Source organism: Alligator mississippiensis, chromosome 1 (genome assembly GCF_030867095.1).
Source record: "Alligator mississippiensis isolate rAllMis1 chromosome 1, rAllMis1, whole genome shotgun sequence".
NCBI lineage: Eukaryota > Metazoa > Chordata > Crocodylia > Alligatoridae > Alligator > Alligator mississippiensis.
Window position 1 is genome coordinate 1,029,671 of NC_081824.1, and position 568,334 is coordinate 1,598,004.

Genomic DNA, 568,334 nt, shown 5'->3' on the forward strand with positions numbered 1-568,334 from the left:
ACATGGACTAAAAACAATCACTCTAGCTTTACCACTCATACATAGTGAAGTACATCAAAATAAATATGATAAATGGTGAAAAGTAAATCCATTAATAAACAACAATCTTAAAGATTTTTTTAAAACTGTTTCATCCTGACATTTCCCATGTATTGGTTGCATCAAGGAAAGCAAGTATCTGGGAAATTATATTACTTCAGTACTGGAAGTCTGGACACCTTCTGTCCAGAGAAGATACTGCTCCTGAAGGTAAGAAATGCAAAGAAAAAAATGCTTGCAAACTAAAAATGAATATTTGAGGCAGCTAGCCCTAGTTGGTGCTACTAAAATATGTCTATAGAGGCCTCACAGAGTTCATTCTCTTCTCAGTATGCATGTGTGCAAATTCTTTTAGGGTTTGTGAGAATTATGGTGTGTGGAACGAAGGAAAAATAAGACCCCTACTGATACTACATCTGAATTCAAAATTACATTTGCTTTAGAAGGTGAATGACTGGATTATTGCTGGTAATATGAGGCAGCTTTAGGCGTCCCACTGTGTTCCACTCCCAGATGCAAAGGCAGCTACAGTCAGGAGCAGAAGGGGCCAGAGAGTCCTTATGGAGAAGAGCACTTTGATGATACAATTTTGACTGAGGTTTTTTTTTTTATCAGAGAAATGTGCTTGGCATTCCAGGAGAAGTGCCAATAGCTAAAAAAACAACATAAAAGGTGGCTCCAAAAACACACTTTCCTCTTGCTGAGATCCACATCTTAAATGCCATTTTGCATTATTTTGCTTGTTATGAACAAGGTGCAAAAGGAAAAGGAAAACCTCAAGTTACATTACCTCAGAGTTGAATACAAAAGCTATTCAATTTTCAGGCTGTCACAAGATGTTAGAAGAGCCAAAGCCAAAGCCAAAAAAAAGTAGTAGAAAGATTCTACTAGTCTTCAACTTCGTGTTTAATAGAAAATTATCTCACCCATTTTGAAGTCCACCTGCTTCTTGGCTTTATAAAACCCATACCACACATTTATCAAATAAAAACAAGTCTATGGGCAAATATATACATAAATATATACCACACATATGATATCTAGGAGGAACAGGTAGCTGAGACAATTCTCTGGCTTGAAGCAATGCCTATAACTCAGTTTTTACTGCCAGCAGAAGAGAACCAGAACCAGAAGGATTATACGGCTTCTGAGACTTTAATTAAGGTATTCTGGGTTTCAAATAAAGGGAAGAGTTTTACTTCATCTCCTAGAAAAGAGAATTTCTTTCTTTTTTGTTCTGTGAGCTATTTCCACTGCCACTCCCACAAAGACTAACATACAGAGAACAAAAAAGGGCCCACTACTACTTTTCCTTGCACCTCAGTAGCTCTTTCCTACTCTGAAGGTTTTTGTATTTTACTGGGAATCCTCTTCTCTCATCTGCAGTCAAAGTACCACATTTTCTTGCATATATCATGCCCCAGAATATAGTAGGCACTTTTGAAAGGGAGAATGAAGAAAAAAAGATGTTTGCAGTGCTATGGATGCACAAAGCAGGGACAGAGCCTAATCTTGAACCATCTCATGCTTTCTTTCTTTCTTAACTAAAGCTGAAACCCTAGCTGCTGCTGAAAAATGGTCTCCATAGGTGTCTCTATGATTTTGAGAAGAGCTAAAGAATTACCAAAGCTGTGAAATAGGAAAAGAGTGAGCAGAAGCAGCTAGCAGAAGGCAAAAATCACCCTAAGCAAGGGTAGCTTGGTTAGTGGAATATCAAGACCATTAAAAAGGAGCAACCATTGTTAACACCTCTGGAGTGAAGAACAATGAGTCATTAAGTCAACTGGCTCCCTCAGCTGCTAGAAGAGTAATGCAACAACTGCTGCACTATGAAGCAGAAATCAAAGCAAAGTACTTCTATTCTGTTCAGAAGATCAGCTTCCCTGCTTAATACACACACTCCAGTTTTGGGGGGCTGATTTTTTAGGAAACAGGGCATATTGCATGTTAGAAAACATGGGGAAAGTGAGTGTATATGCAGAGGTTTGTTTGAAGGTCAACAGAATAGCCCTTCTTATACTCATTTTCCATAAATAGTTTAACATGCCAATTTTGAAAGAATAGCCAGCTTGTCTATGTTCTTTTCCAAAAACTTCGAATTAACCAAAGTGTAGGCAGCCTACAAACAAGTTTTACATAAGACAGTTTGCTTTGAAAATTTAGTTACTGCCAGGTAGACAGCCAATTAATAAAATTGCTAAATATTTTAGGTTGTGTTGAGCCCCATGTCTTTAGTCTCTTAAAATTCCTGTTGAAATTTTGCCTGCGAAGGATCTGTTGGACTGGGCCCAATAAGTTACAGTATATTAAAGGCTTTTAGTGGCTGGTATTATAAACATCCATAAAGCTAAATAGGTATATAGATCTTTCCACTGGTATACCTATAGTCAGCAGGAACACTATTCTTCCTGAATACAGAATCATATTTCAAGTCCATTACAATGTCATATACAGCTAGCAAGAGACATTGGGGATGGGGGAGGAGTGAGGGGAGAAAAGACATTCCACAAGTATGTCAGAAGTAAAAGGAATGGCAAGGAAAGTAGATCCCTGCCTTCCATGTTCAGTAAATCTCACAACAGAAAATCAGGAAAAGGCTGAAGTTTTTAATGCTTTCTTTACTGCAGTCTTTACAAGAAAAAGGTTGGTTCTCAGAAAACAAGCACAGTTAGTAGCAAGAATAGGGGAGAAGATACTCAGCCTAGAGTAGGGAAAGACCAGGGTAGAGATTACTTGGACAAACTGGATGTTTCCAAATCATCTAGGACAGTCCAGATAAATCATAGAGTACCCAAGGGATTGTTTGGCCGCTAGCTAGTCTCTTTGAGAGCTCTTGGAGGTCAGAAAGGGTCCCAGATGACTGAAAAAGGGCATATCTAGTACTCATCTTTTAAAAAGTTGGGGCTGCGGAGGAACAAGAAAGATTGACCTCAATACCCAGAAAAACTCTGGAGCATTTCATCAGGAAATCTATTTGTAAGCACCTAGTTAATGACAAGGTGATCTCAGGCACAGCCAGCGTGGTTTTGTGAAGAGGAAGTGATGCTTAACCATCCTGATTTCCTCTTATGACAAGATGTCACGTTTTGCAGGTGCTAGGGGGAGGGAATACCAACAGATGTGATATACCTCTGTTCACCAATGTTTCCCATGACATTCTCATCAGTAAAGTAAGGGTATATTGTCTAAACAGTACCGTACCTAGACTCCTGGCAGCCCCAGGCAAACATTTAGTATTGAGCTGCTCTTTGCCAGAGATCATGGTAATAATAAATCAGACAATGGAAAAAAATTACCATTTTCAGGCCCCCTTTCTGTCCAGGCGCCAGGCGGCTGCCCAGTTCGCCCATGCCTGTGTCCGGCTCCGTGTCTAAATAAAAGTACCATAATGTAGGTGCATAACTGGTTGGATCACTGTGCTCAGAGGGTAGTAAAAGATTTGGTATCACGCTGGGAGACAGTATCTTGGGGTTCCCCAGGGGTCTGTTCTGGGTCTGGTAGTGCTTAATACCTTCATTCATTATTTGGAGCTTGGAATTGAGTATTTACTTTGAAAAATTGTAGATTATGCCAAGGTGGCTATGGTAGTAGACATTTTGAAAGATAGGCTTAGGATTCAGAATGACCTTAACAAACTGAGAAAATGGTCCAGAATTAATAAGATGAAATTCAGGAACGGTAAGGGCTAAATTTCACATTTAGATTGGAACAATCAGTTGCACAAATACAGATTAGAAAAAGACTAGCTGGGCTCCAGTGTTGCAGGAAATGACTGGTGGGATATACGCAGACAAGGTTCTTTGGGTGAATCTGATATCTTTTATTAGACCAACTATTTAAGTTGGTCTAATAAAAGATATCAGATTCACCCAAAGAACCTTGTCTGCCTATGTTCTTAGACCAACACGGCTACAACCTACACCCCTGATGGGATATACTGGACTTTGGACTTGACTGCAAATTGAAAGAGTCATTGTGCTCTTTTTGCAAAAAAGGCAGTAGCATGCTGGGTTGTATTAACAGGAGTGTTACATTCAAGTCATGGGAAGTGATTCTTTTACTCTATTTAGCACTTGTGAGGCCTTATCAAGAGTACTGTGCCCAGTATTGGGCACTGCACTTCAAGAAAGATGTGTACAAATTTAGTGTCCAAGAGAGAGCAACAAGATAGGGTTAATAACTAGTGTTATTTAGCCTGAAAAAAGGCTGAGCGGGGATTTGATAACAAATACCTGAAAGGTGATTATATAAAGGATGGAGTTCAACTGCTCTCAATGTCCCTAAGGAACAGGACAACAAGTAGTTGTCTTAAACTGCAGCATGGGAGATATAGGTTGGATATTAGGAAGAACTTGCTACTATGAGGGTGGTTTCGCCCTGGAACCGATTACCCTAGACAGTAGTCTGCAACTTATTCAGGCTGCAAAACAGATTGACCTTGTTTATGTCAGAGGCAGGTGAGCAGGCAGTAAGACACAGCCTCCTCTGCAGCTTTCTCCGTGGCAGCCCAGAGAGAGCACCCACAGCTAGCTTTTCCCCCTGTGGTGGCAGAGAAAAGTGAGTACTGCTGAAGCCCTACACTGCTGAATGCCACCAAAATCATGGAATCATAGAAAACTGGGATTGGAAGAGACCACAGGAAGTCATCTAGTCCAGCCCCCTGCTTAAACCAAAGCCATTCCCAACTAGATCATCCCAGACAAGGCTTTGTCAAGCCAGGCCTTAAAAACCTCCAAAGATAGAGAGTCTACCACCTCACTAGGTAAACTGTTCCAGTGCTTTTCTACCCTCCTAGTGAGAATTTTTTTCGTAATATCCAACCTCAGCTTCTCTTGCTGCAATGGAGCCCATTGCTCCTTGTTCTGTCATCTGCCCCCACTGAGAACAGTCCAGCTCCATCTTCGTTGGAACCCCCCTTCAGGTAGTTGAAGGCTGCTCTTCAATCCCCTCTCAGACTTCTCTTCTCCAGACTAAATAAGCCCAGTTCCCTCAGCCTTTCCTCACAAGTCATGTGTCTCAGCCCCCAAACCATTTTCATTGCCCTCTGCTGGACTCCCTCTAATTTGTCACCTAGGGAACCCTACCCATGTCACCAGAAGACAGGTCAGCCCCTTTAAGGCCAGAACTTTCTGGGAGCAGAGTGCCGGTAAGGTGGGGGTTAAAAGCTGAGCCTGGCCAGCTAGTCAGCTGACCAGAAGGGGCAGGCCAAGACTGTAAAAACCCTGGGCTGAGCAGCAGTAGGGGTCAGCAGCCAAAGGGGAAGGAGTGCATCCCAGAGCTTCATGGAGAGACTTGGTGAGTGGTCCGAAGGCTGAGCGAGGGGAGCTACAGAGGACCCCGGAGAGATGGCAGCAACCCCAGAGGAAGGACTGTAGCTGGCAGTGGGGAGCTGAAGCACGAACCCTGCATAAATGTAAGCCAGCACGCTGCCTTCTTTAATTACATTTCTGTTGGTGGCAGCTATTGCCCGTGGACAGGGCTGTTCATATTTTTGTTGTTGTTATTGAATAACACTGGTGGTTTGGGCGAGGCTATTGGGAAAGGAAGAGGCCTCATTGGGACCCGGTGCCAGTGTGGGCGCAGGATTTGGGGGTGCACTGACCCTGGTGCCAGAGAAGGTGCAGTATTTGGGGTACATAGGCCCCAGTGCCCATGTGGGCACATGATTTTAGGGTGTACAGACCCTGGTGCCAGAGGGGGTTATCCTAAAAGGCCAGGGTGGTCTGGTGCACCTGAAATTAGGTTTTGTTTTTCTTTGGACTGGGACAGTGGGTCGGGGGCTGCTCCCCAGCCTGGAACTTGCGGCCCCCTGGCTGTGGGGCTGGTGGCTGGGTCTCTGGGCCAGGGAAGCTGGGCTCCAGATTGGAGCAGAAAGGAGGACCATGAGCCTACAAGAAAAAAGGCTAGAGCCTCGGAGTCAAACCCTGTTTGGTGGGTTTAGATGAGGAGGCCTTGCTAAAGAAAGATGGGGGTCAAGGCCTGTGGAGGTGGAAAACCCCAACATATAAAATACAATAGGCAGTCTCCCGCTTACAAGAACATCAATATAATAATTTCCACCAAGACGTGGCAGGCAAGTAGAAAGCGGGACACAAGAACCTTAAAGGGGACTCCAAGGGTGCCCCACATAAGGCGCGGATAACAGAAGATAGCACTGGGGAGGGCGACCTATTACAGGGAACCAGACACAGGACTCCAGATGTGGCCTCCCCAGTGCTAAATAGGAAGAATCACTTCCCTCCATCTGCTGGCAGTGCTCCTACCAATGCAGCCAAGGATGCTGTTAGTGTGCTCTTGGTGCCAAGAAGGCTGTCTCATATTCAGCTTCTTGTGCACTGTCACCCCCAGGCCTTTTCTGCAGAGCTGCTGCCCAGCCAGTCACCCCCAGCCTGCACCGGTGCATGGGATTGTTCTCTCTTCAGTGCACTTGTCTTTGCACTTGTCCTTGTTGAACCTCATGAGATTTCTTTAGGTCCAATCCTCCAATTTGTCCATGTCTCTCTGAATTCTAGCCCTACCCCTATGGATGACTGGTGCCTCCTGAGTCTGGGGTGGCACCTACAGAAGCCGCTGGCGGCAGTGGGGGCAGAGCTGGTGAGCTCCCGCAGGTGCCACTGGCACTACCCTCCAGTGTGTCCACTACTCCCTACAGCTTGGTGTAATCTGCAAGCTTGCTGAGGATGCACTCCATCCCATCTTCCAGGTTGTTGATAAAGATATTGAACAAAACCGACCCCTGGGGCACTCCACTTGATACTGGTTGCAAGGTAGACATCAAGACATTGATTAGTACCCTTTGAGCCTGATGGTCCAGCTACTTTTCCATCCATTTTGCAGTCTGTTCATCCAACCCATACTTACTTAGCTTGCTTGCAAGAATGTTGTGGGAGACTGTATCAGAAGCCTTGCTAAAGTCAAGGTACACCACATCCACTTGTCTCTCCACATCCACAGAGCAGTCACCTCTTCATAGAAGGCAATCGGGTTGGTCAGGCATGTCTTGTCCTTGGTGAATCAACTGTTCCTAATCACCTTCTCCTCCAACACAGGATGCATGATCACCCTGCCTACACCATTTCCACTTTAGGAGGCAGCCCACCTAGATCACTTCAGTGTGCTTGAGGGCACTACTGCCTGTCCTGTTCAAGGAAATAGAAATGAATTGGCTGGCAAGACAGGCTGGTATAATGGCCCATCATGTAAGAATTTGCTGTCATGACACTTTTACAGTGGCATAACAAACAGTTTTTTCATTGTGTTGTGGTGGCGGCTGGGACAGAGGTGGTGGGTGCCAAGCTGGTGCCTCCTCCAAGCTGGTGCCCAGGACTAGTGCCCCATTCACCCATTTCTGGTTATGTTACTGCACTTGCATTCTTTGCTATCCATTTCACAGACTTACCAGGTGAGATGGGTGATGCTGTGGGCCCTGCATCACCTATCATGTTCTACTCCTGGGAAGGAGATGTGGGTTTAAACTTCCTCACGGGCCTGAAATCCAAGTCTGCCACTTTAGGCAAGTGCTTTAAGTAGCAGTAATTGGCTATTGAACAGAATGAGGATGGATCCTTCCCCCTCTGAAATCAATGCAGCCAGCAGGAAGTCATCACCACTCTAAACAAGCTGAAATACAACATGACAGAAGCTCTTTCTCACAGCCTTGATTCAGACTTGCAAACACAAAGATAAGCAGGATCCAGACATTTCCTACTGGCTGCCTATGGGAGGCTTCCTGCTCAATGCATGCATACATTAGAGGCACACAGGGCTGCCCATTGAGAGACTGGGAGAGGTTACATGTGCGCGCCCCTTCCCCCCCCACAGAGGAAAAGGAACATTTTTGTGAGGGGAGACTTTTTTTGGCTTACCTATTTAGACCAGTGGTGTTCAAATGTATGGCCTATGGAGCTGAGTCATACAGCCTGGTGAGCTGCCCGTGGGTTTGGGAAGTTGGTGGCCAGGAGCTGTGGCAGTGTTAATTGCCACAGCTCTGGATCTGGGACACTTCATGCTGCCACTGCTCCCCAACTGCTAAATTTTTAGACCCATGGGCAGCCCCACAGGCCAGGTGATATGACCCTATGTGCTTGATATGTCTGTGCCACCACTCATCTGGCCCGTGCACTAGAAAGGCTGAGTACCTCTGATTTAGACTTAAGTGTTTAATAAACAGAATAGGATCTAGGCCAAAATAATGAGTATAAATATCTGTTTTATTTAAAAGCTTACCATCCCTTGGCAGAGACTCTAGGCAAGTTCCCCACGTCCCTAAACAAAACATTTCCAGAAAGTGGGCCAACATTAGCCCCCTGCCTTTAAGTTCAGTCACAGTCCTCTGTTCTCTCGGCGCATCTACAGCCAATTTAGTGGGTTCCAAAGGGGGAGAGGAAGGGGGAGCCAATCTATCCAGATAATTGCCTTCCCGTGTCTTGTAGCAACTCTGCCTGAAGTAGTTATCCAGAGGTCTCTTATCTTCAACCTCCCTGCTTGTCTTTACAACAGCCTGCTATTAATTACATATTATTCTGCTGTAACGTTTTATCTGTTTTATCTTGGGGGGTTTTTTATTGTAAGCTGCCCAGAGCCTTTGCTGGGGAGGGTGGCATATAAATCTAATTACTGCCTGATTGACTGGTTAAACATTCTGATAACCAGGTCACTTCTGGTAGTAATAAATTACAGAGCAGCTTCATGTGCTTCACAGATGAGCACAGTCATTTAGAGACAAGTAATAAGATGACAGCTTCAGTGGACATAATGGATGACATAAGAAATCATGAAAAAATATTTTAAATAAACATGGGGTTATTCATTTCAAATATAACCTGATATCTGGTGCCTCAATATTGCTGAGTCCCTTTATACATGCTATAAATAGATTATATTATAGATAAATGGGAGCAGAGGAAACAAAAACAGCTAGGATTGCAGGGAAAGAATACTATCGTAAGAGCTTAATTTATAAGAATTTTCTGTTCCATAGTTACTATTTAATGTTTTTTGTGAGAAACAGAAGAACTTGTATTTCCGATATCATTGTTCATATTAATTGTTTTTCAAATGGTACAGCTTGTTTAGTGCTTTACAGGAGGGAAAGAGAGTTGCCTCAAAAAAACCCGAAATCTATATAACCTCTAATGCAAATCCACTAGATTAACACATTGTTATACATGCTTCCTATTGGAAATGCAACATTCTTGAAAATTGATTAAGTAATTTATTAGAGAGAAATCATCCCTTCAGTATTTTGCATTGCTTTTTTTCAGTCAAATTTGTGCTTGTTCTGGCCTTCCTCTCTCTGTACCGCCTGCCTGCCTCCTTCCCTCCCTCTCTTCCCCCTCTCTGTACCCCACCTCAGCACCAAGGAAGTGGTCGTAGTGGAGCTGATAACAATGTCTTTGCCATCTTGTTCATACTGGTTTATGCAGGGATCCTTTAATACAACATCTGGGATTCTAACTAAAAATGAACTAAAATGCAACCAAATCTATCTTATCTGATCCCCATTACTGTATTATTGAAATAGGTCACAAGTTCCTAAGACTGGGCTGTCCAAATGGCAGCCTGAGGGCCAATGCAGCCATCTCTCCCACAGCCGCGTGGTGTAGCTGAGCAGCATGGGGCTGCATGCTGCCCATGCATGGAGTGGGGTGCAGCTCATGCAGCAGGGGGGCAAAGGAGTTCCTGGGGGCCTGTTCCTGCAGCATAAGGCTGGTGAGGTATGTGGCCCCTGGCTGCAGGGAAGTTGGATAGCCGTGTTTTAAAGTACCGAGCCTTGCAACATTTCTAAAGGTAAAGTAGTGCTACCAGGCATAACTAGGAAGTTTTACAGTGTGAATTGTGACGATGGCCAGGGTGGCAATGGTGGTGGCTGCCATTCTTGTGCTTCCAAACCCCAAGAAGTCTGCACCCAGGCCTGGTGCCCCATCACAACCCCTAGTTACACTTCTGCATCTCAGTATCTCCAGTTTACATATCGGGAACTGAGACGCATAGAGTTAAGGGATACATTTTATTTCAGTAGACAACTGAGGCATAGCTTCCAAGAGTCCTGGCTTACACAACCAGAAGTAGAATCATAGAATGGCAGAATATTAGGGGGGAAAGAGACCTCAGGAGATCAAATCTAGTCCAACCCCCTGCTCAAAGCAGGACCAGCCCCAACTACGTCATCCCAGACAAGGCTTTATTGAGCTGGGTCTTTAAAACTTCCAAGGATGGAAATCCCACCATTGCACTGGGTAACCTGTTCCAATATTTCACTACCCTTCTAGGGAGAAATTTTCCTGATATTGAACCTAAACTTCCCTTGCTGCAACTTGAGCCTGCTGCTCCTTGTTCTGTCATCTGCCCCCACTGAGAACGGTCCAGCTCCATCCTCTTTTGAACCCCCCTGCAGGGAGTTGAAGGTGGCTATTAAATCCCCACTCAGGCTCCTCTTCTCTAGACTAAATCAGCCCAGTTCCCCCAGCCCCCTCACCATTTTCGTTGCCTTCCACTGGACTTTGTCCAATGTGTCCACATCCTTTCTGTGGGGGAGGGAGGGTGCAAATCTGAACACAGGACTCCACCAGTGCTGAATAGAGGGGAATAATTGCTTCCCTTGACTTGTTGGCAACACTCCTACCAATGCAGCCCCGGCTGCCATTAGACTTCTTGGCAACAAAGGCACACTGCTGGCTCATATTCAGCTTCTTGTCCACTATTATAATCACATTAAAGTTGTAGGTGTGATGAATCTTCTAAACACTTATCACTCAAAGAGCAAGTTTTCTACAAGGCAATAGGCTTTCTCAATTAAGTCCACAATATAAACCACCTCCCTGAAAATAATTAATGAAGATGGTAAACAATACCAGATCTAGGATAGACTCCTTGGGAGCCCCACTTGATACCTCCTCCCAACTAGACATTGAGCCACTGATTACCCAATGAGTATGATGATCCAACCAGTTATGCATTCACCTTCCAGTAATTTCATCTGGTCTGTATTTGCTTGGTTTGTTAATGAGAATAGCAGGCTTCTGGCACGCTCTTTCTCATGGCAAAGTCAAGGTATTACATCCACTGCTCTCCCCTCATCCACATAGCCTGTCACCTTATCACAGAAAGAAATCAAGTTGGTCAGGCATGAGTTGCTCTTGGTGAGTCCATGCTGGCTGTTTCCAACCACCATGTGCTTCTCTAGGTGCTTCACAATAGATTCCTTGAGGACCTGCTTCATGACCTTTCCAATTATCAAGGTCAGGCTGACTGGTCTGTAGTTCCCTGAATCTTCCTTCTTTCCTTTCTTGAAGATGGACACTATATTTGTCCTTTTCCAGTCTTCTGGAACCTCACCCAACCTCCATGAGCAATGAAGGAGGACAGGGCTGAAATACCTAAAGGGCCACAAAAATATTCTGATTCCCAACAATATGTTGTGCAATTCATCCCTCTTATCCTCATCCACAAACGTTTTGCCATCAACAGCTGACACTTCCTTCCAAATGCTGGGCACAGTCATAGGCACAGAGATGGCCTCATGTGCCCATGTCTTCATGAGCCACCATTAAAGAGTTTTTAGAAAAGTGTACCACCAAACCCATATTGTACCTACAGTACGTAAGTGACATCATCATCATCTGGACTAAACACATGGATTTGCTTATTGATTTCTACCACAACTTCAACAACTAGCACTTTGCCATCAGATTCTCTCTGGAATACTCTTACACTAAATATCAACTCTCTAGATACCACAATCCACAAATGACTTCCTACAAACAACCATGTGCAAAAACCCACAGACCACTACACTTACTACACAAAACTAATATCTTTTCTAAACACACTAAAAAAACCCCTGTACTCTATAGCCAGATGCTCAGACTCCACTGCACCCACTCAGCCCACCAATCCAAAAACTGCCTTTACCCAACAGGAGAAGCAGGATATGTTTGGTAATACATGTTATGCCCAGAGCCTTGTCGGACATCTCTCCCAAACTATATGTTTGGTCCCAAAAATATTACCATGTTGATGCTGCTACTTGCATATTCCCTATACTATCATAGTTACCACACTACTTTACCCAACAAGGAGAGCACACCAGAGATACGGCCACATCTTTAAATGAGCCACCCTCATGACCTTCACAGATTTACTAAAATAAAAAGAACCTGAACACCCCCCCCGCCCCGCCCCCCTGATCACACACCCATAGTTGTTACTTATTACCTGATACTGGAACATATAAGAAAAATCAAATTATTATAATCTATACTTTAAGAGGAAAACACCAAAAAAAAACCCCTATCCACCAACTTTTAAATAGCCGCCAGCAAAATCAGACGCAAATTTCCTTCTGATCAAACACCAAACGGAACAAGATCCTTTCTAAAGAACATGTTTCCAACACGTCTCCATAACTAACTCTCCATTCTCCAGCAAAACCATCAATCCATGGGTCCAGTCACAAAATACAATATGCCTCATTTAATGCATCAAATCCCCTCATAGAAATTGTGTGGGAGAAACTAATCAACCACTGTGCTCCAGAATGAGCTCCTACAGAAAATCGATAAAAGACAGAAACCTCCCACTTAGCCTCAGGAGTTATGAGCCAGCAAATCCCCTGCCCCAGCAGGCTCCCCTAACCAACAAGCTGTGGGGCAGATATGGTTGTGAGCACTTTCTATAACCCCCCCTTTCCTTTTAAAGCTGGACAGCTGTCATGAGACCACAAGCACAGCAAGCAAGAAGGCGCCTAATTTACTGGAGTCATGCCATTGGTAAGTCATGGCAGTGCTCTGCTGGATTACATTTTAGTAGCAGGGAGCAGGATGTTGCCCAGTGGAGCTGTATCAATGCAAGTGAGGGAGGACTCTGGCCTACAATGCACAGGGTGATCTTAAAAGAAGTGTGTCACCAGTTATTAGTGTGTTCACCCTACTGTTCTGTATAAGTGGCTGTGTGGTGAGCAGTATCACCGGAGACACATAATTGCATGAGTTTTTGCAGTGGAGAGTTAATTGATGTCAGGCAGGGTAGGCTAGTGACAGAAGGTGGAAAATGCTGATTATCGTACACACGTGGGCTCTCTCCATCTTTTTTTTTCTTTCTTTCTTTTTGGAAAGGAAATTCTGAGACCACCAGGTCACCGGGCTTTATTTTCTCTCTCTGTCAACACAAACACACTCCTTCCTGCCAGGAAGACATGACCCCGAATCCACAACAGGGCTTTCCTGTATTATAACACGGGCTACAACTGGAAGGCTTTCCAAGTAGTGCAGTCTGGGTATCTATCCCAGCCCGGTGGGAAGGGAGTTTCAGACAGATGGATCACTACAGGAAGGAGCTGCTCTCTGTCTCCCATACTGTTTATGCTGTTTTCTTGAGTTCCTGTAATGCAAAATGCACAAACCACCACAGAGTTAAGGGCTCCCCTGCCAGGGCAGCACCGTCTTGATGAGCCAGATTCAGGTTTTCTCTCGACTTTTCTCTTTCCATCCCCATGATGCTTGCCCTCTTAGCTGTTTGACCCACTTAGCAGTCCCACTTGGACACTGCTTCATGGGTGGTCTCAGTTCAGTCTCAAACAGTTGCTAGTCATGAGTTTTGTCTAACTACAGTTTTGGAGGCCTATCAAGCACTTGTGTGTGTCTACAGCAGAGTTGAAGCTCAGTGGAGTATAAATGCATGCATGTATCTTCAAAGTGGCTTTGAACTGTCTCTGAGCATGCACTGTGGGCATAAACTTACTTCATGTTCTCATATATCACATGCCCTCCCAAATAAGACACACATGTTGGTTTTGAAAGGCAGAATGGAGGAAAAAAAGATTTTTTCCAGAGTCACGGCCAACTGTGTAACAGAGTAAGCCCTCCTGGAAACAAGCAGTGTCCAGGAAGTGTGGCATCCCAGACGGCAGTCCAGGTAAGGCAGCAGAAATGTCCTGGTATGGCAGGACAGGAACAAAACTAGGTCCCAGACTGTTGCAAGGGCAATAGTAAAGCCGTTAACTCTTTACTGTAACTCATTCTTTATATAAGTTCCTGTAAATCATAAAGTGTTGTTTCCACACCACAAACCTCATCAAGATCCTACTGACTGCATGTAGCAGCTCGCTTGCCTTGAATCAGCTTAGTTTCTGTTTCAGGCATAAACTACAGCGTTCAGCCAATAGCAGCTATGAGGGGGTTAATGCTGGGACCTGCCCTTGGTGCTCGCGGAGCCACAAGCTATTTTGGCAGCTATTAGAGCAGTGTTTCCCAGCAAAGAAAAATCACCTTTTCCTGCCTAACCCCTCTCCACCCCCCCCCCCTTCACCCCCAATTTTAGAAGGCTGATTTTAGAAAAATGGGGGAGGGAGTGGCATGTGAATAAATATGGTAGGTGTGTAGGGTGAACCTGTAGCCCCATAAGGCATTTAGGCATGTATACACAATCAGGCCACTATGCAAAAAAGTTGAGTATCATTGGGCAATGGAACTATTGGCTTCTTTTCCAAGTTGGTTGTTAGCTATGGTTACTGGTATCCTAACATTTGTTTTGTTTTATTTGTGGATTTCTTGCTTCCTTACAATGTTTATTTCTCTGTAAGAATGGTATAGATCCCGGCGTTTTCCTAAACTTTCCTTTATTGATACGAGAATACAAGGAGTATCACAGGAATTGTGTTTACTAGAAATTAAATCGTATTAAGACAGATTGTTGAAAAGTAGCGTTAAATAACAATATGAAACATGACTTTGCAGTCACTGTAGACAAAAGGGTAAATCTTGCTGGAATTAAATTTGCTGCTTACTTGTAGATATACAAGGTAGCGCACAGTTAGAAGAGGACTCCCAGATATGTTTTACAGTCTCTCAGTTCTTCTTGGAGACACAGGTCAGTTGTCAGTGGGCGCGTCTACACGAGATGCTAAGCACGTTAGCCCAATAATATGGCACAGTAGTGCATCAGAGCACGGATAGTGCTAATACGCTACTGCGCTGTATTACTAGGCTACTGAGCATTAGCATCACTAAAAAAGGTGTTCGCCGGCACTACTGTGCAGTAACCCTGTTTCCTGTGCATTTATTTAGTACTTCATTATACAAGCCAGAGGCTGCTAGAGGGCTGCTCCCTATGCCACCCGCACCCTTGGGAGAGCACATTCACTGACCGACTGCCTTCTTCCCTGCCTGGGAAGGGAATAAGCTGTCCATTGGCATTTGCCAGATGCAGCAACTGGAGATCTCACTTGTGTCACTCTGCAGCCAGGGGAAGCTTTGGACAGGAAAGTGACCCTGAGATGGAAAGAGTCCATTTTCCTGCAACACTGATACTGCAGCATCTGCTTTTCAATCAGACTGGAGACCAGGTTGGAGAGGGTTTCAGTAAACGTAATGGGAGATGACCAAAGCATGGATAGGGGCTTTAACAGGGATGAAGGAACAGTCAGAAGAATAACGTGGCTGTCGTTATCTCCACGTCACAGATAAGGAATTGAAATACAGAGATGTGAAGTTTTTCCTATTATCCTGCCACCACAGTTCAGTGCCAGAGCTGGGAGCAGAATTCAGAACTGAATCCAAGTCCAGGGCCCTGTCTACCAGGTAATAATACCTCCTCGGAGGCCATCTGAGAGGAATATTTAAAAGAAAATGGGAAGTCAGAGTTAGGCTGTTAAAAAAAATAAATAAATCAAACTTTAATTTCAAAAGATGAAATGCATTTGATTTGAATTGTACTTTCAGATGAGCAGTTGAACAGTGCTCTCAAGCCACAGAACAGGTATAATTAGGAGGTGTTTGGAGGGGGCGAGGGGTTGCTATTCTCTTGGGCGGGGGAGAGAAACGGTTGCAACAGGAAGTTCTTGCCTTGCATGCGGTTGCGTTCAGTAGCACAGGAATTAAGACTCTGTGTCTGAAGGAACCACAGAGAAACCAGAAAGGGGGCTGGTGAGTACTGACTTAGTGAAGGGTCTGCCCACTGCAATCCTGCACAACCAACAATAGTGTCTCAAATACAGCTGAGCCAGCGCTTTAACCCAAACCAGAGTCAAGTCAAGGACAAGTGGTTCATCAAAGATACATTGTGCAAAGCATGGAAAAAATTGCAGCCTGCGAGGGAGGAGAGACGCGGGGAGGCGGCATCTCCGCTCTTCTGTTCGACCAGTTTTCAGACTGTTGCTTTCTGAGGGGACAAAATAACAGTTTATAACATCCTGGCTCGTAACACTTCACTCTCACGCCTGGCCAGTGCTTGCTTCTCCGTCCCCGGCTGGTTCCAGCGGCAGGCAGCAATCCTCGCCATCTCTGCAGCGAAACGCCCCCTCGTCCCCAGAGGTCTCGGCTCCTCTGCTCCCTCAGCAGGCTCGCCCTGCCCCACTGCCCCAGCCTGTCTGGCTGCAGTCCCCACGGTGCAGTTTCCCTGTCTCCGCTCTCTGGGACTTCGCACCTGCAGGCTTCTGTCGACTTCAGCAGGCCCCAGGCTGGCAGGCACTCACACAGGCACCGACACGTTCACATGCATGCTCCGGCTCCCCTGCTTGTGTGTCCTCCCCCAGCTTCTCCAAAGAGCCAGAGTCCTCCAGAAAGGCCCTTCCAGCACCATCCACGAGGCAGAGTGCCATGAGCCAGGCCACATCCAGCACCTCTGCAGTCCAGCCACTGACCCCGTCTCCACCAGAACGGAAAAGCCCATTTAAAAACAAAAAAAAAGCCACGCTTTCAATGTAGAACATCAAAACAACCAATGCAACCACATAATCATCACAGCAGGGTATATTTTCATCTCACAAAAGCTATTGCGACAATTGATACTCCCAGCAGTCTGAACAAGGCAGAGAACTAAATTTGCCATGGAGATGCATTGTCTGGCCCCTCTGTGTGGTCCTTCTCGATGCAAAACACATCGGCAAGCAGCGATACAAAGGAAGGATGTAACGGCACTGCCTGCGGTGTACCTGTTCTTCTGAAAGGCAAATTGCTTGTTTCCAGAGCTGTCGGCATTATACAAAGCTTACCTTAGCCATCAAGAATGTAGGCCTGGGAGGGACCTCCAGGGCCACGGTCTAGTCACCTCCCACTGCGGGCATCGCAGCAGGAATCTAGCAAGCTCCATCTTCCACGGAGTTGGGGGTTTGCCCCCAGCCCTCTGACTGGAAGGTGGTTTCAGAACTTCACTGGTTAATGATTTGTACTCCTCATCTAATTTCCAGACTAGGTTAATTTATGGACAGTTTATACTCGTTGCTGTCATTTGCCAGATTCAATAGGTCTTCTCTCTTCCTAACGTTCACCCCACAACCCCACAGGATTTGTAAAGAGCAATCAAATCCCCTCTCAATCTTCATTTTACTAGACCAAGCAAACCATGCTCTTTTACTTTCCTTCCATATACATTCTCCAGTCCCCTTTTTCTTGCTTGGGATACAGATATTGATAGTTTTAGTGCCTCCAGCAACCCTCAGGAGACACGGGTCAGAACAACCAGGCTCTTGTCTGACACATGGGAGTCTGTGCCAGGGTCAGGGCTGGGGCCATGCAGCTGGGAGCAATGCCTGCACCGTAGCCACCAAAGCCACCCAGCTCCATAGGCTGGATGTTGCAAAATTCTGACCTAAAGTATCTTCTAAGAATTAAAATTGCTTCTACTCTTGCTCAATTAAAAAGATAACAAATGCAAAATTGAGAAAGCTAAGGGAGAGGAAAATATCCCACACATCTGGCAAAACCTTCACGTCACAGATCAGAATCTTACAGCGCTGTCTCAGTGAGGTCTGGTTAATCCTAGTTCCCTTTTAAGTGGTTTTCTTTTTGTTCTCCTTTTTTATAAGTAATTCTGTTATCTTATTGTCAGCTGCCCTGAGCCTTTGTTGGGAAAGGTAGCATATAAATCAAATAAATAAATTAAACGCATAGTTATTAATCTCCTGCTTCTGAGAGAACCTCGTCTACATGAGCCTCATCCGCTCCCCTCCAGCAGCTCCCCCTCCCCCTGCTGCACCGCTCTAGGTAGCAGGTAGCACAGGGAAGTGGTGGCAGCCACGGAGGCGTGTGGCAGGAACCACATGCTGGAGGGGGAAGGGGAAAGCTGCAGCGGGCTGGCTTCTGCCCCACACAGCACACAGGGCTCCAGCTCGAGTTTCCAACCACCTTCCATCTACTCAGCCACCCAGGCCATGAGCAGCCACCTGCAGGTGGCCAAGTGGCTGGAAAGGGGCCAGGGCCAGGATGGTGCCTGTCAGCCGGTGCAGGGCAGGTGTGGGCGGGAGCTCTGGGCAGGAGTGGGTGGGGTTCAGCCCCATGCAGAGCATCGTGGAAGCGAGGGGTGGATTGCACCTGCATCTGCACTGCACCACCTGAGTGAGCTCCACTGCAAATGGCCCTGCCCTCCCCGGACCCTCACCTGGCTCCTGGGACTTAGCGTGTGAACAGACCCCTCTACCCCCTCCTCCCCCCCACACACACAGTATACAAGAAGAAGACTATTTTGAGCTATTATGCAATCACCTCTATAGACACTATTCAAAAACCTATTAAGTCAGGACAATCAAGACTTGTAGTAGAGATGTTATCTTTTATTAAACCAACAAGATTTTTGCAAAAAACATTCTTTAATTGCAAGTTTTCAGGCACAAACATCCTTCATCAGGTATTGGAGAAAAGACTGCAAAAGCTCTCTTGGGGTAGAAATGAAAGTTCATATTTCATAGGATTTCACAGAAGAGTCAGTAGACGGAAAGCTTCTCTGGGCAGCAGTTCATTGACCATGAATTGTTCAAAGGACAAGAATTGGTCAGGCCACAGTTGGAGTACTGCGTCCAGTTCTGGGTGCTGCACTTCAGGAGGGATGTGGACAGCATGGAGAGGGTCCAGAGGAGGCCACCCGCATGGTCAGAGGACAGCAGGGCAGGCTTTACTAGGAGAGGCTAAAGGGCCTGACCCTGTTCAACCTTCACAAGAGAAGGCTGAGAGGGGATCTGGCAGCTGTTTACAAACTCACCGTGGGGATCAGTGGGAATTGGGGGAGGCTCTGTTCCCCCGGCAGCACCTGGGGTTACTAGGAATAACAGCCACAAATTGTTAGAGAGAAGATTCAGGCTGGACATCAGGAGACATCACTTTACAGTTAGGACTGCCAGGCTCTGCAGTAGGCTCCCAGGTGAGATGATGCTCTCTCCTACCTTGGGGGTCTTCAAGAGGAGGCTGAACAGATATTTGGCTGGGGTGATATGACCCAGCACCCGTTCCTGCCCGAGGCAGGGGGCCGGACCTGATGATCTGTTTAGGTCCCTTCTGACCCTAAGTACTATGATACTATGAGTGGGGGATGGAAAAGTGCACAGAGGATGTCATAAATTATCATTGGCCAACAGAAAAAATAAAATACAAATTCAGTTTCAACTAGAATAGAAGTTCCCAAACTTTTTCTTATTGTGCACCTCCTTCCAGATTTACCAGCTGTCCGCATACCCCTACCAGCATGTGTGTTATATTTTGGCCCATTAAATGCCAACTATTATTTTAATGAAAACCAGATCTACCATTACACAATTTCTCTCATGTACCACGCAGATATGTCTTGTGTACCCCCAGGGGTCCGCGTACCACAGTGGGGGAACTCCTGAACTAGAACATAGAAATTGAATGGGTACCTGATTCTTGTCCACGGCTAGATCAGCTGTTAAGAGCAGCAGCCTCCCTCCCATACGCAGGCCTAAAACAAACCTGAGCCCAAGTGACTTCAGAGCTTTTGTAGGATTACCTTCCTATAGTAATCTAACCCAAAAAGGACAGGTTAGAGACGTGACAGTAGTTCATACTTTCAGTGTCAGAAAACATTTTTTGAGCATAGTCCTGATTACTACATTTGAGAAATGCTAGCATCCGTTGTTCTTTGAAGAAGCTATTAGTGATCACCCATAGCAATCTCCAAAAATCCTCTGTGATTTGAAGCCCAAATTAAAAAGGAAGACAGACAGTCCTAGAAGGCCCAGACTAATTATCCAATTAGGATAATGTTTCTTTTTTAATTTAAGGACCCCGCTGCACCTGTAGAAATTCCTGCTATACTGTTTCTCACCTGCTCGCCAATACAATTTATAGATTTTTCCCTCCTTACTTCCTAAGAAGCCAATATACCCGCCCAGCAGTGATGTTATTGTCAATTTAATTTCTTTTGATTATTTTGTATTTATCAGCATCTTTCTTATGATAAAGCGTACAGATCTCTATTCTCTGCACCGACTCAAAACTGCTCTGAGACCAGAGTGAAGTCATGACTCTGACAGTCCTCTCTACAATGTGCTAGATATCTGCTATCCAGTGTAGTGTTCACTTGCACGTACAGAGCTCACAGCTCATTTGTTGTTCTCTTAAATAACATTGCTTCAGTTTATATTTTTTGCTAGGACTTTTAAATTCCTTAGATCCAATTTAAGCTTTTCAAAGATGAAACTCACGTGGACTTTAGTTAGTTTTGCCTAAGTCAGATCTTAGCTTAGAAATTATTAGAAAACATATGTTTTCTAATAATTTACGAAATGCTAAACTCTTCAAATTTAAACTTTATTGTTAATTATCAGTTACTGGCTCATTCTGTAGGTTTTTACAGGTTCTGCAACTGGCAAGATGTAACCTGTTTGATGTCACCTCTAGATTTGATTAATGCATAATTTAATACTTCTTTTGATGGTTTAAGATACATGTCACATCTAGCTAGTCCCAGTACTGTCTCTGCATGTCTAGTAATCTCTCCTGCCAGTTCAGGATTTTCTTATTTTATGCCCTCAGATGACACTAAGGAATCTCAAAGAAGAGGGCTTCACATCCCACTCAATCCTCCCAAAGGTACAAAGTTGAATACAGAATCAAGGACTGCCACTGTCACCTTCTGCTTCACTGCCTTGAAAGCAGGTCAGCCAAGCTGTGCTGTACAGCCAGCCAGCGAGTACCAAGGGAATAGTACTACTTCTTTTCGAAGCCTTACTCTGTGGATGCCACATGCTCACTTGCTTTCCTGCTCACCTGAACCTAACTACCTACCTTGATTAACCCACTAACTACTCAGTTATAATGAACAATTAAAAGGGTTAACGGCATGATCTGTGACATTACAAAGATACAAAGCACAAAAATGCCTTTTCCAAAACGGTCTGATAGATCATTGATTGCTGATGATTGCCAATTCCAGTTGCTTATTTTTGGACTCCCTGGCTGATCACTGCCTGTCCAAGGGTCAGGAACTGAGAATCATAATCACCAGGAGGATAGTAAAAGAGAGGTGGTGGAAGCGCCATCCTTGGAGGTTTTCAAAACTCATCCACAGCAGAACCTCTCCTAGGGTATGTTCTGGGTGCCCTTAGATCAGGCTTCTTAATCTGGGCGTGTTGGAAAGCTCACACCAAATGTCAAACTTGGACGTTCTCACATGTTTGCGGCATTGTTCTGCTGGGCCCTAGCTTTCCCAACCAAAACATAGACGTTTGCCTTTCAATGTTTTCGGGTCCAGGATCGGCTTTACTATGAACTCATTTTGACCTTGGATCATGACAGATAGCGGCCGGGGGAGCTGAATGACCTGGGAAGCAGTTAACTCTAGGGTTTAAGCAAGGAAATATGAAAAATTGGATTGCTCTCCATGGACTCTGGCAGACAAAAACAGTGTGCACTGAGTTGATTTGTGCTTCACATGAGACAGGCTGATATGCTGGTAGTTGCGTTTAGGTGACAGATGACTGGAACTAAAATGCTGTGATGACAGCCATGCAGTGTCGCCTACAGAGAAGTTAGGAGCTTCATTTCAAACATCTTGATAAGAATTTGGTACAGGATAACTGGGATATGAGCAGTCACCCTGGGGCTTGATACTAAAGTTTCATGAGCCAGGGAGTTGGGAACAAACACGGCTGGGAAGCAAGGGTCCCAACACTGTCACAAGCCAGAGGATCAGAGCAGACAAGGGTCAGGAGCCAGACCCAGGAGTCCAGGCTGGAGGCAACAAGTCAAGAGCAGGGACCCAAGCTGGAGTCAGGAACTGGGAATCAGTGGGCAGGAATTTAGGAGTTGGTAGACCAAGGCTAGACAGAAAGACATCTGTCCTGTTGAGTAGCGTCCTAGGCACTGAAAGAGTTGCTGGCAGCTAGGCTAATTCAGGTAACCAAACCAGTAGGAGCTGGGGGCTAGTTCATCTATTTGCTGCCCTGACTCCTGGCAGAATCTTTGATTTGGTCCAGATAGTTTTTTAGGTCCTGGTGAATTTCTTCAAAGTGGTTGACCAAGTGCAGTGCTGTGGCATTTTCGAGGAGAGAAGTAGGGTAGGATATAAACGGCTGGAACGCTGAGTTTACACGGAAAGGGCTTCGGTGAGTTAGAAGCATGGTCCAAGTTGTGCATGAATTCTGCTCGCAGCAAGAGGGAAACCTGGTTGTTTTCGTGGAAACTGAATCACCACCAGCACATTGTTCCAAGACTTGATTTACCTGCTCAGAAGCGTGCAGTGACTTTTACCAGCCGGAAGAATGCGCACCAGGAGTGAGACATGGATTATGGCTCTTAATCTACCATAATGCTACATGGCAGGCCAGGGTACCAGATGTTTTCCAGGAAGAGATGGGTTGTCTCCTACACAGCCACCCAGATGGATGTCACCCTTGAACCTGAATTCCTAGTCTGGTTGAGTACCTTGGTTTAATAGGGACAATTTTGGACAGTAAGGCATCCTGGAGTAGCAGTGTTTGGAGATGATCCACCAAGTCTTTCACCACCACATTATTAATAAAATCGGTAGGCTTTAAGATTGCGGGGGTATCCACGGAGTTGATTCCATAAACTCATCCATTCATTGCAGGAAGCAGGCTACGTAAGCAAGCACAACATTAAACCAAAAGGAAAATAAGGAGCACGGGACACCAAATTTTTGTAATCGGTGGCTGTGTCCACGAGACGCTGACTGTGCAGTTGTGTATGCAAGTACTAAACGACTGTGCATACACAAGTACTAGATGACTGCACAGTAACCAGAGTTACTGCGCAGTAGCATCCCTGAACAGCTTCTAGGTGATGCTGACTGCGCAGTAGCTCGTTACTACTGCACAGTAGCGTCTCGTCATGCTTTGTGTCACGCAACACAACTGCGCAGTAACAGCAAGCTACACACAATCAACGTCTCATGTAGACGTGGCCAGTAAGAAAGTTTGAGGGAGAGCAATGGCAGTGGAAGCCCTGAAGCAACATGTCCTCATCTGAAAAGCTGCTATGAGAAATTATCAGAGAGAGAAATTAAAATTTGCCTTCGGGGCTGAGATGAATTATAGAAATGTTCTCAGGTTCAGCAAGTCTGATTTGGAAGGAGATTAGGAGATTTTGGGTGTGGGGAGGGGGACAGGTACTTCTGCCAATCAACTGCTGAGCAGGGCAAGTGGAAGACTGCTTGTCTGTATCAAGGAAAGCTGGCAGCTGAGAGAAGCTGTCCCAAAGACACTGGAAGGGAGACTTAAGGGTGAGCCCAGAAGGGTTGCTCATAATGTTTTTTATTACCATTTAGTCATTTTGCAGAGTAGGAGAGAAAGAGGCCTTCAAAGGACAGTAGGAAGGATGGGCGCAATAGTTGAAAATCAAGCAAGCACGCAAAAGAGACAAGCAGAAGTTAACTTTATTTTGGCACCCCTAGTATTTCTAAGGGTTCCTCTGGAAGAGGAGGATGGTCAGAAAGCGTCTGTCACTTTGCAGAGGTGTAGGAGGCAATGCCAGGCTTGTGGAAAGACTAAAATTACACGATCTACGCAGTTCTTTCTGAACCCACGTGTTAGAAGACTAGATGGGGTTTTCAACAGAGCACTGAAAAGAAGGCACCTGATGGAGTCTTTTAAATGGATTCTTATCTTCCTGGGCAAGGTAGGAAACCGAATATTTCTGTATAGACTGCAGACTTATGTCCTGGGTCCTGCCTCAGAGGCTTGCTTGAGTGGCATCTCCTCTCATCCAGCCAGAGGCTTCAAATGCATCACTGGACGCTACTTTCAGACTAATTAACAGATCTCCATGAGATGCTTGAAATTGGAGCTAAAGGACAGTAGGAGGGGTCTGTGTATTTCCAGGATCAAAGCAAAGCTGCTGACTGTGTGGCACATCATTATTTATGGATTTTGCTACAAAACTATAGAATTTGTAGACGTTTTTAGTGACTGTAAATGTTGCGTGCCAATGTAATTAGTGGTTTGATGGTCAGTAAATGACAGCTTTCGAGGCCTATTTCTCTAACTTCAAGAGCAAATGGTGACTGAGCACCCTGATGTATGTCTTTGCTACAGATCCTCTTACCTGTTGGCAGGAAGAGAAATAGGTGAAAGTGGGAAATCCTTTCACATTGAAAGAAAATCACTAGGCTCAGACCCACCGTCACAGAACAGCCATCCTTTGTGGTTCAGGATTTGCTAATGATGCTCCAATTATGATTGCTGTGTCAGAGGATACCGTAAAACTCCAATTCTGTCTACAGTGCTATGAGAGTACTTCAGGGGCCTGAATAAAAGCAAAGCAATGTGCTATGTGGGAATTGTAGGCCAACTTTTTCCCTATTTATAAAGTTTGCAGAATGTGCAGGAGAAAGGACAACTTATAGTAAAGTTGGACTACTACGAGGGCCAGATGGTAAGTTTGAACAGGGAAGAGGTTTTGGAGAAAAGAGAGCAGAATGTAGATGTGTGTGTAGGGGGATGAGTTCCCACTATCTACCAAAAGGTAGGGCTTATATCCATTTCTTCCATGCTCAGTTGTTTTTATGTTGGATCTTCTGATCTCTGAGTGACATATAAAGAAACCAGTATGCTTTTTTTTTCCTGGTTTTGTTTGAGAAGATTAATTACCTTCTCTTGAAAAGGGCCTTAGTGTATAGGTTCAAGAAACATGGCAGTATAGGACTTAGGCACCTGAAGTAACTTCTGTGACTTTGTTCATTTTTATTTTCAGTGGGCACGTTTACACATGCATTAATGTGCTTTTCTTAATGTGCACTCAGTTTAGTACCTATGGCATTTTTACACGTACTCTGGGAGTAGAGGGGCAGCGGCGCGCTCTGAGCCACTCTCATTAAAGTGCAACTGTGTCTCCTGTATCATCATCCCCACACTTAAATATGGTGGCGGGGTGTTTGAACTAAAGCTTGTTTGATAAGCTTTAGTTCAAGTGCCCTCACTGCCATTTTTAAGTGCGGGGACACTGATACACAAGATGCAGGAGGCTGTTTGAGCGTGGCCAATTGCCATGCTCCAGCAGACTCGCGTAATTGATTAATCAAGTCTGCTCTGATGTGCTGAAATTCCAGCACATCGGAGCAATGTCTGCGCTCATGTACAGGTGCCCTCCAAGGTGAGGTACTAAATAAATGAGCATTAGGCTGTCCTAATGTGCAGTACTGAAAGCGCACATTTTTAAAGTGGTGCTTAATACACAGTAGCCTATTTTACTGCTCATTAGCATAATTGCATGGTTTTTTACATGACGCTTTAATGTGCAGGTAAATAGGTTACTGCACATTAAAGTGCATGTGTAGACATGCCCAATGGCTGCAAAGTTTCAGAAATCATAACAGAAGCAACAGAGGACACTTCTGCAGCTCCTGCATGCCCTGCCATCCAAAGTGCTCTCAGCAGGCAGTGAAGTGCTCTCAAAGCAGAGTGAACATGGGGAGTTGAGGCACCACGGGGTAGGATCTCTCTCATTTAGATCACCGCAAGTGGAGAATTTAAGGCGTAACTGTGGCAACAGCCAGCCCTACATGCATCAAGACCGGCTGGAAAGTGGATGTGGTGGTCTCCTGAGAGACAAGGACGGCTGGCTAGTAAAGATTATAAGAAGAGGTTGAAAAAGGGAAGTTGCCAGGCTACTTAATAACTATGTATTAGGGATATGAAAAAAAATGTTTCAACTAGAAGTATATTTATACCGGTAATGCATTACTGGTTAACATTTAGTGCAGGGCACAGTCCCGTGGGGAAGGGAAGTGGTGCAGTGCCGCAGGGACAGGAACGTGGCCGGGCAGGCAGGAGGAGCAAGAAAGAGGGGCAAAAGGGTACTAGTACCATACCATACCTGCTCCCTTCCTCCCAGCTCGCCTGTGGTGTCTGGCAGGGCTTACCATCCCACCTCCTCTCCCCCCTCCAGTCAAAGGCCCCGGGGGGGTGGCTCCCAGCAGCAGCTGTGTCCAAGCGGGGTGTGCGCGGCTCCCGACTCCCCATGCTGCTCCGGACAGGTGGCTGCAGCCCTTCCCCTCCAGCGAGGTGGGGCAGGGCAGGCATCGGCCTGGGCCCCTGCACCCCTGGCCAGGACTAGGTATGTGTTATCAGTTAACTGTTTAACCAATATAATTAGAGGAGGTTAAATGGATAATTTTTTTACTGATATTCACATCCCTACTATGTACAAGTATCCGGACTGCTGGGGAATATAGGAGGAGTTACCACTAGATCTTCCAAGGTATGTGGTTAACCAGTAGGTATGGAAAGCCAGATATCTGAGGGGCTTCAGCTGGTACTAGATGGGACCATCCTACCCAGCAGCTCTTTAGACCCAGAATAGTAACTTTTAAATACAAAGAGACTGTCTGACTAGTAGTGATCCACAGAAAACAAGTCAAGGAAGGTGAGACTGGAGACGAGATTCAGAGCTGGTTAGGAAGAGATGAATGGAGAGAACCATAGGGTTGAAGGGTCCTCAAGGGTTATGTAGTCCAACCCCTGCACAGATGTAATAGTCCATGTTCTTAAAGCATCTCGGACCGATGCCTGTCCAGCTTCTTTGTAAAAACCTCCAAGGAAGGAGATTCTGCAACTTCCATAGGCTGCTCGTCCCATTGTGCTATTGTTCTTATAATTAGGAAGCTTTTTCTGAGATTTAATCTAAATCGACTTTACTTGAGTATAAGTCCGTGGCTTTGTTTCCTGATCTCTGAGGCAAGGGAGAACAGTTGTTTCACCTCTTGATGGCAGCCTTTTAAATAGCTGCAAAGTGCTAACACGTCCCCAAACGAACATACTGACACCTCAGCCTGGCCTTCCAACCACCTTATCATCTGTCTCATTTGCCTTTGGATGGTCTCCAGTTTCTCTACATCATGCTGAAGCACAGGGCCCAGAACTGACACCTCAGCAGCTCAAGCACAGTGGTACTGCCGCATCCCGAACCTTACCTACTGTGTTCCTCTTCATGAAACCCCAAATTGCATTTGCTTTTTTATGACATCTCATAGCTGACTCATTGATTATGCGATATACCATAATCTCTCAGCACTGCTCCTGCCAGGCCAGTTATCCCCTCTTAGGTCACAAAAGGAAATCAAGTCGGTTTGCCAAAATGTGTTCTTAACCAATCCATGCTGCTTGCTTGTAATCACCCCTTCACCTGCCAATTATTTATACATTGTTTTATTATCTGCTTTACTTACTTGCTGCTAGGTATTGAAGTCAGGCTGACTGGTCTGTAATGCTCCAGGCCTCCCCTTTTTCCTTCCTTAAAGATAGCGCTTGGCTAGCCCTTCCCCACCCCTCCATGCTGGAGCAACGAACAGAGTGCTTACAAATGTCGTCAACCAAAAGCTCATAAATATTATTGCCACTAACTCCAGAGTGAATTCCATCAACTTCTGATGTGCTTTTTATCATGACCTGTCTCACGTCACTCTTCTACATTTATATTCATTTTGCTAGTGATCTGGGTCCAATTTACATACTGGTATTTTATTTATTGCAAAGACAGGCTCAAAGTAGGCATTGCACAACTCAGCCTTTTCTGCATCTTTTGTTAACAGGTCTTCTTCATTAAGCAGCAGACCCACTATTTCCCTGGTCTTCCTTTCCACCTGACATATTTGTTGAAATATCTGCAAATAAATCACATCCCTAACCAGAAAAAAGTCATATTTTTACGTCTTGTGTTTATATTTAGTTTGTTTTAATTAATATTGTCTTTATGTCTGTCAAACCTACTTGTAAAATATAAGGCTGTACAGACTAGCCTGTGAACAACTGCAGACTCTGGCTCGTGAGGATTTGGAGATCACCATCGCTCTTTTCTCCACTGCTCTGTATGCTGCATTTTTCGTTTCCCCTTTTTCTCAGCACTTCTTGGTTTTAGCTTATCAGTTGTATTTGCCACTTTTAATTTCTGCTCTTCTACTCAAGTAGCGATGGAAGTTAACATCATATGTTTTTCTGTAATGTTGTGTGTGATTTATGCGAGGCAGCCTGACCTGAGTGGTGAGCAACAGCGGGGGCCAGCAAGCTCTGAATTCTAGCATTGTTGGGTGACGTCATGGAAGTCAACCACAGTAAAGTCAGGGAACAGATTCTTATCTTTTTCCACTCTGTGATCTTTATAACTGCAAAGAAAACAGAATCAGATATGGAGCTCCCATGTATAAATTTCATTCCTCCAGTGTATTCTTTGCCATCTCAAAAAACAGGTGACAGTTTGATTTATTATCCTTTTTCCAAGTAAATTAAGAATGCTGGTTGGTGACACACAGACACATTTACACTCCCCTAGTGGCTTAGCAGCCACTATTTGTTTTAATGCAATTAAGAGTATATCACAAACTATTAAGGGCAACATGCTTCTGCTTTGTAGGTATTCTCAGTTGCCAGCCAACAGGATAGTGATGATTAAAGTGGGAGCTGAACACGGGGGAGATGCTGAACCGTGTGTATAACTCTCTCTTTGTTCTCCTTCGATGTGACAGGATAATTACTTTGCCTGAGCCTGGAGTCTGCTTCCCATCTATATTTAGACATTGATTGCAGAGCTCTCCTTTCACTTATAAGGTCTTTTTATTGCAAGCTGGCAGGGAACAAAACAAAAACAAGGCAGATGATTGCAAAATTGAGGCAGACTGTGTGAAAGTAGAGATAAAATGCCTGAGTTTAGTAAGCGATCTCTTACACAGCTCTTTCTCAAGGCACAGCAGCAACAACAGTGGACTCATTTCTATACAGAGGAGGGTAGAGACGTGGAAGACAGACATGGGAAGGTGCGACTGATAAATACAGATGTTCACTGTGTGTAGACGGTGGAGAAGCAGTTAGATTTGTTCTGCAATACGGTACAGGACAGCAACAGGAAAACAGCGTACCTGGCACATGGTCCCCTCTGTCCCCTCTGTCATCCAGAGAGTGACGGCAGAGCCCTGCGACTCTGACAGCTGGGCTTCTGGACAGCTGCACCTTCACGTGTAGCAGGGAACATGTGAGAAGAAACACGGTCTCCTCTACAGTTTCCACTGGAAACAGCTGCAATAAAGCAAAGTAATTCTGCCTCTGTTTCCCCAGGGAGCTGGATGAATATCTGGCCGGGGTCGTTTGACCCCAGTACTCTTTCCTGCCATGGCAGGGGGTCGGACTAGATGATCTCCTCAGGTCCCTTCCGACCCGACCAACTATGAAACTCGGGCTTCACTGATACTCTTCTTGGATAATAGAGACAACAGGACACCTCTAGGGTGCTGGATCCTGAATTCAAGGGTGCTCCATATACTTGTATCTTTGCATGCAAATTAATCTATTGTTTTTTTAATGTCCATTCTCTAGTAGCCGAGACACTTAGGTTACAGCCCCACTTGAGGATTGGGTGTATTGAACTGTGACAGCCTCAAGCTATCTGCCTTAGTGTCCGACTCCCTCTAGCCTTCAGACTTGCCAGCTTGTGCTCCCCGGCCTCCCTCATCTCCTACTTCTCACCTGCCATGACTTGATCTTCATAAAATCAGACAAAATTAGGGTTGGAAGGGACCTGAGAAGCTCATCTGGACTGTACATTGGATAGAAAACTGAAGCACCAGACTCAGAGGATAGTAATCGATGGCTCAATGTCTAGTTGGCAGCTGGTATCAAGTGGAGTGCCCCAGGGGTCAGTCATGGGGCCAGTTTTGTTCAATGTCTTCATCAATGACCTGGAAGATGGGATGCAGTGCACCCTCAGCAAGTCTGCAGATGCCACCAAGCTGGGGGGAGTAGTAGATACGCTGGAGGGTAGGGCTAGGATTCAGAGTGACCTCGGCAAATGGGAGAATTGGGCCAAAAGAAATGTCCCCCAGCCCCCTTACCATTTTCCTTGCCCTCCACTGGACTCTCTCCAATGTGTCCACATCCTTTCTGTAGTGGGGGGCCCACAACTGGACACAGGACTCCAGATGTGGCCTCCACAGTGCTGAATAGAGGAGAAGAATCACTGCCCTTAATCTGCTGGCAGCGCTCCTACCAACGCAGCCCAGGATGCCAGTCGCCTTCTTAGCACCATGGGCATACTGTTGGCTCATATCCATCGTCTTGTTCCCTATCCCCCCCAGGCCCTTTTCTGCAGAGCTGCTGCCCAGCCAGTCACCCCCAGCCTGCACCGGTGCATGGGGATTGTTCCCTCCTCAGTGCAGGACTTTGCTGTTGTCCTTGTTGAACCTTGTGAGATTTCTTTTGGCCCAGTTAGAATCATGAGATTTCATAGACATTAGGGCTGGAAAGGACCTTGCAAGATCATCAAGTCCAGCCCCCTGCCCGAAGGGCAGGCAGTCAGCAGGGGTCAAAGGATCCCAGCAAGATAAACATCCAAATGTTTCTTAAAGGAGTCCAGAGGAGGTGCCTGCACCACCTCTCGGGGGAGTCTATTCCAGGTCCTGGGGACTCAGACAATAAAGAAGTTTTTCCTTATGTCCAGCCGAAAACTGTCTTCCAAGAGTTTGTGACCATTGGACCTGGTCTTCCCATGAGGTGCCCTGGTGAATAGATGTTCTCATGAACAACACGTGCCTCTGGAGGCTGAGGGAGAGGGGGGCACGGTGATCACCCACAGGCAATGGCAGTGGCGGGGGCGTGGTGGTGGCGAGTGGGGACTGCCCGCAGGCAGCCATGGTGACCTCGGTGGCAAGGGTGGGCCAAGCGGTGACCGCCCACAGGTGACCACGGCAGTGTTGGTGGCAGGGGTGGGGGTGACGAGTGGGAGGCAGTGAGTGGGGACTGCCCGCAGCTGCAAGCGGGGGGCGGCAACTGCCTGCAGAAGCTGGTAGGTGTTTCGGTGGTGGCCTGTCTCAGGAGGACACGTGCCCCCCTGTGATCCTCGTATGCATCGCCTATGGATGTTCTCCCAGTTCCTGGTGCACCCCCCCCATACACTTACAGGTTGCCACCAGTTCCCCCCTCAGCCTGCGCTTCTCCAGGCTGAAGAGTCCCGTGGCTCTCAGCCTCTCCGCATAAGGGCTGTTCTCCTGCCCTCTGATCATGCGCATGGCTCTCCTCTGGACTATCTCGAACTTCTCCACGTCCTTTCTGAATTGCGGAGCCCAGAACTGGACACAGGACTCCAGCTGTGGCCTCACCAAGGCTGAGTAAAGTGGGAGGATGACTTCCCAAGTCTTGTTTGAGAAGCGTCTGAAGATGCAGGCCAGAGTTTTGCTTGCTTTGCTGGCTGCAGCATCGCGTTGATACCTCACGTTCATCTTGTGGTCAATGAGATTCCTTTTGGCCGATTTGTTGATGTCACTCTGAAGCCTAGCCTGACCCTCTAGAGTATCTACTACTCCCTCCATCTTGTTGTTATCCACCCCTTTCTACCACGTGGCTGCCCAAACGCACACAGGAGTTCCCCCTTTGCATAAGGGCCAGCTTGTGCTCCTTTGCTGCAGCCCCACACAGGCAGCTTAGCCTGCTGCACAGGAGCCTCTGGCTCCCTGTTACATGAATCAATTTAGGATGTTAGCTCTTCTTTACTGGAATTTTGTTTTTAGCTATATACATAGAGACAAGAGATGCTGAAAGCCAAGAGCTTTGGTTGTTTTGGGTTTTTTTTAAAAAACTCTGCTCACTTCTTTGAAGAATAGTTGTAGACCCTATACTCAGGAGAGCTGCCTCTCTGACTCTACTGCCTCAGTGCCAGGTGGCAGGATTTTAGATATGTCCCTGCATTAGCATTCCTTGTGGACTAACTGTTAGTGACTTCTCACTCAGCACATGGGTTTACAAATCTCATCCTGAGACACCTGACTCTGCCCATGCAATGTATAAGAAGCCTCTCTCTCCAACCTGGGGTTCTGGATTCGACTCTGGGGGACAGTGGCATGATTCAGTAAGGTATTTAGGTACTCTAATCAGGATTGGATTAACCCTTTAGTGAACCCTAGGCAAAAAAACTCATTGGCCCCCAGCTGACGATGAAATGTTTATATTACTTTATTCACTCAATCATCATAATACGTAGAATAAGTACAACTGGGCCCCTTCTTCACTTAAGGCCCTAGGCATGTGCCTAGTTTGCCTGTGCATTAATCTGGCCCTGCCTCTAATCACTTTTTGGCTGAATTGTACTTGAACTTTATGCTTCAGCATAAACCTATCTAAATGCAATGTCTTAGGCATGTCTGTGCAGAGTTCTGCCTCGTGTAGTTTAGGCTGGTGCATAAGTAGACACTGGTTCCTGCCTGTACCATTGTCCGTTTGGATTCAGGTTTGTGTAACGACGCATAGGATAAGCACAAATAATTTTTGGAACTAACTAACTAACTAAATGTTTGACCACATAAAATACATGATTGGCCAGTGTTTCTTGGCATTGTCTGAGAGCAGCTCTCTAGCTGACGTGTATATTGTCATTGTAAATTGCATAGAAATAAATACATTGTTGACCAATTGGCCAAACGTTGACCACACTGTTTTCCAGTAGCATAACTAGGGCAGGATGAATGGGGCACCAGGTGTCAGGTATGAGGGGTGCCAGATGTCTTTCTCTCCACCAAAATGGGTCTGTACTGTGGCAGAGACAGCCCTGCCCTGCCCCTACCTGGCCAAAGGAGCAGCCCTGCATCCAGCAGTGCATCTGTGGGACAGGGGACAAGTGAAATGGTGCTCCTCTCCTACCAGGGAGTTTTTCCTCACAGTCTTGCACCCAGTAGCTCCCTCCTCCATAGTGTGGGGGGGAGCCCACACTACAGGGCCGCTGTGGTGGACTCCCCCTCTCCCTTACAGCTGCCCAGGCTCTCTGCACATGGAGGCAGTGTCACCTAGAGCAGCTGCAGCATTCCCTGTCCAGAGAGCTCAGGCAGGCACGACGTCCCTTGCTCCCAGTGTCTTCTCTCCTCCTGCCTGCTGCTCTTCAGCGGTCTATGCATCAACCTCTCCCCTTTCCCCCCTGGCCCTGGGTGCAGCATGAGCTTACTACACCTCTGTGGTTTTCCAGTCGTATGGGTTCCTTTGCCCTCACTCTTTTAGTTGGTCTATGTATAAGGTTTTAAACATTTTGATTTGCTGATGGTGGCATAGATCTAGATGGGACTCCTGATGAAAGGACTTGTTTGGCTAAATTCCTTTTTACCTTACATAATATTAATTTGACTGTGTGAGGAAGGCGCTTTCTTGTCCTTGTGTTAGGAAAGAACCGTGCTGTATGTCTGTTGGTTTCTCTGGGTTTTTTTCCCCAGAGTATTTATGCAGTCATGTTTGTTGCTAACAATGCCCTAATTCTCCAGCATCTGATGAAAATGCAAAAAGGAGGAGAGGAGGGGGAGGAGGACTCAGTCTCTGGACTGTGTACCATAGTGCCGCCTCTGTGGAATCAGAGTCTTTCCAGTATAGTTACACAGATGCCCAAATAACAACCATCCCTCATGTTTTTCTGAGAGAGTTGAAACAAAGAAGAGTAGAGAAAATTGCAGGAGCAGTATGGGTAACGCAATGAAAACATGTCACGCATATCAGCAGTTGTACTTTGTAACAGGGCGAGGAATATCCCTGTTCCTTGGTTGATACAGAGTTGTGGGTGCAGAGGAAAGTCGGGTCAGGGAAGGGGCAAGGATAATTACTTAATAGGCACAGTTGGGAAAGGGATCACACCAGAGGGGAATTTCACCTGATTAAGAGCCAGCAACTATTAAAGACCACGGCAGGGGGCTATTCTTTGCCCCCTGGGGAACAGCGTGAGGAAAATCTATGGGGAAAGCCAGGAGCGGCAAAACCTGAGCTGGAACAGATTGGTGATCAGACCGGCTGACCGGATGAGGGTAACCACGGGTGCCAGCAAAACAAAGAGGTGAGAGAGAGAGGAGATGCTTACTAGGTCGATCCCCAGGCAGAGAGATGGTCCCATGGAGGAAGAATCCACCGATACCTGCAAGGGAAAGAGAGAGAGAGAGAGACTTGAGGCGAGCCGCCAGGCTCAGGGAGCGGGTTGCACTGTGGTGAGGGGAGAAGGACGGCTGCACGCTGTGGTAAGTGCTGGAGTTTCCCAGACTCTGCTAGGAATTCACTAATAAACAAATTTACTTTTATCCTGCTTTCGGGGTGATTTCCTACACCCTCTCTCATTGGGGAATTAATTTCTTATTCTTCCATTACATCAAGGCATGGCAGGCGAGCCCCAGGGAGAGCGATTTCATTAGTCAACCCCACCCAGTCACATTCTTATATTCCAAAATAATTTTCTGTATATATTAGTTTCTTTATATATAAGAAATTTAATATATATAGAAAAGCAATATTTTTGGAATAAGACCCACATTTTTTTTAATGCAAAAACATTAAATAAAATTTGGTAGCTCAAGTGGTGGGCCCAAGAGTGGCCAAGTCTACTGTGTTGAGGTGTAAACCTCTAAAGTTTGGGAATTGCTGCAATAGGGATGACTTATTTAGGGAACTTTTGGAGGGACTGGATGTGTTTAAATCAATAGGTCCACATCTGTTCTTCACCCAAGGGTGCTGAGTGAATTGGCAAGGGTAATAGCAGGGCCCCTGGCATGGCTTTATGAGCACTCGTGGGGCACTGGCCAGGTACCAGAGGATTGGAAAAGGGCCAATGTGGTCCCCATTTACAAGAAGGGGAGAAAGGAGGACCCTGGCAATTATAGGCCAGTCAGTCTCACCTCGGTCCTTGGGAAGAACCTTGAGAAAATTATCTCAAAGTGGGTGGGTGTTGAAAGCACAGAGGCGGAAAGGGATCTCAGAGTCATTATTGACTCCATGATGAACATGAGCCGCCAATGCCAGACTGCAGCCAGCAAGGCCAGCCATACCTTGTTGTGCATCCAAAGGTATATCTCATACCAGTCCAGAGAGGTGATCCTCCCTCTCTATGCGACTTTGGTCGGGCCGCAGTTGGAGTACTGCGTCCAGTTCTGGGCGCTGCACTTCATGAGGGATGTGGCCAGCCTGGAGAGGGTCCAGAGGAGACCACCTGCTTGGTGAGAGGGCAGCAGGGCAGGCCCTACGAGGAGAGACTGAGGGACCTGAACCTGTTCAGCCTCAGCAAGAGAAGGCTGAGGGGGGATCTAGTGGCAGTCTACAAACTAGTCAAGGGGGACCAGCAGGCATTGGGGGAGTCCCTGTTCCCCCGAGCACTCCCGGGTATTACAAGAAACAATGGACACAAGCTAACAGAGGGTGCATTCAGACTAGACATCAGGAGGTGCTACTTCACAGTCAGGGCGGCTAGGATCTGGAACAACTTCCAAAAGAAGTGGTGCTGGCTCCTACCCTGCGGGTCTTTAAAAAAAAAAGGCTGGACGAACATCTGGCCGGGGTCGTTTGACCCCAGTACTCTTTCCTGCCACGGCAGGGGGTCAGACTAGATGATCTCCTCAGGTCCCTTCCAACCTGACCAACTATGAAACTATGAGAGGGGATCTGGTGGCTGTTTACAAACTTACCAGGGGGGACAGCGGGAATAGGGGGAGGCTCTGTTCCCCTGGGCACCACCCAGGGTTACTAGGAGTAATGGCCACAAATTGGTAGAAAGAAGGTTCAGGTTGAACATCAGGAGACATTACTTCCCAGTTAGGGCTGCCAGGCTCTGTAATGGGCTCCCAGGTGAGGTGGTGCTCTCTCCTACCTTAGGGGTCTTCAAGAGGAAGCTGGACAGATATTTGGCTGGGGTGATATGACCCGGCACCCGTTCCTGCCTGGAGCAGCGGGTCAGACCTTATGATCTGTTTAGGTCCTTTCCAACCCTAAGTACTATCCCTTTTCTTACATTCAAACTAGAATGAGAGATTCTCTTAAGAGGTGCATAGTACAACTCTCAGGAACAAAATACATGACAATCCTGCTGAATAAGTAAAATGCAACAGTGGAGCTAGTAAAATGCTTTCAACAGTCTTCAATAGGAAAAAAAGAGAGAGTTCAGGGCTGAGGCTGAGGCCTGCTTTAAGGATAGCAGCATGCAAACAGTTCAGAAAATAATATGGGAACAATAAGCTTATGCCTGATTGTAACATGTTGTCAGGTTTCTCAAACACAGCCTTTATTCTTCTTGGGCAGACTTGCCTCACAGGACACAGCATTAACCACAAAGCAAATATGTATGTGAACAATAAATGGTTACCTCAAACCCTGGGGCCTTTTCCCAGACCCCAGAAGAGTACCCCGACTCAGTGTTGCAGCCTCAGCCTGGTAGGCTTCTCTCTTCCTTCTCACTCAGCCTTTTCTCAAACCCTGAAAAGGTGCTTCGACTCACTGCTGCTTTTAACCTCAGTATCTTCCCTGTCTTTACCTCTCCTTCATCTCCTTTCCCTTGGAGCCTTTAACTTCCTCTGTGCCAATTAATAATCCACATCAGCTGGTCCAGTCCTCCTAGGCAGGCCTACAATCACTGCCTTACTGCCTGCAGCTGTGCTGCATCCCCCAAGGCATGCAGCCTGCTATACTGATTCAACAAGGAACAGATATATATACCTCCTTGCACGGGGGAATGTCTGTTACTGGATCTCAGTCTATCAGCCTGAGCTTTAAGGACTCGCGTAAATACTGCCTGATTCGCCCCCTTTGGCACTTTCTGCATGCTGCATTATGCCTCCTCTGCAGAGCGTGCTGGTTGCTGCGAATGACCAAACTGTGCTTAAGTGTCTCCATTCAAGAATCCCACCTCTCTGCCACTTGCACACATTTTAAGCACAAAAATGCATAGTTGGCAGTGACTAAAAGCCCAAGTGAGTTGGGGTCTACATTATCAAAAAATAGGCACTGTAGCATCTAACTTCTAGGTACCTAATTCCTTCAGTGCAGCAATTCCCAAACTTCAGAGGTTTACACCTCAGCACAGTCGAGTTGGCCACTCTTGGGCCCACCACTTAAGCTACCAAATTGTGTTTAATGTTTTTGCATATGTGCTACATTTCTGTGACATGGACAGCACACGTGTTGAGTAGTAAGTATTTTTTCCTTCATCACCCCCTACAAGGGGACACATTGCACTTTCAAAATGCTGCTTTAGCAGACCTAGTTTAAACTTCCTGCCCTAAAAAACATATAGTGGTACATTTAAATGCTGCTGCAACCACTAAAGTTAATAAGAATTTTCCCATGCCCTTCCTCTCAAATGCACTTTGAAAATGACAACCTATGCCTGCTTGACCCTTCTAATATAACAGTAATAATAGTACAGAACTATAATTAATTTAGCCATACTGTCAAACTGACGTTGGCAATCATCAGGGTGAGACTACAGAGTTCATCGGTTAACAGATTTCTGTACTTGGTTTACATTTTTACCAAGCCCAGGTATCAGCAGAGCAATATTTTCTTTAAGAATGCTGTGCGAGTGAGCTTTGGAGATTTAAACAGGAGTCGATGTATGCCGTGTGGACTATGAAAAAGCCTTGAAACATCCAGCATGAAAAACAAATGCAAAAGGATAGCATAGGCAAGCAAGATCTGCAACTATTACAGACTCAGTCCTGAAACCCCCCAAATACCCATCGGTATTGAAGGTGAGAGTTCAAAGAGACAGCATAAAGCAGTCCAAGAGAGAGATGTTCTTTTATTGAGGCTGCTTAACATCTATTCAGAAATGATCGCTAAGAATAGTCTGAAAGATGACGAAGGCGTAGTGCAGTTTGATGCAGTGTACATAAATAATATCAGGCATGCTGAGGATTTTGAAGTGCATAGTCCAGTGATTCTTAACTGGAGTACTGCAAGAGCTTTTTAAGGGTGTCATGGGGTGCCACACAATATTGGCACTGTGTGTGCAAAACCCTGTACAATTCACAAGATAAACTCATAGATTTCAAATAGGGAAAATGTTTTGGGGGCTAGGGCACATGACTGGTGAGGAGAGGCTGAGGGAACTGGGCTGACTGAGCCTGGAGAAGAGCAGACCAAGGGGGATTGAATAGCAGCCTTCCCCTCCCTGCAGGGGGGCTGCAAAGAGGATGGAGCTGGGCTGGTCTCAGTGCGGGCAGATGGCAGGACAAGGAGCAATGGGCTCAAGCTGCAGCAAGGGAAGCTGAGGTTGGAGATTAGGAAAAACGTTCTCACGAGGAGGGTTGTAAAGCTCTAGAATAGGCTCCCCAGAGAGGTGGTGGGATCTCCATCCTTAGAGGTTTCCAAGACCCGGCTAGACAAAGCCTTTGCTGGGATGACGTAGTTGGGGCTGGTCCTGCTTTGAGCGGGGCTTGGACCAGATGTGACCTCCTGAGGTCCCTTCCAGCCCTCATTTTCTATGATTCTAAGAATTTCTCTAATTTTTTTTTTGCAGTGAAAGCTAAGTGAAAGCTAAGAGATGGTGTTTTCTGAGGGGTTCCCCAAGTCTAACGAGGTGTTCGTTGGGTCTACAGAGGTTGAGAACCACTGCTATGGCATCAACGGAAAAAGAGCGGTACCATGATCAGCACTGCCGACGAGGCCAGCTAGCAATTTGGAAGAGAGATCAGTAGCTAAAAAACTAAAACTAAACTAAGCTAAGCAACGCAACGTATTAAGCAAAGTCGATGGTGTGCCCATGGGACAAGCTGATTGCTTCAGACATTTGGGAACTTCCATTGCAGTGCATGATCAAGTTCATTACCGTGAGCAGAGCCAGAATAAACATCTGCGTTTTATAATCTTAGACAGCGCTGCATCGTCGCAAGGTGAAGCTGGAGCTTAGATCACGCTTGCTACGTGCTGTGTTTGATTGGCGCCCCTTTACGGACACTCCAGGAGGACACTGAAAGACATTTCAGGATTTTGTAATGATGGTGTTACAGGACTTGGCTGAAAATGAGCTGGATCGTGAGAGATCATGGAGAGCGGTGCTGGCTGGAGACAGTGTCAGGCTGCTGCCTTGTACTGGGGCCGCGACCTGGCACCACCACTGCTCATCTCAGCCTGCCACCCCACAGTTACCACCTGGGCCAGTTGAAGCTGGTGTGAAGCCTCCAGTAGGGTTTAGCCCCTGTCTCTGGCGTGGCGGGGTGGGGTCATCTGACACTTCGCTTCCCACATATCAATCCCTGGCTGAGAACAGGAATTGCCTGGGCAATGGGGCAACCTGACTCCAGACCACTTTGCTACTCCCTCCGCTTTGCTCCTTCTGTCTGATCTCCTGGCTTCTCGACTTGGCTCATCCCTGGACTTTGCTCTTGGATTGGCCTCCTGAGCCCGTTCAGCCCCGGATTCTGCTCACCTCTCCCAGCTGCCGTGGGTGCCTTGATCCCTGGATGGCCCCACACCGGGCTGCTCATGTTCTGGGGTGACAAGCAGCTTGCCGGTAAGCTAGCGCAGGAGAAAAAAGCAGTTTTGTAGACCTGTAGTACAATAATCTTTCAGGGACTCCTTGTTGCCACTCATACCACCAGGTAAGATGCAAGGACAACCATCCAAAGACACGAGGAGAGGAAGTTTAATGGACAACATGGAACAGCGAAGAGTGGAGTCACTGACCCCAGCGTGGGATGATGAGAGATGGAGGTGGGGAGGGGGACAAGCAACAGCCTCCACACCGAGCCAGCCGGGCGGCACTGTTCCTATAGTCCCTCCTTTCCCTGGGATGTGGACTAGCGTTTCAGAAACAGGCACTATCTTTACTTCTTACCTGCCATGTAGCTAATGGTTCATCACCAGTGTTTTTTGCTTTGTGGCTTGTCTTTCTCATGAGGCTAGAGGGACCTGTGAGACCATCACTTACAACTTCGTCTCAGTCTTCCCTGTCAAATGAGGTTGCTGAAGTCGTCAATAATCTACATCGATCCACGTGGTGCTGTACCACTGGCTCCAGCCGCCCTCCTCGCTTGTAGAGAGCCGCCAGCCGTCCTCAGGATCTCATTCCATCTTCACATTTTACTATGCTTTTGCTCTTAGGAGACAGCACTTCATCGTGCTGTTCATGTGTCCTTTGCTGAATTTCTTTGTCCGCTCGTCTCATTACAGAGTCACTAATCAAAACAGTCTGTCTTTTTAGGATGCTTTAAGAACTTGCCTTGGATGTCCTAATACTCCCTTCAACTGCCTAGCGCCCTAGGACGCATCACAATGCTGCAAATCCCACATCAGGATATTAAGATGTCCCAAAGGGCCATTCCTAAATGCTTCCCTTGATATTAAGTGGTAGAACTGCACCCTTGAATGCCCTCTCTGGCAATACTGAAGGTCCTTGCTGCACACAGCGGTCTATTCCACGACTGCTTTGTCTAGGGCAAAACTTAATTTAATGTTGCCGTGCAAGGTCTTTCTATGATAGCTAGGATGTTAGTGAGAGAAAAAGATCTATATGCATCAACCTGACTAAAGAAAGCTCTCAATTTTACCTGGTTGCAGCAATGGTAGTGCCATCAAGTCTCTCCTCCTACTGGCTCTGGCAGAGCTTTTGATTATATGCATTTCTTTTTGAAAAATCAATCAGGGCTCATGGTGGAGGTGAAGTCTTTTATTAGACCAACAAGATTTTCTTCTTCAGTGCAGTCTTGCAGGTTTGCTATGATAACGTTGCCTGGGAATTAAAATGTATTTACCTATACTTGTCATGTGACTATAGGGGGTGAAATATTTTATTCAGCTCTATAACAAGATTTCTGTGATGTTTGGTTGGCTAGGATTGTGAAAAGCTAATTTAGAGACAGGTATTTATCTTATATTAGGAGCATGATACATCCATCTTACAAGCCCCTGCTCCAGTGGGGGGAACAGCGGGGCAAGTTCCTGCAGCCAGGCCACAGGAACAGAAGTGCTCAGGGCCAGATAAATCCCTGCCAGATTCCAGCCAACCTGCCAATCCTGCTAAATAAATTGTCACCCGGACACGAGAAGGGAAAGGAAAGCGCATCTTACAAGGAGAAATGATTTGACAGCTTAAAGCATTTTTAGAGCTATACTCAGGTTGCATTGGATTAGAGTACTGGGGGCTTTTCGGATGTTCACCTGGGCTGTGAGACCTTTAGCCTTTTTTTAATCGGTATTGCCTTCCCCCAGAGCTCCCGAAGAGTCTGATTTGAAGTGTGGAGAATCGTCCTCGTTGCGGTTCCTGTAACTGTGAACAGAGCACTCGGTGCTCTTGCAACCGGCTTCGAAGGCGCAGCTCAGGTGACTCGCTGCGTTGTGTTCACTGTTTATCATTGCGTGCCAGGTGCGTCTGAGATTACATTGACTTATTTATGAGTGTACCTTTTCCTTCGCTTCAAGGGTGCTACCGTGCAGCCTGGGGAAACTATGACGCTGCGTACGTGTAACAAGGGAAAGAAATACTGCTGCAATGCTGCACTCCCCTTGTTGTGACCCCTCAGCCTAACATTGCCCAAGTGCCAGCCAGAGGTCGTGCAAAAAGCTAGAAGTCTTGGTTCAGAAGTGATGCCTTTTATTAGACCAAGTAGGAAATTGCAAAAAAGCATTTTCAGGCCCTTTTGGAAAGCATTATGCAGAGTACCCATGGGCAGTTTTATGTAAAACCCTGGTAAGTAGTTGTTAACAGTCGTCTCCTCTACATCCTTGCAGTTCTCTACTAAAAAAAAAGCATTCAAGGCATACAGAAAACACTGTAAATAGTACAAAATATTGTCAGTCGTATTTGGAATAACATTTAAACAGAAGCTGTCATGCTGTAAATGTACTGGTGTGCACATAGACATTTTCCCCTTTTGTTGCTGTTATAGGTATTTATAAATATGAAGTGCCAACACAACATTTGTATGTTATACTGTAGTGTGCACACACAAATACATTCTCAAATCATAGAAAAATAGGGTTGATCTCCGGGGGTCACCTAGTCCGTCCCCCTGGTCAAGGTGACTAAACCCATCCCAGACACGTGTCTGGAGAACCTGCTCGTCACGTTTGTGCGATGGCGATGCCACGGCGACCCCGGATGGGTTGCTCCAGTGCCGAGCCACCAATTACTGGGTGAAAAAACTTCCTCCTCTTAGTTTTGAACCTGTCACCCAAAACTTTCATGTTGCCTAGTTTTAGTATTGTGAAAGACAGCAAATAATAAATCCCTATTTACTTTCTCTGCACCATTTAATACTTTGTAAACCTCTATCACGAGCCCACAAGCATTTCTTTTCAAAGTTGAAAAGTCCTAGCCTTAAAACACACAGGAGTGTGTTAACGGAGGGTTCCTTTAGTAAGTAAAGCTGGAGTAATATCATCTTGTATTTGGCCTGAAACAGGGAGGGAGGGAGACGCAACCCTCACTGCAGACACACCTCTTGGTCCCCCGTTGCTCAGTCAAACACCGGGCTGTCTAACTCATTTGTGACCTCCTCCACTCATGCTGCCACGGTGCTGGGGCTGGCACAGCTGTTGGGTAGTGGCTGGATGTGATCTGCCAGAGGACGTGCCCACAGCGAAACCCTAGATAGCTTCAGAAACAGGTGCTGGGATTGTTCAGGAGCTGTCTCCTGCTCTTCTTGCTTCATGAATCAAGGAGCACAGGTAAAATCCATGCCTCCTCCCCACTGCTTCTCTTCCTTTCCAAAGAAGTAAATGCTGCTGCATAAATCACATGGATTACATGTGGGCAGACCCCCGTCTTAGAAGGTGTCGAAGGCTTGAAAGGCTCGTGTCTCTCAGCCAAACGCAGCACGTCCTGGATGCTGCTACAGCCTGTGAAATGATGCTACGGGCAGCATCTGCGCATATCACCCTGCAGCCATGGCACATACGCGCTATCCTGCCTCCCATAACCTCGGAGTTCAAAATGCTCACACCATCAAGGGATAATTCTCTGTTGCTTTTTAAACCTTGTACTTAATTGCATGGTAGCATTAATCTTTAAGCTTCCCATGCCTCACCCTATTGTGTTCATTGCTTTGTCCGGTGCCATTTCAGTAGGTCCTAAGGACACTTTTGTGTTCCTTCTGCACTAGGGTTATATGGTCTCTTGCTTTTTTCCCTTTTTCTGAGTTAAGCTTAATTTGTAGAACTTGGTCCCTATTAGAAGGGCCGTACACTTAGAAAAGAGAATTATTCTTGGAAAATAGCAACAATTACTCCATAATAAAGATTGCTCAGAACCGGTTTAATAAACACGCGCTCCCAGTTCCTGCTTCCAGTGCAGGAATGGCAGGACTCCCCTGATGTTTGGGAGCTACAGCTGTTCAACGACCTCTGCAGCGGGCAGCAGGTGCGTTTCTGCTGAGGAAGCAGTGACCACATGTACTTATGCTGTTATTTTTTGAGCAAAAGGAAAAAAAGACAAATGGTAGAGACATATTCTTATCTCAGCAGGGCAGAGAGATGGGGTGGATCCAATTGTGTAGATCTTCTTGGTACATGAATGATACAGTAGATTTCTTTCTCCGAAGCTAAATGTTGTTATAGTTCTTAGTTCTGGACGCTGATATGGCAAGAATCTCTCAAAAACCAAAACTTATTAAAAAATAAATTGAACGCTCCCTGTTCATATTTCAGCATAGCAAAATGGTAGGAGAGCAGGAGTGGAAAAGGAAGTTGGAGTTGTAGCAGGAACAAGGAAGCTTTTCTTTTTCTTTTCTTTCCCTTTAAAAAGCCTTTGAAAAGGACTTTGAGCCTGGATGTGTTACCACCTCCAGATGTCACACGGAAGATGGTGCCTCCCCTCACCTTGATTTATCACAATCCAGAAATCAGTTGCGAGTCCCCCATCTAGACTGCTGTCTGCTTGACTGAACTTTTCCAACTATTTGAGTTGGTCTAATAGAAGATATCAGATTGACCCAAAGCACCTTGTCTGCCCGTGTCCTTAGACCAACACCCCATTACCTGACTGTCATCCTCCGAGCCCCCACTTCAGATCGCTTTGCTCAGTCAAGGACGTTGTGCTTGCTTCGACTGGTGAATTCTTTAGTTCTCCCTTTTCCCTTTGCATATGAAGTGTACCCTTTTGCAATTCTTTTTATTCAATATAATTTACAGACAAAAGAACCAGAGGCTCCTGTAAATCCTTTACAGGGAAAGATGCCACTTGCCTGTGAAGTACAATCAGAGGAGTGGAGGGGACTTTAAGGGCCATCTAGACCAATCCACTGCACAGATGTATTATCTGCTATTCCTAAATCATCCCAGGCAGATGCCTACCCTTGAAAATCCCGTGAAGGAGGTTCCATTGCTTCCCTAAGTAATTGAATAACTTTCAAAATTTGGAGATTTTTTTTGGCAGCCACTTGCAGGAAACCGATCCAGGAGGTATTACCCAAAAAGGGACGGGAGCTGGGAGCTGCCGTCTCAGTAGGTTCTGCTGCTTCAGCCGTTTGGCCTCTGTTCTTGTTTTCTTGTAAAACTTTCGGTTGTGTTTCTGGTTCTGCCACAGATTTCCTATGCGGCCACGAGCGTATCATTTCAATTCCCTGTGCTTTAGCATCCCCATCTAGAAAATGGGGAAAATAATAATTTGCCTACTTAACAGAGGGAGTGGCATCGTGAAACTTAATTAACATTTGCAAAAGGCTTTGAGAACCTTGGGTGGAAAATCTAAAATATTACAATTCATATGTTATATTTATTAATTCATAAAAAGCAGAGTCAATGCCGTGTAAGAGCTAATTTCCACGGCCAAATTAGAAACATCACCCTTCTTACAAACCTTCCCCACAGTATGAGACTGCATCGAGGTACACAGAAGGAAAACTGCGGTGGATTACAGCTGATTCTGGCTATCTTGGCACTCCTTTTAGTGACTGCTAATGCTGATATGACCCTTGTTTGAAATGTTGGGTGGTATCGAGGGTAAATCAAAGGATGAGCAATTAGGTAAAAAAAAGCCTGACATGTGGCACATGGCAATCAGTTACTGAGCATACCCCTGGGCTATAATGCCCATTATGAAAGGATGGATTTACGGACTTTTCCTCTGGTACAAATGCCGACCCCAACATTTTCCTTCCTGCAGAAAAATGTTCCTTCCCTTCCAGGACAGGAACGCTGACCGACTTCCTCGGAGACCGACAGCAGACGAACGAAACAAGGATTCCTGACTTCTTCCCCAAGAAGCTTGAAACGGGCCAGGTTCATCACAGATGTAACTTCATCGAATGAATTTAGCTCACTGCATATTTGTGAAGTTCAGGGTATCTGTATAACACAAGAGCCATGTGTATTAAAAATCTTAATACTTTAATAGCTACGCTGTTATCTTCGAAGGCATCTCAGAAACATCTTGAATAGACTGGATGAGTTAGACACCTGACAGTTCATTCAGTTAGAATTAATGGGCATTTTTACACATGCTGGAGGGGCGGGGGAGTGCTTTAATTAGAGCAGGTTTGAGAGCTGCTCTAATTGAAGTGCCTGTGGCATCTCGTGTATCAGCGTCCCCGCGCTTTGCAATGGTGGCAGGGGCACTAACTAAAGGTCGTCACGTGAGCTTTTAGTTAAAGCATCTCTGCCACCGTTTGGAAGCATGAAGACGCTGATGCACGAGATGCGGAGGCCGCTGAAGCATGCTAATTAGTACACTCCGGCCAACTCCATTAATTGAGATTAATCGAGTCTGCTCTGATGCGCTGGAATTACAACACATTGGAGCAGCCTCCCCGCGTGTCTACAGGCACCCAACGTGACATTAGAAGCCAAAGGCAAGACTAACATATTTTACGCTCACGTACAGACTGCCACAAACGAAAGGATTAATAAAATGTGGCTTTTTTTCCTGGGAGATTTCATCAGGTACATTGACAAGACCACAGGTGCAAAATCCGCCCTTCCCCTGCCTCTTGGACCTTCACAGGTTTCCTCTTGTTAAACTCATAGCTGGTCGCATTTTGAGCCTGACGTTCGGTCTAGATGTCAAGATGAAGAATATTGCAAACCAGATACCGTCTTCAACAGACCACGACCTCGTACGGGGAAGGACAGAAACCGCCCAGGCCCGAGACAAGACGACAGATCAACAATCCCGATTTGGCCGCGGGGGCTCCTGGATGCCAACGAATTCCAAAGTCTGGTGAAGGACAGCAGCAGCACCCTTTTCACAGCATAGGGGGTCCGGGATCTAGTGAACGATCATCCCTGTGCTTTACCCGTGACCACTGACAGACACCCTCTCAAACAGCCCTTCTCGGCCCATGGCTTACCTTACACAATTCGTTTTTCTGACAATCTACAATGGACGACGAGAAAGGGGTGGACATTCAGCTGCCGAAGGTAGAATTCAGTGTTGATAATGTGGCATGATGCCAGGGTCATTGTGGGCCATTGAGCCCAGTTCCCTGCATTTGCAAGCAAGCGTTTGCTGGCCTACTGGATAATGAAAAATCAGTACGTCTGCTTCGACTAGATGCTTCTCGAGGGCCGTTCAAGCTCTACATGTCTACGCTTTCACAATAAGATCCCTCCATAGCTACACCGAGGTTGTGTTGTAGGCGAAGAGAACTTCTTAATTTTCCCCAAAATAAACTACTAAATCTTGTTCTTAGGAGCAATCCTGACTAGTAAATCACTTCATCAATCTTGAACGCCTACAACCCGTAAGAGACCTGAGCACCAAGCACTGCGAAGAACTTGTTTCATAGACATTAGGGGCGGGAAGGGACCGCATGAGATCATCGGATCCAGCCCCCCAGCCATAGTCAGCTGGGATCAAGTGACCCCAGCAAGAAATAAATCCAGGTGTTTTTTGAAGGAGTTCAGAGTAGGTGCTTGCACCACCTCGGGGGGGTGGGGGGGGGGTGTTTCAGACCCTGGACACACGCACTGTAAAGAACTTTTTTCTTATGTCTAGTCGAAATTGGCCTTCTTGGAGTTTGTGGCCATTAGACCTTGTTATCCCCTGGGGAGCTCTGGTGAGCAGACGTTCTCCCGGGTCCTGATGTCTTGCAAAGTTGTAGGCTGCCACCAAGTCTCCCGAGTCTTCTCTTCTCCAGACTGAAGAGTCCCAAGTCCCTCAGCCTCTCCTGGAGTTTCGTTAGCTTTGCCAGCCACAGCATCACATTGGTGGCTCATATTCATTGTGTGGTCTATCAAGACCCCCCTTTCCCTTTCGGTCGTGGTACTAGTGAGCGTAGCACTGCCAAGCCTGTAGTTCTGCCGGGGGTTCTTCCTACTGAGGTGCAGCACCTTGCCCTTTTCTGCATTGAAGGCCATGCGGTTTTGGTCAGCCCACCTTGGCCAAGTTGGCCTGTATCCCCAGCCTGTCCTGCAGTGTGACTGCCCTCCCCCGTATATTTGGTGTCATCCAATGAACTTGGCCAGTTCACATCTGACTCCCGAATCCAGATCATTGGTGAAGATGTTAAAGAGCACCGGCCCAAGTACTGAGCCCTGAGGGACCCCACTGGTAACCCTGCGCCACGTTGATTTGCTCCCTTCACCTAGTACACTTTGGGTCCAACCCCGTAGCCAGTTGCCTAGCCATCAGACCATACGATGATCAAGGCCACAGTTCCCCAGCTTAACCATGAGGACATCGTGGGGAACTAGGTCAAAGGCCTTTTGAAGTCCAGATATATGACATCCACGTCATCGCCCTTGTCCAGGGCACACGTCACCTGGTCACTGAAGGAGATGAGGTTGGTCAGGCAGGACCTGCCAGTCACAAAGCCGTGTTGGCTGGCGTTCAGAAGCTTGCCTCCCATTAGTCTGGCATTGATGGATCCCTCAACAATTTTCTCCAGGGATGGACGTCAGACTGATTGGTCAGTAGTTTCCCGGGTCATCCCTCCTCCCTTTCTTGTAGATAAGGACCATGTAGACTCCTTTCCAGTCATCCGGGACCTTGCCTGAGCACCACAATTTTTCAAATGTCCTGCCAAGGGGGATGCAATGATGTCTGCCATTGTTATGCTGAAAACATCTTGCTCGTTCGAAACCTCAAAAAAAGGACCTGCTCCACTTGGACCCACCAGCAGCCCATCTGCATTCACATTCATCAAGAAATTTGGGATGTCTTAGAGGAGTTGGACCCAAGACTTGTGAAACGAGCTGTGAAAGAGTGGTGAAAAACTGCTGCCATTTCTGAATGACATACCCAATTCATAGAAGACTTCCCTTATTCATTTACACATTCAGTAGGCAACCAAGATCCACGCTCGATGCATTGACTCTACTTTAGGCCCATGCTAAACCCCCATTCCTGAAAAAACTCATAGAAAAGCTAGCAAGGGGCTAAGCATAAACTCATTGGAGGCTAACATCCTAGACCCAGCACAACGTGGACTGAGACTAGGACATGGAAGTGAAACCACGTCAGTAGCACTTACGACTTTTCATCTCCAGTGTTGATAGGATGTAGGTACCAAACGCTCCAACGCTGTCAAACAAGATCAGCTGTGGTTTCACTGCGGGGGCAGGGCACGTCTCCACAGGAATGTGCTAAACATAGTTTAAGTCCTTCTGGAAGGGATGTGCCCAATGAGGAATCAGTCATAGGAAATGGCACGTCCACGTCTCGACTCCTCACTTGTCGAGATCGCCAAGGATCAGCTCTCTCTGAGCCTTCTTGACATCGACATGCAGCTACTAAGTGAACTGGTCGGATGCACAGAGGCACGTGACCGCAGTGTGCTCCTGACAGACGATTCTTCCTATCGTTCACCCCACAGGGCCAAAAGCCCTGGGCCAGGGCTTGCATGAGATCAGCCTGTGGACGGAAGGCTTTGGACGCTGATGAGTTCTGGTTTATGTCATGGGGTCACCGAGGAAGAGATGAACATGAACCTGCATTGCAGCATGATCCAACCGAGACTGAATCCAGACGAGACAGAGGTGATGGTGGTGAGCCGCCCACGTGACTTGGAGGGGATTGGGACACTGATCATTGATGAAGTCCAGCTGCCTCTTGTCACTCATGTTTGCCGCCTTGGGCTGTTCCTGGATCTTCAGGTGGCTGCTGGGGCTAGGAGCACCTTTCACCGACTCCATCTGCTGCCCTTTCTTTCGGATTCAGATCTGGCCACTATCATCCGTGCCTTTGTCGCCTCAAGGCTAGACTCGTGCAGTGCACTCTGTGCAGGGCTCCCCTGGACAACAGACGGTCCAGAAGCTGCAGTTGGTGCCGAACGTGGCGGCGGGTCTCCAGGAGCACGTGACTCCAGTATGACGAGTCTGCACTGGGTCCCAGCAGCTTTCCCTGGGCAATTGCAGGTGCTGGTTTTGACCGACATGGTCTAGACCTTACTGGCCTTAGATCTCTCAAGCATATTTTAACGATCCATGACGCAGCGGGACACTGACTCCCGCTGTCTCCCTGCTTCACCTGTGCCAAGTTAGGATGCATGGCGGGGTTGACTGACGTTTTAGTGATAGGTTAGACAAAGATCCCTATGGGACGGTTGGCAAAGGGACGCTCCTGCCTCAGGGTTGGACTAGATGACCTGTGGAGGTCCCTCCCTTCCAGCCCAATTTCTCTATGATTCTACTTAAGGGGCCACCTTCTCCCTTAGTCCCACAGCGATCGCTAAGGTTTAGCTGGGAGCTGCCTCCTGCGAGTACTATCAGTGCGCTGTGTCCGGTGGGAAAAACGCAGGAGGCTGCTCTCAGCTCTGGCACTTTGAGGCCTGCCACAGCTCGAGCCTGGACATCTCGTGGAAGTGACTGAAGTCCTTCCTCCTGGGCAAGGCGTTTAGCAAACGAAGCCGGGCTGAGGTAGTTTAGGGGAATCTCGTTTTACGTGGGTATTCTTGTGCACTTTTTTTGTCTTCTGATGACACTCCTGTTTTATAAATGATTCTGCCCTCTTATTGCTAGCTCCCCTGAGCCTCTGTTGGGACGGGCGGCATACAAACCAAATACATAAATACTTACACACACTTGATGTAAAGACGCGCGTCCAGCATGGACCTGTTTAGCCAGGGCAGGATTCCTGGATGTGATCATTAACACCATATTCACTCAAATATGACAAGGTCCAGCCATCCCCCCGCAATCAGCATGGGGGAAGAAAGCCTCTTGTCTTATACGAAGCAGGGGGGAACCCAGAGCCAGACCCAGGCTGTCTCCTGCCCCCTCTGCAGCTTAGCAGGGGGCAGGAAGGCTGCGGGGGGAAGAAGTGAGTGGGGCAAGGGGAAAGGGGCCACCTGATCCCTCCCCACAGCCACTGCTTTCCCTGCTGTAGCAGACAACCCTCCAATACTTAGGCTCTGTGCCTGGAAAATTATAACAAATTTATAAATGTCCATATATAGCAACCAATTCTTGGGGGTCGTCTTATATTCGAGTAAGTACGTATAACAGACTCAGTAAACAACCTTGAGCACGTCAGTAGGTCTAGGCCTCAGTCTCCTCTTCTGGGAGCATGGTTTGTATTCACCTTACGGTACAGTGCCAGAATGACTGTAAGGCATTGTGAGAGTCTTAGGAAGAGGCACAACAGAAATGCAAAGTATTTGGGACCATCTGGTATTGCAGGAACTCTTTCCCCACGTAGAGAGATGGCTCAAGATGCAAAATGGAAAAAAAAGATGCATGTCCTGAGCTCGTTGTTCATAAATTCACAGCGAGCTGCCTGTTGCTTTAATGCTCTTGAGAACAGCCTTGACAGAGACGACATTAACACAGTGATCATAAAATCATATGCTTTTATTAAACATAAAATGAAACATTAAGATAAAATACTCATTTGTGCTGAAGAACTACTGTATTTTACATTCATTTATGAAGCAGGTAGCTTTACATGACAAAAATATGGAGCGAGGGGAAGAGGCGCAGAACCTGCAGTAAGACATCACCACGAGACGGGCGTTCGGTTTTCAAAGTGCTACTTCCAACGGTGGCGGGACAGGAGTGGGCTGCCTGGGCGCTGCTCAGCGTCCCTCCCTCTTAATGCTGGTGAGAAGCTAAGGTGGAAGCTTATACCGCAGACCCTGCGAGACTTTCTCTCTCAGAACGAGCTCTGCCAAGCTGCAATACTACGGGCTGCGTTCTCCCTGCTGGGATTGCTACTTCGTCGCGTTGACCCAGGCATTTTTAAATGCTTTGAAGTTGTGCAGTTTCCTTATAAAGGATGACAGTGTGCTTCAGCCACTTTATTGTTCTGTACAGACCTCTCAGCATTGGATAACAGAAGGAAATGGTTATATTTATTTTTTAACTTTCATTACCTGACTTAATTTGCAAAGGGACCCTTTTAAAATCAAATTGCCAGCTCGCATTCCTCAGGGCTGGACCTGGGCTAGTTCTTATTTAGAAGACCGAAGCCAGGAATGTTACGCGCTGGGCACAGCTTTTCCAGCAGGGCTACGTGCAGCCTCTGAGAAGTGCAATTGGAAAAAAATACACAGAAACTGTTGGCTTTTGGGTCTTAAACTGGGCAATTGGGGTGGGAGCTGCAGCAGTACCAGGGGACCAGGAATGTTTTTAAAAAGTGCAGCAGATCAAAACACATACACGCTGTATTTTTTCTAATGCATATATTTTAAATATTAAATATAAAAGCCGTAATCCCGTCTCAGGCCTATGGCAACCCTCGCTTTGTTCTCAAGGTGTGTATTGTCACCAGAAAACTAAGACGGATTTACAGTCTTATTATGTACATTTAGGTAAAATATATTTGTATATATACACACATATACACGCTAGTTATATATACATACATACACCCAAACAGTGTAACCTTTTCCTAGTGCAACTGTTTAGAGTGAAAGCCCCACTGAGTGTGCAGATTGCAAGTCTAAGAGAGAAATATCTGTTTAAAGGGAAGTTAAAGGGCAAAAAAAAATAAAATAAATAAAAAATCACTTGACTAGAAGAGGATCCCGCTATGTGAATGTAAATGAGGACCTGGCATAATTTGAGGTGTTAAAATATAATCCTGATAACAACAAAACTATGTAAAAATGTGAATTGGTGTTTTTTGTCCTCTCGACTAGTGTGCGAGCCTAGAACTTGCATTCAGTTTCTCCCCCCCAAACTGCAAGGCCAGGAGTTACAGCAAACACTTCTCGGAGATGTTGTTAGGCCGTTCAGGCTAGGGCTTCCCCGTGGGGATGCCCCTGGGCTGCGCTTGGGCAGGGGCCAGCGTGACACTGCCGCTCGGTCCGGCAGTGCAGCGCAGCCGGGGGGACACGCTCCAGCTCTCCTCCTCTGCTCCATACGGCCCCAAACTAGGGACGGACACAGGCCTCTTCCACTGCCCCTAGGGAGCCTCTCCTGGCGGACAGGCTGCTTCGCCTGTAGGTCCTGCACGCGTCGCCGCGTGGCTCGCGATTGAGGCCAGTGCCTGGGGGTTGCAACCTAGATGCAAGGCATTGCTGCATGGCTGCAGTCATGAAACTCTGAATAACCGCTGAAGATCTTTACTGGGTGTGTAACGAGCCACACAGCTGTGTGATAACAATTACTAGGTGCTGGGGAAGGGATGCGAAATCACAGTCCAAATCGACTGCAACACACGCACCATGCACTCAGGCCCGCTCCTGCGAGGAGCTCGGCAACCTCAGCCGCAGCGGACACACCGGGGGCCTGCCAGTGCCGGACACCTCACACGTTTGGACCCCTTTATTCAGTGAACAGCACTGGCCCGACACAGCTAATCGCTCCTGTAGTCTGCAGCCATTCTCTTCTCTCCTCTCAATGCCATATTCTTCATATAATTTATAGCTCATGTTCTCTTGGAACTGGCAGGAAGCAGCAATGCGGAGCGGAAGCACTCCATATTCCACCTTTGCCAATCGCTGCATCCAGTGTATCACATGGGAAATGAGATCCCTATAGGGTTTGTTTCCCCCATAGGGAATGCTGCACGGGACCCAACCAGACTGACCGGGGCTTTCCCCTTACGGGGGGAGAACGCGGCTCTTAAGCGATCCTACTCAAAACAGTTGCGGAGAACTCAGTTCAGCTCCACCCGAGACTGACGGCAGTGCTCGGCAGCCCATCTTCCTACCCAGCAACCTCCTTCGAGAACCTGGCCTTGCAGTCCCTGAGCCCGCGCTCCTTACCAGCACCGCCAGACCCGTGCCTACATTTACTACCATTTCAATGGCGGGAAAACCGAGTCGCTTTTGATTCTGTTTTTGGCTGAATAGCTTCTGTACCAGTGTGTCTCTTTGGCTAAAAAGTCAGCAGCGAATGTATAAAAGTTCCACCTCAACTTGTCTAGTCTTACCGTGAGCGTTCGGGGGTTGTAAGGCCAAACAGAAGAGAAGACCGCGGGGCGCGAGCTGGACGGGACTGGGACAGCGCTCTGTACTCTACGTCTCAAACAGCTGAACTAGTCCAAGTCACTCTCTGCTGGGCTTCAAGTTTTCCCACTGCCCCGGGACCTGCTACAGCTTCAACAGCTGCCACGTCAAGAGGCAGTGTTCATCTCTCCCTCTTTCTTCTTTTTTTACATTATTTCATTGGTGGGACCTGAAATCCAACCAGCTCAAATATTTCCATACACTTAAAATAGAAAATAAAAGAATATATGAAGTACATACAGTATATATATACACACATTTATTTCAAATACTTAAAATTCTTATGTAAAATATGATTTTTCTATATTATTTGTGAAAAAATATGACTTTTTTAAAATGGTGTCAACTTGATTTTTCTGTACATACCCTCTATTCCAATTAAGTCCCTTCTGAAAAAGGCAAAAGACAGACAAGAGTTCAGCATCTTCTAAATCATGTTTACAAGCCCATGGCTGCAACAAAACTTAAAGAGCAGACGGTAAACAATACTGGATTTCCTTTTTAAGAATCCCCATTTTTATTGCATTCATGTTAAAAATGAGTGCTTTCAGTTCTTCTGCCAGTAAAATCCTTCTCGGCTGCGTCGAGAAACTGCGCACACACAATACCCTGTATAGGTCATTCACAAATCTTCCTCTAGCATTTTTTTACACAGATAAAATATATATTACTTAAAATATATTACTGTAAGCTTTTAAAATTGATCTTCAGTTATATCAAATGTATAGCATTAAAAAAAAATAAGGAAGAAAGAAAACTGGTTATCGTCGTTTTAGCAAATATCTGATCCTTTCTCCCTCTGACTTCCCAGTGGCAACAGGACTCACGGTCAGTGCTAAGAGGAGACTCCCTGCCGCGGCGCTATCCCCCGCACACGAGAGCCGTGACGTGGTTTTCAGGGCTGAGAGATGCCACGGGCCATAAACGGCCCGGGAACGGAAAGGCCTCCTTTGCCCGTTGCAATTAGGAACAAGGCTAGCAGGTGGCACTGGCTAACATGCATTTACCCTCTGATCTCCACCGTAACAACCACACTTTCAGAACCGGCCTTCAATCACGGGCGCTCAGCCTGACACCATTTTGGCCAGATTTTCAGAAGCACTGACCACATTTTGCGCCGCTGAGTTCAGCTGGAGTTGCAGCTTCGCAGCAAAATCAGGTCCCAAAAGAGACTTTTGAAAAACTGAGCTGAACGACTCCGAACGCAAGCAGGAAGCCTCCTCCACCGGACACAGCAACCAGGCTCCAGTTGTAATTCAGTGGCCAATTCTTACGCACACATCCCTGCTCCCACGGCACCATCGGGCCTCAGAAAGACTAGGCCCTGCAAGGCTTTTAAGTGCCTTTCAAACCATTTAAATGGACGTGATTAAGCAGGAAGGGTCGTCAGTAAGGACGTTTCCTGGCAGATGCTGACCTGTCCAAGCAGTAACTTCCAGGAATTTGCTTCCTTATTGACCACTGAAAAACTCTGCCAACAGGGTTAATTAACTGTGTACAGAACTGGTCCTTCCCTTTTCCACGTCAAGGGAGACAATCAACTTAAAAACAAGTTTCCTTCCATGTGCAACTAACACTTATCTCAGAATCTTAATTCCAAAATCATTTCTAAATTTCCACTCTCTTCTCCACCTGTGCAATTTTTATAGAAACTATTTACACTGAGCAGTGGAGCCAGACCGATCGCTCTCCATTTGGACTGCAGTCCCAGCAGGGAACGGTCTGAATCTGAATAATCTCCTTCCAATCAGCTGTTTTGTGTCACAAACAATGCTCTGACATTAGGCTCTGCGCGTTTCGTTTTGAGCTTCAATCCGTGAAGTGGCATTTCTCATAAAGTGCTATTACTGTAATACCTGGTGCCAAAGCCTGAAACGTTACGTCTAAACTCCCTGACAATGTCACTCGAATGACGAAGTAGCCGGCATGAAAGCAAGTTTGTTATCTGGCTGGAGGGAACATCACGCATCAGATATTAGGGAGAACTCGGGGCCGGAAGGGGCTGGCCCAGCATCAGGGCTGCCGACCAGCACAACACACAGCCCGTTTCCACTGGCCTCACATTTCCATCCTGAAACATTTGTCATTCAATGTGAAACATGCAGCGCTTCCAAGGTGTTGGGCAGACTTGTTCTTCAATTAAGCAATTATTAATCCAAGCCCGTCATTTCTAAGGGGTACTAGCTGAATGCCCGCTGGTACGCGCAGGGCATAATTTCACCAAGCCCTACCTTTCATCGTGGGAATACTCCAGTCTTGCAGTCCAAAGGATTCGCTGCCTTGGAAAGGGGCAGAATAATAAGACAGCGACTGCCAAACTGCTGCCCCATCCAAAGACAGCTAAGGCACTGTACTGAGCGGTAAACTTCTAGCTCGTTGTCTAATGTGCTTACACAGCAGCTGTGAGGAGGACTGAGGAGTCCTACTGCACTCTCAGTGGTCATCACAAAGCCGGGCTGGGTTCATCCTAGGCCTCGTTCCCTTCCTGCCGAGTCCCCGCAGCCCGTCTCACAAAACAGCAGCTTCCCGTGGTTAGAAGCAGCCTCGCGCACAGAAATACGTGTACAGATCCCGGGACACCAGACGGACACCTGACGTTTTATGAAGAGCTGGAAGCGAGGCGAGGGCCTCCGAGCCTGCTTTAAAATATCCTGATGAAATGAATGACGTAGGAGCCTTCCTAGGCTCAAGAAACCCAACGAGCCTGCAGACCAGAACGCATTCCCCCTCATCGTCGTTTCTGCGCCCTTCCTACAGGGGTTTGTCAACGCACACGTGCAAGCGGGAGCGAGAACCTAGCCGACCTAGTTATGCCCGTATCGTCCCTCCCCACCTGTGCTGGTGCGCTTGTTTTGGTTTGACTTATGCTACCAAGGAAGATCTTTAAATAAAGAAAGAAACACTTTTATCCTGGAATAAGCGTCTACACGGGGAATTACAGTACGACAGCATATCTTTCCTGTCTAGACAAAGCCTGAGATAAAGAGAACTGAAACGGAAAGATCCTGCTCTCGCTATTTCAAAGAAGCGCTGCCCGCTTTGGCCGCCTGCTCCCGTGCCGATACCACGGCAGGTAGAAGGGCCCTACAGAACTGCACCTGGCGGCAGAGGCGATCCTGCCCTGACGGGCACTTGCTCGTGTGCAATAAGCACAAACAACCGACTCCCCCCGGCAGCGGGTCAGACGTGTTCTCACACCGGTTCTCTTGCTAGGTTGCTTCTTTGCACATGCACGAGTGCAAGGGCAGCTGTAGTGCACGTGGCTCTGAGGACAGCGTTGGCAGGTTAACCACAGGTGCTAGTGCATCGTAGATGTGTCACCAAAAATGGGCGCTATTTTTTGTTGGTGTGGTTTCTAAATTATACAGTAACAGATTAAAACCAAGTTTCCTTATTTAGAGCACGCTCACACTCCTCGTCACTATGGTATCTAAGCACTTACATAAATTTAGAGAAAGGGGATATTTCCCCCCAGCAAATTAGGATGAGTGGAACCGGGATAAAAATATAACGTACTGACATTTCACTCCCAGTCAACCCGGGCAGAAGGGTGGTGCACAGACAGGCGGGCACGGAGATATTTTCCGTATAGAGAGAGAATAAGCATACGACTCTCCTCTCGTCAAGAAATAAATTGCCACCCACTCCTCTGGGGGTTGTATTGTGTGCTGTGGTCTACACCTCTCATCTCCGACAACGGCACCCCGTGTTCTCGTCTCATGTGAGGAGAGGGAGGAGGAGAACAGTCGAACAAAGCTCAAGATGCTGAGGGGACTTGCTAATGGGGGCGGGGGGTCTAAAAACAATGCGGCACACCTACCCTGGTAATATTGCTTCATCGTAAAAAGGCCTTTGGATTAAAAGTGAATTCAGTGCTCTTTCATCAAAAAGATGCATGGATTTCTACCTGATCAAAACGTTTGTATCTCAGACAGCGACAGTGTGGAACTGGGTGTGATTTTTGAGCTTGGTGATTTTGCCAGAAAAAGGACTTCACGTACAGATCCCTATACTCAGCAGGGATGATCTAGTGCTATGCTACAGTGAAATGTGGCTGGAACAGCTCTGACAGTGGGAAGGGGAGGGCGTTCAATACTGTATTAGCCAGTCTGTCAAATTGCTATTGCAGAAAAGATGGGGCAACTACACCGGTTTGTGATGAACACATGGGGACAACTTTATGAACAGGAACACTCTTGAAAGTGAGGAGTTAATCACAAGCTATGCCCTACCGCTCGGGAGGGTGTCGCTGAGTTCTCTCGCACGCTCCGCTCCCATTACACGCTGTTCAAGGCAGCAATTCCCTGCTAGCCAAGTCCTGGGACCCCTGCCTATCTCTGGCCAATGCCCCTCGTTCCTGGCTTGCCACTCCTGCTAGTCAAATACTCAGTCTGCCTAGAGTAGGGCCTGGGAATTAGGCCAAAGGAGTTGACCCTTTTAAACTTGGAAAAACTTGTCCACTGGGGATTAATGATAGGGACACAGCCTGTTTCCATGCCTTATTGCTACCAAGACAGATAATCCTCAGCATAAATGAGAAAACTCTGCCTGTTGTGGAGTCTGCGGCACCCACGGCAAGCTCCTGGGCAAAGAGGATGACAGATGGTCATTCAGTACACTTGTTTTATGTGGTGCGGTGCTCGATGGTCAGTACGTGTGGAGGTGGTACTTTCCTGCTTACACTGAAATGACAAAGAGCAGGTTTTGGCTGGGTTATGGGACCCAAAGTGAAATGAAGTTCAATTCATACGAGAGGCCTCTCACGGTTAAATGATCCCAAGAACTGCTGATAGTCACTAACGACTTTTAATGACTTGAATTCTTGGGAGTTTATGGCTCGTATAGTTGCCTTTCCAATATTCTGCAATTTGAGACTCAAGGTCTGGCCTGCCTACAGACATGACTACAGCTGGCTATTTGAAGAGGGGAGGCGATGCAAACCAACACAACCAGCCAGTATTGCACAACCCAATATGGCTTCCAGAAACTGCTGTCAGGTGCCACTGCTGGGCAACCAAAAACCTAAAATTAGCGTGACAAAGGGGAGCCATCCCTGACCTGCTGCTCCGCACCTCAATGCTGCGTGGCCAGGCAGCATTCAGGTTTAGTTCTCTTGACCTCCCAACTCTTTGAATCTTTCCTGTCCCTCTCTTTTGCTAAAGAAAGATCACGGGGGTTGAAGTTTGGCTGGGAATTTGCTCTTCTATCTAGAGCAGAGCTCTGCTGACGTGTGGGATGATGTCTAAGGTTAATGAATCTGTAGTACAAGTCAAACATCGTCTCCTAAAAGGTTGAAAAAATAATTTTTAAACAAAATAATGTGACATATTTACATAATTCCTTAAGTGCAAACTCTTGTCACAATTCACATAGTTGAGCTCCATTTAGACTCACTGTCCACAAGGTGCTCTTTCTTTAATGAAAGAAGAACGCTACTCCGTATTCCTGATTCAGTAACGTGTCTCTTGTGCAAGGCAGTAAAACTCCCATTTCTTCCTGATGTTTTCCAAGAGGAGGGACAAACCGGAGCATCCTCCTCCCAACGTCGTGCGTCTTCGTTACCGAACAACGAGGCAGGAGACACAGAGCTTGGAGGGGCCAATGCAGTCATCATGGCAGAAGGCACCGCAGCCCTTGCACATGATCATGGCTTTCAACCTGCAGTAACATTTAGAAGGCGTATCTTCCATGCTGCTGTCTTCGCCAAAGGCCTGAACTGGGATGGACTGATTGTGGCTGCCAGAGTTCACAGCCTGGCTGGAGGGGATGGTGGTTACAGTCACAGAGAAAGACATGACATTCCCCATGCTACTGGACAGCTGATTGCATTCGGACAGCCCAGTCATGAGAGACCCTTGGTTCACATCTGGAGCGGTGGAGACGTTTATTGTACCGCTGTAACTCGGCCCGATGAGCTGGGCTGTAGCGTTGCCACGTGGCTTAGAAGGGTGCGAATGAGGCGGCCGGGCAGCCTCTGCAGATGGCCTGGAAGTGCTGTAAAGCTCTGGACCGCCGTGCATTTTCCCCCTCATGGCCTGTGTCACTTGCTCCTGGGCTACCTGGATCAAATCTCTTGCTAATGCGGTGTTTTTCAACGCCTGGTTTCCTGGGAACAGGTGAACGCTCTCCTTGCTGGCGGCTGCTTGCGGAGGCACGACAACCTCCATCTTGACATTCTTTCTAATGGGCTCCCTGTAATCTGAAGGAGCCTTTACACTATGTGATACCTGCTCTCTGCCACACGGGCCGGGAACCTGGGAAGCCAGGGGTTCCTCTTTTACAGTGATACGTTCGTGTTCGTCGCCAGTGCTCTCATCATCTGCATCGCCTTCATCGCTGCTGCCAGCTTCACGCTCTCCAAACTCTGGTTTTGCACCATCGGCAGGACTGTTCGGACACAAGCGGTTCTCAGCGTGCATGGACAGTCCCCTCCTGCAGCTGTCTGAACCACGACCGTAGGTGGAAATGTTGAGCAGGTAATGGCCAGACATGGCGGGTTTGGACGTTCTCCTGCCCATGAAACCCAGCATGAATCTCTGACTGGTGGAGCTGTTGTCTACCTGAAACCCTGAGTGAGTGAGGCCGACCTGCGACGGCTGCAGGACTGACAACAAATTCTGCCTCTGGACCCTCTTGATAAGAGTCTGAAGGATCTGCTCTTGGGTTGCCTTGTCAAGTGCCTCCTGGCACTGGTGCTGGTCAATGCTAGTGTTCCTCAGGTCCTTTCCTGAGAAGAGCTGGATGGTCCTTGGAATGTGGAACAGCTGCCTGCCCTGGCAAAAGATCTTCCCAAGGTGGTGCACCGCTAAATGTGGTGGTTTCTCACCGCTTTCCCCTCCAGAACCATTCCCAGCTGTGCCTGTAGTACTGCCGGACAAAGCTGGCCCTTTGTCGCTTGGAGCCAAAGGGATAGTTTTCATTTGTGCTTTGGTGAGAGGCTTAGGCAGGATTTGCTCCATGGGAACATCTTTACCTTGGAGGAGCTGGGTGACCAAGGGATTGTTAGCAGGAATACTGGAGCCTGTCTTCGGGAGGCCCCCACTTGTACTCAAGGGAGCTGCATAAGCTTTAAGGCTAGGGGCTACTGACAAAGTGCTAGAGGATGGAGTAGATGGAGCAGATGCTACCACAGCACCAGCCTGAGTTTCTGAGGTTACAGACATCAGAGAAGACGTCAGAGTGGAAGGAGATTCACTCTTGGGAACATTTAGGCTGGTCCCTCCTGCAGCAGTAGGTGCTGCCTTGTCTATACTTTTGTCAGCACCTGCTGTGGGAACCGTGACAAGGACTGTTCCCTCCCTGGCCGCTGCTGCCCCCGAGGCCAGACTTGGACCTGCTGGAGCTGAAGGTGCTTTCTCTTGTCTGTCGGCGCCAACAGTACACGAGTGGCGGGAGCCAGGGAGTCCTCTTGGAACCTGACTTACAGTCACATTTGCGGGGCTCGATATTACTCTGCTCGTTTTCTCTAACGCTGGTACGGCTGGTGATGCGGAGTCTGTGCCTTTATTGCTGGCTGCAGTTCTGGACTGTACTGAGGGAGTTTGCTGTAGTTGTGCTCTAGACACACTGTGAGGTGACGTCTGGTCCATGGCCTGTGTCTCCACCTGGGACTGGATCCCTGGACCATGGGGAAGAGGCCTTCTCGGACCTCCCCCGCTTCCAGTTCCTGACAGTTCCAGTGCATGTCCCCGAATTCCAGTTTCAATGGCTCTACTTGTTGCTGTGCTACTCTTCTCGTCTCCTCCGCCCCCAGGCCCACCGCCGCCTCCTGGGCCAGGCCCTGGGACAGCTCCCCCAGCAGAGGCGGCGGCGGCGGCGGCGGCGGCTGCTGCTGCAGCAACAGCAGCTGCCCTCTGGGCCTTAGCCTGCTGGGCTTTTGCTTTGATGTCCGCCAGAGTTCTGGCCCCCGTTCTTCTGGGACTCGTGAGACTGGTTGAGAAGCAGGCCCTGGGAGAGACCTGGCCCGCAGGAAATGGCATGGGGGAGATTCTGGAAACAGGAATCTGGAATAAAGGAAAAACAGAAAGACACCACTGAGCAGAAGGACAATTTAAAATAAAATCTGAAAGTACAGCATTCAGAAGGGAGCCATCAAAGACAACGTGTTAGTAGCCCTTTGAAAAACGCTATATTGCTTTTTTTAGCAGAATATCTGTGTTAAACTTCTATCATCAACTGAGCAACGCAGGACTGGGAGGGACCACATGATATAATCCTAGTCGTAAACTTATCCAGCTCCATCTCAACCCGACTGGAAGTCTCTTCCGCAACCCTGCCCCTCGCTCTTGTGATGATTAGAAACTGCCCTCTAAGTTTCAGAATCGAAGTATTCATGGCCATTTCTCACACGTTTGTCCCCGTGGCCGTGCTGTCCTTGAGTTTACGCTGCTCTTCGCCCTCCTCCTTCTACTCTGCTGACAGAGAGCAGGCACGCCGCCCCGCAGCCTTGGCTGCTTGTGCTTAAGAAACAGGCAGGCCGCTCTCCTCACCCCTGCATCCTCCAGCAGCTCTCCCTGCACCTTTTCCACTCTGACTTCCTCTTCCTTGGCTGGGGTGCCCAGCACTGTACACACAAGTCAGACGGACGTTTTTCAGGAGTTTTCTCTGTGCCTACCACAAATATTGTGATCTAAGTCTTCTTCAAAACCCAAATCTTCCTCGTCCTCTGTCATTCCCAACTGATGAGCCCCTTACTTACAAAGGAAATTATTTGTATTCATCCCGAAATTCAAGATTTTGCATTATTGAATTTCAACTGATTTCTACTACTCCAGCCCTCAAGGTCATCCAAGGCTTCCGGTATGATATTATGAGCCGGCTCTGTAGCATGTACTCAGCCCATTTCATTAGCAGACTTCTGCTTTTTCCATCAGATCGGTCCCCGTACTCATCCTGGATGAGCCCCACTAGTAACCTCCCGTCCCTCTGGCCCAGTCATTCTCTTTTACCGTTACCCATTCTCTCCCCTTTCCCTGGTTGCTCATCCACTTGACAGCTCTTGTACCACTGCCCATCCACTAAGAATTTCCTGTGTGAGATCGTATCAGATGTTTTATCGAAATTCACAAGGATCAGATCGATCACAGTCCGGTTTTCTGAAAAACCAGTTCACTTATCAAAGGTTAGTCTGGCACAATCTGCCTTTGAAAAACCTATGGTGCATTTTATCCCAATTTCCATTTCCCTCCATTTTTTTATCACACCTGTGGACTTATTCCCATTATGCAGCTGTCTCCATGTTCTGCTTATCATCCTAAGAGAAAGCTGGGCAAAGCTTTACAGCAGCACTTTTCTACGTTGACAGGTCTGCCCCCACAGAAAGAGGGGCTCGTGTTTTTTAAAGTGTTGGGGTGATGCAGCCATTAGAAGTTCTTTGTTATGTAGAAAACGCTGCTGAAGAACAGGCTGCCGCTACCTGTCCACACAGTCCCATCCTGTTGGTTGAAACAATATCAAATGACTGTCAAGGCTTGGCCAGGAGCTGGATCTCCGCCAAACAACCTGCCTGCTCTAGGCAGGCACACGCGGACCGTCCCTCCTTCTGCTCTCCCCCCTTCAGCGGCTGTCGGATTTCCCACTTTCCTGCCTAGGTGGCAGCAGGATCCTAGGTTCATGCCAGCATTAAGCAGGTGGGGGGCTTTCAGAGCCAAGATGCTCCTCAAAACAGTCTTCCCCAGCTGCTGCTCTACTTGGCCCCACGTGGCATTCAGGTGGCATAAATTATCCTGGTCACACCAGGCCCCAGTGAGTGGTACATAGCTTTTCTGCCAACTCGGCTCTGGGTTTTGTTTAATATAGTATGGGAAGTTGACAGTGTCCCACTCCCAGCCTCCTATTCCAGTCTTGGAGATGCTCACACATTTACAATGTCCTGTGCTTTCCTTGTCTCCATCTCCCTCGCTGTTCTAGTCTCACGGATTCCTCCACAGCTTTCCCAGCTCCCAGCCACTCTACTCTGAACCACAGGGTCCCTATTATTTTTAGCTTTGGCTTTCACACCGCTGTGCTGGTGCTCCTGAGCTGAAGAACCCTTGGAGAGGTGTGTGCGTGTCAGATGCCGAGTCGGCTTGGAGGGCCAGCACACTCCCTTGGCCAAAAATCAAGGTTTTGGCATTCCCATATCAAACACTTGATATACGCACACATGTAACAGGGACAGTATAAATCAAAGTGGATACAAAACATTTTGGTGAAAGTTACTAATAAAATTTGCCTGTATAACCACACAGCGGACTTTTCTTTAGTTGTCTTTACCCTGAGTGGGGGAACCCTTTGCTCCTGCGACCTCTCCCCCGTCGCAGGAAAGGGCTGCATGCGGATCCGAAATGGATGCTGGGCCTGACAGTTCTCTACGATACGTGGCTTCTTCTCAGGACTGATGGGAGCTTCTTCCGGACTCTCTGGCTTCCTCTTGAGGCTCTCAACATTGACCTCCATTTGCTCAGTGGCAGGGGGCTCCTTTTCAGGCGTCTCCTGGGCGGTCACTTCACTTGCCACACCTGTTCCTGTTTCACTTGCTCCAGGGCTCTTTGGTTTTCTTGGGGTCAAAGCGGAGGTACTTGTAGCCTCCTTTACTGCTGGTTCCGTAGATGCAGCAAGCTGCCTCTCTTCTGCTGGCTTCAGACTGGTGGCAGTTTGTGGCTTCTCTTGCATAGACTCCTCAGCACCTTTCAGAGGCCTGGAGAGCTTTTGGTCACTAAGCTTTGCTGCTCTGCTGGTCAAGGAACCGAAGGACTCTGCAGGTTTGGGTGTAATTGGCTGCAAATCCTCTCTTTTTTCCTCTCCTCCTTTTGTCACTGCTGGTGCTGGTACGAGGACTGCTTGTGCTTTAGGTTCTGCTGGAGGAGTCATCTCCTCCTTGGGAGGGGCCTCGGGGACCGCCACGCATTTGGGCTGCTCAGCCGGGGGATTCCTGTCTCGCGCGTCAGCAGTGCCGGCGTGTGCCGTCAGTCTCTTGGACTCTTCAGGACTCAGTCCAGAACTAGCAAGAGGAAGAAAAAGGTCAGATTTCATAAAACGCATCTGTAAAAACAAATATTCTCATGAAAGTGGGGGCACAAGGTTCTGTATCTACATTGCGACTTAAGAAACCCCTCTGATCCACCATGTCCCTTGTTTCAGACCCACCACCCTGACGCCTTCGTTGTCATTACCAACCATTCGAGCAAAACCGGACTTAATGATTGAGCAGACGCTCCCTTTCAAAGTCAACCCAAAGAGGTCCCTGTTACATGGCCATGGTCTCCCTCCACCCAGCTGCTAATTACCCAGGTCACGGACTGAAAAAAAGGATTTGGCCAATTGTTAAACATCCAGCATAAAAGCGGCTGGGCTGGCAGGCTGCCAGGACTCCCTCCAGCAGCTGCCTCGAGCTGTATCTGTACAACAGTGCGGCAAACCCACCGCTTCCCTCTGGCTTCTCCATGATGGAATCACAGTGTGGAGTCAGCACATGGATACGGTCCTTCAAGAACATGCTTTTTTGTTTGCACCCGGGGGGCCCCTAACTCCTGCAGTATTTAAGCCCCCTCCACTGAAACGCTGAAGGAAAACTTCCTCCCAAACTGTATTCCCATTTGAATCTGAACAGAGAAGCCCAAAGCCAATGCCTCTCTCCCGCTGGTACCCTCAGGAAGCTGGGAACCGTCCTCCTTGATGCTCCCAGTCACTCTCCCGCCTGGGGGAGGATGAACAAGCTGGGAGCCTGAACCTGACTTCTCAGCTAAGCCGCTGCGGCAGCATTCACCTCCAGCACAGCAGTCTCTTGCAGACCCTGCCTTTTGCAGGAATAAAAAGCCAGATGTTTGGTAAAGCCACAAAGCTTGGTTCCTAGCAGTTCACTGACTGTGAACATGATCTGAGTTGGTTTCCTTACTGCCGTGTCTTTCAGAAGGCCGGCAGGCAGATGCCTCCCATCCCACCCGTGCGAGGAAGAGCCACGTTGTCTTGCTGCCCCCTGCAGAAACCTGGACACACTGCAGGCAGGCTCGCTCCCTTTAGGGAAGCCTGCTGCATTCAGGCTTACTGCGTGACAAGGGTTTAGCTTAGTACAGTAACATTATTCAAAAAATACAGAGCACATCTGTACTGCAGTCTGTAGGTTAACGGAGGGATACCCACAGCCGGCCTTGGACCAGAGAGCCTGGGTACTGGCAGCAGGTTAGCTGCAACAGTGCAGAGCTCAGCGTGGGCTTCACCACAGTGCATCAGACCACGCTGAGCTCCCTGCTGCCACAGCCAGGCTGCTTCCAGAACCCAGGCTAGCCAGACAAAGCCAGCTAGGAGCATCTCTCCACCGCTCTGCCGTCTGCAGTGCGGTGCCTGCTGCCTCCTATTCAGCTAGGTCACGCTAACCCGCTGTCACTTGACCAAGGAAACAGGCTCTGGGCAGCCAGGCCCCCCAAGTGAGTTAGCGACATGGGAGGGGTGAATGCGAGGGAGGCAAAGCAGCATCCCAGGGATGAGCACAAATGCTCACCAAGGTGCAAGAGAGAAAGCAACTCGTGATTATTTAATAACACGGCAGGGCTGTCCAACTTCTGTCCCAGCAGCTGAGGGGTTCAGCTGTAGGCTCCTGCCTGGCCGCTGCTCCCCCATCACCCTAGCTGCAGCAGCAGCCAGGGTCTCCAGGGTCCTCCTTCTCTTGGCTCCCACTTCCTGCCCCTGCCCCAGAGGTGTATGCGTGTGTGTGCTGGGGGGGAAAAGGGAACCTGCTGAGCCAGGAGAGCCTGGGGCCTCAGATGCCAACGTAGTGTGATGGGAGCCGGCAGCTTGGGAGCTGTGGATGAAGCCAGACTGCCTGTGTATGATGCGGCTTACACTGGTGTGGCCTGTAGGGCGTGCGCCCCTGGCCACTTGGAGGTTGGACGGCCCTGATTTACAGGAACAATGCTAGTTCTTTTAATTTTCGCTTGCTTGTAATAAAACTGGACCACGAAAGAAGTCTGCCATATCCTGCAAATCACAGCAGGGAGGTGGGGTTTCTTTTAGCCAAGAATGAGGCAGACAGAGCAGACTGATCTCAAGAGTTCAGCTAAACAAGCGGCATGCCTGTGAATCCAGGTGCAGGGGAACACACGAGGTTGTGCACAGCTGCAGAACATGGTGATTAAGGTTGCAGTCAAACAACATCAATGTTGAACCGTGGAGCTGGCTGGAATATGCAAAAGAACCCGAAGAAAGGGAGCTTGCAAAACTGCAACAGCAGGGATGGGCTCACTCCAGATGCTAAGCATTGAGGGCTCCCAGAACGACAGGAACACTAAAGGGAGCCTGAATAAAACACCAAGTGATTACGCATTAGGGAACGATCCAGCACTGACTGGCAATGAACGAGCTGAGTTAAGATTTCTTCTCTGATTGTGTAACAGCTAGATGAACCTGGCACCCATTCAGCTTCAAAGCCCAATGAAAAGAAGTATGCCATGAAAAAACGAGCTAGAAATTCTGGGGAGGGCTGCCCGAAGATGTGCAGGGAGAGAGAAAAAGGCACGACAGTTTCTTACCTTTGACCATAGTAACTCTCAAAGAATCGTTCCTTCCACAGCTCCACCTTCTTCTCTTTCTCAATCTCCTGCCGTATTCTCAGCTGCATTTCCGGGGTAAACTCACCTGGAACATGCAATAAGGATATCAACAGGAGCAGCTATGGCTAAGAAGATTTAGGGCACCTGCAGCCATGAAAGAAGGCTGCAGGAGCCCTGTCACTTCCCTGTGCAGAGCTCTTGGGCACACGGTGTTTCACTCAGAAAGGTCTTTCACGGGCCTGGCAATATTACAAGCTTCACGTAATGGCCTTGTCTTGTAATCACCGTTGCCTAATTGGTACAGAAAGGCCTTTCCAGAAGAGATGTAAAACTAAGGTCTTGATGTCTGGCAGTCAAGGGACGATCACAGCCCATTCTTTGCAGATAAGAAGCATCAAGACTTGGTGTCTAACAAAGTCCAACTTGCTTGTTTGCCCTCTGCCTCTCTACAGTCTTGCCTGTAAATGAGATTCGTCTTCACTTCTGACCCCAAATGAATGGGGGTGCATGTCAGGGTGGGCAGTGGAACTGTGTGGCCTGCAGCTCCGTGTCTTCCATCACTCAGAATGGTTATATAGTAATTACAGCAATGGTCATGTTTTCCTCATACGGCTGAGAAACTGGCCTCCTCCACCTGGGCACCTTTGACTCTCACACCAAAGTCAGAAGAATTTAATGCTGAGGTTAGACCAAGAATGCGTACAGCTGGTAGTGTAAAATGCTTGCGTGTACAAGACACCTTGAAAGACGCCCTCTCGGGGCTTTCTTTCAGTCCCACGGGGCGGTTTACGGTATACATGTGTCTCCAGCGAGAGGCCGACATGGGACCATATTCCCTGCCCAGGTGGAAGGAATTTGCCTGTGTATTCTGCAGTCAATTGAACATTGTAGCCTGGCGTGTCCAACTGCTTTATGCAGACACTGTTTTACCCATTTCCGGGGACCACCTGACATTCTGTCCCCTGTCGACACGAGAGGCACAGGGTAAAAGTCTCAAAAGTGCTCAAGTGATTTATGGCCCAATTTAGATGCAAACAGGCACCCAGTGGGAGTTACCAAACAGCCTAAGGGGGACAGGCACCCAACTCCTATTAAAATTCAAGGAGTTAGGTACCTAGCTCCCTTAGACACTTATAAATCCCAGGAGGTGACAATCTGCATTTATAGATACTTAAAAGATCTTTACAAGTCTGGCCCTTAATAGCTTGTGTCTCATGGGGAGTCAACTGGGAATCAGGATCCTAAGTCACTTTTGAAAAAAAATGGAAGTGAGGTTTCTAAGTCACTTAGACAGTTTTAAAGAAAATTATCTATATTGACAAAAATTCTTCTACTAAACATGTTATTATTTCAAGATAAACGATCTCTGACAGCTGATTGGACTGAAAAATAATTCAAACTTTAGCCAATACAAATTCAACTTATAGCTTAGAGAACTGCATGTGTCTACAATGAATGCAGCATGGATAAACTGGCTTCAAACTGGTTATTTTCCAGATCAATCAGATTAAATTATTTGATGACAATCAGGGATTTGGGTTTTCTGTTCGCTATGGAAAAACACGGATTTTGATTAAATCAGATAATGTGGGGTTTTGTTTTGTTTTTTTAATCAGAGAATCTGAGATTTTTAAACAAAGAAAATCAAGATCCCTGATAATGCAGCAAGTATGTGCAGTTTATAGCTAAACTCACTGGGTGCATCTACATCAGCGCTTTACTGAGGAGTTGACCAAATAGCTCCACAGCAAAGCGTCACTGTCTACATGTGCGCCCACAGTAGGGCTCAGTAGATTCATTAAGTCCACCGTAGGGCAGTATTGTCTGGGACGAATACTGTCCTATGGCGGAGTAATTTATGCCACTGCAACACGTGTACATGGTGACCAGGGCTGGCTGGGGCAGGAGGCTGTCTGTCTGTCGGCTAGCCCTGCACTGTAGCACCCTGGTGCCCCAGCCAGCCCCTCTGCTGCCCACCACCACCGACCCCCTCCAGCCTGGGGCTGCTCCGCCCCGGCTCAGACTGCATGTGTAAATGTTTGCTGCACCTGGGAGCAGCTGACTGCAGTGTGAACTGCGCTGGAGTTGATTGCATTGGATTAATTGCTCGTGTGAATGCACACACTGAGATTAATTGGTGCCTCGGGACCAGCATCTCCTGCTTTGACAAACAACATTTCTGTATTCATGTAGAAGCAGCAGCCATGCACAGGCCAGCTGACAAATGAAACAAAGTTTGAGAACCTAGGTCAGGGCCGTGCTTATCTTCCATAAAAAAGTGTGGCTTGCAAATCTGCTAGTTCCAACATGCATGTGACCAGGGTCCTTAGATGCAGATGGTGTATTCCAGTGGGGCGCTGGGACCTTCTTTATTAGTAAGGTTGGCTGCTGGCTCTGCCAGCTGAAGAAGAATCACAGAAAAGCAGGGCCAGAAGGGACCTCTGGAGGCCATCCAGTCCTAGCCCTGCTAGAGGCAGGATCATCCCTTTCCAAACCATTCCACACAAATCTTTTATCTAAGCTATTACTAAAACTAGTCAACCCGGTCACAGCCACAAAGTAGAGATCGCATCCTAAGCGGTCACGGGGAAAGCAGAGGCACAATGGCAGCCAGTGTCCTGCTACTGCAAGGGTTTTTAAAACACTCTTGAAAGGCCCAAGGAAAAGGGCCGTGCCCCTGCTGCAGACGAAAGCACAACCCCCCCAGTCAGTGCCAAAAGGGCACATTTGGCCACCCAAGGAAACAGTTCTTAGCAGCCCATCAGCATTTCATTTTTTAAGGAACTGCTTCTTACTCATGGTTTTCAGAGAAATATTCATCTTGCCATGTGCTGCATGGCAGATACTCTCAAAGGCAAAACACTTGCCGGAGATGGTCCAGCCTGGAGCAGGGGGATGGACTAGATATGACCTCCCGAGGCTCCTTCCCATCCTACTCTTCTACGATTCCATGAAAGCACAGGGCTGTTAACACCTCTTCTCTGCCCTTCACTCTGAATATTTACTGGCTTGGACCTACCCTTACGGATTAGCCTGCAGGCAGTTTTCACCTGTTGTGCCAGAGCACTTCAGTTTATCCATAAAATGTCTAGTAAGCATTTCCTAAACCACTCAAAAACTATCAGCCTCCTACCTTCTTGCTTCCTAGGGAGACGCAGAGACTCACCTTCTGACAGTCGCTCCTTCCAGCCTTGGGCAGCCGAAGTGAAGAACTCATTGTTGAGTGCAGAGCCGCTCAGCTTCATTAAACCGTCTGCCCCAACCTGAGACAAGAAACCAAGCAAACGAACGCTGACTCACCAAAAATGCAGACTGACGTGCCTCGTACTGCCACACGGCAGCAGAGGAACACAGCGTGGACAAAAACCACCATCTCGACTGCCTCCCTGCTGGCTAACCCAACGGGCCCCAGGAGACCCTGCCTCGCCCAACACACTGGTCTCGCAGGCTCCTAGAGGACTTCCCTTGTTCAAACTCAGCAGGACCTGTGGGCCAGTCTGGGGGCCAGACCGGACACAGACCAGCCCCATGCACTGGATCCAGCACACGCTGTGCGTGCCAGACCAGCCCCACATGGAGAGCATGGGGCCAGTCTAGTGCATGCTGCATGCTGGTCCAGGCTGAGACCCAGAGGCAGCACCCTGGGCCAGACGATAGGGCTCTGCAGACAGGATCTGGCCCTCAGGCCACGTCCTTGACACACGCCTGTTCTAGCCCTGAGCGCCAGGACATTGCAGGAAGCAGGCGGAAGCGCAAGGGGATGCTTTAAAAGCAGAGAACAGAAGAGAAGCAGTGCCTCAAAGGCTGCCACAGATGCACTGCCCTTCTGAACAGTCACCCTGTAGGACTTGAGCTGCTGTCAAAAGCAAAAGCTCTGCCAGCTTCCGGGGAAAAGAAAAGGTTCCTAAAGGGAAGCTGGGGACACCAAAGGAGTCACTTGGAAGCAGGCATCAAAGGTAAGAGCCACACGTCTTCCAGAAGAGCCGTGACGAGATGGGCCTGGGGATGATTGAGACTGTGAAATAGTCCAAGAGAAGAGCTGTGCTTCAGCTTGGAGTGCAGCAGCCCGAGGATGCCTGGCACCCAGGGCACTGAGAGCGAGAGCAAGAGGGGCAGATCAGGGCCTCTGCTCGCCGGTCGCTGTGCAAGCTCCGTCAGACGAGCAGACTCCACACCGAGTCAGGGCGGTGCCTTCCATTTCCAACACAAGAAATGAACCTTACTGCAAGGCTCCTGATATGCACCAAGGGCCTGGACACGCATTCATTTCTGGTGCTGCAAATTCCTGGGAAATCAGCAGCGCTAGACAAAGGGAGAGTCCAGCCCCTGCCCCCCTCATCTTCCCCAGACTAGGGTCTCTCCAGCCTGGGAAGGTGCTGGGAGCAGCTGCTGCCTGAGTCCTCCTGCTCCCCAGGGAGCCTCTCCCCACCACTCCACCCTTCCCAGGGATGGGGAGGGGGGCAGCTAGCAGCTCCCCTGTCTGGCAAGGCATGGCTTGAAGGCTCCTGGTCCCTTGGAGGAGCGAAGCATCCAGGAAGCACACAGTAACCCTCCTCCAGGAGAGCTCACCCTTGCTAAAAGAGGAACCTCTTTCTCCAGGATGTGGCACGCTTCCTGCAGCGGATGACGTGCGAACACCTGCAGCTCCCAGGTTCTCGCAGGAGAGCAGCATTTCTCCCACTAGACACATGACACCTGTTGATACCACAAATCTGTCCAAACGTACAAGATTTCAGCTAAGGGAAGACGAACTGCGTAGCAAGCTTCCAACAACGCGGGGCTTGCTTCCTTAAGAGAGATCCTGTTTTCACTTAATAATTCAGCATTCGTGATGCAGATCATTTAATTTAAGGGAAGTGTCCTAACAGTAGGTTTGTCCAGGGCAGATTTCTGCTGAGTGGCTTGCACTCTAGGGACTCGGGGAAGCGGAGATCTCTGCTTGGCTTGATGTACAGACTGCTCAGCGGTAAACGGGAGAATGCCTCGGCCCACCCCGGCGCGGTACGGATGCAGTACAGTATGTGTGGGGATCTCTCTCACTCAGCACTGAGTATTGGTGCTGGTGAAGGCTGGTCAAAGGGCTAAATAAATCCTGTCTGAGAAAGCTGACAGGACCCAGACAATTCTCTGAGGAGCACACAAGCACCCAGGGGGGCAGGGCAGGCATTTTTTAGGATTTTCACTACAGCACTGTCTGAAATTACAAAAAAAAGTCCTTTTTGGGGCCTGGCAGCAGAATTAACTAGTCAGAATTCTTTCCCAAACAAATTTCTGTTCAGCACAGGGACTATTAAGACAAATCTCTCCGCATCTGCTGCTCCTCTTGCCAGTAAACTCCAGCTGCAAACACCATCGCTTCATATTTTCATACAGACTTACTTATTAAAAAGGCCACAGGACTTGTAAAACAATGCCTCTGGACTTTTATCAGAGCACCCTTGGTCTTACAAGTCCCTGGTGAGCACTGCCTGCAGATCACAACTTGAGAGTCAATTCAAAATGTTGCAGTCGCTCCGAAATCCAAAAGAACAGCTTCTAGCTAGCGGTGCTCTTTGTGAAGAGACCACAGCACGTGTGTCTGTGCCCACACAGCCCTGGCATCACCCGCACTGTGTGCGAAACAACAGACAGCACAGCTACGGTTAGGCAGAAGCAAGGACTGAAGCAGTCTTCAAGGGGCAGCACTGCAATACAGGGAAGCTTTGTATCTTCGGAGATCCCCGGGCCACAGGCACTGAGCGCTGGAGGGCAGAATAACGGAGAGGGGGAGGTCAGGGTGGCTCCCATAGCCTGGACCCAGACAGAGCTGGGGCCAACTACCTCCATCTGAAGTCAGGCCAGTCTGTACATGGCTCTGAAGAAGAGGGAGAGACTGAACGAGCAAGTCAGGTGAGGCATGTCTGCTCACAGCACCCGACTTGCAGAAAAAGCGGGGGAAGCACGAGTCCAGAAATTCCAGTCTAGTTCCAGAAAAAAACATCTGCTTGTCATCCTATCAGTCCACGCGGGGTTGAAACTTCCTGGCGGGTCTGGCCAAGAGCTGTTAGTTCAATCTGGTAATTTCCTAACGTAGCGGCTGGGACATCACTGGTGCAAGCATTTCAGCCTCCCGTGACTGCTGCGTGACACCGTGAAGCTGGAGTCCTTCCGGACCCTCAGCCTCACACAGCTGAACGGGAGGGAAGAAGCACGGGCTCTCGGGGCCAACGTGGGAGTGCTTCCTTAGTCAGCCCATTCCCTGGCTGAGGGTCATGCTGCTAGAACAGGGGCAGGCAGCTATTTCAGGGAGAGGGCTGCTTACCCAGTTTTGGCGGGCTTTCGAGGGCCGCATGGGTAGCCCCGCTCCTTGACAGGTACCCTGCCCCCTGGTTACCATCTTGGGCCCAATGTCTCCGGGCCAGCACCAGTGGGCCCAAAGCAGGGCACAGGCTGGCAGGGGTCTGTGGAGCCGGGCTGAGCTGCACCAGCAGGGAAAGGGGGAGCTGGCCCGGCTCCATAGAGCCCCTGCTGGCCAGGACCCCTGTACTCCTGCCACCCTGCTCCAGGCCCTGCCGGCGCTAGCTCCCACTGGCTCCCCACCCACTCACTCCCAGTGCCCCCCAGCCCTGCAGTACAGGTGGGGGGCAACGCACACCCCGACCCCCTGCTCACTGGCAGGGAAGAAGCTGGTGCTGACAGTGGGCTACGCCCTGTGGCCAGTGCTCCCTGCTGCAGCCACTCGCAGCCTGCATGGGGCTGTCTGGAGCAGGCACAGGCAGCCCCACACCGGCTGCAAGCGGCCACAGCGTGGGGCGCTGGGCACAGGGCAGGTGAGGGGCTGCTTTTCCCACGCTCTCCACCAGCTTGTAACCCAGCCCTGCTGCCAGCCTGGGCCCGCACTGACTCCGGGCTTGCCCATTGGGGCTGTGCGTGGCGACAGCAGCTGTGGCCTCCCTGCTTGCCACATCGGGCAGTGTTGGCTGCTACTGCTGCCCACCTGGAGTTCGTGTGCTGGACAGGGCAGAGGCAGCGGTGGCAAACACTGCCCAGTGCAGCAAGTGGGGTGCCGCAGCTGTTGTCGCCACACACAGCCCCGATGGATGACCCCAGAGCCTGAGCATGGCCCAGGGTGGTAGTGGGGCCGGGTTACAAGGTGGCACTGAGCACCAGGGGTGTGGAGGGGGGTGTGTGGAGGAGCAGCCCCTCGCATGCCCCGTCGCCAGAGCCCCGTGCTGCAGCCACTCGCAGCCCACGTGGGGCTGCCTGTGCCTGCTGCAGACAGCCCTGTGTGGGCTGTGAGCAGCTGCAGCAGGGAGCGCCGGCCACGGGGCAGGGAAAGGAAGGGATGGAGCAGGGAAGGAGCCCAGGGAAAAGTTTAGTACAGGGGGAAGGGGGAAGTAGCCCTTCCCCCACCCCGTGGCTGGCGCTCCCTGCTGCAGCCACTCGCAGCCTGTGTGGGGCTGTCTGGAGCAGGCACAGTTAACCCGACGTGGGCGCCGGCACAGGGTGGACAAGGTGCCACTTCCCCCCTGCACTCAGCTTTTCTCCAGGCCACATTTCCCTGGGCTCCTTTCCTGCCTGGGGTCCTCCCCTGCCCCTCCCTTACATGGGGTTCTGGCGCAGGACAGCCAAGTGGTCCCAGGCCAGAAGTCAGGGCTGGGGCTTCTGGGTGGGGTGGGCAGAGCCGGGCAGGCCCTGCTGTTGTGGGAGCCCGCCAGGCTTCCCCTGGGTCCTACTGCCCTGTCATTTTTGACAGGAACCAAGGGCAGAGAAATATTAATTTTCTAAATATTTTAGAGGCCCCGCAGGCCGGACAGAATGGCCTTGTGGGCTGCATCTGGCCCACGTGCCATATTTTGCCCACCCCTGCACTAGAAGGTGCTGTGTAGGTATGATGGGCCAGCATGGACCCTCAAACTCGAATGGAAGAAACAGAGCTGCTCCTCTCCCCCCCTTCCCTGTCATTACTGCCAACTGCAAATTTAGCATTGATATTCAGCTTCCGTTCTCCTCAGCATCTAGGCTGAAAAGACATCGTGGTTTCTCAACCTAGAAGCATCAAGGAACTGAAACAACTCTGGCCTCCTCATATGGCTCAAATGGAAGAGGCACCCTGGCTTGGTAAAAATCTTGGTGGGGACTGCCAACCCAAGGCATTTTTTTAGACATTTGCAAGCCTTTTACTGACAGCAAGACTTTTTTACTGCTATGTATTTTACATAACATAAACGCAACTCTTCTGTGAGCCCTGCACTGCTCCCAGGCTCCAGTTATAAGGGCTGGGTTCAGAATTAGGTGTTCAAGATAGTTTCATAGTTGGTCGGGTCGGAAGGGACCTGAGCAGATCATCAAGTCCGACCCCCTGCCATGGCAGGAAAGAGTACTGGGGTCAAATGACCCTGGCAAGGTGTTCATCTAGTCTCCTCTTGAAGACCCCCAGGGTAGGAGCCAGCACCACTTCTCTTGGAAGTTGGTTCCAGATCCTAGCCGCCCTGACTGTGAAGATTAACCATGGTAAAAAGGTAAGAAGGTTTGGTTGTCAGTAAAAAGGCTGCAGTAAAAAAAAAATTGGGTTTGGCAGCTCTGCTGGACTGCAGCATGTTTTTACACTATGCTGCTCTGCCACCTCTCTCCACCAGCACTCTGCTACTCACCTACACACCTTGATACCCCTGACTGCACCCTGCACCATGCTGCCCCCATAGGCCAGTCCCCACTGGCCCCACTCTCCCCATCCCAACACAGACCTCCAAAGAAGCCTACAAGTGACCCAGTGATATTACAGGCAGCATGCAATACAGGAGCGGCAGCACGTGGCTGAGAGAACACTCCCGGCAGTGTGCTGTGCTCCTGCTTGGACACCAGGCAGCGCTGCTGTGCTTTGTCTGTGGAACCTTCAATCAAGCTGTGGCTGCTTGGTGGTTTTAGTGGGGGCTAATTTTTGTAAGGACTTTACTGCCAGCCATTTTTACCCTGATTTTTTACTGACAATCAGTGACTTTATTGACAGTTGGAAACCCTGATTGTGGTATTAAAAAAACCAAAAAACTGCGTATCAAATATTCTGCATCTCTGAAATCTATCCTTTCCCCCTAATCCTACTGCACTTTTGGCCAGTTTTTGATCAAATTTCACTTTCTCTCCTCTGACTTCCTCCTCTGTGCAATCTCACCTTCATGAAGACCCTTCACTCTATTCAAAATGTTGCTGCTTTCTGGCCAATGTCACACTTGTCTTCAAAAACCTTCAATGGCTTCCCTTCACCTGCATGAAGTTCAAGCTTTTTCCCTTTCTGCTGTCTGTTTGTACAGTACCTAGCACAATGGGGCCTCTGGCCTCTAGGAACTACCATAACATAAATATAAATTACGCTCATTCACATATCAAACGCCATTGGAGCGTTCCCCGTACCTTCGTGTCCATCTTCGCCGCTAACCGCCTCTGGATCTGCTAAGTTGCCCTCCTTTAGCCCCTGCTGAATTCTACTCCCATTCCCCTTCACAGCTTCTCCCCTGCTACTCTTTGCACAGGGAACTCCAGCACTGAATGGCTGCCCCCAGGTTGTTCAGGAGAGAATTATTTCACGAGGCCTTCCATTAGTAATCCACAAGGTAGAAACCTGCCCCACTCTCAAAGGGCACCCATGTTCTGTGCTCTATGGCTCGAACTGTGCGATTCATGTTCCAGCTTAGCACAAGGCCTTCTGGGAAAAGGGACTCCTTCTATACTCTGAAAGGGGCTGCTATTTAACAGCCAAGTAAGAAGTTGGCTTGTGCAGCTGTCTGTGGTCACGGGGGCATGTTTAAGCACTTTCTCTCTCCAATGCAAAACATGTGCCCCTTTGCAAGGCTAGAGTACTGGGTAGCCTCACCTGCCAGCTCAGCAATCCAGAGCACAACAGTGCTTACATGACAGTCACTGATAAATCCTGAAACCGGAAGAGGATTAGACTAAGCATAACAATGGTTTTAGATTGGTGAGGCACCTCTGCTAAAAGGCTGCCAGGCTGATATTGGATGGTAGAGCTGGGAGGAAAAAGCAAGCATTAAGTATTGCGCTCACCCACTCTGCACCCTTCACCACAACAGAATCCACTGATCACACTACACTTGGGAACATGGGACTCACTGCGCTGGAGCAAGCCACTGGCCCATCAAATCTGGCCTTCTTCCTCAGCTAATACCTAAAGCTTCATGGAAAGAAACATTTCAGTCCTTCGCTAAATGCAGAACTGCATGTGGAGGAGGAAATTCCATCCTATCCCAGCAGCACCAGCTGAAACTGGAAACCTGACTGCCCTCGTCTTAGTGAGCAGGTCACTGCTTGGACAGAAGAAACCAACACGCTGGTGGGAGCAGTCCCGGGAGGTTCTGGGGGCTGCTTCCCTAGAACCGGGAGATGCGACTTACCTGTCTGTCCACCTCTGGGAGCAGGAGCAGCAGGCGCTGCTGACAGTCTGTCGGCAAGACGGAGAACGTGTGCTTGTTGATCAGTGCCCGCAGATTCGTGTTCACCAAGATGGAGTCTGGTGTTTCCACATCGATTTCAGCACATTTTGTCCTCTTCAGCTGCCCTGCAGGGAACCACAGAGGCCATGTAACAATGTCTGAGGCAGGAACAAGGTCTCTCTCACCCCACGCTGCTCTTCACTTACTTCATGGGTATGTAAAGTTATTCATATGCCACTCTGACGGCTCACTGTCAAACCCTGAAAGGGGGTAGGGAGGGGCAGCAGATCATTTGTTAAGCTGGGGAGCAAGGCTAATGAGCATCCAGCCCTACGCCACAAGGAACAGCACACTGTGGAGGCTAGAGGCTGAAAGGTTAAAAATAATATAAAGAAGGATCTGTGGAGTACAAAGGTCTCTCATCCTCAGGAAAATACAATACCTAGTGCTCTACTCTGTCTGGCTTTACCAGAGTTCACCATGGTGCCCCACATCGTGAGCCTGCAGAGCCTGTCCTATACTGCGGTACGTGCCTGAGTCTCTCACTCAGCGCTATCAACATTTTTCAGGAAGAAAGTGCGTGTTCATCTTTTACTTTAATGTAATGGCGAAGGCAGCCGAATAGTACCCTTAGGATTTCTTCCTTGGACGTTTCCTCGTAGTACTCTGCGAGAGCAGCAGTGATTTAGAAACAGTCAGCACTCTGTGCATGGTTTTCAGCAGTGAAGCCCTGCTCGTGTTGTGACTACAGTGCCAAGCACAGCACAAGAATGAACAGATGTTCTCTCTCCTTCCTTTCCCAGCTTGAGCAGATCTTCACACGAGTCCCGCACTTGTCGCGTTACCCCCAGGCGTCCCAAGCGACCGCCGTAACTTCAAAAGCAGCAGGACAGGCAGAATGCTTGTACTTCCCCTCAACTCATCCATTAAGCATCGCTGGCAATATGCCATGCCTTCTGTGAACTCCAATTACAAACGTATCACTAAAACGGGCTCGTGGTGACAGATGCACTGCGCACCTCCGGACCAGGGGGCTGACAATGCTGCAGAAGATCATTATTCCCTGCAACACAGTCCCTGCCAAAGCTTGCTACACGCTCTTCGAGGCCATTCAGAGCACTCCTCCCCAGACAGTACCGCCTGCTCCATCTGCAGAACACAGAGCACCTGCCTCCAGCTAACCGTGCTCACTCCGCCGACGGGCAAGGCGCTGGCACTCCACATGCCCTAGGGCGCGTGGCCACCAACAGCACCCAAACACTGCCCGGTTCATCCGCACAGTCTGGGAGCAGCAGCTCTGGGAACTGCAGTCCTCTCCTCAGGCCAGAACAGAAACAGCAAACACGGCCGCCCAAATGGCCCCACCAGTGTCCCTCTGGGCTGAGCAATCCTGGGTGTCTAGGCCGAAACAAAGATGGGTCCTGCTGTGATTTATGTGCTGGGCATTATGAGCCACGGAGCTGGACTGCACCTCCTCCAGGACGGCGGGGGAGCCCGTGCAGTGCCCCGAGTGGCTGTCAGAGCAGTTTGGAGGAGTCACGGTCACCATAACGCGCAGCCCCGGAGGCGTGTGGGGAACGGAGCTCTGGGAACGTGATGGGACTGGAGCCTTTCACCTCAAGTCACCAATTTAGATCAAAGCTAAACAAAAGTTGCTTTTTAGCCAGTGTGAAACGAGGGGCTTGGGGGCTGAGTGCACGGCTTCTCCCTACACCTGTGCGCTGCAGAGGCCATAGGGGATAAGTTTAAATGCCAGGTGCCTGTAAAACAAACCACCAGTGACCAAGGGAGAATTGAGAAAGCTGATTTTAACTGTCCAGGCTTCTTGGCTTGGCAGGGGAGGGCTCAGTTGGTTGGTTTGTTTTTCAAGGTAACCAAACCACTGGAAATGCTAAAAGGAAAAGATCTACTAAATAATGCAAGTCCCCTTCTGTCTCTGTTATGCAGAATACAGTGAACTCAGGGGCTGGCAAGCTCCCGGATGACAACTATTGGGCAAAGACATGCTTGCGTGTATAGAGGTTATTTCCTTAATTCATGTAGACTTCCAGGACCATCCAGAAACCACGCCACCTCTGGAACTAGTTGAGGCTTTTACTTAACTTTCCGTTTGACCTTTTTACTTTGGCATCTGAGCAACAAAATTCTCTCTATGCATAAAAAGAAATGTCTTACTTGGATGGAGCCGGTCGGATCTCTGGAACGGTTTCTTCCCCAAGGATGGCAGGGAGTTATCAGCCTTAACAGAGGGAGAGGAGCTGGACGTGGAGTTCTGAGGGCTGCTCGACTGCCTGTCCGCCTGCTTCCCTTCCCAACCTGCAAGGAAATTCAAACATTTATACCACTGGAGGGGCAGAGCGTCGCTGGCCTAGGCCCCCTGCTGCACTAGGCTCCAGGACAAGGAGGTCTGCATGGTGGATGCCGGCGCTCCCCTACTCTCCTTGCACTGAATTTGCAGCCTCCTGGAAGCAGAAAGGCCTTCATTAACTACTGCATCACTGCAGAGCTTTGGGATGGAAAACAGCCTCTATGAACATCCCAATCTATTGCCCAGGCAGTGCAGACAAGCTACTCTCCAGGCCTAGGCCAGCAACAGACTACTGGATCTGCCCGCAGAGGATTCTCTAGCGGCAGCATTTCCTGATACCTAGCCTTTGCTTTTTCCATTTCCACCTACTGCTCCTGCGCTGGCTCCGTTAAACCCCCTCCGTAATCACTCTCCCTGATTTGTAGTTACGCCTTTCAGATGCTCTGGACTGCTGTCCTCCCCCAGAGCCACTCCTCTGCCAAACTAGACAGATTTCACTGTTTCACTCCACGCTCATGCCTTGCTGCTCCCACGCCCGATAGGCTGTGCTGCTCTTTGCAGCGGTGCAACATCCCTCCTTGTGCAGCGAGACCGTCTGCAGGAAGAGCAGCTGGCCCCTTCCCTTGGGGTCTGTTTTCTTAACCCATTCCCATTAAGGGGAATTCAGGGAGCAAGCAGGTGTTTTCCCGCTCTGGGAGCAGACCTCGCATCTGTCCTGGGACCAGCTGTGCTGCACATGTCCCTGAACAGGAAAGTCCTGGGACTCATCACCCTTCCAATGAGGGTGCAGTGAGCACCTGAATGCACTGGTGCAATTCTGGGACGGACACACTTTGTGATGGCCCACGAGAACATTAGCACTTCCTCTCCCACGAGCCTTTGCAGTGTTTGTCCCAGGACAACGGACATCAATGTTTGAATGATCACACTTTATCCTGGGATAAAGTGGTTGCTCCTGGGACAAATGCGATGTCTGTTTGTAGTCCCAGAAGCGTGTGTACAGCAACACACCTTCCCTCCACACCGGCGCTCAGGTCCCCAGGCAAGGGAAAGTTAAGCCACAGGACTTAACATTATGGTGGTGAGCTGTTATCCCCAACCATCCCTTGCCCCGTCACACAGCTCCTTCCACCCAGCATCACCCCGCAACTGCCCCTCTTACCTTCTCCTCTACCCTGACTCTCTCACCCTTCCCTTTTCTTTCTGTGTAGCTTTTCTAACCAAGCCTACACTCCCTGAAACCCTGAGACGCTGCCATGCCACTTGCTGCCATCATGCTGTGTGCTCTGCCACTTCCTCCACCCCGGGTCTGTCTTGTTATTCAGGCCATGAGCTCTTTGGAGCAGTGTCTATCTGCCTTTCCACGTGCAGTACCCAGCACAGCAGGGCCCATTTTGAGCTGGCCATTAGCCACGTGCATTAGGTCAGCTCCTAACAACAACTGATGTGACAGCAGGGCTCAGGGATTCCAGCAGGATCGAGCTGCTTCTGCTGGGGGCTGTACAAAGCACGCAACGTTTCCAAAGAGAACAACTCCGAGGCTAAACCAGGACCATGACAAAGGGTGGAAGAGACTGCTCCTCTTATGCCCAAGTGAAGCGAGTGATGGCCTCAACCACCACTTGACTGGTCGGGGTTCCCCTTTCTCTTACATCCTTTTGTTAAGACTATGCTGAGAGTCGCACTGGGAAGGCCAGTAACTCAGAGTCAGGAGAGGAAACTGGATTCATGATACCTCCTGACCATGATGCAGCAGCAAAGTAAAGGGAACTCAGAAAGGAAAAACAACAAAAATGATGTAATGGCTCAAGGCTGACTTGAAGGGGACATGGTAATGGTTTCCAGCTATTTGTAGGAGATAAAGCCAAAGCAAGGAGGCGTGCTGCAGGTTGATGTACACGGGCCACCACTCTGAAAATAACTGCGTTAAGCGTTAAGTAACAGGAGCGTGGACCAAGTACTTAGTGTGTTACTCCAAGCCAGGTAATAGGCCCCCAGAATTATGGGGCAAAGACCAGGCACTGCCACCCCCAGTCTGCTACCACAAGCCAACTGTAAGATGCCAACCATCTCTGTGTGCATGAGAAGCAGGAGTCAGGAGAGGATCTTCAGAGAACTCAATCAAGGGGTGAGGGACTCTGAAAAGAGAGCTTGAGCTATGGTGTCAGTGAACCACCAGGCTTGTACTGGTGAGCAGGCAAATAAGCAGGCGAAAGTTGGAAATGACCTGGCTCCAGTCACCTGGAAGGCTTTCAAGGAAGGCTTTATGCACCCAGCACACCTCCTTCTTCCCTTAGAAATCAGGAACACAAGGTCTTCTGTGCCAGCTAGGCCCATCTTCCTTCTCAGCTTCTCCACACGCTGCAGGAATAACTCTCCAGAGGTGTCTCCCCCCATGCTGGCTGCCCAGTCACGTGGGCCAGCACACTGTAGTAGAGATTTGGGAACCACCACCAAGGAGCTGACTTCCCTCCCCTTCCTCTTCTCAACAGCGCTTTAACTGCCAAGCTGGCTGGGGACAGTCTGAGTGCCAACACTGTCGGGTACTCCCCTGGCGAACGGTGCAGAAAGCACAGCTGGTAACTCGGCTTACATATGCAGTATAGCCTCAACCCTGCGTTCGTCTGAACAGCTGCCACGTGGCATGTTCCAGCAGCACTCGAGCAGCAAGCAAAGGCAGACCAGTCTGCTTCGGGTGTGGGTCTCCTCAGGGGGCTATGAGGGAATAAGCAGACCCACGTGGCTCTGAAGAAGCAAGCCAAAGGGAGAACCAAATTCTCCTTAACTCTGCACGGCCAAGCAGAAGTCCAGCATTCAACACGGAGCCCCAGTGGAGTCATATCGTCAGGCAGGTCTGAGAGCAGAAAGCTGTCCCACACCAACAAGGTCTCTTTGTCCCCTGTGCCGTCCGCTCTCCGTACCCATCTGCTGGCTCATGCTCTTTGCAGCAAGGCTCATCTTTTGCCCTGTGTTTTACAGCCCTCTGCACAGTGGGGTCTTGGTGCCATCACAACGCTAAGATTAGTGCTAATACCCATCGCACCGATACTCTCTGCAGTTAATGGCTCTCTTCATGACAAGGTTCATAGATGTTAGGGGCTGGAAGGGACCTCAGAAGATCATCGGGTCCAGCCCCCTGCACCAAGCAGGAAAGACAACAGGTCAAGTGACCCCAGAGAGGTGACCGTCCAGTCTTCTCTTGAAAACATCCAGGTGATTGCACCACTTCCGGAGGGAGCTTATTTCACAGTCTGGACACCCTGACTGCGAAGAAGTTTTTCCTAGGTTATCAGTCTGTATCACAGGTGCTTTGTGAGGCCAGGAACTGATGTTTCATTTGGAGGGGAGCGGGTGTGGATTTGCACTGACTGGACAGGCTCCTTTCCCTTCCTCATGTATCCCAAGCTAGCAGTGAGGGATTGTGATGACAACTCCAGGTCTGCTCACATGCACTGGAGATGCCACGCTACGCTGCGACAGGCCCTGGTACTTTACCGAACACCGTGTCAAAGGAATGCACTGCAGTCACCAGGACTTCAAGCTCCTAAAGCAAGATGGAATAACTTTCTATAAGATGCACTTCAACTCTACTAAGATTTATGGGTTTGAAATAAGAACCACCAGGTGAAAGCTTCTGGGCTATGTTGTGCTGGAGCTCATACTAAAAGATTAAAATGGTTCCTTCTGGCACTGACATCTATTTTTTCCCCTCTCACAATGCATTTTCCTAGAAGAGACCAGGCCAAGAGAACAGCCGCTGAAGCAGTTAATAAACAAGAACAGCCTGGGAAACCTGGGCTTCCTCTCCCTCCATCGTCTCCTAAACCCAAGAAGTCAGTTGGAGAGACATGATAGTTAGAGAGAGCGCAGGAATTGATCGCTGTCTCGTACCTGATTTAGCAGGTGTGGAGTCACCGGCTGCCTTCACAGCCTTCAGCAGGATGTGTTGCTTAGAGGACACGGGCATGCCTGCTCTGCATTGCTGTTGCTTCTGTTGCTGTTGCTTCAGAGCCTGGAGAGAGAGAACAGAAGGACAAGGCTTTTCAAATCAAGCTCTTAATTGCTACCATGCAAATCAAGCAGCTCTCTGTACAGCAAGTAATGCTGGCATCTGCTAGCACTTTTCAGTAATGGCTTTAAAAGAGCTTTAGAAATCAACCCATTACTTCAGAGATACTTAAATACTGGATTTTAAGGACTTTTTTCTGCATATAAATTAAATATAGCAACAAGATAAGGTTCAGGGAGCAGCCTCGCAACACCTTCACTGTGCTGCTTTCTTGGAACCGCTGGTACTAGGGGACCTAAAGCACTGATTCCCAGCCAAAGTGTCATGGGATGCCTTGAGACCTTTTCTAGGGTGCCACGCACTGGTAACACTGTTAGGTGTGCAAACGTGGTTCACACCATAACCCAGAGATATCATGTAGAAATCATTTTAAAAGCATTCGGACCTGCTGCGATCTCTCCAAGTTCTCTGCAATACAAAAATTGCTCTATCATTTTTCTGTAGTCAAAAAACAAGTGAAAGCTAAAAGCTTGTATTTTCGAGGGGTGCCTTCAGCCCGAAAAGGTTGAGAAATACTGACCTAAAGAGAAGTCATTCTCAATTCAGTCCTAAGCAACTTTTAACTGTCAAAGTTGCCACTAGGTAACAGGAAGCAAACAGTAGCAGCATTTACTCCCAGCCTCCTCAGGGGAGTCAGTTTGTCAGAAATGTTCACAGTGGCACTAAGTATTAGTGGGAGGGTTTTTTAAAACCATTAAAGGCACCAGAGCAGAGTGCTGGGAAATGTTCGCATCTGATGAGAAACGGTACGAGGTCAGGAAATAAAACGGTTTGGTTAAATGGTAAAGCTCACAAGTTAAGCCAAAGAGGCAGCTTCAGAAAATCGAGATCCAGCCCAAAGAAAGCCAAGAAAGAGCAGCATCGCCTCTGGCAGGCCATGCATAAGGTGGAAATGAAGAATGGGATGGGAAGTCCAACTGAGGAAAGTACAGGGCTGTTAGATACACAAGTGGGACCCTATTGCCTGGATAGTGGGTCTGCTCTAGCCGCCGTCTCCTAGGAAGGACGAGGGGTCCAGAGAGGGCCCACGCTGGATGTAACTGGAGGCAGGAGAGTCTTCTCCGCGAGGAGCAACTGGAAAGATCAGGGCCGTTTGGTCTGGATGAGAATGGAGCGTGCGAGAGATGTATGCAGCTTCGTGAACAGAGTGGCAAGACCGCAGGCTCCCGTTTACAGGGGACGCGCAACAAAACCCAGCACACAATGCATTTCAAACCAGTAAGAGGAGGGTCTCTCTGCTGTGGCATGACTAACCTCCTGGACTCGCTGCGTTACAACAGCTAAGTGAGATTACAAATCACTTGGCATTTGCATGGATAATGCACACCCCCTGTTAGATTAGCTGGGACAAGAAACCCTACAAAACCCCCCTGCTTCAGAGCTGGAGCTAACCTCTGATTGCTCAACATGCCCTGCGAGCAGGCTAGCCTGCCACTGCCAAACTGCAGGGGCTTTGCCCTTTCCTTCAAAGCAGCTGGTACCAAATGCTGTCCAGAGCATACTGGGCTAGGGGGAGCATACCAGCCCATTCCTGTGCGTGCTCTTATGACTACATCGTATGTCACAATTTAAACCGGCACTTGCACTTGTAAAAAACTGTTTTTTTACAACACCTACGTGCTGGGCCTGGTCTTAAATTATGGCATCCCCTTAAGCTGTTCTGAAAAATTTCACACTCCATTGAAAAAGCAAGGAAGAAGGGAAAGGTGCAGCTGACAAATGCTGCAGCTGCCATGGTGAGAGGCAAAAAGGTGTTTCCATGCGACTGTGGAAGCGCTCGGTACATACCTCCAAAACATCCATGTGCGGTTCCTCAAAGAGTTAAATAAAACTGCCGCCCTGAAAGCTGCCTGATGTGCCTGGCATCCTGGCTGTATTGCAAAACAGCAGGTTGAAAACAGCTTGCCCCAGTTACAGGCCGTTTCCTGGAAAGCTCATTTTCTCTTTGTTTCCTTTTGTGCCTCTCTCCTCCTCTCCTTGCTAACCTGCCTCTCGACCTTACCGGCTTTGATGCATGGAAGCGTGCACCTGAGCAAGAGGCACAGACGGAGAGCCGCTCTGAAACAACCCGGAGTCTGCAGGGCGAGACCGGTGCTTTTCCTGAGCGCCCTGCACTCGCATCACTCAGTGTCTCATCTGCTCAAAGCTGCTCCCAGCAGACGGATCAGTGCAGCTTTTTTCCTTCAACCTCCCACCGTGTATTGCTCTCTGTTTCTTCCCAGATAAAAACCACACACAACCCCTCTGCACCAGATCATGCTAAGGAAAAGATCCATCAGGCATTATTGCAAGCATGGGGGCTGGTCTACGCAGCACTTGTGGGGCACAACCGCAGACTGGCCTTGGCAGGCACCGCACTTTCCTGGGCCACAACTGAGAAGTCAGTCAGGGAGGAAGGGACTACACGCGATGCTGTGAGGGCTCTTCCATGTCAGACTAGCCCTTGTGTAGCCACCTCAGCTGGCTGCTGCATGGGGGACCAGGATCTGCCCCTCCACGTCCTTGCTGTTTCTGGCTCTGAGCCCAGTGATCACCAGGCTGTGACACACCTGCAGGCCAGCCGGGACGCGGGAAGCTTCCTTCTCCGCTCGGGGAGACCCAGGAGGGTTAGGCAGCGTGTCAGTTTACCGGGCCGCGTGGCATGCCCTACACAGGTTCTTTCACCCATGCTTTCAGTGGCTTCACGAGGCAAATGGAGGAGGGAGGGAGTAGGTTCCAGCCTGGGGCAGTCAGACCTGCAAGGGGTCATGCTCCAAGGGTCTTGCCAAGGTCTGCGGTCTGGTGGGAGCAGGGTGCAGTCCTCCAGCCGCGGGCGGCTGAGATCACACCGGCACAGCAGAGAGCACTAGCAGGAGTGATGGAGGAACACGTGCCTTCTCAACCAAGGGGAGGATGGGGGCCTTTCTATTTTTACACAGGTTTGCAATTTAGGAGTCCTAGTGGGCCCTAGTTCCTGGCTTACATCCCCACTACTGCAGGTGCTGTTTTTCTTACTAACGCGGGCTCTCCAGCGAGCTGCAGAACCTCGTCAGGGTTAGCGATACGCTTTTCACTGCAGCTTCAATTAGAATAAGTCTCTTTACTTGGGACTTTGCCTGACGACCAGCTGGACACTTCAGCTAGTGCAGAAGGCAGCAGCCTGCCGAGCTGCGTGGCAGTGGCATATTACACGGTACTCCAGGACCCGCGCTGGCTGCTACGCTGCTTCCCCCGTGTCATTCACAGCACAGCATTAGCTTTGATCTGAAGTGTGCTCCACAGCCTGGATCCTGTGCACCGTGCTATTTATTTCCTGTGGTACCCTGTGTCCCGAGGAAGGGCATTTTGTGCCCAAAAGACTGTCTGACATATAACCACCTACGTAACTGGCCCAGTAAAAGATATCACCAAACAAATCCTGCCTCTTCGGTACCCTGACACTGAGGTCAGCTGGGACGTTCCAGCTTGCAGTCTCTACAGCCATGTATCCATAGACTAGCATGGAGCCTACTGTCATACTTGAATATGAGTGACAGTCTTTGCTATATTATTATAGCATGGAGCCTCAGCTACGCTGAAATCTGTTTCCTTTCCTCTCAGGCTCTCACAAAACCAGTATCTGTTGACCTCCGAGCTGGAGGAGAGCTGCATCCAGCCATTTACATGCAACACATTTCCCAGCCCAGGCTACAAGAGGTACAACCAGGTCATCACTTCTCAGACTCTTGTGGGCTCAGGTCACGCGTAGTCCCTGCACATACAGAAGGATCACAGGAAGAGACTCGAAGCAGTTGTGTGTCCTCTACCCTTGCACTCACAGTACCCGTTCTGTCTCCTTCTGGCATCTCTAGATGCGTCTTTGGCCATCCTGTCTACTTGTTGCAACTTGCGTGGCTTGTGTTAAGAACTGTATTACAGGAAAAGGAGGGAGAGTTAAGATCTGGATGCAATGGAGCTATTTTCTGTCAGTGAAGTCTTTCAAGTATTGCAGGTGACGATGGTTCAACAAATGCCCGAGCTGTTACCAGTGTATAAAGGGAAAGGCTCTGGCCTCTTTCCAGTGCTCTTTAACGGGAGCACGCAGCAACGTCCCATCGGAGTCAAGATGCAACGAACAGTGCAGTCTTTTGGGAGACTCTCTACCCCCAACGCGATGGCATTTCTCAGTTTGTACGGACATAATGATTAAACTCGGGAACGTTACATTCAAGCAATTCCAAACTTTCCGAGACTGTTCTAGGCATCAGTACCCAGAACCCTATTGGGGGAACACTGGAAACCTGGATAAGGGAAATGAAGTAGACATAGGGTCTCTTGCATCTGCTTAACACACCCATCAGATTGAATCAACTCTCTAATTATCTACGAGTGGTCGATGTCAACCACCGACAGCACTCCCTGGTTCGACTCCATCCACGTCCCAGTGGAGATGGGGATCCCCTGAATGACCTCCGCCAGACAGAACAAGAAGAACTGGCACTGGAGGGCACCACAGGGAGTGAAAAAGGAGGATCCCTTCCTCTGCCTTCAACCCTAGACCTGCTCTGCTTGCTGACCTCAGTCCTGACAGTGGCTTCTCAGCTGGACAGACAGGTCAGGAAACAGACTGGGTGGGGTAAAGGAAAAACCTGTTCAGAGGCTGAGATGGTCTGTGGTTGTCTGTATAAATGTACTGTAAACTTTGTCTAGCACTTCATCCACACTTTGTCTCATGTTCCCTAAAACCAGCTGTTTCGCTAAGGGCTAAATCGGATACTGAAAGAGCATTTCCTTTGTTGGAGCCACTGGAAACTGAATCAGCCATCAGGGGGAACACCTGCAGATAAGACACTCGGTGGACTAGTATATCAGCTTTTTTATGGAAAGAAAAAGAGCGTCCAACACACACAAAACACCACTATCCCGTGCATGCTTGGTAAATGCAGTACACACAAGACAGGCATTCTTCCAGTTTGGGATTAACTGGTTCAAAATGCCACAGCAGAGGCCCAACACACCAGAGCCAGGGAACTGCCTGTAGGTGAAAGCACGCATTGAACAAGCTGGCAAATATGTACATGCAGCTGGGATAGGAGGAACATCAAACACACCACCACCGAGAGCTGTTATTCAGTGAGAGCTTCTCTCAAAGGGACACGAGCTGCTGTGAAAAGCTCTGGGCAATCAGAGAAAGAGGCAAGCGTAGAGGTTTGCACCCCACCGTCCCCTAAATGAGAAATGACTGCAGCCAGCAGAGGATGATGGATGGGGCTCTCAGCACAGGCAGCCATATTCAGTGAAACTCCAGGCACTCTCAATCACACCTGAGGTCAGGCACAGACCACGTGCATCTAAAATGGAACTTCTTAGGAAAAATAAAGCAATTTTGCTCTTTAAACTGAAGCTCTAGGACACTGAGGATCCCGCTTACCTGTTTGAGTGCCTTCTTGCTGTGTTTCTGGGATGGTGAGATGACTTTACCCGCTTGGATGGAAGGAGATGGGCAGCCCGACTGGGAGGCAGACGCCTGTGACAGTCTAGATGATACTGGAGAAACAGGAGAGAGAAAAAACAGAGAAGTAATGACATCAGTTGTGGATGAAAATCAACCCTTTACATGCCCACACGCAGGGGCTGGGCCCCAGCACTGTCCCAAGGGGGGCTGCGAAAGCTGCACCTGTAGGAAATGCTACTTTCTGTGTGGGGAACTGGTTAATTTTATTTCCCCACAGAACTGCAGTTCGGAGAGGGCAGCTAACGGCATTATGTCTGATACTCAGACAAACTCTGCACTGCTGTGGAGCTAAGAGAGGGAACCTGAACGAGTAAGCAGAGTTGAAAGCAGGTAAAGCAGAACACAAGCCCCATGCTCTCATATTCCTAGGAAGATCTAGAGAATCACAGAGGTGTGAACCAGAAAGGTCCTTTTATCATCGTCATCATCATCACCACTGTTGGCCACCCCGTGATTAAAGGATGATCTCTACCACGCCTCACAAATGGGTCCTGAAGTGACTTAAGAGTCAAGTCCTTGAGCCACAGTTTTCTTGAGGTATGTCTTGAGGTTTCTTGACGTGTTTTCCTGAGGTATGTCTTCAACGTGCCCCACAAGATCTCAGGCTGGTACTGAGCTGGGGGTCGTGTTAGTAGATCCTTCCAAGGCCTGCGGAGCTATGCAACAAACTCCACGTGAAGTAGGCCTCGAGGGGTACCTCTACACCGAACACCCAGAGAAGGGAACTGTCTGCAGAGACCTCAGTCATAGCTGTGCACATGGTGCTTGTGCACCTGCCTGGGGCCGGACGCTCAAGCAAATTTGCTCGGAGAGCACCACATTTGGTGTGACATGCAAGGGAAGGATCTTCTCTACTAAGGGACAGCCAGCTCACTCTTCCTACTCATTTCCACTCATTCTGCTCAGTTTTGCCTCTACTGAAGTTGTGAAGAGTACATATATGAAAAACCATGTCCTCAACAGACCAGGTCAGCCACGGATAAGCAGCTAGGTGGGGTCAGTGCAACACAGGAATGACTGATGAGCAGCCCACAAGCCCAAGGCAGCCTTCTCTAGCTTTCTATGGCCATGGACTTTTGTGCTAGGAAACGTGCCCTTACCCCACACACAATGCCAGCGTACAGGTGTTCAAGCGGTTTGTGGTGGGAAAAGCACAGTGATTCTGCTACAAACTGTTAGCTCCTTCTAACAGCAGCTTTGCTGGAAAGTGAGGTTTTCTGGTGCCAAGTGTAATGCCTGTTCAGGTTCACACGGTGCGATGCAGGATGCCCAATATCTCGCAATCCTCCCCTCTCCCTCCCTGACTCCAAGGAGGGGGGAGAGCAGCTGGCTCCCTCCTAGCCTGCCCAGTGGCGAGAAGTTAGGGAGACCTGTGGGGACCTGCTCTCAGAGCTGCTTGAACAGCCTCGGCTCTGTCTGGGACAGTTCAAGCAGCAGCCAGCGCCGATTCCTGCCGCCCCTTGAAGAGAACACAAGCAGTCCGCTGCAGGGACAGGAAATGGCACGGGGAATCACATAAAGACAGGAACTACTGCAAAGATGCATTCTGCAAGTGACTGTACACAAATGCGAGAATCTTACAAGCAGAAAGGCATGAACTAGCACACCTTACCTGGATACAACGGACATTATGAACCCCAAACTGCAACCAGTGAGCTGTGGTGGCACCTGTCTGTGAACTACGCAGGGAAGACAGACTAGGCCGCACAGCAGTGGGTGAGAGCTGCTGTAGTTAACACGATCACAGGTTCAACATTTGAAGCAGAGCAGGACCATACAGCTGCATTTCTGTGCACAAGGATCTCAAGCTGCACACATGCAAATACATCACTATGTCTATGCAGCCAGCTTGCCAAGCAAAAGTAGGGGAAAAGGGGTGCTGCTGCTGAAGGATCTAAAAAGCTATCAGGACGTCCACAGGGGACTTCACCACTTGCACAGAAACTGGGCAGGTGGCACATAGGACGCAGTTTAGACAAATGGCTTTTTAACAACTGCTGCTCAAAACGTCTGATTTTAGCTCACACAAGGTGACACTAGTCTCAAGTCTTAAGTAACAAAAAGGAGTTAAGAAATAAATGTGGGAGAGCTACTAATTAATGGTGGGCACAAAATGATTAGGCTCAACAACCTAGGGAGATATACGGTACCAAAACTAACACTGTAACATTAAACTACAGAAGGGAAATTTCAGTCAAATGTGATGAGTAGTCAAAAAGATTTCACAGATTTCATAGACGTTAGGGCTGGAAGGGACCTCGGGAGATCATCGAGTCCAGCCCCTGCCCCAGGGGCAGGAAGTCAGCTGGGGTCATAGGATCCCAGCAAGATAAACATCCAAATGTCTCTTGCAGGAGTCCAGAGCAGTGCTTGCACCACCTCCGGCGGCAGTCTGACCCAGGCCTTGGGGGCTCGGACAGTGAAGAAGTTCTTCCTTATGTCCAGCCTGAAACGGTCTTGGAGGACTTTGTGACCGTTGGACCTTGACTTCCCTTGGGGCGCTCTGGTGAACAGGCGTTCCCCCAGATCCTGTTGTACACCCTGATGTACTTATAGGGAGTAAAAGTAAAAAAAAAAGGAGTAAAACTCTTCATTCATTTGAGAAGAAACACTTCATACAGAAGGTTCTCAACCAAGCTAGTAATTTAAATAGCAACATGTTGCCAGGTCAGAATGGTGTAATCAAGAGGTCTGACGGAGTTTACAAGTTGCTAAAATAAGTATGTAATTTTTTATTAAAGTCAGCTGCTGGAGGGTGCCAAACGGTATCCCTGTATTTCAAAAAAAGCTGGAAGAGCGATCCAGAGAATTGAAAAGCAGTGAGCCCAAAATCGGTACCTGTCAAACTGTCTGAAACGATGCCTGAAAAAGAATGACAAAAGATCTGGAAAAGCGTAACTGTAACCGGTCGAACCAGCATGGCTGCTAGAAAGGAAAATCATGTCTCACTAACGTATTCAAATTCTCTGAACATTTCAATAAGGTAGCAGATAGGTAAGAGCTGGTTCATGGAGCTTATTTAGCCATCAACCTGCAGAATAGGCTACTAAGAAAAAGAATAAATTGTGGGCTGAGAAGCCAAGAATGCAGTGGTCAAAAACCGGGTAGGAGATGGAAAGAAAGTAAAGAGTAGGATTAAACGACTGACTTTCATCATGTCAAGAGATCCACAACGGGGCTCTCCAAGGCTCCATACTCGGCCTTGGGCTATTCCATCTCTCTTAACCATGTTGGAAGGGCAGGACAATCTGCGGGTGACAAAAGGTCTCTTATGTGAGTCTGGACCAGAGAGGGATATGTAGAATCAGAGGGACTTAATCAAGGAAGATGAACAAGAAACACAACAGTAATGAAAGTCACATGTCAACAAATGGAAAGCAGGGCATGTTGTGGGGAAAACGTAAGTGACCTGAAATGTCTCTCTAAATTAACTGCATCAGTTCAGGAAAGGGATTAATCATCGTGGACAGCTGGGTCACAAAGGCAGACAGGTAAACAGGATGACAGGATGCATAAGGGCCACGACGGTGAACAACTAACATACGATACTGGCACCGGGATGGCAACTGCCTGCAGCACTGACCCCATCGCAGGAAAGGCAGTACAGAGTCAGAGGGGTTCAGAGACGGGTGAAGAACAGGACTAGGGGCACGGGACATCTCTCCACAGGCGAGACAGCGACGCTTTGAGTTTCTCTTTGAAAGGTGAGAGAGAGATGTTGGACAGGGAGCGTGTGGCTACGGTGTTTTAAAGAAAGGCAGGCCTGCTGCTCTTGGAAGCTGCGCCTCCATCTCACGCTGAAGCGCCCGGTTCGCTGCTGCTGCGAAGCGGCTGCTCCCAAGGGCGAGGGCAGGTGCAGGCACGCTAGGTACTGTCCCTCAGGCTGCCGGAGAGCGGCAGGTACCGCTCTCAGCTACGCGGAGTCGGGCCTGCGGAGAACAAAGCCGAGAGGCTCAGCCTAACCCCGAACACGCAGGCCGGCTGCAACCGCCTGAGCTCCCGAACAGCAGGAGCGCAAACCACATCCTCTGAAACCCGTCGAGACGGAAAGTACAAGCCTGGCGTGCAGCAGAAAGACCGGTGCTTTGCCTTATTTCATTCCTCCTCGTCTTACGGACACATTCGCAATTACACACCGACTGCCACGCACACGTCTCTTGGTTCCCAAGCCAGCAAAAGCCACACATACTAATTTAGAGCTGGGAAGTGAACTCCTCAACCTCTAACGAGGTACTTCTTGCACCATTTTAATACTGACATTTTCTGTGCCACAGAGGCTGCTGGGCCTAAGCAACAGCTGTGACCACAATGAGATCTGAAGAGCAAACCCAAGAGCTTAAAAAAGCTGGCAAGGTCACAGTTGTCTGAACTCATCTGTTGGCTCATACACCGAGCAGTACCGGTACTGTCCTGCGAGCAGCTCTGAACAGTTCCCCCGCACACAGACATGCGCTTCTCCCTCCCGCGCAGAACCGGCAACAGTCACGTGAGCATTACTGGTAGGGTTTGTACAACTGAAACGTGAATATATTTAGCAGCGCTCGGGGGCCAGTGCTGCAAAAACAAACCTGCGCTCTGGAGATAGCCTCAAAGAGCGATGGCTGCGATTCCCGAGTCCTCAGGTGGGGCCGCCACCTGACTGTAAAACACCCACCACCTGGTTTGTGCCATGGCTATGCGAGCAAAGGATTTTCCTTGGCAGGTTATGTACGGAGAAGATTGTGGGCCTGTATCGGGCAGAAAAGAGTCCAGAGGCTCCCCAGGAATCACCTCACAGGCTAAACAGGGACTGACTGGAGCTCCAGCCGTGCCAAGAATGGCTGATAGCAGAAACGCGACTTCCATGTCGTGGCGGGCTAATCTCGGACATTTGAGAGCCCTGTGTTGGAAAAGTGCCTAAATACACAGATGAATTAATGAAGACGCATTATAGATGCCTAAATCAAGATGCATCCAAACCTAACATGTCTGCAAACCTGGCCTGAAACTCTTGTGAGGGTTGGTTCCCAAACTTCCTGCTCCTGGCGGGGCTGGGGGCAGCGACAGGAGGTTGTCGGGCGCAAGTTCAGCAGTCCACTGCAGGACGGAGGTGGGTGACACGAACCGGACCACGGGCAGAGTCGGCCACACTTTGTCAGACCTCACAGGTTCATTCCTGACACTAAAATGGCCCCCCTGTTTCCCTTGTCCCCTGCAGCAAGAAGCTGACTGATACTGGGAGCAGGGTGCCTCTGCGGTCATCTCTAATCGTTACCATGAAAGGATTAGCCCACCTGAAGTTTAATTTCTGTATCGGAAATGGAACTGAGGTTGAAGAGTTAAGCAGCTTCCTGCTGTGAGGAGCACTGTAATCCTTGACCTCTATACTCCAGGCTTTGTTCAATCACAACAACACGAAACTTTTACTCACACAAGGTCTGGGGAACCTGGACCCAGATGGTGAGTTCCTTAAGGCTTGCAAACTCTCACCAGTTAATCACCCAGCTCTCCAATTCTTCCTGTTTGCAGAGGAACGGGTGTGAGAGCTGTCACAAGATACACTTCGATGCATGCCAAGAACTAGAGGTGTGGAAGGAGGCAAGTCAGTGGTTAGATGGACAAGCAATTCTTTTTAGAGAACGTATCAAGCACACTCCAGGTGCCACCGTTATACCATGCAACAGAAGCAGCTTCTCCCAAGGTGGACTGATGCAATCTCCTTCACACGTCACCCACGCCTCTCCTTTGGAGGCGCGCTTTGCCTGCAGTACCGGACCGTACCGTCTGCATGCAGGATGCACTGCACCACCTGGTTTGCCCACAGCTCTGAAAGGAGCTGCTGCGGAGCAGGGTAGCAGACATATCCCCTCGATGAGCCAGGAACCCTGACAGCATTAAGAGCTCCGAGAGGTCATCGGCCCTTGGAAAAAGCCCCAGTCTGGACAGGGGTTTAGGGTGTCTGGACAGACATGGTTCTTAGACCAACACGGCTACAACCTGCACCCCAGTCCTGCAGTCACTCACCCCCGAAAGAAAGGAGGAAGTGATTTAAGACCCCAGCCTTGCTGCAGAGAGACCTGCTGGCTCCTTCCACTAAAGGCTGTGTCACTGCTGGGGAGAACGGCTCTGCCTCTGTGGTCGGCACCTAAACGGACAATGGATGAGCTGCCTCCTTCGACTTCCTGTTTTGGCATGAAGAAATGCTTACATGCTGTGCTGAGTTTGATCATTTGACTCTGACACTGATATTGCTGCAACTTCTTCAAAACCATTTTGACCTTAGTTTAACAATGACGCTGCGTACTCACTAACTATTTAATAGAACTTGCCGTAGTTGTATTCATAATGACGATCCATTTTGATGTTACTCTTGTTTGCAACTAATAATAACGTTCCTTAAATGTATGTGGGGTTACTTTTTCCATTCAAAAGAAATTTTACCTAGCGCCTGAGTGATTTGGCGGATCTGAACTTTGACCGCTGTACTTGAACTTTCAGCTTCTTATATGACAGCGCTATGGATCAATTGTCAGACACAGCTTTCTGTTTTGGTCAGAAATACTCATTAGAATTCACTGAGCAAGAGCGGTGTGTGTTGGACGTGGTCAATAGCTGAAGATTTACATCTGGGCTTCCTTTCAATGCCGCGAAGTTCAGAAAAGTTACAGGCGGTGCCGGGAGTCTCGAGAGGTTGCAAATCACTGCTCTCAGCCTCGAGAAGTCACGTGACAGGCAATCTACCCCCAATCTCTTTCTTCAGATCACTGCAAATCCCTAGAAACAAGCCTTAGCCTTTAACTAACATCCTCGCCCTCTCTCGTGAGCTGCTGGCTAGGGCTGTGCGCTCCTCTCACGTGGGGTCTGATCCCGAGCTGCACCGAATACCCTAGCTCTCAGCAGGCTCTTTGAGACGAGGAAGTCTTGCTCTCGCACATCCACACTAAGGACGTACGTGTGCTCGCCAGCTTCTGAACCATTCTGTTGTCCGTGCGCTGCTACTCCTAGTTGGTCCCGATACGACGGCAGTGCCTAAGGACCAGCGCTCTCACTGAGACCCCACTCACATACCACAGAAATCCCTGCCCTGAAAAGCTTCAACCATGAACTGACAAGACAGACAGGAGGGAATGATGTATTTCTAGCCCTATTTTCAGAGGAGAAAGTGAGGCATAAACACGCTGCCTGACTTATCCAAGGCCATGCTGGATCTCCATGGCAGAGTGAAGAATTCAGCCCACATTTTTTAACTCCCGTGCCGCTGCCCTATTTACAAAACCAGACTTCTCTTCATGCCACAGTTCAATTTATGAATGAGGGAGATAACAAGCATTTCCCCAAGACGACCAGACAACCCTGGGGCCGAGACAGGCTGTTTATAAACACAGGCGGGGCTGAGGTCTGCACACTGCCTTTCACCTTGGAGGGCAGAGCCCTGAGCCCTGGGAGCAGGGCCACGGGAGAGCCTGGTGGGGAGCTCTGTATATCAGAAACCTGCGGCACCACTGCTGTACCGCTCACAGCAGCAAGCAGGAGAGGGCTAAAATCTAGAACCACAGTGGAAATTACTGACAAAGCATCAAAGCGATCTTCCATTTATACAGCAGCTATATCTAAATGTGCACAGTGCAGTGCTCATTTACTATGCTACCTGGTGGCCTCCAAGCTCTTCATGTGGCCTTCAGAGGGCTGAAGCAATATGCCCAAACCACGTACGCTAAATGCCAACGTCTGAATGAGCATTACCAACTTCAGGATCACAATAAACGACACCCTGAAGAATCACTGGGCTGAACGGTGACATGCAGCCACAGCTAGGACAAATCAAATAAACGGACATGGAGCCTTTCACAGCAAGTGGTCAAGGACCGTGGCTTTATACAGACCCAAACCTCCTGCGTTTAAGGCGCGAGCCCCCGGAGGTTGGCGATCGGCTGCGTGCCGCGACTAGAGGAAACGGACACCTGCTGAATACCCAACTTCGCTGCTTCCGGCTCTTCAGCTCTCTTCTCCGCTGGGTACCCAGCCCAGCCCCATCACCCTTACCAGGGACGATCACAGTTTCACACCTCACTGCTGAGCAGAGATAGAGAAACTGGGGGCATCTCTGGATACCCAATATTCAAAGCGATGAAATAACACTTCTGCTACACTGAAATTCAGAATATTAAAGTAAAAGTCCCACCACAGACGGAGAGACTCTTTAGCTGGAAAACCACTTCAGCAGATTCCAAAGGCAACGGAAAAACGGATTTGGCTACAAGGAGAAACTGCTGCCACCGAGCGGGGACAACACCGCTGACGATTCACTCTGCCCATAGGAACGGCTCGAGTAATCTCTGCTCCAGCCGCCAGCTGTTCTCCTCTGGCACGAAACATCCGCCTTCTCCACAATCCTCAGTGGTGACACCACGCTAACTTCAGCCGAGTGCCCAAACGCAGTGCGAGCCAGACAAGGTACAACCGACCCCGGAGCAGCGGCCGCCGAGCCACTCTACCTATCCAGCCACACCGACTGCAGATCCCAGTGTAAGCCACGAGACCACGGGGCCGAGCACTCACCCCTGCCCCTTGGAGGTCAGAAACAGAAACTACTGGGATTCTGGCTATGGCTCAGAGCACGTGTGATACCAAACAAATCAGTACAGCAAATCCAGAGTTCCTACTCACGGGGCTGCATTCATCTCCATGGGACTCTCTGCCTTGAAATCAATGCTTTCAGAAAGAAAAGGCTGCACGTTACTCATTTGGAAAGAAAGTACAGTCAAGCTGCATTAAAAATACAGCATTCCCCCCTTAAAGTATGTGCAGTCACAAGCTTAAAATAACCCAATTTTAACCAGCTAATAGCAACCAGATGTACTACATGGAAAAAAAAAATAAAAAACTTGATGTGAAAGTTCATCAAAATGTATTTTGAGCAGCACATAAACCCAGTGCCTTCACCTATTTTACAGGTACATGGCACATCAGAACTCCAGCTGCTTTTATATCAGAACAAGATAAAAAACTTACAGTTGAGATCAACCATTTTGGAGAGACCTCCTCCACGCAACTGCTCCTCACCAAAATGAAAGAAGAACTAATTTCCAAAAATACCATCCAATTACAACTTTCCACAACTCCCACTCCTGCACTTTGCCCTGGGTGAAGTTGGGACTTTCACTACCATACTAGGATTATACATTCCTAGATTCAGATTAGGTTTTTAAGACACAGAAAGGGCCAACTGTTTTGCTGACACCCCCCCCCCCCAAATATATTTGGCACCAGCAGCTCTGAGGAGATGAACAATAGCTCGAAACGAGTTCAAGGCATGTCTGTGCTTATTCACATCTCCGTGCTCTTATGACCTCACCTCCCAGCTCTACCCTCCTTCCTCTTTCCCTTCTGAAGTTTCCTTAAAGCCCTGTATTCCTACAAGTTTTCTTGGTCACAATCAGCAATTCCTCACTAGTCCAGGCAAGGGCACACTGACAGGCATTATAAAAACAGAGTACAGAAAAGGGAAAAAATATCATTTAACTCATCTTTGCCCTGGGTGAAGAAAGACGGAATAAAGTCAGCTCTTAATGGGCATCACCATGGAGCGGAGAGCTTGGTCCTCCCTAGCTCTCACTAGCATAGTGCTGGTATCCTTTAACAGAAATCAGATATCCAGGTTGTTGGAAGAATGCATGCGTGTCCACAATTACTTCTTCCAAATACGTGCTTCTTCGAATGTGTCCAGCGAACCTTCAGAGTAATAAGGAAAGCCACTGCTCTTCTGGCTGACAGCTCTAGTTCTCAAATCTAGAGCGTCCAAACTCCAGCACTGAACATGTCAATACTCAGGCAAACAGCACCTTTAACGTAAAGGCTTATCAAGTATGGGAATCTGCAAGATGGAACAAGCCCTGGGCTTGTCCAATTAGACATAGCCCAATTCTGGCTTTACTCCAGGTGTAGCCATGGGGAGGTGACGGCAAGGCAGTGATTATACATTAATAATAATAATTATCCCTAGACAACCATCAAACTAGGCAGTGTTATATAGCTCATTTCCTAGATTGCGGGCATAAAAATCCTCTGGTGAAGAGGAAGCTAGCATGCACACAGGCAGTTCCTGATGATGTGCCACAGGGTCACAGCCTAGCTTATGTCACGGTAACCTGACGCTGCACTACTATGGGAATACAAGTTCCCATATCTTAGACATCACAGCAATGTGGGTCTTCTGGAGAAAAGTAAGGAGGAAGAACAGCGGCCTGACTAAGCCAAGGCAGGAAACCTAGACGCTAGGGGAGCACCGGTCGATGGCACTAGCATCTTGCCTCCCTGCTGATAACAATGCAACAGGCTCAGACTAGCTGGTCCACCAGTCCTTCACTGCATTGATTTTTGCCAGTTACCCGCATCTCTAATCTTCTCTTTTGCCATTGTACTGGTATCGTGTGATCACCCAGGTTCTCTCCTCTAGTCTCGACTGCACCAGTATTCTGGGCCTCTCCATTAGGCGTCGAAGCAGACTATGGCACAGATTTGCAAGGGTGGCCAGTTCCCCTTAGGCTGGAACAAAAGGCGATTTTATGCTCATGTCGCTAATGCCTTTCACCCCAAACATCTTCAAGACCTTCTGGAGATACTGGGGGGTTGCACTAGCTCACCCTTGAGGTTTCTTCCAAACCTATACGATTATGTCAGCTAAGACAGCCTGGCCACGTGCCCCCCACCTGGGCAAGAACACCGGCACACAACAAAGCTCAGACAGGTGGTCCCAAAGTCGGGACTGGACCCGGAGTTTGGATTCTGTGCTGCAGTAAGCCAGCCCTGTCCTGTCACTTTTATTGAGTCTCTGCGGACAGTGTAAACTTACCTTCTCTCTCTTCCTGCAAGCTACCAGGATGAGGTGGGACACCAGAACTGCGCTGTAAGAAGCCAACTACAATGCCTAACGGTCAGTGGAACCAGGAGCAAAAAACGGAAAGAGCCTCTGACTGTTAGTGATGAAGAAAAGCCTTGTGTTAACGGCAGAAGTACTAGTGATGCCTAAGCAGTGCTTGCCGAGCAAGCTGAAACCCTTATCACAAAGTCTGGCTTAACTCTCAAATGGACTCTAATAAGATAGGAGCTGATGAAGTACATGGAGCAGTGGCTAAACCAAGAGTAAGGGATGAAAGGGGGGCTATACGACTTGCAAGCTAGAATCCAGTCTTGTTTAAAGAAAGCTTCACTAGAAAAAAGACTAAAAATTTTAGACTCCTGATTTTGTGCTTTTGCTGACTGTAAAAAATAGTTCGTTGTACATAAAACAAGAAGAATCGTGGTTCTTGGGAGGCGCTGTCTGTGTGGATGCCACTGAAGGAGTGCCTGGGTCTCAACTGCAAGAGAGCAGGACTCTCAGAAATAACATCGCTGGTGCCCTGCACATATTCTCACGACCCCGCGCTGGGGCGCAGAAGGCAGAGGGGACACAACTATTCCTCAGCTCCTTGGCAATCTGAAGCCTGTGGTAGCTGAGGACTCTGATGAGCCAAAAAGAAGGACAGGCCACGGGACCCCACACTGAATCCAACATCCTGGAGAACCACCGTTTCTGCAGGATGAATATAGTGTGTCACCATGGAGCTCAGAGGAAGGGATTTGCAAGCGATATCCATCATGAACGTGGGAATGAGGTGTTTGAGCTGAACAGCGATCACAGTGCTGCTCTCCCGGACGTGGTTTCAGCCCACAGGAAAGTGTTGGACAACAGTCAGCAAGTTAGCTTCACATCACCATCCTGAAAATCCCTGATGCTGCATGTCTGCGGGTGATGGAGTGTCACCTGCGCTCTACAGGAGTGAATCTTGATGTTTACCTGGGAAAGGTACACTCGGCAGCCGGCAATGCAAAGAGATGCAGCATACAGTCCACCTCGATATCCCTGAGGTACGACAGCCTAACCGTTATCATTCATGGCTAAGCTGGAAAGAGATGGGGCAGCTTGGATGGCTTATCTCTGTCTGTCAGTGCAAGGAAACAGACTCCTGGACTTATTTAACACGTACAGTTTTTCTCCTTCCACTGGCAAACGTGGCCATGGGAGGAGGACAGGCAGACTGGCGGGTTCACATGAAATTCGGAGACCGCCTTGCAGATTGTTTCAGGTGATGTCCTAGCACCGCCTTGTTTGGCAAACAGGTCAGATGACACTAGGATAGGTTCAAGGCACGTGCACATGAACTGATTCCGTTTATCAGGGCCAAACAACCCGCTGTGTTAACTCACCAGAAGAATACCTCAGATGGCACACACTGAAGGAACTGAGGAAAGCAAGGAGCGCTGTCCAACAAATCTCAAGACACTGCGCCAAAAGGCCACAGACAGTCTGGTCACTGGCAAAGCCCCAGGAAAGGACTGCATTCCTGTGTCAGTGATCAAGTGTGGGAAACTCGTGCTTCTTCCCCAACAATACGAGCTTTCTACTCACTGCTGGACACTAGGGACAGGGCCACAAGATAGGCAAGATGCCAATATAATCACCCTGTACAAGAATAAGGGCGACCACAACAACTGGAACAACTATCAGGGCATTTCACTATTAAGCGCTGTTGGAAAGCTCATCGCTTGGGTGGTACTCAGAAGACTTCAGGTCCTTGCTGACTGTGTTTACCAAATCACAGTGCAGTTTTGGAGCTAGTAGGTCCATCATAGATATGCTCTTCTCACTCTTGGAAAATCCAAGAAAAATGGAAGGAGCAAAGGAGACCCTCTATTGCTTTCATTCACCTGACCAAGGTTTCTGACCTTCTCAGTAGAAAAAGTTTCTTCAAATTATTGGAAAAGACTGCTACCCACCACAACTCCTCAGCATAATCCACTATTTCTGTGCAGGAATGTGGGGAACAGCCAGCTCTGAGGGACCAATGTCTGAAGCTTTTGAGATTCGAAGCAGAGTCAAGAAGGGTCTCTGTTCGGGATTTTTTCTCTTCTGACACAGGCTTTTGCCACTGAAGGAATCTAACTATGTAAAACACTCAGATGGAAAACTATTCAACCCCAAACACTTTAAAGAGAAGACTGAAGTGGAGAAAGTTCAGATTTGTGAGCTCAGAGACTGACCTTCAAAGCCTCATCAGTTACTTTGCTCATACCTGCCAAGAGTTTGGTCTTACAGTCAGCATCAAGATGGCCTATGTTACGGGCCATGATACCGATTCACCACCGGCGATCACAATAGGTGAAAACACACTGGAAGGTATAAGTAAATGTCCATGCCTTGGCTCCACATTACCAAGAACCTGTCACTTGAAGCTGAGCTGAATAACCGTACTGGCAAAGCATCAGGTATCACAAGCATGCTGAGCAAATGAGCATGGAACAACGAGCTGACTGTCAAGACTGAGGATAAAGTATATCTTGCTTGCATCATCGACACTCTTTTGTACAGAAGCAAACCCAGACCACATACTCTACTCAACAAAAGTGCCTCAACATCTTCCACTTACGTTGCCTTCAGCATCTTCTAAGAATTTCCTGGCAGGACAGAGTTGCCTGCGCTGAGGTCTTGCAACATGCCAACTTTCTGGGCATCCATTTTCTTCTCAACATCAACTTTGATGGTTTGGTCCTAGGCAGAGAATGGATGATGGCCACATACCCAGGGATCTCTTAACAGGAAGAAAACCATGTGCGTGCTCTTATCTCCATTTCAGAGATCCTTGTAAGAGAGCTATGAAGGCAACAAACACGGAGCCAAATGACTGGGGGAATACTGCTGACGACTGAAGTGCTTGGAAACTATGAGTCTCCACTGAGTCTATGAAGTGTGGCATGAAGGCTTTCGAGGAAAGAAGAGCCCACCATACAGAGGAAAGAAGAAACCTCAGGCTCTCACGAGACTGGTGCCTATTCTTAACACCACTCTGTTCTTACGGACTGTCCCGTAGGGAGCGAAGTGACAGGGACTACACGATCTTCCTTAGAGTGATGCTGTGTAAGAAGCATGGAGAGAGAGCCAGAGGCAGTCAGCCCCAGCAGCGGTAAGTCTCCTAGCAATGACAACACTGGCATTGAGTTGGTCAGCAAAGATGTTGAGGGCCTTCTCTGGCCTGCTTTCCTACTGCTGCTTGACCTTAGGGCAGGGTGTTTGCTTCAGAGGACATCTGATGATGGGGATGCTTTTCATCCTTTTCTGGCAGTTGTCTCCTCTGCATCTGTCAGAAAAGTCTCTTCTTGACTGACGAATCCGAGGGATAAATATTTGCGTGCCATACACTCACTGAAGGTGCATCTTTCCCTCAGTGGACAGAGAGACTCAGCATCAACAATGCCTGTGGTTGGAGTGGGTGCAGGGCAAGTCAGCTCCTGGGTGGCCGGGGCTTGGATGCCACCATCATAGTAGACACCAGAAGCCTTGCTCTGCTCTACCAGAAAGACCAGAGCAAGTGCAGGAGGGACAGGGGCGGACTTCCAATTAAAAATAAATGCCAAGGTTGAAAGGGATTTCTTTGCTGAGGAGTTCAAGAGGGACTCTGAAATTGTGGTCATTCACTGGATTCCATCTTATTATCGTACATGGTAAGAGGGAAGCCCATGGTCATGGCCATATGGCAGAACACAGCAGACACTGCTATTCAAAAATATCCAAATCTGGCGTACACAAGGCTCATGCTCACAGAGCAGGGTCCACACTAATGTGTGCTCCTAGACAAACATGTGGACTCGTGGGCAGAATGCCGTGCCTGAGTCAGCTGCAGGGCTGCGAGGGTTTGTTGAGCAACGTGGTGACTGTTAACTCAGCACATTCCTTCTTTCCTGACTCCTTCCCGGACGAGCATGCCTTGCAACACGCTCATTAATTGGGAGCGGGCTTCCTTGCACTAGTTGTTATTGTGCAAACCCAGCATTGTGACACTATGCAATGATCTGAAGCCATTTGCTCTTTCTGGGTCATGAGATGGACTTGGAAATTAATGGATATTTCTAGGGCCCTTGAGAAGCAAGGCCTCCACTACTTTAACTGCAGTCATAACAAATCTAAACCTGTGAGAAAAGAACCAAACCTCATTACCCATTTCCTTATATCCAAAGGGAACCGCTGCACTCGCATCTAGTTACCTTGACACCAGACTGCTAAGAGTCTACAGCTTTGGACAATACAGTGGAAAACATTAGCAGCATGGAAAGAGGCCTGGAAAGCACAGTGCTGCCAAGTATAATTTCAGTCAGTACTGCCTCCCCGGGTAGCTGTCGGAGCCCATCACGCATTTGTTCCATGCAGTGGCTGCAGGACAGGGACATTGCAAAGCACTGGAGAATTTCAGTTGCCCCGTACCATTCGTCTTCCTCTGAAAGGAATGCTTCATTAGAAGAATATAGTGGGAAATCATTCCTTAGAACTAGGCAGCGATGCCAAAGTATGATGCAAGCTATTCAATCCTCATCAACAGAGGAAGCACCACACCCACAACCCAAATGCAGCCACTTGCCTCTTGGGCAGGGGCGGGCAATTATTTTGGGTGGAGGGCCGCTTATTGAGTTTTGGCAAGCCATGACAGGTAGCCAAGGGCAGATAGATATTAATTTTCCAAATTTTTTAGGGGCCCTGCAGGCCAGATAGAATGGCCTGGAGGGTCACATTTGGGCCACGGGCCGTATTTTGCCCACTCCTGCTCTTGGGTGAACCTTGGCAGCTCTGAAATGTTCTCTGGAGCGGGTTAGGATGGAGAGTGAAGAAGAATCCCATATCAGATGGAAACAATGGGTACCCAAACCACAGTTTAACCAGGGCATCACCCACCCTCTACACTTGCATAAATGTATTCTGGTTTCACAATGCATATGATTGCTGGAAATCTCTATCTTCATTCTCAGAAAGCAGACACATGAATGATGCCTGGCATCCCCTACCTCCTAGACTGGCATGGGCTTCTGGTTGACTCTTGGGAGACGACAACCTCCTACTTCATCTTCCTGATGGCTGACTTCAGCATCCTACCCCAGAACTAGCCACATTCGGCCCTCCTTGGTTTGGGAGTGGGCTGTTCTACAGCTAGCAGCAGTGCGGTTAACAGGATGCCTTTTCCTTTAAATTAAGTTAAAATGTGAAAACATTCACACAAACAAATGAGATAATGACTAGCTGCACACAGCCAGGAGCCCTCCCAGGGTGTAGGGCCATGCTCTCATTCTTAGCTGGGCGCCAGATCCCCTCAAGCCAGCCTCCCTTCTGGCGTGAGTCACTCCTGCCATAAGAGATCCTCCGTGGTTTCAGTTTTCAACCCCCTATCTCCAGTTCAGCCTTTTCTCGGCTCCCTGCAGTCCACGAGGCCCTGCAGAGTCCATGCTTTAAGCTGCAAGGAGCTTGTCAAGTGGCCTCTTCTGAAGGACAGCCCCAGAAATCACAAAGTGCTCCCCTCATCCCTCAGAGGCTCACCTGACATCATGGAAGCAATCCCAAGCCTGCAGTAATTCACTGCAGCTTTTCTGTATTTGGGAAGAATGAATGCGGCCCGATGTCGGAATCAACCACCATGACAAACCTCGCTAGGCAAGGGAGCTACTCCATCTGCTGGGCAGCACCGAGACCCTTCTCTATCTAAGAAATGCTCCATCAGGATGTGCTAGCAAAGCAAGGGCTCTCCAGCACTACGCAGAGCCCTGCATGCCAGGCAGCTGGCCAGGCTTCTTCCCTGGAAGGGGTCCGCTGGGAGCACACACTTCCCTGGCACTGCAAGGAAAGGCATGAGTCATTCCCATCCAAGTTGGCATTATGGAGTTTGTGTCCAAACTATGACGCAGTCTCCACATCAGACCTGTGCCTCCTTTAGCTTTAATTTCTTGAGGGCAGTCCTAGACCCATTCTGCCAACAGGAAACCCCCACCAGCGTTAATGGGGCCGGGCTCTCACTGTGTAGCCTCTGCCTTGCGATTAACCAGGGGCTCATCGCTACAATGTCCAAGTGCCTATTTGTGCCATGGCACACAGGAGAGAAGCGGTCCCTACCCAAGGGCAGCTGGCTCAGCTCCAGGATCACACGTTTCAATCTGCGCATGTTGCTGCAGAGCCTAGTATCTGAAGTCTGGCAGGTTTGGGTTCACTTCAATGCCTTCCAAGAAGCAAGAATTTCAGGTCAGTCAAATAGGACGTACCATCTGTCTTTCTGCAATGTCCTTCCCACCAACTGCACCTCAAATATATCACAGTGGGCACATCTACACATGCAGCGGACTGTGCAGTTGTTACTGTGAAGGCATTTTGTACTTGCTTAACCGGTGTAACTGCGCAATCCAGTCACATTGCCACATGGTTATGTTTAGCCGCTACTGCACAGCAGCGTCGCCATCATGGTTCATGACTGGTATTGCTATGTCACCGTAGCAATGAGCCACAGCACCGTAGCTCATTGCTATGGCAACCTAGCCTCTCCTATAGATGTGCCCACTGTGAAACAGCAGGCAGCAGAGGCACAGCAGGGCAGCTCTGCACCCGAGGCAACCTCACCACACAGGACAGCACTGGCCATGGTGCCAATCGCAGGGCACAATCAGCTGCCTCTGTGCGGACACCTATTTTTATGCCCTGGTCATCCTCTCTGTTCCTGTTATGCTACTGACAGAGGGGAGAGAAAGGAAGAGGTGAACACAAGAGGGAGGGGAAGAGCTAATGAATGGGACATTACTCTTCTCTCTAAGTAGCTGATTTGACTGGGCAGATTAGTAGCGACTGAACCTGAAACTCCTACAGGTACCTGAAGAGCAAAAGACAGTTTCATAGTTGGTCGGGTCGGAAGGGACCCGAGCAGATCATCCAGTCTGACCTCCTGCCCTGGCAGAAAAGAGTACTGTGGTCAAACGACCCCGGCAAGGTGTTCATCCAGCCTCCTCTTAAAGACCCCCAGGGTAGGAGCCAGCACCACTTCTCTTGGAAGTTGGTTCCAGATCCTAGCCGCCCTGACGCCCTACGAGGAGAGACTAGAGAACCTGGACCTTTTCAGCCTCCGCAAGAGAAGGTTGAGAGGCGACCTTGTGGCTGCCTATAAGTTCATCACGGGGGCACAGAAGGGAATTGGTGAGTATTTATTCACCAAGGCGCCCCCGGGGGTTACAAGAAACAATGGCTACAAGCTAGCAGAGAGCAGATTTAGACTGGACATTAGGAAGAACTTCTTCCCAGTTCGAGTGGCCAAGGTCTGGAACGGGCTCCCAAGGGAGGTGGTGCTCTCCCTACCCTGGGGGTCTTCAAGAGGAGGTTAGATGAGTATCTAGCTGGGGTCATCTAGACCCAGCACTCCTTCCTGCTTATGCAGCGGGTCGGACTCGATGATCTATTGAGGTCCCTTCCGACCCTAACATCTATGAATCTATGACTGTAAAGTAACACCTCCTGATGTCTAGTCTGAATCTACTCTCCATCAACTTATGGCCATTGTTCCTTGTTACTCCCGGTACTGCTTGGGGGAACAGGGACTCCCCCAATGCCTGCTGGTCCCCCTTGGCAAGTTTATAGATGGCCACCAGGTCCCACTTCAGCCTTCTCTTGTGGAGGCTCAATAGGTTCAGGTCCCGCAGCCTCTCCTCATAGGGCCTGCCCTGCTGCCCCCTGATCATGCGGGTGGCCCTCCTCTGGACCCTCTCCATGCTGTCCACATCCCTCCTGAAGTGCGACGCCCAGAACTGGAGGCAGTACTCCAACTATGGCCTGACCAGCGTCTCATAGAGGGGGAGGATCACCTCCTTGGACTTGCTTGTGATGCATCTGTAGATGCATGAAAAGGTGCGGTTAGCCTTACTGACTACATCCCCACATTGGTGACCCATGTTCATCTTGGAATCAATAATGACTCCAAGATCCTTTTCTGCTTCTGTGCTGATGAGAAGGGAGTTCCCCAGCTTGTAGCTATGCTGCTGTTTCTTCCTCCCCGGGTGCAGCACCTTACACGTGTCAGTAATGAAACCTATCCTGCTTTCATCCGCCCACCTCTGTAACCTGTCAAGATGTAGTTGTAGCCTGTTCCTCTCTTCTAACGTGCCCACCTCTCCCCATATCTTAGTGCCATCTGCAAACTTGAATAAAGTGTTTTTCACTCCCTCGTCCAAGTCGCTGATGAAGATGCTGAACAGTGCGGGCCTGAGGACCGAGCCCTGGGGGACCCCACTGCCCACATCCCTCCAGGTCGAAAATCACTCGTCCATGGCCACTCTCTGGGTGTGGCCGTCTAGCCAATTGGCGACCCATCTGACTGTGTAGGCGTCGACACCACGGTCACCTAATTTTTTAATGAGAATGGGGTGAGAGACAGTGTCGAAGGCCTTCCTAAAGTCCAGAAAGACTACGTCCACCGTGACACCTGTGTCCAAGGATTTTGTGACCCGGACACAGAAGGCCACCAGGTTGGTCTGACAGGACCTGCCTCTAATGAACCCATGTTGAGATGAGATTTCATTTCTTTGGACCCCTCTCCAGGATCCCATACCATTCACTTCACCATGGCAGGAGGAAGCTGGATGGCAGTGCTCTGCTCCTGCCCAACGCTGAGCAAACAGGATGGAGTGAGCCTGCGAGATGCCAAGTTCTGCCTTCATCTTTATTCTCCCTGGGCTCCTATACACATGCAGGGAGGCTGCTCCAATGCACTGTAATTACAGCACAATTAATCGAGTCTGCTGGAGCGTGGTAATTACCTCACTCCAGCGGACTCCAGCATCACGTGTGTCAGCATCCCCGTGCTGAAAAATGGTGGTAGGGACACTTTAACTAAAACTGGTTTGACAAGCTTTAGTTAAAATGCTCCCACTGCCATTTTTCAGTGCGGGAAAGCTGACATACATGATGCTTCAGGTGCTTTTATTAGCATGGCTTCAATAGTTGCACGAAATAAAGCATCCCCCCCCAACCTCCCAGAGCCCCATCTGCAAGATAATTTATTCTGTTTTAACAAGGGAAACACCGACTTGAGAGGACCTTTTCCACCACCTCCCCCCAACCTGGAATCAGCTAGAATTTTGCTATTTGACTGCCCAGACCACCACTCTGCATGTATCTGGAAGGCATATGGCTCACTAATCCACTTTACAACAGGAGAGATCAGTCTGTTGCCATGATACACATGCCTCAAAACAAGTAACCAAGGACAATGCAGGTGCTTGGGAGAGGATTATTTCATTATCAGGCATTTCATGTGCACAAAAGAATGATATGCCCTGCTGACTGGAGTACAGTTGTGGCGGCACTAATGCTGTTATGGTTGATAAGGCACTGTCATAAACCCTGATTAACTGCTGAACTTCTGGGGAAGAAAAACAAATTCCCTTTGGACTGATAATTCTTTCAGCTGCTGGGCCACAGCAAAAGATGGCAGCACTTTGTTTGCCAGTCAGTTTAAAGTTAAACACAGGCTAGGGACACAAGTTACACATAAACCAGTTTAAGTCATCAGAAACTGGTTTAAACCTGTAACAAAACAGAAGTTTAGTGAACATAAACCAGTTTAAAAAATGGCTGAAACTGGTTAAGATAAACCTGGTTGTATGTAAACTTCCCTTCCCCCAAAGTACAGAGCTGCCCTGCCCTGCTTAAAACTTACTGCTGGCTATGACTGCGGACTACAAATCCCAGAGACATCTGGAAGCAGGAAGAGGAAGTGATGAGCAACCCTACATCCTCCTGCTGCTGTGATTCTGGACTGCAAATCCCAGAGACCTCAGGGGTAGCAGGAAGAGGAAACGAACACACAGCCCATGCTGCCTACTTGCTCTAGCACCCCCTGGCTTCTGGCCTGAGCCACTGCAGGTACGTGGCTGCATTTTCTGAATCAAAAGTGAATGTCTATCTAGTTGTTTCTCAGCTTAATCTCTGCAGTTTAGACTAACCTGCAAAGACTGAATCGATTTAGCCTCGGGCTTTCTGACCGTCTGTACTTAGCTAAAGGGGTAAGGGAAGCTGCTCTTCCTAAGTCAGGATGGTTTCCAAAGGTGTTTGGTGCTAAAGGGTTAGTGCAAATCTGCCTGGTGCTAAAGAAGTTAATCTGCACTGCTGCTCTCCCTTAGGCCACTCCCATGCCAGTGGGGCTGCAGCACTGTACCTCCTCCTGCTCAGCCCACTCTGCGCAGCACCTTTCTAAACAGAAACAAGATAAGGCAACCAGGCAACTACACATTCTTCAGGGACAGACATAATACTAGTTCCCTAGCACAACGGGAACACAATGCATTCCCTAGTACAATGGTATTTCCTGGTTGGTGATTAGTCCTGGTCTTGTTCTTGAAAAACCTGACAAAGCTGCTACTAAAATGCCAGTTTCTGCTAAGACTCCTGATTATTACTTTTTCTGACCAAGGATGACGGGATTAGGGGAATGGAGATAACAGAGGAGGGTTACAGAAAGATGAAGGTTTTCTCTGTAAACAGAGTTGCTCCTGATTAACTCAGTGTGTGCACACACTTATTCTGGAACAAGAGCGTCTTGTTTCTGTTTTGCTTCCCATTCTGGAACCAGGTGTTCTCATCTCAGTCTGCGAAAGCGTCCATGCCTGGAGTTAACCAGGAACAGCTGTTCCGCTTTAAATTCACACCAACCATTACTCTGTAATCACCTTCAAATGTACTGAAAAAACCAAACCAGACCTGAACGTAAAACTCTGGAACACCACCATGCTGAAGCACTCCCAGATGGGGAGACGAGGCACTTATTTTACCAGTGATTTCATGATTAATTACGGCCAATAAAGGAACACAGACTCCAAAATCCTCACTGGATTTACCTGTGCCCACGCAGCAAGTCCACAAGAGTACAACGCAAGAGTCACTGGCATCCAGTGCCCTGCACTAGCTAGCAACCAGGGCTACCCTACCGCTGTAACCACTTAAAGCAAGGTCCATACGTAGCCCTTGTACAGTGGTGAGAACATAAAACATAAAAACTGCCATTTACTGGGTCAGACCACAGGTCCATGTGGTTCAGTATCCTGTCACACAATGGCAGGTGCAAGCTGTCTTCAGGAACTCTGAAAATAATGCATCATCTCTCTTAGCTGGGAGGACAACTCTTGCCCTATATCTTCCTAAAATGTGAAACCAAACTCACTGACTAGGATAAATCTGTGGTTGCCCTCTTTAAATTGCTATCAAACAGGGAATTCATCCAAATTCTGTGCACATTCAGCATGCGTCATAATGTGGGCATGTCCCACCAAACACATGCCAGGTGTCTGTGAAGATACCATTGCTCTTAAACATTAATAGTGCCTATTAGCTTTGCACTTGTAATTAATGTAATTTAATCAAACAAATGCGACTCAACTGTCCAGGGTGCAGGAGGCCTATGTCAAAAAAGACGGGAAGTCTGGCAAGCCCGAGGCACTCAGAAAATGAAACAGGTTGCCCCAAACAAGGACTACATGCCCAAACACTCTCACCAAGCAGTAGGAGCCTGTTCCTGCTTGACACTGTCACAAATACAAGCAGTTCTGCTGGTTGGGAACAGCCCGTCTGGAGAGGGTTGGATGTGAACAGCGCCACAGCTCATCGCACTCCCGTGCCCATCACCACGTGGCGGTTTCTCGCCTTGCCAATACAGGGCCTGATGCACCTCCCATCGATTTTGGAACCGCGTCCGATTTCTTGTTGATCTGATGCCATTTGTACTGGTGCGAGGAAGAAGCAGCTTCTGAAAACAGCAAGGTCAGTCTGGGATCATTCTTCGTCTGTGGGTCAGACGCCATCAGACCCAACTGGTTGTTACTCCGTGTGCTGACTCCTCAGAGGCCTGGGCCGTGTGCATGTGCCTCACAGACTCACCTGAAGGCAAGGAAGGTCCCATGGCAGGAGGAGTCGAGATTCACATGCACCATATGAAAATAAGGTGTCTGTTTTTTCATCTGCCCTGAACTCCCCCATGGTCTACTCTCTTCTGGCTTTGTGCTTCTTACAACATCCTCTCAACTGAGGTGTGAAAGGGGTGCTCTTCAGTGCCCGCTAGAGTTAATCTAATCACCTGGGGGCGATCTTGGAGAGACGCAGAGAATTCCCTCTTTCTGCAGCTTCCCTGCTACAATGGCAGCGCAGAGCACAACCCTGGACTGGACAGGAAGATTGTGCAGTAGGACCCCTATACAGAAGAGGATACAAGCAACCGCTCTGCCCTGTTGGGAAAAGGATGCACGTGCCATCGGCAGATCTTAAAATTCCCAATGGGAGAACCAGAGCAGAGAGCTGCCGTAGGAAGCGCCACCGGAAGGCCAACATGGGGCCGCTCCCACTGCTGCTCAGTTTAGCCCACACAGCTGCACTCGTGCAGGGAAGTTTCGGTTCCTCTTTGGTCTGGGACCTCAGCTCGCTGCCTCAGTTTATCGCGTCTCTGCTGCAGGTGGGGATTCCAGAACAGCAGGGCACAGGCAAGAAATGCTAAGCGTAGTGAACAGCATCTCCAGTTACTTAAATGCTGCTCCCAGCTAGCTGCACGCAGTTCACAAGTGCTCTTAGGGCAGGAGTGGGCAAACTACAGCCCGTGGGCCATATCTGGCACACCAACTGACCCTATCCAGTCCACCAAGCGCTGCCAGGAGCCTGGGGGAGGGCTGTGCCCTGTGCCCCTCCGTTCTACCGCAGCCGGGGTTAGGCTGAACCGCACAGCACGCTGACCCCTCAGCCCCATGCAGCCATCTCCTCACCACCTGCCTTCCTTCTGGCGCTGCGCAGTCCTGGCACTGTGGCTACCAGGAGCCAGGCACGCGTGGGATGGGTGAAAGATGCAGCGCCCCGAGTAGCCATCCTGCCTGCCCACCACAGTGCCCTGCCACGCCGCTGCTAGGAGAAGAGGCCATGCCGGCCGCGAAGGGGGCTTGTCCCAGGGCAGCTGCCCCCAGGTTTCCCAGTGCAGACTTGGTGCCTTTGGTCTGTAAACCCTTCAGGGCTTTGACCCATCCTTCTACGTAGCTAAAATGGCTTGCACAATTTGGGGCCGTTTATAGATACGTAAAATCACTACCAGACAGTTCTCACAAAATACTTGTTTTTTCACCCAACTGTCTTGCACGGAGCAGGAATGCTGTGGTAAAGTTGTTTTAGTAAAGCTTCATTACTGTTACACAATACACCACAGTGTTTTCCTAGCAGATGAGCAGGAATTAGATATCTCACTGATTTTATGAGACATTGGTCTAAATAAAGAACAACAGACAATCTTAGCTTGGTGTTTGTCATCTTACTTGCTAAATGGTTTAACGTGGTATTTGGAAGAGGGCTCACGCATATCCAGGAGTGAGGACTGGGCTGTACTGGGGAATGCTGACGTTGCCATTTGGTACTACTTTGTAGCAGGAACAACCTCAAGCAATAGGCGCTCATGTTTCCGTGGACTCTGATTTTTGATTTCCTGTGGGTACTTGGTACGGTCACTCAGGGCCAAGCCTACCCAGAAACCACTGGGGTTACTTTTGGGAGGGATTTGTTCTTCACTGCTCAGAGCCTGGCCCTTTAACTAGGGTTTTATTTGTTGGCACGTCCAGTTTTTCAGGCGTGTAGTTTGCAGTAACCAGAACGTAGAAGTTTGGGGGTTTCGGGCAGGTTTGAAACAAGCACACAAAATAACATGGATTAAAAACTGGGAGCAAAGATTTTCAAAACACAGTATTTCCACGTTCCATTTCAGCCTCACCATCTTTTTCACGTATAAATTAAGATTAATCAAAAGCAACGCTTTCCGCGCTATGCTTTGCTTTCAATGAATCAACACGATCCAACAGGACAGCATCCAGCTGCTCTACGGCCATGGTGGGGGTCTTGGCGTGCGCCTCTGCTCTGCTCTGCTCTGCCAGCTCGTGCGACCTCTGATGAAGGGCGAAGTCACTCCGGAGCCTGCTCACCAAGGAGCAGAAGCAGCACTAAACCTGTGACAGCCGCTATCCAGCCTGCACCCTCCTGCTTCAGCTCAAAGCAGCAGCTTGGAGCCCCTGGCAGGCACCATGCACACCCTCGTCCCCGTCAACTGGGCGCACGACTGAAGTGATCCTTGTAGGCCTCATCACGCGGGAGGCCAGGCCATCTGGACCTATCTGGGCAGATGTTTTCTCTCTAAAGGGACTCGTGCCCACTCGACGGGGACAGGGGCTGAGTACAAACAGCTCCTGCCTAACGTGTCTATGCACGCAAGCTGCGGGGCTCCTGCGTGGGTCTCGACCCCAGCGCAGGACTGTTACAACTGTTAAGCCACCTGTGGCCCCGTCCCCACTCGGTCCTACGCTGACTTACTGCAGACGTGCCGGCACCCAGAGTGCCTGAGGCGTGATTAGAAAAACCACTTCTGCGAAGTCTAACCACAAACACAACTTGCCTGGTCTGTTTAAGTTCACGTTAAGCCTCAGGCAGTTTCTGACTCGGGCTGTATTCGTTCTGCACGCTGCCATGGAGAATTTGAAGGCCATGTGATCACACGGAGGCGCAGAAAGAGCAACGGTTTACAGACACAGAGAAGGGCTTTCCCTCTCCACACCCTGCTGATTCGGCAGGGTCAGCCAAGGGCATCTGAAATCTCAGAAACGCAACAAAAGAGAAGTGCTTTGGCTGCTCCGAGACATGGAAGTGCACACGGTCCCATGCTAGAACCAGTTGCCTTTCACTTCCTTACAGCAGCTTACAAAGCTGGTTGTGGATCCTCCCCCCGCCACCCCTTTGCTGCTTTCTGGGTCCGATTCTACCCTGTGAAAGCCAACTGCTGTTTTACCAGCACGAGTAAAACCAGGTTTTACACACTTTTCCTTCCCAGACAAGTTAATCACCGGCTTTCCCAGGAAACCAGTGCTCAAGGGACCCTAGAACAACAAACTAGGTACAAACATCTCTTGTAACGCTGAGCAGAGAGCTGCTAGGACAAAGTCGCGAGGAGCCCATTGCTCGCAAGTTCCCTGCTGCAAAGACATGACCGTGAAATGGCAGCAAGCGTATCTGGAAATGAAACTTTCAAAGCGCAAGTTCCAGGGTGCTTCAAAACACACCGGCTTGGAAATGCCCGCCGACAAACAGTGGCTTGTGTCCAGAAAACCTTCCCTTGTGATCGTTGAATCAAAAGGAAGAAAGTTTGGCAGGCCGAAGAGAAGAGAGTCTCGACCCAGCCTCTCACTACCCTAGCAGACTCGAGGAGCCGAGCCCTCCAGCCCGCCCCCACCACGACGAGCCTCTCGGCAGCTGCCTGCTCCAGCAACTTCTTACCTCGGAAAGGAATTTCGTAAAGCTGATCCCTGATCATTGTCTCTCCTTGGGAAGGTTTGCAATCAATGCTGCTCGCTTACGCCCGCCCTCGAGCTCGCACAGATGTATGGTTTGCAATGTATGAGGTTTGTTTTTAAATTTTCTCCCCGGTGCTCCTGATTGGCTCGGTGCAGTGCCCATGTGGGTCTACAGATGCTGTGTTTCTATCCATTTCAAAATCAAAGTGTCAGTTTTGCTGCTGTCAGAGCTCTTTATTTTTGTACATATAAGGAAGTGGCTGCTGATGTTATCTGAACTTGCTTCCTGTTTTATAAGTATATGAGCAAAAATAATGTCGTGTTAAGCTAAATTGCAAAATTTCGGAGTCACGTCAAAGCCTCTGCAGCAGTAAGAAGTAAAAAGTCCCCAGCTCCTCTGCTCAGTGCCTAAGCCACTTTGCACTCGTGGCAGATCCTGCTTCGGTTCTGAGTTCTCCCAACACGAAGCCGGGCTCCACCAAGGCTCGCAAGAAAATAAGTGGTAAGCAGTGCTGGTCCCCCACCCAGATAACATGAAATTTAAGGGTGTCTTAAATCCATCCCACAGGGATGAAAGAAGGCCAGCTCCTGCTATTTCACCTGACAACCCCTGAATTGAAGCAACTGGACATCTGAGGAGGAAAGGAAGCTTGCGCTTTCGTACTGAAGCCCAGAGCACAGGGCGGGCGCTGGGGCAGACGGAGTCGAGTCACTCATTCCAGAGCGGATACTCCCAACCTGCACCCATGGAAGGGTTTTTAGGAGTGTTTACGGTGCTTGCTAAGCAGAGCAGACAAGCCCATCTACAGATAAGGCAGTCTTCTCCTTCCCTGCCACCTCCACAGGGCACTGCTGCGTTCCCCGAGACGCGCTTGAACGGCTACGAGGCACTGCAGGGTCCACGTCCACGTGCGGCTACTTCCCCCTTTCAGACACCGCTGGTTGCAGAGCGCTCACCAGGAACCAGGGCTGGGGGCAGGACATGGAGGAAGGAGAAGCTGCTTGTACTTTTGACTTCAGTTAGATATTTCACACTTAGGTTTTTATTGTCACCTGGTAATGGCAAAACACCACCGGCAGATCGAAGGCAAGGTGTCTGAGAGCTGCGAGAAGTGGGCTCAGTCCTAGAAAACTAGAGCAAAACCTCCTCCTGCCTGCGGGCTCTGCAGCCTGCCTCCCCATCTCTCAGACTGCAGGCTATCTGCGGCAAGGGCCATCTGCACGCCCCAGGCAACACGACAGAAGTGTACTCAGGCTGATTATTAACCATAGTTCTGTGATCTATAGGAGAACAGATTATCGAGAGCAGCCCAGCAAACACTGGGATTTGGAGACATTTCTTCCTGAGGTGTTACATAGATAGCCCTTTGCAAACGTTAATTGAGCCTCACAGCTGCTCCGAGAGCAAAGCATTTTCTTCGTTTTTCAAGGGATAAGGTGAAGCACTGCAGAAAGAAATCATGAGCTTGAAGTCTCAGAGACAGAGGTAGGAAGAGACGCCCAACTTGCAGTCCACTGTGCTACATACTGAGCATCAAAGAGCTGCAAATATCATAAAGGTTCCTCTTGCGGGGAAGCTGGGGGACGACACACGCATGTACATGCAATTTTAAAAACGAAACTTTTAACCACCATCCTTTTTAGTGCAGGCTGCTCTACTGCGGGATCCGCCCCAGCCTGGACCCCCCAGCCTTGCCGACAGGGCAGGACAACGGCATTCCCGTGCCCTAGCATCGTTTCTTTGGTCTTATCCTGCCTCTAGCACAGGAAAGCACTGCAGCATTGGTGTCTGTGGAAGGCGAGGCCAGAATAGCTTTGCTTTTCTTGCATGTAATTTCCACATGGTTTGCTGCTGCATTTCCAAAAGCGCGCAGACACAATGGGGCAGACACGGTCTGTAAAATATCCCATGGTAGATAGAAAGCGGTTTAAATCTGAATTTTTATGACACTCTATGCAGCATGAACATCAGCAGGGCGACAGTTTATCTGATCGAGTTACTAAACATAACCTCTCAGCAGGTTATGAAGTCTTTTTCTCTTTGAATGCAGCTCTGTGTGAAGTGCTCCCTCCTCCCTCCCTGACCGCAGGTCTGTCCAGGAACACGCCTGCCGGCGAGAACGCAAAAGCAATGCAAGCCGACGAGCTTCAGAGCAACAGGCACACGCACTGCAGCACGTCCAAACCACCTAACTGCAGACAAGTGATCTTATCTGGCTGGAGCCCCCGAAACTGCACGCTGCGTCTGGCAGGGCCCCCCAAATGGCGGTGCTGGGAAAGGAAAGGGGCGCTCTGACAGGTGGCTCTGTAAGCCCTAGCCTTGAGGCATGGCAATATGTGAAAAACAATAAAAGAAGAATAATAATGAGAGGAAGTATGAGCTCAGTGACCTAAAAACTACCTAAACAACCAGCAGAGCAAAAAGTAGGGAGGGAAAACCCCTGGTGTGGTTGTTAACTTCCTACAGATTATTACTGACACAGCAGGGTGCCAAATTATCACATTCAAGGGCAAACACAATCCCAGACAGGGCTGGCAGGGCCCATCCAGCCCAGGGACTCTCAAGCTTTTGAGCCCCAAGGTCTCCCCCATTAAACTCAACACCCCCATAACTTTGGTGGAGTGAGCAGCAGCTCCTTAAAAAAACCAGCGTGTTTCCTGCAGTGCTCACCTCCCTGCAGAGGGGCTGGGCAGCCGGCAGGAAGGGATGGGCCTGAGCCTGCACTCTGCAAAGGGTCTCGCAGCACCCCACCCTGCTGGAGAATCGCTGATCCAGCCAAATCCCCTGCTCAAGGCAGGATCAGCCCTGTCTGCACCAGCCAAGTGTTTGTCTAGCCTGCAAGCAAAGAGCACCAAGGGCAGAAACTCCCCAGCCTCTCCAGGCATCTCTTGCAGTGTTTCACCCCCTCAGACAGCACTTCCTAATCATCCGCCCACAATCCCCCCGTCCTAGGGGGACGGCAGAAGGTCCAAGTACCACTTAAGTCAGTTCTTGCACTCTCCCGCAAGCACAAGCTCATGTCACCGCTGTACATTTTGGTGTCCAATGCTCAGTGGGTGGAGGAGTATCAGCAGAAGAGACCGAGTTTGCCAGGGGGATGCTAATGCGTCAGCCTCGAGACTCAGTGCCAGACTCGACTCATCAACTGCTGCCCCCAGCGCCACCCTGAGCGGGCAAGGCTTGGACTCCCACTCCTGTCCAGAGAAATTCAGTTACCGTATTGAGCCAAAAACACAATGGCCCTGAATTTATTATATATGATAAATGATATATACTATAAACCATTATTAGAGATTAGAAATCTGTTATACACTTCCATGTCTACAATCTAATTATTGGAGGGTTATCTTAAGTCCTCTCCCTCCCCACAGCTACAGCGGGTGAGCAGTGGGGGGAGCAGACAGCAGGGTGGGAAGGGGGGAAAAAAAAAATCAAGCAGCTTGTGCCCTGCTGCCCGTCCCCCTCCACCACGTGGCCCCCCTGCGTGGCCACCCCTAGTGCCAGCTCTCCCTGCCGACTGTTCCCCTGTGCTGCTTGCCGCCCCCTTACCCTCCTGCTGTTCCAGCCCAGGGCATGGAGCAAATGGTTGCTCGGTCCCCAGCTTGGTCATGCAGCAGCTGTTGCGACTCCAGCAGCTCTGGCCGTGCCCTAGAGCCAGACCTGGGGCTGGAGCTCCTGCCAACATTGCCACTGCTGTGTGGCTGGGCAGGGGCTGGAGCAACCGTGTGCTCCGCATCCCAGACTGAAGGGGGACCAGAGCCATATTGGGGGAAGTGGCTGGGGGTGGGGGTGCAGCCCCAGCTCTGACCCTGACCCCAGGATGGCACTGGGGTTGGCGCTGCAGCAGCCACTTGCTCATACTGTAAGCCAGGACAAAGGGCTTCACCCCCGCCCATGTTAAATGAGGATAACACCTTGTCCTCGACTCAAGTAAACAGGGTCACTTCCAAGCAAAATTCAAAGCTGTCCATATGTTTAATACAAGAACAGCCTCTTCAGGTCAAGAGAAAGGGAAGGCCACAGCCCTCTCATAAGACCCCAAGCTACCTTCCTGTCCTCACTCATCCAGATTCTGCCCAAAAAGAGTATAGCCTTCTTCCTCCACCAACTCCAAAGTGACCATAAAGTCTCACCATGCAGTCTCAGATCTGTAGGTCAATTCAGAAGCCACACACATAGGTTTGAGTAGGGAAGTCTACGTAGCCTGCCGGTGGGACCGCACAAGGAAAACAGGCTATTCATTTTCATCATCAGATGAGAGACCAGGAATACTCAGCCTGCATGTACATGTACCTTTTCTCAAAGGATGCTGAAGTGCTTTGAAAACAAGTGAATTAATTTCACAGGCTTTCCCAGATTCATCAGCTCCGCTGATCTTGTTGGGCTGGAACACTGTTAGAAAGAAAGATCCCATTTGGATGGGTGCTCAGTGTCAGCTGGAGGACGCGCACCAGATCGGGGGGCCCAAAGAGCTCCACAGACGGGCAGGGAGAACCCTTCATCTGTACAACACAGCTGCAGACACTACAAGTCCCGGCATACAGTAATCCACCCTGTATCACCAGCCACCGCCAGCTCTGTGTTACAGCTGCTAAGTACAGTTCTAGGACCCCAGGCAAGTTACTGCCGCAGCCCAAGTGAGCAAATGAACCCCCCTTTTTGTGGGGCTAGCAATCACCATCAAGTCAATCAAATTAATTAGATACCTGCTAGCTGCAGCAGCCAGCCTTCCTGTTCCTGTCAAGCATAGAAACTCTTATTTTAATTGAAGACCTAAGTAGACTCAAGCCACTCGCTCAGTGATTTGTGTATGGTTTGATTTAATTGGATTCCTGCAGTGCACTCCCTACTGCTGTCCGCCCTCACGCACTGAAGCCGAACCATCATCTTTGCTACAGCACTATGATGGGATAGAAATTGGATTGCTCATTGCAGGTTGCATTTGCACTGCTGGCCGATTTCCTGCTTTGGTCTGAATGATGGTAACTGGTTACTTGCACAGCATATAGCTTCATTACCTGTGCATATCTTTCACAGGGCTTTGTTTGCTGCCTGCAATGTGCGTGCAGCTCCTTTGTGCCCCACAAAGCCAGGATTAGGAAACTACCTTTTTATTAAAAGCTGGAATCCCCATTAAAGCTGCATGCCCTTTCTAGTAAAACAAGAGAAGCTCTTCTGACAGCGCGTGCAGGTGAAATGACCCAATATCCACCACATCACAAAATGTATGCACGCAGGTCCAAAATTAAACCCTAACTTACTCCTGGACTTCTCCTCTGTCCACCACAGGCTGCACAGACTGACCAGCATCTGAACCACATTTCATTAGTGCTCATGCCTGCAACACAGAGCTGCTGACTGTTTACTCACCTGCAATTTTTTAAAGGTGCCAAGAACCCACAACTCCACCTGGCTTCACGGAGACCTGCTCAGTGCCTCTGCAAAACACACCTCCCGTGTCAAGGGTCGGGGACTCAAACTGCTGCATTTGGAATTGAAAGTCTCAGCCTCAGTGACTTGCCCCAGACTACAGAGCAAGTGGTCCCAGCCCTAGAACGTGATCTCACAAGCCCCGATTCTCTGTGCCCTACTCGAACCACATCAGCATCTCTCCTGTCAGCTATAAAGCAGAGCCAGTGATTAGAGCAGGCGCCTGGCAGACAGGACTCCCATGCACCAGATCTACACCTTTGACAGTGATTTGCCATGTAATCAATGGGAAAATTAAACTAGCCCATCTCTTCAGGTAGATATGAGGTTTCATTAATGCAGACTATATTATGCAATCTGCAGTACATCACGTATAATCACGCATCAGCCGATACATGTGCTTCAGTCGAGACACTGAAGCCAGAGGGCTGTGAAGACCCTGAAGGGTCTAAGACCCAAGGGTGAGTTCCTGGCCACTGAAGTAATGATAAACACCTGTTGTTTTCAGCTGGGCTGGGGTTTCATCCCAGGTACTTGGGAAACACACCTCTCGCCTCCTGCCACATCACAGCTGTTACAAATCAGCTGCTGGAACCTGCGTGGCAAACCACAGGTCCAGCACCAGCGTTTTGCTCGAAGAGGCCTGTTTTTCCCTGTTTGCTTCCTCTGGGAACCAGACAGAGCCTGACCCTACTACTTTTCCAGTATACAGCGAGTCAAGTTCATCTGTTCAGCCTCAGCCTTTGTTTCTTGCTATGCTGGCAAAGAGCACATACAACTGCTGTTTTAATCTGTGAAACTGAAGCGCACGGATGTCGTGACATTAGATACCCGAGATGAGAGAAACAGGTGGCTTTATTAAGTGTCTAAAAGTCAGTTCCTCCTTTACTCACCTGCCAAGCCCCAAATTCAGAATTCCATATTTCCTCTGCCTCAGCTGATGACATCAAATACCTAAAACAGAGAAGAGAGCAGCTTCCTCCATTGCTCCAGGCATCGTGATCTCATCAGCTCTCGCAGGGGAAACAATGAATCCTGGACTCGGGACTTGGCGGGTAATCAGAGGAGGAATTTATTTTCAAAATTATTTGACTACGACATATAGCTGGAGTTGTGATTTTTAATACCTCACGTGGGCAGTGTTAACAATTTAGAACCCGACACGTTTTTCAAAAGCCATGAAGTCCACTGCCCAGCAGTTTAAGACTCCTTTTGTCCACAGGCAAAAAGAAAAAAAAGACCCATCAAATTGTTGCTGTTCCTAACACAAGAGAAATCTCTTCTTGTTGTTCTTTGATCCGTGGCCCTCTCTTCTGAAGGAATAAATTAAGCAAATCCACTTCAAATAAAATCTGTTCCAGTCCTTTCTTTCCCTTTAATGCCAACTGTAATCCAATAAATTCTTTTTCTTTTATATAGTGAATTCAGAGAAGAGCAACAGATATTGCATTTGGAGGCATTTACTGTTGAGGAAAGATTAAATTAGCTAAATGAACTAGGCCAAGTATCTAGGAAGAATAACAGTTTACAAGCAATTGAAGGATGTTAAAATCCAGGAGGGAGAAGAATTATATGGAGTGGCACATAGCGATCTAACTGGGACCGATTATTTATTTTGTCACCCGTGGGTCTTAGACCCTTCAGGATCTTCACGGCCCTCTGGCTTCAGCAATGAAATCTTTTAGTTCGTGGAATCCTCTCTCAAGGGACGGAGGCCGTATCATGGGGGTGACTTAGAAAAGCACTAGCAAATACAAAAGAAAAAAGCACCTCTGTGCCAGCTTCGCTTAACTTCTTTCACTGCTACTCTACTGCCAGCAGCATGCCGCTGATAGCAGCAATGCTGGGAGCGCCCGTGCAGGGAGGACAAGTCCAGCTACCAAGCATTCTCGCCTGGGCTCTGAGCTGGTGTAGGAGACACTGCTACAGATGCCAGGGCTGGCCGCCGTTACCAGCTGGGCTGCAGTGCTAGGAGATCTTAAGAAAGATGCTAACAAACACAGACAAGCATGAGGCCACGCGTGGCAGGGCACTGCCCGGTTTGTGCTTGGCTGCTGGTTGGACTGCAGCGATCTCCCAAATGCCTGCCCATCCATCAGAACCCCCAAAAGTGCTGAGGCCCCACAAGCCCCCGGCCTACAGGCGATCCTGTTCTTCTCGCTGCTCTGTTAGTAATATTCTTCGTCGGCGTGGGCACAGAAGCAGGCACGTTTCAATCAACCTTGAGGAGGGAAAGAAGAAAAAAGGCAGCCGTGCCCCTGAACGATAGGTCTGATTCTTGAAGGGACTTAAAAACTCCAGTGTGGTGACTTGCCTTGGACTGATCCATCTACCAACCCCCCCGGACCTTTTTTGCTTAACACCAGCTTCTCCTCCTGCCTGGTGGTGACTGGCCAGATACGATTGCTGTCAAACTGACTCATGGTACAGCACAAGAATGCTACACCTCCCCCGGGTGATGGGCTGAAGACACTACTGCTTGTGCAGCACGTTGGAAAGGAAAAAGGAGAGAATGAAAGGGGTTAAGTATTATTTGTAGGCACCAGCCCCCAATCACTATTTCTCGGGTCACTATAAATTCATCTTACACAGTCATTTGGACAAAGGGGAATGCTGCTTTTCCATGCAGTGCTTGATAACCTTTAACACTTAAAACCAAACAGCAAGAACAATGCTAGAGAGCAATTCTTGCGAAAACCACTCTGAGTATCTGGCACATATCAGCTGTAGTGCTTTGCAACACTAACCTGGCAAATGCAGATAATCATCCCTGTTTCAGAAACCTGAGCAGGACCCAGGTGGTGCCCACGGCCCAGCAGGCAGAGAGGAACCAGCCAGAGTCCAGCTGGTCAGAACAGCTGCAGACACGGCCAAAGTAGGGACTTTTGGGCATCCAGAGAAATCTCCATAGCTACAAGCTGATTGGCTGCTTCCTCCAGGCCTTTCACCCAGCCTCATTACACACCTGCCCCTCTTACTCTTTACTTCCCTGGCTTTTCCCACCTGACTTCTCCTGCCTTCCCCTTTCTCTGCCTTTAGCATCACTAAAGTTGCAGCACTATTGTGATGCCTGCTACCACCTTCTGTTGGTGTATGCTCTTTCCCACTCCACTGTCTCATCTACGTAGATGGTAAGCTCTTTAGCACAGGGACTCTGCATAATTAGGGTCTGGCACAATGAAGCCCCATTCCTGGTTGCCCAGTAGGCACTACTGTAATAAATGTAACTAATTAAGAGAAAGGGGAAACAAGGCACAGAGATGAGCAAGCCGCCTAGCACTGCTGGTGTTTGATTCCTAGCGCTGACACATCGTATGCCAGATGCTTAGTCCAAGATCTCTGGATTGCATCTAAGTAAACTCAGTGGGGGACAACAACAAGGGTCTGAAGCCTTGTGCCACACGCACTGCCCTTCCAGGGGAGAGTCACGATCGCTGCACTAACTGCATCCGTCACAAAGGCAGATGGACGTGGGAGGGACTGCAGCGCCAGCCACTGCGAGTCATACCCAGGACAGGAGGCAGGGCCTTTTCCACTGTGGACACATGATGCTGGGATTCTGCTTGGTGGTTTTAGGCACCAACAGCATCACTGGAGACTTCAGACACGGTTTGTGGGCATCAGGCAAGGGCGATTCCCCACTTGCCCCTTCTATCATGCTCTCTGGATGCCTATCTAAACCATCAACCTTGCAGTCCATTTGATTTACGTTTAAGGCACCCAGAGGCCTTTGGGTATGTGACACCAACAATTATCTACATCCATGTGACTGACTGACCGTAAACCACTTATCACTGCACGCATTTGCTTGATCTAGGTCCTTGACCCCATCAGTCACTGCCAGCTCACAGAAGCCTCTTCAGGATTACTTCATGCATTTCCCAATCACTGCTTCAGTCTGCAGAGGCTGTACACTTTGGAGGGGAAAGCAGATATTGGAGAAGTCTGTGAAACTGCTGTGGTCAGACGCAATCCAATTTCTTCAGAAGTTCTTCATTCACAGGCCAGTCAGTAAGAGACAAATGCTTCCATTATTCCTGTTGAAGGCAGCTGCCTAAGGAGCTTGCAGCCAGTTCTGCGATGCTTTGTTAGCTGGTACTCAGCTGTGGCTGCGCCCTGAAACGTGCAATGAGAAAAAAACAGGGGGAGGACTTGTGCCCTTCTTTGCTTTTTTATTTTGTCTGAAGGCCTGAGAGGTTTCTTATTTCCACACTAAGTCTTCTGTAGCTCAGTATCCCTGGAAAATTAAAGAAACACTACCAAACAACAAGTAAAAATTGAGCAGCTGAACATACAGAACAAAAAGTCACATATGCAATATAAGAAAATTCGCACAGGAGCCCCAGGAGAGTTCCTATCACATCAACTGGCAGCGTTACGTCAGGCCCCTCAGCAGGGACCGAGACACCTTGAGAAACCTAATGCATGGTTCGGGCCACCTCTTTCCTCCGCCTCCCTTTCTGTCCCCAAACGCGCTGGTCCCCATTCCGACTGCCGACCTAGCCAGGACTGGTGGCTCCCACCAGACTTCGCACACAATACTCAGGCTATCTGGGCTCCCCAGGAAAGCGGGCGCTGAAAACCAGTTCTGCAGCTGCTACGCACGCTGTGCATGCCCATGTGAGCACACAGTGGAGGGAAAGCCTGAACTGCTATGTCTGGTTGTCCTTGGTCCGTGAAACTGAACCCCAAAATCACATCCGGGCAGGATGAAGCAAGACAACCGTCTGCAGAAGCGAGGCCAGAACGGGGTACTTGTCTACTGGAGCTCGTCTGACACCTCTGTTTCTAAGACACGGTTGATCACCTCTCTGTTCTCTTAGGGGCACTGTGCTTTAGGAAGTCATAGGGACTTTTACCAGCTGCCCTCCTGTCTGGCTACTTTTGGTCAAACAAACAAAATAAAAACCCCAATGATCCATCAAACAGAGACCTACACGTATTTACAAGAGAAACCTGAGTGACAGGAAAGAACCACTGCAATCAATGCAAGGCTAGAAGGGACCTCAAAAGGGACCTCATCTAGTCCACCCCCCTGCAGGGAGGCAGCCACGGCCGTCTAACCTGCTGTAAACCCCTCCACGGAGGAGAGTCCACCACCTCCCCAGGTAGCCTGTTTCAGTATTTCACTATCCTTAAAGTTTTCCTCAAATATGTAAGCATCATCTCTGAAGTGGAGAGGAATCGCACACGACTGTCTCTGAAAGAGCCCTTTACCTGTTAGAGCATTAATCACGTGGCGCAGAACCTGGCCCAGGACCCACTGGAAACTCCTCCAGCGACCCAGTCATTAAACCCAGTTTTTCAGCCATTTGTGCACCCACCTCCATCTAAACCGTATCCCCCCACTTTGCTGATGCAGATGTCATGTGGGACTGTGGCAAAAGCCATACTAGAAGCCAAGATGTATCACTTCCACTGCCGCCTCCTATCCGCTAGGCCAGATTTCTGTCAGAGAAGGAAATTAGATTGGTTCAACATAATTTCTTCTTGACAATTCCATCTGGCTGGTTTTTATCACCTTACTGTCCTCTAAGGTGTTCATACCCTGATTATTTGAAGAATGACACTGATAACGAGGAAAGAGATCTCTCTGCCACATGCACGCTTGCCCTGATCTCCCACTTGGCCAATTATTTGCAGAGTAACTGCTAAGGGGAAAAAAGCAAAATGATAAGACATTTGAGGAAAAGGCAGCAGATTGAAACATCCCCTCCACCAGCTCCGTTCCTCAGGCCCCAGGACTGCACCAACAGGCAATGTCTGCCACAAGCATGTTGTGCTACTCTCCCCAGGGCTGAAGATCTCAGCTCTTTTCCAGATCCTGATCTCCTACGTTGTGGCAGCAATGGAAGGATCCCAGTTACGCGGATCATCAGGTGTAGGGCTACTCTGGGCAAGGTTACGAGACAGTGCCCAATACCAATACATGCCTGGAGCCTTGTTTAAAGTAGGACTCCACTCCCAGCCTTCTTGTCACCATCTCTGAAGATGAACTGGGGGTAGCAACAATTTGGGATACTAGCCAAAGTTTTACAGTCGACCTAGCAGTCCCGAAGAGGTAACCTGTGGAGTGGCAGAACCAGCAGCGTTGCTGGACGTGTCAGTGGGAATGCTAATATTCAGATCTCTGAAATGCAGGGGTTGAAAATAAGTCATCATTGTTGTCTTCCCCAGTTCACATTTCACAGGCGGGCAGGCTGGTTGTGTGTGCGCACAAAAATTGGTCTACCACTTTGCTTTGAAAACATAGCCCTACGGATTTCAGATCTACGCACACCAGCAGTGTCAAAGATACAGCCTGTGGACCAGATGTGGCAGATGTTGAGAATCTGATTTTAGAGGCAGGAAGACAAGGTTTCACTTTAGTTCCAGTAACACCAGAAGCCAAATACATTGTATATTCTATACCTCTCTACAGCCACAGAGCCACATCATCTGCCTTCAGTGCTGGCCCTGGGTCTCGAGCGGACCCACACATGGCACATGCCAGACCAGCCCTGCACACGGAGCTCGGGACATGTGCCGCTTCTAGTGCCCACTCCAGGAACCATGCTGCCCACAGCACCCACACCGGGCTGGGTCCAGGACCCTGCCTCTGCCTGGTCCAGGACACAAAGTGCACATGGCACCTGCTCCAGCCAGTCCAGGGCAGGCCCTGTACGCAGTCCGGGTCCTGGAGAAGATATAGCGAGTGGCACAGTCCCAGCACAACCAGAGCAGGCACTGGATCCGGCATGCAGGGGGTGGGGGTCTGCGGGGTCATGCACAGTGTTACAGACGTACAAAGACCTACCAAAGATCCCTCAGGACAGGGTGGTTAACATACTCAGAACATCAGCTATGAAGCAACAGTGGGCTGAAGTTTTTGAAGTCACAGTATTTCAATCAAAATGCTGCTCTGTTTAAATGCAGAGCTTTACCAAGAGACAGAAAAGATTCAAGAGCTCTGGAACAAGAAGGAAACATTATGTTGTGAGTCCTTAAGACAGAAATGGTTAAAAATCCCTGTTTCAACATATGCACCACAGGTTCAGTTTTGTGGGACAGACAGAGACATTTCATACCAGACAGTAGCTGTCTGCAAGAGAGAAGCCATTTCATAACAATCGAGTCCTGCAGAGAAAAACCACTGCCCTACACACACAACTTCTTCATTGTTTTTTTAACCATGTCAGAAGCCCAGGAGCACCGCCTATGCTCTCCATCTTTGCTTTGAAAAGCGTCTGCTACCTCCCACTAAGCTTAGGCTTGGGGTTGCAGCACGAAGAAGTGCTCCCACATCAGGAAGCTACTTTAGTCTAAATGGCATCCTATGGCTGGAGTCTGGCAGCTGCAAAGGCAAGCAAGCCAGATCCAAGTAAAAACTGGGGAAAAAAATAATAAAAGTCCAGCTCCAGTTTGGATCAGGAGGCTGAGAGTATGGTTAGATGAAGTACTAGCACATCCCGAAGACCGTGTAAGGACTTCTTACAAGATAAGCCTTGTAGACCCTGCTGCAAGGCAAAAGGAAACCAAGTAAGGAAGCAATCTTACTCAAGGCTGAGACGGCATTTCCCAGTCCAGCTGCCCTTGAGATGTGGATGTTGAAGGTGGCCTACATTTATTAGTGTCTGGGAGAAAACAAAGCCTCTTTTTAGGCTGCAAATGCGGCAGATGTTGAGAATCTGATTTTAGAGGCAGGAAGACAAGGTTTCACTTTAGTTCCAGTAACACCAGAACCCAAATACACTGTATATTCTATACCTCTCTGCAGATTTAGCTGGTGTCCTCTAAAGGAACGAGAAACAACAGATCTACTGGTGTACACACTGCTTAGGGGAGCTGATGAGGGAAGAAGTCATTAACTGCCTCTTGCACTGGGTTTTCCACTCAGAACAGTATGGGTATCCTGCCCTGAGTCACCTCCTCAGTGACTCCAGGCCTGGGCAGATAACATGAGCATTCCTCCACTGATATCATTATATCATTTTGTACACTGATATAAATTACATCAAAATCCAGAGAGGACAGGCACGCAGCTATCCTGGGATGGCTATCTATGCAGAGGGCTACTACGATGGTTACTGTGGTATAAACTGTGGAGAGATGGACCTGAGCCTGGAGTAAATTAACATGGCTAGCATTTTTGCCCATGTCTCGTCGGGGATAATTCTACACCAGGTTCAAGTCATACCAGGTTAGGCGTTTGCATTTTCCATCAGTGTAGAAGTCCACTGCACCAGTGCAAACATGAACTCTGTCCACACTTCCAGCATAACGTACAAGGGCAGCCACAGTAGATCATGGGAAAGGAGGACTGGAAGGGACATCGAGCCCAGCCCCCTGACTAAACCACTCCAGCCAATGTCTGTTCAACCTTCTCTTGAACATTTCCAGGGACGGAGATTTCACAACGTCTCTAGGGAGCCTGTTCCAATCCTCGACCACCCTCAGAGTCAGTAAATTCTTCCTAATCTCCAACCTAAACTTCCTGTCAAGACAACCCAGGATGCTGTTGGCTGTTTTCGCAGCAAGGGCACACTGTTGTCTCCTACGCAGCGTAGAGTCCCAGGCCCTCCTCTGCAGTAGCGCAGCCCAGCCGGTAGGGCCGGTCTGGGTCAATCCAAACCCAGGGCCAGCACAAGGGGCTGGACGACAGGACTCTGCAGGCTGGATGTGGCCTGCAGGCCATGAGTCTGATACGGCATGTCTTCATGACTCCACATTCCACGTTTTTCAGGGCCTGGGCGATGCCTCTTCCACCTGCCTCCCGCTGAAGCGTGAAGCAAGCACTCCCTTGGGCGCAGTCATCCCTGGTTTCTGGCTCCTGTTCCTAATGTTGATCAGGAATTGATTTGATAGGCTTTAATGCAAAAAGGGTAAGCACTCGGAGAATCCAGAGCGCCAGAGGAATCCCTTATCCCAAGGAATACTCTCCTCACTGGGTACAGAGCCAAGCTCCCTCTTGCCGGCTGCTCTTCTTTTGGCCCCATGAATCTTGCACCCATGGCTGCCCAGTGAGTCAGGTTAAACAGGAGAGGAGGAGAGGGCCTCTAGCCTAGCCCAACCCGTGCCTTGGTGAGCAGGTCACTTTCTTTGGAAGTGGGAGATATGGATCCAATCCACCACCCAGCTGGGGAGGGCCCACAACCCGGATTGCCGCCTTCTTGGACCAGTGCCCGAAATTCCTACGCAACCAGGCAAAAAAGGTGGCTGGACTGTTGTTGTCCTCCTGTTTTCAGGCATACCTGGAAAATGCTTAATGAAGCAGGCCCTTCACAGGACTAGGTGCAGGGACCTCAAGTCTGTGAATCCCAGACAGCCTGAGGCAGGATCCAGACAGCAACACTCGCAGCACATTCAAAACGGTGGACACGCTGAGCGTGCACAGCCATGCTTATGGTCCATTCCCACTACATGCCGCAACAAAAAGATTGTCACTGGAACGCCCAGGATCTCCGGTGCACACACAGGTTTACACTGACCTGCACGTCGGAGAAGAGACAAGGACATTCTCATTACAAAGGACTTTGCTCAAGGGAACAGCTGTGGGGCAAATGCCAGTGGGAGATGAAAGGAAGATGCCGCCCGACCCACGCTGCATAGTTTCTCACTACTCCTCATGGACTGGAAGCTTCTCAAGGAGAGGACTACTCCTCTCCTGACTTGTGATGCAACCACAAGCAGCTAATACTTCTCTCCCTCCCCATCTCGCACACACAGACACACACTTTGCAGCAGGATCACGCTGCAAGGAAAGCAGACACTCTACATTTCATCACAACTACTTGCCACAAAATTGTATTTTGTTGAATACACAAGCTCCCATGATTCTCAAAACACTCAAAGCTATGCGGACATTACCCTTATGCCGAAGATCCAGACTCTATCCTGCAAAAAGTGGGATATATTCCACAGGAGCCAAACAAAAGTTAGCAAAGCGCCAGTCACTGCACTAATACTGAAAGTAGTCACCGTGGCTTTTCCATAAGCTGGTCTGGGTTGGTTAACTTTGCTGACCCATTTCATTTTCTGAACACGCACAGCACACGTCCCAGCCTATCAGCTCTCGACTGAGGAAACCACAAGCCTGGAACAAAGGCTGCAACAACTTTCACAAACCAAACAACGCAGATATGCCACCAAATGTCCCGGGGTCTCAAACGCACTCATGGGTGGTAGATCGCATGGCATACGTGAGAAAACGAGTCTTAACTAAGTTGCGTATAACATGGGTGGGGGAAAAAGAAAAAAATACAAGCAGCAATGAAACCATGACATTCTGTATAAAAAGGTTAAAAGCTATTTAAAAAAAAATCCTTGCTTGTGTTTCTAATACCATCACAGGCTGTTAAAACTGAAACACAATTTTTTCTAAATCCTATCGGTTTTCTTTCTGCACGTCTCACAGCTTTGGATAAAGCACGCCGGGAAGCAGCAGTGCGGAGCAACAAGCACAGACTCCATGGTTCTCTGTCACTTTGGCCAGCTGGCCCGCATGGCTGGCTGGGGTCAGCGTGGATCACTGCTCCTGTCTGGCTAAGAAATGCACACACAGATCGTTTGTGTTAAATATCCCATGGCTTTTACTACCCGTTCCCTCCTCCCCTCCCACACAACCCCCAAACTTCTTAGGTCTTTTAGACTGCAAATTCCTTGGGCCAGGGGCTGTCGTTCACCAGCTGCTCGTAACCAACTGCCACAAAGGGGCACGGAGCTGGCTGAGCGCTCTAGCCACTCCCATAATATAAAAATGTGAAATACTACGCTGTGACATCAGAGCCACAATATAGATAATATACTATATAAATGCTAAGAATTACTCTTCACAGCATGCTAGGTTTTAAACTGTCCCTGTCCAATTTCTACATACAGGCACAATGCTGGAGATGTAGCCAATGTGGAGAAATGTTCTTGTTTAAAAATTAAACTAAAATATTTCTATTCATCCTAGGATTTATAAAACTTTAATTGCACTACAGAAAGCCTTTCACCACTGCTGATTTTCAGCATTTTATAGTGCTTTATATGCTCAAAGCTCTTAACTGTTGTTGCTGTTTGCACTGTGTATGTGCCCAGAGACTCTGCATGTGCACAACACTGTACAGACACGGAGCAGAAACAGGCTTTGCCCCCAAAGAGTTTAACAGTCTAAAGGGTTACTCCTCAAATCTGAGGTAGGCTGTCATTAATCCTATTGTAGAGATGGGGAAATCGAGGCAGACAAAACAATACAGTGAATCTTCTAAGTCAGAAATGAAGAAACCCAGAGTGACTGACTCCCTTCCAAGCTTTTTGAAAGGAGTGCCACAAATTAGTAGGGGTGCACTGATAGAGATTTTGGGGGCCGATACTGATAGCCGATTTTTAAGGAGGCATATTGGCCGATACAGATCTGATTTCCGATACAAAGCCTGGCAGTTTGAATAGCTACATGCAGCTGGTAAGTCTGTTGTGGTGGAAGGGGAGTGGGGAGGGAAGGGGCACAGATCAAGGCCCCTGTGGTGAGGGAGAAGTGGGGCTGGGGCTGGTGCTGCCCAGCTGGAGTGGGGATGGAGCCGTGGCTTGTCCGGGAGGCTCGGGGGGCAGCTCCTGCCACTGCACACACACCCGGGAGGGCATGGGGGACATGTGCCCTCAGATCTGCATTGGGCGGGGCATGCTGCAGCTGCAGGCTGGGGCCGGGACTGTGCCAGGCTGCTCCCGGAGTGGGCTGGGCCAAGCTGCACTTGGGGCAGAGCGGCAGCGTTGGGAGGGGAGCAATGGGGGCGGTCTGCAGCCAACCCCAAAATCACCATAGCCACCAATAGCACCCCCCCCAGAGCTGCTGCCACCAACCCCGAGTGCAGCCCTGGGCCAACTCTCCCCTCCTCATGCGCCAGGAAGAGCCCGGCACAGCCCCAGCCCCGGCCCCAGCCCACAGCTGCAGCCCACCCCACCCTGTCCCTTGCAGATAGGGAGACACCCCCCTCTGCCCTTCCAGGGTGTGTCCAGCAGCGGAAGCCGCCCCCCACTTCTCCGCACCCCCTGGATGAACCGTGGCTCTGTCCTGCACCCTGCTCCAGCTAGGCAATGCCTACCCCAGCCCCTGCTCTACTCCCTCCCTCGCTGCGGGGGCCTTGATCTGCCCCCCCACACCCCTTCCCTCCCCTTCCACCACAACAGACTTACCAGCTGCACACAGCTCTCCAAAGTGCCGAGCTTTGCTCCTCGCTGCCTACGTGCTATGTTGTGGCTACGTGCACGCGCAAGCATTTATCAGCCAAATTATCAGCCACATCAGGCCGGTTTCCGATACAGTCAATTTTCTTTATATTGGTGCCAATTCGATATCGGACCGATGTATCAGTGAACCTCTACAAATCAGCCCTGCACCCTCCCCAAGTGCCACTCTGATTCCCCTCCCCTGCCCAAGCTGCCACTCTGCTTTCTGCTCCCTCCACAATCTGCTAGGTATTATACATAGAGGCTGTCCACGCCACTTCTGGCACTTGTGCTACAGGCTGGCCACCCCTGTTCCAGATAACCTTGTCCCTGGTATTGTCTACTGAGAAAGAGAAACAGCACTGTTCCCGCAAGAGGACATCTTTTGTTCCTGCTACAAACAAAAAAGTAAGGGTATGTCCCGATATGGCAGAAGGGTGGGGCATTCACACAATACTATATAACCACCCATTTTACTCATCACCACCGTTGCTAGACTTCAAATGTACAAGGGACCACTCTGATTGCAGAAGCACGGCAGAAATATCAGCGGACCCAGAAGCGTCACCTATTTTTAAAGCTTTCTGAAAGAGACGGCGCAGAAGGAGAGGGTGTATAGTTGAGATGACTTTACAGTGGAAGAGAAACAGTTTCTTATTGTTATTTGCATTGCATGGCACAGTCAGCATCAGTGTTTGTACATGCTGGTGCTGCGTCAGAACTGGGGTGTCATGGGCTAGAAAATGTGTAACACACAGTAAGAGAGTGTACCCACTTAGACTTCCACACTCTATTACTAACCCCACCTGTTAGGGTAGCCATCTTGTGTGATGTTTCCAAAAGAGATCCTTCTGTATTTAAAAGACCTTTCCACTTCAGCCAGGAAGTTCTGCAGCTTTGAAGTCAACTCTTTCTAACTACAGGATTAAGGAGAAAGTGTAGCGTGAAGGGATCGGGTCAGGCAGCATAGCTGTGGTGATACTAACACCAACAGCCGTGTCTAACGGGTCTGTAACAACATCAAATGGGAAAGGACAGAGCGTGCCACGCCTGGTTTGAAGACAGGTTTCGTGAGGGGTTTTATACCAAAGTGGGATAAGGAACATTTATTTTTAAGTACATTTAGAGAGGACAATGAAATCAGACTCAATAGAAGCTTCATAGTTACAAAAAAACACCAGCCTTGTACCTCTTCTAGGCAAATATTCTTTTAGGAGATACCTATAGCATGTTTTCATATTGCCAAAAGTTGATTTTTTATTTATACTGACACAGTGCATTATGAAGGAGAACATTTAATTTAACGACAGTGGTCAACTGAACTGTTGCTGGAATCAAGGTAGGAAGAAAATGAGGTCTGATTTATCCATGCTGCAATTTCTCAAAGGCAGCAGCTGTAGGCTCTGCTGCTGCTGAAACCACAAGACAGCAGGGTTCAGCATCCAGCAGGAACAACGGCAGCTCCATAGCAGGGGTAAGCTTAAGAGAAAAATGACAGTGAAACCTATTACTTCCTCTGCTTCACTCCTTTGAGCCATTGTAGTTACTCTTCATTGATTGTAGGATTTGTTTATTCTGTAAGAAGCAGCATCCAGCTTCAGTGGCTTCTCAAACTGAGACAGAGGGAAAGACAACCGAAGGACAAACGCTACCTTCTACTGAAGTTCAGCATAAATCAATATTCAGCAAGAGAATACAGAACACAGCATAAACTGGGGGATCCCCATGCTTAAGACAAACCCAGTATCTTGGGATGTGCCAGGACAGAGAAATGCTTGTGCAGGATCAGGTTAAATGCTTTCTGGGTCTGTAAGCTCAGGTAAAGGAAGCTTCTCAAAACACATGCATTGCTGCAGTGTCACCAGGCATCACAATTACCTATGCCACCCAAAGGGGCCAGAATTGAACGTGGTTGTCTTCTAGCATGTGGGGACTGAGAAAGAAGGTAGGTGCTTGGCTGCACAAGGGAAGAGATATGTCTGCTGAGTCTTTGCCTGCAGCACAGCATGTGGGCCTGTGAGTCACACCGAACTGCCCGATAAAGAGGCTGCTAAATGCAGACACCTTTCCAGGAAACACTCTCACCGATGCAACATGAAGGAATCATTCCTTTATCCAACATGTTCAGAGAGAAGTAGGGGCATTTACAGGGGATCCAAGACATGGCCTCTATGCTTTACAGACAGTTTCAGGTCAAAGCCATGTCAAAACTATCACCTTCAGAGGGGCAAATTACCTTTTCTCTTCCACCTGCTCTTCTTCCCATCTTTGTTGTTGCCACCATCACTGCTGCTGCTGCCGCTGCTGCTGTTCTCTGAGCTTTGGGAGTCTGACTGTGCATCGCTGCTCTCTTCTGAGCCATCGGACAGTTCCTTTAATCCGTCTGGGACGTCCTTCTGCAACCAACAGAAAAATGCATGTAGTCAACATCATCTACTTTAATTCTGCAAGAAAACCTAAAAGAACCTCGAAGGAAAAGGTTTTCCTCATCTTACAGAAATACTGACATTTACACACCTGGGTAATGTCAGACATTACCTTTTCCTCCAGGCTTCTGAACATCCTCCTCATCCTCCACAGGCTCATACAATGGCTACCACTAAATTTAACTGCCCTGCCCGTCATCCCCCTCTACAGTCTTGTCACCGCCTTCAGTAGCCCTGCTCTTCCCTCCCCCTCTGTCACTGGCTTATTCCAGGCACCCATGTCCCCACCAAAAAGACCACCCGTAACATTTGCCAGCTATCTCCCTGCCTCTCCTCATGTTGCCTTTCTGGGCTCTCGTGCACAGCATCTTTCCTTGCCACGTTTAAGTTCCTTTTCAGCAAGCTCCTTGTGTTTTGGCCCTGCCTCAAACCCCTCTGCATGGTCTTAGACTATAGGAAAAGGGCCAGCCCAGAACATGGAGGGTTAAATAACAGATCGTCTTCCACCACCCACCTACACAAGCTGAAGCCACAAATACAGCCCCCTTTCATTATCTATTACCTACCCCACAGCAAAGGCAGACCCAGTGCTTTACAAACAAGGAGGAAAGCAAGGCCGCTTCCTTTGACAGGCTGACAATCTAAACAGACTACTGACAAACGAATGGCATAAGACATACAACCAACTGGTTTTCACATGGAGCTTAACGGGCATCTTCTTTACCTGCCCACCTCCAGTCTGCTGGGGGTGGGGAGAGGAGTGCAAGGGTTATTTATGTGGATCTAGCTTTTGTTAACTGATATCCCTACCTATTCTCTATTACATGCTGTGAGTATGTCCACTCACGGTACCACCTCACTATCTTTTTTTATTCCAGGGTATGTGAAAAGGCTGACAATGGTAAAGGCAGCACACTGATCCACATTTTCTCAGTGTTCCCCTCTCGATCCATAGCCACTCATTGTCTCTTCTCTTGCACTGAGATTGAGACCTCTTTTTGTTCGGTGTTTGTTAATAATCTAGCGCAACTGGATCCCGACACATGACTGGGGCTCCTATGCCCTCCTGAAGTACTAATGCTGTACTACCACTTCTACTACAGCCAGGGCACACTGAGTCAATGGGACTCTTTCCACAAGCCAACTGGCTTGAGTGGCTTTTGGATAGATCAGCTCTGTAATGACTTGTAATATCCTGAGGCAAGAATTTCTTTAGGTGATATCTTTTACTGGACCAACTGCAAATGTAAGACCTTCTTCTTCAGGTCATCTGGTGCAGCTGGCAAGGAAAAGGTAATCTGCCTCCTTTATTGGCCCTGACTTGGTGACCCGAGTTCCTTCATATGAAACCTTGTCTAACTCTGCCCCAACTATGCAGTTGGTCCCATGAAAGCTATCACCCAAAGAAATCCTTGCTTTTCCATAATTCCTAAACCATCACAGCTACAACATCACGCTGACATTACTCTAACAACCTGACAAGCCTGAGGCCGAAGTTGATCTTCCAGCCCTGTTTAGGAGTCACATTAACAAATGTCAAAATTACTGAATTATTGGACTGTCTGTGGGGGTCTGAGCACGTGTGTGTGCACTTGCATGCGCATGCATGGGTGTGTGTGTTCGAGTTGTGGACAGATGCCAAGGTGACAGCCTTGCAGGTCAAAGTCCCACCAGCTCACAACTTGCATTGCACAAGCAGAGGGAGCTCCTGCTTCCACCCACACCACCCTCTATGGATGAGCAAAATGTAATCCAACTCGGTTTCTGGCCTTTCCTGCCACAAGAATACTGTCTAGTGCTAGCAGCCTGGAGAGTTCTTCCCGTCTGGATTATTATTTTTGTTAACAACATGGTTTTCCCACTGCCTAGGACTGCGCTGGACATCTCAGAGAGAGCAGGCTCACTAGGAACTATACTACAGGAGAAGTGCAAAGTCCTGCAGTTAGGACAAAACAATCCCATGCACTGTGGACCAACTAGCTAAGCAGCAGCTGTGCAGAAAAGGAGCTGGGGGTGACAGGGGACCAGAAGCTGAACAGAAGCCAGCAGTGTGCCCTTGGTGCCGGGAAGGCTAATGGCATCCTGGGCTGCACTGGTAGGAGCGCTGCCAGCAGATCGAGGGCAGTGATTCCTCCTCTCTGTTCAGCACTGGGGAGGCCACATCTGAAGTCCTGTGTCCAGCTGTGGGCCACCACTACAGAAAGGATGTGAAAGAGTTGGAGAGAGTTCAGTGGAGGGCAACAAAAATTGTTCAGGAGCTGGGACACATGACTTGTGAGGAGAGGATGAGGGGAGTGGATTTATTTCGTCTGGCGCCAGACTATTCTTAGTGGGGGCAGACGACAGAACAGGGAGCAACGGTCTCAAGTTGCAGCAAGGGAAGCTGAGGTTGGATATTGGGAAAAACATTCTCACTAGGAGGGCAGTAAAACACTGGACCAGACTCCCCAAAGAGGTGGTGCAGTTGTTATCCTTGGAGGTTTTGAAGACCCGGGAAGACAAAACCTTGGCTGGCATGATGTAGTTGGGGCTGGTCTTGCTTGGAGCAGGGGGTTGGACTAGATGTGACCACCTGAGCTCCCTTCCTGAATTTTCTATGATTCTAAGATACTGCCAGAAATTAATTTCCCAAAAGCTATTGTCCAGCAACAGGATAATATTTTGCAATTTTGCACTGAGTCTCATCAGATAATTTTGGCTTTGCCATACTGCCCAAATGAAAGCATTTTACATACAATATTTTTCTGCTTAGATATGCTTAATATGTTACTCTGGATGCTGTACACTGTATACTATAAAATATACAAGGATGTGCAAGATGGCCAAGTTCATGTTTGTAACATGGAAAGACTTAGAGAGCTGTGTCTGAGGACATGCCTTGTTTTAGACAAGAGACAATTCTTTGGTTCGTGCATACAAGGAAGGAAGGCCAGGCCAAGTATCCATGGTCCTGAGGCCTTTAGGAATGGTTCAGAGGACCAGGGAAGTCAGAGGGGAAACACTGACTCCGACCATCTCTTTGCTAAATGCTGTCTCAGGATTTGTCCATTCCTAACTTTTTCCCTCAACAAGTCGACACGTCTTGATCCAGCTTTTCAGTTTAATTCGGTTCTTGTGCTTTTTGAATAACATTTTAAATATAATTCCTCAAAACAGTCTCAGAAACACAGCTCAAGGGAGGGAAAACCTCTGCATTCCCAAAAAGTCACTAAACGCAACATGACAAAGCCTTTACTTGTGTGATACAGGTTACACACGGCCCCACCAAAGCTTCACTGTATCAGTACTATTGGGATAATTTTCGGTCATAAAGGACAAGTCGATTAACCAATTTTCAAGGTTTCTCCCTCTGGTTATTGCCCTTTGTTATCAGAGAACAAGAACCACGTGTGATGTGTAAAATAGCACTTAGAACATGGCAAACAACAGGAGCAGAACATCTGGATTCCCCCGTCTTTTAATGACAACAGATCTCATGAGACAGAAGGAGCCTGCATGCAACCTGGTAACACCGAATCACTCTCCAATAGCACAGCTTCTTCTTCCCCCATGCTTTGCTCTTGATAAAAGTTCTTCACCACAAGCTTCATGGGCAGGCTCGTCTACACTGTCCACCCATCATATCTTATTTTCTCATACAAAACATGCTCATTTTTCCCCAAACCAGTTGGGTGAAATTCAAGTTTGCATTACATGTGAATGTAGCAGGGGCTTGGGCATAGGACACCTGCCAGGCAACTCACTGGGCAGAAAAGCCCTTTGCAGGTTGCAAACTGGGAAGACGGGTGGGCTAGGCAAGGAATGAGGAAGATCTGGGGAACGTGGCATGCAACAGCCACGAGGCAGCGACAGGGGACAGGTGGAGCTCCCAGCTTGGCTGGCAGGGTCACGTGCACCACGTTTGAAGCTGCTGGGGGCAGCATGCAGGTGGGAAGCACCGAAGCAGCTCCAGGGGAGTGCAGCCACGCTGGAAACCCCTTCCTTCCCTCACCAGACAAGAGACACGGTGGAGGGCAGGTGGAAAGCAGCTTGGCCCAAGGGATGCAAGTGGCCAGGCTGACCCCAGCTCGGCAGTCACCCAGGGCATCGGGAGGGCAGTAGCCAGAGCCAAAGCATGAGGCCCAGGAAAAAGCAGGAAGAGGTTAAGGTCCACAGCAGCAGGACTCCTCAGGCTTCCAAAAAGGATTGCTACAAGGGATGAAAGAGCAAGGCAAGCCCAGGTTTTCTTTATTGTCTGGGATTAGTGACCCTTAACGGGGCACCACTTGGGAACGGGGCCCTGCATCCCTTAAAGGGACAATGCCGATACAAAGAGGGAACCAGAGAGACCAATCCGTGATCCGCACTTCCATGAGAGAGGTATCCTGGGATGAAATGGTCTTCATCTTTCTTCTAAAGTAAGAGTTTGTTGTCTTACAGGTTGGCTGATCTCCATAAGGTTTTAAACTGGGTTCATCAGGGGACAGGGATGCAGTGGGCAACGAGAACCTATGTTCAGAGAGCCACGAGCCACGCGCTGGGATCAGCCCAGGTAAGCACTAAGGGACTCGAGGGGGGTACCAAGGGCACCCATCGCAGGGCTTAAATGTCTCTACACTAACGTTAGGAGCATGGGGAACAAGCAGGAGGAACTTGCACTCCTGCTTGCAAGCAACAACTTTGACCTATTGGACTAAGTAAAAAGTGGTGGGACCTGACTCACAATTGAGCAGTAGGCATTGAAGGATATAGGTTGTACAGATGGGACAGAGTGGGGGAAAACAGCGAGGGGTGCTGCTTTCTATATTAAGGAGCAATATATATCTTCTATAATCAAGATGGGATCAGAGGAGGGCCATACCGAGGTACTGTGGGTCAGGATACAAGGGGGGCTAGGGTCTACTACAGACCACCACACCAGGAGGATGTGCTAGACCTGGAAATCTCCAGACAGCTCTCAGAGGCCATACAGTCGAGAGATATTTCATCGATTTCACAGACATTAGGGCTGAAAGGGACCTCGGAAGATCATTGAGTCCAGCCATGATATGGCTGTCATGGGTGACCTAAATTACCCCTACATCTGCTGGGAGAACAGTCAGCCAGATCTAACCGCTCTTGTAGGTTCTTGACCTGCATACAGGACCCCCACCTACCGCAGGAGGGATACGATCCCCCTAGGGGGAACGCCTTGCTGGACTTGGTGTTAGCTACAGGGATGACCTGGTGGGGGATCTGCAGGTACAAGGTAACCCAGGGGATAGTGACCATCGACTGACTGAATCTACTGGCCGGTGAAGGGCGGGTAAGGGCTGAAGCGCTAGGCTTCAGAAGGGCTGACTTTAGTGTGCTCAGCCGATTAGTTAGTGGGGCATTAAAGCTAAAGAGCATTGATGAAATGGGGGTCTGGGAAGGGTGGTTGTTCCTCAAGGAAGTGATCCTGCGGGCACAGAAGGAGGCAATCTCACTGCATAGAAAAGGGGGCAAAGGGGCCAAGAAGCCCTCTTGGCTAAACAGAGAAATCCAGGAAAGCTTAAGGGCAAAAAAAGGGGCATATAGGTAGCTACCCCCTGCTTCTGCAACCAAGGAGGAGTATACCTCCCTGGCTCACACTTGCAGGGAATCACCTAGGAAGGCCAAAGCAGGACTAGAACTTAAGATGGCAACAAAAATTAAGGACAACAAAAAGTCCTTCTTCAGGTATATAAGGAGCAAAAAGGCAGCACAGGGCAGTATAGGACCCTACAGGATAGACTAGGGCAGCTGGTGACAGATAAGAGGGACAAAGCAGAGCTCTTCAATGAGTTTTTTGCCTCTGTATTCTTGAACACGGATCTACACAAATCTCCCAAAAGCATTACTGATAAAAGCGGGAGGAACACCAGCCCACCTACTGTCAGTGCCAACCTAGTCAAGAGACACTCAGAGGGGCTGGATGTGTTTAAATCAGCAGAACCGGATGAGCTCCAGCCAAGGGTGGTGAAAGAATTGGCCATGTCGTAACAGAGCCACTGGCACGGCTGTGTGAGCACTCGTGGTGCTCAGGTGAGGTCCCAGAGGACTCAGAAAGGGCCAATGTGGTCGCTATTTTCAAGAAGGGGAGGAAGGAGGATCCAGGTAACTATAGGCTGGTTAGTCTCATTTCTATCCTTGGGAAAACCCTTGAAAAAATTATCAAGGATCACATTTGTACGAGTTAATGCTGAAGGGCAACCAGCACAGGCTCACTGCAGGCAGATCCTGCCTGACTAACCTTGCTTCTTTCTGTGACCAGGTCACTGAATGCTTAGATGCAGGAGTCAAGGTAGATGTCATCTACTTGGATTTTAAGAAGGCCTTCGACACAGTACCCCATCCTATTCGCATAAACAAATTGAATGGCTGTGCCATAGATGATTACAGTTATGCGGGTGGCAAATTGGCTTAAGGGTCATACCCAGAGAGTGGTGGTGGATGGGTCGGTATTGACCTCAAAAGATGTGGGCAGTGGGGTCCCCCAAGGCTCAGTCCATGGGCCAGTGCTGTTCCTATACATCTTCATGAGCACAATGGCAGGGTATCTGGTGTACACACGTCTTCAGCTGTGCTGAGCTGTAGGGTCACTGTGGCTTGAAATACTGTTCACTCTGGTGGGGCCTAGCTCAAAGAACTACATGGTAAATCATGAGCCTTTTGGCTTTGGACTAATATCATGCATAGTTTGTACTATGCACTAAACAGGTGCTAAAGTGCTACTTGAAAGTGTGTTTAAGGAGAAACCATATTAAAATTTGCAGCAGTTTCAACAAAGGTAAAATGCATCATTTCTGGGTGAACTGAGTCTATGTGCACTATATACAAATTGCCACAGATGTGTATTTCCCAGGTCAGCTTTTTCAAATTTGCCCAGAGCTTCCCTGTGCTCAGGGAGAACAGGGTCTGACAGTAGGGAGCGGGGAAGGGGCTGCAGAAGGAAGAAACTGGGGGCGGAGGGGAGGCAGACAGCAAAGGGCGACCTGGCCCCTCAGATTTATTTTCAGTGCTGTAGCAATGGAAAAGGAACAAATTCAAGACAAACCTCCAATAATGAGGTTCCATACCTGGAAAATTATACCAAATGCATACATTTTCTATATATAGAATCTAATTATTGGGGGGGGGGGTCGTCTTATAATTAGGATCATCTTTTATTCGAGTAAATACAGTATAGACATACACAAAATAAGATACAAAACGTCTTCCAGGCACATACTACATGTTCCTTCTGGAATTCTCTTTTCAAGGCAGGTATGCGCCCTACACTACTGAACGATCTTCTTTCCATGTGATCCTCTTCCTTCAGTACTTGAACTTCATTCTAAGCAAAAAAAAAGCATGGTTTTCCTCTAAAAGGTCATTCAAAATGACATCCCATATCTGTGGTGACTCAGCGAGTCCAGATGAAGCGTACTCAGTTCTCAAACAAAAACTGCCTTTCCTGGCTACCGGCCCTACAAACACAGGCTGGACTCCCACAGTTGACGAGTGCTAGTGGTGACAAAGAAACAAAACCAGAGGGAGCTCTCAGAAAAAAAAAGGGCTACTAAAGAAATGTTTGTATGCATCTGTCTGTCTGTCTTATGGCCAGTGAGGCTATCTGAAAGGACATTTACCTGTTTAAATAATGCCTGGAAGAATGAATGATGAATGCATAAGTGCAGGACTGCATCACCACTAGCCAGTAGGGCTGGAAGTTATTTGGGTGGAAATGCTGCTAAGGGTCTATCCTAAAAGCAATGACAAGAATAGTGAACTTGCGAATGCTCACTTTTACTGGGACACAGCATGGTCCATAGTACTGGCAGCACTCAGACACCTCAGTGATGCATTAAAAAAAGGGAGGCAGATATTCATTGAAGTAGTGTTCATTGCCTAATATGTGCTCGTGAGGTTGAGTCACCTCCCTTTCTCAGCTCCTTCAGATCTTGCTGATTCTTCCTCCATAACACTGTCCTTTTTTGCTGAAGAGTTAAAAAGAAACTTATCCAAATGTTTTGATCACATCCTCCCATCAGGCCATTGCCCATCAGGTTTGGGTTCTCCGTCCTGCCATGCAAGCCCCTTTACTTCGCTGCCTTGGTCTTCTATCAAGCCACATCTTCAGCTCTTCCAGCCTCGCCTGTCGGCCGGCTGCCGATCTGTCCATTTCCTCCTCGCGTGGTGCAGCACCTCCTTCCCTACTTCCCTTTGGCATGGAACAGCCATCCTCCACGGTCTCATGGTGCTGGGATGTTTACAAACAGGATTGCTGCAATTTGTTTCTGGTTATTGTTAAAAAAGGCAAAACTAGAGGAATGTGGAAAGCGCACTGATTCTTCCCAGCCCACCCTCCAAACTTGACTCGTCTCAAAGGACTGCAAGGCTAAGAACTGAGCATTTGTATGTCTGCACATCCTACTGCCAGGGCTTTCAGGAGCTAGTGCAATATAAATCTCAACTAAGATGTGCTGAAACACCCCTTAAAAGGGCAGTAAAAGTACTGCATCTCTAATAAACTGCAATTAAAAAGCCTCATGTTTTATTTTCTATTTTAATACTTGTTGGGCTTCTGGAGCATCTCTCCTAGGATCCCAAGTAGACACAGAACCTTATGGGGCAGATCCAATTCCCATACAATGCTGGAATGTAGCATTATCGGCTGAGATGCTCCGTGACAACATCTCTATACGGCGTCCCAAAAAAGTTGTAAGCTGCGGTTGTCAGAAACAGAGACATACTGATGGCAGAACCACAGTCAATATCGCCCCATAGTAATATGGGGCAAGTGCATCTGCTGTTTGATCAGCGAAAGACATTTCTGAATTGGTACTGGGAATCTAAGAACAGAGCAGCGGTGCAACGAGCTTGGAGATGTGAATATGAAAAGCCACCACCAACACACCTGACAGCTGCGAGATTGAGGGACAAATCTGAAGCTGACAGCATTGTGAGAGATGTGAGTAACTGGTGGTCTGAGCAATTGTGGGTTACAATGAGTGGAAAGATAACTGAAAAGTGTTAGCCACGTACACAGGTTCCCCATGGAAATCCACGTGTCGGTAGGCTTGCGAGACTGGAACAAGCAGAGGGTGGAGGGAGGGGATGGGTGGTGACAGAAGCCACAGCAGGAGCAGGTGACAGCCAGGGGAAGTGGCAGCTGAATCCGTGGGGGAGAAGTGCAGGGAGCCAAGGAAGTAATGGGAGGTGGAGCCTGCAGGCCGCAAGTTAACCACTTGCAAGCTCCATGCAGCACACAGGCTGCCAGATGGACTTGGGAACAAATGATCCCCAAGGTCCCTTCCAGTCCTAAAATATTAGACCCAGAGATAGATTCGAGTGTCTGCGTACCACAAAATCAACTCGCCGCAGTGTCTCGATAAATTAAACAGAGTGAGCTCTGTAAGTCTTGGTAAGGCTTAATCCACCCTACAAAGTTCTGCCAGCAGAGCTGTCAGCTAGGAGTGTGAAAAGATGACAGTCCACGTGACTGCTGCTCTTCCAGCAAAGCCCCCGTGGAGAACACAGTTTTGTCAGAACAAGGTGGAGTCAAGGGAAGTGACATAGCTATGGTGGCAGAAAACCCTCTCAGCAGAGCTGCCTCTACACTAGGGAACAAGACTGCCTTAGGGCTGCCACCACAGATAAAGGGCATTTATACACATACATTTGTCTGCTCTGACACGCCGGGAATCCAGCATGTAGGAGCAGACTCGATAATGGAGTCTGCTCCACACGTGAGCTGACACGCCCAGCGCTGCATCGTGTGCATTTGTATGAACAGTGAAATGCACATCAGCACTGAAAAAATGGCGGTGGTGTGCTTTTGAACTAAAACACCTTTGATGTGGTTTATAGATTTCATAGACATTAGGGCTGGAAGGCACCTTGAAGATCATCAAGTCCAGCCCCCTGCCCCAGGGGCAGGGAGTCAGCTAGGGTCAAAGGTTCCCAGCAAGATAAACGTCCAAATGTTTCTTGAAGGAGTCCAGAGGAGGTGCCTGCACCACCTCTGGAGGGAGACTATTCCAGGCCTTGGGGGCTCAGACGGTAAAGAAGTTGTTCCTTATGTCCAGCCTGGAACGGTCACGGAGAAGTTTGTCACCATTAGACCCTGTCATCCCTTGGGGCGCTCTGGTGAAAAGACGTTCCCCCAGATCCTGATGCACCCCCCTTACGTACTTATAGGCAGCCATCAAGTCACCCCTGAGCCTGCGCTTTTCCAGGCTGAAGAGTCCCATGCGGTTCTCTTGTTCAAAAGTGCAACGCTGTCATTTTCTCAGTGCCGATGTGCATTTAGCTGGTTATACAAACGCATGCACCTTAGTGCCCAGCACTTTTAAAAGCACCCAGGTCTGTGGCACGAGCTTGTGTTCAAATGTCCAAAGTGACAGCAGCCCACCAGCACAGACGTGCCCCCTTGAATTCTCTCCTACCTTTAACAGGGGTGTAGGTTGTAGCCATGTTGGTCTAAGGACACAGGCAGACAAGGTTCCTTGGGTGAATCTGATATCTTCTATTAGACCAACCTAATCTTTTATTAGTTGGCCTAATAAAAGATATCCCATTCACCCAAGGAACCTTGTCTGCTTCCTATCTTTAAAACATTTTTGGCGGTTTCTTTCTTGCATCTTATTCAAATGTTCCTAAAATGATGTTGTCCCACACTCTGGAGGTACAGCCTTTGTTCCTTGTGCCTTGGATGCAACACCTTGCATTGAGCTATATTGCAAAAACATTTGATTTGAATAGACCCCCAACTTAAAACATGAACCAGATCCTACATGGCCTTGCCTTGCCCTGATCACTGGTTATCAATGTGCCCGTCTTTGCAACATCTCTCTCTCATGTGCATTTCTACATATATATGCTCATGCACCATTCTTGGTAGCTCAAAAGCAGCAGGTTGATCAGTGCAAGCTGGTGCGGGGTGTTTTGCAATCCTAAAGGAAGATTGCAAAACAGCTCTGCCAAAAGAAGCATCTGCCTCTGAAGCCTCCCACAGCAGAAGAGTGTTTTGTAAAAATATGGCTAGAACCGCACGTAGCCTGCCTTTCAAATGTCAAGACACACATTTAAAAGAAACTGCCTGAGCCCTGCTCTGAGCTCCAGCACGTAAACAAACTAGATCAGTGCGTCTCGACCTTTCTGGACTTGAGGCACCCCTCCATAACCCTCGTGACTTGAGCGGTACCCAATTCAGAAACCTAAAGTATATATTACAGTGCTTGATTCTAGGGCTATCAAATGATTAAAAAACATGATCACGATTAGTTGTGCAATTTAAAAAATAGTTGCAATTAACTGTGATTTTAATTGCACAGCTAAAAGCTCAAAATTATGTGCAGAAAAACTCAAAATTATATAAAATTATGTAGGTATTTTGGTGGGTTGGGAGGTGTGTGGGGGGAAGGGAATTGGTGAAGGGGGTGGGGTGTGGGTATGTCTGTGGGGTTTGGATCCTGGGGACAGGGGGTCCTGGCAGGTTGTAGGGTACCGTGGGTCAGGAGTTAGGGGCGGGGGGGGGGGGGGAGTGTTGCGGCTTGGAAGCGAGGTGAAGACACAGCACAGCGCCCTGCAGGTAAGTCTGTGGAGGGAAGGGGCGTGGGGGAGGCAGACCAAGGACCCCACAGTGAGGGAGGGAGTGGGGCAGGGCGGGATGGAACCCGGGGCCAGGGCAGATCATAGGACAGTGCTGCGGGTGGCTCATCCAGGGGAATGGGGGGGTGTGCAGCTCCCCGTCACTGCACGCACCCCAGGGGAGGCATGGGGGGGGGGCGCATGCCCCCTGGATTTGTGCGCGGGGCAGTGGCAGGCTACCTGCTGTGGGCTGGGGCTCTGAGCCCTACTGCCTTTGCCCCAGGAGTTGGCTGCTGGTTGTGTAGCGCATCCCCTGCCCGCGGGAGGCACAACATGGCATTGTGCAGCTCCTGGGGCAAAGGCAGCAGGGCACAAAGCCCCAGCCCACAGTGGGCAGCCTGCCTTTGCCCTGCATACAAATCTGGGGACACAAGCCATCATGCCTCCCTTGGAGGTGCACACAGTGCACGCCCCTAGATGAGCCACCCACGGCTCTGTCCCATGACCCGCCTCAGCCCCAGGTCCCATTCCCTCCAGCCTGCCCCCGCCCCATTCCCTCCTTCACCCTAGGAATCTCAATCTGCACCCCCCTCCACAGACTTCCCTGCAGGGTGCTGCTCTACAAGCTGCCAGGCTGCGTTCCTGGCCGCGTGCAGGCTGCAGCTGCTCATGTGTGTCTCTGTGTGCGACTCACCCCCCAGCTGCAACCGCCCAGAGCCCGCACCTGGGCTGCTCTGTGGCTCCTCTATGCTGCCACCACTGCCCTGATGGGTGGCCTGGAGGCAGCAGTTACAGCGGTAGAGCACAGCCCAGGTGCAGGCTCCAAAGCCACATGCACAATTAATGCGTTAAAAAAATTAATGCAAGAACCAATTAAAGCGTTAATTGCACACATTAACTGAGATTAACTGACAGCCCTACTTGCTTCTTTGTAGAGAGTGGGTGGGAGTGGGAGATTGGCCAGACAGGGACAAGATAGGCAACTGCTTGGGGTCATCTGACCCCAGCACTCTTTCCTCCCTAGGCAGGGGGTCGGACTCGATGATCTGCTCAGGTCCCTTCTGACCCTAGCATCTGTGAATAAGACTGAGCGTGCATGTATTTGCTTGGCTCCTCATACCTCCTGGCACCCTTCAAAGGATCTGATGTCACCCCAGTTGAAAAATCACTGACCTAGAGAACGCAGGCCAGCATCTCCCTGGCTTGAGTAAGATTCTGGAAAAATTTCAGCAGATTAATTCATAAGGATATTAACAAAGTCCCACATGATCATCTTGTAAACGAACTGGAGAAATACGAGCTAATTAAAACTACTACTGGAAGGTGGACAGACAACTGGCTCAACAGCAATAAGCAAAGGTAATTATCAATGGATCCATGCTGGAATGGCAGGAGGTTTCCAGGGGCTTCCCATGGAGGTCTGTCCTGGGCCCAGTACTGTTCAACTTTTTTATTGATGATTTCAATGGTAAAATAAAGAACTTATTCAGCAAATCCACAAATGATATGAAACTAGGAAGTGCGAACACACTGGAGGACAGGAGCACAATTCAGAAGGATCTTGACAGACTGGAAAGTTGGGCTACAGCCAACAGGATGAAGTTCAATGCTAACAGATGCAAGGTGCTGCACCTGGGGATGAATAATCAAAAACACAAATACAGGACAGGTAGCAACTGGCTGATGGCAGGACTACAGAGAAGGATCTGGGCCTCACCCCCGGCCTGCAGGTCAGATTTGGCCCACCTGGTTCCCCACGGTTCTGAAAATTTGGCAGTGGGGAAACGTTGGAAGAGTGAATTGCTACTTTCCTGGTCCCAAAGTTAGAGACCTGTGGAGAGCCCGGTGTTCTAGAGAGCATGGCCCTGAATGCTAGATGGAGCATGCAGGGCAGGGGTGGCAGGGGGCCAAAGCCCTGCATGAGGGACCAGGCCAAGGCAGTGCAGGGCCTCATCTAAGTGCACAGGGCCTGATTTGGGTGCACAGGGCCAGATGTGTGCACAGGCCGTGCCCAACCTCATGTGTCCCACACCACTTAGCCAGCCTGCAGGGCCAAAAGGTTGAGCACCACTGATCTAGGCATCTTGGTAGATCACAGAGTCAACATGAGTCTGCACAAAAGGCAAATGCGGTTTGGGGCTGCATTAATAGAAACATTAGGTACAAGAAAGAGGAATGATGAGGTTAGGCCTCATCTAGAGCTGTGCGCGCAGCTCTGGGCTTTTAAAAAGGACACGGAGAAGTTAAAGAGAATCCAGGGGCAGGTGACAAAAGTGAGAAAGGTCTCGGACGGCAAGCCAGGTGAGGAGAATCTGAAAGAAACAGGCATGGTTCAGCTTACACAAAAAGGTGTTTAAGGAGAGACATGATAGCAGTCTTCAAATATCTGATGGGCTGCCATAAAGAAGAGGGAGAACACCTTTTCTCTGTTGCTGCATAGAGGAGACACAGACCAGTGGCTTGAAGTTGCAGCAAAGAAAGTTTAGACTGGATCTCAGGAAAAACTTCTTTGCTGTTAGAACAGCGATGCAGGAGTCTAGACTGCCGAGGGACACTGTGGAATGGCTTTCTTTGGAGGTTTCCGAGAGGGGCTGGATGATCTAGGAGTAGCTATGCCTGAAGTGCTCCAAAGAGAGCAACAGGAGCTTCTAACACAGAGATAACGAGAGAAGCTCGGTAGCCTAAAACAAGCGGATGCTGGAGACGACAACGCTTAGCAGCGGGGTAAAGCAGAGCTCTATGTCTACCTTGGTTATAAAAGAAGATTAAAGGAGCTAGGATAAGATTTATGGAGGGGAGACAGGCATGGGAGGTCTGGCATCCACTAGAAGGGTGTGATATGTGGAGTTATGCCAGCTGGCCCCAGGTTGCGGAGTAGAACGAAGGTGTTCATTTTTTCCCCATGCTTCTGGGCTTTGCTGGCTGCCACATGGGTCTGGGAAGGATTTTTTTCCCCTCTGCTGCTGCAAGTGTCAGGGGGATTTTTTTCCACTTTCTGGGGAAACTTTGGGTGTTGGCTGAAGACAAAGCTGGGGATTTTGACTAGGGTGTGTCAGTGCTCCTGCTGGGATGAAAACCCAGAGGTTCCTGACCAGAGAGTGGTGCTCCTCTGCTCAGGGTCAGACTGAGCGCCACAACTGGGATCAGGAAGGACCGGTCGATGTTGAGGGTGTTTGCATTCCTCCGTAGCATGGGGCACAGCTCTTTGCCTTGGATCTCTAGAGTGCATTTGAACATCCCTTGCAGTGGCAAGACACTGACCACTCTTGTCCTCCTCCTTTACCTGAGGCGGGTTAGGATGCCAATATGCCTTGTACCTCTCCTCTGGACTGCAATCTTGCCACGGAGGAGAGGCTTGTGTGCTAGCAATGACACAAGAGGTGGTGAAAAGGAACACTCAAATGGGGTCTGCTTGGTACACACACTGAGCTGAGCTAACTCTATATACAGCACAGAGGAGTCAGGAGGCCCAAGACACTTGGGTAAGTCACATCTAATATAAGGATTGGTCTTCATCTGAGTATGAGATCAGCCACAGCATCAAATCTCTCCTTGGTCAGAAAGACTATGGCAGCCGAAGCCTTTGACTGTTCCTATGAAATCTGTTTGTTGTGCTTGTGTTAACCTGGATTTTTCTTGCTTATAAGTCTCCTGTGCTCTCAGCCCGAGAAGCTGCTGTTGTATGGCAGATTCCCTTACATGCAAGCCAGACACCCATCATGAATTTGAAAGTCTCTCTTTCACCCAAGTCTTGAGTTATTTTTTTATTTTCTCTTCAGGGCAGCAGTGTATACCCCAAGAGAGCAAAAAGCTGGCCCTGGCTACATTTCCCCAGAAATTAAAAACAGGAGTCTTTGCCACAAGTAATCCAGTGCCCTCAAAAAGGAACATTCTCCTCTTGAATAGCCTTTCAAGAGGAAAACAAGATCTCTGGAGCCAAAATACTCTTCTCACTGCCACTAAAACACCAACAGAATCAGATGCAGAGTAAAGCTCTGAAGTCTTCTCTTCTCAGGCAATTTTTGAAAGGAGGCAGAATTTTTCATAAGTCAGGACAGAAGGTGTGATGAGGAACAGCTTTTATGTCCAAATAAATTCAAGATGTTTGGACTCCTTTTCTGCTGCTAGCGGGTCTCTTGCACAGCAGTGTCAGTATTTGGAACGGATAACTTGGATGTCTTTCTAGTGGAGGGTTAGGACACTTTACTCAAGAAGTGATGCTTCTCCCCTTGAAATGACTGACGTTTATCCAGGATGCAGTTTGACAGCAGCCATCAAGCGCTGAGGTGAATTTGCATGGGACAAGGGAAAAGCAGTACGTGACTCAGAAGTGAATTTGCATCGAGCCGTGGAACAGGAATCATCTCCGAGTAAACCTCCCCGGTTCTCAAAAAGCCTTTTTAGACACAGAACATTTTCTGAGGATATAAGACTCCAGGGCAAAAGCCACCAGGTGCTCCTGTCATGTGTCGGGGCGCAGAGCCACACAGCAATTGAACTGTTCCAAAATATCACTGATTGGGAACTGGTTCATAATGACGTGTCGTGCTGGGGCTCCCACACCAGGGGCGGGAGGGAGCGACTGCTTGCACCCGTGGTGTGAAAGCCCCAGGAGGTGGGTGACCTGTCGCTGGCTGTGGTTTTATTTTTTTGCTTTTGCTTCTCTCCTAACCATGAGTTCAATACATTTAAACAGCTTGCAGCACACGTGCTGGAGTTGGCGTAGCCAGGGCGTGCTTGGACCAATGGTTTTGGGTTCCCAGGGGCTGGAGGGCAAGACAAGGGACCATGGCTGAGTAGGGAGCGAAGACACACAGCTGCTAGAAAGACAGCTTTGATGGACCAGACAGTGCAAGGGAAGCTGCTTGATCAAAAGTGCCAACAAAAGGGGGGAAAAGTAAAAGGGGGAAGAGGCAGTCGAGTTCTGGCCATGTACCAGAGCAGACAGATGAGGATACACAGATACACGAAGCAGCTCAGCCTTCAGGGCCATCAATCCAACACCTTTCAAACCACCAAAAATTCTTGTGTTTTTCAAGTCCCCCCAGCTGCGACACTTACCTTCAGGGTGTACACTCCCATTCGGCCAGGGACCTTATAGAAAATGCCCTCTTCCCCTCGGGAGTTGGTATGGAGCATAGCATTCAGGCATGCAAGAGGAGAAGTCCCACTGAGGGAAAAAAAGGCATAAAATTAGTTCCTTATACGCACCAAAGGAACACTCCTAGCGCTTGGGTTCACATGGTCAGCATTAGTCCTACTACCCATTTGCTGGGCAACGCTTCCGAGAGCCTCGCGGCTTCTCACTCACATTGTAAAGCGTCCAGAGGTGAAACGAAACATTTGCCGAAATCATCTGCAGAGAGCAGCTGAGGTTGCTATATTCAGCGATACTGAACCAGCCCTGTCCCAGGGCGCAAAAGAAAAACCCAGGCAAATTTAGCATCTCAGATACCTCTGCTCCAAGCTAACAAAACAGGCATGTAGAACATCTCTATTTCCAACAGTCCTAATTTATGAAACCGCTTCTGCTTCAAACAGTAAAATTTGAAAAATTTCCAAAAGACACAAGTACAAGGAGTGCAGTTAGGTGCACAGACAGTGAGGAGAAACTTAACCTGCTCCACCAGGGACACGGAAAACAGCTACGTTAACCCCAGTGGGTTTTCCACCTAAAGGGGAGAGGAAGGAAGAGGGTGGGAGGACGGGTTTCACAAGAGCCAAGCACTCCAACTTAACAATAACAGCTAACGAGGCAGGCAATTGCTTAGGACTTCATTCTTGGCGTTGTTGTGAGCTGAATAAGGAGATACAAATCCTGTGCGTGTAGTAAGCGGTGTCACGAGATGAGTTGGGGAAAGGAAAGACAGAGAACTCTAAAACTGCTGCCTGCTGAGAAAACGAATTTGAAAAGTGTCTGCATCTTGACTTGTGGGTCACTAGAACAAAAAAAAAAGATTGCTCTTTTCCACTGAGGCTGCCTTTCCCCTCGTACCATCTACATTTCATCCTGTTGCAGAAGTTTGCAGGCAGCCGCATCAAGTGGGAAGAGTATGCAGCAGAGGCAGTGACCTGGCTTCTGCTCTTGGTACTATCACTGACCAGGTGTGCGTGTGCAGGCAACACACCCGGCCTCTCTGGAAAGATGCCTATGCTGCTTTAGTAAAGCAAGGTAAGAAGGGTGCTTGGTGCCTGATAGCTTGTTAAACTTCTCCCCCAAACTTCTCTATTGGATAGAGTTGATCCCATAAAAGATGTGATAAAAACCCTCTTACCTCTCGTATTTCCTAGACCACCATGACTACAAAAAACACTCCAAACCTACTACTCGCTTAGTAAAGCATTTGGAGACCTACGCACCAGAAGCGCTAGACTAGAACTGGGTAAGAAGCTTTATTTTCTTCTGTGGTGAGAGGCTAGAGCTTGCAGTCACTAACGACGAATATATTAAAAGCTCTATAGCCAAGTGATTTTTCAGCTTTTAATTTGCAGCAAAAATATTTTTTTGCATGAGTAAGTAGTTAGTCCCATCACAGTAAAGTCACCTTGTGCTCTTTGTGGGGCAAAGGGAAGTGAACTGAAGGTTCAAGCAGCACATATGCAGTACAAGTTTATACGGTACAGTGGCAAACACGGTTTATTTGCGTTACTGATTTCTACTAGAGCAGAAGTCAGTCCTGCAACAGATCAGGGACCACGTACAGCTACAGCCACCCACCCAGAAGTGTGCAGTCCAGGTTAACACACAAACAAACGCACAAGTAGCACAAGAACGAGAGACAGGGAGAATTAACATTCAAATTGCGAGAGCCCACCTGCAAGAGACATTACGCAGACATCTACCCCGAGAGCTAGTCCCTGCTCCAGAGACTGCTGCAGTCTACAAGGCCCTGACAATAACCGAGACGGGCAGTGGCCCCAAGTAAGACAGCGGAACAACGTCAGCACCAGAAACAGAATCCAGTCTCCCAGCTCCCGTTCCAGTCGGTGCCTGGACCGGCCACCTCCCCTCCAGCCAAGTGGGATGGGAACATGTCATTTCAATTCAGGAAAGCACTTAAGCCTCATCAACCTCAACTGGACTTTCAGGGCTTTCCTGAACCAGAGCCTACGTGCACTCTTTGCACGATTTCTGAAGCTATCAACAGTAAGATTGGCAAATCCTCCTGGCTGCATCCGTCACTGGCATTGGTTAAAAACCCATACAAGGACCCCAAGGCTGCCGATGAACGTGCGCACTGCCTTGTGGTGCTGGCCTTCCAAAGTAAGGGAAGCTCAGCATCCATCCCATCCCAGCCCAGCCCCCCAGGCGAAGTGAGAGTGGTTACCGATGGGGAACATCGCCCTTCTCCCCATTTCACCGGAACAGCCAAGGGAGAGGGAGGAAGAGCACTGGCTCCCCGACAGCCTGCCCAGTCAGCCAGAAAAGGAGCCCGGTGGGACCGCTGGCAGGAAACATTTCACACTCCTCCTCCCCACCAGTCAGCAGTCTCCTGCTGTGGGAATCCTCCCAGTCTGGCTTCCCATGGCAGGAAAATGGCTAACCCTTCTCAGGGCAGTTCGTCTGCCTACTACCTGCTTGTCAGCCTACGCAGGGACAGGAAGAGAGTCAGATGAAGATGAGGCTCTGTCCCTGCTTTACACATCTGTAACTCGAAAACATCTTTTATCTTCTTTTCAAAACCAAAGTGTGTGTTCTATTCTGGGGTTTGCTGTACGTGAGAAAATATGGTCTTTTCTACCAGTAAGAATTTCAAAGAAATTCAGATAAATTCTTACTGGTAGAAATGAATGCCCATCCGTGGCCCCTGGTAGAAAAGATTTAATCCTGGTCAACCTTTGGATCCACAAATTCAAAGGAAAATCTAAGAGCTGTACAAAGCAGCATTGAAATTCAAGGCCAGGAGGGATTTCCAGCTTGTTTCGCCTTCCCCTCCTGTAGAACACGGATCACAGATTTCCACCTATTTATTATTCATTCAGGTCAGTGACTTGTGCTTGGATGTCTTTCTGAAAGAAATGCTTCAGTTGGTCTTGATTTGAGAACATCAAGAGACCGAATCAATGAACTGTCTGGGCAGTTTGTTTCAATGGCTGGTGACCCTGACTGCTCAAAACAGAATATAAAAGAATATAAGCCGTACTGCTCTGGGTCAAAGCACTGGTCCATCTAGCTCAATGGTTTTCAACCTGGGGTCCGTGGACCCCTGAGGGTTCACAGACTGTGTCTAAGGGGTCTGCAAAAGATGACTGTGATCAATCAAAAGTATGTGAATTACAATTACATCCTTACAATTCAAAGGACTCCATGCCTCCATTCAAAATTTCCAAAGGGGTCCACAAATGAAAAAAGGTTGAAAGCTACTGCTATAGCCCAGTATCCCAGCTCTGCCTTGGGCACGCCAGGCTGCAGCACCTTCACTGCCTCCTTGGGAGCCTCTTCCTGCGGTTCTGGATATGCTTCTTGCCACACTTTTCCCTTTGCACACTCCCCATCTGTGGCCCCACCAAGTGCCAGGACCTCTTGGACAACCTCCTCCAGGCTTTGGCCAAGCTGCCCATCTAGCAGACCAGGAAGGAGGTTCTGGCCTCTCCTCCACTCACGTCCCCAGACAGTTGCACTGGTCGGCATCCACCGGCTGCTTGGACTGATTCGAGACGCAAGGGGCGCTGGCCAGCATGCTCTGCTCTGAATCTCCCCTTAAAACATTCATTATTAACCTACGAGCACTACGCCATCCTTGTTCTCTACTTTTCCCCCAGAATGAGCTGTTTTGCCCCCAGTAGCCTCCCTGTTTAAGATGGGCCAAGGCCCAGTGTTTCCCTTAGTGTAGCAAACAGGTCCATCTCTACTCAAGTGCGCCAGGCTGCAGCCCCGTCGCTGCCTCCTCAGGAACCTCCTCCCGAGGGGCTGGCTGCACTTCTCCCCACACCTCTTCTTTTAGGCACTCCCCATCTGTGGCCCCACCAAGTTCATGGACTAGGCCTGGGTCTGGCAGTAGCAAGTAGTGGATGTTTTAGAGGGAAAGCATATAAATAGGGCATATCTAGAGTAATCCATCCCCTGTCGTATCTTCCCTACCATCCACCATCACCGATTTAAGGAAGTCAGAGGACACCTATCCAACCGTTCTGTTCAATAGCTTCCAATGGATCTGTGCTCCATGAACTTGTCTAAGCTCATTTTGAACCTAGCTATACTATCTGCCTCAACTTATGGAACTTATTTTCACAGGTGGTTGTAAACTATGTGTTAGGGAAAGAAATACTTCCTTCGGTTTGTTTTAAACCTGCCTCCTGATCATTTCAGTGGATCCCTCCTAGTTCTTGCAGTCTGGGACTTACTGAATAACAGTTGGCTATTCATTTTATCCATACTCATCACTATTTTATAGACCCCTATCATATCCCTCCTCAGGGTAGCTCCTGGTACAGAAGTTGCCCCCCGCTGCTGATCTTAGTTGCCCTTCTCTGTATGTTCACCAGTACATCCTTTTTAGGTGTAGAGACCAAACACCACACACCATGTTTAAGAAACAGGCGCACCATGGATTTATACAATGGTATAATGATGCTCTCCCTTTTGTGCTCAGGTCCCTTAATGATGGCAACATTTTACTGACTTTTTTTGGTCACTGTTGCACGTTGAGCTGACGTTTCAGAACCATGTGCTACAGGAGCATTAAACTCTGATCAGCTGACAGGCCATGTTCCTTGCAAGCACCCAGGGGTCAACTATACTGCTGCTCACCCCCACAAAAACGCAGCTTATTTTCATCACCAGTTACTACTGAAAATGGTAAATTCAGCTGCAGGAAAAGGGGGCAAGAAGCTACCTACCTCTGGCGGCACCTGAGTTAACCCACTGGGTGCTGGCCATATTGATGGACCATCCCTGACAGCAACAGTGCCAAGCCCTGTGGCCCAGATGACCCACCTCTACGGGCTAAATCTGGCCGGCAAGCCGTGTTCTCGACACCCCCAACAGACATGGACTCCGAGGTCTGTTTCTTGAGTTGCTACTGCTAGTTCAGAACTAAGCATTGTGCATGTACAGCTGAGGTTATTCCCCCCCCCCATGTACATTTCCATTTGTCAACATTGAAATTCATCTGCCTCTTTATTGCCCTTTGACTTAGTTTTGTGAGACCTTTCTCCACCTCTTCCCCATCACCTTGGGATTAGACTACCCAAAATAATGCAGTGGCATCTGCAAAGTTTGAGACGGCTCTACGTATTTCCTTTTTCTGATCATTTATGAAAATGCTGGAACAAAACCTGGTCCCACTACAGATTTTTGCTTTACTTCAAATCCATATTTTTCTAGTTTCAACTTCCAGCGATTGAGACCTTTAGTATACAACAGTCTGTCCCAATGAAGGCACCTGCACACAGTAGTCAATTTAATCGATTCAAGTTATGCTATTGATAAACTTAACAGATTAAGCTACTTAAATCTCTCTCAAATTTTTCCAAGCCTTGAATCATTTCTGGTTCTCTTGTAGACTTTTCAATATGGGCATCAGAACTGGATGTAGCACTTTAGTAGAGGTCTCACTGATGCCAGAGACAAAAAACAAATCACCTTCCTACTCTCTTCTCTTTATATTCCTAAGAACTGACTACTATTTTGCCCTTTTGAATCGAGTTGGAAGCTAATTTTCAGTTTCAGTTCACTAAGGATCTGTAAATCCACAAGAGGGGAACTGCTTTCAGGGATACAGCTTTCCATTCTGTAGGTATCGCCTGCCTCCTTTGTTCCTAGAGGCTTGATCCATGGCTCCTGGATCTCTTAACAGATTCTGTTTAAATGGACCCAGATTTCATCAAGCAATCTGTGGATCATTCACAAGTTTTATCAGCAACGGTTTTATAATCATTTCCAAGTCTTTTTGTGAAAACTACTGAATAGCATTAGACTTAGTACTAATCTTTGCAGGACCCCAGACAGGAATTTCTCCTGGTCAGTGAGGAATCCGATTTATGACTATTTGAAATGTGTCAGTTAGTACGGTACCAATGTTGTGGGGTTTTTCTTTAAAACTGCCACATGGTATTAAGTAGATCAATCTACAAAGTAACTTTTATCGAGCAAAACTGGAATCTCATAAGAAATATGAAATCAGGTCACTTGGGCAAGATCTATCTGGCATTAACCCCATTTTTATCCTTTATTCCTTTTTTCTAGCATTCACTCCTATTTCTTTACAGCTTTCTTCAACTGAAACTTTTATCAGCTTTTCCATTATTTTGTCCAAAACTTATCAAGCTGACCAGCCTCCAATTTCCTAGCTCATCCTGCTTGCCCATTTTGAAAACGGGCACAACATTCGCACTCTTCTAGTCTTTTGTTCAGTTGAGAAAAGAGGTACTTGAAGGGGGAAAACATAATAAGGGTTTAAAAATACAAAATGGCAAAGAGAAAGTAAGTAGGGATTTATTATTTACCCCCTCTCACAATGCAAGAACCAGGGGTCACAAAACAAAACTAGCAGGTAGTTGGTTTCGAACTCACCCAAGGAAGCTCTTTCTCCCCCCGCTTGTCATTAAAGATGTGCAAGCTGACAGTCTGCCAGATTCACAAAGGGACTGGACACGTTCTGGGGGGAAAGGGGCATCAGTAGCTATTGAGTATGGGGGTGAGGGGGACAGCCTCCGAATCAGAACTTCCTGCACCTCGAGTGCTGGAGGCTGCAGGCGAGAGAGCAACAGTGAGAGTGGATGCTGATGGGAAAGTGAACTTGCCCAGTTCACTGTCCCTGTCAGCATCCACTCTCTGCTGCCATGCGACACAGGAGACTGAGCAAGATGGACCTAGGGTCTGACCCAGTACGTGGCAGGTCTTATGTTCTAATGCTAAATTGCCAGTATTAGTGCATAGATAGACTGAGCCGATGAGCATTCTTGCTGATAAATTTCTTGATCCTTTTTGTGCAGTTTGTGCTGCTACTGAACCGTGGTAACTTAGCTCTCCCTTTCCCTGTTCTCCTCTCCCCTCCACTAAAGGGAACCATCTGTTAATCTGCGTCTCTCTTGTAATGTCACTGACACGAAGGTACTAGAGGGGTTCCCTGCTACTCCACCACCAAGGCAGATCTATATATCTGTACCAAGCATTAGACAGGCCCTTTCCATTTTGCTTTTGAATTTCACAGCTTTTTCAAAACTGTGAAATGTTAATACGGGCAACCTGCTCTGGCAGAACTGTTCTCATAAATAAGGTTGCATGGTATTTCAGTGATCCCTGCCAACAGTATGGAAGTACTTCTGCTCATTTGGAACAGGACACTGATTACAAGGTACACTTTCCCCATGAAAAGGCTTCATGAAAAACCATATGCACTCTCATGTCTTAAAGACAGATTTAATACCTTAATGTATTCTGCAGTGAGGGTGTTTATTTCACATGCTTTGGTACCCAACCTATTCAGCTTCATACTGTTCCCTGCCAGGAACAAAGCCCAGTACTACAAACAAGCAGTAGTTTTTACATGAGTACTCATTTCCTGGGCTAATTATGCTCATCAGAGCCTGGAAATTCATTATTAGAGAAAGAATATGCATATGCAGCTGAACGGGAGAGAGATGAATGTTTTTAAACAGCCCATTTGAGCTCCTCTACCTATCTGTAGGTATTCCTCTCAGCTGGTGTTACATGCACGTTCCTATGCCATATAAGCATGGCATTTCCAGATGGTTTCAGAGGAAGTGCCAGGTCATGATGCTCACGTGCTGCGGCTGAGGTTACAAGCATCTTCTCTTTCCTCAAAGCTTCTACCCAGATTTGGCTGCTGCAATTCCCTTTCCTTTCTGGAGCAGCTCATCATTAGTTTGGCCACACTGTAATTTATAAGTCTTAAAAAAAGCATACCAAGTTTGTAATACCTGCCAATAAGCGGCATTCTTCAGAGCAGCTGCTTCACCTTCTCACTTAGACAGGCTTTTTCCATCAAACTGCTCATACTACTGCATTTTCTCCCCAAATGATTCACCTCCAGCCTAGTTTGCTCTCAGCCCACTTTGTTCCAGGCTCAGCACCACTCTACTAAGAAAACCTAAGCCAGGGTTACCAGGCTTTGTGGCAGTGGGGGGAGGGAGCAGACAAGTGTTAAGACTCTGGCTAAATGGCTACCTGCCAAGACGGGGTTGCTCACTCCCTACCTGCAGCTCCTACACGACAGCTCTCTTGAGAAGGCTCACTTCTCTCAGCACGTTCTTGTCCTTTTAGTATCAGACAGGCAGAGCCAAGCCCCTTCCACAAGTAGATACTACTACCTTTCCTACAAAGTAGGCTGTGCCCCGGTTCTAGGGGAGGAGTGACTCTGCAGCCCTGGGGCGCTCAAGCATCAAGGGATGCCAGCCGTGCGCAGCCCACTCCACATGGCAGGTCTCACTGGGCCATTTCCTGTGCACAGGTACACACACGCTCCCTGCAGACACTTTCATTATCAGCACCAGATGACTTTCCTCCACCACCCAAGCTGCTTTATGATCTTTAAAAGGACATTTTCTGTTCCATTTCATTTTATATTCCCAGTACATGCCCTCTGACACTTCTGACTCAATTTGACACCTCTGAAACTATGATGAGGTTGGCCGTTTCTCAGCCACAAGTTGTAAAGTCAGGCACGTCAGCAAAACAGCATTAATGTGATGTTCATCACAGTTACTTAATATGTCTGGTCCTGCAGTCTCTCCTGAAACATGAAAAGTGCACAGCCTAGGATCAAACTCCCAGCACATGCAGCACACTGACAGCCCTTGGATTGGGACCCGGAGTGTGCACTCACGCAGGGCCGTCCCTGCCACGACACTGCCTAGCTCCCCTCGCTTCCCAAGGCGTTTACGTGATTAGTGTCACAGCTGCTAGCAGAAGCCTTGAAAATGACAGGAGCCAGACAGCGTCACAGCTACCCTAGAAGCCTTGACAAAGTATGGGAGGGGAATGGGGGCAGTTAGAAAATAGCAGCCCTGAAGCTGCCTAGCTCCTATCGTTTTCAAGGCTTCTAATAGCAGCTATTTGACAGCTGCTTCCCTTCACTACTCCTGTGCCAATCGCCAGGCAGTTACACGGAGTACAGTTACACTGCAAAGCAGACACTAGGTTGAAAGATGCAATATATTTAGGCAGTTTATGCACTTAACCAGAGGTTGTTTTACTGTGTGCAAACTACGCAGTTTTTTCCCACTGCTTAACTGCAGATTACACACACTGGGTAAGAGCATAAGTGAAGCACACTATTAAATGTTTTTGTATGGTGTTGGATCTCTGACCGAAGGCACACCACCCCTCAAAAGCACGGCCACATCTATTCCAAATTCACAGTCCTGACTCGACTCCTTCAGTTGTGCCACAATGACAAGCATGGGTTCTGACACCAGTGGTGCGTGCATGTTAACCTGAATGTGTGCTATGGCAAAAATGCTGGAAAATAAAATTCATTTTAGAGCAACAATGACATCTGACACACAGCCACCTGACTGGCCTCACTGCTCTCAAAAGCATATGCTTCTGGCAGAGGAGCTCAAAAGCACGGTATCTGCAACACAGCAACATGTCGATAAAAAATTGCCAACTCACAGGATTGCGGAAGAGATGGAAAAGCAGTCTGGCTAAGCAAAAATGAGGCAAGCTTGATAATGCTGTCAAAATGCATTTTAAATCAAACTGGAGATCTTCTCAGCACTGTCCTTATTTGTAGTTCCTTTCAGCTTCCCTGGAGGGAAGCTACAGCATGAGGTGCACAGACTGAGGAAGAGGATTTGCCCTCGGTGTACAGGACATGGGATTACAATGCCTAAACAGCAGTCAAATAGTCAAATCAGTGAAGGATAAGATCAATACTGTTGATCCTTAATAACTGCTGTTACCTTTTCTGATGCACACAAGGGAGTCCATGGTGCTGTCGGACAACATGCGGTGGTCTTCCCTTTGCATGGCACTCTAAAGAACAGAGGGCCCTGGCCAGGACTAACACTGGGTTTGCTGCCTAGATTTCTGCAGGCTTGTGCTTATTCCTACACTTGAGAAGACGCCACCTCGGCCTGTTCTCAGGCTCCCCAGTGGACTACATTCAGTTCTTTGGGTTAGTACCTTAAGCATTTACAAAGCCTCATGTGTATTAGGCACTCGGAAGCTCCTCTCTTCAAGCCTTTCATCATCACTGCTTTCAAAGTTTAACCCTGCTTTATCCAGGGTTCAAGTGGAGCCAATTTAGCTCACCTGCATTGCTACAGGCTCCCGCGCAGGTAACAGCTACATTTGCTGTATGTGCTGGTGCAGCAGTTTTGCCCCCCCACCTGCTTTTGAAGCCCCTTCAAGTGAATGTTTGTCCATGCCCCTAGAGCCTTTTCAATGAGGCACTCGATTCCCCTGCCTGCTTTTGCAGTTTCCACTAGTATTTATGATCTGGTTTCTCAAACGCTGCGATACCTGAAGTGATTTACACTAGGCTGGTAAGAAATCTTCCAGCCTTCAAACGCTCACGAAATCTTCCACGTTTCTTTCATGGTTTGGGTGCACGCTCTGCACTTGAACATCTTTCAGGCACGCGTTCCTTTCTCCGCGGCTGTAGGGGACAGGGCTAAAAGCAATGACCTCCAACTGTAGTAGAGGAACTTTAGGTTGGAGATTAGGAACAACTTTGTGACTCTGACAGTGGTCCAAGCATTGGAACCGGCTCCTAAAGAAGTTGAGGAATCTCCACCCTGGCGATCTCCAATTGCAGGTCAGACAGACACTTGATTGGGATGGTTTAGTCAGGGATAATCCGAACCTGAACAGGGGGCTGGATTATGGCTACATACAGACAGTCAAAAAGCCCAAGGCAGAATTGATTCAATCGAGGCAGCTTCCTCTAAACTGCGTAGGTTGAGCCGATAACCAAGTGAACCAACGTTCAGTTTTCAATAAGGAAAGTCCTGCACTGACCCAGGCCAGTTATGCAGCGGGCACTAGAGCACATCTCCCAGCCTGCTGGCCATTGCCACCCCAGCAAGAGTCCCCGACTGGCTCCCCAGTACGTGCTGCCCCCCCACAGGGGGTTCAGGAGCCCCCTGTCCAGGTTCTAGTTTTTTGTGTCTTCTTGTCTCAGACCAACATGGCTACCAAGTACATTTGGATGAGAAATTCCTGTCGTGTATACTTGGCTGCATCTCAGGAAGGGACTATTCTTCTTGAACTATTCCAAATTTATTGCAGATTTCTTTCGAACAAGATTTGCTCCTTAGGTCTCAAAAAAACCCTAAATTCTTTTTTAAAAACAAAAATGCTTCAGTTACACATGAACAGGATTTGATTGAAACACTCATCCAAGTGTCTTGCTTCTAATATGCATGTTTGAAACTCTAGTACAGCTGCATGGAAAATTCAACACCAAAGGAAATATGTTTAAATGCGCATTTGTAAAGAGTTAATAAATGGATTAATGGATATTGTAAGTACATTGCAAGGTATGTTACAGGTCTTCACAAGGGGCTATAAACAGTTAGTAGTACAACAGGAGACCAGGTTGCTAAATACCATTAATTACATCGGTAAAGATTAACCCTTTATACTTCATTTAAAACAGAACTTGTGAAATATATAGGTATTCTAATTATCCCCCAAAATATCCCAACCTGCTGTTTATGATTATGTTCATATGATTATTTATAATTACTGTTCTGTTTGTGTTTTTGAACAACGACCCTCCCTCACTGTATTTCTGCATCCGAGTTTCAGACACATTTATATGGACATTACATTTAATTGCCTTTCATAAAAAGACCGCATTCAAAATTGGAGCATACTGTAAACTTCGAGATTAACTTTTTGATTAGAAGCAGTTTAATATGCATATCTGCTGGAATACATGGGAAAAGGGACAAATTGATATGGTTTGCGCCAGCTTGCAAACTTTAGAACACAGTTACACTTCAGAAAAAAACCGTCTTGTTAAAAACTTCATAACAGAAGCATGTTAAACCTGTTTTGCTCAATACAAGGTGTCCCTCCCTCCAAATCACCAAAACAGAGATGCACAAAAAGAAAAATACACCATCATGCAACAAATCAAGCATCTGCTCTCACATCAGGTTCACAGACAATGCTAATGTTAATATGTAAGACACTAGGCATTCCCATGCTGTTAGACTAATTGACGTCTTCCACAAATTTCACAAGCAGGGTAGGTTTCAAATTTGCATTGCACTAAAGCCAATGCAAACAGCATGCACACAAAGGTAGATTCAAATTATGAAAGCTTTAACACTAATTTTGCTGCTATTACTTTGCTTCTAGACTTTGTGTGAAACAAGCCAGTTGGTTTCTTAATTAAGATTTATGCAGCTGTGAGTTAAGTTCAATTAAGCTATTTAACAGTAGCTTTAGAACATCAGCAGTGATTCTTACCTTCTGGAGTTGGAGTGCAACCCAAAAAAAGGAGAAAGACACCCCTTTAAAAACTTTACCAAAATAACAAGCTAGCAATTAATATGACCCCTCCACCCCATTCACAGAACTAGAATACATCACTGCACTAACACACACATTTTGGGAACAGACACACATTTCTGGATCAGCCTGCATTTTACCCAGGCTGGTGGAAACCGAACATACGTATTGTGGGACAAGTGGTATCTGCTGTCTGCAGATGTTCTTTTCACTTCACTTTCAGGGAAGCTATAATAGGACTGTCAAGTCTGAACACAGCTTCTAGATAAAATGACAGCCTGGCAGCACGGTGAAACAAGTCTGGTAGTGTGTGGAGATTCACTTCAAGGTCAGAGAGTCAGACAGCATGTGCCGGTGGTAGTTCACTTCAGTCCCTAGGCCTCTCAGCTGTGCTACTACACAGAGGCCATGAATTACCTGCTGAGTGATTCATCTGGAAACATACCACACAGTACAAGTTCAACCACAGATCTGCCGACACCAGCGAGTTTCAACCAGTGGTCTGCGGATCCCCAAAGGGCCACAGACTACGTGTCTAAGGGGTGCATGAACGATGACTGTGATCAATCAAAAGTAGGTGAATACGTGCACTTACAATTTCAAGGGCCATGCACCTCCAGTCACATTTTTTTGGGGGTCCTCAAATGCAAAACGGTTGAAAACCAGTGGCCTATACTACAGGTGACTGTCCCACGGCAGTGCTGGCACTGCTGCGTGGCAGAGTCCCCTAGTGGAGACACGGCACGTGGCAGGCTCTCTGCTGCTTTGCACCCCCAGCTCCCAAAATGATGGAAGCTCCTTTCCAAAGGGGTCGGTAGCATGGGCATGCCAGCTAGAAGGTATGAAATTTTCACACCTCTTAAGCCAACAGCTATGCAGGCAAAGCTTTGCAGTATGAACCAGGCCCATGGCAGAAAATGAAAAGTCTACAGCATACGCTTGACTGTGTGTCAAGAGGGGACTATTCTTCCTAAACTCTTTCAAATTTATTGCGGGTTTCTTTCGAACAAGATTTATTCCTTAGGCCTCCAAAGAAAGCCAACTTTTTATGCAAAAATGCTTCAGTCAGTTATAGGTGAACAGAATTCCGCCAAGACGCACATAAAAATGTTTTGTTTCTAATACACATATGTTTAACACTTAAATACAGCTGCCTGGAAAATGTGGTTAGAGTTACAGTATCATCTTTATATAGGACATTTAAAAAAAATACCCATTTCAGTTTACTGATATGACAAGAAAAACATCTCAAGTGCGGGAGAGATGTGAAAGTATGCATTTATCAAGGAGAAAGTGTGACTTGGTCAATCTCTGTAGTGGTGGCACTTTTCATTCAATTGTGCAAACCAGTAAAATGCTCATCCTGTAATACTTCACTGGTCGTGTGAGATTGCTGTCTAGGACCAGAATCTCCTGCAGGACAGAGGCACCGCCGTGCAAGGTGAGGGCCAGCCCAGAGCACAGTGTAACTAGTAAACAGCCCTAAGAAGCTCACTAGTGAGAAGACAAGTAATGATCGGAAGTGGTAGGAGTACAGGTTCCTTCCCCCTTCCACCACTTGCCCCACATCTCAGAAAATATGTGCAGGTGAGTGGATCAGATCAAGGAGAAGACTCATTGTCATACTAAGAGGTAATGACTTCTGTTCACTTAGAGCAGACGTGTCAAACATATGGCCCCCGCAGGCTGAACCACCCACCCCTGCGGCCTGAATCCAGTCTGCGGGGCTGCCCACCGCAGTGGTGGAGCTCATGCTATGGCAGCATGAGTTCCTGCAGCTGCTGGAGTTGTCTCAACGTGGCTCTGGAACCCAGGGAGTTAACACCGCTCGCCCCCACCCCTCAACATTGCAGAAATTGGGCATCAGGGAAGAGGGGGTGGGGGGAAAGAGTTATGAGCAGCAGCAGCAATTAAACTTCCCAAGTACCGAAGCTGCACCAAAAGAACAACTGGTAGCCGCAGGATTAACACCACTGCCACCATCACTGGGGCTGTCCAGCAGACACAGCCCAACAGGTTTGACACTCCTGATGCAAAGCAGTTGAGATGGAGTGTGAAACTGCAGCTCTGTGCTCGCTCCCCGCCCAGAGCTCGTGCAGAAAGTCAGTGCACTATTAGTTCACCCCCTGGTGTGCTACGTGCTACACGCTACATTACCCCCGGAGACAAGCCCCATGTTTCCCCTTCACAGAAGACAAATTAGCATGTTCCTCCGGAGGACTCTAAGCTACTGACATATACCAGGTTCAAAAGGGTTTTCTACAAGTGATTTTTTTCTTTGCCTTTTTGCCACAAAACAGCCTGTTATCTCAGCGCAGGCACCAGGTCCCAGATCTTCAAAAAGCAAATACCTCTCAGGAGTTGTGCCCAGATTTTTCTGGAAAGAAGTGTGGGGTCACTCGTTAAGTTCCTCTAGTACTCATCCCTAAAGCAAAGCATTATTAGCTATGTTGAACTTCTCTATTAGTCTAAAGAAAGAAAAAACCCACCCCAAAACTAAACCTCTAAATATTCTGGATCTCTTCCTATGAACCAAGGCCAACTCACTGGTGACTATAATCCCAACTGTTACTACATAAATTATCAATTAAGACTAGCCTTCTGGGGAAGCTTTACTAAACTGGCGCATCAAAGTTAACTATACGTGGGTCACTCCATGTTGTAAAAGAATCTCTTCCTGCAGGACCCAGGAAATACGGGAAAGGTCATCTTGCCTACAGTCTCTCCTGCAGCAGGTGGACTAGACGCACATCCATCTCACCAGGGTCCGTACACGAAAGATGCTTTGAAACCTGGGAGGCTTACCTTCTACAGGACTCCTCCATTAAATCCTCTGTCACCTTGTTTCTATAGACATCTGCTGGGAACAGACAGTCCTCCGATACTTCTTAACAAGTTGCTGTTTACTACTGCCTTCGGACTGCTCATAGATGTGACAACAAAACCAAACCAAGGAACTGGCTGAGGCTGCACGCTCCCGGTGCATGGCTGTCATGGGAGACCTTAACTACCTGGACATAACGCGGGAAGAGCACTCCGCCACATCCGAACAGTCGCAAAGCTTTCTCATGTACGTGAATGAGCTCTATCTGACTCAAGAAGTCTATGGACCGACAAGAGGCAAAGCGCTGCTCGACCTGGTACTGACAATGGGGGTTGACTTAAATCAGTGACCTAAAGATCAAAGGGAAGCTGGGAGACCGTGACTATTTGCTGATCGCCTTCACCATAAAGCTGGCAAGTCAGTCAGCAATGCAAAAGTCCTTGACTTCAGGAAAGCTGACTTGACCTGATGGCTTCCTATAAGTACATCAGGGTGTACATCAGGACCTGGGGGAACTCCTGTTCACCAGAGCGCCCCAAGGGATGACAAGATCCAATGGTCACAAACTCCTCCAAGACTGTTTCAGGCTGGACATAAGGAAGAACTTCTTTACTGTCCGAGCCCCCAAGGCCTGGAACAGACTGCCGCCGGAGGTGGTGCAGGCACCTACTCTGGACTCCTTCAAGAGACATTTGGACATTTATCTTGCTGGGATCCTATGAGCCCAGCTGACTTCCTGCCCCTGGGGCAGGGGGCTGGACTCGATGATCTCCCGAGGTCCCTTCCAGCCCCAGCGTCTATGAAATCTATGAAAACAGAGCTTTACTTCAAGCTTGGCATGCCCCCTTGCCGAGTGCAGCACACGCCCAGAAGAGGCATCGTGTTCATTTGACCCGACTCACCCAAGGTCTATATAGAATCGCACATGCCGGTGGGGCTTTTTGGTGCTTTTAGCTAATAGCTGATTAAATCAATCTATACAGATGGTGGAGAGCTGGGTCGAACTAACGCGCTTCCTCTTCCAGTAAAGCACTGTTTTTTCCCCACATCTGTTGGTAGCCTCCATTTCAAGGCTTCCAGCTTGGCAAAACAGTTTGTATCCATTGCTGGAAAGGGTATGTAAAAAGTCTTTAGTTGAGTTGGCACCAGGATCCTATGTGGGGCTTCACTGTTTCATCTTCCTGTGCAGTTCTTGCCGATTTCAAGCTCTGTAGGCTCGTAACAAATATTCCACTACCCTAATACTGTAAAAACTGTGTGTATTTGCTAGGTTACATCTCAGTATTCTTAGGGGATCAAGCAAGTCCAACTCTCTCATCACTTCCCTTCAATACATCTACCTCCTTTTTAAGGAACTGTGGGCACGTCTACACGTGCTATTAAGTGCAGCTGAATAAACTGTGGCACAGTTCACGCTAATTTATTGCTCCCAGGAGCAGTGTTTACTTGAGTGCCTGGGACTGCAGCATGTTGAGTCAGGGCAGCACAGCCCCAGCTGGCAGCTGCAGAGGGGCTCAACATGCTGCAGCATGGCAGCTCAACATGCTGTGGAGGGGCTGGCTGGGACACAAGGGTGCTACAGCGTGGGGCTAGCCAGAAGGCAGTCCCTGCCCTGAAGCACCCTTGTGCCCCAGCCAGCCAGGTCAGCGTCGACATGTGCGTTGCAGCAGCGTTATTTACTCCAGCCTAATAGCATCACATGTGTGGATGCTGACTTCTTACTGCAGGGCTATTTAGTCAGCTCCACAGTACACGTCTTGTGTAGACACACCCTGTGTCTGGAAAAAGGGGGATGGATTTGTCTGTCTGAACCCAGATGGCTTACTCCTGACAGAACAAGTGCTAGGTTGCTACCACCAACTGAAGAGCTGATCTTCAGAAATTCAATGCAGGAGAGTTCAAAGTAGAAAGTACTCTACTGGACTTGCTGTTTGTCTCCCAAAATGCCAAATAACTCCCTTAGAGCCTCAGATACCCGCTAAATTGAATGGTTATTGCTGAATGCTTGCTGAAGCTCACTGCAGCCAAGAGGATTCCCAACTACATATGCTGAATGTGTTTGGAGCCCCGCCTTCTATTCAGATAGGACTCGGCCTTTCAGAAACTTCTAAGCCTTTTACAGCTTTAGCAAATGATGAGTTAATACTGCCTACACCATCATCTGATGCAGTTATAACTTCTAATATTAATGTACCACTTTGAGGGTCTCGGATAACTGTTTCTTAAAGATCAAGGCCCAGAAATCTATTGTAGTTTTTAGGAAACCTATCAGTTAAGTATTTGGAGCAGCAAGATGGAATTTGTATCACTGCTCCTTGATACAGTTCAGTATCTTTGCACTTGGGAAGGCTATCCATTATGAGAAGCTGCACTGGGAGCCGGAGATCCTGGCCACGGCAGCAGCATCCAGTAGTGCCAAACGGGAGCCCACAGGCTGCGAGTTAACTGCCTGTGAGCTGCACGTGGCCTGCGAGCTGCCAGTTGGACAGCCGTGATCTAGAAGAGCATAGTTTTCCTTCCTAATCAGAAATTTAGAAAGTGTTTAGGATGGAAAAAAGCAGCTGTGCAGTCTAAATTATAGTTGCTTCTGTTGAATGAATTCCTTGCAAATCCAATAAGCGTTCACCTCCTTATTGGTTTTGCAAGAATATTAGAAAGATATTTGCTCTGTCTGCTATCCCATGGCTTCCTTATCAGCCATGGGATGGAAGTGAGTTGTTGCCTTTCTCACTCAAATTCACAGACAAGACGTCACTAGGACAGAGTTGAGGTAACCTTTTCAGAACATCAAATTCAGGAAAACTGGGAGAAAGAATTGAGGCCTGTAGTACTGGAACCTGGACTATACAGGCTTGTTGAAGTCTCAGAATGGCCTGTAATCATACTGATGAGATCAATCTGTCAAGGAAGCTTCTTATTTCAGAAATTTAATCCAAGTAGAGCAGACAATTAAGGCACTGAATCCCTTTCACTGCCCCCTAGGGTAACTGGAGACCTGGGCATTATGAAGGTAACACACTAAGTCTCTGGAAAAATAGGAAACAAAAAGTTAAGATACATGCTGCCACCACAGAGAGGCTGACGAGAGCTTTTTGGGGACTGATCATGTGATCTGAGGGCATGAGTGTAGCAGCCTACACAAAGCAGTGGCCCCAAGTCCGTACATACACATAGCACATGACCGGTCAGAACTGCTGTGATGCGAATGCAGTGGAGGAGTGATTACATACCTGTGGTTTGCTGTGATAAGGAAGTGTTAGCAGAAAATATTGCTGGTAAGGAACCTGCACATTACAGGGGTCACTGCCCAAGCAGGGAGTGCCAGTTCCATCCTGTGTGTTTTTATATGATATCCACCGCAGTACAAAATATCAAGGCTATGAGGCATTGAAACAGCCCAAATGAGGCATGCCTTCCCGTCAGCCACTTAATTCACTTAGTCTGGCAAGTATTTTAAACTGTGACTTTATACCCATTCCGCTATAATAAGGGGCCCTGGAAAAGCTAGGAACATCACTTGAATGGTATCATCTAGCCACAAAGCATCTGTCATGCAGGCCTGCATGTTGAGCTGCTTACCTTAGTGGGTCCCAAACTTTTGGCCCCATGGGCCAGATAAGTGATGCAGGTCTGGCCTACAGCCTAGACTGGACCTCATGTGATCTTGGCTGGGCCTCACACCACCCCTGTGTGCCAGAATCAAGCCCTGAGCCAGGATTAGGACTAGAGGCAACGAGCTGCCCCTGCATGCCAGATTGGCCCGTGCCTCCAGGATCAAGCTCATGCCATGTTGCATGCCTGATCCAGCATGCAGAGCCACGTTTGCTGGCCCACAGGGCTCCCCACAGGTCCAGAAGCTTGGCAATGAGGAAATGGTGACACCCTGCCAAATTTGCAGACCTGTGGAGCCTTGAAGGCCTCATGATACGGTGCCAAGGACTGGATCTGGCCAGCAGGCTTGGGGTTGAGTAGCCCTGGCTTACCCCACTACTAAAAGGCTTCCTTTGGAGGGAGAAGAAGGGAACCCCTTGGAAATGAACAGGCACACTCTATTAATGCATGGTGAAGGTTGCTAGGTGGGATCTTATGCCCTTGTAGTAGAATTCAAACTCTGACAAGCAAGAACCAGTTCAAGGTGCATGCCACTGCAACCTTCACTAGCCAGCTCCAGGGAGGTAGCTCTTGCACAAGCTCTGCTTTATTCTCAGTGAAAATGAACCGGCTGGAAATCCTCTTATACAACCAGCTCCATGCATCTTGTGATGTACTCATCCCTTCTTCCCAGTGCTAGTGCTTGAGAGCTTGTGGGATGGGATGGGATGCAGCAGCATACCCAGCATCAGCCTCAGCATTCTGCGCTTGATGCGTGAAACCAGCAAGTCTACACTTGTGTAGATACTAGCTCGTATCAGGAGACAAGGACAGGGTCTGGGACCCCTTCATCTGGACAGGGCCTCAGGCTCCTAGTTTAATGGTGGCAGTAGGAGTTCAGACTGTTCCAGATCCAGGCTCCCCTAAGGGCAGGGAATAGGCTGGGTGGCATGGGGCTGGTCTACAGTATAATCCCTCCTCCTGGCATCCTGGAACCTCTTTCCTTGCTGGAAGCATGCATGTATGTAACAAGGTTTTATTTTTTGTAAATAATTTAGGAAGCGTTTGAACTGTCTGTTTTACTCAATTACAGTTCCCCTAAATAATCACCCTATTGCACATACATGGTCTTGATCTGCCTACAGAAAGAGTCAAACACATACTGGTTGGGAACGGGCAGGTTCCACTGGCTACAGCCTATCTCCTTAAGCTACCGTATTGCGAGTACCGGCCAGCTAGAAATCCTCTTGGTACCATATACACACTTATCAGTTTGCAAGAGTTAGCAGAGAGCTAAACCTTCTCTGATGACAGTTTATCACTGCTTTACCAAAGTGGTGGTGGATGCCACTCATTACATGGGACGTGTTTTAGACAGCTTGAAACTATTTAGTCATAATTAGGGATCTGGGTTTTCTATTCATCATGGAAAAATGTGACAAAACCCAGGTTTTCTTATTTTAAAGGAGAAAAACTTGGATTTTCTCCTTTAAAAGAGAGAAAAATGTGGGAAACGGTGGGTTTGCCCTTGCAGGGTGCAGAGTTCCAGTCTGCGAGGGACTGAGGGGAGTGGGGGGAAGGCAGTCAGGCAGGGGGCACCATGTGTATGCACACACATACACAGGCAGCAGCTGGGGCTCAGGTGCTGCGGACCCAGGTCCTGGCCCCGCAAGCCTGGCAGCTGGGGGCCCCCTCTGACAGGGCAGGCGGTGAGGGGCCATGGCATGGACAGGGCACTGGCACAGCAGGGCTGCTCAGCAAAACAAAGCGGTGAGGGGGGACAGCCACAGCTGGACCCATGTCCTGGTGGAGGAAGGGGGTGGGGAGCTCCAATTTTCCCTATGATAAACCCAAAAATCAACACCAAAATTTATAGGTATTTAAAATGTATTTTATTATAGTGCTTGAGGCACTGGTAGGCTTCCAAATTGCTTTAAAAATTGTAAATCTATCAATAAAACATTGCATTCAACTGATACCTAGATAGACAGTGGCATTTCATTTTAATCACAGAAAAACATGGATTTCGAGGTTAAGAAGAGAATTTGAAATTTTTAAACAGAAAACCAGCATCCCTCGTCATAATTAGAGCTGTGGTTTGATCCCCCAAGTATCTATGAAGAGAAAAAAAAAATACAACTCCCCAAAATTCATTCAAGGTTGACAGAGCAAGTATCTTACTCAAACGATTCCAGATTTGGATCACTAATTGTACTCTATCCCCTTATTTGTTGCACCACATTCAAGATGCTGCAGTTCAGCGTGTAGGTTTACAGCATTTAGGAGTAAGAAGGCTGCAACCATTTAAACTAGCAGTTCTCAAAAGTGTTGAGGTTTTGTACCCCTGTGCTTCTACATTACGGGTAGTAAAACAGTAACACTTTGTCACTATAATGGCAGTCTAACCAAAGATTCAATTTCTTTTTCCTCACTTGTAGCATATTTATTTGTATCCCATATGTCCCCAAGGTAAGATGCATACCCCATTTTGGGAAGGCAGGATGAAGAGAGAGGTGTTCTCTTTTAACCAAACTGTTTCCTCATTTAAAATAGGCACCCCAATATTGGATTGCTAGTTTTAGGGGAAAAGGTGAGTATGGTACAAGAAGGTATTTACTTTTTCATTTCTATTTTGTCCTCTTGTATATTCTAAGTTTGAGAAATGCAGTTTTAAGCAAAAGTGTTCTCACTTTAAATACAAACACAGCTGGCACTCTGCTATAATAAATGGCATCTGCCAAATGCCCATCTAAATGGAATTACTCTTCCAGGTTAAGAAAATACATCCATACTTAAGTGATGCTTAAGTCAAGTACTTTGCCTTTCAGCTCCAAGGGCATACTTCCAGTGACTGCTACTTACCTGGAGATTGAGAGAAGCAAGGTTTTCTGGGGATAATCTTTTATTGGACCAACTGCACACTTGGAAGAGATGACAGACCAACTTTTGGGCTCAAAGTGCCATCCTGGAGGTCTGGCAGGAGGCAGGGCAGAGTGATACATTAGAGACGAACCAGTTAGTCTTTAAAGGTACTACCACCCTGCTCTGCCTTCTTCCTGCCCTCAAATTAACATGCCCAACTACCTCTCGGGAAGCTGGCACAGGTTACCTTTCAGCCATTTTAAGTCTGTGGACTTTTAGGTCATCTTAAAGTTAGAAGAGGTTTGAATTAGTTGCAGGGAAAGCTTAATGCTGGCCTGAGCCGCACAACTGTGACCTGCCACTAGAGGGTCTGGAGAGCAGAGGTGTGAGCATGGAGCCAGGAGCCTATCCCTCCCCTGGGTGGGAAGAGTGGGGAGGCGGCCATGCAGCCCTTGGAGAAACCAGCATGCGGCTCCTCTCCCTCTGCAGCAGCAGGAGATGAGGTGGAGCTGCAGGTAAAAGGGGAGAAGTCTTGAAAAACTGTTTGAAGTGAAGTGTGGGGAGTGGGGAGAAGTAGAGAAAAGAGTAGGGGGAGAAATAAGTTTAAGAAAAGTTAAAGGACCAAAAGTCTTGCATGCGTCTCAATGAATCGGGATTGGGTCGGGGGTAGTTGGGTGGGAGGCAGTAGGGGCCATGCTGGCTGGGATGGGGGAGCCCCACCACAAGGTCTGCCAAGCTGCTCTCGGCTCCCCTGGTCCCATTTGGGCAGAGGGCTATCTACCCTGTGCTCCTGTTCCAGACAGCGGAAGGAATTCGGTTCACCCACCACAGGGGCTATAAACAGCTAACTGAATTTCTGCCTGGCTACACGTTGCCTGCTGCACAGCACTCACACCAGGGCAGAGCTGCGAACCAGCACACTCACCGCACAGCACAGAGCGCAGCGCTGTCTTGGGACACTTGGGCCAGTACCACCCCCTGGGCAGTAGAGTTCAGGAGGGTGGAAAAGCTGCTCCATGGAGCACACACAGGTGTGCGTGGGGGGAGGGGTGCATCCTGGGATAGTGATCAATTTGATGTCCTCCAGTATCTCCATGGAGAACAACAACTTCTCAACCTGGGTAGAATGGATCAAAGATTGGCTTTGCCCCAAGTGGCATAATTTTAAGATGCTTAGAGGATACTTAGAAGGGGTAAATCTATGAATGCTCATGTTTTAACTGCCTTTAGAAGGGTTTTAAAGATATCCTGCAACACCTCCCTCTCTCTCAGTTTGGGATACAATAAGTGTAGCCCGAGCTAAATACCAGATAAAAAGAGTGGCTCATGTTAAATCCACGCGTGAAGGAAAACAGTCCTTTAAGAGGGATGGAGGCAGATGGTAAACTAGGATAAAAGAAGTTAAAAGTACCTTCAAAGCAAGAGAATTTTAGCTAAATAGATAGCCTTAGTTATGTAAGAGAGCAAGGCCACAGAGGAGAAAATGGTCATTATTACCTGTGGAGTACCGAGAGGTTCGGAGACACACCAGCTCAATTATAATGAGCCATGAAACTATTGCCTGTTTTAGTCCCTGGTGGTTAGCATCCCGTCTTCTGATGGCGTTTTGCAGATTTGCCTTGAATATAAGGACTGCGAGGTCAGAAATGAAGTGATCATTCTGCAAAAAATGTTCTCCCACTGGTGACTGGGGGTTTCTTCTTTCATCTTTTTTCTGTGATTGTTCGTTCTGGAGTGTAGTAGCAGTTTAGTTTCACCCACACAGCTTCTGTGAGCGCATTTAGTCCCTCAGAAGAGCTACGCCACATTGGGATAGATGCGTAGGATCCATGGATTCTGATGGTCATGTCTGGCTGTCTTCAGGAGCATCGTCCTAACAAGGTAACCCTAGCAGATGCATCAGGGATTGAAATGATTGAGCTTCTTTTAGAACATGTGCAAGAAGGATTTTACAAAAGTTGTATGGGTGACACATGAGTAACCTACTTTAAAAGACTTACAGAAGGGCACGTGGTGCTCAACAGCTTGTTTAACCTGTTTCCAGCTACACAGTTGGTCCAATGTAAAAGATACCACCAAAGAAACTCTTTATTCTTTCACATTTTCTGGGCCATCCAGTTACTTTACTACTGGAGATTTTGGATAGTCTGGAGGGAAAATGAGTCTAGTCCAATGGTGTAATGTATTATAGGGATGGTCTTGAATTGGCCGTAAGTAAAGCATTCTAACCATTTTCTATCAAGTTTTACTATTTTTAAGGATAACTTTCCTGCCTTTAATAATTAAATACAAGTAAAGAGAAAAGAGTAATCAGTTTTTTGTAATGCAATTTTTTTCAACTTGGAATTGAAATGGATGGACGTTAACAGAACATGATCATCTTATCAGTGATAAATTCTTCTGTCACTATCAACACCAACATTGCATGTAATCTGGTAATACCCATGATAAACAATGCTTCTTCCACAGGTCCCCACAGATGGAGACAAAACGATTTGGTCCTAGCCCCAACAAATGTCAGGGCAGGAAACTGAACATGCATTTCCCATGTGCCAGGCTACCAGTTACCACTAGGCCTTCCTTCCACCTGCTGTTAATAGGGTTCCTTTGCCAAAAGTAGTAAGGCGGGGGGAAAAGAAGTATGGCTGAAATTTTAGCACGCCTGTCTAATGACTGACCGCCCTTTGTGACCCAGCTCCAGGTGCAGGCCACAAGTCCCCCGGAGCAGCTAGCTGCCTGCACTTACCTTCCTCACTGACCCCAACCCCTCTGCAGCAAGGGGAATTGCAGATGCGGTAAAGTAGCAGGCTCCACAGCAGAGAAGAGCGCTGCAGAGGGAGTGGATAGCCTGGCACAGCTGTGCCACCACCCCCATGCCAGGTCAGGCCTGCAGGACAACTTGCAGAGTCCTGCTAAAAGGGGATTTCTATGTAGGTTAGTTCCAATATATTCAGAACCTACTTTTATTATTTGTTCTTGAAGGTCTGTTTTAATTTTACGTTGAAGTCAGGTTTTGATCCTTTTATGGTCTTTAAAAGGGTGGGTGGTTAGTCAGATTTCATTACCAGGAGACTGACTCCAAGAAAACTGCTGATATTGTACAGCAACATGAAACAACTAATAGGACTTAATACACATTTCTTGAAAGGGTAAGTAGAAACAGTGAAGCTCTTGAACTTAGTACTGGCTCCCTGTTTTCTCCTTGAAATTACACTACTCCCTTTGGTGTGACAGCATACTGTTGCAAGACCCTAAATTTAAGAATAAAAATGGATTTCAAGATCCTGGCTGGTGAATGCATCGCTCAAGTGTCATGTAATAGTACTCAAAAGTGTTGCTCAGCTGCAAGCCCAATTAGCTTTTACTTCCAATACAACTGAACAAATAACTACATTTCTGTATTTTTTTTGTTTTAGTGTGTAGGTGCCTGTCTTTTCATCTAACCCAATGTATTGAGACCTGCTGTTAAAAGCACTGGAGACTGTCGACTTCAGAGTTGCTTTAAATTGAATTGCTGGTGCAGAGCTGTGAGTTAAGCGAGCAGGAATGAATCAAAGCTAATTGAAGACATGAACTACCAACGCTTAAAACATATTTCAGATGTGTCGGTAACCCATAGATCAAGAATCTTGCCGTTTCTGAAAATAACTGATATATTTAATCTTCAGATCTCGGGTCAGTCCCCTCTTTTAACAGACTTCCTGTATGGCCTTAGGCAAATTGCCTCACCTCTGTTCCTGAAACGGGTCAGTAATGTTTCCTTACTTCAGTGCGCTGTAAAAATGGCTTAAGTGTTTAAGATGCTTGGATACTATGTAATAAAGCCATAAAAAAGCATGCGTAATGTTATATTTGAGCACTAATGTTAGAAGGTATCAACTATGGAAGTAGAACTGCGAACTGGGGATGCAGTGCCAATACAACCGAATACTACTAGTGTGATTTTTATTTATTTATTTTTTAATTGAAGCTTCAGGCAAGTACCAAAACCAGTTTTTGGCTCTCCCTCCGCACTAGTAACAGACATTCTACACATTTACCTGGCAAGTGCAGTCTGGGCAGCAGGATAGTTCTTTACCTACTTGGTGTGTTGTCCCTTTGAGCCTGTTAACTGAAACCTGGGGTCAGCTGGTGTGTGATAGTTTATACATGTTGTGGAAGTATGAAAGAAGTGAAGATGATGGCTACTGGGTCAGAAGAGGTGACCTGAAAAATGGAGGCAATGATGAAGCTGAATGCAAAAGCTACAGGGCCGTATGTAAGCCTTGAATGGGTATATGGTGGAAGCTATCTATGCATGAAATCATTTTCTGATAAAAAGTTTGTGGAAAAGGAGATCCAAGGACTTGCGCTGCAGTTGAAACAGTGCTGAGGATTTGAGGACCGAATGGAGCAGAGCAGGCTGTGTGGGAAACTCTAGATTTGTCAATACTTCCTGAATAAGAGGACCTGGACAGCAGACCTAGGCATGAAGTCTCACGGAAGTACAAACATAAGAGTAAGACAGAGGAAACTACCTAGTTCAGGGAACAGTTTATGCTATAACAACATGGATAAGAAATAGACAGAAATTGGAGTTTCACAGATTTCATAGACATTAGGGCTGGAAGGGACCTCAGAAGATCATCGAGTCCAGCCCCCTGCCCAAAGGGCAGGAAGTCAGCTGGGGTCATAGGATCCCAGCAAGATAAGCATCCAGTTTGGTCTTGAAGGTGTAAGGAGGGGTGTACTGATATACAGCGGTTACCTATCGGATCGGCACCAGTAAAAGGGGAAGTGATGTTATTGGCCATTGGCTTTTTTCGGTCATTGGTTGTTGTAGCTGATAATTACAGCCGTGTGCCCGGAGCACCCCAATGAGTTTAGTTTGGTCCCCGCACCCAGCCGCCAGCCCGAAGCAGACTACAGGTCCCAGTGAGCAGTGGGAGGGGAAGGGGGCACCGGAGAATAGTTGCAGGGTGCCATGGTCAGCAAAGGGAATGAAACTGGCTCCTGCTGCTGCCGCCACGACAACACTTCATGCATAACAGGGGCCTAAGCACCAGGGCTGCCGTGAAGATGGGCTGCACACAGGTGGGGCAAGGTGCTGCGCAAGGGACATTCTGCTCCACCGGGTAACTTTGCAAAAGCAGCTTCTCCCCAGTGCCTGCCAGCGCTGAGACAGCAGAGTGCTCTGGGACTCCAAACACACCCAGCACTGCTTTGCTGTCCATGCAGGGGTCCACCCCGCCCATGCGGGACGGCAGGTAGGAGCCATGGGAATAAGGCGGTCACCGCTTTTCTCATTGAGGGCTGAAGCAGGCAGGAGGCATGCACATAAATGTAAAACAAGCAAAAAAAAAAAAAAAGGTTTGTCAGTAATTTAAAATGCCTTGCACTATTACTAAATATTGGTTAAAATCAGATCAGCATCGGCCAAGAAAGCCTTCATCAGCGCAGCCCTAGATCTAAAGGCAGCTAGAATAGCAAGAAAAGAAGAGAGGTAATAACAGAGGTAGTCCGGGACAGGAGCCAAAGAAGGAATGAGAACAAATGCAAAAGGAATAGAAGGAAAAAGGACTGAATCTGTGCCAACGCCAGGAATTGGGTGTTGTGGAGTCATTAGCAAGAAGAATCAGCAAGCCTGTCTCTACAGTGGGTCCAGATAAAAGGAGTAAACGGAGAGCCCTAAAAAATGGAAAACGCTGATGATCCACCAATAAATCTGTCCTGGAGATCAGCAAGGGGTGATATGAAGTCCAAGGTCCTGCACTTTGGGACTTACAACAAAAATCTCTTGTTATCAACTGGGAACTCATCAGCTGGAAACAATAGAGGGGAGTGGGGAAGATCTGATGTGGAGTCTGAGCACAGGAAGACAAGGCACCAGTGTGGTGTGGGATGGAAGAAGCAAATGTGTTCTTGGGATAGTGGGAGAGATATTTCTTAGTAGAAATGAAGTAATTAATGGCAGTGTACAAAGGCAGTGACAGCTCAATTCCAGCCAGACCAGCAAGCCTTAAGCATGCTAACCCAATGAGCTGTGTGGCTTGGATGGATCTTTTGACATTTTTGATGGTTCAGAAAGATTAATTCAAACTGAAACAGCTGCAGAAAAGGACTGTTAAGATGATCAGGGGAACGGAGAGGCTTACAAGGAGGAGGCAGTGTTGGTCCTTTAGCTTCACAATGTCAGAAAGGAATAGGACTGTTGTATAAATACATAAAGGGAAGTAAATGCCAGAGAAGAAGAAGAGTATTTAAGCTACTGGATAATGGTGGCACAAGAAGAAAATGCAAGTAGACAGGCCAGTGCTGAATTTGGTTTGGAAATAAGGGAGGCTTCTAGGGGGAACGAGGTTCTGGAACAGCCTTCTAGGAGGAGTACTAGGAGCAACATGCATGACTAGTTCTGTAATGGTAATGGTGGGTCCTGAACAGTTCACAAGTGTGATTTGTATACGTGCCTGCAGGAGGGAGAGCAGGGGGGACTGGTCTCTGATCTAGGAAGTCCAGTTCAGATCTGGGTTCTTGCTCAGTTATTAAGTTAAATAAAAGGAAACTTTTTAAAAATTTGAAGTGTGGAGGTTTGTTTGTTGGTGGGAACCTGAAATACAGGCTTCAATTACACTAAACACCTTTGGTAACACAGGGTAGGAAAGCCTCTCTTCTCTCACTGCCCCATCTAAACTTCACCATATTTTTACCTCTTAACCCTTCAGGCTGCGTACCTACCCTGGCAGACTATAAGTAGCGCAGAACTATATAACTACTGGCCATGAAACTGTTGGAACAACTTAAGTATTTGCTGTTCACCCCTAATAGTTCTCAGGTGACACTTTCATACCACAACTGCAGTTTTGAAGTCTTGTGCAAGTTTCAGAGCTGCAGCTGCACTTTCAGTGCCAATAATGCCTTCAGGACAGAGAAAAATGGAAGTGCGAAGCGTGGTCCCAAGCTGAAGGAAGAGGCCTGAAATTTCATCCCCAAGTGCATTTTAAGTGTTACAGGCAAAAGAGGTGCAATTAAATGGAAGCTCACAAAACACAGGAACAGAAGACTGCAAGGGGCCTCCTAGATCATGAAGTCCAGTCCCCCACATTTTTCAGGCAGTTTTTAATCAGAAGTAATGCTTTAAGTCACCACTTCAAACTTTCACCCACAGTTGCAAGGAACAGTATGTAAAACCCCAGGAATGCTCTCTAATATGCCAGAGGTAAAACAGGAAACGGGCACTGTGGTGCCCTGCCGCTGCAACAACAGGGAAGCAGTTGCTTGCTCAGCAGGTCCTAGGAAAAGGACCGTGCCCCACAGAGGGAGGAAGCCCCTGCCCCCACAGCCCATGCAGTCTGAAGTATGCAAAAAAAATCCTTCCTGATGCCATATTTAGTGATCTGTCTGACCCTTGTGCAAGCTCTACTTAGTTTCAAGCAAACAGAGAGCTTCTTTGGTCTTCATACAAACTCTCTCCACAGTGGAAAATAGTCTCCAACCATCTCTTGTTGAAACTAGACACTCACCCTTAAAACTTAAGTAGGAATTGCAATGTTCTAGTGGCTACACTGGTAATTGAAAGACATTTCAATATTCTGAATATAAAACACAGCAATTGTACATCTCAGTGGCCATTAGTAAAACTGGATTATTCTGACTAAAAACAACATATTACCTTTAGATGCACAAGTAGTAAAGTAAAGCGTGTGTGGAGCTGAGGCTTAATGCTACATTTCTTGAGGGGCCTTTGGTTAAAGCCACAAAATTTAAAAGGTGGGCTGTCCAAAAGCTCTCTAACCACTGTCCCCATTTCCTATGGTAGGGTCATGGACATCTCTGCATGGGCTCAAGGCTGGAAACCCCAGTTTTTAATTTAACTGAAGAGTCTTCTGTGTTTACACTCAAGACATTAAGGCCAACATTTTTTCTCTTCTCACTGTTGGACATACATTTCATACATGTGCTTCCTTGACACTTTTCTATACCATTCCCTTTTTTAAAATCCCAACATATGAACTAAGCAGTAAATGTTTAATTTGATTGCTAGACATAGGATAGGATTTTCCCTTCTCACATAGAATGCAATTGCATACTATTGAAGCAATACAGGTATTAAAAATGAATTGGTTTTATCTGTTTTCTATAAGCCAGAGCTGTTCAACTAGGTATAAGGAGGTGTTAATGCCTTCCAGGTCTTGCTGCAACATAATGCTTCATGAAAACTGGAGAAGCCAGTTTCCCCAGTCCTGTTTGTGATGCAACAATGACTTGCATCAGCTTTTACAATAAGACAAGGCATTCTGTCATGAGCACTGACACAGATTTTCTGTACACCAAGTAAATGCATCTACTGATAATGAAATTAGAGAGGGCATAGACAGCTGTATGGTGGGATCCTGTCATCTTTCCTAGGGGCAGACTGGCATTTGGGGCTGCATAGTTCCTTTTTAGAACTTGCATCTTCCTTGCACAAGGCACTGAATCTAGTACCACCCATTAAAGTTTCTTCCTAGTAGAAACTGGCTCGATTCCTTACAATGAATGTAGAGAGTTGAGTTTCCTTGTTGCCTACTGTTTTTAACTTTCTCCTTGTGAAAAAAAAAAAACAAAACCCACTAACTATAATTCCATTAAGAAAACTTAACTCCAGTGAGTAGCCATATTTGACTTGCAGCAGGAGATCTACTTTATTTTGTTCATCTTATCATTTGCAGAATGAAAGGTCTGGTGTATTTCCGAATTTGAAGGGTGCTCCATTTCTGTCAAGATGCTCGATAGCCATTTCGTATATTGGAATATATAGCTATATTTTTAGTCCCCTCATCAATGAAAGGACAAAAACCTCTAAAATTATTAGTGAAGTAGGGTATGCTATTGCTTAATCGAGTTGCAGCTGAGGTTTTGTTTGTTTGTTTGGTTTTGTTTTTAAGTGATTATGCCAATATGAATAAAAACAGTTTGGATCATGAAGCATCTGACTGAAGAGATGTTATGTTCTTGTTTTGACTTTTTGATTAAATTCATGGAGAAGCTTTCCTGAGTATTTGAGAAGGTACAAATAAACAGGAAGATCCAGATGGGCATTTAGTCGAGTAAGAATTCTGTTTTCCACCCCAATGATTTTTTTTTTTTTAATTGCAAAAGGATATATAAATGAGAGAACAGTGGAATATTCAGAGCAATTGCAATGGTTCAATACTCAAACAGGTACAAACTGATTGCAATAAGGGACATTCAAAAGACTCAAGGCTCAGGGTGGTGACAACCAGAAAAGGTTCTAGAAGTGGAACAAAGCATTTTCAAATAGTCACACAAATTTTTGAATTGTTGAATAAAAAGGCCACCACCTCTTATCGACACACTGGAGAAGTGACACTCTGGATGAATGGAAAGATGCTTCATTTCAGATGCTCAAAACCAGTTCAGTTAAAGCTAGTGCAGTCAGTTTCAGTTTTGCACTTAAAAAAAGTTCCAGAGCCCGAAGTATCAGATCCTGCCCCCCTTAATAGGATTTATAAAGGGTTGAACATCACAGACTGCTATTAGTTCATTCCCATTTAAAGTATGAATGAACTGCACTAGCTACTTCGTACAATGTTTTTGATGCTAGTGCCTTAGAAGTCCTTTTTGAAAGCGTGCTTGGGAACCTATGTCCCATCATATGTGCTTGCCTTCAGAACCAAAGGAGCACACGGAATAGTGCTGAAGGGAGGATCAGACTCCTATCTACTTGCTCTAAGTCACTACTGCAACGTATCTAAGAAACTCACCTGATTTCTTTCAGTCCTTCTTTCTGAATAACTTGAAGAATCTCTTTATGGCTCATAGGTGTATTAGGGTATTTCTCCAGGACCTGGTAAGCAAAAACAGATTAAAAGTGTAAGTTATTAAATCAACTCTCCCCCACATCCAAGGTATTTATCCTGAAAACCATTAAATGTGGTTCATGCCTCCAGGGGGTGAACTGGAAGAAGGGAACTACTCAGTTGCAGAAGTCTCTTCCCTACCCCCAGCATCCAAAATGAATCGCAAGTCACCTGATGGACCAAACACACGAGACGAAGGAATTTCCAAAGATTTTTTTGCACTTCTGTACTTAATTGGCACTCTCAGATGTCTTGAACTGGTGGACATGTAAGAATCAGGTCAATGGAGGACTTGCACTCAGAAAGTTACATTATAGTGTACATGGAAAAGGAGAATGAGCAAAAAAAACATTAGAGCACACCAAGTAACGGGAAGGAGGAATGACTTCCTGGAAAGAGCTTTGTCCTAGTGAGAAACATTCCTGCATGGAATAAGACGATCCAGCCTCATCAGAAACAAGTCCCATATCCACATATTCAATTGTTGCAAACCTTACTTGAGGAAAGGGTCCCCAAAAAGGGATCAAGAACAAAATAAGATGGATACTATTGCTTCTGGCTACCTACAATGCCTATTTTTCAACCATAATTAAGCATGCACGATGGAAACAGTGACATTATTTCCCAAGATTGGGTGTAAGAGCATTGTTTTGGTGCAGCTTCCAGCCAACCTCATTGAATCTGCTGCCTTAAATTGATATGTATGGTAAGCAGAGATTAAGCTTAACACAACCCAAGCACCTTCTAGAGAACTGGGAGCCAACCTTTTTGGTAGGTGTACCACAAAATTAGCCCCACACTCTCCCAGTGTCACACTGATCCCCTTCCTCTCCCCAATCTGCTCCTCTGCTTTCTGTTCCCTACTCTGTACTCCCTGCCCAGTCTTTTCCTCTGCTGTCTGCCTCCTGCCCCGTGCTCCCTGCCTCATCTCCTGCTCTGCTCTCTGCTTCCTGCCCTATCGGCTGCTGTGCGGCCTTTCCCCTACCTGATCTGCCAAGTGCCCCACACAGGCTGGTTGTGCCAACTGCACTACCAGGAAGATGGTGTTCCTTTTTTGAGAAGAGTTAGTACCGGAAGGATTTTTGATGTGGCACTAGCATGGGATATCAGGACCTGAGCTGCATCCTGGAATTCAAAGAATGAAGCTAAACAGATCTCTAGCCTGAAAGCACAAATCCTCAGTGTCTACAAGTGTATGGGATTCCTAGAGGTCCACTGAGCTGCAATTGCTGGGAGCATAGATCAAGCAGATACATTCAATTATCCAATCAGAGAAATGAAGAGCTGGAAGGGACCTCGAAAGATCGAGTCCAACCCCCCTGCTCTGGGCAGGAATACTGCTGAGATCAAATGATCAAAAGACCTCCAAGGTTGGGGGCTGCATCGCATCCTTGGGAAGTCTATTCCAGATCCTGGTCACCCTTGCTGTAAAGAAGCTCTTCCTTGCAGCCACTGGCACAGGTAACGCTGTTTTGGCTATCATGTGTCCTTCCTTAAGGGCGTTTCAGATACTCTCTGCGCTGCCATGGCAGTTGAAAAAGGAGGTCACTGTTTGCCACAAAAGGGCAGTTGCAAACATGGCTTGAAAATTTGTAGTTGTGGTACGAGGAGACTGAAGAATAAAAAACTTTTTTCCATAAAAGGTCTGACCTTTTGAAGTCCCTTTGGTGAATTTTACTCTTTCTGAGGTGTTTTTGTTCTTGTTATTGAGGTTTTTTTGTCTTGTTTTGTTTGTTTTTTGTAGTCTAGGAAACCCCAATCTGGATATATTTCTAAGGCCAAATCATCAGAATTGTGTTTCTAAAACTTAGGTTGTTTTAATATCTCAAGCAGTAAATGGCCCATATTTTCATGTTGCAAGGATGTTTTGTTCTACTGGGCAGTTAAAACTGAAAAGTCTCAGCCTCGGTGCGACTACCAGAAATACCAAGCTCCCTTCAGCCCCTTTAAACCAACCTTTAGGTTAAGATAGTCCAAGTGCCCAAAGCATTGCATATTGAAGTGACTCCTGCAAAGCAGATAAAAATAAAGCCTCTTCCCACTTCAAGTGGATGGTCAGCCCCATCTTACGTAGGCTTACGGACTAAGCAGGCAATACAGCATATAGACACATGAGAAAGTGAGGGCAAGACACTTAAGATTGCTGTGGTCCAGTCACTAATAAAGACTGCAATTCTCGAGGGTTGTTAAATGCCACCTTGTGTGTCTGCACAAAAACTCAGCACATCAGGCCCGAGTCCCAATCAGGTTCACTGAGCATTATGTTTAATATACCCGCTATCGTCGATCAGAGAAGTCATGGCTCACAATTAAAAAGGAACTGAAAAAGCAAATTTTTAGCAGGAACAAGCACCCTGGTATTGCAGTTTCCTTTTGACAACTGTGCAAATCATGTCACTTCCCCACTTCTATTTCACCCTTCCCCCTTTTGAGCAGTTTCACTTTTGTTTTGAGATCGAACTCATTCTTCTGACCTACAGTCTTCATTCTAATTAGGAATATTGGAATTTGAACAAGTCTTTGTCAGCATCCATCATTAGAAGAAAACAAACCAGTATTAAATAAGTCAGTTATATAATGTTGTGAGTGGGGGTTGAGAAGAGAGAGAATTCACCTTGAGCTCTGCAAGAAACATAATCCAAACACCTTATATTTTAATGGAACTATTATGCTACTGGAAATAACATCAGCAAGAGTGGAACTACTCCAATTCATTCAGAACCAGCAATCATACCTGCAAATGTGCACTGTTTGCTATAGGTACAGGAAGTGTTCTGTAAGGTTCATAGATTGTTAGGGGCTGGAAGGGACCTCACAAGATCGTCAGGTCCAGCCCCTTGCACCAGGCAGGAAAGACAACTGGGGTCAGGTGACCCCAGCAAGGTGACCGTCTAGTCTCCTCTTGAAGATTTCCAGGGTAGGTGATTGCATCTCTGGAGGGAGCTTATTTCACAGTGTGGACACCCTGATTCATAGATGTTAGGGTCGGAAAGGACCTCAATAGATCATTGAGTCCGACCCCCTGCATAGGCAGGAAAGAGTGCTGGGTCTAGATGACCCCAGCTAGATACTCGTCTAACCTCCTCTTGAAGACCCCCAGGGGAGGGGAGAGCACCACCTCCCTTGGGAGCCCGTTCCACACCTTGGCCACTCGAACTGGGAAGAAGTTCCTCCTAATGTCCTTGTGGCCATTATTTCTTGTAAGCCCCGGGGCGCCTTGGTGAGTAGAGCCTCACCAATTCCCTTCTGTGCCCCCGTGATGAATTTATAGGCAGCCACAAGGTCGCCTCTCAACCTTCTCTTGCGGAGGCTGAAGAGGTCCAGGTGCCCCAGTCTCTCCTCATAGGGCTTGGCCTGCAAGCCCTTAACCATGAGTGGCCCTTCTCTGGACCCTCTCCAGGTTACCCGCATCTCTCTTGAAGTGTGGCGCCCAGAATTGCACGCAGTACTCCAACTGTGGTCTGACCAGCGCCCGATAGAGGGGAAGTATCACCTCCTTGGACCTGTTCGTCATGCATCTGCTGATGCACGATAAAGTGCCATTAGCTTTTCTGATGGCTTCGTCACACTGCCGACTCATGTTCAATTTGGAGTCCACTAGGACTCCAAGATCCCTCTCCGTCTCCGTGTCTCCAAGCAGGTCATTCCCTAGGCTGTAGGTGTGCTGGACATTTTTCCTCCCTAGGTGCAGCACTTTGCATTTCTCCTTGTTGAATTGCATTCTGTTGTTTTCTGCCCATTTGTCCAACCTGTCCAGGTCTGCTTGCAGCTGTTCCCTGCCCTCCGGCGTGTCCACTTCTCCCCACAGTTTTGTGTCATCCGCAAACTTGGACAGAGTACACTTCACTCTCTCGTCCAAGTTGCTGATGAAGACATTGAAGAGTATCGGTCCAAGGACCAAGCCCTGTGGGACCCCACTGCCCACACCCTTCCAGGTCGAGACCGACCCATCCACCACGACTCTCTGGGTGCGACCCTCTAGCCAATTCGCCACCCACCGGACTGTGTAGTCATCCAAGTCGCAGCCTCTTAAACTTGCTCACCAGTATGGGGTGGGATACCGTATCGAAGGCCTTCCTGAAGTCTAAGTATACGACGTCAACCCCTACTCCTGCGTCCAGGTGTTTTGTAACCTGGACATAAAAAGAGACTAGATTAGCCAGGCATGATCTACCTGCTACGAACTCGTGCTGGTTCCCCCTCAGCATAATTTGTCTTGCTGGGCTCTCGCAAATGTAAGCCTTGATAATTTTTTCAAAGACTTTGCCTAGGATGGAGGTGAGACTGACTGGCCTATAGTTGCCTGGGTCCCTCCTTCCTCCCCTTCTTGAAAATGGGGACCACATTGGCCCTTTTCCAGTCCTCCGGGACCTGGCCCATGCGCCACGAGTGTTCAAATATTTCCGCCAGTGGCCGTGCAATGACGGGAATATTTTTCTGACTGAAGAAATTTTTCCTAATGTTGAGCCTGAATTGGTCTTCCAGGAGTTTGTGGCCGTTGCTCCTGGTTTTCCCCCCAAGGGTACCCTGGTGAACAATTGTTCATCCAGCCCTCCAACTGAGGTCTCATCAATGCCAAGAGACGTGGAAGACATCACTTCCTTGGTTCTGCTTGATCTATTTGAATTAAAAAGGCCGTGGGCCCTTGGTTCTGCTTGAGATGCATCGATTGACGCATGCCAGCATATTGTTTGCTCTGCTGGCTACAGCGTCGCGCTGCCGGCCCATGTTCATACTGCGGTCCATTATTACCCCCAGGTCCCTTTCAGTTGTGGTGCTAGTCAGTTTGGCACCACCAAGCCTGTAGGTGTGCAGGGGCTTTCTCATCTCCAGATGGAGCACTTTATACTTCTCAATGCTGAGCCTCATCTGGTTCCAATCTGCCCAACTTGCCAGCCTGTCCAGGTCCACCTGTACCTGCAGCCCATCTTCAAGTGTGACCACACTTCCCCATAACTTGGTGTCGTCCGTGAACTTGGTCAGCAAGCTCTTCACCCCCCCCACATTCAAATAATTGATAAAGATGTTGAAAAGCACTGGACCAAGCACAGACCCCAAGGGACACCACTGGCCACTTCTCATCAGGAGGACAGATCCATTCATTAAGACTCTCTGGGTCCTGCCCTGCAGGCAGCTTCCTACCCATTTCACTGTTGAGCAGTTAAACCTGCAATCCTCCAATTTTCCCATGAGAACATCATGGGATACCAGATCAACGGCCTTTTGGAAGTTGAGGTACACAATGTCAACCTCCTCTCTCTTATCCAGGCAGCAAGTTACCTGGTTGTAGAAGATGAGGTTGGCAAGACAAGACCTGCCCACAATGAAGCCATGCTGGCTGTCATTCAGAACCCTACCTTCTGCAAGCCTATTGCACATAGACTCCTTGATGAATTTTTCTAGGATTTTCCCTGGGATAGAAGTTAGGTTGATTGGCCAATAGTTGCCCAGGTCCTCTCTCCTCCCCTTCTTGAAGATGGGCACAACACTGGCCCTCTCTTCCAGTCTTCAGGGAACTCCCCCAAGTGCCACGAGTTTTGCCAGAGGTTTCGTGATAACTTCAGCCAGCTCCTTCAGCACCCTCGGATGAAGATCATCTGGTCCTGCTGACTTATAAATGTCTAACTTTTCTAACTGATCATGCACCACCTCAATGATAGTAGTAGGAAGGTGATCATGCCCACTAGGCCCATTCTGAACTTGATCTAGTCTGATTTTCCCCTTGTAAAGGCAAAAGGCAGGGTGGCACTTTATAGATCAGGAGTTGACAGCCCTTGGTAGGTGTGCCAAAACATGGCACGAGGCCATTTTGCTTGGCACACCACAGCTGCCTAGAGCCCAGGCTGACTGCTGCTGGCCATGGAGCCTGGGCTGCTTGCAGCAGGCGGTGGGCAGGCTGCAAACAGCTGTACTGGGGAGCATGGCAGGGAAGGGCCTGGGTCTGCGCTGCCACAACAAGGATCAGGCCCCTCATGACTCCCCCACCGTCCACCCTGGTACACCAACATCTTCAAAGTCCAGGTTGCCAGGTTTTTGGCAGTCAGCCTAAAAATGTTGCTAACTTCTGTTATAGACCATCTCTTTCAGGGAGCTATGAGCTATTGTAGGCTCCAGCCTGCTTTGTCAGATGCTGTCAATGGACTTGCAGAGAGCAGGCCCTGCTCTGGGCTGCTACAATACCAATGCCATGATAAGGACAACAGAATCCCTCCTGTCACCTACAAACGCCAACTTGAACACATTATTAACCACCTCTAGCTCCTGGAAAAAAAAAACAATCATCAAGACAGTCTTGCGAGAAAAACCTGTCCTAGTGTACAGGCAGCACCCCTCCTCCCCCCAAACCTCAAATGATGTTTCCCCAGCAAGACTACTTAAGTCCTAGTCTCACCAAGCCACCAGACCTTATACTAGACGCAGATGCCAGCTGTGCCCCCTCATCCACACAGACTACATCATCACTGGGCCAAACAACATGGATTATAACATCCCGGGTTCTTTCACCTGCTCCTCTACCAATGTCACATGCCATCATTCACTTAAAGTGTCTCTCTGCTGTCTACGTTGGTCAAACAGGGTGATCCTGATGTGAAAGAACGAATGTACAATGATCTGATGTCAATTCCAGAAAGACAGAAAAGCCCACGGCAGAACACGAATCTCCCTAGATATTCACTGATCTCAAGACTACTGTTCTTAAACAAGAAGCATTTAAAAAAAAACGAACTTGAACATGAAGTTGCAGTACAAGAAATCATCACACACTAGACTAGACTGTGTTTAGTGTGGTCTCAACAGAGGCTCTGGATTCTTATCCTGTTACCTGGACTAGGTTTCACAACCCCTATGTCCCTCAATGGGTTAACTACTTTGCTTACCCCTTTTGACCTCTTCAACCCACCTTTACACCTGTCTCAGCAGCGGCCCCTCCATTCCTCCAATTTTCCCCATCCTTTCTATTTCAATTCCTTTCTACTTAGTATCCCTGCTTTCTGCAGAGTCCATTGATAGTACCTGACAAGTAGGCTTGAAAGCTCATACCTCTAGGAATTAGTCTCTAAAAGGTGTTACCCTGCCCTGTTCTGCCCAACGCTAGACTGCCACTGCTAAACAGCTTGCAGTACATGGAAAAGTACAGTGGCTTTCATGTGGAATGCAGCACCAGAAAGCTAATAAAAGTCCGATCAATACTGGACTTCAAGTATAGCCCATCTAGGTACATGCTTCCACAGTTTAACTAAAAGCTGCATTTAAAGAAAAAAAAAAAAAAGGATTTAGTAAGCTAGTACAACTCCCTGAGTCTGTATCAGTTCCACTAACCTGATCTAGTGAAATGAAACCTGACTTGTTTAGCTTTAGTCTAAGTAAATGCAATTAAATAACAAGCAATGCATCAAGACAGTGATGGGTTAAATACTGAATTACTATTTGCTGCAATCTAAATATTTCCACTTAGCACCTTAGGCTGTTTTAAAAAGTTAAAGAAATTTCATTGCAAGGCTGCACTATTAATAGCTGATCAGGCCACAGCAGATCTATGGTCTCAAGTATTACCTTCTTTCTAGATTCTTTAATACCAGGGACTGCAAAGACAGACCGTGGGGAAGGATCTTAGAAGAGTAACAAGAGTGAGCAGGGACAGGAATTAATGACTGGTGAAAGGGAGCGTCGCTGCAAACCACCATGCGCACGCTGCCCATGCTACTCTCCATCTCCGATTCAGTTAGTCTATAAGGTGCATCTCTACCCTGCCTTTGTCCAAAACAGATGAGAAGTTAATAGGCTTGGTGCCAGGGAAAGACAGACTGAAGGATAAAAGGCGCCCAGGAGGGCTGGGAGCGTCTAAAGGGCACAGTAAAAGAAGCCCAACAAGAAACTGTCCTGACATGATGGAAGCGCAAGAATGGCAAGCAACCAACACGGCTGCACAAGAGGCTTTGAAAAGGCCTCAAATACAGAAGGAAGCCACACAGGCAAGTCACCAAGAAAACAGACCAGCAAATACCCAGAACCTGCAGGGACAAAGTCAGGAAGGGGAAGATGAAAACTGAGCTGCACCTGGCAAGGGAGGTTCAAGATAACAAGAGGAGGTTCTCTAAGTCTGTTGGCCTGAAAAGGACTGAGGCAGCTTTGGCTCCCCTGTTAACTAACCTGGGGGAACACTTAACCGAAGACACAAAAAAAGGCAGAGCTACTCAGCTTCCTTGCCTCACTTCTCACAAAAAAATTAAGCTGCAGCCAGACACCCAATAAGGATTATTTGGATAAGGAAGGGGACAAGCTGGGAGATGAGATAACACGACTGGCAGAGAGCTTTTGATGGGTCTGAATGAATCCAGGCCCTGCTGACTTGACACATGTCCTCCTAGGTCCTGAAGGAACCGTCAGAGGAGGTCCTGGAGCCCTTGGCACGGATCCTCCTTACATCGCAGGAGACAGGCAGGTCTCAGAGGGCAGGAAGAGGGCCAGCGCAGTTCCCCTCTTTAGATACAAAGCAGTGAACCTTACCTCAGTGCCTGGAGCATAACTAGGGACCTACCTAATGCACAGGGGCTGTCTCCCCTACTCAATTTTCTGGGCAGAACATGGGCCAGGGCAGCCATGTTGTAGGTAGAGCGCAGCCGCTTCCCCCCAAACCCAATTGGCTGTGGGGGCTATCCATCATGCAGCCCCACCCCTCCTGGCCAACTGGAGAGGGGTGGGGCCACATGACAGGCAGCCCTCTCAGCTAATCAGCACCAAGGGGCAGCAGCCATTTTGCTGGCAGCCATCCCCCTCTGCACCCCAGCAAGCCCCCACAGCACTTGTTAAGTCCCCCTCTTCCGCTGCAGATTTCACAGGCAAGGCCCACATTTCATGGCATCTGCAAAACTGCAAGTTCAGTAGGTCCCTAAACACAACTTAACTAGCATCTGGAGGAGGAAAGGCTGATCAAACAGCCAACAGGGTTTTACCAAGAACAAACCTGATCTCCTCCTTCGTCAAAGTAACTACACTTGGGTGGATGAAGGGAAAATTGCAGATATCGTGCACCTGGACTTCAGCAAGGCTTTTGACAAGATCCTAAACGACCTTCTCAAACAAATTTGAGAAACGAGGGCTGGAAAAAATGACTGTAAAGCAGTTAGACAACTGGCTCAACAGCCACAAGCAAAAGGTAATTATTAATGGACCCATGTCGGAATGGCAGGAGGCTTCAAGCAGCTTCCCACAGGGGTCTGTCCTGGGCCCGGTGCTGTTTCACAGGTTTACTGATTATTTAGATGCATTGAGAGTATCTTGAGCAAATTTGGAGATGAGAAACCTGGGAAGGACTAAGAACATCTTGGAGAACAGAAGCACAAGTCAGAAAGATCTCAGTAAATTGGGAAAAACTGGGCTGGAGCCAACAGGATGAAGTTCAATGCTGGCAAACGCAAGGTTTTACACCTGCCTCTCCCTGGGAATCTCTCAAGCGTAGATTAACAACTGTTGCAACAGCAGGATGTTGGCCACTATGGCCCCCCTGCTTTACCGGGGGCAGGCTAGGGTGTGATGTCAGGGCTCACCACGGTGTTCTGCTATGAGGTTACAGAATAGACTTCTGTAGGGATGATCCTACCTCAGGCAGGGGACTGGACTAGATGGGCTGGACTAGAAGAGCTCCACAGGTCACAACTCTTCTACAATCCTATGAAATCCAGTGATACTTTCCTAGAAAGTTTTAGTAAGCCATTCACTGGATATCCCTTGGAGCAGTGCTGTGCAGAGGTAAAGCCTTCAAAAGGTTCATAGATTCATAGACGCTAGGGCTGGAAGGGACCTCGGAAGATCATCGAGCCCAGCCACCTGCCCCAGGGGCAGGAAGTCAGCAGGGATCACAGGATCCCAGCAAGATAAATATCTCTTGAAGGCATTCAAGGTAGGTGCTTGAACCACCTCCGGCAGCAGTCTATTCCAGGCCTTGGGGGCTTGGACAGTAAAGAAGTTCTTCCTTATGTCCAGCCTGAATTGGTCATGGAGGAGTTTGTGACCGTTCGGCCTTGTCATCCCTTGGGGTGCTCTGGTGAACAGACAATCCCCCAGATCCTGGTGGACACCCCGATAAGCTTATACATGGCCACCAGATCATCCCTGAGCCTGAGCTTTTCCAGGTTAAGAGTCCCATAGCTCTCAGCCTCTTGTCATAAGGTCTGTTTTCCTGCCCTCTGATCATGCACGTGGCTCTCCTCTGCACTCTCTCTCAAGCTTCTCCACATCCTTTTTGAATTGTGGAGCCCAAAACCAGATGCAATACTCCATCTGTGGCCTCACCACAGCCAAGTACAGCAGGAGGATGACATCCCGGGATTTACTTGAGAAGTATCTATGGATGCAGGCCAGCGTTTTGCTCGCTTTACTAGCCGCAGCATCGCATTGAAGTCTCGTGTTCATCTTGTGGTCAATCATGACCCCCAAGTCCCCTTGTCCGTAGCATTGCTGAGCCTACAAGCATGCTGCAGGTTTTTCCTTCCAAGGCGGAGAGCCTTACATTTTTTGGTGTTAAACACCATCAGGTTCTCATCCGCCCAATTCCCGAGCCTGTCAAGGTCTGTCTGGATCACCCTCCTGTCCTCAGGTGTGGATGCTTTACCCCAGAGTTTGGCGTCGCTGGCAAACTTGGCCAGCCCGCTTCCGACACCAGTATCTACATCATTAAGGAAGATGTTAAATAGCATGGGCCCTAGGACAAAGCCTTGAGGGACCCGAGGTGTCTAAGCAACTTTCAAAACAGTCTGAATGTTTCACTCCAAGAAGTTAAGCGTGTTCTACTCATCAAGGTAGATTTGTTCTACTCATAAAGCAATTATTCATCCCTTTGTATGTAACATTATATCATTGTGATGGCAATAAAGTAACATTCCGCTCATACCTCTATGCAACAAGACTACATACATCCCAAAAGCCTGTACAGATTCACATGCAATGAACAGTTTCTTTTCAAGTCAGATTACAGTCAACTGGGGGAAGACAGAGGTGCCAGTCTGAATGAAAAGCCTGATGATTACAAGTCAAACGCTCTTACCACAAACCAAGGCAGACTGACCTTCCTTGCTCTGCACCAGCATTGGAGAAGAGGGCTGCAACCATTTAAACCAGAAGTGCCCAAGATACGGCCCAAGGGCTGGATCTGGTTTGCAGAGCCATGTTATCCTATAGGGCTCTCTACAAGTCTGGAGTTTGGCAGCATGCCAAGTGGTGGCAGCATGAATTGCTGCGGCTCCCACAATTAACACTACCCACAATTAACACTTCCTGACCCCAAATTTCCCGACTCGTGGGGAGCCCTGCAGGCCAGATCTGGAGCATAGAGTGGTGTCAACTGCCGCCAAATCCCAGCCCTGCAGGGCCAAATGAGTTAGATACCACGGGTTTATACGCTTGACACAGAGGAGAAAGCTTAGAAGCTGGGGATAGACAAACTTACACAGGAGATGAAGAGCTGATTACGCACATATCTAGGAAGGCCGTTTCAAAATGTGGCAGCTGTAAGGAAGCAGGTTGCAAGCAAGAGAGACATCTTGGCCTACCTCAGAAGTTTAAAGAAAAAGCCTGAAAAATCTATTTGTTTTGAATAAGACCATGAAATAGCAGGTGTTAGTAGTGTTGCCTTACGTGTGTACACTACCTTGGAAGAAACAAATGACTTTTTCCCCCCTATTGAAGCTGCAGGAACATATACAACCCACAGGAATGGGTCTCATTTTGGCTGCACCTCGATTCCCCCAGTACTGTCCCTCATACTCATGAAACCTCCCACTTTGCTGTCAGTACAGTGCGAGGGATCCGACCTGCAGCTGCTGGCATGAAGAGCGAGGCAGAAGACACGATCCAGGCACTGAGCCACCTCAATCACATCTATCAATACATTTTCACTGCTCTCCTTCAATACCCTCACCATCTTGCCTGTACTGCTTAGACATTTGAAGAATGCAATTTCTTGCTACACTTCACTTGCTCTTTAGCATTCTTCTTCCTCCCCGAGAGTCCTTCCTCTGTGACCTCTCTCCAGTGCTGTCATTTGCTAAGGAATTCTGATCCAGTATTTGGAAGTTTATATTGCCAACAGCAACGTCAGCAGAAACTGTGCATCCACTGTGTGTGCAGCACGCTGACTAGGGACAGCCGAAGGAGGCACACAAACTTTAGCTTTTCTCTCTAACTTCTGAAGTGTTCTAAGTGCCAAGGTGGACTTGATTAGCGGCTAGGCTGGTAGCTTTCAATTGAGGTAACACAAAGTGCAATAACTGCTGACAGCCTCCACTCTTTCCAGCAAATTATGTTAGCCAAAAGGAGCTCTCCACATTGCACTCCTCTGTAAGCCTCTTGACAAAATTTAAGAGCTTCAGAATAAGAATTATAGTCTATGTTTACTCTCAAAAGTCCCCAAATATGCACTTACAGAACCATAGACAGTTAGGGTTGGAAGAGACCTCACTTCCATTAGACAACTGGGGGGAACCGATTCATTTCCAACTTACTGCAGAATCTTATCCACCTTAGTCCACGCAACTCACTGTCCAGATGGAGGCTCCCACATTACACTCACTGTGATGAGGGTAAAGGCCGAGTCAGCTGCCATGTTGTAGACACCTAAATAACATGCTCCATTAAATTTTCCATGATTTCAAGAAAAGAAAGTGAGGCAATGGATATTCATAGATGTTAGGGTCGGAAGGGACCTCAATAGATCATCGAGTCCGACTCCCTGCATAGGCAGGAAAGAGTGCTGGGTCTAGATGACCCCAGCTAGATACTCGTCTAACCTCCTCTTGAAGACCCCCAGGGGAGGGGAGAGCACCACCTCCCTTGGGAGCCCGTTCCAGACCTTGGCCACTCGAACTGTGAAGAAGTTCTTCCTAATGTCCAGTCTAAATCTGCTCTCTGCTAGCTTGTGGCCATTGTTTCTTGTAACCCCCAGGGGCGCCTTGGTGAATAAAACCTCACCAATTCCCTTCTGTGCCCCCGTGATGAACTTATAGGCAGCCACAAGGTCGCCTCTCAACCTTCTCTTGTGGAGGCTGAAAAGGTCCAGGTTCTCTAGTCTCTCCTCGTAGGGCTTGGTCTGCAAGCCCTTAACCATACGAGTGGCCCTTCTCTGGACCCTCTCCAGGTTATCTGCATCTCTCTTGAAGTGCGGTGCCCAGAATTGCACGCAGTACTCCAACTGCGGTCTGACCAGCGTCCGATAGAGGGGACGTATCACCTCCTTGGACCTATTCGTCATGCATCTGCTGATGCACGATAAAGTGCCATTGGCTTTTCTGATGGCTTCGTCACATTGCCGGCTCATGTTCATCTTGGAGTCCACTAGGACTCCAAGATCCCTTTCCACCTCCGTGCCACCCAGCAGGTCATTCCCTAGGCTGTAGGTGTGCTGGACATTTTTCCTCCCTAGGTGCAGCACTTTGCATTTCTCCTTGTTGAACTGCATCCTGTTGTTTTCTGCCCACTTGTCCAACCTATCCAGGTCTGCCTGCAGCTGTTCCCTGCCCTCCGACGTGTCCACTTCTCCCCATAGCTTTGTGTCATCCGCGAACTTGGACAGAGTACATTTCACTCCCTCATCCAAGTCGCTGACGAAGACATTGAAGAGTATCGGTCCAAGGACCAAGCCCTGCGGGACCCCACTGCCTACACCCTTCCAGGTCGAAACCGACCCATCCACCACGACTCTCTGGGTGCGACCCTCCAGCCAATTCGCCACCCACCGGACTGTGGAGTCATCCACATCACAGCCTCTTAACTTGTTCACCAGTATGCGGTGGGATACCGTATCGAAGGCCTTCCTGAAGTCTAAGTATACAACATCAACCCCTACTCCTGTGTACAGGTGTTTTGTAACCTGGTCATAAAAAGAGACTAGATTAGTCAGGCATGATCTACCTGCTATGAACCCGTGCTGGTTTCCCCTCAGCATAATTTTTCCTGCCGGGCTCTCATAAATGTGAGCCTTGATAATTTTTTCAAAGATTTTGCCTAGGATGGAGGTGAGACTGATTGGCCTATAGTTGCCTGGGTCCTCCTTCCTCCCCTTCTTGAAAATGGGGACCACATTGGCCCTTTTCCAGTCCTCCGGGACCTGGCCCATGCACCACAAGTGTTCAAATATTCCCACCAGTGGCTCTGCAATGACGTCAGCCAGTGCCTTCAGCACCCTCGGATGGAGCTTATCCGGGCCTGCCGACTTGAACGCATCCAGTTCCTCCAAGTGCCTCTGCACCATCTCAGGATCTACGCATGGCAGTCTGGCGCCTTGCTGCTGCCTCTCTACAACCCCAGTGAAAGACTTGTCTTGCCCCTTGCTTAGGAACACTGAGGCAAAGAACTCATATAAAACAGCTCACTGCATTATTTTCACCACATTCCTACAATGTATTAAAGAAGAGGATGCAACTGTTTAAAAGGTTTATTCAAGTGAGGTTTGAGAAGTCTGACAGCAAGGTGTCTTGGGTTCAAGGGTTGGTTTGCTATAAACTACCAGGTTCTCCACATTTTCTTAATGTTGTGTTTTCTCTCCCAAAGTCTAAAGGAAAATGGAATCCCAACCCAAGCAAGATTGAGTGGTGGTGTCATTTCACAGTTGAAATCTTGCTCTTTTTGCTCCCCATGTAAAGGAGGGATTAAGTTTTCCAGTTCTCACTTAGGTTTCTTCACTGTCATTTCTGCCACTTGCCAGAAACCCCCTCCAGATGTCTGAAACAGATTGTCCTCAAAACTGAAAATCGTAACTTCTTGGGCAAATGCTTCAGAGCTCTGTGAAACTCTCTCTCACACGCATTTCATGTTAATTTACCATCCTGTGCATTAGTGGCCCTGTAGGTTAATCATATGAAATCTAAAAGCTCATGCTAAAAATTAAACAGGCCATTTAAAAATTTGGTTCCAGAGAAGGTAGAGTGGGATTGTCTTCAGCAGTTACAGGACTATATACTAGTTGGTGTTGAATGCCATTTTTTCCTCTGTGAGGACACAGGGACTAGTGACTTATCTGCACCACAAACATTTTAAGAAGAAATTGTTCAACACAAAAAAACCAGAGGTCTCCTGTGAAATTCCTCCTCATTCAGTCACTACACACATTATATTAGGATAGAGCTAGCATATGAAATAATACTGTCATTTCATCCAGGCAGTAATAAGATAGGAGCAGAGAGAGAAGGGGGGGGGGGATGGGGGCTCTGTGACAACTTGACCTAGATTGCAGTATCTTTTCTACTCATCCAATTAGCCAAATGCTATTCGAGGGGTGGGGGGTTTGTTTTGTTTTTTTAATCAGAAATGAGGTCAAGAGGGAAGGGCACTGATGTAATTACAGAACAAGAGCCACAAAATACGTCTGGATGCTATTGTTTTTACCTACCATTTAGCCTTATAACATTTACTGTGATTATTCTGGCTACTTGTTCAGCAGAAGGGAGCTGACAAAGAGAAGAGGTTCCAGTGAATCATGTCTTTTTAGTACAAAAACAATTAAAAAAAACCCCAAAATATCCAATGATGCAACAGATTGAGATTAGAAATAAGAGGCTACCCATAATGTGGTATGCCACATTAAAGAAACTGTTGCTGTTTTAAACTAAACAGTACTTGCTGAAAAATTGTTGCAGAGCAAAATGTAGATACGAGAAAAAAATTTTAAAAGTTGCTTGTTACTGTACAGAGACAGGAACCAAATTCTGAAGATCTCTGTACCTCTGTATTCCTGACAGCAGATGAGAAGGACAAGCTAAGAGCTGGATTACTGCTTCAAACAAGCAATGATTTAGATTAAGCATCTCTCCGTTTCCAAACATCTTCACAAAGCTAAATGAAGAGGGCTCCCTTTTCCCACAGCAAGCTTTCTGAAGGACAACCCTCTTGACCCTTCCTATCTTCCAACACCTCCTGAACAGAGCCAGAAGAAAGTCTTTAGATTAGGCCAGGGATGTTAAATTCACCTGGTACCATAGAGCAGATCCAGCCTGCGGGGCCCCTTGCACACCAGATCCGGCCCAGGGCACTCTGCTCTGACCTGGGGCACGAGGCAGCAGCACCTCTGGCTCCAGCATGGGACATCCAGCGCAGCTCTGGCGCTCACCACAAACCCTATGTTGGAGCTGGAGCTCCTGCTGCTGCTGCCACTGAATGCCTCATGTAGTGGCCACAGCTCTGGCATGGGGCATATAAAAAAAATTAATGTCAATGTTTGATTTTTAGTATATAACTTGTTGGAGTTTTTTTCCAGTTCCAAGAAAGCAAACCCGCTTTCTAAAAGGAGTCCTTCTGGTGGCAAGGGGAGGGACTTCTGGTGGCAAGGGTCAAGGGTTAGGGGGGCGGACTTCTGGTCCCAAGATGGTGACTAGTGGGCAGGGCACCAGGTCAAGAGACGTCCGGGACTACCCTTGCGGCCCTCAACAACTCACCAAAACTCTTTAAGCGGACCTCCAGCCGAAATAATTGTCCACCTCGGATTTAAAAAAAGGATTTAAAGATGGCAATTAAAAATAATTAAAAAAAAAAATCAAATTTTAAATCAGCTCTCCCATTTGTACTTTAGCAAGTAAGTGGAGAAAGCTGCATCCTTTTTGGTAAAGAGAGCCTAATTAAGCCATGTAGATTTACAATTAACAAGAGGCTTTATACTAGATTTGGCAAGACTTTTTGCCAGTAAGGGTGTCCCTTTATAATCCCCTGTGGGAGCCAGCAGTCCTCACTACCAGGAGGGGAAGGTGCTGGCTGGCAGGGCAGCACGAAGGGCAGCAGATTAGATGGTGGCTCCCCCTGGGGTGTCTGCCAATCAGCACCAAGGGGCGGGGCCACCATGAAATGACTGTGGAATTGGAACCTGATGCATGATCAACCTGCAAAAATTGGCAAGTCCCATCCCCCCCCCTCCCTGTGATTTAGGTAAAACCCTACTTATAACTATGCACATTACAGTTAACCTATATAGTTACTTAAGTGATTAGTATGGTAGGAAGGGCGCAATAATATATTGTTTGTAAGTCCCCCACAGGCCTTTAATATATTATATGCCCTATCGGGTCATTTTAACAGGGGCCCAGTCCCTGTTGCCCGGTGTAAGAGAAGCGCAGGAGAGGGGACTAACAGCAAGCCAGGGGGCTTCTGCCCCTTGAAGAGGATGCAGCAGGCTCAGCCGGCTGCGCGGAGCCACAGCCGCAGGAGGGCAGGCTGGCCCTTTATTAGCAGGGAAAACCCTGTGTGGAGCCGGGAAAGGCACACAATAGAAAGGGGCCATGCTTCCAGGCACATCAACCCAGGGCCAGAGCCAAAGCAGGCAGCCTGGCCCTGCAGGCTGAACAGAGGAGTTCCCGCATGGGATGCCTGCAGCAGACAGACTAGCAGGCACCCGAGCTGTTCCCTGATGCTGCCCAGCGGGAACTAAGAGGAGCTGATGGCGGGAGTGAGGCAACAACCCAGAGCAGGGTAGGCTTTTAGTTGGGAATGAGTACCTTATATTTGCACTGTGGTTTAAAGCTTTATACCTGTGGACTGGATGTGGCTATAAAGGGAAAAGTGCAGGCCACAGGGATGTCCAAGAGGCATACTCTCAATCCCTGCCAGGGGCAGGGGCACCCAGCTTAGAGGCCTTCCAGGGTCTGGGACCCAGCAGGCTGCATGGGACAGAAGCCAAAGCACTTGAGGCAGGAAGCTGAACCAGTTAAGAGGGCCAGAGGCAGGTACGCAGGGTGTGCAGCCTTGGTCCGAGTGGGGGCACCAGGCGGGATTGAGCAGAGCTGAGAGCAGCTTCACCCTGAGCCTGGGGCACTGGATGGGCTAGGGAGGGGGCTGAGCAGAGCTAAGAGCCACCTTACCTTGACTGGGTCAGGGACACCAGGGAGGCAGGGCCAAACAGAGCAGCCTTGCCCTGAGCGAGGGACACTGGGGGTGGCAGTGGGAAACAAGGCACTAGATAGGGGCAAGCAGCCCAGAAAACACAGAAAGCAGCACTGAGGCCAAGAGAGCTGGGCCCAGATGAGCAGGTAAGAGCTGGAGGCCTGCAGCCAGAAGAAAGGGAGGCTAGAGCCAAGAAGGCTGAGGCCTGTACAAGGGACAGAACGGTATGAAGAGTAACATCTGTAAGACACAGGGTATGGCAGTAGGGGCTGGAGGAGACCATGAATTTAGCCCTTAAGGCACATAGGGCAAGACAGAGACAAGAAACCACACATGCGCACCTAGGCTCATCTGCCTCCAAGGACAGCCTTCCTTCATCATTTTCCAACAACAAGACCTAGTGGGCGAGGAAGTAGGGCAAGATCCTGAGAGGCAAGGGCAAGAGGCAGGATTTAGGTGGCCACTAGGAAGCATTATGGCAACCCCCAGGCACCACACTTGTTAGTTACACAGGTTTCCCTCTATTTGCTGTACATGTGTTCACAGAAAACAGTGCATAAAATCAAATCTGCATAAAGCGAACCCACTTTACAACGTAATAAATAGGGATAGGTTCCCATGGCAATGAGGGAGGTTGGGACTAGGGAAGGGGCAGGAGGAGGGGTGCTGCTCCTGGGGCTGCACAAGGCAGTGAAGCAAAGGGAACAGAGCGGCACTCACCCCAGCTTCGGCTTCAGTGGCCCCAGGAGTGGCCAGCGCCAACTGCCTGCAGCCACTGGGCTGCATGGTGCTCCCCATCCCCCCAGCACCGGGGATCCACTTGTCCACACTCACCTCTGCTCTGGGCTGCGCCGTGGCCTAGTGCAGGCAGCTGGTGTTGGCTGCTGCCGGGGCCGCTCCAGCACGGGCTGGGATGAGTGCACGCAAGCAGAGCCTCGGGTGACACCGGGCACAGCGCTCACCCCAGCCTGGCTGTAGTGGCCCCTGGCTGCAACCAGGCATACTGCAGCCCAGCGGCTATAGGCAGCTGGCTTCTGCCGCTCCCAGGGCCGCCGCAGCCAGGCTGGGGTGAGTGCTGTGCCCCACGTCACCTGGGCCTCCACTTGTCCGCACTCACCCCAGCCCGTGCTGGAGCGCCCCTGGGAACAGCCGACACCAGCTCCCTGCACCAGGGCACAGCGCAGCCCAGGAGCTGGGGTGAGCCCAGCTGCGGTGGGGCAGGCAGAACACAGTGCAGCCCAGCGGCTGCAGGCCGCTGGCGCTGGCTGCTGCAGCCGGGGCTGGGGTGAGTGGGGCCGCGGCCCTTTCTCCTCCCCCCACACTCACCTGCTTGTGCGAGGCGGATGGGGGCGTCTATGCTGATTGCATAAAAGAGCGATTTTGCCTCACATATAACAAATTATGCGTCTAAATATGCTCATTGCATAAGGGCAAATTCACATATAAAGAACACGCATAAATCAAGGGAAGCCTATGTTTAAAAAGATGGACCTCAAATCAGATTCCCTTCCCCCCCCAAAAAAAACCTTTGTATGAACAGCACAATTTATAACTGAAAAGTCTGACAATGTCTATATGCTGAATCCATATGCTTCTTTCTTAAATGTTTGAAGAATTAAGTTTTGGCCTGACACTGCAATAAATTCAGTTAAAAACAAACAAACAAACCCCAAAAAACCCACCCCAGACAAACTTGTTTTTAAAGGTTTAAGAATTTAAATAAAAAAAACTGGTTTAAATAAAAGTCAGATTAAATAAGCATGGATCATACCTGGAAAGCACAGAGATTACAACAATAAAAGATCAGGGTTGTGTAGAGGTTAGAGATTTTACTACAAACAAATAATTTGCAGAGGAAGGAAGATTAACAAAGGAAGGCTTACTGGGAGAATCAAGTCCTGAAGAAGGATTTGAAGACAGACTTGGGTCACACACTGCAGTCAGTGAGAGGCATAAACGAGTCTCCTGGAGGGACTGCAGTGTTGAGAGAGCAGCGCACAGGCTACCAGTAAGTCCCAGTGATGGAGAGAGGCATGCACCTAGACCAGGGGTGGGCAAAACCCGGCCCGCCAGGCCATTCCATCTGCCCCTGGCTGCCTGGCATGTGGCCCTTGATGGCTTGCTAAAACTCAGTAAGCGGCCTTCCACCGAAAATAATTGCCCACCCCTGACCTAGACCCACTCACCTCTCGCAAGTCCATACCGAGGTAAGAGCCGTATCTGAAGTGCTAGGTGTTCACTGTACTGTATTTTATAGCACAAAAACCCCAATCCGAGTCGACTTCAATGCAGTCAGTCAGAATCAACCCTGAATCCACCTGGGGGGGGGTGATCTCAGATAGCTACCTCAAAAATCAACCCTAACTAACAACACTGAGGTAAAACCCCTGTGCCTCATCTTCCCAAGGATTTTACTGAAAAACAAACAGGCTGGAGAGGGATTTAAAGTGAAGACATAACAGCAGTGAATACATTTTTAAACATTTCAGTGCCCACCATTAGTAATCTATCACCTTTAAAAAGGGACAAGGACTGGGCACAAGCAGGTAACCCCACAGCCTTGCCCAGCTCTCTGTAGGAACCAGCCTTTTAACAACAGCAACAGTTGGCATGTTTCCCAAATATACCTCAGGTGCCCAGCTAGAGAAGACCAAGGTCAGGGAGCGAGTTACTGGAGTCAACAACTAGCACTGAAGATTAGTCTAGATATCAAAGGGCACTAACGGGGTCATGCAGCGTGTCCGACGTCTGGCCCTGGTGTTTCCCACCTGGGGTCTCAAGTGCAGTAAAGTGGGTGGGAGGAAGCAAGGTTATATACCCACTCTGCTCCATCTGGAGAGCCAGTCGTATTGCTCCCCCTCCCCGTCTGCAGTCACTCTGGCATCTGGACTACATGCACTGCAGCTCCTACTGCACTCTGCTGTCTTCTTGCATTTCCCCCTGCCTAAGGGTTTAGGAAAGCTGGTATGCCCCTTCTTTCAAGGTCCCACCTAATGCTGCTGCAGCAGACTACCTAGACAGGATCTGTTAATCAGGGCCTTAAGAAGGAAGAACAAATGAAAACAAACAAAAAAAACAACAACAAGTATCTTAGTAATACTAGAAGTTACTCAACTCAGCAAGTTGATCATCTGTTTTGAGCTTGTAAAACCAGGAGAGTAAGAGACTCCATTTCACTGAATTCCAATTAGTTATAGATCCTGGCTGTCCTACACTACACAAAGCTGCAAGATTTGGGGTGTAAAACATAGTAGCCTGATTTTTAAATGCAAAGAAAATACTTCCAATTAGTATTACCATTTAAGTGCTTGTAAGATACACAAAGCAGATTGTTCCAGCTTATGTTACCCTGCAAAAAAATTTAGAGCTGGTGAAATGTCAGTAGAAAAATCTCTGCAATCAACAAGGACTTCCCAGTAAGGATCAGCGTTTATAAACAGGGAAGCACATCAATAATCAGAGCAAGCCTGAAATTGTTCACCACACTCCTATGACCCTATGTACAGAGTTTTGCAGAGAAGGGCTTAAAAATAAACCATCTCCAAGCAGGAAGCTGAACTCGTGCTCAGATCAGGTAGCACCCTTGCTCCCTTTTCAAGAACGTCTTTAGCGGACGTTATTTACTGCATGCCAGAATAGAGAGGCCCAGCCATGTCACGGGTCAGCCTGACCAAACAAACTCAAGCAAGCACTACTTTGCCAAAGGATTGTTTTATATTTTTAACCCAGCGTGCTCAAAAACTGCATGCCTTTCACCCTGCTGCTTTCACCCCAATTCTGCACAGTGCTCTTGGGGACTACAACCATTTCAAGTCTCTGTGCAGTTGCCAAACATTTCATTTGTAATAAAGACAGCTTCTCCAATCCCAGGAACAAATTGAGTCACACTGATCCAAGATCCAGCCTTGAGCTTGTGACAGTTAAGATGTGATTTCAACACACCTTGGGGAACACTTCCCCTTCTGCTTGATGTTGAAAACACATTTCAGATAGGAAGCCATTTTGCCACTCTAGGTTACTTCTTGCTTCAAGATTTCAAATTCACCCAGCTTGGAAGGCTTTGTGCAGTAAAATTAGTCTTTAAATAAATGCCGCCTACTGGGAGGTTATCCTCAGGATCACAATTACGATCTCATTGTGCTCTCTAGGTAGAGTTCGACACAGCTTCTGAAGGTTTACCACTCCCACTCCCTTTAGCAAGTCAGACCTGGCTGTCAAGGTTCGGAAAATTATTAGGGCTGCCTGGCAGGAAACCTCAATTGCTATTCTGAGGTCTGTGTTTAGACCTGCCCCCTTACCTCAAACCGCTACCCTCACTTGGCTATGCAACCATAGATGTAAAGCTGTTACAGAGCCACAAAGGATTTAAGTGGCAAACTGGGTTGAGTAGCTCAGCGAAAGCTTTCCCTTTCTTCATGAACAGCACCAGATAGCACTACTCCTCCCTCCCACCCTCCAGCTCAGGGCACGCATACAGTTTTCAATCAAGCCCCCTCAGTGGTTCAGACCCTGTCCTAGCGTTTGTCTGCAGACAGGCAGGCTAGTGGCAAACCCGTCTTCTCCCAGCACTGCCTGCCACTCAGGTCTTGGCCAGGTTTGGCTACAGAAACTCCAAGAAGGGGGTAGAGACTGAGTTATATATTGCAAGTATGTAGTCCAATTATTATGGGCTTTTGCCAAGCTACTTAGAGACTAGTCTCTACAGAGTACGCCAGTTCACACCTTTCCTTATTCTCAAGCCTTTGTCTAAAGTCATGCAGGGAGTGAGCTACATACAAGTACTGATATTATGCATGCTACTAGGCTATAATAATGTCATGTTATATCCTGGGGTTTTGCTTCTTGTGGGGACTTCTATCCGTTTTGCAATAATGTATACTGAGATAAGCCAAATACCTATAAGAGAGGGCAACCAAACATGAGGGAAGATGACTGGTGAGCAAAATTCCTGTTTAAGAATATAAAATGTTAATGGAAGTAGAATTGTTTGCTAGGTTCTTGGGAGCCAAAGCCCCAGACAACAGACAGAAAGCTGACAGGAACACAAAGTTAGAACAAAAACCAAACAGGAAGTTGGTGTTGTTTTTAAAGCTATGTGCAAGGACAGCTGTAACGGAGAACCAAGATAACAACTAAGAGTGAACAGCATTTCCACAGGGGAGAGGGAAGGGCACAAGTGAACCGCTGAAAATAAAGTGATAACCTAAAATAAATTTTGATGCAGGAAACTGACACCTCTTACTTAGGCAAGAGATTCAGGAGAATCATGAGTCTGGAACAAGACCATTCTCACTGCAAAACAATATCTTGCAAGCATAATGGGGAGAAACCCATGAGGCTGCACTGTGGGTCTATCGGATGCCCCTGGGGCTCTCAGCAGTAGCTTCTTCAACTGAGACCATTTGAAAGCAACTGTCCTGGGTTGGTTCCCTGCCTCCTCCCTCCAAAATACACCAAAACCAAACCCTATGCCATGCACTTGCAGCCCCATTTTATACTGAATTTCCCCAAAAGCAAAGCCAACCTCGTCCTACTGGGGGGGGACTGCTGAAGAGGCAGAAGGCCACTCCACCTTGCTACCTCACATCATCAAGTAGGAACCGGCTGGAGTCAAATTTGGCTATTTAAAGCTGAACAAAACAGAGAAGGGATAAGCCCAAAACAGAGCAGAGCCCAATTTCAAGCAAATTAAAAATATGGATGAAGCCCGCCCAACAGAAAAAAAGCCATGTGGTGCTCAAACCTTCTGGGGACATGGTCATTTTTCTTCTGGAAGGAAGAAACCCTCCAGGCCTCTGCCTCTAGGAGTTAAGAAACAATAGTAGAGCTATATATTCTGCTACTTTTGACCTAAAATCTTTACTGAACCTCTGATTTCTACAGTGCTGTAAGGCCTGATGCAATGCATTTAAACAAGAGGTTTTGGCCAGGCTATAATGAGCTCTCCATTATGACATTCATTAAATGAGTGATCAAATTCTGAAACAAACATGCAAAAACATGTTTCAGGAATAGGCCTTCTTTGTTTAAATATTCTTCCGGGCACCTGAATACTACCAAAGAATTTCCAGCGCGCTATAACTGTCTAACGCAGGGCTATAAACAAGGCCCTTATAAACTGCAAGGGGAGGAGGCTGCAAACTTTGTAATTTAGGTGAGGAAAGAGTTTTCCTAAGAGGAATCTTACAGTCTTTAAAGAACTACAATCTGAATTAATAAAAAACACTGCAGTTACCCATGTTAGTTTTCTGTACAGTATTAGAAGCTTGGAAAAAAAATGACAAAACAAGGTAAGCTGGAAGGATCGTGGAAGCAGAAATACCTCATGGGCAAGACCAGTATTTCTGCAACACTTTCTTTATTTTGAAGTGGCTTTCTCCAGCAGCAGGTAAGTTTTTCTTTCAACAGCTATGCACAGCAGTGGCCAAGGTGAGCAGCAACACATTGTGCATCCAGTTCTAAGTGATGCACCTCAGGGTGAAACTTAAGCTTTAGATATGAACCAACTCCTTTTGCAATTTCCTCATGCACGTGTGAGGGAAGTGAAGTGATCTGCAGCTGTAGTACAGGAATTGACAATAAATCAGGGTGGATAAAAAACAATTAAAAAACCCTATTTTAAAAAAAAATTAAATTAGTTTTTTTATATAATATTGTTAAGATGCTTTTTAAACAAAAATAAACTTATATAAAGATAGCTTTAATTTAAGATATATTAAAAGCATCCATCATATCATCATGGAATAGGGATTATAACTTTTAATTATATATTATTTGAGACAACATATTCATGTACCCTTTTTAGAAGTTTTATAAATCAGTCACAACAGGCCATGGACTTATCAGGGGCCCAATCTTATGGGGTTCCCAGAGGCTCCTCTATATTTTAGTAGAGATGAAAGAAAACCACTCTACACAATGGGACTCAGTCTAGAGGATCCCATGAAGCATCTTTGTGATGCCAAGTTTCAGTTCTCAAACTGTGGATTTGTGTCTCCAGAGATCATAGGCAGGCAGGGTTCTTTGGGTAGATGTGATTTTTTTTATTAGACCAACTAAATAGTTGGAAAAAAGCGTTTCGGACACAAACGCTCTTCTTCAGGCATCAGGAGAGTCTGTAGTCTTCAGAGATAACAGCAATATACAGAGATGAGAGAACAGACCCGATTATTTCCTACCCACCAGCCATCTTGTCTCTCTGCATGTTTGTGTACACACAGTCAAGCTCTTACCTTTCTCTAAAAGTGCAAAGTTTCAAGAAGTTAAATGAATGAAGGACATCCAACAAGCATGCACTTTTTGTAGAAAACACTGATTAAATAGAGGCTTCCTGATCAGTGATTTAAACCAAACCCACCCTGCAATAAATTCAAGATGCAAAATTTTATCCTAACACGCTCTAACTTGCCAGGGTACAAGAGCCTGCCATGCAACGTTAGAGGACATTACTGTCACCAGGCGTTTCAAAAAGGGGCAGCAAATGAGATCTTCCATGAGCTCAGGACAGTGCTTCTCACCCTTTCTAGATTCAGTGCACCACTCCATTCTTCTTCCGAATTTAACCCCCCTCCCCACTTGAGAAACACTGTTGTACTGCTTTGGCTGTCCTCAGCCAAGCGAGATGCCCCTGTTGCCACCAGGTAGAATTGTCCAGTGCACTTTGCGCAGAGCCAAGAAGGGAAGCAACTGGGGCAGGAATGGGTGCTCCTGCTGTAGCCTCTCAGTCCAATTTCTCATGCTCCTCCTGGAAACAAATGGATCTTTCCAGCTGCTGGCAGCGGCATAACATGGTGATTTATCTGCATTCCCCGAGGCTGCTGCACCACTGCTTCGAGGGAGAGCTATCCTGTGTCAAAATGCCCTCCCATATCTTGCCCTCTGGCCTTCGGTCTGCTATGCTGTGCAGGAAGATAGAGCACATGGACTTACCCCTTGCTGACAATTCATCTACAGTTACGGAGAATGCTTTTGTGGCTAGCACTGCTGTACAAAGCGGAAGCTTTCTACCACGTAGAGATTAATGCTGCCATGTGAACAAGAGCCCTGCTCTTCCAAAGCGCTACTGACCGAAGACAAGTTGGCGTTTCAAGCAGCACATTTCTCTGACCCCCAGAAGCATTCTGGGAACCAAGAAAGGCTCAAAGAGCCCATCCCAGAAAAAATTAAGTACTCAAGGAAGTAAATGCAGCTTTAATAATGAAAAACAGATAAACTCTTGATCAAACAACATAGGCAAGGCACTTCAAGCAAATAATTAAAACTGCCAAAATGTACTTTGAGCTAAAGAAATAATCTTACAGTCGACAGAAACTGCACTGTAAATTCTCTTAAATCTTAAAAAGCCTCTAATTAGTGGCCAGCTCATTAGGGAAAAGGACTCCTTGCCTATGTTTAACAAGTTTAAAGAGAAACTGCTTATCTTGGTTCATCTCCAGACAAGCTATTCAGCAAGAACCCTAGTTCAAAAGCTAGTTCAAAGCTTAAGAACCAAGATTCAAATGTGAACCCAGATTTTTACACTTTATTACCTGGCCCAATTTCAGAAAGGTACTAATAAGGCTAGTAAATATAAAAGCTCCTAATAGAAGATTTCTAATAGTTAGAAAATAACCTATTTAAAACCATACCTTGTCTTAAGCCAGATCCAACTGGCATAAAACCACTTAAGTGCACTAAGCAACCCTTAGCTGACTTTTTAATCCAACTTCTCTCACACATTCTAAAATTCTTTTCACCTATGATATTCCCTTGCCTGTTCATTTCTTTTGCCTCTTCTTCTCTTGCCCAAACTTTAGTCAAGCAAAAACTATACAATATTGCCATTAATTAGATGAGGGCCTATATTACAGTCTATAATTTGATCTTTACAAAAGTGCATACTGTACAGAACATAAGAGCTATTGGCATGCTTAAATAGTGCATGGGCTTTCATTTGATTGAAAGCACGTGACCGAAAGTCAGTGCCACTTTGTGGGTTAGTGCAGGTCCCAAAGGATTTGTCGTCAGCAGTCCCTTGAAGTCAAGGATGACATCCGTCAGGCTTGATGGGTCCTCATGTGACTGAGAAGCCTGATTCTGGATGCACACATTCTTTGGCAATGGGGGCATGTTGTTGAGCAGGGGAGTTGAATTCGCAGCCCTGTGTTGGTTTCCTTCTCCTTCATCTGCCACTGCCATTCTGCCTCGATATTGAGTCGCTGGGCCTCGAAGTGGCATGTGCCCTGATGGACCAGGTGGATTTGTAGTATTATACAGAAAAGGAGAAGGAGCGAGTTACCTCTGATCACCAGTGCTTGACATACTGGCATCAGTCCCTTTAAAAGATATTCCCACCATGCACTGTTCAACAGTCTTGTGGGATTTCCAGTTGGAAGGACCAGCTTTAGGCAAGAGCTAAAAACCTGAAAACACAGTTAAAAGTTTGGGCCTTGAAGACAGCCAAGTCCACAGGAAAGGCTTCAAGTTGGTCTCCAGACCAATTTAGACCCAAGATAACATTTTGCATCATATAAAAGTCAAGGACAACAAGCCTATGTTTATGTTACTTTCATTCCTCTCTTTGCTTGTGGTGTTCCTGCTTTTCCATATTTGTCACAATTCAGAGATGTCTACAGTAGAGCCTAAATCCAGTCCGCCGCACTTAATACAGCTGATGAACCAGGGGTTGGCAGCCTGGTTTCCAAGTAGAGCCAGCTGTGGAATTCAACTCTGAGAAGTCCAGGTGCAGGCTTATCCTTTGGAAAAATGTACCTACAGGAAGACCGAAAAGCCCCACCTCCTAAACAAGAAAAATGTGCATGACTAAAATGTTGTGTCACTTGGCATCAGGCATCCTGGAGACAGTTTTCTGAAGTTCATCTCTGGCAGACTCCCTAAAAAGGGGATGATACTTCAGAATGCCTTCTAACTGGTCTGCTGTAAATCTGAACTTTACAGGACAACCAGCCCACTTCATCTGAAGTTTCCAAAAACTGAGACATGCAAACTGACCAATCCTTGAGGCTGCAATAAAAGTCAGCATCTGAACAATGTAAAACATATTTAAGATATCCTTTAGAGTCTGCCTGATAAAGGATTTTCAGTGTGTACAAGTTACAGCTGCCAAAGAAAGCTAGCTTACTGCAGCTTCCAACAGCCACGACACCCAGACTGAACATTTTGAGGAAGTGAACCAGAAACCCTGATGGTGGGTAGACAGAGGTTGAATAGCTCTTTGGTTGATCCTAAGTGATGACAGATAAGACGACACTGGGGATGCAGTTAGATTTAAAAAGCCACACACACATATCCCTTTAAATACAATTTCTGTAAACCATAAGAGGGAATGGTTATTCCTATCTCTAGTCAGAAGCTTAAGAGCCAATTCAGATTCTCAGCCGGCAAGGAGGGAACTGAAAGTAGAAAACCAAAACATCCTGCTAGAGCAACCATAAGTCTGAAGTTATCAGAAAAGTGATAGCAAAAAAGGAACTTTTCCCCCCCACCAAACCAACTACTTTTCAGAATCTCCTCATGCAGCAATGACTAAATGAAGGTCTTACTATCTTAGTCCAGCCAAACCAGTACAACTACAAATCAGAAAGAATTTTGCCAGGTTCATGCGTGAATGTAACCTGGATTCCCATTAGGAAAAAAGATCCATCCTTGGTTGTATAACCCCAATGATGCCAGGATGGTTAAAAAAGGGCAGGATTCGCACTTCTTGTTACTTGTGATATGCATTTACCACAAGGAACAAGGGAACTCACTTAATATTCAGCTTATATTTATTTGCAGAACTAAGCAAAAGTGCTATATAGCATCAGAAATACAGATACAGAGCCCAACAATTTTTGAACTGTCAGTTCTCACAGAAGATACCACTTTAGGGGTCTTAAAAAGCTAGCAAAGAGTTTGTTTCAAGCAGACACTCTCCAAAATATCTTTCTGCCTAGACACTGAAAGACACAAATCAGCTACACCGCTTTGAATCCGGTCTGAATGGTCAAGTTATACCTTTTAATATGAAAGGTTGCATTTAAGTTTACTTTATGAACTTACTACATGAAAGTGCATTATAGGGCTTCATCTCATTTCAATGGAAGCTTACTTGGAAAGTCTTTATTTTCTAGCAAGAAGTTAAACAGAGATCAGTTGCATAAGGATCATTTTAGCTGATTCAGTTCCAAGATCCATTAGCTTCAATGGAAGCAAACTTGCCATTTATAAATAAATCTCAGCCAAGTCAAAGATCAAAAAGGTATGTGAACAAGCTTGATGGTCATATATTTTCACTTACTTTACTTTAGTCTTGACAAGTCTTTTGGTGACATAACAGCTTACTAATGAGAATCCCACTTTTTTTTCCTGCCCAGTATCTACTATGGACAGAGGAGGATATATGGTCCCAGTAACCACCACATTAGTACTAGGAATACCAGTCTCCCAGCTGAAAGATTTGGCAAGGGCAAGCAAGAAGGCTTTGAACTGCCCAAAGGGAAAGGGTGACAACAGGGCAATCTTGATATAATCATGCAAATATGTAAATTAACCAGGATACCACAAAACAAATCCACTAGAAAGAAGCTGATAAACAACACATCCAAGTTCCCTGCACACTAAGGCTGACAGCCTAGATAATAATACAAATAATAATAAAAAAGATAATAAAAGCCTTCATACGAGATATGAAAAGCTGATTTTGTGCCCAGAATACAACCATAATACATAATGACTGCTACTTCTCTCCCCACCAGCCAGCCTAAGAGAAGGGCGGAGTCCAGTCTTCCGTACAAGCTACTGTTTTAACCCTCTCACAGCCGAGGCCAATTCAGCAGCAGCTGAGAGAGGGCTAAAACTGTAGCTTTTGCCTTGCCTTTCCTGCTCAGGCAAGTGAACTGAAGATCAGGTTCTGTCCCTGCTCCATGTAGCCATGACTGGGAGGGGGGTGGGGGCAGGGGAAAAAAAGAAGTTACTGAAAGTAAAATGCTGACTCCTTCCTGGGAGTCAACAGTTCTTGTCACCTCTGCAGCCTCTCTTCCCACTCCAGAGAGATGCCCTACTTGACTCTGGGCAAATCAATTGGTCTGTCTGTAAAATTATTTGTTTGTGAGTATTGAGTCCTGTAAATCTAGCTCAAGAAGCCTCTGAAAAGACTTAAGGACCAAAAAATTAAATTTAAAAGGCATTTAACTGATGCTTCAATAAAACAGCTTCTTTTTTTAAATCCCCCCTGTGATATTGTTCTATCAGTTGCCTTATTAAATATCAAGGCACTTAAATATATTTGTCTAAGCGCTAAATATTGACCTTGTGAGAATATTACAATCGGTGTATTTCTCTTGGTACTGGAGGTTCATGTAGATTTAATTTTGTTTTGACACCAATACAGCAAAATGGAAGTTACTCACTGTACCTTTAAATGACTTGTTGCATTTTGATTGGCTTAAAGGCAAACTTTCTGATTGGCTGAGGCATTCAATATGGTCAGTAACAAAACAAAGTCTTTACCTTAGAAGACTGCCAGCCGTGAAAACTCATTCCAAGTCAAGCCAGATTCCCTCCTACCATCTCCACCCATAGAAAAGCACTCACAGACAGAGGAAGTAGTGACCTTTACACTGTACACAGTACATTCAGCAAATAGTAATTCACAGCTTAAGTAACCATGTAATTTATTATTATCATTATCACCTGCATGCTAAATGCCCTCTCACACAGTTTGGGGAGGGGAGGGGACGGGTGGGGGGGAAGGAATCTACAACTTTGATTATCAAACTCATTTTTTGTCTTGCTTCTTCCTCTCATGTGGCAAGGGTTTTTGTGATCTCTTTCATTGGACTTCTCTCCCAATGATACAGCTGGTCCAATAAAAGACATCATAAAAACCCTTGCCTCTCATACATTTCCTGGACCATGACAGCTACACCACTATTCAAATTCCTTTCATGAGTCAGGGTCTTTGCCTGTAGCCACAAAGGACAAAATAATTGCAATACTGGGTCAGATCCAAAATTCCATAGTTTAGAATTTAATCTCTAACATACAGTCACAGTCCAAATCTGCAAAAGGAGGCGTAAGAAATCCCGCAGTTAACAACTGCAGAATACACTTCAAGAAGTCTCAGGCTTGTTCCCTACCAGAAACCACCTGGTGAGTGAACAAGACAGTTGTCATCCTAAGTGCTCTATAGCAAGGGTGCTCAGATGCAGCCCGTTACAGGGCACGAATTTGGCAGCAGTGGCAGCAAGCTGTCACTCACCTGCTGTCAAATTTCCAGACCCAGAGGGAGCCCTGCAGACCAGGCAGCATGGCCCCACAAGCTAGATTGAGCATGCGAGGCTGAGCACAGGGCAGCATGGGGCCGAGCTGGGCCAAGGACCAGCCCCATGACCAAAAGATTGAGCACCACTGCTCTAGGGTGCAGAGACCAACAGCTTTTTCAGAGCAACACGCTGAATTAAATGCAGCTGTCTGAAGGCTGGCCACCACGCGTGACCCCGATCACTACATGCTGCTAGTCCCTCCCAACCACCAACATCCAGACTTCACAAGCCATAAGTTACTGATGATACAGTGGTTCTCAACCTCCAAGACTTAAGGCTTCCTGGCATTGTGGTACCTTAACTACAGTCTATTCATGTGCTTACCACCTCAAACACCATGGCACCCTTAAAAGGATCTCACAAGGTGACAGGGTACCCCAAGAGCATGGCAGAGGGGGGTACACAGAGCCTGGAAAAGCAGGGGCTGCTCAGCCAGGGAGCTGGGGGGCGGGGGGGTGTCATTATACCCCCTTCTGCTTCCTGCACAGGGTAACAGTAGCCATGGTGCAGAAGCTGGTGCCAGCATAGAGTGGCAGAGGCAGGACCCTTCCATTCCCTGTTCTTTCCACTTCTCCCTCCCTGCCCCCAGACCATACTTGAGAGGTGAGTGCAGCTCCTGATGCTGCATCTGCTCCTGCAGAGAGTTGAATGCCAGGCCATTCCCCGTAGCCCCTTACACCAGCTCATGGAACATGGGAAGAATGGGAAAAGGAACCGGCCTGGGAAAACATGGGCCCAGGTTTGCCCACTCTCAGCAAAGACCACAGCAGCGGTCAGCACAGGGGTTGCACTTTTCTGCCAAGCTTGTTCCCCTGCTCCTCCCATCCTCCCAGAACTGGTGGAAGGAGCCGTGGGAGCGGTGCCGGGACTCTGGGACAGGCACAGAGTGTCCAGCATCTAGAGATAGTATTGCCTTCTCTCACAGGTGCCAGGCAACGCAGCATCCCAGAGTGCCACAACACCCTGGTTGAGAATCCCTGCTCTAGTATAATGAAAACCTACAGAGTTGGGTCAGCATCTGTTTCCTTCTTTGGAATCCTGCTGCATCCTTGCCAATAATGGTAAAAAGGTAGTTAGCTGTGCGAGTCCGAAATCAGGAAGACAGCAGAGTAGCTTTGCACCTTATAGCCTACCTAAATTGAGATATATAGCATAAGATTACAGTGTCTGATGAAGCAAGTTTACGAAAAGGGACTGCAGGAAGCAGAGCTGCTATATAAAAAAGGGTGGCACTGCTGAGAGGCAAGGTGGGTAGGAGAGAGGGGAAAAAAAAAAAAAAAGCAGTTAATCTGTTGAGAGGCATAGGGCTAATAAAAGCTAATCCAAGTAACAGGATAAGAATCCAGGCTTGTCTTACATCATAGTTAACAACCCAGTCTGTGGATGATTTCTTGTTCTGAAATTTCCTGTTTAAAAAAAACCAACAAAAACTTAAAGGGTTTTGTTGTCTAAGAACAGCTACTCTGACGTCAATTGTTGCAAGAGCCATGGGGCAAGCTATAACTTCCAGATCAAAACCAAGTTGGTTAAGAAGTACTAGCGTAAAAAGTTAGTGGAAAGGTAACAGGGAGGAGTTAATAGTCAATGTAGCCAAGTCTTATGGAAAGAAAGATAAAGCCAAGTTTTCTACTTCATATTAATCTTAAAACTTGTATGGTAATTTCAGTTTCTTAAAGACTGAAACTGGGTCTCAACATGCTCTGTGGAGAAGTCCTGGCTAAGAGCAGGCCCTTCACGGCATCTGATTTCATAGACATTAGGGCTGGAAGGGACCTTGAAAGATCATCAAGTCCAGCCCCCTGCCCCAGGGGCAGGAAGTCAGCTCGGGTCAAAGGATCCCAGCAAGATAAATGTCCAAATGTCTCTTGAAGGAGTCCAGAGAAGGTGCCTGCACCACCTCTGGAGGGAGTCTATTTCAGGCCTTGGGGGCTCGGACAGTAAAAAAGTTCTTCCTTATGTCCAGCCTGGAACAGTCATGGAGGAGTTTGTGACAGTTCGACTTCCTCATCTTTTGGGGTGCTCTGGTGAACAGATGTTCTCCCAGGTCTTGATGTACACCTCTTATATACACTTATAGACTTATAGGTAGCCAACAGGTCCCCCCTGAGCCTGCGCTTTTCCAGACCATTCAAGCCCAGGAGGCCAGAGAGAAGTGAAGAGGGGAAGGGTAGAGGCTTTTCCAGGCTGAAGAGTCCCAAGGCTCTCAGCCTCTCTTCATAAGGCCTGTTCTCCTGCCCTCTGATCATACGTGCCCTGGCTAGCATAAAGAAGCACTTATGGATGTAAGCCAGAGTTTTGCTCACTTTACCGGCTGCGACATCACATTGGTGGCTCATATTCATCTTGGGGTCAATCATGACCAAGTTCCTTTCGGCCACGGTGCTAGCAAGCATAGCGATGCCAAGCCTAAGCGTTCTGCGGGTTCCCCCCCCCCACCAAGGTGGAGTACCTTGCATTTTTTGGTGTTGAAGGCCATCAGGTTTCCGTCCGCCTATTTTCTAAGCCTGTCCAGGTTGGTCTGGATCATCATCCTGTCCTCAGGCGTGGACGCTTTACCCCAAAGTTTGGAGTCATCGGCGAACTTGGACAGTCTGCTTCAATGTCCACATCATTAATGAAGATGTAGAAGAGGAGTATAGGCCCAAGGACGGAGCCTTGGGGGACACCACTGGTCACGGCACACCACGATGATTGACTTCCATCTATTACCACTCTCTGGGTCCGACCTTGGAGCCAATTCCCCAGCCATTGCACTGTGATGTAGCCAAGGCTGCAGTTGGCCAATTTTTCCATGAGATGATCATGGGACACCAGATCAAAGGCTTTTTTTAAAATCAAGATATATTATGTCAATCTCTTCTCTCTTGTCCAGGTGATACGTCACCTGGTCGTAGAAGGAGATGAGATTGGTCAAGCAAGACCTACCCACAAGAAACCCATGCTGACTATCCCTCAGGATGTTGCCATCAGCCGGCTTGTCAAGAATGGTCTCTTTGATGATTTTTTCAAGATCTTCCCCGGGATAGAGGTCCGGCTGATGGGCCTGTAGTTCCCCAGGTCTACTTTCCTCCCTTTCTTGAAGGTAAGCACCACACTGACCTTCTTCCAGTCTGCAGGCACTTCACCAGAGCGCCAAGAGTTCTCGCAGATCCGTGCCAGAGGCTGGGCTATGATGCTGGCCAGCCCCTTGAGTACCCTGGGGTGTAAACCGTCAGGGCCAGCTGACTTGAAGGTGTCCAACCTCTCAAGGTGTTCCCTCACATGGTCTACACTGATGAAGAGTAACAATTCTCCCTCACCCTGGCCATCCTGTACTACATTGAGCAGGGCCATCCCTTGGGGCTGGTGATTAAACGACACAAAATATCCATTAAGCAGGTTGGCTTCTTCCTGGGTGTCAGCTGTCAGTTGTCCCATCTGGTTTAGCAGGTGTCCAATATTACCCTTGCTTTTCCTCTGGCTCCCCACATACCTAAAAAAGCACTTTTTATTGTCCTTGATACGTGTAGCCAGTTGGAGTCCAGTTGCAGCCTTGGCTTTCCTGGTTTGCTCCCTGCAGGTCCGGACCAGTGCAGAGTACTCCTCCTTTGGGGTGGATCCAGCCTTCCATCCTTTAGAGATGGTCTTTCTTTTTAGGAGCAGGAAGTCCACGAGTTCCCTAAAGAGCCAAGGGAGCTGTGTCCTTTTGCTGCCTTTCCTCCGAGACGGGATAGACGTTGCTTCTGCTTTCAAGATCACTCCCTTGAGGAGCAACCACTCGTCCTGAGCTCCCCTCCCCTTCAGGTCATGGTCCCTTAGGGCCTCACCAACAAGCCTCCTGAGCTTGTCAAAGTCGGCTTTCCTGAAGTTGAGAACTTCTGCATTGCTGACTGACTTACCAGCTTTACAGTGGATAGTGAAGGTGATCAGCTCATAGTCACTGTCTCCCAGCTTCCCTTCGATCGTTAGGTTGCTGATTAGATCATCCCCTGTTGCTAGTAAAAGGTCAAGCATCACTTTGTCTCTCATCAGTCCACAGACTTCTTGAGTCAGATAGAGCTCATTCACGCAGATGAGGAAGCTTTGCGACCGGTCGGATTCGGCCGAGTGCTCTTTCCATGAGATGTCCAGGTAGTTGAAGTCTCCCATGACAACCGTGCACCGGGAGCGTGCAGCCTCAGCCAGTTCCTTGGCGAATTCCTGGTCGAGCTCTTGATCCTGGTTAGGAGGTCTGTAGTAGACTCCTACCATTGTGTCCCCTGTGCCATGTTCACCATAGATTTTAACCCAGAGGGTCTCCAGTCGTCCACCCTGGATGCCAGTGTCAGCTTGCAGGGACGTGTAGCTTTCCTTGAGATAGAGAACTACACCCCTGCCCCTTTTATCTACACGATCTCTCCTGTACAGGGTATAGCTGTCTATACCTGTGGCCCAGTCATAGGTGGAGTCCCACCAGGTCTCTGTTATCCCTATGGGATCGTAGTCATTCTTGTTTAGCAGGAGGACCAGTTCCTCCTGTTTATTCCCCAGGCTCCTGGCATTGGTGTATAGGCACGTAAGTGTCCCATTGGAGGCCCTAGTCTTCCCTACACATCATTCTGGGGCTGGGGTATGGGTGGGTTCCCTTGAGTGCCTTAGCCTGCTGGAATTGCAAAGGTTGCCCAGTGGGCTTGCTGTGGTGGTATTCCCACCCCCCCTCCAACAGGCTTAGTTTAAAGCCTGATAGAGCAGGTCAGACAGTCTGGCCGAGAAAAACCTCCTCTCCAGTGCAGTGAGGCGGAGGCCGTCTCTTCCCAGCAAACCACCGCCTCTCTTAAAGAGCGGACTGTGATCGTGGAAGCCGAAGGCTTCATGATGACACCAGCGCCGCAGTCTTTGGTTAATTACCTCGAACCTCCTCTTCCTCAGCCCATAGCCCAAAACTGGGAGGATTGAGGAAAACACCACCTGTGCCCCCAAACCCTAAGCCCTGCTCAAAGAGTCTTGTAGTGTCTCATGACTGGGCTGGGATTGTTCCAAGCTGCGTCATTCATGCCCACATGGATAAGGAACATAGGGTAGTGGTCAGTGGGCTGGATGAGTTTTGGGATCTTCTTGGCTATGTCCTAGACATGGGCTACCGGGAAGCAGCAGACCTCTCAGGCTAAGGGGTCGGGGCAGCAGATTGCACCCTCAGTCCCCCTCAGAAGGGAGTCTCCCACAATGACCACTCTACAAGTGGCCTTAGGGAGAGCAGGGACAGTAGCTATGAGTGAGCCTCCATTGCCTGCAGGAGCTGGCAGCTCTGCAGGCTCTACTGGGCCTGCAAAAGGCTCATACCTGTTGCAAAGCTCCAGAGGGGAGGGGACCCTGGTGCAGCAGGCCTTGCAGCCTTTGACTACCTTGGTCCAACCCCCTGGCTGGACAGTGTGGGAGATCCTCGAGTCCTCCCTTGTCCTGGGAGGTGACCTTGGTCTACCCTCAGCCTCCAGGGGGTAAAGGGCCTGGCAGTAGGAGTCAATCTCCTGCTTGCCATTCCTGATGGCATGCAATCTCTGGACTGTAGCCTGGAGCTCCTCTATCTGGCACGCCAGAGACTCCAAAGTGGAGCAAACGTCTCAAGGGGAGCTGGCCCTGCTCCTGGTCCCATGTGCCTGGAAACGAGCCAGGCAGCCCCCACAGCCAAGAGCCAGAAGAAAGCCCTCCGTTTACAAAATGCATGCTCCATTTCCACAAATTTCATAGACGCTGGGGCTGGAAGGGACCTCATAAGGTCTTCAGGTCCAGCCCGCAGCTGAAAGGGCAGGAAGTCAGCTAGGATCAGAGGATTCCAGCAAGATAAGCATCCAAATGTCTCTTAAAGGAATCCAGAGTAGGTGCTTGCACAACCTCCGGCAGCAGTCTATTCCAGGCCTTGGACCATAAAGTTTTTCTTTATGCCCAGCCTAAAACGGTCTTGCAGGAGTTTGTGACCATTGGACCTTGTCATTCTTTGGGGTGCTCTGGTGAACAGCAGTTCCCCCAGATCCTGATGCACACCCCTTATGTATTTATAGGCTGTCACCAAGTCACCCCTGAGCCTGCGCTTCTCCAGGCTGAAGAGTCCCATAGCTCACAGCCTCTCTTCATAAGTATCCCACCCTCAGTCCCTCAAGCAGTCTAATAGAAGTAGCTGAATAAGTAAAGGAGTGGATGACTGAGACAAGAAAACAGATAAATATGAAGATATTATTAAATGTTTACTCAGTTTCATTGAACTGCAGTGATGAGTTAAGCACACTGCAGACACTGACACTTAAAAGCAGCTTTCCCCCCCTGTAAAAACATTGAGAACTACTGCAGCTGAGAGAAAAACCTCTGAGTTCTATACCCAGGTGCTTCCTATTAGGAAGCCCTTGTAGCAGGAAGAGTGCTCAAGAAACTTGGGCACACATCTCTTAGTGAAGTGAAAGAAGACTACAACCTTGGCAAAAGAACTATTTGGACTCTCTTGCAACTCCCCACGCAAACTCAGCTGAAAGCAATGTATATAGTATCTTTACCTTCCACCCTGAGCAACAGGGTAGAGGAAGGAGGACTTAAGCATCCTAAGTATGTATGCTTTCAAAGTGTTAGATGCACATAACTGACAATGCACATTAAAGCTTGTGATTAAAGTTGCTTTTGCTTCTCTCGATTACTGACTGCATACTTTAAAGAGAAATACATCTCAAATTCAAACTGAAACACTCAAATGCAGTCGTAATTTTAAACTGTATATACAAAGATAAATGTTTTTGTGTACACACACTTGAACTATGCTTTCTTTCAAAGTTAGGCAATAAGAACTTCAAGTCCAGCTGGACCCACTCATACCCCAAGACCTGACGAGACCTCACTAATGAGCCTTTTGGGAACAGATGATGCCAGTTCCAGGAAAAACTAATTTGCATTGAAACAAAACAGTTACTCTGAAAGACGCATTTTGCAGGTTCAGTTACCTTGCTTTTTCTCCCCATCAAATAAAAATTATATTCAAGTATTTTTACAAGGATGTTTTATAATTTTTCTGCACAAAATCTAATCAAACTCAACATAAATAATCTTAGACAGTCCAGTGGAAAAACATGCCACTTGAGCTTTTTACTTGAAACAACAAGGAAAATCCCATTTCCACAGCCTTTACACTGAAACTAGCCATAATGCATACCCAAAATACACAGCTGCCAGTAATGCGGCTGTAGCATATGTAGTCTTATGTTAAAGTTGGCAGTTCTAGTAAAAGCAATCATGTAAGTAACGGTCATGATGAGCACTTTGACACTTAGAAACAATGCTGACAAATTTGAGAATGTAAGTTCACCTAATAGGTAAATTACTGTCTGAACAAACAACCTATGCAGTAACCAAATGGGGGGGGGGGGGGAGGGGGAGGAAACACAACACAAAAAACAAACACAAATGAGGAAAAAAACCCCAGGGCTTTAACTTTCAGCTTGGTGTATCCCCCGTACCAAGTGCATCTCGTGCCCAAAAGAAGTATTGCTTTAGTCTGACCCGGTTCACCCAACTTCTATTGCATGCTTCAGTGGGGCTTTTATGTAACAGCCAATTCAATCAGCTATTAGATTAAAAGTGCCAAAAAGCCCACTGAAGCACCTGATCTATACGGACACTGGGGAGCTGGGTCAAATTAACATGCTTCCTCTTCCAGTAAAGTGCTGTTTTGTTTGGGTTTTTTTCCATGTCCAACAGCACCCTGTATGCTTAAACTTTAAATCCTTTACTGATATGAAGGACTGAATGTACTTTGCAGATGCATTCTACCCATCCCTTCCAAATTAAAATCTGACACACACACAACCCCCCCCCAAAAAAAAACCCCAAACAAACAAACAAAAAACAACCCAAAGAGGAGGGGAAGAACCACCTGTGCCTCAGCTACAGCAGTACAAAACAGGGTATAGAATCCTGTATGCACTAACTCACCTTCATCAGCATAGAAGACAATACTATTGCATGCGTGAAGTAAAATTTTCCAGACATTGCCATACTGTATGCTAAGGTGGCTGCAGTTGACTCCATTTAAGGAACCTTGCATACTTTAGATTCCCGGGAGTGATCTGAGAAGGCCTTCAGTTGGGTGAAGTTTTGGCATCCAACAAAACATGAAGAAGTCTAAAGCTAGAGATGTGACAACCACCCAAACTAAGGCAGAAAGGCCAGGCAGAGTGTCAATTCACAGAGAATTTAAGATTCTTCTGGAAGTGATGACTGATACTTAAAAGGTAAAACTTTCTTCTTGCCAGTTGGGAAGGTTGTGTCCTTGTGGGATTGCCAATAATGTAGTATGTATGGCTAGTCAATACTCTGAAGGAATGCAATTGGAACCAGTTAAGATAGATTAGGAAATCTGCAGGTGGGTACAGTTTTCTTGACTTTGTAGAGGTGAATAGGCTTGTTAGAGGTATTTTCAAAGCATTATCCTAGCTGTTTTGTTTACAGGAAATGAAGCCTGTAGCAGAAAGCATTAGGGCTGCACCAGTAAAGATTTTCTTGACTGATACCAATAACCGATTATTAACCAGTCATATCATCCAACACCAATCAGATAAATGATATTTAGCACCATTTCTAAGCACAAGGACACTGATACAGGAGACAGCAGCACTCTTGAAACTGCTCTAATTAAAGTGCCCCCCCCCCACTCCCAGAGCACATGTAAAAGTGCCCATGTCCGTTGCAGCAGACAGGACTAGCTTAGCAGTGTCTGCGACTGGCTGTGCAGAGCCCTTCAGGGCCTGCCCTTGGGTGGTCTGAGTCAGGCTCCCAGCTCTCCTCCTTCTGTCCAGGGCAAGGCCAGGGGACTGAATGGACCTGACCCTGGGAAGGGCAGGACCAGGCTGGGCTGAGTGGCCAGGGGAAGAACCCTGCTGCACTCAGCAGGTGGGAACAGCTGCTCAGGTTGGTGAGTGGCTGCAGGGGGGCAGCTTCTGACAGCCACTGCTGGGGGAGGGGGAGGGAAAGAGTTCCCCCCAAGCTCCATGACCCCTGAATGTGCATGCCAGGGGGTGGGGCACATGCAAGGCCCAGCCACAAGAGGGGCTTCAGCACCAGTGCTAGGGCAAGGTGGGCAGACTGCAGCTTGCAGAGGGGTGAAGCTGTGAGGGGCCTCATCCCCCATGAGGTAGTGCCTACCCCAGTGCCTCATATCTAAGGGAGGAGAAGAGAGGCCTCTCCTTTCAGATTCAGGGGGAAGTGGGGCAGGCAGCTGTTGTGACTCCTACTCTGGCCTTGAGCCCAGGTCAGGGCCCATGTCAGAGCCACAGCAGTCACTTGCCCCTCCCCCACACCCCCTGCAGCTTCTGCCCCACTGGTGGCAGGTGCAGCTAGGCACGGAGCACATGGGATCCCACTGCTGCTATGTACCCCTGGAGGGGCTAGGGTCGTGTTGCTATGCTTTGGAGACGGATCAGAGCCGGAGCATCTCTAACCAGGGGGAGGGAAGGAAGGAAGAGGGTAGAGGCCACCCAGCCCCTGCCAGGCTCTGCCCCAGGGGTGCAGAACCCAAGACACTGAGGGTTGAGTGATACTGGGCCAGGCAGTTCAGCTTCACCTGTCCCAGTCATGTCTGTAGCATTTGGTGCCTTTGACGGCACCTGCCCCAACCCCAGCCCACAGTCTGTGCTGCGCCAGCTGCTCTGCTCCAGCGCAGCCCAGCCCAGCCCAGCCCACCAGTCAGGGGCATATCCAGGGTTACCCCAGCTCACAAGAGGGAACCCAGGTGTCCGGGGACTCCAGCCAAAAAGCGAAGTATCAGAGAACATCAAATCAGATACAACAGTCAAAAAAAGCCGACAGCTAATAATGTAAGCTTCCCTTTTATCAGTGCCAATCCAACAGGCAACCGATATATCAGTGCACCTCTAGAAAGTATGTCTTGTACAGGATTCAGAATACAGAATTCATGATCCTCGGCACAGTTACAAATCAACGTGCTCCTCCCATGTGCTCTCTATATTCCACAACTGTTGGAAGAATGCTTTGGACAGTATCATCAATGAATGGGGCAAGACAAAGCTACTCTACTTTCACTGGTTTGCTCCACCTCCTTGACCATGCTCTGAGATAGCAGCCACATCTACTTTGTTCCTGTAGATCCACAAGACAAAGGTCAATCACCAACAGCCAATCCTACCCAGACTCCTTCTGTCTGCTGAAGCTGTGAACCTGCTGAGGGCACATTTCTCACATGTTGCTGCTTCAATCCTTTACATGATGTGCAAAGTCCCTCCAGTTCAATTTCTCTGTTTTGGCAGCTCCAAGCAAGAAAGGAGGACTTGTCGGTGAGCCTACAATCCAGTATTCTCAGAATACAGCAAGGGAGGTTCCCATTCTTTCTAATGCTATTTGCAGGACTGTTGGTAACCGTCTCTGCTCCATGACAGTTTCATAATTGATAGGAACAGAAAGGACATGAGCAGATCATCAAGTCCGAACCCCGTGGGCAGGAATGAATGCTGGGATCAAATGAGCCCAGCTAGGTGACTATCTAGCCTCCTTTTGAAGACCCCCAAGGTAGGAGCGAGCACCACTTCCCTTGGAAGTTGGTTCCAGATCCTAGCCGCCCTGACGGTGAAGTAGTGCCTCCTGATGTCTAGCCTGAATCTACTCTTAAATCAACTTGTGGCAGTTATTCCTAGTTACTCCAGGTAGTGCTTGGGGGAACAGGGTCTCTCCCATTCCCCACTGGTCCCCCTGGTAAGTTTATAGACAGCCACCAGATCCCCTCTCAGACTTCTCTTGTGGAGGCTGAACAGGTTCAGGTCCCATAGCCTCTCCTCGTAGGGCCTGCCCTACTGCCCCCTGATCATGCGAGTGGCCCTCCTCTGGACCCTCTCCATGTGGTCCACACATCCCTCCTGAAGTGCAGCACCCAGAACTGGACACAGTACTCCACCTGCAGCCTGACTAATGTTGCATAGAGGAGGATCACCTCCTTGGACCTGCTCGTGATGCATCTGTGGATGTATGACAAGGTACAGTTAGCCTTTCTGACTGCATCCCCGCATTGGCAGCCCATGTTCATCTTGGTATCAATGACTCCAAGATCCTTTTCTGCCTCTGTACTGATGAGAAGGGAGTTCCCTAGCCTATAGGTATGCTGCTGGTTCCTTCTCCCCAGGTGCAGTACCTTGCACTTGTCAGTATTGAAACCCATCCTGTTCTCATCCGCCCACCTCTGTAACCTGTCCAGATCTAGTTGTAGTCTGTCCCTCCCTTCTAGCGTGCCCACCTCTCCCCACATCTTAGTGTCATCTGTGAACTTGAATAAGGTGCTTTTCACCCCCTCGCCCAAGTCACTGATGAAGATGTTGAACAGTGTGGGCCCGAGGACCAAACCCTGGGGGACCCCACTGTCCACATCCCTCCAGGTCGAAAATAACCCATCCACCACCACTCTCTGGGTGCGGCCGTCTAGCCAATCTGTGATCCATCTGTCTGTGTAGGCATCAATGCCACAGTTGCCTAGTTTGTTTGTTTTTTTAATGAGAATGGGGTGGGAGACAGTGTCAAAGGCCCTCCTAAAGTCCAGAAAGACTACATCCACCATGACACCTGCATCCAAGGATTTTGTGGCCTGATCGTAAAAGGCAACCAGGTTGGTCTGACAGGACCTGCCCCTAATGAACCCATGTTGGTTGACCCCGAGCATAATCTCCCCTGCTTGCCCCTCGCAGATGTGCTCCTGGATAATTTTCTCAAAGAGCTTCCCCAGGACTGAGGTAAGACTAGAGGGGCAATAGTTAATTGGGTCCTCCTTCCTCCCTTTTTTGAAAATGGGGACCACACTGGCCTTTTTCCAGTCCTCTGGCACCTGGCCAGAGCACCACGAGTTCTTGTAAAGCCGTGCCAGGGGCCCTGCAGGGACCACTGCCACATCTCAGTCCTTACTCAATCTCACTGTTTAACTTAAAATATCTAGTGCGGGCATCCACACCAAAAGCTCTTTAACTTCTACTGAATAGGCTTGTTGCTTTACCATGGCTTTGCTCCCTATGGTGCTTTAAACTTCTGTCAGTGGTATTATAAAAGCACAAACTCTTGTAGATTAGCAAGCTTCTATATGAGAATAGGCTACTGGACTCTGTGCACCTGTACATACATTAGAGTAAAATGGCCCAAGTTCTTTCCTCCTTTGCCATGCAAGCTTTTTAACAGCCAAGGGGGTCTACATATGTCAAGCCATCACCTTCAGATGGAATTTCTGATCTTTTACAGGCAAGGGAAAAGCACCTAGCAAAAAAACTTATGTAAAGTGGCTCACTAACATGATGAGCTATGCAACATTCACCTGGATTAAGGCTTCTTAAAACAAATGGGCGGAAATGCAGTAACACCTTGTAATCACAGAAATAGTAATCTGATTTATAAAACATCCCCATGAAAAGCACTTGGAGAGCTTTCCAACAGTTTATAGAGAACCAGGTAGAGGACTGGGTAGCAATAATACACTTTTAAAGCTGCTACATGCAGTTTTTTTCCCGCCAGTTTAAGTGGAACCAAGGCAGATTTACATGCAAGAGTAGAATTAGCACAACAGTGCAACCACATAATAATCTAAAGCACAATGGCAGAGCTTCCAAGTGGTGGGTGTTGTGAAGCAAAGATAGCCATCAGAACAGGCCTTTTACTATCCAAAGGCCCAAAGTTTGGGCTTGCTGAAAGCTTTAAATGCATCAAGGCCAGCTTAAGATCAGTCCTGACAGCAGCCAGTATAAAGAACCCCAACAGGATTGAAGAGTAGTAATCCTATAAACAAGGAGGCATGGAATGCTGCATTCTGCACTCTTCACTAAGGTGGAAACATGTTGCTGAAATCCTGGTCAAAATGCACTTGCATCCAAACCTCATGACAGTAACTGCAACAGCCCAAGGGCCTAGTTGCCTTTGAAATGGACCAAGTACAACACATTCGAGTTGCACAATTTATGAATGTTTTCTGATCAGGTGAGGGAACTCTCAACAGAAAGATCATCAAAACCAAACTCTAAAAGTTCTCTTCTATACACAGCTGGAAGCACCAGAAGTCTGTCAGTGTCCTTTGCCTGTTTGGAAGATGGTAGGGGGTATGCTCCTAGGGATAACCCCCACCCAGCAACAAGTTTTCTGTCTTGGATGCAAGAATAAGGCACTTCAGTCTATTTGGGTGGCACCATCACATAGAAATCCACAGCCTACACAGATAGCAGGGGACACGTAGAATTGTATCATCATATATCAATGATTCTTTCCATGTTTCGAAGACTTTGCATCAACAGATCCTTCTACTGAACAATGCAGACAATTTTAAAAAATGGTGTGTTTCAAATTCTTCAGAGATAACAAAACCAATCATGCTGAATGTATGATTGGGATCACTACAGAAGCAAGGCAAACGTGAGTAAATACAAAGTTAAACATCTCTCATGCCTCAATCCTATGAATCTCACCTTCCCTTACTAACTGCACGAGACATGACCAATTATCTAGTGCCATTTATCAGGGTCCTATGCATTTCCACACTTCACCAGAACACATTTTTGTGATAGTGCTTGTGGCAGAAAGCCACCTTTGCTTCTCCCCCAAAAACTCTGCTCTGTGACAATTCTGATTAGGATCTGGGCCCAGCAGAGGATACATACCTTTACCCCATCTCTTTGGGTAACCTGAGCTGGATACATTCCTGAGGGAGGGGGGAAACCTGCTCCTTCTGCCTACATGACTGGCATCACATACCTGGGTGAGGGGCTTCCTTCCTGGTGGGCTAAAGTCTACCCAGCAACTAGTGATGCATTTCAAATTGGTTGGCTCACAGCCAACAGGTGCTGGCCTCCATTGGACCAGGTAAATGAGGTCACAAGGGCTATATAAGTTAAGGACTACCCAGGAGGAGGAGGGGGGCAGCAGCCATGAGGAATACTCAGGAACAAAGAAGAGCTGTACCATCTGAAACTTGCTCTATGTCTCAAAACTCATGATCAAGGAACTGCTTGCCTCCAGAGGGAATCTCCCACAGCCTCTGGATGATCCTTGTGAGTAAGCTACTTGAGATCCACCTAGATATATAGCTTGCAGTAACTCAGATGCGAGATCAAAGGCTACCCCAGCCACAGGAGTTTGCTCTATAGGATTCCTCTGATATTGCTCTACCCTGGACCCTATTCTAACCCTACCCTCTGTAGCCAATAAAGTTCTCCTTTGTACGTAGTGTGGGAGACTTATTGAGGGGTGGGTTTAATTATGCCTAGGAGGACCCTTGGGTCTGCAGACTAAGGGAGACTATCCTTTTTGGCCCCCAACTTGGGGAAGTGCCCCAAGTTCTTGTATTGGGTTGAGTATTCATAGGACTATTAGGCCTGTGTTTCTCCGAGGACACAGGCCCCAGACAGTCCCTTCTCGGGGTGGTGGCAGCACACGTTACCCACGGACTCTGCGATGGGGCTCGAAAGGGGGTTTACCAGGGCTTAGGCACCCCTGGAGAGACACGTGGAGTCCAGAAGGTAGACAGGTATGGTGAGGTGGGAGGCTCAACGCAGAAGCTCCCCTTACTGGCCCGCCACAGTGCTTGGTGCCAGAAAAGGGTTATTTACCAGCACCAATTCATTTCTCTAGGTGTAACTGCCTCCATGGATTCGCACAGCAAGATCTGCATGCTTAACCACAAAGCATTTGAACAATATATTCAAGTTAGGGGGCATGTGAAATTTGCCTGAATTTAGTAATACTGCAAGTGTTATGCTCTACAGCATCTGGTTCACCCCTTCAAGAAGCTCTAAGTGCCAGGGCTTCTCAGCCCCTGCCAAAGGAGAGTCATTGTTAGCTAGTTTGCTGCTTTAGTCATACAGAAGGGGGGGGGGGGGGGGGAAGAGACACCACACAAGCATCACATACATTGTTTATCCAAGCTGGCTTCTCCTCTGTGGATGCAGCTTGCCTCTGTGCAAGTTATCAGTTCCTTCAGTCAACTTATTTCAGTTCCAAATAAGGCTCCTGGAGGAACTGAGGGCTATAGAACACAACAGAGTATATGCACCGTCTGTCTGTCTACAAAGAGACCGGATGCAGAGTCTCGCCCACTTAGCCTCTAAACCAACATGACTTCATCCTTGGATTTTTCCCCACCAAACAGCACAAACAAGGACCTTCATATGTTTCTTTGATATCAAAGTCCATATGCAAGGATCCACAGATTCCTGGTCTACAGAGTTCAGAAGACCTTCAGAACTATGGTACAACCTCATGACAAATCTGATTTAAACAGACACCCAACTGTAATAATCCCAGCAGTAAAAAGCCATTTTTTCTCCATTATATCAATGCAATAATGCAACTAACCTTATTATAGTGGACACTTTATTTTAAACAAACTCTCCTCCTGGTCCCATGGGGATGCACTATAATGAGATGTGCTATATTTCACCGGGAAATGCACAGACCCAGAAATTTCTTTCACACAGATGAGGCGCAGAAATAGCAGCTAACTAAATCTTCATCATTGCCAGGGGTAGACCTGATGATGCCAAAGGCCAGGTTAAGCAGAACTAAACATAAAACAGTGTTAAGGACTCTATCTTGAGCGAGCTTTCTAAACTGAGTTCACTCAATGGTATAAACACTTCCTGGGAGTTTAACAGTAAAATTAAAACAAACAAACAAACAAACAAAACCAACAAAACAAAACAAACAAATAAATAAAAAAAACTTAGAAGGATGCAGAATAATTCTTTTTAAATTCAGAATTCTATCTTTGAGGCAAATGAAGATGAGAATAAATCTATCACTTTAGAATAGCAGCTAACAAAACACTATACATGGTCCTGAATTTAGTGTATCAAGTTGTTTCTTGGTTTGCTTTCATACTTCTTTAAACTAAGAGTTTCTAAACACTACATCATATAGCAACAAGTTCTTTACACATGAACTCTAGAACTGTATTTATATTAACTACGATAGACTGGAAATGTTGTAGAGTCAATGCTTTTCATTCTGATCCCATCTCCTTGACCCCGTCTCTAATCTGTTCCCTATTCTCTTCCAATTAGAGTGCCTCTGTCCCTTCTGTGACATTTTAGTTCACTCACCACTAGGTGGAATCATAGCTGTTATGTGACAATACAAGCAAGGAAGAGAATTTAGGAAACTTTAGAAAAGAATCTAGGATATGATATGCCACCAAAATTTCGAAGGAATTTTACTGTAAACAGGCAGAATGAAATTATAAAATTGACTAGAATGTTAGAAATAGCCATTAACCATTGAAAGTACCAGCAATGTAATTTTTAGAAGTGACCAGACGTTACCAGGATGTCAGTTTTACATTCCCCTTAACATCAATTTCTCCCTAGCTTTTGACTACCGCCACTACACTAGGTCTCTAGATCAATGGTGGCCAAACTGTGGCTCACAAGCCGCATGCGGCTCTCCAGTGCTTCTCCACTGAAGCCCCGTCCATCTGTCCCCAAGGCAGCTCTGGGGGGACTCTGGGCTGCCACCTTGGGAAGAACTGGGCAGGGCTTCACCACAGCCACATCACTCAGCACCCCCCCCACCCCCAGCTTCAGTGGAGGATCAGATGTGACCCCAGCGTGAGTAACTCTGGCCACCCCTGCTCTAGATGATATCTGGAATAGTATCTGGTCTATATGGTTTATATGGCATGTGCTAATCCAGTGATAAGAGGTAGAGACTTCTGGTATTCATAGGAATCATACTGTAGAACTTTAATAAATGAGTTGATGTGACAGAAAAGATATTATGCATGCAAAATAGCTAAATATAAAGGAAACAAATGTAGTTACAATGCACATGATTTTTTCTTGACAAACTAGGAGACAAGTTGGAGTAGGCTTTCCTATGTAGCTAAGAAGTAGGAAAATCAACCCTCTTAAAGTGACTGCATGCATTCCTTGTTCAGGCAACACCTATTTTAAGGCCTTCTGCCTAGCTGTGAATATGAAGTCCACAATAAGATATGGTAAACAAAGAATCCCAAGCCAGCCTCCACCTCAGAATGCCTTCATCTTTTTTCAAACAACACGATTAAAAACACATCTGAAAACTTTTTGTTTTCAGAGTGCTTCTAATACAACCAGAACCCATGTGTTTCAGCTGATCGGAAACCTCATTACTTACAGAGCTACCTGAATTTGGAAGACGGTATGCTTCTGCAATTCCACATTTCCATTCAATTGTACCTGAAATGTACACATTATTTGGTTTCCCTGTTATTTCAGGCTTGGGCCACTGAAGTCCTTTTCCCCTCCCGATTCACCCTCTAAGATGGAAGTGGTCTCTAAGGTGCCATCCTGACCTGCCTTTGCTCGGCCCCAGGCTAACAGTGACCTACCTCTAAAAAAAGTGTACTTCAGGTACAACTCGCACACTTCTTTCTACAAGGAAACTAACAAACCTGGGCATCAAAAGATCCAGATAAGCACCTAGAGTGACCTCAAGCAATGCACTTACCCTCCATTTGAAACATGCAAATAGCGATACCCCCATGATGAACTATGGATTTAAAAAAAAAAAAAAAAATAGGCTCTCCTGACCCTGCAGAGCAACTGGGAAGGCCAGGCTCCCGGCTTTCATAACCCGTGCGCCAACTTCAGACAGATCCTGCCCTCACAGAGCTCATCATCTACACATCAGACTAAAGACAGCCCCCTGACCACCGTGACACCGGGCCAGGTGCTAGAGAGGGCTTAAAACCCACCTTTGTGTGTCTCCCCCCGCCCCGCTCACTGCCCAGGTGGGAAGGGGGAGAGCACTGTGCCTCTTGCGCTGCAATGGAGACAGGTTCAAGCTTTGAAATGCATGAGGGGAGGCAGGTTTGTTGCAGTGCTTTGCATCTCAGGTAATGCTGGGCAGCACCCACCTTCCTGCCCCCCAGATATAAAGCAATGCACCAGGACGTCCCCGCTCCCCACTACCAGACCCATCCCCGTCCCAGCCCAGACACATTCCTGTCTCCTTGCTGGGGGGTGGCAGTGGACGGTGCTCAAGCCCCCTCTGCACCTGCGCTGCCAGCAGACCGAGGGGCGCCCCTCTGCTCAGTACTGGGGAGGCCACATCTGGAGCCCGGCGTCCCAATACAGGAAGGAGGTGGACAAATAGAAGAAATGGCAATAAAAGTGTGTGTGTGGGGGGGGCTGGGGGACATGATGGGTGAGGAGAGGTGGAGGGAAATGGGTTGACTGAGTCTGCAGAAGGGAAGACTGAGGGGGATTGACTAGCAGCCTTCAGCTCTGCAGGGGGGCTGCGAGGAGGATGGAGCCGGGCTGTTGTCCGTGGGGGCAGGTGCCGGGACGAGGAGCAGTGGGCTCACGATGCAGCAGGGCGGATATCAGGGAAAGAAAAAAGCCTCCCCCATGGGGAGGGGAGGGGAGGGGAAGCAGGCTCCCCAGGGAGGCGGTGGAGGAGCCGCCCGCCCGCCCCGCTCCGCTCCACTCCGCCCCGGCGCTGACAGGCCGCCGCCCCGCCCCGCCCAGGCCCGCGCCCCGCGTACCGTCCGGGCGGCCTCTGCCCAGGTCCTGCCCTTCTTCCTGCGGCCCTTCTCCCTCATGTCGGCCGCGGGCGGGGCGAGGCAAGGCGGAGCGGGGAGAAGGAAGCTGAGGAGGAGAAGAAGGAGGAGGAGGAGAAGGCGACTGGTGATGGTGGTGGCGGCGCGGCGGGGCTCGGGGCCACCTCAGGTGCGAACGCTCGAAGCTCCGGCTCCTCTCACAGCCGCTGCCGCTGCCATATTGGGACCCCGCTGTAAAGGGCCGCGGTCATGTGACACGCCCCGCGCCTGGCCCCGCCCCCTGATTGGCTGCGGGGAGGAGCCAGCCCCGCGCATGCGCCCTGCGCCCCAACGGCCGCGATCAACCGTTGCTCCCAACTGCCGCCGGGCCCCGCCTTCGCTGCCACGCGCCCCCGGCTGCGATGGCCGCCGCCCGCTCGCCCTGGGTGGATGCGTGTCTTCCTTCTTACAGCGGGCCGGAGGTGTCCTCCCTCACGCCGCCCTCCACAGGCCGCCACGGGCGGGCTGTGTTTACTAGTGACACTGTCAGGGGGCAAGCGCGCAGCCCCGGGAAAGGGGCCCACGTCACCCGTGCTACATTCACTAACGCAAATGTCAAGTAGTGTCGATTAAACAGAGAGCTGTGAGAGCGCTGAATAAACCTCTTGGGGCTACTACATACATAGCCCGCCCGAGCTATATCGACTAATACAAATGTCAAATTAAAAAAATAATGCCTGTAAAACAAAGGAGCGGACTCCATCTATGCTTAGTAATGCAGATGTCAAATAGTCTCGCGGATGAAGTGTGTAACCCTGACTAAGGAGCTCCTAGAGCTACGTGCGGTCTCCATCAATGCTATATTTACGAATAAACATGTCACCGTTAAAAATTAATAAATGTAAAAATAATAAGGAACTCCATCCACGCTATATTTACTAATACACATGTCAAACTATTGCAAGCCAAGTGTGGCGCCCTGAATAAAGAGGTATTGGAGCGATGCGCTGTCACCATCTGCTATAATTACTAATAAAAATGGTAAAATAGTATCCCGGATCAATGACATAGCCCTGAATAACGAGCTCTCAGGGCTCCATACGCCATCCGTCCTATATTTACTCATAAAAATGTGAAATAATAAAGGGCTGTGCGCTGTCTCCACCCGTGCTATATTGACTAATACAAATGTCAAATAGTATTGCGGATCGAGAGCACAGTCCTGAATAAAGAGCTCTTAGGACTACGTTCTCCACCTGTGCTATATTTACTAATAAGCACGTAAAATAGTCTCACAGATCAAGTTCACAGCCCTGAATAAAGAAAGCGCTCTTAGGGCTCCGCACTCCAGCCGTGCTATCTTTACTAATAAAACTATAAAATAATAGCACGGCTGGAGTACGGAGCCCTAAGAGCTCTTTATTCGGGGCTACGTACTCAATCTGTGAGACTTGCTTTACATTTTTACTAGTGAATACACCTTTTGGATGAAATCCTAGCTTTTGAGCACGTCCGATTCATGGCTAACAACCTTTACTGGTGCAAACTGGAGCTTTGAGAAAGGAACCAGGAATAAGGAACAGGGAATAAGGGCCCAGCTTCAGCCTCGGTGACAAGCGTGCAGGGTTGACAGGGAAAGGGGCAGCTCCTCACGCCGCTTTGTTGGGAAGGGGACTTGAATGCCGCATAGGTTCATGTGTGGAAAGGAGCCAGCAGATGCTGGGCCAGAAAAGCAGGAAAAAGGAAATGATTTGAGACACGTTTCAGACTCCCATCCCTGTGCCTCGGCGTTCAGATTCAAGTGTCTGTATTCCACCCATTTCTCTGAGATAATGGTCTCTTGGCCTCTGGAGCAGGGAAACTAAGATGTGGCTTGCGACCATTTTTCTTTCCTGGGGTCACCTTAATAGCATTGGGAATGATTAACGGCCTGTGCATCTCCACCATCCTAGAACCTGTCCTTCACAATCAGCTTCTCTCGCATGCTAATTGATGTGATTCAGACTGCACTGCTTCTGGGACAAGAGCATCTGGGAGGAGAAAGGTGACACTCAACACAGCAAAAAGGGGTGAGGTGTGTTCAAGAACCCCCAATAGTAGCTAAGCTGAGTGCATGTTATATTTGCTCTCTGCAGGTGTGCATGGCTATGGGAGAGAGCAAGAATCAGGCTCCAAGTGCAGCTAGGAAGAGAGACACAGATGTGAAGATCCCTGGGTGAACGGCTCATAAGGGGTAAGCAAGGCCAACATTTGAGATTATAAAGTCCATGTTTTTTATAAGCAAGTCTGTAAATGACTGTGAGATTTCAGCTTTATTGTTTTACTGCAATGTGTTTATAGGAAGGCAAGGATATCAATATAGCACCTTCTGCCCATCTGTGTTTTGCAACCTGTTTCACCTCAGCAGCAGCTTGAGCTGCATTTGAGCTACCTGTGGAGACTTTACTGACAAGCAATTACTTGCCCCTGTTAGGCCCACGCAGCCAGCAAAGGAAAGAGGAGAGCAAGGTGGATTCTGTTCTGTTCCATGTAACAGCAGAATCGCTAGCTGTTACTGCAGAGTTTTTACAACCAGTGATGGAAAAAGGGTGGAATAATTAGGGCTGGATTCTTAATATCTAGGAGGTGCTTATGACTCTGGCAGATATAAAAAATTACTTTTAGGTAAGAATGTTTGGCTCTTTTGTGCTAGAATTGCTGATCAAGGCAGCAGGGAGTTAAAAAGGGGCAGTCATTTCCAGACTAGGGAGGGGACTTGGAATTTGGGACTGTAAAAGTGAGGTAAAACAATGTAATAGCAGTTCATGGAGTTAAAATTCTTATGTTTTAGAAATAGGCAAAAGTCAGTCATTCCTCCTAGGAGCTGAAGAAATGTTTACAAGTAGAACAAATTGACATATATAATCTGCTTCACCTTAGTTATAATCCACTGCAGTTTCATTCAGAATCTGCATTACAATATTTCCATGCAACTGTTAGGTCAGAACATCAAGTAACTACTTGAAGGCCTTTGGAGTTTCAAAGAGGGTTGTAGCCACCCAAGAAGACTGAAGCTTGGCCGGGGTCACGTCAGTAGTAGCAAACACATATACGATAATAGTTGATTACACTTACAGAGGAGAGAGGCAAGTCATGTTCTGGGAAGGTTAGCACAAAATTTTATATTTTGATAAGTAGCTTATCACTAAAACTTCAGTCCCTGCTTATCAGACTTTTTAAAAGAGACCTTTGTGTCACGAGAAAACAGTTATAGATACCATTTTCTCCCAGAGCGGGGCTAGGGAGCTGTCAGTGAGATGTGAATGAACGGCCTGGGAACACTTACAGGCTCTGTCCTGTTTTGCTCAGGATTGGCAGGAGCATCCAGCATTAATCTACATATTCCACAGCATACCATCCTGTAACTAGAGCATGAAAGTAAGATCCTGTCCAGGCACCAATCATATTCTCATATAGACAATGTTCTGGTCTGAGGCTGTCGGCCATTCTGCCTCTTATCTCACCAGATCCTCTGGTGATAGAACAGAAAGAAAACTATGAACAGGGGCACATACCTGATCAGGTATATGGAAACAGGTATTTAATGATTTGATAATTTTGGATATTTACTCCTTACAGACAATTCACAAAGATGAGAATTCATGTCCACAGTTAAAAATTGTACTGACTATGCAATATCTCCTAAAAAGTAACATAAATGCCAGCCTGTGGTGTTTTTATAAAGGCTTGGACAATTTGACTCTAACAATGAAATTATTCTTACTAAACATTATATAACACAGCAAGGGAAGCTTGCTATAAACTTCAGTGAGGCACAGTCTGTTCAATCCACTGCAGTACAGAACTCCACCTTCCAAACAGAGGGACAACCTTTGGTCTCTGCCACCATCCTCCTTACATAAAAATGACACATCCCTTGGCTCATTTATCTCTACAGTGCTGCAGTTTCCTATTTTAGAGCTGCGGGAAAGCCATGAACAAAAGTATCAGGAAAAAAGGCAGGCGTTAGGAATTAGACTAACAATTTGAGAAGATGACTCAGAACTCCAAGAGCTCTCCAGGTCATTAGCAGGCAGAGACAGAGCTTGCTGGTCAGAGAGAACATCTGGGCACTAATTACCGGAAAGAGCTCTTTGCTGTGTGCTGGGAGAATATGCAGACTGCACATGAGACAGTGCTGTCTGCGCATGCGTACAGGCTGCAGTTACAGCTGGTCTGCATAGCCCTTCTGCCATGTGTTGACAGCTGCATAAAGGTTCAGCTGTCAAAGAGTTTCTTCTGAAAGCTTAAATAAAACCACTCAAGCCCCCACCCAGAAACCTGGAGAAAGTAACTCCCATAGAAACTCTGGACAGCTAGTGCTTTATTATTACTTTCTCACTTGTGAACACTGAGTCCCAGGAGATAAAACAAAGAGAACTTGATTGGGGAAGGGGATAATATTTGAAAAATCAAATAATAAATCAACAATTTCTACTGGGTCAAATTTCAACTGCCCTCTAGGGCAGTGGTTCTCAACCTTTTTAGACTAAACTCAACTTAGACTTTTTAGACTTAAGGTACCCCTCAAAAAATGACAGCTCTTGCCTTTCACTCATTTTTTTTGAACACATGAAAATAATAGAGCAATTCTGTTGCAAAGAGCTTAGAAAGACCACAACGAGGGAGAATGTTTTTAATACTGTGGATTCCTATTTAAAATCTCAGGGTTTATCTTGTGAATTGTATTTGCACACCTAACAGTGCTAATATTGTGCAGTACCCTCTGGTACCCTTAAAAGGATCTCATGGCACACCAGGGTTTCCACAACACCCTGTCTGAGAATCACTCCTCTAGTGTGTCTTAGTGTTAGGTATGATCTCAATCATCATACCTATGCCGTGGCTGAGTAGCTAATGAGGCAACACATTTTATTTCATAGATGTAGGGTCAGAAGGGACCTAAGTAGATCACCAAGTCCAACCCCCTGCCCTGGGCAGGAATGAATACTGGGCTCATATGACCCCTGGTAGGTTTGAGCTCATATGATCCCAGCTAGGTAATTATCAAGCCTCCTCTTAAAGACCCCCAAGGTAGGTAGCATTAGTCCCTTCCCTCCTACCCTATATTCCACTTGGATCCTGTTGCCTGGAACTGTCAGGGTCCAAAATTCAGGTAACTGCATTTCTAGCCCCTCAGGAAAAGCTGCCTAGGCTCTTCTGGGACTCGGCCACCCATTCTTGCTATCTTGATTAGAGTTTTGATGCTGGATAGGGGACCCTCCATGTAGCTACTGCTTTCTAACTCTGCGGCTCAGACAACTTCACCCGTCACCCACCAGAAAACTGCCTCAGCTTCATTTGAACCCTTAGAGAGAGCTAAGGAACATAAAGGGCCCTTGGCAAAGTCCTTGTGGTTGGGAGAGCTTTCCCACAGGCAACAAAAGCATCTTAATACAGTGTTTTTAACCCATTCTAAGCCCATATAATCAAAAGGGCCAGGCTGTATTTCTTACACAAGATGATTCCTCCCATAAAGCAGATTTGTTGCAGATTTTTTATCCTTTCATTTCCTGGGAATAGCATTTTATTACCACTGAACCTGAAAGTTAACCATATTTTAACCAAAATTTCCAAAACTTTCACATAACTGAAATGTTATTGATGCCCATTCCATGCAGTCATTTCCTCAAGATGGGTTGGCAGAAAGCTTTATCCCTTGTTGTGTTTCTGTAGAGTTCACAAGTAGTTCTGTGCCACCCTTTCCCCTGTCTGCCTTCTCCAGGGCTCTCCAGAACCCAGGGCTCTCCATTCTCAAGGTACTGCATGCTCTTGTACCACTACCCCAAGCTGTGTTTTCAAATGAAAGCAGCTGCGAGTGCTGAACTCAGTACTGTCAGGCACTGTTTGACATGCTCATAGGATGCTTGTTGGATTGGGCCTATCCTGAGAGTTAGGCACTTGGATGTCTAAAGCACCTTGAAGTGGGACTAAATGCTCAGCTCAGCCAAGATAATAGTGTCTCTGGGCATGTGCAGCATCTGATTTTTGGATGCGCAAGAGTTTTCACTAGAAAAGTTAGGTGCCTGGGGAGTCTTGGGCACACAAATAAGATAGGTGCAGTTTCTGTGAATTACTCTCTTGGGCTCAGGCACCTACATTATTACTTTTTTTAATCCAGTATTTGTCCACTCCAGCCCTAATTGTGACATGTACAGACATGCCGTGCCTGAATTGGACAGGGCAACTCTTGTGAGCTGCTTGGGTAGCCAGCCACCTGCAGAGCTCATGAGGTCATTCTTCTTGGCTCCGGTGCTTGCTGTCATGTGGGAGGAAGTGGAACATCATTCACGATAAGGGGATCAACTCATCACTTGTTAGACAGGCTGTATAAAAGAAAAGATTGGCCTTATTATATAAGAATCCCACACTAGCCTGCTTGATAGAAGTCAAGAGCAAAGCAGTATACTGAGAGATTGCTTTAGTCTGTTAGCAACTCTTCTTTGATAAATAGGGAATTACTAGTAAGATAGAATCATAATAATATGTAAATCTTCTTTCTAAACTCAAGTGTGGGACAGACAGCAAGCTGGTTTCAGGTTGGGACTTCTCACCAGAAAAATGAACATGCAGATATTGGGTTGCTAAACTAAACAAAGAACAGGCAGCCCTGCAATGGGGGACATTCATTTGGAATTAAGAGGTAAAGGCATCTTATGTGGCCATAGCTTCAAAATAACTATTTTAAATTTGAAAGTTATAAAAAAAAAACAAAAAACCAAACAGGATCCCAAATTATTAATGAAAAAGTAACTATTTGTAGGCAGGGCCGGGGCCAGGGCCAGGGCTGGGACAGTTCCCCCTGCCCCCCTCCATTTCAGGTCGGGGCTGGGGACAGGCCAGGGCTGTTCCCCCCCCACACGCACACAGCTGCTTTGGGCTGGGGCTGGGGCCACTCCCCACCTCCCCCTGCTGCTTCGGGCCAGGGCCAGGGCCGGGGCCCATGACCGCAGTGGCATTCATGGTGGCAGCTGGGCACAGTCACCAGTTATCCCCGCTTCCTTTCCTGCTCCCCTCCCTCCCCCGTTCCCCGCTGCCACCCCTCCCTGCCGGCTGTTGTTGGGCAAGGGGAGCAAGGTGTGAGTAGACCCGGCAGGGCGAGGCCAGTGCTGCTGGCCTTGCCCCCTGCACCCCATCACCTCCATTATGGCAGTGCTCCAGTCCCTGTTCTCCCCTTCTGCCTCCAAGGAGCAAGGAAGGAGGCCAAGGCCAGCTCAGCTGGCCTCACCCCCACCAGCCCCTCAGTCCCCACTGTCATGGCAGCACTTCTCTGTCTGTCCCTGTCCGTGTAGGGCACTCTGATTGGCTGCCGAGAGAGCCAATCAGACCACGAATAAAGTGTTATGGACAGATAGACAGACAGACTTAGGCTTTTATAATATTAGAATTGTTGGAAGACTGAGAGTAAATTGATAGGGGAATGGCCCCTTAGTAAGGTGCTGGACTTTGTAGCCAAAGTTGGCTTCCAGAGGGGAGAACAAATTGATAGAAGCATCGCTCAGGTATTTTGGAGTTGTTGCTTTTTGGTTCTGAGTTCATCTTTGAATGGGCCGCCCTCCCACTGTGACAGGACTATTAAAGAAAGCATGTGATCAGGAGAGAATTGACCCCAAAGATAACTAAGGCCACATGAATTAATGTTGGGTTGCGTGGGAACTATTAAAAAGGAATTGGTTTGAATCCATGGAAACCTCCTGTCAGTGTACCCCATAACAGGGGAAGGGGCTTTGCTGATCTACGAGTCAAGATTCCTCAGCCCCACTGAAGGGCTTTGTCATGTCTAACAGTAAAACCAGATGTAAGTTCCAGGCAGCCCAGATAGGTCTACCGCCAGAGGTCCAAGGGGCCTGCTTCTGAGATCAAAGCATCTAGTAACATCAGAGAGTGGTAAGGGTGTGGTGTAGGGGAGGAGAACCTGTTTGGGTAGCTTCTCATATTTTGCTTTAAAGTTGTACCTGTTTATAGAGTGGTGAATTATAGCATTGTTTAAAGTTTTCTTTATATTCAGCGTAAAGTTCTGTATACCTTCATTATTATCTGAACTTTTCATTTTGCTGGTGTTTGCAATATCAGCTGGCCTTGTTTCTTGCAAGCAGCTTATGGCCTTGAGTTTGCTCACATGATCTTTCTTTCTTTTTTCTATCACTGTGAGAAGTTTTTCTAACACAACACAGTAATAGTTTTGTTAGTAGCTCAAATTAAGTGAACGTGGCACTAACCAGATGAATCAGAGGGATAAAATGATTGGATATATTAATGAAAGGTAATTGTAATAGAGTCCCGGCTGCAACTCTGTTACTAGGAGGGTGTCGACAGCTGAAGATAATTAGCACCTGTCGGGGAAGAGGCGCACCACGCCCTCTGGAGCCAATGAGGCTCAGGAAGGAAGGATAAGAAGCAGAGAAGACCAGCGAGAAGTTGCCTTCAGGCACCAACAGATTGAGAGATGCTGGCGAGGAGCTCTGCGGCGAGGGATCCAGAGGAGGACCCAGAAGCAAGGGCTCACTCTCCCAAACGGTGACGGGATTCCAGGACCGATCACCCCCTCCCCGCTACGTACTTGAAACCCTCAGCATCTGTGGTGAGTCGCAGGGAACGGCACAGCAGCGCAGAGAAAAGCCGTGGCTCCCTGCCAAGATGCAGCGGGGCTACCCAGGAGGAGAAAGGGGGTGGGGGACACCTGACCCAGCCCTGAAGAGACAGGGCCCTGGCACCCTCACCTGAAGAAGAGGGGGCTGGGAGGCAAAAGACTGGGAAAGAGCCACGATCCTCACGCTGGCACAAGGTGCAGCAAGAGAATCCTGGTGCGGACAGTAATCAGCTGCTAATGAGGCAATTAGCAGCGGATAACTGGGACGTTGTGCGGTACTTACCGACCAAGTAAATTGATGGGGATCAGCTCAAATACACAGGGGGTCTCCACGGAGGGTCCAACAGGCTGCCCCCTCCTCCCAGTGTTCCTGAAAAGAGTAGTACAAAGACAGAGAATAATAAAGCACCGCTACTTTATCCCAATCAAGCATGGTCCTTCCCACGGGTACGTGCGCGGTTAACACCTCCTTCCTCCCCATTTTATTTAAGATCAAAAGTTGTGGCAGGTGAGAATCTAGGGGTTTAGGAGGTACCCAGCGCAGACACGCTGACAGTGATAAAGGAGACCAATGGACAATGCTTAAAGTAAGACACCGGAAAAAGGCCAAATTAAGAGGTGTGCTCGTAATGGGTATGTTGAACAAAGGAATATGCTGACAGGATAAAATATGAATAATATGCTAACTGCAGATAGACCAATCCAAAAGCAAGGAGTCATAAAAGGAGTCAAGTTAAAGAAAAGCATAAAAGGGGGGAAGTTAAGTGTTGTTATCATCATCATCATCATCATTAACATCGTGAATCCAGCTTTCGACACCTGTCTGGATCATCCCAGCCAACGACGCACCCTTTGCTTCAGGAACTGAGTGGCTGTCTTTTCTGTGAGGCAAAGTAACATCTGGGATTGGGTGAGATCATTGTACTAAGTATTTTTTTTCTCTCTCTGAATATAGAAACTGCTGAGATAATACTTGTTGTATTAATACAGTTAGACTTTGATTTTAGGACACCGAGTTGTCTGTGTTCATATTTCACCTTCCATTTAGGGCTTAATTGTGCTTTAACGATCCCTAAGCACTATCTGCTGATCAGTGGTGCAAACAGAGCCCCATGAAGAAATTCCTCTGCTAGGCCTTGAGGTATCACCCAGTGTGAACCAGCTCCCCAACAGAAGTTAAGTCAAAGTCATGGTGGGTGAGAGAATGACATCAGAGTACAGCTCCGGGGGACAGGATAGCTTTTCCATATCCTAGTGTCATTTTGCAGGGGAGAGGCCAGGTTGGAGGGGGCCAAGGCCATATAGCACCTTCCCCTGACAAGGTTCAACAGGGAGATACCCCTATAGTTGTCACAGTCATTTCTATCCCCTTTGTTTTTTGTATAATTGTAAAACCAAGCAGCTTTGAAATCCTGTAGTATGGTTCTCTCTTTCCAACGGAGCAGTATAACTTCATGAAGCTTTCAAATTCATCGCTGGCACACTTATTGATTTCAGTAGACAAACAGTTGTTGCCAGACACCTTGTTTCCAGGAATTGATGTAATGGCTTTCTGCAAATCTTCTGATGTAGGCTGGTTGTTTAAATCCATCATAACTTTGAACTGTGGTAATCCTTTGAGCTCTTTGTGTTTGATTTCAGTCTCACTGGAGTATAGAATTCCATAGTGTTCAATCCAATACTCAAGGTTTTTTTGTTTATCAGTAATGACATTTCTGTTTAAATCTTCCAACAGAGCTGTTTTCTTCTTGATTGGACCAATTGCTTGTTTGATGACTTCAGACATTCCACAGCTATCACCTGTGTCAGCTGCTTTCTGAATGTCATCACAGAGTTTCAGCCAAAAATCTTGGGCATACCTCTTAGCCTCCTTTTCCATTTCTCTTTGAGGCTTTCTCAGATTTTCCAGTGTTAGATTTCTTATAGTTAGTTAGTGTTGTCCTTTTGTTCTCAACCACTGGTAGAAGGGTTTCAGAGTGCTCTTCAAACCAGTCTGCATTTTTCTTGCACTTTTTGCCAAACACTGTTTTAGCACCACCGCACATGTTAATTTTTAAGCTTCACCGTGCTGCTGTGGCTGAATTGTTAGGTAAACTTGCTTTCACAATTTCTTCATTGAATAGTCTGCATTTCTCTATGTCTTCAGTTTGGCTGATGCCTATCTGAGCGCAACTGGTAGTTTTGCTACAGAGAATAATTTTTTATAGTGATTCTGACTTTGCAACAGACTAAGGCAGTGGTCAGTGTCGCAGTCAGCACTGTGATAAGACGTATGCAGGATTTCTTTCAGGTGGTTACACCTGGTCAGTACTAGATGTAATTGGTGCCAGTGCCCTGACCTTGGGTGTTCCCACAATGTCTTTCTTATGATTTCCCCAGCAAAATAGGTGTAGTCAATACAAAGGTTTTGACTTCCGTGAAGTTCTAACACTTGCTGGCCATTTTCACTCATATTACCAATTCTGCATTTGCCCAGAATACCAGGCCAGTTCTTAAAACTCCCTCCAACTCTTGCACTGAAGTTGCCAATTGTTATAATGTTCTAATTTCTGTGCATTTTTCTCAATTTCTTCTTAAAGCTGTTGGTAGAAAATATTCTTGTCTTTGTTGTTAGCTTGAAGAGTAAGCGCATAGAGATGAAGCCATTCTGTGTTTGCACTCTGAGCATCATGAATCTATTAGATACAGCAGTGGGGCTTTCACAGAAAGATAGTAAGCTATTTCTAATGGCAAAACCTATTCCCTGCTCTCTCCTTTCTCCTGCTGGTTTCCCACACCAGAATATGGTGTAATCATTTTCTTGGCTAGAACTGTAACTATAGCCCTTACTGAAACTGAAAGGTTTATGAGAGGTGTATCACTAGAGACTGGCATAGTCCCTTTACAGCGTATATTTACAGCTGCCTGACAGACTTCCACCAGCACTCCTGCATTGGTTTAACATTAATTATGCTTGCAGAGGTCCCTAGTCATGGCATAATTATATAGGCCAGATTGTGCTTTTAATGGTATCATTTGTGCATGAGGGAGATGTCTTTATTTTACCAGTGCAAAATGCTCTGCTTATACTTTACCAGTGCAGTATCCTGATAGTCCTTTACCAGTTTAATGCTCCTTCTTGGTCTACAGTACAAAGTTTTACCCACATAGCTCTGTTGTCTGGAAGTAGAAACAAATCAGACTGCTTAGCTGACACAGCGACGTCAGCAAAACCTCTGGTGTAGGAGCAACTTTGCTGACAGAAGAGTGCTTTCAGTGGCTGAACCAATGTCTTTCAGGGAGGTGGCGTATTTATGCTGGCAGAAACATTCTTTGTTCTGCCCTGTGCTGCATTCTGTGTAGGGTCTCTGATAACATAACTGTGCTGGTAGCGGCTTTGCAAGGGAGACAACCCTCTAATGTAGACATAACCCAAGTCTGGGAAAATACCCTTGTATTTAGGCACCAGTGCTCCCAATACACAGAGGATGCCTCAGAGCCTGAGCAAGAACCGAGTTTAATACATGTGACAAGTGTTCTTTTCAGTGATAAATGATTTTCAGTATCTATTGGTGAGAGCTGGTTCTAAATTAATATTAAAGAACAAATATCAAGCTCAGCAGCATGGCTAATGGACTGGGCATCTGCAATATTCCGTCATGTGCCATCTAACAAAGAAATGAATGAGAAGTGAAAAAGCCAGCCAGATATAGGAGGAGTAAGACAAGAAGAGCAGCTAGGCCAGGATGTAATATGGAAAAGGGGGCCAGAACCAGAGAGGTAAATCAGGCATATAAATGGGAATTGAGCAGAATGTAGGCACATACATTGCAAAATGTGACAGAAAGTAATTGCTTCAGCAGCTGTAGAATTCATTAGGTGCCTAAATTTATTTAAGGCTGCCAAGATCCCCTCATGCCTAACCTTAGGCTCCCATTCTGTGACACGATGACTGGTTCTGCGGATGCGGGGAGACCAATGGATGTGGTGTACCTTGACTTCAGCAAGGCTTTTGATTCGGTCTCTCACAACATTTTCACAGGCAAGCTAAGGAAGTATGGGTCGAATGAATGGACTGTAAAGTGGATAGAAAACTGGCTGGAGCATTGGGCTCAGAGGGTAGTAATCAGTGGCTGATGTCTAGATGGCAGCTGGTATCAAGTGGAGTGCACCAGGGGTCAGTTCTGGGGCTGGTTTTGTTCAATTTCTTCATCAGCGACCTGGATGATGGCATAGAGCACACCCTCAGCAACCTTGCAGATGACACCAACCTGGGCGGAGTAGTAGATACACTGGAGGGTAGGGCTAGGATTCAGAGTGAACTAGATAAATTGGAGAATTGGGCCAAAAGAAATCTTGTGAAGTCCAACAAGGACAAGTGCAAAGTCCTGCACTTAGGAGGGAACAATCCCATGTGCCAGTGCAGGCTGGGGCTGACTGGCTGGGCAACAGCTCTGCAGAAAAGGACCTGAGGGTGATGGGGGACAAGAAGCTGAACAGGAGCCAGCAGTGTGCCCTTCCTGCCAAGAAGGCTACCAGCATCCTGGGCTGCATTGGTAGGAGCGTTGTCAGCAGATCAAGGGAAGTGATTCTTCCCCTCTATTCAGCACTGGGGAGGCCACATCTGGAGTCCTGTGTCTGGTTCTGGACCCTCTGCTACAGAAATTATGTGAACACATTGGAGGGAGTCCAGCGGAGGGCAACAAAAATGGTTCAGGGGTTGGGGCACATGATTTGTGGGGAGAGACTCAGGGAACTGGGCTCTCTGAGTCTGGAGAAGAGAAGACTTAGGGGGATTGAATAGCAGCCTTCAACTCCCTGCAGGGGGGTTGCAAAGAGGATGGAGCTGGGCTGTTCTCAGTGGGGGCAGATGACAGGACAAGGAGCAATGGGCTCAAGCTGCAGCAAGGGAAGTTTAAGTTGCATATTAGGAAAACCTTTCTTAAGCAGAGGGTGGTGAAGCACTGGAACATGCTCCTCAGAGATTTCATAGATTTCTAGGGTCAGAAGGGACCTTGTAGATCATCGAGTCCAACCCCCTACTCTAGACAGAAAAGAACACTGGGGTTAAATAACCCTAGCTAGGTGCCTGTCTAATCTCTTCTCCAAGGTAGGGGAAAGCACCACCTCCCTTGGAAGCCCATTCCATATTTTGGCAGCCCTCACTGTAAAGAATTTCTTCCTGATATCCAATCTAAATCTACTGTCCTTTAGTTTGCGGCTGTTATTTCTAGTAACCCCAAGGGGCGCCTGGGTAAACAGAGTATCCCCTATTCCCTGCTGACTCCCCTGATGAGCTTGTAGACAGCCACAAGATCACCTCTCAGCCTTCTCTTGCGGAGGCTGAAAAGATTCAGGTCCTTCCATCTGTCTTCGTAGGATCTTACCTGCAGACCTTCAACCATACGAGTAGCCCTCCTCTGAACCCTCTCAAGGTTATCCACATCCCTCCTGAAGTGTGGTGCCCAGAACTGGACGCAGTACTCCAGCTGTGGCCTGACCAGTTTCGCATAGAAGGGAAGGATCTCCTCCCTAGACCTGCTCGTGATGCACCTACTAATGCAAGAGTTAGCTTTACTTATTACCTTGGCACATTGGCGACTCATGCTCGTTTTTGCGTCAACCAAGACACTAAGATCCCTTTCCACTGCCAGGTACTCAGAGTGGTGCTTCCCAGTCTGTAGGTGTATCGGAGATTCTTTCTTCCCAGGTGCGGCATATTTGCACTTATCCTTGTTGAATTGCATCCTAATCTAATCTGCCCACTTTCCCAGTCTATCCAAATCCACCTGGATTCACTTCCTGCCCTCCAGTGTGTTTACTGTACCCCATAGTTTGGTGTTGTCTGCGAATTTGGACAGAGTGTTTTCAACCCCCTCATCCAAATCACTGATGAAGATATCGAACACCACTGGTCCAAAGACAGAGCCCTGGGGAACACCACTGCCCACATCTCTCCAGGGAGAAACCACCCCATCCACCACCACTCTCTGAGTGTGTCTCGTAAGCCAGTTTTTCACCCAGCTTACTATGAAAAAATCCACATCACAGCTACTCAGTTTGCTCCTAAGAATTGGGTGCGACACAGTGTCAAAAGCCTGGTGGTGGAATCTCCATCTTTGGAGGTTTTTAAGACCCGGATAGACAACGCCCAGGCGGGGATGATGTAGTTGGGGCTGGACTAGATGTGACATCCTGAGGTCTCTTCAACCCTCATTTTCTATGATTCTATGTGTAGAATACCCCCAATCCAAACAGCAAATGCCTAACTCCTGCATGAGTCCCGTTGCAATCCAGATTTAAAAAAATGGAGCAGCATCTAAACTTTGCTAAGTACTTGCAAGGACCCAAGCCAGTGTGCATGTTCTAGGCACAATTAATACACACCAACAACACTGAGTTCATTAGAAAGTCAAGAAGCCACGGTCCCTTTCATTCATGGGTGTCTGGTGCCTCTTGAGTCGGAGGGGGGGGCACGTGCCCAATCTCACTCACCATAAACAAGGCCATGCTGTTTCCAGAACTCCAGTGCCCACTTCCGGAAGGGACATGGCCGCTTTTGCTGGTGGCCCCGCTCCCCAGCTGGTGCTCACAGGGGGGGCATTGGTGCTCCCGCCTGTCCCCCTGCCTGCCGGATAAACAGGGAGCATGGCCTGACAGGGGGTGCACTGGTGCTCTCAGGGGGTGCATGTGCACCCCTGTGCACTCCCTACACGTCGCCCCTGCTTTCATTAAAAAATTCTGGTGGAGGGGTGTCTGCATTTCAAACGAGTGAGTAACCTGAGGTATAGGCCCATCTCATTCTGAAAGGATTCAAACTCATACCTCCCACCCTTAAAGAGCAGCATAACCACCAGACTGGATGGGGTAGTCTGGATGAAGGTACCATCCACTCCTCCAGCTAAGAATCCAAGGGACAGAAGTCACCAAGCAAGAGGGAACATTGTAGTGGTTTGAGTATTCAGTGGTTTGGGTATTCATTTGGGTGGGAGAAGACCTGAGCCCTGGGCCCTGCTCCAGGGAGTATTCAGACAAGGTTCCTTGGGTGAATTTGGTATCTTTTATTAGACCAACCCAAATGGTTGGAGAATAGTTATTAAGCAAGCTTTCGGGTTCAAAAACCCTTCGTCAGGCTAAGGACGCTGCAGCAGTTGCTGCGTGCTCTTCCTGGATGGAATGAAAAGTAAAGAAGCCAGGGGCTGGGCTGGGCTGGGCTGGGCAGTCAGTTGCCAGGCAGATTGTAATGTATCAAAAATCCAATGTCTGTGTTTAGTCCCTGATCTCTAGTTTCCAGCAGGTTGATGAAGTGGAGCTCATAGGCTCGTCTCTGGGAAGCGTTGTGTAAATTTCCCTTGAGGATCAGGACTGAGAGATTGGAGAGAGAGTGGCCCTCCTGTGAGAAATGTGCCCCCACCGGTAATTGGGTGTTTCTGTCTTTGATGGATTTCCGGTGTGCGTTCAGTATTCATGTATTTTATATTCCACACTCATTGGCTATCAAAAGTCACAAATAGCTCTGGAGACTGGAACCAAGGTATCCCCACTGAGATATCTAACAACTAGTCTATCAAGTCAGACTCCATATTGCTTTCTCTCCTTATGACCCCCTGAATCATAAAATCATAGAAAATGAGGGTTGAAGGGATCTCAAGAGGTCATATCTAGTCCCTGCTTAAAGCAGGACCAGCCCCAGCTACATCATCCCAGCCAAGGCTTTGTCTAGCCGGGTCTTAAAAACCTCCAAGGATGGGGATACCGCACCATCTCTGAGGATCCTGTTCCATGTTTTACTATCCTCCTAGTAAGAAAATTCTTCCTAATATCTAGCCTAAACTTCCCTTTCTGCAAGTTGAGCCCATTGCTCCTTGTCCTGTCATCTGCCCCCACTGAGAACAGTCCAGCCCCATCCTCTTTGCAGCCCCCCTGCAGGGAGGTGAAGGCTGCTATTCAATCCCCCTCCGTCTGCTCTTCTCCAGACTCAATCAGCCCAGTTCCCTCAGCCTCTCCTCACCAGTCCTGTCCCCCAGCCCTCCAACCATTTTCATTGCCCTCCACTGGACTCTCTCCAACGTGTCCACATCCTCTCTGCAGTGGAGGGCCCACAACTGGACATGGGACTCCAGATGTGGCCTCACCTGTGCTGAATAGAGAAGAATCACTTCCCTTGACCTGCTGGCAATGTTCCTATCAATGCAGCCCAGGATGCCGGTAGCCGTCTTGGCAACAAGGGCACACTGCTGGCTCCTGTTCAGCTTCTTGTCCACTGTCACCCCCAGGTGCTTTTCTGCAGAGCTGCTGCCCAGCCAGTCACCCCCAGCCTGCACCGGTGCATGGGATTGTTCCCTCCTCAGTGTAGGACTTTGCACTTCTCCTTGTTGAACCTCATGAAATTTCTTTTGGCCCAATCCTCCAATTTTTTTAAGTCTCTCTGAATCCTAGCCCTACCTTCCAGTATATCTACGACACTCCCAGCTTGGTGTCATCTGCAAAGTTGCTGAGGGTGCGCTCTGTGCCATCATCCAAGTGATCGATGAAGACGCTGAACAAAACTGACCCCAGAACCAACCCCTGGTGCACTCCGCTTGATACCAGTTGCCGACTAGACGTTGAGCCATCGATTACTACCCTCTGAGCCTGATGCTTCAGCCAGTTTTCCATCCATCTTACAGTCCATTCATTCAACCCATACTTCCTTAGTCTGCCTGCAAGTATGTTGTGAGAGTCCATATCAAAAGCCTTGCTAAAATCAAGGTACACCACATCCACCGGTCTCTGCACACCCACAGAGCCAGTCACCTTATCATAGAAGACAATCAGGTTGGTCAGGCATGACTTGCCCCTGGTGAACCCATGCTGACTGTTCCTAACCATCTTCTTCTCCAGTTGCTTAGAGATGGATCCCTTGAGGATCTGCTCCATGATTTTACAAGGGACTGAGGTGAGGCTGACCCATCTGTAGTTCCCTGGATCCTCCTTTTTCCCTTTCTTAAATATGGGCACTATGTTTGCCCTTTTCCAGCCATCCAGGACCTCTCCATGATCTCCATGAGTTTTCAAAGATAATGGCCAGTGGCTCTGCAATCACATCAGCCAACTCCCTGAGCACCCTTGGGTGCATCCCATCCACCTTTCTTTGCTACCTAGTGCCCCAGTTTTACCAGAAGGAGAGGAGGGTTCTTTGCCCCTCTCCCCAGAGTATTCTTGGTGTCATTTCCAGCTTCCCTAATGACCTAATGATCAAAGGGAAGCTGGGTGACAGTGACCACGAGCTGATCACCTTCACCATCCGCCGTAAAGCTGGCAAGTCAGTCAGTAATACAAAAGTCCTCGACTTCAGGAAAGCTGACTTTGACAAGCTCAGGAGGCTTGTCAGCGAGGCCCTAAAGGGCCACAACCCAAAGGGAGGGGAGTTCAAGATGAGTGGTTGCTCCTCAAGGGAGCAATCCTGGATGCATAAGCAAAGTCTATCCCATCTTGCAGGAAAGGCAGCAAAAGGGCACAGCAGCCCCCTTGGCTCTGCAGGGAGCTAGCGGACCTCCTGCGTCTTAAAAGGAAGACGTATTTAAATCAGCTGCTCCTGACGATCTCCACCCCAGAGTGCTGAGGGAATTAGCAGAGGTCATTGTGGGACCCCTGGCACGGCTTTACGAGCACTCGTGGTGCTCTGGTGTGGTGCCAGAGGACTGGAAAAGAGCCAATGTGGTCCTCATTTTCAAAAAAGGGAGGAAGGAGGACCCAGGAAACTATAGGCCAGTCAGTCTTACTTCGGTCCTGGGTAAGGTTTTTGAGAGAATTATCCTGGCGCATGCCCGCGAGGGGCAGCAGGGGAGGTTATGCTTAGGGGCAACCAACATGGGTTCATTCGAGGTAGGTCCTGTCAGACCAACCCGGTGGCCTTCTACGACCAGGTCACAAAATCCTTGGACGCGGGTGTCGCAGTGGATGTAGTCTTTCTGGACTTTAGGAAGGCCTTCGACACTGTCTCTCACCCCATTCTCATTAAAAAACTAGGGGACTGTGGCATCGACTCCTACATAGTCAAATGGGTCGGTAACTGGCTGGAGGGCCGCACCCAGAGAGTGGATGGGTCTTATTTGCCCTGGAGGGATATGGGCAGTGGGGTCCCCCAGGGTTGGGTCCTCGGGCCCGCGCTGTTCAACATCTTCATCAGCGACTTGGACGAGGGGGTAAAAAGCACCCTGTTCAGATTCACAGACGACACTAAGTTGTGGGGAGAAGTGGGCACGCTAGAAGGGAGGAATAGGCTGCAATTGTACCTAGACAGGTTACAGGGGTGGGCGGATGAGAACAGGATGGGTTTCAATACTGACAAGTGCAAGGTGCTGCACCTGGGGAGGAAGAACCAGCAGCAGACCTACAGGCTGGGGAGCTCCCTTCTCGTCAGTGCAGAGGCAGAAAAGGATCTTGGAGTCATTATTGATGGCAAAATGAACAGGGCCGACAGTGTGGGGACGCGGTCAGGAAGGCCAACCATACCTTGTCATGCATCCACAGATGCATCTCAGGCAGGTCCAAGGAGGTGATCCTCCCCTCTATGCGACACTGGTCAGGCTGCAGGTGGAGTACTGCGTCCAGGTCTGGGCGCCGCACTTCAGGAGGGATGTGGACAGCATGGAGAGGGTCCAGTGGAGGGCCACCTGCATGATCAGGGGGCAGCAGGGCAGGCCCTATGAGGAGAGGCTACGGGACCTGAACCTGTCCACAAGAGAAGGCTGAGAGGGGATCTGGTGGCCATTTTTCAGACTAGTCAGAGGGGACCAGCAGGCATTGGGGGAGTCCCTGTTCCCCCGAGCACTACCAGGAGTGACTAGAAATAACGGTCACAAGCTGGCAGAGGGTAGATTCAGACTAGACATCAGGAGGCGCTACTTCACAGTCAGGATGGCTAGGATCTGGAACCAACTTCCAAGAGAAGTGGTGCTGGCTTCTACCCTGGGAGTCTTCAAGAGGAGGCTGGATGAACACCTTGCCGGGGTCATTTGACCCCAGTGCTCTTTCCTGCCAGGGCAGGGGGTCGGACTTGATGATCTGCTCAGGTTTCTTCCAACCCTACCTACTATGAAACTATGATGGGCTGGCTGGTAGTGGCCTAGCCCAGGGGTTTTGAAAGGGCAAAAGATGATTGGAGGACTTGGGATTCCCTTTCCTCACCAATCAGCCCCAGAGACTCACCCTCCATGTCCCCTGATTGGCCCCTTGGGTCACCTGGAGGGGGATAAAAGGGGCAGCGCGGCTGACTCAGGAAAGACCAGTGAGGGACCACAAGGAAGGAGCTTCAAGGAGCTGGTAAGAGCTGGGCCAGCGGGGCGGGAGCAGTTGCCCTAGAAGAGCCTGAAGGAGTGGGACCTGCAGGCAGCAGTTGGACCCTCAGCGGCGCAGCATGTGGCTGGCAGGAGAGGCTTCCTGCAGGGCTCCAGGATGCCCTACGAGAGGCTGTGGCCAGCAGGAGAGGCTCCCCAGCTCCAGCAAGGATCTGAGCAGTGACCTGAGAGGTTCCCAGCTCGGCTTCTAGCTCCTCCAATTGGAGGCCAGGCAGCTTGACGTGAGGCAGGGTCTCTGGGAAGGTCAAAACCCCTAGCAGTTTGGAGCAGTGGTGGCTGTGTGGTAGAGTTTCTGCCTATCGCATGGAAAAGCTGCGTTCAAGTCTCAGTTGGGGTAAGTGAACTAACAAAAAGCAAATCTTCTTGCAGCGCAAAGGGGCCATTGTGCTTTCTCCCCCTCCAGGTACCTAGGCCCTAAATTCCTTGTCATTTGACATTTTGTATTTTGTGCCTTTTTATATTTCACCAACCAGTATTGTTTGCTCTGCTGTTCGTGTTTTTGTATTTTGTTAATCCTGTCTTTTGTCAGTGATTGTAAGTGTCTAACCTCTGTTGAATCCTGCCTCTTGGGGCATAGTAGTGTCCACTATACCCCCTGATTAAGACTGTTATGGTCCCAGTATTGTTCCCTCATTAAAAGGTATATGGTTAAGTCCCCAGTGGTTGTCTGGCCCTGCTCTATAGGGGGAGGAGAGTCCCTAGACCTCCCACAGCGCTTGTGCACCTGCTTTGATCCCTTCAATTGGAGGGGGGTACTTTTTGGAGTACCGCCCAGGTTACAAAACTATGAAACGTACAAAGGATGGAGGACTGGAACCACCACCAAGGAGGAATACTCTGCACTGGTCTGGACCTGCAGAGAGCAAACCAGGAAAGCCAAGGCTGCGATGGAACTCCAGCTAGCTACAAATATCAAGGATAATAAAAAGTCTTTTTTTAGATATTTGGGGAGCCGGAGGAAAAGCAAGGGGAACACTGGACCCCTGCTAAACCAGATGGGACAACTGACAACCAATGCCCATGAAAAAGCAACCTTGCTAAATGGGTACTTTGCGTCAGTTTTTCACCAGTCCCATGGGATGCCCCTCCCCACTGTGGGTCAGGAAGGCCCAGGTGAGAGAGATTCCTTGCCCTCCATCAAAGCTGACCTCGTGAAGGAACACCTTAATAGGCTGGACACCTTCAAGTCAGCCGGCCCTGACAGTTTACACCCCAGGGTACTCAAGGAGCTGGCTAGCATCATAGCCCAGCCTCTGGCATGGATCTTCAAGAACTCGTGGCGCTCTAGTGAAGTGCCCAAAGGCTGGAAGAAGGCCAATGTCATGCCTATCTTCAAGAAAGAGAGGAAAGTAGATCCGGCTAACTATAGGCCCATCAGCCTGATCTCTATCCTGGGGAAGGTCTTGGAAAAGATTATCAAAGAGGCCATCCTTAACAGACTAGCTGACAGCAATATTCTGAGGGATAGCCAGCATGGATTTGTTGCGGGTAGGTCTTGCTTGACCAATCTCATTTCCTTCTAAGACCAGGTGACCTATTGCCTGGACAAGGGGGAAGAGATTGATGTCATATATCTTGACTTTAAAAAATCCTTCGATCTGGTATCCCACGATCACCTCTTGACTAAACTGGCCAAATGTGGCCTTGGGTCCACCACCATCCTCTGGCTGGGGAATTGGCTCCATGGTCGGACCCAGAGGGTGGTGTTTGATGGAAGTCAATCATTGTGGTACCCTGTGACCAGTGGAGTCCCTCAAGGCTCTGTCCTTGGACCCATATTGTTCAACATCTTCATCAATGATGTAGACATTGGTGTCAGAAGTGGACTGGCAAGTTCACCGACGACACCAAACTCTGGGGTAAAGCATGCACACCTGAGGACAGACGGGTGATCCAGGCCGACCTGGACAGGCTCAGCAAATGGCCGGATGAGAACCTGATGGTGTTTAACACCGAAAAATGCAAGGTTCTCCACCTCGGGAGGCAAAACCTGCATCCTTATAGGCTCAGCAGTGCTATGCTGGCTAGCACTGTGGACAAGAGGGACTTGGGGGTCATCACTGGTCACAAGATGAATATGAACCTTCAATGTGATGCTATGGCTAGTAAAGTGACCAAAACGCTGGCTCGCATCCATACATGCTTCTTGAGCAAATTCCGGGACGTCATTCTCCCGTTGTACTCGGCCTTGGTGAGGCCTCAGCTGGAGTACTACGTCCAGTTTTGGGCTCCACAATTCAAAAAGGATGTGGAGAAGCTTGAGAGAGTCCAGAGGAGAGCCACGCGCATGATCAGAGGTCAGTAAAACAGACCTTACAACGACAGGCTGAGAGCCATAGGACTCTTCAGCCTGGAAAAGCGCAGGCTCAGGGGTGATCTGGTGGCCACCTTTAAGTTTATCAGGGGTGACCACCAGGATCTGGGGGAACGTCTGTACACCAGAGCGCCCCAAGGGAAGATGAGATCGAACGGTCACAAACTCTGCCGCGACCAATTCAGTAAAACTTCTTTACTGTCCAAGCCCTCAAGGTTTGGAATAGACTGCTACCGGAGGTGGTTCAAGCACCCACTTTGAACGCCTTCAAGACACATTTGGATGTTTATCTTGCTGGGATCGTAGCTGACTTCCTGCCCCTGGGGCAGGGGGCTGGACTCGATGATCCTCCGGGGTCCTTTCCAGCCCGAATGTCTATGAAATCTATTTGGAAACTTGATGAGGCCAGTAGTTGAGACAGTAATTAAGACAGTCTCCTGTGAAGTGGGAGATGTGAGTGTGTTGTTAGCCTTCTTGGCAAGAAAAGCACACTGCTTACTCATATCCAGCTTCTTGTCCACTGTCCTCCCAGTTCTTTTTGTGCAGAGCTGCTGTCCCCAGCCTGCACCTGGTGCATGGGATTCTTCCCTCCTAAGTGCTGGACTTTGCATTTGTCCTTATTGAGCCTCATAAGGTTTTTTTTTAGGTCCAATTCTCCAATTACACTAGGTCTCTCTGAATCCTAGCTCTACCCTCCAGTTTATTTACTACTCCCCCCAGCTTGGTGTCATCTGCAGAACATGCTGAGGTCAGTAGTAAGGCAGTAGCTAAGGCAGTCTCCTGCATGAGTGACTGGTGCCTCCTGAATCTGGGGGGCACCCGCAGAAGCTGCCGACGGCGGTAGCCCTGTCAGGGGGGCACCAGCCCTACCGACAGCATCAGTGTTGGCCGTCAGGGGGGGCATGTGCACCCCCTACCAGTTGCCTGTGGTCTCCTGTGAAGTGGGGCATGTAGGTTTAAATCCTCTAAGGCGTAGGAGAGCCTAAAATCCCTGCCCCTCCATTCCTGGGTGAGTGCTCTAACCAGTAGGCTAGTATACACATCATGAGCAGCACCACCACCATTTGTTCCTCTCCCTCTCTACAATGCTTACCCTCAGAAGAGGACTTCTGGTTCCCGAGTGTATGGAAGTGTCCAACGTATAGCCCTACGCTCCAGAGAGGGGGGAGAGTTCAGAAACACCTCAGGACTCAGTGTTTCCTCTTGGATAGCTCCAAGTGGCTTCTCATTCAGCTCGTGGGTGCCTGTGGCTCGCACTCTGGAGGCAACTAACTCTCCTAGCTGGCTGCAAACGGAGCCTATGGTTGCCTAACCCCATTTCTTTGAATTGCTGTCCTGGGACCAGGCACCTAATATTTAAGGAGACCAGAACCAAATGGAAGGTACCCAAGGAGCTAATTTGCAATGTTGCCATAATATCCAGTGGTGGGAGGAGCACTCTTCAGGGACAAACTGGAAAGGAGCTAGTGATACTTGTCTTACATGGGGACTGTTTCTGGCTAGGCCAGTGGTTCTCAGTCTGTGTAGTGCAGCACCCTGGGGTGCCTTCAGATCCTTTCAAGGGTGCTGCAGGGTGCCTCGCAATGTTAATGTTGTTAGGTGTGCAAATATGGCTCACAAGATAAATCCAGAGATTTGAAATATGAAACATATTGTTAGAACAGTCTGACTTGTAGTCTTTCTGAGCTCTTTGCAACAGAAGACTCACTCTATTATTTTTAGGTAGCCAAAAAAGGAGTGAAAGCAAAAAAGTGGCATATTCTGAGAAGTGCCCTAGTCTGAAAAAGTTGAGAACCACTGGGTTGGGGGAATGCTGAATCCAAGCCTTGCTTTAAGGGCAGTGGATTTTGATAAGAAAATGACCCACAAGAACAACAGGTGGCAACAACTATTCCCAATAACTTTCCCAGCTTAAAGAGATAAAGGAGCAAGATGAGAGCTTGAGAGACAAATGTGTTAGAGAATGACGCAGGGAGATGGGGAGAGCTGCTTTGCAGACATGGGAATTAACAGTTAATTAACTAGTTAAAAAGTTAACGAAATGGCTACCTTTTAACTTTAAATAGTTAAATTTTCAGCTGTCAACTTTTAACTTGAACAAGTTTTAGAAAAAAGTTAACTTTAACTTTTTTTTAAAGTATAAGTTAAAAGTTAAAAAAACTTGAAATCCGGCTTTCCCAGAGTTTTTCCTGACATAGTCACTCTCTAGGACTTACAGGGAATGATATTTCTTTACTGAAACTCTAGGACTTCTTGTTTGAGAGACAAGAGTAGGGTGCCTTCCTATGAGAGATGGTCTCTTAAGAAGTACAAGTTCCAGAACTCCTTAGTTCATGCTGGCATTATCTGTGCATTTGCAGAAGTCAACAGGGAACAAGCATCCCCTCATCTGCCCGTGTAGAGCGATTGTTCAGTACTGGGGGCTTAGTTTTGCAAGACAGAAGAGGAAAATTGTCAGATGTATATTTTGAAATGCAGCTTTTGCTGCAGTTCAAAGCATGTTTAAACAGTTCCTGCTGTGCAACTGAGCATTCTTTTTAAACTGATTTTCTCATTTCAGTCTAATTTTCATTTTGAGACACTTTCATTATTTCTAATTCAGATGTATTTCATACCCTTTGTTACCTTTTGACCAATAAAAATTGTAACAACAGAGGTTTTCTGTGGAAACAGCTTTAATTTGTCACCTGGCTATGAATGTCTCCTTTCTGTTGTTCTGGTATACCTACAGAATGCATTGACTTTTACAAAGTATTTCACATGGAGAGGGTGAGAAGGGTCTAACATTACATAGGTATTGGTAAAGCGTTATTCTGAAAACTGTATGACAAGTATAACATTGTTTTCAGGTAAAGCAGGGTGAGGTCTGAGTAAGTGCGTGTGCTTTTGTAGGCGTATGGAAAAGAAACCCACTCGTTGCATTTGAAAATGAAAAATGATGCTAAGAGGCAGTTCACCGTGTTTCACGCATTTCTCATGAATCAACTTTTAACTCGTTACTCTCTTTTTAACTTAGCTTTTAACTAGCTGAAAGTGGAATTACTTTACTTTTAACTTAACTCATGTTAATTGTAAAGGTTGCTAACTTTTAATTTTAACTAGTCAAATGTTTCATAAACTTTTCCCATGACTGCTGCTTTGGGGAAAAATGTTAAATACGGGATACTGTGGGTGTTGAGAGGCTGAGGTAGTATCCAGGAAAGTCCACTGGATGTCAGCCCAGCACCAGGAATGGGAGACGGCTCTGCGGTGGCAATTAACAACAGGCTTTTCTTTCTGGACCCGACTAGAGAGATGACACAAGTGCATGTGCTGCCGTTCAAAGGCTGGCATCTCCCCTGGTCCAAATGGCGGTCGCTCCCATTTGATTCCAGTAAGAATGCCAGACTTTCATGAGCAGACAAGGTTCCTTGGGTGAATCTGATATCTTTTATTAGACCAACCTAAATGGTTGGAGAATAGTTATTAAGCAAGCTTTCGGGTTCAAAAACCCTTTGCCAGGCTAAGGAAGTTTCAGCAGTTGGTGTGTGCTCTTCTTGGATGGAATGACAAGTAAAGAAGCCAGGGGCTGGGCTGGTATGCATACAAGACAGGTAGTCAGTGAAAATGTAGATTGAGGAGTCAATGGGTGAGAGACGAGGGGGGGTTAGGGTTAGGTTGGGGAGAGAGAAGGGGGATGAAAGTGGAGAGATACCTGGGGAGTCAGATGTCAGGCAGGTTATAATGTGTCATAAATCCAATGTCTATATTTAGTCCATGATCTCTAGTATCCAGGAGGTTGATGAAATGGAGCTCATAGGCTCGTCTCTGGGAAGTGTTGTGTAAGTTTCCCTTGAGGATCAGGACTGAGAGATTGGAGAGAGAGTGGCCCTCCCGTGAGAAATGTGCCCCCACCGGTAATTGGGTATTTCTGTCTTTGATAGGTGTCCGGTGTGCGTTCATTCTGGTGCGCAGTTGTTGTTTGGTCTCTCCTGCGTATTTTCCATCAGGGCATTTGGTGCATTGGATGAGGTATATCACATTTCTGGAGGTGCAGCTGTAAGATCCTAGGGTGCTGATGGCTCTGTTGTGGGGTGTAGTAATAGTGGGGGTGGTGGAGATGTGTTGGCAGGGTTTGCATTTCTTGTCCTGGCATGGTCTGGATCCTTTTGGCGTGTCTGGGCTTGAGGAAGTTTGCTTCTGGTGATGAGGTTGGTGAGGTTTGGTGCTTGTTTGAAGGCTAGGATGGGTGGCTCTGGGAAGATCTTTTTAAGAATAGAGTCTCTGTCTAGTATGGGTTGCAATTGTTTGAGGATTTTCCGTACAGGTTCAAGGGAGGGGTGATAGGTCATAACCAGCGGTGTGCGATTTGTGGGGGGTTTTCTTCTGTACTGCAGCAGTTCTTAACGTGGTATCCAGGTGGCTCTTTCAAACGTGCGATCTACCTCTCTGGAGGAGTGTCCTTGCTGGGTGAAAGCCTTTTTAAGATTGGTGAGGTGGCGATCCCGGGTGTGCTCTTCAGTACAGATGCGGTGGTATCTGAGGGCTTGGCTGTATAGCACAGCTTTTTTGGTGCGTTTTGGGTGACTGCTGGTTCTGTGCAGATATGTATGCTGGTCTGTGGGTTTTTTGTATACTGTGGTCTGTATTTTACCCTTCTGGATACTGATCATCATGTCTAAAAAGGAGATGTTGGTGCTGGAGTATTCTAAAGAAAGTCGGATGGAGGGATGGTGACTTGAATTTCTGATGGAACTCAATCAGAGATTTCAGGTTTTCAGTCCAAATGATGAAGATGTCATCGATATATCTTAAGTACAGCAAGGGTTTGATGGGGCAGTTCTTGAGGAAGTCTTCTTCCAGGTGGCTCATAAAAAGGTTGGCATACTGTGGGGCCATTTTAGTGCCCAGAGCTATTCCCATCGTCTGGAGGAAGTGTTGATTATTAAAAGTGAAATTGTTGTGTGTGAGGATGAAGTGTATAAGGTCAGTAATATCTTTGGGTCTATATTCTGAGTTGTAATCTTGTTCCTGTAGATATGTACGGCAGGCTTGGATGCCATCCTGGTGTAGGATGTTGGTATATAGGCTGGTTACGTCCATGGTGGCTAGGAGTGTGTTGCTGGGAAGGTGGTCTATGTTTTTAAGTTTCCGTAGAAAGTCTGTAGTGTCTTATACAAAACTTGCTCTGTGGGTGATGAGTGGTTTTAGGATTGATTGAACGAAACGAGACTTTCATGGTGTTCTTCCTAAATAGCTCTCGAGTGCTATATCGATAAGGTATGTACCGTTGCCCCCACTCCTGAGATGAGGAGATGGAGGCACGTGGGGGTGACATGACTTGACAAAGGTCACATGGTGGAACCAGGACTATAACCCAGGTTTTGATGTGGTTATGCCAGTGCTCCTGCTGGGACTTCAAGCTGGAGGTTCCTTTCTAGAGGAGCTTGGCCCTCTGCTCAGGGTCAGACAGATCGCCACATTTAGGGTCAGGAAGAAATGTTACCCCATGGTCACAATGGTACAGACTCTGGGGTTTTTGCCTTCCTCTGTAGTAGGGGGCATGGCCTCTACCTGGGATCTCTGGAGTGTATATTAAAAAACCTTTCACAGAAGCAGGATGTTGTCCACCATGGTCCCCCTGCTTTGTCTGTGGCAGGTTCAGGTGTGATGTCTTGTGTTGTGTTAGGGTTAACTGTGTAATTTTTCTAAGAAGTTAGATTATGGGTTTGCATAGGATGGTTGGGATAGGGATGATCCTGCATCAGGCAGGGGTGGGACTAGATATGACCTCTGGAGATCCCTGCCAGCCCCACTTCTCTGTGATTGTATGACTCTATGATCTCATGTACTGCAGGCCACGGTGCTGTCTACTAGATCAGTGGTTCTCAATCTTTCTTGTATCAGGACCCGTTTTTAAACATCAGTGGCCAGTCCTGACCCAGTGCCCCTCACTCCTGACCTGCTGACCCCTGCTTCCAGCCCCCAGTGTGTGGGGCACAGCGGGGCCCAAGCAGCCCCTTGCAGGTGCCAACTCTGCCAGCCTGCAAAGGAAAAGCCATGGTTTCCCACATTTTTCTTTTGCAAAGGAGAAACCATTTTTTAAGTTTGTTTGTGACTCTTTCATATATTCTTGCGACCCTCTTTTGGGTCGCGATCCATGGGTTGAGAAACGCTGTGCTAGATCTTGCCAGTAATAACATTGGTGTACGTCCCAGTCCAGAGGGAGGCCATTGTTCGGGTTGCTTATTCTTCCAGGATAAGAAGAGGGTGAGAAGGAGGGAGGCCTTTAGTTGTACAGCTCTTCCCCAAACACAACCGTTCATTTTGGTATATGAACAAGTCAAAGCTGGGCTCATCTCCTCTCCTGTCCCTCCACGTAGAGATGTGCTTAGGGTGGGTGTGTTCTAATATCCTAAACTGCATTGGACCTTGAGGCCTGAATTCACAAAAGTGACTGAGTGGAGTTGTTCACATGGTGAATATGGTCCAGACACTGCTGACTCTCCAGTGACTAGCCCAGGGGTCCAGTCTCGCCAGCAGGCTGCCTGACTTCTGCCCTCTCCAAGACTTTACATCACGGTGTTTAGTTATGGGCGAGTTGAGCACTTGCCACTGAAGCCCCTGGATACTGGCTCCTGCTACATAGTGGAAAAAATAAACCTTTCATTACTTGGCCCCAGGTCAATGGGCTGGGGCCAGCAATCAAGATTGCCCTCTTCTCATGTCACACCTGGACCAGGGTGGGTGTTTTTAAAACAGGCATGCTGCTTCCTTGTCTCAGCCGAGCTGGAAAAACAGCTTCACGCCTCGCTGGGTGCTCTTCTGGGAGCCCGTGGTTACGTCCTGTTGCTAGGGAATCCAGATCCTGCCTTGGCAGCCAGGTGCATTCAGCACAACACCTCGCGCAGCATCCCTGCTCTTAAAAACCTACATCCACGTTGCAAGAGTCATTCCAACCAATGTCTTGCGAAGAGCGTCTGGCCATCAGGACAACGTAAACACCGGCCGCTGACGTTCACTGAATATCAGGAGCAATTTAAATTCATCTGCGTCTGCTCTCATCCTCCAGCACCGATCTCCTCCCACAACAAACCGACCATCCAACAGGCAGCCTGTATTTTGGCTGTTTCAGCTTATGCTGCCGTAGGCCCTTCTAGACTGCACATCCCTCGTGGCTGTTGGCCCAGGTCCCCCGCGTGCACGTTTCTTTGTGTGCATTGCTGTATGTGCCAGCCACCCACTGCACACGTTTCACACCTCCCTTTATTAACCGTCTCACTCAGCATCCTTGGCATGCACTATACATTGCAGTTATTTTAGTTTGTGTGTCTGGCTTGGCTCCCACAGACTATGACTCCATGGGTACTTTTCTGCAATGCTGAAATTAGTAGATGTAGAAACTCACTGCCCTTGGGAATCAAGCTTATTTATATGCCTAATTATAAATGCTTGTGTCTGACTTCAGCACCTATGTTTGAAAATCTTGGTCACAGTCATTTGATCTTCCATGGAAAAAATCTTACAGAATTTCCTAAGGAAGAAACCAGTGAGGTTCTAATGAAATTATTCTAAATTCTGTTTATAGTTTGCTAGAACTTTCCTGTAGTTTTTGTAAGCCATCTTGTGCAAGGGAGATAGGGCTTCAGTCTGCAAATGTCGTAGAATGGTTCAAACATCTGTAGAAATGCTACTGGTTTTGCATTTAATCTTACAGAACTTTCCCACAAAGGATGGCCTTTTGTGGGCAGTGAAGAAGCTGTGACAAGAGCTGTTAAATCTATTGGCTCTTGTCATCACAGAAAAATCAGTAGATTTGTGTTTTAAGAAAAAAGAAGAAAAATAAAAAACTGGGATTTTCATGTTTTCTTCCATTGCCCGTGCTCATGAGACGGAATCATTGTTATTCGGAGAGCGGTGTCAGGCAGGGACATTATCGAAGTGCTGCCCAAAACGCTTGTGGATGCTCTCAAGGTGACCGTGTCCTATTACCTTCCAATTCTGTGAGCCAGAAAAGAGAAGCAAACGCTGAGGCTATCTGCCATTAGCATTAGCCCACGATGGCAGCTGCCCTTATTCCTGGAGCTCTGCCATTGGCTCACACAAAGCCGAATGACCCAGAGAGCTTAACAATGCAGCACGGAGCGTCGAATTTGTGGGGAAACGGCACTGTTGGTGGCTGGGGCATTTTTTTCCTGATGAAAATCACTTTTTGTCCCGGGGGCATGTAATGCATGTGCTGCCAAGGCTGTCAGCTCTGGATTCTTCAGGCAGTCACGCTTGGCATGAAATATCGCTTTGCCCTTCCTAGCATCTTTCATGCATGACTTGCAGAGCACTTTACAAATGCTCAGCTTAGCCTTGCACTGGCCCTGATGTGTTATAACCCATCAGTGTGTTTCTCCTGCTCTGCCCTCCCCCTCTTCACCAGGTCCTTAGCTTCCTTTGTCTCCCCTGCCTTGTGGCAAGGGCCTCACTGCTTCTGTAAATGCTAGAAGCCTGGTCCATCTCCCCCTTTCTCCAGAACTGCTGAAAAACCTTTGCTGTCCTCACAAGTAAACTTCCAGCTCCGGATCACATCGGCAGACTCAGATGGGTGGGGGATGCTCAGCCTCATCCTCCCTGAGACCCACCGCTGACCCAGTACTGCAGAGAAGGACCTGAGGCTTATGCTGGGCCGAAGGCTAGATATGAACCACTGACATGTTCTGGTTGCAAAGAAAGCCAACAACACCCTGGGTTGTGTTAACAGGAGTGTCGCTTGCAAATTAAGGGCAGCGATTCTTCTGCTCTATTCAGCACCAGGAGTACTGTGTCCAGTTTTGAACCCTGCACTTCATGAAGGATGTGGACAGACTGGAAAGAGTCCAGTGGAGAGTGACAGAAATGATTAGGGCCCTGGGAAGCAAGACTGATGAGGAAAGGCTGAAAGAGCTATGCTTATTTAGTCTGGAGGAGAGAAGACTGAGGGGGGATTTGATAATAGTCTGCAAATACAGTACCTGAAGGTTGAATATAGAGGGGATGGAGAAGGGCTTTTGTCTGTGGCCACAAGGGACAGGATTAGGAGCAATGGCCTCAAGCTGCAGCAGAGGAAATTTAAACTGGAGATTAGGAAGCACTTTCTGGTCTGGCATTGGAAGAGATGACCTGGAGATGTTGCAGAATCTCTACTCCTGGCACTTTTCAAGAACGGGTTGGACAGACACTTGGCTGGGGTGTTTTAGTCGTGTCGATCCTGCCTTGAGCAGGTGGCTGGACTAGATGACTTCATGAGGACTTTTCCAGCCCAACCTCCCTATGATCCTAAACCCTGCATTGTAGATTAGGCAGAAGTCAGGCATGTTAATCCAAGCGAGCTATCCACAAAACCCATGCCTAACCACCTAGGTGCCTGGCAAACCATAGGCATCCATAGCTCAGCCCAGTGCACACAACCCATTGTGTGCCCACAGCCCAGTAGTCACACAGCCCACCTTAGTTCAGTTGACTGTTTGGGTCTCTAACTGCTGCCTTAGTTTGGGAGCAAGGGGTGGGATTTCACCTCCACATCGACACTTCCTGATGGCTGGTTTAGGCCTCTTCCTATTTAGCCTGCTGAGTGTTTTAAATCCCCATCATAAGCGCCGAGGTTGTCCACACTGCAGTACTGACAGGTCCTGGCAAGGAGGGTCCTGCCCGCGTCCCACCCACCCCTGCCCATTGACGTACTCCAAGCCTCGAATTTCTTGTGTGAGGCTACTCCAGGCTCGTCCCCAGGGACTGTTCACGGGCTTTGTGGTTGAGCCTGCTCAGCATCACCATGCCCAAGGCTTTCTTTGGGTCTAGGCCTCACAAGTAAAATATAGGAAGCAAGACACCCGGGTGGCTACAACAGACGGGGGAGCACAAGGCAATAGTGAGACGGCTCTGACCGGGGTAGCAAGCAGTGCTCATGTCAGCTGCCTCGCCACTGCCAAGTGTGTGCAGACATCATGCCTGAGGAGAGTTCGAAAGAGAAGAGGTTTGAAGGAGGGTAGGGGAGATTTATTATAAGAGCGTGTCCAGTGCAGAAGGGGTGTGTCACGGGAGAAAGTGCAACGGTGTGTGTGAGAAAAGGGAGCTGGCTCTCAGCACATCTTGTTGCTCTTTTCCTTTTGGTCCCACCTATCGCAACGCTTAGTCAGGCCACGGCTCTCACGTTCCCGAATAACTATGAATTCCTCCCTCTGGCCTCCCTGCCTTTCCTCCTCATTGTCCTCCATCGACCTAGCATCTGTGCTGTACCATAAATGCTCTTATCCCCATTTCATATCTGGATCAATGGAGGCACAGACTGGACTCCTAATACAAACTCTGCCTGCTTGGGTGAAGGACTCAACATCACTGTGAGCCACCTACCTGCTCTTCTGCGTGGTACTTTCCACATAGGGCTTTATTTGTGACTTGCTGGGCTATGATCACCATATTTGGGGTCAGGAAGGAGTTTTACCCCGTGGTCAAATTGGTAGAGATGGTGGGGGTTTTGCCTTTCTCTGTGGTGGGGGCATGGCCCTCTACCTGGGATCTCTTGAGCATATATTGCCCACATTTCATAGAAGCGGGACATTGGCTTCTGCGGTTCCCTTGCTTTACCTATGGCAGGTTAGGTCTGTGATGTGTCAGGGCTGACGGTAGTCTTATGAAGGGTTGAGATTAGGGATTGTCTGGGGTGGTTTGGACAGGGCTGATCCTGTCTCGGGCAGGGGGTGGGCTAGATGTGACCCCCGGAGCTCCCTGCCAGCCCCGCGGCTCTGGGATTTTATGATCCCGGTGGGTCTTGCTGGAAAGAGGCATGAATGAGTGAGGCACAGTCCCAGTCTTTGCAACGATGCTCATTCCTTTATTGTTGTCACTGTTGGTTCATTGAAGGGTGCTGGCCCTTTCTGTTCCTTCCCAGCACTAAGTCAAAGCTACATTACAGAGTATTGAAGAGGTGTCCATCCAAAGCCGGGGGGAGGGGGGGGTGAGGACCATGACCTCTCAGTATTGTATGTATAATATATATATATTTATATATGTCCTGTATATTTATATGTATAGAGTGACAAGGATGGGCCACCATACAGTAAAGTTTTGTTTTTGAATAAATCACCATAGCTACAGGCACAAAAATTTGGTCCTAATCAAGGCCCTCACCTTGTCGATCAATCAGTCAGCAGATCAATCCAAAAAAAAAAAGGAAAAAAAGAAAAGAAAAACCAAACAAAAAACCCCACAACCCACTAACCCCCTCTGGAATTTGCCCCCTGTACAGTCACTCACATTGAAGGTAAACGGATCCCTTGGCGACACACTTGTGCCCACCCGCACACACCTACATACATTCATATGTAAATACATACAAACCAACATACAAAGAACATTGGAAATATACATCTGAGGTTGTTGCAGCAACGCAGTGAGGCTGTGGAAGGGACCCGGCCTGCCGTACCAAGGCGGAGGGAAGACACCGCTGCTAACTCCTTGGCTCTCCTCTTTACTAATCAGTATTTATTTACAGCCTTCCTTGGTTTTTGTGCTAAGATCATGAGGTTATTGGCAGCAGCAGGTCGAGACAGAGAGCGCACACGAGATTTTCAGACGTACACACGCGAGAGATGCGTCAAAGCGGCACTTGGGCATTGAAAGCAGCTCAGCCCACCCCTGCACACGCAAATACACACACGCACACATGCACACAAACACACACACACCTGACTTAACACCGGCAACAGGGGGCACTTTGCTGTAGGGCTTTCCTGAAACCCTGAAAGCCAAAATTTGGAGCTGGGCTAGTGCTGCGCTGTGACCCCAAAGTGTCTGCATCCAATGACCAACCCCGGCAGCCACCCAGGAGGGGCATCGAAGGAAGCCGGCCATGTCAGCTGGGAGAGTGCTCGCACGGATCCCGTCCTGGCTGTAATCCTGTCTGAATTCACTGTGGCTCTGGAAATACCCTCCCGTGGGCAATCAGGTGCTGCCCAAGGGGCTGCGGGGCAGGGGGTGCCATCTCTTGAAAGGAAGGCTTGCCAGTCAACTAGGCTTTATGTCTGCACATCCTCCTCCTCCAAAACACCCTGCTAAAGACATGAGCAGGAGTATCGAGGTGGGTAGCAAACGGTGGGCATCAGCATGTCTAAAACCAGGGGTATTCAAAATCAGGAAAACCAGCCTGCGCTGGAGACATGTAACTGGATGATCAGAGCAACAGGGCGCCTGCGTTTGCCTACAAGCACATGTGTGTGGGCAGCTCAGGCAGTCGCTGCAGGTAGCTGTTGTGCTCTGCTGAAAGCCCCGCAGCTCTCTCCGGTTGTGCTTGAAGCGTGGCACACAGCGAGGGCACAGCCAGCTTTCTGCAAGTCAGGTTGAACATATCTGCGTGTTAGCGGGAGCCTGAAGAGGGAAGGTGGGAAGGGCACTTCTGCACCCATTTCTGCCAGGCCGAGCTCCCCCACGGTAAAGGGATGAATAGACAGAAGATAGGGAAGGTGGTAGCTCAGGGAGCCGGGATAGGCATGTGCTGCCTGCCATGGGTATGCATGGGCACGTGGTTGCTTTTGACCCACCCCCAATCCTGAAGGCTAGTTAGATGCCCAAGTCACCCTCTGGATGGTGCTGGAGAAAGGCTATTTCCGCTGTGTTACAGTATTTCTGCCAGCGTTCCCAGGGCTCGCTCTCCCCTTGCATCTGGACAGGAAAGTAATGCTCTGAAGACCTACAAGGCACGAGCTGGGCTCCTGGGCGAGTGAAGGAAGCAGAGCTGCCAGTTCAAGCCAGCACAGATGCTGCCACTCCCTCTCCACGCTGCGTAGCAAGCTCTGGAGTCACAGCAGCACCGAGGGGAAATAATCGGCTTTTTAGCTTTAGCTCCTTTGCCCTGCATAAAATCCAGCCATCCAGGGGTCTGCCAGTGGCTCGCCATTTGGGGCCTCCATGACTCCAGCCCCACGAAACCCGATCAGCTCCTCCTCCCTCAAAATATAATGAGGCCAGGGCTCGGTCTCTCACCCACTCCTGTGGAGATGGGGAGACGGCCGAGTATTTGAAAGGGGGCCCCGGGAGCGCCTGCCTTTCAGTCTGTGTCTCCTCTCCTGCAGGTCCTCATTTTGGTAATGTGGAGATAGGTCAGAGGGGGGCCAGGCTCGTCTTTCCTCTTCATGCTGCTTCGCTGTGGCTCTCGCCCTGGCAAAGGGACACCTGTGACCACGGAGAGAGCAGGAGTCCATCGAGCTTGCATTCGTCCTGTGGCTGTGGCACAGGCTGGCCCAGCCTTTGGCCGGCACTGACCCGTGGCAGCCCCTTCCCTGCTTCCCACACCATCGCAGGGACTCCCGTGAGGCGGCTTGTCATCGGCTTCTTATTTTCAGCTGGATGTGCTTCTCGCTGTGGCTCCACGAGCCCTGTGCAGGCTGCAGGTCAGCAGGGCCGGAGTCCAGCCGGCTAGGCAGTGCCTGCCCCTCGCACGGCAGCTACCTGCCCAAGTCACCTGAATCAAGGCAATGCAATGCACAAGAGGTGCTGTCCTTCCACTGTCAGCAGCTGGAAAAAGCAGGGGAATGCCTTGGTAATAAACGTTGACCCCAATGGAGGGTTGCACTGGAAACTTTTCCAGCTTGGAAGCTCCTTGCTGGCCTGTCGGGAACCTCAGCACATCCTGGAGCGGCGCGCAGCTGTCCTCGTCTTTAATAAGGGGACGTGACCAGAAGAGACCGCAGGTCTCAGCATGCAGCAGGCAAAGACGCATTTAATCCAGGGCCTGTGCTTAGCCCTGCCGTGCCTGGGAGGTGAAATGGCTTAGCAGGGGGTTCCTCTTTCATCTCTTCAAGCCAAGCTCTGCACAAGGAGGGACTAATTTGCTCGCCTGGGTGAAAATGGACTTGGCAGTTAGCAGCCTTGTAGAAGAAGAGGCGGCTGCCTTCATTACATGAGCAGGCAGCTCCTTCCCTTTTCCAGGCCTAGCTCGTTCTACCTCTTCTCCTCTGCGGCGGCTGTGGAGGAGAGAGGAGGGAAGGAACAAGGGTCTTTGGTGCAATGGGTCTCGTGGCTCCAGAGAGGACGTTGTTCATCCACGATACAGTTTCGCATACTGGAATGATGCTTTTAGGCAAACAGAACTTGTCATGGGCCCTGGGAGAAAGTCTCTGTCCCCTCCACATGCACCGTCTCCCGTATGGAGAAGAACAAGTGTGTGTCCAGGCCTTCAAGGCAAATGTGTGCAAGGAATGGACAAATGGAAAGGAAAGGATCCTTCCTAATCTAATGAGATGCTTCATCACCCCAGTAGACTCTGCTGCACCTCAGCCGGCTCTCCGGCCAGGTGGACCGTCCAGACCGAACTCCAGTCTCTGCCCCCCGGATGGGAAGGACAGGCCTGCCTGATGCTGTACCAGGCCAAGAGCGGCACTGGGAGGGAGGAAGGACCAAGAGCTTCTCGCCAGGCTTGGAGGCAGAGGAGCCAAGACTTTCTGAGGTGACAGGGGAAAGAGGAGCGAGTACCCAAGAAGCAGAGGGAACGTGCTGTGGTGAAAGCGGAGTATGCCCTGGGTTTCAACAGCCATGCAACTAGGAACAGATCCTCCCAGGGAGCCTGGCATAGGCGAAGAGTGGTCACATCCAGCATTGTCTTAGTCCCTGGGGCCTGGCAAACCACTTTGCTCTCTGCCTGTCCTCTCTCCAGCTACACATCTGCTAGGCATCCCAAACCCATCATCCTCTGCCTCTGCTTGGGACACCCACCCACCGACTCTATCTCCGGGAAGGACCACCTTCCTCAGCTGCTCAGTGCTGGTCACGTTTGACTCACGGCTTGCCCCTCTCTCCTCCACTTCCCTGCCCCCCCAGTGCCCCCGCACTGGCCCACGGGCGAGCAGTGGGCCCCATGTCATATCACCTGTCCAGGTCGGCATGCTCCTCCTGCCTCAGGACGCTGGTCCTTCACTGACTTTCCCTGTAGCTGCCAGGACCCATGGGCATTTTCATTTCTGTGAGTTCCTGCTCCGATAAGATAATGTAACTCCCTAGACTCTGTGTGCTTCTCTGGGGAGAAAAGGATGGCGGTCTCCCTGGGTGCAAGGGGTGCTATGCCCACCAGACCAGGGACTGCAAACCACGTTGAGTGTTAGATGGGCCAACCGAGCTGTTCTAGCCATCACAACATCCCTACATCATGGGAAAGTCTCATCTCACCCTCTCAGTTCAATGTCCTCTGTGACTGCCGTGCGCGTCACGGTGCTGACATTCACGGTGACGCCGCTGCACCACTGTCAATACAGCCCGGAAGGCTCCTCTTTGTCTGTGGCAAGCCCGTGCAAGGTCCGACTGCCAGGAAATCTGAAACCACTGGTGCAACAGCCGTCACCTCCCTTTGCACAAGCCTGGTGGTGAACTCCACAGGGTCCGGCAAAGCAAAGAGCACCCCCCGGCACCGAGCACACGGAGAGCTCTGGGCAGTCTCCTCTTGCAGCAAGGCCATCAGTGTCGGGGGTTTGCTTCTCTCCTGCCTTCCCTCCTTGTAGGAGGATAACTGTATGTTAAGGATGGGCAGCCCATCAGTGGTACCAAGGAAATGCAGCTTCGCCTCCCTAGGAAAAGCACCGGCACCTCACAGCTGCTTGCTCAACATCAGCGGGGCTGGATGCCAGCAGCCCCGGGGGTGATCTGCATGGTGCCCACGACCAGCCTGGGATGTTCGTCAGGATGAACGTGCCTCCTGACTCTGCGTCGCAAAACCACTCCATAAATAAATACATTAAATAAATAAAGTGACCGGTCCAGAAGGGGGGGGACCCGGCTCCAAGCGTCTCACACGAACACGCACGGACACGAAGTAGCTGAAGACAGAGACGAGATGGGACCGGATGCGGGGACGAGGCTGCCAGCTGCGGGGGGGCCCTCCCCGGGCCCAGCACTCCCAGCGGCAGCCAGTGCGGGGTGGCAGAGTCCTTGCTCTGTGAAGGAGGGAGGGGAGCGGGGGCTGCAGGATGTCACTCGTGAGCCGGCGTCGTGGGGGGGCACTGGGAGCTGGAGGCCAGGGAAACGTGCGTTGTTGAAGACGGCAGCGACCGGGGCGTCTGGCACCTGGAGCGAGGCAAGAGAGAGTGAGAAGCTGGTTTCCTAGACGTATTCCACATTCTCCTCCCCGTCCCACCTCCTGTCCTTCCATCCAGATCCACTCACAAGTGGAGCATCCACCTGGTTTGCTCTGTTATTTCCTTCCCAGGCAGCATCAAAGGAAATCCAGGGCAGACACAGGCCTATGCATATCTCAGAAGAAGGCACGAAACGCTCAGTGAGTCACCAAAAGGCCTGCTCTGCCCTTCACACCCCAGTATGAGGTACACCGAGTGCAAGGTCTTGCCTTCTGTGTACCTCGCTGCCTCGCTCCACCCCAGAGGCAGCTGCATTTTGCTGGTGCTGGTTATTAAGGGCTCAGAGACAGGAGACCCAGCATGTGTTTGGTGTCACCACCCTCCTGCTGCTCTCACTGGTTTAGCAGCAGTTGCAAGCAGGATTTAGTGTTGAAATGCATTTTTGAAGGCACAGCCCACATTTTCCTGGGCCGTCATTTGCTGACAGGGACTTTATGAAGTCCCAGGGGAGGTGGGGGCGTTGCGGTTGCTCTCTTCCTGTCCCGAGGCCCCTGCCCCTCCCAGCGTATATCCCCCATCGTGTGCCTAGCTGACATCAGAGTGTCAGGGAGGTTTCAACCCAGCAAGTGCTCACCAAGACCTGGACTTCCTGACACGGGAGGCCGCTGGCCGCTCCAGGAGGCTGTCCAGGCGCATCAGCCTCTCGAGGTGCAGAGCCCGCGGGTCCTGCTCGCCGGGGTCCCTGGTCCGCTCAAACTCAAACACGGCCGGCGGAGACAGGTCTAGCTCCAGAAACATGATGTTCTCAGCCTGCAGCAGAGCAGGACAGAAACAAAGCCCAGGCAGGGATTCACTGCACAGACAGCTTGGCAAGGGCTCGTACAGAGCTGGGTATCAGCAGACTTTCTTCTCAGCCAGCCCTAGCGGCTACAGGGGCTAGTGCCCACAGTGCTAGCCCAAGGTCTATTTGGTGTGGTGTACCATGCATGGCAAGGACTCCCCAGGTCAGGGTAAGGTGGGATCCACTGCATGTATGGGGTTGGAGCAAGCGTGATACCTCCGCTAGTGAATGTGGCCGGCAGAGGTTAGGATTGGGGGTGCCCACCCAGTGCCCACCTTCATCCACCTCCCCTCACTCACCCGGTACCTAGGGTGGGATCCCATTGCCATGGCCACCCGTGCATACTGGCTGATGGGTCTCTTGTAGCCCACGGCAGAAGTTGGCCTCTTCTTCATCTGGCTGCTGCTGCTGAGGAAACTTTTTTAATAAGCAAACATTTTTTAGGGAGAAAAAAATAAAACGAGACAAAACATGGAACAGGCCTCCCTGGGGCCCCTCTATGGGGATGCTGACTGCTGATGCTGTCCTGTCCTCCCTGTCTCATGCCCAGGGTTTGCTAAGCTACTGGGAGAGTCATCCTTCTTAGTGGGAGGTCTGGGACCTCCAGGGTTTGGCCCCATTCATAGACTGCCCTTAACAAGTGCAATGTCTGCATGGGCAGTGGGTGTCGACCCCTGGCTGGAGATGGACTGTCTGCCAAATTTCGAAGGGTTGTGGCTAATGGCAGAGGGGGATAATTAGAACTGAATCAGTCCGAGCAAAGACCTCGGCCCTGAAACAAACATGCCGGTCTGTGGAATAGGCTCACAGGTGGAGGAGCTCGCCTGCCAGTCCCTGGATGGGACGAAGGAAGGCTGTGTGTTACGGTGGGGGGCTAAAAGGCATGGAGGGAAGAGAGATTTGGAGAGGAAGTAGACACGTTTCCATAGGGAACCGGACTTCCAGCCCTTTTGAAGCTGGGATTAGTCTTGAAGGCCTGGATGGTGCACTCTCTGCTGCAGCAAATCAGCCTGTGCCCGGTATCTCTAGGCCGAGCGGCCCGTGGAGCGCTTCTCTGTGGTCCAGAGAGCGCCCGGGGATTATAAAGTCTGGGCAGGAAAAGAGGTGGTTGACACAAAAGCTCCTGTCTGCAGGAAGAGACTGACAGCTGCTTAGCTGCCTCCATAAGGGGCTGACCCTCAGGACCTGAAGGAGCGCTGGGGGCAAAGGAGTGAAGAAACACAACCGCCAAGCTTGGGCACCTGAATGCGGAGAATGGAGGTGGGGTGGATCGCTGGAGAGGGGCTTAGCTTAGGGTGTGGAAGAGGAGGAAGGACAGGAGGTGGGAGGGAGGTGTCAGCACTGATTCGCAGGCATAAGAGGTGATCCCACTTCTCCCACCAACTCCCTTGTGTGACCTTGGGCACATCACGGAATTTCATAGCCTTGGTCCCTGTGATGCTGGTTCCTTTCCCCACCCTTCACCTTGTCCCTTTAGGCCCAAATCACAAAGCTACTAAGAGCCTTGAGTAAGAAGCCAACAAGCCAGGGCCTGAGCCGTGACACCAAGTCACGATTTGGCACCTGCTTCCCCCTTGCTCCTGGAAGGCTGGACCTCGTGCCGGCCTTTCACAAGGGGCAGGCTATTTCCCTCTTCAGCCCAGGAGCGAGACCGCTGTCCCCAAACGGTGTCCGTACCCGCCGGCAGGCACGAGCGGCTGGAACTTCCACTGGTCCTCCTCGCACTCAAAGTACAGGCGGTTCATGATCTTGTTCTTCTCCTCCGGGGGGATGAAGTTCTCGATGATCAAGTATCTGGGGGAAAGGGAGGGAGTGACAGCAGCCAGAGGACAGTGGAGCGGGCAGGGGGTGAGCGGGCAGCAGAAACATGGAAGAATATAGCGGGAATAGGGAAAAGGTAAAGTAGAGACGAAGAAGAGGGAGGGGAGCAGGATGGGTGGATAGAGCAGGACACGGGAATGTGAGAGCCGGGGGAAAGGAGAAGGGGAGCAGGTGAAAACAAGCCGGGCGAGCAGATGGGACCGGGGCGGCAGAGCAAGAAACAGGGAGAGGAAGGCACAGCGTGAGAGCGTCAGTGGGAGCAGAGGAAAAGCCACGTAGCAATTCCTAGCACCCTGTTATTAGCCAATCCCCCTGCCCCTGCCGAGCCGGGGACTTCCCTCCCCAGGACTGTGTAACACAGTGCCTCCAAGCACGAGCTAATGACTCGCTGGGGGAATGAGAACGGCCTCCGCATCATTGCAAACCAGCTCCCTGGTGATCTCGGTGCATGGCCCCTCATTCTAGTGCTGTGAGGGACACCATGTGCCAGAAACCAAGTGCAAACTGGGGCTTGCTCTGGTTGCTAGCACCTGCCGAAGCCTGGGCTGCAACCTTGTCTGCTCTCCCCCGTGCCGGCTAAATGAAGCTAGCACAACTCTGCTAGTCTTCTGCCGTGTAGCAGGGCCTCCAGCAGTCCCAGGATGCCTGAACTACAGCATGCGCGTCAGAGAGTCTGTCTTCATTGCACGACTCCAGGGGATACAGAGCCCTCCCTGCCCCTTGGCGAGCACCTGACGACTTTTGCTGGAAACATCCGAGTTTGATTTCTAGTCTGAATTTTGCTAGCTCCAGCTTCGGACCATTGGTTCTCAACTGAATTGTAAAATCCTTGAAACGTCAGGCTGGAAGGGACCTCAGGAGTCCATCTAGTCCAGACCCTTGCTCAAGGCATGATCAGCCCTGATTGCACTGTCCTAGACAAGTGTTTGTCTAACTTATTCTTAAAACTGCCCCTATGTGTGTGTCAGGGGGTTTTGAAGCCTCCCCCAGAGGCGCTGGGTGCTGGCTGCAGCCCAGGCTGGGGATGGGGACGGGGACGGGGCTGTGCCAGTGCTCCTGCTGGCACCAACCCCGCAGGGTCCTGGCTGGAGGGTCTGATCCCTCCACTCAGGGTCAGACCGATGCTGTATTTGGGGTCAGGAAGGAACTCCCCCCACCCTGGTCAGACTGGTACAGACTGGGGGATTTCCCTTCCTCTGCAGTGGGGGCACAGCCTCTGCCTGGGGTCTCTCGGGTGGATTTTAACAATCTTTTATAGAAGCAGGATGTTGGCTGCCGTGGTGCCCCTGCTTTTGCTGTGGCAGGTTAGGGTGTTATGTCTGGTGCTCTCTCTCGGTTTACAGTAGTCTTATGAAGAGTTTAGATGCTGGCTCGTAGAGGATGATTTGGGCAGGGCGGATCCTGCCTCAGGCCAGGGCCCAGACCAGAGGTGACCCCTGGAGCTCCCCGCCAGCCCTCCTCCTCTACGATTGCTGCGTCTCCTCTGTGCTGCTCTTGGATAAACCACATGGACTGAGCTGCTCAAGGGCATTTCTAGATGTGCTCTGGAGGGCGGGGGGCACTTTAATTAGTGAATTAATTAAAGTGCCCGGAGTGTCATGTGTATCAGCATCCCCGCGCTGAAAAACGGCAGTCGGGGCATGAAACGAGCTTTAGTTAAAGTGTCCCTGCCACCATTTTCCAGTGTGGGGATGCCGATACATGTGACGCCGTCTGACTGTCGGAGAGGCTTCCCACACCTCAGACCTTTCTTGTGGCTCATTCCCCTCTCAAATGTTCAACATCCTTTTGAGATGCAGGCACCAAAAAGAGGCTGCAGATCACCAATGCTGCACACCGAGGTCGGACCCTCTCCCCGTTCCCGCTGGGAATCCCCCCGCCCAGGCAGCGTGCTCACCCGGCTAGCCACACACCAAAACCAGGAACGAGGTCTCTTTGGGTCGACCCAAAAGGGGAACTTTTCAAGACTTTTCAACCAATTGAAAAGTCAAAAAGCTTTGGATTTGGGTCGAGCTTTTAAGCGTCTCTTCACTTCCACCATCTATGGAAATAAAAGCAACGGCTGGAACGAGACACCGTCTCTAATAAAAACAGTGCATTTGGAAAATGCCAGAAGAGACAGGCTCAACCTTTTTTTTAGGCGGTTAGCTGTTTTTTTTCAAACCAAAACAGTCAGCTGGGATCGGCAGAAATGCCTGTTTCAGTCCAAATGAATCTGCAGTTTTTCAGTGAACAAAGCTTCGGCTGAGGACGTCTGCCTGGCTCTAGCTGGCTCCAGCCCCACTCTGCAAGCCCGTGCTCGCTAGGTACCTGCCACGACCCCCGAGTCCCTTTCGGTGTCCTTGCCTGCTGGGATGCAGTTTCCCAGCAGATCGACGTGACCTACCTTCGAGGCACGTCCGTGCGATGGTCTCTGTTCAAACATGCGTTGTTCGCATGGGCCTGTCTTACCAAATCATCCACGTCAGTCTGTACAACTAATTGGTCCCCACAGCTATTTTTCAACTTCCAGCTGAAAGTTTTACCGGTAATGATTTTCTATTTTTTCCACATCACTGGTAGAGACACTAGCTAGCTTTGGGACAAGGGCATTCCTGGTGAGACTGCGCTGAAACCCCGGTCAAAAACCCCCTTGGAGATAAATCCCCATTTCCCATTGCTTCCAATCCAATGTTTAGTCCAGTTAAGATGAGCTATGCTGCTTTTTTAGGGTGCTAACTTTATTTCCCAGACTATCATGTAGGTCTGTATCTGATGCCTTACAGAAACCTAAGTCTGTTACAGTAACATGATTACCTTCATCAGCCAAACTTGTGATCTCAGCAAGCGTGGTTATTCAATAAAACCATATTACTGTATTTCCTTGCATACAACACGTCCTGGAATAAGACCTGCATCTTGCTGTTGAAAGGACAAAAACAACTTTCCCCATAGTAAGTAACTGCGTAGCAGAAGCAGGGAGTTGAGCTGCTTATTGCTCTGCTTCCTGGGAACCATGTGCAGATCTTACGTTTGCTTTTGCCTGGTAAGCAGCAGAAATTGCTCTTACCGCCTTTCACAGAATCCAGAATGCTTTACCGTGCACAGAATCCAATTTCCAGCAGCTGGTTTTGGGGGAAAAGGTGCATGTTGTATGCAAAAAAAAGTATGGCATTTGCTCTTTTTAAATGTGAAAAAACATTAGCTTCCTGCCAGGCCCCTGCGAATGGCAGCATAGGTAAAAATGAACATTTATGGTCCAGAGAGTTCCTTGGCTAATTCTTTTAATACTCCTAGGTGCAAATGACCTGTTGCTGCCACTTTTAAAGCATTTAACAATGATGGTTAAACATCCCTCCTACCTACAACGGAAGAGGAAGTGTTTCATTATCCCGGCAGGACGTGACCACCTCATCCAGCTTCCTACTGACTGGAGCAGGGCTCCTCAGCCAGGATGCCACGACGCCCTGGGGTGCTGTGAGACCCTTCAAAGGGTGGCACAGGGTGCTGTGCACTAGCAGCACTGTTAGACACAGAAACACCTACACCATTCACAAGGTCAACCCAGAGATTTCAACCAGGGATCTGTAGCATTACAGCTATTTCGCCCAAGCGCATCTTTCTGAGTTCTCTGCAACAGAAGAATTGCTCTAGTGTAATTGCTCAAGAAACAAGTGAAACCTGAGAGAGGGCCTGAAGACTAACGAGGGGGACCTTGAATCTAGAAAAGGTTGAAAACCCCCGCACTAGAGCAGGGGTGTCCAACCCCTCGCCCATGAGCCAGATTCAGTCTCCACGTCATGTAATCCAGTCCATGGGCGTCCCACCAAACTGCAGGGAAGGCCACAGCCCATAGTCCTGCGTGCTAGCTTGGGCCTCGGCCCTGGTGTATGGAGCCAGGCAGGGGTGACACGAGGCCCAAGAACCTGATCCTGGCACGTGGGACTGGATGGATGTAGCACAGGGCCCTGGGCCTGATCCCAGCACTCAGGGGCGATCCCATCCAGCCTCCAGACCAGCCCTGTGCCACTCCTGTGGCCCATGGGGCCAAGAGGCCGAGTGCCGCTGGGCTAAAGGATGGAGCTGCTTGTTGAGTTGTGTCTCCCAGGAGGGGGAAGAGACACCTACTTGAGCTTCAGTTCCCGGGTCTGCTCGTTTTGGGCCTCCTCCAGGTCCTGCCGCACTCGGATGTACTCATCGTGCTGGTCCTGGATCTCCGCCTTCACGGCCTGCAGCTTGGCGTACAGCTGGGACACCGAGAACAAGACACTCTGTTAATGTCTGGCCATGAAGGCTGATGCGGGGATGTGGCCCGAGGTCCCCTCCCTGCCACACTGGAGCCTGCTGTGCCTCAGTGGGTCTTCCAGGCAGCGAGGGCAAGCTTGCCCAGCCTCCCTTTCCAGGAGCCGCACCTCTGCCGAAACAGGGGGAGAGCCTCAGCCGGCATCGTGTGGATCCAGACCAGCCGCAGCGCGAGCACAACCAGCTCCTGCACTGAGGGACCTGAACGAGCCGCGGAGGTGACCCTGGACACAATGGCTCAAGCCCAGCACCGTGCACGCCGGTGGCATCGTGCCGCAACGGCGCGCTGACGTCCTGGCTCTGTGGCAGCCAGGATACAGTAAGAGCTGCTACACATCCTGCAAATGCTTAGCCGGCAGGAAGCACAATGACCCCACGCCCATGCAGCCTTCCCACCCACTTTGGCAAAGGCCAGCTGCAGACGCACCTGGAAATGCCATTGACACCCCTCCACACGCCCCTCACCTTCTTCAGCTTTTTGGTTTTGATCTCCACTTCCTGCTGCAGGGACGTGTAGGTCTCCCGCAGCTCCATGGTCTCCTCGTCCCGCAGCAGCATCTCCTGCTGCATTTCCCGCTCCCGACGCTTCTGCAGCAGGAAAAACCCAAAGCGCGGCTAAGCCAGGAGGGACCGGAGCAAGGCAGCCCAGCTGAGGAACCCAGCAGGCAAAGCGTGGAGGACTAAACAGCCATGGGGTTGTCTCTCTCACCCCTGGGGAAATCGGATGTGGAGCCCGTGTTTCTCCATGGCCGGTTTGACTTGCGCCCAGGTCTGCAGTGAATGAAAGCTGTCATCTGATGTGCACTGCTGGCCTTCTTTTGGGGGGCAACATCCCAAATGTAGCAACCACTGCCACAACCGGCAGCTCCTCAGTGTCAGAGACTTGGTTTATCTGGATGTGGTCTCTGCAGCCCAGGGAACCCCCAGCAGCCTGGCTACGCTGGGATTAACTAGACTCACATCCCTCGTATGGAGACGCCATCCCTATAGGGGTGTCCAGTCTGCCCATCCCTGCAAGCATGTCCCAGGGCAACATGGACGGGGCTGCACTCCAGCAGGACACGGCTCTCTCCTCTGGGCTGAAGTCCACCCTGTCTTGTCACAGGGGCTTTGCAGCGGGCCCGTCACTGCAGGATTGGGGCAAAGTCCAAGGGGAGTTGGACTGAGTTTGGCAACTCCTTTTCTAACGGGCTACCTAAATACATCACTCAGGGATTCAGAGCTGCATCTGTTGTCAAAGGCACCGAGAATCTGTGACACATCCTAGAAACATGCACTGTCTGTCTGGTCTGTCTGGTACATCAGATAAACATGCACTATCTGTCTGGTCTGTCTACAAAATATCCTATAAACATGCAATGTCTGTCTGGTCTGTCTGCAAAACATCCTATAAACATGCACCATCTGTCTGGTCTGTCTGCGACACATCCTATAAACATGCGATGTCTGTCTGGTCTGTCTGCAACACATCTTATAAACATGCACCGTCTGTCTGGTCTGTCTGCAACACATCTTATAAACATGTGATGTCTGTCTGGTCTGTCTGTGACACATCCTATAAACATGCACCGTCTGTCTGGTCTGTCTGCAACACATCTTATAAACATGTGATGTCTGTCTGGTCTGTCTGCAACACATCTTATAAACATGCACCGTCTGTCTGGCCTGTCTGCGACACATCCTATAAACATGCGATGTCTGTCTGGTCTGTCTGCAACACATCTTATAAACATGCACCGTCTGTCTGGTCTGTCTGCAACACATCTTATAAACATGTGATGTCTGTCTGGTCTGTCTGCAACACATCTTATAAACATGCACCGTCTGTCTGGTCTGTCTGCAACACATCTTATAAACATGTGATGTCTGTCTGGTCTGTCTGTGACACATCCTATAAACATGCACCGTCTGTCTGGCCTGTCTGCAAAACATCCTATAAACATGCACTGTCTGTCTGGTCTGTCTGCAACACATCTTATAAACATGCACCGTCTGTCTGGTCTGTCTGTGACATCCTATAAACATGCACCGTCTGTCTGGCCTGTCTGCAACACATCCTATAAACATGCACTGTCTGTCTGGTCTGTCTGCAACACATCTTATAAACATGCACCGTCTGTCTGGTCTGTCTGTGACATCCTATAAACATGCACCGTCTGTCTGGCCTGTCTGCAACACATCCTATAAACATGCACTGTCTGTCTGGTCTGTCTGCGACACATCCTATAAACATGCACCGTCTGTCTGGCCTGTCTGCAAAACATCCTATAAACATGCACCGTCTGTCTGGCCTGTCTGCAACACATCTTATAAACATGCACCGTCTGTCTGGTCTGTCTGCGACACATCCTATAAACATGCACCGTCTGTCTGGTCTGTCTACAAAATATCCTATAAACATGCACTGTCTGTCTGGTCTGTCTGCAACACATCCTATAAACATGCGATGTCTGTCTGGTCTGTCTGCAACACATCTTATAAACATGCACTGTCTGTCTGGTCTGTCTACAAAATATCCTATAAACATGCACTGTCTGTCTGGCCTGTCTGCGACACATCCTATAAACATGCGATGTCTGTCTGGTCTGTCTGCGACACATCCTATAAACATGCACCGTCTGTCTGGTCTGTCTGCAACACATCTTATAAACATGTGATGTCTGTCTGGTCTGTCCGTGACACATCCTATAAACATGCACCGTCTGTCTGGCCTGTCTGCAAAACATCCTATAAACATGCACTGTCTGTCTGGTCTGTCTGCAACACATCTTATAAACATGTGATGTCTGTCTGGTCTGTCTGTGACACATCCTATAAACATGCACCGTCTGTCTGGCCTGTCTGCAAAACATCCTATAAACATGCACTGTCTGTCTGGTCTGTCTGCAACACATCTTATAAACATGCACCGTCTGTCTGGTCTGTCTGTGACATCCTATAAACATGCACCGTCTGTCTGGTCTGTCTGCGACACATCCTATAAACATGCACCGTCTGTCTGGCCTGTCTGCAACACATCCTATAAACATGCACTGTCTGTCTGGTCTGTCTGCGACACATCCTATAAACATGCGATGTCTGTCTGGTCTGTCTGCAACACATCTTATAAACATGCACTGTCTGTCTGGTCTGTCTACAAAATATCCTATAAACATGCACTGTCTGTCTGGCCTGTCTGCGACACATCCTATAAACATGCGATGTCTGTCTGGTCTGTCTGCGACACATCCTATAAACATGCACCGTCTGTCTGGTCTGTCTGCAACACATCTTATAAACATGTGATGTCTGTCTGGTCTGTCCGTGACACATCCTATAAACATGCACCGTCTGTCTGGCCTGTCTGCAAAACATCCTATAAACATGCACTGTCTGTCTGGTCTGTCTGCAACACATCTTATAAACATGTGATGTCTGTCTGGTCTGTCTGTGACACATCCTATAAACATGCACCGTCTGTCTGGCCTGTCTGCAAAACATCCTATAAACATGCACTGTCTGTCTGGTCTGTCTGCAACACATCTTATAAACATGCACCGTCTGTCTGGTCTGTCTGTGACATCCTATAAACATGCACCGTCTGTCTGGTCTGTCTGCGACACATCCTATAAACATGCACCGTCTGTCTGGCCTGTCTGCAACACATCCTATAAACATGCACTGTCTGTCTGGTCTGTCTGCGACATCCTATAAACATGCACCGTCTGTCTGGCCTGTCTGCAAAACATCCTATAAACATGCACTGTCTGTCTGGTCTGTCTGCGACACATCCTATAAACATGCACTGTCTGTCTGGTCTGTCTGTGACACATCCTATAAACATGCACTGTCTGTCTGGTCTGTCTGCGACACATCCTATAAACATGCACTGTCTGTCTGGTCTGTCTGTGACACATCCTATAAACATGCACCGTCTGTCTGGCCTGTCTGCAAAACATCCTATAAACATGCACTGTCTGTCTGGTCTGTCTGCGACACATCCTATAAACATGCACTGTCTGTCTGGCCTGTCTGCAAAACATCCTATAAACATGCACCGTCTGTCTGGTCTGTCTGTGACACATCCTATAAACATGCACCGTCTGTCTGGTCTGTCCGTGACACATCCTATAAACATGCGATGTCTGTCTGGGCTGTCTGTGACACATCCTATAAACACGCAATGTCTGCCTGGTACATCAGATAAACATGCGATGTCTCTCTGTGAAACATCATATAACCATACGGTATTTGTCTGGTCTGTCTGCGAAACATGATATAAACATGCGATGTCTGTCTGTCCATCCAGAGCTGGCTCCGGCCTACTGGACAGACAGTTGCTGACACCCAGGACAAGGTCAGCATCAGTCTTTGGGGACCCTGACCTGGTGCCAGTCCACTTAAGCCACCCATGAAGTTGAGCCTTTACCTGCTCTGCTATCTCCTGCCTCTTCAGCTCCAGCATCTTCTGCTGCTCGTTGGTGTGGTCCATGATGTTCCTCCCTCCGATGAGCAGCTTGCTCTCCATCGCCTGGGGAAGAAAGGTGCTGGGGGAGTCAGACCGCCTCCCAGACACGTGCGCATGGGGAAGGAGCAGAGGGCCAGGAGCCAGGCCGGCTCTCAGAGCAAGCAGCGGGGAAGACCTCAGCAGGTATGCCAGCCTGACCTGCCCCGCTGCCCAGCTGCAAAGGAGCAATCACGGTCTGGGCCTGTCTGCTTGCAGCCATTGCAGCTCCTGCAGACATCCCCAGACTAGGCCAGCTGGCTTGGGCACGACAGCAAGGGCCAAGCCCCAGGTATTTCCCCCATGCCCCGAGCAGCCCACACTGAGCCGTACTGCTATCATGGCACCACGACAAGCAGCACCCAGGGCAGCCGAATGCCAGCTGGGGCATGCTGACGTTCGCTGGAGTCACTGCTGTGACTGCGATGGGCACAGTGCGCAGGCACTGACCAGATCCACGGCTCGCACCACGCCAACTGTCCGAAGGGGCAGTGGTGGTCCCCAGCACCGGCTCGCCGGCACGGACCGGTCAGCTGGGACCTGGAATGAGGCGTCACCATCCTCCAGCTCTTTCCAGCTGCAAAGTGCTCTACCAACCTCTCCCCAGGAGCCCTCCCAGCACCGCCCCACTCCCTGTCTCTGTCACACAAATGTCCACATAGGGGAAACTGAGGCACGGAGGGGTAAAGGCCTGGGGTGGTTTTAAAAGTGCCTAAGTGACAACAAGTTCATGTCCTTCTGCCAGGCTACAGGGCAGGACAGTCCCGTGGATGCAGTCGAAAGCCCCTCCCAAAGCGCTCAGAAGTGGCCTTGGATTTGGGATGCCTGTGGGAACCGAGACCCTCAATGCCTCGGAGCACTTGGGCCTCATCACCATCCTCCGGCCCCACCGAGGTCCGCTGCAGTCCTGGGTGCTGGGCCCCGTGTGCAGCGCGGTCCCGAGAGGGCTTTGAAACCAGCCGCTGGCTTTGAGGACCGCAGCCGAAGCGAGCCAGTCGCTGCTGGGCTGAGGCAGAGGAAATCTATGAATCTAAAGGACGTGGAGCAATGGGTTCAAACGGGGGCAAAAGAGATGTAGACGAGATCTGGGGGGAAAGGCCCCGGGTGTGCAGGCAGCGAGGCAGCGAGAGCTTGCCCCACGCGGGGCTGGCGCCTCCCTCCCGGCGGGTCCCAAATGGAGCCTGGAGAAGCACTACACGGGGCTGGGATAGGAGCAGCCGCCAGCCTTGGTGCGGGGGCTGGACCCGATGCCCCTTGCGGTCCCTTCCTGCCCTGGGATCCTGTGACCAGAGCCCGGGACTCTCTGGGCCTCACAGAAATCATTTCCTCTCCATCTGTCCAGGGCTGGATGTGGCCCAGGACCACGGGGTCTGGGACCCGTGGACACCACCGTGACACAGGGGCCCAGTGGGAAAGGGTAATTAGGTGCGTTACGGCACAGCCACGGCAGCGCACGGGTGGCACTACCGGGGCTTTCTCCTTTCTTTGCAACAGAAGAATCGCTCTGGGATTTGTCCACGGTCAAAAAACAAGGGACAACGAAGAGCTGGCGTTTGCCGAAGGGGCTGGAGTCTAACGAGCAGGACCTCGAGTATGAGAAGGTTGAAGACCGCTGCTCCAGGGCGAACGAGGCCTGACGCATCTGTCACTGGCTCTGGCCATGGGCCAGCCTGGGGTGTTTCCCCGGGGTCCTGCTCCAGCCTGGCTTGCTAATCACCTCCTGCCTTAGGTCTGTCCCCGAGGAGCGGCCCAAGACCTGCAAACCAGGACACTAAGCACGCTGCCTGCCACCCCGAGGGCCACGGATAACTTGGGACGGACCCTTCTCTGCTGACGTGACGGCTTGGCACGACCAGCCCCGGGAGGGAGTCTTAAAAGCACAGGGAACGAACGAGAGACTCCCCAGTAATGAACCGGCCGCCCACCTGAGACGCAGGGCCCCTGAACGGCACCAGGGCTGTAGCCCAGGGGCACCCGTGCACTGTCCTTAGCAGCCTCGCAGCACAGCTGCCGGAGGGCAAAGCCAGCGAGAAACGGAGGGGCCGGGGCAGGGAACGGGGCCCCAAGAGCCCATTACGAGAGGATCCGTCGCCGTGCCCCCTCGAGTCCACCTCTCGCTGCCCCACGGGGGAGAAGGGTCATGGGAGGGCCCCGTGGTGCAGCAAAGAGGCCCAGCATTGTGCTGCACATCTGCAAAATGCGGCCACCTCTGGAGTGGAACACAGGAGCCGCGTACAAGCAGCCATAGGGAGGGGAGACGAGCGCCCACATGGGGAAGGGCAGAGAGGCAGAGATGGGATCAGCTCAGTGGCATACGGGCCAGGCCGCGGGGCTAAGACCCCGTGCAAAGCCCGCACGGGGCGATGACCGGACCCAGTTCGTTGCGACTGCATTGCTTAGCTGGGTGCATGCACGACGCTGCAGTGAGCTTGCGGGGGCTCACCGGCCTTGCTGCCCGAGGCCAGCACGGGGCAGCAGGGGCAGTGCCCTGGCAGCAGAGCACGGCGGGACCCTTGGTGCAGGGGGAGGCAGCTGGTAGCAGCGAGGGCCGTCAGGGCCCACGGGGCTGGGATGCAGAAGCAGACCTGGGGGCATTAACCCCAAGTCCCGTCTCCACGGGCAGCTGTGGACCGTGGGGCGGTGGGTGTGGAGGGCGGACGCCCCGGTCCCCCTGGATGTCCCGGTGCCGAGGCTGCAGCGGCCAGGACGCAGCTGCAGGGTCGTGGCTCCTCCATGCCGTGGGGCATCCTCGGGCCTGTCGCAGCCCACAGCGGCCCCAGCGCAGAGTGCAGGGCCAGGATCGGGGCCGTGCTCTCTGCTGAGCAGGGTGGGGGGAATCCGCGGTGTGCTCCCACGCGGCCCTTGCTTCCCCCCCCCCGGCGGGCACGCCGGCCAGGCCTCTGCTCCCCGCGGGGGGGCTGGGGAACAATGTCCCGTTGTGCGTCAGCCTCAGGCCCGCTGGGGACACGGCCCGGAGGCGCTGGCGCGGGGCCAGGCGCCTTCTCATCCTGCTTCCTTCCGCGCAGCTGCTGAGCTCGGGGGGCACAGCCGGATGCCGGGCAGCTGCCGGACAGGGGGGCACGGGGCGCGTGGCCTGTCTGTCCCACGGGGCCGGGGGGGGGCACGCTCTCCATGCTGAGCGAGCACCCCGCAGGCGGCCAGGCCTGATGCCGGGGGTTGCTTTGTGGGTGGGGAAACTGAGTCGCAGGGACAGGCAAGATGCTCGCAGATCTCGCTAGGGCCAAGCTTGTGCCGTGGTCTCAGCTTCCCTCCATCTCCTTCCTTCCGCAGGCCCCGAATGGTCTGGGGAGGGGGCTTTCCTGGGGGGGCTGGTGGGAAGGACGGCACCGGAGCCCGGGAGCAGGGGATGAACGGGAAGTGACTCACTGCGTCCACAGAAACGCCCTGCGCCAGACGAGCCCCGCCAGACAAATGACACCCCTGTGCCCCCCCGTACGGCCCTCCCCCATGCACTCTGCCCCCTTTGCACCCCCTGCCCGTGCTGCCGGACCCCTGTGCAGTGCCGCTGGCCAGGGCACCTTGCACAGGCTGGGAGGCATGGGGGTCTGAGGGGGAGGTTCCCCCTGCCCCTGCCCCTGCCTCCTCCGCAGCCCCTGCACCTGGGGGGGGGCACTGGAGCCAGACAAGCTGGCCCCTTGCTGTGTCTCCTGGGGGGCATCACCTTGCCCACGCCTGCTCCCTGAAGACACCTGCCCACTTGCCTCCCCATGGCCTGACTGCAGCTGCCCGCTGGCACCTCTCCCCCGCTCACCCCGGAGCCAAAGCGAGTGCAATTAGCAGGATTCGTTATACCTGCAGGGCGTGGGCCAGACCAGGGACCTCTGCATGCCGGCGGCACTCTGCCGCTGGGCGAGGAAAGGCCCCTCTCTGAGCGGGGTCCTCTGCCCTGAGCCCTGGGGAGCAGGAAGGAGACACTGTGTGTGCATGGCTGTGTGTATGTGAGTGTGGCTCTGTGCGAGCAATGTGTGTGTGCATGTGTGCATAGGTGTGTGTACATGAGAGTATGATTATGTGAGCAATGTGTGTCTGTGTGAGTGTAAGCATTATTTGTGTGTGCATGTGTGTATATGTCCATATGTGAGCATCGTCTGTGTGGGTAGTCACATAGCTCTGTGCAAGCATTTTCTGTGCGTGTGTATCAGTGTGAACCTGACCTATGTGCAAGTGCATCAGTGTGGTTCTGCCTGAGTGCTGCATGTGTGTGTCACTAGTAATGAGAGTGCTTTATGTGCATCAGCGTGGCACCGTGTAAGCACTATACATGTGCACGGGTGTGTGTATGTGAATGCACCTCTGTAGGAGCCCTGTGTGTGTGAGTGTAAGCATCATCTGTGTGTGTGTGTAAGCACAATTTGTGTGTGCATGCATGCGTGTGTGTGTGTGTGTGTGTGTGTGTGTGTGTGCATGTGGCTCTGCAGGAGCCCTGCCTGCATGCTGTGCATCGCCATGGCTCAGCGAGCGCCATCTCGCCCCACATCCCCTTCTCCCTCGGCGCCTCCGTGACGGAGCGTGCGTCTGCTGCCGTCTAGGTGTGTCAGTGTGTCACGGGGAAATAGGGCACGCGGCCCGTGGGCTCTCCCTGGCACAGCCGCATGGCCACCATCCTCCCCTTCCCCCCCGCCGAGGAGGGGGCTTCACATAGGTGTCCCCGCGGGGGTGGCCGGTGACATGCCTGGCAGGGGGGTGCATATACACACGTACGTGTGTGAGTGTGTGTGCATGTGTGCGTGCAGGGGAGAGATCTTGGGCAGCTCCTCTCCCAGGGGCTCCTCGTTGTCACCTTCTGCCCCACGGCCAGAGATGCACAGAGCAGCGGGGGTGTTACCCGCCCCCCTCCAGCTGGGGGTCTTGGCCCCCCAACATCCTCCCTGGGAAGGCCCAGGATAAGCCACCCCTCACCTATCAGCCAGGGCCTGCTCCCCGCCCCGGGACGCCCTCCCGTGTCCACATCCACCTGCACGGCTCACACGGCCAGGGGCAGACGATGCTGCTAATTAGCAGCTGGCCCAGGAGCGGGGTGGGGGTGGTGGGCAATTAGGGACGCAGAGCACGAACAGGGCCAGACAGCCCCCCTGCACAGCACCACCGCTCCTCGTTAAAAATTAATCCTCCAGACACTGCCATGGCCCGCACTGCCACGGCCAGCGGTGAGCCTCGAGGGGGGACCCAGAAGCCGCTGATGCCAGGAGCCAGGCGGCCGGGTCGGAGCGGTGTGGGCAGGGCAGGCGGCGCGAGGTGGTGGGGTCTCAGCTCGGGTCCTGAGCAGCAGCCCCTGAGCAGGGAGGGGCTCTGGGACCGCTCGGCTCCAGGCTTGGAGGGATGCAGGGGGCTGGGGCACAAGCGAGGGGGCTCCTTGCTCACCCCCACGTGGTGCCTAGACCGTGCTGGGCCTGGCTGGGGCCTGGGGGTGGTTAACACGGAGCAAGCGGAGCAGGCGTCTGGCGGGGGGCCCTTGAGACGCCTCGTGTGCAGCAGCTCGGCTCACCCGCTCCTCTCCGGCGCTGGGATTATTATTTAATGTGCAGGAAAAGCAGTGCGGAGAGGGGGGGACCCTGACCCCAATGCAGGGAGCAGGCCAGGGGAAGGGTCCTTGGGGGCGGGGAGGGGGTCAGGCAAGATGCTCAGGGTACCCCGGGTGGAAGAGCAGCAAAGACGAGCTCTCCCGCCCCAGCCCCCTCCGCGCGGCCGCACTGCTGGCTCCCAGGCAGAGCCGCGGGGAGCCACTTAGCAGCCCACCAGATATAGGTCACGCCGCGGCAGCGAAGCCTTGGCTTGGGGCCCACGTGGAGCCCCCTCCCCCCTTTGTGCATCCGTGGCCCCGTCGCCTGCAAGTGCTCTCCAGCCAGCGTTGCCCAGCCCGCCGGCCCCGCTCCCCGGGGCCACGATGCTGGAGGCGGGGCGGCTCCCGGGGACTCCTGCCGCACCTCCCCTTGCTCCCGACCCCCTCGGAAGAAGGGGGCCCACGTATGAAGTGCGGTGCTACGGGGCAGCTCCTGCTTCCTACCGCACGTGCGCCTGCCCGCTCCGCCCTCGGAGCACTGCAAGGGCGTTGCATCGCGCTACACATGTTACGTCTGCCCAGAGCCTCCGCCGCCTCCCATCAGGGGATGAAATAAAAGCTGGAAAGACACAGGTCCCCCACCAGCGGCCGAGCCAGACTACCCAGCTGCAGAAGCACCCTCCTGCGGCCCAGCTTTCTCTACGACAGCTCGTCACTCCTGTCGGAAGACAGCGGAGGAAGAGCCAACCTTTTCCGGCGGTCCTTCGCTCTCCAGGTTAGGGGTGCACGATACACAGCCCGTGGGCTGCATACGGCTCACCTGGGCACCTGCCGTAGCTTACGATTCGCCTCCTCATTTCCCTGCTGTTCCCCGAGCATCGAAACAGAGAAAAGTGAAGCTTTGCCAGGGGTTACGGTAGCTCCTGGCCTTCGTGTCTGCGGCTGGGCAGCCCTGGCCTGCCCGTAGCAGGGGTCCTTCTAGCAAGGCAGTGCACCCACTCCTTCCACCCCGACCTGGGCCCCGGGCGCTAAGGAAGCCCCTAGCAGCAGTGGAAGGCTGTTACCTTACACATCCCTAGAGAGATGTTGTGCGCTATCACACACTCACATCACCAATGGTGAGGCCAAGGGGGGCTGCACCCTGAGTGTGAAGGGACGGGGGTGAACACTGCCTCTGTCAGCCCAGGAGGGGACAGATGAGACCGCTCCACAGGCTCAGCGGGACCCGTGCCAAACCGGCCTGCTGGACCTCTTCTGCGCGTCCTGTTGCAAAGGCAGCAGGGTGCAACTTGGACCCAGACGTGTAGAAGAGCAGTGGCCTCAGGAGTCCCTCCGGTGCAACCCCTGCCCCAAGCAGGATCACCCCTAGACCGGACACCCCGGGCAGGGGCCGGCAACCCCCAGTCTGTGCTGGGGGGGAGATCCCTTCCTGACCCCCTGTGTGATGATCAGTCTGAGCCAAGGCAGATCCAAGCCATGGGATCTTTGGCCTTCTCCATCGCACTTCCTAGGAGCACTGAGGCACGTTTCGTGAATTGGCTAGAGGGTCGCACCCAGAGTCGTAGTGAATGGGTCGGTTTCGACCTGGAAGGGTGTGGGCAGTGGGGTCCCGCAGGGCTCGGTCCTTGGCCCGATACTCTTTAATGTCTTCATCAGTGACTTGGACGAGGGAGTCAAATGTACTCTGTCCAAGTTTGCAGATGACACAAAGCTATGGGGAGAAGTGGACACGCCGGAGGGCAGGGAACAGCTGCAGGCAGACCTGGCCAGGTTGCACAAGTGGGCAGAAAACAACAGGATGCAGTTCAACAAGGAGAAATGCAAAGTGCTGCACCTCGGGAGGAAAAATGTCCAGCACACCTACAGCCTAGGGAATGACCTGCTGGGTGGCACGGAGGTGGAAAGGGATCTCGGAGTCCTAGTGGACTCCAAGATGAACATGAGCCGGCAGTGTGACGAAGCCATCAGAAAAGCCAATGGCACTTTATCGTGCATCAGCAGATGCATGACGAATAGGTCCAGGGAGGTGATACTTCCCCTCTATCGGGCGCTGGTCAGACCGCAGTTGGAGTACTGCGTGCAATTCTGGGTGCCACACTTCAAGAAGGATGCGGATAACCTGGAGAGGGTCCAGAGAAGGGCCACTCGTATGGTCAAGGGCCTGCAGACCAAGCCCTACGAGGAGAGACTAGAGAAACTGGACCTTTTCAGCCTCCGCAAGAGAAGGTTGAGAGGCGACCTTGTGGCTGCCTATAAGTTCGTAATGGGGGCACAGAAGGGGATTGGTGAGTATTTATTCACCAAGGCGCCCCCGGGGGTTACAAGAAACAATGGCCACAAGCTAGCAGAGAGCAGATTTAGACTAGACATTAGGAAGAACTTCTTCCCAGTTCGAGTGGCCAAGGTCTGGAACGGGCTCCCAAGGGAGGTGGTGCTCTCCCCTACCCTGGGGGTCTTCAAGAGGAGGTTAGATGAGCATCTAGCTGGGGTCATCTAGACCCAGCACTCTTTCCTGCCTGTGCAGGGGGTCGGACTCGATGATCTATTGAGGTCCCTTCCAACCCTAACATCTATGAATCTATGAATCATCTATGAATCTTTGTAACCAGTTACCTGCCATTGCAGGACCCTGGACATGGCCGGTACCCTCAGTCCCTCGTGTGCTCTTCCATGGCACCGTGGTTGGGGGCTGAATGGTGGGGGTGCTTCGTGCCTGGGAGGTAACACAGCCCTTTGTAGAGAAACACATCGCATGGTTTCCTGCCGTCGGAGGAGACAGGACACGGAGACTGTTTCAAGACCCCTAAGCTCCGTGTTAGCACCTGAGGGAGTGAGCTGCCGCTTACAGAAACTTGTGCAACTCTGATTTAGCAAGTGCATAAGGTGCAAACCCACCCGGCCTCCTCCCCAGGTTCAGACTATCACAGCGCGTGACAGCCACCGTGCCGGTGAGAGCCGACGGCTGTTCAGTGCCACGCCACAGCGACTAGGGACTCCCTGCGGGTGCAGCGTGCTGCTTCACCGAGGTCACATCGGATGAGCCCCCGCGTCCGGCTGCACAACCCCCCTATGGCACAACATCAGATCGAGGGAAGATGGTGACAGAAGATGGGACAAGAAGCTGGGCAGGAGTCAGCAGTGCGCCCTTGGTGCCAAGAAGGCGAACAGCATCCTGGGCTGCATCGGTAGGAGTGCTGCCAGCAGATCAAGGGACGTGATTGCTCCCCTCTGTTCAGCACTGGGGAGGCCACATCTGGAGTCCTGTGTCCAGCTGTGGGCCCCACTGCAGAAAGGATGTGGACACATTGGAGAGAGTCCAGTGGAGGGCAATGAAAATGGTTGTGGGTCCGGGGGACAGGACTGGTGAGGAGAGACTGAGGGAACTGGGCTGATTGAGTCTGCAGAAGGGAAGACTGAGGGGGATTGAATAGCAGCCTCCACCTCCCTGCAGGGGGGCTGCAAAGAGGATGGAGCTGGGCTGGTCTCAGTGCGGGCAGATGGCAGGACAAGGAGCAATGGGCTCAGGCTGCAGCAAGGGAAGTTGAGGTTGGATATTAGGAAAAATTATCACGAGGAGGGTGTTGAAGCACTGAACAGGCTCCTCAGAGAGGTGGTGCAGTCTCCATCCTTGGAGGTGTTGAAGACGCGGGTAGACAAAGCCTTGGCTGGGATGACGTAGCTGGGGCTGGTCCAGCTTGGAGCAGGGGTTGGACTACATGTGACGTCCTGAGCTCCCTTCAACCCTCGTTTTTGATGGTTGTATGAACACCCTCGTTGCTCCCGTGTCGCTGAAAGGAGCAGGGATAACACGAAAACCTAAAGACAGAGCATCATCGAACCCGCAGGCCGTGACGGGCTCCTGGGGAGTCTTACGGAGGAGCCCAGTGACTGCAGCCTCCTTCATGGGCCCAGAGCTGCTGGGACGATGCTCCCGCGCCCCGTGACCGGGCCGATAGCAAAGAGCGCTCGAGTCTTTCAAAGACATTTCAGTGACCCCCTTTCACTAGTTATCAGCTCCGTCCATCCAAGAAAAACACCAGCAGCTCATCAGATGTGGTCAAGGCGGGGGCTGCTTTTTGCCTGGCCGCGCTGACTTCATCTCCCTCGATGACGGAGGCCGAGAGGCGACCGACCAGAGGAAAGAAAGGCAGCGATGTCCCGAAGAGGGGGAGCAGCAGGAAAGGAGGGAGACCCGTGAGGTCACCGGGGCTGCACAGTCTGTGCAACAGCCTTGCACGCCCCTTGCTCTGAGCCTCCCCACTGATGGGGTTTCCATCCCGCCCCGGCCTCACGGCTCTCATTTCGGTCCTGCCTCCGTTTCCCTTGTTCCCTCAATCCCGCCGCCCTGCCCCGCTCACCCGGGTCTCAGCGCCGCTCCATCCCGGTGCACCCCTTTCCCCTAGTCTCTCCTCCTCAGAAAGTCCCTCCCTACCAGGCTGGGCCCCTGTGATCACAGGGCGTGCTATCAGTGCCACTCCAGTCCTCTTCCCCTGTCTGCTCTGCTTCCTGCTCCCTGCCCAATCTACTGCTCTGCTTCCTGCTCCCTCCCGCACCTGCCGCATGTCGCGCGTGGAGGAAGCTGCCCATGCTGCCTGTGGCACACGGGCGATAGGCTGGGCACCCCTGGATTAATACCAGCCTTGATTAGTCCCACCATGTGGACATACACAGCTGGCCACCGCATCCACGGCTGACGCCTTGTAACCCCCTGGCCACGCGTGCTGGGGACTAGGTGCTTTGTACGCAGTAAACCTGCAGGAGCCAAGTTTGGGGCCAATCTTTTTATAGCCCCCAAGGTCACCGACCTACCCTGTTACGAGGAGGGTGGGGGCGCCGCTGGGGCAGGCTGCAGAGAGCCTGATGGCAAAGGGGCTGCAGGCACGCGCCGAGCTGCAGGACACCGGGCTGCTGACGGCAGACTCGGCACCTGGGCCACGGGCGCGGAGACCTGGCTCAGATGACCCAGACGGGGTGGGCTTGGGGGTGTATCAGCACCAGCACGGACAGCATCACCGCCCTGTCCTCTCCTCGAGGCCCTGGGGTCTGGACCCTTGTGCCCCCGCTCAGGCCACATCCTCCAGAAAGGCTGCGGGCGCCTAGGGCTGGGCAGTGGACCAGCACCTCCTTCCTCTGGCCTGCGAACCCGGGGCTGGGGTCAGCTGGGCTTGGGGGCCAAAGGAACAGGGGGTCCTCTGGCTCCTACAGCAGCCGTCTCCACGGGGAGGCTCCCGCGGCAAGCCCCACGCCTGGTGCCGTGCGGCCACGTGCTGGGAGCAGAATTAGCTCCTTCTGTCGGCCGCGCGTGAGTCTGTGTGTGCTTGTATGTGTGTGTGTGTATTTAGGCATCCATGTAAATGTGCGTGTGCGCGTGTACATACATGGATGGGTGGCTGTGTGCGCATGTTGTATGTGGGTATGCGTGCACATGGATGCATGTGTGTGTGTGGGGAGTGGATACACAGCTGTGTGTGCATGTTGTGTGTGTGTGTGTGCATGCACATATGTGCATGGATGCACGACTGTGTGCATGTTTTGTGCGTGTCTGCATGGATGCATATTGTATATGTATGCATGGATGCACGACTGTGTGGGCATGTGTGTGTGTGCATGGATGCACGGCTGTGTGTGCGTGTTGTATGTCCGTATGCATGGATGTGTGTCTGTGCGTGCATGTTGTGTGTGTGTGTGTGCATGGATGCACAGCTGTGTGTGTATGTGTGTGTGCATGCACACATGTGGGGCGGTGGGTGGGGGTCCTATTCTCCTTCCTAAGTGGGTAGCCCCCCTGCCCTACCCCCTTGGCCTTCCCTTTCTGACGGGTCCTTGTATCCCCCTCTCGCTGCTCAAAAACCAGACTGCCCCTTCCAAGGCCCGCGTGCCTTTCATCCCATTTCACCGGCCCCTGCTGAGGTCCGGGAGCCGCGTTGCCTGATGCTTTATGCCCAAGAGTATGGGGGGGTGGGAGGCCTGTTCCGACTTCAACCAGGGTCTGACCCGAAACAGGGGGAGGAAAACGCTCCTGACCCGAAACACCTGGGTGGTTTTCCTCTCTCCCGTCACAACGGTGTTTGGAAGGGCACGGCATGGACCCGTCAGGAGATTAAACCCACCGCGAGCGGCAGCTGCTGAGATTGGAGATGCCTTGATCATCTCAGTATAGTTCAGGGCAAGTGCTCCCGAGGACAAGTCACGCCCTGAGCCCCCTTTCTCCCCGTCTCTCTAACGCAGCAGTTCTCAGCTCTGGTAGGCCCCGGGCTCCTGTCAGGAAATGCCGGCGGTAGCCGTGTGCCCGCTCCAGGCGCCGGTGTGGCAAAGTGCTAGCTGCTGGGGCTGCAGCCCGGCGGTGCGCAGCAATCCCTGATTGCAGGCTGCCTTGGGAACGGGACCAGCTGAGAGAGATAACTAGCAAAGACCTCAGCCAGCCCCCAGCTGAGCAGGATGCTTTGGACACCGTGGATCCCCCCTCGACATCTCTGGGTTTATCGTGGGACTCGGGTGTAGGTGTTTGCAGACCTGCTTGTGCTGATGGTGCCTGGCACCCTTGGAAGGATCTCGTGGCGCCCCCGGGCACTTGGCACCCCGGTTGAGAGCTGCTGCGCTCGCACTGTGCTGCGCGGTCCTTAGCAGAGTGCAACGCACAAGGGACGGACGCGTGTGCCAGGACGCTGGGGTGGCCGCGTGCCCGCCGCGAATCTCAGTACGGCCTGGCTGTCCCACTGTCCCTGCTTCATACACCTGCCCCCTCCACGCCGGGGCCCTTGTGACTTATCACTGAGCCCGGTCACCGGGGTTTGACAAGAGCTCCTTCCAAACAGGCAGCCAGTTTTGATGTAAAGATGGGTCCATCCCTGCCGTTGTGACTTGATCCCCTTCCTTGTTCCTGCCATGAATTTGCTGGGCTTGTCCCAGCCCTGAGTCCTGGCCGTGCCTTTCTCTCCTGGAGGAAGGAGCCCCTGGGGACCAGCTCTTCTCTCCATCCTTTCCCCGGGCAACCAAGACAGCCCGCAAGTTGCTTGTTGATAATATGAGCAGCGCGAGCCGGCTCAGGCTCTCCCTGGACGGTGTTTACTCCGGCCCGCAAATCCCTCGCAGCCCGTCTCAGCGTCCTTTGCAAACGCAGACCCAGGGATGGTCTCCCCAAGCCCCTTCCCTGCCCCTACTCACCGCTCTCCTGTTCACCAAACACGACCTCCTTTCGTTCTTCCACGGTGCTGCTTCGATCCCCTGGCCCAAGCCATGGGGGACCCGGGAGCCCTCGACCTGCCTGGCAGGAGCCGAGCGGCCAAATGCATCACCTGTGAGGTGGCGTCTGGGCTGGGTCAGTGTGCCCGGGGGTGTCGCACACAGCGCCGGCTTTTGCTCAACTCTCCATGCAGGTCCAGTGTCACCAACCCGCCGGCCAGGGCTGCAAGGGTATTAAAAGCCCCCCCAAAAAACTCTCTGCATCGCCTGCGCCTTGTTTACGGGCTGTCAGCTCATGTGCATCCGTGTCTGCGAGGCCACGTGGTGCTTTCCTGACGTGCCCGAGCAGCGCTTCATGCTGGCACCAGGTTTAGGTGCCTCATCCTTACGCCACGCTGAGAGGCACGTCTTTCCTGCCGCTGCTTCGGCATCTCCTGTGGAGGGGCCCGGTCCTCGCGCTCTGCCGACGGCTCCGTGCAAAGCGACGCTTTGCTCTGACTCCATGTAGCAGCTAGCGCCCAAGCAGCCCGGCCTCTCCCCGGCCCAGCCGCCGGCTGCTCAGGCTCACATCCCTCAGCCGTGGGCACGTCTAGCATACGGCTCTGTCGTCTCCCCGGCGTCTCGTCTAGCACGCGTGCCTTGCCGTAGTGACAGCCGCGCGTGCATCGCGGTTTGCTGGCCCGTCTGCCTCGCTCAGCCTAGCGGCGCTCTGTCCCATTGCACTCGCACACATTTCACCCTCTGTGATTTCTCTGCTAGACGCCGTGCACGGAAAGAGCGGAGCAGCCCTTGCTCTCTGCCCAGCCACGGCCCCTCACTTCCCAGCCCTCCTGGCCAACGGGGTGAGGGGTGCCCAGCCCCACAAGCACCCCCAAACTAAACAGGGGGGACTGCGGGGCTGCTGGGACACCGCAGGGGTGAGCTGTTGAGAGCAGGGAGGGATGGGGGTGCCTCGGAGATGGGGACGGTTGCAGCTTTCTCCTCTTGCAGCGTAGGGAGGAGCGGGGCAGAGCGGGGGAGACGGCCCGGGGGACAACGCCCTGACCCCCGGCAGATGGACAGCGTGTGTGTGTGTGTGTGTGTGTGTTGGGGGGGTGAGACCACAGGAATCCACATCTGCAGGTGTTTGTGTGTGCAAGAGAGTGTGTCTGTGTGTCAGTGACTGAGAAAACACACATTGTCATGTGTGTGTGACACGGAGCACGTGTGCATGCAACAACCACAGGAGCCCACATCTGCAGGTGTTTGTGTGTGCAAGAGAGTGTGTCTGTGTGTGAGACTGAGAAAACACATGTCATCGCGTGTGTGACACGGAGCACGTGTGTGTGCAACAACTACAGGAGCCCACATCTGCAGGTGTCTGTGTGTGCAAGAGAGTGTGTCTGTGTGTGAGACTGAGAAAACACACGTCATCGCGTGTGTGACACGGAGCACGTGTGTGTGCAACAACCACAGGAGCCCACATCTGCAGGTGTTTGTGTGTTCAAGAGAGTGTGTCTGTGTGTGAGCAACTGAGAAAACACACATCGTCGTGTGTGTGACACAGAGCACGTGTGCATGCAACAACCACAGGAGCCCACATCTGCAGGTGTCTGTGTGTGCAAGAGAGTGTGTCTGTGTGTGAGACTGAGAAAACACACGTCATCGCGTGTGTGACACGGAGCACGTGTGTGTGCAACAGCACTCATTTGTGTGACAATGTGTGTGCATGTGTGATACAGCATGTGCGTGTGGCAGAGAGGACACATCCGTGTGGGACGACACGTGGGCACATATCATAGAAAATTAGGGTTGGAAGGGACCTCAGGGGGTCAAACATGTGTGCCAGCTAGTGTGCGAGCGCGCACATCTGTGTGCGTGACAGAGAAAACACAGCTAGATGTGTGTGACAGAGAGCATGTGTGTGAACACACATCTACATGACAGAACAGGGTGTTTATGTGTGACAGAGCATGCATGTGACAGAAAGCAGGGCCGTGTGCGACACTACACACGTGCATTTGTGTGTGACCGAGCATGCGTGTGAGACAGAGCGTGTGCATGTGTGACCGAGAGACAAAGGAAAAGAGCACATCTGTGTGTGTGCATGTGTGCGTGTGTGTGTGTGTGGGCGGGCGAGACAGCGGCCCCGTGTGTGTCTGGCTGTGCTCACACCCACATGTGTGCGCCTGGCTCCCTCTGGAACACAACAGCCGCCTTTATGCCGGAGCCCCGCCTCCCCGGCGGCCGCGGGCGAGCTGCTTGCTAATCGTTATTATGCTCGTTAAATGAGTGAGGGAATGTGCCGGACACAGGGCCTCATTCATGCCCGCGCTGCATTCCCGGCCCCTTCCCCCGCGCCCCCTCCCCACTGCCCGCGGGGCTCGGCCGCTGGGCAGTGCCACCCGGCCTGGCACGAGCGCCCGGCAGCCTCGACGGGTCAGCGGGACACAGCTGGCCGGAGCAAGCTGCTCTCACGTGGAGGCCGGAGGCCATGACCAGCGCTCAGGGAGCTGGCCGAGGCCTGGCTCTGGGCTCCCAGACCTGCGCGCTGCGACTGCTGCTATGTGCCGGGCCGAGGCAGTCGCCGGCACAGGTGCGAGCACCGTGCAAAACAGAGACTCCCCACCCCGGGTCCGGGTAAACATCTGCAGAGCCCTTCGCGGCCCCTGTAGCCATGTGCCCAGCCTGCCGCTGCCCTCCTTCAAATGCTGCTCTGCCACGAAGCCTAAGGACGTGGCCGTGGCCTGGATGCCGGCCAGTTCTGTGCGTACAGCACCCAGCGCGCCCGGCAAGGGTTTGGACCTATAACAGCCCGGGCAGGTAGGACGCTCTGCGGGTGAGGGCAGAGAGCCGGGATGCCCAGGCCCCGGCCCCGCTGCTGGGTTACTCAGCAGTGACAGGACACGCGGTGGCCCTGGGCCAGCCACGCCGCATCTCGCCAGGGAGGGGACGTCACAGACAGAGCCTGCGCTTCGCCCCCACAAACCTCAGCCCTGTGAAAGTCTAGAGGGATATGGGGTCTCGCTCCCGGCCCCAAGACCTCGCTCTCTCCAGTGCAGTATCTGCGGTTCCTGTAGGGCCTATAGAAACGTCCCCCCTGCCAGCAGCAGCTCAGGGCAGGGCTGGCACCATCAGAGGCCGTGACTGCAGGCGGGGGAGCAGCAGCAGAGCCGGGGCAGAGCAAGAGCAAGACCTGGAAGGGGCAAGACCAGAGAGGCAGCCCTCCCCCCCGCAGACAGGCAGGGACGAGGCACTGAACCGAGGGAGACGAAGGACGGAGCCAGGAGGGTCTAGGCCAAGTGTGCAGAGGATGCCGAACCCCGGTGCACGCATTCATTTGCATATGTACTGGCATGCAGATGTGTGCAATTGTGTGCATGCACACCACTGCCCGGTGCTGGCTCCAGAGCCCGCCGTGGGAAAGGGGACCTGAATTGCTGCCCTCCCACGAGGGGGTGAATTCGCCAGGGCAGTAACTAGCACGGGAAGGGTGGAGGCAGCCAGACGCCCACTCCCCCATCCCTGCGATATCACAGCAGGGTGCCCTGCGAGTGCTGGGGGCTGCCCGTCGGGTCCTGGCGGAGCGGGAGGAGCAGGCATCGGTCACTGCGGGGCGGCCCCGCCGGCCTCTGGGTGCTGCGTGGAGCAGCAGTCAGCCCTGCATCCGCGGCGAGGCGGCGAGGCATCTCTGCACCAGGCCACGCCGCAGCCAGGAGCCTCCAGGGCTGCGTCCTGCCCTGACCACCCGCCCCTCCCCACGGCCAGAGAGCGCCCATCCCCTGCACTCCTGGCCCGCAGCAGGCGGTCGGTCTCCTGTGGCGTGCAAGGGGTTAAAGCGCCAGGAGGGCCCCTCCTGCACCCCCAGCTCCCCCCCTCCTCCAGGATCACAAACGCCGGCACCCCCACACCCCGCCAGCGACACGGGAGACGCACCACGGGACTTGGCCAGCACCCCGCTTCCTGGCTCTCGGGGAGCACCGAGCCACCCCTGCCAGCCCCAGAGCCCCTGTTCCCGCGAGGCGGGGCGTGGGGAGGCTCACGGTGCCCAGGCCGCCGACCTGGGCACCCGCTCCAGCAAGAAAACGGGGGAAAGGAGCTGCCACTGAGCGGAGGTGGGTGGGCGCCGGATGCCTGGGTTCCTTCCCAGCGTGACCTTGGGCGGCCCCCTCCTCCCCGCGCGTCGGACTGTGTCTCCGTGCAGGTGACAGCACTGCCGGGGAGTCTCCATCCCTCCCCATGCGGTACCCGCTGTTTTGGAGCTTGAGCCACACCCCAGAGCCAGCCGCGGGCCGCACTCGAGCAGAGCATCCCCGGCCTCGGCCCCCTGACTGAGCGGCTGCCGGCAAAACAAGCCCGTCGGGGCGTGAGCAGGGGGTCCCTGGGGTCCCCCAGGCTGCGCAGGGGTGCCCTGGGGAGGCCGATGCCCGCGGTGCTCAGCCAGCGTCTTGCCCTGTCTATCTAAAGCCCGCTAGCGATGCTGGAGACAAAAGGAAGTCGGGGGGTTCCCCCCCCTCGCCGCTCCCTTCCCCCCCCCCCGCCAGGTCTGCTGGCCAATGCATATTCAGCAGGTCGCGCCCGCACAAGGGATGCGAATCTGCAGCATCATCCTAGCAACCTCTGCCAGCCGCTGGGTCACGTGGACGGGACTCCGCTGAGGCCCAGCTCGTGCCACTGGTGAGGGCTTGGCCCGTAGCCGAGCACCCCAGGTAGCCTGGGGCCACCCTAGGGCCAGGACGTCGCCACGGGGCTCTCCCACCGGGGACGTGGGTGACCACGCCGGGGCCCCACCCCGTGCCGAAGCCGTGGCCGGCGCTTACCTTGTACTTGGTGGCCAGCAGCTCGGTGGCCTCCTGCTCCTTCCGCAGGTCCTCGATCATCTTCTCCTTCTCCTCCAGGAGCTTCTGCTTGTCCTCGCTCACCAGGCTGTGGTCGTCCTGGATGGCCGCCTTCTCCTCCTCCAGCCGCTCCTTCTGCTCCCGCAAGTAGTTCTCCATGTTCTTCTCCAGCCCGTCCTCGTGGTCCTCCTCGGCCTCGTGCTCCGGGGCGCCCTCCCCGTCCAGCGCCTTCTTCCGCCGGCTGCTCCTCCTCCGCCGCTTGCTCAGCATGCCGCGCTTCTCCAGCTGGGCCTTGAGCCGCACGATCTCCTCCTGAAACTCCCGCAGCAGCGTGTCCTTGGGGTCCTCGTTCACCCGCGGCTTGTTCTTGATGTTCTTGGCCCGGTTGGCGAAGCGGAGGGTGGACAGGCTCTCGTCGTAGCTGTGCGAGGCCGGCCCGAGGGTGGCCACCATGATGGTCTTGGCGTTGCCCCCCAGGGAGTCCTGCAGGAGCCGGGTCAGCTTGGAGTCCCGGTAGGGGATGTGCGTGCTCTTGCCGTCCACCAAGGCGGAGATGACGTTGCCCAGCGCCGAGAGGGAGAGGTTGATCTTGGAGGCTTCCTTCGGCCGCTCTCCCGGCGCCCCGGTCTTGCTCTGGCGCTCGCTGCCCGCCAGGTCCACCAGGTTGAGCTTGCCCACGCGGATGTGGTCCTCGCCGTCCAGCCCGGTCTCGCTGCACTCGACCGTGATCATGAAGATGGCGTGGGAGCGGGAGCTGTGCTCGTTCATGTTGGTGGTGCCCACCGCCCGGGTCTGGTTGCCCAGGTTCATGACGTGCTCGATCTCCTTGACGTTCTTGGTCACGAAGGACGAGAGGTCCTTGATGTAGACGCCCGTCTCCGGGTTCTCCTTCAGCTCCAGCTTCTTGTTCTGGTCCTTGGCCAGCAGGTCCCGGATCTCCTCCTGGTAGATCTCCAGGTAGGAGGCCCTCACCAAGTACTGCTGGTTCTGGGACCGCGAGATGTGGGTGAAGATGTGCTCGAAGGAGTTGGGGATGACCCCGCGCTTCTCGGGGTCGGCCCACGCGCCTTGCATGGTGTAGGTCTTGCCGGTGCCCGTCTGGCCGTAGGCGAAGAGGGTCCCGTTGAAGCCCTGCAGCACCGAGTCAATGAGGGGCCGCACGGTCTCGTCGTACAGGTCTGCCTGCTTGGAGCTGGCGTCGTACACCGCATCGAAGGTGAAGGTCTTGGGCAGCTCCCCCAGCGAGGCCCGGGGGTTGCGCAGCGTCACCTGGCCCAGCCGCACGTCCATCTCCAGGATCCGCTCGTGCCCGGCGGCTTCCTCCTTGCGGCTCATCGGGCGGCACCGGGCCACCACCTTCAGCGCCTCGCTGAGCTTGGGCTTGGGGGCCAGCATGGTCCCGCCTGCCCCGCGCCGCCGGGCTGCGCTGCTCACCCCCGAGCCGGAGCCGGAGCCGGAGCCGGCATGGAGCGGAGGGGCTGCGGCTCTGTCCCTTGGCGACGCTGCCTCTGCCTCTGCCTCTGCCGCTGCTGTGGCTGCTCCGTGCCCTGGAGCCGCCTCCTTTCCTCCCGCACAATGGATGCAGTCAGGCAGAAGCTGCGGGCAGCATCCCCTCCGGCACCGCTCCGCTGCACCCCAGGGTGGGGGCTGGCGCGCCGGCTATAGAGCAGGGGAGAAAAGCAGATAAATGGTGGGGGGGGGGAGAGAGAGAGAGAGAAACCCCCCAAGCTGAGGGCAGCGTCGCCTCGGTGGGCTTCAGTTCCCCGCGGCGGAGGCCGGCCGCAGGGTCCCTGGCACTGCGGGCAGCCGGGGGCTCAGCACCCCCCGGGGGCTCCAGGGCCAGGGCTGGCAGCGCCTGGCCTGCCCCTCCGGATCCTCATTCATTGCAGTGCGGCAGCTGCTGTGCATGCGTGTGTGTGCGAGAATGAGGGAGGAAAACAGAGGGCGCTGGGCGGGCCTGTGCGATGCTGCCTGGGCGGATGCTGGGGGGGGCCGGCGGATGCAGCAGGGAGGGGAAAGCAACATCCCCCCCCCAACATGCTGCTTGTCTGCCAGCCCCAGCCCCCTCCCTGCCCCGCAGCCCAGCACGCTGGGAGCTGTAGTCCTGCCTTTGTTGCCAGCCCTGGGGAGAGGCCAGCGGCCCCTGGGTCCTCTCCCCAGGGCCGGGGGCCTGCGGGCAGGTGCTGCGGCTCTTGCACGTGGGAGGGCCGCCTCCCCACCCCTGCTGCACCACGGCTGCAGTGGGGATTTCGGCTCCGTGCACCGCGCCTGGGATGCTGACAGCCCAGGCAGCGCTTGGGATAGGGCGTGAGGGTGGGAGTGATGCCAAGGGTCCGTGCATCGGCTGGCAGAGGTGTGGGGGTCATCTCCAGCTGCCCGGCTGGGGGCAGGGGGTCACCTGGCCCAGGGTCCTGTGTGCTGACTGCCCTCCAGACCCACATGGGGCGGAGGGGGTCCTGGCACCCGGGGGCCTCCCTGATGCACCCAGCACGGACCCGGCCCTGCACGGGACAGAGGGGAGCGGCGACCTGCTGCAGGGGTCCCTGCTCATGGGGAGATGAGCCCAAGGGAGGCTGCGCCGAGCATCCATCCATATGGAGAGGCCAAGCTCAGGCCTGGAGAAACGTGTGGGGGAAGGCTGGGGGGACTGGAGCTGCGGGGTCAGGCACAGCTGATCCGGGGAGGTTATTCTTCACCTGGTCCCTACACCCCGCCAGGGTGGCTTCATCACAGCCACGTGCACGTGCACAGGTGTGTGCAAGTGTGTGCATGCACACCACTGCCCGCCGTGCAGAGGACGCCACCATCTTAGCAATGAGACATCCGCCCTCGACGGCTTGGCTGCTGCCTGCCCCCCAGCCGCGCCGCGGCCCAGGATGGAGCAGTGCAGCCTGGTGCTCCCTGCAGCCCCCGGGGTGAATCCGGAGCAGCTCAGGTGTCAGTAGAGGTGGACCTGTGACGTCTGCCCCTGCCCCTGCTCCCAGGCACAGCCCGCCCGAAAGCTTGGTCCTCAGGGACCATCCTACCCAGCGCCGCCGGCAACGTCTCGGCAGCACAGGTCTGGTCAGACCGTCTTGGGCACGGCAGGATTCGAATCCAGGGCCTTTGGGGGCCAGTGCACCGTTGCACCCTGTAAGCACCTCGGGGTGACCTGAGCACCCCTCTTCTGCCTCAGGAGCAGACAGGGGGGCATTTGGGGCAAGGTCATTCTGCAGATATCAGCAGTTTTCTATCTATGTATAGTCACCAGATGGAGCTTTGCCCCATCCTGGTGGGCAACCTCCACCTCGGGGCTCAGGGTGGAAGCAGGAGAGGGGAGGACAGGCAAGTTCACGCTTCAGACCTGCTGAGCTCGCATGCAATAAAAGGTAACAGCTTACTACTGCTGGCCGGGCGGTGGTAACCCCCTTAGCTCCAGCTGCAGAGGTCTGTGCTGGGGAGCTGGAAGTCCTTCATTTAAATCATGGGGGGGCACGGATAGAGAGAGGTCATTAGAGCCGAAATCATTAGGATTCCTGGAGAGGGAGGTGGGCCCGAGAGGGTGCCCCCGTCGCCTGCCCGCTACCAGCCCAGGAGGAGATCACCAGGATTGAATGGGGCCTTGCTGGACTGGACCGTTGGTCCAGACTGGGAGCGAACCGGGCGTGCCAGCCTGGTCGCCAGGTGCAGAACGTGACCTGAAACTGGAATGAGCTCAAAGAGGAGCCACGGCGCCGGCGAAGGGGAGCGAGGCCTTTCCTTATGAAAGGAGATTAGTGGAGCTTCTGGTTTAGAAGTGGAAACTGGGAGCGCTCTTGACCCGTTCCTTTCTGGGGTGAACATGGGGGAAGGGGAAGAGCTTTTTAGGCTGAAAACCAACGCTGGCATGAGGTCGTGGCTACAAACTGACTCTGGATCCATCTAGATTTGATAGCTAGAAATCTTCTTTCCACGGAGGGCAGTTCTGGAGTGGTCTTGTCTTGGAGAGAGTCCAGTGGAGGGCAGTGAAAATGGTTGTGGGCTGGGGGACAGGACTGGTGAGGAGAGGCTGAGGAAGTGGCCTGATTGAGTCTGCAGAAGGGAAGACCGAGGGGGATTGAATAGCAGCCTTCACCTCCCTGCAGGGGGGCTGCAAACAGGATGGAGCTGGGCTGCTCTCAGTGGGGGCAGATACAGGACAAGGAGCAATGGGATCAAGCTGCAGCAAGGGAAGTTGAGGTTGGATATTAGGAAAAACTTTCTCACAAGGAGGGTGGTGAAGCGCTGGGATGGGTTACCCAGAGAGGTGGTGGGATCTCCATCCTTGAAGGTGTTGAAGACCCAGGTAGACAAAGCCTTGGCTGGGATGATGCAGCTGGGGCTGGTCCTGCTTGGAGCAGAGGCTGGCCTAGATGTGACCTCCTGAGGTCCTTTCAAACCTCATTTTCTATAATTCAGGGAAAAACGGTGGGAGCGCAGAGCATCCCTTAGCCTGACCCGGGTACGTTTGTGGAAGGGCTGGTCTCACAGGACAGAGGCGTCTGGCATGCCAATCGGTGCGTGTTACGTGGGTCGTGTGCGGTTCCTGGGTGAGGTACAAAGATGGCTCTTGTCATGGGGAAGGTGTCTGGCAAGCCCATGCATCAGGGCTTTTGCTGGTTGCCATTAGGGGCCAGGAAGGAAGTTGCCTCCCTTCCTGGATGCTGCTGGCTTCTGGGGGATTTCTCCCCGTCCCTCTGAAGCAGCGGGATGTTGGCCGTGGCTAAGGCTGTGGGGTTGTGCCTGGGCTGCAGGATGCTCCTGCTGGTACTAGACAACTCAGCGGTTCCTGGCTGGGGGTGGGGGTCTTGCTTCTCTGCTTGAGGTCACACTGAACTTGGGGGTAGGGGCCGGTCCCTTGGATCAGCTCCCCCCCCGGACATGGGCAGCACCCCAACACCCGCGCCTGTCCCTGCGACTGGCTGCGGGGTGCTCTCGGTGCCTGCAGCCACGGGCGGGTGTGCAAAGGGGGTTAACAGTGCCTGCAAACACAGGGGTCTGGCTCAGCCTCTGCCCTCGTCCCTCCCTGCCCCACGCAGATGGGATGGGGGGTCTGGGGCAGTCGCACGTGTCCGCACGGCTCGGAATAATCTCCACCGCTTTGCAGGGGACCCACCGTGACGGGCTTCGTGGGCGATTAAACCTCTTGCAGTTAATCGAGTCGCAGCAGCCGCCCGCTCCCTAGAACAGGAGATTAACCCTTAATGAATTAATTAGGGTGTTTATTCAGCTGCCTTAATCTGAGCTGCGCAGCGTGGGCATGGAGCCCCTTCCCACCCCTTGGCGGGGGGCTGAGGCTCGGTTCAGCCCTCCGTGGGGAAGGGGACCTGGCTGGGCTCTTCTGCCTCCACGACTCTCTCGGCATGTCCCGAGCTGACGGGCACGGGCTGGGGGAGGCATCGCGGTGCTTTCCTCGCTGCCACGGGCCTGGCGCTGCAGTGAACGATGCGTGATGGTGTGGGGGAGCAGGGCCCTGGTCCGGGGCTGCAGGCTGGGCTGGGGCAGGGGTGTCCCGGCTAAGTCACGCTCCCAGCGCCCACGTCGCCGACCTGCTGACGGATCGGCCTGGCTCGTGTGCTGGAGACGTCCAGAGCATGGCACCGTCCGTGCCCAGAGACACCGGCTTCCCTTCTCCCCCCACGGGCTTGGGATCACTAGCCCCATTATGCCCCTCCACTCAGGATCAGACTGCTGCTGCGTTGGGGTAAGGACGGGACTTTTCCTTCTTCCCTTTTGCTCAGATGGGCACGGGCTGTGCGGGGTGGGGTTTGCTTTCCCCTATAGCTGGGGCACAGGCTCTGCCTGGGGTCTCTTGAGCACACATTAACCCCCTCTGCAGCAGCAGGACGTTGGCGGCTGCAGCCCCGTTTTCCTGGGGGCAGGGATGGGGGCGATGCCTGGGGCTGTGTGCGGGTGACGGTGTCGTGTGGCTCAGAGGTTGCGCGTGGGGTTTGTCCGGGCTGGTTTGCACGGGGCTGATCCTGCCTCAGGCAGGGGCTGGGCTGGATGTGACCCCGCAGCTCCCCGCCAGTGGCTGCGCACCCTCCGCGGCCCAGGGCACGAGAGGCCCGCCGGCGGCTACGACCGCTCTCCTGACACAGGACTGCACCCCTGCCCCTCGGGCCCTAGCGGAGACGTGCCCTGGGGAGCACGCTGGCAGAGCTGTCCTGGACGTAATTAGAGGCCTTCACACTGCTCATCCCAGCATCTCATCCCACCCCATCCAGAGCAGTGGGGGCAGGCAGGACACGGACTGGATTCCTGCTCTGGGCGCTTGTTGCCTCAGTTTTGCCCACCTGCAAAATGGGCGTTGCATTTGCCTGCCGCATAGGGGCACCGGGAAGGGGAAGGGGCAGCTGGGACGCCAGGGGAGCAGTGTGTTGTTGTAGGATCCCGGGCGAACACCGGGAGCAAAGACAGGCAGAGAGGCTGGCTGGCCTGGGAACGGGGCTGGCTTGCCGGGCTCCAAACCAGGCTGCTGCTAGCGGATGCACATTGCCTCCTCGCGCGCAGGCTAGCGCTAGCAGGACAACGGGGCTACGGACAGTGCATCCCCTGCCCTATGCACGGGAAAGGAAAGCGGGCTCTGAGCCGCCAGATGGGGCTCAGGACAGGATCAGGCCCTTCCACCCTGGGTGCTGCACAAACACTGGATGCACAGACACCCGCGTCCCAAAGGGCTGAGGGCCCAAGCACCCTCCTGGATGTGTGCCCCCCTGGCTGGCCCTGGACCCCGACCCTCTCTTGCAACCCGTCCTCATTGCAGAGCTGGTGCAGGATCAGCCTTGCTCGGGTGTGAGTGTCCACACTGCAACCCCCTCCTGGAGCCCTGCCTGCCACCCCCTCGAGGCACCAAGCCATCCGGGGACACGTCGCCAGCCTGGAGGGGGTACCCCACGGTGAGCTGAAGGCAACTCCCCTTTGCTCAGGTGGAGGTGGGGGCAGGACAGGAGGTGTGGCGGTGGGGGTTTCTGGGTGTGCGGCGCTGCACGTTGTGCTCCCAAAGCAGCCCGGTGCCTGCAGAAGGCGGCCGCTGCCTGGCGCAGGAGATGGCACCGTCAGGGGCAGCAGGGACAGCTCACACGCGCTGTGCTGACGCGTGGCTCTGGGGCTGGGCCCCTGCCTGGGGTGCACTTTGGACCCCCTGCCCCATCACTGGTCTTGGGGTGGTGCCGAGGAGCCGGGGGCTGGGTTTGCACGTGGAATGAAGGCTGTGTTTCCCCAAGGCACCGGCCCCGAGGCGGGATCTGGGGAGCAGAGGGGCGTGAGACTCCTGTGCGGATGCGATGCCCGGCCCGGCCGCGGCTGGCCTTGCCTCTCGCTCCCGGAGCCGGGCTGGCAGACGGGGCTCGGGGCCCAGGAGATGCTGGCTCTTGCCAGCAGAGGCCAGTGCAACCCAAGGCAGCGCCAGCGCATGCCAGAGCCAGGCAGGGAGACTTGCCCTCGTCCTGCAGCCTGGGCTCGCCCGTCCCAGGGGAGCATTACTCTCCGTGGTGGCTTGGCGTGGCGCAGACTCCAGAGGACTGGGCTGGGCACTGTGAGCTGGGGGAGCTGAAAGCCTCGAGGACCCCTCCTGCCCTGTGCCGTTTCCCCCTCCGCTGCCCCGGGGGCTCATGCAGTGGGGGAGGATGCTGGCAGTTTGGTCCGGAGGGATCCCAGCACGAGATCTCTGCAGCCAGGTGCTCTGCCATGGCCATGCGGCGAAGGACGACGTGAGCAGCGGTGCTGGGGCTATGCACCCGTGGGCACCGGTGATGGTTGAACCACGCCATCACCAGCTGCCAGGGAGGAGGGGGTGCTTGCAAGAGGCTTCAGCTGGAGCTTGGGGGTCTTGTCGATGGGCCTGGGGCAGGGGCAGCATCTCAGTACCGCCCTGCACCGCTGCCCCGAAGACCTGGGTGCCGGCAGGATGCAGGGCCCTGCAGCGGACGATGAATCTGGACTTGTTTAGCAGGAGCTGGACCTCGCCGTGCCGCCAGCCTGAGCGGCTCCCGCTCGCTGCGAGGGGGCCTGTGGCCTGCAGAAAGGTCTCTTCCCCTTCCTCTTCCCGAGGGGCTGAGCATGAAGTCTGGGGCTTCCCGGTTCACTGAGATGGAGTTTGCTGTGTCTGTCACGTAGAAGGCAGGGTGGATTTGCACCTTATAGACTAACCAAAGCAGATAGGCTGTATAGCTAGAGAGAGGGAGCTCACGAAATCTAGCTAGCTAGTGATCTCGAGACCTTTTCAGGGGTGCTGCAGGGGCCCGCACAACGTACGCCCTGCTAGGCTTGGAAATGCGATTCACCGGACAAAACTGGCGATTTCCAATAGAAATCCAGAGTTGTGGTCTCCTGGAGTCCTCTGCAACAGAAGAATCGCTCTGCTGGCTTTCTGCAGGCCAACGCGAAGAGCTGGCACTTTCTGAGGGAGGCCTCGAGCCTATTCAGGGGTGCAGTGAGTCTAAAAAAGGTTGAGCACCACTGGTCCCTGCCTCCCTGGTTCATAGCCCAGGCTCGTGGCTCTGTGAACCCCTGCCAGTTCCCTTCCGCTGCCTCCGAGCCCCGCGCGGTGTGCGCCAGCAGCGGCCGTGACCCGCGGGGCCGGGGTGATGTTCTGCTTTCCTCCGAGTCGTGGGGACGGGTGTTAATTGCTGGAGAGGTGAGACCCAACCTCTGCAGGACCCACTGCAACACGGTGGCTGGAGCTGCCTTCCTCCCTCCGCTGCCCCTCCAACCTCCAGGCCTTGCTGCTGCCGCCGGGCCGACCTCCATCCCCAGGCAAGCTCCTGGTCCAAGGCTCACTGGTGACTGAGATGGGGTCTGGATTGGGCCCCGGGGAGCATGGGGCAGACCGCGGCCTGGGAGCAGGAGCCGGGGCTGCATGGGTCTCGTCTCATCTCTGTTGCTGACTCGCCCAGTCCTGCTGTGCCTCAGTTTCCCCACTGGGAGAGCAGCGATGCTCTGGACCCCCTGCCTCTGTCGGCGGGGGCCGTGGCTCTGGGCAGCGGGAGGCTCACGCCCTGCTCTGCATCGCGCAATGACCCTTCGCCTTGGATCATGCGGCTGCAGAGAGCGGCCAGCACCCGGGCGCGATGCTGACGTGGGCGCAGCAGTAGCGAGGAGAGGTGCTGGGTGCTGCTCAGGGCTGTGCAGAGCTGAGTCACTGGGCAGGGCAGGGCAGGGCAGGGCAGGGCAGGGCAGGCCAGTGAATCACTGCTGGGAGGGAGCCAGGAACCGGGAGCCAGGCAGGCACAAGCCCCAGCCCTGCTTTTCCTCCCGCGCGGGCCCTTTGGGGCTCTCAGACGCCTGGCCCCCACCCCTGCCACTGGGCACGGGCGAGGGGCTGGAGGTCGCAGGGCAGGGGCATTGCTGCTTGAGTGCTTGGCGGGGACCTGCCTGGGCCAGGACAGGGGCCGCGGGCAGGCTGAGCCGTGGAGGCTGCGCAGCGGTGCCTCCAGCCAGGCAGCAATGCTGCCATGCAGCCAGCTTGCCCGGGCACGCTGCGCTAGCTGAGCAGCGCTCCTGCGACCGCCGAGCTGCGCCTTGTTCCAGCAGAACGGGTCCCTCCGGCCCCAGCTCGCTCCCTCTGTCGCGGAGGCTGGGCTGGCAGGGTACCAGGGGGCACGGGATGGGGTGCCCCAAACAAGCACCGGGGCTGCATTGCTCATGCCCCATGCGTGGTGCCAGGGGTTGGGACCTCTTTTGCATTGCACGAGGCCTCCACATGCTCGGTGCTGTACGCGCCGGGTATGGGACAGTCAGTGCCATGGCCAAGGCAGCACTGCATCAGCCCCACTTTGCACGTGGGGAATGGGAGCCCGGAGCAGCGAAGGGGCTTGGCCCAGCCTGCAAGAGGCTCGGGAGCAGAGCGGTGTGACTGGTGCTTGTCCACATCGCACATGGGGGAAGGCCAGGAAAGGGCTCCTCGTGCAGGGAGCCGGCTCGCTGCCACACTTGCACCCGTTCGGGCATGCCCTCTAGCCCAGGCAGGCGTGGGAAAGCTACTACCAGCTTGGCAGAGCCAGAGGCATCCTGGGCAGGAGCTCCAGAAAGTCCCAGGGCAGCTGCAGGGGTCACTTCACAAGATGAGCTCCTTGTTCAGCACCGGAAGAAAGCAGCTGGCTTGGACCCTTCCCCAGGGTGGCAGGGACCCTGCAGCAGAGCAAGCAAGAGGCCATGCTGCTGAGCGCATCTGCTCCCCAGGCATCCGGGCGGAGGTGGAGGGGGTGTAATAACCCCCGCTTGTCCCGGGTGTCTGGAAGGGGCTGGCAGAGGGAGAGGCACAGGATTGGGACTGTGTGAGGATGGCCCCATCCTTGCTTTCTTGCCTAGTCTCTGCTCCCTGCTCCTCCACGCGGGGGTTTCCTTCAGACTTCGTCCCTGGCAGAGCAGAGAGGTCGTGGGACAGACGCCAGGGAAGGGGGGACTTTCCGTCGCTGGAGGTGTCTAGGAGAGGGCGGATGGGTGCTGGTGGGGATGCTCTGGGTGCGGGATGCCTGTGCTCTGTGGTGGGGGTTTCCCAGGCTTCTGGGCGCTGCTGGTTGCTGCACGGGCTGGGAGGGAACATCCCCCTCCTGTTGCTACACGCCAGGGGGGTTTTCACTTCCCCCAGAGGCGCTGGGTGCTTTGTAGTTCCATCGTTTCTAGGGTCAGAAGGGACCTGAACAGATCATCAAGTGCTGCTGCAGCCTGGGCTGGGGATGGGGCTGGGCTGGGCCAACGCTCCTGCTGGCACCAACTCCGCAGGGTCCTGGCTGGAGGGTCTTGCACCTCCTCGGGCTCAGACCGATGCTGCATTGGGGGCAGGAAGGGATTTCCTGCCAGGTCACATTGGTCTGGACTGGGGGGTTGTACCTTCCTCTGCGGACTGGGGGGTTGTACCTTCCTCTGCAGTGGGGACACAGCCTTGCCCTGGGACCTCTGGAGAGTATATGAACCCCCTTTGCAGCAGCAGGGTGTTGCTGGCCACGGCCCCCTGCTTTCCCTGTGGCAGGGCCAGGTGTGATGTCTGGTGTTGTTGGGGGTGACTGTGTAGTTTTGCTAAGAGGTCAGACACGGGGTTTGTCTGGGCTGGTTTGCACAGGGCGGATCCTGCCTCGGGCAGGGGTTGGACTGGACGTGACCCCTGGAGCTCCCTGCCAGCCCCACGTGCTGGGACCCTGACTCTCATCCCCGCTCTGCTGAGTCGGATGCTTTGCAGTTCCTCTCTGCTGGGTGCTGGGTGCTGGGCAGCTCCCCGCAGCTTCCTCTTCCCTTCCTTCCTTCCTTCCGAAAGGGGCGTCTCTGCCAGCCTGGGGCCCAGCTCCTGCTGGGAGGGTGATGAAACACAGCTTCGTGTGGTCACTGTTGCTCATCTCCAGGATGAGCGTGAAGCAGCTCATCTGTTTGCGTGCCCCCAGCTCCCTCCATATGCCCCATCCAGTGAGGAGACGTCCCTGCCTTGATGCCTGAGCTGCAATGGCAGGTGGGCAGGAGGGGGCTCCAGGGGCTGCTCCCACAGCAGCCTTCATTCTTCCTTTAGTCTCCACCACTGCTGGCACTTTGATAGCCTCTGTCCTGGTCCGGAGGCAAAGCATGCTGCTCTGGTGTCTCTGTGGGCTGGGGTGCGGCCACCACAAAGGTTGGCACCGTGTGGACCTGAGGTCCCTTCTAGAGTGACCCTGTGTTTCCCTGTGTGCGTGCCACCCTCTTGCCCCAGCCCAGCTGGCGTTACTGCCCCCTGCCACGTGTTCCCATCATGGCTGGTCTCCATCCCCTCCCGACAGTGACACCCCCCATTGTTGGGGCATCAGGAATGACCCAGCCGAGCCACTGTTGATGGGCATCAGCCTCAGGGTTCCCCTTCCTCCCACAGCTTCCAGGGAGGAAGACGGCACTGGCTTTGCTCCACTGGCCCTACCTGCACAGCTATGCCACGCCTCGCTCCTTCCCTGCCACACGTTATGTATATGATACAATTGACTAGTAAATCGTGCAATAAATGTAGACTGGCCACATGGGCAAAGTAATTATCACACCATAAAAATGGCCATCCAGCTACAAAAATGGCCATCCAGCTACAAAAATGGCCGTCCAGCTGCAACAATGGCCGTCCAGCTACAAAGTTACCGCTTGAAAATGCACAACAGCTTTAGCTAGTTTCTATCTAGCATTCATCTGAATGTGTGGCAGGGTCCTGAGTGTCCCAGTGGGAGCAGGGGCACTGGCTCCATGGAAAGCCACATCACCGGGATGGGGGCCTCCACTGCTATAAGCTCTCCTATACGCAGAGGTATAGGAAAGCAGAACCCCCCAAGCTTGCAGCAGGAGCTGGGGCATGCGCCCAGCCACAGCTTCTCCTGGACACAACCACAGGCCGGGAGCACGGTCAGGTAGCAGTGTAGGAAGCCAGGGGATATGAGCTGGGAGCATTTCCTGTCTCTCCGAGTCTGGCAGGGAACACTGGGAAGCCAGGTGCGGTGCGAGGGTCTGGCTCTCAGCTTGTGGGACAGGCAGGGGTAGCCCACGAGGGCCAGACTGGTACAGACGCTCGGCTCCAGTGTGCAGCTATCTTCACAGCTGCTCTCAGGACACGTATGGCTGTGAGCGGGGTCAGGGGAGTGCTGGCAAGGGGAGGGACGTGCAATGCAACAGGAAGGAAGAGGGCACGAAAGGAGAAATAAGTCCTTGGGCTGGGAAGCCCCTTCCCTGCAATGCTGACTGCACAGAACCAGCCCTGCCTACCGCGGCTCACGGCTCCATTCTGCCTGTCCAGCCAGCTGACACCGTATCCTGCGAGCCGGGTGAATACAATGGAAACGTCTCTGCTTTCCTTCATACAAAGGCTGTTTTTCAGGGTGTCTGTGTCCTTTGACTGCCTGGGATGAGATGGAGACATGGCCAGAGCAAACAAAAGAGAGCACAGAGCAGGGCAGGGCACGGAGTGGGGGCTGTCGCCTGTCCCAGCGCCGAACGTGCCCAGTGCAAAGAGGAGCATGTGTGTCTGTGCCGTGGGGGCTCAGCTGGGGAGCGCTGCCTCAATTTCTCTTGCTAAAGTTTGAGACCATTGCTCCTTGGCCCGACCCCTGCAGCCACAGAGAAGGGCTATCACCATCCTCTCTATAATCACCCTTCAGGTATTTGCAGACTGTTATCAAATTCCCCTCTCCATCTTCTCTTCTCCGGACTAAGCAATCCCCATTCTTCCAATCTGGGTTGTAAGACCTGATTCTCAAACCTCAGATCATTTTTGCTGCTTTCTGCTGGACTCTTCCCAATTTGTCCATGTCCTTCTTGAAGTGTGGGGCCCAAAACTGGATGCAGGACTCCGGGTGAGGCCTCTCCAGTGCTGAATAGAGTGGAAGAATCACCGCCCTTGACTTGTAGGCAACACCCCGTCAACACGGCTCGGGATGATGTTGGCTTTTTTGCTATGGTCCACCGTAACCCCCCTCCCTTCCAGTCTCTTTCTGCAGTAATGCTATATGGCTGGAAACCTCCTCGTTTCCCATCCGACTGTATTCCTGGCCAGTTCGTGCCCATTTGTCCCCATGCCAAGGTTGTTCTTTAGCTCAGACAGCTCTTCTGCCTCTCATATCTGGGCAGGTCATTCTTCTGGCATCTTTTGACTCCTCAGTTTCCTTCCCAGAGCTTTATCTGAGGTTCCCTCCTTGGTGTCTCCTTGCTGACTGCCCTGTCCCCACTTCCACCCCGGTGGTGCGGTCCTTGTCCTTCTTGTTGCAGCTCACCTCCACGTGTTAGGGGATTTTCCTCGGAGGTTCATCGCTAGTGCAACCAGCCAGCACCGTTCCCAAGCACTGAAATGCCTAAAAAGAAGCGGCCGCTGCAGAGAAGTGTCCGGGAGGCAATGGGTGCAGGGTCTCCAGGCAGGTGCTAACTCAGGCAGGGAGCAGGGAACGGCTGCCTACAGCCTTTTGAATGATGGAGGACGCTAAGAGAAGGGTCCTGCTTTCCAGGGGCCACATGATCCCGGCTCCTACTGACAGCTGTTTTCTTGGCACGGGGTTAGGCAGGTTGCTGGGCCCAGAGAGGAGGACGGCAGAGGGGTCTCTGCTCTGGCCGCCATGCCCTGGAGAGCGCAGGATCCTCTCCTGTCTCAGCGCTGCCTCGTTCTGCTGAGATTTGTTCCCTTATCTGCACAAGTGTCGAATCCTGCAGTGCTCAGCCCTGGGGGAAACCAGGCCACTTCCAGTAGGACCTTCGACAGCCAGACGGGCCCTTTCTCCAGAGAGGTGGTTCCCCAGCTCGGGAGACACCAGCCCCGCCGGGAAGGTGCCAGCTCTGAGCTTTCAGATACCTCTTGACCACAGAAAAATCCTAAATGCTGCCAAGACAATGGTCTGGACACTGCAGGCTCCTATGGGAAACCTCTGGGCCTGCCCTGTGCATGGTGTGGAGGTGTTTGCACGCGTGAAAATGCCAGTATTGGGTGGCGGTCTTAAAGGGCCTCGTGCCGTGTCATCTTGGAGCTCAGGGAAGGGTCTTTATTGACTCCCACTCCTGGTGGGATCCTCGGCCAGGAGCTGGAGCTGGAGGAATAAGCAAACCCCCACGGGGGGAGAGCTGGCCTCGTCTTCCCAGGGGCCTGGGTCCGCAGCCAACGCTGCGGGAAGGTCAGGCCAAGGGCTGCGCTTCTGAGGCCGAGGGACCCTGCGGAGGGCACAGAGGAGTGGGAGGCGAACAAAAAGGCTGTTGAATAATTGAGCAGCTGGGATACCCGATCCAGCCTGCCCCCCCTCCCCACGCCATCTCCAGCCGCCCCGCGCGCCACAAGCTGCGAGCGTGACCTAGTTCTCTCCTGGCTCCCTGGCAGGCTGGAACGGGCGGGATAGGATGTCGCCTTTGGGGGCGAAACACAATCCCCGCAGCAGGGCAGAGCCAGCCTCGGTACCCGGCCGTGCCAGCACGTGGCTGCTCTGCTCGCCTGGCTGGGGCGGGGGCTGCAGGCCGGGGCAGCAGGGAGGGGAAGATGATTGCCAGCTCCCAGCCGCGTGGCTGCGAGCCAGGAGAGCACGGAGAAACCCGCACGGGGGGTTGGGAGTCTGCCTGGGGTCTGCAGCGCTCGCTGGGCTGGGAGTCAGGGGACCATTGCACAAGGAGATGCCTAGCTCTGATAGACACGCTGAATAACCAGAGAGCCAGCGGCAGCTGGGCCAGCTGAGCCCAGATCCAGGGCAAGACTCGAACTCAGGCCTCCAAGACACCTTCAAGGTTCTTGCTATGAAGACGGTGCAGCCGGGAAGACCGTAACCTGGTCTGGTGCCTCTGATCGGCGCTGGTGGGGATGGGGAAGTACCGCAGCCCCTGCCGGGGGCAGGAATTGTTAGCTTCCCTATGGGGAAAATGGGGCCCAGGGGAGTTGAGGGACTCACCCAGCGCCACAGCCACCATCGGTGGCAGAGAGTAGGAGACCGGCAGAGTCCCTGATTCCTCCGTGGTGCCCTCTCACCCGGCTCCCAAAACCCCGGGGCCTGTCTCTGCTGGAAGTACGTCCACCGATGTTGCACCTGCAGCGCGTGCAGACGGGCTGCGCCGATGGGACAGACAGAGTCTGAAGCGAGGGCGGGGTGATGTAGGTGCACCCCGGCATCACCAACCCTTTGCTGAGTGCTGCTGGCTGCCCCTTCCCTGGGGAAATGGACCCTGGGAATTTACCCCTTCCCCGAGGAAGATATTGCCCCTGCCAGAGCTGAGACAGTAGCAGCCAAGCGGCTTCTATGGGCAAAGCCCCGTGACGTTTCTTCCCGAGAGCAGGACCGGCCTCGGGCCCGGTGCCGTCGTTGATGATCGAGATGGAGCCAGGTGCTTCCCTGCCCGCTTGGCTGCACCAGAACCGTTCCCCCCAGCTCGTTATCCTGGGTGCCAGCCTCTGCACGAGGCCTTGTAGCCGGCTCCCGCTGCTTCAGCCGCCGTCCGCCCGGGCAGACGGGCTGTGCTCTCTCTCCCTACCTTTTGGTGGCCTGATCCCTCCTGAAGAGGCAAGGTGGGGGTGGCTGCACTTGTGCTGTCCAAGGCAATGCCTTGCAGGGCTGAGGGGAGATACAGCAAGGGGGAATGGACCAGAGCTTTCTCCAGGACACGGGTGATGCACAAAGCTCTGGGAAAGTGCAGCGCCAGGGCCTGGCCGCGTTCATAGGATCAGAGAAAATGGGGGTGGGAAGGGAGCTCAGGAGGTCACATCTGATGCAGCCCCCTGCTCCAAGCAGGACCAGTCCCAACTGCATCGTCCCAGCCAAGGCTTTGTTGAGCCAGGCGCTGGCACAGGTGACCTTGACCTCAAAGTCAGCGGGCAGAGGCGGATGCTGAGGTGCCGATTGCCTGCCGCGGGGTGCGTGGCTGAACCGGGCCAAGGAAGAAGACGCTCAGTTCGGGATGTAAACTTGGGTCAGCTCAGCATAAGCACCACGACGGCAATGTCCAGAGTCTGAGTGGACACATTTAACCAGGGTATTTTAATAGACCAAATGCAAACACAGCTAAGCACAGAGCTCAGGAGAAAATTCCTGCTCACCATTAACAGTGGGTGGCGGCACTCACAGCGCTCTCTTCTTCAGTGTTTTTTCCTTGTCTGGTTCTTTCACCCGTTCAGGGGGCAGGATTGCTCCTGGTTTCTCCCCTAGCCTGCCTTTTGCGGGGTCTTGCGCATACAAATCCACCATCGAATTGGTCAGCGTGTGGTCACTTCCACTGTCTGGCTCTTGTTCTCCAGCACGATTCTGTTTAGGATGAAACAACACTGAAAAAAAAAAAACAAGGAAGAAACAAAGATTTCTATGTCTTTGGTGTTTTGCTAAAAAGCACGTTACAGAACCTACCTCCGGACCCTGAAATGAAAAGCAGCCCTCACTCAAGGATACATTATTTTCCTACAAGGATGACATCAACCGTCTGCGAACGGAAAGAATGCCGTTCTGCTAACAAAGAGGAGAAAATTAATCACGCCGGCTGGAAGCAATGACGTTATCTCAGTGCTGGTAACAAGCTGATTGATATGACTCGGGCATTTTTTCAGACATGCGTTGATTAGCTGATAGGGTTCGTTACTAGAGACCGAGCGAACCCAGACTCCCAGGCTGTGGCATGCAAACCAGCAGACCCAGTGTGACCCCCGCACCGGGCTGGGAAATGTAGTCCTGCTGCAGTCTGCAGAGGTGGGCTGCCGGCTGCCTCGGCTCTGCTGACTCCAGGCTGTCCTTGGAGAGAAGAGACCAGCTTCTTTTTTAGTGTCTGGGCTCTGGTTTCAGCTTCAGCCAGTGACAGGCAGGCAAGTAAAACAGGCAGCTTTAAGGGCAAGGTTTTGGACGTTGGGCCCAGTCTCCTGCTCTTGCAACTGGGCAGGAATCATTGCTGGATGCTTCACCACCGGCACAAGGCTGGGGCCAATTCAAACTGACCTCCGGTGCACGTGCATGACCCGGAGCTTAGCGAGTACGTGTCTTTTAGCAGGTGTTTGTCTTTCCAGTTTGCTTTTTGAAGAGTGAAATGTCAGCGAAGCGGCACTGTTATAGATGTTACTGCAGCTTTGATCTCAATGCCAGTTGGTCGATGCTGGGAACGTGGGATGGGGTCTAATACCATTTTATTACTTAGCCCAGCGATGGTGTTGCTGGTGAATATAAGGTCTGGGTTGTATGCTCATATCCAGAGCAGCATCTGTTGAATGATTTAGGTAGCTTTGGGCCATGAATCAAACTCATTTGGTATGCATCCGACTACGCTTCCGCTGCTTCACTGTCTTTATTGGTCTCAGTGTAGCCGCTCAGCAATGTAGGACAACAACGTAGGACCTCAACAATACCCCTCGCCATCGCTTAAAGTTGCACAAGCCCTTCTGGATCCGCTTACTTAACCTTCCACAATGTGACTTCAATCTTCATGACGCTTGGAAAACCGAATGGAGTTCACAGGAAGTCCCAGATAAATTTCTTGTGATAGATCCAATGCAGAAGGCCCCTGGCTTTGATCTCCCACGACGCTCATGGGCAGCTCTAACCCATATCCGCACAAACCGTGGGAGATGCGGATACTTGGTGCACAAATGGAGAATAAAAAACTCTCCCGTGTGCAACTGCGGTCACCCAGAACATGCAACGACTCAATGCCCGACCCACAAATAGGAAGGAGTTATCACAGCGATACACTCTGCTGCTCCTGGCACAACTGTCTGGCTCAACCACCTAAATGTAAAGCTATAGCTGCTGTTCTGTATCTACACCAGCCGTATGAAAGAAGAAGTGCCGCCCCACGGCGTGCTGTGGCTCTTGAAGTCACCAGTGATCATCCGTGGAGCCAGGGAAAGATCCAGCTGACCCCAAGAGCTTCAGACCTATCCCTCTGCTGTGCCACACATCCAAACTGTATGAACGACTGATACTGAACTGGCTTGCTCTATACATGGATGAACACCTAATCCCCGAACAGGCGGCTTTCATCCTGGAAAATCAACAACGGGCCAGCTGCTCAATCTAACTCAACATATTGAGGATGGCTTTGAAAGAGGCCAAATGACCTAACCACTGCCTACGGTTAACTGCCGGCGACTCCTCCACAAGCCCCTGGAAATGGGAAAAGATCTGCACCTTACAGAGCTGATAAAAACCCTGCTTGAAAACCGACTTGTTTTTGCTAAACTGGATGGGAAGCAAAGCAGATGGAGGTAACAAATGAATGGTCTCCCCCAAGGAAGCATGCTTGCACCATTGCTATATAACATCTATACAAATGACCAACCAATTGATTTGGAAACAGAAATGTTTCATCTATGCAGCTGACCTGCGCATAGCAGCCCACAACTGGCTTCGACCATGTTGAAAAATCCCTAAGTGAGGCACTCGTTGGCCTGATCTCATACTATGTTGAAAACGAACTACGCGCCAGCCCAGCGAAAACACAAGTATGTGCTTTCCATCTGAAAAACCATGAGGCCAACTGCTAGCTCAGCATTACGTGGTCTGGGACCCACTATCCCACTGTACAAATACAGTTGACCTTGGAGTCACCTTCGCTGCACAAGTGTGTGTAACAACATGGTCAAATGTGGTGTAGATACACAAGAAGAAGAAGAATTGGACGCACACCTTACTGGGGTTATTTGACCCCAGCACTTTCCTGCCCAGATCAGGGGAGGCTGGACCAGATGATCTCACAAAGTCCCTTCCAGCCCTAAACTTCTGTAGATCTGTGAACTGCTGTGATCCTATCTATCGCCTTTCTTGAATATGGTAACAATTCTGGCATCTTTCAAGTCATTGGGGATCTGTTCATGTTTCCCAAATTTCATAATAATGATGTGTGTTTGGTGGGAGAGCGTTTTCCACCTTGCTTATAAATTGCAGCTGGTTTTCCATCAGAACCACACGCTTTGTTGTTCTTCATCTGCTTAATGCCTACCAAAGCCTCTTGATAAGTTGGTGGATCTGCAAGGTAGTCCTTAGCAGGGTGTTGCAGAATGGCTTTGATGGTGGTGTCTTCAACGCTAGAATCTCAGTTCAGGGGCTCTTGGAAGTGTTTCTTCCACCATGTGTTGACGGTGGAGTTGTCTTTAAACTTTTTGTTCCATCCTTGGACCTTAAGGAGCCAGCTCCTTGTGTACTTGGCCTGTGGATAGCTTGGGTTGTGCTGAAGAAACTACGCGCGTCATGGCTGTCGGCAAACTTTTGGATCTTTTGCTTTGTCCTCCCACCATTTGTTCTTTTGCTCTCGGCTTTTCCTCAGGGTCTCGGTTTTAATGTAGCGATAAATGTCTTGCTTTTGTTTGGCATTGATGCCATTCTGCCAAGCCTTGCAGGCTCTCCTTCTTCTGTCAATGAGAGCCTGAAGTTCCCTAGCATTTTCATCGACCCAGTCCTGACGTTTCTTTGGGGAGAAGCCGAGACTCTTTGCGTGTCTCGTGGGTGCCTTTCTTGAGGCTCTCCCAGTGATCACCGGTGTCAAGATCATCATGGAGGTAGGAGAGTTTCTCACTGAGGTGCTGCTGCAGACGATCACTTTTAGCAGGATCTTTCAAGCACTTGAACCTCTTCCTTGGCTGCTTCTTTTGTTTACGTTGTTTTGGGGTGACGAGAATGGACAGGACAAAACGTACCAAACGACGATCTGTCCAGAAGTCACCTGCGCTGGAAATAGGTCTGGTGATAGAGGTGTTGTGATGGTCCCAGGCATGCATTACATAGTCAGTCAGGTGCCAGTGCTTCCAATGCGGTGCACCCATGATATCTTCTATTTCAGCTTTGGCCGAATGAGTTGATGACGATGAGATCGTATTCAAATCACTTGCTCAGGAGAAGAACTGCATTTGGACTGACTCTCCGCACCCCTTCCTTTCCAAGCGTTCCTTTCCATAGCCCAGACTCCCTGCCCACTCGAGCGTTGAAATCACCACGAAGAATTGTCTTACGTTTTTTGGGGACAGATGAGAAGACACGGTCAAGTTTAGAACGGACTATTTTGTTTTGTCACCTGTATCCAGGGCCAGGGCGTATGCACTGATGACTGCTGCGTGTTGTCTGTTGGTCAGTGGAAGACAAGGGGCCGTGAGCTGCTCGTTGATGCCAACCAGACACGCTGGCATCTGAGTGACCATCTTGGTCTCGATAGCTAAACCAGTGCTGTGGATGTGTCTGTCTTTTTTGGCCTGTGCTTTCCAAACAAAGGTGTAACCACCACTGTGCTCTGAGCTGCCCCTCTCCTGCATGTCTGCTCACTAAGTGCAGCAATTTCAATGTCAAATCATGCAAATTCTCTGGCCAGAAGCGTTGTCCTTTGCTTCGGTCGGTCGCTGTTAGGGCTGTCCATCGGTGTGCGGACGCTCCAGGTTGCAAGCTCTGTTACTTGATTTGGGCTGTGGATGGAGTGATCTCACTGGACATGGTTTTCCAGTCAGGTGAAACGAGACAGGCTACCTTTAGGACTAGTTTTCTAGTCCCCTCCCCGCACAGGGTGAGTGGGGTGGATCGTCAGTAGGCCTGCTCAGACATGACTGCAGCTACCGAACGGCGCTCCTGTCTCAGTTCCAAGTGCAAAGCAACCATCGTATCATCTCAGCCTCCGTGTAGGTCTGTGAGTAGGGACTTCCAGGAATCACTAGCAGCTACCCCATCACCACTTGTCCGTCGCTGCAGGACTGGCTATCGAAGGGATGTGCATTCATGTTAATGTGGGGATGCCTTTGCACATCAGCAACCACAAAATACTTTTATGGGAAGGAAAGCTTAATCGAATGGCAAGGAAAACCTAAACAACCGGAGGTTTCTGTTCCGCCGCAGCCTTCATCTGCTTTTGCAGCTACTGTCAAGTATTCTGTCTTCATCCACCTCGAGGACGTTATATTTGAAAAAACAGGTCTTGAAAAATAAAGTCCTGCTATGCACACTGATGGTGAACAGCAAATAGTAGCCATCAGAGTCCATCGTGTCTGGGCTGCACTGTGCAAGGTGCTGTACAAGGTTACGGTAAATGACAGCTTCTCCTCCAAGGCACTTACAGTCTGAAAGACAAGGTATAACCAGTAAAAACAAGTGGGTTGAGATGAGGGTGATGGAGATGGTTGTCCATACGTCTTTTCCATTTGGGAGCTCCACAGAGCTGGTTAGATCACGGTAGAGCAGTGCCTTGATTCAGTTAGTCTGTAAGGTGCATCTCTACCCTGCCTCCTACTGAGGACATGGTTCAAAGACAGCGCAACTTGTTCTCATTTCATGGGTGTCTGGGATCATTTCTTCACAGAAAGATGAACTTCCTGGGCCAAATTCACAGGGGAGATAAGTGGTTTGACGACGCATGGCTGCAAAGTGGCTGGAAGGCGGGTGTAGGAAGCCAGGTTGTGTGACTTGCACTGACTGATGCTCACGGGGTGTGCAAAATGAGTGTGACGCCAAGTGAGAGGATCACAGCAAGGAAGGGCTGGCAGGGTCTGAGGAGTCCGTCCAGGCCACCCCCTGCTCACGGCGGTACCGTCCTTGTCTAAACCACTCCCCCAGGGATGGGGTAGCCTCTAGTTCTGGGCTCTAGACTTGCTGTTGCTGTCTGTACTGGCCCACACTGCCTCTCTAGGGGATCCGGTCCAAGGCTGAATCGCCCCCAGGCTTAAAAAGTTCTTCCTAATTCCCAATCCACATCTTTTTTTGTTGCAAGTCTCCTGGTTTTGCTGCCAAATTTCTGCTTCTAAATCACTGCTCCACACACACTCCAGCAGCTTCAGCCCCCGCAGGGTCAGCTTCCCTTAGGCACCAGCCCTGTCCATTCAGCCTCTGAGTTGCCACCCTCTTTTCTGATCAAATCCCCTTCAGTTTCCTCTTCTCCCGACTAAATAATCCCAGCTGTTCCTCATTTGCCAATGGTTTTTTTTCCACCTTTACATTGTGCTTGTTGTTTGCCTCTGGACTGTTTCCAATTTGTCCCCATCTTCCTTGCAGTGCAGTGCCCCAAACCAGACCCCGGTGCTCCAGATGAGAACTCACCAGAACTGAATCAAGCAGAAGTCTCACTCCCCTTGACTGGCACGCGATGTTGGCATATGTTGGCATACCCCGGCATGCTAGTAGCTGCTTGGCACCAACATTACTGTCTTATATTCCCTTTTCGCTCCACCATAAACCCTAGGTCCTTTTTAGTAGAACTGCAGCCTCGCCATTCATTCCCCATTTTGGTTTTGGGCACTGACTGTTCCTCCTGGCATATAGCACTTGGCACTCGTCCTTATTGAACCACGTCCTATTTATTTACATCATGGCATAGTGGAGCAATTTGGGTATAAATGGGTGCAGATCTTTCTGAGCCCGGTGGAAGCTGAGTCTGCTTGTGGCACAGATGAATTTGGCCGTCTTTGGCCCACGCATCTCTTAGCAACTCTTCTCAACGTCAGGGGTATCTTAACAAGGAAAAGATGGGAACAGATTGAACCGGTGTTGAACCAAGTAAGGGTAGACCTAACTTGCCTACAGGAATGTGGTATACCAGGGGAGAGGGATTATAAATGCTTTGAGAGAAGGTGGAGATGGGGAACATCTTGGGGGGGTCAGGTACAAATAACAAAGCAGCAGGGGCAGCAATATTATTCAAGACCCCCGAGCTGAGAGCAAAGCAGGTAGAAGTCCTCAGTGGCAGATTGCAATGAATGATATTATCAGTTGGGGGCACAGAATTAAAAATGCTCAATGTACTGAGGAGCCTGGGGAGGTGCGTGACCCTCCCATTAAATACATCTATCTGTACGGAGGCAGCAAGCAAATCCTCTATTCCTGGCTCGGGTTCTTCCTTGCTGAGCGCCCTTGGTACACCCCTGCGTGGCTGCTTCCCTACCCGCGATATGGTATCGCTGAGGCTTCATGACAGAAAAGCAATGTTATGGCGCTTTCCCACGCACCATGCACATCAATCCATGAGTGGGAGTAAGTGGGTCAGTACAGCCGCCTTCCTGCTGGTATGCCTCCAGGTTGTCCTCTATTCCAGACCCCGGCGGTCTTGCCGGTGCGGCAAGAGACAGCGCGGGGGGAGAGCAGCTGGAGCGCGCCCTGTTGCCTCTCTCGTCCGATATTTGGGGGGATAAAAGGCAGGCTGTAAAAGCAGTTGGGAAATTCCCAGCTCTCATCTAGGATCTGGGTTTCAGTGCAGATGTGATGTGAGCAATGTCTAGAAGGAAACTAGATCAGCATTGCTGCTAAAAGAGATTAAGGGATTTCATACCCTCTCCCCACGAGATGCAATTTAAAGAGGCAGAACCCCCTTTCTAAAAAAAGCTTTAAATGAGCAAAGGCGAAGGTGAATTCCCACCTCCACTTATGAAAGCTGCTTTATTTAGTGAACGAGGTGGATCTCTAGTTTAATTACCTTGGAGCTTCTTGGGCTAAAGGCTTAGTCCCCCTACTTTTAGGCAACTATTAATAATAACAACTGAAACACAGGCTTGCAAGCTCCTTTTACCCCATGATCTAAAAGCACCTTGCAAGCAATAATAAATTAGCCCCCGCATTATGTTGGTGATAGGTGAGAGCCCACTTTCTCCACAGACAAAGAGCCTGTACTGTAACTTGCCTGAGGTCACATAGCAATGCAGCGGCAGGGTGAAAACCACTGTCTCTCAGTCCCATGCTCTAATTGCTAGTTCGCTCTGCCTCCTTGGTGCAAACCTTAGAAAACAAGGCAGTGACTGGCTCTGCAAAGCACTAATGATAACAATGCAAAGCTTTTTTCCCCCACTTGCAGGCAGCTTGTGGTAGCATGAGCTGATATTACCATAAGCAATGCTGCCGCTGTGGCAGAGACTTTCCTCTGTAGACAGAGCATTTGGATGCCTTAGAGAGGAGCTGGGGGGGCGGGTGTGACCCTCTGAATCCATCTACAGACATCAAGAAAGATGACGCGCCTGAAGCCTCCGACCTGGGGAACGAATTCCTTCGGGTGTGTTCTTCCAGGCTGCCCTTGTCATCCAGCTCGGAGATTTTTTTTTTCAGTTGGCAGAAGTGGAGCACAGAAAGCTCTTAAAACATGCTCCAACAAGATGCTCGTCACTTGGGAGAGCCTTGCCGAACCATCTGTTTCAGACACTTCCTTGTCAGGAATCGGATTGAAATGACGGTGCAGAAATATGTGCTGGGCAAACTGAGACCCTCTTTGTCAAACTCCAGCTGGACTCTGCGTGACCTTTGCCGGGCCTTCCCGCTTCGGATTTGACAATTACATCTTTTTTTGCATTGATTGAACCATTTAATCGGCGCTGAAGTGCCGTGGTGATTGGCGATACATAGAAGCCTCAAAAAGATAGCTAGTATCTGGGTGTTTCCAAACTTTGCTGCAACATTGGTGTCAAAATTCAAGCCCATTTGGGTCTGGTTCCCTCGCGACTTTCCACCAGTCCAGGCCTGCTCTAACCAGATGAAATGCATAGAAAGTGCGGCCCAAATTAAAAGAATTAGATGACTATCATGCTGTAGCTCCTTGTATATGTTCTTACACCATTTAGACACTGGCCTTCTTGGTAAAATATCCCTATAGTAAAATGCGGGTAGTACTTGGCAACTTTTAGGGTTTCTATGGAAACAGAATAAAGGTGCTGGATGGTTGAAAAGCATGGCAAACCAATACCAGCATATTCAGAATTAAAACTATTTTGCATTTGTCGCATCTCCCGTTCAAGCGGATCTCAAAAAACATTTCTAATAACCCCGGGGGTAACTTAAGATCCTTGCAGACAACATTTTGAGTGCTGCGTTCGATGCTAGAGCTGCGTCCATTGGCTCGTGTATTCTGCAAACCCTGCTTGTGCAATCTCCCCATGTATCTGCTGTCCTGCTTAGCATGGTATAAGAGAGTGACAAGGATATTGCACCATGCTAGTCTCACGTGACCTGCACTCTGGGGCAGCTGTGTTAAGAAATGCAGTGAGCAAGTGGAAGGACTGGTACTCATTTCCTTGCCTTTGCTGTTCAGACAATGCACAGACTATGTAGAGGGGTCTTCCTTCCACTGGAGAGTCAGAAAGCTGCATTTTGGAGCAAGGAACTAGAAGTAACTTGGTGGGGTGGGGAACTGCCATCAGATTTTATGGTAGACTGGAGTGACAGCTGGGAATGAAAGTGATGCTAACAGGGTAAAATCGGCCTGTGGGTGGCTTGACCTGGCCATACGGGTACAGCAACCGGACAGGGCAGGAGGATATAGTGCTTGAGCAGGACACCGAGTCTTCGGGGGCAGCGGATGGGAGGAAAGGGGGGAACACTCAGGTGATGCAGCAGCTGCAGGGGTGACACGACAGCTGTGATTTATTTCCTTGTTCCAGGTTCCTGACCAGGGTCCAGGAGGTTATAGCTCCACTGCACGACTGGAGTCAAATATCCGCTGCCTCCAGTGGCTACCGTTACATCTCCTCTGCAAGAAAAAAATAATCAAACGAAATGAAATACAGTCTCATCGGAGAACAGCCGCAGCCCGTGCCTGTCCGCGGAGAGAGTCAAAGCGACAGTCGGGATGGAGCCCAGCGTCACCTACCCACGTCCCGCCCTACCGCGTGAGAACACTCCTCAGCATGTTACTGGACCTCTGCTGACAGCTCCTGCCCCTGAACCCTGGGTTATTTTGACTTGCTTCTTGATTACAAAGCAGTTTCCTCTGGAGAGGCCTATTTGACAGCTGAGGTGGATGCACCGCTCGGAGACTGGGTTCCCTGCCAGGGACCAGCTGGGCAAGCGTTACATCTGTCAGGGCAGGAATGTCTTTCCAAAGAATTCCCCTTGGTCTGCATTAGAGATCTCCTGTAGGCCCCACACTCACCTAGGCTCATACTGCAGCAGTGCAGCCTTGGGGCAGAGGGCATTTTCTGACTAATGTCCAACTTTCTCCATCTCACTTGCAAGGGGGGAAGCACGTGCCACTCTTTTCACAAGAGTTCTTCCATTTTATGTTGCTGGTAGGTATATTTTATTGAACTCAGGATAATAGTCTTTGGCCTGAGCAGCTTGTTAAATGCCAGCACTGGGACTGATCATTTTCTGCTGATTCTGATATCTGAGAGGCAGCGATATTTTGGGGGGTTATAGCTTTGATTGGATCGATTGCATGGCTGGGAGAGGTTTTAGACAAGCTTTGGTGCACAAAGTACTCTTCTTCAGGTTACCATTTTGAAACATTATTTTGAGCTGTATTGAGATATACTCAACAAGCTACACACAGATCCCTGGCATCTGCCATTTTCTCTGTTACATTTTTTGGAATTTGTACTGAGTTTTCTGCTAATTCATTTGATTGTGCAGGCCGAGGACTTGCAGGATGTGGTTACATTGAGATAGCAAAGAGAGGCTCTAAAATGAACCGCTCCTTCAGTTTCCAACTCTCACACTGTGTGCGCGAATGTCAAGGTCCAGCTCCTGCAGATAACAGACAGCAGGAGAAATCCAGCTTCCATGTTTGTAAGTCAGTGAGTTTCTAGCTCTCCTGGTTGTGGGGAAAAAGTCTAGAAATGTGACCCAGGGTATAAAAATTCAGAAATCATAGTACAGGTACAAGCAATATGTGTGTGTGTGTTTTTAAGAAGGACCTCACCATTTCAAGGCAATATCATGAATTTGGAGGTGGGGGTGGGGTATGACTCATGGTTTTTTATGTTTAGACTTGGCAATGCTAGGAGCAGTGAGCAATTATCTTTTATTAAACCATGTGGAATACCACAGGGAGCAAACTGTATTTTACACTCTGCCGTTTTATCATCACTCACTGTGTTGTGCAACAGCTTGGATTCAGCCGCACTTGAGCAACTGTCAGTTAATAACAGGTAATCTTCCCCATTTACTCTGAATATAGCCGTACCCGCCTTGGACCAGGCATCTCACGTGTTTTCAGTGGAGGCTCAGTAGACTTCACACTTCAGTAGCAGTTCTCAAATTTGGACAGAACAGGCCACCTTGGGCTCTGCTCGTACACTTCTCAGCTGGTTCCTGTGGATTCGTTTTAGCACATCCACCCTCGTGCTGCTCGGTATCACGGAACAACATCCTCTGCACATTTCCAACCATTTCATATACGTCCGTCAGCGGTGTCAAAGTCACGTGGCCTCGCCGGCTGCATGGCTGGTGCAGGGCAGTCCACAGGCCAGATCAAGGCCACGGACCCCCAGCCTGCGCGCCCGGTCCAGCGCGTGGGACTTGCGACCCAGCCCCAGCGAGTGCCACAGGGCCGGACGGCACAGCGCGCGAGTCAATGGGGCAGCACCGGGGGCTGGATTGTGGGGACACCCCTGACCGACGTGAAGAGACCTGATAACCCTCACGTAGCACTTCTCAAGTTGCAGCAAGGAAGGTTTAAGTTGAATATTGGGAAAAACGTTCTCGCTAGGGGGGCGGTGAAGCACTGGAACGGGCTCCCTGGAGGTGGGGGAGTCTCCGTCCTTGGGCGCTTTTAAGCCTTGGGTACGATGAAGCTAGGGCTGGTCCTGCTTTGGACTAGATGTGACCTCCTGAGGTCCGGTCCAACCCTCATTGCCCATTACTCTATGTTTTGACACAGTGTCACTTTTATTTCCTTCTTGGCACTTATCAACCGGCGGTGCTTCAGCCACATTTCCTTTAAAACACCTGTTTTTCAAGACCTGCGTGTCAGAGTCATAAAAAATTCAGGTTGGAAAAGACCTCAGGAGGTCACATCTAGTCCAGTCCCCTGCAGGAAACGCCTGCAATGCCCCTGCTTGCCCCGTACATAAGGGCGTAACGGGCACTAGGACCTGGGGGAACAGGGGCACTAGGACCTGGGGGGTAAAGGGCAGCAGGGGCAGGGTTCCCCCGGGCCCCCACGTGCGGGCATTGCCTGCATGCACTAGGCACTGGGCGAGAGGGGCACTAGGACCTGGGGGAAAGGGGTAGCACAGGGATGCCTCCCTGAGCACCCACATGCGCGCGCACCCACCTGTGCGGCACGTGGTCCGCAGACAGTCCCTAGAGGGCGCCGCCGCGGCCGCCTCCCCTCTGCGTCTGCGCGCGGTCCCGCAGTGACATCACCCCCTCTCCCAGCTTGAACCAATCCGTTGGCTCCGGCCCCGGCAAGGGGGCGGGACTTCCTCACCTCCCCCTCCCCCCGCCTCCTCCCAGAAGCCCCGCCCCGGCGGGACGAGCGTCCAGGCGTAGCCTCCTCGCAACGTCAACGCGTCACCCCCCCCCGACGTCGGCTGGCGGCTGCGCGCGCAACGGCTGTGAGGAGCCGTCTGAGGCGCGTCCGCGGAGCGAGGCGAGGCCGGGCCGGGCCGAGGCGGGGGATGCGGCCGGCGGCGGCGAGCGCCTGAGCAGCGCGCCGGAGCCGGGGCCGGGCCGGGCCGGGAGCGAGCGAGCGAGCCAGGCCGTTCCGCCGGGGCCGCCATTTTGTGCCGCCCCCCCCAGGCGCAGGCGGGCGCTGCGAGGCCCGGGGAGCGCGGGGCCGGGCCGGGCCGGGCCGGGCCGGGCGGGCGGGCGGGGGCCCCCATGGCGAAGAAAACGTACGACCTGCTCTTCAAGCTGCTGCTCATCGGCGACTCGGGCGTGGGCAAGACCTGCGTGCTCTTCCGCTTCTCCGACGACGCCTTCAACACCACCTTCATCTCCACCATCGGTGGGTGAGCGCCCCCCCCCCCCCCGCCGAAAATGACCCCCTTCAGCCTCGCTGACCCCCCCCTTGCTGTTCCCTTCCTCAGCACCCCTCCCCCACCGGAAAATGACCCCCTCTCAGCTTCCCTGACCCCCTCCCCACCCCTCAGTGTGACCATCCCCCACTGGGACAGGACCAGGTCTGAGCCCCTCCTGTTGCCTCCTACAGTTCTTGACCCCCCCCCCCCCCCCGAGATGACTCCTCCCTCCACAGCCTGACTCCTGCCCCCTCCCCCCACATTAGGGTGTGGGCCCCCCCCCACTGGGACATGACCCCCCCGCAGGTTTGGTCCACTTCTATATACCATGGTGCCACCCCCCCCCCTCCCTGCGCCATGCTGTGCCCCCTCGGACGCTGCCCCTCAGTCTGCCCTCACGCTAGGAAATGATGCCCCCACCATGATCTAACTCCCAGCAGCCCCTGCATCACGCTGCCCCAGCGCCCCCCCCCCAGTGTGCTCCACTGTGCTGCGCGTCCCTCAGCTAGAGCCCCCCCCATTGGGGTCTGACTGTCCTCCTCATGCTGCCCCTCCCCCACTCCTCAGCTGGACCCCCTCATCATGCTGTGTCCTCCATCTGCTCCCCCCACCCTTCATCCTGTCCCTCAGCCCCACCTCCCCCAGGAGCCTGGATCCCCCTGCCCTGGGGACCGCTCCATGCTGGCTGGACCCGGCGTCTCCACGCCTCTGGGTGTTCCCCCTTTGACACCCAGTTCCTCTCCCTGCCCTGCTGCAGGGTCCCTTCCCTGGGAGAATGGCTGCCTCTTACCACGTCCCCTCGTAAAGGCGTGGACTAGGAGGTGCAGAGGATCCTCCTGCCCCTGTCTCCTCGTTTTGGGCCTTAGGGGGTGATTATTACTTATCGGAAGCTGGGTTGCCTGGGGCATGCCCAGCACAACCTCAATTCCCACTGCCGTTGATGGCTGACGTGACACCGAATCCTTTGCGTTTCTCAGCGCAAGCCGTGCTCCACCCTCTGTGACTAAGCCTGAGGAAGCCCTTTCCTTTTTCCAGCCATGAATGCTGCCCCGGCAGCCTGACTCCTTCCCCGTCTGTGCCAGGGACCTCGGGACCCTGCTGGGATTCCTCCTGCATGTAATCCCTGCCCACTAGCGTGTGTGAAATGGCTGGAGCGATGATATCCCCGGATGCTGTCTGTGCTACCTTTGGAGAATTTTGGCAGGTGGGGGTGGGGTTTAACTTCCAGTGTGCTCCATCCAGCCTCACTTTGTGGTGAGCAAGCTCCCCCGGGGTCTGTCCCTGGCACATGCTCATGAGCTCTTTCTGTGGAGGCAGTCCCCTTCCCACCCTCCCTCCCGTAGACAGACAAACTTTTGTTTCCTGCCTTAAGAGGAAAGTGCGTTTCCTAAGACCTTCTCTTCCCACATCTTGCTATGCTCTTGACCAGATCTTATCCCCCAAATTCTTTCCCTTTGAACAAATGCTGCCATGTGCTCTTTTTTTTCCCCCCCCTGGTTTTTCTGTAGATGTACTGGGGGTCAGGAGCTTAGCCTGGTGATGCTGTACCAATTCAAGAGGATTTTAAACCTCCACCTTTAAGTACCTACTGGCACAGTGTGTACAGATGCATACCGCATGTAATAGGAGTCTCATCTTTCAGATGGGACTGGTGTTTGGAGTTGTGATGCCCTTTGATAGGCTTAACTTGAACACTTGACTGTTACCACAGCTGCTCATCTTGGGTCAGAGAGCACAGAGGATCGGTCACACAACCCTGAAATATCAATATTAGTAGACATAAAAATAACAGTTAGGAGCTGTTTAGTGCAGTCCTGGTCAGACCAGTGCAACTCCTAATCAAAGCTCAAATGTAGTCTTAAATGTACTGTTTCTCACATGCTTGTATTTGCTCTTCACTGCAGCTTTTTCAGTCTTTGCAGGCTTGTCAGACTCTGCAAGACTACAAAATAGCTAGATATAGGGCTTAACTCTGCGGGCCTCAGTTTAGTTGTTCTATCTGGGAAATCTTAGTTATGTTTCTGGCCTGAGCGTTCACTCTGACCTCTTTCTACCATGGAGCTGAAGGAAAGGGGCATTGTTCAAATATGAACATATTTCAGAGTGCCCATAGCTACCTTTATTTGGCATGCATTTGTCTGAATTTGTGAAAGTAAGTATAGTTCACTTCTCACATCTGAGAGACATGGGTGATGGCTTTTGTATTTGCTTGTTAATAATCCATTCAAGAATTTGGTGATGTTGAGGCAGCTGCTTTTGCTGTAGCCATGCTTTAGAAAATTGTCATTACTCCTCTGATGTAGACTCAGAATCTCTACCCCCTTTTTAGGTTATGGCCATGTTTGTTCTTGAAACTCCTGCTTAAGATACCAGAGGTGCTGAAGTCCCACTGCGAGTTAGTTCATGGGATTTGGGTTCTTGGGCACTTGAGTACTTCTGAACCTTCTGCTAAGGATCCGATTTCTCTTGCAGTGCATAGGGCATTGTTTTGAGAGCATACTTTCTCACACTGAACTGACTAGCTGTCTGGAAATTAAATGTCTAAATGCTGTGTGGCATTTGAGCATCTTTGATAGCACCGTGATTAGACAGTCATAAACTGCCATCTGTGGAACAGTGTCTGGTAGATTGCAGCAAACCAGTTTTTCACATGTTTTTTTTCTCGATTTGCCAAATTGTAAAAAAGATGTCAGAAAACATACTGCTTCCCTAGTCATTTCTAGGGAATGTTTGTTTACTGTATGGATGCTAGAAATGAAAGCAGGGAAGTGTAGATAGGGGGTGGGGGAGGATCGTTCAAGGGCATTTCTAAACAGGCCGTGTGTGTGTGTGTGTGTCGGGGGCATGGATCTTAAAGTCTTGGAAGAGCTAAGTTTTATACTTACTTGTGTAAGTACTGTTCTGCATCCTGCATTGTGTTAACATTCAAAACAGCTGAGTAATTCCTTGAAGATGGGTCACTGCAAACTTAGATTTCCAGCTATATTTTCTTGGTCTTCCCAGGCTAATGACTGTCTAAAATCCCCCCATTGCTCTAGCACAGCATTTCTCAACCTGTGGGTCATGACCCAAATGCAGGTCACAAGAATATACGGAGGGGTTGCAAGCAAACTTTATAAATGAATTCTCCTTGAAAGGAAAAAAATGTGGAAAACTGTGGCCTTTTCCAGCTTGCAAGGGGCTGCTTGGGTGCCCCCCCATGCCCCATTGTGCCCCAGGTGGGGGCCGTGGGTCGGGAGTGAGGGACACTGGGTTGGGACTGGCCATTAATGTTTACAGATGGCTCCTGCTCCTGGTCCAGAAAACATTGAGAACCACTGCTCTACCATCAGTGTGCCTCTTCTGGTATTGGCTGTGGCGTAGTACCCATAAGTGTTTGTTTTATTACAATCCCAACTTTGTGGGACAGCTTGTGGTATTGTGACTGGATCTCACAGGTTCTGGAGCAATGGTGGGTCACTCCAGTTCACTGATATCATCTGTGTGGTGCAACAGGGAGTTGGTAACTCCCAAATCACTTCTAAGTACAGTGGGTAATGCTCACAGGGCTGCTAATTTATTGGACAAAACTATACTAAGAAAATAACCCCCAAATACTTTGTTGCCTAGTATTCTTTTAATTCATATTGCTGTGGTGAAATATCCAAGGTTCTCAGCAGACCTCAAACAGTCAAACATACCAAATGCAGTGTTGAGTGAATAATGGGTATTTTATTATTATTTTCAGGACTCTGACTTTAATAGCCATATTGCAAACGGTGAGCCTTGAGTATATTATATCTGTTCATCTCATGTGTGAAATAATGGAACCAAACTGGTTTTACATCTATTTGAAGCATCTCTTTCAGTGTGTAAATAAGGATGCAGTGATGTGTACCTCTAGTTTGATTTATTGTTCACTGTACAAAGCTGTGGTTTATTTACCCTTTCTATTTAAATTGAATAAGGACTTTGTTACTTGACAGAGAGCATGTAATGACTGGTAGCTGTATGGCTATAATTTAGCATACTTTTATTTTTAGCAATGGACTACAGAGCATTTTGTTCCAATCACTGTCCCAACTGGAGTTAAACTTGTGTGAGGTGAGGTGTATGTGTATGAATTTCATTACCCAGCCTTGAGATGCTAAAAATAATCCAAATGGCCCTCCTGCAAGAATCCCTAAGTCATCATAACCTCCCTGAATAGACCAAGGACCTTATCTTCAAAAGCTTCATGACTTATTTGAAGTAAGCTGTGAATGACCCATTGGAAGGGGTAAAATATCTGTTGTAATGTACATTTTTTTTTAAACGGCCCTGTGGCAACTCCTCTGTAGAGAACATTATTTTGATTTCTGTTCAGCTTTGAAAGGTAGCTTTCATTTTAGTATACACTTTTGTTCCCTAAAATTTGCTGCAAATGGACCAGCTCCAGTCAGTCTCTGCAGTCTTAAAGATTCAAGGCTAAATTTCAGCTGAAACACCTATGGTGTTGGTCTGCAGGAATCTGACTAGGTTTGAGTAAAATGCAACCTAGATTGGATTATGGAAAAAAAAGAAATGGGTTCTGGAGGAAAAGTACCTTGCTTTAGCACTTAAAATTATTAAATTAAGCAAAAATATAAGTAATCCTCTTGAGTGGCCTTGAAAAATTTTGGAATTTCTCTTACGGAGACAAAGCAACATGATTTTTGGCGAGCAGGAGCTAAACAACACTGAAAACTAAATTGTAGCCTTGATCATTCCAGAGCTGCAGCATTGCACAGTGTACAGGATTGTATTCTTTTTAGCACATTTCTTTAATCTATGTTGGGAGGAAGTAATGCAACTTTGGTGGTTACAGCTGATGCTTGTACTCATTAGGAGATACAGAGTTAAAATGAAACTGGTAGTTTGCTCAAAGCTCCATTATTTTAGCGGTCTTCAACATAATGTACTGTAATCTTCAAGCGCGGTTATCTGGGTACATTTTAACTTTTTGAAGAAAGTTTTAAAGGAAGTCCTAAATATCAAAGCAAGGTTAGCGTAATGAGACTTTCCACATTTTGAGTTTTTATGCCCTCTGCTTTATTACTTAGCACTGAAGTGAAGGTGTGGGAAGGAGGCAGGGAATGAGTACAGCAGTGATTTCTCAACCACGGTGTTGTGGAGCCTTGGTGTACGGTGAGATCCTTTCAAGGGTACCACACAATGTTAACACTGTTAGGTTTACAATATAAACCGGCAGACTTTGAGTAGGAATTCATTGCGTTAAAAACATCCTGCCCAGTTGTGGTCTCTCTCTCAGTTCTTTGCAACAGAAGAATTGTTTTATGTTGCAACAGTTAAGAAATGAATGAAAACTAAGACCAGGTATGTTCCAAGTGGTGCTTCAAGTCAAATGACTGGTGCTGAGAACTGCTCAACTACAGATAGCAGTTAGAAGCATATTATGTGAGTGAGAGGTGGTACTACAAAGTTTGGAAAATGTGGTGTTTTTGGGTTCAGCATAGCCACACATAAGAATTGGGTTGCTGCTGCTAGGACCACTGCTCATCATGCTAATGGTTGTCTTACCATTTCTTTGAATTCACTGTCTGTGTCCAGCTGTCTTTTGTCTTTATGCACTAAGCTCTTTGGAAGTGTCCCCACGCAAAATAGGCTCCACCTGGGAAAACATGCTTACAGGCTCGGTACTGCTATGCTTACTAGCACCCTGACCAAAAGAAACTTGGGGGTCTTGATGGACCACAGAAGGAACATGGGCCACCAGTGCAATGCTATAGCTGGCAGAGTGAACAAAAAACTGGCATGCATCTACTGATGCATCTCAAGCAAAACTAAGGATGTCATCCTCTCGCTCTGCTTGGCCTTGGTGAAACCACAGCTGGAGTACTGCATCCAGCTCTGGGCACCACACTTCAGGAAGGATGCGGAGAGGGTCCAAAGGAGGGCTACACGTATGGTTAGAGGTATGGAGAGCAGGCCATACGATAGGCTGAGACACATGTGTCTGTTCAGCCTGTAGAAGAGAAGACTCAGAAGGGACTTGGTGGCTGCCTATAAATATATAAGGGGCGCATATCAGGGACTGGAAGAACATCTGTTCACCAGGGCTCCCCAGGGGAAGACTAGGACTTATGGTCATAAATTGCTAGAAGACTGCTTTAGATTAGACATAAGGAAAAACTTCTTTACAACTCGAGCGTTCAGGGTGGCCAGAATTTGGAACAGGCTTCCAAGGGAGGTGGTGCTCTCCCCTACCTTGGGGGTCTTTAAGAGAAGGCTGGGTAGGCATCTGGCTGGGGTCATCTAACCCCAGCTCTCTTTCCTGCCCAAGCAGAGGGTTGGACTTGATGATCTGTTGTGGTCCCTTTTGGCCCTAGCATCTATGAATCTGTGGGTCTGAAACAGACTCCCCCCAGAGGTGGTACAATCACCTACTCTGGATATCTTCAAAAAATGTCTGGATGCACACCTTGCTGGGGTCATTTGTCCCCAGCTGTCTTTCCTGTCCAAGCACAGGGCGGGGGCTGGACCTGATGATCTCAAGAGGTCTCTTCCAGCCCCTAACATCTATGAATCTATGAATTCTGCATCTGTCCTCGAATACTGAGGTGCTTTATCAGTGTCCATGTATTATTTATTCCCACCTTTCCAAAGGGACTAAACACACTCAAATGACATTGAACCTGGATGGAAAGGAGCCTTTGGCTGTGTTTGCACAGGGATGTTTATGTAGTGGGAAGCCAAAGAAGCAAAACCTCTAAAAATCTGATGATCTTAAGCTTACCTCTTTGCTTTTTGGTTGGTTCATGGCACCCTGTTTCACAGTGAGTGAGTGAAGTCAGTAACATTTTCTAGGTCAGGGGTATTGCACATCTGGGGGAGAAGTGCTGTTTTATAGTCACAGATCAAGGTATAAGTTCAGGAACTGCACTCTTTCAATAAGACATTGGGATGTTTGCTGATGTCAATAGAAGACCTGTATAGAGATTGACAGGGGATCATCCGGTATTGCTGGGTAACCAAACACTGTATTTGTTCAGTTCCTTATTGGGTAACAAAAGATGCAGTGAGGAAAATGTGCGTTTCCTGTTAAGCCCATTGTTGTTTCTCCCTTGTTCTCTTTCTTCCTTATCCTCTATCTCTCTTTCCTGTAATTGAGTATTGCCTTCTCTTGTGTATTTCTGCCTAGTAATTCTCAGTTTCTCACATCTCCATTTCATCCTCCAAAATTAATGTTGACATTGAATCATCATTGGACTTATCAAGTTGTTAGTCTGGTATAAATAAATGTTATTCATATTAATGGGGGGAAAGAGGGGGACAGGAATGCTCACAGCTGAGGCATTATTTTAGGCTGTCTGCAGACATTGCCGCATCCGTTAACCTTCCAAACATGAGCTCTGTTCATCTGCAGCTGTAAGGTCTAGAAAGATGTTTAAATGGAAACTTGAATTCTGAATGCCCTGCAGTTTTGACGCTCCTGCTGTCAGTTCAGATGGTCAGGCTTGTTATACCTGTTAGAAAACAAGGATTTTAATATTATTTTAAGCTTGTGGTTGGGTGGTTTGTACCTAGTTCTAAAAATACTATGCACAGATTTTGAGTATCAGACTTCAAGATGGGATGTATTTGGTAGCTGTGTTGGGCTAAGACAAAAAGAAATGCAAAACCCCATAGGTTCAGAGATGATACCTTTATTTTCTACCTATGGGGACTTTTTACCATCTTTAATTTTACCTGAGCTTGAGGAAGGGTGTGTGCGCCTAAAAGCTTGCAGAAAAAGATTTTTATTTTTATTTTTTTTGCGATTTCTTAGTTGGTGTAATAAAAGGTATAATCTCTGAACCAAGAGTTCTAGAGTTTTGCATTTCTTACAGACTTCATGATATACACTTAAGTAGCAGGTTAAAAAAGGAGGTTGGTAAAAGCCATTAAAATCTCCTCCTTCCCTGCATTTATGCGTTTCTGGGGGAAAAAGGGTACTCCAGTGACAAGGGGAAGGTGATTCTGTTTTGAGCTGCCTAAAATTGTCAGATGTAAATCTGCAGTGTTTCCTTTATAATAGTAGAAAAACTGTGTGTGTGTGTCTGCCTCCTCAACCTGGTGTTTGATTTTTTCCCCCCCTCCCCCCCCATGCATGTGTACAGGCAGACTACATGTATTGGATTTGCTCTGAAAATAGGGTAGTTGTCCAGGGGAGGAACTAGTTTAGACACCTGTTCTTGCTGGGCATGCTGAGCTATACCAACTCCTCTTCTTATCTCCACCGTGTTTTTTCTTGTTTAAATCTATAAACAGCTATACGTACCAAATAGAGCTTTGTGTTCTTTAAAGTTTTAAGAACCTGAAATTTAGGCCAGTGATTCTCAATCCTTTGAGCAAAAAGGCACCCTCAGTAACTTGTGAAGTCCGTGGCACCCAATTTCAAAAACTAATTTATGGATTACAGTGCTTACTTCCTGGGAGTGAGACTGGGAGATTGTCCAGGCGAGGGCAAACCTGAGCCTGTGCTTATCCATTTACCTCCTCATACCTTGCTAACACCCTTCAAAAGGTCTGGTTGCACCCTGGTTGAGAATTGCTTAAGGTAAGTAAGTGTCTGTCTACAGCAGATACAAAACAAACACCTTGATGAATCCTACTGAATGTTAAAATGGAGGAATAAAATAGTTGAGGAAGGTCGGGTGACTAGAGTAGCAACAGGTCTAGGGCAATGGGCAGGCAAACTAATTCTTATGATGTTAGTGGGAGCAGGGATTTACCCAGTGGTAACTGCCCACATGCATGCTCTAAGGAACATGCTCTAAGGACTAAAGTGGGGGGGCCTTCCTGGGCTAGTAGATAAATGGATGCCTGTGAAGAGTGGCCTGGACTTGGGAATCCTAAATATCATCTCCCTCCAACTCTTCACTCGCATACTACAGCTGTAACACAGGAAAGCAAGATTAAAAATGTCCTGTAACGAGCCAGAGGTAAAAGCAGAGGAGACAAAGGGGCTGCCACTGCAGTGACAGTGAAGTTGCTGAGTGAATATTCAGATGAACCTAAAAAGGAGACCATGGTTTCTTCCACAGAAGAAGGCACAAAGGCTCCACACTTTTTGCCAATGTGACCTGCACATTTTACAGTATAAAAGAAGGTGAAGCCCTACCATTGTTTAGCTTTCCTCCACCATGGGGTAAAACCATGCACATATGCCCATCAGGGTTACCATGAAGTTGTTGCATAACAAAACCTGCCCATGCTCTAGGTGGATGGATTCCTATGAAGACAGCCTTCTGCAAACTCCTGTGTATTATTTGCAGGACAAACTCGGGTATTTTTCAATAGGAATCCATAGCATCAAAAATGTTTCTGACCTGTTGCAATCTTCAGTTCTCTGCAACAGAAGAATTGTTCTTATTTTTTTCCCCCTTAGTTAAAAAAAACAAGCAAACATTACAAACAGTTAGTTATTTTTGAGGGGTTCTGTGAATCAAACACAGTTAAGAACCAGTGCACTAGGGTTATAGTCGATCCAGACTTGAAAAACCTGGATAAATGATCATGTCAAAATAGTGTTTCACATCCCTCTCCATTTGGAATCAAGCATCTGTGGTCTGGCGTGCTCTCCTGCAAAGTACTCAGATTTAGACTGCTTGTACCTTGCAGCCATGCTTATGCCAGAGGTCTTACAATATAGTCTTTTGATCTAACTTCAGATAGCAAAGGGAAAGCACTCCAGTATAGAATCAAAAAAATCTGGTCCTTCCAAAGCCTTTTCTAGCACAGGGGAGTATTCCATCTCTAACAATAGGGGAAGGACCTGGGAAGAAAGAACAGGTTATGGAAGGAACCATATTCCAAACATCCATTACTGTGGGGAAGAACCCCCAGGAACGTCCTGTTGATACAGGGCTGTCTTCTCTAGAGTTCACTCAGTAACGAAGTCTGCCAGGGCCAGGTCAGGGGTAGCTTGTGTGAGGCTTCCTTGGCACATGACGTAAGTGTTAGAAGCCTCCTAAAATGTGTTGTCCATTGGCAAAGGATACTTGTATAGTCCAAGTGTTCAATATATAAATGTGCTACATGGTTCCAGTAACCAGCTTTTTACCCCTGCCCCCAGTAGCTTTTATTTTTAAAGGAAGGGAAACCTGTACTAATCATAGTTTTGCCACCCATGGTTTTGAGTATCCACACTTAATATTCTGTATGAGATTTTGACTACTGTGGTACACAGTTTTGAGTCACCACAGTTTTTGTGGCCGTGCATCAACCCACCACCTGCCATTTCAAATCACCCATGCTCTTGCTAGCCACCCATGGTGCTCCCATCTCCTCATGCGCACACAGTCTCGTGTTGTGCTTCATGCCATTAACATCCAGTCGCAGGTGCTCCACATTTTTCTCCTGATTTCTTTGTGATTTTTGTGTTTTGCCCTTAATCATGGCCTCTAAGCAAGTGAGTGATGAAGGTGAGCAGTTTGTGAATAGGGCAAGGAAAGTGATGTCCTTGGAAACAAAATTGGAGTTGTTGGATCGTCTAGCACATGGAGAGAATGTGGAGAATGTAGGGAGGCATTTTGGTGTGAATGAATCCACTGTGAGAACCGTTAAGAAAAGTGAGATTACTGTTAGGACTAGTGTTGCAAGTGGTATACCAGGAAGTGCTAAAGTTCTTGTAAAAGGCCCACTACTCAACAGTGAACCTCTTTTAACATATTAAAGGTAAATAAAAATGTTTTTTATACACTGTATGTTCCTTCATTAGTCAAGTCCCTAACCCCATTTTTTCCCATAAGCCTTTTGTCTTACCAGCCACGGGAACTTTCAGGAACCTAACCCTCGCGGTTGGCAAGGGACACCTGTAAATCAATTAAAAATCGTTCAGAATTGAGGGTTTTGCATTGGAGAATGTGATTTGGCATGTACTAAATTTAAATGGTCTGAACACCTGAGCTAGACCTCCTTCAGTTGCTTGCGTGCTGGGCCACAGCTTTACCAGCGGCGGCGGCAGCAGCAAGTCTTGCCACCCGTGCTGGTTCTGCCAACTGGGCTACGGAGGCGGCTCCAGCCTGTGCCAGTTTGGCCAGGCTGCAGCCCCATGCCCTGCTGTGGGCATGCATATCTGGCGGGGCAGTGTCCCACTATGTCCCGTTGATGCATCGCCTGTCGCGTTGCCCATGATTGGGCACCCACCCTGCCCCACACACTTGGGGGCCTAGGGGCAGCAGGTCAAGACTGAGGGACACCGGAGGGGTGGTGGGCTGTGGGTCAGGGGCACCACTGGGCCTGGGGGGCTGTGGGTTGGGAGTGAGGGGCATCACCATACCAGGGTTACTCAGTACCACATAGCAGTGGAGGGGACAGCTACAGCTGGACCCATGCCCTGGTGAGTGAAGAGGGCAGGGGGAGCTCTTTTTTTCTATGATAAAAAAAACGCCAAATCAAATGCCAGAATATATAGCTATTTAGAATGTATTTTATTATAGTAATGATTGAGGCACTGGTAAGCTTCCAAATTGCTTTAACATTGTAAATTTATGAATAAAACATTGTGTTCAACTGATACCTATTTATGTAGTGGCACTTCATTTTAATCATGGAAAAAGGCAGATTGTGGGGGTTTTTAAACAGAAAACCAGGATCCCTGCTAATCAGGAAAAGAAGGATGGGTTACCTGATGATTCGGCTTGATCTTTGCTCTATGCAGCCATAACTCTGGAAAAATCTTTTTTTTTCTTCATTCTGTCTTTCAAAAACAAGGTGTGTGTGTTATTTTGGGGCATGTTGTATGCGAGAGAGGATGGTAATCCCTTTTTAAAAAAACTCATCTAATTGACTAGATCTGTAAGGGATCAGGAAAATAGGTGCTAAAGCATAAGGTGTTGGTGGTCTAAATTAGCTGTATTTTTGGCTGCTCCTCTGTCTGGATTGTGCATTGCTTCCAGAACCTTGTTTTGAATAAGTGCTGTTGCAGGAAAGACTGTCTGGTGTAATTGGTTCGAAAGCACTGAGATGTAGTCTTGGTCAGGCTTTGCTTTTATGAGTTGCCTGTTGCAAGGCAAAATTTGTCAGTTTGAGTCAGGTCTGCACAAACCCTTTTGAGTTGTTAATGCAACCGCTGTGTTTCAAGTGTTGGTTGCTTTTGCTTGATGAGCTAGCTCACTTCAGTTGTCTTAATCTGCATTTCTTCTGCAGGAAAGACCGACATCCATCTTGCTCGTCCTCCTAGCATCTACAGGTCTTAAAGTTGAGTGGGGCTTGGTTATCACAGTGCTCATAGTAGGGGGGGACTTTCATTTCAGTTATGCCTCGGTTTGCTTGGTAAATTACTCTGTCTTCTCCATCATTGGAGGTTTTCTGAAAACAGGCTAGGTGAACCTTTTGGGTGTGGCACTTGATTTTACCTCAAAACAAGCTGAAGGTGTGTTTTGAGGTAATTTTGAGGTGTGATCTCTTGGGGTCCTACCCAATCCTACCTCTCTCCTGCAGAGCTCCCTGCAATCCTGGGTCTGTGCAGGGGGCTGCAGCCTCTGCTCCCTGAATTAGCCATTCTATGCGTCTCTTGCTAATAAGCCTTTCAGAGGAGGTTGAGTGGCAGGGGGAGGAGGTGAGAGATCAGATGTGGTGCAGCAAGGGATGGGGAGCCCGTGGAGCTGGTTGCAAAGCAAGGCCTGCCATTAGGAAAAGGTTGCCAGCCTCTGAAGTAGGGGATTAGTGTGGCTTGAGATGTCCTATAAACAATCCTAAGTAACTTGCCTTTAAATTCACTTCTGCCACCATGTGATGCAGGAAATGCCATGGGAGTATGTTGGTTTCCAGCAGCACTTGCCACCATTTAATGTCGAGACAAATATGCACAGTGTTATAAAGGTGAAGGCTGCAGGCTTCCTCCATTAGAGTGCTAGATGGGATTGGTCCAATATTTGGAATTTGGAATATTCCAACATTTTGGAATGGAATATCATGGTATTGAATATAATTATTCCAACATTTGGAATTTGGAATCTCCCCTAGAGCACCATTGGATCTTTAAGACATTGCATTTTCTTTTGCAGTTGTTTAAAATGTGTTCTCTGAAATTCATAATCTAACACCAGAAATAACTATTTCGTAGGTCACTACGTTCACCCAGTTACTCCTAGACTAAGCCCAGTGACTTCTTTGAGGAAAGCATGTTTAACAGAAAGACTGTCTTGATTTGAAGACAATCAAAAAGATTTGGAAAATCCACCCCTTCCTGAAAGCTTGTTCCTGTAGTCAGCCCTTCCTGTTAAATTGTGTTTGTTCCTAGCTTGAAAACTAGGAACAAACTAATTTGCGCAGCAGAATTTGGTAAGGAGACAAGCTTCTGTTTACAACTTCTAAGAAGCTACCGACCTTGTGGTGCCTTAGTAGGTTTTTTGGATGACCTTTAGATCACAATGTTTGCTGCTTTGTCAATGTCAGTAAGGTTACTAAGGCAAACACAATGAATGATCCATGTATTTACATTTTGGTTAACAGTCTGGTTAGTTTAGATTCCCTTTCTTAGAAAATGAATAACCTTTATTTTTGTAGCCAGAGACTAGCATTACTGTTACAGTAAAGCAACACTTTCTTTGTTCTGCAAATAGCATGAATTACATCGCTATGTAATGAAAGTAGTCTTTTCACAGTAGACAACAATGTAAGTTGGGTGGTTTGGAAAGGATATGGAAAACTACCTTAACTTAGTTTTGTTTGAGTGAAAACAGTTTGTAAGCATATGAAAACTCAGTTTTGTGTGCATGCACAAATAGTTCAGTATCCCTGCTAGATGGCTTTGATTAGGCTTTCTATCACTTCCCAGTTTTATCTACCCTAAATTAATCTTTCCACTTAGTGAATTCAAGACCGTTTTTACCAGTGACTTTCAGACTAGCCCTTTTGACTAAGTAGTCAAATACACAAGGAAGTCTGGCTGTCGCATAAAACTACCTTCCAAAATATATGCTGATAAAGGATACCGATTGCACAACTTCCTATTTCCTGAATAAGAATATGACAAATGGAAGAGAGTAAGGAAACATGAACAGCTAGTGTTAACTTTCCTTAATGGGCTCTTTGTTGCTGCTGAACAATAACTCCCAAACTAAGTTTTATTTCTTGTTAGGAGCTCTTTTCCTCTCTCTTGTCTTGTCTTCCCACCTTAAAATAAAACACTTCATTGTTTATTATGTTGGTCTGTAGTGTACAAAAACCACTACTAAAAACGAGATAGAAAATACCTCCTTTATTCTCTTTTCTTCTGTTTTGTCTGTGGGAGCCTTAATATATGGCTTAATCTCCTGAATACCAAAATGGCTAAGGTTTTATTCCTATGAATGGAGTAACTACTTCAGCGTTGGAACTATGCATTTTTACCGAGCTAAATGGCTGTGTAGGTGGTGGTAATAGGAAACTCTGGGTGCTTGCTTAAAAACCCAGCTTATTGAGCAGCCTGAACTGTAGTTTCATGTAATCCAGTCTGAACAAACCTGACAACTTCCAAGGAAAAAAACAGCTTTGGGAGAGTCAAGAAATTCTGCTTAAATGGATATAAATGTTTTGTGGTATGACTTCTATAGTGCAAATCTCCACACTTCTTGCTGTGTTTCTCCAGCCCTTATTAGACCTTTACCGGACAAACCTTCAGTGACAGCCATCACATGGGGAGGTCTTGAACTTACTTGCTTCAGTATCCATAGGACACAGACCATGGCTAAAGCTACTTCCTGGGGTCTCTGAGAGACATGGTGGAGAAGCTTTGCTTTTGTGAGCAGCTGCCAAGAGGAGGCTGGGAACACCCGGCCAAGATGGGGCACACCTTTACAAGATCCTGCCTACAGATGCCTTTTCACCAACCTGCAGTGATCCAGATCAGCTTAGTGATGCTGTGTTTCTCCCAGCACTGCTCAGCTATGTTAATATTAAGTGCTTAACTTGTGGGGTTGTGTGGCAGTGCTGGTACCTGTGGGTATTCTGTTCCCTCATGTTTTTTCAGTGTTCCCCCATCTCTGCTTGAGCTCTGCAGCACAAGCGGGGACATAGTCCCATGTTTTAGGATAGTTCCACTGTGATAGTCCTTGAAATAGGGGAACAGCAGTATGTGGGTTATAGTAGGACCCTGATGGTCCAATTCATAATTCATCATTATAGGTCCATGTTAAGTTAGGATTTCTATTCAAGGTTGTCTGCCCAACGTTTAATTATAAATGGACATTCTTCATATACAATCATGCATTTTCATGGGACCTCTGCCTCATTCAATGCACATAGGGCAGAGCTGCCCCAAGGCTGAAATTGGGCTGCTGTAGTAAGGGAGCAGGACTTTAGGGCCCCTGCCTAACATGTAGAAGTTGGAAGGTGTGTAGTGAATGATATGGAGGATTGTAGGAAAGGGAAGAAGGGTTTTGTGACTGCAGCAGCCAAATGCTATGTTCTGAAAAATGGGATCCATGTCATCTGAAGCATATTCATGTTTCTTTTCCTTTTATTGTCTTGGGTGTCCGACTTGGGGCCCTGAAACCTGCCTGGTAGGACTATAGCTGCAATTCTACATCACTGGTGAATCTGCTTTGAACATATAAAGTGTTGTGCAATGCTTAAGTATCCAGAAAAATCGGGTCACAGGAATTCAAATTGGGCACCCAAAATAAAGCAGGGGTATTTTTGACCTTGCTGTCTGTCTGCCTTGGATCCCTATTCAACCGATGGGGAAATGAATATATCCTCATTTTACAAGAAGTTACCATGTTCAGTAACGTATTATTCCTACCATGGCAACGAGTGTCAGAAAAAATCCCTGTGAAGTTAGGAAACTTCCTGTGAGGAAGCTATCTGTGAAGTAGGGTTTGAATATGATATGTAGTAAACTGAAGGAGGATGGGAAGAAATGCAGTAGTTCCATCAAATAAGCACTATCTATTTTGCTCATTAAATGTGATGACCCATCTTTTTTTTTTTAAGCCTTTAAATGATCACATACTAACAGTGCATTTACACCAAGGGGGATGAGTTTAGGTTGCATAAAGACCCTTGCTTATCTGTCTCTCTCTCTCTCTGTCTCGTGCTCAGAATCCACTTGGCAGAGAAGCAGCTTGGTAAAACAGTGCAATGCAACTGGTTAAACACTTCATCCAGAAAGGAAGCAGCAGTGCTGGAGTCATCTTTTGAAAAAAACAAGAACAGAAAACCTTAAGTAAAGTTTAAAATGTGAATTAATTTAGGGAAGCCATGTGGCAGAGGAGGTTAGATTAGATCACAAAAGCCACATCTGGCACTCTGTTCTGTGAAACCATCTGAATCTGCACTTGATTTGTATTAAAACATATGCTGCTCACATGAAAACACTTTATCATTCATTCTAGTGGTAAGCTGCATGTTGCATACAAACCAATACTGAACTGCAGTTTGTGGATATTGGAGTAGTAATAGTGAGGGGCCACTTTGATTATACAGCGCAGCCTTGGTGGCTTGTGAAGCCCCATATCTAGAGGATCCTAGAATATTAGAAAAAAAAAGAATGCAAGTAATACTTAATGCTAAGACGCTGAAAACATACTTCAGGGTGATGATGGTAGGTAACTAGCTGAACGCGAGCTCACAATGCAGTTCTGTCATACGTGAGCAGTGGGAAGTTGTGCAGGAGCAGAGAGATGGTATGTGTCTAATTCGCATGCATGCGAAAATACATGGTGTTGGTGAGACTTGCTGAATGTCTGCAAGCTGTGTTAATGCTTTGAAAAAGTTGAGAAAGGAACTACAAAAATGACTGAGTTTTGTGGGGGAGAAACTTAGCATTAATGGCTAAGACCTGAAGAAGAATGCGCTGCATTTTGAAAGCTTGTGTAAGTCCATCCCAGTGATGCATCTGGTTCCAATAAAAAAGGTATCATCCACAAAATCTGTACCTTTGTAGTGAAACTCCAAAGTTCATTCTGTTTCTTATCCAGGAGATGGAGAACCCATTCATCCCTAGTTATGCTATTTTCTGCTAGATTGAGGATTCTCAAAAGTCTTTTCTGAGTATAGCTCAAGCATCTGTAGTCTCAGTCAAAACCGGATGTCTAAGGATATGCTGCATTTCAAGCAGAGATTATGGTCTTGAGCCAGATACTACTGGATAAACATCTTTGCATTGGGTTACACCAGAAGGGGTCCAGACTCTGATATTAATTCTAATCCATTAAATATTTGGTTACTGAAATGATTAGCTAAGCTTCTCTTCCTGCTGTTAGGAATACAGTGCGAAAGAACTTGTCCTGGGTGACAGCTGTTGCTAGGTGTTGTGGATTGGAAATAATCTTTTCATACCAGGACATAAATTTACTACATGTATAGCCAACACATTCATGTATAATTAGATTACAGACTTGTACTTGTGCATAGGTGACACCTGCTAATGTGGCTAAGGCCAGCTAGTTTCTCTAGCCAGTGGCACACAAGGAAGTGATGATGACTGGTGTTGCATCTGCTTACCCTTGGCACCTGCCTTGCAACTCAATGAGACCTATACATACCTATAGTATGCCCTGACTGCTTTTTCCTACTGCATAGCACAGTGGCATACTATAGGTATTGCCATATTTTCTCATGTATTACACCCCCCCAAGTAAGATACACACCTTGCATTTTGCAAGGTATAGTGTGTGTGTGTGTGTGTGTGTGTGTGTGTGTGTGTGTGTGTGTGTGTGTGTGTGTGTGTGTGTGTGTTGGGAAGGGGGCGGTGACAGGACTTTGTCTGTGGCAGGCTGTGATGGAGAGAGTCCTTCTGGAAACGGTGTCCAGGAATTTTGGTATCCCAGGAGACAGTCTAGGTTGAGGTATCAGGAGCTTCCTGGTGTGGCAGGAGATTGACAAGACTAGGTTCCAGATCCTTGCAAGGCTGTTACATCTTTATTACTGTAAATAACAATGTTGTTTCCACACCACAGACCTCATCAGGGTACTGCAGACTGCATGCAGCAACTCACATGCTTTGAGCCAGCTCGGTTGCTGCTTCAGGCACAAGCTACAGGACTCGGGCAATAGCCATGGATCTGTGAGAGTTAACACAGGACTCTGCCCCTTCTTGCTGGGGCGGGAGAGATGTAGTGGCCACCTAGGCAGCCGTTAGAGCACAGCGTCTGCATGCTTCTATCCCGTGAAGAAAGTTCAGCTTCCCTACTTAGGACCTCTTCACCTCCATTCCCCTCAGTTTTGAAGAGCCCTTCTTTGTTGGGAGAGGTGTGTATGGTACATCAGTAAATATCATAACGTGCTGGACGTACAGTGCTTTGTTCCTGTAAATGTAGAGGCAGATGAATTGTGTGGTATTGCGCGTAGACTGAAAACAGGGCAGATCAGGTCCGGCAGATTCAGGAAAAATCCCAAGAACAGCACCAGGAACTGTATACAACTTTTATTGATTTGACCAAAGCCTTTGACTCTGTTAACCGTGAGGCTTTATGGAAGATCTTATTGAAATGTGGGTGCCCAGGGAAATTTTTCACAATCCTAAGACTCCTTCATGATCAGATGACTTACTTCTATGCAGTGGCTCCACTATGGAGTCCTTTTGGCATTCTGGCTGGTGTCAGGCAGGGCTTTGTGATCACACCAATTCTGTTTGCCATCTTTCTTGCGGTCATCAAGATGCTCATCTGTGATCCTCTGCCACATGGCGTTGGCATCAAGTACAGGGTGGATGGGAGCCTTTTCAGTCTTTCCTGCCTCTGTGCAAAACCCCAGTTACTTCCAGCCTTGATTGTGGAACTCTAGTACGCTGGTGATTATGCTGTTGTTGCACATACAGAGGAGAATCTGCAAAGGGCCCTTATCTGCTTCTCTCGAGCATACCAGTGCCTGGAAGTGACCCTTAACATTGGAGAAACGGTGGTGCTTCACCAGCCTGCTCTGGGCCAATTAATTCCCCCTGCAAAGATGGTCATTGATGAACATGAGCTGGAGGACATTAAACACTTTGCATACCTACGCAGCCATCTCTCAAAGGAGGCCAGTATAGGATCCGATGTGCCAGCTCTGCTTTCAGAAGACTGAATCATTGTGTGTTCGATTGCAACTTCAGGACTTGAGTAAAGCTCCTACTATACAAGGCTGTGATAATCCCAACTCTTCTCTATGGCTGTGAAGCTTGAGTGGCCTGCAGGGACCACCTGAGAAGCCTGGAAAGCCATCACCAGCGCTACCTCCGGAAGATCCTTGGCATAATGTGGGAATATCATTGCACAAATGCCAGTGTCCTCACCGACGCTAACACCGCCAGTATGGAAGTGTTGATTATTCAACATCTATAAATCTAAACTTTGTGAGAGAAGATGCATCTTGCTTTGATGAAAATCGTCTAAGAAGGCTCTAGGATCAGCCTTAGCCACCAGTGGACTCATCTACAGCCCTTTACTTGACCAATGGGAGTGATCATCCTCGACTATGAGGGATCTCCTGAAACAGGTGTGAGACGGGAAGAAAAAGAAAGTGTAGGATGAAGATTGAAATAGCAGGTGAACAGATATTGTTCCACGAAGCTAAACCACGATTACAAATAAGCAAGTGGGTGATCTCATGCCTACCTGGATCTAAAGCCAGGGCCCAAGCACAAGTAGTAAAGAGAGAAGTGATATTTCTGTGGACATTTTCTGCTTCCAAGGTTCTGAAGTTGCCACCCCTACTTTTACTTTATTTATTGCGTCAGGTATTATCTGTTAAGTGAATCATGAGGACATAAAGAAGGTACCAGAATGTTACGTGTCTTTTCTACAAATACAAACTGTCTAATGACAAACACAAAACTGTGGGGAGAAGTGGACACGCCGGAGGGCAGGGAACAGCTGCAAGCAGACCTGGATAGGTTGGACAAATGGGCAGAAAACAACAGAATGCAGTTCAACAAGGAGAAATGCAAAGTGCTGCACCTAGGGAGGAAAAATGTCCAGCACACCTACAGCCTAGGAATGACCTGCTGGGTGGCACGGAAGTGGAAAGGGATCTTGGAGTCCCAGTGGACTCCAAGATTAACATGAGTCGGCAGTGTGATGAAGCCATCAGAAAAGCTAACGGCACTTTATCGTGCATCAGCAGATGCATGACGAACAGGTCCAAGGAGGTGATACTTCCCCTGTATCGGGCGCTGGTCTGACCGCAGTTGGAGTACTGCGTGCAATTCTGGGCGCCGCACTTCAAGAGGGATGTGGATAACCTGGAGAGGGTCCAGAGAAGGGCCACTCGTATGGTTAAGGGCTTGCAGGCCAAGCCCTACGAGGAGAGACTGGGACACCTGGACCTCTTCAGCCTCCACAAGAGAAGGTTGAGAGGTGACCTTGTGGCTGCCTATAAGTTCATCACGGGGGCACAGAAGGGAATTGGTGAGTATTTATTCACCAAGGCGCCCCCAGGGGTTACAAGAAATAATGGCCACAAGCTAGCAGAGAGCAGATTTAGATTGGACATTAGGAAGAACTTCTTCCCAGTTCGAGTGGCCAAGGTCTGGACCGGGCTCCCAAGGGAGGTGGTGCTCCCCCCTACCATGGGGGTCTTCAAGAGGAGGTTAGATGAGTATCTAGCTGGGGTCATCTAGACCCAGCACTCTTTCCTGCCTATGCAGGGGGTTGGACTCCATGATCTATTGAGGTCCCTTCCAACCCTAACATCTATGAATCTATGATTTGGTTAGGTTCTCTAAATAATGTAAATACAGATGTGGTTTTTGCACATATCATATTGTCAAGACACTGAACTTCTTGGAGCAAGGAGGGCATTTCTTCTTTACAGGGCTAGGGACAATAATAGTAACTGCAAAACTTATTCTCCGTCTGTGCAGTTTTGGGGTCAGAAGAGGTGTTGTTTCTCCTTCTCTCTCTGCCCATACCATTTTTTTTAAGGCTCTGATCAGATTTTATATATACTGAGAAATGTGTATTGTCTGCCTTACAATTTTAGTACAGTTATGTTCATATCACGGTGCTTGGTTGGTTTTTTTTGGGGGGGTGCCTTTTTTACGTGCTTTGGCTCAAACTTTGTTTTGTGGTGATTGGTATAATTGGAGCTTGCTGTTTGTTGTGGAATAACTCTTCCACACTCGCTTTGTGTGGTTGAAGTGCCCACATGGGGAGCTGGTGTGAAATAGTTACTGAACTTGAAATCATACCCTAGTTTATTTTGCAGTTGTTTCCTGTAGTCTGTCAGGTTTTCTTTTTTAACGTGACCTATGTACTTAGAAGTAGCAACTGTGTATATATACAGTTAATGCTGTGTACACACACGCCCTAAGTACACTTTCATTTGAAGTTGGCTGAGTCACTGTTGGTTCCATGGCTGAATTTAAACTTGTAAAAAGTATTAGACAAAGATGCATAGCTCTTTTACAATAAGCACTTCAGCCTCGCTGGATGTTGGCAGCAGAACCAAAGTGTTGGCAGCCGGAGCAAGCCTTATCCCTGAAGCTTCCTTGGACTTCTTTTGCTCCCCTCAGCAGCAGACGGGCTTAGCCACCACCTCCTTAACACAGTTCTTGAAGGGAATTCTGAGCCTTTTTTAGACATCTGATCATTTGGTTTTACTTGGATTCCCAATTCAGTGCTGCATTGACTTTCTGGGGATATCTTGTCAGTTTTGCAGTCCCTCCTGAAGTTACAGGCTTCATGCAGAGGAGGCCAAGGCAAGCCAGAGGCCAGAAGAAGGGTCTGCCCCTTGCTTACTACATATCAGACTAGACTCTTCAATGAAACTGAGGGTTAAGGTCTCTTCTGTCTTGCTCCCCCAAAACAAGCAGGCAAACTATACTGGCTCTAAGGTCATACAAACAGTTGCCCCATTCCATGAGCAAAGCGATACCAGGATGACTGTATGCCTACATCCCTTGAATCCCTCCTCCAGCTATGTGTTTGATTGCAGAGCTCTGCCACCTAAACCTACTCAGCCTTCCTTTCGGCTGCATATAGATCATGACCATAATTATTTTAGGGAAATCGGTGGGGGCAGTATGTTTAGGGAAATCAGGGGGAGGGACAATATCCAGCAGATATTGCTGGAGCTAGAACAGATGTTGGGAGCATAGTGCCTTTCTCACTGGAGCAGAACCTGGGGGTGGGGTACAGGATCTTTCTGACACTGTGGCTCCCAGGTTCCTACCAATCTGGGACTTTTGCTTAACTCTTCTCCCACTGAGACAGTTTATAAATTTAATAGGCATTAGGGCTGGAAGGGATGTTGGAAGATCATGGAGTCCAGCTCCCTGCCCCAGGGGCAGGAAGTCAGCTAGGGTCAAAGAATCCCAGCAAGATAGGCGTCCAAATCTTTCTTAAAAGAGTCCAGAGTAGGTGCTTGCACCACTGCTGGGGGGAGCCTAAATCTGGGACTGTCCCTGTTAATCCAGAATGTATGGTTACCCTATGTATAGAGGGTATAGCATATAGCATGGATGCTAACTGTGAGTCTTGGTGTTTTGTCTCCTGCCCTTTTTCTTCTACCTCTCTTAATAAGCTTCTCAGACCATGGCTAAGGATGCCCCAGGGTGGAGCCTCCAAGGAAAATGAATTGATGTTTTGAATTGATGTAATAGAGCTTCCTGGGAGTCTGTCCCTGAGCCCCTTGCTAGTACTGTCTTTGAAACCTGGAACTGATCTGAGAGCAGTCTGTCTCTGCTCTGCCCTGACGAGCAACGGGAGCAGTCCAAGAAATGTTGGAGTGACTAGCAAGCGTTGAGCCTGGTTTTGTCCACTGTAAACCAGGCATCTAGGGGTTCACCGCTGGGTCCTAACCTGATAAAAATGGGTGCTTTCCTTAGATTCATAGATGTTAGGGTCGGAAGGGACCTCAATAGATCATCGAGTCTGACCCCCTGCATAAGCAGGAAAGAGTGCTGGGTCTAGATGACCCCAGCTAGATACTCATCTAACCTCCTCTTGAAGACCTCCAGGGTAGGGGAGAGCACCACCTCCTTTTGGAGCCCGTTCCAGACCTTGGCCACTCGAACTGTGAAGAAGTTCTTCCTAATGTCCAGTCTAAATCTGCTCTCTGCTAGCTTGTGGCCATTATTTCTTGTAACCCCTGGGGGCGCCTTGGTGAATAAATCCTCACCAATTCCCTTCTGTGCCCCCGTGATGAACTTACAGGCGGCCACAAGGTCGCCTCTCAACCTTCTCTTGCGGAGGCTGAAAAGGTCCAGGTTCTCTAGTCTCTCCTCGTAGGGCTTGGTCTGCAGGCCCTTGACCATACGAGTTGCCCTTCTCTGGACCCTCTCCAGGTTATCCGTATCCTTCTTGAAGTGTGGCGCCCAGAATTGCACGCAGTACTCCAACTGCGGTCTGACCAGCGCCCGATAGAGGGGAAGTATCACCTCCTTGGACCTATTCGTCATGCATCTGCTGATGCACGATAAAGTGCCATTGGCTTTTCTGATGGCTTCGTCACACTGCCGGCTCATGTTCATCTTGGAGTCCACTAGGACTCCACGATCCCTTTCCACCTCTGTGCCACCCAGCAGGTCATTCCCTAGGCTGTAGGTGTGCTGGACATTTTTCCTCCCTAGGTGCAGCACTTTGCATTTCTCCTTGTTGAACTGCATCCTGTTGTTTTCTGCCCACTTGTCCAACCTGTCCAGGTCTGCCTGCAGCTGTTCCCTGCCCTCCCGCGTGTCCACTTCTCCCCATAGCTTTGTGTCATCTGCAAACTTGGACAGAGTACATTTGACTCCCTCGTCCAAGTCACTGATGAAGACATTAAAGAGTATCGGTCCAAGGACCGAGACCTGCGGGACCCCACTGCCCACATCCTTCCAGGTCGAGACCGACCCATCCACCACGACTCTTTGGGTGCGACCCTCCAGCCAATTCGCCACCCACCGGACTGTGTAGTCATCCACATCACAGCCTCTTAACTTGTTCACCAGTATGGGGTGGGATACCGTATCGAAAGCCTTCCTGAAGTCTAAGTATACGACATCCACCCCTCCTCCTGTGTCCAGGTGTTTTGTAACCTGGTCATAGAAAGAGACTAGATTGGTCAGGCACGATCTGCCCGCCACAAACCCGTGCTGATTGCCCCTCAGCATAATTTGCCCTGCCGGGCTCTCACAAATGTGAGCCTTGATAATTTTTTCAAAGGCTTTGCCAAGGATGGAGGTGAGACTGACCGGCCTATAGTTGCCCGGGTCCTCCTTCCTCCCCTTTTTGAAAATGGGGACCATGTTAGCCCTTTTCCAGTTCTCCGGGACCTGGCCCGTGCGCCACGAGCGTTCGAATATTCCCGCCAGTGGCTCTGCAATGACATCGGCCAGTGCCTTCAGCACCCTCGGATGGAGCCCATCCGGGCCTGCCGACTTAAAGGCATCCAGTTCTTCCAAGTGACTCTGCACCATCTCAGGGTCTACGCATGGCAGTCTGGCGCCTTGCTGCTGCCTCTCTACAACCCCAGTGAGAGACTTGTCGTGCCCCTCGCTTAGGAACACTGAGGCAAAGAACTCGTTGAGGAGTTCAGCTTTGTCCCCCCGTCCGTCACCAATTGTTTCTGCCCATTTAGCAGGGGTCCTATTCCTCCCTGGGCCTTCCTTTTACTCCCAATATATCTAAAAAACAATTTCTTGTTGTCTTTTACTTGGGTTGCCATCCTCAGCTCCATGGTAGCTTTGGCCCCCCTAACTGCCTCCCTACAAGCACGAGCAGAGGAGGTATATTCATCTTTAGTGATCTCACCCTGTTTCCACTTTTTATGTGCTGCCCTTTTGGCCCTTAGGTTGCCCTGGATTTCTCTGGTCAGCCAGGGAAGCCTCCTGGCCCCTTTCCCTTTTTTGCCTCGCTCGGGGATCGTCTTGCTTTGTGCCCGAAGGATCGTTTCCTTTAGGCACAGCCACCCTTCGTGGGCTCCCATCCCTTCAAAACTCCTACTCTGCAGTGCGTCCTTGAATAATCGCCTGAGTGCATTGAGATCAGCTTTCCTAAAGTCTAGCACTTTCACCCTACTAGTTACCTTACCCACTCGGTCTTATGTTGAATTCTATTATTAGGTGATCACTGTCTCCCAAATGGCTACCGATCTGGAGGTCCCCTATCATGTCATCCCCTGTTGCCAATACCAGATCCAGTATGGCATTCCCCCTAGTGGGACCATGCACCTCCTGTGTCAGGTGGAGGTCCTGTACACAGGTTGGAAACCTGCGTGAGCGATGGGACCTTGCTGTCTGCGTCTCCCAGCAGATGTCCGGGTAGTTTAGGTCCCCCATGACTACCGCCTCTTTAGCTTTTATGGTCTCCGAGAGTTGCCTCAGGAGCCCCGCATCTATTTCTTCCCCTTGATGTGGGGGTCTGTAGCAGACCCCTACCACCAAATCCCTTTCTCCTTGCCCCCCATGTAACCTAACCCACAATCCTTCTACTTCCTCAACCTTGGATTCCGTCTTGATGAGGGTTGATGTATATTGCTCACTGACATAAAGTGCAACCCCCCCCCCCCACTTTCTTCCCCAACCTGTCCTTTCTGTACAATCTATAGCCCTCAATATGTACCGCCCAGTCATGGGATGAATCCCACCAGGTCTCTGTTAGCCCCACTAAGTCATAGGTGTTTAGTGCAAGCAGGAGCGCTAGTTCATCCTGCTTGTTCCCCATGCTCCTAGCATTAGTATATAGGCACTTGAGCCCTGCGACTGGTGCCTTTGCTGCCCCCCGCTCCGAGTCCCAAGGGGCCCATTGTTTCTTACCTTCTTGTTTCTTACCTGTTCTGTAGTGCTGGTCTCCCCATGGCTTTCAGGTTTCCAATGTCCTCCTTCAGGCTGGGCTGTCCTTGTGGGTGCCACATGGTTTGGTGGTCCACAGCTTCCCCTGCCCTCGTACTCCCCTCCCCCCGACGAGCCTAGTTTAAAGCCCGCTGGAGGAGATCCGCCAACCTAGTAGAAAACACACGCTTAGCTTTGGGGGACAGGTGAAGCCCTTCTTCTTCCCTTCAGGTTGTTCAGAGTGGCATGTTTGTGGCATGGTCTCTTCTGCACTGTCAGCTCCAAAAACCATGCTTGTGAGGAAAACAGCTGCCTGGTTCAGATATGGAATTGAATAAATAAAATATATGTAAAGACTAGCAGAGAGGGTAAACTTGCAGATCAAGTCTGCAGCTTCTTTAGCTGAACTGCAGTTGTATATCCCCCTCCTCATTTTCCAAATAAATAAATTAATACATACAGCAAGGCTGGGATTTTTTTCTACTGTGATTTCAGACTGGGAAAGCATCATGCTGTCTCTGCATGTTGCCAGGCTCTAGGTTCCCAGGTTTGGCTCTGGGTCACTTCAGTGCTGCAACCAGGTTATTGCTCCCAATTACTGTTACTGTTTCCACCTTTGCCCTCTAGTGCTGAACATGTGGTTTCTGATTAGGGCTCCAGATAGAACTGAAATGCAGTAGTATTGAAATATTTTGGATTCAAGCTAAGCAGGTATGTGCTGCTAGGGGAGGCAACTGTAGACCTGCCCTAAGCCTAAAGCATTAATCCTGTCGGATCTCAGGATCTTTCCTTGAAAGTGTTTTTGTTTTTCCTTTCCATTCAGTCACTAAATAGTTCCTTCTTATTGGAGTCTTTTGGGGAATGCAGCCATGATTCAGGGAGCCGGCAGTTCTGATTATCTCTTCCTCGTCCTACTGCCTCCTCCTTTGGAAGAGATCAGGGTTCAGTCTGCTACCCCAATAGGTGAGTGCAGAGAATGGTGTTGTTAAAGGGATCCAAACATTACTGAACTCAGCATGACGACATAACTGCCACTTACTGAGCAAGGTGGATCTTTCATCTGACCCAGTCTCCTGTGTCACAGTGGCAGCGAGCGGATGCTGAAAGGGAGAGTGAACTAGGGATATCCAGGGTTGCTTCCCCCCCCCCCCCTTGTTCCTCTCTCCCTTGCAGTCTCCAGCATTTAGGATGCAGGAACTTCTGATGCAGAGGTTGTGCCCTTCCCTCCTATACTCAGTAGCAACAGATGTCCCTTTCCTCCAAGAATGTGTCCGGTCCCTTGTGAAGCTGGCTGAACTGTCAGCTTCCACCGCATCTGGTGGCAATGAGTTCTGCACTTCAGTTATTCAGTGTGTGAAAGAATTTGTTGTTAGTTTTAAATGTACTATCTACTAGCTTCATTTTATGACCCCTAGTTCTTGCATTATGAGAGAAGGTAAATAAATACCTATTGAATTTGGCTTCCATTTAGTGTTTTGTAAACCCGTATCATGTCTTCTCTCAGGTGTCTCTTTTCTAAACTGAACAGGCCTAACATCCTTAGTCTCTTCTCATACTCTCCATACCACTAATCTTCCGTGTTGCTCTTCTCTGGACCTTCTCTAGTTCTTCTATATCCCTTTTGAGATGTGGGCACCAAAAGTGGGTTCAGTATTCAAGGTATGGACATACCATGGATTTATAAAGGAGCATAATAATACTTTCTAATTTGTTTACAGTTCCCTTAATAATCCCTAACATTTTGTTTGCCTTTTTCATGGCTACCGAGTATCAGCCCTTAGCAAACAGCCCACAGTGACTCCCAGATCTTTCCTGTGTGGTAACATCTAATGTACAGTCTATCATAGTGTAGGTAGCTTGAGTTATTTTTATCCATGTGCATCACTTTACACCTATCTGCATTGAATTTCATTTGCCATTTAGTTGCCCTTCAGTCAGTAGTTCCAGATCCTTCTGTAGTTCCTCACAGTCCCCCTTGGTCTTTACCACTTTGAATAATTTTGCATCATCTGCAAATTTGGCTGCCTTGCTATTCTCCCCTTTTCCATATCGCTTATGACTGTGTTACAGCACACCGTGATCCCAACACAGGTCCCTGTGGGACCCTGCTGTTTACTTCTCATCCCAAAAAATGACCATGTACACTCCTTCTGTTTTCTATATTCCCCTCTCTTTAGTACTGGGGGAGGCCACATCTGGAGTCCTGGGTTCAGTTTTGGGTCCCCCACTACCAAAAGGACGTGGACAAATTGGAGAGAGTCCAGCAGAGGACAACAAAAATAGTTTGGGGGTTGGGGGGCATGACGTGAGGAGGTACTGAAGGAACAGGGTTTATTTAGTCTGCAGAAGAGAAGATTGAGAGGGGATTTAATAACAGCCTTCAACTCTCTGCAGGGTGGATCCAAAGAGGATGGAGTTGGGCTGTTCTCAGTGGGGACAGATGACAGAACAAGGAGACAGAACAGTCTCAAGTTGCAGCAAAGGAAGTTGAGGTTAGATATTAGGAAGAATTTTCTCATGTAGAACGTAGTAAAACACTAGAACCGGCTCCCCAGAGAGATGGTGAACTCTCCATCCTTTGAGGTTTTGAAGACCTGGCTTGACAAAGCCTTGGCTGGGGTGATCTAGTTGGGGCTGGTCCTGCTTGGAGCAGGAGGTTGGGCTAGATGTGACCTCCTGAGGTCCCTTCAGCCTCATTGTCTATGCTTCTGAAACAATTTCTAATCTATGAATAGACCTTCCCTGTGATCCTATAACTATCTAATTTTATTAAGAGCCTCTGAGGGACCTTGTCAAAGAGTTTTTGGAAGTCCAGATATACTATGTCAACTGGATCACTCTGCTCCATCTGCTTATTGACTCCCTGAAAGAACTCTAGTAGGTTGGTGAGGCAAGATTTCCCTTTGACAAACCCACATTGATACCAAGTCACATTCATCCATATACCAAATATTTTTTTGAATTGTATCTACCAGTTTTCCAGGATCAGAAGTTAGATTCTCACTGGCCTTTAATTTCCTGGGTTTCTTCTAGAACCTTTTTTAAAATATGGGAGTCCATTTCTTTGGTACCAAGGCTGTTTGTAACAATAGGTTGCATGCTACAGTTCAGCAATTTCCAGTCTGAGCTCCTTCTGGGCCCTAGGCAAAATCCCATCAGGTCCTGATGATTTGCTGTTGTTTAGTTTATCAGTTTGCTCTACAACCACATCTACTGAAATCTCAATTTGAGTCAGCTCCACTGACTTGTCCCTAGAGAGGAGTGGATCTCTTGAGGGAATCTTCCTAGCATTTTCCACACTGAAGACGGATGCAAAGAATGCGTTTAGTTCCTTGGCAATGGCCCTGTCATCTCATCCCTTAGTGCCTCTTTACATCTTGATCATCCAAAAGCCCAACTGCTTCTTGGCAGGTCTTTGGCTTGTGATGTACTTAAAGAGTGTTTTATTGTTACCTTTTGTGTCTTTAGCAAGTTTCTCCTTACGTTCTTTCTTAACTTTGCTTATTACAGTTTGACATTTGATTTGCCAGAGTTTGTGCTCCTTTTTATTTTCCTCATTAAGATTTATATTCCATCTTTTGAAAGAAGCTTTTTTTTTTTTTTTCTTCCTTTTTGTTGTTTCTGCAACACTGCCATTAAGCCATGCTTTATTTCTTTCAGTCTGCTTTCATTTTGCAGTATGCAAGTTCTTCACCTCCTCAGGGGACTCCTTTTAACTTCTGTCTAACTAGCTTCTTCATTTTGGTGTAGTTCCCCTTTTTAAACTTAAAGACCGCTGTGGTTGATTTTCTTTTTGTCTCCCCTCCTTCATGGATGTCAAGCCCAGTTGCGTTGTGATCACTGTTGCAGAGCGGCTCAGTAACACTTACCCTTTGCATCACATCTGTGCACTACTTAAAGGCTATTCTTGAGCTAGTCTTTCCTTTTGTTAGGTACCAGGACTAATTGCTCTGAATCTTTTATAATGTCAGGAAATCTGATTTCTGCATCTTGGCCTGAGGCTAGATTGACCCAGTCTATTTGTGGATAATTAAAGTTGCCCATTATTACTATGTTTTCTGCCATCTCAGCCTCTCTCGATTCCCTTAGCATTTCTAGCTTGCTGCTGCTGTCCTGGTCTGGGGATCGATAGTATATCACCAGGTGTACTTTTTTTATTGAAACATGACATTTCTATCCACAGAGTGTATGGTACCATCATATCTATAGTGAGAAGGAATAATGGAAGAGTCTTGTTCAGACCCCAATTTGGCAGAGAATGGACACTTCCTGGCATGGAAAATGCCAGTAGGAGAGTGCTATGCCTTTAATTAATGCTATTTGTATTTTAATGAAGATAAGACTTACTGTTGGCTGTAGAAACTCTTGGTTGAAAGAAGCTTTAGGGTGTGGTATCTCTACTGGCTGTCGATCTTGGTTCTGCCCGGATGTGTAGATGAGCTGAAGTGCATGTTACAATTCATATGATTAGGTAAGGAAGGCTTCCTGTTTGCCATGTATGAGAGGCCAGGGCTTTTTACGATATGTTATGTTAGATTAACTGTATAGTTGGGGGAGAGATTGGACAAGCTTTCCGGTATAGCATCCTTGTTTCCCTTGTAGGTTGGGACCGTAAGAGGGGCCATCTGTCTACCCAAGCTTTTGCCAGAGGACTATGATTAAATTGCATTTCTGTGCCTGAAGAGGAGTCTGAATTTAAATAATGGTGGTTAATGGGCCTTGTTTTAATCACCTGACTTGTGTATTGTAAAGGTGCTACTCCTTGGTAGTAGCCCCCTTTTCCTTTTCCCTTGCCTCTTACTCCTGGGAGGAAAGTGTCCTGTGGCACTGCAGAACTGGTGGGAGGAATAGTCTGTCCAGCCCAGGAGTGGGCAGTGGTTTCCAGCAGGGCTCTGGAGTAACCCAGCTTGGGCATGTGAGCTCAGAGCTCCCCCTCTGCCAAACCCATGCGGCTAGAGCCCCTTGTTTACAAAGCCAAGGCTCATCTAGTCTTATTGCAGATAACTCTTGCGGGAAGGCTTAGTTTGCAGTTCTGGCAACTGTTCAGTGCGCCGGGGGTGGCCAGCCTAGACACACATGTCTAGGCACACAAGTGGCACAGCCTAGACACACAAGTGGCACAGGCAGCACTGCTGCAGATAGGGCAAAAAGCAGAGCAGCTGATTAGGCAGGGGATCAGAGTGGCACTTGAAGGGTGCAAAGTTAATTTGTGCCATGCCTACCAGACAAGCTTGGTCCGTGCTGCATTATGCTTTACTTTTATGAAGTCATTGAAGCATAACTTGAGTTGCAGTGCAAATTTCTGGTTAAGATGTCTGCACGTTTTTAAATTTTGCTGGCCAGTACGTTTGGGTTAGCGCTCGCTTTGCCTTTTGTCTGAGTCATAAAACTTAATCTGTATGTACTCACCCTGCCATCCCTGCTACTGGAATTAGGCCATGGGACTTGGCTGTGGCAGTGGTCAGAACCGATATACTAGGTGTGACACTTAGGCCACTGATACACATTACATTTTAAGATGCAGTTAGGGGGTTAACTGTGCCTTATACTAACCCAGTCACATGTCCAAGTCAGTTTAAGGTGTGATAAAGCAGTAAACAGCCATAAAGTTATTCCACATAAAATGTGCAACAACTTTTTGTCACTCCTTAAATAGAATGTGTGGCTGGTTGGGGCTGGCACATGATGATCCTGATGCTCGTCTGGGTGACAGGATCCAGCATGGGGCAGGCTGTGATGGAGAGTCTTTGGGAAGGTAGTGTAATGAAACTGAGAAGTCTTGTCACTACAAATCAATTGATTGTTGGACACTTGGTGAGTAATGTAAGGTCATTTGAAACACTAAATTAATACCAGCCCTTCTTCAAAATAATAGCAAATTAAATTAGGTTAGAACAGACTACCCAGATGGAAAATAGGTAACTGTAATTCTGACTGACAAGACTAGGGTGTCTATCCTTTGCCAGCATAAGGACTCAAAAGTGAAGTGGAGGTGCCCCTTTTTGTAGTCTTTTGTAGGCTTCTGTCTTTAATAAATGCATAGAAGCACCTATTGGTAACTGAAGCATTTGGAACAACTCAGGTCAGTGTAGCTAATTCAAAGCAAATTGTGTAAGCACCATTCCTTTAGAGCTTAAATATTAACTTGAAAACTACTGCATTTACTTGAATATGAGATGAGATTCCACCCCCATCAGCATGGGGTGGCAGGAGGGAGAGAGAGCTCCTCGTCTTATAATCCTGTACAAGGAAACCTCATTAAATACATTCTGTCGTTAAATTGCTAACAAAAGCAGCATGTGCTCAGCAGTGGAAACCAACTATGATGTTGATTTAAATGCAGCCAGCAACATGCATGGCCCATATTAGGCAAACATGCTGATGGGAACCTATCACAAAGAAATGCTGTTGACACTGGTGGGGCCCAGCCGGATGAACTATATGGTGAATCATGAGCTTTTTGGCTTTGGATTATTGTGATGCACAGTTGGTACTACGTTGCTTAAAAGTGTGTTTATGGAGTACTTCTGCTAAAACTTGCAGCAGTTTCAAAAAGTAAAATGCATCTGGATGAACTAAGTCTATGGGGACCTATAATAAACTATTTACCACATAGGCAAATTATCTCAAGGTCAATGTTTAAACTTGCCCCTCCCTTCCCTGTGCTCGGAGGGAGCAAGGTCTGATGGTAAGGGAGGGGGAGGACTGCAGGGAGGGGAATGGGGCTACCTGACACCCCCCCCCCCCCCCAGTTTTATTTTCCCTGCTGTAGCAGTGAAAGGGGGACAGATTCGAGGCAACTCTCCAATAATTAAATTCCCTACCTGGAAAATGGCAACAAATTCATACATTTTCCACATGTAGAATCTAACTATTGGGGGCTCATCTTATATTCAGGGTTCTCTTAGATTTAAGTACATATGGATGAGTGAAAGTACTGCCTTTTTGCTCATTAAAAAAAATCTATACTTTCAGAAAAAGTACAAACAGGATATGAAACAGATGTGGTAACTAAGACAAGATTTCAACAAGAAATAGGGTATCCGTTTGTTCATAATCCCATGGGGGGTTAGATAGAAAATAGCAGAATGTGTTGGAGTTCTCAATACTCAAATGTCCCTTGTCTTAAGTATTCAGAAATCATATAGTGAGTTCTTGGCTCATAAAATATATTTGCCTTTTGTTGCCTGAAATATTAGCTGTGCGAGCTGTATTCAATAAAGGAACTTCTGTCTCATAAAAATACTTTTTTTCATGAACTGCATGCTAACACAGTTAGATTATGAAATCTCCTGAAATATTGGGAAATCTGTCCTTATTAGAAAGCATGTTCACACTTGCATTTTTGATCAGTGGTAGGCAGAAAATGTTATCACCTGGGCAAGTGAATCTCTTCAAAAGCAACATGAGTGTAGAAACGTTGACGTGGGTATATTTCATGGTTGTTTCCTTGTGTGGAACATTAGGGGATATACTTGCTGTTAACTCAATCATCCTTGTTAGACTGAATCTCAGAAACATGGACAAGAAGAAGCAAATAACTCTAGTGTAAATGTATTGGTGTTCTGTTGGGTTCCAGTCTTGGAAGAGTATCTATTTAAAAACTTAATTTAAAAAGTCCAATGTCCAGTTTGTTCTGCATCCCCCCACCTCCCCCCTCAGTTTGACAAATTACTACCTAGATTCACTTTAAGCATTTTACTGCTCCAGTGTTTGGGGGTAAGAGACAGCAGAAGATATTTGAATCTGAATGATGACCGTTTGCATTGACACAGTTTAATTTATGCTTTCTGGAAAAGGCGTGCATGTTTAATTCTCAAGGTGACTCAAATGTGGCCCCCCCTCACTTTGAGCATTTATGAGTCTGTCTGACTCTTGGAGGGCAACAGACCACAGTGCTGATCTCTTTCTGCTGTGAAATAAGTCTCTTTTTTATAGACTTAAAAAAATGGAATTGGAGTAGATGAAATGTATAACATCTAGTAGACTATATTCCACAAAAATGAGGGCTTCTAGTTAATTGTGAGCTACTTAAAAAAATGTAAGTAGATAAAATCACTTTTGTTTGAGTATTCTTTTTCTCTCTCTCTTGTTTCATTTTGGAATTTGACTGCTGTATAGAAGCAGATATAAGAGCCACTGAGCCACTTTCTGTCTCCTGTGTTTTTCCAAAGAATTTGGAAATTTCACAAATTGATTTTTTTTCCTAAGAAATTTCTAGGTTTGTTTTCATTTTGTTTTTTGTTTGCCAATCCCAGGTACTAATTGTTACTGGGAGAACAATGCAAACACACAAACCTGCTGAGCAAATAGCCTGTGCTATATTTACAACATAGGCTCTTTTTGATATGTTAAGCTGCTTCAAGTCAAAATACAAAACCCTGGTGTTTCATGGTCCTGACTTCTGCTTTTAAGTGCCAGGTGGGCTCTAGAACCGCCACTTCCTGTGCCAGTGTATGGATCAGATGGTTATCTTTAGGCCTCTCTCTGAATGTGGTAGTCTGAGTATAAAAGTTCAAAGTTGAATTGCCTTACAGCTAACAGCAGGAAGTCATTTTCAGTATTTATTGTTGGGAGAGATGTGCCAGTGCGTTCTAACGAATACCTTTGGTCTCTGCAAGCACTCCTAGCATGCAGCCTGTCAAGACTGCACATGAAGATGTTTAAACGCCAGCGTGTTTGCAGGGATTGGTATTCCAATTGTAGTGCTCTTATTTGCTGTAATAGCTAACTCTTTTTGGTATGATTACTGATCTCGTTTTTGGATGTGTAGCATCAATAAAAACTAAATCTGTTTTGGAGTTGAACAAAGCGGAGATTCCCAGACCTTTTTGGACCAGAGATGTACTGCCAGTCATCAAACTGTCATGAGCAGTTGTTCAAATCTAACTGAAAGGACAAGAGCACCATGGCCCAAGTGACCACAGTTAAGGAACTCTTAGACTAAAGCATTCGCAGACCCCAAAATCTTAGGTTATGGCTAAATCCTCCTCCAGCGCAGAGGATAAGTTGCCTACTTTGCTAGGTCAGCAGTTTCTTAATGTATAACAAGCCCTTGTCAGATGTTTTCCTACCTCGGGATTGGAGCCAAGTATAAACATCATTACGTGGAACTCTGCACTCACGAGTGTTGTGTGCCATTAATTAGGCTTTGACATGACCATTAATGTTCCTGTAGGAAACTACTCTGAAGTCCAGACAGAGCTTTAAAACCTCCTCAGTCTTGCTTTGGGAATGAATTATGGGAAGCGTCGTGTAAATTGTTTGGATTTTTACTTCATTTCTTGAATCGATACAGCAAGGGATACTAGGCTTGGGTTGGTTTTGTTTTTTAAACTTGGTTATAATGATTCTTGGTCATGGCGCATGTTAACTGGAAGAAACTGAATACTTTGAGCTGTCGGCTTCTGTGTTTCCTGGCACCTCCATTCGGTAGTATCTTCCAGAGTGACCTGTTATTTATACCGCTTCCTCAGCATCTTCACTAAATATTTAAATAGATGACTCCTTAGTCAGTCTGGTTTAAGCTAAAGAAGAAAGTTGAGTTCAGCTTGTGAAAAACTGTTGCATGCTTCAGATGAACCAGTGTTCTGATATTTCCTGCATGCTTCAAAAGTGAAAGCACCTTGCTTCAGGGGACTTTTAGGAAAGTGATTGACTCGGTGTGCTGATTCTGTAGGACCTTACAGATGCGATCCATTCCAGCGGTGTAGTGCAATGACCATTTTACAGCTTGGCAACTTTTGAACCCGTAACCCAGCTAAAGTAAAAAAAAACTCGGACAAAAGGACCCTCCTATGGGTCTTTTTAATAATCTAAATATTATTGAAAAAACTAACTTGCACACAAGACTTAAACATCACCACTGAAGGCACAGCCGTTTTTCAGTGTGGTCTCTGCGTTTGTCGGTGGTCTTTTTCCACCGGTGACCCAAGGTGTGTCTAACAGCGTTGTAGACATCTTCCTCCCTGTAGTGCAGTCGCTGTCATACAGCCCCAAGCACTTTAGTCATGCCAAAACTGTTCCCTTCGTCCCCCAGGCTGTACAGTCATCAAGATGATGAGATTCACCACATGACAGCTTGTGTACCAGAGGCAGTGTTGTGTAGAAGCAGCACCTCAGACATGTCTCTTGAGCAATATTTCAGTTTCTTCATGATCTTGACATTGACCTCTTAGATTGCTATGGCTCTCTTAAGCAAGAAATGAAAAAATACACCCTCCATGTCCAAGACACATGGGAGAAATAAGATATTACTTCAACCCTCAGCTCTGGCATCAAGTAGTTGTCTGATTGAACTTAGTTGTAGGAAGGGGAGATGTGCCAGTTTAACTTTTTTTTTTGGTATTTGAAATTACTTTGGCCATTAGATGCTTCAGGCTTAATAGTTAATGTCAGAATAAGTCTAGTTTCTGATACCCTTTTAATTAAATGATCAGACAGACATCTTTTCCAGACACTGCCTCTCCAACAGTGCCCTGGGTAAATGTGGCTCAGAACATGAATCGGGCTTGCGCGGCAAATAAAACAACTTTCTGTAAGACACCTTATTCCTCTGTCTCACAGTCTTAATGAATTTTCTTTCAACAAAGAAGTAAAGATAATTAGCAAAGCTAGTTTAGGACTCTGTCTGAGTTCCTGCTCAGTCACAGATTGAGTGATATTTGGGCAAATTGGGATTCTAAACTCTGTGCGCCAGACTTATTTTTAAAGATGGACATAGAGGGGAGATTACAGCTTATCTCACAGGGATGTTGTTGGTTTTTAGAGAGACCTCGACACATTGGAGGATTGGACCAAAAGAAATTTCATGAGGTTCAACAAGGACAAGTGCAAAGTCCTGCACTGAGGAGGGAACAGTCCCATGCACCAGTGCAGGCTGAGGGTGACTGGCTGGGCAGCAGCTCTGTAGAAAAGGACCTGGGGGGTGACCGGACAAGAAGCAGAACAAGAGCCAGCAGTGTGCCCTTCTTGGTGCCAAGAAGGCTACCGGCATCCTGGGCTGCATTGGTAGGAGCATTGCCAGCAGATGGAGGGCAGTGATTCTGCCCTCTATTCTGCACTGTTTAGACCACATCTGGAGTCCTGTGTGCAGTTTTGTGCCCTCTGCTACAGAAAGGATGTGGACAAGTTAGAGAGAGTCCAGCGGAGGGCAATGACTTGTGAGGAGAGGCTGAGGGAACTGGGCTGATTTAGTCTGGAGAAGAGAAGACCGAGGGGGATTGAATAGCAGCCTTCACCTCCCTATAAGTGAGTTGCAAAGAGGATGGAGCTGGACTGTTCTCCGTGGGGGCAGATGACAGGATAAGGAGCAGTGGGTTCCAGTTGCAGCAAGGGAAGTTAAGGTTGGATATTATGAAAAACTTTCTCTCTAGGAGGGTGGTGAAGCACTGGAACAGGCTCCCCAGAGAGGTGGTGGGATCTCCATCCTTGGAGGTGTTTAAGACCTGGCTAGACAAAGCCTTGGCTGGGATGATGTAGCTGGGCCTGCTCCTGCTTTGAGCAGGGAGTTGGACTAGATGTGACATCCTGAGGTCCCTTCAACCCTCAGTTTCTGTGATTTATTACTGTGATCTAAGGGGAAGGAGGGGAGACGAATGCTGTTCTCTCTAGAATCTATCCCTGCTTCTGCCATATAGTGCTTGTGTCATGCCGGGCAAGTTGCTTAATCAAAAATGTTTTTAGATGGCTTCTTGAATGTGAGACATGCTGTCATTTGTCAGTAGTCAACCAGGTGCCTGACCTTGAGATGATGGTACCTTAGTAAAGGAAGTAAATGGGGGCTGTATTTGGATCATATAAAGGCTCTGTGTTACTTAAAAGTTTTAGAGCCCTGATTTCAGAAGTCCCAGGTTGGGTATCCAAAACGAATGGACAACTTCTGCCTTGCTTCATAGCTGTTAAGGGTAATGTTATCTCCACTTCTGATTTCCTCTCTACATTTGTGTTCATGATGTGTTTGCTTAAGTACCATGATATACTCTTTAGACAACTTGACGAGGAAGTGAATTCTGTGTTCAGTGCAGGGCTCTGGTGGAAGTGGGTGGAAAGGATAAATCCTAAATTCGCTGCCTGTTTCCCAAGCACCACCCTTCCTGTGCTTCGTACATGGCGCATAGGCATATGGGGAAGAATTTCTTTCTGCTGCAACATGGTTCAGTCTTCCACAGGGAACCTTTAGCTCCCTGGCTTTTCTTAGACTTCTCTAAATGTCTGGGATGAGTTACTGGACACACCGTAAAATATCGAGACCAAGAATATCATGAAACTACAAATGTTGGTCCACGTGGTATAAACAGTGTCTGCAAGTGAAGCATTCTGCAAAATGCGGTACTCCATTTTAAATTCTAACGCAGGTGCTGAAGCCTGGTAGCATTTAAAAGCATAATGTGATGAGACAAGTCAACAAGTTGGGAAATAATTCAGCACTGCCCATCTGGCACAGAAGCCGTACAAAAATAGGTAATCGTCCATACAGGGGTGGGATTTTTGTATTTCATGGTGTAACTCAGCGGGCTGGAAAGCTAACCTGTACACTCCTTTACAAAATGAGGAGAAATCTCTTTGTGCAGCATTCTTACCAGACTGAATAGCTTGGTGTGGTCTCATGTTACCATGTAACCAAAGTATGAGGCGTTTCAGGTTTTTTCACTTTGAAATGGCTGCTGCTCAAGATGAATCTATTTTGTAATTTCTCTGCTTAGCAAAATTGAGCAACCAAGGGAGGTAGATCTTAAAACAATATTCTTTTGGGGCATGTTTTGAAGCTCAACCCTTAAAATGACAACTGGACTTACATTTTATTTCCTAGTGCAGACTCTGTGGATAACATAGACCTTCAGCACCTCTGCAAATGTGGGATGGTATTTAGCCACGCAGTTGATGTTTGGTAGACTGTCTGCAACTTGTATGGCATGTCTGCCAGTCATCTGAGATATGTGGACAATCTACCTTGTGCCAAATGCCCTTCTCACTGCAGCAGGGAACTGGAGCACTGCATTCAAAGCTACTTTGTCATGAATAAGGCAAGTACAAGCAGTTCTGGCAGTTTGAAGGAATACCCTCAGCTTTGTTTCTCCTGTTGAAATCTCAAGTGGGCCTGCTATTTTGGACCACGCAGAACATTGTGAGTGAGAAGTTCCTTTATCAGAGTGCAGCATGAGATGTCAGCTCGAGCTGCTGTATGAATACAGTTCTCCCGAGTGGAGAGGCAGGCTAGCAAAACATCATCTTTCATCAGACGTTGCCTTCAGTTGACTTTAAAAGCCAGCAAAAAGGATATGATCAGCTCTTCAGAGAAATCATGGTGGTTTCAGTAATTTTCAGTCCACTTTGCTCTGTGTTGAAGTGCAAGGCTTCCCTTGTTTTTGTTTAATATCTTCCCAAAGTGGTGCTTGAAAGATCATATCTTTTCTAGCACACTGTCCCTTAAGAGTTATATCAAACGAGATCTCAGCTACCATGTTTACCTGAGTCAAAGATGAGGTCCTCTCCCCTTCCCCCCCCATTCAGGATGGGGAAGGAAGCCCTTCCTCTTGGATTTGAGTACGAGATGGGGGGGAGGTGGCTGTTGGGCTCTGATTCTGGTCCCAAGCCCAAGTCAGGGCCAGTCAGAGCTGCTGTAGCAGTTGCTTGTCTGCCTGCCCTCTGCAACTTATGCCCCTCACTTTTACTGTCAGGTACGATAACACCTGGAGTGCATGAAAACTGGCCCCTGCCCAGCCAGTCACCAGTGGCACAGCACCAGCTCTGGGGTGCTGCTGCACGGCCGGGCAGGGGGCATGCTGCCATGTGCTCTGTGCCCTGAGAGGGTCTGACAGGATGGGGGCAGAGGCTACGGGGGGGGCAGGCTTCAAGGGGAATAAGGGGCGGAGGGGCAGAGGTGCTGCTTGCCCCCCTCCCTTTAGCTACCTGTCCGCCTACTACTGCTTTCTCTGTTGTAGCAGTGAGTGGGTGGGGGGGTAATTTTAAGGTAACCCTCTAATTAGATTCTGTGCCTGGAAAATTATAGGACATCTATACACTTTCCAAATATATAGTTTGTTTATGCGGGCATCATTTTAAATTCGAAGGCATCTTAAAGGTACTGTTTTTTACTTAAATCCATCCGACCAACTGTCTCTTGCTTTAACTGATGCATGTTGCTTACCTGCTGAACCGAATTTCTCAGAAAGGTAACTTGATTGCATGCATTTCTTGAGTAAGGAAAATATATGAACTGTGAAGACAACACATGAGTCGGACACAGTTAATGCTGATTTGACAAAATAATGGTTTTTGAACTTTAATTACTTAAAGTAGTTGTCGCAGTCCCTGGATAATGATCCGTAGTTTGGAAACTTAGAATTCTCCCTCCTGGGGGTGTGGGATGTACCTAACAGATTTCCTGGAGCTTATCTACAATTATTCACCTTTCTACCAAACCTGAGCTCTCACAACTGCATTTCTTAGGGCTTTGTGCAGTGACCTGTACTGGAGGGGAGCCTTTCACCTGAACTAGTAAATATCAGCGGTTCTTCTGGAGTATGACTGCCTGGGCTGCAGAGAAGGACCTGGGAGTTATGGTGGATCATAAGCCAACAGCATGTTCTTGTTGCCAAAAAAAGACCAACAACATCCTAGGCTGCTTTTATAGGAGTGTCTTTTTCTTTTCTTTTTCTTTTTTTTAAGCCTACAAACTTCATTTTATTTCCCCTCTTCTCCCATCTCCCCCGTGCACCCCTGCCAATATTTGCTGAATAACATTTACTGGTTTTTCTTTTGTAGTTGAACACAAACGTCTTCATGGGGCAAGACTTGACAGCTGACACTTAAGTTTGTTTCTGAAGGAAATGCTGAGAATTATCAGAGGCAACTTTAATCGCTCAGGCTGTTGCCTTGTGGTTTCCCTGCCAGTCTTCTATGTTCAGAGTCCAGTTTCCTGCTACTGCAGACATTATTTAGTTCACGTACTTCTAGAAAACTGTTCCAGAACTACACTCTGATGCTTAGAAACCTTCTAATTTGAAGTCTAAAATTCCATAGCCAGTTCATACTCATTTGTTCTTGTGCCAGCATTTAGCCTTTCTTCACTGGTGGTCATTCCACTGTGTTTGTAGAAAGCAGCTGTACCTCTTCACAGCCTTCATTTTGTTGGGTCAGCACCCCCGCCTTCTCCCCCTCCCAACCCCACTGTATGATAAGCTTTCTGTTTCCTTAGGTGTTGCAGTTATCTTTTTCTGCTTATGTCCCAGTTTGCACTTATTTTCTTGTGTGTGAAGGTGTATTCCGATAAGTTTGTACCAGGTCCTTGTTCAGTAACCTTAATGTTTCTATCTCTACTGGAAGTACCACGCCTGGTACGTCCAAGGATTGTGTTTACCTGTTCTGCAGCTGTATCACTGACTCACAATTAATCACACAATGACTAGTGTGCCCCCTTCTTTCTCTTCAGCTGTTTCAACTGATCAGCTGGCAGCTCACACTGGAAATTCTTGTTACTTCACAAATGCTAAACCGTGCGTTTTGTACTGCTGATTTCCAGCCTGTTTTACTCCAGGCTCCAACCTCCTTCAGTTTATCCCAGTCCTCCTTTGTATTGATAGGGCCTCCCAGTCTTATTGGCAGCAAACTTCCTTAGCACTACTTGTGCCAAAGTCATTTAATGAAAGTAAATGGTACCACGACTGAACTCCACTAACCTCTCACAATCCTGAAAAATACCCCTTTGAGTACTACCTATTATTATGGACCTACCAAATTTAGGGCAGCTGCTTTCCGATTTTGTGGTTCAAGTGTGGCATTGGACGCCATTTTTGTGGTGAAGCGTGGCCAGCTGCCTTCCCCACACACACCTCTGATTGCCCAAGGGGCCCTGGAAGTCCTGCCATTGGCTTGCTGACAATATTGTGCCTTTTTGCACTTTCTGTGAACGTCGCAAATTCAGTAGGTCCTGCCGTATCTCCTCTTCAGCCAGTTCTTACAGTTCCATGCTTCCATGTTTTCCAGCTTAACTAGTAAGCACCCAGCAGCTCCATATCAAGTTTTGCTGCAGCTTCATCTCTGGATCAGAAAACTTAATCAGTTCCTACTGAAATTATACCTAGCTCCCATCTTAATGTTGAAGCTGGTATCTGCCTTGCTTTCCTAGCATAGAGCCTTGGATAGAAGACCTCTATCAAAGCAGGCAGAGCTGTGACATGAGGTCAGCAGGCTCTCAATTACTGACTTCTGTAGGACACACACCTTGCTGGGGTTATTTGACCCCGGCAGTCTTTTCTGCCCAGAGCAGGGGGGGCCTGGGCCTGATGATCTCACAAGGTCCCTTCCAGTCCAAAACTTCTGTGAACCCGTGGGGGGAGAGAGAACTGGAATTCATACCAGAGGAGTTGATTTAGATCAGGGTGGATAAAAATGAATGTTTTTATTTAAATCAGACTTCTGTATTTAATTGTATGTTATGATTTTTTTTAAGATGCTCTTTTAAAAAAAAATAAACCTGTATAAAGATAGTTTTAATTTAAAATATGTTTAAAGCTCAAATATATCATCATGGAATAGGGATTATAACTTCTAATGATATATTATTTAACTTTTTTAGAAAAGTTTTATAAATAGGTCACAACAGGCCATGGACTATATCGGGGCCCAATCTTTTGAGGTTCTCAGAGGCTCCTCTATAGATTAGTAAAGATGAAAGAAAACCACTGTACCCAATAAAACCTGGTGCTCAGTCTAGGCGATCCCATGAAGCATCTCTGTGATGCTTAGTTTCCATTCTCAAACTGTGGATTTGTGTCTCCAGAGATAACATCCTTGTTAACAGCAGTATATGGAGATGAGAGATAACAGACTTGATTTCCTACCTACCAGCCCTCTTGTCTCTCTGCAAGTTTGTGTGCACGCAGTCAAGCTCTTGCCTCTCTCAAAGTGCAAAGTTTCAAGAAGTTAAAATGAAGAGGGTATCAAACAACAAGAATGAACTTTTTGTAGCAAATGATTAAATTGAGGCTTCCTGACCGATGATTGATTTAAATCATGATTTAAAATTATTTGTTTTAAATCAAATCCACTCTGATTTAGATTTGGATTGACAGGCTGGAAAGGATCTACATTTGGTGTCAGTGTCCTGTATACTGTCATGTACCTCTTGTCTTTTTTTAAATGGGAAGGGTGGTGTTGGTGTGAACAATGAACTCTTAATCACAGCCTTATGGACCATAGTTTGGGAGTCCCTGACTAAAGTGAAATGGTGTGAAATGACTCGATTGCCATACCTCTGTATTTGTGGTAACATAGCTATTGCATCAGTCACTTGTCTCAGCAGTTTCAGAAGTCAAATGATCCATATTTCTAATGCTTTTCAGTGTCCAGAGACTATCACATATCTTTGGTTAAAGAAATGGGTGTAAAGTAGTAGTCTAATCAAGAACAAGCAGAATTTAAAGATCTTAAGTGGATTACCTTAAAAGTGATCAGCAAATGAGAAGGTCTTGTCCTCTTTGTGTTGCTTCGAGAGCATGCCTTCTGGAAGACCAATTGGGAAAACTAGTGAAATGGTGTCATCACAAGGGCTAAGGTTGCTGAGCAGTTGACTAACCCATGGAAAGGTTTTAGAAAATTTTTTAAACATCTGCATGATGTCAGGTTGTTTTTAGCTGAAAGCTTTCCATTCGTTAGTTTTTGCCCTTTCAGTTAAGATAAGTTTGATACCTTGAACTCCTCAGTTCTTATGCAAGAAGCTGATTATTTCACATTTTTAAAGTTGAGCACAAGAGCATATAAGCCAGTTCTCAGTTTTTTTTTCATGCAGGCCACCTCTTGGAAAACTGCAGGGGGGTAGCATTGTGTAGTCAAAAGTTTGACAGACAGAGGGCTTGTCTAAAGTAAGGAAGTTTTTATTTATTCAGCTCTGTGTTAAGCTGTCTTGCTACGGTCTTTAATGTAGACAGGACTCCACTGTCCATTTCCTTTATTACCCTGTCAGTTGAACTTCTTCTCTATGTACAACAACTCTGGCAGCTCTGACAAATGTGGCACACCACTCTTAAAGCATGGCTGACATTTCTTTCTTTCTTCCCCCTAGGAATAGACTTCAAGATCAAAACAGTTGAATTACAAGGAAAGAAGATCAAGCTACAAATATGGTAAGTGACATCCCATGGTAGTTTAGCTGAGCTAAACTACATATTGGTCTCCGTTTGAGTAACACTGAAAATGTCTTGTTTGAAATATCTCAGAAAGATGGGAGGGATAGGGAATGATGTTGAATGAATCTTATAGGCAAAATACCTAAATTGAGATCACTGCCAGTCTAATTCCACGAATGCAATGTGTATTTCCACTGGTAATGAAGATTACCAGTTACCTCTGTTTTTTTTTTTTTTGGGGGGGGGGGGGGGTTGTTGTTCTTAAGTTTTAATTGGTGACAGTCAGTATAGCACTATTAAGTCATGCTGTTCTGATTTTGAAGAAAATAGGGCCTTAACTTGGCTGAAAGTTGCAGGGTTTGGCTCTGGAAAAATAGTGTAGCATTTCAGTGGCCTGTTTTAAGATGCGAATGCTTAGTGCATGCTTTTGTGGGAATATATTTAAAGTTAGGATTTCTAAATAACCAGAAGTCACCAAGATGCCTTGTCAGTCAGAGGTGTAAGTACAGAGGACAGGAGGGGTGATTGGCTGGGATATCATAGATGACAGCTTCACCTTGGCCATGACCTTCATGGCAGGATGCGCCCGGAACCCAGGTACAGAGACAAGGGTTGTCCCAAAACTTTTCCCCACATTGAGGAAAACCACTCTACACCACTGTGATCAGCTATGAATTTATGGAAGATAAGTCTCTCTTTTCTGGTCAACTTGTATTGAACAAGTAAGGCTGACTGGGCACAATAGAAGTCTTGAAAATTCTTGGTAATGCAGAAGACAAATGTTGCAGGTCTTACCAGCGTTACTGAGATGCATGCTCGATTTCTATCATAAGGACTGCTGGCTTGGACTGGTATCTAGCCCAGTTGCAGCTGCAAAAAGTCCTAGGACCTTCTCATCAACCTCTTCCTCCTGGGCCTGGCCCAAACTAAGCATCGACCAGATGAGGAAGGAGGTGCTGTCTAGAGGGAACCCAGGCAGCTGTGGGGCTGTTTTCCTTCCTTTCTCTTGGCTGTGCACCTCTACAAGCAGAGTTTCACAGGCTCCTTAGATAGGTTCATGGGGCAGTGGATGCTTGCCCGGAGTTTTCTGCTCACTGTCCTCCCTTGGCCACCTTAGTTATGAACCTATAACCAGCACTCCTGTTCCTGTTTTTCTTGTGATTTATCCAGTGGAATTAGTTGTTGTACATGTTAGTAGCCTCCATCTAGCTATGGGAGGGTGGGCTGGTGGCTTCGTAGTACCTGGAGGGCCTAGGGTCCTTGCCAGTGTATAACAAATAGGTGACAGTGGCAGAGAATGGATACTAAGAGGACAGGGTGGTTGGGGCATGTCCAGAGTTTCCCCTGCCTCTCCCATTGCAGCTTCACTGCACTTGCAACTATAACTTCTAAGCATTATATAATTAGTACAGCTTACTGTGAAGGGATGCATTCGTTTTCTCCTTAATTGGCTGTTGAGCTTGTACTTCAGCCTCCAGCATGAGCACTTCTCTACCTTGGAGAACTCATAACACCAGCAGTCTCTCCCAATGCCTGAAGAAGAGTGTTTGTGCCCGAAAGCTTGCAAAGAACGTTTTTTTTTCCAGCTGTTTGGTTGGTATAATAAAAGATATCACATCTACGTAAAGAACCTTGCCTGCCTATGTTCCTAGAGCAACATGGCTACAGCCATCAACCCTGCAGCCTCCAACACGAGCCTTTTTGAAGCCTTGTTGGGAATGACTTACTGGCTGCTGGTAGGTCCAGTTTTAGTAGTGCTTACGCAATGGGTGGAGGTTCCTGATAACCACACAGCACCCTTCCCTGGGTCATCTTGTTGACATTCCCTTCTTATAGCCAGGTCCAACTAGGAGTGGGAGCATTTGCAGCTCCTGCATTCAGATTACCACTCTGCTTGCTTCCCACCCTTGTAGTAAAGCCTTCACTTAAGGAGAACTTGATTCTCCAGCTGAAGGTAAACTCCATGCCTTATCTCTACATCCCTATTCTTGTTACTGTTCCTGTCTTTATCTTGCGGCCTCTGTGACAAAGCCCTTGTTCAACATGGATGTTAATCACTGTCTTCTGCTGTGGAAACCTGACCAGCTGTGTACTGGAGTTTGCAGGTATAAACTCTTATATGGGAATTTATCTTAGATGAGTGAAAAGAATTAATGACTGCTCTCAAGATTGCCGGACATGTCACAGCAATGTGTGAAGTTGGTACTTGCAGCATCTTTGTTGCCACTCTGCCTGGAGGCTAGCCTGAAAGAAGTCTTCTCAAGTTCTCCCATATCTAGACATTCATCCTGATGCAGTAAAATGGCCTGAATAGTTGACCTTGTTCATTAATGTATACAGCATCTGGGCATTGCTTCCTACCTGTGAATGTATAGTGCTTCTTTGTGTCCCTATCTTGTAAGAACACCTTTTTTTAATACATCTGACAGATAATGGGGGCAATGGCATTAAATAGTGTATTCTTTTCCTCCTCTAAAGGAGAGAGTTTGAACCTGTTGGGTGGGGAAATTGCCTCTAATTCAGTGAACTAGAGATTAGCATCTTCATACTATAAACAAAGCTAAACTGCTGGTTTTGGTAGTAGCATTATCACATGGCTTTAGGAGCTGTTAAACAGGCAGTTGCAGAAAGCATCTCTTATAGAAGAAGAAGAAGAAGAAATCCAGCAAGTATCATCTGGGTCCTGCTATAATGAGCACTTTTAATATAGGAGAAGTAAAGACGACCTTCAGTTTTGCAGATGGTGTGAACTGAAATACGAACTTGACTTACTGAAATTTGAAGAACAGTCAAGAAAAATCAAATTATGAAGATGCTAGCTGGTATGTTCTGGATTTCCCCTGAAGTGTACTCAGTAGGAAAGGAAACCCCTGTAGAATGGTGATGAGGGAGAACCTAGAAACAGTGAAGTGTAAACTAGACGTGGGTTTGTAATATTTCAGTGCAGTTAAGACTGACGTCTGTATGCAGCCCTGACAGGTAACAGTGGTAGTCCCACAGGAAAGCTCTGAACTAATTCACATCTGGATGATACCCTGCAGGGAGTATAGTATAGTGCAGAGCACCAAAATCTCAGCCCATGGAAAAGTATTGAGGAAAAGAAAGGAACATAATGGAAAGCAGCCTCCCCGGATGGGTTGTGATAGTTCGGCTGCCACCAAGACCTGTCTAAAATGTGAGCTGCATATCCAGTTCTAACGTATATACCAAACCCTATATGTTGACTGTTCCCACCAGAGGCACCGCTACCAATGATCACAATGAGGTGGGTATAATGAAGTAGTGGGAAGACTTCAAGGGAAAATTTAGACCAAGCATAAGGAAGAAATCTTTAAGGTAAACTAAACGTGAGAGGGTATAGCTATATGGAAAAGAAAAAGCTGTATAAGACTCAAAGCAGTGTTACTTAGTAGATTAGAGCAGTGGACAGCGACACACAGCCCACGGGTCGGATGCAGCTTACAGAGCCACAGGGCTTTTCTTGCACTGGGGCTGAGCAGTGAGGAGCCGCACAGGCATTGGGGCTGGAAGCTGTACCCATGCCACTGCTGCTGCTTTACATCCCCTGAACCCCCCCTGCCTCTTCTTCCCTCCCCACCCCAAGGCCTACTGTGGGGTAGGCACAGCTTGCAGCCAAAGGGGAGCTGCACTGAGGCAAGGGACCTGGATCCCAGTACAGCTCCGTTCTGTGTGGAAGCTATTCCTGAACCACAACTAAGGATTAGGGGCTGGGAGAAGCAGTGGTGATGTGCGTGCTGTGCTATGGTTGAAGGGCTGGAAACTGCTTCCGCACTGTTATTGCTGCTCCCCACCCACCTGGGCCCCAGTGCAGCTCCCTGTACCAGGAAAGAATAAAAAGGCTAGGACTGCTCAGTTTGGAAAGGAGATGGCTGAGGGGCTGGATATGATAGAGGCGTATAAAATCATGAAGGGTGTGGACCAAGTGACCAGGGAACTGTTGTTCATCAAGTCCCAGAATACTAGAACTAGGGGCCACCTGCCTGAAATGAGTAGGTGACAAAAACTAACAAAAGAGAAAGTAGTTCTTTCATTCTTGCACTCAGTCCTGCCTGTGGCAGGGGGTCAGGCTAGATGATCTGCTCAGGTCCCACCTGACCCTAGCTACTATGACACTATAAATTGTAGTTAACTTGTGGGATTCACTGCCACAGGAGGTGGTAGAGGCACAGCGCATCCTGGTTAAAAAAGGAACTGGATAAATTCATGGAGTGTTGCTCTATTAATGGCAATTGAACAGAATGGTTGGAGAGATTTCCACTGGCATCTTTAATCCAATAAATGGTGGGTGCCAGGAAGGGTACTGAATAGGGATAGATCACTTTAGGGATATCTGGTTCATTGCTTTCCCTTTATAGCATCCATTTCTGCCCTGTCAGAGATGGGTTACTATGCTAGATGGACCATTGGTCTGACCAAGTACGACTCTTCTTACGTTCTTATGGCAGAAGCACTTCCTGGTGTTACTTTTGTTAAAGTTTAGATAGCTCAACTTGTCATTTCTCTTGAGTTCATCCCATCAGGCCTGGCCAGCAGCCACTCTTTTTAGGAGGTTATTACAAATTGTTGCATTTCTCTAGGTATACTGTGTGTCGAAGCTGTCCTGCAATAGACTTTGCGTATAATTTTGTACTTGGCACACTTAACTTGATTGCATAACACCGTACTGAACTTCAGTGGCTTGGTCAGTAGGTGTGAAATTCAAATAGGAATTAGGTTACCACAATGAGTGGCACCTCAAGTTCATGACTAGGGTTGAGGCCCAACTCTCCTGTACGAACACACACAGTTGCAGTCTACCTTGAAACATGACTCAGTGGGAAAAGTAATTAATTAAAGCATAAGCTCTTGAAGGTCCACACCCTTCATGATTTTATTTTATCATAATTAATTAAAGCATAGGAACAGATTGAGTTCCTGTGGTACACCATGATGAGAGAGCCATGCTTTGTTTGGAACTTCATAGAGTTCTCAGTTTTGTAAAAGGAGTTTCTTTTCAGTTTGATCTCTTCCACCAATTCTGATTTTTCTGGTGGCTAGTTCTGCAGTATACTTGGTTTAGAGAATTACTTTTGTGTAACACATTTATTTGCCACATCCTGCATTTTAAACTTATCTGGTACTTTCTGATGTTACCTATTTCCAGAATTACACTTTGCCTTCACTGAAGTAGTTGCAAAGCCTGTTTTCACTGGAGCCTGACTAAGCTTTCTAAATGTAAAGCTTACCATGCCAGTGCAACCCTGTGCTCATACCAGGGGTTGCATTAGTATAACTTGAGTGGTAAAAACATCACACCCCTAAACAAAACAATTGCATCAGTACAAAAACGGTGTAAACCAAGCTGTAGCTGGACTTGCTTTGTGGAAAGAAAGCCCGCTGTCTAATGTAGGCTTGAGATGCTCGCAACAGAGGGAAGGCCAGTCTTTTTAATCATTCCACAGTTGATTAAATTGGAAAGGTGGGCTAGCAGGCAGTACTTACGTGTTGCCTTTTTTTTTTATATATGTAGCATCATCGGGCATTTTTACATGCGCTCCAGGGGCAGGGAGGGGGAGGTGCTTTAATTAGAGCGGCTCTTGGAGTATCTTGGGTATTAGCATCCCCATGCTTCAATATGGCAGCAGGGACACTAACTAAAGCTGGTTCAGTGAGCTTTTGTTAAAGTACCTCTGCCACCATTTTGAAGCGTGGGGATGCTGATGCGCGAGATATGGAGGCTGGTTGGAAAGTAGTAATTACCACACTCCAGAAGACTCAGTCGTTTGTTCCGATGCGCTGTAATTACAGCACATTGGAGCAGCCTCCTGGCGCATCTACAGGCACCCACCTTATGTACCAGTGCTGTAGTCAAGATTTAGGTGAGGAGTTACCCCTGGAAGGAGGTACGACAGCGTAGTGAAATAATGAAGCATTGCATAGCATTAACAAGACCATTGCACCCAGGGAGGAGAAAGTTAGTGTGCTCCAGGATTTTCTTCTAAGAGGGATGGAGGCATACATCTAATTGTGGATGCTGGTGACAAAAACACCTGGTCAGTGCACAGTTAAGATCTAGGGGGAAGGTTCTGGAGAAGACATGGGAAACCATAATAGGATTCAAGTTGCAAGAGGAAAAATAGGAGTCTGTAATGAATCTTCAATGTCTGTATAACAATGTAAATAGTATGAGGAGCAAGCGTAAAGTCATAGCGTAGGGCATTGTTTGGTATTATTTATTTGATCTGTTTTTTTAATTTATCTCGTTTTTGTTGTAAGCTGCCCAAAGCCTTTTCAGGGTAGGAAAGCCTATACATTAAAGAAGGAAAGAAAAGTAACATGACACATTAAGTGGAGTATTTTCTGTGGTAGGATTATTAGCGCTGAGGGTGTATAGCTTGTTCCAGAAGAACAGATAGGGAGAAATGAGTGACGTGTGTGTGGGCGCAGGGGTCAAAAAGGAAGTGACCGGCAGATTTGAGTGTCTGGTGTTTCATTATATCAGGAAGAGGAGCTGGATGAGAAGACCAGTCTTGATATTCTTCTAGCAGATAACTAAAATGCATGAGCTGTCGCTAATGAGGAGGTAACTTCCCTGGTATTTGTTAGAAGAAAAGCATGGCAAAAAAGAGTTTTTGTATTTTATAAATAGCTTCGCAGCACAGTAGTTGTCCAGCAGTGTGAGGACACAGTTCAAGAACAATTTACTTTGGATCTCATTCTGAGCAATAGGAATGAATTAGTTGCATATGTGAAGGTGGTCAGACAGTAGAGATGCACTGATGGGGATTTTGGGGGCTGATAGCAGATTTGTAAGGAGGCATATTGGCCGATACCAATCTGATTTCCGATATGCAACCTGGTAGCTTGAAGAGCTGCATGCAGTTGATAAGTCTGTTGTGGTGGAAGGGGAGGGAGAAGCGAAAGGGTGTGGGGAGGGGCAGATCAAGGCCCCTGAGGTGAGGGAGGAGTGGGGCTGAGGCAAGTGCTGATCGGGCTGGGCACAGGAAGTGGGGGCAGCTCCTGCTACTACACGCGCCCTGGGAGGGCAGAGGGGACATCTACCCCCGGATCTGCATGGAGCAGGGCAGGGCGGGCTGGGGCTGGTGCCAGGGCTGCGCTTGGGGCCAGTGGCGGTGGTGCTGGGGGGGTGCTGCAGCCACCCCAGATCTTGCCGTAGCCCTCCTTCTAGTGCTACCGCCTGCCCTGAGCACATCCCCAGCCCAACACCCCCAATCCTGCATAGCTCTGGGGGCATACCCCGTGTCCTCCAAGGGTACATGCAGTGGTGGGAATCACCCCCCCTTCTCACACCCCCTGGATGAGCTGTGGCTCTGTCCTGTGCCCTGCCCCAGTCCCCTTCCCTCTCTCACCGCTGGGGCCTTGGTCTACCCCCCCCCCCCCCAAATGCCCCTTCTGCCACAACAGATTTACCAGCTGCAGGCAGCTTTTCAAGATGCTGGGCTATGCTCCTCACTGTCTGTGTGCTGTGCTCTGGCTGCGTGCATGCACGTGCATTTATTGGCCGAATTATCAGCCACATCAGGCTGATTTCTGATGCAGTCCATTTTCTTTATATCGGACCCATGTATCGGTGCCCCTCTATCAGACAGTTGTACAAAATCATTGTGATCATGGAAGAAAGACATGCAAACAGCAAAGCAAGGACACTCTACTTCAGAAAGGCAAAACTCTATCGGCTTGGAGAAATAATCGAAAGGAAGAGGTTTTGTAAGATCTGGCACTTCTGCAGAGAGAGCTAGAGGGTCAACATCAAGCTGTCTCAAGGAGAGGTAAGAACTGCAAGACTGATAGCTAAGAAACTCCTTGTGTGGCCATGTGAAAACCATATGTGTAAGCATTAAAAGGAAGGGGTGTCATTAAGGAGTATTTAAAGGAATAATGAGGATTTGCTTTCCTGACTGTTCCTACAGTAGTGTAAAACAAGTTACAACTGGTGAGATGTTAAGGCTAGCAAAGAGTTCTACAGCTCATAGGATGAAAAAGTAGGGCTGGTTGGGGACCTAATGAGGTCCTCTAGTCCAGCCCCCTGCTCACGGGAGGATCATCCTTGATTAAACCATTCCTGTCAAGTGTGTATTCAGCCTGCTCTGGAAATTGTCCAGGGATGGAGACTTCTCTAGGCTGCCTATTCTAATGCTTGACCCACCCTTCCTCTAGTCCACATCCTACTTGAAGTGTAGTGTCCAAAACTGGACACAGGAGTCCAGGTGAAGCTTCCCCAGCGCTGAATAGAGTGGAAGAATCGCTTCCCTTGATTTGCAAGAGGCCTTCCTCTTAATACAACCTAGTATGCCATGGCTCTTTTTTTGCAACAAGAGTGCACTGGCGGCTCATATGGTCTGCTGTAACCCCCAGGTCTTCCTATGCAGTACTGCACTGTAGCCAGTCATTCCCTACTCTGTGCATGCAGTTATTCTCTCCCAAGTACAGGACTCTGCACTTGTCCTTGTTGAATGTAGTCTGATTCATTGCAAACCACTTTCCCAGTCTGTTCAGGTGTAATTCTGGATCTTCGCCTTGCCCTCCAGAGTTCCTGCAACTCCACCCAACTCGATGTCATCCACAAATTTATTAAGCGTTCACTCAAACCCATTGTCCAAATCTATTAATGAAGATGCCAGACCCAGGGACAGACCCTGGGGAGCCCCACTTGATACCTCCTCCCAACTAGACATTGAACCACTGTCTTCTACCTATTGAGCATGATCCAGCCAATTATTTTGCCAGCTTGTGGGTAGTCTGTGTATGTCAGAAGTTAGGGAGTGGGGAAGATGGTGGGTTCACTGCTCGACGGAAGTGAGTGATTCACAGAAGATTCAAAGAGAACACAGGTGTTGCATACTTACTTGGTTTCAGTCTTCAGAGGGAAGACTGAAAGCATATACTCTTGCTTTGCTGCGCAGACTAGCACAGTGAATGCAAACAAAGGGAAAAGTTTGCATCCACACCTTTTGACTAAACTTTGAATTTAACTTAGTAGACTACGGGCTGACAGTCACCCCCAGGGCGCTGAAGAAATACTTGAAACCATGTGGCAGATGGGCAAGACCCCAGACATCTGGAGAATGGGCCCAGGTTTTTAAAAGTGTCTGTTTTTGAAAAAAGAGAGGTCCCAAAGGCTACTGACTGCTCAGACGTTTGTCATCAAATTCTGGAAAGTTACTAAAGTAAACTTTACAAGTTGTGGGTCCAGTGCTGTTTCACATTTATGAAACGCTTGATACAGGAATCGAGAATATATTGAATAAACTTCACAACCAGAGAAGAGCAGAAGCTTTCCAGATCAGGATCTGGGGTTGGTTTTTTGTTTTTCTTGTTTTTTGTTTGGTGGATCGCAAACTTGGTATGGAGCAGCATCACGCTGATGGAACGATTGTATTCAGGACATGGGAGGTGATAGCACCATTTTACTGGGTCTATATCTAGAACATGGTATCTGCATTTTAAGGAGTTTAGAAAGGCTACAAAGAGGAGTGATGAAGATAAATGGATTGGAGGCACGCCACGTGAGGAAACTAGGTATGTTTGTTAGTTTGGAAAAAGGAGAAGGGAGCAGGGAGGGGCATAACTGATCTTCAAATATTTGTAAGGGTGTCATAAAGGAAAAGACTTTCACCCTTGCTGAAGAGAATAGGGCATTGAAGCAATGGGTTTGAATTACTGCAGAGCTGATTTAGATCATATCTGAGGGAAAACTTGCTAACTGTTAAGTAGTTAGACAGTAAAACAAGCTGCCTGGGGAAACTGTGGAATTGCCTTTATTGGAGGTATTAAAGAAGAGGCTAGCTTGGGATTTAGGACCAGCACATCTGCTGTCTGTGGAGGGAGTTAACTGGATGGGCCTTGAGGTTCCTTGCAATCTGAAGGGTGCTTGCTTTAAGAGAGACTTTAATTTTAAAGACCTGTGTTAGCTTGCATACAACTGCTCTCTCTTTACGAGGGACAAGTATAATGAAGCCCCAGGGTGGATTGGTAAGTCCAATATTTTCTTGTCTTTCCAAGACCAAGTATGTGTGCATGTTTTTTATTAAAACGCTTAATCTGCAACACCAACGAAGCTTAGACCCTGAAACAAAAGGCTTGGTATCCCCTGCAGACTGCTACTGTTATCCCTTTACCTCTAGAGAACTAGTTACATGTGCTGTCCCTTTTGAATCTTGTTAAACTGACACATGTCCGCTGGGGAAGGTCCCTGGATGGTGTCAGCTTGCAGCTTCAGTTTAAGCTAAACGCTTTTAAATTATCCCAGGAATAGGGTGGTAAATAATGCAGCTATGTCTGATGGCGTCATCTCGTACGGAATCAACACACAAAGCATGGATGAATTCGGAGAGTTGGGTGGCTCAAATGGTTGATGTTCCCCTTACTTGTCTAATGTTTAAAGCACACGAAGTAGCAAACAACACAGAGGATGCAAATTACAGGTTTCTGTTTGGTCTTGTATGAATATATGGATATTCACTGAGGCTACAAAGTGACCAGAATTGGAGCTGATGACAAGAAATGAGCTCTTACGGTGCTAGTAAAACATGCAGTGCAGTTCAGCACGGTTTTGTGGAGGAAGTAGGTCTTTGGAACGGCATGCCTGGGGGATAGCGGACTCGCCTGTGCTTGGAATCCCTAAGGTGACGTTTCATAGTAGTTTGGGGTCAGAAGGGACCTAAATAGATCTTCTAGTCTGACCTCCCGCCATTGTCAGGAGCACACGCTGGGATCACACAACCCCAGACAGTGTTCATCCAACCTCTTTTTTAATTTACCCAAGTTAGGAGCCTAGGACCACTTCCCTAGGAAGTTGGTTCCAGATCCTAGCCACCCTAACAGTGAAATAGTGCTTCCTAATCTCTAACCTGAACCTATTCTCCAGCAGCTTCTGGCCATTGTTCCTTGTCACCACAGGTGCTCCTGGGGGGAATAGGACCCTTCCTATTTGCTGCTGATCTCCCCTAACGAGTTTGTAGGCAGCCACTAAATCTCCCCTCGGCCTCCGGTTGCTGAGGCTGAACAGATTCAGGTCCCTCAGCCTCTCCTCATAGGGCCTGCCCTGTTGCCCTCCAACCAGGCGGGTGGCCCTCCTCTGGACCCTCTCAAGGCAAGCCACATCCTTCTTAAAGTGCAGTGCCCAGAACTGGATGCAGTACTCCAGTTGAGGCCGGAGCAGTGTTGCATAGAGGGGGACTCTCACCTCTAGACCGGCTTGAGATGCATCTTTGGATGCACAACAAGGTGTGGTTTGCTTTGCTGGCTGCGGTCTGGCATTGGCAGTTCATGTTCATCTTGGAGTCAGTAATGACTCCAAGATTGAAGATCTGCCTAAAAGATGCATGCTTTGACCTAGGTCCTGGGAGAAATTCTTTGAGATCTGTGTGTACAAGGGGGCAGGGGTTAAGGTGATCAGTCTCTTGTTCATCTTTTTCATTGTGCATTGTTTGCATTGTTGTCGGTATGCTCATACCAGGGGGGCAGCTCTTCACTAAGATGCCGGTAATGAAGTGTCGTGCTTTTGCGGGGGGGGGGGGGCTGGGTGCTTTTGGGTGGGTAGACATGGAGGGGGGGTGGTGTTTGTGAAAGCAGTGGTTCTCAACCTTTTTTGTACTAGGACCTATTTGTAAGCAATTGATGGCCTGTCCTGACCCCAGCCTCCCAGAGTGTGGGCCAGAGGGGGTGTGTGGGGGGCATTGGTGGTGGTGGTGGGGGCGCGGTTAAGACCAAAACGTTGGTGTAGTAGGTTAAGCGTTTCCCCAGTCTGCAAGGGAAAAGCCACGGTTTCCCACATTTTCCTCCTGTAAAGGAGACTCCATTTTTAAAGCTTGTTGATCCATTTTTAGAGTTTATTTGCGACCTTTTCATATATTGCGGACCGCTTCTGGGTCACGACCCACAGGTTGAGAAACTCTCTGAATATCCAGTTGCCTGTGGCTGAGTGCGCAACGTTAACTGGAGTGGAACGGTGCTCTGAGGTGGTAGAGCATCATTTTGAGAGGTTGGCTGCATCTTGCCCATATGCTCAGGACCAGGCTGAAGCAGGGTGTAGGCTTATGAAGCAATTTTTCCTCCAGTGGAAATTGCCCTTGGCCTGGGGAGTGTCTTTCTGTACAGGTTGGGGTAGTTTGACTGCTGGTACTATCTGGGCATGTTTTACGTGATTGATTCCCTGCTATTGGCGATTTGATCCATTCTCTACCTGTGGTGTGTATTTTAGTTTGGGGACTGAAAAAGTTGGCCAGACTAAAATCCTGCCTGATGCAGGGTTTCAGGTGAAATGTAATAGCCTGTGTTGCAGGAGGTTGGAATACATATCAGGTGTTCTTTAGGTTGTAACTTCTTTTAAACTGGTTGGTGAATGTTGCTGCAGAACGTTAGGGTTACTTAAGAAGAAATTAAGCACTTACATGAGTGCAGTTATAATGATCAGTGTTAACCTGAAATAGGATGTCTAATATCTATGCTTATAGCCACTATCTAGGTTTCATTTGGAGAGGAATACATCATGGAAGAAGATATTCCTGAGTCCTTGAGTCTAGTCTCTTGTGTTGCTGGCAGTTTGTGGAATTGTGGAGCTTGTCAGGCTCCAAAATTAAGTAGTTTAATTAAGTAGTTTTGCAACTCTCCCTGGTGGGATCCTTCCCAACCATGATGAAATCAAACAACCTCCACATTTGCAAGCCAGATGAGCTTTTCCCCAAGGCCAGATAATCCAGTCATTTGACAGGAAGGGAAGAGAGGGGGGTGGATTTATTGTAGGACTTTTGCACCTACTTCTGAAGCACTGTTAGACTAGTTGGACCCCAGATCTGATCAGCACTGGGGTTCCTGAATTCTTGCTTTTTGGCAACAGACGTGCAGGTCCTTTTTAAAAAAACTTGGCAAAATTCTTCATTTTCTCTAAGGTAGCCTGGAAGACTCTAATTAGGAACTGGGGCCTCATTGTTTTCAGCATGAGATAACTTTTTGCCTCCAGCTGCTTTTATCACTGATGCAAGAACAAACTTGTCAGCCCTCCACTTCCACTCTTCTCTAGTCTGGCAACTGAGCACGTCTCCTTCAGACCTGTGAGCTTGAGGTGGAAATTTAAATGTAAAATTTTAAAATAAGATAGAAATACATTCACAAAGGTTGCAAAACGTTCTCATTCCGTAATCAACATAGGAATACTTGATCAATGATTTAAAAAATGGTCCCAAAACATGAGTCTGAAGCAAAGTGACAGAATGTGAATAACAACCCCTTGATCTTTTTTCCTTTGGTAGTTCAAGATTTTTGATTTCGTGCAATGTCCACTGACATCTAATATCTCTTTTAGCTGTACTAAGTCTCTTCCAAATACCTTCAGTTGTTCTCAGTGGTTGTTTCTAGACTCCTTTGGTCGAAGTTCTTTTGCTCTGTACATTTCGACCACTTTGTAGAGATCGTAGTTCAGACACTACCACGTTTCACACTCATGAATATTATTCATCACATCTATGGTTCTGCATCACTGGGGAAGCTTGACTGTGTGACATTTTGTAATGACTGCTGTAAATGTGTGTGGCTGGCAAGTAGTGCATACATGTATTGGGAGACTGGATGCAACCTTCCTATGCTTGGGGCAGACTTAAATAAGGGACTGTATGCTTCTGAGCAGGTTCGTGCTAGTGCCGTGATTCAGCCAACTCATGCAAAAGGTTGCGCCACATACTTTGTGTGCTGTTAATTTGTTGAACAGCCATTGTCAGTAGAGATTAGGAGCCCCAGGAATTTCTGCTTTGAGTTTGGGAGCATGTCGGCTGCAATTGGGTGGAGAAGGACCTAGTTGTATTAGTCATTCTGTGACTGAGCTAGCTGTTTGTGGCTGTGGAAAAGGCAAATGTGAAATTTAGGGTGCCCTGGAGGGGGAGAGGTTTTTTTGCTATTGTACAGGACACTTGCTAAGGGGAACTAATAAAACTTGGCTGCTTTAGTATAGCAAAATGAGGGAGTAAAAGGGGGTACAGTTGCTGTCCAGATCCATCCAGAGTCAAATCTTGGGAGGGTGGGGGGTCAGAAAGGCTGTTAAAGCCATAGGACAATATCGGTACAAAACCCAATAAATAGAGTTTGAGTCTGAAAACCAGCAGAAAGTGACCTGGTTTTCCAGTGGGAATAGTGGGGCCAAAGGTGCTTGTAAGGTAGCACCAGAGGACTGGAGTGGAAGCAGCCAGTCCTACTCTAGTCTCCAACACAAGAAGCAGGTGCCGAGCTTGCCCCTTTAACTAAGGGAATTTCTGCTCCCTGTCTCTGGTGTAGAGACTTGACAAAATCTAGGTAATGGAAAAATTAGTCTTCACTCCACCCCATCGCCATTCTACTTCTTAACTCAGTAAGCAAAGAGTAAGCTAACCTGACGCTTAGAAACTCTGGAATGCAGCGGGTGGCCACGGGGGGCCAAGTGATTCAAGAAATAACTGAAAGATGTTAATTAGGCATAGAGGGCAGTTGGATTATAGATGGAATGAGGGTTGGTGCACAGTGGGTAAGTGAGCTAGCCTTTTTAGAAGACCATTATTTTCACTTGTTACAAGTGTAGTGGTTTAATCCTAATTTCCACCTGCAATGTCACGTGTAGCCATGTGGTCATACCCAGTTGTACCTTAATTATACCTTGGAGAAGCAAAGAACTGGAAAGTAACTGCTTGCACATCAGGACTTAAGTGTACTCCAACTGTGTGCTGAACTTTGCACAGATTGACCTCACGTAAGGAACACCTGAAGACTGGTGTTAACTTGTTTTTGTGAATCTCCCACTTCCTCAGTTTCCATGTAACTTGCTTTTTGGGGTTTTGTCAAGTCAGTAATGGAAGGTCTCCCAGGTAGGGATAAAGCTCAAGAGGTTGCAGCTGAATGAGTTGGGAAATAGGCCCTGTACATTTGGGGAAACTCGGTGTAGTCTTCCAGTTCTTGAGGCAGACGTGGATGAGGAATTGCATGCCTTCAGTCAGGTTTGTGCTAGTGCAGTGGTTGGTGCAACGAGTGCTAAAAAGTTGGTGGCTTTAATGGTTAAAACCTAAGAGAACATGAGACACTGAAAAATTCTTGTCTGAGGAAGACAAATGAGCAAAGTATAATGCAGGAAGATTTATTCAGCACTTTGTAGCAGTGATTATGTTTGACAGCTTTATAGTAGACAGGCTGCTAGTATAAAAGCATTAATATTACAATTTTTTTTGTTTTTTGTCTCTTTGCTTAAAAGCATTAAATTCATAAAGGTGAAATCTAGTCGTTAGTGGGAGCATCTACACATTCATTGCATTTAATTTAGTACATGTATAATCAAGTACTAAATAAATGCATAGTAATCAGAGTTACTGCGTGGTAGCAGTGGCAAACAAACACCTTTTTAGTGCTGCTGCTATGCAGTAGCCTAATAATACCGTGCAGTAGCATATCAGCACTGTCCATGCTGTGCCGTGCTACTGTGCAGTATTATTAGGCTACTGCGCAGTTGGCATCCTCTGTAGACATGCCCAGCGTTCCCTTTTTTCCTGTTTACCTGCTGCTTTTGTGGGCATTTGAACAACAATGCTGACCCCCGAGAGCCAGATCCTGTTCCATGTGTCATGTATTACAGGCATGTGATGCCCTAAGTGTGGTCCTATTCTGCCCAGCTTGAGTCCCTAAAGGAGATGAGTGGGTTTTCCTCCTCCTCCTCCTTGCTGCTTTTTGCAACTTAATCTTGAGGCGAAGGTGATGGTTGATTTCCAAAGTAGGTCCAATTAGTGGTTTCTCGGGGACGGGATCTTATTTCAAGTGTAATAGTATCACACTTGGGCGCTTAAGTAGACTCCGGTGCTTAAAAGTTGGAATAAGAGCTGGCCCCAATGTCTTTTTCCACCTCCAGTCAAATTTTGTTTGCTGACATTGGCATTTTAAAAACTATCCGATTCTCTGAGTGTGCTAAAACTTTCCTTTTGCACACAAGTATAAATTTGCGATTGCTTATTTCGGCATTTGTGCTTCAGAATCAAAGCATCTTGTGTTTCTAGGCCTTGGGGCTGCAGAAATAACCTGGGCTCTGTTTAAGGAAACAGGTGTAGGAATCAATGTAGTTCCTTAATAATTAGGATTCAGATGTAGTTGTCTTTCAATGTAGCTTGCACCTAGCTAATGTGGTGGTGTCAAGCTAGCTACAAAGAGCTGCTTACAAAGGTGTGACCCATCTTAGTGGGGTGGTACCTTTTTTGTTAACCTTTAATTAACATCCTTAACTATTTAACTCCTGTCCAGTTTTTCAAAGCATCCAGTATTTGCATAGCTTTAGGCAAAATAGATTTTATCTTATACTGCATCTACATAATACAAACCATTGAACTTTGCTTGTGACTTGAATCCTCCAGCCTGTGCTGTGTGGTTGAGCAACAGCCTATCCTTTAGAAAGAAAAGCTGAAACTCATCACAATTCTAAAATACCTCCAATGTTCCCATCTAACTAGAAACTGTCAAAACTTCTGCTGTTCCTGTGATGCCGTTAGTGCAGTTATCTCACTGCAAAAATCTGCAGTAGGCAAGAGTCTAAGAATTCAGAAGGGATAACATTGAATATTAGTACAGCCCTGTTTTGAGTGTGGTGCTTGTAAATGAGTACTGTTTTATTTGTAACTACATGCGATGGATTACTAAGGCAGTCCCCCATACTGCAGGTAATGACACCCTAAACCAATCTATCTGTTTTAGAAGTAATAAGGTTTGTGCCCCCCATAGCTGAAAAGTCCCTCGAGACTTTCACTGTGCTGAAATTTCACCAAATTTTATGCCTAACTTTTTTTTTCATAGCTTGTGGACTCAATCAGCTGCTGTCAGAATTTGAATGTTACTGGCTGCCTCTGGCTCTCTTGATTTGGGGTGGCCAACTAAGAGCTCTGCCAGGATGCCATCTGTGATCCTGTACTCTAAACCAGGCTTGTTCAACATACGGCCTGCGGCCCGCCAAGCCATTTTCTCTGGCCCGCGATGCTGCAACGGGAAATGAAAGTCAATGCTGTTTACTTTCGGTCCCACCCCTTGTCCCTCCCCCAGCCCCTCAGCAGCTTCCTAATGGCTGCTGAAGGGCTTGGAAAGGGACAAAGTTCCCACATGCACCATGTCAGCTTGGCATTGCTGACGCTGTGCGGCTCCTCCCCTCCCCTCCCCTCCCCTCCCCCCTCACTTCATGGTGTCCCTTCCTCGCCCCACCCCCTTCCTCATTTGCATGTCAGCTCCTCCCCTCTCCCACATTGCAGGGTTTCCATTCCTAGCCCTACCCCTCCCTTCCTCATTTGCATGCCGGCCCCACCCTGCACCTGTTCCTTCCTGCCTGCCGGCCAGCTGTGCAAACTGGAGCAGGTCGCGGTGCAGCAGGCAGGCAGGCACAGGGGGCGCAGATGCCGGCTCGGAGGGATGCTGCAGCTGGGCCTGCGGGAGATGCTGCTGCCTCTGCTGCTGTGGCTGTCGGGGCAGGAATCCAGCGCTATTCCTGCCTCCCCGCATCTCCTTGCATCTGCAGACATCGTGCTGGGGATGGTTTCATAGATTTCATAGACATTAGGGCTGGAAGGGACCTTGGAAGATCATTGAGTCCAGCCCCCTACCCAAAGGGCAGGACGTCAGCTGGGGTCATAGGATCCCAGCAAGATAAGCATCCAGTTTGCTCTTGAAGGTGTTCAATGAAGGCACTTGAACCACCTCCGGTGGCAGGCTGTTCCAGACCTTGGGGGCTTGGACAGTAAAGAATTTCTTCCTTATGTCCAGCCTGAAATGGTCTTGTAGTAGTTTATGACCATTCGACCTAGTCGTCATCCCTTGGGGCGCTCTGGTGAACAAACGTTCCCCCAGATACTGGTGGTCACCCCTGATAAGCTTATAGGTGGCCATCAGATCACCCCTGAGCCTGCGCTTTTCCAGGCTAAAGAGCCCCAGGGTGAGTCGCAGGCCCCGGGAAGGGAGGGACCCCTGCCACTTGGGCTCGGGCTCAGGCTGCCCCGGGGGAGAGGGAGCAGGGGGGTGTCCCTGCACTTCCTGCACCCCCCTGTGGAGTCCCCCCATGTCCCCCTGGCTGCTGAGCCCAGGTGTGCAGGTGTGGGAGCATCCTCGAGGCCACCCAGGTGGCAGAGAGGACACAGTGGGGTCAGGCGGCACCCCTTGACCCCTGCACTACCAGGCTGCGGCCGGACTGGACAGGCCGCGCGAGTGCTTGCTCCTGCTGGCCCACTGGGTGATAAAAAGTTCATGATCTGACCCCACATTCAAAAAGGTTGGACACCCCTGCTCTAAACGACCTCATTATAGTAAAGAATGTATATGTATGTATGTATGTATAAAATTGTATTTTATATATAATAAAGACCCCAGGCTTTGTTTCTTAGTAACAAAAGCTCAGCTAGGCTTTAATGTCTACAAACAAGCCTAGACACTAGGGGTGCCTGTACATGAGCAGCAAGGCTGCTTCGTATGGTCAAGGGCCTGCAGACCAAGCCCTATGAGGAGAGACTAGAGAACCTGGACCTTTTCAGCCTCCGCAAGAGAAGGTTGAGAGGCGACCTTGTGGCCGCCTATAAGTTCATCACGGGGGCACAGAAGGGAATTGGTGAGTATTTATTCACCAAGGCGCCCCCGGGGGTTACAAGAAACAATGGCCACAAGCTAGCAGAGAGCAGATTTAGATTGGACATTAGGAAGAACTTGTTCCCAGTTCGAGTGGCCAAGGTCTGGAACGGGCTCCCAAGGGAGGTGGTGCTCTCCCCTACCCTGGGGGTCTTCAAGAGGAGGTTAGACGAGTATCTAGCTGGGGTCATCTAGACCCAGCACTCTTTCCTGCTTATGCAGGGGGTCGGACTCGATGATTTATTGAGGTCCCTTCCGACCCTAGCATCTATGAATCTGACAGCATGTTGGAGCAGGTTAATTGATTCTGTTGGAGCATGGTAATTACTGTGCTCCAGCAGACTCCAGCGTCTCATGTATCAGGGTCCGCACACTTAAAAATGGTGGCAGGGGTGCTTTGTCTAAAAGTCATTTGAGTTTTCGATAAAGCATCCGTGCTGCCACTTTTAAGCATGGGGACACTGATACAAGAGACGCTCTGGGCACTTTTAATTAGAGTAGCTTTGAGGCTGCTCTAATTAAAGCTTTCTTTCCCCCACGCCTGAGCACGTGTATAAACACCCTCGTACCCATGACCATTTGGTACAGGATGCTAGCTGGGTTATTTGTATGCATAGTACTAGCTTAAAACATAGCCCCCAGCTCAATACAAAATATTCAGAGTTCCCAGGCCACTTATGCATTGATCAGATCAACTTCTTGTTACATCACTCTCATCCCCTCGTTCTCACCAGTCACTAAAGACCTCATTCGCATCCTGGTCTCAACAGGTGGTGTGACCTTTTGCCACAAAGGGGGACTTGTTCGCCAGGCTGCTTTGATCCCATTTTAGTGCCTTGGACCAGTCTTATCCAGTGTTTTCCCTCTGTCGGCCTTCTGAGGTGCAAAACTAACTTTCCCAACACTTCCACTGAAACTGTAGATGTGCTGAAATGTGTCTGTTCTCAGACCTAGTGCTCATACTGTTACTAGGGCCTCTGATTTCTACACATGCTAATCAATCTCCTAATTAATCCCTACTCCCACAAGGCCTACAATGGCTAGTTTGGTTTCACACCAAACACCAATAATGTTGAGCTGAAATTAGTTCTTTTGCCTCCCAGGTGTGCTTGCTTTGGGTCTGTTCTAAAAAGCAGCTGAATCTTTTTCTGCCTTCATTTTGGGCTAAGTGAGCCAGCCTCTCCGTTACCTCCTCTGTACTTCTTCCATTTTGCACGACTTGATCTGCTGCACTGAAATACTGTGGAATTTGTGCCTTGCCTCAGTTCAGGTGAGGCTTGGTATAAACTATGATGAGTTCTGGGTATAATTTTGGCAGCAGATAGACATGTCATTGACACTTTGGAAGTGCCACTTCTGACAGAGGAGTAAACTGGTACTTTGGCCAAAGATGCATGAACAAAAGGGAAGGCCTTGGTATATTTAACTGCCAGTCCGTGTGCAGCTGTCTTTGCAGTGTCACATGAAGATACCAACATTTCCTGGGCTTTTCATCCTATTAATAGTGAGTCAGCTCTCTGCACAACATGGCTGACTCCTTTAAGTGTTTCAGGGAGATATGCACCCCAGAGATTGCTGGACTTCACAAAAAGGTGGGCCTGCCCAATGACATTCTGCTCTTCAGGATGAGGAATAAACAGGTAAAAGAGGCAAGCCAAGGTGGTCAGATTCCCTTGCTGGAACAAAGATCCAGGGTGCAAGCAGCACAAAGCATTTCTACTGGAAAAAAGATGACCATTTCAAAGTAGCAATGGGGGACAAACCTGTCTTGGCTTACAGACAGTCCTGTTAGGCTTCAGAGATTTCAAATATAAATCCATAGTTGTGTGCCAGCATCTTCCATGGGGGGCCCCGAGTCCATCCAGGGGTGTCTTGAGTCTAAAAAGGGTGAGACCCACTGCCCTAGACACTCCATTCTGACCTCAGGCTTCCTGTTCTCAGACAGCAAACTTTTTAAAAACCAGTTTTGAACAGGAGCATATGGAACAAGAAATCATCCACAGACTGGATAGTGTTAAATATGGTTTAAACAGAGACTCTAGATTCTTATTCCATGACCCGACTTAGATTTTTATGATTCCTTTTGTTTCTCCAAGCACTGCCCCCTCTCTCCTCCTCCTCCTCCTCCCTTCAGCCTGTGTATTCAGATCTCTCTCCTACACTGCTCTCAATATGTCCTTACATGGCATCTGATGAAGTGAACTGTAGCCTACGAAAGCTTATGCTATGTGTACACATATATATGTATGCCTCAGCTGGTCTGTAAGGTACAAATCTACCCTGCCTTCTATTAGACTTCAGCCTGACATGGCTAACTGTGTCTATATACTTGGCTCCTGCAAAGGGGGAACTGCACTGCATACAGAGGGGATGCTTTCTGTGCTGGTGACTTGTCTCTAGCAACCGTATTACTTTCTGCTACCTTTCCTGTGAGAGACGCATCTACGCTTCTATTCATGTATCCATAGCAAGCAGTCATTTTATTCAAGTGTTGTACAAAACTGCCATCTGCTGAAGTCTCAAGTTTACCTCTTGTTCTTGTCTTGCTTAATCCTCAGAATGTTTTTACCCCCTTCAATACAGAATTTGGGAGGCATAAGGAGGCTCTAAGTTAGCATTTTTCAACCCGTGGGTTGCAATCCAAAAATGGGTTGCAAGAATATATGTAAGGGTTGTAAACAAACTTTAAAAATGAGTCAACAAATTTAAAAAATGGGTTCTCCTTTTCAAGGAGAAAAACATGGGAAATCGTGACTTTTTCCCTTGCAGGCTGTCGGTTCCAGCCTGCAAGGGGCTGCTTGGGGGGGGTCCCTCATTCCCTACACACCCACCTCCTGCCCCACACTGTGGGGCTGGGACCTGGGCGTGGGAGGCAGTGGGTTGGGAGTGAGGGGCACTGGGTTGAGACTGGCCATTACAAATGGGTACTGGTACAAAAAAGGTTGAGAACCACTGCTCTAAGCATTGCTCCTCTTGGGGCAAACGTTGAGGAGGCAGATGAAGTGTGCAGGTTCATTACTACTTATCACAAGTGTCTGAGCTTCTAGACTGCATCCAGTAAAAACGACTTCACCAAAACTTCTAGTAACAACAGTGACTTCATGTGTTCAACAATGGAGCATAAGATTAAGTACAGACAGTCAAAAAGCCTGAAGCTGAATTGATTCAGTCTTCACAGGTTAGTCTAAGCTGTGTAGCTTGAACCAAGAAGCAAGTGAACAGACATTCACTTTTGATTCCAGAAATGCAGCCACATGCCTACAATGGCCCAGGCCAGAAGCCAGGGGGCGCTAGAGCACACCTCCCTGCTTGGCTGGAGCAGAAAGCTTGGACCAAGGCTAGCCCTCCTGATGGGTGCGGGGGAAGTGAAAAGCATCCTGGGATGCTGGTGGACTGTGAGTTAACTTAAATCTGGAGGGGATTTGAGACAGAAGTTCAGTAAACTGCTTTAACCTAAATCAGTTAAGTCTGATGCTACATCCATACAGGTTTATCTTAAACCAGTTTCAGCCATTTTGAAAGTGGTTTATGTGCCCTGAACTCCTGTGGTGTTACAGACTTGAACTGGTTTCCACTCGCTATACAGACTTGTGTGTAATGTCTGTCCGTAACCTAAGTGTCTTAGAGTTCTAGGCCATTTCCTAGTTTCACTTTTAGATCACTTGTTGCAATATCAATCTGATATTGGTTCGGGATTGATTACAGGTATGTAACTGGATCAGGTTATTGGGTACAGGCTGAGAGCTCCTGCTGTCCCTTGAAGGGCCAGCTCTGAGCACTGGACTCCCAGGCCTGTTTGGGGTAGCAGTAGGCCGGCTTCTGCAAGGACTCTACCACCTTCTGCTTGCAAAGCTGCCTCTTTCCACAAGGCTGGGTGGGATGGAGGATTGGGTGTTTTGGCTTTGAGCAGTTTGACTAGGGAGCAGCTAATGACATACATTTTTTAACTTAGTGCAGGGTTGTTGGATATCTGAAACCCAGAGTGTTTCTTTCATTATGCAGCCTGAAAGTACTCTTGCTCTTAAAACACAGTGCTCCAAGTTCAGTACTTTTATTCTTCTAAGTGGGTCAGTGCACTTCCAGCAGTGACTCTTCTGTGTTCATATTTCTAAATCCATCTAATTGTTCTGTTAGACTTGACTAGAGACCCATGTTCATCATTGTTCAGAAATATTTAAGGGATGCTGTTTCTTCATATAGATGCATTTTAGTTGTAATCATAGATGTTTCTCGCTTCTTGAATATAAATTTTCTACTTAATTTCAAAGCATTTACTGCTCATTTTACAGACTCTTTTCTATCTTATTTTATACCTCTCTTTTTTTAAAGTTAGCAAAAGGGATAAAATCATTCAGTCGGTCAATCAATCACAGCTGCTTCCTGGTGGCTTGGAAACCTATTTGATTGGATTAGAATAAAGTACAAAAAAAGTGGTTTAACTAGCATTTTTCTGGTCAGTCAGTCAGTCTTTGTCCATGGGTTGGTGGATTCTACAATATTTATTTAAAACCATTTGGGAAACAACGTTTTATCCTGCTGAGCCTCCTGTCTTCCTGAATATCTCTATTCTCTCTCCTTTTTTTTCTGTCCATGCTTTTGATAGGAATGCTGAACATGCAGCTGCCTCTAAGAGGGAGAAGAAGGGTTCTTTTCTGAGTTTCCCTTTTAGTGCATAAACTACAGTGAATGCTTGTGCATGATACCAACCCATACATGTAACTAAAAATTGCATGTTTCTATGATATTTTGCCATGCAGCCGTAAATATGCATCAGAACTTACTGTCTATTCAATAACTGTTTACTCTTTGCAGGGACACAGCAGGACAGGAGCGATTTCACACCATCACCACCTCCTACTACAGAGGCGCCATGGGAATTATGCTAGTGTATGACATCACTAATGCCAAAAGCTTTGAAAACATCAGCAAATGGCTCAGAAACATAGATGAGGTGAGCAGCGCTAACAATCTGTCCTCTGTCCTAACCATATCTGCTATATTATATAAGGATCCTGTATTCTGTTGAATGGTGGATTCTGCTGAACCCAAGTTTTGGAACTATAGCAATTGTTCCTTCCTTGATACTGCTACTAACAGTCCCTGTTTAAACCATACTTATTGCAGTCCAGGTTGTGGATATGACTTCTTTAAGATGGTGTGGTGAGTGCTGATTGCATTCTTTCTTCAAAGATGCTTAAGGGATTTTTTTTCCTTGCTTAACCCCCCACCACCACCCACACCCACACACACACACTTTTTTGGCATTACACACTGAGCATTCTCGACAGTCTTGTGCTGTGGCTAGATGGCTACTTCTGTATTAAAAAGTAGGTGTGCACTGCTACAGATTTTGGGGGCTGATACAGATAGCTGATTTTTAAGGAGGCATATTGGCTGATACCGATCTGATTTCCGATACGGCTGTATGCAGCTGGTAAGTCTGTTGTGGTGGAAGGGGAGGGGGGAGAGAAGGAGCATGAGGGGGCAGATCAATGCCCCATATGGTATGGGAGGGAGTTGGGCAGGAGCTACCCAGCTAGGGCGGGCGTGAGGCAAAGCTGTGGCTTGTCCAAGGTGTACGGAGGGGGGTGCCCCCAGACCTGTGTGGGGTGGGTGGGCTGCAGCTGCTGGCTGGAGCCAGGGCTGTAGTGGGTTCTCCTTGGTAGGAGCTGGGTTTGGGGTGGGTGGCGGTGGTGCTGCGAGGGGACTACGCAAGGGGAGGAGGGAAGGCGGGGCTTCAGCCACCCCAGATTTCGCTGTAGCTCCTGCTTCCTGCCTGGTGCAGCCTCAGCTGTTCCTGGCACGTGGGTAGAGATGGTGGTTGAGCTGGGGCTGTGCCCAGGGTGGGGGGGATGACATTGAAATTTGGGGAGACACCCCCTTGTAGCCCCCTCCCATCGCTGCTGCCCTCTGCCCCAAGCCCAGCCCTGGCTCCAGCCAGCAGCTGCAGTCTGCCCATCCCACCCATTCTGCCCCGCACAGGTCCGGGGAACACGCTTCCCCCACCCCCGATGAGTCATGGCCTGCCCCTGCCCCACTCCCTCCTTCACCATGGGGGTATTGATCTGCCCCCTCACGCCCCTCCCCTCCCTCTTCCCCTTCCACCACACCAGACTTACCAGTTGGAGGCAGCTGTCCAAGCTGCTGGGCTATGCTCCTCGCTGCCTGTGTGCTGTGCTGCAGCTGTGCACATGCAGGGGTATTTATCAGCCAAATTATCAGCCACATGGGGCCCGTTTCCAGTGCAGCCAATTTTTAAAATATGTGCCGATCTGATATTGGACCGATGTATCTGTGCACCTCTATTAAGAAGATGCCTGTCTGTTGTCATTCCAGGAATATATCAACCAATAGGAAGCTTTGTAGAAGTATAAGCAGTTGAGAAATGAGACACCAACCTGCAGAGAAAGCTAAAATCTTTTAAATTCCTGGAAAATTCAGCCCTTGAGAGAGAATTCTCTTAAAGCAGTGCTGTCCAACTGGTGGCCCCTGCGCTGCATCCACCCCACAAGGGGTTAATGCATAACCTGTGGCCTCTTGCCTGGTTTCCACTCCCCCCATTACTTTTGCATAGAGGGGGACAGTGAGTCTGCTGCCCACACCAAGACTGGAAGGTGTGGTCACTAGCTGCTTGGAAATTGGAGCACTGTTAAGAGCAGTCTTCAAAATCATCAGATAATTGAGTCAAGTATCTCCTTTCTCTAAGGTTCAGAGTTGCACCATGTGATCTTGGGTTCTTCACTGCTTCTCAGCAGTTTCTTCCCTCCCCATGCATCCCTCTACTCACACACACCTGTATAAAGCAGTTAAACTAAACTGCATTCTGGTGCACAGTGTCAGATAAGGACTGTTTTTAAAGTTTTGGGGGAGGGAGGAGGGAAGCGAGAGACTTGAGGATATATCCAAGAAAGGGAAATAAGTAATTATGAAAGTTCATTTCCTAGCGGGAGGAGAATAAGAGAACAAATATGGGAGAAGTGGACAGTTGAGTGGGCATAGAAGAAACAGGAAATGGGTATTTAGGAAAATGTACAGATAGATGCATTATGACGATCAGTTGTAAGGAAGGCCCTGTTGACTCTGAGACCAGTGGAAGCAAGATCCTTTGGATTCTAATATTGTTCTTAAATCTGGAAAGTTAATGCAATCCACTTAAAATATTCTTTGTGATGGCTTTGATACTAAAGCAACATATGCTATTCCCACACTTTCAGATCTAAATTTAATCAGCGGTAGAAATCTGTGCTACACGGGTGCATTGCGGAAGCTGTTAGACTTGGTGCAGTCAGGGATATTTACTCTTTAGGAAGCAGTTTGCATTTGTGAAAGCTCATTAGTAGAGTCTTCTTGCTGAGCTGATCAGAAGTGAAATAATTAACAATACCAAGATTCCCATCTTCAGGTTCCATAGTTAACACTTCATTTCAGTGAAGTATCAGCTTCTGCATTCATAGTTATTTCTGCCAGTTAGCATGCTCTGGAAGATTGACCCCATGTGAACCAAAGTCGTCAGTGCTTTTCTGAAAGGCTTTTTTTTCTCAATCAAAGGTAAATTTTAAAGTATCTGGTCAAGAGCTTTAAATTCCAGAATACAATTTTGTGGCAAGATGGCATTTCTGGAAGTACCATGAAACTTTCTGTGGCTAGTGAAGGCTTTACAGGCCTGGCATTGTGCAGATGACCTTTGTTTTTAAAGGTGTCTGTTGGTGTTAGATAAACAGCAGTATGCATGTTTAAGGAGTCACAATCCTCATTGTACTTGGTCTTTAATCTCTGTCACCTAGTTTTCTCTTGCTTCCTATAATCTGCAGAAAAAAATCATCTGCTCCTCATCAGGTGGTGATAGTCTTTCTGACCCATCTGCTATTGGTTTTATGATATCAGAAATAATATCAGATTATGTAGAGCACAAGTCTATTCATTATCACTACTTACCATTCACTGCGAGGTAGTATTAAGGCTAATGAAACGAGCCAATTCAGATTACAAGACTTCAGGCTACTGGAAACACTCACATTATCCACTAACTGGCGCTTTGTTCTGCTGCTGCAGCACTGCTTTGCAAATCCTTGTGGACCAGTTTGACAGAACCGGTGCATGTTGTACTGAGTGTTTAAAGTGTTTCCCTAATAAAAGAAAATGTTTAATGAATAAACAGTGTTTAGTTATGTATTCTCTGTAGGGAGCATTAGTATTGTAATCTTGGAAACGTTCTGCCACAAATTCCCCCTGTTCTTACAGTACTTCTGAGTTTGAGCAATAGCCCTATGCTCACTTTGTTTTTCTTTTCATGGTGCCCTTTGTTGCCCTGCTGCAGGTGTAGTGAAGCCAGGGCCTGCACAGGGAGGCAGGATGCAGACTAGCAGCTTGCCGTGTCAGCACACCGCAAACCAGTATGAGGCACAAAGCTGACACTTAATCTTGTTCCTATGAGTTCACAGTTGTCCTTGTGCTGTGGTGCTAAACACTTCTCATTTCCCTTTTTCAAGCACTACGAAAGAATCCACTCCATCAGTTTTACTAAATCTCCAGCACCAGGTTTTTCTCTCTCTAGTATTCGTTTTTTCCAAAGGCTTATCATATAAATGTTCCAAAGGCATATCATTTAAATCTTGCTCTCTAGCTGCTGATTGAAAGCTAACCATCTTTTTTGTACATTAATGACAGCCCCACATCTGTCACCTCCCCAAATGACTCAGGAATTTCTAGGACTTTAGGGTTGTGTGTATGTGCGTGTCGGGGGGTACTTCGTGTTAACTGCTCATTTCTTAGATTTAGATTTTGTGTAGGTTAGTTTGAATAGGGGTGATCCTGCCTCAGGCAGGGGGTTGGATGAGCTGACTCTGGAGGTCCCTTCCAGCCCAGCTTCTCTATGATTCTCTGATTTGACAGTTGTCATTTTACCTGGATAAATGCCATGCTTATACAAGGTATAATGGGCAAAGGGGGAGCCTAGGTAAACCAAAGGCAGTTGTATCAAGCCTCTCTTTTGGGATAAGAGAGCTTTACTATTGGCAACCAGTTTGCCAGCCCTTTATTGTGGGATTTTCTTTATTCTTTGTTGTTTCTTCCCCTTCCTTAATGTTTTGGCCTTTTGAACACTAGCCTGGTCTTCATAAAGAAGTGTGTCTATTTGACAGTAACTCTGGCCCTTCTTAGCATGCGGTGGAAGGCTGAGTCTCTTCCTGGCTTGCTGAGCACTAGTCCTTGGAAAATGGGCTTTTCCACTCATCAGCTGTCATGCAGGAGAAAGATGAGAGACATGGCTCTTCTGTTGGGGTGGCAGGATTGCCTAAGTTGTAGTTTTCTCTGCTCTGCAAGCCCATCTGGATTCCTTATACAAAGCTGTCTTCTGAGGAATGTGCTGCTTTGCACGGTCTTCCTGAGCTGTAGCAAAGATGGGCCTATGCAGACAGGGACAAATACGAAGGTGAACAAGGTACGTACATGTCTTGAACAGAAGTGAACGCATATATTTAGAGAGCTTTCACTTGGTCTTGTTTTAGCATGCCAATGAAGATGTTGAGAGGATGCTGTTAGGAAACAAGTGCGACATGGAAGATAAACGAGTTGTCCTTAAAGCAAAAGGAGAACAGGTGAGTGTCCCCCACCCCAGAACCGACTCACTAAGGAAAATGTACCAGCATGGAGGAAGTTCTCCGCCAGTGGGTGAAGGTGAGGTAGAATGAAATCATTTAACCCACCTTTTGTAGAGCTGATGCCGTTGTATCACATTGGAGTTGGGCTCCCAGCAGACCAATAACACTGGACTTATTAATGTTATACATAAACCCAGGATTTTGGGGGGATTTCCTGGAGCTGTATTTTATGAATAGTTGCCACCTGAAGCTGTCTACCTTTAGCATGAATAAAGTAGTCTGTTCTGGGCATCTAACATTCTCCTGTAAATCTTTGCTTCGGTCATTTGCCAAAAATATAGCCCCATATAATCCTGTTTTATCATGTCAAAACCTGCTTTTATGTGAGAGCATTAGATTATCTATCCTGTACATTATCAGTTTTGCCAGTTAGTGCCTTTAAGTTCCTATTTGCCCTACTGAAAACGAGTTGCAGTGTAACAATGAGGTTTATAATTGACCAGCACCATGAGAACTGTGCAAAACTCTCTAATGCTAACCTTGTTCTGGCTTCTTTTTCTTTAATTTAGATTGCAAGGGAGCATGGTATTAGGTTTTTCGAAACTAGTGCAAAAGCAAATATAAACATTGAGAAGGCATTCCTCACATTAGCAGAAGACATTCTTCGAAAGGTAAGTGCCCATGGGATCTGGTCTCAGTTGATTTGCTTTAACAAGCACAACTTTCCTGAAATTAATCAAGTGCAGGTCAAAGCTAACAAGAACCACCTTTATCTGAAACAATGATTTCTTTTTTTTCCTTTCCCTCCTGTCTTTGTGCCCCCTCCCCCCATTTTACAATTCGATGTACCACCTATAAGATGAGCTAATGCTTCTGAGGTCTAGAAACCCTTGTGTATTCATATTGTTGCTGAGCTCTTGGCAGGCCACCTAGTCTTACATACCCCAAATTCATATGACTAGGTTTGGACATGAGAAGCAATTTCTTGTAGGACAGATTGGAATGAGTCTTGAAGATTTTTTGCCACCTTGAGCACTGAGGGACATCAATCACCTTGGAATTATCTGGGTATATTATGTCTAATGAATTCCCGGCCATTTCAGGAGCTTGAGACATTTGTTGGCACGTTGGTCTAGTTTTTTGTGCTGCGTAATTTAGAGTATTTTGCACTTTGTGGGATTAAATTCATTCTTTCCCAGTGTAGATCAGGAGAGTCAGAATGCATCATTGCAGTCTTTTTGTGACCACTTGCATAACAGGCCATAAGACTTCCTGAATTCTTGTTTCAGCTAGAATGTGTCTTAGAAAAAGACCTAGTTTTGACTCTCAAAATATTCAGGGCTGGAGTATCCACCTGGACCAGTGGTGAGCAGCTCCAGTGGTTAATTTCCTCAGTTAAAACTTGCATCTCATTTCTAATGTGGCTGTTTAGTTTCAACTTTTAGCTTCTGGATCTTGTTATATCTTTGTCAGCCTGGAGGAACCGTCTGTTAGCCTGTTCCCATGATCAAGTCACCCCTTAGCATTCTTGAACATCTTCAAGAGTAAATTGGATGCTTATCTTGCTGGGATCCTATGAGCCCAGCTGACTCCCTGCCCCTGGAGCAGGGGGCTGGACTTGATGATCTTCCGAGGTCCCTTCCAGCCCTAATGTCTATGAAATCTATGAAATTCTCTGACCCTCAGAAAGCTCAGTCTTTAGTGACCAGTCACTCTTTCCAGTTGCATATAACTCCTCTGCTTTTTCTTAATGCCCCTGTGAAGCATTTCGTTCACTTTTGAAGGTCTGTAGCCCTTCCCTAATGACCTTTTTCTCCTTGCTTGAGGCGCAAACTCATGATAGTATTTGTACTTTTGCCTTAGATGTACAAGCAGTGTGGAATTACTTTATGTCCTTAGTTGTCAAATTGAGTCAGCTCCTTAATTTCCTTAGAAGTTAGGCTTTCTGAAGAGCCTTGTTTTATAGACTTAGTGTTCCTACTGTAATTTACACTAGGATCAGCTCACTTGATCCCAGATTATCTACAGCTAGCCCCTCTATAAATTCCTCTCTACTTGCCAAAATTCAATCCAAGATAGCTTTACCTCTTGTTGGTATGCTGACCGTTTGCTAGATTTCTCTATCGGGTAACTCATCCAAAAAGTGTGCGCCCTACCATTATTTAGTAGGCTTTTATTACCCAGCCAGTCAGAGAAATTGCAGTCCTCTGGAATTGCATAATTACTGCCATTAGTGCTGCACAGAAGGCATAGCCCAACTGCAGGGTTTGATGCTGACACCTACAGTGCAATCCAAAGGCAAGACAGTGTAGTCTTAAAACAAGGGAACAACAAAAATAAAAGCCCTGAAAACTTGTAGGTAATAAACCACAAGAAGTTTATATGCAGCACGTCTGGTCTAGAGCTTTTCAGTTCTCCCTTGGCTATTTTCATGTAACCCTAGCAAATGAGGGTTGGAAGGGAGCTCAGGAGGTCACATCTAGTCCAACCCCTCAAAGCAGGATCATCCCAGCCAAGGCTTTGATCACGTTGCCTTCCATAATAGTTACACTCCTTAGTGCTCTCCCTAGAAGTTTATTTCCTCTCTAAGTGTGCTTGTCAGGCCAGGCCTCTCTTACCATGTAAACCAGAACAGCCTGTTCCCTTGGTTGCATTATCGGCAACTAAACCCGAACCCTCGCCTATGCTAGCCTGGGTGAGGAGGATGTGTGGACATCCAACAGGTCTTAAAACAGACCTGTCAAAGGGTGGAGGAACTTCCTGTGAGCCAATGGCCATCCGCACCTGGAGAGGAAATGGATGCCGCCAGGTCTTTCTGCCCAAAGAATTATCAATGATGCAAAGAAACTCCACTAACCTAGGAGGGTTGTTACAGCATCTAAGGTGCCCCGATGGTCGCAGCGACCTCGGGACTGATGCATCGCGACTCCCTTGGCTGAAGGCCGTCCGTCATTGCTGGCCAGCGTACTCTGTTCCTAGACAAAAGACACTTCGTTGTGCTGTGATGGCTCTGTCAGTAACTTGTCCTCATTTATTTATGACTCCACGAGTCTGTCACCTGGAGACTTTATTGGTAATGATTTTCTTTTCTTTCGGGTCCCCTGATAAAAGGAAAATAGAGTAGGATTTAGGACCCAACCAGATGCACACGTGCGCAGTGATTTGCTCTTAGCCAGTTTTAACAAGCTTTACAGGGATATCTGGGTGAAACTATAATAGCCTGTGATACATGGACAGTTGATTTAGATGCTCCTAATGATCCTTCTGGCCTTACTTACCAGCTCTGTGGAGGAACCTTTTGCCACTTCGAACCTCAGTTTCCCTTCATCTGAACAATTTGGGACAGTTTTCCAGGGGCATTGTGGCAAGGGAGAGCAAGAAACAGGTAGCTGTGACCCTGTAATACTGCAGCGTGAGTGGATCACGTAGATCAGGTTGTGAGCAGCCGAAAACAGAAGTTCATGTCTGATTGAGACCACTTTCCCTGTGGTTTAACCTCTTGCATCCTGTGACACAAGCAAGCCTGCTTTGTGCACTTTCTCAGAAATAATTTGGTGTGGTAACCAACCGAAAAGTAGATCCTGCTGAACAGACATGCAAGTGCTGCACAGATGGCATAGCCCAACTGCAGGGTTTGATGCTGACACCTACAGTGCAACCCGAAGGCAAGACAGTGTAGTCTTAAAACAAGTGAACAACAAAAGTAAAAGCCCTGAAAACTTGCTAGGTGATAAACCACAAGAAGTTTATATGCATGCAGCATGTCTGGTCTAGAGCTTTTCAGTTCTCCCTTGGCTATTTTCATGTAATCATAGCAAGTGAGGGTTGGAAGGGAGCTCAGGAGGTCACATCTAGTCCAACCCCTGCTCCAAGCAGGACCAGCCCCAGCTACGTCATCCCAGCCAAGGCTTTGTCTACCCGGGCTTAAACACCTCCAAGGATGGAGACTGCACCACCTCTCTGGGGAGCCGGGTCCAGTGCTTCACCACACCCCTTGTGAGAAAATTCTTCCTAATATCCAACCTCAACTTCCCTTGCTCCAGCTTGAGCCCATTGCTCCTTGTCCTGTCATCTGCCCGCACTGACACCAGCCCAGCTCCATCCTCTTTGCAGCCCCTGCAGGGAGCTGACGGCTGCTATTCAATCCCCCTCGGTCTGCTCTTCTGCAGACTCAATCAGCCCAGTTCCCTCAGCCTCTCCTCACCAGTCCTGTCCCCCAGCCGACAACCATTTTATTTGCTCTTTTACAGTGAGGTACTGGAATTTGATCATGGTTTTAAGTTACGAAAATGCTTGGCTACTGAATAAGTAGTCAGAAGTCCCAGCTAAATCTCAGTTCTCCTGTGACTTGTTGGTATGACTGATTAAACTTTGTTCTGTCCCAAACTTAGGGGCCAGAACCAGGTTAGGTTTCTTTTTGGAGTTTGAGCCCAAGCTGTAAAGCTTGTTGCAAACATCCAGAGCCTGGATTTCAGATACGGTGGTCCTGGGTCAGCTTGCCAAGGAGTGTCAATGCAAAGATCTCCACATTTCTGAGGAGGTTTAGGTCCACGTCGTTTCTAGACTTCCTTTTTGATGTCGGCGCTTTCCGCAAGCTTGTATCTCTCTTGTACCGCTTGTCTGTCCTACTTCATAATATAATCAGTGGTCTAATTCTCATTTTTGTGTTTTTTCTTCTTTCTCTACAGACCCCTGTAAAAGAGCCCAACAGTGAAAATGTAGATATCAGCAGTGGAGGTGGAGTGACAGGCTGGAAGAGCAAGTGTTGCTGAACGTTCTCCTATATCACCAATCGCCATCCACCGCCCCTTTTTTCTCGCTGTAAAACAAACCACTCTGCCCATTTTTAACCTTAAACGAATGTTTTTGTTTCTCATCTTAACAGAGCTCCAGTATCCCCGTGTTCTTCTGGTTAGGACAGCTTGCTGACTATAATTTTCTCAACAAAATGTATAAAAAGAAAAAAAAATCATGTCCGTGACTTCACTTTTTTTTTAATGTCCCTGCTCAACTCACCACTACATTTTGGTTGTATTATAGTCCCGTTACTCTTCACATTAAAACTTATAGCAATCATTTAAACTCTACTCTGCAAATTGTATAAGAATAAAAGTTAGAATTAACAATTTCTTTGGTACAACAGTGGAATTTTCTGTTATAGATTATGTGCTTGAGTCACCATATTCTATAGACAGGCATCAGCAGAAGAGCCAGGAAAACACTCATTTTCGCCTTGAGTATGTAAATGGGGTTTATTTTTTGTCCTGTGCCTTATGTGGAAAGGAACATTTTTTTCCTTTTTTTCCTTTGTTCTGGTGGAAGCATGTGCAGGAGATTTGATTATACATCCACACTTGACCATTTTAAATTATCGAACTCTTTGTGGTTGCTTTACTGTGATTTGTTGGTGTGATGATGCATCAAGGACAAAGGGTGGTGCAAAAAAACCCACAAAAAACTTGCATTTAATGTTCTGGGTCTCCCCTTGGGTGACTTAGCAATTCAGAACTGTTCCCGCTGCCGTTTTTTTTTTAATTTTACCTCCCTCCTCCCCTTCCCGGCGACTTCTTTCTTTTTGCCTGCATGCTGCTTTTATTTGCTTTCCTTCATGGTGTGATGTGTTAATGGAAAAGATGGCAACCTTGTAAGTTTGCCAAACTTAATACAAAGCACTGATTTAGCTTTCAAGATAAAATGTTAAAGATACTTACTAATTTCCCTCTAGCCAATGTCGATTCACTAGTATCTCTTCTCTCCTCCTGCATAGCCGTTGGGTTTTATGATATGGAAGAGTTGTTTGCATGCACTAGTTTTCTATGGAGGGTGATGTGGTTGTCTACTCTATGTGTATGAATATAACATGCCATTCCCAAACTGACAACAGTTAACTTGAACTTAAAAGTTCTCTTGATTTGGTAGCTGCTCCAATGAGTCGTTTGGTAGCCTAGCAAGAGGTTCAGTAAAATAGATTTTTTTTTAAAGAAAGAAAAAAACAGTTGGCAGTTGTGTTGAATTACTGCTTCCCTGAAACTTTCCATTTCCCAGTGTTAAGTTTAAAAAAAAAATGTATAGTAAATAAGAATCATCTGTACTTAGCTATGGTCGTTCTTGACCTCACTTGAATCCTGTTGGAAGACCACAGGTGATTCGGAAGGGAGACAGAATCAGCATCCCTGTGTTTTTCAGCCCCCTTGAGTATTTAACTTGCTTTTCCAGTTTTTTGCCTCTCTGCTTCCTCTGTAGATAAAGACCTGCTAGCTACGCTACCAGCGTCCCAATAAGACACCTGTGTGTTAAATAGCTGAATGGCTTCATTCATTCCTGGCAGCGAAGGGGCTGAAGAACACCGGGCTGATTTAGACCGCTCCTATTGAATCGGGTGTCTTGTCAGGGACAGCGTTTTAACATCCGCCTGGCTTGCCTGTACGCACTGTAGGAGGACTCCTCCGCTCGGAAACAATTGTAAATGGAGCCCCAGAGTCGAATTCTGGTAGTCGGGCGGGTTTGCGCCTGACTCATGCACTTGCTTTCTTGATCTTCCTCCACTTAATAGTAAGAGCAAATGACCTGACTTGACTTTAATGAATTTACAGTGTTTTTAACTTCCTAGTTCTGACCCGCTCTGTGTAGTAACTTTACTGATGTGTCTCCCTCTTCCTATGTGTGGTGTGGTTTATTTTTATTTTTATTTTTTTTCTGTCTCTCTCTACCTGTTAACCCTTCCCAGTTGAGTGGCTGTTGAGGTAAAGGCAAGGAACTGGGATTCTAAGGGATTAAATTTGACATGGTTTTGTTTCTCGCCTATTGATCAGCTTTGTAAATAGAGAGAATCCGGCTACCTTTTTGTTAAATCTGCACTTTCTAACATTATCAAAAAAGGGAAAATGGAGTATACTTCCATTTTTGTATAATCTCTGTCTAGACTGTGAGCTTTTTCATTTGCTTTGTGGGGCTCTGCCTCTCCTGTGCAAGTCTGTTGGGATCCTTTGTGGAAGCTGTGTTCGTTAAAACACCAAGCAGTTGGAGAACAGTCCACTCTCTGGTACTACTAGCTACAAATTCAGTTTCATATTCTACTTAACAAGTTAAATAAACTGAAATATTTCTAGATGGTCTATTTCTGTTCATATAAAAACATGATTTCCAACTGTGTGGCTTGGCTTTCATTTATTTGTGGAGTGCGAGGCACATTTACGGAGGAAGAAGCCTTAAGCGTACGCGCCTCTGCTAAAGCGAAACAATCCTTTTGGGATATGTGAGTAATGTTTATTGCTGGCTCCCAAACCGCTTGTGAATCGCATACTTGCAGGAGGACCCGTTCTCTTCCCCTGCCACCCCTGCCCCTGTGGGTAAAGTCTGATGCTCTAAAAGGAGACTTCCACGGACCCCTTCCAGGCAGTGATGGAGCTCTGGATTCTGCAGCGACAAAGTCCACATTTAGTTTTTTAATTACCCTGGCACCAATTAATCCCGCTGCACACAATGTAGCCTGTACCAGTGGAGGGGTGATCTTTTTTTAACATAACTAGCCCCCAGAGGAGCATCGCCGCTAACTTTTTTTTTTTTAATGCTATGGCAAAAATTGTAAGTGAATTAAATTCCTAATCGAAATGAAATCTATTTGTCCAGTTGCCTTTACAGGATTTTAAACATTCAGTGATTTACGCCCCAGTCTTCTCCCTCGGCTGTAAGACAGCGGCGCTGTGAGCAGTAGCAGAGTAGTCGGTGGCAAGGACCTCAGGAGTCTGAGACGGGCAGTGCAGTTTTTAGCCTTGTTGGAAGTTCTGGCTGTGATCAGGTCTAAGCTCATTAACTACCTTGCTTACGATATTTTAATTACACTTTAAAAATTTTTTTTGGCTAACCCACTCTAGCTGTTCATTTACAACCATTCTTTTGTACCACTTACTGTATAAAAGAGCGCTGTCCCCTCGGTCATACCGTGAGCAAATAAAAGCTTTTATAAACTTGAATCTGTTACTTCCTAAGCCGTACTGAATAGTCCCTCGACCTCGTTAAGCCTGCTCCATCGTAGAGGGTGCCGGTAACACATCTGGAGGTGGGTGAGGGGGCAGGAGGGTAAGCGACAGTGGTCACTCCTCGAGGGACGGGCAGAGGAAGGCGAGTCGTGCTGTTCGGAGATGCTCGGGGGTTTGGGAGGGTTCCCCACCAGCCGTCTGCCCCGTGTCCAGGCTGCGTCTCCTAGGAGAGTAGCCAGCAGGGCTGCATAGCAGTGAGCAGGCAGCGGTGAGCAATGCATTGCACACGTGGACACCCCCCAAGTCTCTACAGAAGGGCAAATCTCATAACTCTATTTATAACCGAGGTACCCCTACTCTGTGCCAACTCCTCTAGTGAGATGTCCATCCTTGCTGGTCCCTGGGCCAAGTCCAGGCACCTGCAGCTCATCCCGTGCCACGTGCAGCTCCCCGCTTCCAAGTTCAGCACCTAGAGCTCGCTCCCTCCTGAGTTTGGGTTTTTCTAGTGCACTCACTACTGAACCTAAGTGTCTTCAGCTTACACCACATTGCACGGACCTCACTCTTGTTACCCCTGCTTTCCTAGTGAACACTACCTTCTTACTCCTCAACTTCTCGGCTCCTGTTTTTTTCTTTGAAGTAGCATTTTGCTCCCTGGGTCTTACCAGGCCACCCAGGGGCCAGCAAAGCCAGTTATTCCCAAGGTACTTTGCAGTCGTAGCTTAGCTATGAGGGTCGTTAGTATAACTACGGCCTAGCAGAGCCCAAACCCCTACAACTAGCACTGCTGAATCCTTCCCTGTGACCTTGGTGTAACACTGCTATAGCACGAGGGGCAGGATTGCCTCCGCTTCCAGGCTTGGATGGGCGGCTCAGATTGCTGCGGTCTCCACTGCTGTTAGTGGGATTGTGTGTAGGCGTGCCCTCATGCAGCGAGTGCTTACAGTGACGTTAAGAGTTGAGTTGTGCAGGACACGATTCAGGCTCCTCTGCCCTGGCCTTTCCCTGTAGGAGGCGGGTGGAGTAAACTGCTGAATGAACTGCACTCGGTTTTGTGAACGCACAACAGGTCCTTGAGGTGCACAACAGGTACAGTGCCCAGCGAAAGTCTGCTTGCTCGTAGAGGAGACGGCAGCGGTTTTCTGCAAAAGGGGCAACTGAAATGGGCCGCCCAGCCGCTTCTGCGCGGCCGGGTCCTCGGTTCTGTTCGGCTCCTGGAGGCTTTGAACCTTGATAGCGGAAATAAGCCCAAAGGGCTGAGGGCTTCAGCCCCTGCCACTGAGCTCTTGGAGCCATAGACCACCTGGGGTAACACGACCCCTAGTAACCAAGCTCTTCCACATCGGGTTCCCCTGGGCACTGCGGCTATTCTCGTCCTTTTTGTTTCCCTTCTGATCTTCCCCCTGCATCTTTCCCACGACAGCTCCCGGCTCCCCTTGCATGCTTAGCTATTGATTTCTCAGTTCAGGCCAGGAAAAGATCGTGTCCCACAGCTGTTAACCCTGCTGCCCAGACCACTGGTGCAGCCGTCTGCCTGTGGAGGACGGTTGCCGCAGCTTGGGGGAGCTCCAGCACCTGAAAAACTTCTGCATGGAGCTGCATCCACGCAAGAAGTCCCTGCTGCGGGAGCACCGCCATTACCAGAGCAACACCGGTTTCCTGGCCCCGTGGCCTTGACTGGTGCCAGTGGCTATACGCAGCACCTGGCATGATGCCATTGCACCCTTTCAATCCACCCAAACCTCAGCAGTGTTTCGATGCAGGCCCGTTGACTTCATGTCTTATCAGTGACCTGGTTCCTGCTGATCTCTCTTCACTCCATAGGTGTTAACAGCCTCGACCGTTCCTGCCTTTCTTCTGGTTCACTGCCCCGCAGGCTTGGTTCAGTTCAACCTCAAAGCCTTAACTCAGGGGTATTAATAATATTAACTCAGGTGATGTACTGGAGGTCCTGTCAAGATGCTCAAGAAGATGGGATTTTGTTTTATGAACCAGAAAAAGAGAGGTGCATTTAACTATAGTGACTGCAGGGCTAGTGCCACAAGAGCTTTAGGCTATTTTTGGCCTAGCTTGTTGTGTTGCTTAAATGTAATATATAATCTAGCAAATGAGTGACCATAAAGTTAGATTGGTTTTTGCTTTGTTCTTAAACAGAATAATCCAGTGTCAGACCCCCTACATATTAATAACACTTCCCGTTTCTAGCTGGAGAAAAATGTCCCGCATTATCTACACCCCCGATCCGTCCGTGTAGGGCACCCGTGTATGAACCCAGTGAGCCCCTGGCAGGCTGTGGGTTTGTTGGGGTGGGCGAAAGCAAGAGCATGCAACCCCTTCCGATGGCCCGTGGGTCCCGGCTGGACCGGTGCTGCCCCGATGCCCGCCCGGTGGAGTCGCTGCCTCTGCAGATAGGCTCCGTGCATGGCGCTTCGGGTGCAGCCGGAGAGACGGGGCATGGCACTCCCAGCAATCAGCCCCCGGCTGGAAGAGGCCAGCAGCCGGCTCCAGGCTCGCCGAGGCCACCTTCCCAGGATTTGCAGCAAGCTCCTGCCACTCTGGAGAGCCCCGGCTGGTTTTGGAGAGGGCAGGGTGCCCTCCCGTGGCAGGCTTTATGACCGCACCACGGTCAGGAGCCCTGCCAGCTGCCACCCGGCGCGGGGGCACGGGGGATGCACCTTGGGTGTGTTGTGAGTCCTGGCGTGCGTGTCTGCCTTTGCTCCAGGGTTTTTCACATGCCCTGGATACGGCCGGGTGCAGCTGGACACTCGTCCTGCTGGTGAGGCCAGCAACAGCTCCAGCTGCGGCGTGGGACTCTAGGGTTTCCCTGCAGGGATCCACTTGCAGAATCGGGGCCGCTGCCAGAGCCACCGGTTGCCCTACCGAGGGGTCCTGGGTGCAGGGCCGCGATGCAGGAGCTCTGCTGCGTTTTTATTCCAATGGAAAATGAAGTTTTCCAACTTCAGCTGCTCCTTTTGGCAAAAATGGTGGATTTTAAGGAAAATATATATATTTTTTAATTGAAATTGCCCAGTAGCAGCACAAGGCCGAACCCAGGCACCTCTGTGGCCTGTGTCCCATCTCCTCTCCATGCTGGACCGTGTCTCCTGAGAGCAGGGACCTAGGAAGGAAGTGAAGCGACGCCGGCAGAGGGGCTGGTAAGTCGTAATGGGCCCCAGAGCCAGCGCCTCTGCCTGGCTCAGGACTCCCAGTGTCCAGGGGAGCCGCGGACTCCCGTGCCCTGCGGGGAACGTGCCTGCCAGGCCGGGCTGGGCTGCCCCACGTGGCCCCTGGGAGGGTGTTGGGGGCCTGGCATCACATCAGGGAGTCGCACTGGATGCACTGAACATGCGGGATCCCAGCAACCCAGGGCAGGGAGGACTCTCCATCCCCGGAGGCATCGAAGAAAGCCTAGACGGGCGCTGGGGTGGGATGGTGCAGGTGCAGCAATGCCCGTGCTCTGGGCTGTGCTGGTTGCTTGCTTCCCACCCCCTTTCTGCTCCATGTGCCGGGGGGTTTAAGCCTCCCCCAGAGGTGCTGGGTGCTGGGGATGGGGCCGGGCAGTGCCAATGCTCCTGCTGACACCAACCGGCTGGAGGGTCTTGCCCCTGCGCTCAGGCTCAGCCTGACTTCGCATTGGGGGCAGAAAGGGATTTCCCCCCTGCTCAGACTGGTCCAGACTGGGGGGGTTTACTTTCCTCTGTAGCGGGGGCACGGCCTGGACCTGGGGTGTCTGCAGCCTATATTAACCTGCAGCAGCTGGGAAGCAGGGGCAGGAGCGGGGGCAATGCCAGTGACCGCGCGGTGCAGTCCGACATGGGACACGGGGTTTGTCTGCGCTGGTTCGGACAGGGCTGATCTTGCCCGGGCAGCTCCCTGCCAGCCCCGTGGCTCTGGGATGCTGCGGCCGGACCCTGGTGCGTTTGCTGGGGGGCAACGGGAAGGTTTTGCACAAGCCTGGCTCCACCTGGGCTCAGCCCGCAGGGGCAGGAGACAGCGGGGATGGAGGCGGCTGCCAGGGCACAGCCTTCCCCAGCCGCAGGCTGCCCGGGGCGCGACAGGGAGGGCGGCCGCAGCCGCGGCCTGGGGGGGAGCTTGCCCCTCGCCGGGCGCGTGCCAGCGCTTGCACGAGCCGCGTTGGGCGGCAGGGGGTGCTGCTGCCCCGCGCGCCGCCCGTGCCCCCCGGCTCGCAGCGGGGAGCCCCAGGCCGAGGGCCTGCACCCCGGCTCCCGGGCAGAGCGGGGCTGGCACCCTCCCTGCCGCCTGGTCGCGGGGGCTGGCGTGCAGCTCGGCCCGGCTCGGGGGTCCCCGGGGGGGAGGGGAGGGGGGGGGATGGAGGGTCTGGGTTGAGGGGGACGGCGGGGGGAGGCAGGAGGGGCTGAGCTGGGGGCCCGATCCCGGGGCTGGTCCCGGGCAGGACGGGCGGGCGGGCCCGATCCGGGGCGGGCGGGGGAGCGGGGCTGCGCGGGGCGGGGGCCGGGCCGGGGCCGGGGCCGGGGCCGGGGCCGGGGGCGGCGCGGGCGGCGGGCGAAGGCGGAGGCGGCGGCGGAGGCGGCCATGGAGAAGCTGTCGGCGGCGCTGGCGCAGGTGCGCTGGGGGCCGGGGCCGCTGCCCCTCGACGTGATCGTCAGCAGGTGCCGCCTGCCCGCGCTCGCCTGCCTCGGGCCCGGTGAGCCGGGACGGGCCGGGGCCGGGGCCGGGGCACGCGCGCGTGGGTGCGGGTGCGGGTGTGCGCGCGTGCACGGGCGGAGCCAGGTGCGTTGGGGACGCGGGGTCCCTTGTCCGACGGCGGCAGAGTTGGGGATGCTTGCATGCGTGTGCAACAGCTTTCGGGGGCTGTGTGCATACGTGTGCACATGTGCGCGCGCTTGGATGGGGGTGCATGCACTTACAGATGTCTGTGTGGCTGTGTGCACGCCCGTGCAGGTGTGCCCGCGGGGGTGCGCGCTGCGGGGCGCTGGCCGGGCGGGCCGGGTCGGTGCCGGCCCCGGGGTGCAGCCGGGGAGCGTGCCCGGGGCCGGCCAGGCCTCCCGGTCTTCCCTGGCTCGCGGTGCCGGGCCCTGCAGCCTCTGCACCCCGCGGGGCCGGCTCCTGGGCCGCGGCGGGGGCGCAAAGGGGCTGCCTCTGCTCGCGGCCCGGGTGCCAGCAGCTGCCGGGAGCGGGGCGCTGGGGCAGGGCAGATGGCCGGCGAGGCTGTAGCCGGGGCTGGCGGAGCAGCCTTGGCAGAGGTGCGTGGCAGCGCCGCGGAGCCCGGCCTCCTCCGCGGGGTCCCCGCAGCTGGGGGTGCTGCCCCTCAAGGAGGGTGTGCAGGGGGTTTGGGGGAGCGGGGGGCATTGCATATCTGGGCCTGGCAGCCCAGCCCCCCAACCTCCGTGGATGCAGAGCCCCGGGCCCCCATGGTGCTGGGGGGGGGGGACAGGACCAGGAGAGCTTTGTGCCGTGGGGTGTGCGCAACCCTGCAGCACCACGGACCCGCTTGCCAGGCCTGCGGGGTGGGCTTCTGGGGGTGCAGTGGGCTCCCCAGCATCAGCACCTGCTGCCCTGTGCGTGTATTCATGTATGTGTGCGTGCATGTTCATGCAGGCGTGCGTGCGTGTTCATGCAGGCGTGCATGTGTATGCACATGCGTGCACGTAGGTGTGCGTGTGTATGTGTTCGTGCCCGTGTGCACGCATGCATATGTACGTTCACGTAGGTGTGCATGTGACTGTACGTATATGTAGCTGCGTGTGTGCATGCCTGTGTGTGCAGAGGTGTGAAGACACACACATTCTTCATCCCCGGGGGGGCAAGGGGGCTGCCCCGATGCCTCGGTGGCGGGGGCGCCGTGCTGCGGCGGGTCCCAGGCCGGGCTGCCTGCCTCCTGGCGCGGGCGCCGGGGCCTGGTCCTGTGTCAATGCAGCGGTTGTTCCCGCCGGGCTGCGCGGCTGCCGCGTCCCCTATTTACTGCGAACAAAGACTCGTTTCCAGGACGACGCCCCGCGCTTGGCAGCGGGACCGGTCTCCTGGACCCCCGGCCCCCCCGCCCCGGGGCATCACCCAGCAGTTCAGGGGGAGGGGAGGGTGGGGTGGCTCCTGTTGGCCTGTGTGCACACGTGTGCACACACCCCAGACATCAAGGGACGCGTGTGCACCCACACGCACCTGGCTCCAAGGGACGCACACGTATGCACACAAGCACACCATTTCGAGGAACACATGTATGCACACATATGATGCTTAGACACACACACGTGCACATGACTCCAAGGGACACACGTGCAGACAGACCCACACGCACACACACGCATGACCCCAAGCAACATCCATGCTCACGCATGCATGCACCTATGCATGCCCCCACATGCACACAACTTCAAGGGATGCACACACATGCAGGCACGCACATGTGACTGCAGGGGACACGCAGACACATATACATGTGTGCACACGCCCAACTCCAAGGGACGCGCAGCCGCACACGTGCCATTCAGCAGCCACAAGAGGCATCCCAACATGCCTGCGCCCCTCCGTGCCCCCCCCCCACCTTGGGGGGCTGTGATTCACCTGCGCTGGGGTTCGATGTCTTGGGGTGGGAGGGTTTCTGGCCACCCCGGCCCCTCCTGGCAGCTGGCTCCCTCGGCCAGTCCATCCCAGTTGGCCCAGTGGGCTCAGTGTCACCTGCCCCCGTCCCCGTGGGGGGCACGGGGGGCTCTGGGCACTCACGGCCCGGCTTTCCCGCTGCAGGAGAGTACGTGGAGGGGGTGAGTGACCAGGACGTCCTGCTCATCCACTCCTGCCGCCAGTGGACCACGGTGACGGCGCACAGCCTGGAGGAGGGACACTACGTCATCGGGCCCAAGATCGACATCCCGCTCCAGTACCCAGGTAGGGACCCATGGCGGGCCGGGCGTCCTGCGGGGCCTGCGGCCTCGGGCACGGCTTGAGACTCGAGGAGGGGGCGCGGGCCCAGGCACGTGGGCCGTGCTCGTGGCGGTGGCGGCGCCGTGGCATTGTGAGCGGGGTCAGCCCCCCTCGGTCTTCTCTTCTGCAGACTCAATCAGCCCATTTCCCTCAGCCTCTCCTCCTCTGTCCTGTCCCCCAGCCCACAACCATTTTCACTGCCCTCCGCTGGACTCTCTCCAATGTGCCCACATCCTTTCTGTCGTGGGGGCCCACAGCTGGACAACAGATGTGCTCCAGATGTGGCCTCCCTGGTGCCTCACAGAGGGGAAGAAGCGCTGCCCTGGACCCGCGGCACTGTCCCCGGTGCAGGCGAGGGCCGTGGGGGCAGGGCTGCGCGCTGGGCGGGGGGCTGCGTATTAAGGCTCTGAGATCACCCAGGCCCTTAATGACCAGGCTAAGTGCTTCCCATCTCAGTAATCATTCACGTTGATGAATTAATAATGGGAGATGGATGGGGGGGGTCGACCCCCGGCCTGGGGGAGGGGCGGCGAGCCGCAGCGTGTTAACCTGCTTTGCTCGGCCTCATTCATAAAACCCAGCTCCAAGCTGCCATGACCCGAGCCGTGTTGCCTGGCAAAAGCGTGTGGGGTTGCTCAGCTTGGGGGGGTGGGGGGGGTGATGCCCCCGAGCCGGACCCTCAGTCCGGGACCGCGGTCCCCCCTCTGCCGGCTCCTCTGGTTCCCAGCTCCCTGGGGACCCGCAGCCTCGTGCATGCTCCTTGTTTCAACCTAGACCCTAAGTCCCAACTGCATCATCCCAGCCAGGGCTTTGTCAAGTCTGGGCTTCAAAACCTCCCAGGACGGAGACTGCACCACCGCCCTGGGGGGCCTGCTCCAGCGCTGCACCGCCCTCCTCGGGAGAAAAGTCCTCAAATACCCAGCCTCAGCTTCCCTTGCTGCAGCTTGAGCCCGTTGCTCCTTGTCCACCATCTGCCACCTCAGCCCCCAACCATCTTCATTGCCCTCCGCAGTCCTCCATGCCTAGCTGGGGGGAGTTACCACGCGGGGTTCACCCCGGGCCTGCTCTTGTCCAGCGTCCTCGTTAACGATTTGGAGGATGGGATTACGTTGGGCGGATCGCAGACGCCCCCGAGGGCAGAGCCAGTGCTGGAGAAATGGAGATGCAGGACAAGGGGCAGGGCTAGGAGCAATGGCCTCGAGCTGCAGCAGGGGAAACTGAGGCTGGAGACGAGGAGGGACTCTGTGACTCTGCGGGTGCTCAGGCGTGGGCCCGGGCTGCCCGGGGACGCGGGCGAGTCTCCCCCCTCGGACGTTTTCGAGGGCAGACTGGATTTAGGCAGGGCTGGTCCTGCCTGGAGCAGGGGCTGGACGAGCCAGGGAGCCGCACCTTCCTAGAGCCGTCGTGGGGGCAAACCCTGCACACGATGCACCAGCCGAGCCCAGCACGAACGCGCCGGGTCCAAAGCCTCCTGCCCGGCGGGAGCTCTCTGCAGCCGGACAACGGCTCTAGGATGGTGGCAGTCAGGAAAGCCGTGAGAGCTGAGCTGGCGCCGTCCCGGGGCTTGTCTAGTGGGCGCAGGGGAGGACAGCACCGCTCTAGGTGGGCTCGTGCAGGCCCTGCTTTGCTCTGACCCCTTTGCTGACGGGTGCAATGTGCCCCGGGGGGCGGCTGTGACCTGCCCAAGCCTGCGGCCTCTCTCCCCCACGTCGGCGGTTGTGTGGTTGCTGTCCCCCTGCCTGGTGCGGGGGCTGCGGGGTCTGGGCAGGCCCCGGGGGGGGGGGGGGGCCTCTAGACCGGGTGCTGCTGCTGCTGGCAAAGGGGGCTGCTCGCTTGGCCTGAAAGACTCGGGTCCAAACCCAGCCAGTGGCCAGAGCACGGTACTGGTGCATGCGTGTGTGCACACGCGTGTCCAGGAGAAGCCCGGTCCCCGCAGAGGGGTGGGGAAAAGCATCCAGAGGCCTGTGTGTGAAGCTGTGGGCGGGCGGCAAAGATGCCATCACCGGTCGGCCTGCTTCCACGGGGCCCCCTGTGTCCTAAGCTGTGGGTGTACATGTGCAGGCACATACATGTTTATGCACATGTGTTTGTGTGCGCATGCACAGGTGTACATGCATTTGTGCGCATGTGTGTGCATGTCTCTGTGCGCGCGTGTGCATGCATGTGTCTGCATGCATGTGTGAGCATGCATATGCATGCATTTGTGTAGGTGCGTACACATGTCTGCATGTCTGTGTGCGTGCGTGCACACATGCATGCATTTATATGATGTGTGTGTATACATCTGCATGTGTGTGCATGTGCATGTGTGTGCAAGTTTGATGTGCATGTCTGTGTGTAGGCACGTGTCTGTGTGTGTGCACACGTGCATGTATGTCCATTTGTGTGCATGTGTGTGTGTGTGTGTGCACGTGTGTGTAGGGCTGGGGGACACTGGAGCCTACCTGGAGCCCATGAATAGTGCAGGCAGGACCCTGGCACCGCATCCTCGGTGCATCCCAGCTCCCGTCTGCCTTTGAGATGGTTTCCCAGCACCCGGTCTGTGTCACGTGGCACCCGCACCGCGTGGCTCGGGTCCCTCCGTGGGGGGGTCCTGCCTGGTGGGTAGCAACGTCTGCCCGCTACAAGCCTGCTCTGTGACCCCGCTGCGTGGACGTGGCGGTGCTAGTCCAGACCCCAGCTGGGCCCTTGAAGCCCAGGAGGGCTGTCCCAGCCGTCCCGGGTCTGTCTCCAGAGGGACTGCACCCTCCAGGGTCCCCTGGGCCTGGGGTTGCCCGGCACTGTGGGCACCAAGGGGGTCTGGGGTCTCCTCCACCCACCTCCCCCGCTGCAGGCAGAGGGGCCCCAGGCAGCGACCCAGAGCCAGGCATCGAGAGCCCCCCCGGTGCTGCCTCCAGCCCTGCCCCCGCCCTGGCGGGCTTTGCACAGCCACCGCGGGCATCCTTTGTCCTCGTGCAAACCCGAACTGGGCGCCGGGAGACGGCACGCACCGGCGGTTGCTAGGTGACCCCCTCGGCGCCCCCAGCCCAGCTGACACGGTCGCATCTCGGTGACAGATGGACGGGGGGAGGGGAGGACCAGGCGAGGCAGCCGGGCGCTGACAGCAGGTCCCTGGGGAAGGGGCCGGGGGCTCCTAGGGGGAGAAGGAGCTGGGGCTGGGCCTCGTTGGAAAGCCCTTGGCCCTGTTGGGGGGAGGCAGGGGGTGCCAGGGGCTGGTACTCGCCCTAGGGTCCTGGTTTTATTTGCCGTGCATGGACCACGTACCGGCTGGGCCCGTAGCCCAGCCACGAGCGCCCAGCTCCCAGGGGTGTCTCTTGGAGCGGGGCGAAGTGGGAGCTGTGCAGCTGCTTGCAACAGCTCCCCTCGTGGCAACCTGCACTACAGAGCCACCGAGAGACCAGCCACGCTCCCGCTCGGCTGCGCGGCCCGGTGCCACCCCGTGGCCCCGCCACCTCCGCAGGGCCCCCATCCTCTTTCCTCTGGCACCAGTCAGACGCCGGGGGCCCGTCGGGGCTTGTGGCCGGGGTCCTGCCCTCTCACGGTGGGGGTTTTGCCCCGGCAGGGAAGTTCAAGCTGCTGGACCAGGACCGGGACGTGCGGGAGCCCGTGCAGTATTTCAACAGCGTGGAGGAGGTGGCCAGCACCTTCCCGGACCGCGTCTTCGTCATGGAGGCCATCACCTTCAGCGTCAAGGTCGGCACGGGGGGGTGTGGGCCCCCGTGAGCTCCCGCTACTGGACCCACGAACCCCCCTGAGCCCCTCGCTGCCCTGGGGCTTCCTGGTCACCCCCACCACTAGGCCAGGCTGCCTCAGTGGCCCTTTTTAACCCCTTAGTGCCCTTGGGATGCCCAGCCCCCACCTCCCATTTAACCCCTTGCTGCCCTGGTACCTCCCCGCCTTCACAGAGGCCCTGTTAACCCATTTGCCACCCTCTTGCCTCCCCCTCACAAACCCCCGTTTAACCCCCGGCTGCCCGTGCCGCCCCGCAGGTGGTGTCGGGGGAGTTCAGCGAGGACAGCGAGGTGTACAACTTCACGCTGCACGCGGGGGACGAGCTGACGCTGATGGGCCAGGCCGAGATCCTGTGCGCCAAGGCGGGCAAGGAGAAGTGGCGCTTCAACAGCCTGCTGCGCAAGCTGGGCCGGGCGGCGCCGGCCGCGGGCCGGGCGGCCAAGGGCAAGATGCCGTGCCTGATCTGCGTGAACCACCGCACCAACGAGAGCCTCAGCCTGCCCTTCCAGTGCAAGGGGCGGTTCAGCACGCGCAGCCCGCTGGAGCTGCAGATGCAGGAGGGCGAGCACACCATCCGCAGCATCATCGAGAAGGTGCGGCTGCCCGTCAACGTGGCCGTGCCCAGCCGCCCGCCCCGCAACCCCTACGACCTGCACGCCGTGCGCGAGGGCCACTGCTACAAGCTGGTCAGCATCATCTCCAAGACCGTGGTGCTGTGCTGCATCCTGCGCCGCGAGGCCGTGGCCCCCTTCCACTTCTTGCTGCTGGCCGACATGCCCCGGTTCCTGCTGCCCGAGGCCGGCGGGGGCGACCCCCAGCTGGACAAGCTGCTGCGGGACAGCGCCGCGCTGTGCCAGGAGCGCTTCGACCCCGACGAGTACTCCAAGGCCGTGCGCGAGGCCCGGCCCGACTTCTCCGAGGAGTGCGCCAGCCCGCGGCGCCTCCGCCTCTGCCTGCAGGGCTACGGCCAGCCGGACCTCGGGCCGCCCCTGCAGCGCCTCTCGCTCTGCCTCTACGGCGGCGCCTTGCTCCACAGCCCCGACAACCCCGAGGCCCCAGGGCCGCCCCACTCGCTTCTCCTGTCCCGCCGCGAGCCCTCCGGCTTGGCCGAGCCGCCCGACGCGGAGCGGGAGTACGTGACGCCCGACTGGGCCGAGCCCGACTTCCGGACGCCGGAGCCGCTGGAGATCCCCTACGAGGAGCTCTGGGCCAACCAGGCGCCCGAGAGCTACGCGGAGCCCAGCGCCAACCTGCCGGGGCTGGGCTGCGCCGGGCCGGGCCCACGGGACCTCATCTCCTTCGGGGCCAGGTCCCCACTGGCCTCGCCTCGCCGCCCCCGCGTGCCGGGGGACGCGCCGCCCCCCGTGCCGCCCAAGTCGGAAGCGGTAAGAGACTCCCGGGGGCTGGGACCCCCTGCCTGGGTTGTAGAGTCGGGAAAGGATAGACAACGAGGGTGGGAAGGGACCTCGGGAGGTCACGTCTAGTGCAAGCCTCAACTGCATCATCCCAGACAAGGCTTTGTCTAGCCGGGGCTTCATCCCCTCCAAGGATGGAGAGCCCACCACCTCTCTGGGCACCCGTTCCAGTGCTTCACCACCCTCCTGGTGAGAGTTTTTTTCCAAATATCCAATCTCAACTTCCCTTGCTGCAGCTTGAGCCCATTGCTCCTTGTCCTGTATCTGCCCCCACTGAGACCAGCCCAGCTCCACCCTCTTTGCAGCCCCCCTGCAGGGAGGTGAAGGCTGCTATTCAATCCCCCTCGGTCTTCTCTTCTCCAGACTAAATCAGCCCAGTTCCCTCAGCCTCTCCTCACCAGTCCTGTCTCCCAGCCACTGAACCATTTTCATTGCCCTCCGCTGGACTCTCTCCAATGTGTCCACATCCTTTCTGCAGTGGGGGACCCACAGCTGGACACAGGACTCCAGATGTGGCCTCCCCAGTGCTGGATAGAGGGGAAGAATCAGTGCCCTCGATGGGCTGGCAACGCTCCTCCCAATGCAGCTGGGGATGCATCGAAGTCCCAGCGCCGCGGGGCTGCAGGGCACTCCCGAGGTCACATCTGGTCCAACCCTGCCTGAGGCAGGATCAGCCCTGCCCAAACCAGCCCAGAGCCATTACCTAAACTCCACGCAAGACGACCGTCAGCCCGACAACACCAGACATCGCACCCGGCCCTGCCGCGGGGCACGCAGCCAATGTCTGCTGCTACGACCCTCGAGATCCCGAGTAGAGGCCCGTGGCCCTGCCACAGAGGAAGGGAAAAACCTTGCAAAACCTCTCAGTCCAGACCAATCGGCAAATCCCTTCCTGCCCCCAATGCAGCATTGGTCTGACCCTTCAGGGGTCCACACGCAGGGGCCAGACCCAGCAGCCAGGACCCTGCGGGGTTGGTGCAGGAGGAGCATTGGCCCAGCCCAGCCCCATCCCCAGCCTGGGCTGCAGCACCCAGCGCCTCTGGGGAGAGGCTTAAAACCCGGGTAGCAGCAGGGTGAGCTTGTCCTGCAACTCGCCCCGGGCCCACGTTGGGGGGATTCCCTCGCTGACCCCCACCCCGTCCCTTTGGCAGGTGAAGGAGGAGTGCCGCCTGCTCAACGCGCCGCCCGTGCCGCCCCGGGGTGGCCGCCTGCACGCTGCCCCCAGCCCGCCCGTGCCCCTGCGCTTCCCCAAGCTCCCGCCTGCCCAGTCGCCCACCCCCAGCCTCTCCTACTACTCCTCCGGGCTGCACGACGTGTGAGTGACGGCGGGGTCCCGGGGGGTGGTGGAAGGGGCCCGGCTCTCGCGTGGGGGGAGGCCACCCAGCACCCACATCCCTAGCCCCCCTGGGTCACCCTCTGCTGCCCCGGGCAGCTGAGCAAGGGGGCTGGAGCGGGGCAGTGCTCCGGGAGAGGTGGGCCCTGCCCCAGGGGTCCCCGCCGGCACGGGCGGCCCCAGCCCCCACAAGCCAGGCTTGTTCGTCCCTGCCCCGGGCCAGCAGGATGGAGCCCCGGTCCCCTGGCGCTGGGACGTGGCTCCAGCCAGGCCGGCCTCAGCCCCTCTGCAGAGAGGGGCACGTCCCTGGGGTCGCCTGAAGCCGAGCACAAGGCAGGGTGGATCTGCACCTCGTTAGATGAACCCAAGTCCATTGATTCTTCCTCTCTCTCTTTTTTTCTTCCTCTTTTTCCTTTGTTTTTCCTTCTTTCCCTCTTTCTTTTCTCTCCCTCTCTCCTTGCCTGCCTGCCTTCTCTATCGCGATACATGTGTATATAGATATAGCTGAAGTGCACTTCATCTGATGCCGTGAATGCGCGTGCATGAAGCAGGGTATCAGGAAAGAAATGCAAATGTAAACGCAAGGGGGAGCGAGGGGCGGGCAGTGCTGGGGGAGACAAACAAGCAAGCGATAAACCCATAGGCACAAAGTGGCCGGCGAAGCTCAGCCAGGTAGCGGGCTAAGAAGCCGTCGCCCCTGTTTAAACCATGCTGAACACAGCCCGGCCTGTGGACATGGCCCCAGGCCTGGTTCGAGTCAGTGGTGGCAGGGTTTCCGTCTCAGACCAGCCGCCCCGAGCTCAGTGAGGGGCGTCCAGGGCGGTCGAGGCGTCTTCCCCCAGCCCACGTGTTTTTGGCATCCGACGTGGGCTCGTCCGTCCCAGGTAGACGGCAGCGGGGCCCTGAGAGCAGGGGAGGGCGCCTATGACACCGGGTGAGTTGCAAACGGACGCCCCGCGCCCGTCGTAAGCAGCGGTCCGGTGCCGCGACACCGTGGTCTGCGTTGTGCTGCGCAGCCGCTGCGGTTTGTCTCTAAGGTGCAAATCGACCCTGCCTGCGACTCGGCCTCTGCCATCCTGCCAGGACGCCCCCCTCCCGGCCGAGGCAGCCCCCGGGGCCCTGGCCGTGCTGTGCCAGGCCCCCCGGTAGCTCTCGCTTTCCCCCCGGCAGGTCGGGCCCACGGAGCGGGAGCTGCTCGCCCTCGCCGGACTCCTACTCCCTGTACTGCTACCCCTGCACCTGGGGCGACTGCAAGGCCGGGGACTCGTCGGGCCGGCCGCTGCCGGGGGCCCTGCCGCCACCAGCCCCCACCTCGTGGTCGGACCCCTGGGCCTACGCGGACGCGGGCCCCAGCGTGGCCAGCGGGCGCTCCACGCCGCTGCTGGGGGGCGAGGCCGGGCTCAAGACCTACCACAGCTGCCCCCGCCTGAAGCCGCCCCACGGGCAGAAACGCTTCGCCCCCTTCGGAGCCCTGAACCCCTTCTCCAACCCGGCCTATTCGCCCAGCCCCTCCGCCTCCTCCGCCGACTGGCTGGACACCCTGGAGTGGCAGAAGCCGCCCGCGGCCGCCTCGCCGGACACTTTCGCCTCCTTCGAGGCCGGTCCCGGCAGCTCCCCGGAGCCGGAGCCCCGCTACGGAGCCGGGGGGCCCGGCCCAGCGCCCCCGCCGCGGCCGCCCAAGGGCTTCGAGGCAGAGAACATCGTGATCCGCAGCACGGCCCCGCTGTCGCCCACCATCGTGCGGGGCGCCGAGGGCGGCGTCACCCGCGTCTACCTCACGCAGGGCGTCATCGAGGTGCCGCCCGCCTCGGCGCCCCGCTGCGGCGCGGGCGAGGGGGCGGCCCACGTGCCGGGGCTGCCGCGGCGGGACGGGGCGGCGTGGCGCCCGCCGGCCGACCTGTCTGCGCTGTCGGTGGAGGAGGTGTCGCGGTGCCTGCGGTTCATCGGGCTGTCCGAGGACGTGGTGAGCTTCTTCTCGCGGGAGCGCATCGACGGCAGCATCTTCGTGCAGCTCACCGAGGAGATCCTGGCCGACGACTTCAAGCTCACCAAGCTCCAGGTCAAGAAGATCATGCAGTTCATCAAGGGCTGGCGGCCCAAGATCTAGCCGGACGCCGGGGTCCCCTGCCAGTCAGTCGGGGCCCGTAGGGATGGACCGGACCTGTGAGCCTCTGGGCTGCGCCGTGGGCAAAGGGGCAGGGGGGGTATTAGACCCCCTCCACCCACAGCGGTGGCCCCACGCCTGGTGCTCCCTGCCCGAGCGGGACGCCGTGTGCACGGGGCTCAGCCCATGCGGGGGGCAGGACGCTCCTGCCTCGGCTGCAGGGTGCCAGCTGCTCCCTGCCTGCCCCCAATTTGGGGAAGGGGATTCTGGTTTAACGCCTTGTTGCCCGAGTTAAGGCGGGGGGAACTCCTCCCCGATCCTGCTGGGGTGGTGCTTCCTTCACATTGCTCCCTCCTCCTTCCTGGTTAGCATCTCCCTCTCCTCTCCCAGGGACCCCCCTAGATCTGCCCCTGAACCTGGGCCTGGCAGGGGGCTGGGTGCTGCACATGTGCCCCTGGGGCAAGAAACGCTGCTCTCGTGGTGCATGAAGCTGGTGGAGAGCTCCTGGGTCCCAGGACCCGTCTCCACAGCTGCCCCCTGGACTTGCACAGCCGCCGTGCTGCACACCCACGTCCCCCCCAGCCCTGAGCGTGGCTGCCAGAGCCTAGCCCAGCAGGGACTAGGCCCAAGGGGGGTGGAGATGGAGGGTTGCAAGCCCTGGTCTGGGGCCGGGCTGGGGGCAGGCGTTTTAGTGGTTCACAACAGGGAATATAGCTGGTGAGTGCCTGGTGCTCTGCGCCAGCCCTGCAGCGATGCTGGCCATGGCCCCTCCCTGGGCACCCCCGAGGGCACACAGAGGTAGGCAAATGCATGGGAAGCCTCGGGAGCCTGCTGTGGCATGTGCCCCTTGCCTAGGAGATGGCTGGCAGAGCCCACCTCCCACCTGCACAGCCTGCGATACAGGAGAGGGCGTCTCCTTCTCAGCCTGGCAGAGAGGGGCATGTGTGGGCACCCGCCTGCCGTAGGGCACAGCCCCCTGCACCCACCCAGCTCCCTCTGGTAATCAGGACTAAAATGACCCCCAACTAATCCTGGCCCCGCTGGGCCTGATGATAACGCTGCGGCCCCTGCTCCCTTCCCTCCCCCTCGTCTAACCTGGGAGGGCGAGACCAGCCGGGGCCTGGTGGTGCTGGGCAAGCCTGGGGCGCGTTTCTACTGCTTTCACTTAATCCGCGTGGATTGGAGAAATAAACGACCGAGAAAGAGAGCCGGGGGCACCGTGCATGCAAGGAGCGGGTGGGAGGGTATAGCCCGTACCCAGGGCAGGGAGCGTGGACCCAGAGCAGCCCCCTGCCCAACGTCACTGGGGCTGGCCTCCACTGCTGCCCCAGGGACAGGCACCAACCCCTGCCCCACAGCAGCCACCTGGGAGCAGGGATCCAGAGGGGCTGCCACGGGCAGAGCCAGCAGCTCTGGCTCGTAGGCACTGCCCCACCCCTGCACATGCACAGGGAACCGGCCTCGAACGCTGCAGTGCAAGCTGTTCCCTCCACAGGTTGCGGCTGGCGCCCTCCGCCGCAGCTCCGCGACTGCTGCCAGGGGTTGGCGCTGCACGGCAGCCTCAGGGGAGCTGCCTGCGACGAGGGAACTGCCTCTGCGGCCCCGACGCTGGAGACAGGCGGCACCTGAGATCAAAGGAGCTTCCTCCGGACAGGCAGAGCCTGCGGCTCAAGGCCAGAGCAGCCAGCACAAGTGGGGCTGGTCAGCATGAGACGAGCCCTGCAAAGGGGGCTCAGGGAGGCGAGACAGCCCCTGCCTGGTTCTGCCCTGCCACCATGATCCAGGCAGCCCCACGGCAGGACGAGGGGGTGGGGGAAGGGGAGCTGCCTGGCAATTAGTGACAGGTGGGCAGAGATTTAAAGCCTTTTAGTTTGAATTAAGCTCTCCCCGTGGGGGCCCCGTCTGGCCGGCGCAGGATGGATGGGCAATTACAGCAGGGCCCATCTGGCGGCCGAGCAGACAGCAGCGCCATGGCTCCTGCGGACAGATTGATCCATGCCAGAGGTGACCGAGGCAGGGAGGGGGCTTTGTTCAGCCGCCAGCAGCCTGGATGCACAGAGCAGCAGGCTGGCCTCGAGGTAGGGGAGCGCGGCCACCCCCAGCACCCACCCCGGCTGAGCACAGCCCCCTTGCACCCCGAGGCTGCGTGCCTGGCCCAGCAGCGTATCACACAGACGGAGTCTGAGAAACCAAGAGTGTGGGGTTTATTGTTGAGCGGGTGCAGTGATGGGCAGGGACACGCAGGTGCTCGGGGCACGGGTGTCCTGGCTCTGCTGGTTGGATGGGCGGCTGCAACACGTGGGACTCAGAGGCTGGACACAAGGGAGGCTCTTTTTTTTGAGCTGCCACAAGGGGTGATGCCCAGCCTGGGGGCAGAAGGGGCCACGTGCCCATACTACCGTGGCTGCTAAGGCACTTGGAGGACTGCAGGCAACGAGGGCACCTGTGGCCCCTCCTGCTCTGCCCCCGGCGCTTGCGAGATCCACCTACAGCAAAGCCGCTGCCCTGCCCGGGCTCTGCAGCTCACGGGGACCGTCACTTGTGGAACTTCTTGCCTGGGTCTTTGGCGTGGTCCAGCAGCAGCTGGCAGGGGGTGAACTGGCTTCCGTAGACGGCCTCGTACTTCCTCAGGCTGTCCACCAAGCGCCCGGCGCCGTGTGCATCTGTGTAGCGGAAGGGACCTGCCGAGGGGACACGGGAGGGTGGCTCAGGAGAGCCCGGCTGGAGGGAGAGGCCTGCAGGGGCCTGGGAGGGTGGCTCTGACCATCAAGACCAAGAGGAGCCTCTAGCAGAGAGGGCACCCCACCCCAACCCCCTCCTTGCTGTTTGCTAGGGTCAGGCTGTGCCATGAGGCAGCTGGCAGCACTCCAGCCTGCGTGCGTGGGGACAGCAGATTTGGGCACCAAAGTGGCTGTAGAAGCTTCCACTACAGAGTCCCAGCTGCACTCAGGGCTACTAATGATCCCAATTGAGCCGCTAATACACCCAGGATCCGCCTGCCCTGCTGGGCAGCATCTCTGCTGAAGGGGAGGAGGTGACCACTTCACTCTACACACCTGCAAGGCACAGCTGTGCCGGATCCCCACCCCCATCCCCAGCTAAAGCTGCAGGCCTCCAAGGCCAGGGCTTCACAGAGTGAAGGCAGGGGGCAATGGTCGAATCTCATAAGCAGAAGAAAAGCAAGGCTGGGCCACTGGCTGCTCACCCTTGGCCAAGCTCAGAGTCGCACAGGACCCACCCCCTTCCATGAGGCTGAGGTACGACAAATGATCCGCTCCTGCTTTAGGCAGCTGGCTGCACGCAACGTGGTGCTGCACAGAGCGGTCCCTTGGCCAGTCATACAGGCCGAGGCCCCACGGAGATCCCAATTCCCCCAGAGCGAAGAAGTCTCCATGCTGGGCTCTAAAGCAGAGGTGAGAACCAGGCCCAGCTGCTAATAGGACTGAGATGCGAGTGCCCTGGCTGTGCTGTCTGCACTGTGAAGACCACACGGGGTTGGGGTCCAGCCGAGGTGATGGACATAACCCCTCTGAACTACTTGCCACTCACCACTCCCAGGAGCAGACCGCAGGCCTGTCAAGCCCGGTGTCCTGACCCAGTATAGGGGCCAGTAGCTGAGGCCTGGCCTCCAGCCTGTTGCAAATGCCTGGGCCCCGGTGCTTGCTCTTCAGCAGAGCGGTGGAGATGCCCCTGCTTACCTCCCAGGCAGGGCGGGAAGCCCAAGCCAAACACAGCGCCGATGTCCCCCTCCACAGGGTTGCTGAGAATGCCCTCCTGCAGGCACATGACCGCCTCGTTCACAAACCGCGTCACCAGGCGCATCTGGATGTCCTGGTCAGTGGAGCTGCAATGGAGACACGTGCAAGGGTCACTCGGGTAGCCAGGGGACTGGGAGCAGAGGGCGAGTGCAGGAGTCATTCATAGCTCACTGAATGCTCCCAGCCACACTTGTCTGCTGGCCTGAGGCAGGCGGGGAGGAGCCAGGAAGGGATCAGGCTGGAGCAGTACCGGAGCTAGGTCAGTGTCAAGACTGCAAGACCCAACACAAGAGCATGCTGGTCCCTAGCAAGGAAGGCAGAAAACAATCTATCGCAGGGTCCCAAAGCCCCAGGAAGAGCCCAGCATGGACTCTGGTAACACAAGCCCACCCCAGTTCTCAAGGGTGCTGGGCTTTCCTGAAGCAACACTGCCCTGCGGCCTGAGCTACCAGCTACAGCCACGGTCCCCTGCCCTCAGCTGGCCAGGCCCAAAGGCTGTCAGGAACACAGCGAGATGGTCTTGATGGGGCTGGGTGCCAGGGCCAGGTCCACCCTCTCGCCCCACAGTCTGCGGGGCTGGCATGCGATTTACTTACACTGCAGGGTTGGCTGACAACTTGAACCTGGCCAGGAGCTCATCCATGCCAGAATTGAGGCTCCTGTTCTTCACGCCTTCCTGGTAGATGTAGAAGCCCTTCAGAGCTTTGCGGCCTGCCAGGGGGAAAGGGCGCTGGTTACAGGGCAGAAGGGGAGAAGCAGTAGCCTCCTGTGGCTGCTGGGACATTTGCCTGTGAGCCACTGGTCACTTGACAAGTGAGACTGTGCCAAGCCCCACTGCTCCCTAGGAAGCAGCTCCCCTGCTCTCTGGAGAAGGAAGCCAGCAACGTGGGCTTGACCACTTGGTGGAGAAAGAGCAGTAGCTCCTGTAGCAGGGCAGGGGTGGGAGACAAGGGAGGGGGTGCAGACGTCTGCTGGACCTTGCTAAGAAGTGCCCAGCACTGCCTGTCCTTGCTGCCATGAGGGCTGGAGGCCCCAAGGCAGAGTGACCCGCTCCCACTGTCCCCACAACCAGCAGACCTGTCCACACTGGTCCAGTCAGCGCTCAGGAGCACAGGCATTACAAAGGAGGACAGAGCAACCCGAGCACAGCCCGCAGGCTCAGCATGCTAATACTCCAGCCGGGGCTTGGGTGCAGCTCCTGCTCCCAGCCTTCAACGAGGCGCCTGCCTTGGGAGATGGCTCTGCGCCACGTGGCCTTGTGCAGAGGAACAGCAGCCACTGGCAGGCACCACCTGTCCCAGCCACCTCCTGTCATGGAAGGTCAAAATGACCCGAATACCAGATGCGCCCCTAGCTGCCCACTTGGGCTCCCATACCCCTGCCATCAGGTTGGGGCTGTCAACAGGCAGAGAGGAAGAGGAGGGTGCAGCAGGACCCAGTCCAGCCCCGACGTGCCAGCCCCACTCACCCAAGAAGCCCTTCTCCACCATGAGCTTCATCAGCTCAACGCTGCCGCCGCCAAAGCGCTCGCCGAAGGCTTTGCCCAGGTCCTCTGCCACGTGGGCAGCCACGTCCACCCCCACCTCATCAATCAGGGTGGCTGCACCCACGGGGAAGCCGAAGCCAGTGGAGAGGGCGTCCAACTTCTTGGGGTCTGTGCCTTCCTGCAGGGGGAAACCATGGGAGGTTACTCAGGAGCTAAAGGCCCTTTGGAGCCTGGAGGAGTCCTGCCCACCCCACCCAGGGACCAGGGCCTGGCAGGGAGAGGGGTGCCGAGGAGTACACGCACTTGGGTGTAGCTCTCTTGTGGTTTGATAAGCAGCCTCCCCCCTAGAGCTGCCAGCTGGATAGGCCAGGGGGTCTATGCCACCCGTACATCACCACCAAGGCTGCAGCAAGAGGCCCAGAGCAGATGCAGGGTGCCTGGCGTAGCTTTCCTTACACACACAGGCACACTTGAGTGCTGCATGCCAGTGTGACCCGTCGCTGTCTGCTTCCCCCCCACTCCAGAACATTGCCCCAACGCACCTGAAGGACCCGGACCATTTCTGCCAGCATCGGCCCTAGACATCGGGTCGTGTAGAAACCTGGGCCGTCCTGGGGAAGGAGAGGAGCAAAGCAGGTTAGTTCCGAAAGCGCGGCAGGAACGAAGCTCTTCTGCCTGCTGCGAGTGCAAGGGCTGCTGTGAGGCAGGGCAGGAGATGCACCCCAAACGGGCAAAGTGCAACGTGGCACATTTACCTCAAGCGGAACGATGCTCTGTTGTACGGGCCGGGTGCAGCCAGTTCTTGAGCTGGCTGCCCAGGGAGGTGGTAGTATGCCACTTCTCCCCCAGAGAAAATGGGTCTTGTGCCCAGGCCCAAAGGGGCAACAAAAGCCACCAAACTGTCCATGGGTTCATGCTCCATGACTCGACAACCAGGCTGGTTCCAGCTGGACAGAAAACAGCACATGGAAAGCTCTGCCAGTGCTTACCCCTGGAGGACAGGGAGTATTTTCACTCTTATAATTGTGCCCAGCTCTGACTCCCAAGAGCTTAGCACAGAGTCGGATCGTACCGACTGAACTCAACGCAGGTGGGGCAAGGCTCACTTGAACCCCGTTGTCCGTACTGGGCGTGACAGATGTACAGCAGCAAACAAGCTGGGGGAAGACGTTTTAACACAAAACTGCCCTCAAACAGAGAGGAGGCATTTGCTAAGTCACAGACTCTGCTTAGAGCATTAGCAGAGGGGCCAGACAGCCACCAGCTCTGCAGGAGACCAAGGCTGGGAGCACCCCACCGGCCAAGTCTCTTGGCAGGGGGAGCTAAGAAGGCCTGTGGTTTGGGAGCCATATCCTAGTAACTTTTCTTGGTAGTGCTGGAGCCCTGCAAGGGATGAGATCCCACCACTCCCCCAGGCAGCTGGCTTCACTGCTCTGCTGCTCACAGTAAGGAAGTTCTTCCTGAGCTCTGCTCTGACCCTGCCTTGCTGCAGTTTAGCCCGTTGTCTTGTAGCTGTGCTGCGCTGTGCCCTATAGATGATGGGATTTTTCTGCCCTCTCCAAGGGGTTCCCTTGCTCCTCTGGGTTTGGCACCATTTTTGCTCTGCAGCTTGGACCATTTCCTTTTAATTCTCTTTTCCCATCCTTCCCCTCAGACACACAGTCACCCCTAACCACTTACCTGTCCTAAAAGCCAGGAGGGCCTCACAGCTTGAGGTCACACTCAAGCAAGGAGAGCCTGGAGAACCAAGGGCGGATTTGATAACAGTTCAAATACCGGCAGACCGATTACAGGGGGAATGGAGATGGGCTTTTCTCTGTGGTTGTAAGGGGATAGGACTAGGAGCAACAGCTTCAAGCTGCAGCAAGGGAAACTGAGGCTGGAGATGAGCGGGGACTTTCTGACTCTGAGGGGGGTCAGACACGAGAACAGGCTGCCTGAGAAGTGGTGGACTCTCCATCCCTGGACATGCCCAAGAGCAGGCTGGAGAGACACTTGGCTGGGCTGGTTTAGTCAGGCATGGTCCTGCCTTGAGCAGGGGGCTAGACTAGGTGACCTGTGAGGTCCCTCCAGTCTTCATCTCCAAGCTGGCAGGGTAAATGGGAAGGTCCCTGCCCTGACTGTGGGTTAGGAGATGGGAGCCCTGTTCGTCTCAGGCCTTCAGGGCTGTTGGCAAAGGAGGCAGGGGGGAGCCGCTGGAATCCTTACCCCTAAGCTAATCATCCCTGGGCCTTTCAGCCCTGCTTTGACCTCATGGCCATAGAGCTGTGCCTGCAACAGAGCTGCTCAGGCAAGCCCCAAAGGCTTTGGAGCTGCAGCTGAACATGTTGAATTCCCCAGCTACTTCACAGACCCTGGGATCCCAAGTAAAGGCACTTTACCTTGACCACGATGATCAACTTGCCCTGCTTGAGGCCGACAGCCACAGCAGCAGCAGCTGTGTCCTGGGACGTTTTGTCAGTAGTGATGATTTCCAGCAGCTGCATCTTGTCAACGGGGGAGAAGTAGTGCATCCCAACCACCTGCAGGGAAAGGAGAGAAGGCCCAAACTCAGCATTCAGAGAAAGCAGGTCAGGCTGAATTATGCAACTCTTTGGGTACAGACAGAGGCTGGCCTCATTGGCTTCACATGGGTGGTAAGAGGGCTGTTGTGCTTACAAGGAAGGAGGCACTGGTCCAGGAGGGAACTGATCTCTTTCCAGTCTGAATGCAGCACTTTGGGGGCTGAGTCTACAACAATCTACCTGGAAGTAGTTTAGCATCCACAGCAGGCAGCTGCCTTGCGCCAGCATCTTCAGTACGTCCATCCAGCTTCCTCAAATCCGCAAGAAGTTAGAGGCACTATGTGCCCCACAGTAGCAGGCCTGTACTTTGGACAGGCTCTTTGATTTGGGCGAAAGGAAGTGCACAAAGTTCCCAGGAAGCCCAGGGATGCCAAGTATGAGGACTTGACAACACCAAAAATGATGAAAGTGAAATAAGCCCTCTACTCAAAGTTTATGCTACATATCTGGTTGAGTTAGTTTGCACATCTACCCTACCTTTTGCTTGATCTTGTCTGGCTAGTGAAGAGACTGAATTTGTCTCAAGATACTGGTCAATTCAGTGCTTTCTCCCGACTGACAGGCCACCCAAAGGCTCTCTCTGCTACCCCCAGCATGCTAGCAGCTGCTGAAGGTAGGACTGACCAGGTTATTGCTAGGCGCAGCCATGGGAGAAGCAGGGGGGAAAGGAAGGGGAAACTGTTTGTCACTAGGTCTGAAATGGCACCAGTTGGACCAGGAGAGTTTGGGAGACTCAGTCGCTCAGGACTAGCAGGCTTCTAGCAACTCTGGGAACCATGTGACCATTGGGGCAGTGCCGATACCCAAGCTAACCTACAGAGGTGGCCACTGCTTTTGGGGGGCTGGTCTGACCTGAGGGATGGATTTCATAGGGGGCTGAGCACTTCTGAATGCAACCTGTGGGTAACTTGTACCCACCAGAAGCACATATTTCCAGCACGCGCTGCAATGAGATCACGCCGAGAGAGCAGACAGCCCAGCAAGGAGAACAGCAGCATGTTGGGAGGGGCTGCCCCCAAACCCAACGCTTCAGGCCAGCCATTCTCCAGCAGGGAGCCAGGCTCCTTTGTGAAGTGGGGCCCAGAAGGGGAATTTGATTTAACTGCTCTGAGGAAATGGCTCCGCATTTGGGATAATTTCCCCAGGCTTCCTGGAAAAGGAGAGCAGAGCAGGTGTTGGGTAGTTAGCACGAGATGCCCTTGTGCACTCAATTTCAGTAGCAAGAAGCAATCAGAGAAAATCATCCCGCGGATCTTTTTTCATTCTCCAATAGCAATTGAGGACTTTAAAAAACAAAACAAAACTCTATAGAGGGTTTGCAATGAACATGCTACCTGTACCTTTCTCTTGGGGATTAGGGTCTGGTAGCAGCGCTTCCTAGTGAGCCGGGCATGGGGCCAGGAACCCCCATTCCCACCTCAGCTGTGCCACCCACCTGCTGTAGGACACTCTGTGAGGCATGTGATCTTTAAAAACAAAGATGTGAAGGGGAGAAAGGTGATGGGACCTAGCGAGCATGCTCTGTGCCTGGGGAACAGGAGGCCAGACCCCATGGATCTGACAGCCATCAGCTGTGGAGTGAATTCCCTGGGCTGTAGGCTGGGATTTCTGGAGCTGTTACAGCACTCAGCTGCAGAGGACAAACAGGCGCCTTTCCAGGCACTCATTAGCGAGTCAAGTGCAACCTCCTTTGGGATCCCCATTTAAGTGGGGCTTCTTCAGCTCTGCCCCTTCTTGGTCAAATGCAGTCATGCAATCAAGCCGTCATGTCTGCAGGCAGCCACGCTTACCACTAATAGCTGCCTAAGTTACAGGCACCTTGTAGGAGCCCTGTAGCCTGCCAAACTAATTAAAGAATATGCGTTAATTAGTTAAATGATCTCCTATTAGTTTTCCATGAAGTGTCATTACACGGGCAATTTATCCAGCCCGGAGATAGAGGAAGCTCATTTGCAAGTTTGAGCAAGGAAACACAATTTGCATGGCAGAGGAGCTGTTCTTCTAGGTGTGTCCTGGGAGTCAGAAGGCCGCTGTTCCTGGGACCGAGGGTCTCAGGAAGTTCAGAACTTTGCCTGTACTGAATCAGAGGGAACCCGTGTTCCTGCTACCTCTGACTAACTCTGTCTGGCACAGACAAGCACGCGAGCCATGCACAAGCCCAGGGAACTACCGGACTGAGGGCACACACCACTCCGGTCCTTTTCCGATCGTTGTCTACCCCTCCTTTCTCCTACAAAGTCACTATTTACTCCAGTTCCCCCCCCCACTCTTCTCCCTGCTTTCCTGCTCCCACACATTACACCTTCTCTGTTTATCCACCACAGGATCAGGTCAGTCCTTTGGTCACAATCCTGAGCTGGGAGCTTTATGGAGCTGTCTCCTTTCAGACAGGTGGGCAGGACCCCCCCAGGCACACAGCAGTCCCTCTTTCAAGGAAAGGACCTCCAGCTGGCATCTGTATCTCAACACTCATTTGCTCTGTGAAGCGTGTGGGGGTCCAGTACTTACCTTATCCGGCCTTTTGCTAGCTGCAGCGATCTGACCGATTGGGAGGGCTGAGGTGTTACTGGCAAAGATACAGTGAGGAGGGGTCACCTACAAAGAGAACAGGCACCTTAAAGTCACACACTGCACAAGCACAGAGGCCACAGCCTGGACTCAGGCACTTCCAGGACTGCAAACTTAAGCACCACAGGGCAGATTCAACAACTGGCTCCAAGAGCCCTTGATAAACAGTGAAGCAAGCCCCAGTCCCTTCAAGCAAGATAGAGGTGGAGACAGTTCAGAGATGCTCAGCAGCTCAGGTCTGTGGTAAAGCCAGAGCTGCCTCCAACTGCTGGGCTCCAGTATGTGGGGTTATTCCAGCCTTGGGTCCCCGTGTTTCAGCTAGGGGCACAGAGCCCAGTGTGAGAACTGGGCAGGAACATCCAGCAACCCACCTGAAGTCACTTGCTCAAGACCATGCCTCTGATGGCAACAAACAGGGCAGGCAGTTACGCATCTACGTGAGGCTAGGGATGGACGAGGGATTCCCACTTCAGTAGTTCAAGGAACATAGCTGAATATTTTTAAGCAGTCCTCAGGACAGATGAAAAGCTGGACAACTGGGGGCACTGCTCAGCCAAGAACCAGAGGCCGAGCTCAGTTACCCACCCATGCCACAACACTGGCATAGGACTGACCTCCAAACCCCACAGGCAGCAGAGTGCTGGGGCTCATGGACCTGTGGTTCCCTGGTGTAGCAGGATCTGGGTGGATGAGGAAATACTCACCGCTTCCACCTCCTTCAGCACTCTGTGCTTGATGCTGATGTCCTCGAACACTGCTTCGATTACCATGTCGGCCTTCTCAAAGCCCCCATAATCTAGCTGCGCCACAAGGTTGCTGAGAATCATGTCCCTCTCAAACGATGTCAGACTCTTCTTCTTAACCTTGCTGTTCAACCTGGGGAGAAGATGCTTTGTCAGTCCTGATGAAGCAGGGCAACTTGGCTCGGCCAGAGAAGCCCTAGCCTTGTACCAAGGGTTCTGGATTTTGGTGTGGCCTTCCCAGCCAGAGCAGGGGCCTTCTTGCTACACCCTCTTCTCCTCCTGAGCAGGATCAGTACCCTTCTGCTGGCTGGTCATCTGTCAAAGGCCTCTTCTGGGCAGGCACTGTTGCTTCAGACTGAAGGGGCCTGAGTGAGGTCAGCAGCCTATTGTTTGGAGGGTGAGCACAGTCTTGGCAGTCAGGAGGTGATGAGGGAGGAGGAAGAGCAGCTTTTCTGCAGCTATGATTCTGAACAGATTCCTCCTCTACCTTCTCTGTGAGCAATGGGAGCTTCCCTGAGGAAGATGCCTCTTCTCTGGATCTCCTGAGTGTATTTTAACCACCTATTTTGTGTCCTTTCAGCAGCAGGACATAATGGGACCCTTGTCCCCCAGCTTTACCTGGGGCAAGCCGGGGTGTGTTTGAGGTTTTGGGTTTTGTGTCTGATCTTCTCACATGAGGGTTTGTTCCCCTCACTTGCACTTAGACGAGCACTTGCTAGGGCTGGTCCTGCCCGGGCAGACGGTTGGGCTAGACAGACTCCTGAGTCCTGCCAGCCCAACTGTTCTCTGATTCTCAAGGCGGGAGCCCAGCTCTTCAGAACAGGGCGGGCATCTCTGTCATAGGAACCACGTGTGGGGCAGAGTACAAGGCCGCAGCCCAGGCCTGGGGGTGCAGGCAGCTGAGTCAACCCGGCCTGCACCTGGCCAGTGTGTGGCCAACTAACCCCTGGTGATCAAAGTGTCACCTTGCCCTAGGTGCCAGGCAAAGCCTGACAGATCCTCCTACAAACTTCCAAACGTTATGCAGGTTTGGTTAGTGCACTGAGCTGCAGAAAGGACCAGTGGTGTACAGCCTGGGACAGACAGGGAATGGCTCCGAATGCCAATACTGTGGCATGCTCAGGGCCTCCAGGGGATTTGCTATTCCCAGGTCGAGCCTGACAGTGTTCCCTAGATCAACCCCTCTCAGGAAACAGCGCTATGCTGACAGTGCAGGGGAACTGTAGGAGGAACCTCCACACTGCCATGGCAGTGATGGTCAGGTGTCTTCTCACACTCAGCAGAGCTCAAGGGAATGACAGACCAGCAGTCCCGGCTCACCTAGAAATAGGGACCTTACTCCAGACACTTCCCTTGAAGGATGGCTCAGCCCATCCAGTCCAGTTCATTTACCCTTTGAAGATCTGTTGCTGTCCTTTGTCTAATCCTTGTGGGGCTGTGTCCTTCAGAATGGTCTTAAGCCCTTTATCCACAGACACCTGGGCAATCCCAGCTCCCATCAGCCCTGCTCCCAGCACAGCAAGGTGCCTGCAAAAAAGACAACCAACATGGATAGACATATTAGCTAGCTACTGCTGTCTGTTGAGATGCAGGATGAGCTTGACATGCAGGTGTTGGCATTTATTGGAGGTGGAGATCAGACTGAAGCTAGCCTCATGCAGAGGGGTTATTTTGCAAGAGGCCTCCTGGTATCAGCAGCACCACCCTGCTATTCCCCTCCCAAAGTAAGCCTTTATTTTCTCAAGATAAAGCCAGTCTGAGTGCAGACAGTCCTACTAGCTGCAAAGCCATGCCGTGATTGCTCACCAGGTCTCTACTGATCTGAACGCCCTCTGGCCAGAAGCCAGCACAGAGCTGAAATCTGTCCCATCTGCCAGACTGTTCCACATTTGTTCCTGCACCATCTTTGGTTGATACCCAATTCAGTCATGTCCTCATTACACTTACTGTCACATATGTTTTAAATGCTGGAAGCAGGTTACAGGACATAATGCGGTTCAGAAATCTGGAGCCAGAGACGTAAGCAGAAACAACCTTTCCTCACATGCCTCAGGGCCTCTGATCCACCTGATTAGAGACAGAGACAGCAGCGGGGAACTCGTGTCCGTCTGGGCTGGGTCCTTTGGGAGAATCGACCATTTCCATTCCCAGATCATCTTGTCTGCTTAGCTGGTCCACACCCTCCACACAGGAGCCCTCTGCTGGCATATTCACCACGCCTTTTTGTCCTTTTCAGCAGGACTGAGTTCTGCAGAAAAGCATGTGGCCCCTTGGACTCACCTACCGCTGGACTTAGTTGGTAACAACTCCCACGTGCAGAGACACTTATTTGAGAGTTAAATGCACCCTGCAGCTGTTGAGCTTAAGGATCTCTCAAAGTGTGTTTAAGTGAACAGAATGCGATTCTCGTTCTGGGGCTTGCCATCGGTTTTACACGCCTCTCCCTGGACTCTGCGGATTTAGAGCCTCTGCAGTATGTCTTCAGCTTTCTAACACCTGATTCACTTGAGCAGGCAGAGGCTCTCCTGTTGCCATGTGTGTTCGGAGTTACTCAGAAGACACTGCAGCTCACTCAGTTCACATCCTATTTTATTCAAGAGCTTTAAATATAGACAAGTCCTTATTGGACAAACCCCCCCAGCTCAGAGGCTAGCAGTCCTCTTCATATACCTTCAACCACAGGCCAAATATCTTGGGCATTATCTGCATATCGCTGTCATTTTACAACAGAGCTGGCCTTTTCAAATACCCAACCTGCAATTCATTCCAGGTATTCTGGAGTGCAGGGAAGTCTGTCTCTTCACAGTCGCAGAGAGGATTTACCAGGTGTTTCCAAAAGCCTGTTCAGATTTTGGCTGGCATGCTGAGTGAGCATGGTATAAAGCCTCATCAGATTAACATGCAAATCAAGTTTAATCCCGAGAGGATTTCTACCAAGTTTTGTAACGTTCTTACCAATCCTATTAGCAAGTGGGACGCATAGCAACCACAGCTTGCTTTGAAACAGCTAATACAATGCACTGTCCTTCCCTGGAAGGGATCCTGCTAGTCCCCTAACTCAACTCCTGGTTTGGCATCTGGGCTCTGATCACCCCCAGCTGCCACCCCTTGCTTTCTATCCAATGAAGTCAGGTGCTGGGGACCGCCTCCTGTGCAAGACCTACCCCTCTGACCCAACACTCTGCCAGCACAACCTGCATGGACAGTGCAGGTGGGCAGACTAAGGTGAGGCTACTGCCCAGCATTTCTCCCCAGTAATTCAGCCTTCACACGGGGGGGAAAGCAACACCCCACTGGGACTCGCACCACATGCAGCTGGGCCGTGCAGGCCATCAAGGTTCTGAGTTCTGGACCGAGTTGGCCACTTTCATCCTCCAGACAGGCTGGATAGTTGATCTCACTGCAGGCTCAAGTGCCAGCCTGACAGCTGTGGGTCCACCAAAGCACAGCATACCCTGCCATTGCAGGGGAGGAAGCCATTGGTAGTCAGTACAACCCAAGCAGGAGCGTTTGATTAACCTCAGGGCAGACCACCATCTCAAACACATTTGCCCTGGACATGTTACCCGGCCAAGCATCATCAGAAACTTCTGCCATCAAGTGGGGAGACTGTGTGGTGTTGGGGAGTCAGCCTTTTAAGGGGATGGAGGCACTTTCTGGAGACTGGCATTGGCGTGCGTTTCACCTAAGAAACACCCTTGAGGCATCGGAACGGGCCCCCAGCAAAGGTTCTCTCAGCTGCTCCATCATTCAGCCTACAGTTTCACTTACTTGACCTCCTGCTTTGGTGTCCCAAACTTGTTCTTCTTGCACAGCACCTGCCCGTGGTAGAGTCCTAGCAGTGCCTTGGATTCGTTGGTCATTGCCAGCTCGCCAAATTTCTGAATGAAGCAGGAGAGAACGTCAAAAGGCTGGGCATTTGCATTGGCTAAAAACAGGGCCAACATTTCTGGCACGTACAATAGGACATGGCAGATGCAAGCATTCTGGGTGAGTGCAAGAGGCCAGAGTACTGCCACCCCTCTGACTGCCACAGAGCAGCCCAACCTCCAGAGGCAGAACAGTGAAGGACGGTCACCACCTGGCACAGGAGAGATGTTCTGTGGCCCGTGGACATGACCGGCATGCAACCATGCCTCCCCACTTGGACTGCCAAGGAACAAGTCAAAGGTTACTGCCTCAGAAAGGGAGGTGGTGCTTCCTATAACTAGTGTGTGACCCCAGCTTCACTTGTGCTTTCTACCCTCTGCACAGTGTCCCTCATCCTTTGACCAGCAAGCTCCTTGGTTAGGAATGAAAGCACCTTCTGGGGCCATGCTTCAGCTCAGTTGCAAAGTACTTTCATCTCACTTTTCACCCAGCCCCATCTCTAGCTTGCCTCCTGCTCATGTTGTACCTCTCCCTCCCTTCCTACATCTTGCTTTGGCCTGGGACATCCCTTGGTACACGCCCCAGCAGGTTTGGGGAGCAGACCCCAGGCTGCTGAGCAACTCCTGTGGCCAGCTGCATTAGAAGTCAATATGGGAAGAAAAAGAGCAAGAGAAAGAGCCACTGCTGCTTTACCTGGCAGCAGGAGTATTTAGCCACTGAGGTGGAACGGTTACAATATACAACTTTGTCCGGGAAGCTCTGGGTGGAGAGTCTGGGCCCCAGCTGGGAACCACCACATTAAGAGGGGGTCATTTGAGCCCAGTTTTCTCTCCTGCCCAGGACAGGAAGTCGGACTTGATGATCTATGAGGTCCCTTCCGACCCTACTTCTATGAATCTATAAATAAGAACAAGACTCTTAGTCAGACAAAAAATTTCTATGCTTCTACAGGCCAAATCCTCCTCATTTGACAGCTTTTGCTCTCTGTGGCTTTTGGCAGATTGGGGAAGACTGTTGGGACTGCTCATAGGTTTTGGTGAGGATAGACTCTCAAGATGAGTCACATAACAGGGGGAATCGGGAAGATAAGAAACACCAGTATGGGTAAAGGATCAAAGCTCACGAGGTTTGAGCCAAACTGATAAATGCAAATCCAACTCTAAGGAAACCAAATGTGCTGCACAGGCTAAAGCAATGGGGAAGGTGCAGTGCGAAGAGCAAACAAGGCTTTATGCATACTGGAAACAGGGTGCCCATAAGAACCTGTACTTCCAACACTAGAGGTAAATTGGGTAGAGTGGTACCAAGAAGCCAAGTGATGCCATCCCTTGCTCTGCAGAGAAGGTAGTGGAGACATCTGCCCAAGCTATTTTAAGGCGTTAAAGGCACTGAGGGGGTCAATGGGACTGAACCTTATTTGAGGTACCAAGTATGCCGACTGATGTAAGAATTGCAAATAGAAAAGATGCGCAGATATCAAGAATGTGGTAGGAACAAACCAGCAGGGATTCTGTGCCCCACACATCTAGTACATTTCTTTAAACAGGCCACAGATTAGCCATTCAAACTGGGGTACATGGTGCTTTGCCAAAGGATGTGTGCCTACATTTTAATAAGAAGAACATAAGAACTGCCATATACTAGGTCAGACGCTAGGTCCATCTTGCCCAGTTTCCTGTCATGTGGCTGCAGAGAGTGGAGGCTGAAAGGGAGTGAACAGGGTATGACCAGGGTTTTTTCCACTGTTCCTCTCTCACTTGCAGCCTCCAGCATTTACGGTCTGATGATGGTCAGCATGTGGCAAGCAATGGCACTGCAACACATTGTCACTGCTGACATGTTAAGGAATGAGTATGCAGATATGGTGGGCGTAGTTGATAAGAGCAGCCATTTTTTGCAGCTAAAAGGGTAGGTGGCCAAAAGAGCTTAAAAACCACTGAATTAGAGAACTAAACAATCTGGACTTTCAAATGCATGTCACAGCATCCCACACGAGAAGAACTCTTAAAAGAAATAAAATAAAACAAACAGGCAGCCAGAGGGTGAGAGTAAAGTCCTATTCTAGTCCAAAACTAGAGTGAAAGCGAGTGGCCAATTTTTAACACTGAAAGGGGCACCCTGCTGCTAACCTAAGGGTTGGTACATGGATTGACATCAAACAGAGACCTAAACATAGTCTACACTGTGATGCAGACGAGTACAGATGAGAACATTCTTAAGTGATTCAAAAGGTTGGAACAACAAAAGTCCTAAAAGGCCTGGTGAATGGACCTGATGTGAATGAATTCAGCCTTGACACAGTACGAGGAGACTGGTGTTGAAGGGCATTTGCATTCCACATTTACATTACTGGATCCAAAGTTACCTGCAGCTAGTCAGGACAGAGACCTAAGCATCGTTGTGGACTACTCAGCACCTGCCCAGTGCAAAGCAACAACCAGAAAACAAAAGAAAAAGTGTTAGGGTGTATGAGGCAAAGAACAGGAACTAATGACACAGTATTAGAGCGCTGTTCAGTTCAAGCCATATACATATCTAAAAAGTAGGCTGACTGGACATACTTCAATGAGCAGATGGAAAGCAGATACGGTGGAGAAATGTGAAATCATGACGGGCGTGGAATAAGTACGTGGGCACATCTATTGTCCATCTCACAGAAGGAAAACAGGTAATGAAATGGAAGAAGCGTTTTAAAAGAGCAAACTCTGCATGATGAATAAGCCACCTGCAACACTTGCTACCACGAGACGCCAATTTACCACACCACACAAAACCAGATTAGTGAATAATTGGGATTACCTTGGCTGGGGTGATGTGGTTGAAACTGGTCCTGCTTTGAGCAGGGGGTTGGACTAGCTGTGACCTCCTGAGGTCCCTTCTAACTCTCATTTTCTGTGACTCTAAAGATACTTAATATTGTGGATAAAAGCCCCTCATATAGAGGGAGTGAGCCCTTCTGCCTTAGGCATGATGCAACCACTAAAGTTATTCCCTCAATATCCAGCAGAGGATTTGCTGCAACTTCCCGGAGTCACCTGCACTGGCTCCAGCTGGGCAGGAGACCAGCCTCATGTGGGACAGGAAACTACAGCAACTCCTCACCCCAGCAGTGTTCGTGGCAAGCAGCACTTGACTACTTTACTAGTCTATCACAGTTCCTACTGCCCAGAACAGCAGGCTCTTTGACCAAAACGAGAATACCGAAAGTTTATTATTTTAGTGCTTTAAAGTATATAACGCATGAGGGGAAAGGAAGATGCATGTCCAGTCTACTCTGAAAGGCAGCCCACATCACCGGCACCCTCTTAGGACATCCCTTGGAAGACCACCTTCCCTTGCAAGTGGCCCAGACCTCCAAGCCTGATGCATGTGCATAGTTAAGACAAACTAAAATTGTCGTGTTTTTACCTGAGATTCAATGAGGTAGCCAGCCTCCTTCCCCTGGTCAAGGCCAGTCTTTACAACCTAGCCAAAGAGACACATAAAGGCTGTTTAATTCCATACATTATTCCTGTTATAACAAAACAATATATGAAGAGTCAACAGGATGTCAGCCTCCCTCTCCCAACTCCCCCAAACCTATTCTGTGTGATATCCTTTAAAGCCTTGGGCTGGCTTCTGTTCCATGTTTTCCAAGGAAGATTTCACTCTAAAAGGCCAGAAGAATTACAAAGCAGACCTCAACCATAGCTCCTGCTGTGACTGAAGCCCAGAGTTTCCAGACTACAGGGCTGTGCACATCTGCTCAAGGTCAGCTCAGCCACTATATTTGAGATTAGGAAGGAATTTTACCCCATGGGCAGACTGGTGTAGACTAGACTGCAGGGATTTTGCCTTCCTTTGTAGCATGGGACATGGTCCTGTCTTGGATCTCTCAAATGCATTTTAACAACCCCTGCAGCAGCAGAACGCTGGCCTCCAGTGACCTCCTACTCTGCCTGTGGCAGGTTGGGGTGTTATATCCTGTAGTTGTGCAAATGACTGACTGTAGTTTTAGTAACAGGTCAGACAAGGATTTGTACAGAATTGTTTGGATAGGGATGACCCTGCTTCAGGCAGTGGGGTCAACTAGATGACCTCTGGAGGTCCCTTCCAGCCCCACTGCTCTACGATTCTAACTCTGCCAGCTTAATCAGAGAAGCAGCTCCAGATAATGGAATTGTTTCTGGAGGGTGGAATTTAATTTGGGGTTTCAGGTGTTTGCTGCCAACTGACCAGCAGGTGGAGCTGAAAGGTTTGCATCCAAGAATAATTCAGAAGTTAGCAACCTCTTGGACCATTTCTATTTGAAAAGTTTTAAAAGATTTACTTGTAGGGAATTTTTCCAAAGAGTCTGAGTTGCTTGGGAATCTAACTCGCCTTGGCTTTCTGGAGAGCTAGCCATTGGATAGTACTGTCCTGCTGGTGTGGCATTAAGAAAAAAACCCCTTCTAATCAAGTTAAACTAAAGGCAATTTAGAAATCTTGTATTTAGCCTCCTGCTCTCCAGGCTGGTTCTTGTAGCAGCTATTATTGTATCTTATGCTTGATTTGGAATTTGTTTCCTTTTGGAAGCTACTTTAACCCCAGCAAATCTGCAGTCCACAGCCTGGAGGTTAAGTGTTTAGAGGTGTGGCCATTTTAATTCTTGAAGCATCCGCTGTTTTCGGTGCAAGGGGAGACCCATCTGCCCTTGGCAGAAGCTATGTTGTTGTAGGCCCAGTCTCGGGTACCAGAAGTGCTGAGCCTCAATGTGGTGGTTACCTCGATGATTTTCAGGGGTGCTGGGTAGAGACCTTTGGTTTGCTTCTGCACTCTCTTCTCCACCATCTTGTAGATCTGTTGTCTCACAAATGGAATCGAGACGGCGAAGTCTGTCACTTCTGCAAGACGGCACAAGGCAACACCCTTCAGAAGCCCAGCCTTCATAGGGCTGCCTAGCTAGCTGAACGGCATGAATGCTACAGCTCTCACTGACGTTCCCAATGGAGGGGGAGCTGCTCATCTGAAACACAATTAGCTGTAGCTGGCACAGGAGCGATTGGCACACAGGGCACTTAGAGCGGAACTTTCTTACAATCCACTCCACTGTGATAAATCCCATTTAAAGCCAAAGCCTGCTTTCTATTGAAACCAATGGCAGAGCTCCAAGTCGCTTCAATGGGGCAGGATTTCATGCCTCACAGGATATAATGCTTTCCTCCACTCTGCCAGAGGATTGTGTTAGAAGTAGGTAACCAAGGCCCAGATCCAAAGCGACAGTGGCAGGGCAAAGCTGCTTGTTCCCACGCTTAATTATGCACCCGATGCCCGAGATGGAATTCCTAAACCTGTGGGCCTACCATTTAAACAGTGAGAGCTCAGCCTGGAGTAGGATTCATGACAGCTGATGCCCAGACTGGGGGCTGCCAGAGTGACCCAAATCCCATTTTACCTATTAGGTATCTAAGTGCTACTTTGACCCTGGAGCCAAAACGGGCTCAGGCTGGAATGTCTGAATTATCTCTTCCCCAGACTTGGGCACATGCAGAACTGGCATTTCATGGCCCCAAGCCACCACTTGGGCTTCACCACACCAGGCACCCCTTTGTGCAGTGAACAACTGGCTTGTTCTGGTCTTTAAGACCCAGTCGGTGGTGATGGGGGCTCACGTAGCCTAATACAAAGTAGCTAGTGGTTAGAGCATGCACCTGCCCAAGATGCAAGTGACCTTGATTCAAACTCCCTTCTAAGTTTCAGGGAGTCCAATGTCAACCCCCCCGGACTGCCAGGGGTGGGCAAGGCTGGATTGAGCCCCCTCCATGTTTAAAGCTGGGCTATTGCAGCAGGGAGCAAGCCCAAGGGATGAAGCATCTACTCCCGAGTTCCCAGTCTCTGCCAGGCACTGTATACAATGATTCTAACATGGGGTGCTCAAGTCCAGCCCACTGGGCTGTCTTTGAGCCCAGAAATCTGCCAGTGGGGGGAGTAGTGGCACCACTCCCCTGCTGCCATATTTCCAAGCCTCATGTGCTGAGATCAGGACCCAGGTGGGCCTGCCTCGCATGCTAGATTTAGCCCACAGACTGCATCTGACCCATGGACCAACCTGGCACCACTCATCTGGTCTGCAGGGCAAAAACACTGGGCCCCACTGCTCTAAAGCAGCATACCTACCCAGCAGGTTTCCCATTTTCTGGGCATATGCTTTAACCAGTAGGCTGCTATGTAAGAGGCAACCCCTCTCCCTGCCCCCAAACTGTCGTTTGAATGGAGGTAGCCCCGAGTCCAAGACTCAATGACATCAGGTGTTTTTAAACATGGTCTAAGCACGCAGAGCAGATCAGGCTCCGCTAATGGTTTGGGCATATTTGTCACTCCCAACCTCTGACTCCTAACCACATGGCACTGTGGATTTGTGCTGCCACCATGTATGTGCAGTACCCGAACTGCAGGACCCCACGTAGCTTTTCTAGCAAAAGGGTAGGCACTTCGTGGGTCTAGATGTGATGGGTTATAGTCAAGATGCCCAAGAGCCGGTATCCTGGACTCCACTACCTGAGTTTGGTCAAAGTCCCCTTTGAGGTATGCAAGTTGCTTGTAACTCTCACCCCAAGTGTTTTTCTAAACAGGACCATAGCAGGATGGGACCGATATTTCCTCTTTGCTCAATGTGAATATAGCGTGCACATGAGACCATGTCTCTGGAAGGCGAAGCTGAATCAACTCGCTACAATCCACTGAAGATGAGCTCAGGGCTTAGATACTTACTCTGAACCAGCCCTTTTTGTTTTTTAAGAGAGACAGTCTTATTGGCCAGTCCTCTGGCAAAGTCAATGGCAACCTCCTCCAGGTACTCGATTGTTCGTTCTTCTGGGCTTTTTACACCGGGCCCTGTGGGCAGAGAGGATGGGGTCTTAGGGTGGAGATACAGCAGAGTAACACATGGTAGGCAGATTTCTAATGGGAAGGAACAGCTCTCTCCCTGCTGGGAGACAGACCCAACGGACACATCCATTGCTGCTCCCGACTGCTCTGTTCCAGCCTGCAGGGTTACCGGTTACTGGAAGGAGAAGTCAAGGGCAGAAGGGCTGAGTAAGTTGCTTTACAGAGGCTTTAAACAGAAATTTAACTCCAGCACTAGGGCACCAACACAGACACACCAGCATCAACAATGGGCATATTACCTGTTACTCAGAACTCAAATCTCAGTGTGGCTTTTGGTAGCGGGGTCTGACAGGCACATTCTCCTAGAAGACTGATGATTCTCAAGACTTGAGGTACCTCTCAAAATGCAGCAATATCCCATTTAAAAAACTGCTGCATTTATTTGATTCCAAGATGAGGCCCTGTCCCCCTCCTATTTGACACAGAGGAAAAAGCCCTCATTTTGGAATTGTGTGTGGGAAAGAAGGGCAGGAGACTGTTGCGGCTTCAGCTGCAGCCCTGACCCCAGGTAAGGGGTCAGGGCTGCAGCTGCTGACTGCTCCCTCCTTGTTGGCTCTGCATCCCACCATCTCCTTGCTGCAGCCTTTTCTCCCGCATCTTCCACTGCCCCACCCGTGGAGCCTCTGTTCCCTGCCTGCTCCCCCCTGACCCTTTACCCTCGTTCTGGGCCAGCAGGCTCCATCCATGATGCAGCCTGGGGCATGGAGCATGGCCCCAGCCCAGGTGTTGCAGCAGTTCTGGTCCTACCCATCCAGTGACTGACATGAACACTTCCTTCCCAAGAGCTGTCCCTTGCTCTAGTGAGTCTCTTATTCCCTCACCCTTCAGTCTCGCGGGGAGCCAAAAGCCAAGTGAGGCATGTTCCACTGACTATGGAGTTAAATACCCTGTCAGCAGAGTTCTGGGAATAGAGTTTGTCTCCTTGGGAGTCCCCTGTCACTGGCAGAACAAGAGTGACACAATTATAACTTAGTATTTTCTCTGTGGCCATAGGGGATAGGACTAGAAGTAATGGCTTCAAGCTGCAGCAGAAGGAATTTAGCTTGGAGGCTAAGAGGATCTTTCTGACTAGGGGGGTGATCAAGCACTGGGGCCGGCTGTCCAGTGGAATCTCAAATACTGGACTTTCAAGAGCAGGCTGGACACACGCTTGCCTGCAACGGTTTAGTCAAGGATGATCCTGCCTTGAGCAGGGGGTTGGGCTAGATGTGACTGCCCGACCAACTTTCCCATGACCCTATCACTTCACTGTCTCCTGCCAGGACAGATCAAAAGAGAAGTATTGTGCTCATTCCCACTTGCCTGTTCATGGGCAAGGGGCTCATGTAAGCTGTTTAAACCTTAATTAACAATGCTGTTTCCAGTCCCACTCAAACTTCAGTGATTAAGCTACTGTCTGCTCCATTTGCATCTTAATGTTAAGAAGAAGGAGCCAGTCTCAACTTCCTTCTCATTTATAAGCTGATCTGCTGCTGCTGAGCGACCCATGGTGGGCCCAATGATCTGACTTCATGGCAGTTTCTTGCTCTGTTGAGTTTCTCTCCGGTCACTTTTCAGAATGACACTACATTTGAAGAGTGAGCAAGTATCTCTTTGCCATACCGCCCAGATTATCTCGGCCTATTGTAAAGGCAGCGAAGAGCTGCTTGAAATCACAGCTCACGAACTATATAAATATATGGAGTTTCCTTACAAACCAAATGATCTGAGCAGCTCTAGCAATGGTCTTGGCTTCCTATGAGTGGAAAACTGTGCCAGTATCCCTTTTCCTGAACAGACTACAATCCCGGTGCCTAAGCAGGTGCAGCTCTAGCTGGAACGCTTCAAAGAACAATTATGGAAAATTTCTAAACAAAAAGGAAGCAGCAGCTAATCAGGGGCAATTCAATTTCCCAAGTCCATCTGGCAAGAGGACAGACTTGGGTGATATTTAGGAGAAACTTGTACAGAAAGAACCCCCCCCCCGCCCTCCAAACTGCCCTTCTTTAAATAGAATCTGTCTTCTTAGAATTGATCCCACTCCCAAAAACACAAAGGTCTAATCCTGTGAAGATGCTGAGGGTCTCTCGCCCCAGTTCCTGCACTGAGAGAACTTTATCTGGATGCAATGAAGAGCATGACCAGTGGGCAGGGACCTACTTAAATTGCTGTTTCGCATTTTTTGTGGAAACTGTGAAAAATGGGGATCTTCACAAAAAATAGTGCTGGCTGCAATCTCCCATGAATTAACTCCCCAAAATGTTTCCTGGAATACAAAGATTTAGATTTAAAATGTAATACTTAGATTTATAATATTATGGCAATTTATATGATATTTCCAAGGAACGTGCTATGCAATTATGCGGTTTTTGCCTCTTAGCCAATCAGCGGTGAAGGACAGGGCCTCCAAGGCCCCTCTGCCAATCAGCAGCCACAAGCAGGCTGCAAAAAACACTTTCTCTCACCACAACTTAAGTAGGTCCCTACCAATGGAAGCTACTAGGCTCACCGGCATGTTTGACTGCAGCCAGTTTGCGAGACTGAATGCCTGGCAGTGCTAGGGTTAGTGTATCTCTGCCCCGAAGCCTCAAGTCAGTAACAGTAAGAGCAGTATCTATACAGGATAAATCCAGGCCTCAGGGGAGCTCCTGCCTTTAGCAATCATGATCTCCTTTCAACCAGACAAGGATGCAGGGGCTTATCTGACTTCAACTACTCACACTAAAGGAGTCCCTGGTCCACCCTGTATTCTACCCTTTGCAATTCACTTGGCTATAAATGGTCAAAGTAAAACAATTTCCAGGCTTTCACTCCCCAGCTAAATTGCACTGCACAGATCATTCCCTATCCTCAAAGGAGAATTAGTGGGGAGTAACTTGAAGACAATTCTTGTGTCTTTGCATCTGACCTAGTGGGTCCACCAGCTGATCAACCAGCCCCATCTTCTTGGCTCTGTCAGCACGGATGTTTCTCCCAGTCAGCATCATGTCAAAGGCAGCAGGAAGCCCCACCTAGAAGGCAGACAGAGGGTGTCAGCACTAGAGACAGTCATGTGGAGGGAAGGGACTGCTGTGGTCTTCACTTACCATCGCTGGCAACCTCTGAGTGCCCCCCGCCGCAGGGAGGAGCCCCAGTAATACTTCAGGTGTGCCCAAGACTGTTTTCCTGTCCTTTGTTGCTATTCTGTATTGACAGGCGATGGCAACCTGGAAGCAAGAGACAGAGATGTAACAAATACAAGTAGGCTGTTCACTGGCATCTGGTGAAGGAAATGCTAAGAGCTCAACCTGCCCTAGCTCCATAGTTTCATAGTTGGTTGGGTCAGAAGGGACCTGAGCAGATCATCAAATCCGACCCCCTGCCATGGGCTGGAAAGAGTGCTGGGGTCAAACGACCCAGCTAGGTGATTATCCAGCCTCCTTTTGAAGACCCCCAGGGTAGGAGCAAGCACTTCCCTTGGAAGTTGGTTCCAGCTCCTAGCCGCCCTGACAGTGAAGTAGCGCCTCCTGAGTTCTAGCCTGAATCTACTCTCAGTCAACTTATGGCTGTTATTCTCAACTATACTACACTCTCAAGCTGAACGGTTGCCTGACTCCCTCCAGACTCATTGCTTGCCCGCTCTGGGTTTGAAATGGTTCTTCTATGGTCATCTGGCCAGCTGACCTTGTTCCTCCTGGCTATTTTCAGTGACTGCCATCAGTGCAGTCTCATTTGCTCCGTGCAGTACATGACAGTGGATTTAGCCCTATGCCCACATCATACTTGAATGTTTATCACAATTGGAAAGCTCAGAGCCTGGCCCATGAGTCAGCCCTCAGGTAGGAGAGCCCCTGAGAGCAGTAGCACTTTCACTAAGGAACACAACGAGGGCTTTGGAGTTTAAAACTCTTCTGCCCAGCCAGTGTCAGGGGATGCAGTTGTTCTGGGCATCCGTACACGTTTGCGCTGCAGCACTGGGCACATGCAGTTGTAACATCCGTGCTGAGAAAACGGCAATGGCGAGCTTTTGAACTAAAACACACTGGAGGTGTTTTAGTTCAAAAGTGCACCGCTGCCATTTTCTGCGTACTCACAAACCTTTCACCACTTATACAACTGCATGTAAAGCAGTGCAGCGTGTGTCAGCTTGCGTGCAAAGCAGACTCAATTAATCAAGTCTGCTCCGACCCGCCGGATCTCTGGTGCATTGTGGGACAGAAAGGTATGTGTATAAATGCCCTCTGTGATAGTGTTAGACACGCTGTTCAGTGTCATGAAGTGAATATTGCACTCAACAGAAATGATGCGAGGGGATAGCTACTCAGTCAGAAATTTGGTCAGGTCACTTCAACACTGTCTCTCACCCCATTCTCATTTAAAAACTAGGGGACTGTGGTGCCGACACCTACACAGTCAGATGGGTCGCTGTCTGGAGGGCTGCGCCCAGAGAGCGGTGGTGGATGGGTCATTTTCGACCTGGAGGGATGTGGGCAGTGGGGTCCCCCAGGGCTCGGTCCTCGGACCTGCGCTGTTCAACATCTTCATCAGCGACTTGGAAGAGGGGGTAGAAAGCACCCTGTTCAAATTCACAGACGACACTAAGATGTGAGGGGATGTAGGCACGCTAGAAGGGAGGAATAAGCTGCAATTGGACCTAGACAGGTTACAGGGGTGGGCGGATGAGAACAGGATGGGTTCAACACTGACAAGTGCAAGGTGCTGCAGCTGGGGAGGAAGAACCAGCAGCATACCTACAGGCTGGGGAACTCCCTTCTCGTCAGTGCAGAGGCAGAAAAGGATCTTGGAGTCATTATTGATGGCAAAATGAACATGGGCCGACAGTGTGGGGACGCAGTCAGGAAGGCCAACCGCACCTTGTCCTGCATCCACAGATGCATCTCAAGTAGGGCCAAGGAGGTGATCCTCCCCCTCTATGCGACACTGGTCAGGCCGCAGCTGGAGTACTGCGTCCAGTTCTGGGCGCCGCACTTCAGGAGGGATGCGGCCAGCATTGAGAGGGTCCAGAGGAGGGCCACTCGCATGATCAGGGGCCAGCAGGGCAGGCCCTACGAGGAGAGGCTATGGAACCTGAACCTGTTCAGCCTCCACAAGAGAAGGCTGAGTGGGGATCTAGTGGCCTGTTACAAACTAGTCAGAGGGGACCAGCAGGCATTGGGGGAGTCCCTGTTCCCCCGAGCACTGCCAGGAGTGACTAGAAATAACGGTCACAAGCTGGCAGAGGATGGATTCAGAGTAGACAACAGGAGGTGCTACTTCACATTCAGGGTGGCTAGGATCTGGAACCAACTTCCAAGAGAAGTGGTGCTGGCTCCTATTCCGGGGGTCTTTAAGAGGAGGTCAGACGAACGCCTAGCCGGGGTCATTTGACCCCAGAAGTTTTTCCTGCCATGGCAGGGGGTTGGACTTGATGATCTGCTCAGGTCCCTTCTGACCCTAACAACTAAGAAACTATGAAACTGGTATCAGCCTCCTGCACACACTAACAAGGATCTTAAAGAAATGCAAGTGGTCAGGACCTGTGTCCCTGAAAGACAGTCCCAGAGCAGTGCGCTCTTTGGCACAGCACAAGGGCATCAGCTCAATCCCAACACACAAGGCCATTGAGCAGATTACTGACCTCTCAATAGACAGTTACGGTTGGAAGGGACCTCAGGAGGTCATTCAGTCCAGTGGTTCTCAGCTTCTTTTGTACCAGGAGCCATTTGTAAACACTGATGGCCAGTCCCAAACCAGTGCTCCCTGCCCCCAGGCCCCAGCCCCGCAGTGTGTGGGGCAGAGGACACATGTATGTGGGGCACGGGGGGCCCCCATGCAGCCCCTTGAAGGCTGGAACTGACAGCCTGCAAGGGAAAAGCCATGGCTTCCCATGTTTTCCTCCTTTAAAGGAGAATCTATTTTTAATGTTTGTTCACAACCCTTTCATATACTCTTGCAACCCATTTTTGGGTTGCAACCTATGGGTTGAAAAACACTGATCTAGTTTAACCCCGTGCTGAAAGCAGGACCAGCCCCAGCTAGATCATTCCAGCCAGGGCTCTGTCAAACTGGGCCTTAAAAACCTCCAAGGAGGGAGATTCCACAACCTCTGTAGGTAACTTGTCCCAGTGCTTCATTACCCTCCTAGTGAGAAATTTTTTCCTAATATCCAACTTAAATCTTCCTTGCTGCAACTTGAGCCTGTTGCTCCTTGTTCTGTCATCTGCCACCACTGAGAACAGCCCAGCTCCATCTTCTTTGGAACCACCCTTCAGGTAGCTGAAGGCTACTATCATATGCCCTTTCAGTCTTCTCTTTTGCAGACTAAATAAACCCAGTACCTTCAGCCTCTCCTCTTCCCTGTGCTTTCTAAATACCGGCCAGCCCAGCCCTGTCCCTGCTTGTGAGAAACCATCCAATGTTTGTGTAAGCAGAAGGAAGGATGTAGCAGACATTTAATGTGCTGTAACCCCCCCCACCATTAGCAGGTACTCAAAGGCACACATGGAGTGTCAGGCCTGGTGAATCTTTTGAGAAATCCAGCCACATTCTCCAAAATCACCCAGGTATCAGCAATGTGATGCCAGGGTATCACCCTCTCCCACTGCTGCTAGGCAGGCTGAAACATTACACATTACCTCTAGTCCTCCTCCCAGGCAGGAACCACTGATGGCAGCAACTATGGGTTTGGGTGACTTCTCCAGATTGGCTAGCATCTTCTGTCCTTCCTGAGACAGCTGGCTCACTTCCTGAGAGGTTTTGCAGGCTTCAATCATGCTGCAATGAGGCAGAAAGACCCACTGAAGCTTTGCAAGAAGGTCAAGAAGCTTCAGCAAACCGCTTAGTTCCCCACTGCCCAAAACATTGTTAGCTGCCAGGCAGCACTGTTTACCTCTGCAGGGTCCACAGACCAGTGAAGTACATTTGCCTTTCGTGCAAGACACTTCCCAAACCTTGCTGGGGAGAGGGCTCACAAACAACCTTGCATACACTGCCTGCTGTATTGCTAGGGCCTGGGGAAGATGGAGGGGAGTACAGGAGAGTGCTTGTGGGAGCATGTGACCAGAGGGCTGCCCCTCCATGCTCATCCAATTAGACTCCATTAGCCAAATCCTTTCATTTGGGGGTGGTAGGGCCTGCTGGCCAGGAACTGAATAGCTGGATCTGAGCGCCAAGACCAAGGAAAGCTTTGTACATTCAGCTGTTCTCTTGTCAAAGATAGTCATGTCATTCTATCAGCTTTGGCCTCCTCCCCCTACAGCACATGCCATATTAAACTTTTTATCTCAGGTTCGGACAGAGGCCCACGTGTTTCTGAATAGCTGAGACCTGCTTGTCAGCTAGGGAAAGACCTGGCTAGAGATTTCTTGAAACAGTTCCCCACAAAAGGGGGAAAAAACAGGAAATTCTGGGGGCTAGAAATAAACCTCCCAGATTAGTGAGAGGGCCAGGCATGATAACCTTAGAGCAGGCTGCATTCAGCAGGCAGCAAGTCAGCATACACCGATGGCCTTGCAGTCACTAAGCCAGTCAAGGCGTGTCAACATGCTGGTGCGGGCAGACCTGCATCGCAGACTGCCACATACCCCAGGGCCAATGTAATTTGTGTGGAGAGCTGAAAGCAGCTGTTCTTCCGGGATTTATAAGCCAACAGTGTGTCCTTGTCACCAAGAAGGATAATGGCATCCTGGGCTGCATTGGTAGCAGTGTTGTCAGCAGATCGAGGGCAGTGATTCTTCCCCTCTATTCAGCACTAGGGAGGCCACATCTGGAGTCCTGTGTCCAGTTTTGGGCACCCCACTACAGAAAGGATGTGGACACATTGGAGAGTCCATCAGAGGGCAATGGAAATGGTTGGGGGGCTGAAGCACAGGACTTGTGAGGACAGGCTGAGGGAACTAGGAGCTATGCTTTTCTTGACCTACTGCTCACAAACAGGGAAGAATTGGTGGGGGGGATGCAGAAGTGGATAGCAAGTTGGGCAGCAGTGCCCATGAGATGATTGAGTTCAGGATCCTGACAAAAGGAAGGATGGAGAGTGACAGCGTATGGACCCTGGACTTCAGAAAAGCAGACTTTGACCCCCTCAGGGAACTGATGGGCAGGATTCCCTGGGAGGACAGTCTGAGGGGGAAACAGTCCAGGAGAACTGGTTGTATTTTAAAGACATCTTACTGAGACCGTAGGAACGAGCCATCCCGATGTGCAGGATGAATCGCAAATGTGGCAAGCGACCAGTTTGGCTTAGCAGAAAACTCTCTGGTGAGCTTAAACACAAAAAAGAAGCTTACAAGAAGTGGACGCTTGGGGAGGAGGGACCAGGGAGGAGTATAAAAGTATTGCCCAGGCATGCAGGGATGAGATCAGGAAGGACGAAGTGCAACTGGAGTTGCAGCTAGCAAAGGACATGAAGGGTAACAAGAAGGGTTTCTACAAGTACATTAGCAACAAGAGGAAAAACAGGGAAAGCATGGGTCCCTAACTGAAAGGGGGAGGCAACCATGTGACCGAGGATGAGGAAAAAGCTGAAGTGCTCAATGCCTTTTTTAGCTCGGTCTTCACAGGCAAGGTCACCTCCTAGACTACTACACTGGGCAGCACAGTTTGGGGAGGAGGTGAGCAGCCCTCAGTGGTGAAAGAACAGGTTAGGGACTTAAAAAAGCTAAGTCCATGGGGCCAGATGGGATGCATACAAAATTGCTGAGGGAGTTGGCCGATATGATTGCAGAGCCACTGGCCATTATCTTTGAAAAATCAAGGCAATCAGGTCCTGGATGACTGGAAAAGGGCAAATATAGTGCCCATCTTTAAGAAATGGAAGAAGGATCCAGGGAGCTACAGACCAGTTAACCTCACCCTCAGTCCTTGGAAAGATCATGGAGCAGATCCTCAACAAATCTATTTCTAAGCACCTGGAGGAGGTGGTGGTGATTAGGAACAGTCAGCACAGTTTCTACCAAGGGTAAGTCATGCCTTACCAACCTGATTGCCTTCTATATCAAGGTAACTGGCTCTGTGCATACAGGGAAAGCAGTGGATGTGATTTAACCATCTCTCACAGCATTCCTGAAAGCAAGCTGAGGAAGTATGGACTGGATGAATGGACTGTAGGGTGGATAGAAAACTGGCTGGTCAGGCTCAGTAGGTAGTAATAACTGGCTCAATGCCTGGTTGGCAGCTGGTTTCAAGTGGAGTGCTCCAGAGGTCAGTCCTGTGGCCAGTTTTGTTCAATATCTTCATTACCAAACTGGAAGATGGTATGTAGTGCGCCCTCAGCAAGTTCGTAGATGATGCCAAGCTGGGGGATGTAGTAGATATGCTGGAGCAGGGGTGGGCAAAACGTGGCCCGGGGACCAGATGCGGCCTGCCAGGCCATTCTATCCAGCCTCTGATGCCTCCCCAAAATTAAGAAAATTAATATTTAGCTGCCCCTGGCTGCCTGTCATGTGGTCCTCGATGGCTTGCCAAAACTCAGTAAGTGGCCCTCTGCCCAGAATAATTGCCCGCCCCTGATACAGAACTAGAGAAGGCTGGATGCAACCTGTCAGGTCATTCTATTGGCCTGCAGGGCCCCTAAAAATTTTAGAAAATTAATATTTATTTGCCCCTGGCTGCCTGTCATGCGGCCCTTGGGGGCTTGCCAAAACTCAGTAAGCAGCCCTACACCTGAAATAATTGCCTGCCCCTGCACTGGAGGGTAGGGCTAGGATTCAGAGTGACCTAGACAAGTTGGAAGACTGGGGCAAAAGAAATCTCATGAAGTTCAACAAGGACAAGTGCAAAGTCCTGCACTTAGGACAGGACAATCCCACAGCCTGGGGACTGACTGGCTAAGCAGTAGCTGTGCAGAAAAGGACCCTCAGGTTTAGTGGACAATAAGATGGATATGAGTTAGCAGTGGGTCCTCGTTGCCAAGAAGGCTAACGGCATCCTGGGCTGCATTAGTAAGAGTGTTGCCAGCAGATCGAGGGAAGTGATCATTCTGCTCTATTCTGTACTGACAGAGGCCACATCTGGAGTCCTGTGTTCAGTTTTGGGCCCCCCACTACAGAAAAGATGTGGGGAAGTTGGAGAGTCCAGCAGAGGGCAACAAAAATGGTTTGTGGGCTGGGGTACATGACTTGCGAAGAGAGGCTGAGGGAACTGGGTTTATTTAGTCTGCAAGGGAGACAAGGGGATTTGATAGCAGCCTTTAACTACCTGAAGGGTGGTTCCAATGAGGATGGGGGCAGACTGTTCTCAGTGGTAGCAGATGACAGGAGAAGGAGCAATGGGCTCATATTACAGCAAGGGAGGTTTAGGCTGGATATTAGGAAAAACTCTCTCACTAGGATGGTAGTAAAGCAAGGCTGTCAAGTCTCCATCCTTGGAGGTTTTGAAGACACGGGTAGACAAAGCCTTGGCTGGGATGATGTAGTTGGGGCTGGTCCTGCTTGGAGCAGGGGGTTGGACTAGATGTGACCTCCTGAGGTCCCTTCCAACCCTCATTTTCTATGACTATGACATGGCCTGCAGGCCAGCATATAATGCTCTGCTCCACACCATGCTTGGGACTCTTCCCCCCCCCCCCCCCCCGACTGCTCCTTTGCACATAGCTAAGTAGTGGCCACATGTGTGACTGCTGCCCCCAAACTCCATTAAGCAGAGCCCTGCCAAGACGCACAGAATAAGTTGGAGTATCTAGCTTCTGCCCCCACACTGAACAAGCCTTGGCAGCAAACTAATGCGCCTTCAAAGCACATGAAGCTTCTGATCATGATACTAGTAGGAGTGTCTCTGCTAATTGTCAAAGCTCTGAACAAGGACTTTCTGCTCCCCACAGCTTACTTGATGTCAGCCCCAGCAATAAAGGAGCCTGGTTTCGCAGAGATCAGGACGGCACTTTTAACTGCTTCATTGGCCCAGATTTCGTTCATTATCTCTACAAACTCCGACTGCAGTTGTTTGGACAGCGTGTTTACCTAGAGACAGTAAATATGTGGTGAGACAGACAGCAGAGATTAACCTCTAGTGAAGCATCTACCTTTTAGGCTCCACACAGTCAAAAAGCTTGCCAATGGAAAGATCCCCCCACTGAAGGGCAGGGGCAGATAGAAGCAGAAAATACACTCCTGCCTTCAGATTAAACAGCAAGTTTAGGCAAGATCCCCTCCTTACTCCACAGTTTCATTCAGCAGTATAGAGCTTTCCAGCACAGGTAAGATAAGCCTGAGCTATTTTTAATGCTTATTTGAATAGTTGAGTCCAAGCACAGCTCTGTTGTAGAGTTAGGAAGCTGTTTGTCTCCAAAGAATCCAGCACACCAGATTTGCAGTCCATCTAATTCAGCATCCAAACATTTTTTCCAAAAGCCTGTCACTAAGTGGGTGTATGAGGACATGAAGATTTATGACCTTCCCTAAACTTTTCAGTTGTACTTGGCTTCACCTGCATGTTTTCCCTTGGCACCTTGATGTCCAGTCTTTTTTCAAATGCTTGGACTCAACAATATTTTGGGGCAGTGAGCACCACAGGGCAATTTCATGCATAACACATCTGTCTTAACAGTTTTAAATGCGATTCCTCTCCATTCCACTGAAGTGCCCCTATCATTGCAAGAAAAGGTGCACTAGGTGTTCCTATGTTAACATGCACTCCAGTTCAACTTTTCCAAATCTAAACAGCTTGTCTCATTAGCGCTCTAGCAAGTCTGAACTCTTATCGTCTTTGTACAACTCTCACCCTAGCCTCAATCTTCTGTAATACCTATTAGCCACAGCTGACCACAGCAATACCTTTGAATTTGGTGTGTTGAAACGTACAACCGCAACATCTCCTTTGATATTGTAGCTCACGTGGGTTCTATCTGGAGACAGAAGAAGAACTGCATCAGGCGTGTTCTTCATGGATTTCAGCAGAAGGTATCACAAAGCATATCTACGTCTTTACACTTACCCCTAAGAGGAGAGGAGGTGGAAATATTCCGGCAGGCATAATCTAGGGAAGAGAGGGTGTAGGTGTTACAGGTGCTCTCAACATTACTTGGGCAGCTACTGGGAGAGGAAATATTTCAATATCCTCCAAGCCCCAGCCAGTTCCTTTCCCAAAGACCCATTTTGACCTTTAGAAGCTGCACAGGACTCAGGTAGGCCACACACTATCCAAGTGACCTCCTGTCCTGGTCACTTTCCAGCATCACAAATGTCACCACCAGAATAAACCCAGAGGCCGTGTGACACAGTATTGAACATCTTATGTTGCAAGCAGCCTGCAGTGCTTGCTGCTGATGTTAACACTGAGTCACAGAAACACAAAGCTTGAAGAGACCGCGTGAAGTTACATCTAGCTCAGCCCCCTGCTTGAGGCAGGACCACCCCTGATTAACCATCTCAGCCAAACATGCATCTAAACTGCTCTTCAAAACTTCCAGGGGTAAAGACTTCCACCCTCGCACCTAAATCTGTGCCAGTGCTGAACCACCCTCAGAGTGCAAAAGCTCTCTGCGAGATCCAATCTAATCTTTCCTTGTCACAATTTCAGACAGTTGCTTTTTGCCTCTGTGGACACAGGGAACAGGGAATCACCACCTCTTTATAATAACCATTCTGGTATTTGAAAACCATTCAAATCCCTTCTCCATCTTCTCTTCTCCAGGTTAGATAATCCTAATTCTTCCAACCTTTCTTTTGCAAGGCCTGTGTTCTAGACCTAAGTTTGCACAGTTCAACCTCTGTTCACGTGCAGCAGGCTGAAGATCCATCTCAGACTGTGCAGAACCCAGAAACTGGTGCATCCTAAAACACTTAGAGGCTAAAAAAAGTGACAGAGACATTAGCGGTTCCCCCCTCAGCAGGAGCAGAGCTATTTGATAAGCATGACCTCTCCAGTTGAGAATATCAAGGGATGCTTCCACTCCTGCCTTCAGGGGCTGCTTCAAAGAACTCTACACATGAAACAGAGAAACATGCAGATCTCAGGCTATTACTTGGTTCTGAACATAAAAGGTGCCATGGACAGGGAGACTGAGGCACACAGGAACTAGGGAGGGAAAACTTGCTACCCACCTTGTAAATTACTAATTAGAGGGCACAAATCAGAGTTAGGACAGCGCTGAGTCCACACACTCATTTCAAAGTAGGATTGTGCCTATTTGGTGAGGAACCACCTGTAATAAACTACAGAATGAGTAACATCCCATTTACCCCAATAGAGTGGTCCGTCATTTTGTTTCATTTTTAAATTTTATACCCTATTTGCTTTGCACCGTCTCTCTTTCCACACTTCATAGATTCATAGATGTTAGGGTCAGAAGGGACCTCAATAGATCATCGAGTCCAACCCCCTGCATAGGCAGGAAAGAGTGCTGGGTCTAGATGACCCCCGCTAGATGCTCATCTAACCTCCTCTTGAAGACCCCCAGGGTAGGGGAGAGCACCACCTCCCTTGGGAGCCCGTTCCAGACCTTGGCCACTCGAACTGTGAAGAAGTTCTTCCTAATGTCCAGTCTAAATCTGCTCTCTGCTAGCTTGTGGCCATTGTTTCTTGTAACCCCCGGGGGCGCCTTGGTGAATAAATCCTCACCAATTCCCTTCTGTGCCCCCGTGATGAACTTATAGGCAGCCACAAGGTCGCCTCTCAACCTTCTCTTGCGGAGGCTGAAAAAGTCCAGGTGCTCTAGTCTCTCCTCATAGGGCTTGGCTTGCAAGCCCTTGACCATACGAGTGGCCCTTCTCTGGACCCTCTCCAGGTTATCCACATCCCTCTTGAAGTGTGGCACCCAGAATTGCACGCAGTACTCCAACTGCGGTCTGACCAGCGCCCGATACAGGGGAAGTATCACCTCCTTGGTACTGTTCGTCATGCATCTGCTGATGCACAATAAAGTGCCATTAGCTTTTCTGATGGCTTTGTCACACTGCCGGCTCATGTTCATCTTGGAGTCCACTAGGACTCCAAGATCCCTTTCTGCTTCCGTGCCACCCAGCAGGTCATTCCCTAGGCTGTAGGTGTGCTGGACATTTTTCCTCCCTAGGTGCAGCACTTTGCATTTCTCCTTGTTGAACTGCATTCTGTTGTTTTCTGCCCACTTGTCCAACCTGTCTAAGTGTGCTTGCAGTTGTTCCCTGCCTTCCGGCATGTCCACTTCTCCCCATAGCTTTGTGTCATCTGCAAACTTGGACAGAGTACACTTCACTCCCTCGTCCAAGTCGCTGATGAAGGCATTGAAGAGTATCGGTCCAAGGACTGAGCCCTGCGGGAGCCCACTGCCCACACCCTTCCAGGTCGAAACCGACCCATCCACCACGACTTCCCCACTCAGACCTCCTAAGTCGCATAGACTTCATGCTGCTTGAGGTGGAAACAGCCTAAATGGCTGCTCCTGTAGAGCCATTCCTCCTGTAGAGCCACGGAGAGAGGCTGTTTCCTTTTAGCATCTACCCACAACATCCATCGCTGCTGAAATCCCACCTGCTTCTGTTCAGCTTTCACCAAGAAGCTCTCTCAAGAGCAGGTCAGGACTACCAGTAGCCACTGCAGCCGACACATGCTTCTCCTGGGCCTGAGAGCCACAGACCTCAACACTAATAAAAATGCTGCTCCCCAACTAGCATGCTGCAAATGCACTGGATGGGAAGCATAAACTCCTGCACTCACAGCTACTACAGAAGCTTATATATTGAGCATGAGCAAGATCCTTTGGGCTGTGGCTTTTCCAGAGGCAAGTGATTTCCCAGAAGAGGGAGCAGCAATCAATGAGGCATCAGCAATCAGCCTACATGCTCAGATAAGCAGAACACGTATCCTGCACTTTGCTTTGCAGCTGGGCTCTTCCTCCACCCCCAGCCACGTGATCTTGGCTCATCGCTGAAAGCGATGAGTGCACTTTGGCCTACATTCTGCTGTGTCTCCTGCAACGGGAGAGGACGTGAACTCTGCCCCACATTCCAGCGTGCGCAGGATGCATGGAGGAGAAACTGCTTTGCGGGGATGGAAAGTGTGTGCCACATTTAGATTTGGCAGCCTCCTTCCTGAAAGGGTGGGAGTGATGTGCTCCCAGCACCATTTGATAAAGACACTTAGCAACCAGTTCACACCTTCAGACTGCTCTTTCAGAAGATTTTTGGCCAAGAAGGAGGTCTAGATCGTAAGCGCTCTGTGCAACCTTTGATATCCTTAAGCTTCTAAGAGAAGCTCACAGACTTATCACCTAGAAATCACCTCATCTCCAAAAAGCAAAGCATTCACATGACTAGCATCACCCCAGACGCAGCCAACTTAGAGAGCAGGTGTGAGAACGAAGGGATCCATTTGCCATTCAGCTAAAAATGCAGCCCCGATTTGTGTCACTTTGGCAGTGTATACCTAAGAGAAGGGCAGCTGTGAGCTGCCTTGTAGCATATCCTCACTTGGGCCCACAGAGTGCCCCATTGTAGGCACAACAAGAGATGGGCAAGGAAAAATATTGACTCCTGCTGACCAAAGGACAACAGGTAGCAATTCCCCTCCTACCCTCATATGAGGGCCTGTGTTAAGGTCAACCTTAGTACAGGAAGGGCAGCAATATAACAGGAGCCATAAACAGGTGCACTGTTATATGGAGTATGAAACGTCTGCACGATGACATACGGCAGCGTTCCAGACTTCACCAAATACAGCTACATTTCTAAGATGTAGCTACATTTCAAAAGAAAAAAGACTCGATTGAAAAGTAGATAAATAACTGAAGAGATGAACCAATCTTCTGCCATTTCAACGGTCTAATAGACATTTGCCGCTGCCCCTTATAAGCTTTTCTTAAAAGACGCATGCTTCCCATTCTCACTTTCCCTTCAAGTTTCAGTAAGAAGGTACAAAGCCAAAAATCTGGAACAAGACACCATACATGTCACCACAGCCAATTCCTCTGTACGCTGGCTATTTAAACAGATTGCAAGCTCTTGGGGCAGGAGTTTCTCAGTACAGTTAACTAAAATTTTGATGGCACAGAAAAACCTATCAGAAATGGCACAAAGCAGAGACAGATGCAGATCTCAGGCTGTTACTTGGTTCTGAACATAAAAGGTCCCATTGACGGGGAGACTGAGGCACACAGGAACTAGGGAGGGAAAACTTGCTACCCATCTTGTAAATTACTAATTAGAGGGCACAAATCAGAGTTCGGACAGCGCTGAGTCCACACACTCATTTCAAAGTAGGATTGTGCCTATTTGGTGAGGCACCACCTGTAATAAACTACAGAATGAGCAACATCCCATTTACCCTAATAGAATGGTCTGTCATTTTGTTTCATTTTTAAATTTTCTGCCCTATTTTATTTGCTTTGCACTGTCTCTCTTTCCACACTTCCCCACTCAGGCCTCCTAAGTCGCATGGACTTCATGCTGCTTGAGGTGGAAACAGCCTCTCTCCGTGGCTCTACAGGACAAGACCATTTCATAGACATTAGGGCTAGAAGGGACCTCGGAAGATCTTTGTGTGCAGTCCCCTGCCCCCAGGGCAGGAAGTCACCTGGGGTCACAGGATCCCACTTGAAGTTCTGGAGCTACTCTGAGTATGAAGGGAGTACGAAAACTGATGCTTAGCATGGCGGGCTGTTGTCTAAACTTGCAGCCCTGCTCCTGGGGGCTGCTTACACACACAGCTGCACTTGAAACACCAAGAGATGCGAGATACAGGACCGTCAAGGAACCGTCTGTTTGCAACTGGGGTGTGAGAGGATGGATCCAAAGTCCACGCGGCTTTCATCACATCAGCGGCTCTTTTTGGTGTTTTGCCTACCCTTACAAATCTTGAACCTTTTATTGGGCAAAGACTGACGGGGGGGTGGGGGGGGGGGAAACATCTGAAGAACAAAGAACAATTTCCAGACAAAACTTCCATCCCCCTTATGGACTAGGAGCAATGGCCTCAAGCTGCAGCAGAGGAAATTTAGGTTGGAGATTTGGAGGAACGTTTTTGACCGAGAGTGGTCAAGCACTGGAACAGGTTACTTGGGGAAACTGTGGTGTCTCCATCCCTGGAAATATTTAAAAGCAAGTTGGACAGGCACTTGGCTGGGATGGTTTGGTCAGGGATAGCCCAGCCTTGAGTTGGGAGGTGGACGAGATGACCTTGCGAGGTCTCTACTAGCCCTACTTTCCTATGATCGTGGTGGTGGGGGGAAAGTAAAGGTGAAACATTACATATTTTAAGGGGCAGCATTAACAATCAGAACAAGGACTCTACAAGCAAAAAATAAAAATGCAAGTATACAATACGGCTTCTGCCAATTCACCCATCACATTATTTTTTAGCGCTCCTTGCCATAGTTTGCATGGTCACAGACATTTAGATTGATTTAGAGCTGTAACGCTGTTTCAAAACCCAGGTCCCTTTGTACGACACAACTTTTCACGTACCGGGAGTAAAAAACCTCCCTCCAACGATCGCATCCCGCGACCAGCCAAGGATGAGCGCTGACCGGCCTCTGGCACCGACGCAAACAGACACCAAGAACTGGAACAACCAGCACGAGACAAAGCAACACGTCCCACTGTAAAGACGCAGCCCCCAGGTTAAAAAGCCCAAGGAAACCGGTGATCTCTCATCAGCGGCAAGCGAATATACCGAATGTAGTTCGTTTTGACCCTGAGATTAAGCCATTCGATTTAAGCATCATAAGCTTTGCTCTTCTGTTTGACTGGAGAGACGCCCACAGAGAGCTCTGGCTGCCACGGACCTGACGCTTCTCTGCAGACACACTCACGTGCTGGTCGCCGAAGTTGCCTTCCCGCGCTACGAAGTCAAGAAGCAGGAATTTGCTCGTCGTTCAGCCCCAAGGAAACGCCTCCCCCTCGTTCCTGTCCCCCTCCCCAAGGTGAAAAACTCCTTTGGAAAAGGAGGGAGTGGGTCTATTGATATCTGGGGGGGGGGGGGCAGTGTGAGACGCTGACCCCAACGAGCCCCACGCACCTGAACCGGGAAGGGGACGCTCTGGGGGAGGCTTCAACCCCCGCAACACATGGAGGGAGCGGGGGAGGGGGGAGGGGAAGGAAAGCGGGGGGGGGGGTGCCCCCCACAGCACAGCACGAGCATCGCTGCGCCCGCACCGGACCGCCGCAGGAAATTAATCGCAAATCATCGTCGAAACGCAGCGATTAGCCGCAAATCATAACGCAACGCAGGGCGCGACCGCGACTCGAAAAGCGAATCCCTGCGATTACGAGTGGGGTTCACCTTCAGCCCGCGAATCACAGAAATCAAGCGCTGATCACGGGCGCTGCCCCCCCGAATCCTACTCAGTCATGGGCGCTGCCCTCCCCCTCTCCATCAACCCCCGGAGCCTCATCCATCACGGGAATTAATCATCTTAATCGTTAATCGCACAAATTAGTCACAAATCCTGATGAGCCGGCGCTCACCGCGGAGGAGGCGCAGGGCGCGGGGGCAGAGGCCGGGGCGGGCGGCGGCCGGGATCCGCGCGAGGCTGCCCATGGCGCGCACCGCCGCCGCCATCTTGCGCAGGGAGGTCAGACGCGGCCACCCTGCCCCTCGCGGGGGCCTTTCTCGACGCCGTCGCGCCCCCGGGCTGCCCTGGCGGTGCCTGATTCGCCGCCGCCGCCCTCGAAAGCCCCCGCGAGCCCCTCCCCCGCAACTGGCCCGTGCCCGCCGGGCGGAGGAGGCGGCGGCTGGCATCAGGCAGCGCAAGGGGCAGCTATGAGGGCTGGTGGCGCGGGGTCCTCCCTGGCGGGGGGCCGGGGGCAGGGGCGGGGCTTGCGGGCGCGGGGAGACGGCGCTGGGGCAGGAGGTGGGTGCGGGCGCGTGACGTGACGTGGGGCGCCCCCGTCTCCATGGCGACCCCGAGGGGCCTGGGGGCGTCAGGCGGGGAGGGCTGTTATGTTGGGGGGGGCACAAGTGACACGGGCGGAATGGGGGTGCGAGGGGGCAGGGAGCGGAAAGCGGAGCAGGGGAGTGGGCAGGTAGCGGAGAGCAGAGCAGCCGATGGGGCAGGAGCACAGGGCTGGGAGCGGAAAGCAGAGTAGTGGATTGGACTGAGAGCACATGGTGGGGAGTGGAAAGCAGAGCAGCCGATGGGGCAGGAGCGCGGGGCTGGGAGCGGAAAGCAGAGTAGTGAATTGGACTGAGAGCACATGGTGGGGAGCGGAAAGCAGAGCAGCCGATGGGGCAGGAGCGCGGGGCTGGGAGCAGAAAGCAGAGTAGTGGATTGGACCGAGAGCACAGGGCGGGGAGCAGAAAGCAGAGTAGTGGATTGGACCGAGAGCACAGGGCGGGGAGCGGAAAGCAGAGTAGTGGATTGGACCGAGAGCACAGGGCGGGGAGCGGAAAGCAGAGTAGTGGATTGGACCGAGAGCGCAGGGCGGGGAGCAGAAAGCAGAGTAGTGGATTGGACCGAGAGCACAGGGCGGGGAGCGGAAAGCAGAGTAGTGGATTGGACTGAGAGCACAGGGCGGGGAGCGGAAAGCAGAGTAGTGGATTGGACCGAGAGCACAGGGCGGGGAGCGGAAAGCAGAGTAGTGGATTGGACCGAGAGCGCAGGGCGGGGAGCAGAAAGCAGAGTAGTGGATTGGACCGAGAGCACAGGGCGGGGAGTGGAAAGCAGAGTAGTGGATTGGACCTAGAGCACAGGGTGGGGAGCGGAAAGCAGAGTATTGGATTGGACCGAGAGCGCAGGGCGGGGAGCGGAAAGCAGAGTATTGGATTGGACCGAGAGCGCAGGGCGGGGAGCGGAAAGCAGAGTATTGGATTGGACCGAGAGCGCAGGGTGGGGAGCGGAAAGCAGAGCAGCCGATGGGGCAGGGGAACAGGGCTGGGAGCGGGAAGCAGATCTAGTTGGGCGGAGCAGTAAAAGGGGTCGCTAAAATGCCTTGGCTGGGTGTGGGGAAGGCAGGTTTACTTACACGTCCGTAGTCCGCGCTGCGCACGGGGCTGCTCAGAAACGCACCGGAAAGACGGGCCCGGCCCTAGCGCACCAGCGTGACCTTGACGTGGGTTCTCGCGTCTCCTTTTTCGCCGGCTGCGTGGCCCGAGCAGATTGCCCGCCCCGAAATCTCCCCGAGCAAACCAGCCAAGGCCGACTTTCATCTTTTTTTTTTCTCTCTCCCCTTACCATTGGTTGTAGATATCAAAATGACTTCCATGCTGACCCGTGCGATCCGAAGCCTCCCTTCTGCCTCACCGTGGGCTGTTGGACTCTGTAAGCATCTTTCTGTTTATTACCAATCGAATAGATGCAACCCAAAGAGATGCAAACATCTAGTTATTCTGAAGAAGTGGGTTTCAGGTGGACTCGGGAACGATCCCTGCATCCAAGTCTCATGCTAACGAGTGATTAGGAAAAAAAAAATGCTGCTTTTATATTCATTTCTGCCTAGGAGAACTTTTACAATCTTTTCTCCTAGGCTTGAAGAAGTGTGCTTGTGTCTGAAAGCTTGCAAATAAAGAATTTTTTTTGCAAACCTCTAGTTAGTCTAGTAAAAGATATCACCTTTACCACGAGTTCTGGTTCTTTCTGCTTTTAACATGCAGTTTTCTTACCTTCTTGCTGTGAAAATAGCACGTGTGTTGGTTATACGTAACATGCTGTTGAACGTGCAGTCAACTGAAAAAACCCACCTTTTTGCCGAATGCTTACCTGCAGCTGCTTTTGGTTACTTGAAACGGAAGTAAGAAAAGACCCAGCAGTTGTTAAAGAGTGCAGGTAACTTCCAGTAATTGTTTTGCCTGAAGACTGGAAAATTTTATACGTTTTCTCTTTATTTCAGCTGCAAGATCACTCAGCTGCTCCCCCCAGTTACAAGCAGCAGGTAAGGTGAAAGCACCAAAAACTTCAGTGGGTCTCTTTGAGAAGAATGCATTTACAAACTACCTCCCCTTCCCCAGGTGCTTCCCATGTAGATAAACACAGCAGAGGTTTTCCCTCTGTCCCTGTCTTTTTAAAACTAATGAACATCAACATACATTGTTAATTAGGCAAACAAAAACCCATGTTTTTGGAACTGATTTTTCCCTAAGTCCTTTCAACTCAACGTCAGGATCCTGAAAGTGAAACCGGTTTGATTATTGTTTGGGTAGATGACAGTTTAAGTATCTCTTGTCTCTTCCTTTTTTAAGTAGGGAACAAATCCGGTTTGTTGGCTCTGACATAGGCATAGGTGACTGGCAGGGCCTATATAGAAAGCCCTGGGTGAGATAAGGACTTCCCTTCAGCTCTTAGTAACAGTTGCGGAGACGCCGTAGGGGTAGAGAAGGCTCTAGTCACAGCTTGGAAGAGGGACTTGGGCTAGAGCGTGGACCGTGCGGCTCCAGTGGGACATTTGGACAAAGAGGATGAGCTGGAAGGGCCTAGGCTCCGTACTTATGCCTGGGCTTCCTGTCTCCCAAGAGCTTGCCTCTGGCAAGGACAGGCTTGTGGCATTAGGTATGAAGTCTGATCTGCTCTGAAAAGGATGCTCAGGCTTCAGTGTAGGTCTGTGTAATTAAGCCCTCAAAATGTTTACTGAGGATAGTGTTGCATGTTATTTCACTGAAACAATTGCTTTAACCCTGAGGGGGTTTTTTCAGTGTCTAAAGACCTCTGAATTTTAGAGCCCAGAGGCTCTGAGCTGGGAAGTGGCTCCTGCCTGCCCTTGCTCTCCTCAAATTAACCCCCTTTCATAATACAAGTGCACTACACCGTTCTCTTACATGAACCTTTGCTTGCTGCAACCCCAGCTAGAGCTAGAGCTAAGCTGCTTTCATGTACCATGCCCCTTCTCTGGTGGCTTCTAAATACGATCCCTTTGTACTGTCCCGTGTCTTAAATAAGATTCTTGGCCAGACTGCAACTGGAAGCTGTCCCATTGACTTTTGCATTACTCTCTTGTCCAGGATAGCTTCTGACACTAGTCAGGCAAATGATGCTGTATTGTGTCACCTTACAGTGCACTCCACTTGCGTGCATGTTAGATAGGTGCCGAATGCACTTAACTGCATAATCTCGTGCTGCATAACTTGCCTCTTGGTTACAAACACTGGTTATCTGCATATCAGTTCAGTGCATAAGTACTTGTAATTGCAGTGTTGATGAAACAGATTAGAACCTGCCAAGTTCAGGGCCTCTAAAGAAACCTTGAATTGTTTAGATCCTGGCCATTTCAGGGCTACTATTGGAGGCATAAGGCACTCCAAGAAACAAGGTTACAAACCTGAATGAGGTGGGAAAAGCATAGAGAAGGCTGTTCTTGCAGTTGATATGAATTGTTTGCTTTTTATTGGGGTAAGTTTGTAATTTGTTTTAAGTTCACAGGCTGTGCACTTAAATGAAGTACGCTGTACTCTTATTTTATTCCAGAAGGGGAGATAGAGCTGTGAGATTTTTTTTTTTTCATTGCTAACTACAGAGCATTTCTGATGAAGTGAGCTCTTCCTGTTCAGTTTGTCTGTAGGGTGCATCTCTACCCTGCCTTAGGTCACCTATTACTGTCATATCCATGAGTTGGAAGTTGGGAATAGGAAGTTTTGTTCTCAGCTATTCCACCAGTAGTGGCAGATGAGAAGACCAACATACAGTGAAGCTAAGTAACGTACCCAGCATCACATAGCCAGCAAGTAGCAGAGATAAGAACCCAACCCAAATCTCTTCAGTATTTTGCTTTTGATTTGCCCTCAGGACAGTGTTTTCCCCAATTCCTGGTGGCATCTTTTTAAAAATCGAATCTTTCTGTATTTCTGCTTGAATTCTAGTCCACAGTTTGTTTATCTTTTCAAACAGTCCAACCCAAGAGTAAGAAAACCTTGGCCAAAAATGGTGTGAAGAATGTTGTTGTTGTGGAGGGCGTCCGCATTCCATTTTTGCAGTCTGGTACCTCGTAAGTATGGAGTGAAAAGAAACTATTGTCTAATTACACTGGTTAATAGAAAAAAAAGAAAATGGAAAATGCTTGGCTTGTCATGTTTTACACTCCACTTTATCAGTGGAGGGGAGATCAAACTGCATTAACTTTGTTCTGGGTCTGCACATTGCTTCATTGGTGCTTTTACTCATAGCAAGGATAATGTGAGTAATGACCACAAAGTGCTTAACGATCTGGTTCTCACATCTCTGCCGAGAGAACAGTTTGAAGAAAAGTGAGGATGAGCATTTAGAATTTGCAGGAAAATGAAGTCCTAGGGATGCAAAGGCTGAGTCAGGATGTTGGTCTTCTTGACTTTCAGTGTTAACAAAGCACAGTTAGTAATGTGCAGCCCTGCCAATCTGTGCTTACCTGCTATCCATGTGAATGCACCTATGATTGAAAACTGCTTTCAGTCCTCAGGCACAGTCTCAAAGCAGTAACATCTAACAATGACTGCTGTTGACTCCTAGCACAGCAATTGCCGTGCTGATTTTTTTTTTTTAATGTATATACCTTTGTTCCAACAAAACAGGGGCATACAATGATCGTTTCCGTATGAAGAGTAGCTGCAATGGTGATGCCACAATGCCTGTTTTTACACACATACATTTAAAATGGTTTGATAACGCAGATTGCTGTCTTCTTCAAGGAAAGTTATGCGAGTCTTCTGTCTGTAACTTACCTTGTAGGTATGCAGATCTGATGCCTCACGACTTGGCCCGAGCAGCATTGCAGTAAGTAAACTGAGCAAAGGATGAGCTAAGAAAGCTAACTGCCATTGGGGGTGCTGCGATAGGAGCCTGACCTAGCAATGCCAGGATTCCCAGCTTGACCATTAGCTGAGTGACTGTGGACAAGTCACGTCTCCTGTTTCCCAGTCTGCCTGCAGAGGGTGTTACATTTAACCTCAGAACGGTCTTGTGAATCTGAAGGTTTATAAAGAAGGGTTTCCATGTATGCACATTATTAGTGGGACACTGTTTCATCCCCTGGCATGGCTCTGGGTTCAAGTTAATTGAATTCTGACACTGTGTTTGGAACCCTAATACAAACACAGACTGTAACCAGATTGGAATAGAGGCTAAGAGGGAATTTCTTGGGAAATCTAGAGGAAGCTACCTGGATCATTTTTATTTTCTATCTCCTTTCATTTCTCTTTTCTCTCAGTTGCCTTTTTTTAATCCTAATCTGACTCAATAGCCTTTGTGGGACGGGTTTGAGTTAGAAACAGGTAGGTTTGAAAAGTCATTCCATACATGCCTTGCAGGAGCAGCGTGGAAGCAGGTGTGTGCCAGGACTGGGAGAGATGAACACAGGGGTTTAGCGTTGTTATTTGGGGAGACAGAACATAGAAGGGCTAATGTGCAGCCATGCAGGGCCTTGAAAGTAAGAATGATGAAGTAGGTAAGAGGGAGAGATCTGAATTAGTCAATAGGTGACGTGTGGACAACGCAGAAGGACTGCATGCTGCTATTCAGGCATCTGGTGTACGCTGCTTGACCAGGAGGTGAGCTGCCAGAGATCTGGGTAGCCTTAAGTTTCACTTGTTTCTAGGCAGGTCATTCAAATTTATGTTTAATTCTATGTACTTAGTCAGTTCTCTGCTGTAGGACTCAGTGCTTTGGCTTCTTTGAAAGGATATCCTGGAGTGTTTGCATACTGCGTTTCTGTTGAATTAGGAAAAAGTGTGCTGCCTGTTTTTTCAGTACTCTGAAAGCACTGAGTGTTCTTCAGTGAGGAGCTCAAGCCATTGAGTGTTTTGAGAGGTTGGGTTGGTATCCCCAAACCCTGCTCCTCCCCTTAATTTTAACTCAAGTGTATCCCAGGCTGGGGAAGGGAGATAATTACTGAATGAGAAGTGTACAGGGGGAATGGAGTTTCTCTCATCTCTTAGCGTCTATTTCCACTTCACGATTGTGCCTCTGTGGGAGCATGTGAATGTGCAGTATTTTCTTTGAATTTGAAACTAGCTCCACTCTTGCCCCTGTTTGGTAGGTTAATGATAAAGGTGGATGCTTGAGGATCTTGGTAAAAATACTGTCCTAATGGTTTGTGGATGTGTAACATTCATCTCTGACTTCCCATCCCAGAGGGTTGCTGAATCGGACCAATGTCCCACAAGAAGTTGTTGATTACATAGTTTACGGAACCGTCATCCAGGAAGTGAAGACAAGCAATGTTGCTAGAGAGGTGGGTGATAAACCAACTGAAGTAAGCTAACCAGAGGAAACTGGTCTTTATGCAAGAACCCACTCACCGCTGCTGTGTAGGGATTTGGGGGAATGTGGTTTGGGAAAGTGGGCCATTCATGCAGCATAATGTACCAGCTAATTGAGCAAGACTCTTTATCCAGTTAAAATCCTAAATCTACCACATATCAATTTATTCTGGTTCTGGATGCTGTAAAATCCCTAAAGTGTTGTTTCCTGGAAGGAAGGAGTCTATTATGGGATTACAAATCAGTCTGCCTGCACTGAGTAGTTGGGATCAAATGCTGGCTTGGTAGAAGTACTCAATAAAGGAAAAGAAAATACTGTGGTATTAATAAAGTTGGCTGATCCAAAACGCAGCAGTCAAATGATCTGAAGAGTCTGAGCTTGGCTGTCCTTTTGGTTGGCAGATAGAGGGCATGACTTGCTATACATAATACAAGAAGAAGAGTGCAGAAGGTTAGCACTGGAAAGTGATCTCCCTGACACCAGACAGGATTCTGCTGCCATTAACACAGCTTCTGAAGCTGGGGGCGTTCTACCCAACCAGTCTTGTTCCATCAAAATAGATCCCGTGCAAAACTCGTTACTTCATTTCTGCTGAGCCTGTATTAGCAGAGCAGGATGTCTCAGATTCCAGCAGCAGCTTATTTTTATGTGTCCAAATATTTTCTTTGGCTCCTGTCTGTCAAACAAACCTGTGGTTCAGTGTTAACTTGGAAACAAGTTCTGAACTTTGAACTAGTTGGCCACGTGTCAGTTAAGGAGTGTCTTATTGTGTCAGCATGTTCCAAGAGCTTTGAAGGAGGCCTTCAGTCCCTGTTGTGTCAAAGCTTGTCATTGTTTCCATGATGTACCCTGACTTGCAGCTGCAACAAGTATTTGCTGTTCAATTTAGAAGCAAGTGACATCTTGCATTTGGCTGCAGAGTGTTCAAACACTCTCTTCCTTTCTTTTCTTACCTTTGCAAGTGCCCAATAAGGTGAAGAAAATAGGGGGATTTCTGAGCTTTTAAATGCGGTGCAGTGATTTATGAAATTAATGTGCCCGTGTAATTAGGGGTTGCTGATAGTCGTCTACATAATTTGAGAAGGCTTTCAGAATCATGGAGCTGGCTTGCTCTCTGCTTATGATAGGAGGAGGGTTATTCCATAATCAGTGGGCTCGTAGTGCTTGACTTCTGCTGCGTAGGTAGAAGCTTTACAAATGCTTGCAGCTTGGAGGTTTCTTGATAGCTAGTTGGGAGAGAGTTTCAAGGAGCCAGAAATCCTTTCTTAATGACTCTTCTGCATTGCCCATAGGCTGCCTTGGGAGCTGGCTTCTCTGACAAAACTCCAGCCCACACAGTCACCATGGCTTGCATCTCTTCTAACCAAGCTATGACTACAGGTATGTTGGCTGCAGCCCCATTCCTCTTTCTTTCCCTTGTCCTTCCTGCACAACCGAGTGAATGTAGCTAAGTGTCCAGAGCAAATTTTCATGATGCTATTGAACCAGTAATGTGCAACAGACATTATTTAAATACCCACCTCAGCCTTCTGGCAGCTCTTCCAACATCTGCTCCATTCAGAAACATTGTGCACAGTTTCAATATTGCTCTGAAAGGTAAAGACATGAATTTGATAAGGAAGCTGCTGCTTTCTAAGCTTGCACCACCTTCAGCGTAGCCCAAACAGAATGAAAATGCAAAAGGCAGATTTCTGTGCCAAATCAGGTTGAGGGACACAGTCACCTCTATTTCTTTCATGTAAATAGCAAGAAGTAGAGGCAAAATTACAGAAGGAGGGACAGTATTAATACGAATCGTAACGTTCGAAAGCCCGTTATTTTTGGTCGGTCCACTCATCATCCATTTTGTATGCCTCAGATGGATTACTTGAAATGTCATAAGCTAGAGGCAGATATAACCAAGCAATTTGCTTGTAGTATGTAAGCTTTGGTAAGCTTCTGGTAAGCGTTCCTAGGTTAGACCATTCCTGTTTGGTGAATGTCTTGTGCTTGAGGTGGAAATCTCTTCACACATGTTTAATTGGGTATGGGATTCTTGAAGAAGATGGGTGGCTCCTCTTAATTACCACATCCATTTGTCAGCTCTTACCAGCTATTGGGAAAGCATACTCTCAGTGACTGCCAGGAGGGGGAGGAAATATTTGGAAAGGGAGTGTGGGAAAGGAAGGAAACAATGAGCATGAACTGTCCTTTTCCCATTAGACATGTATAGTGTCACCAAGAATTTTTTTTAAAGATTATGGCTGGGGTGTTAATGTATCAAACTTAATTGCCTGCTTAATATTGGGAAGACTTTCCTCTCATTGGATTGTCACAGGCATTTTAAGAGAAGACAGTATAGACATTTTCAGTGAGGCATAATCCCAACATAAAACATGCTCTTTCTGTGACTCTGTGCTGGCTTTAATTTCCAGAGCTCCTAGAATGTCTTTGGCAATGTTGCTGTTGGCTCATAAATAAAGATACTGTGGTGTAAGAAGCTACGTACCCTTGAATTTTTTTCTACTGCAAATTGTTGATGGGCTTTTGTTCTTGGTATAAATAGGTGGGGACCAACTGTTTTTGGCATATGTGCTAGCCCTGCACCCTCCCTGAGTGCCACTCCAGTCCCTTTCCTGTGCCCAGTCTGCCACTGTTTTCTGCTGCTTGTCCTGCCAGGTATCTGCCAGGTCTTCTGCTCTGCTTTCCTCTCCCTGTCTTATCTGCCCAGTGGCAGAAAGTGCTGTCTGTCCTCTCCCCAATCTGCTGCATGCAGAGGCTGCCCATGCCATTTGTGGTGTGTGTGCCACAGGTTGGCCACCCTAGTGTAAATAAGTTGAGCAGTGGCAAACACAGCTTCGCGGGGATGCAATGGGAGTTTTGAAGGGCTATTTGAAGGTGCGGGTTTTTAAAATTATTCCCACCATTTCGAGCAAAGTATCCAACATCAATATTCTCTAAAAGCATCCTAAACAGACCAACACCTGAAATATTGGCTTAAGTTACATTTTTCACATTCCTGAAGTGTAGTCTTTAAGAACAATGCCAAAAATCATGAGTTGACAATACTGCAGACATTTTGCTTTGTCAAAAATTGTCCTTAGGTAGAGATGTCTGTGCTAATTGCTTTTGCCTCCAAGAAACCCTTGATTATATTTCTCTTTTTTACTTGTTAAAGAGAAGTGTATCTGGCTCTTTTGAGGATGCCTGCCTACACTTCTAATGGTCTTCTCAATCCCTTCCTGCAGGTGTCGGTCTGATTGCATCTGGCCAGTGTGATGTGGTCGTAGCTGGTGGTGTGGAATTAATGTCGGATGTGCCCATTCGTCACAGCAGGAAGATGAGGAAGGCTATGCTCACTCTTAACAGAGCCAAAACCTTGAGCCAGAAGCTGTCCCTGATTTCCAGAATTCGCCCCAGTTACTTTGCTCCTGAGGTGAGTCTCCCCCTGTCTCAACAATGGCAATGGCATTTAACCTGTCACTGCCAAGCCACTCATGAAATAACTTGCTTTCAGAAAAATAACTTAATTTTGCCCCAGTGGAGCATTTATCATGGCAAAGATAAAGTGGGGTCAGGTTGCCAACTGTGGCTTCTCCGTACTATAGCACTTCCTAGGCTTCAGGGCAAAATGGACAGTGAGTTTAAATCTTTGAATGTTCTGATCTCTGCAGTTACCTTCAGGGTTCCTTGACAATCGCTGGATTTCAAAATACCTGAATTCCTTACGACACCTCTCTCCTTACAGCTTGTTTATTGAAGGCAGAATGACACGCTATTTTGGCAGTCTAAATCCCTGGCAAAAGTTTTAGAGGGGCAAAGTGAGTCATTCTTCAGGTTAGCAGCAGTAACACATCAGGACAGCTCTTCCAACCATAGAACATAAAGAGTATTCCTCTCCCGTATTAGTGGGATCTTGGCACTTGGCTCTTAAATGCATGTGTCATTTAGCCTCTCTGGCCCCTGAATGCTTTTGGCTCCCAAGTTCCAGCCCTGTGCAAGTGAGGGTGGCTGGCGTGTCATAGCCGACGCATGGCATAAAGGGAGCTGGTTTACTCTCTATCGTGGTCTGAAGCAGTTGGCAATGCAGAGCTGAGGGGGTAGGTAGGGAAAGGGTTTTATTCCCTGTGAAAGAATCCAATTGCTTCAGGAGCTCTGTCCTTGCTGGAGAAGTTACTTTCGCACTCACAGTATTGCTGAGACCTTTTATCCTCAGTTAATGGTTTGAGTCCAGACCAGCACAGTGGAGGTGGAGATCCAAGTCTGAATGTAGCAAACCCAAGAAATGGAGAAAGGCTCATCTAAATATATTCAAGGCTTTTGTCTTTCACCTGTGGGAATAAACTCATCTGCTTCTGTTTGTGATGGGGAGGTATTAAATCCTAAAAAAGGATGTTTTGTCTTTAGCTTTCCCTCCAGTACTGTCTGTGGGGGTGGAAACTGCACTGCTGCTCTGGGATCCAGAAGCACTGGCCAGGGTTTATCCTAGCACCTGCAGTCTCTGGTCCACACATTCAATTCCTGAGCAGCTGCTGTCAGACTGTAAGGGAGTCTGGTACAGTGTTCACAGCCCCTGGCAAGTAGCCCATTTGCCATTTATGTAGTCCAAACCTGAGCATTTCTGCTTTAAATTTGTGCTTCCAAAGTGGGGAACCTTCTCATTTCTTGGTCTAGTCGTGGCTCCTAATGTGGTATATGGTAGCCTGTACTGTAACTGGCACTGGACCTTGCACTTCTGTTCTTTAGCTCCCAGCTGTGGCAGAATTCTCCACCAATGAGACGATGGGACATTCAGCAGACCGGTTGGCTGCCGCTTTTGCAGTATCCCGTGTGGAGCAAGATGAGTATGCCCTGCGTTCACACACGCTAGCTAAGAAGGCCCAGGACGAGGGTTTGCTGGTGGATGTGGTACCGTTCAGTGTGCCAGGTAAAAACAAGTCTGCTTTAGTATCAACATGGATTAGTGTTGCTTGCTTTCTAAAGGAAATGCCCCAGGCTCAGGCTGTGATCTTAATCAAGTGATCTATTTACTGAAGCTTTAGGGCAGGGCAGTGAGGCGTTGACAGATCAGCAGTTGAGTCAGATTTAAGTAACAGCAAAATGATGGAGCCAGCTGACTACTTGAGAGCCCTTGGGGCAATTTAGTCTTTGATTCAGATCTATCCTGTGGCAGTATTTCAAGACTTGTAAATCAGAAAACGGATTTAAATGATCTTATTTTGCATTTGTACCTTTTGTAGTTACTTTCCAAAGCACATTTGGGTCTCAGTAACCAGTAAAACAGTTGGTAACCAGCAGAACATTGATTTGCAGCTAGAGTGTAGTCTCTGTACTCAACTCGGTACTTTTCATTAACCAGAGAGGTGCATGTTCTCTACATCCACGCTTCAGCAGTTGTACAACTTTTTTTACCATTTTGTTTTATTTTTTTAAGTAATAATCTTTTTTAATTTACTGGGGGATATTATTATTATTATTATTTGTGGCTTGCATCATGCTGCATTTGTCTGGAAATTGTAATTCGCTACAAATGCACAAAAGCAGCATTTTGAAACAAGTGGTGGTTAAACAAGACTACCTTTTAATTTGCTGAAAAAGTAAGAAAAGGTTAAATTCAAAAACGTTTATGTAAAAACTGACTCATTCTCCATAGTGAGTGGGTTGAACCAGTTGTTTCATATGATCGTGTTCTTACTTTGCATCTGATTTGCATACATGCATTGGAAGAGGGAAATGATTTCCTGGGCTTTCAAGTCCTGACTTTGAACCAATTATTGAACTAAACTAGTTGAAATAAGTGGACTGCGGGGGGGGGGCACTGCTACTGTTTAAAAGTTTAGCCTTTCAGCAAATTTGTGTTTCTAGTTCTCTAGATCGGTGGTTGGACTTTCTTAAAAATGTTAGCAGCAAACACAAGCTGCTTGGATATGTTTTCTGTTTATTAAATTAGATAGAGTATGGCTTTAACATAGGTTGTCAGAACCTTACATTTCAGTAGATTTATTATGAAAGAGAAATGCATGTAGTTTTTAAAAAAATCTAGTCTAAGTGAAAGAACTTCATGTTGTACGTACCTGAAACATCCCCGCTGCGTGCTCTGATTGGGAATCCAGATTGAAATCACGATGCTTTCTCAACAGGCCGAGATACTGTTTCCAAAGATAATGGAGTCCGCCCTTCCTCAATGGAGCAGATGGGCAAACTGAAGCCTGCTTTTGTCAAGCCCTATGGGACGGTTACGGCTGCCAACTCTTCCTTCCTGGTAATGTTCCCTGCTGCCCGCTTGTGTGCTGATACGCGTGAGAACAAGGGATCGTTCTCCCTGCTGTGCGTTTCTGAGACTTTGGCTTTTCTGCGGTATCGCTGCTTTCAGATCTTATAGCAGGACTGTAAAATAGCACTTGCGCTTGGGTAAATTCAGTGGAAGAAATACAACCCAGGCATGTGAGTTGTGAAGCTTTTAGGCTGCTTTGCCCATTGGCTTCATTTTAGTTGCCTTTGGAGGAGGGCAAAGGGGAGATTCTCAAAGGCACAAGTGGGACTTGTCACTGGGAGCTGGGTGCTCAGCTGCTCTTGCTCCGCTGGGAGCCTGTTCTGGTACTTTACTACCCTCCTAGTGAGAGATTTTTTCCTAGATATTAGGAAAAACTTTTTCATTAGGAGGGTAGTAAAGCACTGGAACAGGTTCCCCAGAGAGATTTTGGAATCTCTTATCTTTGGAGGTTTTGAAGACCCAGGTAGACAAAACCTTGGCTGGGATGATGTAGTTGGGGCTGGTCCTGCTTGGAGCAGGGGGTTGGACTAGATGTGACCTCCTGAGATCCCTTCAACCCTCATTTTCTGTGATTCTGTAAGCTTTTGAAAGTTTTCTTTCAAAGGCGGTGATCTTATCCTTATAAGCAGCACAGAGGACTTTCTGTTCTGGCTAAAAATAAGCTCTCCTCATGTTCTGGATAAGCCTGCCCTTTCTTCAGGCTATAAAGTTATGGTGGGCCTTCTCAAGTATGTACCAATATTCACTGCTTGGAGCTTCAGGGGACCCATAGGGGAATAGCAGTTCTTCAATTATATATTGGATATATATTTATATATATTTAGTCATATATTGGATGCTGAAGGTGCACTGCGCATCTGTAGGTTGTTGTGGAAGTAATCTCCACTTTATACAACCTGGTATCCATGTCCTGAGCACACTGTGCAGTTCAACAGCAGTAATCATTGCACAGATGCAACAATTGTACAGCTATAAAACCCAAACCGTGCAAGCAGACAGCTGCCAAAATGGTGCCTACACAGACCTGCATGCTGCTGAAAATTGAGTGAAGAGCCACGTCTTTGTATCGTTGCTGCCTGACCTGGCAGTCACAGGTCACTGTGTCCATCTGCCTCTGCCAATGCATGATTGGTTGATGGTTACTTGGTATTTCAGCTTGTTCTTTGCCCGGTGAGCAGGGTTCTTCCTGTTTTCTTGGGAGATGGATTCTCCCCAGCTGTTTTCTTGCCTGAAGCCTCCCTTTGACAGTAGCTTTCTGATGCCTGGTTATGTGGAAGTGTAAATACCAGTTGTGCATTTGTGCTACAGTAGTGCCTCTGGAAGGGGCATCCCTGCACAGACATGTAGTAAGCGACTTGTCTTGCTTGCACCGTATGAGAGTACTTGTGTAGTCGCTGACTGGGACCTTCTGGCTGTTTCAGACGGACGGTGCTTCGGCGGTCCTGCTCATGTCTGAGGAGAAGGCTCTGGCGATGGGCTATAAACCAAAGGCCTACCTTAGGTGAGAGGAACCATCTCTTCTGCCTTCTGAACGCTCCTCACTGTCTCCCCCTTCCGGTTCTAACAGCGCTTCTCTTGTGCAGGGACTTCGTGTATGTGTCCCAGGATCCAAAGGACCAGCTCCTGTTGGGGTAGGTGATGGGAGGTGGTTGGTGCTGTCAGACACTTCGAATTGCTGGGTGTTGTCACTTGCTAGTGCTGAATCCTTTGCTTGCTGTGATGCTGAATGCCTCATGGCCTTTGGGATACCCCTGCCAAAACCTCGAGCTGGCCCTGCCCCAGAGGACCCGAGTATGAGCATGCTGTGCAGAGGGAAGGGGCCGAGACGAAGGCTGCAACGTCAGAGTCACAGTAGACTCATGTCTGCCCTTCAGGTTTATAGCGTGGACATGAGTGTTCACAGCTTTCCCCAAGCAGGAAGTCAGAGTAGTCATGCTGAGAGAGCTTGAGAAGTGAGTGTGGTGAAATGCAGCTGATCGGCCTTAGGGTCTCCACTCCCCTGACCAGCAGAAAAAGGCAGATGAAAGCTAGCTCTAGAAATGGAGCGGTCCGCTCGCCTCAGCCTGTGTGGGGTGGGTGAAAAACTCCAGCTCAGGCCAGGAGCGCAGTAGGCAGATGGGGGGTGGGGAGGGGGTTGACTCCATGGTGAGCATGCATCAATGCAGCCTGTTCTTATAACACTTCCCCTTAGCCCGACGTATGCGACTCCCAAAGTGCTGCAGAAGGCCGGCCTGACGCTGGCTGATGTCGACGTGTTTGAGTTCCATGAAGCTTTTGCCGTAAGTATCTCCAGCAGAGTGTGCGCAGGGGAAGTCACAGTCCAGCAGTACCGAGTGGCTTGTCTGGCTTCTTCAGCAGTTAAGGCCTTGCTCTAGACTTTGTTTTCATGTGTGGATAGAATATGCTCTTAAGCTGCTTTCATCAGATAGAGGATTATGTAGAGAGACAATTATCTTATGCAACAGTGGCTTGTGCACAAGTAATCTGTGTGCTTGGTTTGTCTTGAGTGGGCAGCGTGGTGAGTTGATCAGGCCACTTTATTCTGTCTGGGCTGCGATCTTTTTGTGATGTGGCCCATATAAATGAGGTTCCCAGGAGCTGGTGGCATTAACTCTTCTTGTCCTGATGAAGCTCAGGGTACAGAGACACTGCTGCTTTGCTGCCATTCTGCCCTGCGCTTCTGTCTAAAGCTGCTGCTGTCTCTGCTGAGTTGTCTTTGCTTCTTTTCCAGGGGCAGATTTTGGCTAACCTGAAAGCTATGGATTCGGATTGGTTTGCCCAGAACTACATGGGCAGAAAGTCTAAGGTAAGGGCATGTTGGGGGCAGTAACACACAGAGGAGGCCTGCACTGCCATGCCAGGGCTTGTGTTAGTGTGTCCAGGGAAGCTGTTTTGTGTCCTGAAGACTAACTGTTTTAGTTTGGTATTCCTGAGGCCTTGCAGAGGTACGTAGATGTGACCTCTGGCACTGGCAAATCACAGGCAGCAAAGGCACGGCCACTGTTCTGGTGCTCCTTGGATTGTAAAGTTGACGGGGAGACAAATTGCTCTCTAGCCACCTTGCCGTATAACCTGGCAGCCTCAGGCCTGTGTTGCTTGCAAGCACTGGGAGCCCTTGTGCAGTGGCCACCGAGAGAGATGAGCACGGGGCCTTCCATGCGTTCCTTTGTTCCTGCAGGTTGGAGCCCCTCCTCTGGACAAGTTCAACAACTGGGGTGGTTCCCTGTCCCTGGGACACCCGTTTGGTGCCACCGGCTGCCGGTTGGTAATGACGGCCGCTCACCGCCTGAAGAAGGAGGGAGGGCAGTACGGGCTGGTCGCCGCCTGTGCCGCAGGAGGACAGGTAAGAATCCTGGTTCCTCTCGGCGCCGGGGATTCTGATTCTGTGCACATCAGTGCAGCTTTGAAACCTCTCCTTAAGGCATCCCTAATGGAAACAGCTGGATTTGCTTTTGCAGTGGTCCGCTTTGCCACTCCTTCCACCTCTCGCTGATGGCCAGTGGTGGCAGTCAGTGTCTAGAGACTCTGAGAGAAGTTCAAGTAGCCTCCTCTTTGCTTTGCTCTGGGGTTTATCTTGGGCAGCCAGTCCCAAAGATCCCACCAAGCTGTGGTTAGTCAAGTTCCTTGTGCTGGTATTAGGAAATCATAGCATTATGGAGAAGTGGGGCCGGAAGGGACCTCCATAGGCCATCTAGGTCAACCCCCTGTCTGAGGTAGGATGAGACCTGTTCAAACCCTCCCATACAAATCCATTGTCCAGCCTCTTGGCAAAACTATTGTTAGCCCTGACGCAGCACCAGACATCACACCCAACCCTTCCACAAGGAAAGCAGGGAGACCGCAGCAGCCAGCATCCTGCTGCTGCAAATGTTACTCTCGAGAGATCTCAGGTGGAGGTTGTGCGCCCACTACAGAGGAAGGCAAACCCCCCCAGTCTATGCTGATCTGACTAGGGGAGAAAATTCTTCCTGACCTGATACCTGGCATTGGTCTGACCCAAGCAGGGGGCAAGACCCTCTAGCCAGGAACCTCCAGGTTTGGTCTTAGCAGGGTTCTTCCCCCAGAAAATCCCTGCATGAAGAGAGGTGAGACAGTTTCTGTGCTCCAAGCTGCCTGTCTGGAAGGCACTGCACAAGTGCTGGTTCAGCCCCTGTACTGCTTGCTCTGGGGGACTTGTCTAAATGCCTTGGTGTGGTTTGAGAGGCCACATCCAGACCAGTCTTGTGTCTGCAACAAACCGGCGCAGAGAGAGCAAGCTGGGGCTCAGTGGAAACAAGGTTTATTCAGGCCTCCTCCATAGCTCTTGAGCAGCCTGTGACAGACCTCGCCCCTCCCCTGGACCAAATGCCTTCTCATCCTCAGTAGCACTTCTGGGGTGGTGCCAGTCGAGCCGGTGCTGGAGAGCCCTGGCACCGAGTTGACTCCGTTAGTCCTCCTGCTCCGGCTGCATGGTTAGCGCCTCTTGGAAGCAAGTCTCTTTTCTTGGCCCATCTCCCGTCACTGCCTTTCTATAACGGTGCTTCTCTCCTCCGTTTCAGGGCCACGCCATGCTTGTGGAACTCTACCCCCAGTAGCGGAGCAAGGGACAGTCGAATGGACTGGGATGTGCCAGGCAATGCCATTTCAATGCATTAATAAAAGCATCTTTGTGATCCTTCCTGGAAAGGATTTCTGGTGGCCTTTGTAAATATTTTCTAGCTAATCCCTGGCAATGGCCTGGAACCAAGGAAGACTCTATGGACGACCCCCCACCCCCTCCCCCCAAAAAAAAGTTTATCGTAGCTCTTACATCAGCGTCGGGGGTTTGTGTAGCAAACCACAGCTCAGCGATAACGTTTTATAGACAGGATTTCTTAGTGGGTAATGCAGCTTGCCAGCGTGAGGCATGACGTTTTGCACCGGGGAGGATTTGCCGCATCTGTCTGTAGGCTCAGCCATCTGTTTGGCGTGTAACTTTTAAAGAGAAGGACATAAACGGTATTGGTTTGTATCAAGGAAGGCTGCTGCAGAGTGCGACAGCCTGGGGAAGTGACTAACTGCCTTAAATACGCGTGTCTGTCACCGCTTGTCTGCCTTAATAAACCAGAGAAGAATTCAGAGTGGACATTTTTTTTTCTGCTGCTGACGCTGCGGGTTTCAAGTGCTGCTTATTCTGAGGTTTTATTTACTTGGCAACATCCCTGGTTGGGCCTGTTCTGGTTCCTGTAAAATTAGAATAAGGGGCCCTGTGGCCTTTGCCGTGGGCTCCACGCTGTGCTACAGAAGTCATTCAGAATCCTGTTTAAAAAGACTCACAGCAAAAAAAAGCCTACCTGATGCCTTTTATGAAACCATCCTCAGCCTGCAACTGCTCCCTGACCACAAATATGAGCTTGTGCCCAATACAAAATGCTGTAGCACCTGGAAACACCAGTTTGCAGCAGTGGGAGATGACTTGCATTCAGTAGCAAACTTGGTTTCGGTTGCATTGTCTTGTCCCCTGTGTAGATGGGCGGTGCTCTCCAAACTGAACGTACAGCTGAAGTAATGGGAGGCTTGCTTTAGCATCAGCCTGCCTGGGCTTGTATTTTTTCTGTCAGCTGTTGGTCCCCCAGTCATCTTGCAGTACTTCACGCGGGCTGTGGCTTGTGCCATCTCGGTGTTGGGAGGGAACAGATTCTTTGGCAGTTTCTAGGAAGCCTCATTGCAAGCTTTTCCCCCAGCTCTTTTTTTTCTTCTGCAGCCGTCGTCTGCTCCAGGTCATTTAATGCACAATCTCTGCCTCTGCCTTTGGCAGTCCTGTCGTTAAGACAGTTTGCAGTCGGTGCTGCAGGCTGCACCTTAGGAATAATGCTGTTGTCTCACAGACGATGGAGAAGCTGTGACACATGGGCCATGCACGGTTAGTTCTACTGTGGCAAAATGGGAAAGAAAGGTGTGCACCTTGCTGCTGCTTGTCCTCAGCTTTACAAGGCAGGGGAGTGTACACTACATTTCACACACATGCTGGCTCCCAAACGCATTGCTGTTGCATTGCACGGTAAATCAGTGTTGGATACGATGTGAATAGCCGATACATTACTACCTGCAGTGGTCCTGTCAACTGAAGCTGCAGCGAGCCATGTTGCTGGCCTGCGACAGCCTAGCCAAGATAAGCCCCGAAGTGGCCTGATGTTTAGAAGTGAAGAGCAACCCCAGCCTCTGTTGACTTGATGCATTTGGAATATTGAGCCAATTCGCAGCTCCTTACCTCAGGCTTCGGTTGCTTATCTGAAACCACACCGGTCTAGAGCGGTGAGGCTGGAAGGGAGCTGCAGAAGTCACATCTACTCCAATCCCTGCCTGAAGCAGGATCAGCCCTGTCCAAACTAGCCCAATGCATCTCTTTTCCAAGCTCTTAGCAAAACTACAGTCGGCCCTGACAGCAACAAGACTAGGCGGGATGCTGCGGGGCTGCATCCGACACCCAGTGCCTCTGAGGGAGGCTTAGCAACCCCCACACATGGAGCAGAAGGGGTGAGGGAGGTGGGTTTCTCCCTGTCCCATGTGGCAACCAGCAAAGCTCAGGAGGGCTGTATCCAGACTGTTCAACTCCAAACCCCACGTGCATGTTAGTGGGGTAGAGACGAGTGCCACGAGGCACCCGCTGTGTCTGCCCTTGCATGCCGGCGGTGAGCAATGCTATGAAATACTGTTTGATGAACTTCTGAACTCATAGATTAAAGGGGGCATCACAGCCAGAATAGTAATAGAAAATGGGAGTGGGAAGGGACCTCAGGGGGTCCCATCTAGTCCAGCCCCCTGCTCCAAGCAGGACCAGCCCCAGCTACATCATCCCAGCCAAGGCTTTGTCTAGCCGGGCTTTGAAACCCCCCGAAGATGGAGACTCCTTCCTCTCAGGGGAGGCTGCCCCAGTGCTTTCTAGTGATATGCTTTACAATGGTGTTGCTAAGCAAAGTGGGAGATGCTTTCATAGGAGCCACTGAATGAATCATTGGTGCCAGAAGGTGGGGGTCTGAAGCATGGGAGATTTCCCCTCCCTGCGTAAAGAAGCTGTCAAACTTGCCTGCCGCAGGCGATTTGTCAGGTTGATGGTGGATCCATCAGCACGCTTGCACTGTCGAGAAACCTGCCATGCAGGGAGCTGCTCTCGTGTCCCCGTGCTATGCCAGGGAAGACCGTGGGGTGACGGGGCAGTAGGCTGGGACTCCGGAGGGCACCGGCTCTGACCTGCTCTCTGATTTTTAGCAAGTCGTTTCTCTCTACTACAGTCTGCCCATAAAAAGGAGGTGACGTGACAGCTCCGTTAGATCTCCGTACGGAAAGCACCACAGTGCTAAATATCAGGTACTTCACGCGTCTCCCAGCCTGCCTTTGCTCCCATCCTCAGTCTTTCCCTTTGTGGTATGGGCATGCCTGCAGTCCCAGATCAAGACTGGATTCCTGTTGTACCAGCCCCTGGACCATACCTGGGGCTATACTTAGTTCAACCACCTGTGACTGGTACAGAGCCTCAGGCTACCAGCACCTGCTGCAATGCCCAAAGGCACGTGTACAGTGAAAGGTCTTGCAAATAGAGTAAATGAGCACAAGTGTGTGTAACAAAATGATCAGATGCCGTGTAGACATCAGAAGAAGCCCCTGTACGGCTCCTACATGAAAGCTCCCAGGTGGAGGGTGCTGGGAAGGGATGGGATTAAACGCACACAGCCAGGGTTTGAAAGCAGCTCTCCTGCCTAGCGTCCTCGTCCCCAGGACCATGGTGCTGATGACTACGGCCACTTGTACACGCCACTTTTTGGCCCTTTCTTGTGCTGCAACTGCATGACTGTTTGCACGAGTGCTGCCCTGATCCATGTGCATCCTCCTAACTTCTTCACTGCGCTGTTTGACAGGCGCAGTCCGGGGTCTACAACCTCCTATTTAACCCCCAGGCTCTTGCTCAGTTATTCCCTCCCTCTGGCGCACGCAGCACTGCTACGACCACGCTTTAAAAGCACCACGTGAAAACAGTCACGGGACCGCGTTACTTTGCTGAAGGTTTATTTCTGCTTTTTGCTGACGCCTGCTGGCCCTTCCAGCCTCTTCCCGCAGCACGTTGCATAGGCGACAGACTGTGCAAAATGTCTTCACAAATGCACGTTAGAATAGACCCTTTTCTTGGAAGGGAAGAAAACCCAGTTAAAAAGAATGCAGCTCCTGATTTCCTCTCCAGGAGCAGAAGCCGCAACATCTTTTTATGACACGGAGAAGAAGAAAACCAGCCAGAAGGACCAGGACTGCAGAGACCTGGCAGCTGTTTTCGTCTCTAGAAACCTGCTGTGCAGAGAGGAGATAATTAGGAGCAGTTTGGAAGAGAGGAAACCCTTGTCATTAATAACTCAGCTGGGGCTTAGCAAGCTGTATCAGCAGCAGAGCACTGCTGGGCCCGTTCGGCTGACACAACGCACCTCCAGCAGGGAGTCGGGCACGCGGCTTGCGGAAAGGAAAATAGTTTTGAGACACGAGACTAGCGCATCAACATTTAATTACCCTACAGGACACTTCCGCCCAGAGAGCTAACGCCTCTCTTTGCTTCGGGGTCCTCAGGGCAGACTCCTCTATTAACACCTCCTCACTGTTAACCGAGTGTTTTTGATATTTGTTTCCGGTCTGAATTGAGTGAAGCCTCTAGTTTCTATTTTTTTTAAACCAGTGAACTGCTGGGACTGCCAGGGGGGGCCCGTGTATGCAACGCAGCCTGCTCCGGCTTCCTCTGTTCCTTGGAGAACCCGGGAATCGCCAGAAATTGCCCCGATGGTCTCTGTGCAGGGAGCGTGGCCTTGGTCTGCAGTAATAGCACTAGCTCCGCAGGGCCGAGGAGCAGGGTAGGACTCACGATGCTGAGATCCTCTACACTGCGTTATTTCTTCTCCTAGCACTTCCTGAGATGATAAAATGCCTGAACCTTTGCACTGCAGTGGCATCAGCGATTGCTGCCACTGGAGAACAACTGCATTTTCTTGCATGTAACACACACCTTCAAAAAAACCCCAGCTGCTGGAAAGTGCAGTGCATGTTATATGCAGCAAATACAGTAAGAGTAGTTTTTCTATCGCTGTACTGAGCGAAAGCAAAAGTAAAGTCTGCACGTGACCCTCGGAGAGCGAGCGCGGAGCTGGCTGGTCTCTCACTGCTGCTGCTCAATTCCTGGCAACAAGGAAAGACTTTTTCTTCTTTCTGCCTTTCCAAAACAAGGGGCCGCTGCTATTCCAGGTCATGTTGTAGGCACACAAATCACATCATCATAGAAAATTACAGTGGGAAGGGAGCTCAGGAGGGCACGTCTAGCACAAGCCCCTGCTCCAAGCAGGATCAACCCCAACTGCATCATCCCAGCCAAGGCTTTGCCTACTCGGGTCTTCAAAACCTCCCAGGATGGAGACTGCACCACCTCTCTGGGGAGCCTGTTCCAGTGCTTCACCACCCTCCTGGTGAGAAAGTTTTTCCTAATATCCAACCTAAACCTCTGCAACTTGAGCCCATTGCCTCCCTCCCTGTTCCCTTGAAGCGTTTCTATGGTTGATGCTGCATCAAGTCTCCCCCCTCTCTTCTCAAGCCCAGCTCTTTCAGGCTTCCCTTCTCCTTCTTCCAGACTGCGTTTTCAGGACCTGCAGCTGTTTTCGGTCTTAAAATCCTACAGGCGTGGGGCTGGAAGGGAGCTGCACAGGTCACAACTAGTCCAACTCCCGCCTGAGGCAGGATCAGCTCTGTCCAAACCAGCCCACACAAACCCAGTGCCTAACCTCTGAGCAAAACGACAGTCACCCCTGACACGGGAGCTGTGGGGCAGTGGGAGAAGAGCATCACGTGCGTGCACTGGGGACCAGCGCCATGCAAGGGTGCAGCAGACCTGCCCTTACCTGCACACCTCGACTTTGCTTAGTGCCCGGGCTTCGGGTCCAAGCCGTCGCTCTTGCTCTGCAAACACAGAGAGGAAGATGCCCCAACAATGCGTTGGCCTGGCCTGGCTCCGCGAGCCCCCGGGCAAGCAGCAGGGCCGGCGTGGGGACAGCGGTGCACCCAGGGGGGCATGGCTGGCCGAGTCCGATAGCCCAGTGGGGCTCAAAGCTGCAGATGCCCCGGAGCCTGCTGGGCTGTGGGTGCAGGATCCGGCCCCAGGCACTTGCCCTGGGGAGACCAGGACATGACGCTCATCCCTGGCTGTGCTGACGCTCACCTGTGAGAGGCCGGCCCTGACACTGGGCAGCTTGTGGAGGCGCCGGAGCAAGGCTTCCCGCACCTGGGAGGGACATGAGATGGCCCCGTTACCCCACGGCTTGTGCCTGGGGCAGATGCCCCAGAACCACCAAGGCCGGAGGCTGCTCACCTTCTTGTCCAGGAGGCAGCCGAAGACCAGGATGAAGACGCCCTGCGTGGGAGGGAGAGAAAGGGCAGGGGCTGAGAGGCTCCGTGTCAGCATCCTTCATGCGTCGCCCATGCATTCCCCCGGCTCCCAGGGTCTCCGTTTGCTGAGCTCCACCCCAGCGCGAGGGGACGGGGACCCGGCAGAGACAACTGGACCCAGCTGCCGGGACCAGGCCCTTTAGCCTGCGCAGCCAGTGGTACCAGACAAAGTGGAGGTTTCCGGCCCCCTTTGCAAGATGCCGGCTCTGAGCTTTCACCTGTTCCTTCATTACGGAAAAATCCCAGAGCGGCTCTTCTGCTGCAAAGAGCCCAGCCAGCCCCCAGGCTGGGCAGGATGGCTTGGACCCTGAAATCTCTGGGGTCACCCTGCGAATCACGGGTTGGGGTTTGCACGGCTGGCTGGGCTGATATTGTGTTGCACCCCTCCAAGGAGGTAGTGGCACCCCCGGTTGAGAATCACGGGGCTGGAGCCGCTTGGTGGAGGCCAGGTTGAATGCGAGCCCCTGCCCCGCCACCGAGAGCACTGGTGCCTGGGACAGGGGTGCCACTCCACCCACCTGCAGCGAGTTCAGGATGCTGAAGGTGTAGTGGGATCCCCGCGAGCTGTCCCCGGCCATGGTGGCCGCACCCAGCCCCCACGTCAGGCCGAAAACGGGCGTGAGGACCAGCAGGGCTTTGAGGATGCCCAGCAAAGCCTTCCGGTCATCCGCCGGAGGCCCCTCAGACACCGACGGCCGCATCAGCTTCATCACCACCACGAACAGGATCAGCAGGTTGGCCAGGACGACCAGCAGCACCGGCCCCGAGAAGGCGTAGACGGCCCCGCTGTATCCGCTCAGCCAACAGGCAGTGGGGTGCAGGTACTGCTGCCGGGGCTGGTACACCGCCACGGTCGCCACGGCGATCGCCAGCGGGCACAGGTAGCCGACGGTCACCATGAAGGGGGTGACGGAGGCACGGGCCAGCTGGTGGAAGACGAAGACCAGCTGGTGGAAGATCATGACGGCTTGCACCAGCATCCAGAAGAAGGTGGCCAGGTAGAAGAAGTGCATGAAGAAGGCGGCTGCCATACACAGCTCCCCCCAGCCCTCCGCGGCCAGGCGGGCACCGCCCACGAACCACAGGTTGCCCAGGAGCAGGGACAGGCAGATCTGGACCAGCGTCATGTAGCGGAAGTAGGAGACCTTGCTCCGCACCACGGTGGGCCAGGCCAGGCGGTAGATGCTCAGGCAGAGCAGCAGGGCCACAATGGAGGCGCAGACCCCCAGCTGGCTCAGGAAGCTTAGCCAGAAGCCGTCGGCCACGTGGCGGGTGGACATGAGGATGGAAAAGGATGTCAGGTGCTGGCACAGGCAGCGCGTGGCGGCACCGGGACCTGCGTCCGTGGCTCGGCAGCCCTCGGAGGACCACCCCCCGGCCCCCTCGAACAACCTGTGGTCCCAGAAGACGCACTGCGGTGTCTGCCCACCCCTGTCCCCCAGCCCTTCCCGGTGCCCGAAAGTCATGTTGATCTGGGCCTGGCTCACGCTGCCGTTGTTGGCCACGATGGCATTGGCCAGCACCAGGCTGGCTAAGGTGAAGCTCCCATTGCCGAGGTCGGGGGCGTAGTGTCCGGGGAGGACAGCCCCCAGTGTCTTCAGCACCATGCTGGTGACCGTGACGTTGGCACCTGGCGGCACCAGCGCCTCCAGCATTGCCTTGGCAATATGGACACGGAGTGGCGGCCGCGTGGCGAAGGCCTTGTCGTAGTCGCTCAGGGCCGTGGGCTCCAGCGTGGCTCCTTGCAGCTCCAGGTTGGGCAGGGCCAGGCTGAAGTTTCCCGGCATGGGGTGCAGGAGCCCGGTGATGCCTTCAATGGCCTGCAGGAACCTGGAGGGCAGGGAGGGCACCCAGGCCTGGGCCTCTGACCACAGGGGCATGGTGGAGACATCCAGCAGCTGGCTGGCGGCCACCAGGAAGCTCTGCAAGCACGGAGACACTCGCACTGGCCCCACCATCCTTGAAAGCTTGGCCTGTCTTGTGCCACCCCCTGCTCCCCTTCCCCTTCCCTCAGTCCCCTCGAGCCTAGTAGCCCCTTCCCACCTGCACGAAGCAAGACGTCTCGCCCCGCTGCAGCCCAGGCTGGCCCCGATCTGGTACTCACGGCCACGCTGCTGTGGTTGAGACGCGTGCCGGTGTCCATGGCAATGTGGGCGATGGTGTCTGCCACGGTCGCCAGAGCCAGCAGGTCCAGGGAGCTGTTCACCAGGCCCCGGCTGGGGTCCGTCTCCCACTGCAGCCACTCGATGAGGTCAGCCAGATCACGCCGGGGGCTGCCCAGCCCCGCCAGGAGCAGCTGCGGGGGCACGGTCCTCCGAGTGGGTGTGTGCGAGGGAAGGGCCCAGGGGGGATGATGAGGGAGCCTTGGACACTGCCCCAGGGCCCAGTCCTGAGCTGGGCAGCAACTCCGGTCCTGGCAGCTGGCATGGCCCCGGGGAGGACACAGCCCCTCACCTTTCTGGAGCCAACAAGCACCTTTTGCAGAGGCACGTGGCTGCCTGGGATGCCCGGGGGATCTTGACCCCACTCTTGCCGGCTGAGCCTGAGCGGAGGGGCGAGATCCTCCAGCCAGGACCCCGAGGGGTTGGTGCCAGTGGGAGAATTGGCACAGCCCGGTCCCATCCCCAGCACCCAGCACCTCTCTCTGCCTCATTTTCCCCCATGATCATGGCCACGCTCCTCTCTGCGAAGCTCCTGTGGGCAACAGCCCAGCGCACAAGGGAGCTGAGGGCCTGGGGAGTGACTGCAAAGCAGGGGCTGTCTCTTTTGAAGGGAGAGGACCCAGGCCCCGTGGGGCAGATGAGCTCGGTGCGGCAAGGGGGGTCCAGGGACTCACCCGGGCCCGACGTAGTCCAGCCAGCAGCTCCTGCGAGGTGCACTGGCTCGTCATGGCCCCCCAAGTCCCCTCAGGTGTGCAGGTCCTTCGCACTATCCCGGCGCTGCCCTCCGGGCACCACGTCTCGGCCACGCGCCCTGCCTTGGTGGTGCCCCACGTGCCCCGGCTGCGGTCTTGGGGGCAGAAGAGGTCCCCGGCTACAGGGGCACATAGGGAGGAGGAGGCAGTGATGGCTGAACCCCGGGGACCGATGCCGGTGGAGCTAGGGGTCAGGTTAGGATCAGGCCCCTGGGGTGGACCTGAGCCCCCAGCCAGCGAACCTGCCGCCCTCTGAGCCCCGCACCTTGTATGACAGAGACGGTCACGAGGCTGTGCGCGGATCCCGGCCCCTCACCCGTGAAGGTGCACTGGTACGTGGTGTCCTGGCTAGGGCAGGTGGCCAGGACCAGCGTGTGGCACAGGGGGTCCGTGTCACCCATCAGCGCCTCTGCGATGGAACGGGAGTCGTTTGGTGATGCGATGCACATGTGGGAGCATGCATGACCAGGGGAAGGGGCTTGCATGTGCCACGGGGGCTGGGATCAGGGCTCTCGTTATCTAATTAACGCCCTCCAGAGCTGTGAGTGAGGAGGAACAAATTATCTGGGGTGAAACCTTGCAGACAGACAACACGAGGCCGGAAAGCAGAGCAAGCTGCGAGGCTGCAGCCTCTGGGGACCTCGGCACCTATGCAACCTGGCAGCTCCCCGGGACCCCCGCCCAGCCCCTGCATGCAGCACGCACCTGGCTGGGCCGGCCCGGGGCTCCAGGCCACGCTGTAGGCCTGGCCCGTGTTGCGGATGCAGCACTGCAGCGCAAGCCCGGCTGCGGAGCTGCAGTTCATGGACACCTGTGCCGGGGTCTGGGCAAGGTCTGCAGGGCTGGGAGCGACGACCACGCGCTGCTGCAGCTGGTGCCAGGTGCTCATGATGATGTACTGGCACACGTACAGCCCTGCCGGGCACGAGGCCAGCGTCACCCACGGGGCAGCCTGCTCTCCCTGGCTGTGCCCGTGTCCTCCGTCCCAGCCTGGCCCTTGCTTCCACGCAGGGGTGGCCAATGTTGCACCCAGCCCCTGCCACCCATGAGATCCCCAACACGGGCTCCTTTGCAGAGGGGACTAGTGCCCCATCACCTCGCCGGTCCTACCCCGGCAGGGCGTGTGGGTGGGAAACAGGGGGTACCTGCCCAGTCGGAGGAGACGGACGTGACCCTCAGGATGGCCTCGGAGCCATTCACGACCAGCGTCACCTGCGTCCCATTGTGGAGCTCCATCCCCAAGCCGCCCCCCGGGCCGAGCAGGAGCCACTGGACGTCCGCAGCCCCCGGCCCCAGCGGGAAGGAGAGCGTCAGGTCAACTCCTGCTGAGGTCTGCACTGGGGGCAGAATGGAGACCAGGGGGGCGCCCCCTGTTGGCGTCTCATTGGGCGCCAAGACGGTAAGAGTGCCCCCTGCTGGCGTCTCATTGGTCACTGAGACGGTGAGGGTGCCCCCTGCTGGAGTTGCCTGGGGTGCCAGCGTGGAGTCAGGTGCATCTGGAAGGAGAAGCCGCAGGTCAGGCCCTGGTCCGCGGGCAGATCAGGAAAGCCCTTGGCCCGGAGACCCCCTGCCCAAGGGGCTCGGGGCTGGGGGAGCTCGCCTGTCCCGGGAGGCGGTGGCTGGCAGTATCCGGTGCTGCTGGACGTCCAGCGGAGGCAGCTGCAGGGCGCGAGGGAAGAGTCGAGCCCACCGCAGGGAGAGGCCTGGCTGCACAGGTCCCCGCTCCAGCCATAGCCCGGCAGGCACCGGCAGTCCCGGCTCCCGATCTGCGCCTGGCTGCAGTCTTGGGGGCACAAAGCAGTGGGTGAGGACCGGCCCCGAGCCTGGCACCTGCTCCCTGGAGCCCTGGGGGCTGGCCGGGCACGGGAGGCCTGGACGATGGGCCCCCCCCCCAGAGCCCATCAGCTGCTGACCGGTGGTGATGGCCATGGCTGTGACGTTGCCCGCGAGGGATGCCAACGGCTTGGGCATGGGCACAGCACCGAAGAGGAGCTGGAGCTGGGCAGAGCTGGTCGCGCCTGAGACCAGCAGGGTCAGTCGCACGTATGCAGCGACGCTGACGGTGTCTGCAATGACAACGAGACACCCCCACCGGTGCAGTGTGCAGTGCAGGGGCTGCGAGCTCCGTGGCTTCCCCAGTCCAGGCTCGACGGGCCCCCACATAGCCACCCCACGGCACTGGTGTGACGGACGGAGGGAACCAGCCTGGAGAGACCGTGGGGTCTTATCTGCCTCTATTAGGCTCCTATAGATCTGGGGGGGGAGGGAAGCGTTCCCGGGGGGTTCAGGGGACCAGCTCCACACTCCAGCATCTGGGTGCAGACCCCACCTCCACCACCGGCTCCCGGTGTGACCCTGGGCAAGTCACCTGATCGCTTCATGCCTCAGTTTCCCCGCCTCTCGCATGGGGATGCCTGCCCAATGTTTTCTCTTGCTTGTCATTCATGCACGGGGTCTGACCGTCGCATCCAGCCCCTTCCCCTGCCCCACTCACCAGCTGCCCTCCTGGCTCGTCCTCGGGGGCTCCCGGACACGTGCTCCCCACCAGGGCTCTGTGGAAGGGCAAGAGCCGCATGTGAGCTGGGGTCACAGGTCAAGGGGTGCGAGTCCCTTGGAGCAAGTGTCATCGGTGGCCACCCACACCCGTGCCGTGACTGAGGTCCTTGCAGGTGTAAAAGAGCTGTGGGGAAGGCAGCGGCCGGCCCTGCCCCTGCATTGGGGGGCAAGGGGGTATCTCGCGTGCTGTTCATCTCCCCTCCAGGCTCTGTCCCTTCCCTGACCATTTCCACGTCCGGAGTCTCATCTTTCCTGCATGCGGGGAAACCAGGGGCACTCACAGCTGCGGGCCATAGGGCAGGATGGATGCAGGGAGCTGGGTCCGACCCATTTGGTGTTTGCTCCTGGCCCAGCCTGTCCCAGACCCGGAATTGGGAGCATTGCTAGGATCCTCTGTGCTGCTCACGGGAGCCTGGAAACTCCTACCTCAGTTTCCCGTCTGTGAAACAAGGCTCATCCCAGGGGAGCAGAAACAAGAGCTCACGATACACTGGGCTCCCTGGGGAGGCCAGAGCAGGCTGTGCCAGGATTGCAACCCCCTCTTTGTACCTCCTCTGCCCCCACCCTGCCCCAACCGTGCCCCCCACACCTCCCACTCACTGTCGCTCTGGGGCTCACACTTGCCCTGCTGCCCCCAGCCCACCCAGCTCCTCTGTGCCCCCAGGAGCCATGGCTGCAAAGAGGCACATGCATCCTGCAGAGCACCCCGTGCACCATCTCCCCGGCTGGAGCACGCCCATGTCCGCGCCTAGAGGGAAATGCTGCACCCCAGCATAAAGTGGGGACTCACGGCACTGGGAACATCTTCTCGGAGATCCCGGAGCTGGCAGCTGGCGGCCAGCAGCAGAAAGCAGGGCAGGAGGAGGCCAGTGCGGTCCATGGCCATCCCTTGTGGTGCCTTGGCCCTTGCAAGGGGAGCTCTGGGGAGCTGAGGTGGAGGCTTGTGCTGAGAAATGCAAATCTCCACACCCAGGTGAGTCCAGGGGCCCAGCAGGATGTGATGCAGGGGCCTGTTTGCTCTGGGATCAAGTGTCAGCTGCGGCTGGGGTGAGATCCTGGACCCACGGAAATCACAGGCAAAGTTCTCCTCTTGGCTCCATTCAGGGCCAAGCCCTCACGTCCAAGGTCTGCTGCAGGGAAGGGAAGAGACTTCTTCCAAGACACCTCAGAAAGTGGAGGAAAGTCATCCCTGGAGCTTCCCAAGGATGGGCCGGGCAGGTCCATCTGGGCTGGGATGGGGACAGCGGGCAAGGCCTGGGACTGATCACCCTCTTGACTTTGAAGCTGGGATCCTGTCAGCTGGGAGAAGAGGACTGTGGAAGAAGGGGCTGGGGACAGGAGCTTTCCTGCGTCTCACAGGGATTGCACCGACCATGTCTGGGAGACCCGGTGTCCATCCCAGTGTCCCCCTGCACATAGGCAGGACTGTTTCTGGGCTGAGATGAACGGTGCCCATGGCCCCGGGGCCAAGTGTGACTTTCCATCAAAGCAGCTCCAGCTGCACCCGGCCCACAGCAGAGGTTGCAATACAGGCCTGGGAGGGCTAGGGTGCTGCATGGGGGATCGGGAAGCACTCACCCCCTTTCTCTAATGGTCACCGACCCCTGCACTAAATGGGTCTCGGTAACAAGCCTGCCATGTCCCTGGGGCTGGTGGCAGCAAAGGGCGTGTGGAAGAGGGAGCATGGCGCCAGGGCGCAGGACCCCAGTCTGTCTGGGGAGCACGTGTGTGTCCCCCTGCTTGTACCCAGCTCTGAAGGTAACAGAAGAGGGTTCAGGAAAGCAGGTGCCATCCGCTACCTGGCCCTCCATGCCCTCTCCAGCTGTCTCATTTTGCTCTGCAGTGAGCTTTTGCCATGGGGAAATGCCCAATGGAGGGGTGCCCAGAGCCCAGGGCAGCAAGGTTAGGGGTTATCCTTATTATCCTTTATCCCTGGTGACAAAGAGGGGCAACACGATGGGCTGCCCAGCCCGGGTCTGCGGTGTCCTCGGTGGCCAGCACCGGGCAGGCAGGAGTCCCTTGGTCCGGGGGGTGGGAGTTCCCACTCGCCAGGGCCAGCTGTCATCTGAGAGCAATTGAACTGGTTTGTCTCCTGCCTTGAGATCTTACCCAGAGCACGAGAGGGACCCGAGTAGTCCAGGATGTCTGTCCAGGGTGGGCTTGCGGCAATAATGTTGTGTGGGGAGGTGGGCAGACACCACAGTGATGGGAAGCAGGGGACCAAGGGGGAAAGAGATAGATAGATAGATAGATAGATAGATAGAGAGAGAGAGAGAGAGAGAGAGAGAGAGAGATATGGAGGAATGGGGCAGGGGATGGTGGGTGGGGAGTGAGGATGGGGGAATGGGGGAGTGGCAGGATGAAAGGCTGCCTTTGCGGCAGGGGCAGGGGCAGGATCAGGGCCATGTGGGGCTGCATGGGCCCCTTTGCCCCATCTCCTTCCCCTGCCGTGCCCATGCCGAAGCGGGGCTCTGCCAGCCTCATGTCCTCCTGCAAGACCAGGAGCTATAGTCCCTGATGGACGGAGCCCTCTCCTGCACTCCCTGCCCGCGCTGGGCTGGGGAGGGGGCTGGTCCCCCCATGGGCCCCACACTGGCTGCCCAGGGGCTGGAGGGGGCTCTGGGGAGGGTTTCATCCATGGCTGGGGGCTCAGAGCTGCATGCTGGGGGGAGGTTGCACCCCAGGAGAGCTGTGCCCGTGCCCTGCTGGGTCTAAGAACCAGAGCCAGCCTGCATCGCGCTCTCAGCAGCCGCTTCTTCTCTCCACACACGTCCGTGTCCCGTGGGTGGGGGAAGGGGGGGTCAGGGAGGCTTCTTGTTCCCATCCCACAGGTGGGGAAACTGAGGCACAAATCAAAGCTGAGGCCCCTCCCCATGGCCTCTGCAGGGACCCCTCCTGTGCTCTTGGGGAATCTCCTGTGAGCAGTATGGTGCTTATGACACACAGGTCTGATCCTGTCCCTGTGCGGTCCAGCCAGTGCCTCGTTCTGAGCGCTGCCCTAGCACGGGCACCAGATGAGGGCTGCAGAGATGCCTTCCCCCACTGCCCAGAGTCCCACACCGCTGTACAGCCTCCTCCCGAAACAGGCCTGCAGCCCTGTCTGGGGTGGAACGCGGCACGCCGTAACACGGCCCTGCCGAGCGTGCAAGCAAAGGCAGGGCTACCTGCTGCTGGGACCCGGGACAGGAGACACAGCCCCTGGGAGACAAGAGGTTGAAGGAGCAGGTGGGCAAGGACTTCGGTGCTGGGCGCCAGGGCTGCCCTGACAGACGCGTGACCTGAGATGAGGGGGACGAGGCCCTTGGAGCGTCACCGTGTGCCCGCGGGTCGGTGTGAGCCCCAGCCCTCCCTGCCGGGGCCAGGAGCCTGGGGGTCTGTGTGCACCATGCAGGTGTTGGTGCTGGGTCTGGACCCTCGGGTCGGCCTGGCTGTGGGGCAAAGGGCTGCCCCGGTGCCCTGGGGATGGCGGCAGGCCCTGTATGTGTGCGGTGTCCTGCTGACGGGCTGCCAAGCCTCCATGCAGAGACGGGGACCAGCATTGCCTCCCACTCCCAGCCCCCTCCGGAGTGAAGGGACTAGAGGTTGGGGCTGGTGGGAGCACAGGAGGGGCGGCAGGGAGTCCCATCTCCGTTCCCACGCTGACCTGGACTCCGTGTCCCCTGCACTGACGGCCCCAGCACCTCTCTGTGCCTGCAGCAGGCCCCGACCCCTTGCCCTGTCCCTGACACCTGGCGGAGGGGGAACAACCCTGGGAGCCTGGGGGTTGCAAAGGGTGCAGGAGCCGCTGGCTTGCAGCGCTGGGTGTGCACGGGAGAGGGCAGCAGCGATGCACGCACAGACCCGGCCTTCCCAAGTCCAGACTGACTCTGGCAAACTGACTTCTGGCGATGCAGGCTGCTGGTTCCCCGGCGTGGGCTACAGCTCCCCTCCCTGCTCCTGTGCGCCTGGTTTGGTGTGTGGCTGATGTGATGTCTTGTGGTTGTGGTGGGGGTGACTGTGGTTGGACAGTGGGTTTGTCTGGGGTGGTTTGGACAGGGGTTGCACTCGATGTGAGCTCCGCAGGTCCCTTCCAGCCCCACGGCTCTGGGATCCTACGATGCTGCGGTCCTGCCTCGGGCGGGAAGCTCAAATCAGGTCAGGCTTCGTTGGCTCTGAAGGGCTCTACCCTGCCTTGTTCTGGAGGTCCTTCCCACCCGGACTTCTCTACGAGCCGATGGTCTCACTCCAGGGCTACAGACACTGCAGCCAGGACCCCGCAGAGCTCCCGGTTATGGGGAAAGCCTTTCGCCTGGGCAGGCCTGAAGTCTGCCCCTGCTCTCCCAGCACAACCCGCTTGGGGAAGAATTGCCAAGCCCCCAAATGGAGTGGGGTTATGCCCCACCGCTCCACAGCCCCCTCTAAGACCTGCAGTGCCAGACAGCAGGGTCACACCGTCGGGGCTGGCAGGCTTCAGCCGTCCTCGATGCATCGGCAGTCGTCATTCCGGACGGGGTCAAGGCACTTACATGTACGGATGTCTCCCACACAGCACACGCGTGCTCAGCAGAGGAGAACCTGCGAGCCAGAGCAGTGTGGGGGTTCAGGGGCTGGATCCCCATTTCCAGTGGGCGAGCTTATATCGAATGTGGTTCTGGGGGCTCACCTTGTCTTTGGGGGCCATAGCAGAAGCATTCACATCGTGACCCCTGTCAGGTTACACCTTTAATACCTGTATATGCCGCTAACACGCCAAACCACGATTTCATCCAGGAAATGGCGTTGCCTCACAGAAGCACACTGCCCATGCCCTGTGGTGGAGAATAATCCAGCCCATTGCATGGCTTGAAAACCCTCCACGGATCTCAGTCTCGTGAAAGCTGAGGATGAGAAATCAGGGCGAGCATTCACAGAGTCCAGAACTTGCCAGGGTTTTGCTTCTAGACACAGCCCAGGGACGTCCTCCCTTCCTGTGGCACCTAGCGGGGTGTTACGCTTCTCCCAGTCTGCTCCTGCACCCCATATCATCCAGCTCTGATGGGATAGAAGAACACAACGGGCCTTTTTTGGTAGGACAGTTCTCAAAGAGCCCTGAGCAGAGCAAGATCCCCAGTTTCCAGAGACCAATGGGTGCATGGATGCCACATGGGTTGTCTAGAGCAGTAGGTCTCAACCTTGCTAGACTCAAGGCCGCCCTTCCCCTTCTTGCAAAATGCCAGCTCTGAGCTTTCACTTGTTGCTTGATCAGAAAAATCCTAGAGCAATTCTCCCATTGCAAAGAACCAAGAAAGCCCCCAGCAGCACAGGATGGTGTGGACACAGTGGATTCCTCCTGCATCTTGGGCATCACGTGTAGGCATTTGCACATCTAACAGTCCTGAAAGCGTCCAAATCCCTGCAACACCCTTGAGAGGATCTCACAAGCCCTGGTTGAGAATCACGGGCTTAGTGTGGCTGTCAGGTAACCCCCCAGATTCCCTGCATTGGGGTGCATCGCGGATGGACCGGGAGGGCAGCAGAGAAATATGAGCGGGCAAGGCCATCCTGCAGCGCTCCGCTACTGAGCTGTGCTGGATCGTGAGCTGCTCGTAGAGGCAGGTGCGGGCCCTTCCTGCTGTCTGGAAGATCCTGGTCAAATGACAACTTGACGGTCCCACGCAGGGGACACCTCCCTCCTGGTGCAGTGATGTCCCCGGGTGCAATGGGGGCTCTGGCCCAGGCAGCTCCAGCCCCCGCCCTGGGAGAAGGACCTGCATGTGGGGCAGGAGCTGCGAGGCAGGGGCACGAGGCAGGGCAGGTTCATACAGAGCGCGTTTATTCAGAGACAAGAGAGCAAAGCGCAGAGCCGGAGTCCAGCCTGGGCAGAGGATGCCCCATGCACAACACAGCCCAGGGTGGGAGAGCTGGGCGTCGCTCCCGGCATCTCTCACATGGGCCCTGGCTCCTCGCCATTCAGCTCCGCTTCCTCCCTCCTGCCCGCAGGGAGTCCCCATGCGCCTTGCCGGCCGGACGTGGCTGTGCTGGGGCAGGACCCGGGGATCCCGCTGCGACCTCCCAGCATGGAGCTGCCCCTCACCTTGAACGGGCATCATGCAGACCTTGCCGCAGCCGGTGCTGCAGCACTTCTTCCCTTCGGGGCGGTCACCATCATGTTTGCACTTATGAATGCAGGTCCCTGGCATCCCGGGGCATCTCTCAGGGCACTGCCCAGGCTTTCCTGGAACATAGTATGTGTCTCTGAGCCCCTGGCAACCCCAGGGCTGCCCTGGCTCAGGGGGCCAAGTGGTGGCATGGGAGCCACAAGTGGCACCAATGGCTCCCGTGTGCGGCATGGACCAGAGCGGGGACGGTAGCTGGGCACCCCGGGGCAATGTCCCGGCTCCTGTGGAGCAGGATATCGGCGGTGCTGAGATGCCCCAGGTGGGGCTGGGGGCAGCGCACTGTGTCCTGCCCATCTGAAGCACTGGATGCACAGCTCAGAGCGACCAAATCCATCCCCTCCTGCTCTCTGCGCCCAATGCAGAAATCCCGGGGCAGGGGGGCACATGCCCTCAGCAAGGAGGACATTGCTGCATCCTAAGGACAGGCTGCAGAGCACCGTCCTGCTGCTGCACGTGTCTGCAGGCCTGCTCCTGCCCCCGGGCTGTGACCCTTGGGGGTTGAGCCCTGATCGGCTGCATCCTGGTTGTGCCCCTGTGAGCAGCCCCTCGTGTCTGTGCCGCGGGGGGATCCCTGGCCGCACAGCCAGCCTGGCCAGTGACGTGTGCCCAGCAGCAGCTGCGGGCAGGGCAAGGCTGCCCTCCAGCCCCGTCCTCACTGTGCTCTGGGCTGCAGGCGTCTGCAGGCTCCCTCAGGACCCCGGCCCCTGCCTTGCCTGCCAGCCCTGGGCTCCTGCAACGACGCCACCCACACATGCGAGTTGTTCATTTGTAGGGGCAACGGGCACCGGTCCCCCAGTGAGGATGGGTCTTGCGGGCAGTGGGCAGCAAGGTGAGCGCAGTGGGGAGGGCGCCGAGCTGCCTGAGCTGTAGTCCCATCCAGCCCTGCATACCCACCCTGTGCTGGGGGCTGTGGGCTGGGGGCTGGCATGCCCACCTGGCCGCAGCACTTCTCCGCTGGCTTCACTTCCCCCTGGGCCAGGAGCTCCCCAGCCCATCCCGAGGCCGTTGGTGGTTCCCTGATGGGGCAACTGTCCCCTTTGCTGTGGGCCGCGGGGCGCGGGGACCTGACACAAGAGGTGATGGGGAAAGCGCCCGGTGTTGCAGGCAGCTTCCTGCTCCTAGCCCCTGTGCCCGGGCAGCCCATCCCCGCAGGCTTGGGGCTCCCTCCACATCGCCCCACTTGTGCTGGGGGCTCTGCCTTGCCCTGGGCCTGGCTGAATTCAGCCATCAGCAGCTGGCAGAGCCCTTCCTGCCCCCGGGGCATGCGGGAAAGCTGCACGGAGCAGCTGCCTGACACCACCCAGGGCTGGGGGTGTCTGAGGCAGGAGCTGGGTATTGGGCAGCGGGAGAAGGGGAGCCTCACCCCTGGCCGCAATGCTGGGGTCCTCTGCCATGTCCCCTCCATCCAGCCCCTTTGCTGTCACCACCTACCCCCAGTGCATTCACAGCTGCGACCGGCCCCCCCAGGGCTGCTGACCAGGGGTCACCCCTATTTGGTGGCACCCGCACTTGTGCTGCCAGTCTGAGCTCAGTCACCCCAGGGCTGCGGGCCTGATCCCGGCTGACACCCGGGGCCAGGAGCAAGGGCTCTCCGCAGCAGCAGCGATCGGGGAGTCTTCCTGCCGCAGACTCGAGCCTAGACGCAGGTCTGAGCAGACCGAGAAGCAGGGGATGCTGCTGCGTCCTCCCTGCCCGGGACGGGCTGTGCTGTTTGCAGCCCACCTGCCCCGTGCCACGGGTCATGCCTTCGCCCCCACTCCCTCCGGCTCCGCTGTTTCCTTTGCACTGTCGCTCTTCTGCAGCGGTGGCCGCCCCACCTCCCATATAACACTCTGGGCATGTCTACACATGCATTTAATGCTCCTGAATGAACTCCAGGGATTATTGCTCCAGTGTTTTTTGCTGCTGGGTGTGCCATTTAAACACGTACCCAGGAGCTAAAAACTCCGCGGCAGAAAGCTCTGGGGTTTATTCATGTGCAGCACATGGAGCCTGAATGCAGCAACCCCAGGTAGTAATAGCCCGCAGCCCCTGGGCAGCTGGTCAGGCCCTGGCGGGGTGCTGAGCCCACGGTCTCCAGCAGCCAGGCTGCGTGCAGGGGGGGGGAGCAGAGAGCGGGTGTTTTCCCTGCCCCGGGCTCCTTTAGTCCATCAGCACGAACCCAAGAGCCCCCGGGGTGGGCGCAGCCTGGGGGAAGTGATCTAGGTGCTGCCTGGGACCGGCCCTGCTGGAAGGGGCAGAGCAGGGAGCCTGCAAGCCCCACGTGCCGGCCGTTAGTGGGGCCCAGCCCCATTGCACAGAGGCCCAGGGCTGTTTCCCAACCTTCCCGGTGCCCCTGGGAGGGGCAGGGGCCAAGCTGGGGCATTGTGCAAGGCCCCCTACTCCCGGGCAGGGTGACAGTATATAGCCCGGCCGGCCTGGTGCTGGGCATGGTAGCACCATGAAGTGGGGCAGCCTCTTGGTGCTGGCGGGGCTCCTCGCCCTCTGGGCCGGTCTGCAGCCTGCGTCTGGGCAGTTCTCTCGAGGTGAGTGCTCCCTGCCCGGCCCCAGCCCCTCTCTTCTGCCTCCACAGCCCTGCCCTGGGGACTCTGTGCCCCCTGAGTGGGGCTGTGTCCTGGTCGGTCCCAGTAGGCAGCATGGGCACTGGGCAGGAGGGTGGGAGCTGCCACGCTGCAAGGGCATTGCCTGGTGGCACTGCACCCCTCTGGACCAGTGGATGTCTGCCCGCTCCCTAGAGACCCCGGCTCTGCAACACACACATCCTATGCTAGTGCCACGAAGCGGGGAGAGCCAGCCAGGGCAGGGCGAGGGGTGCTGCTTCTCACCTCCCGTCTCTGCTCTGGGCTGCAGGTGTCTGCAGGCTCCCCCCGGACAGCGGCAACTGCTTGGCCTACATGCCAAGGTACTACTACGACACCGCCACACGCAGATGCAAGGGGTTCATCTATGGGGGCTGTGGGGGCAATGGGAACCGGTTCCCCACCGAAGCAGCCTGTCTCCGGGCCTGTGGGCGCAGGCCGGGAGGCGACTTGAGTTTGCTGGGCAGGGACGTCCTCCTCTACCCAGTGGACCTCTGCCGGCTCCCCCCAGAAACCGGCCTCTGCAAGATGAACCTCCTGCGCTATTACTACAACTGGGTCACCAGGACCTGCCAACAGTTCACTTATGGCGGCTGCCAGGGCAATGCTAACAACTTTAAGACCCGCCTGGAGTGCGAGAACAGGTGCAAGGTGGGCGGGAAGGGGCTGAGCCTGCCAGGACCGGACGCTGCGAGAGGCATGGCGGCACCGGGGCGATGGCCGGACGTGCAGGGAAGGGTGAAGCTGGGTGAGTCGTGCGGCTGCTGGAAAGGGGCAGGTGGATCCAGGTGCCGAGTTGGAGGCCCAGACAGAGGAGGGAGGAGGGGATAGGGATTTGTGACCCCTTCCCTGACCCGTTGGTGCCTGTGTGCTGCATTGCTGCAGTGACAGCTACTTCCACGTGCTGCGGCCACGTCTGCACGGAGCCCTTTGCGGGCGCAAGGCAGCTCTGTGGCGGGGAGCGGGGGCACGGGCGTGCGGTGCAGCTTGTCTGCCGCGCGGTCGCTGCGCCCGGGGCAGGGCCGAGGTGGGGGTGGCTGAGGCTGGGGCAGAAGTGCTGGTCTGACACGGGGTGCTCTCTCTGCAGGGAGACCCGGCAGGTGCCCCCAGCTCACGGGCCCTGGGATTTGCGTGGATCTGTGCACGAACGATGATCTGTGTCCTCAGGGGCAGAAATGCTGCAGCAATGGCTGTGGCCATGAATGCATGGGGGCCGTATGAAGAGGTGCAGATCCCCCCCCGTGTCTTCAGCTCTTGGGGTTGCGAGCCCTGTCCTGTCTCAGGGCTGCGGAGGGGCCTGGACCCAGCTGTGCTGGAGGGGCCGGGTGGGAGATGGGGCGTGCCGTGGTGGTCTCTGTGCCACCCCTGGGCTGGGGCCCTCTGGGGCAGGTGCCGTGGGGTGCTGGGCTGGGCTGAGCCCCCGGCCCCTGATTCTTCCCTCTCCGCTCTGACTGCCTTTCCCTCCCCATCAGGGCAGCCCCCAGAGTGACCCCACGGACAGCGGGGCCTGCGGGTCCTGGACCTCCCACGGACCCGTCCTGGCTCCAGACACCGATGGGGCACGTGACCCCAGCACCAGCAATCTGCTTCCCGCACCGCCCTCCCCACACGATCGCAGCTCCTTCCTGCAGCAATAAAGACCCCGCTTTGCGGCTTCCTGCAACCTCCCCTGGCTCTCGTGTCCCTGCATCTCCAGCCCTGGGCACAGACAAGGGGCATGGCTGGCCCTGCCCGGGGCACGGGGTCCCAGGGCTGATGGGTGGCAGAGGCCTCCAGGCCCCAGCATTGGGCACGTGCCGGGACCCACAGCTTCCCGGGGCTACATGGGGCTGGGCAATGTCCCTGCTCCCGAAGCCTGAGGCCTGAGTGAGGCCGTTGGTGGTTCCCTGATGGGGCAACCGTTCCCCTTTGCTGTGGGGCACCGCAGTGCGGTTCCTGCACGAGAGGTGCCGGGGGAGCCGGCTGCCCCCAGGGCCCGGGGAGACGCAGCCCGCGCCCGTGAGCTCCTGCGCTCTCCAGCTGTGCTGTTCCCTCCGCGCCGTCGGGATCCTGCAGCGGGGGCTGCTCCACTCCCTGCCCCGCGTCCAGCCCTCGCGCCCTCCTCCACGATGGTGCCGTCCGCACCCCTGATGGCACCCATCTCGCTGCTGGATTCACCCCTGTGTGTGGATGCAGGGTCAGGCCTCCCCTTGCCTGCGTGGTCCCTGCCCGGGGCCTCTCCCCGACTGCCCCTTTCTCCTGCCCCCCGTACGATGCTGTGGGAACATGAGCTCCAGCCCAGCGCTCCTGCCCTCGTCACACCTGTGCCCAGGAGAGTCGCCCGCAGCAGCCCCCGTGCAGCCGGCCAGGAGCAGGAAAGGGAAGCCGAGGGCTCATCTTCTCCCCACCCCGGGCACCTTTAGTCCATGAGCACGAACCCAAGAGCCCCCGGGGTGGACGCAGCCTGGGGGAAGTGATCTAGGTGCTGCCTGGGACCGGCCCTGCTTGAAGGGGCAGAGCAGGGAGCCCGCGAGCCCCACATGCCAGCTGTTAGCTGGGCCCAGCCCCATTGCACAGAGGCCCAGGGCTCTTTCCCAACCTTCGCGGTGCCCCTGGGAGGGGCAGGGGCTGAGCTGGGGCATTGTGCAAGGTCCCCCCGCTCCCAGGCTGGGTGATGGTATATTCATAGATTCATAGATGCTAGGGTCGGAAGGGACCTCAATAGATCATCGAGTCTGACCCCCTGCATAAGCAGGAAAGAGTGCTGGGTCTAGATGACCCCAGCTAGATACTCATCTAACCTCCTCTTGAAGACCCCCAGGGTAGGGGAGAGCACCACCTCCCTTGGGAGCCCGTTCCAGACCTTGGCCACTCGAACTGTGAAGAAGTTCTTCCTAATGTCCAGTCTAAATCTGCTCTCTGCTAGCTTGTGGCCATTGTTTCTTGTAACCCCCGGGGGCGCCTTGGTGAATAAATCCTCACCAATTCCCTTCTGTGCCCCCGTGATGAACTTATAGGCAGCCACAAGGTCGCCTCTCAACCTTCTCTTGCGGAGGCTGAAAAGGTCCAGTTTCTCTAGTCTCTCCTCGTAGGGCTTGGTCTGCAGGCCCTTGACCATACGAGTGGCCCTTCTCTGGACCCTCTCCAGGTTATCCGCATCCTTCTTGAAGTGTGACGCCCAGAATTGCACGCAGTACTCCAACTGCGGTCTGACCAGCGCCCGATAGAGGGGAAGTATCACCTCCCTGGACCTATTTGTCATGCATCTGCTGATGCACGATAAAGTGCCATTGGCTTTTCTGATGGCTTTGTCACACTGCCGGCTCATGTTCATCTTGGAGTCCACTAGGACTCCCAGATCCCTTTCCACTTCCGTGCCACCCAGCAGGTCATTCCCTAGGCTGTAGGTGTGCTGGACATTTTTCCTCCCTAGGTGCAGCACTTTGCATTTCTCCTTAGATTCATAGATGTTAGGGTCAGAAGGGACCTCAATAGATCATCGAGTCCGACCCCCTGCATAGGCAGGAAAGAGTGCTGGGTCTAGATGACCCCAGCTAGATACTCATCTAACCTCCTCTTGAAGACCCCCAGGGTAGGGGAGAGCACCACCTCCCTTGGGAGCCCGTTCCAGACCTTGGCCACTCGAACTGTGAAGAAGTTCTTCCTAATGTCCAGTCTAAATCTGCTCTCTACTAGCTTGTGGCCATTGTTTCTTGTAACCCCCGGGGGCGCCTTGGTGAATAAATAATCACCAATTCCCTTCTGTGCCCCCGTGATGAACTTATAGGCAGCTGATGAACTTATAGGCAGTATATAGCCTGGCCGACCCGGTGCTGGGCACGGCAGGACGGCGGCACCATGAAGTGGGACAGCCTCTTGGTGCTGGCGGGGCTCCTCGCCCTCCTGGCCAGGCTGCAGCCTGCGTCTGGGCAGCTCGTTCCAGGTGAGTGCTCCCCTCCAGCCCCCACCTCTGAGCCCCCAAACCTGCCCTAGCGCCTCTCTCCTGCCCCCTATTCCGGGGGTGGTGTGAGCACCGGGCAGGTGGATGGGAGCTGCCACGCTGCGAGGGCATTGCCCCCTGGCATCTCATCCTGCTGGACGAGGAGCAGGCGCAGCTCCATGTGAGCCGCATCCCTCTGCCCGGGGGACCTCTGCCAGCTCCCCAGGGCCCCCAGCTCTGCTACATGCACGTCCCACGCTACTGCCACGGCCCTGGGGGGACCCAGTTGGGCTGGAGGAGAGGGCAAGGGACTGCGACCCTGGGCAGGGCTATATCCCTTCTCACTGCTGGTGTTTGCTCTGGGTCAGACATCTGCAGGCTCCCCCCGGACTGCGGGCCCTGCAAGCTACACCTCAAATGCTACTACTATGACTGGGTCTCCGGGAGCTGCCAAACGTTCACTTATGGCGGCTACCGTGGAAATGGAAACAGATTTTGGAGACTTTGGTCCTGCAGGAAGAGGTGCCAGGTGGGCGGCAAGGGGCTGGAGGCTGCGAGAGGCATCACGGCACCAGGGCAATGGCTGGAGACACAGGGAAGCGTGACGCTGGATGACTAGTGTGGGCCATGGCCAAGGTGAAGCCAGGTGGAGGAGGGTGGAGGGGACAAGGATTTGAGACCCCTTCCCTGACCCATCTGCTCCCCCAGCCCCACCACAGAGACCCAGGCCCGGCTGGGGGAGTGGGCAAGGGGCTGCATTCCCAGGCAGGGCTTCTGCCCTCTCCTCTGTGCCCGTCTCTGCCCTGGTCAGAGGTCCGCAGGCTCCCCCAGGACCTCAGCCCCTGCTTCCCCTGCAGCCGGCAGGACCACTATGATGCTCGCCCCTTGGGTTATGGGGTGCCCAGGAATGGGGACTGTCTCCCCCAGGAGCAGGCGTGTGCGTGGGCCCTTGGGCAGCAAGCTGAAGGTGGGACGAGGAGCGATGGCCGAGCTGCTCGGGCAGGGACAGGGATGTGCAAGGCCCTTGGGCCCGCCCTGCTGTAGCTGCAGGGGACCCTGGTGCTGCTCCCGGAGGGGGTCCCTGGGTGGGCAGGGAGCGGGAAACAGGGCAAGGGGCCCCGTCATCCTAGAGCCGTCGTCCCTCAGACCCGCGCTGCCGGCCGCGTTCCCTGGGCAGCCCCACACCACCGAACTCAACGTGTGACGCACTGTTTCAGTGAAGCCCGGACGCTGCCCCCAGGCAGGGGGGACGAGGGCATGTGCTGGAGCCTGTCCGCCGGGTGGTCTCTGCGCCTGGGCAGGGACTGGGCTGGGGGGCTGAGGTGGGGCAGCGCTGCTGGCCTGACACGGAGACCTCTTCCTGCAGGGAGACCCAGCCGGTGCCCCCCGCCCAGGGGCATTGGGGCCTGCGTACAGATGTGCGACTGTCAGAGGCCCTGTGGCCATGGCTACTTATGCTGCGGCACTGGCTGTGGCACCGTCTGCAGGAGGGTCAAGTAGAGAGGGAGGGGTTTCTGCCCCCCACCCCTTGCTGCAGCTCTCCGGGCTGCGAGCCCTGTGCATCTCGTGGCTGGGTAGGGGCTGGGCTGGTGGGGCTGGTGGATGGAGATGGGGCCGTGCCATGGGGGTGTCTGTGCTGCCCTCCGGGGTGGGTGCTGTGGGGCACTGGGCTGAGCCCCCCGGCCCCTGACTCTTCCCTCCCCGCTCAGGGCAGCCTTGAGAGTGACCCCGCGTGGGAGCCGGGCCACAGGATCCTGGACCCTCCCATGGACTCTTCCTGTGGTTCCAGACACGGATGGGACGTGACCCCCAGGAGCGGGGGTCTGTTTCCAGCAGCACCCCGCCATAGCACCAGCTCCAGCCCTGGGCAGAGAGAAGGGGGCATTGCTTGCCCTGCCCAGGGCACGGGGTCGCAGGATTGGTGGGTGGCACAGACCTCCAGGCCCCGGTGCTGGGTGTGTGCTGTGACCCACAGCTTCCCGGTGCTACGGGGGGGCCAGGGGCAATGTCCCCGTTCCCAAAGCAGGAACCACCAGGGCCTGAGCGCGGCCGTTGGTGGTTCCCTGATGGGGCAACTGTTCCCCTTCGGTGTGGGGCAATGCAGCGCGGTTCCCTGCACAAGAGGTGCTGGGGGAGCAGGTTGCACCCGGGGCCCGGGGAGACGTGGCCTGTGCCTGTGAGAGCTGCCAGCTGCCAGCACAGGAGGGAAAGAGGAGGGCTGGTGTCCTGGCCTGGGCTGAGGCCCCTCGGTGGTGGAGAGGGCTGGGGGAGCTGGGCTGGGATGTCTCGGGGGTCGCTGTGCCCATTGCTCATGGATGCAGGTGTCTGCCTTGAGCTGGCACGCGGGGCTCAGGGCTTCAGGTGCCTGCGCCCAGGAGAGGGGTGAGGACCTCGGCCCTGTGTCGCTGCACGGTCCCTACAGCCACGTGTGCACCGGCTGTTGGACAGCTTGGCAGAAGGGCCTGGGAGTGACAAGGGGTCTCCACTCCTCCCCCACACCTCCCTGGGGCGGCCAGCTCTCACGTCCACCTGCCTGTGCCTGGTCACAGTTACACGCAGCGAGAAAGGAGATGCTCTCGTCCAGGGCAGGGCACGCGGCAGCCAGACCTGTCCAGTGTGCAGAGCAGAGGCTTGCACGCGGGGGAGCTGCACCTGCACGTCTTGTACTGGGACTTGAATTCAACTCACCGTTTTTGAGACGTCTGTGCTGTGCTTTCATGGGAAGTGACAGTGCTGAGGGGGGGCTGGCAGGGTGAGGCCAGCAAAGTGTTCCCCTTTGGTCAGGGAAGGCCCGGATCCAGGGCTGTGCCCGGTTGGACGGGGCAGGCACGTGGACCCAGCCTGCAGCGTCTGCAAGCTGCAGGGGTCATTGCAGCAGCCTGAGGGCAAGCTGCAAGGCAGGCCAGGGGGGTGCTGGGAGCCTGTTGGGACAGGGACCCCAGAAGGGCTCGTGCCTCTGGGTTTGCCTGAGCCTGGGGCAGATCAGGTGTGGCTGAGCCCTAGACTCACAGACAGTGAGGGTTGAAGGGAGCTCAGGAGGTCACATGTAGTCCAGCCCCCTGCTCAAAGCAGGACCAGCCCAAAATACATCATCCCACCCAAAATACATCATCCCACCCAAAATATATCATCCCACCAACCCCTCAGGCCTTGCTGTTAGGCAAAATGTCTCATGGGAGGGTCTGGGCTGTGAGCTTGGCCCCATGTCTCGGCCCCAGTGCTCTGGAGATCAGGATGCAGCATGGCAAGGGCGTGGAGGGTCCGATCCAGTCGGCGTCACTGCATTATTGATGTTCAGACCCTCCGTGTCCAGCTCAGCACGGACATGCGCAGCGCGGATGCACGGCAGGCTGGAAGCTGATGAGAGACATGCAATGTGTGTCACCGCCCCCACATTTGACAGCCCTGTCATTGAACTAGCTGGGGAGACCAATTCCAGAGACGAATGAGCTCACGTGTCCTGGCTGTGTTTGAGTGTGCGATGGGGCTCCAGCGCACCCATCCTGCGTGGATCTGATTGCGGGATCGGGGCCCCAGGTCACTCATCCTACTCCTCACCCCCGACAAGGGTGGGGGAAGCGTCTCTATTATGTGCCAGGGGGTGGCAGGGGGTCCGTGTCCGACAAGCAGGACACTGGTAGGAGCTGGGCAGAGAGTAGGGGGAGAGCCAGCCCCAGTCCCTCCCTGGCAGGGATTGAGCTGGCAGCGGGCAGGCCACGGGGACTATTGAAAAAGTCTCAGTTCATCGTAGAGATCTTAGGGCCACCCCGGTCTGGTGGCCGATGTTGATGCCGGCGTCCGGCTGTTTGCCAGACAGATGGCGATGTTGGTAGCTGAACAAAAAAATTCTTCGGGGGCCGCCGCTGTTTCTATTGGGTGGCTGGGCTCCCGACATTTCAATAAACATTACGGGGGACAACCAAAAGAAAAACAGGGTGTGCACGTGGGGGGTCAAAGGTTCAAAACGAGTGCTCCCCCGGGGGACAGTGAGCAGAGCACCCCGGACAGCGCCCACCGGCCCGCAAACTGCTTCTGCTTGCCGGCGGCTACTGCCCAGTGGTGCTCTGCCTGGAGACGGGCGCGAAGGACACCGAGGAAAAACGCCCCGAGGTGACCGGGAGCCTTCCCGGCCAGAGCCTCCTTCCTGGATAGCCAGATGACGAGCTTGGCCAGAGCCAGCAGGAGGTTGACCAGTTGGTCCCGGGCCTTGGTGGCCACGGGGAGGGGGAGGTGAAGTCAAACAGGGTCTCACTTCTCCAAGTAAACTCAGCTCTTCGCTTTCCAAAAGGCTTTGGGTACCCGAGCATGGAGTGGGTGGCACGGGCGGGCGCCCACGTCTCCTACCCGTGGCCCGTGAAGCTCTGATGCCACCGTGTGAACAAGCAGGAGAAGGGCGAGCAAAGCCGCGCCAAGCTTTGAGAGGGCGGCAGGAAGGAAAGAGGCCGAGGCACTGCCAGGTCTCACTCGTCCTTTCTCTCCGCTGCCTGGGTTTTGCACACGCTTGTGCTTGGGTCTGACCTGGAGTTCCCCTTGAACGCGCTTCCTCAGTCCCACGAAGGGCACTGAAACCCGGAAGCTCGCTAAGAACAATTTGTCCAGATATTTGAGTTGGTCTAATAAAAGATATCAGACTTACCCAAAGTACCTTGTCTGCCTAAAAATAGTTGTACAAATTTTGCCTTTTTAAAAATTAAACTATTGAAGGCTTTTTCTTTGAATCGGCTAGGATGAAAACCAATTTCTATTAACTGCTAAGGAATTTTTAAGCAGAAACTTCCAAACACATCTGATAGTACCTGTCTCGGCTCCTCTGCTCAGTCATCGCTGCCGTCTGTCCTAGCACAGCTCTGCTCTGAAGGGAGGGAAAGCAAGGATGCAATGCATGAAATGGGTTTGTACTACCAGTTAGATGTAGTTTGGAGAATCATTACAGTAGTTTTGTGGTCACTCTGATTAAGAACAGATTTTGTTGCTTGATTATATATCCACGTGCTGGACTGTAGATCAATACACGGGAACTTGATCATGGAGTCAAATCTGTTGTTAAATGTAAACTTCAATACAGATAAATTACCAAGTAAAACTGCTTGGGAAATAATGTTTCTGTTAAAATCTTTGAAAAAAATATTTAAAAAAATGACATGGATTTTTTTTCATTAAAAAATATCCCAAAAGACCAAAATATTTTAAGTTTTAAGTTTTAGTTCCTGGATCTTTATGAAAGCCAGAAAGCATTCTGCAGGATCAGGCCTCACCTCTTCCTAGCGTGCTGGTACAGTGGGACCGGAAGATGTGAGCCTTTCACCAGCTCGGTCCTGGGCCGCAGGCACCGCGCTGACAAGAAAGGGCATTTTCCTTGGGGCAGAAGGGAAAGGTTGCAAATCTCTTGAGGGCAGCAGCTTCAATATTATAAGTTGCATAACCTATAATGCTCAGCTCTCTGCTTTAGGAGTGCTTCAGCACCTGCCGGTGTTCCTGTGCAGCTGCTTCCTCCAGCCAGCTCGGCCCCTGCGGGGCACCTGCCCGCTCCCTTCCCTTCCCTTCCCTTCCCTTCCCTTCCCTTCCCGGCGCTCTGCTCACGGGCACCTCGCTCTTTCCTGCTTGCAGCTCAGCTCTGCTGCATGTAGACCTTGCAGGGGGTTCGCGATGCTGAGAGAGAAAGAAGATAGACACACCCAAACTCGTACACCGGTCTGCAATGGTGGGGGAAGCAGGGTCAAGAAAGTGTCTCAGTCATATAGAGTCTCATTGTGGGGGTCCTCTTTGGGGGGCCGCGCCGCCCGGTCCGGGGCAGAGGAGCTGCAGCCCTTGTCGGTACTACAAACACCCGCTCTTGTGGTCACAGCCCAGGGCCCGGGGGGTTTCCTGGCTCTGCTTGGCACAGGGGATCTCCCTGCCCACGTCCTCTGTGAGCCCAGGCAGGTCTCACTCCCACCCCACAGGACACGGCCCCCTGGCCCTGCTCACTTCAACCTGCAACCCCTGGCACTACCAGTGCCCCGTCCCCCCGTCCCACAGTCCCCCACTCCCCCGTGCCCCTCACTCCCCACCCCCAGCCCCGCTAATGCCCCTCACTCCTGACCCCCAGTATCTCACCTCCACAGATGGGGACACGGCCCGAGTTGTCAGCTAGGAGCCTTCCTCAGCTCCACACCGCGCTTGGGGATGGCAATGAACTGTACCCAGTGTAACTTGGGTACGTCCTCAGTTGGATGGGATAGGTGGACCGACAATAGCGCTGTGAGAGGGAGGCTGTCACTCACTCAGGAGGCGCTACTTCACGGTCGGGGCGGCTAGGAGCTGGAACCAGCTTCCAAGAGAAGTGGTGCTCGCCCCTACCCCGGGGGTCTTCAAAAGGAGGCTAGACAGCCACCCGGCCGGGGTCGTTTGACCCCAGCATCCTCTCCTGCCCAGGGCAGGGGGTCGGACTAGATGATCTGCTTAGGTCCCCTCCAGCCATACCTACTATGAAACTAGGGTCCAGATCCCTCTCTCCCCAGGCCAGGCCAGGCCAGGCCAATGCGACTTAAGTAAATACAATGTATCGATTCATAATAGAAATATAGAGATACACTGAAATATAAGAATAAGTATTTACAAAGGATAGACAATGAACAGTACTCCAAAATCATTGTTGGTTCAGGAACTGACCCTCTGCTGGGGTGTCACACCCAGCACCAACACCTGATAGGGGGACCCTATAAACAACAAGCAAGGGGAGTCCTGTAGTCACCCAGGCACAGAGGAGTGATGGATCCTGAAATAGGTAAGCACAGGTAAGTTAACACAGCAGGTGAATAACATTGGCCCAATGGGACAATAAACAGAATATGGCAGTGCAAGGGTGAGTTCACACACAGAAAAAGTAGCAACTAAACCAGAATATATATATATATATATATATATATATATATATATATATATATATATATATATAAACACACATATATGGTAAGACATAACAATAAACAATTAGGTTAGCAATGGTGTACAAAACATACAGAGCAACCTCCAAATATTGGGTGGACACCCACCCTAGTGTGGAAGCATAGACACACAGGAAGCTAGGGTTCCCTCCTCAGAGGTCACGGGCCCTAGCAAAGCTCTCGATAGGAACAATAGTGGCCCAGTGCCCTCCCTCTTGGGCCACTGCTGGGACTGGGGCCTTTACTCACTGGCTCCCCAGTGGGGTCCCCTTCCCCTGGGAACCACCTCCTCTGTGGGACACTTTCCCCAGCAACTCATGTCCCCCTGGTCATCGGCTCCGTCGCAGCCTGCCTCCAGTGGTGCCTCCGACTCCTCTCGTGGCCTGGTGGCCAGCTCCAGGCACCCTGGACAACCCGTGCCACATCCTCTACTTCCCGGCCTCAAGCCAGGGTTTCCTCGTGGCCCTGTGCCCCACTCAGGGCACCAAGGCCTCTTTCAGGTGCAGCCGGGCCACGCTCCTGGCTCTGTCTGCCAACCTTGCACCCGAGGCTTTCCCCCGCCCTTCCTGCCCCGTGCTCCCCTCTGGGCACAAAGGTGGGGGGCCGGGGGCTCTTTTAGCTCTGCCAAGCCATGCTATCAGCTTCAGCTACCCGACCTCACAAGGCTGAACCCTGTAAGTGGCTCCCAAGGGCCAAGGCTCCAAGACTGCGTTGTGCACCGCAAGGTGGCCCGAGTGGTCTCGAACCTTTCCCAGGGCCAAGGCTCTGCACGCTGGGTTGTGCACCGATGGAGTCTCTTGCCACTTGACTCCCTGAGCAGCATCTCCTCGGGCTCTTCTGGGCGATCACCCACTGGACAGCTCTCCCTGGCTCTTCTGGGCTCCGCTCGTCTTGAGTCCCTCGACGCGTCTGCCTCGCGTGCCGAGCACGCTGTGCTTTTATTCTCTCCGGAGGCTCCGCTCCTGAAGTCTGCCAGACCTGCAAGGTGCAGTTCTCCATCAGGTCTAGGGCACTTTGCCCCTCATCCCCTCCAGGCCTGGGCAGGGCAAGTCTCTCCCCGCTATCACTTGATTGGTGGAAATACTCCACTAATTATAATTGCCCTCCTTCAAGCCCAGCGTGCCTGGCAAAGCGGCGAGCCTGACACACCAGAAACTAGCTTTGTATGGCTCAAAATACACCCAATAGATCCAGACCGTGCCATGACAAGAAATGTAAAACCTGCCAACACATCTCCACCACCCCCACAATTACTACGCCCCACGACAGAGCCATCGGCATTCCTGGATCTTACACCCGCACCACCAAAAACGTTACATCTCTCTGAGGGCAAATACGTAGGAGAGACCAGACAACAACTGCGCACCAGAACGAATGCACACCAGACATCTATCGAAGACAAGAATTCCCATTACCTGTGAGGGCACATTTCTCACAAGAAAACCACTCTTTCTCCAGTCTCTCAGTCCTAATCCTCAAAGGGAAGTTACAAGAGCCTCTGGCTTGTGTTTCTTGCAGCGCCAGCTCTTCTGCAAAGAGGTGGCCTGGCTTGGCTCTCTGCTGAACTTCCCTCTCCTTTGCTCTTCCCCACATTGCAGGGGTGTGCAAAATACAGCCTGTGTCCTGGATCTGGCCCACAGCATGATGGTTTCCAGCCCACAGAGCGGGGGCAGTCCAAGCGGTGGCACATGCAGCCAGGCCCACCACCCCGGGCGCACAGTGGGACTGGGGCAGCCACAGACTCAGTTTTCCTTTGTCCTGTAGCAGAAAGCCCCCTTTTCCTCTTGCCTGAATTTGCTCTCCCCTCTTTGAATATGTTTTTCCTCTTCTACCTTTTCTTCCTTCCTCTTTCTTTCATTTTAAGATAAGAAATTGTGTTTTAAAATGTGTATGTGTGCATTTTGTATCTCCCCTTGTATTTTGGTATTTTTATCTATTTGTGTGCCATGGCATTTGTAGCTTATATTTTATACTCCTCACCTTTCAACTTTCAACTAAACGTGTTTAGTTTCATAAGTAAGATTCATAGATTTCATAGACATTAGGGCTGCAAGGGACCTCGGAAGATAATCGAGTCCAGCCCCCTGCCCAAAGGGCAGGAAGTCAGCCAGGTTCATAGGATCCCAGCAAGATAAGCATCCAGTTTGCTCTTGAAGGTGTTCAATGTAGGCGCTTGAACCACCTCCGGTGGCAGGCTGTTCCAGACCTTGGGGGCTCGGACAGGAAAGAATTTCTTCCTTATGTCCAGCCTGAAACGGTCTTGTAGTAGCTTGTGACCATTCGACCTCGTCATCCCTTGGGGTGCTCTGGTGAACAAACGTTCCCCCAGATCCTGGTGGTCACCCCTGATAAACTTGTAGGTGGCCACCAGATCACCCCTGAGCCTGCGCTTTTCCAGGCTAAAGAGCCCCAGGGCTCTCAGCCTGTCGTCGTAGGGTCTGCTTCCCTGACCCCTGATCATGCGCGTGGCTCTTCTCTGCACTCTCTCAAGCTTCTCCACATCCTTTTTGAATTGTGGAGCCCAAGGCTGTGGCATCACCAAGGCTGAGTACAAGGGGAGAATGACGTCCCGTGATTTGTTTGAGAAGCATCTATGGATGCAAGCCAGCGTTTTGGTCGCTTTACTAGCCGCAGCAACACATTGCAGGCTCATGTTCATCTTGTGGTCAATGATGACCCCCAAGTCTCTTTCTTCCGTAGTGCTAGCCAACATAGCACTGCCGAGCATATAAGGATGCTGCGGGTTTTTCTTCCCAAGGTGGAGAACCTTGCATTTATCGGCGTTATACATTGTTATACATTGTAACATTGTTAACAAGGGCAGGAATCAAACTGCCCTTCCCAGTATCAGGCTGGCCCCTGAAAGAGCGAGTGAATCAGTGATTGAATGTGTAACACGATAGCGGGCAGCAATTAACACCTGGGACACTGCAGATCAACCAACGGAAGAACTCAATAGAAGACAATGTAACAACCGGGAAATCTCTAAACATCACTGTTCAAGGGCTAGAAGCCCTGGTCTGAGTTAATGAACGCCGGGGACCAACTTTTGAGCTGAATATCTCCAGATCGACCACTCCCAGAGCCCTATTCAAAATTCATCAACGGACTCCCAAACCTGCATATACATGCGGACAACCCCTGGGGCTGACAGATGCCATCCAGTAGCCACCGAGGGGGGGAAATCCCACGAGGGTCAATGACCCCTGGATTGGGCAAACCTGAAAACTGGGTAGTCACCAAAGTCTGCCAAGGACAGATAAAAGGCAGTGAAAAGTGACCCTCAGTGGCGCCCTCTTGATCTCCAACTCGACCCGACCTGTCCAGTGAAAAGGACCAGCCGGCAACCCCCTTCTGGAGGATAACACCACGCTGAAAGAAGCCTCGACGGCAGACTCCAGCACTTGTAAGGTAGGTAGACCTGACTCTGTAGCTTGCTACTCTGTGTGTGTGTGTAGGGGGGACCAGCCCCAAGGTTTATGATTTAACTCATTACAGTGTTTCAATCCACCTAATAAACCAGAATTTTAAGGATCCTGAGATGGACATTTGTAGCCAACAGTCACACTGCAGCAACACTGAGCATCAGCAGCCAGATGCTGCTCCCCACCTGCCATGGCCCCATCACATCCCCTCGCCTGAGCCTGGCCTGCCTGCTGGGTCCTCAGCCAGGCCCCATGGGATCCCGCCAGTCTGCCCATTCTGCTCGGCATCCCCAGCAGTGGGGATGACATGGACACGTCCGGGTCAGAGCGGATTAATTGCCCTTTCCCACCCTTCCACATCTCCAGGCTGGGTCAGCACCCCATCCTGTCCTGCTGTGCCTGGCTGGATCCACTCCCCCAACTCTGATTAGCAGGTGATACACATGCATATTTGTGTCACTGGTATGCCATGGGTGCACAAGCGTGTAGCACTGATTGTGTGACACATGTGTTGTAACAATGGTGGAAGGAAGCCCTGGGCCCTTGGAGCTGGGTGCACAAGTGTGTAGCACTGATTGTGTGACACGTGTGTTGTAACAATGGTGGAAGGAAGCCCTGGGCCCTTGAGCTTTCCTCTCCCGGACTGAGGGGAGGTGCTAAGAGGAGGCAAACTCCCCATGAAAGCTGTTCTGCTCGGGGCTCTCTCTCCTTTGCTCCATGATTGTCTCCCTCCTCTTGCCTTGGGGCCAGGGAAGGATTCCTGCAAGGATCAAGACAGGAAAAAGAAAAGGAGCAGCCAAATGCCCTGCCTGTGGCACAGACACCAGACAGGCGGGGGTCTCTGCTATGTCCATCCAGCCCCTTGGGCGCCCACATCCCGGATGCTTTTAATCACTGCAGGATCCCCGCAGCACCCATCGCAGGGAAGGAGGGAGTCACGTGGAGAGCAGGAGCTCAGGAAGGGATTTGGGGTCCTCGTGGCAGCCAAGACAAAGAAACAAAGGCAGTTGTGGCCAGTGATACTTGATCAGCTTTGGATCATGAGAATGAAGATCACCCAAACCCCTGGGCTTGTTTCTCCTTGGAGTAAATCAGAACAGAGGGAAGGGTCACCTTTACCTTTTCTTTTTCAGGACTTGGACAAAAAGGTCAAGAAGCCAAGCATTGGTGGTTCAATGGTAGGCTTCTTCCCTCCCATGCAGGAGGCCTGGGGTCAACTTCCAGCCAGTGTAGAAGCTACAGGTGAATGATTTGTATCCCTTAACAACCTAACCTAGTCCTGGACAAAGATGTCTGAGAGTAACAAACATCTGATTTTTAACTTAGAAAAAACCAGATCTGATGCTAAGATGGAAAAATAGACCCACATCTTTTAACATTATTGATTTGTTTTTGAAACTTCTGGATTTATGTTATGATTCGTCTATAAATGTATACACATCTAGCAGCGCTAATAGTGTGTGGCACCATTAAAAAAATGTCACGGCCATCCAGAGTGCCCAATCACCCTGGCTGAGAATCACAGGGGGAAGTGCCAGGTCCTTCATCTGGGTAGGAAGAGCTACGTGATGGGTGGTGGCCTGCTGGCTGGCACAGCATGTGAATAGGACCTGAGGGTCACAATCACCTGGGAGGTGAACACAAGCCAACAGTGCGATGAGGTTGCCTGCAGGGCAAATAAAGCTCTGGCGTGCATCAGCCGATGTGTGGCCAAGAGATCCAGGGAGGTGGTCCTCTCTCTGCCTGGTGTTGGTGAGGCCATGGCTGGAGTAGTGTGTCCAGCTCTGGGCGCCGCACTTCAGGAAGGACGTGGTTAAGCTCGAGAGGGGACAGAGAAAGGCTGTCCATGTGATCGGAGGCCTGGAGGATAGGTCCTATGGGGAGAGAGTCTGGGACCTGGGCCTGCTCAGTCTGAGTACGAGAGGGCTGAGAGGTGACTTGATAGACACCTACAAGTACGTCGGGGGGAGCACCAAGATCTAGAGGAGCACCTCTTCAGGAAGGCACCTCACGGGAGGAGGAGAGCCAACAGGCACAAGCTAAGGGAGGGTAAATTCAGGCGGGGCACAAGAAATAACGTTTTCTCTGTAAGGTCACCAGAATCTGGACCACGCTCCCAGCGGGGGTGGTGCAGCCGCCCTCCTTGGAGGTGTTCAAGGTGAGGCTGGACCGGCCCCTTGTCGAGCTCGTCTGAGCCCAATAGCGTCCTGCCCGTGGCAGGGGACCGGACTTGATGATCTTGCAGGTCCCGTCCAGCCCTTCGATTCTATGATACACTCCCACCCACCCCCGCATCCCACCATGCACACACACACACACCCACACCATACACCACCTCCATCCTCACACGCTACCATACACATACACACATGCCCACCATACATGCTTCCACCCCAGGGCGCGCGCGCGCGCGCACACACACACACACACACACACACACACACACACACTACAAACCACACTGTGCCACACAATATAAAAGAGTAAGAATTTATATCTGAGTTATTCTGCAGTCCCCTCTACAGACAAACACAAACACAAATCATGACAGAAATATTTGTTGTAATATGATTAAAATAGGTAAGAGCAGGTGGTTGTAAAATGGCACCCCCGCCCTCCAAAAGGAGTATTTCTGGGGGCCAGGGGGAGGGGCTTCTGGGGGCAAAGGTCAGGGGCTAGGGCTGGGACTTCCAGTGCAGAGATGATGACCAGGGAGGGGGCAGCTGTGTCTCCAAGCTGTCAGCACTTCATACCGTGCCCCGTGGGGCCGCGTGTGGATAAGTCGCTCCCGGGAGCCCGCTGCTGTGCCCAGGATGGAGCAGGGCTAAACCCACCCAGGACGAGCATCTCCTGGCACACACCGTGCTGTATGGGGGCACCACAGGCCCCCCACCCAAATGTCCCGGGAGACCCAGGCTGACGGCACCAACCACAGCGGCAGGATCACCCCTAATGCATCTTCACATGCCCAACACAGGGGTTGAGGGCACTGGAGTGTCCTGGGAGGGGAGGGGGCAGTTGTGGAGTGTGTTGCAGCCCAGACTGGGGCGGACATGAGGGGAGCATGGGACCCCTGAGCCGGGCACCTTCACCCTGAGCAGCGGAGCACGCAGCTTCCAGACCCCAACCCATCCTCATGGCCACCACCCTGCACCTTCCCTCCCCGGGGGCAAACCGCCACTGGGACCCGACCTGGGCCCCAGAACACAGCCCCCTGCCCACCCAGCTCCTGCTCCCACACCTGCGGCCTGGAGCAGCTCCTACCCGCCCCAGCCCCCCTGGGACCAGCCCAGACACTGAGCCCAGAGGCGGCGGAGCCAGTCCTGGGGCCGGGCAGCACGTGGGTGAGTTGGGCAGCAATGATCATCCGGCGGGGTGTGGCAGAAATGCCACCATCTGGGTATCTCTCCAGAAACCTGTCCCGGTCAGCTTGGGACACTGGGGTCGAATTGTTGAGGGAGGGGGGATTTTCCTCCCTGCCTACGCGACAAAAGCCTGGTGCCGAGAGTGTGGTCCCTCTGGTCACCTGAGTGGGGGAGGGAAAAGCCCCTGCTCCTCTGCCCAGGTAACCAGTAATGCTGTTTAAATTGGTTGGCTAGTTGCCAACACTGCTGGCTTCTCTTGGACTGGGCTGCTGAGGTCAGAAAGGCGATATAAGGGCTTGGTCCAAGAATAAATGAGAGAGAAGCCATTTTTCCAGCATGGCCCAAGCATCAGAACACAGGGAGGGAGTCTGATCATCTGAAAGGCACTCTCTCTGGAAATCTCTGAGCCAGATCTCTACCATCTTCTGGATGATACTTGTAAGTGTTTCTAGAGAGCTAGCCAATTCCCAGTGATGCATTTGCGTATCAAACAGCTACCTCAGCCAGACTGTTTTGCTCACTGGTAATCTCCTGATAGTGCTCTACCTCTTACCCTAGTCTAACCCTACCCTTTGTAACCAGTAAAGTTCTCCTTTGTGACTGGTGTAGGAGACTTATTGAGGGGTGGGTTTAATTATGCCTAGCAGGCCCCTTGGGTCTGCAGACTAAGGGAGACTATCCTTTTTGGCCCCCAACTTGGGGAAGTGCTCCAAGTGCTTGTATTGGGTTGAGTATCCATAGGACTATTAGGCCTGTGTTTCCCTGAGGACACAGGGCACAGTCAGTCCCTTCTCGTGGTGGTGGCAGCACACCCTACCCCTGGACTCTGTGGTGGGACTTGAAAGGGGGTCTGCCAGGGCTTAGGCACCCCTGGAGAGACATGGGGATTCTGGAAGGTGCATGGGTGTAGTGTTTCAGCAAGTCCTAAGTGCCTGTGCAGTAACCACGGGTACTGTGCAGTCCTGGTGACACACGGGCTGTTCCCACTGAAGGTACATCCCCATCACTTTTCGCTATGGTGATGCAGCACCTCACGTGCATGCACTGAGCATGTGGGAAATCCACCGTGTGTCTTTACAGGTAGTAAAACAAAGGTGCAGTAGACTAATCTGCAGTAGTCTCCTGTGCAGTAAAGCATCTCATGTAGACACACCCTGCGAGGAGGCACAGGCAGAACAGCAGCAGGGACCTGAGAAGAGACACGTCCCATCAATGTGGGTGAGGAGCGAGGCTTTTGCCAGGCCCTGTCAGGCCTGTGTTAGTTGTTCAGAGGCAGGGGGGAGCTGGGCAGGAGTCCCCAGGGATCCCCCTCCTGCACCTGGAGCAGGCCAGAGCGCCCTGAACAGGGGCAGGATGGCTGTGCCCTGCTGCGTCCCCTGTTCAGTGTTGCCCCGGGGCAGGGCAGGGGTGGACATGAACAGCAGCCATGGCTTGCCTGTGCGGGGATAACTGAGACAATCAGCCCTATGGAGCTGTCATTACGAGTGCAGAACAAATCTGTTAACTTGTATGAAACCCCGTGTATGGATCATTTTCTTCCCAGGGAAAGTGGCTTCCCTGTGCTCGACATTAACTTGCTCCCAAGTTTAATCTGGGTCACTTTAATGTTGAATAAGAATTTCACACAGGAGGGATAGGGGGTGGGGGGCAATGGCTGCTCACCTACCATCACCCTTCGGATACAAGGCAGGTTCTCAGAAGCCAAACACTTCTTCCAAAATGTCCTCTGTCTTCAACATCGGATGGAACAAACCTCATATTGGAGGTACTAAACATAATGTGCATCAGGAAAAGTGCATTAATGCAGGTGTAGACATTCTCACATCTTGGTCTGGGAGCTGTTTCCACCTGCGGCTGGGCTAGTCTTCACCTTGTACCGCCACCTCCCCCTTTCGTCTCGAGACAGGAGCTTTCATCTGACCGACATGGCAAGTTCTGCTTCTATAAGGAGCTGGTGCACTGCACACTTGTGCTAATCAGGCCTACTTCAGCCAATGCTTCTGTATGAATAGAATATATATTGATCAATGTTTCAAGGATGCAGAGGTCAAAAGGGAGGATCTACTGGCTTTACCCCTCCTGGTAGCAATGCCATCAGCCAACAGGAACTGGAGCCTACGATGGCTGTGGCCATGGGTGTACGTGGAGACCTGAGTAAATCCCCAGGCTCCCAGCGGGACTTTCCCATGCTCTCAGTCACTTGCTGGAGCGGGTGTGGGAGAGAAGCCGGCAGCAGGGGCCTTGGTGGACTTAGGTGCCTCCCTGAGCTCCTGTTCAACCCTGCTCAGGCCCCGGCAGCAGATCCTTATGCAGCTCTTCTGTAACGCGCCTTTCTCTTCTGCATAAGACTGTCACAAAAAACAGTGGGAACTGCATTCGAGAAGCCGGCTTTGGAGTCAGGCCTTGTGAAGAAACATCAGGAGCCCTGAACTGCCTTGCAGCCACACTCCCCTCTTGGGAAGGGTTTGTCAGGATACTCTACTTGCCCTGGCAGAGGTTCATCCAAAAGGGCAGAGTCCCGGCTGCACAGCAGTCCGTGGGTGCAATGCCTTGAGTGTGACCAGCTCCTGCCCCGAGGGTGAACAACACCCCCTGGGTTGTGGGGAATCCTCTGGGAAGGGAAGGGAAGGGAAGGGAAGGGAAATCACAGAGAGATTCTGGGCCCTGCTCTGTTCCCGTTTCACAGCTCTGGAGAGGACATAGAGACCAAGCACAGGGATACCGTGCTGAGTTGTGGGGCTTGGTTTGCAAAGAGTCTGTTATGGAGACCGGGAGGAAGAGAAGGGGTGGGGAGCTGGCACCTGGTGGTGCAGGTCTGACGAGGGGCCGAGAAACAAAACTGCCACCTGGGCTCACGGGGCGGCAGTGGGAGCTTCTTGCAGCAGGTAATGGCCATCTTCTGGTGAGGCTGCAGTCTGCATCCCACCGTCTCAGCCGCCTAAACCACAGCCTCTGCACTTTGCAGAAGTGGCTTTCAGGCTACACCTCGAGATGGGGGGGAAGTGGTGCAGGGAAGAGGGAGAGATTACTCAGAAATTTTCCCATGATGAATGAACGCCCGCTAGTGCCTCGTCTCATGAAACTGCTAGTACTAATCAGTAGAAAACTGTTCTCATGTCCTCCAGAAAATCTTACAATTTTTTGGCATTGTGCCTATAGGACTGAACTCACTGTTAACAAGTGATTAGTGAAAACAGAACTAGACTACAGCTAATCTACTCGGGGGTTGGCCTCGACCTCTGGAGACCCCTAACCCATCCCTCCTTTTGTGCAACTCCAGCGTTCATGCTTGATAGCTCTGACTTGATCTTTCTTTTTTCAAAACACAACATTTTTTGCTCTACCTTTCTAATGGTATTTTGCTGTAACTGTGGTGCACAACAACACACAGACTGCCCTCTCATAACTCATTGCCCGTTCTTCATGAGCAGAGACATCAGTGCTGTGCTTTCCAAACCCCTGCTCTTTGTCAGGGGTACCTGACCCGCGCCGTACTGTTGAGATGCAGGGGATCCTGGCAAGCACTCGGACAAGTTCAGTACATTTTTGCACAAGTTTGATTAAAAAAGTTAACCCATCCAAAGCAGAGTTGCTAATCCAGTTTCCTTTTTTAGGAATAACACTGGCCACTGATGGCCCAACACATACATCAGCCCAAGAAACGGTAGATAGTGATTGTTACAGCTCGCCGGAAGAGCCAACTTTCCGTGCTTTCCTTGAACTCACCATTTATCAGAGAGATTTCATTCCTGTCCTTCTCATAAAAGGACGAGTTTGTAATGCCACACCTGCTTACCTCTCACTTCTGCTACAGGGAAAGATAACAGTCAGGCCTCCTCCTCTGCCCCCATCCTCATTCTCCTGTGAGGGAGAGCTGTTGCTCTCCATCAGTGCAGCCCATGGGAAGGAACACCTTGAGGGGCTGGACACCTTCAGGCCAGCTGGCCCTGCCAGTTTACACCCCAGGGTACTCAAGGGGCTGGCCAGCATCATAGCCCAGCCCCAGGCACGGATCTGCGAGAGCTCCTGGCGCTCTGGTGAAGTGCCCGCAGACTGGAAGAAGGCCAATGTGGCGCCTATCTTCAAGCAAGGGAGGAAAGTAGACCTGGGGAACTACAGGCCTGTCAGCCGGACCTCTATCCCGGGGAAGGTCTTGGAAAAGATCATCAAAGAGACCATTCATGACAAGCCGCCTGATGGCAACATCCTGAGGGATAGCCAGCACGGGTTTCTTGTGGGTAGGTCTTGCCTGACCAATCTCATCTCCTTCTACGACCAGGTGACGTATCACCTGGACAAGGGAGAGGAGACTGATGTCATACATCTAGATTTTAAAAAAGCCTTCGATCTGGTGTCCCATGATGTCGTCACCGAAAAACTGGCCAACTGTGGCCTCGGCTACATCACAGTGCAATGGCTGGGGAATTGGCTCCAAGGTCGGACCCAGAGAGTGGTAATAGATGGAAGTCAATCATCGTGGTGGGCTGTGACCAGTGGGTTCCCCGAGGCTCCGTCCTTGGGCCTGTACTCTTCTACATCTTCATTAATGCTGTGGACATTGGTATCGGAAACGGACTGGCCAAGTTTGCGGATGACACCAATATTGGGGTAAAGCGTCCACACCTGAGGACAGGATGGTGGTCCAGACCAACCTGGACAGGCTCAGAAAATGGGCAGATGAAAACCTGATGGCCTTCAACACCAAAAATTGCAAGATGAGCATGAGCCACCAATGCGGGGTCGCAGCTGGTAAAGCAAACCAAACTCTGGCTTGCATCCATAGTTGCTTCTCAAGCACATCCCGGGGTGTCGTCCTCCCGCTGTACTCAGCCTTGGTGAGGCCGCAGCTGGAGTACTGCGTCCAGTTCTGGGCTTCGCAATTTAAAAAGGACGCGGAGAAGCGTGAGAGAGTGCAGAGCAGAGCCACGTGCATGGTCAGAGGGCAGGAGCACAGGCCTCATGAAGAGAGGCTGAGCGCCACGGGACTCTTCAGCCTGGAGAAGCGCAGGCTCGGGGGGGACCTGGTGGCTCCGTACAAGTACATCAGGGTGTGCATCAGGACCTGGGGGAACTCCTGATCACCAGAGCACCCCATGGGATGACAAGGTCGAAGGGTCACAAACTTCCCCAAGACTGTTTCATGCTGGACATAAGGAAGAACTTGTTCACTGTCCGAGCCCCCAAGGCCTGGATCAGACTGCCGCCGGAGGTGGTGCAAGCACTGCTCTGGACTCCTGCAAGAGACATTTGGACATTTATCTTGCTGACTTCCTGTCCCTGGGGCAGGGGGCTGGCCTCGATTATCTTTTGAGGTCCCTTCCAGCCCAAATGTCTTTGAAATCTATGAGATCTGGTGCTTGTGCAACTGTGTCTGTCTAGGGGCAGTTGACTGTCTGTATTGATTATTCCCTCTCCTTAGTCTGTAGTTTTGTAGGTGTTAGTCATTGCTCGTGAACTCATTAACACCTATAAAACCACAGACTAATGAGAAGAAAGAATCAATACAGCCAATCAAATGCCCCAGGAGGGACACAGTCAGTCCCACAAGCACCCATGTCACAAGTTTTGCCTGTCAGAGCGTGGGGTGCAGGGCCCAGAAGCCAGACTCCCCCTGCACCGATCTCCTCCACAGCTGGCAGCTGTCACCCCGCCGCGCCTTAGCACACTCAGGGACGCCCATGGCACGAGTTGTGCTTGTCTGCCGCTGGAGGTGCAGTTCCCCCAAACCCTGCACTTATCCCCTTGAAACCTGGCAGGATTCAGGGCCTCACCAGGGGCCTCCAGCCCGGCAGTGTTCGCCCCACTGTGGCTTAACACGTACACGTGACGTGACATTTGCTTTCACGAATTTGGGGTGCAGTTCCCCCAAGGCCCTTCACCAATCTTCTTGAAATTTGGCACGCTTCATGCTCCCAACAGAGGCTACCAGCCCTGCAAGGTTCATCCAAAGCAGACAAAGGACAACAAAGTTATAGGTATTTCATTGATTCCCCATTACACCCTATGACCACATCTCCGAGGCGGCTCCGAAGCTTTTCCGACGCGCTTGGGAAGCTCTGAACCCTTCAGAAAGCCTAAAGAAGCCAGCGCTTTGGGCCAGACATGCTGCTCCAGATGCCAAAGCCTCCAAAGCTTCTCTGCATCCAAAGCATGGTCCAAAGCCTTGCACAGCCCTAGTCGCTGTCAGTTTTGATCGACAGACCGCTGGAGTCTGTGTGTCCTGGAAGGCCATTGCAAGCAAGCCATCTTGCAGATCCTGGAAGCAATGCAAAAAACACAACTTGAAAATGTGTTGGAGGGCAAAAGCTCCAAAACGTTTATTGTCGTGGGACAGCACGCCACTTGGTGTGATTAACACTCAGTCCAATTTGGGGAGCTTGTCCTTGACTGGTGGAGACTGCACTGTATTCATGCTCCCCTAGGTCTCTAGGAGAGACAGGGCTTCCAACACCTGTATTCATACTTGTGTACCCCCAGCCCATCTTCATTGCTTTTGTTTGCCAAGTTCATGCACCGGCACTCTCATTAGGAAGTCCTGCCTTTCACATTTGTAGCTGCTGTTTCCGTGCTCCCGTCAATGTCTCTTTCCTTGTTAGTGGGGAAGAAACTGTGGGGAGAAGTGGACATGCCGGAGGGCAGGGAACAGCTGCAAGCAGACCTGGCCAGGTTGCACAAGTGGACGGAAAACAACAGGATGCAGTTCAACAAGGAGAAATGCAAAGTGCTGCACCTAGGGAGGAAAATGTCCAGCACACCGACAGCCTAGGGAATGACCTGCTGGGTGGCACGGAAGTGGAAAGGGATCTTGGAGTCCTAGTGGACTCCAAGATGAACATGAGCCGGCAGTGTGACGAAGCCATCAGAAAAGCCAATGGCACTTTATCGTGCATCAGCAGATGCATGACGAATAGGTCCAAGGAGGTGATACTACCCCTCTGTCGGGCGCTGGTCAGACCGCAGTTGGAGTACTGCGTGCAATTCTGGGCGCCGCACTTCAAGAGAGATGTGGATAACCTGGAGAGGGTCCAGAGAAGGGCCACTCGTATGGTTAAGGGCCTGCAGACCAAGCCCTACGAGGAGAGACTGGGACACCTGGACCTTTTCAGCCTCCGCAAGAGAAGGTTGAGAGGCGACCTTGTGGCCGCCTATAAGTTCATCACGGGGGCACAGAAGGGAATTGGTGAGGTTTTATTCACCAAGGCGCCCCTGGGGGTTACAAGAAATAATGGCCATAAGCTAGCAGAGAGCAGATTTAGACTGGACATTAGGAAGAACTTCTTCACAGTTCGAGTGGCCAAGGTCTGGACCGGGCTCCCAAGGGAGGTGGTGCTCTCCCCTACCCTGGGGGTCTTCAAGAGGAGGTTAGACGAGTATCTAGCTGGGGTCATCTAGACCCAGCACTCTTTCCTGCCCATGCAGGGGGTCGGACTCGATGATCTATTGAGGTCCCTTCCGACCCTAGCATCTATGAATCCATGAATCTATAAATTAAAGCAGCACCAGAAAGACCCAGATACAAATAGAAGTAAAAACAATGCACAAATAGTTTTACTTGTCTTGGTGAGAAAAAAGAAAAAGGCAGGGTAGGAAAGGCTCCTGAATGAAGCACCGCGGGGCTGTGCCCTCCTGGCAGCGAGTCAGAGCGAGACGAGGAGCCGGTAACTCACCGGGGAGCCCCGGGGGAGAGATTTGCATGCTGCCTGTGCCGGGAAATCATGCTGGGGGAGTCGGAGAGCTCCCGTCCTCCCATCTGTCCCGCCCCCGCCCACAACTCAGGGACTTCCCGCACAAACAAGCGGGTGCGGGCGGGACGGGACAGATGGGAGGACGGGCGCGTGATTGCGGGGCTGTGCCGTGGGGGGAGCCGACATCTCAGCCCAGGGCCTGAGCACGCAGCTGGGATCAGCTTGGACCCAGCCCGCCCTTGGCCGGCGGCCCTGCAGCCCCGCGAGGGCCGGGCCCCTCCCAGCCCGACCCGCCCGGGAGAGCTCGCTGGGTCCGGGCTCCCGGGGAGCACGGCGCTGTTTCGGTAACGTTGTGCAGCGGTTTAGCGCAGGCTCGCGGCGGCGTGTGACCGCTGCGGGGGACGCGGTGTGCGGGGGGGGGAGCTCAGGACTCCAGTTGTGGCCTCCCCAGTGCTGAATAGGGGGAAGAATCACTGCCCTGGACCTGCTGGCACCAGCACCACGGGCACACTGCCGGCTCCTGTTCAGCGCCTTGTCCCCTGTCCCCCAGGTCCTTTCTGCAGAGCGGCTGCCAGCCCGTGGCCCCAGCCTGCACTGGTGCAGGGGATTGGCCCTCCTCAGAGGAGGACCTTGCACTTGTCCTTGTTGAACAAGCCCCTCATACAACAGGGCTGGTCCAGACCCAGCTGCTCTGACCCAGCTGTTCCCCCCCCCCCACCGCAGACACCTCAGCAGCTCACCTGGGGGGGGGGGGGGGCAGCCCGGATGCCTGGGTACCGTGCAGGGTACAGGGGGGGCAGGGGCCTGGACACCTGGGTGCTCGGGGGGGTGAGAGCAGGGGGGTGATGAGAATATTCTCCCCCTGTTGAGGGGCTGGGGCAGGGCAGGGGGCACCAGCAACCTCCCCTGGAGCCCACCCCGGAGCTAGCCACATCTAGAGCCCCCTACCCCCAGAGCCAGCCGCAGCCCAGTGCCGGTGAGGGGCTCCACTGCGCTCTGGGAGGCAGCAACGTGGAGGAAGAGCGGGGAAAGGAGCAGAGCGGGGCCTGGCGGGGCGGGAGGGAGGCTGGGATCTCCCTGTTGTGGGGCGTGGGGAGGGGGCGGCAGCCCCCCTTACCTCTCCTGTGCTGCAGTAGGGACCCAGGCAGCGCAGGACGGGGACATGGAGATGGTGCAGGTGGGCACCCAGTGCCCGAGTGGCACCAACTCCCCTGGTGAGTTCGGGGCTTTGGGAGGAAGGCGGACGGGGCTGGGGCCCGGGGCCTGGGCTCTCTCCTGGCTCTGGGGGTGAGAGCAGGGGGCTGGAGCCCAAAGCCCTGGGCTGTCTGGCCTGGTGTGTGCGGGGAGCACTCGTGCCATGGGTTTTCCTGTCTTTCTCCCACAGAGGCCCCAGCCCCCAGCAGCAGCAGGACCAGACGGCACAAGATCCATTCCTGCCTCCGTTCAAAAGCAGTTTGGATGTGCGCTGGTACGGGGCGACCCGAGCGTCGCGGTGCCGGGCTCTGCCTGGCGCTCTTCCAGGCCTGTGCTGGGTGCCCCCCTTGCTGCTGCGTGTGTCGGGGGGTTTCCTCTGCCCCGGAGCGCTGGTGCTGCTGCAGCCCAGGCTGGGGCTGGGCATGGGCTGTGCCAATGCTGGCACCAACCCCGCAGGGTCCTGGCAGGAGGGTCTTGGCTCCCAGTTCAGGGTCAGGGATTTGCCCCCTGCTCAGCCTGGCCTGGGGCCTGGGCGTCTCCGACCCCCTGCAGCAGCAGGATGTGGGGAGCACACCCCCACTGCTCTCCCCGGGGCTTGGGTGATGGCAGCTGTGAGAAGTGGTTAGGGGATGGGGGCATTTGGGATGCAGGGGCCTGATCCTGCTGCCTTATGGGGGGTTGAGCTGGACATGCCCAAGGGGTCCATTCCAGCCCCGGCTCTGGGATTTGGGACGAGGAAGCCGGGTGTCCAGGAGCAGGGAGGGAGCTGCTTCTGCTCCCCTCGCTGATTTGGAGCCTCCTCTGACCCCTGCTTCCCCCCAGGCTGCATCGTAGGGCTGGGGATCCTGGTGCCATGTCTGGTAGCGGGGCTGCATGAGACACGAGAGACACCGCAGCTGAAGAGCACCGTGGTGCCTTCCTCCAGTGCCCGTAAGCAGTGGGCAAGGGGTCTGCAGGCTCTGCCCCATGGGAGCTGCTCTCCTGTTTTCTGGGGCAAAAGGAGTAGAAAGGAGGAGGTGGTGTTTGCTGAGGGAGCTCGGGCCCGGGGCTGAGCACTGCCGTGGCGGGGTCGGAGGCAGAGGGGGACGGGGCTGGGTGTGGGAGCAGCTGGAAGGAGCCAGAGGCTGCTCTGGGCTTTTCTTGCTCTTTTCTTTCGGATCTGCCCTGGTGCCCCTGTGGCCGGGGCATTGCCAGGGAAAAACGACTTGGAGAAATAGTGCGGGGGTCGGGGACTGGCTGGGGACTGCCCCAGTCTCGCTCGGCAATGCTGACTGGCAGGGCCTGGTCCAAACCCACAGCGCTGCCCAGTCTCTGCAGCCACCCCTGGGCCCACCAGCCCGTGGATGGGCACCCCGCACCTCCCCTCTCCCAGCGCGGCCATTCCTGCATGGGGGGTGTGGGGCAGCACGACTCGGCTGTGGGACAGGGTGTGTGGCCCCTCCAGACCAGGCCTGTGCCCTGCGGGGTCGGTCCTGTCCCTCCTCCCCGGCCCCTGCCCCGACTCAGCCGGCTCTGCCCTGTCCTGTTGGCCCCACCGCTCCCTCGCTCTGCGCCTCTGCTGCAGCCTGGTGCAGCCCCGTGTCCTTCCTCTGCGGCCCCTGCGGGAGGGGCCAGTGAGCACTGGGGGCACTGGTGTCTGCCCCACTAGTGCTGACCCATCACTCCCTCAGGCTCCCACTCCTACCGGCATTTCTACATGGGGGCATCAGACCCTGGCCCAGACGTGCCCGACTTCACTGCAATGAGCTATGTGGATGACCAGCAAATTCTCCACTACGACAGCGAGAGGCAGAGAGAGGAGCCATGCGGGGGCTGGGTGCAGGGGGCCGTCGACCCAGACTTCTGGGACACAGAAACCAGGAGCTTGCAGCAGTGGCAGAAGAGATTTAAACAGAACCTGGTCACCCTGCAGCATCGGTACAACCAGAGCAGGGGTGAGTGTGAGCAGGCAGGTGTGAGCAGGAGGCCGTGGGGGGTCCGGGGCCTGAGCGTGACTGAAGAGGGCGTGGGGGAGGCACCTGCCCGCCAGGAGCACAGGGTGGGGAGCCAGGAGTGTGTCGCATTGTCTCGTGTCTGGTGTGTGTGTCCCTGCAGCCAGCTCCTCCCTGCACTCGCCTCATAGATTCATAGATGTTAGGGTCAGAAGGGACCTCAGTAGATCATCGACTCCGACCCCCTGCATAGGCAGGAAAGAGTGCTGGGTCTAGATGACCCCAGCTAGATACTCATCTAACCTCCTCTTGAAGACCCCCAGGGTAGGGGAGAGCACCACCTCCCTTGGGAGCCCGGTCCAGACCTTGGCCACTCAAACTGGGAAGAAGTTCTTCCTAATGTCCAGTCTAAATCTGCTCTCTGCTAGCTTGTGGCCATTGTTTCTTGTAACCCCCGGGGGGGCCTTGGTGAATAAATCCTCACCAATTCCCTTCTGTGCCCCCGTGATGAACTTCTAGGCAGCCACAAGGTCGCCTCTCAACCTTCTCTTGCGGAGGCTGAAAAGGTCCAGTTTCTCTAGTCTCTTCTCGTAGGGCTTGGTCTGCAAGCCCTTAACCATACGAGTGGCCCTTCTCTGGACCCTCTCCAGGTTACCCACATCCCTCTTGAAGTGTGGCGCCCAGAATTGCACGCAGTACTCCAACTGCGGTCTGACCAGCGCCCGATAGAGGGGAAGTATCACCTCCTTGGACCTATTGGTCATGCATCTGCTGATGCACGATAAAGTGCCATTGGCTTTTCTGATGGCTTCGTCACACTGCCGGCTCATGTTCATCTTGGAGTCCACTAGGACTCCCAGATCCCTTTCCACTTCCGTGCCACCCAGCAGGTCATTCCCTAGGCTGTAGGTGTGCTGGACATTTTTCCTCCCGAGGTGCAGCACTTTGCATTTCTCCTTAGATTCATAGATGTTAGGGTCAGAAGGGACCTCAATAGATCATCAAGTCCGACCCCCTGCATAAGCAGGAAAGAGTGCTGGGTCTAGATGACCCCAGCTAGATACTCATCTAACCTCCTCTTGAAGACCCCCAGGGTAGGGGAGAGCACCACCTCCCTTGGGAGCCCGTTCCAGACCTTGGCCACTCGAACTGGGAAGAAGTTCTTCCTAATGTCCAGTCTAAATCTGCTCTCTACTAGCTTGTGGCCATTGCTTCTTGTAACCCCCGGGGGGGCCTTGGTGAATAAATCCTCACCAATTCCCTTCTGTGCCCCCGTGATGAACTTATAGGCAGCCACAAGGTCGCCTCTCAACCTTCTCTTGTGGAGGCTGAAGAGGTCCAGGTGCCCTAATCTCTCCTCAGGGCTTGGTCTGCAAGCCCTTAACCATACGAGTGGCCCTTCTCTGGACCCTCTCCAGGTTATCCGCATCCTTCTTGAAGTGTGGCGCCCAGAATTGCACGCAGTACTCCAACTGCGGTCTGACCAGCGCCCGATAGAGGGGAAGTATCACCTCCCTGGACCTATTCGTCATGCATCTGCTGATGCACGATAAAGTGCCATTGGCTTTTCTGATGGCTAACTGAACTTGTTGAACTGCATCCTTTTGTTTTCTGCCCACTTGTCCAACCTGCCCAGGTCTGCCTGCAGCTGTTCCTTGCCCTCCGGCGTGTCCACTTCTCCCCATAGCTTTGAGTCATCTGCAAACTTGGACTCAGGCAGGGGCAGGGGCAGTGGCGATGGGTCGTTGGCCAGGGGCTCAGGGGGCTGTGGAGGGAGCCCTCATCTTCTCCCATGTTTACCATGTAAGCGGCATCCCCTGGCCTGTGCCCAGGAGACTGAGGCTCTGGTGCATCCCCGGCCCTGCAGGTCGATGCCTCGGCACTTGTTACACAGACCCCCCACCCCCGGGTGTCTGGCTCCAGCCTGGGGGTCAGGGCTGGGCTCCTGCTGCCGTGATTCAGACAGCCCTCACAGAGCTGGTTTGGTGCCGGGGCTGGAGCAGGGCAGGGAGGGGTTTGGAGGGCAGGAGGGTACGAGGAGATGGGAGCGGGTGTTGGTAGGTGCGGAGAAAGGGACAAGAGGAGGGAGGGAGGGAGGGAGGGAGGCGGAGGCCAAAGCAGGAGTTGGGAATCCGAGGGGGAAGGAGCGGACCCCCAGGCGATGGGAGACGGCCCTGGGGGCACCTCCAGGGACACAGTCCAGGCCCTGCTCTGGACAGCTGCAGCATCCATTGCTCGGGCTTTGTTCCTGGGTCTCGCTGCCCCGCGGGGAGGCTGCCCTGCCCCGTGCTGCTCCTGCACAGAGAAGCACCGCTCTACTTTCCATCCTGGGCTTGTCCTGCCTGGTTTCACCTGCCCCTTCCTCCCCTGATGTTGCCCTTCCCCTCCTCCCCAGTCCTGGGCTCCCGCGTTCCCAGGTGTGCGGTGGCCGCAGTTGTGTCCCCTCAGCCTTGTTCTCCATGACCAGACCCCCAACCTGTCCCCATGCTGCCCTGCCATGGGTTCGGCTCTGCCCCTGCCCAGCCCGGCAGCCCTCGGGCACCTGCTCCCTGGGGCTGTGACCCTGACCAGGGCCTGGATCTGTGCTTGTTTCAGGGTCTCACACTCTCCAGTTCATGTACGGCTGTGAGGTTGGTGAAGACGGCAGCACTGGAGGCTTCATGCAGGTTGGCTACGACGGGGGAGGCTTCATCAGCTATGACCTGGGAACGTGCACCTGGGTAGCAGGAACAACACAGGCCCGGGTCACCCAGCGCAGGTGGAATGAGGATAAAATCCTTCTTCGGCTTACAAGATCCTACCTGGAGGAGACCTGCATTGGGTGGCTACGGCAGTACCTGCAGCACGGGGAGGCAGCGCTGCAGAGCAGTGAGTCCCGGTGTCACCGCCCAGGGCAGCACTGACCGGGGCACCCCCCTCCCAGAGATCCCCCTGTGTCTGGGGTGGCGAGTGCTGCGTCTCGGTCCTGCCACTGGGCAAGGCCCGAGCGCTGCTGTGGGACACGGTGCCCCTGTCCCTGCCCTGCTCAGGCCTCCCACGGGGTGTCCGTGCCCCGGCCACGTGTCTGAGAACTAGAGATCAGGGGTACGGGACCCCGTTCCTGCAGCCCCGAGCCCAGCGCAGCGGTGTGTCCCATCCTGTGTGCCCCCACCCAGCACCATCTGGTCCTGCCTGAAATGGGCGCTGGAGCCAGTTTGTGTGGCCCATTGCAGGGCCCAGCCGACCTCCTGGTAGGGGTGCTGAGGGCTCAGCAGGGGCGGTCACTCTAACGGGGGTCTCCTCCCTCCCTCCCAGAGCACCCCGTGGCAGAGGTGAGCCACAGGCCCTTGTCCTGGGACGGACGCACCGCCCTGTCCTGCCGGGTGCACGGCTTCTATCCCAGGGACGTGGCTGTCGTCTGGCTGGAGAACGGGGAGGCGCAGCCCCAGGAGACGAGATCTTCATGGGTCCTTCCCAGCGGAGACGGGACCTACCAGACCTGGGCCACCATTGAGATCGACCTGAGCAGCAAACACGACTACACCTGCCGCGTGGAGCACGTGAGCCTGGGTGCAGCCCTGACAGTGTCCTGGGACAAAGGCAGGAGCAGTGAGTGAGCCCCGCACAGGGAGGGGGGGATGACTGACCCCGCACTAAGTGGGGAAGGAATTGGGGGGTCGAAGGGTGCAGGGGGTACCGATGGGGAGGGGGCACTAGGCCCATGCAGTGTTGGGGGCAGGTCTGGGGGTTCCCCTCTTTCACAGGCCCCTTCCCTCTTCCAGAGCCCAACCCGATGCTGATTGTGGGCACTGTGATCGGTGTCGTCGTGCTGGTCATTGCCGGGGTGGGCGCAGCTGTTCACTGGCTCAGTAAGTGCCGGGCGAAGCCCTGGGGCCGAGGCCATGCCCAGGCCTTGGGGCGGGGGAGCAGGGAGGACTCATCACCGCTGTGCCTGGACCTGGGGGACGGGGGATTCTCCGGTCCACGTGCCCCCGGGGCGGCAGGAGCCAGACCCCAGCATCAGCGCTGCGAGGCTGCCTTGCTGGGGGCCCCCAGGGCTGGTCTTGGCCTGTTGGACTGGGGGGGCATCCAGGTCTGATGTGGGGGCTAGGAGGAACTATTCCCCTCCAGCCCAGTCCAGTGTACGGGCTGGGCAGAGCTGAGTCCAGGCTGGCCCTGGGCTGAACTGGATTTCCCTGGGTTTAAGCAGGGGTGGGGCAGGGGGTGTCACAGGTTGGTGTTTCCCTGGGGGGTGCTGGGGGTCTTCTCCCCCTTTCCCCCCAACACTCACCCCTCCAAAACTCTTCCCCCCCATCCCCGATATCTTGCTCACCAAGGACGTACCCTTCACTGAGGAGGATTGATGTTGCTGCTGCTACGTGGAAAAAGGAAACCCCCAAGGAGCAGCGGAGCTGACACCACATGCTGCTCTTGCCGGGAACATCGTCCCTGCTCCCAGCCGCGCAGGCGTGAAGGCTGCCACCTTGGAGACGTTTCTGGACATCTTGCATCGCGGTGCAGCTGCTGCTACGCAGTGGTGACCGGGGCGCCATCCCGGGTGGGAGGGGAGGGCACTGGCTGGCGTGACGATGCCGCAGGGCATCTCTTTCCAGCCAGGGCAGTGTTATAATTGATGAGCCCTGCTTGCTTCCTTGGATGTCTCCCCTCCAGCTGCCCCCTGCCAGGGGCCTGACCGCAGCGATGGTATGAAGTGCACACAGATTTTGTCATGATGTGATAGTCCTTATAACTTATTGTCCCGTTTTTACATTGTGCTTTTAGCACAAACACATCTTTTTGCATCAATTACACTTCAATTAAGGTTTGGGATGGTTTTAAAATGGTATTTTTTTAATATGTAGCCTGAGTGTACACGGTTTGTACTTTCCTCTCCAATTGAGGGAATTATTGGCGGGGCAGCGCACTGCGGAGGGACACAGCAGCCCAGCGGCCACCTCTGTCCCCTATAGAGTCAGGTCCAGTCAATCAGTTACTTACCTATGTACAGATTTATTATCACAACAAAACCATTAAAGGGGTAAGGACATAGATTATATATACATGTACACGTTTACCATACAATAAACCCTATTTATATATATACACACATACCACACCAGTTTGGTGGGTGGGAGCCCTCCCCTGGGGGACCCTCTCTCCAGGGTAACTTCCTACTACTCCGCAGTCCCGGAGGGTTGCTCTTGTTCTCCAGGTCAGGCTCTGTCCCTGCCGGGTTTTCCTGCCGCCTGACTGTGCTGCCGCCGTCCTGGCTTAGGGCCGCAGGCACCGCTGCAGGTAGTGGACGCTTCATTTTGTGCTGGGGGTCAGAGGCCTGGACAGCCTTGTGCAGCACCAGGGCTCGCTCTGTTCCTGCACCCTCTGGGCTGTGTCGTCTGCACTGAGCGGCTGCCCTTGTCAGCAGCTGTAGACCGGAGCCACCTCAAGCAGCTCCCAGGGTCTCTCATCCTCCGTGCAGCGCCTCCTGCACCGAGCTCCCAGCCTTGTTCCAGGGGTTGAGCACCCAAGCCGCCCAAGCGCTCCCATGGTCCTACTCCGTGCACCGGCCTGTGCACTGTGTCTCTGGCCGCGTGCCAGAGGTTGCAGACCTGAGCCACCTCACGCGGCTCCCAGGGCCTGGATGCCGTGTGCCGTGCTGCTACTGGAGCTGTGTGCCGTTCCCCGCGGATGGAAGTCTTCTGGGCGCTTCTGGGTCCAGCTTCGCCCGGCTGAGCAGCTCTTCTAGCCCCGACGGATCTCCTCTTGCTGCCTCCTGATTGGTGGATGGGTTCCACCAATCAAAGCAGCAGGCTCTCAAGCCTGGGGTTCAACCCAAGCTCTGAAAGGTCAGCCCGCTACAAATAGATTCATAGATTCATAGATGTTAGGGTCGGAAGGGACCTCAATAGATCATCAAGTCCGACCCCCTGCATAAGCAGGAAAGAGTGCTGGGTCTAAATGACCCCAGCTAGATACTCGTCTAACCTCCTCTTGAAGACCCGCAGGGTAGGGGAGAGCACCACCTCCCTTGGGAGCCCGTTCCAGACCTTGGCCACTCGAACTGTGAAGAAGTTCTTCCTAATGTCCAGTCTAAATCTGCTTTCTGCTAGCTTGTGGCCATTGTTACTTGTAACCCCCGGGGGCGCCTTGGTGAATAAATCCTCACCAATTCCCTTCTGTGACCCCGTGATGAACTTACAGGCAGCCACAAGGTCGCCTCTCAACCTTCTCTTGCGGAGGCTGAAAAGGTCCAGTTTCACTAGTCTCTCCTCGTAGGGCTTGGTCTGCAGGCCCTTGACCATACGAGTTGCCTTTCTCTGGACCCTCTCCAGGTTATCCGCATCCTTCTTGAAGTGCGGCGCCCAGAATTGCACGCAGTACTCCAACTGCGGTCTGACCAGCGCCCGATAGAGGGGAAATATCACCTCCTTGGACCTATTCGTCATGCATCTGCTGATGCACGATAAAGTGCCATTGGCTTTTCTGATGGCTTCGTCACACTGCCGGCTCATTTTCAACTTGGAGTCCACTAGGACTCCGAGATCCCTTTCCACCTCCGTGCCACCCAGCAGGTCATTCCCTAGGCTGTAGGTGTGCTGGACATTTTTCCTCCCTAGGTGCAGCACTTTGCATTTCTCCTTGTTGAACTGCATCCTGTTGTTTTCTGCCCACTTGTCCAGCCTATCCAGGTCTGCCTGCAGCTGTTCCCTGCCCTCCGGCGTGTCCACTTCTCCCCATAGCTTTGGGTCATCTGCAAACTTGGACAGAGTACATTTCACTCCCTCGTCCAAGTCACTGATGAAGACATTAAAGCGTATCGGTCCAAGGACCGAACCCTGCGGGACCCCACTACCCACACCCTTCCAGGTCGAGACCGACCCATCTACCACGACTCTTTGGGTGCGACCCTCTAGCCAATTCGCCACCCACCGAACTGTGCAGTCATCCACATCACAGCCTCTTAATTTGTTCACCAGTATGGGGTGGGATACCGTATCGAAGGCCTTCCTGAAGTCCAGGTATACGACACCCACCCCTCCTCCTGTGTCCAGGCGTTTCGTAACCTGGTCATAGAAAGAGACTAGGTTGGTCAGGCACGATCTGCCCGCCACAAACCCGTGCTGGTTTCCCCTCAGCATAATTTGCCCTGCCGGGCTCTCACAAATGTGAGCCTTGATAATTTTTTCAAATACTTTACCAAGGATGGAGGTGAGACTGACCGGCCTATAGTTGCCCGGGTCCTCCTTCCTCCCCTTCTTGAAAATGGGGACCACGTTAGCCCTTTTCCAGTCCTCCGGGACTTGGCCCGTGCACCACGAGCGTTCGAATATTCCCGCCAGTGGCTCTGCAATGATGTCGGCCAGTGCCTTCAGCACCCTCGGATGGAGCCCATCCGGGCCTGCCGACTTAAAGGCATCCAGTTCTTCCAAGTGACTCTGCACCATCTCAGGGTCTACGCATGGCAGTCTGGCGCCTTGGTGCTGCCTCTCTACAACCCCAGTGAGAGACTTGTCGCGCCCCTCGCTTAGGAACACTGAGGCAAAGAACTCGTTGAGGAGTTCAGCCTTGTCCCCTCTATCTGTCACCAATTGCTGCTGCCCATTTAGCAGGGGTCCTATTCCTCCCTGGGCCTTCCTTTTACTCCCAATATATCTAAAAAACAATTTCTTGTTGTCCTTTACTTGGGTTGCCATCCTCAGCTCCATGGTAGCTTTGGCCCGCCTAACTGCCTCCCTACAAGCACGAGCAGAGGAGGTATATTCGTCTTTGGTGATCTCTCCCTGTTTCCACTTTTTATGTGCTCCCCTTTTGGCCCTTAGGCTGCCCTGGATTTCTCTGGTCAGCCATGGAAGCCTCCTGGCCCCTTTCCCTCTTTTGCCTCGCTCGGGAATCGTCTTGCTTTGTGCCCGAAGGATCGTTTCCTTTAGGCACAGCCACCCTTCTTGGGCTCCCATCCCATCAAAACTCCTACTCTGCAGTGCGTCCTTGAATAATCGCCTGAGTGCAGTGAGATCAGCTTTCCTAAAGTCTAGCACTTTCACCCTACTAGTTACCTTACCCACTCGCCGTCTTATGTTGAATTCTATCATAAGGTGATCACTGTCTCCCAGATAGCTACCGATTTGGAGGTCCCCTATCATGTCATCTCCCGTTGCCAATACCAGATCCAGTATGGCATTCCCCCTAGTGGGACCATGCACCTCCTGTGTCAGGTGGAGGTCCTGTACACAAGTTAGAAACCTGCGTGAGCGATGGGACCTTGCTGTCTGCGTCTCCCAGCAGATGTCCGGGTAGTTTAGGTCCCCCATGACTACCGCCTCTTTAGCTTTTATGGTCTCCGAGAGTTGCCTCAGGAGCCCCGCATCTATTTCTTCCCCTTGGTGTGGGGGTCTGTAGCAGACCCCTACCACCAAATCCCTTTCTCCTTGCCCCCCATGTAGCCTAACCCACAATCCTTCTACTTCCTCAGCCTCGGATTCTGTCTTGATGAGGGTTGATGTATATTGCTCACTGACATAAAGTGCAACCCCCTCCCCCCCTTTCTTCCCCGACCTGTCCTTTCTGTACAATCTATAGCCCTCAATATGTACCGCCCAGTCATGGGATGAATCCCACCAGGTCTCTGTTAGCCCCACTAAGTCATAGGTGTTTAGTGCAAGCAGGAGCGCTAGTTCATCCTGCTTGTTCCCCATGCTCCTAGCATTAGTATGTAGGCACTTGAGCCCTGCGACTGGTGCCTTTGCTGCCCCCCCGCTCCGAGTCCCAAGGGGCCCATTGTTTCTTACCTTCTTGTTCCTTACCTGTTCTGTTGTGCTGGCCTCCCCATGGCTTTCAGGTTCCCAATGTTCTCCTTCTTCAGGCTGGGCTGTCCTTGTGGGTGCCACATGGTTTGGTGGTCCACAGCTTCCCCTGCCCTCGTACTCCCCTCCCCCCGAGGAGCCTAGTTTAAAGCCCGCCGGAGGAGATCCGCCAACCTAGAAGAAAACACACGCTTACCTTTGGGGGACAGGTGAAGCCCATCCCAGCTGAGCATGTCCCTCGTCGTGATGTGCGGGTCATGGTCCAGGAAGCCGAAGCCTGCCTCGAGACACCACTGCCGAAGCCGCCAGTTGGTCTCTCGGATGCAGTTCTCCTGCCGTCTTCCTCGTCCGGTCACTGGTAGGATGGAAGAGAAAACCACCTGTGCACCGAACTCCTTCAGCACGCCGCCCAGAGCACTGTAGTCCGCCATCAGGTGATCGGGGGTTCTCCTGGCCGCATCATTAGTACCCACATGGACTAGGACCATGGGGTAATAATCGGTGGGCTTGATCCTGGCCTGGATTACCTCCGTCACATCCCGAATCTTTGCTCCAGGGAGGCAGCATACCTCTCGTGCCGAGGGGTCCTGGCGACAGATGGAAGCAAAAATGAGAACGAATGGCTTTAATTACATGATTTCTACAGGCAAATTGAAGACTAGGCTTGATAATCCCAGGTTTTAGATTGACAGCTTTTTCATAGTTGGTCGTGTTGGAAGGGACCTGAGCAGATCATCAAGTCCGACCCCCTGCCACGGCAGGAAAGGATGGTGGTGTCAAATGAGCCTGGCTCGGAGATTATCTAGCCTCCTTTTGAAGACCCCCAGGGTGGGAGTGAGCACCACTTCCCTTGGAAGCTGGTTCCAGATCCTAGCCGCCCTGACTGTGCAGTAGTGCCTCCTGATGTCCAGCCTGAACCTACTCTCAGTCAACTTGTGGCCGTTATTCCTGGTTACTCCAGGTAGTGCTTGAGGGAACAGGGTCTCTCCTGTTCCCCGCTGGTCCCCCTGGCAAGTTTATAGATGGCCACCAGATCCCCTCTCAGCCTTGTCTTGTGGAGGCTGAACAGGTTCAGGTCCCATCACCAATACGTCTCACACACTAGGTACAAAGGAGAACTTTATTGGTTACCAGGGGTAGGGCTGGAATAGGGTACAGAGTTGAGTACTATCAGAGCAATCCCATAGAGCAAACTCCTGTGGCTGGGGTAGCCTTTGCTCTCACATCTGAGTTACTGCAGGCTATATATCTAGGTGGATCTCAGGTAGCTTACTCACAAGTATCATCCAGAAGCAGGGGGAGACTCCCTCTGGAGTCAGGCAGTTCATTGACCATGAGTCTTGCAAGACAGCAAGTTTCTGATGGTCCAGCTCTTCTCACTCTCTGAGTTTTCATCTATCTCTTTGGGTAACCTGAGCTGGGTACATCCCTGAGGGAGGGGGGAAACCTGCTCCCTCTGCCGACGTGACTGGCATCACATACCTGGGTGAGGGGCTTCCTTCCTGGTGGGCTAGAGTCTGCCCGGCAACTAGTGATGTATTTCAAATTGGTTGGCTCACAGCCAAAAGATGCTGGCCTCCATTGGACCAGGTAAGTATGGTCACAATGGCTATATAAGTTAAGGACTGCCAGGAGGAGGGGGGCAGCAGCCATGAGGGATACTCAGGAACAAAGAAGAGCTGTACCATCTGAATCTTGCTCTATGTCTCAAAACTCATGATCAAGGAACTGCTTGCCTCCAGAGGGAATCCCCCACAGCCTCTGGATGATCCTTGTGAGTAAGCTACTTGAGATCCACCTAGATATATAGCTTGCAGTAACTCAGATGCGAGATCAAAGGCTACCCCAGCCACAGGAGTTTGCTCTATGGGATTTCTCTGATATTGCCCTACCCTGGACCCTATTCTAACCCTACCCTCTGTAGCCAATAAAGTTCTCCTTTGCACCTAGTGTGGGAGACTTATTGAGGGGTGGGTTTAATTATGCCTAGGAGGCCCCTTGGGTCTGCGGACTAAGGGATACTATCCTTTTTGGCCCTCAACTTGGGGAAGTGCCCCAAGGTCTTGTATGGGGTTGAGTACCCATAGGACTATTAGGCCTGTGTTTCCCTGAGGACACAGGCCCCAGACAGTCCCTTCTCAGGGTGGTGGCAGCACACATTACCTCTGGACTCTGTGGTGGGGCTCGAAAGGGGGTCTGCCAGGGCTTAGGCACCCCTGGAGAGACACATGGAGTCCGGAAGGTGGATGGGCGTAGTGAGGTGGGAGGCTCAACTCATGAGCTCCCCACACTGGCCCGCCCCACCCTCCACCAATCAGCAGGAGGGAAACGGGGAACCTGGAAGATTAAAAAAGCCACAGTGCACCCCACTTCTGCCATGAATTCAGTAGGTCCCTACCTATCTTGGTACATGGGAAGATACTGGAGCAAGTCTTCAGTGCACCTATATCTCAGCACCTAGACTCTAACAGGTAAGAAGATAATAAGGAATAGCCCATAGGGATTTGTGGATAGCAGGGGAGGAGTGAATATGACACATCTCAATGTGATGGATCTAGGATTTTGAAGTAAGGGGTACAGATGGTGTGGCAAATCATTATATATAATAGAACAGGTATTTTTTATCCTGTCAAAAAATAGGAGAAGCTTTGCCAATATGCTGAGGGCCTAGGGACACAGCTATGTTGTTTGGTTTGAGATCAAAGCAAAAACAAATATCACTTACCTGGACTGTGCATGTATTTGCTATGTCATATATTAAGTATAAAACTCACGGCCATATAAGCGAAAAATAATCAAAAGATGTTGTTTCATTAGTTCTGAAGTCATTAGAATTAAATGTACATTACCTCATCCAATTCATTAAACACAATCTAACCTTCCTAAGGGCCTTAGCAATGCATCCAACATGTCACTGACAGTTTTTTTCCTGGCCTGAGTTAATATTTTTAGCTCAAGCTTACTAGCTGGAGCTTAAGCAGTCTGCAGGGATGTGAAACCAGAGGAACGAGATATTACCGGAGTAGCTAACAGACAAAAACTTCAGAAGAAGAAATAGCGTAAAGGTGAAAACCACTAAAGGGGGGCCAGGGTCTTTAACACCAAAGTAGATTATGATGAGCCAGGAAATCAGGTGGCTCCCTTTGTAAGGTTCGACCTAGAAACTACTATGCAAAGCCTAAGCAAAAGTGAATGTTGTGTGTCAAATGCCCATCTGCAATGATAAGGGGCAGACAGTCTTAGATAGAGGAAGCTTGAAAACAAAAACAGAATCAGAGGTACTGGGACAAAGAGCTCATTAAAATACTAAAAATCACACCCCTAGGCGGGGAAGATATATGCTAATGAAACATATGTGTATGTTAATGAGATACATAGCTAAAACAGGTATAGAGACATGCTCAGTAAAGAACTCCTTGCGTCACTCCTTTATAACCAATTAGCAAACAAGGATGCTTATGAAGATTCAAACTCTTGTATATAAGGGGCTCAGTATTGCATATGTGCTCTGCTTGTAGAGTGAGATTATTCCGCTTGCACCTTTTATTGCTAGCAATAAATCTTTTTTATACTTTCACCCCTGGTATCTTTATTGGCCTTTGCACACCGGGCACGAACCCAGACTTGAGCTGGGGCCTAACACCTTGGCACCCCCGAATAGAAACCACACTGCTGCTTGGCAGTTTGTTTTACACTTCGAACAGAAAGGGACTCAAAGGCACCACAACTGAAAGTAAGACACTGTGCCATCACAGAAACATTTTCCTCCTCGGCAGTTAAGCCTCTCCGTTGGTACTGTGTGTGGGTGTCTACATGTCCCCGTACGGTGATGTTGTTATTGAACCTCTTTTTTTTGCCAGTGTTCAGTGTTTCAGAGCAAGCCAGAAGTTACTGGCGGACCTGACAAGCGATGATCTGTCCAGCAGTCATTGGTTCCTCACCTGACTTGTGCGATTATGGACGCGGGAGCAGCCAGAGACGCGCGGGTGAAAGCTCGCTGCGCCCCCGCTCCCCCGAAGCCCCCCAGAATCCCTCCAGCAGCCGCGGAGCCCCCTGCTGACCCCCAGCGCAACCGGGGTAAGCGGGGCCCGTGGAGAGAAGGGGCTAACCCCCTTAGTGTGTGTGTGGGAGGCGGCAGCTGAGTGGAGCCGGGCCGGGTCAAGCCCCGCCCAGGCCCCTACTTCGCCCAGCCCCCAAGGGAGCCACACGACTGGGGCCGCACGAACAGGCTGCACAAACAGGCGCGCTTCTCTGGACCCTGCCTGCGCACCCCCCAGGGTAGACAGTCCCAGCCGTAGCCAGCCTCCCAGAGGTATGACATGGATGGGCACACGCCGCACCCCGAGGGTCCCCTCGGGCTCCGCAGCCCCCCCCTCTGGCACCTCAGAGACCTCCACCCAGACGGAGCCCCTGGTTCCGGGCTCCACGCAGACGGAGCCCCTGGCTCTCGGCTGCGGGGGCTGCCTGTCCCTTTTCCAGGCTCTGGGGCCTGGGAGCATGGCGACCTCCCCTTGCGGGGTCTGCTCCCTTTTGGGGTCTCTGGCGCGCCAGCTGGAGGAGCTCCAGGCCACAGTCCAGAGACTGCGTGCCATCAGGGACTGCGAGCAGGAGATAGACTCCTACTGCCAGGCCCTTCTCCCCCGGGAGGCAGAGGGTAGATCACAGTCTCCCTCCAGGCCAGAGGAGGACTCTGGGATCTCCTGCTGTGTCCAGCCAGAGGCATGGACCAAGGTGGTCAAGGGCCCTAAGGCCCGCCGCACCAAGGCCCCTCCCCTGCCACAACTGAGCAACAGGGACGCACCTCTTGCTGCCCCAGCAGAGCCTGCCGAGTTGCCGGCCCCCACAGGCAACATGGGCCCCACTGCAACTCCCGCCCCTGCTCTCCCCAAGACACAACGTAAGGTGTTTGTTGTGGGAGACTCCCTCCTGAGGGGGACGGAGGGGCCAATCTGCCACCCCGACCCCTTCGCCCGGCAAGTCTGCTGCTTCCCAGGGGCCCGCATCCGGGACATTGCAGAGAGGATCCCCAAGCTCCTCAAACCCACAGACCACTATCCCATGCTCCTTATTCATGTGGGCACCAAGGACACGGCTCGGAGCACTCCCAGCCAGGTCATGAGGTGCTACAGGGATTTGGGAGCGGGGCTTAAGGGTCTGGGGGCACAGGTGGTGTTCTTGTCGATCCTCCCAGTCTCAGGCTATGGGCAGAGAAGGGACAGGAGGATCTATGTGGTCAACCAAAGACTGTGGCGCTGGTGTCATCAGGAAGGCTTTGGCTTTCATGACCACAGCCCGCTCTTTGGCGAGAGAGGCAGCGAGCTGCTGGGAAGAGATGGTCTCCTCCTCTCTCCCCTGGGGAGGAGGCTCTTCTCAGCCAGACTGGCTGACCTGCTCCACCGGGCTTTAAACTAAGCCCATTGGGGGATGAGGGGGCACGACCACCACTGCTGGCCCGCTGAGCAATCCCAGCGGATCACGGCACTCAAGGGAGCCCGCCCCAGCCCCAGCCCTGGTACAATCTGTGGGCAAGGAAGGAGCCCCCAGGGGGCGCTTGCCTGCCTGTACACTAATGCCAGGAGCTTGGGGAATAAGCAGGAGGAGCTCATCCTCCTGCTCAGTGCAAACAGTTACGATGTCATAGGGATCACGGAGACCTGGTGGGACTCCACCCATGACTGGACCACGGGATAGATGGCTATACCCTGTACAGGAGGGATCGTGTAGAGAAAAGGGGCGGGGGTGTAGCTCTCTATGTTAAGGAAAGCTACGCGTCCCTGCAAGCCTATATTGGCGACCAGGGTGGACGGCTGGAGACCCTCTGGGTTAAAATCCGTGGGGAACACGGCACAGGGGACACAATGGTGGGAGTCTATTACAGACCTCCCACCCAAAGTCCTGAGCTAGACCAGGAGTTTGCCCGGGAACTGGCTGAGGCAGCTTGCTCCAGGACCATGGTTGTCATGGGTGACTTCAATTACCCAGACATCTCGTGGGAGGATCTCTCAGCAAAATCTGAGCACTCGCAAAGCTTCCTCTCGTGTGTGGATGACCTCTACCTGACTCAAGAAGTCTATGGGCCAACAAGAGGCAAAGCACTGCTCGACCTGGTGCTGGCTACTGGGGAGGACCTAGTCGGCGACCTAGTGATCGATGGGAAGCTGGGTGACAGCGACCACGAGCTGATCACCTTCACCATCCGCCAAAAAGCTGGCAAGTCAGTCAGCAACACGCAAGTCCTTGACTTCAGGAAAGCCGACTTTGACAAGCTCAGGAGGCTTGTCAGTGAGGCCCTAAGGGACTGTGACCTCAGGGAGAGGGGAGTTCAAGAAGAGTGGTTGCTCCTCAAGGGAGCGATCCTCAATGCACAAACTAAGTCTATTCCATCTCGGAGGAAAGGCAGCAAGAGGGCACAGCAGCCCCCCTGGCTCTCCAGGGACCTAGCAGACCTCCTGAGGCTAAAAAGAAAGGCCTACAAAGGATGGAGGATGGGAGTCCCCTCCAAGGAGGATTATTCTGCACTGGTCCGGTCCTGCAGGGAGCAGACCAGGAAAGCCAAGGCTGCAACTGAACTCCAGCTAGCTTTGAGCATCAAGGACAATAAAAAGTCCTTTTTCAGATATGTGGGGAGCCGGAGGAAAAGCAGGGACAACGTTGGACCCTGCTGAACCAGATGGGGCAACTGACAACTGACGCCCAGGAAAAAGCCAACCTATTAAATAGGTACTTTGCGTCGGTCTTTCATCAGCCCCATGGGACGCCCATGCCCGCTACAGGGCCGGGAAGTCCAGGTAAGGGTGATCCCCTGCCCTCCATTAATTAATTTGTGAAGGAACATCTTGAGAAGCTGGATACCTTCAAGTCAGCCGGCCCTGACAATCTTCACCCCAGGGTACTCAAGGAGCTGGCGAGCATCATAGCCCAGCCTCTAGCGCGGATCTTTGAAAACTCTTGGCGCTCTGGTGTAGTGCTCGAAGACTGGAAGAAGGCCAACGTGGTGCCTATCTTCAAGAAAGGGAGGAAAGTGGATCCGGCTAACTATAGGCCCATCAGCCTGACTTCTATCCCGGGGAAGATCTTAGAAAAGTTTATTAAAGAGGCCATCCTTAATGGACTGGCCGACGCCAACATCTTAAGGGATAGCCAGCACGGGTTTGTTGCGGGTAGGTCTTGCTTGACCAATCTCATTTCCTTCTACGACCAGGTGACCTATCACCTGGACAAGGGAGATGAGATTGATGTCATATATCTTGACTTCAAAAAAGCCTTCGATCTGGTGTCCCATGATCGTCTCTTGGAGAAACTGGCCAATTGTCGCCTTGGGACCCCACGATCCACTGGCTGGAAAATTGGCTCCGGGGTCAGACCCAGAGGGTAGTAATTGATGGAAGTCACTCATCGTGGTGTCCTGTGACCAGTGGGGTCCCCCAGGGCTCTGTCCTTGGACCCATACTGTTCAACATCTTCATTAACGATGTGGACACTGGAGTCAGAAGCGGACTGGAGAAGTTCGCCGATGACACCAAACTTTGGGGCAAAGCATCCACACCAGAAGACAGGCGGATGATCCAGGCCGACCTGGACAGGCTCAGCAAGTGGGCGGACGAGAATCTGATGGTGTTCAACGCCGATAAATGCAAGGTTCTCCACTTTGGGAAAAAAACCCGCAGCATCCTTATAGGCTCGGCAGTGCTATGTTGGCTAGCACTATGGAAGAAAGAGACTTGGGGGTCATCATTGACCACAACATGAACATGAGCCTGCAGTGCGATGCTGCGGCTAGTAAAGCGACCAAAATGCTGGCTTGCATCCATAGATGCTTCTCAAGTAAATCCCGGGACGTCATTCTCCCCCTGTACTCGGCCTTAGTGAGGCCGCAGCTGGAGTACTGCGTCCAGTTTTGGGCTCCACAATTCAAAAAGGATGTGGAGAAGCTTGAGAGAGTCCAGAGAAGAGCCACACGCATGATCAGAGGTCAGGGAAGCAGACCCTACGATGACAGGCTGAGAGCCCTGGGGCTCTTTAGCCTGGAAAAGCGCAGGCTCAGGGGTGATCTGGTGGCCACCTACAAGTTTATCAGGGGTGACCACCAGGATCTGGGGGAACGTTTGTTCACCAGAGCGCCCCAAGGGATGACGAGGACGAATGGTCACAAACTACTACAAGACCGTTTCAGGCTGGACATAAGGAAGAATTTCTTTCCTGTCCGAGCCCCCAAGGTCTGGAACAGCCTGCCACCGGAGGTGGTTCAAGCGCCTTCATTGAACACCTTCAAGAGCAAACTGGATGCTTATCTTGCTGGGATCCTATGACCCCAGCTGACGTCCTGCCCTTTGGGCGGGGGGCTGGACTCGATGATCTTCCAAGGTCCCTTCCAGCCCGAATGCCTATGAAACTATGAAACATCCATTCGATCCTGGGCTCTAGCAGTAACGTAGTCAAGGAGATGCCGGTGCGTAGAGCGAGGGTGTCCAGGGGTTGTCTTGTTTGTGCCTGAAGATGACGCTTGTGATGACAAGACTGCACTGCGCACACTTGCACAGAAGAAGGATGGGGTGACAGGACACCTGAGGTAGTGCCTGTTAGGAGAGGGAATAAACTGTCCTCACACTGGAGTCACAGCAGGGAAAGCGGGGCAGTATATAGAGTGCACCGGGAGCCCAGCTGTTCCCAATGAAGTCCCGTCGGGGCCACAGCGGGAAAGTGAGTGGGATCCAGGCCAGGCAGGATGGCTCCCAGGGCAGGAGCCAGAAGATAACTTGGGGCAGAGAGCTGAAAGGAAGGCCCCAGAGAGTGCACAGCTGGAGTGACAGGAGCCGTGTGTGTGGTGTGCACAGGGCGTACAGCGTGAATTAAATACAAGCTGCAATCTTATCAGGGGATAAGGCACAACGCCGCATTGATTGGAACAGGAGACATAAACTGTATTACTGACTGACTTGCCAGCTTTACGGGGGATGGTGAAGGCGATCAGCTCATGGTTGCTGTCACCCAGCTTCCCTTCGATCGTTAGGTCACTGATTAGGGCGTCCCCAGTTGCCAGTGCCGTGTCAAGCAACGCTTTACCTCTCATTGGCCCGTAGACCTCTTGTGTCAGACAGAGCTCATCCACGCACGAGAGGAAGCTTTGCGACCGCTCGGATTTAGCTGAGCGCTCTTCCCACGAGATGTCTGGGTAGTTGAAGTCTCCCATGACAACCCCAGCACAAATAGGCCTTTAAAATATATAACCATACGTATATGATTCTTGATAACTTCATTATATGTCTTGGAGCTGGTTTTATACTGGAGGGTACATGCCTAATTTCTGCAAATTACTTAGGACAGAAGTGCCAGTGCTGCAGGAAGGAAATGTAGTAGTAGTTCAGGCCCTGCTGTAAATAAAAAGGAACAAAAAAGTTGGTAAAAATTCTGGGCCTGTCATTCTGGGCCTACATATGCGGAAAATATGTTTAGTGTGAAAAGTGTGAAACCAGTTTTGAGTCTGTCTGAGTCGACTTAGAATAAAAACAATCCTGTTACTTGAACTTCCGCTAGGTGGGTAGTTGTGGTTAGAGCAATGTCTGTGCAGTTCGCTGCTTATACGTATAGCAAAATGTTTGACTAAGAGTTTCTCTTTGGTAGTTAGTCACTTAAACACCAAGTAAGTGGACTCGAGCCCGTGAGCTCTAGATCCGAGCCTGGGAAGCGGCAGGGTCCAGTGGTTAGAGTCCAGCTCTGGGAGGACGAGTGGTGCAGCGATGAAAATGAAGTATTGGGCCTCCTCCCTTCTACTTCCAGGTCTGTTCGAGATTTTCTATGGAAATATGTCAGGTTCTTGCTTTTGACCTCTTCATTTCACCCTTTGGAAGCAGGTGTCTGCACTGTGAGCCCCTTTATGTTTGCTTTCTTTATGGCTAATGGGCTCTCACTTTTGTGCTTCCTGAAATTGCACTTGTACTAACAGGACAGTGAACCTCCTGTGTCCTTTAGTTTCTCATCTCTCCGTATATCAGACCCTGCTGGGACTGAGGGCAATGCCAATGTCTCCTCTGGAGAAGGACAACTAAGCTCCCTTCTTCAATGTCTTCCAGTGAACTCAATACAGCAGTTAATGCAGAGATCCAGAAATGGAACAGATCACTTCTCTCCCTCGTACTTGTCTCGTGCCTTGTTGGCTGCTGTGATTCTACCTTTTCCTGGTCTGTTTAGACAGGTTACCAATGTCAGGCATAATAAACCACCCCATCTGAATGCTGAAGCCATATCGTGTAGCCCAGCTAACTCGGGTATAAACTGCCCTTCTCCAGGTGAAGGGGACTGATAGCTGGCAGGTGTGCTGCGGGGGAATGCAGAGCGCGGTTTCCCTCCGTCCCCATACAACCAGGCCAGGACAGTCAGGGGACTTAACTCTACACACATATTTACATTAAGGTATCACAAGGGAAAGGAACATGGCTACAAACGTATGTACAGTACATAGAAGATATCTAGACAAATACCATAAACTACACCCTCTGGGTAAATGCCACAAAACCTTATACCAGTGCTCCAGATGCAGGGAAGTCCCAGGTAAGTATCTGATCTGAAACAGATAAACCCAGAATAAACATAGATCACCAACAGACCAACTATAGACAGGTATGGGTGAGCAATAAATAAGCCACAAATCAATACAAAGAAACAACAGGTGAAATAATAGCAACGGGGTCCCAGCAGAGCCCTAGGACTCTGCTCATCTACTCATTCACAACATGAGAGCTCACAAAACACCAGGCATGACATCACACCACTCACGGCGCAAGAACCCCAAAGGGGTTTCCCAAGCCCTACAAAGAAGCTGGTAACTTTAGGGGGGCCCTCCCGGTGGGACCTCTGTGTGTTGGGCCGGTGGGGCAGCTCCTGCATTGAGCCTCCCACCTCACTACACCCGTCCACCTTCTGGACTCCACGTGTCTCTCCAGGGGCGCCGAAGCCCTGGCAGACCCCCTTTTGAGCCCCACCACAGAGTCTGGGGGTAAGGTGTGCTGTCACCACCCCGAGAAGGGACTGTCTGGGGCCTGTGTCCTCAGGGAAACACAGGCCTAGTAGTCCTACGGGTACTCGCCCCAATACAAGAACGTGGGGCACTTCCCCAAGTCAGGGGCCAAAAAGGATAGTCTCCCTTAGTCCACAGACCCAAGGGGCCTCCTAGGCATCATTAAACCCACCCCTCAATAAGTCTCCCACACTAGGTACAAAGGAGAACTTTCTTGCTCCCGACAGGAGGAGGTAGACTAGGGTAAGAGGTAGAGCTCTATCATGGGATTACCATCGAGCAAAACAGGCTGGCTGAGGTCACCAGCCCCGTCCAAGAGAAGCCAGCAGTGTTGGCAACTAGCCAACCCATTTAAAAAGCATCACTGGTTACCTGGGCAGAGGAGCAGGGGCTTTTCCTCCCTCACTCAGGTGACCAGAGGGGCCACACCTCGGCACCAGGCTTTTGTCACGTAGGCGGGGAGGAAAATCCCCCCTCCCTCAAAAATTCAACACCAGTGTCCCAAGCTGACCGGGACAGGTTTCTGGAGAGAGACACAGACGGTGGCATTGAGGAGGGAGGACCCCTTTATCCAACCTTGGCCTGCGGACATTAGGGCAATGGAGTTCACCCCAGCCACAGATGTGGGGAACTTAATATGAATTTCTAAGTACCCATGGTATGGGTACAGGTTGTGGCTAAGCCCACATAGACCCAGCCCAGTAAGAGGATGCAACACCACGCTCTGTCCATGTTTTTTATAGAAGGACCCAAGCATGATGGTCACTTCCGACCCACTATCCAGACTGGCTGTACACCTTTGGCCATTCACCACCACTGGGACTTCTGCCCTAGGGCCTATTAGTCCTTCAGGCAGGGAGTTTGAGACCAGGGCTCGGGAGTCTGGCAGGCTCCGGGGCAGAGCCGACTCCCCTGCTCTGCCCATCCCTCATGTCCTGTCCCCCTTCAGGCCTTTAGCCACTGAAAAACTAGGTTGGGGTTGTCTGGCTGTGTACACCCTTGGGCCAAGTGCCTGTATTCCCCACTTTTAGAACAGATCCCCAGCATCTTAGTCCCAGCTTTGGTCTTGACCTGGGGTGGGGTAAAGGATCGGGGCTGGGGCTGCCTCCCAGGAGGAGCGCTGGAGACTGCGGCCACCCACACTGGCTGGGAGGGATCTTCTTCAGCCTCTGGTGGGCCCTCTTCTTGTGGGGTCACCGTCATTACCTGACTAACAGGTCCCTGATGTGAGGAGACTTCCTCCCAGACCCACCTGGCATCCCAGAGGTGAAGGATCTCCTCCTTCTCCCTCATTTCTTTCACTAATTGGCTGAACCTAGGAGGGTTGGTTTTCCAAACAGCCAGATTCAAATCCCTAATAAGGGCCAGGCTGTATCAGGCCCCTATTTGGACATGCCAGAGCCTCACGTGATCCACCTCGCTCAGGCTAATGGATCGTTATACAACCACTCTTTGCAACACCTGCTCCAAGTGTAAGAAATATGAGGACACAGCCTCGCCTTTGTGCTGAAATGTGCTAAGCAGTTTGTAGTATGCATCCCCGCCCTGGGATGGCCGTCCAAACGCGTCCCATAGGGTCTGGAGGCGCTGCTGTGTGGTGATATCAGGATTCTGGAGCTTAGTGGTCTGGGTGACTCCAAAGTGGGGCCCCCTTAGTACGCCAAGAAGATGCCGCTGCTTCTCTTCTCCGGTGTCTGCCATGTCATCAGAGTTTCCTGTATGTGGGCAGTCCAGGCCTCAAGCCCTTCCTCTCCCGCAGGGACTGGGAGGTTTTCCTGAGAAGTTCCTCAGTCTTTTATATGCAGCTCGATCATTTGAAGAATTTACCACATCCCTGATGACCTGCTGCAAAGCCACAATCCATTCAGAGGTAACCCCGGGGGAGGCTGTCGCCCTTCCTTGCTCCGAGGATCCTTGCCCATCCCCTCCCCCCGATTGTTGAGGACTAGCAGGATCTGACATGATTCCCTTTCTGGCTCTCTATAGACACACACAGCACCTTACAATATCAAATTACCTGCTAACAAAGTCCGGACGAGCCCCCAAAATGCAGCCCAGGTAACTCGGGTATAAACTCCCGAATAGGTCCAAGGAGGTGATACTTCCCCTCTATCGGGCGCTGGTCAGACCGCAGTTGGAGTACTGAGTGCAATTCTGGGTGCTGCACTTCAAGGGGGATGCGGATAACCTGGAGAGGGTCCAGAGAAGGGCCACTCGTATGGTTAAGGGCTTGCAGGCCAAGCCCTACGAGGAGAGACTAGAGAAACTGGACCTTTTCAGCCTCCGCAAGAGAAGGCTGAGAGGCGACCTTGTGGCTCCCTATAAGTTCATCACGGGGGCACAGAAGGGAATTGGTGAGTATTTATTCACCAAGGTGCCCCCGGGGGTTACAAGAAACAATGGCCACAAGCTAGCAGAGAGCAGATTTAGATTGGACATTAGGAAGAACTTCTTCCCAGTTCGAGTGGCCAAGGTCTGGAACGGGCTCCCAAGGGAGGTGGTGCTCTCCCCTACCCTGGGGGTCTTCAAGAGGAGGTTAGATGAGTATCTAGCTGGGGTCATCTAGACCCAGCACTCTTTCCTGCTTATGCAGGGGGTCGGACTCAATGATCTATTGAGGTCCCTTCTGACCCTAACATCTACGAATCTATGAATCTATGAATCCCCTTCTCCAATTGAAGGGGCTTGTTAGCTGGCAGGTGTGCTGCGGGGGAACTGCAGACTGCTCAGTTTCCCTCCGTCCCCATACAACCAGGCCAGGACAGTCAGGAGACTTAACTATATACACATTTATTTGCATTAACTTATCACAAGGGAAAGGAACATGGATATAAACATATGTACAATATATATATATATATATATATATATATATATATATATATATATATATATATTGTAAGATAGCTAAACCAGTAACATAAACAATAGCCTCTGGGTAAATGCTATAAAACCTTATACCAGTGCTCCAGATACAGGTAAGTCCCACCCAGGTAAGTATCTGATCTGAAACAGGTGAACACCACCAGAACCAGGGCTGCTTGGGCTAGCGTGGTGAAGGATCCCCAGGTACAACTCAGAACAGATATGAGGCCCTGGCAGCCTTGGAGGAGGACAGTGGGGAAGGTGCCACTCCACGTACGACACAGACGGCGCAGAGAGGGAGCACCAGGAGGAAGAGACGCCGAGTCCTAGTCATCGGGGACTCCATCCTAAGCAGAACAGAGCGTCCCATCTGTGGACCTGACCCCATGGCACGTGAGGTCTGCTACATGCCTGGGGCTCAGATTCACCATATCACAGAAAGGGTCCCGGCCTACATTCAACCCTCGGACCAGTACCCCATGGTCCTTATCCATGTGGGAACTGTGGCGGGCCAGTAGGGGGCGCTCCTGATTTGACCCGCCCACCTCACTGCGCCGACCACCTTCCAGGCTCCGAGTGCCTCCCTGGGGTGCCTCCCGTCCGGCCGACCCCTTCCCTGGAGCACACCCGCTAGCCTGGGGTTCCCGCTGCCACCATCCAAGGCTCTGGACCCAATTCTGGCTCTGCGCGCCTTGGAGAACACAGGCCTGGTCATCGAATGGGTTCTAGACCCAATACAGGCACTTGGGGCACTTCCCCAAGTCAGGGGCTTATTAGTCCACAGACCTAAGGGGCTTCCTCAGCGTAATTTAGACCCACCCCTCAATAAGTCTCCCACACCGGTCACAAGGAGAACTTTATTGATTACAAGGGTAGGGCGGAAACAGGGTAAAAGGTAGAGCAGTAACATAGAAATATCAGAGGAATCTCAGAGGAATCCCATACAGAAAACCAGTATGGCTGAAGTAGCCTTTTGATCTTGCATCTGAGTTACTGTAAGCAAAATATCTAGTCTGATCTCGAGTAGCTTACTCACACACATTGTCCAGAGGTGGTTGGAGTTTCCCTCTGGAGGCAGGGCACTCTTGGAGCATGCGGTGATGAGGAGAGAGCCAGTTTCAGATTCACCTTGATGACCGCGTGGCTAATGGCCTCCTTCTTCCTGGACTGGGCCTTTAAATAACCTTCCTGACCTCAGCAGCCCGGTCCAATCGAAGCTGCCAGTGCTGACCACAAGCCAACCAATCTAAAAGCATCACTGGCTACCTGGGCGGTGAGCGAGGCAGGTCCTGTCAGACCAACCTTTTGGCCTTCTATGACCAGGTCACACAATCCTTGGACGCTGGTGTCATGGTGGATGTAGTCTTTCTGGACTTCAGGGAGGCCTTCGACTCTGTCTCCCACCCCATTCTCATTAAAAAGCTAGGTGACTGTGGCATTGGTACCTACACAGTGAGATGGGTCACAACTTAGTTAGGGGGCCGTATCCAGAGAGTGGTGGTGGATGGGTCATTTTCGACATGGAGGGATGTGGGCAGTGGGGTCCCCCAGGGTTAGCTCGTTGAGCCTGCACTGTTCAATTTCTTTATTAGCGACTTGGATGAGGGGTGGAAAGCACCCTGTTCAAATTTGCTGATGACACCAAGATTTGGGGCAAGGTGGGCATGCTAGAAGGGAGGGACAGGATAGAACTGGACTTGGACAAGTTACAGGGGTGGGGAAATGAGAACAGGATGAGATTCAATACTGACAAGCGCAGCGTACTGCACCTGGGCAGTAAGAACCAGCAGCAGACCTATAGGCTGGGGAACTCCCTTCTTGAAAGCACAGTGAAAGCACAGTGGCTGAAAGAGATAGTTTCACAGTTGGTAGATTCAGAAGGGACATAATCAGATTATCAAGTCCGACCCCCTGCCATGGGCAGGAAAGGATGCTGGGGTCAAACGACCCTCGCTAGGTGATTGTCTAGCCTCCTTTTGAAGACCCCCAGGGTAGGGGCGTGCACCACTTCTCTTGGAAGTTGGCTCCAGCTCCTAGCCGTCCTGACCGTGAAGTACTGCCTCCTGATGTCTAGCCTGAATGTACTGTCAGTCAACTTGTGGCCATTACTCCTTGTTAGTCCTGGTAGCGCTCGAGGGAACAGGGATTCTCCCATTGCCAGCTTCTTCCCCTTTGGCAAGTTTATAGATGGCCGCTAGATCCCGCCTCAGCCTTCTCTTGTGGAGGCTGACCAGGTTCAGGTCCCGTTGCCTCTCCTTGTAGGGCCTGCCCTGCTGTCCCCTGACCATGCGGGTGGCCTCCTCTGGACCCTCTCCATGCTGTCCACATCCCTCCTGAAGTGCGGCGCCCAGAACTGGACGCAGTACTCCAACTGCGGCCTGACCAGTGTCGCATAGAGGGGGAGGATCACCTCCTTGGACCTGCTTGTGATGCATCTATGGATATGTAACCCAGGCGGTACTCCAAAAGGTACCCCTCTCCAATTGAAGGGATCAGAGCAGGTGCACAAGCGCTGTAGGGATTCTCCTCCCCCTATAGAGAAAGCCAGACCACCACTGGGGACGTAACCATATACCTTTTTAATGAGAGAACATAACAGGCATAATCGGCGGGGGGTGGTATAGTGGACACCACAATGCCCCAAGGGGCAGGATTCAACAAAGGTTAGACACTTACAGTCATTGGCAAAAGACAGGGTTAACAAAATCTAAAACACAAAACACAAACAGCAGAGCAAACAATACTGGATGGGGAAATATAAAAAGGCACAAAATACAAAACGTCAAAGGACAAAGAAATCCAGGGCCTGGGTCACTGGAGAGGGAGAAAGGGGGGAAAACACAACGGCTCCTGTCTACTGCAAGAGGAATTTCTCCTTATTAGCTCACTCACCCCAAGTCACCAAATGTGGGACTTGAATTCAGGTCACCCATGTTATAGGCAAGAACACTACCACACAGCCACAACTGCTTGCACTCAGCCAAGCTGCTGGGGGTCTTGACCTTCCTGGAGCCCCGGCCTCACGTCGAGCTGCCTGGCCTCTGATTGGAGGAGCTGGAAGCCAAGCTGAGACCCCTCAGGTCACTACTCAGATCCTCCTGCTGGACACAGCCTCTCGTAGGGGATCCTGGAGCCCCGCAGGAAGCCTCTCCTGCCAGCCACACACCGTGCTGCTGAGGGTCCAACTGCTGCCTGCAGGTCCTGCTCCTTCAGGCTCTTCTGGGGCACCTGCTCCCGCCCCACTGGCTCAGCTCTTTGAAGCTCCTTCCTCATAGTCCCTCACTGGTCTCTCCCTGAGTCAGCCATGCTGCCCCTTTTATCCCCCTCCAGGTGACCCAAGGGGCCAATCAGGGGACATGAGTGGTGAATAGATTTCATAGATTTCATAGACATTAGGGCTGGAAGGGACCTCGGAAGATCATCGAGTCCAGCCCCCCGCCCAAAGGGCAGGAAGTCAGCTGGGGTCATAGGATCCCAGCAAGATAAGCATCCAGTTTCATCTTGAAGGTGTTCAATGAAGGCGCTTGAACCACCTCTGGTGGCAGGCTGTTCCAGACCTTGGGGGCTCGGACAGGAAAGAAATTCTTCCTTATGTCCAGCCTGAAACGATCTTGTAGTAGTTTGTGACCATTCGACCTCGTCATCCCTTGGGGCGCTCTGGTAAACAAACGTTCCCCCAGATACTGGTGGTCACCCCTGATAAACTTGTAGGTGGCCACCAGATCACCCCTGAGCCTGCGCTTTTCCAGGCTAAAGAGCCCCAGGGCTCTCAGCCTGTCATCGTAGGGTCTGCTTCCCTGACCTCTGATCATGCGCGTGGCTCTTCTCTGCACTCTCTCAAGCTTCTCCACATCCTTTTTGAATTGTGGAGCCCAAAACTGGACGCAGTACTCCAGCTGCGGCCTCACTAAGGCCGAGTACAGGGGGAGAATGACGTCCCGGGATTTGCTTGAGAAGCATCTATGGATGCAAGCCAGCGTTTTGGTCGCTTTACTAGCCGCAGCATCGCACTGCAGGCTCATATTCATCTTGTGGTCAATGATGACCCCCAAGTCTCTTTCTTCCATAGTGCTAGCCAACATAGCACTGCCGAGCCTATAAGGATGCTGCGGGTTTTTCTTCCCAAGGTGGAGAACCTTGCATTTATCAGCGTTGAACACCATCAGATTCTCGTCCGCCCACTTGCTGAGCCTGTCCAGGTCAGCCTGGATCACCCGCCTGTCTTCTGGTGTGGATGCTTTGCCCCAAATTTTGGTGTCATCGGCGAACTTATCCAGTCCGCTTCTGACTCCAGTGTCCACATCGTTAATGAAGATGTTGAACAGTATGGGTCCAAGGACAGAGCCCTGGGGGACCCCACTGGTCACAGGACACCACGATGAGTGACTTCCATCAATTACTACCCTCTGGGTCTGACCCCGGAGCCAATTTTCCAGCCAGTGGATCGTGGGGTCCCAAGGCCACAATTGGCCAGTATCTCCAAGAGACGATCATGGGACACCAGATCGAAGGCTTTTTTGAAGTCAAGATATATGACATCAATCTCATCTCCCTTGTCCAGGTGATAGGTCACCTGGTCGTAGAAGGAAATGAGATTGGTCAAGCAATACCTACCTGCAATAAACCCGTGCTGGCTATCCCTTAAGATGTTGGCGTCGGCCAGTCCATTAAGGATGGCCTCTTTAATAAACTTTTCTAAGATCTTCCCCGGGATAGAAGTCAGGCTGAAGGGCCTATAGTTAGCTGGATCCACTTTCCTCCCTTTCTTGAAGATAGGCACCACATTGGCCTTCTTCCAGTCTTCGGGCACTACTCCAGAGCGCCAAGAGTTTTCAAAGATCCGCGCTAGAGGCTGGGCTATGATGCTCGCCAGCTCCTTGAGCACCCTGGGGTGAAGATTGTCAGGGCCGGCTGACTTGAAGGTATCCAGCTTTTCAAGATGATCCTTCACGAAGTCAGCATTACTGGAGGGCAGGGGATCACCCTCACCCGGACTTCCCGGCCCTGTAGCAGGCACAGGCGTCCCATGGGGCTGATGAAAGACCGACGCAAAGTACCTATTTAATAGGTTGGCTTTTTCCTGGGCGTCAGTTGTCAGGTGCCCCATCTGGTTCAGCAGGGGTCCAACGTTGCCCCTGCTTTTCCTCCGGCTCCCCACATATCTGAAAAAGGACTTTTTATTGTCCTTGATGCTCAAAGCTAGCTGGAGTTCAGTTGCAGCCTTGGCTTTCCTGGTCTGCTCCCTGCAGGACCGGACCAGTGCAGAATAATCCTCCTTGGAGGGGACTCCCATCCTCCATCCTTTGTAGGCCTTTCTTTTTAGCCTCAGGAGGTCTGCTAGGTCCCTGGAGAGCCAGGGGGGCTGCTGTGCCCTCTTGCTGCCTTTCCTCCGAGATGGAATAGACTTAGTTTGTGCATTGAGGATCGCTCCCTTGAGGAGCAACCACTCTTCTTGAACTCCCCTCTCCCTGTGGTCACGGTCCCTTAGGGCCTCACTGACAAGCCTCCTGAGCTTGTCAAAGTTGGCTTTCCTGAAGTCAAGGACTTGCGTGTTGCTGACTGACTTGCCAGCTTTTCGGCGGATGGTGAAGGTGATCAGCTCGTGGTCGCTGTCACCCAGCTTCCCATCGATCACTAGGTCGCCAACTAGGTCCTCCCCAGTAGCCAGCACCAGGTCGAGCAGCGCTTTGCCTCTCGTTGGCCCATAGACTTCTTGAGTCAGGTAGAGGTCATCCACGCATGAGAGGAAGCTTTGCGACTGCTCAGATTTTGCTGAGCGATCCTCCCACGAGATGTCCGGGTAATTGAAGTCCCCCATGACAACCATGGTCCTGGAGCAAGCTGCCTCAGCCAGTTCCTGGGCAAACTCCTGGTCTAGCTCAGGACTTTGGGTGGGAGGTCTGTAATAGACTCCCACCATTGTGTCCCCTGTGCCGTGTTCCCCACGGATTTTAACCCAGAGGGTCTCCAGCCGTCCACCCTGGTCGCCAATATCGGCTTGCAGGGACGCGTAGCTTTCCTTAACATAGAGAGCTACACCCCCGCCCCTTTTCTCTACACGATCCCTCCTGTACAGGGTATAGCCATCTATCCCCGTGGTCCAGTCATGGGTGGAGTCCCACCAGGTCTCCGTGATCCCTATGACATTGTAATTGTTTGCACTGAGCAGGAGGATGAATCTCTGGGCCTGATTGGTGAGGAAAGGGAATCCCAAGTCCTCCAATCATCTTTTGCCCTTTCAAAACCCTGGGCTAGGTCACTGCCAGCTAGCCCATCACAGATGCATGACAAGGTACGGTTGGCCTTCCTGACCGCGTCCCCACACTGTTGGCCCATGTTCATCTTGGAATCAATAATGACTCCAAGATCCTTTTCTGCCTCTGCACTGACGAGAAGGGAGTTCCCAGCCTGTAGGTCTGCTCTGGTTCTTCCTCCCCAGGTGCAGCACCTTGCACTTGTCAGTGTTGAAACCCATCCTGTTCTCATCCGCCCACCCCTGTAACCTGTCCAGATCTACTTGTAGCCTGTCCCTCTCTTCTATTGTGCCCACTTCTCCCCACATCTTGGTGTCATCTGTGAATTTGAACAACGTGCTTTTCACCCATGCGGGCCCAGGGACTGACTGTGTAGGTGTTGACACCACAGTTGCCTAATTTTTTAAAGAGGATGGGGTGAGAGATAGTGTCGAAGGCCTTCCTAAAGTCCAGAAAAACTACATCCACCACAACACCTGCGTCCAAGGATTGTGTGACCTGGTTGTAGGCCAAAAGGTTGGTCTGACAGGACCTGCCTGTAATGAACCTGTGTTGATCTTGGAGGCATTATCGAATCCAAAATGAACATGGGCCAACAATGTGAGAACCCGGTCAGGAAGGCTAACTGCACCTTGTCATGCATCCACAAAAGCATCACCAGCAGGGCCAAGGGGGTGATTCTCCCCCTCTATGTGACACTGGTCAGGCCACAGCTGGAGTACTGCATCCAGTTCTGGGCGCCACACTTCAGGAGAGATGTGGCCAGCATCGAGAGGGTCCAGAGGAGGTCCAGATCTGGCAGTTCCGCCCCTACGTTCCCCCGCTGGGGGGATCCGCTGCCACAGGAGCCTGCTCCCCCAAGGGTTAGCCCCGGGGGTGCCCCTTGGCCTGGGGGGACAGTCCCCTTCCTAGCCCTCCCTGTTTGCGCGCTCTGTTCGCACCGCGCGGCTCGGGAACGCGGCTCCCTACCGGCTCAGCTATATGGGACCCGGGAGGCTTCCCCTCCGGATCCGGCTCAGCTGCGCCGGGTCCCTCCGCCCCACTTACCTTCAGGGGATCAGCTGCTGCTGCCCCCGCTGCCGATTCCTCTGCTGCTGCTGCTGCCGCCGCCGCCTCTGGTCAGTCAGTTGGTGAAAAGGGCAGGGCGTAGACACCGCACAGGTCTACAAACAGCAGCTTATAGAATGGTGTCGACGAGGAGTGCTGCTAGGGCCTCTGCCCAGGGGGACAAGGCTACCTGGGGCAGGTCTGAGGCCTCCACCCAGACTGAGCCCATGGGGGAGCTGATGTCCCCCTACCTCCTGGCCTGTGGGGGATCCCCAGCAGGGCCGGGGGGGCAGAGATTGGGGGCCCCCACACCTGTCCGGCAGGTGCCCGTCTTAGGGCTCTGGAGGCACAGGTGAGGGAGCTCCAGGAGGAGGTTAGCAGGCTGAGGGGGATCAGGGAGGCGGAGGATGAGATTGACAGTTATTTCCTTTCCCTGCAGGACCAGGCACCGAAGGAAGAAGCACCCCGGGGAGTGCCCTCCGCAGCAGAGTGGCAGACGGTCACAGCCAGGACCGGAGCAGCTCGCAGCAAACCGGTACCAGCTTCTCCAGTCCGACTGGTGAACAGGTACGAGGCCCTGGCGACCCTGCAGGAGATGGAAGGGGAGGAGGAAACCCTTGGGCAAGAAGAAACACCATGTTCTTCACGCTCCGAACAGATCAAGAGATCCACGAGGACCCAGAGGAGGAGGCGACGAGTGCTCGTCATAGGCGACTCCATTCTGAGAGGTACGGAAGGGCCCATCTGTCGCCAGGACCCCTCGGCATGAGAGGTATGCTGCCTCCCTGGAGCAAAGATTTGGGATGTGACGGAGGTAATCCAGGCCAGGATCAAGCCCACCGATTATTACCCCATGGTCCTAGTCCATGTGGGTACTAATGATGCGGCCAGGAGAACCCCCGATCACCTGATGGCGGACTACAGTGCTCTGGGCGGCGTGCTGAAGGAGTTTGGTGCACAGGTGGTATTCTCTTCTGTCCTAGAAGTGAACGGATGCGGAAGACGGCATGAGAACTGCATCTGAGAGACCAACTGGCGGCTTCAGCAGTGGTGTCTCGAGGCAGGCTTCGGCTTCCTGGACAATGACCCGCACATCACGACGAGGGACATGCTCAGCCGGGATGGGCTTCACCTGTCCCCCAAAGGTAAGCGTGTGTTTTCTTCTAGGTTGGCGGATCTCCTGCGGCGGGCTTTAAACTAGGCTCGTTGGGGGGAGGGGAGTACGAGGGCAGGGGAAGCTGTGGACCACCAAACCATGTGGCACCCACAAGGACAGCCCAGCCTGAAGAAGGAGAACATTGGAAACCTGAAAGCCATGGGGAGACCAGCTCGACGGCACAGGTAAGAAACAAGAAGGTTAGAAACAATGGGCCCCTTGGGACTCGGAGCGGGGGGGCAGCAAAGGCACCAGTCGCAGGGCTCAAGTGCCTATATACTAATGCTAGGAGCATGGGGAACAAGCAGGATGAACTAGCGCTCCTGCTTGCACTAAACACCTATGACTTAGTGGGGCTAACAGAGACCTGGTGGGATTCATCCCATGACTGGGCGGTACATATTGAGGGCTATAGATTGTACAGAAAGGACAGGTCAGGGAAGAAAGGGGGGGGCGGGGTTGCACTTTATGTCAGTGAGCAATAGACATCAACCCTCATCAAGACAGAATCCAAGGTTGAGGAAGTAGAAGGATTGTGGGTTAGGCTACATGGGGGGCAAGGAGAAAGGGATTTGGTGGTAGGGGTCTGCTACAGACCCCCACACCAAGGGGAAGAAATAGATGCGGGGCTCCTGAGGCAACTCTCAGAGACCATAAAAGCTAAAGAGGCGGTAGTCATGGGGGACCTAAACTACCTGGACATCTGCTGGGAGACGCAGACAGCAAGGTCCCATCGCTCACGCAGGTTTCTAACCTGTGTACAGGACCTCCACCTGACACAGGAGGTGCATGGTCCCACTAGGGGGAATGCCATACTGGATCTGGTATTGGCAACAGGGGATGACATGGTAGGGGACCTCCAGATCGGTAGCCATTTGGGAGACAGTGATCACCTAATAATAGAATTCAACATAAGATGGCGAGTGGGTAAGGTAACTAGTAGGGTGAAAGTGCTAGACTTTAGGAAAGCTGATCTCAGTGAACTCAGGCGATTAGTCAAGGAAGCACTGCAGAGTAGGAGATTTGATGGGATGGGAGCCCAAGAAGGGTGGCTGTGCCTTAAGGAAACGATCCTTCGGGCACAAAGCAAGACGATCCCCGAGTGAGGCAAAAGAGGGAAAGGGGCCAGGAGGCTTCCCTGGCTGACCACAGAAATCCAGGGCAGCCTAAGGGCCAAAAGGGGAGCACACAAAAAGTGGAAACAGGGTGAGATCACTAAAGATGAATATACTTCCTCTGCTTGTGCTTGTAGGGAGGCAGTTAGGCGGGCCAAAGCTACCATGGAGCTGAGGATGGCAACCCAAGTAAAAGACAACAAGAAATTGTTTTTTAGATATATTGGGAGTAAAAGGAAGGCCCAGGGAGGAATAGGACCCCTGCTAAATGGGCAGAAACAATTGGTGACAGACAGGGGGGACAAGGCTGAACTCCTCAACGAGTTCTTTGCCTCAGTGTTCCTAAGCGAGGGGCACGACAAGTCTCTCACTGGGGTTGTAGAGAGGCAGCAGCAAGGCGCCAGACTTCCATACATAGATCCTGAGGTGGTGCAGAGGCACTTGGAAGAACTGGATGCCTTTAAGTCGGCAGGCCCGGATGAGCTCCATCCGAGGGTGCCAAAGGCATCATTGCAGAGCCGCTGGCGGGAGTATTCGAATGTTCGTGGCGCACGGGCCAAGTCCCGGAGGACTGGAAAAGGGCTAACGTGGTCCCCATTTTCAAGAAGGGGAGGAAGGAGGACCCGGGCAACTATAGGCCAGTCAGTCTCACCTCCATCCTTGGTAAAGTCTTTGAAAAAATTATCAAGGCTCACATTTGTGAGAGCCCGGCAGGGCAAATTATGCTGAGGGGAAACCAGCATGGGTTTGTGGCGGGCAGATCGTGCCTGACCAATCTAGTCTCTTTCTATGACCAGGTTACAAAATGCCTGGACACAGGAGGAGGGGTGGGTGTCGTATACTTAGACTTCAGGAAAGCCTTCGATACGGTATCCCACCCCATACTGGTGAACAAGCTAAGAGGCTGTGATGTGGATGACTACACAGTCTGGTGGGTGGCGAATTGGCTAGAGGGTCGCACCCAGAGAGTCGTGGCGGATGGGTCGGTCTCGACCTGGAAGGGTGTGGGCAGTGGGGTCCCGCAGGGCTCGGTCCTGGGACCGATACTCTTCAACATCTTCATCAGCCACTTGGACGAGGGAGTCAAATGTACTCTGTCCAAGTTTGCAGATAACACAAAGCTATGAGAAGTGGACACGTCGGAGGGCAGGGAACAGCTGCAAGCAGACCTGGACAGGTTGGACAAGTGGGCAGAAAACAACAGGATGCAGTTCAACAAGGAGAAATGCAAAGTGCTGCACCTAGGGAGGAAAAATGTCCAGCACACCTACAGCCTAGGGAATGACCTGCTGGGTGGCACAGAGGTGGAAAGGGATCGTGGAGTCCTAGTGGACTCCAAGATGAACATGAGCCGGCAGTGTGACGAAGCCATCAGAAAAGCCAACGGCACTTCATCGTGCATCAGCAGATGCATGACGAATAGGTCCAGGGAGGTGACACTTCCCCTCTATCGGGCGCTGGTCAGACCGCAGTTGGAGTACTGCGTGCAATTCTGGGTGCCACACTTCAAGAAGGATGCGGATAACCTGGAGAGGGTCCAGAGAAGGGCCACTCGTATGGTCAAGGGCCTGCAGGCCAAGCCCTATGAGGAGAGACTAGAGAAACTGGACCTTTTCAGCCTCCGCAAGAGAAGGTTGAGAGGCGACCTTGTGGCTGCCTAGAAGTTCATCACGGGGGCACAGAAGGGAATTGGTGATTATTTATTCACCAAGGCGCCCCCGGGGGTTACAAGAAACAATGGCCACAAGCTAGCAGAGAGCAGATTTAGACTGGACATTAGGAAGAACTTCTTCCCAGTTTGAGTGTCCAAGGTCTGGAACGGGCTCCCAAGGGAGGTGGTGCTCTCCCCTACCCTGGGGGTCTTCAAGAGGAGGTTAGATGAGTATCTAGCTGGGGTCATCTAGACCCAGCACTCTTTCCTGCCTATGCAGGGGGTCGGACTCGATGATCTATTGAGGTCCCTTCCGACCCTAACATCTATGAATCTATGAATCTATGATCCAGGGACAGTAGGGCAGGTCCTACGAGGAGAGGCTATGGGACCTGGACCTGTTCAGCCGGCACAGGAGAAGGCTGAGGGTGAATGTAGTGGCCATATATAAACTTACCAGCAGGGACCAGTGGGGAATGAGAGAGACCCTGTGTGGTGGGCCAGTAGGGGGAGCTCCTGCGTTAAGCCTCCCACCTCACTACAGCCATCCACCTTCCAGACTCCACGTGTCTCTCCAGGGGTGCCTAGGCCCTGGCAGACCCCCTTTCAAGACCCACCACAGAGTCTGGGGGTAACATGTGCTGCCACCACCCCAAGAAGGGACTGTCTAGGTCCTGTGTGCTGTGGAAACACAGGCCTAATAGTCCTATGGGTACTTGACCCAATACAAGAATGTGGGCACTTCCCCAAGTCGGGAGCCAAAAAGGATAGTCTCCCTTAGTCCGCAGACCCAAGGGGCCTCCTAGGCATAATTAAACCCACCCCTCAATAAGTCTCCCACACCAGTTGCAAAGAAGAACTTTACTGGTTACAGAGGGCAGGGTTAGAATAGGGTCCAGGGTAGAGCAATATCAGAGAAATCCCATAGAGCAAACTCCTGTGGCTGGGGTAGCTTTTGATCTCGCATCTGAGTTACTGCAAGCTATATATCTAGGTGGATCTCAGGTCGCTTACTCACAAGGATCATCCAGAGGCTGTGGGGGATTCCCTCTGCAGGCAAGCAGTTCCTTGACCATGAGTTTTGAGAGACAGAGCCAGTTTCAGATGGTACAGCTCTTCTTTGTTCCTGAGTAGCCCTCATGGCCTCTGGCCCCCTCCTCCCGGGCAGTCCTTAACTTATATAGCCCTTGTGACCTCATTTATCTGGTCCAATGGGGGCCAAGACCTGTTGGCTGTCAGCCAACCAATTTGAAATACATCACTAGTTGCCAGGCAAACTGTAGCCCACCAGGAAGGAAGCCCCTCACCCAGGTATGCGGTACCAGTCACGTAGTCAGAGGGAGCAGGTTTCCCCCCTCCCTCAGGAATGTATCCAGCTCAGGTCACCCAAAGAGATGGGGTAAAGGTGTGTGTCTCTGCTGGGCCCATCCTTATCAAATTGTCACAGAGCAGAGACTTTGGGGAGAGACAAAGGTGGCTTTCTGCCATACCCCATGCCCCTGAGCACCTCCCAGAGTAACAAGGAAGACCTCCCGTGTCTTAAAAGGAAGACCTACAAAGGAGAACATGAGGCCTGCATTGGCAAACCAGGAAAGGAGGTCATGAGACCAAACCAGGAAAGCAAGGCTGCGATGGAACTCCAGCTACCTGCACATATCAAGGAAAATAAAAAGTCCTTTTTTAGATACGTGGGGAGCGGGAGGAAAAGCAAAGGCAACATTGGACCCCTGCTCAACCAGATGGGAGAAATGACAACTGATGCCCATGAAAAAGCACATGTGCTAAATGGGTACTTTGAGTCCGGTTTTCACCAGTCCCATGGGACACCCCTTCCCACTGTGGGACAGGGATGTCCAGGTGGTGGAGGTTTCTTACCCTCCAACAGGCTGACCTCATGAAGGAACGCCTTGAGAGACTGGATACCTTCAAGTCAGCCGGCCCTGATGGGTTACACCCAAGTGTACTCATGGACCTGGAAAGTATCCTAGCTCAGTCCCTGGGACAGATCTTCAAGAACTCGTGGCGCTCTAGTGAAGTGCCCGATGATTGGAAGAAGGCCAACGTGGTGCCTATCTTCAAGAAAGGGAGGAAAGTAGATCCAGCAAACTACAGGCCCATCAGCCTGACCTCTATCCTGGGGAAAGTCTTGGAAAAGATTATCAAAGAGGCCATCCTTAACAGACTAGCTGACAGAAATATCCTGAGAGATAGCCAGCACGGGTTTGTTGCGGGTAGGTCTTGCTTGACCAATCTCATTTCCTTTTACGACCAGGTGACCTATCACCTGGACAAGGGGGGAAGAGATTGTTGTTGTATATCTTGACTTTAAAAAAAGGCTTTGATCTGGTATCCCATGATGACCTCTTGGCTGAACTGGCTAACTGTGTCCTCGGGTCCACCACGATCCACTGGCTGGGGAATTGGCTCTGCAGCAGGACCCAGAGGGTGGCGGTTGTTGGAAGTCAGTCGTGGTGGTGCCCTGTGACCAGCGGAGTCCCTCAAGGCTCTGTCCTCGGGCCAATACTCTAACATCTTCATCAATGATGTGGACATTGGTGTCACAAGCGGGCTGGGCAAGTTCTCCGATGACACCAAACCATGGGGTGAAGCATGCACATCTGAGGACAGGAGGGTGATCCAGGCAGATCTTGACAGGCTCAGGAAATGGGCTGATGAGAACCTGACGGTGTTTAACACCGAAAAATGCAAGGTTCTCCACCTTGGGAGGAAAAACCTGCAGCATGCTTGTAGGCTCAGCAGTGGTATGCTGGACAGCACTACGAATGAAAGGGACTTGAGGGTCATGATTGACCACGAGATGAATGTGAGCCTTCAATGCGATGCTGCGGCAAGTAAAGCGAGCAAAAAACTGGCTTGCATCCATAGTTGCTTCTCAAGCAAATCCTGGGACATCATTCTCCCCTTGTACTCAGCCTTGGTGAGGCCGCAGCTGGAGTACTGCGTCCAGTTTTGCCCTGGAGCTTCCCAAGGATGGACCGGGCAGGTCCGTCTGGGCTGGGATGGGGACAGCGGGCAAGGCCTGGGACTGGACACCCTCCTGACTTTGAAGCTGGGATCCTGTTGGCCGGGAGAAGGGGACTCTGGAAGAGGGGGCAGGGGACAGGTGCTTTCCTGCGTCTCACTGGGATTGCACCGACATTGTCTGGGAGTACCGGTGTCCATCCCTGCACGTAGGCAGGACTGTTTCTGGGCTGAGATGAACAGTGCCCATGGCCCTGGGGGCACGTGTGACCTTCCATCAAAGCAGCTCCAGCTGCACCAAGCCCACGGCAGAGGTTGCAATACGGGCCTGGGAGGGCTAGGGTGCTGCATGGGGGATCGGGAAGCACCCATCCCTTT

General features: G+C 50.8%; 9 protein-coding genes and 3 long non-coding RNA genes across 22 annotated transcripts; 6 read left to right on the top strand and 6 right to left on the bottom strand.

The window, feature by feature from the left end:
- Positions 1-26,441: 26,441 nt before the first annotated feature.
- On the bottom strand, positions 26,442-36,077 carry LOC109285736 (uncharacterized). The gene is made up of 4 exons (XR_002093567.2): positions 35,862-36,077; positions 34,092-34,145; positions 29,134-29,290; positions 26,442-28,841 (listed from the first exon to the last, which is right to left on the bottom strand). It is a non-coding gene; the product is annotated as an uncharacterized LOC109285736 (long non-coding RNA).
- Positions 36,078-50,695: 14,618 nt separating this feature from the next.
- On the bottom strand, positions 50,696-233,379 carry ASXL2 (ASXL transcriptional regulator 2). Of its 4 annotated transcripts, none has more exons than XM_014610485.3 (12): positions 233,076-233,379; positions 183,333-183,415; positions 151,940-152,048; positions 135,136-135,295; positions 89,036-89,151; positions 83,469-83,589; positions 79,445-79,585; positions 77,231-77,394; positions 70,009-70,105; positions 66,822-66,927; positions 63,571-64,297; positions 50,696-61,319 (listed from the first exon to the last, which is right to left on the bottom strand). In XM_014610485.3, exons 1-12 carry the CDS (start codon positions 233,130-233,132, stop codon positions 58,875-58,877), a joined length of 4,326 nt encoding a protein of 1,441 aa, XP_014465971.2. In that variant the 5' UTR covers positions 233,133-233,379; the 3' UTR covers positions 50,696-58,874. The 4 variants fall into 4 exon arrangements, with proteins under 4 accessions (XP_014465971.2, XP_059583608.1, XP_059583609.1 ...); XM_059727625.1 differs by lacking the exon at positions 233,076-233,379 and adding an exon at positions 222,518-223,076; XM_059727626.1 differs by lacking the exon at positions 233,076-233,379 and adding an exon at positions 222,043-222,159.
- Positions 233,380-241,168: 7,789 nt separating this feature from the next.
- Positions 241,169-327,496, top strand: LOC109285738 (uncharacterized). Of its 2 annotated transcripts, none has more exons than XR_009462284.1 (2): positions 241,169-242,608; positions 326,097-327,496. It is a non-coding gene; the product is annotated as an uncharacterized LOC109285738 (long non-coding RNA). The 2 variants fall into 2 exon arrangements; XR_009462285.1 differs by lacking the exon at positions 241,169-242,608 and adding an exon at positions 316,832-317,295.
- On the bottom strand, positions 266,153-302,313 carry KIF3C (kinesin family member 3C). 3 transcript variants are annotated; one of them, XM_014610481.3, is made up of 8 exons: positions 300,329-302,313; positions 282,752-282,853; positions 278,809-278,931; positions 278,170-278,288; positions 273,919-274,035; positions 272,541-272,646; positions 272,035-272,210; positions 266,153-271,389 (listed from the first exon to the last, which is right to left on the bottom strand). In XM_014610481.3, exons 1-8 carry the CDS (start codon positions 301,739-301,741, stop codon positions 271,296-271,298), a joined length of 2,250 nt encoding a protein of 749 aa, XP_014465967.1. In that variant the 5' UTR covers positions 301,742-302,313; the 3' UTR covers positions 266,153-271,295. The 3 variants fall into 3 exon arrangements, with proteins under 3 accessions (XP_014465967.1, XP_019353222.1, XP_019353221.1); XM_019497677.2 differs by having other exon boundaries at positions 272,541-272,649; XM_019497676.2 differs by having other exon boundaries at positions 272,541-272,658.
- Positions 316,755-328,850, bottom strand: LOC109285737 (uncharacterized). Its single transcript, XR_009462282.1, has 2 exons — positions 328,712-328,850; positions 316,755-326,185 (listed from the first exon to the last, which is right to left on the bottom strand). It is a non-coding gene; the product is annotated as an uncharacterized LOC109285737 (long non-coding RNA).
- A 114-nt stretch (positions 328,851-328,964) lies between these two features.
- Positions 328,965-409,374, top strand: RAB10 (RAB10, member RAS oncogene family). Its single transcript, XM_059727639.1, has 6 exons — positions 328,965-329,386; positions 373,124-373,184; positions 396,615-396,753; positions 401,309-401,398; positions 401,971-402,072; positions 406,090-409,374. The coding sequence occupies exons 1-6, from the start codon at positions 329,260-329,262 to the stop codon at positions 406,171-406,173; spliced, it is 603 nt and encodes a 200-aa protein (XP_059583622.1). The 5' UTR covers positions 328,965-329,259; the 3' UTR covers positions 406,174-409,374.
- A 4,536-nt stretch (positions 409,375-413,910) lies between these two features.
- Positions 413,911-426,071, top strand: GAREM2 (GRB2 associated regulator of MAPK1 subtype 2). The gene is made up of 6 exons (XM_059727646.1): positions 413,911-414,046; positions 416,104-416,244; positions 419,843-419,973; positions 420,270-421,397; positions 422,579-422,742; positions 423,931-426,071. The coding sequence occupies exons 1-6, from the start codon at positions 413,935-413,937 to the stop codon at positions 424,865-424,867; spliced, it is 2,613 nt and encodes an 870-aa protein (XP_059583629.1). The 5' UTR covers positions 413,911-413,934; the 3' UTR covers positions 424,868-426,071.
- A 980-nt stretch (positions 426,072-427,051) lies between these two features.
- HADHA (hydroxyacyl-CoA dehydrogenase trifunctional multienzyme complex subunit alpha) lies at positions 427,052-465,203 on the bottom strand. The gene is made up of 20 exons (XM_006258658.4): positions 465,095-465,203; positions 458,649-458,690; positions 458,489-458,559; positions 457,542-457,675; positions 453,353-453,491; positions 449,825-449,944; positions 449,647-449,749; positions 446,583-446,705; positions 444,597-444,715; positions 443,262-443,318; positions 439,755-439,864; positions 437,376-437,510; positions 435,945-436,116; positions 435,181-435,267; positions 432,490-432,630; positions 430,651-430,719; positions 430,091-430,286; positions 429,219-429,333; positions 428,563-428,708; positions 427,052-427,545 (listed from the first exon to the last, which is right to left on the bottom strand). Exons 1-20 carry the CDS (start codon positions 465,186-465,188, stop codon positions 427,400-427,402), a joined length of 2,319 nt encoding a protein of 772 aa, XP_006258720.2. The 5' UTR covers positions 465,189-465,203; the 3' UTR covers positions 427,052-427,399.
- A 178-nt stretch (positions 465,204-465,381) lies between these two features.
- HADHB (hydroxyacyl-CoA dehydrogenase trifunctional multienzyme complex subunit beta) lies at positions 465,382-483,136 on the top strand. Its single transcript, XM_014610484.3, has 16 exons — positions 465,382-465,480; positions 466,813-466,887; positions 467,456-467,497; positions 469,444-469,540; positions 470,257-470,301; positions 471,658-471,757; positions 473,079-473,166; positions 475,014-475,201; positions 476,512-476,692; positions 477,906-478,027; positions 479,461-479,540; positions 479,623-479,670; positions 480,231-480,318; positions 480,771-480,845; positions 481,218-481,382; positions 482,578-483,136. Exons 1-16 carry the CDS (start codon positions 465,390-465,392, stop codon positions 482,611-482,613), a joined length of 1,521 nt encoding a protein of 506 aa, XP_014465970.2. The 5' UTR covers positions 465,382-465,389; the 3' UTR covers positions 482,614-483,136.
- A 4,803-nt stretch (positions 483,137-487,939) lies between these two features.
- ADGRF3 (adhesion G protein-coupled receptor F3) lies at positions 487,940-494,820 on the bottom strand. The gene is made up of 12 exons (XM_006258659.3): positions 494,725-494,820; positions 493,873-493,930; positions 493,292-493,444; positions 492,524-492,874; positions 492,084-492,293; positions 491,644-491,787; positions 491,301-491,497; positions 490,569-490,760; positions 488,983-490,386; positions 488,388-488,429; positions 488,238-488,300; positions 487,940-487,978 (listed from the first exon to the last, which is right to left on the bottom strand). Exons 1-12 carry the CDS (start codon positions 494,818-494,820, stop codon positions 487,940-487,942), a joined length of 2,949 nt encoding a protein of 982 aa, XP_006258721.3.
- A 7,668-nt stretch (positions 494,821-502,488) lies between these two features.
- On the top strand, positions 502,489-504,317 carry LOC132250728 (BPTI/Kunitz domain-containing protein-like). 2 transcript variants are annotated; one of them, XM_059727842.1, is made up of 4 exons: positions 502,489-502,596; positions 502,922-503,398; positions 503,738-503,875; positions 504,123-504,317. In XM_059727842.1, the coding sequence occupies exons 1-3, from the start codon at positions 502,512-502,514 to the stop codon at positions 503,869-503,871; spliced, it is 696 nt and encodes a 231-aa protein (XP_059583825.1). In that variant the 5' UTR covers positions 502,489-502,511; the 3' UTR covers positions 503,872-503,875; positions 504,123-504,317. The 2 variants fall into 2 exon arrangements, with proteins under 2 accessions (XP_059583825.1, XP_059583830.1); XM_059727847.1 differs by lacking the exon at positions 503,738-503,875.
- Positions 504,318-528,054: 23,737 nt separating this feature from the next.
- Positions 528,055-536,177, top strand: LOC132250722 (major histocompatibility complex class I-related gene protein-like). 4 transcript variants are annotated; one of them, XM_059727815.1, is made up of 9 exons: positions 528,056-528,314; positions 529,104-529,184; positions 529,355-529,438; positions 529,987-530,094; positions 530,835-531,098; positions 533,691-533,963; positions 534,390-534,683; positions 534,857-534,943; positions 535,412-536,177. In XM_059727815.1, the coding sequence occupies exons 2-9, from the start codon at positions 529,133-529,135 to the stop codon at positions 535,426-535,428; spliced, it is 1,179 nt and encodes a 392-aa protein (XP_059583798.1). In that variant the 5' UTR covers positions 528,056-528,314; positions 529,104-529,132; the 3' UTR covers positions 535,429-536,177. The 4 variants fall into 4 exon arrangements, with proteins under 4 accessions (XP_059583807.1, XP_059583798.1, XP_059583801.1 ...); XM_059727818.1 differs by having other exon boundaries at positions 529,107-529,184; XM_059727824.1 differs by lacking the exon at positions 529,987-530,094 and having other exon boundaries at positions 528,055-528,314.
- Positions 536,178-568,334: the final 32,157 nt, after the last annotated feature.

Excerpts from the sequence above, each read along its gene's own strand:
- ASXL2 (XM_059727625.1), bottom strand. The coding sequence starts at position 222,613 with ATGGAGTCAACTGCAGCCACCTTAGCATACAGTATGGCAATGTCTGGA. Across the intron at positions 79,586-83,468 it reads CTCCACACCTGCTAAATCAG|GTTGGGAAGGGAAGCAGGCG; the intron begins GTACGAGACAGC and ends ATTTCCTTGCAG. Across the intron at positions 66,928-70,008 it reads GAAGGAGCGACTGTCAGAAG|GTGAGTTTACCCCGGAAATG; the intron begins GTGAGTCTCTGC and ends TGCATGTTCCAG.
- KIF3C (XM_019497676.2), bottom strand. The coding sequence starts at position 301,741 with ATGCTGGCCCCCAAGCCCAAGCTCAGCGAGGCGCTGAAGGTGGTGGCC. Across the intron at positions 278,289-278,808 it reads AAACCAAAAAGCTGAAGAAG|CTGTACGCCAAGCTGCAGGC; the intron begins GTGAGGGGCGTG and ends TCGGTGTCCCAG. Across the intron at positions 274,036-278,169 it reads ACCCGGGAACTGAAGCTCAA|ATACTTGATCATCGAGAACT; the intron begins GTAGGTGTCTCT and ends CCTTTCCCCCAG.
- RAB10 (XM_059727639.1), top strand. The coding sequence starts at position 329,260 with ATGGCGAAGAAAACGTACGACCTGCTCTTCAAGCTGCTGCTCATCGGC. Across the intron at positions 329,387-373,123 it reads CACCTTCATCTCCACCATCG|GAATAGACTTCAAGATCAAA; the intron begins GTGGGTGAGCGC and ends TCTTCCCCCTAG. Across the intron at positions 373,185-396,614 it reads AAGATCAAGCTACAAATATG|GGACACAGCAGGACAGGAGC; the intron begins GTAAGTGACATC and ends TACTCTTTGCAG.
- GAREM2 (XM_059727646.1), top strand. The coding sequence starts at position 413,935 with ATGGAGAAGCTGTCGGCGGCGCTGGCGCAGGTGCGCTGGGGGCCGGGG. Across the intron at positions 414,047-416,103 it reads GCTCGCCTGCCTCGGGCCCG|GAGAGTACGTGGAGGGGGTG; the intron begins GTGAGCCGGGAC and ends TTCCCGCTGCAG. Across the intron at positions 419,974-420,269 it reads CCATCACCTTCAGCGTCAAG|GTGGTGTCGGGGGAGTTCAG; the intron begins GTCGGCACGGGG and ends GCCGCCCCGCAG.
- HADHA (XM_006258658.4), bottom strand. The coding sequence starts at position 465,188 with ATGGCGGCGGCGGTGCGCGCCATGGGCAGCCTCGCGCGGATCCCGGCC. Across the intron at positions 444,716-446,582 it reads ACAAAAAGGGCTGGTTCAGA|AAGTGACAGACTTCGCCGTC; the intron begins GTAAGTATCTAA and ends GCCGTCTTGCAG. Across the intron at positions 439,865-443,261 it reads GCTACCTCATTGAATCTCAG|AAATTTGGCGAGCTGGCAAT; the intron begins GTAAAAACACGA and ends TGCTTCATTCAG.
- HADHB (XM_014610484.3), top strand. The coding sequence starts at position 465,390 with ATGAGGGCTGGTGGCGCGGGGTCCTCCCTGGCGGGGGGCCGGGGGCAG. Across the intron at positions 469,541-470,256 it reads TTTTTGCAGTCTGGTACCTC|GTATGCAGATCTGATGCCTC; the intron begins GTAAGTATGGAG and ends CTTACCTTGTAG. Across the intron at positions 473,167-475,013 it reads TAACCAAGCTATGACTACAG|GTGTCGGTCTGATTGCATCT; the intron begins GTATGTTGGCTG and ends CCCTTCCTGCAG.
- ADGRF3 (XM_006258659.3), bottom strand. The coding sequence starts at position 494,820 with ATGGCCATGGACCGCACTGGCCTCCTCCTGCCCTGCTTTCTGCTGCTG. Across the intron at positions 492,294-492,523 it reads CGTCTCCTCCGACTGGGCAG|GGCTGTACGTGTGCCAGTAC; the intron begins GTACCCCCTGTT and ends CGTGCCCGGCAG. Across the intron at positions 491,498-491,643 it reads GACCGTCTCTGTCATACAAG|CCGGGGACCTCTTCTGCCCC; the intron begins GTGCGGGGCTCA and ends GTGCCCCTGTAG.
- LOC132250728 (XM_059727842.1), top strand. The coding sequence starts at position 502,512 with ATGAAGTGGGGCAGCCTCTTGGTGCTGGCGGGGCTCCTCGCCCTCTGG. Across the intron at positions 502,597-502,921 it reads GTCTGGGCAGTTCTCTCGAG|GTGTCTGCAGGCTCCCCCCG; the intron begins GTGAGTGCTCCC and ends TCTGGGCTGCAG. Across the intron at positions 503,399-503,737 it reads GCAGGGAAGGGTGAAGCTGG|GGAGACCCGGCAGGTGCCCC; the intron begins GTGAGTCGTGCG and ends CTCTCTCTGCAG.
- LOC132250722 (XM_059727815.1), top strand. The coding sequence starts at position 529,133 with ATGGAGATGGTGCAGGTGGGCACCCAGTGCCCGAGTGGCACCAACTCC. Across the intron at positions 529,185-529,354 it reads GAGTGGCACCAACTCCCCTG|AGGCCCCAGCCCCCAGCAGC; the intron begins GTGAGTTCGGGG and ends TTTCTCCCACAG. Across the intron at positions 530,095-530,834 it reads GGTGCCTTCCTCCAGTGCCC|GCTCCCACTCCTACCGGCAT; the intron begins GTAAGCAGTGGG and ends TCACTCCCTCAG.